This window comes from Ovis canadensis, chromosome 4 (assembly GCF_042477335.2).
Source record: "Ovis canadensis isolate MfBH-ARS-UI-01 breed Bighorn chromosome 4, ARS-UI_OviCan_v2, whole genome shotgun sequence".
NCBI lineage: Eukaryota > Metazoa > Chordata > Mammalia > Artiodactyla > Bovidae > Ovis > Ovis canadensis.
The window spans coordinates 109,845,267-110,421,982 of NC_091248.1; the positions used below are offsets into that span (position 1 = coordinate 109,845,267).

At 41.8% G+C, this 576,716-nt stretch overlaps 3 protein-coding genes, 1 long non-coding RNA gene and 2 pseudogenes across 10 annotated transcripts; 1 reads left to right on the top strand and 5 right to left on the bottom strand.

Moving 5' to 3' along the window:
• Window positions 1-35,457: 35,457 nt before the first annotated feature.
• On the top strand, window positions 35,458-413,183 carry MKLN1 (muskelin 1). 6 transcript variants are annotated; one of them, XM_069588398.1, is made up of 21 exons: window positions 35,572-35,697; window positions 57,779-57,903; window positions 153,645-153,778; window positions 166,735-166,826; window positions 265,976-266,045; window positions 283,727-283,869; window positions 285,525-285,613; window positions 296,380-296,489; window positions 299,498-299,690; window positions 317,996-318,073; window positions 320,680-320,745; window positions 334,401-334,513; window positions 344,963-345,175; window positions 352,454-352,675; window positions 355,513-355,642; window positions 387,246-387,393; window positions 388,369-388,483; window positions 390,326-390,465; window positions 396,469-396,571; window positions 407,423-407,477; window positions 412,826-413,183. In XM_069588398.1, exons 6-21 carry the CDS (start codon window positions 283,835-283,837, stop codon window positions 412,945-412,947), a joined length of 1,932 nt encoding a protein of 643 aa, XP_069444499.1. In that variant the 5' UTR covers window positions 35,572-35,697; window positions 57,779-57,903; window positions 153,645-153,778; window positions 166,735-166,826; window positions 265,976-266,045; window positions 283,727-283,834; the 3' UTR covers window positions 412,948-413,183. The 6 variants fall into 6 exon arrangements, with proteins under 6 accessions (XP_069444495.1, XP_069444496.1, XP_069444499.1 ...); XM_069588393.1 differs by lacking the exon at window positions 166,735-166,826 and adding an exon at window positions 208,729-209,120 and having other exon boundaries at window positions 35,590-35,697; XM_069588395.1 differs by lacking the exon at window positions 153,645-153,778 and having other exon boundaries at window positions 35,491-35,697.
• On the bottom strand, window positions 87,422-89,500 carry LOC138439502 (nuclear ubiquitous casein and cyclin-dependent kinase substrate 1). The gene has a single exon (XM_069588399.1). The coding sequence runs from the start codon at window positions 88,466-88,468 to the stop codon at window positions 87,737-87,739; it is 732 nt and encodes a 243-aa protein (XP_069444500.1). The 5' UTR covers window positions 88,469-89,500; the 3' UTR covers window positions 87,422-87,736.
• LOC138439505 (uncharacterized) lies at window positions 190,073-209,276 on the bottom strand. Of its 2 annotated transcripts, none has more exons than XR_011256749.1 (3): window positions 208,724-208,968; window positions 208,288-208,584; window positions 190,073-190,963 (listed from the first exon to the last, which is right to left on the bottom strand). It is a non-coding gene; the product is annotated as an uncharacterized lncRNA (long non-coding RNA). The 2 variants fall into 2 exon arrangements; XR_011256748.1 differs by lacking the exon at window positions 190,073-190,963 and adding an exon at window positions 192,083-192,544 and having other exon boundaries at window positions 208,724-209,276.
• On the bottom strand, window positions 253,171-259,306 carry LOC138439049 (ragulator complex protein LAMTOR5 pseudogene; annotated as a pseudogene).
• Window positions 343,051-343,542, bottom strand: LOC138439050 (transcription factor BTF3 pseudogene; annotated as a pseudogene).
• Window positions 413,184-425,352: 12,169 nt separating the features above from the next.
• On the bottom strand, window positions 425,353-477,636 carry PODXL (podocalyxin like). The gene is made up of 9 exons (XM_069588898.1): window positions 477,619-477,636; window positions 476,765-477,503; window positions 434,808-435,434; window positions 433,658-433,878; window positions 433,052-433,123; window positions 431,065-431,212; window positions 430,795-430,856; window positions 430,364-430,531; window positions 425,353-429,347 (listed from the first exon to the last, which is right to left on the bottom strand). Exons 1-9 carry the CDS (start codon window positions 477,634-477,636, stop codon window positions 429,153-429,155), a joined length of 2,250 nt encoding a protein of 749 aa, XP_069444999.1. The 3' UTR covers window positions 425,353-429,152.
• Window positions 477,637-576,716: the final 99,080 nt, after the last annotated feature.

Here is a 576,716-nt window from a genome sequence, read left to right on the forward strand (position 1 = left end):
ACTGGAGCAATTTGACTTAGGCGGAACTATACTTCCCAGAATCCCTGGTCACAAAGGGCTCCAGGCAGAGTTAACCAAAAGAGGATTTCACTTCAGATGCCAGAGTAGGAACTGAGACAGCCAAAGGATTTCTCTTCTTGGTTAGATGTGGTGACGGACACTGACGCTGCCAGCCCATCCTAACACCCCTCTGGTCCATGTCTAGCTCTTTTTTTCTCAAACACAGAACTGACTGACCAATAAAGACCCAGGTTCACATCAGACAACTGGCAGAAGACACAGAAGTGGTGTTCTGGAAGTATTTAATTATGGATGAATAATGTTTAGTAAGCTATAATAATGAAGTTAATGAGTTAAGCTCCTCCTCACACAGTAGCTTCAATGTGTTGATAATGTTCTATTAATTTATAGATTTATATGCCCTTTTCCATGTATCAAACATTACATAATTTTTTTTAAAAGGGCAATCAGTGATATTAAACATCTGGAGATATTCAAATAAGTTGAGACCACAATGTCTGAATAAAACAGTGAGCTAAGAAATCCATCTCCACCATTTCTTTAATATTTACCAAATTATCATTCAGCAGTTTCATTCACTGTGCATGAAAACTCTCTATCTATAGTCACCTATCTTTAATAGTCAGCCAAGCTCCTGAGTTTGATAGCCAACCACCAAGATGACTTCTTAGTCTGTTTTATTTTCAGAACTTAAAAAGTAGCTCTAATGCTAGAACCGATGACAAGGATACACAATAGCCTCGATATTCTGTGTTAAAAAGAGTTGATCAGTTAAATTATCTTCATACTGGTATCAGCCTGATTCAACTCCCTTAACATCTGAGTTACCATAAGGTAATGAAAGAAAACATCAAAGAAAATAAGAAATACAACTGCTAGTTCACTTCTGTGGATTAAAAAAAAAAATCAAGATTCTGTGTTCTGTCCTGTTTTTCTTGAGTTTGTTTCTGGCAATGTCATTCAGAATCCAACAGTCTAGGTGATTGCTTCCATATGGATAATTCCCCAAGTCCTATCTCTACCACTGAACTTCCAGCAAAGTCACAACACTCTAGACCCACAGGGCAGTATTCTCATCTGTGTGTGCTGTCCAGATTTACAGAGGACTTTCCAAGTTCCTAAGTTTACAAACCATTATCTCCAGCACTCCAATGAAACAGGTACTATTACACAGATCCTGGTCTTGACACGTCCTAGATTTATAAATTTGGAAGCTTTAGAGAGACTGAGCAGCTTTATCCAAGGTTATATATCTAGTACATGTCAAAATGAGGATCTGAACCTAGGTTGGGTCTGCCCAAGTTCCCCATCCTCAATCCATCCTCTTCTCCCATTAGATCACTTGAGAATAACATCTGCCTCTGATTTTGTCATAGTATTCACTCAAAACATGCAATCCACTTGTATTCAGTATGTGTTAAGACTTAGCTGTTGACTTAATACATCCTAAATACATTATGTTGACTAATACATAAATAATAATTTTTAAAAAGCTGGCTTAAAACTCAACATTCAAAAAATTAAGATCATAGTATCCAATCCCATCACTTCATGGCAAATAGATGGGGAAACAATGAAAACCGTGAGAGACTTTATTTTCTTGGACTCCAAAATCACTGTAGATGGTGACTGCAGCCGTGAAATTAAAAGACACTTGCTCCTTGGAAGAAAAGCTATGACCAACCTAGACGGCATATTAAAAAGCAGAAACACTACTTTGCTGACAAAGGTCCATCTTGTCAAAGCTATGGTTTTTCCAGCAGTCGTGTACGGATGTGAGTTCTGGACTGTAAGGAACAATGAAGTGAAGCACAAGGTGTTCAGTCATGTCTGACTCTTTGCAGGCCGAATCCTGGAGTGGGCAGCTGTTCCCTTCTCCAGGGGGTCTTCCCAACCTAGGGATTAAACCCAGGTTTCCCGCCTTGCAGGCGGATTCTTTACCAGCTGAGCCACAAGGGAAGCCCAAGAATACTGGAGTGGGTAGGCTAGCCCTTCTCCAGCAGATCTTCTTGACCAAGGAATCGAACCAGGGTCTCCTGCATCGCAGGCGGATTCTTTACCAACTGAGACATCAAAAGCCCAAAGGAAAATGAGCTCTGAAGAACTGAGGCTTTTGAAGTGTGGTGTTGGAGAAGACTTTTGAGAGTCCCTTGGACTGCAAAGAGTTCATACCAGTCAATCCTAAAGGAAATCAACCCTGAATATTCATTGGAAGGACTGCTGCTGAAGCTGAAGCTCCAACACTTTGGCCACCTGATGCGAAGAACTGACTCATTAGAAAAGACCCTGATGCTGGGAAAGATTGAAGGCGGGAGGAGAAGGGGATGACAGAGGATGAGATGGTTGGATGGCATCACCAACTCAATGGACATGAGTTTGAGCAACTCCAGTAGTTGTTGATGGACAGGGAAGCCTGGTGTGCTGCAGTCCATGGGGTCACAAAGAGTTGGACACGACTGAGCAACTGAACTAAACTGAACTGAAACACATCCTGAATGAGAAAGTGAGCTAAGGTGTTACCTGGTATCAAAGAGTAACTCCTGCTCCACTTTAAAGTAGAGAATACTCAGTTTCATAAAACATAGCAAGAGTTAGACAATGAGGACAAAAACTAGAGAATAATTAAACTAGAGTCATGTACATCTCTACACCTCAAACCTATTCCAGTCTTTGGATTCCACCTACACTAAGGACAATCATATATTATCATGCCTCCAGGTTCTACATTCTGTTGATGCTACTGGAGTTCCTTCCCACATGAATGAACAAATTGCAGGTTTCTACCCTTCTTGGACCTATAGCAGTTTAAGTGGGCCAAATTCAGCCATGTTCTGAGCTATGGCAATTAAAGAAGAAATTTTAAGGATCACTTGCTATGTAAAAAAAAAGACTACTTTTCTACTCCTTGACATTTAACACTTGGGTTTTGTCACCCTACCTGAATTAAATACAGCGGAGTTTTGCCCTGTGAAGATATCATCCTGCTCTCTCTTATCTGAGAACAAGAATCCCCCACGTGATACTGCTTCCAGAGGAACAGACTGAAAGCGAAAGTGAAGTCGCTCAGTCGTGGCCGACTCTTTGCAACCCCATGGACTGCAGCCTACCAGGCTCTTCTGTCCATGGGATTTTCCAGGCAAGAGTACTGGAGTGGGGTGCCGTTTCCTTCTCCAGGGGATCTTCCTGACCCAGAGATTGAACCTAGGTCTTCCGCTTTGCAGGCAGATGCTTTACCGTCTGAGCCACCAGACTGAGAGTTCATCTATTTACTATGAGTGCATCTTGGGACCACAAATGCTATCCATTTGGATTAAGTTTTAAGCACAGTATGGGCAATTTCATGGCAGGCCTAGAAAAAGGACCCTCCTAGGCGTTCCACGATTTCCTTCTCCCTCTGGTCAGCAGCTCCTTGAAGTCAGTACTCTCTATTAGGATGCTCTGCCTCCATTCCCAGACGCAGGGTGACCTCTCTGAGTCCTGAGGCAAAGAGAGAGTCCTTTTCCCCACAGGCGCCAGACCTAGTCCTCTAAGGACAAAAGCTTTCCCCTCAGCCACTAGACCCGCCACTGCGCCACTCGGTGGGCCCCTTTCAGAGACTCCTTCTCCTTGAGCAGACACTCAGCCGTACCCCCCTGTTCTCTGTAGCCTGGGTCCTTGCTAGAAGTCGTTTTTTCTATAACTCTCTCTGTCCAGCATCACCACTCACCTGACTCAGCAAGGGTCACACAAATTGCATACTTTAAAGGTATCTTTGCTATATCTTGAGCATTGTTCTTTCATTTACATCTGAATAAAACAGTAAGTTATAAACATTTTATTGTGGTTTCAGTCCCCAACTCCAGGTAGGCAAGTGCCTGCCTTATCCAAGATTTTTACGGTGAGATATTTTTCACTATGGATATTAATTAGTTGCTTTTAAATGTATGCAGTCAGAACAACAGAAGAGCCTTGAAATAGAGCAGAAGAGATTCCGTACTTCCTAATTACCTGGATGCTAAAACACTTAAAACATGTACCACTGACAAGGGTTATAAAATTTCTAATTCTGTCAATATTCAAAAAAATAAAATAAAATGGAGAGAAAACAATTATCTATCCTTGATGACTTGGTATCATTTGCCTGAAGGAAGAATTTTAGGGTGTTTTATAGTCCCTCTGACTTAAGTCTTTGTTTTCATCATTACTTTAGAAGGTAATCTGATCCACTCTAATGGTCCCAGAGAACCACTTATCCTTTTCCAAGCATCCACTGTTTAAGACTGAACCTGGCTTTGGTACTCTTCTTTCTTTAAACTCACTCCAAAAATGGGCTTCAGAGAATGACTTTCTAAAGTCAACACAAACTTCAGACTTTAGATCTCTCTTAACAACTGATCACAGAACGCAGACGAAACTCAAAAACTCAGCGGTGCTCTCCAAGCTTTCAAAGCAAAACACTGAACAAAAATGCAGAGATAAGCGCAGCCTTCAAACAACACTGAAGCCCACTGGCTTACTTCCATGAAGGTCCCGAGTTCTAGAAATAGCTGTTCTGTAAATGACCTTTTTCACTTTGTCAGGATCATCCACTTAAACAACCTTGGTATGTCACTGCCATTGCTTAGGTCTGTTTTTAAAAAAGGTCTTTCATTGACACAAGACAGAAAACTCAAGAATTCACAGAAACACCCATAGGTTAAAAAAAAAAAACACACCTATATTTACTATTTATACATATACAGAAGCATACTACCTTATGCCAAAATAAAGACCTTCCCACTACCCTCTTCCTGAATCTATCTCCGATTTCAAATTGTTTTTAAGGTAGTCTATACATACTCATTGCCTATACTCATTAACGCCCACAGCACTTGGCCACTGGAATGAAGTTCCTAACACCACCATTATAATTTTTCTCACTGAAAGCCTCTGACTCGATCCAATTCAGTGGCCTCATCCTACTTCTCATGCCAACTTGACCTCTTGATGGTAGCTGATACTCACCACTTCCCTTTCTTATAAACTTTTATTGGAGGATAGCTGATTAGCAATGTTGTGATAGTTTCCAGTGAACAGCAAAGGAACTCAGCCGTACTTATATAACATGTATCCATTCTCCACCAAACTCCCCTCCCATCCAGGCTGCCAGTAACACTGAGCAGAGTTCCAATAAAATAATACAGTAGGCCCTGGTTGTTTATCCATTTTAAATACAGCATGACCACTTCCCTTTTGGAAGCTGTTCTTCAATGGGCTTTTCCTGCCCTTTAAAGGCTGGAATGTCCAGGGGTCCTTTGCGGGGGCTGCCCTCATTAGGCCCAGATACTTCCCCTTTAGTAATCTCACCCATTCACACAATGTGACTCCACCACCCACATCTTTCCTAAACTTCAGAGTCAGGTTGCCAATGGTCTGATAGTTGCTGCCATTTCGATGCCCCCCTTTCAGATGTCCGAAACCAAGTCCAAGCTTCCTTTCACCCAATGGATAGAGGATTCAAAAATCAGCAGCCATTTGCTACTCTTCCTTCTCTCTCCCAACTGCTACAGGGAGCCTGGTCCATAAATCTCACGGATGCTACCTCCCGAAGCACACCCCACCTGGCCTCCTCTTCCACACCTCCACTGTCAGTGCTCTGACCCAGGCCCTTCATCTTGCTCATCTGGACCACTGCGTTCACTCGTCTCCTAACTAGTCCATTCTCTTTAGTTTATCCCCATCCAGTCCAATTTCACACTGCTGCCAGAGCATTTTTCTAAAATGGTGAAACTGTACCATTCCTACGATTTTAAAATCTCCAACGGTTCCCCACAATCAACAGGGCAAAGACTAGCTATCAGGATTACAAACTCGGCTCCTTCTAATCTCATTTCCTACCACGTGTCTACTTACCAACTCCCAGGAGCCTCAAGCTCCTTCTCAACTTCTCAAACAGTGATCCTCAGACCTCTACGGCTGGTACACCCTGCTCCTCCTCCTCCACGAGGTGAGCAGCTGCCTACCCATTTCCCAACCTCCCCAGGCTAAACTGGTCGCAGGCTCTCAAGGCTGTCTGTGTGTGAGGCTTTGCTGTGCCATGTACTACAGTCTCATCCATCTACACTTGGCTCTCGCTCCCGAGCCGTGGCTGAAACCTATTCGGAGGAGCATCTCAAGGTCAGGGAGTCCACGCTGTTCATTTTCCCATCTACTGAAGAGTCTCTGCGGCTCATGTGATCTGTCTGTCTCCCTAGCCACCAGATCTCCTGACCATCGAAGTGCAGCAACACCACTGCCATGCTGGTGGTGTGTCTACTACAAGGCATGGGAAGTCAGTCGTGTGTTCATTCCACTAACACTCGTTAGACATGGGGATCCACAGGTGAGTAAGACTCGACTCCTTCCACTAAGGAATTCATAGTCTCGCAGGGAAAACAAACACCTCAACAGACATTTATATAACATGCTGGAGGAGACTAGGGATAGAGTGATTCCCAGGACATTCTGGAGTCAAGGGATCCGGAGGAAGACAAGGAATGCAGCAAGGTGTGGAGTGCTGGGTATGGGAGAAAGCCACTGGAGGAAGGGGCAGGGACTGATGGTACTCAAAGTGGGTCTCAGAGAATATTAGGGAGAGAGGAGGGGACAGAGCAGACGGAGGGAGGAAAAGGGAAATACGTCAATTAACCACACCAATTGCTTTTTCGCTGCCTAAGTACAAGTAGTAGAAGTCATGAGACAGTCCTTGCCAATATATCCATACGTTTAACTGTGAAAATAAAACAACAGAATTGGCCCTCTCCTAGCACACACCTTCTCACTTTTTGTCTGTCCCTCTCTCTCATACCCACTGACATGAGAAACACTTAACACATACAATGAAAAATAGATGTAAGAGGCGTCACGGCAGTACTGGCGTGTTCAGAGCCCTCGTTTCTCGTTTCATGCTTCCTCTAAAGTCCCTTCTTTTCTGCGCTCTCCACCCCAGAGCGTCTCAGACTTCCCTCACTCCTGACGGCTTTCTCCCCCTCCCCTGCCCCTCTCAGCTCTTCCTATGCCCACCTTCCATGCACAGTGCAGAACCGGCATACATCTTTTAACGCTGTCCTATTTATTCAGAGACGATGTTACCATGATCTGTTACCAGATCTTTTTGTGCTAGCATTTATCAGCAATAGTTCTTTTTTTCTTTTTCCACAGTATAAAGTCTGCCCTTTAATTCAGACCCAGAGTTACTACTGATACACTTAGTTTCTCTAAGTCTTTAGAAGACTCAAAAGTTATTCTTAAAGAAAAAAAATAGCCCTCTTAGGAAAAAAAATCAAAATAATCATCATCACACTATGTAGTAGAGAAAACTCAGATTTCATTTCTGGCTATGTCAGTGTTCTACTACATAATTCCCTGGTCCATCTGATCTCAAGTCCTTGTAGAAATCTTAAACTATTTCACATAAAGTGATTTTTAAAATATTTTCATGTTTTTTGTTCCACATTACTGACAATTATTTTACTAACTTGAAAGCTGATTAAATATATATACAGATACATAACATAAAAGAATTCAAAATGGTCTGTCCATTTAGTGTTTCTATTTGTCAGCAGCTATATTAATCAGATTTACTAGTCATCTCTGCAAGTTCAATGAACAAAACCAATGAATAACAGAATTGTGCTTCAAGCTGAGAGATAAGGAAGAGGGAAAACAGGTGACCCCTTGCTTGGATCTGATCTTGAAGTCACACTAACGGGGGCGGGGGCAGGAGGAAAGGAGGGCATAAAAGCACAGATAAGAACAGTCAAAACAGTATGAGAAGTAAAAAAAATCAAAGTAAGTTGATTTCACTCACAGTTAAGAGTCCCTGAAAACAAGAGAAGGCAAGTCGTACTGCATCCCTCCATCCAAGAACTGAGCAGAAGTTCCACTCCAGGAAGGCTTGGTGGTGCTAAAAGGAGGCAAGAAGGATGTAAGATCTCAGAATCTAAGTGATGAAAGGCATGCCAGCCACTCATCCTCCCACTTTAGGCACATTTTTAAAAAAAGTTAATCATCGAATTAAATGTTATAATCCAATTTCCAAAACTGTTCTACTCCGCTTAAACTGCTGTCACCTCTAATAATCTTACAGGCAGATGCATTCATTTCAAACATCACTCTTTTCAGATTCCTTGATATCTGAAGTTCTTGATCACTTCACCTTTTTTGTTCTTATCAGGAACACAGCCAGATCTTTCTCTAATGCTACAGATCCAGCTCCTCTTAGTTCAGTTCAGTTGCTCAGTCGCGTCTGACTCTTTTCGACCTCACAGACTGCAGCATGCCAGGATTCCCTATCTATTACCAACTCTGGGAGCCTACACAAACTCATGTCCATTGCATTGGTGATGCCATCCAACCATCTCATCCTCTGTTGTCCCCTTTTCCTCCTGCCCTCAATCTTTCCCAGCATCAGGGTCTTTTCCAATGAGTTGGTTCTTCCCATCAGGTGGCCAAAGTATTGGAGTTTCAGCTTCAGCATCAGTCTTTCCGAAGAGTATTTAGGTCTGATCTCCTTTAGAATGGACTGGTTGAATCTCCTTGCAGTCCAAGGGACTCTCAAGAGTCTTCTCCAACACCACACTTCAAAAGCATCAATTCTTTGGTGCTCAGCTTTCTTTATAGTCCAACTCTCACATCCATACATGACTACTAAAAAAATCCTAGCTTTGACTAGATGGACCTTTGTTGGTAAAGTAATGTCTCTCTTTTTTCAATATGCTGTCTAGGTCGGTCACAGCTTTTCTTCCAAGGAGCAAGCATCTTTTAATTTCATGGCTGCTGCCACTATCTGCAGTGATTTTGGAGCCCCCCAGAAAAAGTCTCTCACTGTTTCCACTGTTTCCCCATCTATTTGCCATGAAGTGATGGGATCAGATTTCCAAATGTTGAGGTTTAAGCCAACTTTTTCACTCCCTTCTAACCAGACTCCAGACCATGGTTTCCCCCAGACTTGGTCTTCAGTTCTCTGGTCTGCCTCTCTGTACACTCATCCCTTGAAGAGTGTAACCCTCACTTCACATGAGGGTTAAACTTCACATTAAGTTTCCCTCTTTAGCTAGACATTTCAACATGAGACCTGGTTCATGTTTCAAGGTCTTAGGAATTTCCCCTTCAATGTTCAAAACCAGACAAGCACCCTTATCCCCTCAAAATTGTTTCCTCTTTCCAGTTACTACATGCTTGATCATTCTGCAAGTCAGAAAACTTTGAAACCACTTTTTACTCACATCTTCCTCTCTTTCTGCAGCACCCCTGTTCTCTCTCATCTCCCCAACCAACTCCACCATTAACCCTACTGCTGGATTATTGCACTAAGGTCAATCTATTTGTCCCTTTCTTCAATTATTCTTTGCCACTGCTACCAGATTAATCTGCTAGATACCATGGTATGCTTCATTTCAAAATCATACACCTCTCCTTTTCTTCAGAATACAGATAGTGGAGTGGTTTTAAAACATCCCCAGATTCTTTGACACACCTCTCCCTAAAAGGTGGAAACTAATGCCTACCTCCTCCCCTCCTTGAGTGTGGGCTGAATCTACTGGCTTGCTTCTAAGGAATAGAACTCTCCCAAGAGTTCCCAAATCCCTGACCCACAAACCACAGAAATTGTTAAGAGACCGTAAAATGCTTGTTTAGTTCTAAGCCACTAAATTCAAGGGTAATTTGTTACATGGCAATAGATTACTAATTCAGAAGGTCTTTCTACTGCCCAGTGGATCAAATCCAAACTCTGTGGGACACAAGGTCTTCCCCAAACTGTTCCTACTTTATCTTCAAGAACAAACACCTGCTGCAGTCTAAGGCCAGTTATTTCACTGACCTCATGTAACATGGTAAAATTCTGCTTCTTTGGCTTATGCTCTTCTCACATGAAATGTCCTTCTTTGAGTCTCCCTACTAACCTAAATTCAACACTTTTTTGGGGCTCAGTTCTAAGTCTACCTACCAAAGAAATTCTTCTATTTTGTAATGTATATAATTAAACACATATTTGATTTCCAAAACTATCTTTAAGTTATTTAAGCGAGAAATCATGACTTTGCTATCTTTACATTCCCCATGTTAATGGAAACATACTTTTTTGTTTAGAATTAACTTTTATGACCCTTCCTTCACAAAGAAAGTTTTGAATATCTTTTAAGAGAGGACATATACAATAAAGTTTACTTTGTTTAAAAAGTGTTGAATAGTTTGAGAGGATAATTTGGTATTATACACATCCCAAAAAATCTACATGATCTATGAATAAGCAATTCCATTTTCAAGAATGTATTTTATAGATATAAATACAAGTAAGCAAAAATATAGGTACAAAGCTATCCTCCACAGCATTGTTTATAGTAGGGAAAACTCAGAAGCAACATAAAATATACCAAACAGGAAAAGTTAAACTAGGGTACAACAGACTACCAAAGGTCCATTTCAGAGAATGAAACAGGTCTACATGCACCGATCTGTTCTGACTGCGATGATATAATATGTAAAAAAAAAAATTTCATAAAGAAAATACAATATTTAAGAATAAATTTAATGACATGTATAAAACCCATCTGAGGAAAACTTTATAACATTCCTAAAAAGCTACAAATGAAGTACTTAACAAACAGACATTTCTTATTTTGGAACAGAACAAGCCAACATTATAAAAATGTCAGTTTGTTATAAGTTAATTTATCAATTTAATACAATTTCCATAAATATACCAATAATTCTTTTCAATGAAGCTGAAAAATTGATACAGAGCTTCATATTAAAAACACATGTGCAAGAACAGCCAGGAGAACACCAAATGGTAGAGGCGAGGACTAGGCCTCTCAGACATTAAATTATACTATAAAAAGCCTCTTAAGTGAAAAGTGTGCTACTGGCCCACAGGCAGGCAGACAAATCAGTGGACTTTACGGAAAGTTTAAAACCAGATAGAATGCTAGTACTGCTTATGATAAAGAGGGTGTCTAAAAACCACTAGGGCAAAAACTGATTTTTTAATAACTGATTAAAGCAATTGGTAAGTCATCTGGAAAAAGATAAAATTCATACCATAAGGAACAGACTCTGAACAAATCAGAGATCTAAATGTAAAACAATGAAGCCAATATAAGTACAAGAGGGGGAAAACTGGCAAATTCATCTCTAAACTTGATACAAGGAAGACACACTGTGAGTCAAAATCAGGAAGAATAAAAGACTGATAATTTGATTACATAAAAATGTTTAACAATTTTTTCTGCATGGCAAAAAAATCATTAACCAAAGATAGCAAAAAATGGGAGAAAGTATTTGCATTCATATAACAGATAAAGGGCTAATATCCATAAGACACAAAGAAGACTTAAAATGGAGGAAATAAAGACTGGTAACTTGACAGAAAAAATGGGCAAAGGATGTGATATACAAGTTCATGCATGCGTGCCCAGTCACGTCTGACTCTTTGCAACCCCATGGACTGCAGCCTGCCAGGCTTCTCTGTCCATGGGATTGTCCTGGCATCAATACTGGAGTGAGATGCTCCAGGGGATCTTCCTGATCCAGGGATTGAATCTGTGCCTCTTGCATCTCCTGCATCGGTAGGTGAATTGTTCACCACTGAGCCACCTGGAAAGTCCCATGAATACACACACACACACACACACACACACACACACACACGCACGCAGACACATACAAAGTATACACACTGTATGAAAAGATGTTCAATTTCATTTATAAAAGAAATACAAACTGAAATTACACTGAGATGTAATTTCTGATCTATCAGATTGGCAAAAGTGAAACAGTATGAAAGTCACAGTCTGGCCAGGATAGAGAGAACTAGGCACCCTCACATGCCCCCCGGAGGAACGGCCACTTCCCGGGCTGAGGCAGAGGCAATGCACGAGGAGGACCACTGAGAGCCAGAAAGTGAGCACGTCTCAAAGAACAGAGCAGGCACGCCAAAAGGACACCGCAATCAGCTTCAGGAGGCTCCTACCGGCCAAATCTAAGACAATTTGAGCTTCAAAATAAGTAAAGAGAAGAGTAAAGTAACAATTCATGAGTCTAATCTGATTTTGTTTTTCAGTGAGAGATAAGGGAACACTTTGTGGAAGAAAGCCAGTGAATAATGGAAGACGGAATGATGAAATTCGAAATCACCATTGGGCAACCATCATAAGACTAACTGATTCAGTCAAGAATCATCCCTGGATTCTAAAGCCTATAAATCTGAGGAGCAACAGTTTATTAATGAAAAACATCACTCCACAAGATAGTTACTATTTGAAAAAAGGGAGAGAGTAACACTCGTCAAACCTGGCAGATAGGGCCTTAGCCAAAGGCTCAAGGTCAACATGGCCAGAAGTGAGACAAACGGACATTGTGTGCTTCTGAAAATGATGTCCTGAGAAGAACCCAATGTCCCCTGTGCAGCACTGCTGCTGAAAGTGCAAAACCTGAATCTAAACAGGAGGCAACTTCAAACAAACCCAAACTGAAGGGTACGCTAGTAGTAACTGACTGACTCCTCAGAACTGTCAATGCCCTGAAGCACGAAGACTGAGAGACCGCTTCAGACCAAAGGCTGCCAGACGCAGCGTATGGCCCAGGGTTTCCCTACTACAGAGACGCTGTGGGAGTAACCGAAGGAATCCAAGATCTGTACCTAGATATTATTATTGGATCACTGGTAATTTTCTGATTTTGAAAAAGAATAAACAAGGAGAATGAAGAAGATGTGACTGAGAATGTATCAGTTCAGTTCAGTTCAGTTCAGTCGCTCAGTCGTGTCCGACTCTTTGTGACCCCATGAATCGCAGCACGCCAGGCCTCCCTGTCCATCACCGACTCCCGGGGTTCACTCAGACTCACGTCCATCGAGTCAGTGATGCCATCCAGCCATCTCATCCTCTGTCGTCCCCTTCTCCCCCTGCCCCCAATTCCTTCCAGCATGAGAGTCTTTTCCAGTGAGTCAACTCTTCGCATGAGGTGGCCAAAGTACTGGAGTTTTAGCTTTAGCATCAGTCCTTCCAAAGAACACCCAGGGCTGATCTCCTTTAGGATGGACTGGTTGGATCTCCTTGCAGTCCCATGGACTCTCAAGAGTCTTCTCCAACACCACAGTTCAAAAGCATCAATTCTTCAGTGCTCAGCTTTCTTCACAGTCCAACTCTCACATCCATACATGACCACTGGAAAAACCATAGCTTTGACTAGATGGACCTTTGTTGGCAAAGTAATATCTCTGCTTTTGAATATGCTATCTAGGTTGGTCATAACTTTCCTTCCAAGGAGTAAGCATCTTTTAATTTCATGGCTGCAATCACCATCTGCAGTGATTTTGGAACCCAAAAAAATAAAGTCTGACGCTGTTTCCACTGTTTCCCCATCTATTTCCCTTGAAGTGATGGGACCGGATGCCATGATCTTAGTTTTCTGAATGTTGAGCTTTAAGCCAACTTTTTCACTCTCCTCTTTCACTTTCATCAAGATGCTCTTTAGTTCCTCTTCACTTTCTGCCATAAGAGTGGTGTCATCTACATATCTGAGGTTATTAACCTGCATCTAATGATAAGGAAACTTCAGACAAACACAGAAGAAGCAATTTAAAAACTGTCAATCTGATAACAGACAAATTGTAGAAACACGCCAGGAGAAAGGACAGTAAACAGATACAGCAAGGAAATGTGACATATAACCTTAGATTGGCTCTTATACCACAGGGGGAAAAAATGTTATAAAGGACAGTATCAGGTCAACTGACAAACTGTGATATAGATAGTAGATTAGATAAAAATATTTTAACAGTGTAAATTTATGAAATATTTACTGCTGTATAAGTGAACATCCCTGTTCTTAGGAAATGCATACTAAAATATCCAGGGGTAAAGGGCCATGATATACGCAACATTCTCAAATGATCTGGAAAAAATACATTGATACACACACATATACACATTTAAAAACAGAACAAGAAAATACACACAAATAATAAAGTAAATGGGGAAAATGTTAACAGTAAGAGAGTCTAAGGAAAAATAGTTTTTCTTTGCATATCCTTGGGTTTCCCCCCCCCCTTCATTTTTAATGGTCCAAACTATTACTCAGAATTACCATAAAACAGATTAAGATCAGCAGTCTTCAAAAAGAAACTACACTAAAAGTTACTGCTTAAATATGTTAACAATAACTGTTACTTCCTAAGTGTTCATTTGAGAGGTGAGGTATCTCAAAATGGCCATGCTAGCTCCTAAGGGAAACACGACTAGAAAGAAGGTGAAATGTGCGAACAAAATTCCATAACATGTGGCTACGGTCGTAGGTTTCTCTAGAGTCAAGTTACCTGCCTCTGAACTTGGGCTCCAAGTCATGAGCTTCCCTAAGCTTTGATGTTCTATAAAGTGGGAATGATAATACTATATTTCCTAGGGCTTTTGTGGGATTAATGGAACAATAGGTGGGGGAGGGAAACTCGACATTTTTGCAAAGTGCCCAACACATGGTAAGCACTCAATATTATTATTGCTGTTATATCATTACCTTTGTACTGTAACATATCTGCCACAGAGTAATGGGGCTTTTGGTAACTAACTACAAAGGACACCAGAGAAGAATTCATGTTTATCCAGCCCCAAAATATAAAGATGCTCTGATTTTAAGGGCCAGGTTTTAACGCAGAATAGCCCTGGGGTGGGAAAAAAAAAAAGGTCCTCTACCAAATTCTCAAGACTTGATGAAAGTATTAGTTGAAAATATCTCAAATTCTTCCCCATCTAATTTCTATGTTCACCAAGTAAAGTTAAGGTCCAAACTTTATCCTTTTGACCAGATTACAACTGACCACAGTAACCTTAACAAGTTACCTGGCTGAGATGTTCAATATCCTGTAAGCTTGTAATTCTGCTTAGCTTACTTAACATCATTCAGTCTCACAGTCCTCATCAACTCTGAAAGAAGTGATAAAATCAAAATTCTTTCCCTGCAAGGTCACACACTAAGAGAGGGAGGCCCAATGAAACCGCACAGTCTCCCTCCTCCTGAAGGCCTGCCTGAGGTCAGCGGCTTCCCTCCCTGATGGGAATATAACTACCACTGTGGACGTGTTAACTTTCCAGAAGCATCTATCAAGGGTGGACCATCTGTCTTCATTAACCGCAGGACACCTAATGGACACTGTGAGCAATTCAATACTCACTGATTAATAAACACCAGCCTTCAAGAGAAACAGCACTGAGTACCAATCGATAACTCTGTGTTAATCATTCAAAAATGAGGGGGATGTGGCTGAGTCAACTCTGAAATTAATGTTAACCTTTCAGGCAACGTATTTCAACACACTTCAAAAAAACTAACTTTTAAGCATAAATATCATACAAGTTCACCATATAAATACATAAAAACGCCCACACTGTATAACATCACACAGAATCACTATCGGAAATAATTTACTAATAACACTGATTTCTAGTATTACTCGGTAAGATTTTCTTTGAACCTTCAGATAATCTTCAGTAAAACCCAAGAATCTCTTTTAAAAATAAAGAGAATATCCAGCTATTGTTCCTAAATGTTCGTTTTCTCTTCGCAGCTTTTATTTTAACATATTTATCTTCTTTCACCATCAAAGGTAGCAGAAATGTACACACAATGTAAATAAATTCTGCGTCCTGTTTGCCATCTTCTGTACTTTTCTACTGAAACAAATGAGAAAATTCTGTTTCTCATTCTTATAGGAGAAAAAAAATATATCCAAGAGGAATAAACAAACTCCTGAGAGATCTTCTTTGTGCTTCCTCTATGGAATTACAGACTTTCTGGATACTGCCCCCCGCCACCAAGTCCCTCCTCTCCACACCAGCACTTTCTGAAAACAATACCTCCTTACACCGTGAACATCCTTTTCCTTAAGTGACACAAACATCAAATGTCCCTTCAAAATTTACGAGATAAAAAATTTTCTCCATCTTTGTTTCAGGTTTCATTCTCCAAATTTCTTTAGCACGTCGACAGAAGTATGGTCCTATACCCTACAAGGTTAATGACAGTATCAACCTAAGCCTATGCTTACTTACCGTTTCTAATAAATAATGTTCAAACCTGTCCTCCAGCTATCTACTTCCTTCTCCTAAAGACATGAAAATGTTATAGTTCATTTTTCATCCTTCCGAGATGTTCTTTTTTTCTTTTCTATCTACCCATCCGTCCACCGCTTTTTACAAGTTCTTTTTTTACACTCTTCTATGCTTTGTCCTTATCTAAGATTGTATCTTCAAGAATATAGCATATCAGAATATAATGGGCTTCCTTTTTCTATCTTACTGGCTATATAGGACTTTTTAAATATGTTGAAACCAGTTTCTGTGGTCCTACTATTCTTGTTCCACCAATTCACTAAACATGCATTGTGCTGGACAAGTCCACCTGAGTTTAAATGAATACATACACATTCCACTCCCAAATGTAAATATCTTCTATATACTAGACCATGTTATAGCAATGCAAAAATTGTTGGGTATCATCATTGCACTGGGGTTACACAGAATAAAGTTCTCTTTAGCAGGTATTTAAAGGTGAAATGTCATAGCATCTGCAACTTATATTCAAGTGGTTAAAGAAAATCATATAAACATATATACCACATTTGATTCCAAACATGTACATACAGAGTGTGACACAAGCGTGGCAGAAATGCTAATAACCAATTCGTCTAGAAGAAGGGTAAACAGGTGTTCATATTACTGTTTTCCTACTGATTTGACATTTTCAAAATAAAAAGATGGGGTAATAACGGAACTTCCACAAGGGTCCCCTCATTTACTACCCTAAAACATACAACTGTCCCTTCCCGATTCCCAGGCCTATGTCCTAACCGAACCCAATCCCACCCCTACTACTCTCCCCTAAAAGAGAATTAAAAGTTATTTAGTTGTTCTTAACTCTAACCGCTCAAATGCTGTGGCTCCTTAGGGTCTTCCCCTACTGCTCGAGTTCTCCCTTCTCTCTCCTTGTCCAGTCATTCTTTGGGGACACTCAGACATTTACAGCATCTTTTCATGGCCTAAGCATTGAGAACCCAGCAAGAGAGTAAATACCCAGACGAAGAAGCTCTGGATGAAGAATTCTTTTGTAATTCCTACAGCACCCAGTTCAAAAAGCATTTATTGAAATAATGGGTTTTTTCAAACAAAGAAGGGCATGGGAACCACTGGTAAGCAACGAGGGAAAGGTCTCAAAGCTCAGTCTTTTTAGAAAACCTTCTCCAATCTCCTCAACTTTTTCTCCAACAGGTTAAACTCATCTTTCCCAATCTTCCAGACTGCCACGACTGTCCACTCCCTGACACAATGACATATTATCCTAGTGAGAATGGAAAAACCTGTTTCACAATCCCAAATAAAGCAACCCTAGAAGTGAGAATAGCCAATTCTCTTACATTTTATTTATATGACGTTACTCAACACAGTAATACACTGTCAACAATTTGCCGGGGGGGAAAAGTACCTCTCAGTCATCTGTCTACGGAATATTCCTGCATGGCACTCTTTCACCAGTTTGAAACTAAGGGAGACCAGCCTCTGAATGCATGTCTACTTTGGTTAATCAAGAGGCAGCTGTCATGTCAACTAAGACAACAAGCTGTGTCTAACAACAATACACTTTGGAAAAGTTGATTCACTAGTAAGATACAATACAAAGGATACCTACTAAAAAATAGCAATGCTTCTTGAAATAAGACTCAAGTTGAAATTTTACAAATATAAACCAGGAAAATTCTAAATCTATTTCATTTTTCTCACCTGAGTATAAGTCACAAGCCTGGAAGAGATCCTGTAGTTCAAGCCTCCAAAAAGTAAGATCCAGAGAGGTTAAAACCCCTGATTCAAACACCCCACCACTGGCAAATTCAAGTCAAGCTAGGTTTAGAACTCATATACTCTTTCCAGGCTTCTCTGCCCATGTTACTTCTCAATTTCAAAAATTAACTTTCTGAAAGGAAAAAAAAAAAGTTCTGTCTGAAAAAAGTAGAGGGGATGAGGAAGGGGAAGACTTAACTATAGTCAGCTATGCCACTAACCAGGTGTGTAAAATTAAGTAAACTATCTCACCTACAGAATAAGGAGACTGAATTCAATTAGCTCTGAAGCCCTGGAGAGCTAGATAGAATACACTCTGATTCGTGAGAGTGGTATAAGTAATAGCTGTGTTTTTAACACGAATTTGACTCAGTCACATTTTTTATAGCAAACTTAGTTATAGCTTAGGCAATATAAAAACAGTATTGTTAACTGAAACCACACCTTTTACCAAAATTTTCATAAATACAAAGAATCTCAAAATTCATTATCTACTATTACCTACATTTTGGCAGGATGTCCTTTAGCACAAAATTTAAACGTCAATCTGAAACCTATTTGAATGCCTATTTAAATATCCCAAAGAGTTGGGAAAGTTATACATTTCACAGTTATTTTCCATTCAGCATGGCATCCGCTATAGAAACATACTCACATCTTTAGAAATAGAAATCTTCAGAAATAGTCTGCACCACATCTCGTCAGAGGAGAGCCTGCCTTTGGCTCTGGGCTGCCATTTAGTCAGGCTAACAAGAATGCCTGTGGGAACTGTCTGTTGTCACTGGGCTACCCATACCAGGAATGGGAAAGGCAAAAGGAAAAGGGAAAAAAGAGAAGAAACAGAAAAGAACGCACAAGTGGGCGGGGGGGTGGCGGTGGGGGGGGAAGGAAGGAAATCAGCAGAGTCAAAGAACACGGAAAAACAGAAAGACAGGAGAATAAACAGCAAGAGGGACGGCCTGCCAGTGCCCCAGCGTCCACACGCCTTCGGACAGGCTGCAGACACCTTGAGGCGCTCCTGTCTGTTTTTCTTTTGTTCTGTTCTGGACAGAAAGTTTGCGCAGAGAGGACATGTTTACTTGTGCCTGCTCCTAGACTCCGTGTCAAGGATTAAGATTCCAACATATGAACAGTAACACAGAAGGAGCTCCGATCCAAGAAGGAGCTCCGATCCAAAATACACTAGACTGTTTACCGGGAATGTCCAGGACCTGACATGTTCCTAGTGACTCATCTTTCCAGAGCGTGGATCTCTTAACTCCACAAGAGTACCATGATCCAAAAAGATGTTTTAGCAAGTACTATGTATATTTATACAAATGCAACTCGGTGCTTTCAAACAACTGGTGCTGTCCAAAGACAACAAGGAAATACAGTCCTCCAAAGGAAGGCATCTCCAGTCAGATCCTCAGGACGCCATGGCGGTCGACCCTCAACCACATGGGCCCCTTCTTCAGCAAAGCAGCTGAAACCTCAGACACAGAAGGAGCCCGGGATCTCATGCCATCATCACGTCCCCCACACACGAGCAAACGCTCTAGAGCTATTATAAGTCACGCTTTCTTTCACAGATGATCACTTTAAAAATCATTTTAAAGCCAATCTGTTGCTGGAAATATTTCTGTTTTTTAGAATTTTAAATGATCTTCTATTATTGAAAAATATGTGTCTTGAAAATATTCTGCTGCTGCTATGAAATGACTAAATAGGGTACTGATTCACTAAGCTTATGAAGTCCTTGTTCTAAACTGCTAGTTAGGTGTTAACAAAGGTATACATAAGGCACAGAGCAAACACCTCTGTTCAGAAAAATTAAATTCATAGCAGAAGGAATCTTCAGTTTGAACCCTTTAAAAGTGGGAGCAAACAAGGATTTTGGTACCTTTTTCATGAAAATAGAAGTCTGCAAGCGCAGTAACTTCATCAGTAACTAAAAGGCATAAAACAGAGCACAGATTTCAAAGATAAAATCTAAAGAAAGGCTACGAATGGCATTTTATTTAAAAACACTTTTCACTTGTTGTTATCAGGTACCTGCATTTTTAGGCAATGAGCACGAAGACTGAAAAGTCATCACAAATTCTACTGGGGCAGAGCCTATAAAAAAGATATTACACAATTTTTAAAAGATAAAAATTAGAAAAAGCTGAAGGAGTATTATTGACACAAGGACAAAGCCGATGAAGGAAGTGTTGCCAGTATAACTAGAAAAGATTCATCTCTGGAAACATAAAAAAGCAAAAAATGATAATTATAGACTTTTAGAAAATGGACACTAGGTGCAATGAATGTATGATACATCAGTATAAAAGCAGAAAGCACACAGCTGTCAATGATAATGATAAGAAGTCTGGTGTAATTGTGAATATCATGAAAAGATTCAGTACTAACAAAAAGTGAAAGTCACTCAGTTGTGTCCGACTCTTTGCGACTGCATAGTCCATGGGATTCTCCAGGCCAGAATACTGGAGTGGGTAGCCTTTCCCTTCTCCAGATCTTCCCAACCCAGGAATCAAACCGGGGTCTCCTGCATTGCCGGTGGCTTCTTTACCAGCTGAGCCACCAGGGAAGCCCAAGAATACTGGAGTGGGTGGCCTATCCCTTCTCCAGTGGATCTTCCCAACCCAGGAATTAAACTGGGGTCTCCTGCATTGCAGGAGGATTCTTCACCAACTTTTAATGAGTTGTACAATAACTAATAGAAATATTAAGCAAGTTCCCTAGTATATTAAACAAGTTCCCTGGTAGTCCAAATATCACCCCATGCTTCCATCACGGAGATGAAAGCAGCAGCAGATTTCAGTTGGGGTCAATTAATTTTCAGGTCTTCTGACGTAGATGCATGTAAGTCTGGAAAGTATGGAAAAGCAGGCCCTTGGGACCCCTCCCTAACTCCTGAAGGAAAGAGGGCCAAGCACACTGCACACAGACTAATTCAAGGAGTCCTGGACTGCCTGATGGTGGAACTCAGAAGCAACACCCTACACGGAGGCCAGTCTTGATTAACAGGGCTTCCTTTGTGGCTCAGCTAGTAAAGAATCCACCTACAATGCAGGAGATCTGGGTTCGATCCCTGGGTTGGGAAGATTCCCCTGGAGAAGGGAAAGGCTACCCACTCTAGTATTCTGGCCTGGAGAATTCCATGGACTGTACAGCCCATGGGGTCACAAAGAATCAGACATGACTGAGCGACTTTCACTTTCACTAAGCTAAAGCACTCCTGTGAGGCTTTATCCTAACACAATGCGAAAAACTCAATCACAGCACTTTAGGGCCAGAAACACCTTGCTCCACCAAGCCCTCATTTTACAGGTGAGCGGCCTGTGGCATCGACTTGGACACTCTGAAGGTTCTGTATGAGTGGGAACTAGAAGCCAGTGGAAAGAATACCGAGCCCCCAAGCACAGCATCCAAAGAGGCAAGGTACCCACTGATCATTATTAGGTATTAACACTATTCTAACCTCAATACTGGAGAAGGAAATGGCAACCCACTCCATTATTCTTGCCTAGAAAATCCCATGGACAGAGGAGCCTGGTGGGCTGCTGTCCATAGGGTCGCACAGAGTCGGACACGACTGAAGCGATTTAACAGCAACAGCAGCAACCTCAATACTCTTTCCACCAAGCTTAAATAAGATCGGTCACAGCACAGAAAAGAGAACTAGAAGGAAAAGGAAGAAAGATGTGGAGGTAGGATTATAAAGGACATCCACAGGGGTCTTTGGCCGACCAGAAGCCAGCCGCCTGGCTGTCAGAGAAACAGAAATGTCAGGAGCCGGAAGACAGGACCCTCAAGAGATGTGGGAGGACAATGGTGGATGCTACCAAGAGCTAGTGTGTTAACTGTGTCCACTCTCTAAAGCACAGGACGCTTTTCACAGGTATTGAGGGTGGAGGTGGGGAAGCGGGGACAAACTCTAAGAAAGATGGTGGGTGGGATCACACAGCAGCACCTTCCTCTCCTCTGGTCGCTCAAAGAAAACTAACCCACGGACACTCTTGTCATGAAGACTGCCAAGCCCAGCCTCAAACTGTCAAGTCTAAAGAATCCAAAACTATCTCACAGATTTTGTTACAAAGACTCTATCAGATATTTCAGTCTAGAAATGTCTGCAGATCTGAGTAGCAAATCACACGGAGTGCTTTTCAAAGTAATCAATAGTAGATCAAAAGTTAAGGTAGTATCCATGAAATACAGTCTGAAACCAATTATATGGATGCTAAATCAACTCTTAAGATTTAATGTTCACCGAGGAAACCAGAACTGAAAGAGACACATGTACCCCAATGTTCATTGCAGCACTGTTTATAATAGCCAGGACATGGAAACAACCATTCATCAGCAGATGAATGGATAAGAAAGCTGTGGTACATATACACAATGGAGTATTACTCAGCTGTTAAAAAGAAAACATTTGAATCAGTTCTGATGAGATGGATGAAACTGGAGCCGATTATACAGAGTGAAGTAAGCCAGAAAGAAAAACACCAATACAGTATACTAACACATATATATGGAATTTAGGAAGATGGCAATGACGACCCTGTATGCAAGACAGGGAAAGAGACACAGATGTGTATAGTGGACTTTTGGACTCAGAGGGAGAGGGAGAGGGTGGGATGATTTGGGAGAATGGCATTGAAACATGTACACTATCATGTAAGAATCGAATCACCAGTCTATGTCCAATGCAGGATACAGCATGCTTGGGGCTGGTGCACGGGGATGACCCAGAGGGATGTTGTGGGGAGGGAGGTGGGAGGGGGGTTCATGTTTGAGATCACATGTACACCCGTGGTGGATTCATGTCAATGTATGGCAAAACCAATACAGTATTGTAAAGTAAAATAAAGTAAAAATAAAAATTAAAAAAAAAAGATTTAATGTTCAACCGTTGTTGTATAAAAGAAGTTAGAAAATAAAAGAATTTCAAGATAAAATTTAAAACTGATAGATGTGAAAAGCAAGGGAGACTTCGTGGCCTCAGCCCAGCTCTGCGGCTTCTGCTACACAAATGATTTGTTTCCTAATCCATAAAACACACCCATAATAAGCACTGCACGTGCCTTCCAGGAATTTGATTTAAACTAGTTAACGATCAGAAAGCAATCTAAAAGTGTAAGCACTGCATGAATTCTGGGCATAACTTTGGAAAGGCATTTGATATAAGTCAAGTAAGAGCATCTGGTGATTAATTTGAAGGATTCACCGGAAACAAAAAGGAAAACTCATTAATTTATTTTTCTAACAAAAGAAGCTTGTGCTATTAACTAGTCTTGACATACCTACACTCAGGTTTAGAACACTTAATACTTAAAACCTTTCATTTTTATCCTCCCATTCCTTACTCTTCACCTGTTTCTTTTCTATTTCCTTGCTTTCAGATAAGACTGTGTGCGCACTAAGTCGCTTCAGTTGCGTCCAACTCTTTGCAACCCTATGGACTATAGCCTGCCACACTCCTCTGTCCATGGGGATTCTCCAGGCAAGAATACTGGAGTGGGTTGCCATTCCCTCCTCCAAATCTTCCCAACCCAGAGATCGAACCCAGGTGTCCTACATTACAGGCAGATTTCTCTGTCCAGGAGCCTGGGATTTCCCAGGCAAGAATACTGGAGTGGGTTGCTATTCCCTCCTCTAGGGGATCTTCCTGACCCAGGGACTGAACCCTTAGGTCTCTCAGGTCTCCTGCATTGGCAGGTGAGTTCTTTACCACTAGGGCCACCCGGGAATTCCCCAATATCTTACTATGCTCTCTTTTCCAATAAATTCACTCATATTAAAATGCATTGTCTCCGTTTCTAAAATACATCTACAATTATTTGCATTTTCCTTTTCTCACAATGCTCATTGTTATCTCACCTAAACTACTAAAACAGCCTCCGAGCTGGTCTCCCTGCCCACTGTCAATCCATTTCTCAGAGACAGCAGCTTGAATGATTTTTTTCAAATAAATCATGTCATTAAAAAAATAAAATGCACTGTCAAATCTCACTTCTGGTCACCCCCAACCTTGAGTCCATCTGACTCTTGGCACTCAGAAGTCTAATCTGGAATGCTTCCACAGCACCACCTGTTAGACTGCCCTGGCATCTCCATGACTCAACCCCTCCTCCAAAGTCCACCTCCTCTTTCACCTCCTCCCCCTCACCCCAGCCTGGCAAAATAAACATATACTCTGCATAAGAACAGTGTGGTTGCTCTGCAAGAGCTGCTTTAAGAAGTCTCCTGGTATCTCCACTGCCTTTCTAGAGATTCCAGCACCAAAGCCCCTTCACTGGGCAACTACAGAGCCTCCAATGTTCCCCAAAGTCCACAAAATAGGGAATGGCCATGCCCTGGCTTACTCTTCATCTCCCAACGGGAACCTCATTCCTGTAACCAGAAGTCTCCTATGAGGCAGTTACTTTCAGAGGATGATCCTCATTTAACATTATCAGAACCCATTATGGACCCATGCTGCTGCTTCTAAGTCGCTTAAGTAGTGTCCTACTCTGTGCAACCTCAGAGACAGCAGCCCACCAGGCTCCCCCATCCCTGGGATTCTCCAGGCAAGAACACTGGAGTGGGTTGCCATTACCTTCTCCAATGCATGAAAGTGAAAAATGAAAGTGAAGTCACTCAGTCATGTCCGACTCTTCGTGACCCCATGGACTGCAGCCCACCAGGCTCCTCCATCCATGGAATTTTCCAGGCAAGAGTACTGGAGTGGGGTGCCATTGCCTTCTCCCATAGACTGGCTTTAATTAAGAAAAGACCTACATCTCAATAAACAAATAAATAAAATAAAACGCATTTATTTAGTGAGTTCTGACAATTATCTAATGTGCTACATCTTGCCCTATAGATGTGTATTAAGAGGCACTTGGTTAGATTTGATACCCAAACATTCAGGTTAAGGGAGCAGCAAACAGTTTTGTCATTTAATAGCATCAGTAACATTTCAACATATTTTACATAGAGACTTCGACCACTGGATAAGAACTCCAATCTGAGTTTTAACAGACTCTGAATTTTTGAAAACTATATGGGATTCTGAAGAAACTCTCATTCAAAATTAATTGCTGTGGTACATATACACAATGGAGTATTACTCAGCCTTTAAAAAGAATACATTTGAATCAGTTCTGATGAGATGGATGAAACTGGAGCCGATTATACAGAGTGAAGTAAGCCAGAAAGAAAAACACCAATACAGTATACTAACACATATATATGGAATTTAGAAAGATGGCAATGATGACCCTGTATGCAAGACAGCAAAAAAGACACAGATGTGTATAGCAGACTTTTGGACTCAGAGGGAGAGGGTGGGATGATTTGGGAGAATGGCATTGAAACATGTATACTATCAAGTAAGAACTGAATCGCCAGTCTATGTCCGATGCAGGATACAGCATGCTTGGGGCTGGTGCACGGGGATGACCCAGAGGGATGTTGTGGGGAGGGAGGTGGGAGGGGGGTTCATGTTTGAGATCACATGTACACCCGTGGTGGATTCATGTCAATGTATGGCAAAACCAATACAGTATTGTAAAGTAAAATAAAGTAAAAATTTAAAAAAAAGAAAAAAATTAATTTAATCCGTTTAAAACGTTGAAACCTCAGTTTTCCATACAGCAATCTTTAAATGAAATAATGTTGCAGAAATCAAAGGGTAGGTGTTACAGCTTGAAGAGGAGGGGAACAGGTGTAGAATCATGGAACTTTAGAAGAGATGACCAAATCCAGTGGTTCTCAAAACACAGTCCTTTGACCAGCAACATCAGCATCACCTGGGAACTTGTAAGAAACGCAGACTATTAGGCCCACCCTAGACCTAATGAGTCAGAAACTCTGAAGTGGGGTCCATCAATCTGAGTTTTAACAATCCCTCAATGAAGTCTACATACACTAAAGTTCGAGAAACACTGACCCAATCCCACCACTCCACTGAAGAGAAAAGAAATGTGGCTAGCAACTTCCTTCAATTCTTATACCAAGTTAGCAACCAAGGTCACTGAAGAAAATTCTCAATATATCTTCAAGACGATGCTTAAGCTATTATATCCACATCCAAACAGTCACACAGGATCTTCTAAGCTGACCAGGTCTTGATCTACCACAAGTGTAATTCCTGTATCATTGCTTTAAGCTGGTGGTGGTGGTGGTGTAGTTGCTAAGCTGTGTCAGAATCTTTGTGACCCTGTGGACTGTAGCCCCCCAGGCTCCTCTGTCTATGTTTTCTCCAGGCAGGAACACTGGAGTAGGCTGCCATTTCCTTCTCCAGGGGAGCTTCCCCACCCAGGGATTGAACCTGGGTCTCCTGCACTACAGGCAGATTCTTTACCAACTGAGCCAATACTTAGGCAGACATGAATTTTTTTTGTCATGAGCAATTCACATTTAATACCTAAGGAAAAAAAAAAAACCAAACGACGTCACATTATTGACCTGTCCATAAAATCAACAACTCAAATCTCATAGCCTTTCTTATTTGTTGGGTCGAGTGGGTTAACTTTTAGTACTCACAGCAGCAGTGGGTTTTGTCTTGCAATCATTGTGTTTTGGTTCAGGTTTGAGGGCAACAGCAGAAATTTATGGGGACTCATGGCTGATGGTTTGTTTTTGATTGGGGGGCTCCCCACCATTACCACCAAAGATATTTACACACCAAGGGCATTTGAAAAGCAGTCATAAAGGACTAAGAGACCAGAAACTGCTAAAAGATCCCCCTCAAAAAACTTCACATTTTATCTTGGAACATAGCATATGATTTTCTTTAGAAAACAGATTTCTGTTTTCAATTATACTTTACTTACCCTGGTTTAAAATTAGTTTTCAGGCTTTCCTGGTGGCTCAGTGGTAAAGAATCCGCCTGCCAACGTGGGAGACCTGGGTTTGATCCCTGTTCTGGGAAGATCCCACGTGCCAGGGAGCAACTAAGCCCACCCCCCTCCCCCACACCACAACTGCTGAGCCTGTGCTCTAGAGCCCACGAGCCACAACTACAGAGGCCCTACAGCCTGTTCTCTGCAGCAAGAGAAGCCACGGGGAAGAGAAGCCACGGGGATGAGAAGCCCGAGCACCGCAACTAGAGATACCCCCCACCTGCCGCAACCAGAGAAAAGCCTGCGCAGCAACAGAGACCCAGCACACCCAAAAATAAATACCTTTTAAATAACAAAAACAGTTTTCATGTGTGCAACACACAGCAGCAGAATCACAGGAAGCTAGTCTGCATCTCCCAGGAATGAGGACAGGGCTATAATCCAGCCACACGGAAGACCACAAGCTAGGTAAGTCTGATGCACAGCATCCAGAGCAGACTACATCGTCTTCTACAAGTACCAGACCACATATGGAGCTGCATCACCAACCCACCAACACAGCATCAACCATGTGAAAGGGGAGCTACGATTTCAGCCTTAGGGCTCTCGCTCTAAACAGATGTTTGATGTATCTCATACCTTTTCATATAAATATTTTAAAATCTGGTAGTGGTTATCTGCACAACTAAACATCTGTTTCTATTTACATTTTAAAATATTTTCTTTTGAGAAGTTTATAACTTGGGTGTTAGGATTATCACAGACTGAGATTTAGGGGTTTAAGAGATAAACGTTTCCATTCCTGTTTCTCAGATAGAAGCTGTTTTCTCAATGTCATGCCATACGAGAGATATTTTCAGTCCTCTTTTCAGACTCTATTAACATCTGTAATTACCTTCGATTTCACAAACCATATTTCCTAACTAACATGGCTCAGTGCATGACTCATTCTTTGAGGAAGAATCACAGAACAAGTGTGCAAAGCAATAGAAACAACTACCTCACTTTGACTTTCAACACCCTCCCTGTGACCTGAACACCAAAGCTTTTTTGTGACTTTATTTTTCAAACTGTCATCAAATAGGGGTAACAATTCTTGCTATGTATCCTGCTACAGGAAAAGGAATCAAAGTCACTGAACTAAGGATAATGTCCCTGGGAAGACCGCATTCATCCCTTGGAAAAACTGTAAGTTACAATGCAGTCACTGAGTCTCGGCCTCCTCTGTAGCTCCACAACATACCCTCTGAGGCTAAATTCAGGAGGTGAAATTATCTGAGCGTTCTTCCATTCACCAAATGTTCCTGGGCACTTGCCACGTGTCAGGCATCATGTAAGGACACTGGGGAAATAACGGCCAGCGAGACCAACATAGCGCCTGCTCTTCACAGTACATCTAAGGAAGTACTGGTTAAGCTCATGGGACTTCCAATCAGTGTATACACCAAGGATTCAAATCCATTTGATGTTCTAAATAATTACTCGAAACCATAATGACCCATAATCACTCCACTCTGCTCCTGAAAATGGGAGACCACGTGAACTCCATGAAAAGCCCACAGACCACAGACAGATGCTCGACAATATGGAGGCCTCACGTAGGTTAAAAATATCCTGGAAACACCTTATGATCTATGAATGGCAAGCACAGTGTTATACGCTATAAAATGAATCAAGATTTTTCTTTTAAAGGCAGAAAACTGTAAGTTAACGTTTACCTATCAAACACTAGACTCAAACGTAAGCAAATCCTCTGTAACTGTCCAATGCAGCAGCCACCATCCACTTGTGGCTATTTTTAAATCGATGAGAACCTTAGTTTCTATGTCACATAGACACACTGAAAGTGGCTCACTAGCCTCAAGTGCTTAGTGGCTATCACTTCTAAGTCACAAATATATCATTATAAATCATTCCTATCATTCTGGAAAGCCCTATGGGACACTGCTACTCTATAAACACCTCTGTAATATTAAATCTGAAAGTTACAGTGTAATAAAATGTGATGATGCATCTGTACTCAGCTATGATACATAGAAGTTTGTTCATCAACAATATAGTGCCATTTCTTCCTTCCTAAGTAAGTCGAAAAATGGTAATATTGAACATCTCTCCCAGAGCTCACAAGTAAACACTTGGTAAATTGGGAATGAAATTGGGAAACAAGTGAAAAGCTGAGTACATTTAGTCCTGTCCTTCCTACTCCTTCTACTGGAATATGCTGGCGGTACCCTGTATTCTCTGTTCAAAGATGCACGGTTTCAGCCTAGCAGCAGAAGTGAGGACAGGAAAGAATGAGGATGAGTGATCAACCCAAACAATGCAACTCAAATTCAGTTTAGACCGACGTAATAACCGTGGATGCCTGCAGTGTGCCAGTAGTACACAACTAATCACCATTTCAACCTTTCATAAGGTCAATTTAGTAGAGGTGTCCAACGCACAAACAAAAACAATATATGTTGTGAAAAAATGCACTGAGACACATCTGTGCGAGGAATGGACGTGACACAGCAGGATGTTTCCAAACACCTTTCAGGAAGAAATTGGGGCTTCCCTGGTGACTCAGACAATAAAGAATCTGTCTGCAATGTGGGAGCCCTGTGTTCGATCCCTGGGTCAGAAAAGTCCCCTGGAGAAGGGAGTGGCTACCCACTCCCCTATTCTTGCCTGGAAAATTCCATGAACAGAAGAGCCTGGCAGGCCCCAATTCAGGGGGTCGCAAAGAGTTGGAGATGACTGAGTGACTAATATTTTCAGTTTCATGAGAAATTAAGAGTAATGTCCTAAAGGAGGTACCCTAGAAGCAAAAGGGAGAGCTGTCCACAGGAACCACAAGTGGTTTGACAATGCTGGATTAAAGTATCTTTGGTGGTCAACAGGGATGAGGATGACAAGGGAGGGAGGGAGATGGGGTTAGAGAGCTATTTCCATGCCAAAAATAACTTACACTCAGTTATATCAGGCTTGCCCTAGTGGTTATGTCTGTCTATACGCTTCCCTAACCAAAACTGCAAGCCACATGAAGACTAGTCTCCGAAACTTGGTAAGTAATTTGCCTACATCTGCCATACAGCCAACAGTATTAGAAAGCAAGCATTAGTAGGAATACAAAGACATTTCTTTGTGACGCAGTTACCACTTAATAAATGTGTATTGGTCACAAAAACATTGTAATTAGAACCCTGTTTTTAAGGATAAAACCTCTATTTCCTGGGAGTTTTATTTCCAATATTCTTAGAGAATATATCAAGGAACACATCTGCAAAACAAATAGATTACTTCCACATCTAAATATTCCCACCAAGACTTTATCTGACAGAAGAAAATGAAGCAAATGAGAGAGAGAAGATACAGAAACAATACTTCTGTACTCCAGACCAGAATAGTTGTGTGTTTTTTTTCCTTCTAAATTTTCAAGGCAAAACTTCTGCTACTCCGTATACTAACTACCTTGCACATTCTGCTACAAACCAGCCAATGACCAGCAAAATTATATCGTGTCCAGCAACCTAAAGGACTTCTGTGAATGCTTGTGTAAATCCTGGGAAATTATCTGCGTCTTCTAGACTCTTCACTTCACTTTACACATATGTTCAAGTCTCAAAACAACTTCCATGGAATCAGTTCTCTCCAAATTACTGGGATCCCCTCTTCAAAGAAACTTAGGGAAAATGTTAGTAGCCTATATAGGTCTCAACGAATTCACCAGGTGATTCTTCTCCCTTTCATACAAGCAAAAATTTGCAAATAAAAATTCATATATATTTATATAAATTGGCTGGTCCTTGGGCAAACACAAAACTATTCCTATTCGCACAAACACGTGCCATTTAGGTAAAGGTAGATTTCCAAAGTAACATACATAACGACTGAAAGACTGGGTTTTGAAATTAGCTTGCCTGGGTTCTAGTTATGGATCGTCACTGACCAACTCTTACTTAACCTCCTGAGCTTCCACTCCGTCACCTGTAAAATGGGGGTTAACAATGTTTCATCAAGAATGTCAGGGCATGCCAGCACATAGCTACCAGGATTTACTGACAGGTCAACACCTGTTGGCTATTTCAGCTATTTCGTCCCTAAATATGGATGGTTTCACAGCTATCTATTCCAGCCAGCTAGTTCTCTAAGCTCTCAACCTTCTTTCATCAAAAACACTTACGGAGGTTTAAACATACACACACGTTCAGCCCTATTTGGATTTGGGTTCAACTGGTCTAGGATTGAGCCGGGCATCAGAATTCTTTCTAAACCGGTCCAGTTACTTACAACGTGCAGTCTGGATTAAGAGCCACAGATAGGTCTCTATATGCCCACAGAGACTCACGCCTGCAGTCTGCAGATTTCCAACTGAAACAGCGCAGGCGGGCCCCCAGCCCGGGTGGAGCAGGCTCGCCTGGATGCTGCGACGACGAACTCCAAAGTGCGGTGGGATTTACACCCACGCCCGCACACCGCTCACGAGGACCGACTCCCACGAACTCCACCAGGTGGGGCCTGGACACCCGGCGCGGTCGGGATCTGTCTGGGGCACACGCCCCCTCGCCCCTTCGGCGACAGCACCCCTCGGGCGCCCGGCCCTCCGGACGCGTGCGTCACCGCGCCCCGGCCCCCTCCCGCCCCCGGCACGTGACTCGACACGCGCCAGCTGCACGCGGGCTCCATCAAAACAAAAACAGAGAGGGCCGGCCGGCCGGCCTGGCGGCGGGGAGCGCGCGGGGGCGGCGGGCGCGCCCCCGCTGCCGCTGCCGCGCCTCCGCTGCCCCGAGCGCCGCCGAGGCCGCGCGCCCCGACCGGCCGGGGGCGGGAGGGCAAGAGGGCACCACCCTGTTTACAGCCCTCGCTCCGGGCCGGGGGCCCCGCCCGGAAACGGTCTCCCGGGAAAGGGCCCTGGTGTGCGCACCCACCCGCGGCCCGGACGTCGGCGCTGGCGGGGGAGGCTCGGGCCGCCGCTCGGAATAAAGCCGCGTCGCCACGGAGCCGGGGGCCCCGGGCCCGCGCGAGTCTCCGCTCCTCGTCAGCGCGCCGCCCACGGCTGCTTCGTGTCAGCCCCCGTCACGACTCTGCTACGCACTTCACCCCCCAGCTCTCGGCTCTGGCGCTTCCGCAGACCCTCCTCACGTGGCCGCCTCCTCCCGGGCCCCCGTACTCCCAGGCGATCGGGCTGCGGACCCTCCCGCACTTCGGGACCCCGCGCTGCTCCTACCCCGGGGAGGGAATACATCGCCCGTCTCGGACCACCCCCCCCACACACACACACACACCATCTTCCGCCCCAGGAGGGAGGGTAGGGTGGCCATGAGCTGTCAGAAGCCCAGTTTTCCACATGACGAACCTCATCTTCACCCTTTCACATCCCTACTCCCCCTTCAGCCTAGCTTCAAGATGAATCAGATATTTAAAGCGGGGTGGGGAGGGGTTGTCTTCATTTTTCTCCCTGGTCGCAAAAAAAAAAAACAAAACAAAACACGCAGCTCTGCCGATCCGCTCGCTTTTAAGACTCCCCACGCCATCCCATCAAATGCAACTTACAAAACAGAAATGCCCACCACACACCTGCTACGCCACCCACCCTCTCGGAACCTGGAGACCCACCCAGCTCGCCTTCTGGAACCTGCGCCCGGGGCAGGGTGGGAGCGGTGCCGTCCGGTTCCCTAAAGTAAGAGGGAGTGAGAGGGAGATCAGGCACCCCCTCAGCCCCGCCCAAGAGCGCGATCCTCCGGTCCCCCAACTCGAGAGCGCAGCACGGCATCCTCCGTCCCTCCCGGCGGAACGAGGAAGGCAGCCAACGGCCTGGGTGCTGGGGGGTGCTGTTTTTCCCCTTTAGAACGCAGACGCCGCGTCCTCTGTGAGCACCCCCACCCCCGTCGCCTTATTTCTGGTGGTCAGCAAAGGTGGGGTTGGGGGAAGACAGGACCAAGTACTCTCGAGGTTCCGGGATGTGACTCTCCACGGAGTGAAGAGGTGGAATCTCGAAATGGAAACAGTCTTCCCCCCCTCCCTCCCCTCCTCCTCCTCCTCTTCTGTTTACCTCAAGTTTGAATTTTATCTGCGCAACATTAGCTGGAATGCGGACATTGAAACACACACACACACACACACACACACACACACACACACACACACACACACTCTCAACCCGGCAGCAGCTCCGGAGGAGCCATGTGGCATCAAGCCACCTCAAAGGGGAAAAAAGTGCTCTTAGCAACACAAACATGGCGAAATCGCCTCGGCATTCCCGGCTAACGCCACCACCCCTACCTTTCCTCGCCCGGCTCGCCAACATCCCGGCCGGGACCTGCGGGCCCTTCCAGCGGGAGGCGAGGGGCCCCCGGGGAGTCCCAGGGTGGGACCGCGGGGCGTGCGAAAGAGGAAATAACCGGAGTCCACAGTGAAAATGTTTCTGCTGGACCATCGAGCCCGCCGCCTCGCAGCAGTGAGGGGATGCCTCTTTTCATCTCGAGAGGTCCAAACGGAGAACAAAATTCCCATCCCGAAGTCCTGCTGGGCCGGCTTTCCCCACCCTCCAGAACTTACCTTGGGGCTGAACACACGCTGCCGCTTTAATCCCTTTCTCTTTCCTTCCTGCGGAGCGAGACGCAAGGGGGAAAACGATGCGCATGTATATTTGTAGAGCACAGTCTTCTAGAATTCCCCTTTGATCATCAGGAAGAGCGATGGAGGCTTCGGAGACAGGTGCAGTGCTGGCCGAAGCTGCCGGATAAAAGTTGTTCTCTTGGCTGTGGGCGGCGGGGGTCCCCCGGCCAGGGCTGGGGACCGGGTCTCCCTTCCCCCCCGCCGGCGTCGCCCACTTCCCGCGGGGAGCTGCTGCGTGCGGCTCGGCTGCAGGGGAGGTGGCGTAGTTTCTCTTCCTCCCACCTCTTCTCACTCACTTGTTTTTGTAGCCGTGGGCTCCCCTAATGCTTTCCTCTCCACAATGTTGTTTCATTATATCATGTCCATCATGTGACACCGGAGAGGCCTCTCTATGGAAACTTAAAGGGCCTCCCACGTGACTGCAGTAGCAACAACAGCAGCGGCAGAACTGGCGGCGGCGGCCGCAGCCGTTCGTACCACCACCACCACCACCCACCGAGAGCCCCTCGCAGCATCCCGGAGGGGCTCCTGGCGCAGCAGAAGCCCAGATAACGAGCCACAGCATCCGGGAGCTGTGGCGTCTGTGCGTGCGTGTAGCCTTTGCTCATTACATAGGAAACCGAACAGAAGGAGCGTCCTTAAATCCTTTCCTACAGTTCCAAAACCCACGCTCTGTTAAAATGACATGTCGTGGCTCCTACTTTATTTTCCCCCAGAGCAATGAGTTTTCTATCAGGTCTGATTAAATTTTACCGAGGCAAAAAGAAGAACCGGACTTGTCCCTCTGCGAGTTCAGCCAGTTCTTGGGTGGCTCAGAAATGACAAAACAATAATAACAGAAATAGAATCAGGCATTTGATACATAATTACCATCATACCAGCTTTAAAGCTTTTCTGGAATCAACATTCCTCCGGTAACTGTGTTGATGATGCTTGCAGGAGCCAAATGCAATGCAGTTTTTCTCTTCCGCAGCTATATTAGGACTTTGTTGCTGACAACAGTAAAAACTTGTTTGTGTCAGGAAGTGAGGTACGACGATATGACCTGGAAGGTACAGACAAAACCAAAGTGGCAGCTTTTGCATTACTTTTCTGACCGCATTCTTTCAAACAGAAGCAGCTGATCTGCTGTAAAATGTGTAGTGTGTTTGGTGGGAAATCAAATCAGAAAAAAACACATTTTTCCCCTTAATCATAGTGGACGTGCTAGACGCCAGAAATTACCTATAGATTTATATATATGTTTGTATACAGAGAAGTCTGTGTCTTTATATGATATTTTGAACCAATAACTTTGTCATCATTTCTAGCATTTAACTGAAGCATTTAACAGACACTTTGAAAGACTTAAATCCAGTTACGTGTGAATCCATAACATCAGTTTTTAGAGCCTTCCGTTTTATTGAATCACAATCCCCAATCCTAAATCTCTGCCTTAAAGATTGTTTGGATCATAGGATTTTATCCTGCAAATCCAAGCTAAACGGCTCTTTTGATGCTTTAGTTCATGCTTTTCAATTTATAAGGAAAACTCCCTGTTGGATTGGCAGCATTATGAAAAACTTCATAGGAAACTGAAGAGTGGGGCGGAAGATCATGTTTTCTTTGCCTTGCCTGTATCTCTTTCCACCTCATCAGTTTCCCTCTGATTATCAGCCATGATGCATGATCTCCACTACATCCCTTCTGATTGCTTAATATGTCCCTCAATATTTACCTTACTATCTAACGCCTAATTCTCCCATCCCTTTCCCCTTTCCTGCTTTTGCCTCCCAATTCACCCTCTGCTGCCTAGATACTTAGCTCAGGCCTCCCCAAATTCTCCCTCCCAGTCCTTCCAAAGCAGGTCCCCTCCCCTTCCCAGCTCGGTCTCCCTTCTCTGCAACTCTACCCCCTTACCTTTCTTTGACCTCCTTTATTCTCCTTCACAGTCTGGCCCTCGACTTCTCGGCCTCTTCTTCCCCTTCTTCCCCTGCAATGACCTGCCTCAACTGGGGTCTCCTTCACACCCTTCTCTTTGGTCCCATCCCTTCTGACGCCGAACCCCCAGCTTTCCTCACGGGCTTGGCCTGGTCGGCTTGAGCCTGATTTTGTTCCCATGCCCCTGGGCTGGGAAAAGAGTGTGTGGTGCAAAGCGGGGGCAAGCATCCCCCTCGGCGGTGGCCCCTGCCTGGTTCCCCCTCCGCCCCTCCCGAGTCCCGGTTGCGGCGCTTCCTGGGCGGATGGTTGGGACTTGCTGCGGCAGCTGCGGTTCTGCTGTGTCATGCAAGAAGGAGGCGGCGGCGGCGGCGGCGGCCGGAGCTGGAGGGGGAGGAGGGGAGGAACCTGATCTCTCCGGTAGCGAAGGGCTGAAGGCAAACACCGAGTTCCCCCAGAGCCGCCCGGGAGCAGGGAGGGCTCCGCCACCCCGGGGGGCCCTCCCCGCGGGGCAGATGGTAAGTGGGGCGGCGCAGGTGGTCGCCTTGGGAAGGGAGCGTGCAGGGGGTTAGGTGGGAAGGCGGGGAGAACTAGGAATCACCCTGGCCAAACTGAAGGAGCCCAGTGCCCAGCTGAAAGGGACCCAGGCCACAATAAGGATGACCAGTGGCAATAGTTACCGTTCGAATAACGCCCCGCAGGTGACCCAGGCTACACAGAGGAGTAGTGCATCCTGAACCAAGGACCCAGCTAGAGGCAATGTTTCAGAGTTAGAAAACCATCATCCCATCAGCCCTGGCGCTTTAGGGTACAGCTGATAGCAGAAGTCGACATACACCCTATTCCTATAGCCTGACTGAGCTTTATGGGTTGTCTTGTTTAAAACTAGGAAAGGGTATGGAAACCTGCCCAACCTCACTTTAGCCACAGACATAATGCTCTTGGCCAGTGGCCTTGGACAAACAGCCTCTGGTGCAATTAAACAATCAATAGGAAAAATAGCTTCTTTCCCTTCCCCACCCTCCTTTCCCAAGCAGCTCCAACCAGGGAAATTTATTCTGTTTAAAGGAGAAAGAAAACTATGCCTTATGGTTTCTCTCCCACCTTACCCTCTGTCAGCCTCAGTCCTGCTACACAAACTGCCCACCCCAGTTTTAGACTATGATTTACATTCAATGAGGGGACTGTCTAAAGCCTGAAGAATTTTCACCTCTGCTGCCCTTTACTGGGAGGGGATTCAGAAACGTAGAACTACAAGCAGTGAACATGGGGACATGGGGACAGGCTGGGCATGTAGGAAAACTGCTTCTTTTACCTGAGTGCAGTTCTCAGGACAACTTAACATAAACACACATATATATTATATATATATATATATATATATATATATATATATATATATGTATATATATTATTCTTGTCCATTTTGCTCCTGGAAATCAAAGCACTTTCTGCAACATCATTTTTTTTTTTTTAATGTCAGTCATACATTAGCAGTAAGGGGTTGGCGGGATTAACTGAAAGGCTAATGACTGTCTCAGAAGCACATGCTGTTGCTAGGGAACTCAAGCTCGTCCTGCTTTCTAATCACTCATATGTTATGTGGAAATCAAACTTCTCAGGGTGTTATTAAAATGAATGGCATTTGGTTAAAGGAGTTCTCGCTTGTGTTGTAGCATCCTGAATTATTATCGACTCCCTCACACCCACATATCTTGTTTTCCTAATTTGATTTCTGTATGTGCGTCACTACCAGGGACACGCAGACTAGACCAGTCAGGTTCACTTCCTGTTTCTCAGAACTGGTTTATATTTGGTCTCGTAGCTTTAGCTGGTAAAATATTATCAAACTGATACTCTTGAAGAGAAATCTGTGCTTGCCGTGAAAACCGATTATCCCAATTAAATTCTAATTCCCATAGAAAATGTCATAATTTGAGGAATAAGGTATACTGCCAGTTGCCATTTGAGAAAACCATTCTTGAAATGTAAAGCCTAGAAAAACCCATCATCTTTATTTCTTTTACCCAGAATCTTCATTCCTCAGCATTAGAACTAAAACAAACTCAATTTGAGGGCAGATTTAAGTGTGATATTTCTAAAATAAAACTCAAAAAAAAAATACACACTGAAGCTGGGGAAATCATTTAGACTAAATAAGGCATAGAACTGAATAGAATCCAGGCCCCAGAAGTACAAATAAGCTTGGGTTAGCATTGGGGCCCTCAGAGAACAGAGTGTGATTACAAGGCTACAGTACAAAGAGAAGCCCATCTCTCTCTACTAATTGTCTCTTTTGCCAGTTCTCCTATGTCCCTGGATAAGACAGCCTTGCTTCGTTTTCAGTTCCTTCCTCTTTATAACAAGGATATCAAAAAAGGCAATATCATAAAGATAAACACTATGCAGTTAGAGAGGTTCTGATGTAGATCATTTGTTTGGATGAAAGATAATAGGGTATCTATGGCATTGAGGAGAGACCAGCCAACGGCAATTTAGGAAATTTTAATAGGCTGGATGACCTTGGGTGAGCTAGTACAAGTCTTCTCCTGTCTGTTTCCTCATGGAAGCTAAACAAATACTGGGCTACAGAATCTTTGAGATTCTTTCCATTGACAAATCTGTGTTGTACTGAACTCACTGCATAAAAATTTCAATTTTAGCTGAATTTTGCAATGTTAAATTTTGGCACTGAAATTTTAAAACCTAGCCATAGAAACCTTGGAGGAAATTATAATAGGAAAGAGTATGTTGTTGACACATCACTTTATAGTGTCAGTTGCCAGACAAATAAAATTTACCTGACTCCCAAAGTACTTAACTCTGCTTACTTTCAGGTGTTGTAGAAGGAACAGGATGAAAGGTAGAAAGGATGTAAAAATGTATCAAAAGCGCCTTCATTCAATTTAGATTTATTTAACCCAAAGTACTTTGATGAACAAAATGGTGGAATGATGAATAAAAGCTATTAAAGAATTACATGATTAACTGAACTCTCATGGAGTTACAGGCAAAAATATACCTAGATTTTTAAAATTTTCAGGCTCAAGGTGTTAAGAAGTAGCATGAAGAAATGTGAGATTTGTGCCAGACAGAGAAGATCTGACTTCGAAACCCAACTCTTCCACTCTCTCTATTCATTATTGAGTGCCTGCTATGTGTCAGGTACCGTGCTAGGCACTGGGAATACACAGATGAATAATACAGTCTCCTCTGAAGGATCTTGTAGTTTAATGAGGAGACAGATAAGTACAAAATTGATCACACAATACTAGGATGTTAGCAACATGGGAGCTCACTGGAAAGGTATACACTTAACCTTCACCTTGCATAGTCACGGTCCCTAACCATAGAAAATGAATTTAGAGAGGAGATCTGAGGCATAAGTAGAATAATCCAGACAAGTGGGCAAGTCAAAGAGAAATGTAGACCAAGCAAAGAAAGTATTATGTGTAAAGTCCTGAGGCTAAGAAGGTGTGCCCATAGAGTTGAAGGTGAAGGGCAGAGCCTAGCAAGTAATAGATTCTGTCTTGTATGAATGCATAGCAGAACCCAGAAAGATCAGCAAGGTCTTGTATTATGAAAAGTCTTATATATCCTCCTAATAAGTTTCAACTAACCCTAAAGCCAGTGGAGAACTACTGATGAGTTTTAAGGAGCATAGTGAGGCAATCAAATGTCCATTTTATAAAGTTCACTCCAGTTTGGAGAATTTATTAGTGTGAGCAACACAATAAGCAGGGAGATGAGCTCAGAGGCTATTTCAGCATTATGGGGATAAAAATGATGGACACCTAAACTAAAGCAACAAGAATAGAGATGGAGAGAGGAGAAGGATTCAAGAGAAATTGAGGATATAGAACAAACTGAATTTTATTATTGATTATGTCTGCAGGATTCAGGAACAGGAGAAGATATACAGCTCAGATAAATGGAAAGATGGTGGTACCATTTGCCAAGATGAAGAGATATAGGTTGAGGAGGGAATTTAGTTTAATTTGAAACATGGTCTTTGAAGTATCCATAGGATATCAAAACGAAGCTTTCTATTACATAAATACACAGGGGAGTCGAGAGCTCAAGAGAGAGAGAGATGTGCTGGAATCATCAGAATGAGTAACAGTCCATGGAAGTAGATGACACCTTCAAGATAAAAGGTATAGAGTAAGAAGAGAGAAAGACCTCTTCTGAAACCTTATGGGAATGCAAACATTGAAAAAATGAGGAAAAAAAGACACAAAAAAGAACATCCAGAGAGGTAGAAGGACCAGGAACAAGTAGTTTCGGAGAAGTCAAGAGAAATTGGCAATTGTTTGAAATGCTGGAGACAGGTGAAGAAAAATAGACAGAAATTCCTTGGTTTTAACAACAAGGTCAGTGTTATGTTCAGAAAGAAGGAGTTTATTAGGAAAAGGAGATAGTAACCAGACTGCAGTGGACTGAGGAGTGGATATGAGTAGAGGATGTAGATAAAGTTCTTTGTAATAAGAAGGACTAAAAACTAAGTAGGGAAGGAAAATGAAAATATCAGGAAGAGAAAATCATGATCTGTGAGGTTAAGGATGCATAGGAAAAGAAGGAAATAATATAGTAATATGAAATTCTGGATACTTTTGGGCTTCTTCAAATTGAATGACATCAGTTTATTCAGTTCAGTCACTCACTCGTGTCTGACTCCTTGCGACCCCATGCAGCACGCCGGGCCTCCCTGTCCATCACCAACTCTCGGAGTGCACCCAAACCCATGTCCATCGAGTCGGTGATGCCATCCAACCATCTCATCCTCTGTTGTCCCCTTCTCCTCCTGCCCTCAATCTTTCCCAGCATCAAGGTCTTTTCAAATGAGTAAGCTCTTCGCATCAGGTGGCCAAAGTATTGGAGTTTCAGCTTCAACATCAGTGCTTCCAATGAACACCCAGGACTGATCTCCTTTAGAATGGACTGGTTGGATCTCCTTGCAGTCCAGGGGACTCTCAAGAGTCTTCTCCAACACCATGGTTCAAAAGCATCAGTTCTTCAGTGCTCAGCTTTTTTTATAGTCCAACTCTCACATCCATACATGACCACTGGAAAAACCATAGCCTGACTAGACGGGCCTTTGTTGACAAAGTAATGTCTCTGCTTTTTAATATGCTGTCTAGGTTGCCATCCACCATTTGCTCAAGCCAAAAAGCATGTAGATATTCACGGTTCTTCTTTTCCTCCATTCTCATGGCTCCTCCATAAAGAATTTAGGTCCACTTTAACCCTCAAAAACATTTCCCAAATCTGTCTCTTTCTGTCTCCACTGCCACCACCCTAATACAGACATCATCTTCTGGGCTCCTGTAATAGCTTCTAATTGGTTTTCCTATTTCCACTTTTGCCTCCTCTCTCCACAACGCAGCTAGAGTGACATAAATCATAAAACATAGATCGTATCACTTCTGTCTTAGAATCCTTCCTTGTCTTCTGATTACACTTGAAATAAAGCCCAGACTCCGTTGCCGGGCAGAAAGCCTTCTCTGGCATCCCAGACCGCCTCTCTTTGATCTCTTCTCCCACCACTCTCCCCTGACTCCAACTGCAGTGGTCTTTTTTTCTATTCCTCGAATGCATTAGATTTGCTCTTGTATTTAAAGGACTTCACCTAGATATTTCCTTTTCCTGGATTTGATTATTCTAATCTTTGTTTAAATGTCACCTCCTCAAGCAGGTCCACCCTGACCACCTGGCTGAAAGTACCCTTCCTTGCCCCTTCCCACCCATCTTAGTAAAGCTTTATTATTGTGTGTTTCTATTCTTATAAATGAGAACCCTTCTAAAATGTAAACCCCATGAGGATTCCTGGCAGATGGTAGGTACTTAAAAATGTTCACCGCATGTTTATAGAAGGCAAAAGAGAAGAGCAATTAATTATCAGAAGCTAGAGGCATCAAGGACCAAAGCCTGATGTGGTTCAGGAATGGCCAGTGATGGTGATTACTAGACTTTTAAGGTTCCAGGTGTGGAAGGGTTATTAGCTGTGTCACCCTGGACATTCATATTCTCTGAGCTTTATTTTGGAGTTAATAATAACACATGCCTCATAGGGCTGTTAGGAAAATTAAATGACATAGCATAGATATAGGTATAAGCAGTCTTGAGCTATTTTCAGGTAGTCAGGACTTCTGCAAATCAATTCATAATTTCTACACTGAGCTTTTCATATGGGCTCCCCTACAATGGAGTTAACATTTGAAGTAGCATTGACATGTATACACAACCATGTGTAAAATAGAGAGTGGAAAGCTTCTGTACGGCACAGGGAGCTCAGCTTGGTGCTCTGCGATGACCTGGGTGGGTGTGATGTGGGGAGGGAAGCTCAGGAGGGAGGGGGTGCGTATAGCTGGTTCACATTGTTGTACAGCAGAAACTAACACAACACTGTAAAGCAATTATACTCCGATTGAAAATTTTTTTTTAAATTGAGGATTACTTCTTATTGGGGAAAATTTGATAAAATTCCGAGTTTTAAAAATTACTAGGATTCTGAAAGAATATGGAAATTGGACAATTTAAGAAGAAATCAGAGCACTGCTACAAATCAATAAGAAAAGCATCAAAAACGCCCATGAGACTGGGTAAAAGCTATGACAGCAGTTAAGGAAACACAAATAGGTCTTTAAAATATGCAAAAGTGCTCAGCCTTTCTAATAACAAGTAATATGCAAATTACAACTGCAATAGGAGATATTTTTTACGTACTGCTGTTGTTCAGTTGCTAAGCTGTGTCTGACTCTGCAACTGCATGGACTTCAGCATGCCAGGCTTCCCTATCCATCACCATCTCCCGGAGTTTGCTCAGATCCATGTCCGTGGAGTCGGTGATGCCATCTAACCATCTCATTGTCTGCCACCCTATTCTCCTTTATTTTACTTATTGAGTTGACACAAATCAAAAAGTTTTATTAGCATACTTGGTTTGCCAGGCTGGGGAGTGGGCATTATTTTACATTGTCAATAGGATGAAAATTGATATAACCCCTGTGAAGGGTAACTTGGCAGTATTTATCAAATTTCTAAATGTACAAAGCCTTTAGCCTAGCAGCTCCATTTTTCTATATTTATCCAATAGATATACTGCCAAATATTGAAGAATGACTCTTCTAGTATCTTTACTAAAGCATTATTTATGGTAGATAAAGAATGAAAACAACCTGCATGTCCATTGATAGAGAAATGGCTAAATAAATTATGGCACAGTTACACAGCTGAATGGTGGGCAACTGTTAAAAATTATGAGGTATGGTTTCCTCATCTGCAGTGACAGTGTGCTCAGGAAGAGAAATGATCAGAGTCAAGAGTTATTTTAAAGAACTTGACAATTAGATGGAATTAGTGAGTTATGGAGAGGGAGGTAGTATCATGACTAACTTGAAATTTCTTCAAAGATGGGATGAATGAGCAGAGACATCAATGACTGAGATGGAAAATCTTGGGACAGTTGCAGAACTGCAGTATCTGTCTAAGTGGAGATGTTTACTGCAGTTTCATTATATGGGTTGGAAGTTCAAGAGAGTTGCTAGAACTGGGTTTATAAATTTGAGAGAAGATTGCCTAGGAAGGGTAGATATGATCAAAAGAAAAGCAGACCCACAATTAAACTCTGATCATTTACAGATTGAATAGAGAGAGAAAAAAAGAAAAAAGACCTGATAATGGAGACCAAGAATCAGAAATCAGAGAACTAAAACCAGGAGACTATGGGACTAAAGCCACCAAGAGAGGAATATATTAAGGAGGATATATTAAGAATATATTAAGCATTTAACATCAATTCATGTTAAATGCTGCCCCAAAGTCCAGGAAGATCACTATAATTTGTTTTCCTCATAAACCCTAAGCTCCTTGAAAGTTGCAATTATCTGATTTATTTTTGTATCCTTAGGGCTTTCCCTGTACCTCTCAGGTATAATCAAGATCAGTATATTTTTGTTAAATTGGAGAGAAAAACAAAGATACAGAAAGAGAAATAGAGATACAAAAAACAACAACAATAGTATGTGTCTTTGTGTCTCAATAAATAAATAAAGCATATTCTCTTGAACTGTACTGTAAACCAAACTTGATCTTAGAAAGATCCCTTGGTTTTACTCCCAAGCTAACATGTTAATTAAGCTCTCACAATGCCACGTTGCTGGGATGTTAAATGCCTCCTGAAAATATTTTGATAAATAATATTCTCCTGTGTCTCATCATTCTGAGTCATTTTTGTCTTTATTTAGGTCCTGGCTGATGACAAAAACAGCAATTTGCTTTTCCTCACCCATATGACTCCATCATATCACCTTGAATTGGTTGATGGAGTCTGGAGAATCCATTTCTGTAATACACTGTAACCACTCATAAGGATGCCCAGCCCCAGTTTCCCATCAAAGAGAAAAATGACTTTGGGTAGGAAGAAACATACTACCTCTTAGAGAAACCACCAGCTTCTCAGTTTGTTATTGTTTCTGCCAAAAGGTGCTACTGCTTTCAGGAGAGAATGTAGAGGATGCCGAAGGAGAAAAGGGTTTGGCTTTGTCCTGAGAATGTGGAAAGCTTCTACACCACAAAAGAGATGTCATCACTTTTGGGTCCAGGGTCCTCTAGTTAGAAACCGAAGTAATAGGTGCAGCCCACCAGGCTCCTCCGCCCCTGGGATTTTCCAGGCAAGAGTACTGGACTGGGTTGCCATCACCTTCTCCAGTAATAGACATCACTTAAACAATATTTAAAATGTCATAACATCCTGTATTACTTGGTGAGACCAGAGACTAGTCCATTTTTCTGTAAAGGATAATAGTTTAGGCTTTGTGGGCCACACAGTCTCTGTCCCACCTACTCAGCTCTGCCTTTGTAGTGCTGAAGAGGCCACAGACAATAAGTAAATGAATGACCTTGGCTGTGTTTCCCATTAAGCTTTATTTATGGAAAATGAGATTTGAATCTCATATAATTTTTGCATGTCATGAAGTATCATTCTTCTGTTGATGTTTTGCAGCTACTTAACAATGTGAAAACCATTTTTAGCTCACAGGCCATGCGAAAAACAGGGGTGGGCTGGATTTGGCCCATGGATGTTAGCTTGGCAACCTCTGATTTCAGACAAACAAGAAGACCATGTCGTGAGAAAGATTTTCAGATTCAGAGCTCTGAAGAAAATAATCTGTTTCATATATATCCTTTATTTTAACTTCTCAAATTTATTTGAACGTATAAACACATTTGCCTACATCTGACTTAGTATGTCTCCTCAGTTCAGTGTTGATTTAACAGTTGGCCCCTTCTCAGCCATGTAATGAATGAATGCATGTCAATGTAATGTTTCTATAGAGCAAACTGAAGAATTCTTATCACTTGTCTATATCAACAACCAAACCAAGAGAGGACATAGTAATTCTAATCACATTTTTAAGCTGCATTAATTCATTCAGTAAATACTTATTAATGATCACTTTCATATACTGCAGTACTGTTAGGGAGTTAGAGATAGAAGAGATAGAAGATAGATTTAAAACTCTAGTGGCTGACAGGTGTCAGAATTGTTTGAATGTATTACAGTATAAATATAGTCATTTAAGCCTCAGATAGGTAGGCAAAAACTAAGTTTAAATCTGAGCACTTTTGTGTCTCAGATGTGTGACCTCAGGATGATTACATAAACCATATAAGCTTCATTTTCCTCTGTTTAAAATGAACATCATAATACCCACCTCCCAAGGAGGTGCTGTGGGAATTAAATAAGACATAATGTATATAATTCAGCTAGCATGGTACCTGTACACGGTAAGTAATAAGTAAGTGAAGGTTGCTCAGTCGTGTCCGACTTTTTGTGACCCCATGAACTATACACTCCATGGAATTCTCCAAGCCAGAATACTGGAGTGGGTAGCTGTTCCCTTCTCCAAGGAATCTTCCCAATCCAGGGATCGAACCCAGGTCTCCCACGTTGCAGGTGGATTCTTTACCAGCTGAGCCACCAGGGAATTAGTTGTTGTATTGCACCAATATGAAGGTAGATAATTTCCTCAAAAGAAACACACAATTAAAGGCAAAATAGAATAGCCATGTGAGTTAAGAACTTAGGGATACAAATGAAAACTCACAGACCTGAACGTGGATAGCTGGTAGAGCCATCAAAATAAAAGCAGAAATGACGTTGTCACAGGAGCTTACAATAAGGCAGCTGGCTAGTTGTCTTGCCTTTGCCTTCCAGATGGAACAAGATGCTGGATTATCTGAGGAGCCCTGCCTATAGTTCTAGTTCTCTGTTCTTATTAGAGAGAAAGTACATCAGAAAAACATCTATTTCTGCTTTATTGACTATGCCAAAGCCTTTGACTCTGTGGATCACAATAAACTGGAAAATTGTGAAAAAGATGGGAATACCAGACCACCTGACCTGCCTCTTAAGAAACCTGTAATGCAGGTCAGGAAGCAACAGTTAGAACTGGACATGGAACAACAGACTGGTTCCAAATAGGAAAAGGAGTACCTCAAGGCTGTATATTGTCACCCTGCTTATTTAACTTCTATGCAGAGTACATCATGAGAAACACTGGGCTGGAAGAAGCACGGGCTGGATGAAGCACAAGCTGGAATTAAGATTGCCGGGAGAAATATCAATAAGCTCAGATATGCAGATGACACCACCTTTATGGCAGAAAGTGAAGAGGAACTAAAGAGCATCTTGATGAAAGTGAAAGAGGAGAGTGAAAAAGTTGGCTTAAAACTCAACATTCAGAAAACGAAGATCATGGCATCTGGTCCCATCACTTCATGGGAAATAGATGGAGAAACAGTGGAAACAGCGTCAGACTTTATTTTTTTGGGTTCCAAAATCACTGCAGATGGTGATTGCAGCCATGAAATTAAAAGACGCTTACTCCTTGGAAGGAAAGTTATGACCAACCTAGATGGCATATTCAAAAGCAGAGACATTACTTTGCCAACAAAGGTCCATCTAGTCAAGGCTATGGTTTTTCCAGTGGTCATGTATGGATGTGAGAGTTGGACTGTGAAGAAAGCTGAGCACTGAAGAATTGATGCTTTTGAAGTGTGGTGTTGGAGAAGATTCTTGAGAGTCCCTTGGACTGCAAGGAGATCCAACCAGTCCATTCTGAATGAGATCAGCCCTGGGTGTTCTTTGGAAGGACTGATGCTGAAGCTAAAACTCCAGTACTTTGTTCACGTTATGCAAAGAGTTGACTCATTGGAAGACTCTGATGCTGGGAGGGATTGGGGGCAGGAGGATAAGGGGACGACAGAGGATGAGATGGCTAGATGGCATCACCAACTCGATGGACATGAGTTTGAGTGAACTCTGGGAGTTGGTGATGGACAGGGAGGTTTGGCGTGCTGCAGTTCATGGGGTCGTAAAGAGTCGGACACGACTGAGCGACTGAACGGAACTGAACTGAACTGATGTCATCAGTATCAGCCCCAGCATCTGGCTTCCTTCTAGTCAGGTCAGCTGTGAGCCTTTGACATCTGTAGGTCCCTCCTGTTACACCTCCCACTCCATCTTTATTCAATTCTGTGCTTCCACCTTGACCTCCACACCTTCTGTCTCTGGTCATTTTGCCTCGCATCCAGATTCACTTTAGATCTGGGACATCCTCCTGCACCCTGGTCTTCTTGACCTTGGTTCTGATGTCTTGTTTAGCTTATCACTGACCAGTCCTCATTCCAGAGGGTTGTATTCTGTTCTCCACACTCCTGCCATGGTCTCCTTAAACTGTGGTACACGTGTGCCTTCATGCTGGACTTCATAGAATTAGTAGCTTCTTGAACTTCACCTTGGTGAGAGACATCAGGTCTTGCAAAGCTCAGCTGCCCTAATCCAAGCCAGCTTCTGTGTTCACAGCCCACACCCTAGAAAGAGCTCTTCACTCCCTACTGGGCGCACTCTCTCTCTCCACTGGCCATGTTTTGTCAGCTAGTTCTAACATGCCTTGTGATCCTGTTATGGCAACATCAATAATGCTTTCCCAATACAAATGACAGAATTAATAGGACAGGGCCACAATATAGGAGTAATGGAGAACTTCAACACCTACTGACAAGCTCATTCTGCTGAAAAGTAGACATCAAATAAAGTTGGCATGACTTAAATTTAAACTAATCGCTTATTGAAGAGGTACTATTCTATGCTTAATTCTAACCAGCTAAGAAGAATGTGTTGGTGAAGTGGAAGTGACAGACAGCTTAAAGTAAGTGACCACGGTATCCTTGAATTTGTAGTAGCCGGAGAAGGCAATTCTTTGCTTGCTAACCGGATATAAAGAAGACTTGAGCAAGTTAAGAGAAAATACGGACATAAGGCTCTATCTGGCCAGAAACTAGGAAAGAAAGCTCAAGAATAGTAAAATGACTTGAAATTTGAACTCTTATAAAGCCAATGATTTCAATACAGAAAAGAGAGCATCTAAATAAAAAAGATCAATGTTGCTGCTCAAGAAGCATCTGATTAGCTCTTGTTTTTAAAGGACACTCACAGAAAATAGATAGGAGTAAGGGGAAACCTCACTCTAAAGGACTCAGACCTGTGAAAACAATGCTAGAGGGCTTAACATCCAGAGACAAGTAAGCTCTGAGCAAAGTACTGGTGACGATGGTTTGCTGTTTGTTTTTTTGTTTATAGATATAGTAAGATAATAGCAACCCACTCCAGTATTCTTGCTTGGAAAACCCCATGGACGGAGGAGCCTGGTAGGCTACAGTCCATGGGGTCACAAAGAGTCAGACACGACTGAGTGACTTCACTTTCTTTCTTTTCTATAGTAAGATAATAATAAAGAAGGAGTAGTGCTACTGAATGAGGCAGACTGTTTGATGTTAAGGAAAGTTATGACCAACCTAGATAGCATATTAAAAAGCAGAGACATTACTTTGCCGACTAACGTCCGTCTAGTCAAGGCTATGGTTTTTCCAGTGGTCATGTATGGATGTGAGAGTTGGACTGTGAAGAAAGCTGAGCACCGAAGAATTGATGCTTTTGAACTGTGGTGTTGGAGAAGACTCTTGAGAGTACCTTGACTGCAAGGAGATCCAACCAGTCCATTCTAAAGGAGACCAGTCCTGGAAGGACTGATGCTGAAGCTGAAACTCCAATACTTTGGCCACCTCATGCGAAGAGTTGACTCATTGGAAAACACCCTGATGCTGGGAGGGATTGGGGGCAGGAGGAGAAGGGGACGACAGAGGATGAGATGGCTGGATGGCATCACTGACTCGATGCACGTGAGTCTGAGTGAACTCCGAGAGTTGGTGATGGACAGGGAGGCCTGGCATGCTGCGATTCATGGGGTTGCAAAGAGTCGGACACGACTGAGCGACTGAACTGAACTGAAAAGCCAGAATCATCCAGCTATAGTCTAGTTCACTAGACGCTAGTATATAAGGGTTTCCCTACACATTTTTAATACCTTTAAAATCAGAAAGTGTCTTCAATAGATGTATTTATTGTGGTCAGGTTTGGGCGGAAGGAAGTGAAAGTGAAAGTCGCTCAGTCATGTACAACCCATGGACTATAGCCTGCCAGCCTCCTCTGTCCATGGAATTTTCCAGGCCAGAATACTGGAGTGGGTAGCCGTTGCCTTCTCCAGGGGATCTTCATCTGTCCCTGAAGTCTGAACTTTTCTACTTATGAGAGCCAATAGATTCAATATTTTGTTTAAGCCTATTTGAGTTAGATTTCTCTTTCCTGAAACCGAAGCATCCTCAAAAGATAGAACAAACATGATTAGTAAGGAATGGAATGAATTTTCAATAAATAGTTAAATATTAAAAATGACCCATACAAGAGAAATGATATATGTTGAAAAATGAAAGTGGTGTAAGCATTTATTGACCTTAGAGTGGTAAAAACCTGAGTGAAAGAATAAAGGTTTATGATTTGTAAAAGGAAAACATTTATAGATTTGATTACTTGAAACTTTTTAGCTTATGTAGATGAAACAGTACTACAAACAAAATTAAAAGATAAATGAGAGATTCTAGAATTTTTGCAACCAAATATATATATGACAAAGGGTAGTGTCCTTTATCGGAGAAGGCAATGGCAACCCACTCTGGTACTCTTTCCTGGAAGGTCCCATGGGCAGAGGAGCCTGGTAAGCTGCAGTCCATGGGGTCGCTAAGAGTCCGACACGACTGAGCGACTTCACTTTCACTTTTCACTTTCATGCATTGGAGAAGGAAATGGCAACCCCCTCCAGTGTTCTTGCCTGGAGAATCCCAGGGACCGGGGAGGCTGGTGGGCTGCTGTCTCTGGGGTCGCACAGAGTAGGACACGACTGAAGCGACTTAGCAGCAGCAGCACCAGTGTCCTTTATATATAAAGTACTCTTACAAATTTTAAGAAAAATACATTTTTAAAAGTGTAAAGAACACGAGAAAGGTAAAAAACATGAACAAGCCATGTGGGTAACGAATATGAAACAGCAAAAGAGAAGAAAGGGAATTCAACTGGTCAACTAAATGAAAAAGGTCCAGAGTTAATAGTAAAGAAAAAGTGAAAGAAAAGTGAAAGTGTTAGTCACTTAGTCATGGCCGACTCTTTGTGACCCCCATGGACTGCACCCTACCCGGCTACTCTGTTCATGGATTTCTCCAGGCACAAATGCCGGAGTGAGTAGCCATTCCCTTCTCCAGGGGCTCTTCCTGACCCAAGAATCAAACCTGGGTCTCCCACATTGCAGGCAGGTTCTTTTTACTGTCTGAGCCACCAAATAAAACCAGATATCTTTGTACCTAACAAATTGTCAAGAACTTTAAAATAATAACTTCCATAGATAAAGATTCAGGGAAATAAACACCCTCATAAAATATGGGGCATGTAAATTGGTTCATGAGCTTCCCTGGTGGCTCAGACAGTAAAGAATCTGCCTGCAATGCAGGAGACCTGGGTTTGATCTCTGGGTCAGGAAGATACCCTAGAGAAGGGAGCGGCTACTCACTTCAGTATTCTGACCTGGAAAATTCCATGTATAGAGTAGCCTGCAGGCTACAGTCCATGGGATTGCAAAGAGTTGGACATGACTGAGCCACTTTCACTTTCAAATTGATTCAAGCATTCTAAAGAGCAGTTTGGCATTATGTACTTAAAATCTTAATATGTGCAAACCATTTAAAAGAGTAATTTCAGTTTTAAGACTTTATCCTAAGAAAATAACCAGAAATACTCACAACATTTAATATAAGAGTACTTAGTAAAGCGTACCTTCTTTATAATATTGAACACTTAGAGATAACCTAAAAGTTCAAAAAGAACTATTCTATAAATCATAATACATTCCTTTGATGAAAACTATGAATCCAGTAGGAAGCAGATTGTGGAAGATGCCATGATATCAGAAAATGTAGGTAATTTATTTTTCAATATATATGCTCAAAAAAAAAAAAACTGGACGGACATAGGAAACTATTGATAGTAATAATATCTCAATAATGGACGGATTTTCTTCTTTGTGAGTTTTGAATATTCTAAATCCACCTCGTGTTTTGCACGTATTTTTAGGCACTGGAATGCCAAGCCCAGTGCTTTGGACATAGAAGGTACTTAACAAATACATGCTGAACTGAACTGAGTGATCAGTTGCTGGTTAAAAAAATGCAGTGAGGTTGTCTTGTGGGGTAGTGCACTCACAAGAGTTGTTTAAGCAGAAACTAGCTAGCCATCTGTTGTACTAAAGACTTCCATTTCATTAAAATAAAAAAATGTCTACACCTTGCCCAACTCCATTTTCTTCCTAGCCATTTCCTGCTTCCTTCACAGCCAAACTTCCAAGAAGAGTCTTCCCTTTATCCATTTCAGGGTGACTTCCAATGCTCTAGAAACTGTACTCATCAGATCTAGTCCCCAGACTTTGTCATTCACCCTATCCCAGAGAGAATTGCTTATCCTTTCTTCTTTGAGGGTCTCTTCTCTCTTTACTTGCAGACTTCACTCTGTCCCAGTCTCATGCTCTCTCTCTGGACCTTTCCAGTCTCCTCCTCCGGCTCTTCTTCCTCTGACTGCTCCCTGCATGCTTTTTTCCCCACAGAGTCTTGGCACTCTTCTCACTCTATGGCCTCCTCAGGATATCCCATCCATTCTCAGAATTTAGCTACCCACGGGCCCTGAACCTATATAGTCAGTCCAAACTTTGCTCCAGACCCACAGACGTGTCTTTCATTTGCCATTGGATATCCTGTAGTCACTGCAAACTCAATATCCTCATCCTCCCTTCCCCCCACTTTTGCTCTCCTCCTATTTAGCTTCGTTAATGTCATTACACTTCAACTTTGGCCTCTCTCCCCTACTCCCAAGTGGCTCTCTAATCAATGACTATGTCCTCAATGCTACTTCTAAATCTCCCTTGGATTTGCCACTACTCTCCATGCCCCTGCTGCTATGGTGACTCAGACCATAATCCCTTCCTTAGACTATTACAGTGACCTTCTAATTGGCTTTCCTGGCTCCAGTATCCCTTTACTCTAGTTCACCTGTCATCCTGCTACCACAGTTTAATTTATTTTTTTTTTAAATATGAACGATCACATCTCTTCCCTATTTAGGAACCTGTGATACCTTTCATGCTTATTGTCTTCAGTGTGAAGTCCAGCATAAAGTCCCTTAATTGTAAATCAAGGTTCTTCTCGATATTACTACAACCTCCCTAACCAGTTATTTTCAACCCACATCAGACTCCCCTGTCTTTGCTGAATGCAGTTTGCCTTTACACACTTTTGTGCTTTTCCCCACTTTTTTCCCTTGGATCTACTTTCCTCAGCCAACTTATTGCCTCCTTCAGTGCCCAACCCAAACTTCAGTGTCTCTAGGGGAAAAAACCCTCTGCAGCTTCCAAGACAGACAATTTGACAAGAGATATGGTATTTAAAGCAATGAGCTAGATGGGCAATTGTAGAGGACCAAGCCCCGGGGAGCTACCAGCATTCAGAAATCAGGGAACACCCAGCAGGAGACTGAAAAGGAACAAACAACGAGGTAGAAGGAAAGCACATGTGGTGTGATGGAAGCAAAGCAAAGCAAACGTTGCAGTGAAAAGAGATGGATCACCAGGGCCAAGTATTATGGCTGCTGAGAGGGCAGTAAGATTAGGATGGAAAACTGACCAGTGGATCTGACAACACAGAGGTCATTGCAACCTTCACAGGTGTGTTTGTAGTAGAAGTTCAGTTCAGTCGCTCAGTCGTGTCCAGCTCTTTGCGACCCTATGAACCGCAGCACACCTGGCCTCCCTATCCATCACCAACTGCCAGAGTCTACCCAAACCCATGTCCATTGAGTCAGTGATGCCATTCAACCATCTCACCCTCTGTCGTCCCCTTCTCCTCCTCTGTCGTCCCCTTCTCCTCCTGCCCTCAATCTTTCCCAGCATCAGGGTCTTTTCCAATGAGTCAGCTCTTCGCATCAGGTGGCCAAAGTATTGCAGTTTCAGCTTCAACATCAGTCCTTCCAATGAACACCCAGGACTGATCTCCTTTAGAATGGACTGGTTGGATCTCCTTACAGTCCAAGGGACTCTCAAGAGTCTTCTCCAACACCACAGTTCAAAAGCATCAATTCTTCGGCACTCAACTTTCTTTATAGTCCAATTCTCACATCCATACATGACCACTGGAAAAACCATAGCCTTGACTAGACAGACCTTTGTTGACAAAATAACGTCTCTGCTTTGAAATATGCTATCTAGGTTGGTCATAACTTTCCTTCCAAGGAGTAAGCGTCTTTTAATTTCATGGCTGCAGTCACTATCTGCAGTGATTTTGGAGCCCAAAAAATAAAGTCAGCCACTGTTTCCACATCTATTTGCCTTGAAGTGATGGGAGTATGGGAGACAAAAACTGACTGTATTGGCTTGAAGAGAATGAGAAATGAGGAAGTTGATGCTCTTTGAGTGGGTCAAGGAGTAGATGAATGAAGAAATGATGTCTTAGAGGGACTTTGCTGGTGATCCAGTGGTTAAGACTCCTTGCTTTCCATGCAGTGGGTGGAAGTTCAATCCCTGGTCAGGAAACTATTATAAGATCCCAGATGCTGCATGGTGTAGCCAAATTGAAAATTTTGTCTGAGAGAGGATTCTATAATTGGTCAGGAACCAACATAGATTAGTTATTTTGAACTGTTAGAGTCTCTGAAAAGTTTCCAAATAGAAACAAGGATGCAATTTGGTGGTTGGAAGCTTTTAGTAATTAACAGGGAATTCAGAGCAGGACTACACAGGCAGCAGATTCGTCTATGGAAGTTTCAGTGTGAGCTCTCTATAGTGGTTGCATTTTATCGATTACTGACCTAGTTCATAAAGGTGCATAAAGACCTTCATGCAGGACTTCTCAGAAGCTTCAGGAAAGAGCTGTCCCTGCAGGGACTTGGGTGCAGAATTTTCAGACTGTTTCCAAATTCCTCTTGCTAGTGTGTAGGGGGTTGATAAGAATCTATAAGGCTGGTTTTTGATGGCTGAATGGTTAAGAGGTAAACAGGAAAAATCTGACCCACCCAATGTTGTGCATTTGAAAATGCTGTATTTGGAAGTATTTCTATATAAATTTTTTATATGGACATCATAATGGAGGTGGACTAAGTATTCACCTACCTATATTTGATGAATAGGTAGGCTGTTCTTACCTGCCTCCCCCTGGAGATGAAATATGGAGAATACAAACTTTGGGTAGACCAGACCCAAGCTTTGATTTTGACCTGATACCTGTGTGACATTTTTCAAATAGTGTTTCAAAAAGTACTTTGGGGCAGATCCCATGTAAAATGTATTTTTACTTACATGACTGAACAGGGACCATATATTTCCCTGCATAAAATTATTTATGTTGACATCCTGGGGCTTCCCTGGTGGCTCAGATAGTAAAGAATCCACCTGCAATTCAGGAGATCTGGGTTCGATCCCTGGATCAGGAAGATCCCCCTGGAGAAGGGAAGGCTACCTACTCCAGTATTCTTGCCTGGAGAATTCCACAGAGAGGAGTCTGGCAGGCTACAGTCCATGCGGTCACAAAATGTAGGACACTACTGAGTGACTAACGGTTTCACTTTTCTCTTCACACATGTTGATATCCAGGGCCTGGATAATGAAAGAGAACCAGTCATAGAGTATTGCAGATCCTGGTGTTATACCATGCTTCCTGTGATTCCCCAAATGCACAGGGTGCTCTTATAAATGCCTTTGCTCATGCTGAATCCTCTACCTGGAATACCCAAATCCCCCTTTTCCTGGCATACTCAGATCTAAGAGGCCTTCCTCGCCGGAGATCAAGCCCTTCTCTGTGGTCCCCAGACTATCTTCGTGTGCCACTCCATCTCCACACCTACCACACTGAACTGCAGCTGTTTGTCTTCTGACTCCCTCACTGGGCTGTGAGTTTCCTGAAGTGATTTTTGTCTTCTTCCTCTTTCTTTTACATCTAGGGTAATGTTTTCACATTTGGGGCACACAATCAATGCTTGTTGAATGGATGTGTGAGTGCTTGAGAGTTTGAATAAATAAGTGAGTGAATGAATACCTGAAAAGATCAGAAAAATGTTACCCCCACCCAAATGGAAGCTCATACTAACATGAAAGGATCAGTGACTTTACATACATGCAGAATTAGTGCATAGAATGGCCATTTCCAAGTCCAGCTGAGATGACAAGATTACTGCAGCATAATGTATGTAAAGAGGAGAGTGATGCTTACGAACAACTCATAATATGTGTGGCACAAGATGGTGAGAACTGTGCTGATTAAAATCAGAGTTGGGTGGTAGGAACTGATTGGTTTTCATCTACATTTGGGAGAGAGTTTTGATCTGTGGAGCAAAATGAACATTTTGGCCCTTGTGGTTTCTTTTAAGCAAGGTATTTTTCATCTTAAAATTTAAGGGTAAGGTAACAGCTTACTAAACATGTGTTTCTAAAGCATGGCTTCCTTGTAAAACCAAAAAGAAGAACAAGCTCGCTATTACATCTCTAAAATGGAAGTTACATTGTTGAACTCGTCATTTCATTACTGCATGCCTCGGTTTCTTCCGTGCATCCTTTGTAGAATGATAATAGCCCTTACTAGTATTTACATTATAAAAGGATTGTTAATGTAAATTAGATCGTATAAAATGGGTTATGATGTCTTCTTTGAAAGAGAAGCACTATACACAAATGAGGTATTATTATTTAGTTTTTCCTTTTCAGTCTCCTTAAATGAGAATTAGATGAAAACTCTGCCCCTTAAGCAATATCCAGTGGGTAAATGATTATTGAGTTGAGTAAAATGAAAAAAAAAAAAATTCAGCCAGAAACTCGGTTTGTGCAGCTTAGCTAGTCTCCACACAAGACAAAAATACTGTCTTTATTTGTGATGCTTACCACCATTCTTTATCTCCTCTCTGTGCTGTAATCACAATCTGAAGACAGCTAAGCCTTCCAGTTCAGTCACAGTGTACATTTTAGAGAACCTAGATATCCTGGAATGATTGCAATTGGGAAATAATGTTTCATTTAGTCAAGCCATGCAGCCAGTTTTGCTACTGATTTAGGGCCTAATTCAACTGCTGGTTTTTAGGCTCAGGTCACTATCACTGCGTACTTTTCAGGTTGGTTACTGTCCTTGCCTCTGTGCTCCTCCCTTTTAGCACCCCCCAGGGCCAGAACTTTCCTATCTTCTCCTTGGAATACAAGTTACTAAGAGGGGTTGAGGAGATTAGATCTGAGGAATTGTTGTGAATGTCAGAAAGTTTACTTCATGTCATGAAAGGGTGAGAATGGAAACACTGACGGTGAAGGATTCAGGATAACATAGCTGGTGGTGGTGGGCTGCCTGTCCAGCATGACTATTCCTGGCCTCTGTGTGCATAGTAACTCCAGCTTACTTCTAGCTCCTGGTTCCTGTTCCCTGCGCCCTGCACCCTGCTCCTCCTCTCTCATCCAGACCCCTTACAGTGCTCATCCATTGTGTCTTGGTTCACCTTCAGCACACAGACCATGCCTACCAAGAGCATGGCCCTGAGGTAATTGAGCTAATGCAAAGGTGGTAGGTGAGTCTTCATGGTGGCCTCATGTCCCTACTTTTGGGAAGAAAATCTAGGGATTATATCTCCTACTTTGAAGGCAAATTTTTTGAAACAGTTGTCTACATTCACTGGTTCTACCAATTCCTCAATTCACTGTGAGCTGCCTTTTGCCTCCATTGACCCGACTCTCACCCAACTGGACAGATACCTTCTTGGAGGTCCCTCCATAGATGCTTCTCGGGCTTTTCTCACTTGATCTCTTGACAGCATTTACTGTTGTTGACCACAGCCTGCTTGTTGAAATGTGCTTTTGCCTTGTCCTCTGGGATACCTCGCTCCACTAGTTTCCCTCCTGAAACCTCTCTCTAGTTTCCCTCGCTCTGCCTTACCTTCTTTCGATCTCCTTTTTGGGGGAGGGGGGGGGAGGAAATCCTTTCTCTGCCCATGTTTTAAGTTTTGATATTACTCTGGTTTCTCTCCTGGGCCCTTTTCTCTTCCATGACACTCTCCCCACATAACTCTTTCATCCCCTTGGATTCTATTGTTGCCTATCGTGTGCTGATGCTTCCTAAACCTGTACTCTCAGACTTCCAGATCAAACTGCCTCCTCATAACCTGTGAGTGTTCCCCAGGCATCCCAAACCAAACATGACCACAGCTGGACTCGTCTCTTTAGGAAATGTCTTAGTGAGTGATATTACTGTCCACCCAATGTGCTCAGTCGCTAAGTTGTGTCCAACTCTTTGTGACCCCCTGAATTATAGCCTGCCAGGCTCCTCTGTCCATAGGATTACCCAGGGTAGAATACTGGAGCCGGGGCTGCCATTTCCTTCTCCAGGGACCCAGCTGTTCAAGTCAAAAAACTGAGCACCAGTTTAAACTTCTCCCCTTCAAAATGCCAGCATTCAAGCCATCACAAACTTCAGTAGATTATACTTCCTATATGACATGGCTTGTAAGGCTCTGTATAAATTGTTTCTGTTAACTTCTCCAGTTTCATCTCTGACCACTGTGTCTCAGCTATCCTGAACTATTTTCAGTATTCAGAGTCTTGGTCATTTCTGTCACCTTCCAAATATGCATCCATGTGCCCTCCATTGGAACAGATCTTCCTCACCTCTTTATTGGGCTAACTTCTTCATACCTTGTAAGTCTCCATATGGAAGCACTAACTTCCAATTCTCCCAAAGTCTGGGTTAGGTGTACCTCCTAGAGTTCTTGGTACTCTTCTCTTTTTAACACACTGTTTTTTGGGAGCTGCCATTCCTGTTTCTGTCTTGCTCTCTACTGAAAGGTTTCGGTAAGTAGGAAGCATATTTGCTTCATTTACCTTTGGACTCATAGAACCAACTAAGTGCTCAGTGAATGAAAACAAAGGTTAAAATATCATTGTGAGTATAGACAATAAACTTCCAATCAGAGGATACAATTAGGACTTTACAAAACAAAGATTTATCAAGTCTCTTTGACGTCAAAGAGATTTGAAGATTATTTAAAACTATTTAGAAGAATTTAGCAACAATAGAATCATGAGCAGAGAGTAGTTAATAGATTTAGATTTCAAATCTGTCCCTTATGGGCTTCTCTTCCAGAGTTCAGAATCCAGACTCTCTGAGCTGTATTTTGGGGTCCCCCAAGCATTCCATCCTCTCGACTCTCCATAAACTTTCGGATTCAAAACCCACTCCATACTTCAGAAAATGGGAATTGGAATAAGGTAAGTGCTAGCTTTTCTGTTTTTTCCTCTATTACTTCATTTTCAACCATATACTATACTTTTAGAACAATAATTTTTAAACTCTCTGACAGTAATTTTTAAACTCTCTCTCCGGAGTCTTGATCAGGAGGTATGACTGACTTCCCTGCTTGTCTAGCTGGTCTCACAGTGTTTGAATATCCTATGCATATGACGAAATGTTGCAAAGTGCCTTGAGATATTATATCCTTTCAGATTTTCTTGTTTCAGTTCAGTTCAGTTCAGCTCAGTCACTCAGTCATGTCCAACTGTCTGTGACCCCATGAACCGCAGCACGCCAGGCCTCCCTGTCCACCACCAACTCCCAGAGTTCACTCAGACTCACGTCCTTCGAGTCAGTGATGCCATCCAGCCATCTCATCCTCTGTCGTCCCCTTCTCCTCCTGCCCCCAATCCCTCCCAGCGTCAGAGTCTTTTCCAATGAGTCAACTCTTCGCTTGAGGTAGCCAAAGTACTGGAGCTTCAGCTTTAGCATCATTCCTTCCAAAGAAATCCCAGGGTTGACCTCCTTCAGAATGGACTGAAGGTTGGATCTCCTTGCAGTCCAAGGGACTCTCAAGAGTCTTCTCCAACACTACAGTTCAAAAGCATCAACTCTTTGGCACTCAGCCTTCTTCACAGTCCAACTCTCACATCCATACGTGACCACTGGAAAGACCATAGCCTTCTTTATTCTATTGAGTTTTTCCTAATATGACTCCATGTAGAAAAAAAAGTGAATTTTGAGAAACCAGAAGGACTTGCTGTCCACTTTGGGACAACTTTTGGATCAGATGCACACTCAGAATGCAGGGCATGAGCAGTGTAAGCAAACGAGAAACAGCTCTGCTTCAGCCACACTGCATGTGCACAACTGTGCACTGCACACCCACTGTCAACCTTCTCGAGCCCCTTGTTAATGTTCTTCAGTCTATAAGTCATATCTGACTTTTTGCAACCCCATGGACTGCAGCACACCCGGCTTCCCTGTCCTTCACTATCTCCCAGAGTTTGCTCAAACTCATGTTCATTGAGTTGGTGATGCCATCAAACCATCTCATCCTCTGTTTTCCCCTTCTCCTCCTACCCTCAATCTTTTCCAGCATCAGGGTCTTTTCCAATGAGTCGGCTCTTAGCATCAGGTAGCCAAAGTATTGGAGCTTCAGCATCAGTCAATCAGTCAGTTCAGTTGCTTAGTCGTATCCAACTCTTTGCAACCCCATGGACTGCAGCACGCCAGGCTTTGCTGTCTAGCACCAGCTCCCGGAGCTTACTCGAACTCATGTCCATCGAGTCAGTGATGCCATCCAATCATTTCATCTTCTGTCATCCCCTTCTGCCTTCAATCTTTCCCAGCATCAGGGTCTTTTCCGATTAATCAGTTGTTTGCATCAGGTGGTCAAAGTATTGAAGTTTCAGCTTCAGCATCAGTCCTTCCAATGAATATTCAGGGTTGATTTCCTTTAGGATTGGCTGGTTTGATCTCTTTGCTCGAGCCCCTTACTTGCTTTCATTTTTCATTTTTTTAAAATTTATTATTTACTTTATATTTGTTTATTGCTTATCCCCAAATTAGAATATAAGCTTTATAAGGGCAGGAATTTTGTTTTGTTCACCAGTATATGCTCAGCACTTGGAACAGTAACTGGTTACATAATAGAAACTCAATATATATTGATTGAATGAACAGTGTCTTTTAAAAAATTTTTAAGAGACGGATGCATACCCAGGCCTCTAGGGATCTAATGTAAATCTAGCCCGAAGCTTTGTTGCCCTTAACTTTTTGATGGATGGCTCAGATGATAACAGTGACCACACACGGAATGAATTTACAGATGTACATTGCTGTGCATCTATAAATTATGCACAACTGCAAAGGATAACCAATAAATTGGATAATACAATCAGGATTCCCCTCCCCCTTATCAAATCCTGACAAAGTGTAATGGTGAATCATACCTAACAACATAAAGGGACAAATATAAAGCACTCAGAGATCCCAAAATTCAATTGTGCCAGTACAGGTTGGGGGCGAGATGACTTACAATTGCTCACGTAGGAAGATTTAGAGTCTCCTGTTGATTGTGAGCAGATGATGAGTCAATGCAGTGTGATGTAACTTCTAAAAAAGATCAATCTTTTGTTGTATTAATAGAAATATAGTGTTCAGGTCAGGAAGTAGTTCTCTAGTACTCACCGGTGATCAGGTCACATTTGTTTTGCTTATAAATTCTGATCTTCAGCCTTTAAGAAAACCATTAATAAATAAAAGGTTCTTCAAGAAGAGTTTAAATGGGTAAAATGGGATCTTGTAATCAGTGCCATATCAGAAATGATTAAAGGGTCTAAGAGTCTGTGTTGGTGTGTGAGGAGGAGGGAGAAAGCTAGCACGTGTAGCTACCTTCCGAAGTGAGAAGTGCTGTCCTTCAAGGAAAGTTATGTTTCTTTTGTGGGTAATTCCAGAAGATTGAACACCCTTGAGTAAAAGATACAAGTATGTATGTTACAGCCCATTAGAATTTGTCAACAATTACTATGTTTGCCCAGTAATCAGGTGGACAACTGGAGGTTGTAAGTTCCTTGACCCTGGTGGTGTTCAAGCAGAAACTGGGCACACGTGCCTCATGTCCTGAATACATTTGTGATGGAAGTTCAAACACTGGGGTAAGGGACTGGATTAATCACAATGGCAAACACACATTGGGTGCTTACTATATGACAGGTACCATAATAAGTATTAACGTGGGTTATTATTTTTAATACATCAATCTTACTCCATCGTGAAAGTGAAAGTCACTCAGTCGTGTCCAGCTCTTTGCAACCCCATCAACTATACAGTCCATGCAATTCTCCAGGCCAGAATACCGGAGTGGGTAGCTGTTCCCTTCTCCAGGGGATCGTCCCAACCCAGAGATTGAACCCAGGTCTCCCACACTGCAGGTGGATTCTTTACCAGTGGAGCCACTGTGGAAGCCCAAGAAGGGTGGAGTGGGTAGCCTGTCCCTTATCTAGCGGATCTTCCCAACCCACGAATCGAACCAGGATCTCCTGCATTGCAGGCACATTCTTTACCAGCTGAGCTACCAGCGAAGTGGAAACTAAGGTTTCAAGGGGTTAAGTAACTTGCCCAAGGTCTTAACACCTTGTACAAAGCAGAGCAAGGATTTTAACTTATGCAGTCAGATCCTTGATTTTAACTTATTATTCTAAGGACTCCTACTAAAAAAAAAAATAATTTTTGTCTTTTTATTTTTTATTGGAGTATAGTCAATTAACAGTGTTGTGATAGTATCAGGTAAACAGCAAATGGACTCAGCCATGCATACACATGTATCCATTCTCCCCCGAATGCCCCTCTCTCTCTGCTATATTTTAAATGGCTAAGCAGCAAAGAGCTACTGTATAGCACAGGGAACTCTGCTCAGTGTTATCTGGCTGCCTGGATGGGAGGGAAAACTATTCTTTCCTACCCTGAGATTCCACCACTGTGATGAAGTAATCAAACCAAAGAGCTTATTATCTTCAGTTATAAATGACTCTGTAGTAAATAGGTTATTTCAACAAAGTATGCAGGCACTGAGTTAGCCTGGGCAGTTGCCACTTGTGGTACATTATATGGAGCACAGCCTGGGGCCTGGCACACAATAGGTGCTCAATAATTATTTGTTCAGGGACAAGAATGAGTAGACTGCAACCGCACAAGCTGCATTTGAAATGGCAGAATCTCGATGCATTGTGTCTGAGGGAAAACAAGCACATTTCTGGGTGGTCGACTGAGGACACTTGGCAAAAAGTAATAATCCATCATTCCTGGCAGACGCCTTGTGAATTCCTGCTCAGTTGTTTGGACAATATTCATTTAAACAAATATTTCTTGAGTACCTATCCTGTGCCAGGTATGTCCAATATGCTGAGGGTGCAGAGGTGAATCAGAGGATGCACTGTTAGTGGGGGAGATGGACAGGTAAGCAAATTCTTATGATACAGTGTGATGAGAGCTTAGCAGGTGTGTGTGTGTGTGTGTGTGTGTTAAGTATTACAGGGACACAGAGCAGAAAGGAACTGATTCTACTTGGCTGAAGGATTTGTCCAGTACTTGATTATGTTTTCAAAATGACTGCCTTGTGTGTTGCATGAGCTTACTTGATCGTCATACAGACTGCATGAAACTGTGATCCCTTTTTGAACAAAAATCAAATAGAGTATCCTGGAGGTCGGGTGAGCTCCCCAAGACCATGCAGCCAGTAATAATAATTGTTGGAGTGCTTGGGCTACCTGAGGTACTGTTCTGAGCCATATTAAAATGGTTCGTCTTCACAACTCTACAAGGTCATTATTAATATTATTGCTGTTTTACAAATGAGAAAACTGAGGCACAAGATCTAAATAATTTGCCTGGAGTCGCATAGCTAGAAAGTGGAAAAGCCAGGACTTTCACCAGCCTTTTCTGGCGTTAGCAGGCACACACTTACCCTGTGCACTAAGAGCTGGGGATTCTTAGATTCTGATTGTAAGTTCAGCTTCCTTTCAAGTGACTTTGTTCTTTAGCAATATTATTGATACGTCCAAATGAAAGAAACAGTGTGTGCCTGGCTACAAGGAGACTTTGCGTAGGTTAGGCATCCCTGAAAGCATTTTGGGAGCAGTATGGTAAAATCTAGGCTCTCCAAGATCACTGCAGACGGTGACTGCAGCCATGAAATTAAAAGATGCTTGCTCCTTGGAAGGAAAGCTATGACCAACCTAGACGGCATATTAAAAAGCAGAGACTACTTTGCAGACCAAGCTCCATCTAGTCAAAGCTATGGTTTTTCCAGTGGTCATGTATGGATGTGAGAGTCGGACTGTAAAGAAAGCTGAGCGCCGAAGAATTGCTGCTTTTGAACTGTGGTGTTGGAGGAGACTCTTGATGGTGTTGGAGAAGACTCTTGAGAGTCCCTTGAACTTCAAGGAGTTCAAACCAGTCCGTCCTAAAGGAAATCAGTTTTGCATATTCATTGGAAGAATTGATGCTGAAGCTGAAACTCCAACACTCTGGCCACCTGACGCGAAGAACTGACTCACTGGAAAAGACCCTGATGCTGGGAAAGACTGAAGGCAAGAGGAGAAGAGGACAACAGAGGATGAGATGGTTGGATGGAATCACCGACTTGATCGACATGAGTTTAAGTAAGCTCTGGGAGTTGGTGATGGACTGGGAAGCCTGGCGTGCTGCGATTCATGGGGTCGCAAAGAGTCAGATACAACTGAGCAACTGAACTGAACTGAACTGATGATAAAATCTAAAACCAGCATTAGTTGTGATTTCAGGGTTTTTCAGGGCAGCCAGAATTTGGGCTTTTGTTTTCCAGGCCAGCAGGTCTGGGCTCTAGGCACTATGATTTGTTACACGTAGGAACTAGCCACCAATCCTTACTTACAACCTTATAAAGTTTGGCTTAAATTTTTCTAAAAGAAGACAACAAGATGTGAAACATTAAGAATGAAACAAGTTAAATTCAATACTTTATAGGTAAGCAAGAGTGGAGATACAGAAAAGGAGAAATGAAGCACATAATTGCTTAAATCGTCCAAGCTTTCTCTCCATAATACAAATTCTTGGGTTGAAAAATAGTTCAATCCAATAGTATTGTACCTTAATAATTAGGTTGGGTTTCCTCTGTGGTAAATCTCAGAAAGAATTGGTTATTAAAATGAATGAAGTAGATTACCGTTCCCTCAATAATTACTACTTCAGCTAATGTGAATATTACCTGTGTGACTGAATCTACTGCATTTTTAAGACACCTATCTCCAATAATTTTTGGAGACTCAGTAATTTAAAAGTCAGTAGGTGGGAATTTCTGTGGTAGGCAGAGGGACAGAAAAGGTCAATGTTCTTTGACATTCTTTCCTTCAAATCAAGTTTTTTGGTTTTGGTTGGTTTTCAGTGTTTTGTTACGTATGGAGACCTGGTAGATGTAACTGATTTATCTTAGCCTTTGTGTTTATAGATTTCTATTTTCTTGGCTTCAGGTCCTTGGAAACATTTGTTTTGATGGTGGCAGGAGAGTTAGTCATGTTTTATTTTTGTTGTTCCCATTTATTTTTAAGATCTTTTAGTTCAAGTCCACTTACAAGGTGTTTTATAACCTGTGTTTATGTTTCCACACACACAAAAAAACATTCCTAGTAGTAATTCTAGTACACTCATAAAAAGAGTTAATAATTTAATGCACATCAGAATGATTCTGTGATATTAGTAAGCTGGAACTAGGATATGCTTTGGAAAAATGTGTTTGAAATTTGTAATTGGATTTAGCATTTACATATCAAATTTCAAGTTTCTTAGATCAATTATTTTTGAGTTACCAAGCAGCCAAATTCTTCTTTTCTTTTCATTACTGAGTCAACAAAAGTTGGAAAATTCTTTTCTCACATATTCCATTCTTTAACTGAGCCTGAAGGTAAATAACTTTTTAAAAAACCACATCTCAAACAAACAATTTTACATGAGGTTATGAGTAAATGAATAGAATGGGCTCTACTGGCACTGGGGATATACGTCTAATTAGAACTCTCAATCTTCCAAACATATCATTTACTAACGTTGAGGTTTTTAATTCTTAACTCTGAGTCCATTGGGATGGAAACAAGTGACCCTTGTTGGAAATATGTCACGAATCAACTTTCTCAGGTTGACCTTTAGTTTGTTGGTCACCAAATCAAAACACTATTTATTCCCAGGCTTAAAGATGTCTGTACCTTCTTAAATTTGTTGTAAGATCAAGGAAGTAAAGCACTGCTTTGCTGCTGTGAACAGGTTGCCTTCTCTCTTTGCCTTGATGCCTCTTAGTTTCTTTGTGAGAGATATTACATCTTGGCCAGCTCCATGCATGAAGCAATATGAAGCACACTGCACCTCTTGCACATCCTCCGTTGTAGGTGGGAGGTAGATAACTCTGTTTTTACAATGAGACAGACGAATATCAGCCTTCAAACTGACTTGGCATACTTTCTAGTTCAGAGCTCCTTACTAGGCACCAAAGACTGTACAAATGCTCTCAAGAGCCAACGTTTATAACTTAAAAGTAGTAACATAAAATTTGCATCCATTTGATTACTTTCTGACCTTGAGCAAGCAATTTTACCTCCCTCCAAAATAACTATTTCATAGTGTTATTATAGCAAATCATTGATATTACATATATGAAAATACACAAAGCCTAGCACATAGTTGCAAGTGAAAGTTGAATTTATGTGAAGCATATAATTAACCACCCATGGAACCTCAAATGGACAAATGAATCCAAATTGATATCTGTCTCTAATCAGTTTAAAATCAGAAAATTTCACTTCTAAATGAATCACTCCATCTATCAATGACTTTGCTTCATAGTCTACATGCAGAACAAAATGTTACTGAAGTTATAGTCTGTTAATGTATTTCATAACAGGAGCTGACTATGGTTTCTTTAGGAGAAAATCACAGGTAAACAAAAAGAAGGAAAATTATATAAATGAAAAGTCTTTATTTAGAAATAAATGAAGAAGGAACAGCTATCTGATAAAAGAACATCTAGATCATGATATAATTATATGTCTACATGTAATTACAAAATATAATTGTATTTATATTGGTTTAAAAAATTTTTTTCTGATCTTAAAGGACTAATTTTCTCGTAATTGAATGACAAACTCTGCAGTACTTCGTATTAACTATTAATAAGCTAAAAATACCCATTAACTATCTTTTTCTTAATTCCATCTACTGTCATGGACTTACATTTATCTCAGCGATACAAAAAGAATGATTTAAATTGCTTGCTCTTTCTGCTTATTAGAAAGGAGGAGAAAGAACCATTCCCCCGACCCACTTAACTATGAAAAAAGGACTCTCCCAAGTTGCCAGGAACTAACACAGTAGCAAAATTACAAGAGAATTTTATTAAGAAATCTTTTCTCATCTGCAAGTTATTTGAAACCTGAGGTGCTGAATTTCAGCACAAAGGTGACTTTGGAAGAGAAAGTTTATGCCAAACTGGATCAGTTGTTTTTGTGTTATGTAAGGAGGAGAAAAAGAATTAACTATTTACTCCTAAGCTATAAATTTAAGGTTACCCTAGTTCACCAAATGAGAGAATGTCCAAGCCGCAAACTTTACCATAGCCTTATATTTTCATGAACTATTTTCTGTACCCACTCAAAACTAAATATAATTAAATATTAAGTAATTTGCATTGCCAAAATATATTTTAAAAGTACAAAGTTATTTTACTAATTATTTCAGAAGTGAACTCTAGTTGAATTGTAAAAAATGGTATTATTAAACAATTTAAAACATTTTTTTACAAATAATTTATCCTGATTGTATACAAGTGCAATATAAAAATATAGAATATGCAGTACAGTAAAAACAAAAAAGTAAAAATCACCAAAATCACCCACAGTTCCTATCATCCAGAGATAATCACCATCCACATTTTGCTGTATCACTTGCTGTGGGTATTCACACATACACAAGCCCATTATATGTAAATGTGTATTACTGTTTTATTATAGAAAATTTAAAACATGAACAAAAGTAGACAGAAAGCATCATGAACCTTTTGTACCTATCAACCTATGATGACCAAACCAAACCATCAATTCCCTCTTCTTCCCCACTTGTTTTACTTTAAAGCAAATTCCAGGAATTGTATCATCTCATTCACAAATATTTCAATATGGATCTTTAAAAGATAAGGCTTTAAAAACATAACCATTATCACATCCAAACTAATTAACAATGATATCTTACTAATATTAAATAATTAAGTCATTGTTTAGAATTTCAATTGTCTCATGAATGTCATCACAATTTATTTTCATAGATTGTTTCAAGCAGAATCCAAATGAGGTTCACACGATGAGATCGGCTGATCTATCTGTTAAATCTCTTTAAATATAAGTGGGTTTCCGTTCAAATAGTTTTTTTCTTCCAAATTATTTGTTGAAGAAACCAAGTTGTTTGTCCTGTAGAACATCCCACAACCTAGACTTTTTCTCACTATATCCCCATAGTATAGTCTAACATGTTCCTCAGTACCTGCAATAGATTCAGTTGGGTTTTTTGTTGTTGTCATTGTTTATTTGTTTGTTTGGGTTTTTTTTTTTTTTGGCAAGACTGCTTCATAGATAGTAAAGTGTTTTGCCATTAAGAGGTGCATAGTGTGTAATAATCTCTTCTTTTATGTTACCTGGAGTCATTAGTTTGTTTATTGTTGTTGTTGTTCAGTCACTAAGTTGTGTCTGACTCCTTGTGACCCCATAGGCTGCAGCATACCAGGTTCCTCTGTCCTCCAGTATCTTCCGGCGTTTGTTCAAATTCATGTCTGTTGACAGTCAATAATGCTATTTAGTCATCGTATCCATTAACTTATTCAAGATTGCAAAATGGCTAGATTTTATATCCTATTGTGCCTTGAATTGATTTTCTAGCATGTACCAATGGTGACTAAATAGATGTTTTGTAATTTTGCTTTTTAAGTTTGTTTGTCTTTAAATTATCATTCAAACTCATACCTAGAAACTTAATTGATTTGTTTCACTCATCATGTTTGTTACTCTTATTAAAGCTGAAATTAACACTTCTTTGCTCTGTGGCAGCATCTTCAAATTATCTCCTGACTTTTGACATGACCCTAGCAGTCTTTGATAGTGCCTCTGCTAGTTGGTATAATAAGATGATCTAGGCTTATCTTGTATAATTTACACAGTACAAATCTATTTAAGACTTGAGTATATATAAATATAATACAAAACCATAGGACGGAAACTATTTATAATAGCAAAAGACTGGAAACAACCCAAATGCTCATAAATAGAAGACTGATTGAACAGAGTATGGTACAATCTTACAGTAGAGTTATTTGCAGTTATAAAATGACATCAGGAATCTTTAGTTCTTTAGATATACTTATGTGGGTTGAGCTGTAAGATATATTTTATATAAAGCAGAAAGAGGGAAAAAGTGAGCCTAGGATGCTGCCATGTGTATAAGAATGGATATAAATGTATATACACACACACATTTATATATATACATGAGTGAGTGAAAGTTGCTCAGTCGTGTCCGACTCTTTGCAACCCCATGGACTATACAGTCCATGAAATTCTCCAGGCCAGAATACTGGAGTGGGTAGCTGTTCCCTTCTCCAGGGGATCTTCCCAATCCAGGGGTCGAACCCAGGTCTCCAGGCAGATTCTTTACCAGCTGACCTACCAGGGAAGGAAGACCAGTATATATACATACATATATGCATGCATATATATGTGTACATATATATGTAGATCTGATTTGGATTTGAACCATATAAATATTTTTCATAATTATAAAATGCTAATTTTTAAAAATGCATTTCCTAATTTTTAAAAGCACAATTATATCCAGCTGGTAGCATACAGAGAACTATTTCAAATAACTTTAAGACACAGTAATTTGACTACATATCCCTAATGGGCAGAGAAGGCAATGGCACCCCACTCCAGTACTCTTGCCTGGAAAGTTCCATGGACGGAGGAGCCTGGTAGGCTGCAGTCCATGGGGTCGCTAAGAGTTGGCACGACCGAGCAACTTCACTTTCACTTTTCACTTTCATGCATTGGAGAAGGCAGTGGCACCCCACTCCAGTATTCTTGCCTGGAGAATCCCAGCGACAGAGGAGCCTAGTGGGCTGCCGTCTATGGGGTCGCACAGAGTCAGACACGACTGAAGCGACTTAGCAGCAGTGGCAGTAGCAGTATCCCTAATGGGATATAAGGACAAAAATGAAGTGCAAAGACATTTGTTAACAGTTTTTGGTAATCATTTTGTTGCTAGTAGTATCATTACTTGATTCACGTACTGTTGAAACCTGGCTTGGAGAATTTTGAACATTACTTTGCTAGCATGTCAGATGAGTGCAATTGTGTGGTAGTTTAAGGGAAAGGCTACCCACTCCAGTATTCTGGCCAGGAGAATTCCATGGACTATATAGCCCATGGGGTCACAAAGAGTCAGACACGACTGAGCAACTTTCACTTTCACTTTGAACATTCTTTGGCATTGCCTAGAACTTCCAGATGTTCAAGCTGGATTTCGAAAAGGCGGAGGAACCAGAGATCAAATTGCCAACATCCGTTGGATCATCAAAAAAGCAAGAGAGTGCCAGAAAAACATTTGCTTCATTGACTACGCCAAAGCCTTTATGTGGATAACAACCAACTGTGGAAAATTCTGAAAGAGATGGGAATACCAGACCACCTTATCTGCCTCCTGAGGAATCTGTATGCAGGTCAAGAAGCAACAGTTAAAATTGGATGTGGAACAACAGACTGGTTCCAAATTGGGAAAGCCTGTATACTGTCACCCTGCTTATTTAACTTATATGCAGAGTACATCATGCAAAATGCCGGGCTGGTTGAAGCACAAGCTGGAATCAAGACTGCCGGGAGAAATATCAATAACCTCAGATATGCAGATGACACCACCCTTATGGCAGAAAACAAAGAGCAATTAAAGAGTCTCTTGATGAAGCTGAAAGAGGAGAGTGAAAAAGCTGGCTTAAGACTCCAACATTCAAAAAACTAAGATCACAACATCTGGTCCCATTACTTCATGGCAAATAGATATGGAAACAGTAACCAGACTTTATTTCTGGGGGCTTCAAAATCACTGCGGACGGTGACTGCAGCCATGAAATTAAAAGATGCTTGCTCCTTGGAAGAAAAGCTATGACCAACCTAGACAGCATAATAAAAAGCAGAGACATTACTTTGCTAACAAAGGTCCATATAGTCAAAGCTGTGGTTTCTCCAATAGTCATTTATGGATGTGAGAGTTGGATCATAAAGAAAGCTGAGTGCCGAAGAACTGATGCTTTTGAACTGTGGTGTTGGAGAAGACTCTTGAGATTCCCTTGGACAGCCAGGTGATCAAAGCAGTCAATCCTAAAGGAAATCAGTTTTGAATATTCATTGGAAGAACTGATGCTGGAACTCCAAAATTTTGGCCACTGGATGCGAAGAGCCAACTCATTAGAAAGGACCCTGATACTGGGACAGATTGAAGGCAGGAGAAGGGGATGACAGCAGATGAGATGGTTGGATGGTATTACTGACTCAGTGGACATAGCTCTGGCAGATGATGAAGGATGGAAGCCTGGCGTGCTGCAGTCCATGAGGTTGCAAAGAGTCGGACACAACTGAGCAACTGAACAATAACTATATATATATATATACACACTTGTAATGAATATATGTATAACATCAGTTTAGCCATTTTCCTATTTTTGGACATTTAGATTGATTCCAATTTGTTATAGTTATGTATAATACTGCCACAAAGCATCTGTGCGTATCTTATTATCTCTTTAGTACAAATTTCTATAAGTCAAATTACCTGGCCAGAGAATAAGAACACATTTAAGTTCTTGATTAATATTAATATTGTCCAATTGCCTCTAGAAAGTTTAGAGCAGGATACACACCAAGCAACAGTGTTTCATCCCATGAATAGTTATAAATACTCATGTTGACATGTTTCTGTCAATATGATTTAAGTCAAGTAATCACTCCAGTTTTTTCTTTCCTAGTCCCTCTTTGATTTTCTTGTAGAGAACATTAAAAATTAACAATGCCACATGGAAAAACTACACTGATGCAATATTTGCCTATTTACATTATGGATTAATAACTTTATTAAACGAAGATTAGACTGGCTTTATCAAACTAAATGTATTACTTATAAATTAATGTGTGGAATTGCTAATGCTTTAGTTGGAAACAGACATATAATGAATGTATTAAGTTATTAATTTTTATAGCTCTTTGGTAAGTTGGTAGCTACTTTTGAACTCTTGAGATTTTTAGTTATAATCTTACCTTTGCAGAATTTGTGACATGTAAAGCTTTAATTTTCTGATAGAGTTGAGAAAGTTGAGTAACTTTGCAAACATTACTTACATGTACCTTATATATACAATTCCACATGCATAATGAAAACAAAAAAAAAAGATAACAGATTAAAAAAAACCATAGACTCTAGGAGCTAGAAGGATCTTAAAGATCATCTGATCTAACCGCTTCACTTAATACACTGGGACTCTAAGGCAAAAGGCAGTTATGTAACTTCCCTGAGGTCATACAACTGATTTGTAACAGAGTAGGATAAAAATCCAAATCTCATTCAACATAGTGCCCTATCCATGTAGGTTCTCAGAATTAGCAAAACCTGAATGCAAAATGCAAAAAATAATGTTGCATTGGAGAAATGGAATTTAAGGTGTCTTCCTTTGAAATTCTACTGTTATGCTATCTTCTCATTGAAAAAAAGAAACCTGAAAATAGACCAACAACTACATTATAAAATCAGGTAAAAGACCACTTCTGTTATATGAAAGCTAGAAATAGATTATTCTAATAGTCGGGATTTATAGCAATCAGAATATACAGCCTTTGAAAGAAATACACACACACATATATAGTTGTTGTTTAGTTGCTAAGTTGTGCAATTCCATGGATTGTAGCTCATCAGGCTTCTCTGTCCATACACAAGTTATTGCAGTGATTCACTGTTACTATCTCATTGAAATCTAACAATCATCTCAAACACAGAGTTTATGAGACTTGCCCCAGGTATTCCCATGAGTGTCAGGGTCAGGATTTGAACCTAGGTATTCATAGACACAGTATATTGTTTGCAGTTTCAAGCCTCAGTGGTCAATTTCATTGCTGCTTAGGAGTCCTGTGATTATTTGACACTCCTCAGCTCTCTCCCCAGTGTCAAAGTTTTCACCTTAGAATTCCATTTGCTTGAATAACATGATGGAATTCCTTAGGGCAAAAATTTTTAGAAACACGTCTTTGAAACCCTTTACTTGCCACTTGCTAAGTATGTGACTTTCCTTTCACTATCTGTAATGTAGGTATGACAGTACTTACCTCATTGGATTATTGGAGGAGTAAAGAAAATAAATTGTATCTACTTTTTAGTAGGATACTTAATTCACAGTAAATATTCAATAAGCAATATCTGTCATCAGCTATCTTGCCATCACCATCAATATTATTAATATCATTATTAAAATTATCATACTTCTTTCCTATTGACCACTTTTTAAATGCAAAATCCTGTGGAAGCAATAATGCATTATTCAAGGGGCTGGTGACTCATCGGTTGTTTTTCTCCTGACAGGAGAGAACAGACGTAATAAAGCTCAGGAAAAGAGAGGGAGAGATGGAAAAGAGGAGTGGAGACCAGGAAGACAGAGCTTTTACCTCCAGCTAGTCGGGCTAAGTTTACAGAACAGTTCACTATAGGTCCCATGCTGTGCTATGGGATCACCTTTATCAGGTTTTTGAATACTACTTGAGAATGGGGAAGACCACTGTTCCCAGGCCATGGACACAGACTATCTGTCGCTGCTCAAGGAATCCTACGCACTGTGGCTGCTGCCTGTCCAGGCTGCAGGGGTGGAAGAGGGCAAATAACCCTCAGCAAATGCTTCTGTTTACTGTGCCTGGAAACAGGCCTTTTGCCATGGAAAATTTTCTCATTGTACCCATAGGTACAGGACCTGTATTGCACAATACGGAAGATCTTATTAAGACTTCTTGCTAACCTGTGTACATGCTGTGCTTGAAGCCCAAAGGCCATTTGCCATTTCTGGGGTGTTATTTCACTTTTTGCTCAGGGGTAAGGTTTTAAGGTGGCTTACAGGAGCATCTTTATACTCTTCTCCCAAATCTTCCTCTGGTCAGGGATCCCTGAAGTCTTCCTGTTTTATGCTACCAGCTTCTCCTAAGATCTGCTTACTCTCATTTCCTCCAGTGTTTTATTTCACATTTTTCATTGTTATGACAAGAACATAAGCACGTGGTAAAATATAAAATAGTGCTAAAGGATGTTCAGTGAAAAGTACATCTCATTCCTATCCCCATCCCCAGTGCCACTGCCCAAAAGTAACCGTTGTCCGTTCATTCATTCATTCAGAAAACATGGCCTCGTGCCTTCTTTGTCCATGATACTTAGGGGTGAGTAGCAAACAGACCGATAATAGTATTATTAATAATAGGAGTTGATGGGCCACGAAGAAGATCCAAAAATAATTATCCATGGAATATCAAAAAGTGATAAATGTTACAAACAGAGACAAACAAGGGAGGAGGATAGAGTGATATTTGAACAAGCAAAGAGGAAAGGAGGTATTGTGAGGAGCATTCCAAGCAAAGGGGCAGCATGCTCTAGCAAGGTTGGCAGGCTGTTTGTTGGGACAGCATTTTAAATATTTATTTTTATTTGTAAATTATTCGTATCTACCACAGATCAGACATTCTTCTGAGTACTTTATATATGTTAATTCTGTTAATCCTTACATAGCAGCCCAGGCACTCTTATCCTCCCCATTGTAAAGGGGAATTGAGCCACAGAAGAATTAGGAACATTGTTTAAAGTCACAAAGCTAGTGAGCAGTGAGAGCTAGACTTCCACACAAGCTGTCTGGTTTTGTCTGGCTCATTTCTTAGCTTCTACACTCTGTTGCCACAGAGTAGGCAGGTGGTACTGGAGACCTGTGGGGCCATGCTGAGGGCAAGATGACGGTAATGTGAGAGCCTTGAACAGAAGAGTGACAGGTACATTCTTTCAGAAAATTCTGCCATATCTATATGCATTTACATTACGTGTATATGGGCTTCCCCGGTCACACAGCAGTAAAGAATCCACCTGCGATGCAGGAGCCGCAAAAGACCTGGGTTCGATCCCTGGGTAGGGAAGAGCCCCTGGAGCAGGGCACAGCAACCCACTCCAGTATTCTTGCCTGGAGAATGTCATGTGCAGAGGATCCTGGTGAGCTATGTAGTCCATAGGGTCACAAAGAGTGGGACATGACTAAGGTGGCAGAGCATGTACACATGTATATGTGTATATGTGTGTGTGTCCTTGAGGTTTGTATCCTCTTAGTGGTTAATATGCTTAATGTTAAAATGTAACACAATTTTAATTTGTGAGAAGGAGAGAAAGACTTGATATTATGTATGCTGAAGTTAAAGATGATATCTTAGCAAATAATATTTAGGACACAGGTGATTTCTTCTATTTTTAAAGTCTTACAAATACTTTTCTATTCTGGGGCTTTGGCAGTACTTATGTATCTGACTGTGCATCCGTAGGAAAACAAATCAACTTTCTTTTTTTTAACAATTCAGTAGTTTTTAGTATATTCACAGTGTTGTACAACCATTGCCATTATCCAATTCCAAAATATTTCCATCAACCCAAAAGAAACTCTTCAAGAGATGGGAATACCAGACCACCTTTCCTGTCTCCTGAGAAACCTGTGTACAAGCCAAGATGCAACAGTTAGAACCAGACATAGAACAATGGACTGGTTCCAAATTGGGAAAGGAGTACTTCAAGGTTGTATATTGTCACCCTGCTTAGTTAACTTATATGCAGGGTACATCCTGTGAAATGTCGGGTTGGATGACTCACAAGCTGGAATCAAGATTACTAGGAGAAATATCAACAACCTCAGATATCCAGATGATACCACTCTAATGGCAGAAAGTGAAGGAGAACAAAAGAGCCTCTTGATGAGGGTGAAAGAGGAGAGTGAAAAGCTGGCTTAAAACTCAATATTCAGAAAACTAAGATCATGGTATGTGGTCCCATCACTTAATGGCAAATAAATGGTGGAAAAGGTGGAAACAAGACAGATTTTATTTTCTTGGACTCCAAAATCACTGTGAATGGTGACTACAGCCACAGAATTAAAAGACATTTGCTCATTGAAAGAAAAGCTATGACAAACCTAGACAGCATATTAAAAAGCAGAGACATCACTTGCTGACAAAGGTCCATATAGTCAAAGCTAAATGAAGACTAAATGCCAGATAATTGATACCTTTGAATTGTGATGCCAGAGAAAACTCTTGAAAGTCCTTTGGACAACAAGGAGATTAAACTGGTCAATCCTAAAGGAAATCAACCCTGAACAGTTATTGGAAGGACTGATGCTAAAGCTGAAGCTCCAATACTTTGGCCACCTGGTGCGAAAAGCAGACTCATTGGAAAAGCCCCTGATGCTGGGAAAGATTGAGAGCAGGAGGAGATGGAGAGGATGAGATGGTTGGATGGCATCTCCACCTCAAAGGACATGAGTTTGGGCAAACCCCAGGTGATAGTGAAGGACAGGGAAGCCTGGAGTTCATGGGGTTGCAAAGAGTTGGACATGACTTAGTGACTGAACAAAAGAAACTTCATAATTGTTAGCAGTCACTCTCAATTCTGTTCTTCCCCCCACCTCTGGAAGCCACTAACCTATTCTCTGTCTCTATGAATTTACCCATTATGGATATTTCATGTAAATGGAATAGTTCAATGTGTGGCCTTTTGTGTCTGGCTTTCACTAAGGGTGAAAGGGTCATCCATACTATAAGGGTCATCCATACTGTAGCTTGAATTGGTACCTCATTCCTTTTTATTACTGAATAATATTCCAGTGTATGATTTATCACATTTTGTTTATCTGTTCTTCAATTGATGGATATCAGGGTTGTTTCTACTTTGTAGCTATTATGAATAATGCTGCTGTTTACATTTGTTTACAAGTTTTGAGTGAGCATGTTTGTAATTTTGGGGTATCAGTTCAATTCAGTCTCAGCTGTGTCTGACTCTTTGTGACCCCATGGACTGCAGCACACCAGGCTTCCCTGTCCATCAACAACTCCCAGAGGTTGCTCAAACTCATGTCCATTGAGTTAATGATGCCATTTCATCCTCTGTTTTCCTCTTCTCCTTCTGCCTTCGGTCTTGCCCAGCATCAGGGTATTTTCCAATGAGTCAGTTCTTCACATCAGGTACCCAAAGTATTGGAGTTAAGCTTCAGCATCAATCCTTCCAATGAATATTCAAAACTGATTTCCTTTAGGATTGACTGGTTTGATCTCCTTGCTGTCCAAGGGACTCTCAAGAGTCTTCTCCAACACCACAGTTCAAAAACATCAATTCTTTAGCACTCAGCTTTCTTTATGGTCCAACTATCTTGGGTATACCAGTGGAATTGCTGGATCATATTCTAACTGTATATTTACTATCAAATCAATTTCTGAGCACAACGTATTACATAGCACTTCAACCCTTGTAAGGGGAAAATTATAGAAGCAAGTGGTTGCTTTAGCAAATGTCCTATCCTGTTCTTTTTCTATGAGAAGGTAGCAGGTTGGTGGTGGTGCCCCTTTCTTAGGGTTTAACATGTCAGTATCTGAAGGTCATTGGCACCTACTGGATATATTCTCCATGCAGTTCCCGCCTTTTGTGGCCCTCTCCATACAATAGATGGGGAGTGGTCATGAGGAAGTGGCCTTTGAAGTAACCAAAGAGCTCAACTGAGTAACCTAATCCACCCAGGTACTCCTAGGAGCATCACGGCCAGGGTCAGTGTAGAAAAGTGAAGGCTTTGAGATTACAAAGTTCCCTAAGAATATTAGGATAATAATGAAAGCCCCAACATTTTATCATTCACTCTGCGCCTAACATAATGCTTACATGCTTTACAACTTTTTTTCTAGACCTGAACTTTCGAATATGGTAGCCACTGGCCACAGGTGGCTATTAAGTTCTTACAACGTGGTTAGTTTGAGTCTAACCATATGTGTAAAATACATATTGGGTTTTGATGACTTAGTACAAAAAAAGGAAATGTAAAATGTCTCGCTGATATTTTTTACATATTGAAATGATATTTTGGATATGTTGAGTGAAATACATCATTAAAGTTAATCTCACCTGTTTATTTTTACTTGTATTAATGGAACGACTAGAAAATTTTAAATTATATATGTGACTCACATTTATGGATTGTGTTATATTTCTATTGGACGGCATTTGTTCTAGTCTATTCTTCATAAGTAATTTGATCAGCCGGACTGTATTATCACCCCCAAATTATGGGTGAGGAAACTGAGGCTTAGAGAACTTATGGAAATTGCCTATGATCACACAGCTGTGACTTAAGCACAAATCTGCTCTCTCCAAGCCTGAATTCTTACCCATTATTCTGTGCTGTCTCCCCAGAGTCCAGAAGTGCAACCCATTTGGTGTAGAAATGGCCATGATCATCAGCTATGGCAAAATGGTGTTTTCATGATTCCATTGCGGGGCACAAGAAAAATCACCCATGCCATTCTGTAAGGTAGAATTTAGGTTGTAGTTGGGAAAAATTGCCTATGGGCAAGTTTCTGAAATGCTAATTCTTTGTTTGTAACAGCTTGGGGCTTACTCACCAAGGATAGAAAGTAGATGAAACTACTTCAGAGGTTACTTTCATTTCTATGATCCTATATTGCAATTCATGTCAGATTCACAGGTCAGTTGCTGCTGTAATGCTCAGAGTGAGATGGAGTAAAGAGAGATGAAATAGTGCTTCAGTTTCAACCTTTTCTCCTGTAAAATGTAAGGCTTTAATATCATCCCATTTCATTTGAATTTGTGAAAACCTCAATGGGACATTCTTCATAGCAATGGCACCCTCTTCTAAGCTGCAATGAAGAGAAGGTGGCAAAACAGTTTAGGAGAGAAAGAGTCACTCCATTTTCTTCCTTGCACCCCCTACCTTAAATCATTTTCTAAAATATGTATTTTAACTCAGTCAGTCTTCCTTTTCCTAAGGCATCAGTGTTCACCACTCAAAAATAATTTTCATATGTGCATATTAATACTAGCTATTGCTATACCATAAGTACTGTAACTTAATTATGCTGTCATTTATTATAACTTGTATGTAACATGTATCATGAGTATGATTCACTTATTTAATTCCAAATACCAAAGGGAAAGCCCAGTTCAGAACACTAGTTTCTTAAGCTACTTTTCCAAGATGGGAAGTCAAGGGAAGGATTGGGACTTATTCTTTGTCTCAAGGTCTCTTCCCAAATGTTTAAACCATCTCATATTTTTAGGGGCTAGAAATGTTGCTGTCAGTCAAGTCATTAAGCAAATGGCTTCCCACCCTCAGCCAACTACAAATTTATAGCATACCAAGAAACACAGCAACTTGACACCTATAAGATTAAGTACAGCTCAAAAACCAACCTAGATAGCATATTCAAAAGCAGAGACATTACTTTGCCGACTAAGGTCCGTCTAGTTAAGGCTATGGTTTTTCCAGTGGTCATGTATGGATGTGAGAGTTGGACTGTGAAGAAGGCTGAGTGCCAAAGAATTGATGCTTTTGAACTGTGGTTTTGGAGAAGACTCTTGAGAGTCCCCTGGACTGCAAGGAGATCCAACCAGTCCATTTTGAAGGAGATCAGCCCTGGGATTTCTTTGGAAGGAATGATGCTAAAGCTGAAACTCCAGTACTTTGGCCACCTGATGCGAAGAGTTGACTCATTGGAAAAGACTCTGATGCTGGGAGGGATTGGGGGCAGGAGAAGAAGGGGACGACCGAGGATGAGATGGCTGGATGGCATCACTGACTGGATGGACGTGAGTCTGAGTGAACTCTGGGAGATGGTGATGGACAGGGAGGCCTGGTGTGCTGCGATTCATGGGGTTGCAAAGAGTCGGACACGACTGAGCGACTGAACTGAACAGCTCAAAAATCAAACCCTGGTAAGCTAAAACGTTTCTAAACCTGCATGCACCATTTTCTTTTATTAATTCAAAGTCAAACTTTTAGTGCCCCTAAATTAGATTCACTTTGGCTTAAGTAGCTACATGGAAAATAATTTCAGCATTTTTTTTTTGTTGTTTAGTCATCCTTCCTTAAAATTCCTTAGCAGTTTCAGATGTACTTCAGATGGGGTGGCAATGAACCATAGGAAGAAGTCAAAAAGATAAAATGGTATTGGGATAGGAATATGGAAATGAAAACCTGCTGCTGCTGCTGCTGCTAAGTCGCTTCAGTCGTGTCCGACTATGCGACCCCATAGACGGCAGCCCACCAGGCTCCCCCGTCCCTGGGATTCTCCAGGCAAGAACACTGGAGTGGGTTGCCGTTTCCTTCTCCAATGCATGAAAGTGAAAAGTGAAAGTGAAGTCACTCAGTCATGCCCTACTCTTAGCGACCCCATGGACTGCAGCCTACCAGGCTCCTTCGTCCATGGGATTTTCCAGGCAAGAGTACTGGAGTGGGGTGCCATTGCCTTCTCCGGGAAATGAAAATCGGATGACTTGAATTCTAGTTCTGTTTCAGCAACAAAGCTTTTAAATATTTAAGTTCCACAAACATTTAGTGGACACCTACTAAAGTCATGGCATTGTAATAAGTGCTGTAGGAGTCACAAGATAAACAAGACAATCATGCTCAAGGAACTTGTCCTCTAGTAGAAAAGAGCGTATTTACAAAACCATGGTATATGATGCAGAATATGTGGGTAATGGAGTAGAACTTACGGGAGCACAGAGGAAATAAGCACAATTCCAGCCAAGGAGATTGGGGATGAAGAAAGTGTTGATTGGAGTGGTTCGGGAAGTATGGTTAGGATTTCTGGGCGGGGCTGGAAGGGAAGGGTGCTTTAAACAGAAGATACAGGGGAGAGGAGACATTGAAAGCAAAGGTATAGGTAAGAAAGTACAGAGTGGGTTCTGGAAACTTATTAGACAGGAAGGCAGAGTTAATTCTGAATAATAATGGGAGATAATCTGCCTGCTAGATTAGAATCAGATTGTGGTAGAGCTTGAATTTCACCCGGAAGAATCTGGACCTTATTTGGGAGGGGGAAGGAAGGGGCAACAAAGATAAAGAGCACACCTGTGAATGATCAGCTCTGCTAGGATAATTGCTCTGACAGTATAAGTATATAGCTTGAGTGGTGAACAGAAAGACGGAAGCCTCAGGGAAGAGTTAGAAACTGTCGCAGTGGGGTTCAGGTAATGGGAATGCGTAGAGAAGGCAGATGCAAGAGATATTTTGGAGACAGAACTGACAGGAGTTGGTCATGATTGTTTTGAGATGCGAAAGATGACTGTGGTTTTGAGTACTGATGGGTGAGACCGCCGATGGAGATGCTGAGAATGTAAGAGTTTCACTGGGAAAGATGCTATTTTGAGCATGTTTAATCCATTCTGAACAAATCAGCTAATCATATGAAACACAGATCAATTCCTGACTCACCTATTTCCAGAACACTGCAATGCCTTCCTATCCTACTCAAAACAAAAGAAGCATCCTCACAATGCTCAAGAAAGTCATATATGTCCTGGCTGCCCACTTTCCCTTTGATCTCATCTCCTTCCCTGCCCCTCTCTTCTCAATACCCTGGGGCCACACTAGTTCTCTTGCTGTTCTTCCAAGACTGCCCAGTGTGAGTTCTCCTAAGTGCCATTCTTGGTGTTTTCTCTGCCTGAAAACATCTTTCCTCCGACTATTCTCCTACCTTACTCCCTCACTTTCTTCAACTTTTACTCAAATCCCTGTGTAGAAGAGCAACGTAGGAACCCTAAAGGCCTTCCCTGATCATCCTATATAAAAACAGCAACCCCAACCCTTCACCTCCACTTGGCACTTTCCCTCTCCCCATTTTACTATTCTCCATATAGCTGATCACCATCTGATATACTATGTATTTATTATCATAACCTGGAAACGAAAGCAGTAAAAGCAAATTAATAATGAAACAAGCCAATGGTTTCAAGGGTACAGTGAAGTTTGGTACTCACATTCACCATTTTGGGGACTGTACATTGATATAATCCCTTTGAAAAGCAACTTGGCAATAGATATGAAGAGCCATAAAATGGTGAGGTCCTGGAACATTTTATCAATATGTTTTGGAAGTTCTGGAAATGAAATCTAAGAAGATAATATATGGAAAGAAAATGTATATGCATACAATATTTATAATATCAAGAAACTGGAAAGGTTCTAAACATCTAACAATATAAGGAGATAGTTAAATTAAGTAAATTACTGTTCATTTACTTAATGATATATTATTCACTGTTAAAAGGATAGTTATAAAAAGCTGGCTAGCAACAAGGAAAATGCTTATGAAACAAAATTATATTTAAAAGAACAGGATCCACAATTGTATACAGTATGATGTTATCTTCAAATATGCATACAGAAAAAGACTAGGAGGAAATGAACCCGAGTGCTGATATTAAGTATATTAGGCTAAAGGGATTATAGGTTTATTTTTTTTCTAAATCTCAGTTTTTCTGTTTTTAGGTTATATCCTTTCTATAATATGGTTATATTATTTTTTAAATATGTGTGTGTGTGTTAGTCGCTCAGTCCTGTCTGACTCTTTGCGATCCCGCAACTTTCCTCTGTCCATGCGATTCTCCAGGCAAGAATACTGGAGTGGGTACCCATTCCGTTCTCCAGGGGATCTTACCAACCCAGGGATTGAACTTGGGTCTCCAGCATTGCAGGCAGATTCTTCACCATCTGAACCACCAGGGAAGCTATTTTTAAATAATTTCTTTTTACTGATCAAAAGAAACTGAGCTGGTACACCTCAGTTCATCCTCTGGACTGTATTGCTGAGTATCAATGGGAAGTCTGAGTTTCTCAGTATCCCAACTGCTCATCCTTGACTTCCTCTTCTTTACTTGCCTACGTCATTTTAGCCTGCAACCTCCACATTTTGATAGTCATAATCATGAAAAATAAAGTGGAAAGAACATAACTTGTCCTGTGCTTCTTGATGTTTATTTACGTGGACTGAGGCTAAGTTACCTGGTTCCATGTCTCCCTCTATTTTTTCTTTATTTAGCTACCACTTCCCCCATTGGTAGACCTTGGGGTTCTAACTCGTTCCTCCATACAATGCTTATCACCCTCTGATATATTATGTATTTGCCTGTGTATGTTCACTCACTCAGTCATGTTTGACTTGATTTGCAACCCCATGGACTGTAGCCTGCCAGGCTCTTCTGTTCATGGATCTTTCCAGACAAGAATACTGGAATGGGTTGCCATTTTCTACTTCAGGGGATATTCCCAACCCAGGAATATCCCACATCTCTTGAGTCTCCTTGAGTCTCATGGCAGATTTTTTACCATGCACCACCTGGGAAGCCAATATTATGTATTTACTTGTTTATTATTACAGCTTAGAAACTGAAGTGGCTAAAAAAGAAAAAAGGAATAATACCATGTCAACCTATTAAGTATCACTCTTTATATATATTTCCCCATTTTTTTATAAATCAGCAAAATAAATGCTACTCACATTTTAGAGATGAAAAAACTGAGGCTTTGGTTTAACAATTTGCCCAAGTTCACTGATCTACGAGATTACCAAGTTGAAATTTAAACCCTAATTTTTGACCTCAAATCTTATTCCCTTAACCTGTACATTGATGAACACACATTAATTATTAACATGGTGGTGGTTTAGTCACTAAGTCGTGTCCAATTCTTGCAACTCCATAGACCATAGCCCTCCATGCTCTTCTGTCTATGGGATTTCCCAGGCAAGAATACTGGAGTCGGTTGCCAATTCCTTTTCCAGGAGATCTTCCTGACCCAGGGATCAAACCTGCATCTCAAACCCATATCTCTTGCATTTCAGGTGTATTCTTTACTGCTGAGCCATTAGGGCAGCTCTCAATTATTAAGATAGCCTAAGTTAATTTATTACATAGACATTGGCCAGGTGAAGTAAGCAATTGAATAATTGAGTTATTGAAACTCTCAATAAATTGATGATGAGAATCTTTGTGTCTACATAAGCTTTAGATTTTTTCTGTGTACGTCCACAGTGTCTCAATAACTATTAGAGACCTTAAAATTATCAACTGGAAGTGTTTCAACTATTTTGGATATCTGAAGTATTCAAGTATTTACTTATCAGCCAAAATAATTTTACCTGATTTGATTAATGGTTCCCATTGAAGGATTTAGACACACTCTTTGGGGGCCAATAGCAACTTTTTTGATAAAACAAAATCCTTAGTTAATAAATAGACATTTTCAGTTGGTTATTTGGACTAAAGAATTGAGACTTAATAGAAGACATGTAAGATGTCAAAAGGACTATAAAATCCAGTTATGACTAATACTATTTCAGAGGAAATTTTAACAAAAAGAGATTTCCCATTTAATAACCCATTTATTTCCAGCAGCAGTTAGCTTAAAGATTCTGAGCAAATTTGTTGTAATGAGATTGGAGGAATTAAACAAAATTTTCCTAGAAATGTCACCCATAATGTTCACCATTATAATATGTCAGCAGTGTTCTCTCTTATCTATCTTCTTTGGCCAAAATCCCTTGGAGAAAACTCTTTCAGCTCCTGACACAGAACATGAAAAACCATACCATGATATTCCTCATCACTGTTAATACTTTTGGGGACTTACTGTAGGCCAGACTTCGCTACATATTACATTTGGTCATCTCATTTTAATGCTCAGTATCCGATAAAGTAGGCACTGTCATTACATTCATCTTATAGATAGATAAAGAAACTGAGGCATTTGAAGTATTAAGTAACTTGTTGAAGAGACAGTATTTGAAAATGAAACAGATTTATTTTACTGGTTATTTCACCTTCTCTCTCATCTAAGAGACTAACATTTTTCAAAAGGAATGTCAAGTGTGACTTTACAGCTTTTATGGTAGAAGGAAGAGTGAAAGGCTTCCTGAATTGCTGCGGCTGTTACGCCAGTGATTAATTCCATCGGAGAAGAGGTTTGGTGAGAGTGGAGATTTTAGATCTAAAAGTCTGAGAGTGTGTTATCCTTGGATAATCTGTGCTTCCTTTACAACTCTTTCCCACATCAGTCTGCACTGAAAATGCCCCTTCACTATAAGAGTGTTTTCAACTCAATGAGTTTATAACTGGTGGAGCTGTCCTTGGTCTGAAAGATCGGAGAAGAAATGTTTTACCTGGGGTCTCTGACTTCTCACAAAGTTGCTGGGCTTCTCAGTTGATTTGTAGAAATCTGCCAACCCATTATGTAGAGCACATTGGGAGAAATCTTAGGAGAGAACCATGAACACTCTGAGATATTTCATTATAGTACATTTTAAAATTTTTCCCCCAACTTAGATCAGGAAATGAGGGCCCTAAAGTTCACTTACTGCAGTAAAACAGATTTGAAGACCTTCTTGTTGTTGCTGTTATTCGGTCACCAATTCATTTCTGACTCTTTGTGACTCCATGGACTGCAGTACACCAGGCTTCCCTGTCCTCTGTTATCTCCCTGAATTTGCTTAAATTCATGTCCATTGAGTCGGTGATGCTATCTAACCATCTCATCCTCTGCTGCCCTCTTCTCCTTTTGCCTTCAGTCTTTCCCAGTATCAGGGTCTTTTCCAATGATTGAGTTCTTTACATCAGATATTGGAGCTTCAGCTTCAACATCAGTCCTTTGCATGATTTTCAGGATTGATTTCCTTTAGGATTGACTGGTTTGATCTCCTTGTAGTCCAAGGGACTTTCAGGAGTATTCTCTAGCACCACAATTGGAAAGCATCAGTTCTTGGGTGCTCAGCTTTCTTTATGGTCCAACTCTCACATCTGTATGTGACTACTGGAAAAACCATAGTTTTGACTATAGATCTTTGTCAGCAAGAGGATATCACAACTTTTTAATATGCTGTCTAGATTTGTCCCAGCTTTCCTCCCCAGGAGCAAGCATCTTCTGATTTCATGACTGCAGTCATGGTCCACAGTGTTTTTGGAGCCCAAGAAAATAAAATCTGTTACTGTTTCCATTTCCCCCCTTCTGTTTACCATGAAGTGATGAGATCAGATGCCATGATCTTAGTTTTTGAATGCTGAGTTTTAAGCCAGCTTTTTCACTCTCCTCTTTTATCCTCATCAAGAAGCTCTTTAGTTCCTCTTCACCTTCTGCCATTAAAGTAATATCATCTGCATATGTGAAGTTATTTATATTTCTCCTGGCAATCTTGATTCCAACTTGTGATTCATTTAGCCCTTCATTCTGCATCACATACTGCTCTGCACAGAAGTTAAAAAAACAGACAATATATAGGCTTGTCATACTCCTTTCCCAATTTGGAACCAATCCATTGTTCCATCTCCAGTTCTAACTGTTGCGTCTTGGCTTGCATACAAGTTTCTCAGAAGACAGATAAGGTGGTGTGGTATTCCCATCTCTTTAAGAATTTTCCACAGTTTGTTGTGATCCACATAGGGAAAGCCTTTAGCATAGTCAATGAAGCAGAAGTAGATGTTTTTCTGGAGTTCCCTTGCTTTCTCCATGATCCAAGGAATGCTGACAATTTGATCCATGCCTCCTCTGCCTTTTCTAAATCCAGCTTGTTTATCTGGGAGTTCTCAGTTCATATACTGTTGAAGCCTAGCTTGAAGGATTTTGAGCGTTACCCTGCTAGCATGTGAAATGAGCACAACTATATATGCAGAGGACATCATGAGAAATGCTGGGCTGGAAGAAGCACAAGCTAGAATCAGGATTGCCGGGAGAAATATCAATAACCTCAGATAGGCAGATCACACCACCCTCATGGCAGAAAGTGAAGAAGAACTAAAGAGCCTCTTGATGAAAGTGAAAGTGGAGAGTGAAAAAGTTGGCTTAAAGCTCAACATTCAGAAAACTAAGATCGTGGCATCTGGTCCCATCACTTCATGGGAAACAGTGTCAGACTTTTTTGGGGGCCGGGGTGGGGGGGCTCCAAAATCACTGCAGATGGTGATTGCAGCCATGAAATTAAAAGACACTTACTCCTTGGAAGGAAAGTTATAACCAACTTAGATAGCATATTCAAAAGCAGAGACATTACTTTGCCAACAAAGGTCCGTCTAGTCAAGGCTATGGTTTTTCCAGTGGTCATGTAAGGATGTGAGAGTTGGACTGTAAAGAAAGCTGAGCGCCGAAGAATTGATGCTTTTGAACTGTGGTGTTGGAGAAGACTCTTGAGAGTCCCTTGGACTGGAAGGAGATCCAACCAATCCATTCTAAAGGAGATCAGTCCTGGGTGTTCCTTGGAAGGACTGATGCTGAGGCTGAAACTGCAATACTTTGGCCACCTCATGCGAAGAGTTGACTCATTGGAAAAGACTCTGATGCTGGGAGGCATTGAGGGCAGGAGGAGAAGGGGACGACAGAGGATGAGATGGCTGGAGGGCATCACCAACTCGATGGACATGAGTTTGAGTGAACTCCGGGAGTTGGTGATGGACAGGGAGGCCTGATGTGCTGCGATTCATGGGGTCACAAAGAGTCGGACATGACTGAGCGACTGAACTGAACTAAACTGAAGATCTTTAGTATAGTTCTATGTATTCTTGCTACCTCTTCTTAATCTCTTCCACTTCTGTTAGGTCCCTACAGAACCTGTCCTTTATCATGCCCATCCTTGCTTGATATGTTCCCTTGATATTTCCAATTTTCTTGAAGAGATATCTAATCTTTCCCATTCTATTGTTTCTCTCTATTTCTTTGCGTTGTTCATTGAAGAAGGCCTTCTTATCTCTCCTTCCTGTTCTTTGAAACTCTGCATTCTCTTGGGTATATCTTTCCCTTTCTGCTTTGCCTTTTGCTTCTCTTCTTTCCTCAACTATTTGTAAAGCTTCCTCAGACAACCACTTTGCCTTCTTGCATTTCTTTTTCTTTGGGATAGTTTTGGTCACTGCCTCCTGTAAAGTGTTACATACCTCCATCCATAGTTCTTCAGGCACTCTTGTCTGCCAGATCTAATCCCTTGAATCTATTCATCACCTCCACTGTATAATCATAAGGGATTTGATTTAGGTCATACCTGAATGGCCTAGTGGTTTTCCCCGCCTTCTTCAATTTTTTTTTTTTTTTTGAGTTTCACATTAACTGGCACTTTATTTTGCTTAAAACCTAAACATTGTCAGTTTGAGAAGAAATCCACTGTGATATATAGATCTCCCCATTTTAATTCTAGGGTTTCTTCTTTTGATCCTTGGTAAAATTTTTTATTCAAGAAACAGAATAGATACATATATATATTTAAAAACAGGAACCATTAGAGAATGAAATAGGAAATCAAGCAAGATTTGAGTTTTGGATAGGAAATTAAGAAAGATTTAAGTTTTGGCGGCCCTTGCTTTTTTTTAAAGTTCTTTAAAGACTGTAGCTGAATAAAAGGATCACTGGCTCCGAGTCTCCTAGAGATAACAAGTGATGAAACTAAAAACAAGCAAACCTATATCCCCAAACAGGGTCAGGTAACTTCAGTTCCCTGCCCCCACAGTATAAAACATGAATACCTTTAGTAGCAGTTCAGAATTCATCTTTATCTCCTACCTGCCCCATCAGTGGAAGTTTAACATCATGATTTTTTAGACATCCGTATTTTTGTATATAGAATATAAACTTGTATTAGATGACAATTGATTTTTTTTTAAATTCAGGTAGAAAAAGAAGCAATAACTTTTAACTAAAACCTTCTACATTTTTTGATTCCTGTTCAACTTGCTACCATTTAGCAAAAAGCAAAATTTTCATAGTGTTTACCTCAAATCTTATTGCTTTACAACTGTGGCATACCCTCCATTAAAAATAAAAAGATGAAGCAGTCAATCCAGTGATTAATTTAACATGGCTTTCATTGGGAAAGGGGGGGAGGGGGAAGAGGGGGTCATGACGAAGAGACCAATAGACAAAAAAGGTAAATTAAACATACAATGCTTTTCTTTAAAAAAAGAAGAAAAAGAAGAAAAGAAGAAAATGTTATTTTCAACAAAAGGGAAAAAAAGCATTGAAAGCCCATGAGTCAAGCCATAGCCAAAACCATATTCTATCTTAAGTAGCTTTTCTTTTTTTTCCCTCTTTTTTTTTCTTTTTTTCTCTTTTTTTTTTTTTTTGTTTTTTAAATAAAATCTCTCCCCAGACCATCATCACTTTTAATCTTCCCCAGACTGGGCTTCATCTTCAGACCCTTCATCCCCAGATTTCTCAGGTGGAGGGCTTGAAGACGTTTTCTTTTCCAGAGGGCTTTCTGGTTCCTCATCTTCTTCTTTGGGAGAAGGAGTCTTTTCCTTTGATGCCTTTGAAGCTGTGGGGCGACCCACTTTCCCCTTGCCTTTCACAGGACTTGGCGTCACTGTGGCCTTTAGCCTGGGCTTCGGCATTTTCTTTTCTTTTCTCTCAGGCTTCGACTTCTTAACCATCTTTTTGTTTTTCTTTTTTGAACTGCCATAGTCACTATCATCATCGTCTTCTACTAGGAAATCCTCATCACTGCCGGAATCTTTCTCCTGGAACGGCGCCTCGTCCTCCTCCTCTTGCTCCTCCTCGCTGCCCGCATCGCCCATGAGCATCTCCCTCTGCTTGGAGGCTGCTTTAGAGGCTGCCTGCCGTTGCTGGCGCACGCTCTTATGGTCTTCCTTCTCGTCTTCACTGTCCTCTGCTGAATGAGAATCATCCTTCTTAGTCTTCACATCTTTTTCTTCTGAGTCCTCACTATCTTCCTGTGAATTCTTTCCAGATCGCCTCTTATTTTTAGCTTCTCGGGGAGATGATCGAATTTTCTTAGCTGGAGGGCCTGAATCTCTTCCATAATCTTCATCAGCATCATCAGATTCCTGAAATTGTGAATAATCAACGACCTTCCTATTTCTGACAGGCCGAGACATGTTCGCTGTCGAAACAGGACCGAGTCGAGGAGCCAAAGACCAGGACCCCCCCCCACCCCGCGCGCTCGGCGCCCCACCCCCCCAACTTCGGCCGAGGAGGCCGCTGCCGCCGAGCCCCGAGCTGCTGGCTTCTCAGACTCCGCCGCTCCCTGGTTCAGGGCCCCTTAATCAGACGAGCCCCCCGCTCCCCAGTCTCTTCAAAATGGATGAATCAAACCAGCCGAAAATGCCCGCCTTCTTCAATTTAAGCCTGAATTTTGCAATAAGGAGCTCATGATCTGAGCCAAGTCAGCTCCAGGTCTTGTTTTTGCCGACTGTATACATCTTCTCCATCTTTGACTTCAAGGAACATAATCAGTCTGATTTTGGTATTGACCATCTGGTGATGTCCATGTGTAGAATTGTCTCTTTGAGTTGTTGGAACAGGGTGTTTGCTATGACCGGCATGTTCTTTTGAGAAAGCTCTGTTAGCCTTTGCCTTGCTTCATTTTGTACTTCAAGGTCAACTTGCATGTAATTCCAGATGTCTCTTGACTTCCTACTTTTGCTTTCCAATCCCCTATGATGAAAGGACATCTTTTTTTGGTGTTAGTTCTAGAAGGTGTAGCTTTTTATAGAACTCGTTAACTTCAGCTTCTTGAGCATCAATTGTTGGGGCAGAGACTTGAATTACTGTGGTATTGAATGGCCTTGGAAATGAATTGAGATCATTCTGTCATTTTTGAAGTTACACCCGAGTACTGCTATTTGGACTTTTTTGTTGAGTATGAGAGCTACTCCGTTTCTTCTAAGGGATTCTTGCCTCCAGTAGTAGATATCATGGTCATCTGAATTAAATTCACCCATTCCCGTCCATTTTAGTTCACTGATTCCTCTGATGTAGATGTTCATGCTTGCCATCTCCTTCTTGACCACATCCAGTTTACCCTGATTCATGGACCTAATATTCCAGGTTCCTATGTAATATTGCTCTTTACAGCATCAGTCTTTACTTTCACCACCAGACGCATCCACAACTGAGTGTCGTTTCCACTTTGGCCCAGCCGCTTCATTCTTTTTGGAGCTATTAGTAATTGCCCTCTGCTTCTCCAGTAGCGTGTTGGACATCTTTCCACCTGGGGGGGCTCATCTTCTGGTGTCATATATTTTTGCCTTTTCGTAACGTCTATGGGGTTCTTCAGGCAAGAATACTGAAGTACTTTGCCATTGCCTCCTCCAGTGGGCCATATTTTGTCAGAACTTTTCACTGTGACCTGTCCATTTCGTGTGGCCCTGTACAGCATGACTCATAGCTCACTGAGTTATGCAAGTGCCCCCCTTCACCACAAGGCTATGATCCATGAAGGCATTTGAATATGTACTTTGTGTATTATACAGTTCTAAACTGAAAGTTCTAAATCCTCATCATGAAAGATAAGGATAAGGTCCTGCCCTCAGAGACTTTATGTTCCAGTGATAAAACTTATACATAATATAGTTTAAAAACCCAGTGTCATATAAACAGATGAATCAGAAGAGTGGTATGGATACCAAGGGTTAAAAGTTCAAGGCAGGGTAATGAGGGATGGGGGAGGATGCTAAAGCAGTGAGGGGGGCTTCCAGGGAGATAGGAAATTTAATATAGGTCTAGAAGAGGAGGAAGCTAGCTACCAGAGTATGTATTTAGTTTAACCCCACTTGCCTAAAAATGAAATTAACAAAACTACAAGTGTATTAAATGCAGATAGAAATTGTTGGAAGTATACGAGCAAACTGGGAGGACAGAGTGCCGTCAGCAGGTGGTAGGGGAGGGGAAGGAAGGCTAGAGTTCATAGGCGCTTGCAGTTTCTGCTGTACATACACTTCTATATTGTTCAAATATTTTCCCAAAAAGGAGGTAGTCGTGCATTATTTTGTTTAAATAAAATACACAAAGTTTACACTAAGAATTGTAGGGCAAAAGGAAGAAGATATTCCAGGTGAGAAGAACAGCTTGAGTCAATTCCTGGGGGTGGAGAAATACAGGGTCCATGTGGGGAGCAGTGCATAGACAAGTGGGACCAGCACAGCAGGGAGGGAGTAGGATCCTAGATTGGAGCCAGTGGAGAAAGGCTATGAATGCAAGACCTAGGAGTGGGAACCTTTCACCTTTGACCAGAAGCAAAAGAACCTTTGAAGCATTTGGTTTGGGGTTCACTAATATAGCTGTGAGGCTCCCCAGGTGGCTCAGTAATAAAGAATTCACCTACCAATGCAGAAGACAGGAAATGCGGGCTTGATCCCTGGGTTGGGAAGAGTCCCTGGAGGAGGAAATGTTAACCCACAAAGAGCGGCAACCCACAAAGAGTCAGAATGAGTACACACAGTACAGCTGTACAAGGATTAATTTAATAGCGACTATACTTAATGACCCACCAAGTTGTACATGCTTGCTGAGTCGCTTAAGTCATGTCCAACTCTTTGAAATCCTATGGACCATAGCCCACCAGGCTCCTCTGTCCATGGGATTCTCCAGGCAAGAATACTGGAATGGATTGCCATTTCTTCCTCCAGGGGATCTTCCCAACGCAGGGATCGAACCTGAGTCTCTTCCATCCCCTGCTTTGGCAAGTAGATTCTCTACCACTTGGACCACAGACCCACAAAGTTAGATAGTATGAATTCAGGTCTGCCCATCTTACTCCCTGTGAATGTCCATAACATTTCTCTTACAGTAACTGCAGCCAGAAAGGCTCTGACTTTCACAGACCTAATGTCAGACTTTTCAAGAACCACTGAAAGATAGAAATGCTGTCAAATGCAATTGGGGAGCAGCCACTTATACTTGATCCACAGTATTAATTTCACCATAAATCTTTGTGTAATGTTTGACGTCTATGATGAATAATTAAAATGTATGAGGGAGATTTCAATCCTTAGCATATAAGAAATGACTGAGTCAAATTTGTAAAATTCCAGTGAAAATTACTTGATTTTAAAAATGAAAGTCAGATGTATTCCATCATATGGTATTTGTTTTATTTAGTTTGTCCTTCCTTTGGGTGAATTGGCAAAATCAACATTTTCTTTAAACATGTGATTATAATTATAATACTATTCAAACACTATATATGTATACATTATATTTTATTCATACATACACGTACAAACGTATTCATACAACAGACACAGTGTTACCAAAATCTGTAGCTGCCTAGGAGTGGGGAAGAAACTAGCCTACAAGACAATCTTGAAGGAAACATTAAATCTAATATGAGGAAAAATACTGTTGCTGGTTGAATCTTGAGTCATGCATTGTGACTCATTTTAGAGGATTGGTTTCTGGGTGAGATGAATTTCTTTATTGACCAATAAATGGAAGAGAGATACATCAGAGACTAGAATGATGATGTGAGTTAGGTGTGTAAAAACGTGGTCTTCATCTACTGTAAATTATCTTGTAACCAGAAGTGATGTTTGAGGAAGAAATTGACAATTAAATTTAGTTTTTTTCAGTCTTCACTCTCCTTCCTTTTCAAACTTTAAAGACTTTTAATCCCCCATCTTTCCCCTCACCATCACCACCCCACTCTGTCCTTTTTTAGAGAGGCAGATGGCATTCTTAATAGACAAAATTGAGTTTCCCTGCCTGATGAAGGGAAAAACAAGCATGAGGGGACAAGAAAGATCCAAAAAGCTTTATTAATTACGTGGAAAGAAAGATTCCTGATTTCATATGTGGTTGCATTTTCCTCAGAACACCATTCTCCGGTTTTCTTAATCCTTCTTTATCTTTTAAAATTACTCTGTGGCCTTTCTTCCCATCACGAGGATAAGGGCAGCTCAAGGTATCTGACCTCCATGTGTTGGGTACAGGCAGGAATGCAAGGTGAGCATGTGCCTTATAAGATTAGGTAGACTCATATACATTTTAGGAAGACAATTTTTAGAACTAAAAAAAATCCTTACAAAAAATCTTCTAGGACAAAAAGAATCTTCTCATCATGTTAATGTAGTTCTTAACACTGATTTTATCAATTTAATCCAGTAAATATGTACTCCTATCTGCCAAGTTGAATTTTTTAAATTGCGTGTAGCCGTGATAGAATTGTGCTAATCAACAGGGTTACAGAAAGAGTACAGAATCTCAGCTTCTAGTACAATTCAAACAGAGGAAGTCTGTTCTCTGCCTTCCTCTCCCCTGTTTCCATGTCTCTCTGATTGCCTCCCCAGCCTGTCTTCTTCCCTGAAAGTCAGGCACCGTATATGCATCTTCATCTGGGAATGAACGCGTTGTTTGAATTGTATCTAAGTCTGGAACTCCAGAGTTGAAAAAAATTTCTTCCTGAGTTTGACGTTCTCTTACACATGGAAAGAAGATGGAGCTTCTGTGAATACCAACAGCGTAAGCAAAGGCTGAGAAAGGATGTTTATGAGTGCAGAGTTGGCGAGAAGGTCATTCTAAGTAGAAAAAATGAGAGCTGATTTCGTAATCACACAAAACCTTTTTTAAAGAGAGGAAGGAGTGGGGATTGGTGAAGAATTGATATGCTAAGATAATGCTGAGAGAAATTAGAGTTAGAAAATATTCTGGACTGAAAAATTAAGTACCCTCAGTTTATGTATTTGTACATCAACATATTTGAGATGAAACATAGAAAAATATGCAAAAACATAAATACCACTCTGCTGATGCTATTACAGGTCCTGCAAAATAAACGAACAAATCCCCCATTCATTTCCAGTTGACATCAGGTAGTTTATCAATGGTTTGTGACCTAAAATAAACTTATTATCTTCAGTTCAGTTTTGCTTTCCGTCTCAGTTCAGGAATAAAACTCTGATGTTTCTTATTTATATAATATTTTTCATTAAATTTAATTTTATTTAAAAATATATAAACATTCAACACAGTTTATAACAAAAACTGTATTTACTTCCATGAAATAATTATTACAATATACAAATATATTTTTCTGTTGTATTTATAATAGTTTTCCTATTTTCATATTTACAGTACTTGCTCATAAAAATTATCTTATCTTGACCTATTTTAAATTATTATACATACTTCAATATTTTACTTTTATGATTAAAAAATATAATACTTTGTGGGCTTAAAAAGAAGTGGGGGGGGGGGCTTCCCTGGTGGCTTAGTCAGGTAAGACTCTGTCTGCAGAAGACTCAGGTTCAATCCCTGGGTTGGGAAGATCCCTGGAGAAGGACATGGCAACCCACTCCAGTATTCTTGCCTGGAGAATCCATGGACTGAGGAGCCTAGCAGGCTACAGCCCCTGGGGTCGCAAAGAGTCAGACGTGACTGAGCGACTAACACTTTCACTTTCCCTTTTTCACTTAAAAAAAAAAAGATTGATATGTGTTTCTTCTTTTTTGTTTCTAGCAGCTAAATTTATAAGTTCTGCCTTATATCACAAACAATCCTTATTGGTACAAAAGTTTATATGTTGGGGGCCATAGATACTTCTTGTCCTTTAAGCCTTATTTATGAAGTTTTTGTCAATTGTTTCCTAATGTCCCTCATATTAGCTTGCCAGCAATAAGCAAAAATAAAGCTGGGACTGTGTCAAAAAAATTCTCTGGCCCACATTCATCCTTCTACAGCAGAGTTTACTCAATTGTGTTCCCCATTCAGCTACTGTGCCCGCCAACGGAAACAGCTAGTTGTTGTCTGAAATGAAGAATAATTGGAAACATGGTGCCTGTTTCTCTTCCTGCAAATAACAATTCATCCATTTAATATTCTTTTGGTGCTCTTGAATTCCGTGCTAGACAGTGTTGTGTTCGCTGTTCAGCTGAAGCCAAATGGAGAAATGTTAACCTTCTATCCTGCCCTGACCCTTCACTGGAAACTGACCAGTGACAGCCATCTGATGGCCTGGCACCTCCACCTTGAGTTAGTTATAAGCAGCGCTAGCAGCTTTATGTAGGTAAATTGACATCAAGCTGGAGAATGCTAGGCCAGAAGGGATAATAACAATTCTAGGAGATAACATTTCTAACTATTCTGAGCCTTCTGTGTGTTAGTCGCTCAGTTGTGTCTGACTCTTTGTGACCCCATGGACTGTAGCCCGCCACCGGGCTCCTTGCTCTATAGATAAAGGTAGAAAGCCCAGAAAGGTTAAGTAACTTGCCCAAGGTCACTCTGCCAGCAAGCCATAGAACAGACTGTCTGGTTTCATCACCTTTCTTCTGCACCCTGACCACAATATGTTCTCATCTTTTATGGCCAAATACATGATTGATTTTGTACGTGTTCCATCCACATATAAAGAGATTGTATATCCTCTTTTTGTAAGGTAAAAATTTATACTATATACCAACCACACATATATAGTCATATATATGTGCTTGTATAACAAACACAGATTATATCATTATAGTACTCCATATTCTCATTTGTTTTGACTTCATATTATATCAAATTTTGAAAGAGGTAACTACTACTATGACAACCATAGTAGTAGTTACCATCAAATTCTGCTTGTCTTTCTAGTAATTTTTATTTTTAAAAAACTTTTGTGCTATTTTTTATTTCTCCATAGCTGACAGCATATATATATATATGAGTGTGTGTGTGTATTTATGTTTATATCTGTACCACAGGAAATTGAGCTGGCTGCATGTAAAGTCATACCCAGATAATAGTGGCTTAAATAAATAGAAACGTATTTTTCTCAAACATGAAAAATACCTCATAGTGAAAGAAATCCAGGACTGGTAATGGGGCTCCATGGTCATTTAGAATGCAAGCGCTCTGTGTCTTTCTGCTCTACCATCTTTAGTAAGTGGTGTTTATCTCCAACTCCTCAGTGCAAGATAGTTCCTGCAGCTTCAGCCATAACATACATATTCCAGTCGGGAAGAGGAAAAAAAAAAAGACAGAAAAGAATAACTTCCAGGCCCAACCCACTAACATCTGCTTACAATGTTTTGTCCATTCTTAATTGCAAAAGAGGATGGAAAATAATGTTTGTCTTGGAACACATTGCTGTGACAAATTAAAATGAGATTTGCTAGCAAGGGTGACAAGGAATGGGCCTAGGCATCTTGCATTCTCTTCCATGGGGCCTTTAATCATTCCATCCTCTCTTCCTTTCTAATGCTTCTGGCCTTGAATTTGATATTAATATTGCCATTCATGCTTTTGGGCTTTCCTGGTGGCTGAGATGGTAAAGAATCTGCCTGCAATGCAGGAGACCCACATTTGATCCTTGGGTCAGGAAGATCTCCTGGAGAAGGGAATGGCTAACCCACTCCAATGTTCTTGCCTGGAAAACGCCATAGATAGAGGAGCCTGGTAGGCTACCGTCCATGGGGTCACAAAGAGCATGTCTGAACAATGAACACTTTCACTTTTATGCTTTTGTAATTGCCTGTTTATTTTCAAACTTCGTCACTTTATTTGAAGTTAATTTCTTATACATAGTTTAATTCTGTTTTCTGAGCCCAGTCTGAAAATTTTTTGAAAGGGAAATGCAACTCAAATTTTTAGTGGTCACTAGTATATTTATTTTTATTCATTCTTTTTTATTTTTATTGCTTGTTATACTTCACTGTTGTTTCCTCCCCAACCCACCTTGTTTTCCTTAGGTTTACTGGCTTGATCCTTTTTTAAAAGCTTTTTCAGGGACTTCTCTAGTGGCCCAATGGTTAAGACTCTGTGATTCCACTGCAGGGAGCACAGCTTCGATTCCAGTTCAGGGAACTAAGATCCTGTGTGCTGCATGGTGAAAAAGCTTCTCCTCCTTTGTTAAGTTCAAAGTTTTCCTATGACGTGCTTACTTCTCTTAAATAAATAAATGCATATTTCTGACTGAGTAACCAGTATCCCTGTATCTCAGAGATTCACCATGAATATGATGAGGAAGAAATGTAATTTATTTCTTCCATAGTGAAGTAAGGTCATTGGCACCAAACACTAATTAAGGAAGTTTGTTTTCCTCATTCCCTTCAATATTACCTGTAGACAGCAATGAACTCTTAAGCAGAGCTGGAGATGAGCCCAGTTTTGACTAAGCACCATTCCTGTGCTCAGCACTTTCCAGATTCCTATCAGAGTATAACTATTGAAGCAAAAAGGAAAGTTGTTATCCTGGATTCTAAAAGTCCACATGGAATGAATTATGATAAGTATCCATCCTTACATTTCTCTGAGTCTCTCCTGGATGCAAAATAAGATACCATGGGTAATAAAGCAAACAATGAGTAACATTGCAGTCCACTTTGTGGCTTGCTATCCTCATTGTATTTGTTTTAAAAAGTTTTAAAACTTTTTTCAATGGAAGACTTGAGTTCTACAAAGTTTGTGGTAGTTCTATTAGGTAGTTCTATAAGTTCTATAAGTGCCTATGAAATTTAGGTTACTTGGTGAAATTATTAAACCATTTTTGGGTAACTTTTATGTTTACATGAATATATTACTTCTGAAAGGAACCTTTTTTCCCCCTCATTTGGCTCCAAATTATACCTTCCACTTCATACCACAGCAGTATACTTGTTCCCAAGAGCAATCAAGGATCCTGAAATTGAACAAATGGTACATGTTACCATCTAGGCAGAAATTTTGCTGTTTTTACCATGGGGAGAATATAAAAGAAGAAATCAAAGTTTTGTTAAAGCCATATAACTTCTACACAACTTCATCAATCTAATTTTTATCTTTAAAAAAATATATTGTTATTTTAGGATTCCTATTGGTATGATGTGGCTACAAATGTGTATATGGTTTGATAAATCTTAGAATAACAATTTTTATGGCAAAATATTTGTACTCTACAAAATTTTATTTATATATATAATCAAATAAATATACCTGTTACATATAAGAAGGCTCGGTCCCCAGTAGCTCAGCTGGTAAAGAATCTGCCTGAATGCAGGAGACCCCAGTTCTATCCCTGAGTTGGGAAGATCTGCTGGAAAAGGGAATGGGTACCCATTCCAGTATTCTTGGGCTTCCCTGGTGGCTTCCCTCGTAAAGAATCTGCCTGCAATGCTGGAGACCTGGGTTCAATTCCTGGGTTGGGATGATCCCTTGGAGAAGAGAACAGCTACCCACTCCAGTATTCTTGTCTGGAGAATTCCATGGGGACTACAGCACATGGGGTCACAGGGGTCACAAAGAGTCAGACATAGACTGAGCAACTTTCACTTTGCTGAAACAAAGAAAACTCTCCACCTTGAAACATTTGGGTTCCAAATTTTCCCTGAGTCTCTCTGTCCCTTTATTATGAAGAATGGAGTGACCCCTTATTTTGCCACTCATTATATAATAAAGTAATGCTCAAAATTCTCCAAGCCAGGCTTCAGCAATACGTGAACCGTGAACTTCCAGATGTTCAAGCTGGTTTTAGAAAAGGCAGAGGAACCAGAGATCAAATTGCCAACATCCACTGAATCATGGAAAAAGCAAGAGAGTTCCAGAAAAACATCCATTTCTGCTTTATTGACTATGCCAAAGCCTTTGACTGTGTGGATCACAATAAACTGTGGAAAATTCTGAAAGAGATGGGAATACCAGACCACCTGACCTGCCTCTTGAGAAACATATGCAGGTCAGGAAGCAACAGATAGAACTGGACATGGAAAAAAAAAATTAAAAAATTAAAAAAAAAAAGAACTGGACATGGAACAACAGACTGGTTCCAAACAGGAAAAGGAGTGTGTCAAGGCTGTATATTGTCACCCTGCTTATTTAACTTCTATGCAGAGTACATCATGAGAAACGCTGGACTGGAAGAAACACAAGCTGGAATCAAGATTGCCGGGAGAAATATCAATCACCTCAGATATGCAGATGACACCACCCTTATGGCAGAAAGTGAAGAGGAACTAAAAAGCCTCTTGATGAAAGTGAAAGAGGAGAGTGAAAAAGTTGGCTTAAAGCTCAACATTCAGAAAACGAAGATCGTGGCATCTGGTCCCATCACTTCATGGGAAATAGATGGGGAAACAGTGGAAACCGTGTCAGACTTTATTTTGGGGGGCTCCAAAATCACTGCAGATGGTGATTGCAGCCATGAAGTTGAAAGACACTTACTCCTTGGAAGGAAAGTTATAACCAACCTAGATAGCATATTCAAAAGCAGAGATATTACTTTGCCAACAAAGGTCCACCTAGTCAAGGCTATGGTTTTTCCAGTGGTCACGTATGGATGTGAGAGTTGGACTGTGAAGAAAGTTGAGCACTGAAGAATTGATGCTTTTGAACTGTGATGTTGAAGAAGACACTTGAGAGTCCCTTGGACTGCAAGGAGATCCAACAAGTCCATTCTAAAGGAGACCAGTCCTGGAAGGACTGATGCTGAAGCTGAAACTCCAATACTTTGGCCACCTCATGCGAAGAGTTGACTCATTGGAAAACACCCTAATGCTGGGAGGGATTGGGGGCAGGAGGAGAAGGGGACGACAGAGGATGAGATGGCTGGATGGCATCACTGACTAGATGGACATAAGTTTGAGTGAACTCCAGGAGATGGTGATGGACAGGGAGGCCTGGCGTGCTGCGATTCATGGGGTCACAAAAAGTTGGACACGACTGAGCGACTGAACTGAACTGAACTAATATAATAATGGAGCAAAGAGACAAAGTTTCAGTTCTGTTGTTGGAAGTGCTTCCTTCCTATCATCACTGTTTCCTACATTTTAGGCAAAGGGAGCAAGGCATGGTGTCATAGGAAGTGAATAATTAATAGGTTAATACACTAAAAATCTACCACTTCTTCCTCCTCTTAAGTATTTTTCCTCTGGTATTGACTATGGATGAGGCTGGCCTCACTTCATCCCTGGGAAGTGAGAGAGACTTGAAAGAGAAAAATGCCTGAGGAAAATTAAAATTGTTTTAGGAAAATATACATAAATAAGTGTAATAAACATATATATATATAATAAATACACATGAATAAGCATTTATTATTTTTGAACATTAAAATTTATTGGCACATAATGTGAGTTTAATGGTTACTAATGTTGAGTGAACACCAGGTTTACAGGATTGACCACATGTTGAAGCTGAATATTGGGTTCATAAGAATGGAGGTTGGGTTCATTCTTGCTCTTCTTTCTACCTTTGGGTATGTTTGAAACTTTCCATAATAAAAAGTTTTGAAAAGACAGTACATGAGGTCTTAGGAACCTGTTCTAGATTGGTTTATTCTGCAAAAGAGTCCTCTTTTTGTGTCCCATTATAAGTGCGTCTTAAATATTTTCATCAATGAAGTTCAAAGCTAGTTTGGATTCAGTATGTCAATGAAATGCTTCCACCCTGCATATAAGTCCTGCAGTTGACACTCTATAATTGAACCTGGAAGAAAATAGGCTCACATGAATTTCATGAATTAATTGAAGATAATAAAAATTTTAAATTTCAGTAAGAGATGACACTTATTACCAAGAACAAGTCATCAGTTCTCTAGTTATTTTTACTTTCATTTTATTTGTATCCACGTATTAGATGGGGAGTCAGAAATCTATATAAGCTAATCTCTAGAACATACAACTTACTTTATGTCTTAGTATCCCCATTTCATTCTCCAGTTAAATGAAAAGAAACCCTGTAACTAAACTTTTTATCTTCCAGAATCATTTAAGAAATAACCATGTTTAAAAGATTTTTCTAATGTATCATATAGAATTCTGTAGAAATCTATTACTACAGAGAGATTGTCTCCTCTGCTAAGAACAAATAGAAAATAAAGACTGAATGAATGAATAATTCTAAAAATCTGTTTCATAGTGTCATCTCTTTGTGAAATTTCTCATACAAGGTGTCACATTTTTCATTTTCTTCTCATCTGGTTTGGACTTCGAGCAATGATCTGCTGCTCCTATGTATCAAGTATACTCTGGAATATAGAAATATACATAATCCTTGCCTTGGGTACAATGTGAGTGAGCTGATAAAGCATAAGAAAGGCTTTGAAACCCTAGTGAGTTACAAATGTACTGATATCTAGGAACCCTGTGTGATAGGTGGGACCGTGACATGCTTTGTGAATTTTTGTGGTTGGTTTGCTTAAATTTCAATCAAATTTAAAGGTAACTATGTGGTGAAATGCTCTAAGGGACATTTCACACAGTTTCAGGAAGATGTGGAGTGGCTTTGCCACTCTGATGAAATTAAATCCTGAGAAACTCCAATACTTTGGCCACCTCATGGGAAGAGTTGACTCATTGGAAAAGACCCTGATGCTGGGAGGGATTGGGGGCAGGAGGAGAAGGGATGACAGAGGATGAGATGGCTGGATGGCATCACCAATTTGATGGACATGAGTCTGGGTGACTCCGGGAGTTGGTGATGGACAGGGAGGCCTGGTGTGCTGCGATTCATGGGGTCGCAAAGAGTCGGACACGACTGAGCGACTGAACTGAACTGAACTGAAACAAACAGAATAAAGAGGGGAAGGGAAGACAATACCTTATCATTAAAAATCAATCAGATACTTACTGAGTGCCTCTTCTGAAGGTTTCTTACATTTCAGTAGCTAGCAAATCTTGGTTTACAAAATTCACATATGTTATCTTATTTGATCCTCCCAACAAACTGGTAAGGTAAGTAGGGCAATCTTAGGACAAGGAAACTGCATCTCAGAGGGTTCTGTGCTTCCTGCAGCCCTTATTCCCAGTGGAAGGGTGCAGGCAGAGAGTCACTACCCAGGTCTCCAGACACAGTCCTAGGGTCATTTTCCTTTGACCACTAGTCTTGCACTCCTCCATTTTATGCTGGTCCTGCAGAGGATTCAAAAGAAGTAAAGACATTATCCCTGCCTTCAGTGAGTTTATGATCTAGATTGGGAAATTGCGAGTTTTACATAATGAAATATGTTTAAAAAAAGCAGAAAACTAAGTGTTAAAAATTATATGAAATGAGGTATAAATACAGTAATGTCCAAATTCTTTTAATTAGAAAAATAAGGTGCTATAAATTCTACCCAAACCCAGAAAAACATGTTTGTGGGTACCCAAGAACACTGGTGGCACAGTGGCAAAGACTCCTCCTCCCATTGCAGGAGATACAAGAGACAAGGGTTCGATCCCTGGCTTGGGAAGATCCCTTGGAGGAGGAAATGGCAACCCATTCCAGTATTCTTTACTGGAAAATTCCATTGACAGAGGAGCCTGGCAGGCTCCAGTCCATGGGGTCACAAAGAGTCAGACACAACTGAGCGCGTGTGTGCATGCGCGCACACACACACACACACAGACGCACACACAGGTCAACTGGATGTTTCTCAAGTCCTCCAGTTTTTCCTGGAAAAGTCCTGTAATTAATTCCTGACTGGGAAGAAAGCCTGTAGAGGAGAAATGGGTAGAGAATATATTCTCACACCTTATCAAGTACTTGTGGGGACAATCTTGCAGAGGTCCACAGCGTCACATGGTTGCTTGTAAGAGCCGGTTCTTGAACTGTTGGATTCTTTCAGGCCTTTGCTGTGCCTCAGACTGAGAACTGGAGGCTTGTGAGAGCTAGTCCTGGGGGCCCTCTACTCCATCAGTGGAGGCCACCCAAACATTGCTTCTTTGCCTCTTTGTATTACCTAACTGCAAAGGGAGTAAGGGGGAGAGTCCAGTATTTCGAAGAAACCTCTTGGAGACAAGAGAAGGGGCACATTTGTTCTACATTCAGATGGACCAGGGACTTGAAGACTCTTCAGGGACTCTGTGATCACTTTTCTTTTCTTTTTTTTTTTAATTATTTGTTCCTTTGTTTTTGGCGGCGCTGGGCTTTTGTTGCTTTCCTTTGGTTTGCGATGAGCAGGGGCTACTCCTTGTTGCAGCACACATGCTTAGTTGTCCCGAGGCATGTGGGATCTTCCTGGACCAGGGATTGAACCCATATCTCCTGCATTAGCAGGCAGATTCTTAAACACTGGTCCATCAGGTAAGTCTCTCACTTTTATTTTCTAGTGGTCTAATGTTCAAATCTAAAACTTTCCAAACCTATGTCTGCTTCAAAAGCAAAATTCTATTGGAAATAGCTGTTCTTTCTTTTTCAGCAGAGCAAGCCTGTTCTCAGAAGTGGCTGCAGGCCAGTTTGTGTCTGTGTCTTCCCCACTGAGCGGTGTACTGCCTAGGAGGCCCCATGGGGACTTCCAGAGTCATCAGTGAGTGACTGGCAACAATCCTGTTAAAAAATACACATGGCCAGCCAGGTTCACCAGCGTGTTGGACATGCCTCTGTAGGCTTCTTCAAAATGTTAATTGGCTTAAGTGTTGATTTGAGTGGACCAGTGTAGATGGATCTGCTTTATAATTCTACTTGCCACCAGGAAAGTCAAAACAGCAGTCACATGCTGGCAGAGCTGTACTGGGGTCATCCCTCAGGCATCAAGGCATGTCCACTCAAGAGCAGGGGAAGGCAGTGGGAGAAATGTTTGGAGTTCAGTATCAACTGAAATGTTATATGAGTAAATGTGAGGGTGCGCTGAAGAGACACACCCGTCCACAATTTCAGTAACACTGGTCATTTACACTGAGCACCTGAGGGCAAATGTGAATACAATTCTATCTGACTCCTAGGTTAAAGTTTATAACTGCTACCACAGCGCCTCCTGTATCATCAAAGATGTGTCCTTTGAATTACTTTTCCAGGAGTGGGAATGGATTTATGTTGAGTCACACAAACTTTCATTTCACCCAGTGACTGTGAACATGGACCCTGAAACCAGCTCTGTCATGTACTAGCTGTGTGACCTTGGGCAAGTTACTTAAAAATTCTCCATGACTCCAAATTCCCATATATGAAATGGTGGTAATTACACTAGCCACCTCATAAGTCATTATAAAAATTAAAGGAGTTTAGACATGTAATGAGCTTAGAACATTACTTGGCCCATATTAGGTACTGCATAACTATTAGCTATTTTCATTCATTCATTCACCTAATATTAATTTACAATCTCTGCTCTGGACACTGCTAGGTGTTGAGAAAAAAGAAATAAGACACAGTGTGCCTTCAGAGGGCTTCTACTCTATAGTATTTGGGTTTTTTTTTTTTTTTTTTTTAGTCACTAAATTGTGTCTGCTTCTTCTGTGACCCCCATGGGCTATAGCCCACCAGGCTCTTCTGTCCATGGGATTTCCCAGGCAAGAATACTGGAGTAGGTTGCCATTTCCTTCTCCAACATTATACTATAAGCTTGTGTTTTATTTATCTTTTTTTGCCTAGCACAAGCATCGTGAGGTACTCAATATATGTTTTTGAATGCATGATTGGATTCGAGAAATAGGCAGGTTTACCACTAACTTCAATTAAATGACTATATTTAACAGCGTCTAGCACATAGTGAGTCCTTGGTACTGTATAAGTATTGCTAACTATTTTAATGATTAATTTAGTAGACTAAATGCTGAGACTGAATGTGCAGACTAGAGGCTGAGGGTGAGGTGGTGGAGGTGCACTCAGGGAAGTCTTCCAAGAGGCAGTATCATTGAGCTGAGTTTTGATCAGAGAGTGGGCGTTAGCCAGTAAGAGAAGAGGGCTAAGTGTGTTCCAGGCAGAAGGAACATTGTGTGCAGAGCTAGAGAGGCGTGAAATAGCACAATACATTCAGGGAGCTCCAAGTAGGCAAGTACAACTGGAGCCTCATCCTCACTGTGACATACAGCCGTGCATTTATTAAATGAGTATCTGAGATTAAAGGCTAGGAAACGAAACAAAACAAATGAGACATTGCTTGTGTCACCCTGGCCTTTAGCATTAAGCAAATAACCAGTTATGGAGTGAGTGGCTACGGAATTTTAAGTTGTTCAGCATTGTCCTTGCCCTGCTACAAATGCTTTTAGTGTGTACAGCTTTGCTTTATAGTTAGCCCCTTCTTGTCTTCTGAGAGAGGAAATAAAGTCACTTAGTTTATTGTTTTTCAAAGTAATTGAGGTAAATTACAATAAAGTTGATGGGGTATAGGTGAAGATGTTTTTGCATAGTAACATAGGTTGCCCTAGATCAGGAGTTAGCAAACTGTGGCCTGAGGGCCAAATCCTATCCACTGCCTGCTTTTATAATTAAGCCTTTTTGGAAAAGGGCCATACCCATTTGTTTACATGTAGTCTAGAGCTGCCTTAGTGCTACAATGGCAGAGCTGAGTCGTTGTGCCCCTCCACTTCCGTTATCAGGTAGTTTTAAAATTCAGTTCAGTTCAGTTCAGTCGCTCAGTGGTGTCCGACTCTTTGCGACCCCATGAATCACAGCATGCCAGGCCTCCCTGTCCATCACCAACTCCCATGTCCATTGAGTCGGTGATGCCATCCAGCCATCTCATCCTCTGTCGTCCCCTTCTCCTCCTGCCCCTAATCCCTCCCAGCATCAGGGTCTTTTCCAATGAGTCAACTCTTTGCATGAGTTGGCCAAAGTATTGGAGTTTCAGCCTCAGCATCAGTCCTTCCAATGAACACCCAGGACTGATCTCCTTGAGGATGGACTGGTTGGATCTCCTTGCAGTCCAAGGGACTCTCAAGAGTCTTCTCCAACACCACAGTTCAAAAGCATCAATTCTTAGGCACTCAGCTTTCTTCACAGTCCAACTCTCACATCCATACATGACTACTGGAAAAACCATAGCTTTGACCAGACGGACCTTTGTTGGCAAAGTAATGTCTCTGCTTTTGAATATGCTATCTAGGTTGGTTGTAACTTTCCTTTCAAGGAGTAAGCGTCTTTTAATTTCATGGCTGCAATCACCATCTGCAGTGATTTTGGAGCCCCCCAAAATAAAGTCTGACACTGTTTCCACTGTTTCCCCATCTATTTCCCATGAAGTGATGGGACTAGATGCCATGATCTTAGTTTTCTGAATGTTGAGCTTTAAGCCAACTTTTTAATTTGTTTTAAATTTTTTCAAGTTTTAAAATTGGTCACTGTCAAAGGCAACATTGCTATCTAGGGACATGGATGTGACTGAAAAAGTGGAATAAATACTCTTTTAAAAACTCGCTATTAAAAAAAAAAACTCGCTATCCATGTGTTGATTTTTTTTAAAGTATTGCTAGTATATCTTCATTGTTACCAAACTTGCCTTAATTACTTAACTTGCCTTTTCTGGCTCTTTACGGAAAATGTTTGTCAATCCTGCTCTAGAGTCCTCTCTTCTAATCTGATAAATAAGAACCACCTAAATATTTAAAACACAGGATTGATTTGGTTTTAGAACCAAAACCATGGCAGATAATAGATTGTTGATTTTTAAAATTTGCCACCAAGGAGAAAGAAGAGTGCAAATACATTAGCCATACAGAGTACAATAAACATGAGCCCTTTATGGCTAATAAATGAATGAACATAGATTCTGTGACTGGCCTTCCAATTGGACTCTAAGCTTCCTGGCAGTGAGGAAGAAAAAAAAAGTAGAATTGGTTATCTGTATTGGTTACTTATTGCTTCATAACTTATTGCTTAAAAATTAGTGGCTTAAAATGGCCACCATTCATTATTTCTCATGAGACTGTGAGTTGGCTGCATGGGTTCTGTTAATCTAGTGTGGGCCTGGCTGATCTTGGCGGGCTTGTTCATGCATTGTGATCAGCTGGTGTTAGCTCTGGACTGGCTGGTCTGGGATGGCCTCAGCTAGGAACGGTCCTGTCTACCCCTCAGGAGCTCTCGCCTTCCAGCAGACTAACTGAGGCTTGTTCATGTAGCAGTGGCAGTTTCCAAGAAAGAAAGAAATTAGTACTACACATTTGAGCTTAGGCTAGGAACGGGCACATTATAACTGGCCTTGTATGCCAGTAGTCAAAACAAGTCAGCCAGCCCAGATTCAGGGAGCAGGGAAATAGTCTTAACTCTTGAAGGGAGGGATTGCAAAATCACATTGCAAGGGCACGTAAACAGTGGGGAGAGAATTGGGGCCGTGATTGAAATCAAACAGCATCTAAACCTGCATGTATTCCAACCATAAATTAAAAAACAAAGTCATCTCTGAGGTCTAAAGTGAAAAGGAGTATTCATCATATGTCTATTCAGCCCCTCCCACAGATATGAATCATCATATCATTGTCTTTCACTAAGAGGACCAATATCTTCTTGCTAATGACAAATGCAGAGGAGTGGAAAGAAGCCTGTCAGAAATGTGGCATGTACTATATGAGCCCTAGGCCTATATTAAAATACCATCTGAATTTCACCAAGGAATCAGACTTGGGTTTAAAAAGGGGATGCTTCCCTGGTGGCTCAGATGGTAAAAAATCCGCCGGCAATGAGGGAGATCTGGGTTCGATCCTTGGGTTGGGAAGATCCCTTGGACGAGGGCATGGCAACCCACTCCAATATCTTTACCTGGAAAATCCCCATGGACAGGAGATCTGGTTGGCTACAGTCCATGTGGTCACAAAAATTCGGATATGACTGAGCGACTTTTACTCACTTAATAAGGTGACAGGGAAAATTGTTATCACAGAAGTAACCAATGGCTAAATCAAATGTTAGTCTTTGAGACTACAGACCTACAATACTCTTGCCAACCATTCTTACTTCCCTCCGCTTCCACGATCAGGTAGTTTTAAAATTGGTCAAAGGCAACATTGCTATCTAGGGACATGGATGTGACTGAAAAAGTGGAATAAATAGTCTTTTAAAAACTCACTATCCATGTGTTGATTTTTAAAAAAGTATTGCTAGTATCTTCGTTATTACCAAACTTGCCTTAATAAATAATGTTAAATATAAATAGCAACAATAATGTCAGGAATCCTCTTCAACTGTTCTTTTCCTGGTACCATGTGTGGTTCCTTAGTCTATTCAGAATCTACTTGTAATACCCCAAAACTCTGGGGAGGGTGGAGGAAAGACATTAAAAACAGAAACAAAACTCCCAAACCCTTTCAGGCAAAGCCACACAACCTGGGTTTGGGAATCTTCTCTCTGGCCTAGAGCCAAGTCAGGGTGTTTGGCCTTGTTCACAAGAAGCTGACATCTTCACATGCGGCCTTCCGGGGAGCTGCCACCATCAGACTTCTGTTGTAGCGGCGGTAGTACATGGGGAGGAACATGACAGAATTTAGGGAACTATCAGATGCCTGTTGGCTCAGCTATCAGGAGCAGCTGTGAAGGGAAATCTATTTCAACTTAGATCCAGTGAGAAAGAACTGAGCCTTTGACATTATCGAAGTGGTGAGGATGAAACTTTGAGCATACTTGAAGATAACCAGTCTCTGGGAGGGTCTGAGGGAGGTAAGTCTGTCTCAAGAAGGATAAATGAGGCTTTCAAAATTTGGTGTGAAGAAAATCAGAAGCTAACCTTGGGCAGGTCACAGAAAGGTTAAGTGATATATAAAATACCTGGCGGGGTACTTAAAAGAGTAGACCTCAACAAATGTTGGTTCTTTTCTTTTGTGTCTCCCATCCACCTTGGAGATATCTTAAAAAACAAAAGACCTGCCAGCCAGCTGCCATTGGAAAGATGTCAAATAGGATATGCTGCTGATCAGTGATTAACAATCAACAAAATTCACACTCAGGTGGATGGAGCAGAGCATGTCACCTTTCCTACCCCTCTCCTCATCGCAGCTGGGAGGCAGCACAAAGACATCCCTTCCTTCCTGCAGAGGAAGTGTGTGTGTTCTCTCAAACCTACCTTGGCATTCCTTGATGTCTTAGAGAAGCAGATGACCCCGGCTGAGCAAGACAGTCAGCAGAACAGCAGCCCTTGATGCTGCTTGGAAATTTCCATTCTTTGCTTGCAGCTCTGAAAAAAAAAAAAAAAAATCTAAAGAGCCCAGTAGCTGGGAAATTTCCACAATGGAAAATTTTAACATATTCTTTAGCTCTAAACTATGCAGGTTTATAGAGACAATTTTTTTTCTTTTGGTAATTTCCTTCTTTAACAATAATTTATGAACATGGTAACACTACAGCTGTGAGAACAGGGAGGGCAAGATGACTTGGAGAGGAATGGGTATGGTTTTGCTAGTGGGAGGCTGTGCTTTGTCACGTTTGACTACCTGGCCATGGAAATGCAGATTACTATCAGTGCAGTTACCAGTGGGTCCCAGACCCACTGGTTGGGAATCCATCCAAATAGAGACAGTTTGCTCAGGAGCACTGCAGAGAAATCTGTTTAGAGACTGAAAGTGCAAAGTGAATGGATATAACTGGAACAGGAGATGGTGGGTCCTGTTGCTGAAAAGAGCAATCTCAGGCAGATCTCTTTGACCACTGCTTCTTGAACCTAAATGTGCATATGAACCACCTAGAAATCTCGTTGAGTTGTAGATTCTGATGCAGTAGATCTGGGATGGGGCCTGGGACTCTGGTTCTAAATGGTCCCAAGGTGATGCTGTGGTTACCCTTCAGTGGTGCCCTTCTAAGGACTATTCTGTGAACGGCCAGACCAGAGAAAACATATCCTCACCATTGTGAATCCAGCTGTCCTCCCATAGCAAAACACAGTCAAAGGACAGCTGGAAGTGAGCTCCCTTGGGGTTATTTTCTCAGATTACAGAGCTATGGTCTAAGAGAAGAACTGAATGTCTTCTGGAAAAGATGCTTCGTGCAACTCTGGATACAATGGATCTTTTGAAATGTGGGGATGCAAGCAGTTATTGGAAACTCATCTAATCTAGCAGGTTCAAGTTGATGGCTTCTAGAACTCAATGCCTGTTCAGAAAAATCCCTGTAAGAAACTGGCAAAGACTCCTACACTGGTTTGGTCTTCTGATTCTATAGCATTATGTCATATGGAGTGAAGCATAGATGAACTAACTCCTATTATTGAGGAAATACTGTTGGCCAGAAGGATATAACAGGCAGAAGGAATCTAGAAAATAAATTACATCCATCCCAGCCAGAGTAATTGTCTCATTTTTGATTGAAATAAATTGTGGATCAGAGGATTTTCCATTTTCTTAATAGCTGTCTTACCTTTATTCTACCTATTTTCCAGAAAGAACAGGTGAGAGACTGAGAGAGAGAGATCAATCTGGCATCTTTATTCTAGGGTGTTACCTCCAGTTGAGCTGTAATACGTCTGTGTGTGTATCTTTAAAGTGACATTTGTCCTATTTTTCATTTTCCATTCAATTGAGTTTTGGATGGCTTATTACTACTTACTCTTCAAATTAAAGTACACAGGAGCATATGGGGAAAAAGGAGGAGGGAGACTACTATCATGAAAATGTAGTGTTGAAATCAGAGTGTAACAAGCATGAAATGAATTTGATAGTTAAAAGTATTAAAATATGTATTAAAAGTCAACACCTATGCTAGTATCCCGTCATTACATAATATTTATATATTCTAAATGGCTTGTCAGATTATTTAGGGGTTTGGACTTCAAGAATTTCTAGAAGATTTTTAAAAATCTTCACTGTGGGGTTAAGGTATGATGATTCAGCATTGATGTAGACTTCCTAACTACTTAGGTAAAAGAGATCAGTTTGGATTTTTTCTTACTATAGGTCTCAGTGAGCAATTATTCACCTAAGAGCCATCTGACAACTTACAGCCAATCAAATTAAATTTGTTTGATCCACTTAAAGTCATAGCTGCTTAACAATAAACAATAATTATAAAAAAAATTTAACATTATGGAGTCCTTTCAACAAATGAGGCATCTGATTCTTACAAAGTTATAAGTTGGGTACCATTATTATATAGATGAGAAACTGGGGTTTAGAGAGCTTAAATGAATTGTTTGGAATCCATGTATTATGGCCAAACAGGAATAACCATCGCTGGCCAACTCCACTTACTCTAGCGCTTTTTTCCAAATGCCACAGCTACATCTCAGATTCATTTCCCTTATCACAGACAGATGGATAGATACTCCTTCTCAAGTTTAACAGCTTCACAGAGCTTGATTCAAATACTGAATGTGTTGTTAGTTGCTTACAGCTGCTATTTCTCTAGCAGTGCAGTAAGTCCAGGCAAACTCTTTTGAAGAGCTCATTAAAACTGCTAAAATAAAGTCTTAGAAGCAGGTGCATTCATTAGCTGAAATGCAGATGATTATGTTAATATCGCATTCAGGTGACAAATTTAAAGCCATCAAAATCATGGAGGATAAAAGGACTTTTAAAGCTATACTTTCTTTGTAGGGCTCTTTGCTCTATTAAACATGTGACTGCCTTTGCAGCTGTCAACATGGGGACCTCCAATGTTACCTCACAAATATAAAGCCAATTTTTGCAGTATCATATTTCCTTTACAATTTCTTGGGTCTCTACTCAGGAAAAGAAAGGTAAGGGGTTGCCTACAACCCTGCTGCTAGTTTCTAAATAGGAAATCTGGCACTTGATTTACAATCTATTGTCAGATTGAGCCCAAGGGTAGAGGAGACGTGATCAAGTAGATGTTTAAAATATGTGGACAATAAGTTCAGGTTAGGATCAGATGGACCAAGAGCTCTTTCACTTTACCTTTTCTGTTTTCTCTTAAAGAAATATTGAAAAAAAAAAGAAAAAAATGAAAAAAAAAGAAATATTGAGCATGAAATATGTATATAACCATACATCTGTATTTAGTAGGCTGTACATCAGAATGTGAATAGTTACACCAGGATGATCTTGATTTTTTGGTTTGTTTTATATTTCTCATATCGTCTACAGTGAATACATATTACTCTGTAAATTTAAAAATTTTTACAAATTATTACAGAGCAATTAGCCTCTCCACATTCAGCTGCTTTACCTATAAAACTGGGTTGCTGCTGCTGCTGCTAAGTTGCTTCAGTCGTGTCCAACTCTGTGCGACCCCATAGACGGCAGCCCACCAGGCTTCCCTGTCCCTGGGATTCTCCAGGCAAGAATACTAAAGTGGGTTGCCATTTCCTTCTCCAATGTGTGAAAGTGAAAAGTGAAAGGGAAGTCACTCAGTCGTGTCCGACTCTTCACAACCCCATGGACTGCAGCCCACCAGGCTCCTCTGTCCATGGGATTTTCCAGGCAAGAGTACTAGAGTGGAGTGCCATCGCCTTTTCCTTAAAACTGGGTTACTTACCTATAAAACTGCCTAATACATGGGAACCAGATGAGATGTTATCCCAATCCCCTTTCTTTTCAAATCTAGGATGTCGGTGGAAACATTGATTCCTCTTTTCAGAAGAAAATATAAGAAAAAGAGAAATAGTATCCAGTCACTTATAAGACAATTATAAACATGCTTAGAGATTTTGATATCACTCTTCAAAACCTCCATCAAGTGGGGATTCATCAAAGTGAATGCATCCACCACTTGCAAAGGGAAAATGATGGCAACATTTTCAGGCCAAATTTATCCAAATTTTTTTTAGTTATAGGTTCTGAGAAGTCTTTGTAAGCAAAAACTTGACACAGTCTTTTTTTCCCCCAAATGGTATGCTATAGTGACTGTATTACTGATTGCAAAATATAAATAATGAAGCTACTACAGGACTGAAGCCATACAGTCACAGGGCATGTTTACATATTGTGTTTGTGTGTGCATGTATGTGTCTAAAGAGTTAAATTAACAAGCTGAAAGGCTACTTGTACACTGTAACAGTCCTGTTTTTGCCTTCCTTTATCTTTGACTTTTCTTCTTCCACCTCACCCTGTACATTATTGCTTTCTTTTTTCCTACACAATTTAAAAGACCATTGACCTCATTTAAAATGAAAAGCAATATAGAAAGCAGAAAATATCTCCTTGGGATGGGGTTGGATAAGCAAATACTTCTACATACATGTAAGCATTCTGAACACCTGTACAGATAGCTGAATTTCTGCTCCAAACTGTCCTAAGTCTCATTAGTTGGGACTTTGACTGCTGGACAGCTCCAAGTTTCCTATGAATATTTTCCCACCCATTCCATCTCCTGTTTAATTTTCAGAGATGTCACCTTCACAGAAGCTGCTGGTTCAAGACAGACTGAGGAAGGGGACCAGGAGAGACTCCTATCCTTTCAATATGGCACATCACCACCCTGTGTTTAGAGGGTGAACTTCAGAGCACAGAATTTAAAGATGAAAGGAACGTAAGAGGATACATGAGTCAAGTTTTCTGTATGTGTCTCTCTCATAGATCATACCTGATAGTCATCCAGACTGACCTGAAAAATTTCCAGTGACAAAAATATCCTACCTTTTTCATTTTTATGCTGATAGATGAGTATTTAGAGCACAAAAAGTGTTCAATCACAAGGCCAAAAAGGAAAAAAAAAATATTCCTAATCCTGCCACCCTTTAAAATATCAACTATTTTAAACTTTTATTACTATGTTACTGATCCAGGACCCCCCAGTCTCAAGTAAATACAACCATTTAGGGTCCATGAGGAATGTAAGGGAGCTGAAGCATTGGGCTTAAAGACATTTGGGAGATTTTATTTGTCCATGGTACCAATCACACCATGAGAGTGAGATCTTGCAAAGAAAAGCTGTGTATAGAGTTTAGAACCCTCGGTGTTTTCTGAATCTCTTCCTAATTCATCCCCTTTGGTCACTCTGACATCCATACAATAAAAGAAAATTTCTGAGATTATCTTATTGAGGGATCTTTCCAACATTTACACATACTGTCTAACAGTGTGTTTCCAAGTTGCCTAAACTGTACCACGTGATGGGATTCTTTTCGAAGGAAACTGGAGAGTTCAGCAGTATTCTGAAACAACTAGGTGTGACAACACAAAGAACAAAAATAGTGAAAGAAAATCCTTCAAAGATAGTGTGCCCCCTGGAAACAGGCAGTCTGCCTTTTCACATTGGGCATATGGGAGATTCTTTCAAGCTGAATTGTAAGGGTGATAGTGCTGTTGAGTTTTGGTGAAGCAAATTTAGAAAATCAGTTAGCTAATAGAGAGGGTAGAAGACTATGAACTACAATTTTGGCTGAGTAGGATGGAGAGATTTCTTTAATGATTATTATTTTTTAATTACTTATAAAGAGAAACTATTGAAAAAATTCAAACAACACACACACAACACACACAAAAATACAAGAAAGAAGGCAAAAACCATCCCACATCCCACCACCTAAAAATAACTGTCATAGATATTACAGGAATGTTATTCCAGAGATGGGATAAGAGATATCTTAGAATTTTAAAAAGCAGTTTGCACTCAGGCAGCTAAACAGGGTCTTTGGAGGATGGTCTAAAGAGACTCTAGACCTGACTTTTGAAAATGTCTAGTTCTTCTGAAAAGTGAAGAGAGGAAGTGAAGAGCAGAAGAATGATCAGTCCGTAAGAGTATGAGTTCAGTAGAAATAAGCAGATATGTTTATTTAGTCTAAATATCTGTGATTGACTCTCAATCTGGCTGCGTCTGAAACATATTACAACAAGATATGTTTCCAACATGCTTTCAGTTTATGAGTCAACGTTACACTGACTCTCATAACCATGTAAAATAATCAGTTGATACTAAGCTGGTACATATTAGTTTGGTCATTCCAGTTGTTTATGGCAAAGTATCCTTTTTGCTTAATTAGACAGCTGTTTTGATTGTCCAGTGCTGATAGTTTACCAGCAATTAAATGAACATCACCTTTGGAGTAGGAAATGATGGTGTTGTTATTCAGTCGCTTGGTCAAGTCCGCTTCTCTGTGACCCCATGGACTGCAGCACACCAGGCTCCCCTGTCCTTCACTACCTCCTGGAGTTTGCTCAAACTCACGTTCATTGAATCAGAGATACTATCTAACCATGTCATCCTCTGCCACAACCTTCTCCTTTTGCCTTCAATCTTTCTCAGCATTAGAGTCTTTTCCAGTGAGTTAGCTCTTCACATCAGGAGGCAAAGTATTAGAACTTCAGCCTCAGCATCAGTCCTTCCAATGAGTATTCAGGTTGATTTCCTTTAGGATTGACTAGTTTAATCTTCCTGCAGTCAAAGGGACTCTCAAGAGTCTTCTCCAGCACCACAGTTTGAAAGCATCAATTTTTTGGCATTCAGTCTTCTTTATGGTCCAACTCTCATGTCTGTATATGACTACTGGAAAAACCAGAGCTTTGACTATATGGACCTTTGTCAGCAAAGTGATATATCTGCTTTTTACTGTGCTGTCTAGGTTTGTCATAGCTTTTCTTTCAAGGAGCAAGGGTGTTTTAATTTCATGGCTGCAGTCACCATCTGCAGTGATTTGGGAGCCCAAGAAAATAAAATCTGTCACTTCTCCACTTTTTACTCTTCTAATCACCATGAAGTGATGGGATTGGATGCCATGATCATAGTTTTTTGAATGCTGGGTTTTAAGCCAGCTTTTTCACTTTCCTCTTTCACCCTCAGCAAGAGGTTCTTTAGTTCCTCTTCAGTTTCTGCCATTAGGGTGATATCATCTGCATATCTGAGGTTGTTGATATTTCTCCAGGTAATCTTAATAGGAAATGATAGGCAAACCTAAACTCTTGCCTAGCACTTCTATTTATTTATCATCTGATGCCTGCATTCTCACTTTACTTTCCCTTGTAGCAAATACTCTAGCAAAACCATCTTCCTGTGGCTCTTTGAATACACAATTTGGTGCCATTTCATATTTCCATTATCTTGGCAATATATTTAATTCCCATGAGAACAGCTTTCCAGGGGGTAGGGAGAAGTAGGGAAGGTCTTCCCAGGTGAATAACCAGTCATTTTGCCCTTGCTTTAGGCCAGAAAGGCTGTAGCAGGAGCTCAATACAGCAGATGCCAGGATATATAGAAATTGCATTATTCCCGGTACAAGAGATTCTGCCCACTCTTCTGGTTAAGTTCATGCTTATCAGTAAAGGCAAATTATACATTGTTGTTGTTCAGTTGCTAAGTCATGTCTGACTCTTTGCAACCCAATGGACTGCAGCACGCCAGGCTTCCCTGTCCTTCACCATCTCCTGGAGTTTGCTCAAACTCAGGCCCACTGAGTTAGTGATGCCGTCCAACTCATTATCCATCTCATTATCATAATATCTCATCCTCTGTCACCCCCTTAGCCTCCTGCCTTTAATCTTTCCCAACATCAGGGTCTTTTCCAGTGAGTTGGCTCTTCGCATCAGGTATCCAAAAGATTGGAGCTTAAGCTTCAGCATCAGTCCTTCCAATGAATATTCAGGGTTGGTTTCCTTCAGGATTGACTGGTTTGATCTCCTTGCTGTCCAACGGACTCTCAAGAGTCTTCTCCAGCACCATGATTTGAAAGCACCAGTTCTTCAGTGCTCAGCTGTCTTCAGAGTCCAACTCTCATACCCATACACGACTACTGGAAAAACCATAGCTTTGACTATACAGACCTTTGTCAGCAAAGTGATGTCTGCTTCTTCATACACTGTCATATGCACTATTCAATCCAAATCTGCCACTTCAGTATTCACCTGAGAATAGTACTCTTTGTTTTAAATTGAAATGTAGTTGATCAACAGTAACATTATTTTCAGATCTACAAGATAGGGTTCAACATTTATAAACATTATGAACTGATCACCACAATGTCTAGTTAACCACCTGTCACCATACCAAGTTATTACAATATTATTGACTATATTCCCTATTCTGTATCCCCATGATTCATTTGTTTTTTTAACTGCAAGTTTTGCCTCTTAATTCCCTTCACCTTCTTCACCAACTCCCAACCTGCCTGCCTTCTGACAACTGCCGGTTTGTTCTCTGTATCTACGAGTCTGTTTCTGTTTTGTTTTGTTTGTTCATTTATTTTGTTTTTTAGATTCCACATATAAGTGAAATCAAATAGTATTTATCTTTTTCATTTCACGTAGTGAAATACTCTCTAGATCTATTCAAGTTGTTGCAAGTGGCAAGATTTCATTCTTGTTTTTATAGTTGGATAATAATTGTCATATATTATCGAGCTGATGCTCTTATCAACTGATATTCTTGACAGTATATTTTCAACTGATACTCTTGAGAGCCCCTTGGACTGCAAGGAGTTCAAACCCATCAATCCTAAAGCAAATAAATCCTGAGTATTCACTGGAAAGACTGATGCTGACACTGAAGCTCCAATACTTTGGCCAACTGATTCGAATAGCCGACTCATTAGAAAAGACCCGGATGCTGGGAAAGATTGAAGGCTGGAGGAGAAGGGGACGACAGAAGACGAGATGTTTGTAGGCATCACTGACTCAATGGACATGAGTTTGAGCAAGCTCCGGGACATGGTGAAGGACAGGGAAGCCTGGTGTGCTGCAGTCCATGGGGTCGCAAAGAAGCAGACATGACTGACTGAATAACAAGAAAAATCGAGTCACAGCCCTCTGGCTCTCCCAGATGTAAGCCGGCTGGTTTTTAAAGCCGGATGTTAAGGGGGATCATCTTTCTGGTGCAGGATCCCCTGGCTGGGGAGTCTACCTGAGGTCTGGCTCTCTCCCTTCACAGGGAGAAAGCTCTGTGACTATGATATCCCTCCTGATAGTGGGTATCTCATGGGGGGAGTGGGTTCTGATTAGACTGTGTCTCTGTCCCTCCTACCCATCTCAATGGGCCTTTCCCTTATGTCTTGAGTTGTAGAAAATCTGTTCTGCTGGTTTTTGAGTCATTTTCAGAGACAGTTGGTCTTTGTGTAGTTGCAGTTTTGGTGTGTCTGGGGGAGGAGGTGAGCTGAATATCCTCCTACTCTGCCATCTTGATCTAGAACCCTTCTAAGAATACTATTCTTGCTTAGCCAAACCTGCTTCCCCTACGGGAAGAATAAAGAAGAAATCTTTTTCTTTGTAAGTAAAACTATTCAATAATGGGGGAGGGGGGCTTTGCCACATCAAGGTCCATTTTTACTGATTATGTTTCTTTTTCTGAGCATAGTAAATGTTTCCCTGAGTCAAGGTTTATTCTTTTGATTTTCTAATCTTTGACTTTTTAAAATGTATCACTCTTAACTTCATTCATTTATTTATTGGTGAATGTAACCCATGATTCTTGCTGTGATGAAATAATTGTTATTTAATTATTTCTTTTTTTGGATACATTTTTTTTAATTTAAATTTATTTCTTTATGAAAAGGAAAGAGTGAAATTCCCCTTCTCCTACTGTTAAACATACCTCATTAAACTCATGTTTGGGCAAAGACTTGGCTGGAAATTGCTAAATTTGAAAGAAATTTTCTTTTCTTTATGTTTCAAAAACAAGGGACATTGTGATCTTCATTATGTGTGTTAAATTCAGGGAACATTGATACTGATTATCCACAAGGCAGATTATCCCAGTTATTTTTATTTAAAATTTTTATGCTAGCATTCCCCTCCTACTTATATTTGACTAATGCTAATACAAAATTAGATGCCATTTCCTGACTTACTCACCAACTTACACTGAGAAAATGCAGGTCAAATAGATGAAAGAGGAAAGCCAATGTATTCCCTTGGTACCCTGCCAATCACAATGAAAGGTAATTGCTTAATCAGAAGTACAGATATTTTCACCTAATAATAGCTCTGTTTATCTGATTAAACTAGAATATAAGATCACCTGATTCATTTTCCAGAAAAAAAAGTGTCAATGGTTTTAGTAAATTAAATATTTTTTCACTGACGTGTTCTAATCGAGAGTGGAACTTCACCTTTTTTTTTCACTATTGATATTTGTGAAAATCAAGCAGCAGGCTCAAAGTCCATGCCTATGTCACTTGTTTTTACTTTTATTATATATAAAGAGTAGGAGCCACATTCTATGTAAAAGCTTCTGTTGCTAAGTTGCTTTAGTTGTGTCCGACTCTGTGCGACCCCATAGACAGCAGCCCACCAGGTTCCTCTGTCCCTGGGATTCTCCAGGCAAGAATACTGGCCCGGGTTGCCATTTCCTTCTCTGAACTATGTAAGGAATTAAGGCCATATTTCAAAACACTTCTTCCTCCTTCCCTAGATTAAGTAGCCACCTCAGTGTTTGAAACGTCATTAATATTAGCTGATTAGGCATGTTAGAAACAGAACCAATTTGAATTAGTGAAAACTTTGAATGCATATAAAAATACATACTTTATCCCTTTATGGTATGATATGCCACTCATATGAAGTATTTCCAAGAAGAAAAGCTACTGCTAGGACTGTTTTAAAGATAAGATTTTTTCAATATTGTGCACTTTAAGCTTTTTCAGCAAATGAATGTTGGTTATCTGAATGTAGGTTATCTGAATATGTTGAGTTCACATTCACTGAGCAGTCACTGTATGCTCAGCATCATGCTAGAAAAATTTTGTCCTCTTTAGTCAACAATTCACTCTAAATGATCATTCATTTTGCGAGCCTGGTAGGCTGCAGTCCGGGGTTGTGAAGAGTCGGACACGACTGAGCGACTTCATTTTCACTCTTCACTTTCATGCATTGGAGAAGGAAATGGCAACCCACTCCAGTGTTCTTGCCTGGAGAATCCCAGGGATGGCGGAGCCTGGAGGGCTGCCGTCTATGGGGTCGCACGACTGAAGTGACTTAGCAGCAGCAACAGTGACACTTTATCTCATGCTTTAATCACCACCTGTCTGAATTTACTCATTCATTCAAAAGACATTGACCAGTTATAATGGGTTAGGCACAGGCACAAGTTCAAAATGACTGAAGTCATAGGGTGAAAGTTATTTACCATGTGGACCAACACTAACACTCATCAATCAATCAATCAATCCTTTGTTCTAAGTAATTCAGCTGGTTGAGAGTTTTTCAAGCTTGGCACTGTTAGCATTTCGGATCAGATAATTCTTGTTAGGCGGGGTTGTCCTGTGCACTGTAGGATGTTTAGCAATATGCTTTGCCTCTTCCATTAGATGCCGGTAGCACCCCCACTTCTAGTTCTGGTCATCAAAAACCTCTCCAGACATTGCTAGGTGTCCCAGGGGTGAGGTGAGGGTGGCGGGGCGGCAACATCGTGCCTGGCTGAGAACCATGGAGCTAATATGTACTTTATACCTTCTTTACTGGATTATTAAGACCTTGAGGGCAGAGTCTCAGTCTGATTCATCACTCTACTGCCCTCTCCCCACCAACTAAATTTAGCTTCTGGCACAGAAGTGTGCTTCTTGATGAATGTTCTGAAAAGAACAAAATATCTCTGGAGTACCTATGCTGTCGTCAGCCCTGCACAAAGCACTTCAGTAAACCCAGAAGATGAATAGGTAACCAGGGTAAATCGTCTAACGAATTTCTATTATTTGAATAATCACTCCCTATTCACATCGTGTATACCCACTTTGGTGCCAAAAGCCTACATTTGTGTAGGGCTTTAATGTGTATGAAGCACATTTTACATAATGGCATTTGATCCAGATACAAAGATAATCACCTCTGTTTATAATTTAAGCTCCCAAGTCGCAGAGCTATAGTCTCAGGCAGGAGTGGGAGGTATTTTGATTTCAGTGGCATTGCTTTGGTTATTAAAACAAAACAAAACAAAACCCCCAAAATACTCAATTTAAGATTGGTTTAATAATGTTAAATCTAAAGTTCAGGATTTTTTTTTTTTTTTTTTTTGCTATGTTAGAAGTAGAACATCTCAAAGGCTCTCCTGTGATCTAAGTGATTCTGGTTTATTTAGATTCCTGGAAATTGCCAGAGGACTTTAAGGGAGGAGAGAAAAAAAAGTGAGGAAATTTTCCCTGTAGGCAATTGGGGAAAACAAAAATATTTTTGTGGTGTGGAGACTTCTCAGGAAAGAAGGATTGGCCAGCAGCGGCATCTGCACAAGGGGAATTTCCACATTTGGGAAAACATGGTCATAATTAATAACTTAGGAAAGCCAAGAAAATGGACCATGTTGGAAAAATATGATCTTCAATAGCCAAGTCCTTGTCAACTGATTGGGGCAGAAAACTAGATTGTTTTAGAAAAAGATTTTTATTTGTGGATATTTGCCTGCAGGTCTGTGGCTCTAATTAGCAGTACCCTGCCTTTCCCTGGGGAATCCACTTCCCCTAGCCAGACCCACTCTCTCTGTCCCTCCCTGACTTAAGGGAGTGTTTGCATTAGACTTCAGGCCTGGACACTGGCCTGTAGTCTTTTGCTTTGAACATGATGCTTCGGACTAGCCAGCAGGGCTTTTAGCATGCATTAGAATAGAGATGATTATCCAGGATTCTTGGACAAGAGTGGAAAGATAAGATTGTATGATCCTAATCCAGCCATCATTTATTGAGAACTCCATGTTCTAGGCCAGGTGCTAAGAACACTGAAAAACTATCCTGACCTAGACAGGAGGAAACTGAGGCTCAGGTAATTTAAGTAATTGGCCTACAGTCATCACAACTGAAGCGATTTAGCAGTAGTAGCAGCAGCAGGCAGCAGCAGCATGCAGCTTTGAACCACGAAGCTCTACTTCTCATTTTGTATATAAAGTCTACTCCCCAAACTGGAATGTTCTTACCCTGAATACAACCTCTGATTTACTTAACTATGACCCCTTTCCTCTTCCTCTTCTCTGGTCCACTTTGTTTGTCTGGTTGTGAGGTTGTGCTCTTCAGAGAACTCCATGGTTACGTCTGACTCAAGAGGAGAAATCTGGGTTAGCAGGCTTAGCACCATTCGTATCTATTTACTGAGTGCATGATTATATGGTCAGAATGTTCCTGCCCCACTTTTTGGTTTTCATCTGTCTCAGTGATCACTTTTATTAAAACAGGTATGATCATCTTTTGCCTCTCCGCTTATAGTTTTCTCAAGATCAGAATACAGCTTGCTAAATTTCAATGCATTTACCAAGGTGAAGGTCAAGATTTTTATAGAGAACTATTGCTTAAAAAACAACAACAACAAAACCCTATATTTGCCATGTAGATGTGGTATTCAGTAGAGTATCTCTAAAACGCAGCATCTTGTTTTGTGAAACGAAAACATGCAGGTTAAGCTATGTCCCCCTGAAGCAACAACTCCACACTCTAAACCCTCATGATGTGGCTTCTAAAGTTAGCCCTGTCCCGCAACTGCAGTAAATATGAGAAAACAAACCTATGATTAAAGAGTTCAGCTGCCTTGAAGCGAACCTCAGTGGCTATTATAAATAGTTAAAAAATCATAGCCTCTTGGAAATAATTCAGTATATTTCTTTTCAACTTAAAACACATTAAATAAATAATCTCATTAATATTTGTTGTCTAAGTGCTTCTTGGACTAGCCCAACATTATTACTTTCAGAGATGTGAAAACCGAAGGGATGTGTTAATTTTCTACTGCCGTGTAGCAAATTACCACAAACTTGGGGGCTGGAACAACAGCTCATTTACTAGCTCACCATTCTCTAGGTCAGAAGACAGGGTAGGTTTGGCTGAATTCTCTGCCTGGGGTCCCACAGGGTGGAAATCATGGTATTTATCAGGCTGGACTCTTACCTGAAGGCTCTAGGGAGTGTCTGATTGCAGACTCATTCAGATGTCTGGCAGAACTCGGTTCCCTGTCTGGGTCACTGAGGTCCCTGTTTCCTTCTGCCTTCTAGAGGCCCCACCCATTCCTTCTCACTGGTTTTCTCTGTTTTCAAAGCCAGCAATAACTCTGGAATCTTTCTCATGTTTCAGATTTCTTTGACTTCCTCTTCTGCTACCAAGTGAGGAAAACAGATCTCTTAAAGGGCTCACTTCAATGGGCCACGCCCACCTACATATTCGTATCTTAAAAGTGTTATCTATTTATTTTGGCTGGCACTGTGGGTATATGGGATCTTTGTTCTCTGACCAGTGATTAAACCTATGTCCCCTGCATTGGAAGGGGCTTTCCAGGTGGTGCTAGTGGTAATAAAGAACCCACCTGCCAATGCAGGACACATAAGAGACGCAGGTTCGATCCCTGGGTTGGGAAGATCCACTGGAGGAGGGCATGGTAACCCACTCCAGTATTGTTGCCTGGAGAATCCCATGGACAGAGGAGCCTGGTGGGCTATGTTCCGTAGGGTCACAAAGAGTTGGACACAACTGAAGAGACTTAGCATGCATGCCCTGCAGTGGAAAGGCTGAGTCTTAACCACTGGACCACCAGGGAAAGTCCCTAGTCATGCTGCTGCTAAGTCACTTCAGTCGTGTCCAACTCTGTGCGACCCCATAGATGGCAGCCCGTCAGGCTCCCCCGTCCCTGGGATTCTCCAGGCAAGAACTCTGGAGTGGGTTGCCATTTCCTTCTCCAATGCATGAAAGTGAAAAGTGAAAGTGAAGTCCCTCAGTTGTGTTCAACTCTTAGCGACCCCATGGACTGCAGCCAACCAGGCTCCTCCATCCATGGGATTTTCCAGGCAAGAGTACTGGAGTGGAGTGCCATTGCCTTCTCCCCCTAGATAATCATATCTTAAGGTAAATTGACAGCAGAAGGGGATGACAGAGGATTAGATGGTTGGATGGCATCACCAATTCAATGGACATGAGTTTGAGCAAACTCCAGGAGATCATAAAGGACAGAGAAGCCTGGTATGCTGCAGAGCATAGGGTCACAAAAGAGTGGGACACAACTGAGTGACTGAGCAACAACAACAAAACTGACCTGGGACTTTATTACATTTGCAAAATCTCTTCACAGCAGTACCTAGATTAACCAGGGTATTCAGGTATTGACTGGATAACCACGGCTGGTAATCTTGAGAAATTATCTTTATAATTCAGATAACCATGAGGAAACAGTTTCCCAGTTAACCTGAGATATAATCTGGAAATAAGTTCCCAACAGTATAGAATCAGATAATTTATTTTTTGTTTATTATTTATTATTTTATTATTTGACTTGCATTTTTAATATATATTTATATGTCAGTTCAGTTCAGTTCAGTCGCTTAGTCATGTCAGACTCTTTGCAACCCCATGGACTATAGCACACCAGGCTTCCCTGTCCATCACCAACTCCTGGAGCTTACTCACACTCATGTCCATCGAGTCGGTGATGCCATTCAGCCATCTCATCCTCTGTCGTCCCCTTCTCCTCCTGCCCTCAATCCCTCCCAGCATCAGGGTCTTTTCCAATGAGTCAACTCTTTGCATGAGGTGGCCAGAGTATTGGAGTTTCAGCCTCAGCATCAGTCCTTCCAATCAACACCCAGGACTGGTCTCCTTTAGGATGGACTGGTTGGATCTCCTTGCAATCCAAGGGACTCTCAAGAGTCTTCTCCAACACCACAGTTCAAAAGGATCAGTTCTTTGGCGCTCAGTTTTCTTTATAGTCCAACTCTCACATCCATATGTGACTACTGGAAAAACCATAGCTTTGACTAGACAGAACTTTGTTGGCAAAGTAATGTCTCTGCTTTTTTTTTTTTTTGTCTCTGCTTTTTAATATGCTATTTAGGTTGGTCATAGCTTTTCTTCCAAGGAGCAAGTGTCTTTTAATTTCATGGCTGCAGTCACTATCCACAGTGATTTTGGAGCACCCCCCCCCCCCCAAAAAAAAATCTCTCACTGTTTCCATTGTTTCACCATCTATTTGCCATGAAGTGATAGGACTGGATGCCATGATCTTCGTTTTCTGAATGTTGAGTTTTAAGCCAACTTTTTCACTCTCCACTTTCACTTTCATCAAGAGGCTCTTTAGTTCTTCTTCGCTTTCTGCCGTAAGGATGGTATATATGTATATATAATGTGCATATTTTGCGGCTACATATCCCCACATTTTTTACTGATGCATGATCAAAAATGTTGTAAGGCTGTTTGGGGACATGAGTTTCAGGGCCCTGTCCATGAATGTGTAGACATGGAGCTGGATGTGGGTGTGAGATGGGAGATGGTGATGGCAGATGAGGAAGGGCTGAGGTTGCCTTGAATACAGAGCAACAGTTCTTTTTTCTGTGTTTAATATATTCACTAAAGACCTTTGAAGATGAGAATCCTTTTGTTATTTTCTGTTGGCAAGTCTGGAAGTTCAGAAGCCCAGGATTCTTTGTGTGTAATTTATGAGCAGCATTTGAAGATGTTTCTAAACACAAGGGCATTTTGGAATATACTGGATTAGCATCACTAGGATGCTCTACCCCTAATGTAAATGTGAATCTTCCCAAGTTTTTGTTGCACAATTTCAATGTGCCATGGCCTGCCAGGTGCATGGGAGGCCTAGAACACAGGCTGAGCCTTGGGCCCAGTCAGCTGCTGATCCAAAAGCTTGTGCCTGCAGAGGGTCACCTCGGGATGAGATGGTATGGAAAGAGTGGAGTGGATCACAGAAAGGGAGATGAAGGAGAACTGCATATTCATTTCTCTGGTTTTAGCATTTTACCTGGAACACAGCCTGTTAAAAAATCTGGCTTTCAGGTAAAGGGAGTAAAAATGGTTTTAGCCTTTAGAAAGAACACATATAGGTATGTAAAAACATCAGAAGAAGGCAGAACTTTTCAGATGCTAAGTATTTCTCTTTTTCCAAGAACATTTGGGTTTTTTCCTTCTTAAAGTTCTGACCAAAATTAAAGGAGAGAAGGATGTTCCCCAAGTGTTTCTTTTAAATTGTCCCAGACCTTCAGAAAATGGTGAGAAAATGTAATCATATGAATAGGCAAAGGAGAGATGTCAGGGGAGAAGGTACTCAATAATTGCATTGATAGAGTGCTATGATTAAGAGTATATGTGATGTGTTTAACTTTGAAAAGGAAAACACAGGAGGAAAGAGACTGGGTGGAAGAAATTAGTGTTTCTTATAATTATGATGTCTTTACATCATAACACATTTTATATTCCTTAACAAAGTGATTTTGCTCTATAAGGGATGACTCTAAGCATGCTAATAATATATTACAGATGTTATTTTTATTGCTGAAGTTTCCACTTATAAATCTTCCCCCTCATTTATTCATTCATTCAGAAACAGTCAATGAGAGTCTACCAGGTACCTTGATCTACGTGCTAGGGCTGTAGCAGTGAACACAACAGACAAGGTTTCTGCTCTCATGAAGCTGATATTCTAGTTGTGGAGGAGTTAGAAAATTAATAAATAGTTGTATTTCATGACATGATACATAAAGCTGCAGCTGCTGCTAAGTCGCCTCAGTCGTGTCCGACTCTTAGTGACCCCATGGACTGCAGCCCACCAGGCTCCTCCGCCCGTGGGATTTTCCAGGCAAGAGTACTGGAGTGGGGTGCCATCGCCTTCTTGGATACATAAAGAGACAAACAAAATAATGTTAGATAGTGACAGGTGCGTTACAGAGAAACAAGATAGGCTGAAGTGGGAGATGACTAGAGGGCTGTTTTAGTTTGCATGTCCAGGGAAGACCTCTCTGAAAAGATGACGTTTGAGCAGTGATCTAAAATGACAAAGAGGAGGACTTCCCTGGTGGCCTAGTGATTAAGACTCTGATGCAGGGGACATGGGTTTGATCCCTGGTTGGGGAAGTTCCACATATCATGTGGCCAAAAAAATTATTAATAAATTTTTAAAAAATTATAAGAAGGAGCTGATGGTGAAAAGATCAGAATGAAGAGCATCCTAGATGGAGAGAACAGATTGTTCAGAAGTCCCCAAGATGGTAAAGAATTTGAGTTTGAGGAAGAGATGTATATACCTATGGCTGATTCATGTTGGAGGTTTGACAGAAAACAACAAAATTCTGTAAAGCAATTACCCTTCAGTTAGAAAATAAATTAATTAAAAAAAAGAAAGCCTAGATGACTGGAACTCAGTGGCAAAGAGAAAAGTGGTTACAAGATGCAGGTGGATAGCTGGATAGAGCCTAGATCTTATAGGCATGGGAGATCAAAGGAAGGAATTTGGATTTTAGGTGAAATGCAAAGCCAATAGGAAGTTTCATGCAAGGCAGTGATTTCTGTGTGGGCAATGAATTGTAGAGGGCAAGAATGAAAGCTCAGCGATCTTTAGGAGGCAGCTGAAGTAATTCAGGTGAATAGTGGTGCTAGGAACAGGATGGAAGCAGTGAAGAAGGGAAGAATACAGAGGATTAAAGGTATATATGGGAAGCAGAGTCAACAGAACTTTCCGATTGTTTGCATATTGGACATAAAAGAAAGAAAGGAATCAACGTTCTCTCTTCTATTACTGGCTTGGGCACTAGATGGATGGTGATGCTATTTAGTGAGATAGGTCAGCTAGGAATGAGAAGTGTGGCAGGCTGTGTTGATTTCCTCCCCAATAACCATTCCTCTCTTCCTCTTCGCTAACAGAGCCCTGACTTTGTTGAGAATGACAAGATGTCCAGCTTCAAGTGATGAATCATGAGTGGTGTAATTCAATCGTAATAATCCCATTTTCTTTTGCTAGATATTCAATTCCCACATCTTCTTTGCAGCTAGGGGTGATTCACTTCTGGCTAATGAGACCAAAGTGAAAGCCTTCTGGGAATAGATATGGCTATCTTGAACACCATCACAATGCCTGGAGTCACAGCAGACTTCCAGTGAGTACAAGACAAAAGACTTGATGTTAAGGATGGTGAATTAGGAAAAAATACTGGGTCCTTGATGGTAGAATTGAGCAGTTGAGTTTGAGATGTCTGTTGGATATCTATATGAATGTAACTGTGCAATTCCTTGCCTTACACAAGGAATAAGGTTTTCTAGGCATTTTTATCTTTTCATATTACTATAAGACTAGAATACAGGAGAGGATAAATATGAAAGTGAATGAAGTTGCAGTGACCATGAGGGAGGTCAAATCAAAAGCTGACCATCAGTAAATTTGGAGATTGGGCTTGATTTATATACATTACTATGTATAAAATAGATAACTAGTGAGAACCGACTGTACAGCACGGGGGCGGGGTACAAAGAAGGTACAGTCTGTTTGTAGGACATATATTAAGTTAACCTCAAAAATACATTCCAGATACTTCTCTGGTGGTCCGGTGGTTAAGACTCCATGCTTGCAGTGCAGGGGGGATGGATTTGATCTCTGGCCAGAGAAATAAGATCCCACATGCCCTGCAGTGTGGCCAAATAAATTTTTTTTAAGTGCATTCCAATATACAGTTGGTGAAGACAAATACTGATTCCACTTATCCGAGGTATCTAGACTAGTTAAATTCATAAAGTTAGTAAGTACATTGGTAGATGCCAGGGGCTGGGGTGGGGTGTGGTGGGGAGGGGGAATAATGGGGATTTAGTGTTTAAGGGGGACAGAGTTTCAGCTTAGGAAAGTGAAAAATTTGGGAGATGGATGATGGTGAGTTTCAGAACAATGTGAATGGACTTAGTGCCACTGAACTGTACAGTTAAATGTGATTAAAATAGTATGTTTTATTTGTGACTTTTATCACAATAAAACAAATTTTTAAAAACACTGACCATCAATATAGAAAATTGCCTCTTTTAGCACTGATGGTTAGCAAGGTAGAAGCTGCTAAAACAGGAAAGCTGGGATGATGGAGAAAGCTCAGTTTGAGGAGCAGTGAGGTTCCTGCATTTCCCAGTACTTTCTGTCACATTGGTGGAGAAACATTGCCCTAGATTAGATCACATATTACTATTAAGATACTTTCTTACTTCTACATCACAATTTTCATGTATATCTTTATTCTCTCTTCTGAATATAACAAATAGCCTCACAAAAATGTCCCCAGTTACTTAGCCAAGTAAAGGAAAGTAGGCCAAATGGAGCTTTTAGCACAATTTCTGGTTGCTGATACAAATCAGCATCTACAAACCCAATTGCACGTATTTCCATTACAGCTATCATCCAGACTAGATGTCTAGTCTTTTAGATTAAAAGTTTACCAACACACATATTTTTTCCCTAAACATTTTACTGCATGCTGGATGATTTGGACTACATCTAGAGAAAAGAAAAGTAAATTTTTTATTTTTTTGCCAGTGGCCCATCAAAAAATAGCTATCGATTTTGTGTGTGTGTGTGGACAAGCAACCAAGTCTGCAAAATTGACTTCACAGGGTATCATATATTCTGCCCATATTGTGAGTCTATGTTCTCTTGAGGCTAATTGGCTCATCATATTCTGCTTTCGTGTTCTCTCGTTTATCACCGTGCTTGGGATTTTTACCTCTACACCTTTCATTTTGTTTTTCCATAATTTATTACAACCAACCCTTGTATTTTTTTCAACGGTTTTGAATCTGCATTAGTTTTTGAGTCCCTGGAGGAACATTATGTTCCCAAACATTATGTTCTGCACTCTCACACTCATATCACTTTGTGTAGTGCCAGACACCTCCTGGGATCTCAAGAAATGTTGTTTCTTTTTAAAAGATAGGTGATTACTCTGCGATGCCCATAAAATATCTTTCTCAGTTGAGTTGCTCTCACTGTTTATTTATCTCTGGTGGCTTAGGTAAAAATACTGGTTAATAGAAAGAACCCAAGTCTTTGGAGAAGATTTGCTAATCTCTCCTCATCTCTGTAAAAGCAAGAGGTGGATATCGACCGGTTTTTACAGGATTGTTGGAAAGAGATTATGAAAAGCATTAGGAATAAGAAATTTTCATTAAAAACATGAAATGTTAGGGAGATGACAGTATCATTCATACTGAGCAGACCTCAGCGCAAGTGGAGCTTACTCCTTTGATAGATGCTTTTCATCGTTGTTACAAAGAATGGCTGTCCAGCAAGATTCCCTCTGCTGGTAGCCACTACTGCAGACTGTCAGAACCTCCTTCCAAATACTCAACACCTGCTTGTACCCACAGTATTTCCTCTTCTCTCAGCTTCTCAGTTTTATCTCAAACATTTCAATGTCTTCCTAACAAGGCATGTTTGAAACTACCTCTGAGTGCTTCTACAGTTTGAGGGAGAGAAATAGGACCATGGACAGAGGTTAGCCTTCCAATTACTGGCGCAGCAGGACAGCCAGCTCTCTTCCTGCCAAGTGTCCCTGGGAAAGGGTCTTTAAATGAATAGATTCTTCTTTATTTAGGGTTCACTTTCCCCTTCTATCATTTTCCTTTGGAGTAATATAGTTTGTTCTGGAAACACTGGCTCCCTCCACCATCTCCATGCTTCTGAGACATAAAGAATACTCACTCATTCTTGCAAACACATCTCGTATTTCAAAATGTTGTCATTATAAAATATTTCAAACCAACAGAAAAACAGTGAACATAGTTGAACAAACAGCTATGTATAAAACACTCAACAAATCAAAATTTGACTTATTTGCTTTAGGGTTTTTTGTTTTTTATAAAAAGTTTTATAAGTATAACTTTAAGCCAGATCCCATTCATTTTTCTTTCTCCTTTCCTCTTTTCTCCAAAGTATCACTATCGTGAAGTTTACTATGAATCATTCCTATGCATGTTTTATAATTTTCTGTTATGTGTATATATTCATAAATAAATACAGTATTGCTTTGTATTTGTAAAATATCAAGGAATACTAATATCGCTCTGTACATAACCTTCTGCAATGCTTTTTTAGTTATCATTATTTTTTAGATTTATCCATGTTGCCACCTGAGGAACTAACTCATTAATTATAACTGTTGTACATTATTCCTTTGTTTGAATATACACAAGTTACTTATCCATCTTTCTGCATTACTGACGTGTAGGTTATTTTGTTTGTTATTATTGTTGTTTGCTATAACAAACAATGCTGCAATTGATGTTCAAATACCAGCCTCCTGGTGTACAGACATCAAGTGAAAGTGTTTCTAGGCCAGGATTTTTCAACCTTGACATTATTGACATTTTGGACTGGATAATTCTATGTTGTGGAGTAGGACATTAAGCAGCTTCCCTTTTCTTCATGCATACTCAGCCACTTTAGTCATGTCTGACTCTTTGTGACCCTATGAACTGTAGCCCATCAGGCTCCTCTGTCCATGGGACTCTCCAGGCAACAGTACTAGAGAGGGTTGCCATGCCCTCCTGCAGGGGATCTTCCTGACCCAGGGATCGAACCTGCGTCTCCTGCATTGGCAGATGGGTTTTTTTTTTACCACTCGCGCCACCTGGGAAGCCCCAACCTCCCTCTAACCACTAGTTATTAGTAGCACGCTCAGGTGTGACAACCAGAAATATCCTCAAACATTGGAAAGTTGATCCTAGTTGAGAACACTAATCTGGGCAACGTACCTAAGAGGAATTGCTGGGTCTTAGGATTTCTATTAACCATCATTTTGGTTTCTAACAGTCTTGTTTCCCCATCATGCTAACTTTTGGTATTTTCAGAATTAAAATTTTTGCCTACTTACAGGTACTAAATAGTAACTTTTTACTATTTTATTTCATTTTCCCTTAGTTTCTAGTGAGATTCACATCTTCTTATATGTCTATTGACCGTTAGTTTTTCTTCTGTTAACTAGCCTATTTAACTCCTTTGCCAAATTTTCTCTCTAGGTGTTTCTTTTTCTTTTTGCTTTGTAGGACTTCTTTATAATTTTTGAATACTAATACCTTGATTGTTTTATGTCTGGGAAAATATCTTTTCCCAGTCTAAGACTCTTTTCACTTTGCTAATAAATTCTTCTTATTTTAATTCAGTAAAATGTAACAACCTTTTCCTTTATATTTTATGCTTTTTTTTTCATTTTTATTTTTACTTTATTTTACTCTACAATACTGTATTGGTTTTGCCATACATTGACATGAATCCACCACGGGTGTACAATTTTATGCTTTAATAAATTTTCTAACCCAGGGGTGTAAAGATAATCTCTTTTATTTTTCTGTAGAAGTTTAAAAATTGACAATTCACATTTAGGTCTTTAAACCAATAGAAAATATGCATATAATTATTCCAACACGTATTTCTTAAATAGTTCATCTTTTCACTGTTGGTTTATTATACCACCTCTGATTTTAAATTCAGGTATTCGGTAAGACAATTCCCCTGACTTATTCTTTTTCAAAATTGCCTTGAGTATTTTGGTTGGTTATCTGACCAAAGAATGTTTCTTTCTCCTTTCTAACTTGAACCTAAATTGTTTTCAGGTGTCCCTGAACCTTATCTTTATCTTATAATACTCAGTTTAAGTCCACTAAAGTAATTTCATTCCATTGGCATTGGTCTGGCCATAGCATATGCGATCTCTAGCCAATGAGACCTATGTGAAATTGTCCTACAGTGGAGATGGGATGGGGTAGGTAAGTTTTCTTCTTGCTTAAAAAGGTACATAAGAAAAAGATTTACCCTTCCTATCTGTATATAGGTTTGGAGGAAAATGTAATATCCATTACTATGGCAGCTGTCTTGCCACTCTGAAGGGATGAGTATAATCCTACACACTGAGAATGGCTAAGTAGACAGATGAAAAGTTTCCAGCTTCCCATGATGTCGCTGTGCTGCTGAATTATCCAATACTGAAAACACTTACCAGTAGACATCCTGTGATGTGAAATAATAAACCTCTTAGTTTGTAAGCCACTTTGTTTTATGTTCTTTTCCTTGTAGCCAAAGGAATCCCCAACTGCTATAATAACTTTGACCCCTAACTCTAACACATAAATTTTGTGATCATTTTTCTGTGTTATGTAAGCAGGTTGGGATTTTTTAAATTGGGTTTGCACTGGAATTAAAAGATAACTTTAGGAGAACTGACATCTTCATTATAATGAATATTTGAATTCATGAATATTGTATGTCTCAACTTATTTAAATCTTAACTTTTCCCACAAGTCTTCCATACATAAATCCATATTTTGTTATAGTTATTCCAAAGCACTTTATTAGTATTAAGAATGGAGTCTTTCATTTAATATTGAATATTGTATTGGATAAATGGCAACTCTGGTGGCTCAGATGGTAAAGTATCTGCCTGCAATGCGGGAGACCCGGGTGCGATTCCTGGGTCAGAAGATCCCCTGGAGAAGGAAATGGCAATCCGCTCCAGCACTCTTGCCTGGAAAATCCCATGGATGAAGGAGCCTGATAGGCTACAGTCCATGGGGTTGCAAAGAGTCAGACACCACTGAGCGACTTCAATTGGATAAATATTGAGATGCTGCTGCTGGTGCTGCCAAGTCTATTCTTTTCCCTTACTGTGTTGATAGAGATGTCATAGGTTAGTCTTGGAGATCTATGGTTGCTTGATCCAACTTCCTATCATGTGTCCTATATTCCTGCCCCATTATTCTTTCATGAAAGGCCTGCCACTAGGCAGTGGTCAGCTTTTTTTTTAGCCTCTTTCATAAACTAATTTGTGAGTATGGGGGTGGGGTTCTCAGTGTAGTGCATAGCTTCAGGCAGTGAATCTGGTCTGGTTCTCACCCGCTTCCATCACCCCATGCATGTCACCTTCAGTCTCCCTTTCCCTGTACAAGATGCCCCTTTAGAGCATCTTCTGCATCCTTTAATACCTGGAGCCCAACAGGCACATCTTTAGTCTCACTCATTACTTTGCATGTCTGGTCTGTAGAAAAAGTTTACACTTGGGGCCAACTGTGTCTTTAATTTTTCTCTTCCACATTTTAAAAACCACCGCTTTATTTTTGGAGCCGAGCAAGTACTTCAAAGATTTGTGTACAGCAATGCTACTTTGACCAGAAATCATAATTCTAAATGTCTATTTTGAAAAGGATTACAGAACTAGCTTCTAAATCTGCTGATACTACATATAGTAATTATCAGCAAATACAATGCTACTCAGAATGTTCGCAGTATCTTTTGGCTCCTCATGTTTTGTAAATGTTAAGAGTTGTGTCCGTGTTTGTCATGTGGGTTATGGGGAATAGAGGTAAATACTATTTTCTACACCTGACAAAACTGGGCCTTTTACTTAGTCGTGGCCAAGAATAACCACACATAACCACAAGGCAGAGTTCCTCCAGAGGCAGGGCTGTGCTTTGTTCATGCTGTATCTTGTAAAAAATGACCCTCAGTGCAAGGTTTTGAACTGAGAAAACCAAACTTTAGGCCCATGCCCAGCTCTGTTCCACAGGATGTCCCCAAATTGGGCTTCCCTGTAGCTCAGTTGGTAAAGAATCCACCTCCAATGCAGGAGACCCCGGTTTGATTCCTGGTTCAGGAAGATCCCTGGAGAAGGGACAGGTTACCCATTCCAGTATTCTTGGGCGTCCCTTGTGGCTCAGCTGGTAAAGAATCTGCCTGCAATACGGGAGACCTGGGTTCGATCCCTGGGTTGGAAAGATCCCCTGGAGACGGGAAAGGCTACCCACTCCAGTATTCTGGCCTGGAGAATTCCATGGACTATATAGTCCATGGGGTTGCAAAGAATCGGACACAACTGAGTGACTGTCACTTTCACTTTCCCCTGAATTAAGGAGATCCATAGTGAGGTCCTCAAGATCCATGCAGTGCTATGACTTGAGGAAAAGAAAGAAAAGGAAGGTGAAAAATAAGAGCAGCAAGAGCTGATTTCAAACAAAGTGACTGAGAAGGAATTGTCAGTAGCATTTCATCTAGAAAGTGAATTTTGATTGAGCTTTATATTTTTTAATACTAATCCCCTCATATAAGCTAGCTTAGTATGTAAATATAATCAAAATAGCGGTCATTAAAATTGCAAAACTTATTTATTAAGATATGTAAAACAGCCAGCTGCAGCAGTAGTGACTAAGAAGTGTAAAAATAAATTATTTTGTTCAACAAATATTCATTGAGTTCCTACTATGTGCCAGCACTATTTAGGAAGTTGGAGTACAAAGATAAGCAACACAGGTCCTTGTGCAGCTACCCATCTATTTGGGCGAACTAATGGGCAAATAAATGATCCAAATATGATGGAATAAGCTCCTTAAAAGAGTGTTAATTCAAAGAGATATTTTAGACCCACGTTTATAGCAGCATTATTCCACCAAAAGGTGGAAGCAACACAAATATTCATCAACAGATGAATGAATAAACAAAATGTGGTCTACACATACAGTGGAATATTATTCAGTCTTATAAAAGAAGGACATTTCAACACATGCTAAACATGGATGAACCTTGAGGATATTATGCTAAGTGAAATAAGCCAGTCACAAAAAGGAAAATACGACATGATTCCACTTATATGAGGAATCTAGAGTAATCAAATTCATAAAAACAGAAAGTATAATAGGTTGTTGGTCGCCTCTGCCTAGGGGGAAAAAGAAATGGGAATAGTTTCATGGGCATAGAGTTCTAGTTTTTACAAGATAGAAAAATTCTAGAGGGTATTTGCACCACAGTGTCACTATTGAACTATACACTTTAAAAGAGCTAAGATGGTAGATTTCATGTTATGTGTAATTTACTATGACTTTTTAAAAAGTAAAAAAAAGAAAAAAGTGTTAGCTTTAAGAGGACAGGGGCATGTTTTGTTCACTATTGAATTTCTAGCATCTCGTCACTTTTCACTTTCATGCATTGGAGAAGGAAATGGCAACCCACTCCAGTGTTCTTGCCTGGAGAATCCCAGGGATGGCGGAGCCTGGGGGGCTGCCGTCTATGGGGTTGCACAGAGTCAGACACGACTGAAGCGACTTAGCAGCAGCAGCAGCAGAATGCCTGATACATAGTAGGCACTTGACAAATATTTGACCTTCCTCTAGTTTCTCCTCCCCATTCAACATCCTACACAACCCACAAAAGCCAAGTCATCTGTGAGCCAACTCAGCAAACAAAGGCACCTCTCTACTTTGGGCCCGGAAGGGAAAGAATTTCAAATATTTGTGATTTGTTGTGGTCACACCAACTAGTCTTTACTTCTCAATTATGCTTATCTGAACTTTTCTGACTGTTAAATTTCCTAACGATAGATACTGTTTCAACTTCACAAAACGGAGTTGTGGTAGACTTTGTTAAGAAAAAAAAAGTGGAAGGAAGTCTGTGAGCTGAAATCACTATTAGGCCGTGGTACAAATGGCTGTGGGGCCATGCCTGCCAGTCACAGAGGAAGGGCGCGGTAATTAGCATGTATTTGCAGTTCTGCTGCCTCTTCCCTCCCTTCACTGGCTCCCTCTGATTCTAGCTTGCTCAGTGTATTCTCTGGGGTTTGTTGTTTTTCACTTGGTCAAAAATAGACCAAAAAAAGGTTCCTTGCACTTAACTACTGCTTTTCTACTTTTTCCCGTGTGTGGTGGGTTTCCCCTCTCCGTGATCCTTCTTTCTGCCTCCTGCTCATCGTTTCTCTGCTTTTCTTACTTTTCTGAGCTAGGGCTTTTCCTTGAGTTCTGTCATCCTGGCTTGGGGCAGCATTTAGTGGCAGCACAAGTGTGAAGCCTGCCAAGGGCTTGCGGGGTTTGCGCTGAGAAATCCCTACTTCTGGCCCAGGCCGCAGAACGAGCTCCCCACGGTGGCTCTGGCTTGGTCTCGGCCCTGGGCGGGCACAAGGTGAGAAGTGCCTCCGCCTAGTGCTGGAGGGGAAGCTGGAGGGGAAAAGCTCCGGGGTATCCTTCTCCTGTCTCCTCCAACTGATGCGGTGGGAAGGAAAGTGCAGGCCAGAGCCAGCCAAAGGCATTCTTGAAGACAGGGTCAGTCATAGAACCAGCTGAGGTTTTCAGTCCTAGAGATTTGATGGCATTACTTTTCACATGTAACACTTAAACAGTGCTCGCTGCAACACTGTTCTAAGTGCTTTAAGTATCTGCTCATTTAACCCTTTAAATATCAACTCATTTAATCCTTACAACAACCCTGTAAACTGAGAACTACTATTAGCTGAAGTTTTATGGATGAGGAAACTAAGGCTCAGAGAGGTTAAGTGACTTGCCCGAGGTCACACAGCTAATAAGTAATAGCGCTAGAGTCCGAACCCAGAAAGCTCGGCTTCTGAATCTGTGCTTTTAACCACTATACTATGTTTCCTGTCTGGTTTATTTATAGTCCCCCAGGATTTCCTTTAGAAATCTCATGTGCGATTTTACAAAATACCTCCTCCAAGGTATAACACCCTCTGGTAGGTGCTGCGCAATGTGTGTGTCCCTTTGAAATTTCTGTGGAGCTCTTGGGATATCTGCTAGCAGCCGTGGATTCAGAGATTACCTCCTGCAGAAGACATCAGAATCAGACCTTCTCTCTCTCTAGGGATAAGGGTGCAAGAAAGCAATTTCTGCTCATACAGATTTTAAGAAATAAAAATTGAGCATATGTTTAACAAAAATAAAATATCACACTATGTTATAGGCTTCTTGTGAAGTGCCCCCACCACCTCACCCACACAAACATAAGCGAGACTCTCACCCCAGGAGCTGTCTGTCCCCATTCGGGTGGAGTTTGCAGGAAGCTATCCACACCTTCTCCACCAAGGCCCTTACAAACAGTATCATGAATTTTTTAGATGATTGGCTGGACTTGGGAGTGCAGCTCAGAGCTGTAGGACATAGCTTCCGGAGAAAGTAGCAAACTGGTCTGGAGAGAAGCCTGTGACCTTGGCCTCTTTCCCCCGGGAGACTATGGCCATGGCCTGAATATCTGCAAATCCTCCGACCTTCCCTATTGTCCTCTGGGTGTGCCCCAGATGTCTTTCCCTGCTAAGACCTGGGTTAGCAGAGAAGAAAACTTCACAAAAGATTAGGATGAGCTTGGCTTTCAGATGCTGACTTACATTGAGATGCAGCTCTCAATCGTCTTCTGGCCTCTTCCATGACTCCTGCCAGCTTCCCTGATCATAATTTCCGAGGCCCATTCTCCGTCTCCACAATCTTTGTCCTGGGTCTTCATCCCACAGGGCCGTAGTTCTAATCTGAATGGAATTGATAGAGAATTCCTGCTAAAAGTATTAGCTGATTACATCTCAGGCAAGGGCTCTCTTCTATGTACCGCATTTGCATCTTAAAAAAGATATTCAAAACCAGAGAGTTACAAAACTCAAAGAAGTGAATATCTGGGGATAGATTGTCAAGCTCGTTTATGCAGATTGGTGGGGTTGGGGTGCTTGTGTCTTGTAGGTCTCCCCACATTTTTTGTATCTATATCTAAAACTGGCCCTAATGTTGATGCCAGGTCCACTGACATCTTCAAATCCAGAATAAAAACATTCACTTTGGAGCAGCAATATTTTTCTCTGATTTTGTTCTGAGGGCTCACCAAATTCTAAGGCCCAGATCAGGGCATGCTCATGAGTTCAGTTTATTGGCAGCTGGAGCAGGGTCCTTTGTCAAGTAGGGTATTTCCTCTGACGTCACTGGACTGCTCATCAGCTCCAAGGTGGGTCTTTGCCAGGAAAACCTGAATTGAAGGGGAGGCTTGGCCTTCGGGGAAGGGAGCCTGTGTCCTGGCAGTGGGGTGTGTCTGCTCCAGGCAGGCCTCTCAGAGCCGCTAACTCCCTGGGTTAAAGCACTTTTGACTCAAAAGGGAAAAAAAGGTGTAAAGAGTAGGAGCTACTGCAGTCAGCTCTTACAGGGTGGCACTTGTGAGCTAGTGGGATGATGATAGCCCTAACCCTACCTGCCTACCCCAGCAGAGGCTGCTGTCTTCTCTGCTCACCCTCCTGTCAACTTCACTCCCCTCCCCCACCACTTCTCTTCCTATTCTTCTGAAGAACAGCTGCCTAGGTGACACCTTTTGTTTCCAAAACCTTCTTTGCAGTTCTTCCTCGACTCTTTTCTCAAAATATTCTTTCAATGCCAGACTGTTGGCATCCATCTCCCCGTCTTGTGCAGACTGCCATCTCTGGCTCACCAAGGTTTTATAATTGCCTCTGGTTAAAGTTTAAATAGATGGGTTTCAGCCCAAGAGAAAAATGTAAACAAGAGCTTTCTGCAGTCTTTCAGAACTGCTGACTTCCAGTGCTTTTGAATTCTCTGCTAGGAAATTCATTCAGCTCCTCCCTCACTGAGGAACTGAGAACCGCCACTGGGCTTTCAGAGACATGAGAGGCACTCTGAAACCATTGAGAGGCTTTTAGATGATCTGACCTTTTCCTTTTAACTCAATTAAGCCATCAGGATCCAGTTCCCATTCTAGGATGTTTGTCTGGTATATTGAGGTGACAGGACAGTTAAGCAATCTTCACGGGCTGGCTTCTGACGAAAGAAAGAAAGGAAGTAAAGGGAATTTTTCCTTTGAGGGCGAGGAAGGGATTATATTTGTTGCCCTGGGCCTTCTTGTTGACAAGTCTTAGGAATTAAGGGCATGGGACCACCTTTGGCCAATGCAGAAGAAAGAGGGCAGATGGGGTTTGAGCTGGTAATTCAAGTACATATCCTTTTATTTGCTGTTTTCTCAGAAATAAGCAAGCCATTTTGTTGAATCTTCACTAAGAATATTGATTTTCTATATCTTTCTGCTTTGTGTACTTGTGATCTGGTGTCAGAATGGATTCAGCAATACTTTGGATGTTTTAGTCAAGGATTTGGTTGGATCCTTGGCTTCTCGTAATCAAAAACCTTCAATAATTCCTCATTTCAAGTTCAGATTCCTATTCAAAGCTTTCTGTGGTCTGGCTGCAGACCACTTTGACCCTCCATCTCCAAACCATACCCCCTCCTGTACAGCAACCTCAGTGAACTTGCCACCCAGCTCCTTTATATGTTCCTTCCTTATTCTGTAGTGTCCCAACACACTGGCTGCGTCCTCACTGGCCGCTTCAAAATGCTGTCTTCCTGTGTTCTGTGGAACGTTCCTCACCATTCATGCATGAACAGGACCAACCACTCCTCCCTGCTGTTCTCAAGCAGCTTATGACACTTCCCTTTGTTGGTGTTGTTCGGTCACTCAGTTGCGTCCGACTCTTTGCAACCCCAAGGACAGCAGCACGCCAGGCTTGCCTGTCCTTCGGTATCTCCAGGAGTTTACTTAAACTCATGTCCATTGAGTTGACGATGCCATCCAACCATTTCATCCTCTTTTGCCCCCTTCTCCTCCTGCCCTCAATCTTTCCCAGCATCAGGGTCTTTTCCAATGAGTTGGCTCTTCACATCAGGTGGCCAAAGTATTGGAACTTCAACTTCAGCATCCGTCCTTTCAATGAATATCCAGAGTTGATTTTCTTTAGGATAAACTGGTTGGATCTCCTTGCTGTCCAAGGGACTCTCAAGAGTCTTCTCCAGCACCACAGTTCAAAAGCATCAATTCTTCAGCATTCAGCCTTCTTTAGGGTCCAGCTCTCACATCCATACATGACTACTGGAAGAATCATTTGATTAGATGGACTTTTGTCAGCAAAGTAATACCTCTGCTTTTTTAGTACGCTGTCTAGGTTTGTCATAGCTTTTCTCCAAGAAGCAGGTATCTTTTAATTTCATGGCTACAGTCACCGTCTGCAGTGATTTTGGAGCCCAAAGAAATAAAGTCTGTTACTGTTTTCATTTTCCCCCCATCCCTTTGCCATGAAGTGACTTCATGGTCTACTGTTCAGCCCACATGTGTGTGTCAGCTTCCTGCACTAGGTCCTCAGCTCCTTGAGTGGAGGATGGTTTATTGCAGCCCCCACACTGCCCTGTGTGCTCCACCATCAGTGCTCAATCTTTAAGTTTCAATCTCTCTGAACAGGTAAAGTCAGTATTTTAAAAATAGCTCTTGAGAGAAACCAACAGCAGGAAGGATTTTGGAGTCAGACAAATTTGGGTTCAAATCTAAGCTGTACTGAGTATTAATACCAAGATGGCTTCCCAATTTTTATCTGTTCCAAGCCTGACTTTCTTCACCTCTAAAATGAAGACAATAAGATCTCTCTGTGAGGATTAAAATGAGATCAGGCAAATAGAGAACCCAACACAGTTCTGTCTCATCCTTACCCTCCTTTGATGTTAAAATATTTAAGATGTTGAAACATTTTACTCTGGAATATGAATCATATTCATCAGCTTAATACATGTGAGCCATTTTCTCATTGCTGGCATAACCTTCCTTGATATAACACCTTCTTCTTACTTGCACTTGCAAGTTTTTCAGAGGCTTACCTTGTAAGTAGGATTGGACTTCTCTGTTGTCACCTGAAAAATACCGGTGATGGGGGCAATGATGAGGCAACTCATTGCTGAGTTATTTCCACATGTGCAGGGTCAACCTCACAGCATGACACTGGCCTCTTTCCTTCCAAAGTTAACTTTAAAGAGGAGAATAGACACCATTAGGACACCCTTCTCTTTCCCCCTCCACCAAAAATCAGTTGCTACTTTCACCCATGGAAGAGGAGCTGTGAATTCCATTCATCCATCCAACATTTATTCAATGCCTGCTACATGCTAGGTACTGTGATAACAGACAGATGAATCAGTCAGGGTTGGTGCCTTTAAGAGTTTCAATCTAATGGGGTTTTTTGGAGGAAGATGAGCACCTAACTAAACAAGGATTGTTTGGTAACAATCAGCTAGGCAGGAAAAGCTTCAAAAAGAGGTGATAGCTCAGCCAAGTCTTGAAAAATCAGTACATGGCTATCAACAGACAGTTAGGGCAGAGCACTTCAGGTGGAGGACCCCCAACTCTTGTTCCTCTTCCTCTGATCACTCTGTGCAGCCAGATGTACAGCTGTCTTCTCCTCAGTCTAAGGGGCTTAAATTCTTCCTTGGCAGCAGCCACATTATCAGTGCTGGCTCCAATCAGAGGACTGACAGTAGACACTCTGCTGCTGCTTTTGTTGCCAAGACCACAAACAGCTGGAGTGGGTTGAGCTCCCTGGGGGATGGTGGAGGAGTGGAGCATGCGTGTGTGTACCTGTGTCTATGTACATATGGGTCCAAGAGTGTGGGGTCTGTGTCCATCTGGATGGCCAGCTAGATGTTCATCTGCAGGTGTTGCCACATAAAGCAGAAGTGGATATTCAGGAAACAAAGTGATAGCTTGGGATCTCACAGACAGCTAGCTGAAGGACTACTCAGAGAAGGGAGAGGTTGAAATAACCTCTACCAAAACAGAATGGAACAGAGAAGTTATATTAGAAGAGGAAGAATGCCAGTGTCACGCTGAAGAGCCACAAATGTCACAAATTAAAAATAAAATGGGGGATTCTTATCTTAGTCAAATGCTATTACAATATTTTCTTCTTATAGCATTATTAAAATTAGTGAAATAAAACAGTGCAGTGAACACAGAGAACACAGAAAAACCAAGAAATTGCTATAATTTTTTAAAGTTCTATTTATTTGGATCAGTGATTGATTATAACTTTGCTTTCTACCCGCATATATGAGTTGGGGTTTTTCCTTCAGCACTTAAAAAATATAGAAAACAAGTTCTGAGGTTGATTTACCGAAGAACATTTTAAAAGTCTCATTATTAGTACAAATTATGAAGTTTTGATAAAGATAATCTAATAATAGTGAAGTGATTAAAGGGGTCAGAGCAAGAAATATAGATCCCAGAGATGTTATGAATTTTTTCTTTTCTGTTCATGTACAAATGTTCATCTCTACCAAAAAGAAGTGTAACAGTAGGTTTCATTTTGATTAGATTCTTGTAACCATACAAGTGAAAAATTTATAGAATTGACTTTAGGTGAGGAGGGATTATAAAAAGTTAATATAATAGTGAAATAAGCTTGACATCAGATCTCATATGAGTCTTTTGAATTTATTACTTTAGAATATAGGAACTGACTTTCCATTACCTTCTTAGAATTATAATGACTTCAAATGATTAACTGATTTGCCAATCTCACAAATAGTTAAAAGCATATGAGAGGAACAAACTACTATATATGAAATAAATAAGCTATGTGGATATATCATACAACACAGGAAATATAGCTAATATTTTATAATAACTATAAATGGAATATAATCTTTAAAAATTGGGAATCACTATGTTGTACACCTGAAACATAGATAATATCAAATATCAACTATACCTCAAAAAAAAAGCATATGGAATTTTGCACAGTGAACTAGGGAAATTTTGTGTGCTTTGGTCACAGTGCAAAACAGTACTCCCCAACTGGATGAACAGTTGGTCCATATGCTAATTTACCAGGTACTAGTGAATAGATTTGGGGTGGACAGAATTGTGATGAATTGACTAGGGAGAAAAAAGTACCTGGTAAAGGACAAGCAAAGCACCTGCTGCTGCTGCTGCTGCTGCTAAGTCACTTCAGTCGTGTCCGACTCTGTGCGACCCCATAGACCGAAGCCCACCAGGCCCCACCGTCCCTGGGCCTTTCCAGGCAAGAACACTAGAGTGGGCTGCCATTTCCTTCTCCAATGCATGAAAGTGAAAAGTGAAAGTGAAGTCGCTCAGTCGTGTCCGACTCTTAGCGACCCCATGGACTGCATGCAGCCTACCAGGCTCCTCTGTCCATGGGATTCTCCAGGCAAGAGTACTGGAGTGGGGTCTAATGCTCACTCTGTTTGCACATGGTAGGTACTCAGTAAATAATTGTTGAAGGAAGAAAGGAATGAAATGAGTGAATGAGTGATGAGTATGAAGAAAGTGGCAATAAACACCTAATTCAAAATGAAATTTAAATTTTGTTTTGTGATAGGGTTATAACATATTTACTCTATGACACTTGGCTTGGTGATATTTAAAGATGTATAATTTTAGAAGTTATGAGACCTCTGAAAGACAAAGCATCTAAAAATTAGATTTGGGGGAAATAGAAATCAATGAAAAATTTTTAGATTTTCTGAAATTTTTTACAAATTTAAATTCAATGTTACTTTAGAAACATGATAATGTATTATGTATGGTTTATTCATGAAACCATTACATGTTTTTTGATAAATATAATTCATTCACATAACATTTACTAATTAAAATTTTTTAATGAATTTAAAGATGGTTGCAAGTTGATATCAAATATCATTTGGCTTTTTCTATGAGAAGAAACAGGAAAAAATTTAAATCGCGGAAAAACAATAAATATCACAGAAATATGTATTTGTTTCTAGACCCAATGTATTCCTTAAGGAGTTTATTTTCAGGAAATAATCTAAGGATTGTGAGGAAAGGGAAAATAAAATTTATTGACTGCAACTTTTGAAACTGAAGTACAGTTGATTTACACTATATTGGATTCTGATGTACAGATTATGCTCCTTTAAAAGTTATTGTAAGATCACGGCTATTGAGTGCAACTTTTTCCCAAGCATCTATATTTTTGTTTAGTGAGTGATTGCCCCCAAATTTGCCAGTTTCCCTTCTTTCTGAGCTTCCGCATCTCCAGACCCTCCATCTAGATGCATTTTCTGACTCAGAACTTGGTGAGACTCTCAAATCCCAGTCCGAAGGAGTCTTACAAACTCCCTGCCCCAGCTTATGTTCTAGGAAGCAAGTCCTTCCCGATAGGGTGCCCAAGAATTGGAGAGAGAGAGAGAGGGTGCCAAGTTCTGTTTTACATTTTAAATCCGTAGATCTTTCCTTTCAATGAGTGGCAGGCCATTCTCAATTCCTGCTCCTCTGTATGGAAGAATTTAGCATCAGTTCCCGTGCTGATCCAAGAAACTTTGCTCTTTGTCCAAAATACAGCTCTCCCCCAAAGCAATTTCCCCTCCTCTGAGAAATGCTTTCGTGTCAGGCTGCACTGCCCTTGAACCAGACAACTTTCTCTGCTTGTCTTTATCTGTCTAAATAAAGCTAACCTACATTTGCTGTCTAATTCATTCGGATGCTTGCTGATGCTATTTAAAGGATCCCTCAAGGCTCCGTGGAAAACAAGATGCATTATCTTCCAGTTGGGAACCTTCAGGTTTGTTGGTCATTTAAGGAATTCAAGAATTGAAAGAATCCATTCAGTCTTTAGTAGTTCAGATGTGGAGGACAAAGGAGTTCTCCGTGCTTTTTAATCCCAGGCAGTCTTCTTTGCCTTGACCCTTGCTGGGACCAGTTGATGATGAAAGAGGGAACTAGAAAGTTAATCTCTGTGTGTGTGGATGCACACACATGCATGTCTTTCCTTGTCTCTAGGCTTCAAGAAATTTGCCCAACAGAATGTATTTTTTATTCTGGACTCTGATAATTTGCTAGTCCATTGTGAGTTTTCTTTCCCCTCTCAGGGAACAAAAGTGAAAGATTAAAAGGAAATGTCACCTTAGTAAATAGGCTTCTGATGAGTTTTTGGCTTGTCTGTATCTCCCCCTCTTCAGCCTCCATCAGACATTAGAAAATTCTGTTACTTACATGTTCCAGGAAAAAAAAAGAGGAAATTCTAAACAGGGAAAGGAAAATAATGGGATTGTAAATAGGACTCCACTGTGCATTTCTATAGGACTGAGAGTTCAGAGAGGTTTCAGATCTGTTGCTTATTTTTTCACATCTGGGATTTATGTCAGTCTGTCTGCTTGCTTAGTGGGAGGGAGAGCTGGTACAAATGGGATGGTTTTAACCACCAGTGCACTGCTTAAGCACATGCTTTTATCAGCATCCACTTGTTCAGCCACGATTCTCTGACGTCCATTGCAGTGAGTGAGTCAGAAGCCACAAGCTAACAGGTCTATTCCTTCCCGCCGTCACCTAGGAAACCAATGCATCATCCACAGGAAATGCAGGCCCCAATGGGGAGAGTGCCCAGATCGGGTTATAAAGCTGGCAATGAGTTTTTCAAAAGAGGTCAAATAATAACGTGTAGAATTTTAGTCTAGGGTAGAAAGTGGATCCAGCCTCTCAGCCATGGATCAAGGACTGTCAGACAGAAATACTAGGAGGAATTAGTCAGCTAAAATCATGAAGGATGTCTGCTTTATAAGAAACTGGCCAAGGGCAAGGGGTATGGAGATATGGGTTGATTCCTCCAGACAGCAAACGCATTTAGTTGCTCATTGGCTGAGAGCAATTTTTTTTTAATGTTACAACAGTGTGTGAAGTAAGATGAGAAAATTGACATGATGTTAAACCAGGCTTTCCATTGAGTGAAATATATATCCCATTGTCATTGTCTCTATCTTAAAATAGTGATGGAGAGTTCCGTCAGAGAAAACCACACCCTGATTCCCCTCATGCTGTCACTGTTTTTTTCTGCTTGTGCCTCGATTTCTCCCTCCTTGACTCCTATAGTTCAGCACTGCCTATTGCCTTAGTGCTCATATACAATCTACCACGCACTGTCCACATATCTGCAAAGATAAGCTTAATACCGCTGAGAAAAATTACCTGTGGAGTTTCAAGTTGTTTGACAAGCTTAATGTCTCCAGGTACATTTTACATGCTCATGCTGCTGTGGGTGAAAGAGCCCATGGAAAAGTACAACGTGAGCTCTACCAGAACTTCCTGTTTTAGGCTCAAAGAATATTAAAACAGGAAAGAAAAACAACTCAGAAATCATTGGGCCCAACACCCTCATTTTTCACATGAGAAGTGAGTCCCAGACAGATAATTTGTTTAAGGTCATTTAGGGAATTAATGTGTCCATTGGGGGTCAGGAAGAGGAGAGAAGATGAGCTAGAAGCTCAACTACAAGCTCAGAATGAGTCAATAGGTGATATGGCTACCTAAGAGACTGTTATAATATTGAACTGCATTAATTGAAATATGAAATCCTTACTAAGAGGGGCAGTTGGTACCCTTACAGGCTGGTCAGCATTGCCAAGAAAACAACATTCTGTCCTGAGTACCCATCAAATAGGAAACAGTAACAAAACCAAATGTTCCCAGAGGAGTGTAAAGATGGTGATAGGTTTTAGCTCCATACAGGTAATTTTCCAATCATTTGAGCTGATTGAGATGTGTTAAACTGGCTGAGGGGACAGTGAATTAGTTCTCCATTTCCAGAGGTGTTCAAATATTCATTCATCCATCCAAATACATTTATTGAGTGCCTGCCATATGCCACAAATTTATATATCTTATAAACAGGTGAATTCTGTAAAACTATTAGTAAGACAAAACTAGCTACTGGTGATTTAGGAAGACACATCTCTACAAAAAAGGGGTTTGATGGTCTTTCCAAGCTTTAAAACTAGATGGCATTCTAATCTCCTTGCTGATATCCATTCTACTGGGCTCCTTTATCCAAGATAGACCAGTCCATGTAAATTGAAAGGCGGTCAAGACAGTGAAAGATTGAAGGCAAAAGGAAAAGGGGGCAGCAGATAATGAGAGATTTAGTTAGCATCGCCGATTCAATGGACATGAATTTGAGCAAAACTGTGCGAGTTAGTGGAGGATGAGGAGCCTGCGTGCTGCAGTCCATGGGGTCACAAAGAGTTGGAAACTACTTAGCGACTAAAGAAGAGCAAGACTGCCTCTGCCAAGTGTCATAATCAACTCTTTTTCATCTTCCATGTAGAACTTATTGCTGAACAGATCGAACAGATCTTGAATCTATGGGACCATCACTGGCTTTCAGTAAAGGTTCCAGAATGAGAATTTTTACCACACTTGGCTTTTAAATGTTTGAACATATTTTTTTAGCCCTTGTGCATGCATGTTCAGTGGTGTCTGACTCTTTGTGACCCCATGGAGTGTAGGCTGTCCATGGGATTTCCAGGCAAGAGTCCTGGAGTGGGTTGCCATTTTCTGCTCCAGAGAATCTTCTTGCCCCAAGGATAGAATCTGCATCTCTTGCATTTCCTGCATCGGCAGGCAGATTCTTTACCACTGCGCCACCTGGGAAGTCCTTTTTTAGCCCTTATCTGAATTAATATTTGGATTATAGGCATTCACATATTCCCAATTGTTTCCATTTCTTGGATTACTTTCCCTCATTTCTTGATGATTGATGTGCCTTGCATAGATCCAGCCAACATTTTTCACACATTTTGCATCTCTCTTTGTCTTTCAGAATCACCTCTATTGACTAATGATCCTGCTCTTAGCCACATGCAACACTGGTGATTTTTCTTACCATTCCTAACATTCATTTTTGTTAATCTCTTTCATTTTCATTTTTATTTTCATCATAATCATAAGCCTTTTCTTAATAGCACATTCAACATTCCCATTGCTTTTGCAATTGTCAGACATACTGGGCTTAATAATGTTGCAAAACACCCCAAATTAAATACAGTAAACCTGCTGGTAATTAAAAAACTAGTTGGCCAAGACTAAAACAACTGCATCCAACTGCCATTGCCGTCTGTTGGGGGCAGACAAAGCAGAAAAAATTTTGCTTTTGGAGCAAATTATTTTTCATCTTAGTGAAAATTCACAGGGGGCCAAGCTGGCAAAGAATCCCTTGTCTCTTCCACCGTCGTGCCATTCCGGTGAAGTGCATTTGTGACAATAGTGACAATCATATATAAATATGTAATCAACCAAAATTATTTTTAGATATCTCAGTTCACTTTCATTGCCTTGATGAGACTGAGGTCATGGGTTTGATCTCTGTATGGGATATTTAGTACACAGGAAACTGTGTCACCCAAGTTGTCTCTACCTACATCTAGCCATCTCACAAATGCATGATCTTTAGGGGACCTAGACATAACATGTGGTGGGACATATCATTTCAGTACAGTCCATAAAGGAAAATGCAATTATAAACCTTCATAACAATATTTGACTTTGGAATCTGCAAACTTGAAACCTCAAGTAGCCATTAAGAGAGAAGACGGTTCAATGGTATGTTGGTTTTACAGAAAACAATAAAGTTCTGTAAAACGATTATCCTTCAGTTAAAAAATAAATTAATTTTAAAAATCTATCTATAAGCATAGGTCAGGTCACAGAGTCATCCAAATGTAAAATACTAAAGAAAAAGGCTTATTTTTCTCATTGAGATCATTAGAAATATAGAGGGTAGTGCCTGGTTTACTTCTAGTCCCCAAGAAACTGATGACAATTAATTCCTATTGACTTAGTATTCTGAGATTTGCCAAGGAGCAGCTCGATGTCACCAGAGAATGTTACACATTTGTCAAAACTACAGATTCACAACTCAGTTTCAGCCTCAAATGTAATTTTCTCCCTCTGTTTTCAGATCTGCTCCTCCCTCATCGCCAGAGCTGCAGGCTGCTCTCTAAATAACACCATGTCCCTGGCCTCCTAGCTCCCATTTGAATGTTTCAGCAGGGCTCCTTTGAGATCTGCCCCCCACTGCCTCCCCTCTCCCAGGCTTGCCTTCATTTGTCTGAGTCAGCCATGAGTCACCTCACTCATTAGTGGAACTCAGAATGCCTCTCCATCCTCCAGATCCCTTTCGTCTCCCTTCTTGTAACTGGTTTTCTGGCAGCATCAGATCAGTGGACAACCTTGAAGCTAGGGGCTGGGTCACTCTTAAGATGTTCTGCTCCATAAAGAGGTTGGCAGACTGCAAGGAGAACTAAGAATGACGATGATGATGATGATGGTAACAATAATGATAACAGTGCACGCAGCTGCTTCGGATGCATTTTAACAGCCAGATTTGGTACCTTTGCCTGTGTCAGCTCATAGGACAGCACAGGGGTCCTTAATTCTTGGTCTCTTCCTTGTCTCTTCTTTCCCTCTTCACCATCCCTTCCTCCACACACATGCCCATATGGCACAAAGTGAAAGCTTAGAGGCTCCACTCTCTGGAAAGGCAGGTAAAAGAGCAATGTTCTTACGTTGGTGGGCACTCTTTTCTCCAGGATTTTTATATTTACTCTCCTTTCTACTCATTCAATTTTACATTCCCAATTCTTTCCTTTTTGTGAAAGGTGGAACAGAGAGGACAAATCAGAAGGATTTATGCCTGTTGATGCCTCCTGGGCATATAAAGAAACCTAGTGAAATGACACTGATAATAAACTCTGAATTCACTGTAGAAAACTTCAACACCAAAACACCATTATTGAATTAATAATGAATTATCAGTTCATTATTAATGAATTATTAATCCTACTTAAAGCCCTTTGTAAAATAGCTGATACTTTACCCAACTGGATAGTGACTAGTTTTTAGTAAGTCAGATGATTTACTCTTGAAAGGGAATGCAGATATCCCCCTGTCCTGTCATTCATTTAATCAGCATGCACTTACTGAGCACCTGTGATGAACAGACCCTGAGCCACGCCCCCTAGGGCAGTGCTTTTCAAGCTTCACTGTGTGTGATATTACCTGGGAAAATTGCTAACATGCAGATTCTGATTCAAAAGACCTGGAGTCAGGTTCTGCATTTCCATAAGCTCCCTGGAGATGTTATTGCTGCTGCCCAGGAACCACATTTTGAAGAGCAAGACCACAGGGGTTCCACACAGAACCAGACAAGGCTTGGCTCTGTCCCTGAGAAACATTGGGGACCCACAGCCTCTGGGATGCTACCCTGTGCATTCCTTCTCCTCAGCTGCTGACAATTATCTGTGAGGCCCGGACAATGCTGATCTGTTCTTCTCAGTGCTCTTGGCTTTCTCATGTCTTTATTCCCAGTGGAGGGTATTAAAATTGCAAGGCTCTAATTGGGATTAGGGCAAGGAAAAGGCCCATTTATCTTTAACCTTTGTTCTGAGAGCTAGTCTAGGCCACTTAACCAGCGATCTCTGAACTCACATTTTAAGCAGAGCCTGATTAACAAAAAAGTATTTATCTGATTGCTAGAGATGTCCTTTTATGATTTGTTAGTTTGTATCCCTTGCCAACTTTTCTATTAGGGTCTTTGTCTTTTAATTAATGAGTTGTAATAGTTTTCTATTAAAATATTAAGGAGGATCTCTTTGCCCCTAATAAAGGATGTTTCAACCTTTCATCTATTCATTTTGGAGCTAGGAATCTTAGATTCTAGGCTAACTAATTTTCTTGCTAATCTGAGCAAGCTGACTTACCTATTATGACATGATTCCTTTACTTGTAAATGGAGGTGGTAAAGACTACATATTGAGTATGTGTTGTGAATAAAACTGTTGGGTATAAAAAGAAAGTACATGTGGGATGATGCTGTATAATCATGGAACATGGGTACTTGGTTTCAGAGCTTATATTAATCTGATGGCATGATTGAACCTGTCTTCCCTAATAGCTCAGTTGGTAAAGAATCCGCCTGCAATGCAGGAGATCCTGGGTCAGGAAGATCCATTCGATTCCTGGGTCAGGAAGATCCCCTGGAGAAGGGATAGGCTACCCCCTCCAGTATTCTTGGGCTTCCCTTGTGGCTCAGCTGGTAAAGAATTCGCCTGTAATGCAGGAGACCTGGGTTCAATCCCTGGGTTGGGAAGATCTCCTGGAGAATGGGAAGGCTACCCACTCTAGTATTCTGGCCTGGAGAATTCCATGGACTGTATAGTCCATGGCCTCGAAAAGAGTTGGACCCGACTGAGTGACTTTCACTTTCACTTTTCATTATTGACCCTAAAGTGGGACATAGCTGACTGATGCTGACAAGTACCAGTTTTGTTTGTTTCATTTTGTTTTGCTTTTAGTTAGTTTTTTTTTTTTTTTTAACAGTTATTGAGCACTGTCAAGTACTCTGAGTGTGCTTATCTGGTTTTGGTAGTACATACATAGAGTTAGAAGCTGCCTGTTAAGAGTTTAATATGCGTGAAAGTGCTTATGCTTTCTGTTTTCCCTTTGCTTCCACAACTGCAACTTTCTAAGTTGTCAACAGACAAGATCTTGTCTCCTGACATGTCTAATTAAGAAACTATCTCAGTACTGAGGCTAATGACCCAGTTGTTCTTTAGTCTCTTCCTTAGCTGTCTCATCTCTACTAGAACCTTATACTTGTTAAAATTGTTTATTTATATAGTAGATGTTGAGTGGTAGTATTCCAGTTTAGACGGATAGGTTTTTGTCTAGCTTAGAGTAATAGAAAATGGGTACTTCCTCCCTCATCCGTGAGTTTAATGCCTATAAATTCATACCATTACTGCCTGAAAGAAAAAGAATGTAACGAACCATTGTTACTAACATAGAAATGTCTGAAAACAATGTGCTTTGCCTCTAGTTGGTGTTTGTTTTTTGATACAAAGGAAAGAAACTCCAACAGCAAGATTTTAACTATCATCCAGGTAGAGAATGCTCCCTCATTCCCACTGTTCCCCCCTATATTCTTCCTACACAAAATCTGCCTTATGAGTCCCTACACAGAGCATAGAGAAAAACAAAAAGAGTCAATATTATTGAATCTCATCCATTTGCCAAGCACTGTGCTAAGTGCTTTCAGGTACATTTTCTCATCTAATGGATCTTTTACTTTCTTACTGCAGGGAAGATGGTGAGCTTGTGCCTTTACTTTGCTATTTCCTCTTCTTAGAGTCCTTACACCTCCCTGTCTGTGTCAGCCTTATACTGCAAGCAAGGGAACCTAGTTTTTGCAAAATCCCCCTTTTTTTTTCATGTCATTCAAGTCCACAGCAAAAAATTGGTTGGTTTCTCATTCTGGAAAATGAGAGATGTGTTCATTCAGGGACAAGTGAACAGAACAGGGCTGAGGGCTAAATGCTGTTTTACACACATGGGTGGCCAACTACCTCTGGTGAGAAGTCTCTCTTTTTCTGGCTTCTTTCCCAAATAATACATTGAACTTTGCAGCAAAAAGCATCCATATACATGCAAATTCTCCTTGGATTTATTTCTTTATATATGAACACAGGTTCCTTACCACTTCTTTCACCCACCCACAACCCACCAAAAAACAAAAAGAGAAAAAAAGGAAACCTCTCCTGGAGAAACATGATGGATCTTATCTATTCCTGAGACTAACTGCCATTTTCTTCTCTTACCATGATTCCAAATTTTGGACTCCACTAAGGAAAACATAGTCTGTGTGACCTTGCATAATCAGAGAGGAAGGAATCTTGCCTGGGCAATGAGAGAGAAGGGCTGAGTCACTATCTCAGCCCTCAGGAATGGCTCTCCAGCTGCTGACTGAGGCCACACGGGTTCAGCCACGAGGCCAGCAGGGACCTCCCCAGTGACTAGCGAAAAAGAGGCAACCAGGACTAGCCAGAGTGAACTGGGACAACTGACCCATTTGTAGATGGCCCCTCAAGGACAGTGGTCAGCAGTCTGAGTCGCAGTGTTCTGGTGGTATAGCAATGCCTGGTCCAGTCTGGTGGATGAATGATGCCTGACAACAGAAGACTCTGGAAAAGGATGTACTTGTAATTAGCATGTGGTGGCATTTTTATTCTAGAATTTTATTCTTTATTCTTTCACATATACAACAGACATTGAACAAACATATTAGGCACTGAACTAGAGGCTGGCATATTCCTTGCCCTTAGGGAATGGACAGTCAAGCAGAAAGGGAGTAAACATAGGACCTCTAAGAGAACATAGAAGAGGGACTTAAGATTTGACCGTTGGAGAAGCTTCCCCAAGAATGTGAAAGGCTTATGGAGCAGCGGGTAGGCGGGGTGGGGTGGTGCAGAGGGACGTGGAGTTGGGCCCCTCCAGGTGGAGGGTGCAGCAGTTCAAAGTCACAGAGGCGAGAAAGAACAGGAGGTTCACTGGAGAAGTAACGTGGTTTAGTGTGGCCTAGATTCGAGTATGCAGGGGAATGGGCAAGAACTGACCCTGGAGAGGTGAGCAGGGATCAGATTGTAAAGGTGTAATCCTGAATGTGTATGTAAGAGGGTCTGAATTCTATCTCGAGGCCAATGGGAATGACTAACTGACCTTCTCTGGGGGAAGGATATATCAAATATGTTTTTTAAGGAAGTTTTCTCACTGGTTGTAATCTAAAGATTGGATTCAAAGATGCAAGGAGTGTTACCAAAATGCAAGTCTGTGTGCCTGACTCACAGTGATACCAAACAATACCAAAACTTTGGAGTTTGAAACAGAGAAAGATTTATTATTATTGCAGGACCCTGCAAGGAGATGGGTAGCTCATGCCTGCAAAACCCCCAAACTCCTCAAAAGCTCTCAGCAAAGCCCTTGTCTAGGAAAGGGGAGGGAGGGATGTGGTGAGTTGTTGCAAACTTCTTGGTGTCAGAGCCTCTGTTCTTGAGGTCACATCATAGTCAGGTAATGATGTTTCTGTAAACCTCCACCAAATGAATGTTATTCTCTGTTCTGACAAGAAAGCACCAGATCATGGCACCGGGTCCCATCAATTCATGGCAAATTGCTGGGGGAAAAAGTGGAAACAGTGGCAGATTTTATTTTCTTGGGCTCCAAAATCACTGCGGATGGTAACTGCAGCCATGATATTAAAAAACGCTTACTCCTTGGAAGAAAAGCTATGACAAACCTAGACAGCGTATTAAAAAACAGAGACATCACTTTACTGACAAAGGTGACAGAGTCAAAGCTATGTTTTTTCCAGTAGTCGTGTATGGATGTGAGAGTTGGACCATAAAGAAGGCTGAGTGCCAAATAATTGATGCTTTCAAATTGTGGTGTTGGAGAAGACTCTTGAGAGTCCCTTGGACTGCATGGAGATCAAACCATCAAACTAGTCAGTTCTTAAGGAAATCAACCCTGAATATTCATTGGAACGAATGATGCTGAAGCAGAAACTCCAATACTTTGGCCACCCGATGTGAAGAGCCAACTAATTAGAAAAGACCCTGATGCTGGGAAAGATTGAGGGCAGGAGGAGAAGAGGACAACAGAGGATGAGATGGTTGGATGGCATCACCAACTCAATAGACATGAGTCTGAGCAAGTTCCAGGAGATGGTGAAGGACAGGGAAGCCTGGTGCTGCAGTCCATGAGGTCACAAAGTTGGACACGACTTAGCGACTGAACAACATCAGGTTGCTGCTTGAGACTTGGTTGATTGTGGGCAGGGCCTACTGTGGTGCCAACCAGTGGCTAAGCAGGACCCATTGCTTGGTAACAGAGTACTGGAATAATGGCCCACAGCAGCAGCCACCTGCTAAAGACTGTGTTTGGCTGTGCTTTGTTACAGGCGGACCAGGTTTGGAGGAACTGAAGATGGAAATAATGTGGACCTGAGCCATAGCAGAGGCAATAGGAATGCAAGAAAGATGAGACTGAGAGATACAAAAGCAGTTACCAAGTGACCTTGGTGATTAGCCACAGGTGGGGCCTGCAGAGTTCAGAAAGACTCTCACATTTGGTGGGTGGGGAGAGATGATGGGAGCTGAAGGCTTGCTGGAAGATGATAAGTTCAGGTTGAAGCAGGAACTCAAGATAGAAATGCTGCCATTGACCTGAATACCAGTGGTGGCAGGTCACGGCAACTTAGCCAGCACTGGGGATTCTTCAGGTGTACCCCAAAGGAGTCTTAAAGACAATTCCAGACCCCACTAGCAAGAGAGGATGGGCCTCCTAATACAAGTTTCTACTTAGAAGCCTGGCTTATTAAGACTGAATCTGTGCAAGATTGAGGCTGCAGATGAGAGGTCTTCGGAACCTGCAGCCAAACAAGGCCTGACAAGCTGTTTCCATGGAGATGCGGTGTGCGCAGGAGGGAGTGAGTAGGAGGGCTGATCCACTCCAGAGCCTTGGGTCACAAGGCTGCAGTGGGCTAACAGATAAACAGGAAAAAGGCATAGTCAATCAGAAAAGAATGTTCAAAACTATTGGCGGTTAATTAGAGATATAGTGTCATAATTCTTGATTAACAATTTGAAGGATTAGGGTAAGCCACTTTATGATCCTGCTAGTTATTTCAGGTACCACTTAATGAGGGCACGAGGAAGTGGATGCCAGCTGAGGCCAACTCCAAATGTGCATACACCCATCTTAAGGCTTTCTGCACCCCTGGACTCTAAGTAGCTACATATTATTTCCAAATTTCTGGGGAAACAGGCAGGGATATGGGAAGTTAATTTTTTTTTTCTATTTGCCATGTTGTTGGCACTAATAACTCAGGAAATCTTTGGAGCTCTTTGGGAAACTCAGGTGCTGGCAAAGCCTCAGATTAAATGTTATTATTAAACAATTTGAGGAACATTCTGGACAGAGAGCCAGCAACAGTGGGGACCCACGTGTTTTGTTTTGTTGGGGGGAGGATAGAATATACATAACATGAAGTCAACTATTTTGACCATTTTAGAATATGCTATTCAGTGGCAATAAGTATAGTCATAATCTTGTGTAACCATTACCACTGTCTCTTTGCAAAACTTTACCATCATCCAAAATAATAACTCTGTAACTGTTAAGCAATGATGCCCTTCTGGGCTCCAAATGTTTTTAACAACTTTATTATGCCGTGAAAACTCTGCCTCCCAGTCAGGAGAATAGTGTGACTGCTGCTAATAAGGAAACTAGCTCTGTCTTGGTTTGGTCAGTAGCTTTCAATTTATATCTGGGGTTTTTTGGCTAAAAACTCCTTTAATCCTGTGGGTGAGTCTGTTAAACCTAATCTCTGGAGGGAAGGAGCCTGATTTTTAACCACCTTAATGACTGATGGGACTTGTTAATCTTTATCTCCAAGGTATTCAAATGGCTTGTGGCAGTGCTTATTAAGAAGTCAGCAAAAACTGTCAGGACCACAGGATCTTACAAAGATTCTACTAGAGGCAAACTTTGTTCCAAAAATAGCTGGCAGATGAATTGTCTAGGAACAAGTTCATTTTAAGTGACCAAAAATGATAGTGCCCAAGGAGGATAAGACACGATTCTGACTTGGAACAGTAGATCATGACCGAAAGACCAGAGCTGGAAATTCCAAGTTTCCCACTGTCTTTCTTTCACAAATTAAAACATTTAGTGCGGGTAGGGATAAGCCTTTGTGATTTCCTTTCTTCGTCCACATGATGCTTATCAGACAGGACTCAATCCGGAGTTCACAAACCCAAAGTAGCAATAGCTCTCAAAGCCCAGGCAGATATTTTCCAGATGCATGATGTCAGTCACAAGAAACAGCAGGAGGGGAAAAGAATAGGGAAGATTTAGTGAAAATCACTCCATCATAAATACAATCTAAACCACAAGTCCTATTTGAGGGCCAGTGGTAAGACAAATAGTTTAAAACACTTTGCTATTCCTGGGAGCTACAACTCAGAGGAGGTTAACTGGCTTACTCAGGGTCACCTGGAAAACCAGGAAGAGAGCTAAGATTTAGTACCTTTGTTTCCTGATACCTGTTTTAGTGGTTTATTTTGATCAGGATCTGCTGGTATTCTATGCTTGGCATGCACGAGGGAGATGGTTCTCAGATCTTCTCTGTGAAGTTTTCATTTGGTCAGGGGTGATCTATTGGTAGCTTTACCTCCAAATTCACCTCCAGTTTAGTCTTCATATCATAATTGGTTCAAAACCCAAATTCTGCATAGTTCAGAAAAATGTTATTAGCAGTCTAGAAGAGATTTAATACTCTTAAGATTGCATTAGGGGATGATTTCCAAAATGGTAGTACAGAGAGCTTCACAGACTCACTCCTCAACAAAACAACCATACCTGGTGAAAATTATTTACCATTTAACATTGTTGTTCCATAAAGGGAGATGAAAGCCAAGAAGATCAAAGGCTACCACCCCAATCTGGTGCCTCACTTGTAAAAACAAGGGTATCACTCCATGAGAAGTGGGTCACTGTTCCCTCAGAAGCTCTCAACAAGGGAACAGACTTTATTTGGAAAAGAATGTGGGGAAATTCAAGCTGAAGAGAGTCTTGGAAAACAATGGAGATTTCGGTGATAAGCAGTTAAGGGGGAGTTGGTATCTCTTTGAGAACAACAAGCCTCACTATAGGCCAGTTAATTTTACTAGACAGGACCAGAGAAAAAGACAGCTAAGAAGAGCCCTCCTAGGGTTAGAACAAATCTCAAAGACTGGCCTCAAAAACTACCTCTGCAGAGGGCCTTAAAATTAACTGGATCAGACTGTGTAGCAATGTATGCAACAAGCATTGTTGAAAATCATAGAGTGATTTGCTAGCAACTAATAGAGTCTAATATCTAGGGATCATAACAACAGAGAAAGACAATTTAGGGAGACTGGGGATAGAGACAGTCAAAGAGAACTATGCTAAAACCAACATTATCCCAGGATGACTGTGCATAAGACCAAATATGCATCTTCTGAGGAGCAACATCAGAGGTTTCAAACTGCAGGGAAATAGAATTTACTAAGATAGTTTAGCTCAGTCACGGAAGAAATAAAAAAGCAAATTACAACAATAAGCTCATAAGTTCAAAAATAAACAATAAGGTTGAGAGGATCAGTATCTAGCCTTGCTACAATATATTATCTAAAATGTTCAGTTTTCAACAAAAAACTTATGAGACATGCAAAGAAACAAGAAAGTGTAATGTGACCCAAACAGGAGGAAAAAAGCAGTCAATAGAAACACCCTGTGAGAGGGCTCAGATCCAGGTTAGCAGACAAAGACTTCAAAGCAGCTATTATAAATATATTCAAAGAACAGTAGAAAACCATACTTAAAGAAGCAAAAGAAGGTAGGATAAAAATCTCCCATAAGATAATCAGTAAAGAGATAGAAATTATTATTATTTTTGAAAGAACCTAATGGATGTCCTGAGCTTGAAAATTGTGATAATTAGAAAAAAAAATTCGCTAGAGGAGCTCAATGATATAATTGAACTGGCAGAAGAAAGAATCAGCAAACGAGATAGATAGCTATTATTCGATCTCAAGAACAGAGAGAAAGGAGGATGAAGAAGTAATGAACAGAACTTCAGAGAAATGTGAGAAGCATTAAGTACATCAACATATGTATAATGGGAGTACAGGAGAAAGAAAGGAGCAGAAAAAATAATTTAAAAAGAATGGCTGAAGACTTCTCAACTAATCCCAAGTAGAATAAACCTAGATCCACCTTCAGACACATCATAGTAAAAATGATGAAGGAGAATATTTGGAAAACAGCAAGGATAAACTCATCACAAACAAGGGAATCCAAATAAGACTAATAGCTGACTTCTCACCAGAGACAATGGGGGCTAGAAAGCAGTGAAGTGGCATATTTAAAGTGCTGAGGGGAGGACTTCCCTACCTGCAGATGCGGGGGACACAGGTTTGATCCCTAGTCTGAGAAGATTCCACATGCCCCAGAGCAACTAAGCCCATGCTCCTTGAAGCCAGGGCTCTACAAAACGAGAAACCACTGCAATGAGAAGCCCAGACACTGCAACTAAAGAAAGCCTGCAACAAAGACCTGGCACAGCCAAAAATAAATAAATATTAATATATCTTTATATATATATATATATTTTTTTTAAAGAAGCTAAAGTGCTGAGGGAAAAAATCTTCTCAAATCAGAATCTTTTATCCAAGAAACTATTTCTCAAAAATGAAAGTGAAATAGAGACATTCCCAATAAGCAAAATCTGAGAGAATTAATTGCTAGCTAGAGTCATATGAAACGAGGAAGTTCTTCAAACTGAACACAAGTAATTCCAGTCAGTAATTCAAATCCACACAAAAAACCAAAGAGCACTAGTAAATACAATTATGTAAGAATAAAAGACAGCATATCAATGCATAATTTTTCTCTTTTTTTCTCTTTAATGATCTAGAAAGCAATTGTATAAAAGAACACATTTCACAATGGAGATGGGTGGGAACAAAAAGCTATAGTACAGTAAGAAATGAAACAAGATGGTAACTCGAATCCACAGGAACAAATGAAGAGAACCAGAACTGGTAAATAAGAAGGTGATAAAACAAACCCTATATATAACCTGCTTTCCTTTCTGTTCTTAACTTTTTAAAAAATGACATAAAATTGTATTAATTAATAATTAGAATATGTATTGTTGGGTTTGTAACAAAACTATAAACCAATTAGATCTAACAGATATCTATAAAATGTTCCAACAACCAACAGTAAAGTACACATTCTTTCCACATGAATATGGACTATTCTCCAGGATAGACTATACTATAGGTTATAAAACAACCCTAATATATTTAAGAGGTTTGAAGTTATATAAGGCGTGACTTCTGACCACAATGGAAATAAAGTAGAATCAATAAGACAAGGAAATTTGATAAGTACACAAATATCTGGATGGTAAACAATTTACTCCTAAATAACAAATAGGTCCAAAAAAAACCTGCTAAAGAAATTAGAAAATACTTTGAGATGAGTGAAAATAAAAGCAAAGCATAACAAAACTTATGGAATGTACCGAAGCAGTTCCTAGGAGGAAAGGTACAGCTGTGGATGCTTATGTTGAAGAGAAAAAAAGAAAAGGATCTCAGATCAATAACCTATTCTTCCATTTTTAGAAACTAGAAAAAGAAGAGCAAACTAAATCCAAATCAAGCAGATGGAAGGAAGTAGTAGATTAGAGCAGAAATTAATAAAACAAAAGATAGGAAAAACAATAGAGAAAATGAACAAAACCCAAAGCTGGTTCTTTGAAAAGATCAAAATGACAAACCTTTAGCTAGACTGACCAAGATACAAAGAGAGAAGATTCAGATTACTAAAATCAGAAATAAAAGAGGACATTACTATCAACTCCACAAAAATAAAAAGGATTATACTAACTAGTTTTATATATATCTATATATAAATGATTCATTTTGATGTACACCTGAAAATAACACAACACTGTAATCAACTATACTCCAAAAAATCTTTTTTAAAAACCGTGTGAACCAATCTTAGGACCACATCAGGCATGCCCTACAAAAGCAACCTGGTTTCCTCCCAAAATGGGCGTACCCAGAAGACCCTAAATTGCCTACAAAAACAATAAAAATCAATCACATTTGATACCCTAAAAAAATAAAATCAACAAAGAATTTGAATAAACACTCCTTTAAGGAAGATATACAAAAAAGGCCAATTAACAAGCACATGAAAAGATGCTCAACACCATTAGCCATCAGGGAAACACCAATCAAAACTAAAAGGAGGGCTTCCCTGGTGGTCCAGTGGTTAAGAATCTGCTTTGCACCTCAGAGAGCACTGGTTTGATCCCTGGTCCAAGAAGATCCCACGTGCCGCGGAGCAACTGAGCCTGTGCACCACAACTACTGAGCCTGTGCTCTTGAGCCCTTGTGCCACAACTACTGAAGCCCATGGGCTTCAGAGCCCGTGCTCCACAACAAGAGCCGCTGCAGTGAGAAACCCACATACCGCGATGGAAAGTAGCTCACGCTCTCTGCAACTAGAGAAAGCCTGCACGCAGCAACGAAGACCTAGAGCACCCAAAAATAAAATCAAAACTAAATGAATAAAATAAACGAAAAAAAAACCCCATTTTTTAATCTAAACTGAGATACCTCTTCGTACCCTCTAGGACGGCTATAATCAAAAAGACAGACAATGTTAAGGGTTGGTGAAGATGTGGAGAAATTGGAATATTTATACATTCTGGTGGAAATGTAAAATGGTATGCCGCTTTGGAAATCTGTCTGGCAGCTCCTTAAAAGACTACAACAGAGAGATATTATATAACCTGGCAACTTGTCTCCTACATATACAAGCAAAAGAAATGAAAATATATGTCAGCACAGAAACTGTACATGCATGATCATAGCTGCTGCTGCTGCTATGTTGCTTCAGTTGTGTCCGACTCTGTGCGACCCCCTAGATGGCAGCCCACCAGGCTCCCCTGTCCCTGGGATTCTCCAGGCAAGAACATTGGAATGGGTTACCATTTCCTTCTCCAGTGCATGAAAGTGAAAAGTGAAAGTGAAGTTGCTCAGTCGTGTCCAACTCTTAGCGACCCCATGACTGCAGCCCACCAGGCTCCTCCATCCATGGGATTCTCCAGGCAAGAGTACTGGAGTGGGCTGCCAGCAGCAGTACTCGTAATGGTCTAAAATTAGAAACAATCCAGAGAAGCTGATTCCTGAACTAGAGTCCTGCTTCTCCATTCTTTGGCTATTGAAAATGGTTATGCTTTTCCAGTCTACAAAAAAGAAAGAAAAGGAGGGAGGGAGGAAGGAAGAAAGGAAAAACGGAAGGAAGAAAACAATCCAAATGTCTATCAGCTGATGAATGGTTAAATAAAATATGATATATCCATACAGTGGATGTTATTTGGCCATGAAAAGGAATGAATTACTGCAACATGGATAAACTTTGAACACACCATGCTATGGGAAAAAAGCTTGATTCCATTTATATGAAATATCCAGAAAAGCTACTTTATAGAGACAGAAAATAGAGTAGCGATTGCCTAATTGCTGAGGTTTGATGGAGGAGGTTAGGAGGAAATGCAGAGTGACTGCTAATGGGTACAACATTTCTTTCGGGGGTGATAAAATATTCTAAAATTGACTGTGGTTATGTTTACACAACTCTGTAAATATAATAAAAATATTGAGCGGTATACTTTAAATGGGTGAATTGTATATTATGTGATGTATATCTCAAAAAAGCTGTTAGATATATATATAGAAAGATGGATGAAAGATAGATAGACGAACAAATGGATGGTTGGATGAATAAATGGAGAGATAAAGTATTATTAGGACAAAGGATGAAAGAAAACCTAAATCCAGATTTTGCCCAGATTGTAGAGTCAATACTAATATAATATTTTGTTAATCAGGCTGCACCTAAAATGTTAATACAGAGCTCTCTGTTAAACTGGTCTAGATCTTACAACCAAGTTAAAAGATTTAGAGGACATTTTTTCCTTGCCCTAAGTCCAAACTTGAATCTTGCAGTGTTATCACTCTCCACTGGGTGTGTTGATAAGAGAGCAATCAAGAACGTTGGAGAGAATGGAGAAGAACAAAATAGCTGAACTTTGTAGTGTGAGGGAGAGTTGCCCTCATAAATGGATGATGCTGCCTGGAAGGAGGAAAGAGAGGGAAGGAAGAGGGTAGAGAGAGAAGGAGGAGGATGAGGAAGGACCAGTGACCCTACTCACTGTAAATGTAGATCTCTGCCTACAATCAAGGTACTGTCCCCTCTCGCAGAATAGGAAGGAGAGGATAGAGAGAAGATTGATGTTCCTCTCCTTGATGCTTATAGTCAGAGGAAGGTTCCTGGCCGAGATAAAGAAATGCAGGTAGCAGAGAAGACAGGTCAAACCAAACCTGAGCAGAATACCTTGGTGAGTAAGAATGCATCACAGTGCCATTAAAATCAAAGATCCAGGAGAAGAAGCTGTTCAAGATTTCCAAGGAAGATTTTAACCCATAGGGAAATTGAAGAATTATTAAAGCAATTTATGTTTTATAACAAGGTTACAATCGTTGGTATAAATGAAGCACTTTGCAGATGTTATCAGGTATTTTGGGCAGGGGAAGCCATGAATTTACTATATTAGTGCCTCTGGGTGGTTCTTTTTCAAAGTCTTCTTTTCTCTTCGGGGTGCACTTCTAGTCAGGGTTTACGAAAGTTCTCTTCGTGAAGTATGAGGATGGAGATAAACTTCAAAACTGTACAGGAGAGACACAATCTAGTGACTTGCATTATGGTGCATTGTTTTGTAAAAAGGAAGTGACCTACAGTGACTTTGGTGAAAATAGTCCTTTTCCTTTCTGTTTAGCTCCCAGAGCTGTAACAATTCTTGACCTTTCAGTGCTAGTAAGCAGCCCAAACCCCAAGGGAGGACGTAGTGGGTAGCAGAGGAGCCAGTTATAGCTGAGAGCAATGATTCTCTGCTCAGATTTCCGGCACTCTGGTTTTGGGTTGAAACTTTTGCTTCTCCCTTTTGAACTTTCTTTTCAGCTGCTTTTTTATATGTAACACCTCTGTTAGGGTTACATGACTCTAACCACCGACACTCATCCTGTGCCACCATCCTCCTTACTCTGGAAACTCTGGCCTTCCAGAGAGCATCACCTCAAAGTAACTTATATCTCCAGTTCAGAATTCCAATCATTGTTTGTGCTGTTTTACAGAGGGGTGATTTGTCCATGATTCCTTTGCAAAATTCTGATAGAGAGAAGGAATCAGAATAGTATAATGAACATCCAATATTCATCACCTAGATCAAACAATTGCTAAAAGTTTGCCAGATGTTCTCAAGTTTTCCTTTTTCTTCTTTTTTGCTGAAGTTATTTAAAGCAAGTTATAGAAGCATATGGGGCTTTCCTGGTGGCTCAGATGGTAAAGAACCTGCCTGCAATGCAAGAGATCCAAATTTGATCCCTGGGTTGGGAAGATTCCCTGGAGAAGGGAATGGCAACCCACTCCAGTATTCTTACCTAGAGAATTCCATGGACAGAGGAACCTGGAAGGCTATAATTACGAGGTTACAAAGAGTCAGATACGACTGAGCAACTGATGCTTTCACTTTTCACTCATAGAAATATATATATATATATATAAATATATTTCCCCCTAAATATTTCAACATTCGTCTCTAAATAATATACACATCTTTGTTAGGTACACAGTTCCATTATCACATTTCACACAATTCATATAACTTCTCAATAATATTTAAATACCCACCCACATTCAAATATTCACTATTTGTTCCCAAAATATCTTTTTAAAAATATGTGGTAAAGTATGATAATGTAAGATTTACCATTTTAAAGTATTCATTTCAGTGGGATTAAGTAAATTCACAGTGTGTAATCACCACCACTATTTCCAAAACTTTTTCGCTATGCCAAACAAACTGTATACCCTTTAAGAATGTCTGCCCTTTTTTCCCTCCCCCCACAAATGTCTTTTAAAGATGGCTAACTCAAATGAGGTCCACATATCTCATTTGGTTCTGACGCTTCTTCAGGCTCCTAATCTAGACCTGTCTCATAGCACCACACCCACACGCACTTTCTTTTCATGACTATGACTTCTCAGCCACTCTGGGCAAATTGTTCTACAGAATGTCCCACTTGCTAGGTTTGTCTGATTGTTTCCTCTTGGTGTTGTTAAACTTGTTCTTCTGTCCTCTGTATTTCTTGTAAACTCAAAGTTGGATCTAAAAACTTGAGAAGAATCAGATTAAACAGTTTGGTAAAATTCTCCTTTGGGGAATGCTGTATACTTCCTACTGCCTCGTATTAGACCTACATTATATCTGAATGTCCCACTACTAATGAAACTAATACTGATCACTGGGTGAAGGTGATGATAGCCAGTTTAAAAAATGGGTTTTTAAAAAGAGAGCTTGTCTACTTGTACTGTTTTAAAATGATCATCCCTACTTTGAATGTTCAGATAAAAGGGCTCTGAGTTGTTGCCTGACACCTAGGAGACAGCCTTTATCCTGTGTAAAGGATAAGAAGATTAAGACTGAGGTTTTATCCTCTTTATGGAGTTGATGCAGGAGCTCAAGTTTATCTCTGAGGTTGGTCAATCAGGGCAGAACTTTCTGGAATATGAAGTCTAGCAGAGACGACTTTTTCTCTGAGCCCAGAAAAAGGTACTCTGAAATCAGTCATTAGCCAGAATTTAGCTATGAATAAACAAATCTTTTTGCTAACACGTATTTAAGATAGAACACTTGGGGGAGTTCAGATACAGAAGACTCTTTTATGGCATTTTAAAATAACTCTCCCTTCGCCTTCCATTCCTCCCCCCAACCAAAACCACTTTAGACTCTAGAATAAACAATTAAGGAAGAGCATTTTCTTTGGATGCAGAATAGCCAGATCTTTAGATGTTTCTTGAGTACTGTTCAAATTCAAGAGTGAGGAAAAAGCATGCATCTGTTCTCTTTGGTTGATGTTTACTTCTTATCTTTGAGTTGCTATAAATAACTAATCCATTGAAAATATAAGCAACTAGGTTAAAGGAGTTCATTACTAAAAGTAAGAATTTGGGTCTCTAAGGAAGATGAGTTATTTTAAAATCTCCAGATAAACACTTCGATTTTACAATAGTGAAATACCCAGCCAGTTAAACTGCTCAAGGTTGTCCGGTATTTCTGGATACCCAGAAGGGCTTTTAGGTTACTATTGCTTGTTCGCTTTTTATGTTTGTTTTTGTTATTTGTTTTTCAGCTAGCACAAAAACAAGGGAGTTTTTGGAAATTTTCTGCATAGCAGGAGAGAACTTAATCTTAGGATACTGGCCTAACAATTTTCATTTTACTACTGGAATTAGTAATATCCTTTTTCTTTGTTTATTCTGTAATTTTTAAAGATTTTGGCTTGCAAGTTACCAGTTAGATAGGGGAGGTGGTAAAGGTACTTTTTCTGGGATCTCAGAGTCAGATAGTAATGGACTTACTTGAACCATGTCCAATACTTTAAAAAAGCCTAGAAGACATTGTATATGTATTCACAATAAAGCCTGAACAGATTGACTAAGTAATGCAAAGCTTTTCTCTTTTGTAGGGAGGCAGAGGTCTGGAATATGAGGGATTATGCCACATTGACTCATTATAAAGATTGTGCCTTCACAGTATGAATTTCTGGTTGGTTGTGTGTGTTATCTGTAGGGTAGAGTCTATTGGAAAGAATGTGGGTATGGAGGTAAGGCCAATCAGAATTTAGTTTCTAACAGTAAGACTTGGGCTATTTATTTAACACCTCTGAACTTCAGTTTACTCGTCTGTAAGAAGGGATAATCGTTTCTATTTTTCAGACTATTTGAGGATTTTTAGATAATGTGTGTAAAGCAGTCACCTGGTACCTAATAAATTCTTAGTATATTTTCTTTAGTAGATGAAACTCTTTCAAAGCATATAGCTTTGGGGGGGAAATGAATCTGATCATTGAGATAAGAGGTTGGGAAGCACTCATGTAACAGCTTACATGGTCACACAGATCCCCCCTGAAGAACTCCTGCCAAGTCTGCACAAGGAGTCCACACATCCTTTGTGTTAATCTTGAGGGAGATAGCCTCAGGTCAGTTCCCTAACCATACCTTATCAACATTTCCTTAAGTCCACCTGTTTGCCTGTGGGTGTGTGCTCAGTCGTGTCTGACTTTTTGTGGCCCCATGGACTGTAGCCCAGTTCCTCTGTCAATGGAATTTTCCATGCAAGAATAATGGAGCAGGTTACCATTTCTTTCTCCAGAGGATCTTCCCAACCCAGGGATAGAATCTGCATCTTTTGAATCCCATCATTGACAAGTGGGTTTTACCACTAGCACCACCTGGGAAGCCTTATTTGTCTGCTGGATTCCTCTGTGATTTTAGACATAGCTGTGGTGATAAGCTTCAAGAAGTACCAGGTCTGTACTGGCTATCTAACTGTGTGTGAAAGTTGCTCAGTTGTGTCTCTTTGCAACCCCATGGTCTATACAGTCCATGGAATTCTCCAGGCCAGAATACTGGAGTGGGTAGCCATTTCCTTCTCCAGGATCTAACTGTAGCCAGAGATTTTAGGCGGGAAGACAAAGGAATGGAGTGCCTTGGAGAAAGGGATAGAAGATGAAGTTTTAGAAAATTTTGAGGATCCTTATAGCTTAGTTTGTACCTCTTGAAAATAGGGCAAGAGAATTCTTGAAAAGTACTATGTCAAGACTGATTCTTTCATCTATGCCCTCAGGGACTCTTCCAAAAAAATGGGACTTTCTTCTCTTACCTTTCTACTCTTACCTTTCCTCCCCCTGAATCATGACCAACTTCCAGTTCACCCCTTTATCTATGCACTTTCAAGAGAGGGAGATCAATTGCCCCTTTCGTTAATGGGATCAGGTTTACAGGTAGAAGCTACCTAGCATTTCCTAGGGCTGTTGTCTCAGGCCCCTGCAAAATTTCATTTGGTAGAGCATCAATACAATGATGACCTGTAGAATCCAGCTTTAAAGCTTGGTGTTTTATCGAGCAGGCCACATGAATTTGGTATATCCCGTTTCAAGCTGAATTTATCCCTTGTTATTTTAAAAACTATAACAAGTTGTTTTTTAAAATGTTTTCAATCAGCACATCTTATTTATTGTCCTTAACACCCGAGGCTACTTGAAGAAGGATTTAATTTTCAAAGTCTGGCAAGTAAACAAAAGTTTCCCAATAACATCTTCAGGCAAGCACTAAAAAGCCTCTTTTTTTTTTTTTTTTTAACCACAGTACTTGGTTGGCTCCCCCGTAATTTCATTAGTATTTTATTCAACCAAACCTTGCATAATCACTTTAAAAATATACCTTCAAACACAAAGTTACTTACTGGTTGATTTTTTCTTCATAATTGCCATGTTTAGTAAGAAGGAAAACAGGTTTTAACTGTTGTGCTTTCTGACTAGGGGCTTCACAGGTGGCGCAGTGGGAAAGAATCCGCCTGCCAATGCAAGAGACTCAGATTCGATTTCTGGGTTGGGACGATCCCCTGGAGGAGGTAATGGCAACCCACTCCAATATCTTTTGGCTGGGAAATTCCATGAACAGAGGAGCCTAGTGAGCTACAGTCCATGAGATCACAAAGAGTTGAACATGACTAAGTAAGCACACACATATTATCTGACTAGACCCTAAGCACATAAATTTGAATGGACTATACTGAGGGTTCATATGATAACTATGTTTGGGAGATAGTTATTCACTGTACTCCCAAGAGTATGAAAACCCCCAGAGGGGACTAGTTAGATAAGCAGAGACTCACATGCGTGGCTTTAGCTCTATGGGAATGTCTCAGCTTTAAAAGTAACTCTAGAATTCCACTAAATATGATATTCCCTTATGTTGAGCTTTGTCTCTGCTATCTTCTTTTGTCTTGATCCTCTGAAGCTGTAGACTGAGACTCTTGAAATTCACCCTAGCCTCTCTTCCTACTTGTGACCAGGAGGAGCTACCTGTCTCCCCCTGTGGCAGGAACTGCTATGAGCTCAGCACAAAGTTCAGAAAAAGGATGTATTAGTCAAGATAAGCTAACTGTTATAACAAAGGACTTCAAAATAATGGTTTGGCCCAACGAAAAGCTATTGTTGTTGACTATATGCTAAGTCACTTCAGTCGTGTCTGAGTCTGTGGGACCCCATAGACAGCAGCCCACTAGGCTTCTCTGTCCCTGGGATTCTCCAGGTAGGAATACTGGAGTGGGTTGCCATTTCCTTCTCCAATGCATGAAAATAAAAAGTGAAAGTGAAATCGCTCAGTCATGCCCGACTCTTATCGACTATATAGTATAATATAAACTAGTAGGGGTGGGGATGCAGTGGTAAATCCACGCAGTAATTCACAGACTTCTTCCAACACATGGCTCTAGCTTCCTCTAGGTTCCTCTAGGTTCTCAGAATCCTCTTCATTCAGCCAATGGGTAGGGAGAGAGCCTGCTGTGTATTGCACAGGAGGCTTTCCATGGGCCAGACCTGGAACTGGCATCCAGTTCTTCCACCCATTTTCTATTTGCCAGAACTCTGGCATATGGCTCTGCCCAATTTCAAAAGAGGCTAGGAAGCTTAGTCCAGCTGTGTGCTGAGCTCATAGCAGTTCCTGCCACAGGGGGAGACAGGTAGCTCCTCAGGGCAGGCCAGTGGTTTCAAGCTCATGTATCATCAAAGGTTTGCAAAAGTGTACTGTCCTATTTTTCAGGTTACTTGATGCCTAGACCTACCATTAATACCTTGGTCAGTTCATAGAAAAAATCCGTCCGTATCAGCACCAACTTTGTTACCATCACAAATCAGTTCACACTGCAAACTTACTTGTTTATGTTTAGGACTTCCCAGAGTTTCAGGATACTTGGCCAAGCCGTGCAGAGGTTCTGATTGGAAGTTGCTGACACTTTTGCACTTTGTCCCTCTCGTCAAATGCTTCTCATGACAAAGTCTGGCAAGTAATCCACTTGAAGCCATCTGCAATGTCTAATCCAAACTTTGTCACATGGGACCTATGAGAATAAATGTATTATAAACATTGTAGAATTGTCTCTCATTTCAGTTCAGTTCAGTTGCTCAGTCATGTCTAACTCTTTGCAACCTTATGGACTGCAGCACACCAAGCTTCCCTGTCCATCACCGACTCCCGGAGCTTGCTCAAACTCATGTCCATCGAGTCGGTGATGCCATCCAACAATTTCATCCTCTGTTGTCCCCTTCACCTCTTCAGAAACTATGAAAAACATGTTTTCGTCTTTTCTCAATATATTTTCCACAGTTGTCACGACTCCGTAATTGTCTGCACTCTTGCTTCCTGCTTCTCTCATTAACCAATTTATAAAGGCTATTTCATAGTACAGCCATTTTAGAGACATCCATTTGTCCTAATTTTACTCACAGGCAACTATTGCCACTGAGATTCTAGTTTCCTCCAATTATGTTTGTTCATCTCCTTATATAAAGAGGATGATGACATAGATTGTACGAAGTAATGATAGTAAGAGTCCCGATGTGCACTCTGTTCTGCTTTTCCAGTTGTGGTGTAAGTTTTCACCTCCCCATCAACACTTTTCTCTTGTAATGTAAGCCATGTGTTTGTTGTGTGGCTCATGGGATTAAGGGTGCAGTCTTCATTCATTTCTATATCCATTCATTCTTCCTGAAATATTTACTGAGTTCCTACTATGTGCCAGACAGTGTGCTAGATGGTGGAGTCAGATCAAAGAACAAAATGTATACGGTCCCTACCCTCAGGGAGACACTAAAGGAATATTGATAATAATATAAAATATTGATTATAATTGTAACATTTGTATGGAAAGCTTATTTTCCTTTTAGCATTATGGATAAGATTGAATCATCAATATATTTTTTAAACTGAGGTTTTGTTCCTCTGTAAAAACCAACTTCTTTTCCTTAGGGCATTCATTCATACACTCACTGATAATATTCATTAACATTAATTCATTACATCTCATTATAAAACTACTATTACCAAGCACTCCGCAGTGGCGCAGTGGTAAAGAACCTGCCTGCCAATGCATAAGACACAAGAGATGCGAGTTCAGTCCCTGAGTTGGGAAGATCTCCTGGAGAAGGAAATGGCAACCCACTCCAGTATTCTTCCCTGGAAAATTCCATGGACAGAGAAGCCTAGTGGGCTACAGTCCAGGAGTTCACAAAGAGCTGGACACAACTTAGTAGGCACACATGCATGCTAAGATTTCCAAATACAAAAATAAAAAGACAGTATTTTTGCCCTTAAGGCTCATAGTCCTACAAGCAAACCACACAGTACATTATGATAATTGTCATAATGGGGAAATGTGAAAAGTGCATGAGGCATAGAAAAAGAAAGACCTAGAACTGCAATGGAAATGAACTTGGGCAAACTCTGGGAGACGATGAGGGACAGGGATGCCCGGCATGCTGCAGTCCATGGAGTTACGAAGAGTCAGGCCCAACTTGGTGACTGAATAGCAGAACTGCCTATGTAGGTCAGAGAAGACTTCACAACGAAGGTAGCACTTGGACTGAGGTTTGAAGGGTGAATAAGACATTACTAAGCAGACAGATCAAGGAAGGGCATGAAATGCCTAGCTGACCATCCAAGACTCATGCTCTTCTTCCATAGCATCAAGTGTTCTAGGAGTTGGCCTGACCAGTTTCTAATGCCTTATACTTCTGGGGGAATCAGATGGTTGGTTCTCATTAACTGGATGTGAGCAGAAGTGATGTACATCATTTCTCAGCCAGGATAAGAGTAGGTGTGCCTTTTCTTCCTTCTCTTTCCTAGCTATTATCTTTGGAAGTAAAGGACTCTGAAACTTAGAGGATGGAGCAGCTGCAAAATAGAAGGACCCTGGGTGGAAGGTGGCTTGCCACACTGAACTGTTACATGACTAAGAAATAACTTTCTATTGCATTAATCTATTGACCCTACATAGCTTGTTTGTATAGCAGTGAGCTCTATTTTAATTAATATAAAGTAATACAATATGTGAAAAGACTTACTGATGTGTCTAGCACAGAGTACATGCTCAGTAAGTATTTGAAATTGCAGGGTGCAGACAAATAGACCAGTATAGCCAGAACAGAATACATGATTGGTGAGAGCAAGAGGAGGGCAGCTGAATAGCTAGGCATGGACTGATTTCAAAGAACCTTGAACGTCACGCTAAAGAATTTAGGTTTAATCTTGTGGAAGGAAAGCCAACAAAGAATATTGAAAAGGTGAGAGGCAAGAGCTCCAAGAAACACAACACCCAAGAACCTGCTGTGATTTTCTTTAAATGTAAGGTGGGAATCCTAAGATGAAAGATAAGATTTCAGAACCAGAAGGCACCGTGGTTTAATCCAACCTCATTTAACAAATGAGGAAAGTGAGACCCAGAGAATTTAAGTACCTTTGTCAAGGTCACCCAGCTAAAACTTGGCAGAGCCAGGGACTAGAAGGCTAGTCTCTTATTTCCGGCCCTACAGCATTGCTCTTTCCACTGTGCCACAGTGCTTCAAAGCAGTGGAGACCAGCTGGTGTGCCTGTGCTTTCAGTCCCCTAATGAAGACATTGGGGATTTGGAGGCTGGGTATTTACCATGGAAGGCTGTCTTCTCTGTAATTCCTCATCTGGTTTGAACCACTATTTTGGAAAAGGTCCATTTTTCAGCATCAGATTTCCCTAGAGGACAATTGGGAATGTGCTCAGTGGCCTGTGGGGTGCCCTTGCACTTTCTGAGCTTTTGTTGGGAGGTTGAGAAGAAAGTAACAGTGGTTTGAGCTCCTGGAAATGCTCCTGGTCCTTAGGCATCTGGGGAGTAGTTGGCCCTCTCAGTTGGCTGTGGTTTAGCCTGCCAGCTGACTGTCCTCCAGGGGTCACATCAAAACATCTTCTTCAGCTTGTCTCTTTAAAGGGTCAGCCCCTATGACTGGCATTTTAATATCATTTTCTGTTCATCAGTTCAGTACTTCTGGTTTTCATATACTGCTAAGCCGATTCATTATTCATCATAATTGTTCTTACTCCATGTGCTACCCAGAGCAATATGACATACATTTGTTTGTTTTTTTAATAGCAAGTGAATGCCAAAGGACAACTATGATGAGGCCTGTCTCAGGGAAGCATGACATGTGATCTGACCTAAGGAGGATTGGGTATTATTGAATTATTTTACAACTGGGGGAATCCAGAGCACAAGCTGGGGGGCAGGGAAGGCCATTTGTCCAAAAGTCCCCAAGAAAACTGGGGAAAAATACATTTCTTGATTTTTTTTGGCCGAGCATCTTTTTGTAATTTCCTTGCTCCTTGTCCTTTGGTTGTGTCCCGGTTTCCTCCCTTGTACTGATAGATTAAGGTTAGGATGATAGATCAAATGGTTAGGATGAAGTATTAAGATGGATAAGATTGCTGCCTCAGTCCCTGAGGAGCACCTTGGTGGCACCTGAAGACAATATCTTATGCAGTGGAAAATGCTTGAGCTTTGAAGTCAGAGAGACATCAGCCACTCTTTAGCTGTGAGACTTTGGCAAATTCTTAACCTCTCTGAGCCTCAGTTTCTTTTTCTGTGAGATGGGAAAATAATGTAAAATATGGAGGTGGTTTTAGGGATTAAATAAGTGAACATACGTAAAACATGTCTTAGTGCTGGGCACGTAGCTGGCTCTTAACAAGTATTATTTCCTTTTTCAAGTTTCTGAGAAGTTCCCATTCTTTCCCCCAATCCTTATCCTGGGTTCTGGTCAACTGGTAAAATGAAACAAAAGAGTGAGCAGATGGAGACCAAAATGCCACTTCGACTGTTGATAAAGGCTGTTTATTGTAAGAGATAATGATTACTAAATACTAAATGAGTTAGGTCAACTTCTTTACCCAGTCACAAGTAAAATTTGACCACGATAGGACCTCTCACGCTGGGAGTAGCAGTGGGAGCAGGAAGGGGACCCTGCCCCTGGAGGAGTAAATTAAGGTGATATCCTCACTGTGGGCTGAACCTGCCATGTGTACTTTGCAATTCACAAAGCAGATTAAGCCCCTCCCCTAAGGAGGAGGAATAAGAGAGGGGCAGACAGAGGCCATGGAGAAGGCAATGGCACCTCACTCCAGTACTCTTGCCTGGAAAATCCCATGGATGGAGGAGCTTGGTGGGCTGCAGTCCATGGGGTCCCTGAGTCAGACATGACTGAGCGACTTCACTTTCACGCATTGGAGAAGGAAATGGCAACCCACTCTAGTGTTCTTGACTGGAGAATCCCAGGGACGGGGGAGCCTGGTGGGCTGCCATCTATGGGGTCGCACAGAGTCGGACACGACTGAAGCGACTTAGCAGCAGCAGCAGCAGCAGACAGAGGCCAGGAGAGTCAAATGTCCACAAGGACGGAATCCTCAGAAGCATCTCCCTCAGTGTCTCCCTTCTCTTGACCCCCTCCTCTCATTTTGTACTACTTCTTAGCCACACTGCTCATGAAGAACACAGCTATCAGTGCATCACTGTGGGTAGCCTCACAGTACAAATATTGGGAGAAAGGTAGGGGAGAAAAAGGGGGATATTGAGTTGAATCATTGGGAGAGAAAGAGAGGTGGCCACATAAATCCAGAAAGAGTAGCCTAAATTTAGAATTGGGAGTTAGAGGTCTGAAGGGAGGATCTCTGACAGATTTGACCTCTGAGTCCCGGAACCATATCTCCTGGAGATGATTCTCAGTCCCAGCATTGGGTTATATACCCTCTGCCTCAGTTTTTAGTTTTTAAAATGTAAGCATATTTTGTGATTATAAACTAATATGTGCTCACTTTGGAAAATTCAGAAATATAGAGAGGTATAAAGAATAAATCAAAAATAATCCATAGTCTCACCCCAAAGAAGAACTAATATTAACTCGGACTATATTTCTATTAAGTCTTCTATGTATATCATTATACAGATAAGGTGATTCTATCTATACGTGTTAAATTTGCATGCTGAATTTTTACTTACTATTATAATCATTTCCCCATGTTATTAAAAGTTCTCAGTAATTAACATGATTTTAAATGACATTTTCCCTAGTTATAAGCAGATCTGGATCACTCTCTACCAATTTATGAAAATCCCATGGGTCTGGAGAGATCTTCTGTGTTTACCTTCTTGAACAGGTGAATAGGGCATTTTCAAAGGCCAGGGCTTTATGGGCCTGCTCATGGTAACTATTGCACTAAACTTGAGCTTCTAGAGAGTTCTCATATTTCTAGCAATTGATTATATAAGTAATCGAAAGATGCCACTCTGCAAAATACAATAATTCAAAGCATAGGCCTTTCTTATACACCACAGCATTGTTACACACTCAAAAAAACCACTGTGTTAGTTTGCTATAGCTGCCATGACAAAATACCTTAGACTGGGTGGTTTAAACAGCAGCAGTTTATTTTCTCACAGTGCTAAAGGCTAAAAGTCCAGGATGTCAGCAGGTCTCATTGCTCCTGAAACCTCCCTCCTTGGCTCGCACGTGTCTGCCTCCTTGGTGTGTCCTCAGATGTTCTTTTCTCTGGGCATGGGCAGTCCTGGTGTCTTGCTGTGCATATTGAATTAGGGCCCACCTTAAAGACTTCATTTTAACTTAACCTCATTAAGGACCTTATCTATCAATACAATCTATAGTCTTTTGTGAATAGCTTCTTTTGCTTAGCATAATGTTTTCAAAGTTTATCTATGTTGTCACATACATCAGTACTTCATGCAGAAAATGTTCCGTTGTATGCATGTGAAACATTTTGTTTACCCATTCATCAGTTTATGGACATGGGTTGTCTCCACTTTTTAACCACTGTAAATAACCCTGCTATGAACGTTCATGTATAAGCTTTTGTGTGGAGCTACATTTTCATTTCTCTTGAGTATGTGCCTGGGAGTGGAATTGATGAGTATTATAGTAAGTCCATGCTTACAATTTTGAGAAACTACCAAACTGTTTTCCAAAGTGGCTGCATCATTTTACATGCCCACCCACAGTATATGAGGGTTCCAATTTCTCTATATCCTTACAAACACTTGTTATTGTCTGTTCTTATTATAGCCATCCTTGTGGGCGTGAAGAGCTATCCCTTGTGAGGTTTTGACTGGCATTTCCCTAATGACTAGTGATGCTTAGTGTCTCTTCTTGTGCGTATTGGCAATTTGTGTAGATTCTTTGGAGGAATTTCATTCAAATTCCTTGCCCATGATTTAACTGGGTTGTCTTATTATTATTGAGTCATAATACATTTGTATATATTCTAGATATAAGTTCCTTGTCGATATACAATTTGCAAAGGTTTTCTACCATTCTGTTGTTGTCCTTTTACTTTCTTGGTGGTGTTCTGTGAAGCCCAAAAGTTTTTAATTTTGAAGTCTGATTTATTTATTTTTTTGTCCCATCTGCTTTTGGCAGCATATCTAAGAAATCTTGCCATATCCAAGGTCATAAACATTTTCTCTGTTTTCTTCTAGGAGTTTTGTAGTTTTAGCTCTTACATTTAGGTCTATGATCCATTTTGAGTTAATTTATTTGTATGGTGTAAGGTATAGCCCAACTTCATTCTTTTACACACGGATACCCAGTGGACACAACTGAGAAACTGAACTGAACTGAACTGAACCCAGTTGTTCCAGCAGTATTTATTGAGAAAACTACCTTTTGCCTATTGAATTGTCTTGGGTCCCTTGTCAAAAAAAATAAACTGACCATGTGCATGATGGTTTATTTCTGGACATTCAGTTCTATTCCTTTGATCTAAACATGAGTTCTTATGCCTTATACCTTGATTTCTGTAGGTTTTTTGTAAGTTCAGAAGTCAGGAAATGTGTATCTTCCAAATTTATTCTTCCTTTTCCAAAATGTTTTGGTTATTCTGAGTTACATTTCCATATGAAATGTAGCATCAGCTTGATGATTTCTGAAAAAAAAAAATTTAAAAGAAGAGAAAAAAGGAAAAAAGAAAAAGCAGTAAGATATGGAGAGGATTGCATTGAATTTCATTTTCTGACTGTTCATTGGTATTGTATAGAAATACAATTGATTTTTGTATATTGTTCTTATATCCTGCCACATTTCTGAACTTGTTTTTATCTTATATTCTTACTCATATGCTTTACTGCTTAATCTGTGTTAAATATTATAAAAAATACAAAAATGAACAAGATATGATCCCTATTCTGAAGAAGCTGATAGCGTAATTCAAGAAATAAGACATAAACTTATTGAGTGAATAACTGCCTGTTTCAGCAATGTGCAGGAAAGTACAGAATTACCAAATGAACACTACAGATAATTAGAGCTCTAGAAAAGTTCAGGGGATGGAGAGACAGTTAAAAGTTGGCGAGTCTGAAAAAAACAGAGTAGAAAGAATCTGAAGGCTCACTGATATGAGCCATCCCTATAAACAAACTTTGAATTTCAATATTTGAGAATCCTAAAAATTTCAAGAGATCTCTCTGCTATGGATGACCCTCAGAGTTACCTGTACAACATATATGTATTATCCAGATTTAATAAATGATATCAACTTGCCATATTTGCTTAAGATTTTTAAGCTATAAGTAAAACATGTTAGTTACAAAAAAAGGCCCTTTCATTCCATCTCTCCTCAGAGATAGCCAGTCTCTTAAAGACAGTGAGAATCCTTCCCACATGTTTTTACATTTTTGCTACAAATATATATATTTTGGGTGTTTAAACATGTACATAAATGGTGTACATATTTTTCTAGAACTTTTTTCAACATCATGCTTTTAAGATTTATCCATGTGATACTTGTAGAGCTAGTTCATTTTTTATAACAGAGTAATAACATATAGTACTACAATATAGTCTCATTGTATAAATATTCTAGAACGGATGATCTATAGGTAGATATTTGTTATGTCTAGTTTTTTGCTATTTCAAATTGTTATATAATAAATGTTCTGGCGTATGCCTCCATAGGCTCCTGTATAAGAGTTCTTCTAGGGAGTATACCTAGAATGAAAGTTATTAAGGAATAGACTATGCATTCTCAACTTCACTAGATTGCTCTCTAGATTATTCTCCACAGATGCTGAACTACTTCTTACTCTCATCAATGATATATGAGAATTTCTCTCATTTTACAGTCTGACCAACAGTGTCAAGTTTTTTTTAAAAAGCTACACATATCTGGGTCCTATTTTCACAGATTCTGTTAGGGTAACTCTGGAGTGTGGTTTGAAACAGGCCACAGGTGATACTGAAGCCCAGTGATTATGAATAAATTCGTATCATTGAGAGCACCAGCTCTATGTAAGTATGCACAGTCTGTACATCAGTATGTGAACTGGTATGGTGAAAGGGCTCTAGCACTTTGTTGGTAACATCTATATTGGGTAGATTGATTTATCTGCACTTAGATCCTTGAAGATGGGTAGAGAAGTACCACTGCCCAGCATATGTTGTAGATGTTGGGTGTATGATTGACCAGCCCACTGACTGGGGACTTAAAGTCCCACCTGTGACAGCTGGGTTGATGGGAGACTATGTTAGCTTTCTGGGAGCCATCTTGCCTCTCAGTAGGTGTGTGGCTGGGTGCCAGCTGTCAGGACTTGCATACGTGCCATTGCTTAGGGCAGGGTGCGTGTCAGCGATGTCTGCCAGCCCGCTGGGTGGTGTCACTGTGTGGAGCATTTGTGGCTTTTTCAAAGCCCTGAGGAATCTGAGAAGCAAGTGAGGGAATGCTGCATGAAAACAAAAGGCAGTGGAAAGAGTGACCAGCCAGCAGGCTCCAGCAGGCTAGAACGCTCTGTCCTTGTTATTACTGCTTCATGAAAATGCCGCCGGCTTCCTGGCAAGGTCTGGAAGGTAGAGGCTTCTTGAGAAAACAAAGACAAGCGATAGGTACTTTCAGGCTGGATTCTGATTGCCTGGCTTCCTTGTTTTCCAGTGGAAACTGGAGGGTGAGGATGGGGAACCCTCTGCCCCTTGGTGGGTTTAGGTTGCTCTTTCCCTGTCTGCTGGCTGCTTTCCCGACTTTTCTCCTCCCACTCATACGCAGCACAGTTCTGGTCTCAGAGGCCCAGCAGGGCTGGGCTGGGAGAAACACTGGGCGGTGCCCTGGACAGAACTGTTCCTCAAGGAGCCATATGAAGGTCAGTCTAGGGGAGGACAGAGGGCTTCAGCCATAATCCTCCTTCAAGGGGGCTTTGCCACAAAGAAGGGCCTCCTGATTTGGAGCAGTGAGACCAGGGAGAGGTTTCATTCCTTGCCTGCTTTCCTCAGAGCTATTTATGCCCTGGTATCACACACTCTCACAGCATAGCCTGCCTCAGTTTTCAGAAATGAGGGAGAAGCTCAGGAAAGGCAAGAGTTTTCATTAACTCATTATAGGATGGCTACTTGGACTCATCATTATTTGACTTGTCAGAAGTCAACCTCTGCTTTCTCTCCTGATAATCTGTCAGTGACATATAAAATAACCTAGGTGCAAAACAGGGAAGTACCCAGCATTCTCTTCCTCTCTTGAAAAGAAACTATGAGGATAATGAATAAAAATAGGTCTTTGTGGATACAACAGGGCTGAACTGAGGGTGTGGTTTGCTTGGCAACAACTCAAGCAAAGTTATTTCTCTTGGTCCCCAAGTGTTCTTGACTTTGCTCTGCCTGATAAAGTCCTAAAAGACCAGCTTGAATGTGACCTTTTTTTTTTTTTGGTGAAACCTTCCATCGATAGAGTTCCTTCTGGTCCCGTAGCATCTTGTTTTTATAAAAAGCATTCATCATGTTGTGTGGCAGCTACTAACTTGGAATTACAGCATATTCTATGTGTGTGTACATGTGTGTGTATTCCCCCAGCATTTATGGACTGTACTTTAACATAATAGTCTTTTGATAAATATTTATTTGATGAATTAGAATTCCTGAGAAAAAAACAATATTCAGCTCTAATATTTTCTCAATTATCTTGCCTTTTCCTCCTTGGGGTAAAACTGCAAGCAGGTTTAGCTCCACATGGGATAGATAACACGCTAAAACCAAATGGTTTTTCTTTTTTTTTTAAAGGAACTGCTCCAGCAGGAATGGGTGTTTCAGTTCTATCATTCTATTACAGGTACAGAAATTGTTTCCAGGAAACACTGCCATTATTATCTCTGAAAGGCAAGTCAGTGGAAATTGTTATTTTCCATTTATGGATGGACAAATGGAAGCTTTCTTTCTCATTTACCAATTACAGACTGTGCACTCTGTTCAAAGTACTGTGCTAGGATTTTCATGGGATACAAAGATGGGCAAGACAAGGTTCTTGTTCTAAAGGAGAATTTATAATCTAGTTAGGAGGAAAAAATATTTGTATGCAAAAGTAACTATAACTAGGGAGCTTTTTATCTGAATCATATGAGTGGTCCAAAAAGAAGTACCAAAGGGAATACCGAAGGTAGGCAAAAGAATTTCCAGTCTAAGTGACCGGGGATATCATGCTAGTCAACACAGCATTTGAGATGAATAGATTTTGCGCTCCTTATTCTCTGTTTGGCCCCTGTATTAGTTTCTTGTGACTGCTGTAACAAATTACCAAACTGGGTGGCTAACAACAACATAATTTTATTTTCTCAAAGGTCTGGAGGCCAGAAGCCTGAAATCAAGGCTTTGGCATTGCCAGGCTCCCTCCAAAGGCTCTAAGGATGAATCTGTTCCTGGTCTCTTGCAGCTTCTGATGGCTTCAGGATTCCCTGGCTTATGGCCACTTGACTCTAGTTCTGATTCTGTGGACATGCTGCTTCCTCCTCTTCTCTCTCAGAACTCCGGCTGCTTCTCTTTTAGGATACATGTGATTGCACTCAGGGCCCACCCATGTAAACTAGGATACGTGCACTCTTCCATCAGGATCCTGAACTCAGTCACGTCCTTTGCATACACTATAATTTCCTCAGGTCCCAGGCAGTAGCATGTGGATATATTTTGTCGAGGTGCACTAGGTAGCCCACGACAGCCTCCTATCCTCCTATTCCCTGCTCTGTGCCCCCTGAGGCTGTTATCTACAGATGACTCGCCTGGGCTCCATTGCCCTCTTGCTTACTGTTGGGTTTAGCCAATAGGAGGCATCAGCAAGTATCAAAGGGTAGGAGGAAAGAAGAGGTTAAGCTATTTCTTCTTCCTTCTTCTGCTTTAGCACCAGGTTCTGGCAGCAGCTATGCCCTTTTGCAGCTCGAGCTCCTTCAGGACTCTCATAACACCTTTTCCACCCCTTGTCGCTTCAGCCCTGGGTTTCAACTCTCGCTAGTCCTTGGGTGCCTCAATACTTCCTTCGCTCCAGAAACCCTGCCTACACCTTCGTAAATAGTGTCTTCATTAAATTATTGTCAAAATCCCAGCGGAGTGTGAGTTTCCTGCCATGATCTTGACTGATACAGACACCAGGAGGCAAAAATTTAATTTTCAGGACAGAGATAGACTCAAGTTGCCTCCATCTAAGTTTAAGTAATGACCAGTGGGGACTGAAAGGTGATTCAGCACACAAGACAGCCATAGCAGCTGGGTTATCTTGCAAGCTCTTTGGCAGTAAATATCTGTTGCTTTGTACTCTAATTATCTGCTATTATTGTGACTCTATTCTGTTGCCCTTGCTACTAAGTACTTTCTATTCTTTTCTCTGTCTCACAGTTTATATTGCTCATGGTTTCTGCTGCCATGTGATGTCAGCTTTCTTCCCTCTGTGAATCTTTTTGTTTCTCCCCACTGCTGACTCCCTCTTTGTATTTCATATTCAACCCTCCAAAGGGCCTGACTGGTTTGGCTGCTCACCATCAAGTATAGGCAGTTAGGAAGAACTTCCTCTGACAAGTTGTTATATGAACATAAGTGTACTGCTCTAGGGTAGGTGCCTGCTCCTGGACTAAATGGTTTTGCTTGAAATGGCAGAATAAATTGATACATAATTCAGTGTTCTGTCAATTAGATATCCCTGAGAAGTGGTTATGGGTGTGGCAAGCATTCTGACACTTCCCAGGGTGGTTATCAAAACTCACAAGTCCTTCTGTTGCCTAGCTCAATAGCAGAGGCATGGTGGTCTCTGAAAAGCACAACACATGTTTGGAAAAAGCAAGCAGCCCAGAATAGCTAATGGTGTAATTAAAATGGAGAAACATTATCATTGGCATTAAAGCTGGAAATGTAGGTCACAACAGTTTGTGGAGGGCCTTGAGTGAAGATTTGTTTTAGAAGGAACTTTAAACATTATTTTATGTGCAGTGAAAAGTTTCTGAAAGTTTTTTGAAAGTGGGAGAGCAAGATAAAATCAGTTTTTAGGGCTATTTATCTGATGGCAGTGGTATTCAGATTGGATCAGAAGTAGGAAAATGTGGAAACAGAAAGACAAATTAGGAAGGTGTTATAATAGCATAAGTTAGAATAATGGGGAACCAAGCCAGAACAAGACTGGGAAGAAAGGGAGAGTTCTTGTAAGAACTTCAGAGCAAGAGTAGATTTAGGATCGAGACTGGTTTTGAGCCACTGGTTCAGAATATTTTTACTATCAAAGGTGGCGGTATGTATTTGGAGGAATACATGAATTCTATCAGACAAAGTAATAAGACTGACAATATTTTTACCAGCTATTCTTTTAGAATACATTTTTTTTGGAAGCTTGGCGCTGAGCTAAGGGAGGGTAGGATCTGATGGTTCCACTGCGAGAAAATGAGTCTGAATGTCTTAGCCTATATTTTCTAGAAAAACAGAGCTCAAAGCAAGAATTAATGCTAATGTTTTACTTAGAAGATGTAATCCTAGGGCAGTAAGAGTGAGAGAAAAAGGGAAGAGAGGCTGAGAAAGAGAGGAAGCGATGCAAGGTGACGTTTGAAGAATCTACAGAGGCAGTAGGTACACCTGCCTGTGCATGCAGAATCTCTCTAGACATTCTGCATGGCAAAAACACGCTCAGGTAAGTTCTTGGGACAGAGAAAGTAAAAGTAACCCATCTTCATGGTTATCTTCCATCTCCTATTTCCCAGTGATCAAAATGTACCGCATCAAGAGTTTCTTTCCTCATACTTCTAAGTTATGTCATTTGTTCCTATTAATAGTCTCTTAGCAAGCCACAGCCAATGCTCTATGGCATGGCCTCTAGTCCTAGTTGGGGAGCAGAGAGAGAAGCCAGAAATCCATGGTGTGTAGCTGATGAGCCTAGTTGCTCAGTGGGGAGGGCCAGTCTGGGAGAGTGGCAGATAAGTTCCAGCCCCAGGTAGCAGGATTCCATGTATCCAAACAAAGCAAGCTAGCTGCAGTCGTGGCTGAGACAGAACTAGAACCACCTCCAGGAAGATAGTGTTCTGAGGGTTACAGAAGGAATAATCAGAGACAAGTACATTCCTAGACAGCATAGAATAAATGAGTCTCAATATGGGCTCTGGAGACTGGCAGAGCTGTGCTTAAGTCACAGCTGTATATGATCTTATGCAATTTACTTAATCTCTTTAAGCCAGTTTCTTTACTCACAATATGGGGATGATGATACTATATAGCTCATGCTTGTAAAGTATTTGGCATGATGCTAGGCATACAGTAAATGCTAAGTAAATTATGGCAATTACAGTCATTAATATCATTCTTGGATGACTGCGTAATCTTCCCAATGCTTTCTTTTCTCCTGGCTGACTCTGCCATGTGCTGCTCCTAAATCTGTCTTGAACAGGTTGGGTGGCTTGAGCTTGAGTCCTTTGTTACTCTCAGGGGCAGCTGGCTCTGGATCACTCCACACTTCGGGTCATGGAGCCCCACTGAAGTGGCTCCCTAAGGTCCTGACACATTAAGCCCTAAGAAAGTAGCACCAATAACCCATCACCTTTGGTATGTAGATAGGACATCTTTTACATAACCATTTGCTTTTAAACATTTTTTTCCCTTCAAAATAGAGAAATAATGTTGCCTTGGTACCCCAAGACAGCACAGTCAAATACATAATAATTGTTAGATCCACACAATAAAAAGGTTCCTATTAGACACTGAAAACAGAAAAGATCACTCTTACACAAGTGGCATTTGATGGGACATCATCTCTAAATTATATATATCAAAATTTCTTTGTTCCCATAAATTGAAATCCGTTTGACTTTTCATAAGCATATTAAATTCCAAGAGGAACACATATCTAGAGTTTGCAGGACAACAACAAAAACAGATGTATCACTCTTTTATTCAAAACCCCATATCACTCAGAATAAATATTTGAATATTTACCAATGGCCTTTAATGACCTATGGGCTCTAGTCTTCAGTTATTGGACCTCATCTTTTAATAACTAGGAGGCAGGAGAGCATACCCGGGTACTTAAGAGCTTGAGTATCTCTAGAGACTAACTACCTGAGTGCCAGTTCCATCTCTATCATTTGAGAGTTATGTGATTTGGAGACAGTTATTTAACCTTCCTGTGTCTCAGTTTCCTCATCTGGAAAAGAGAAAAAAAAAAAACAGCACCCTTGTCATAAGTTGTTGGGAAGATTCGTTAATATTTTTAAGTGCTTAAAATAGTGCTACTAGTAAGGGTAAGTGTTAGTCACTCAGTCGTGTCCGACTCTTGGTGACCTCTCTGGCTGTAGCCTGCCAGGCTCCTCCCTCCATGGGATTTTCCAGGCAAGAATACTGGAGTGGGTTGCCTATCTAAGTGTTAGATAAATAACATACTTCCTCTTATTCATTATACTCTAGCCACAATGGCCTCCTTTCCATGCCTCCAGAAGGCCAAGCACACTCCTGCCCAAGGACCTTTGTATTTGTTGTCCCGGATGGCCACATGCCCAACTTCCTCTCCTCCACTAGTCTTTGCTCAACTATTACCTTTTAAAGGATGACAACCCTATTTAAAATAGCAATCTCCTCCTGTACACCCCTGCTTTATTTTTCTCATTAGCACTTATCTACTCTAATACTCTATACAGTTTTCATATTTACTTGTTTTTCATCTGTCTCCTCCAATTAGAAGATGAACAAGGGAAGAAACATTTAGTTTATCCTCTGATGTATCTCAAGAGCCTAGACCATTGCATGTGCTAGATGCTCGATACTATTTTTGGAATGAATGAATGTACTGTTTTCAGGTAAAGAGTCCATATATTCTGAAGACTGATTTGTAAATGAGATTCCTATGCAAATGCAAAAGATCTCCTTATTCTCTTAGGTTGAGTAGATAAGATCTCCTTCCCACAATATTTTTTAAGAAGTTCATTAACAAACCTTTTTTTTCCCCCTTAAATACAGTAAAGGTAAATTTTAGCTGAAACTTAGGTAAAGCTACCTAAATTAGTAGTGAGCATATTCTGAATTAATAAAATTGATCAACTCCTGATTAATTGCTAGTGGACTCTGTGGCACAATCATTTATCCAACCTGACCTAGAAGTCATGGCTTGTCATCAGGATATGGAAAGAAGAAAATTAGTAAACACTTGCTCTAGGTTAGATAAGCTGCTGGGTCAAACCTATGAGGAAAATATTATCATTCCCATAGTATAGATAAAAAAAAAACCAAGGCCACAGAGGCCCCAAATGACATACCTAATAGGTGACAGAGCCCATATACAAAGCATTGGCTTGCAAAATCCATGCTGCTCCTAGTGTCTCACTTTGAGCCTCAGATTTCACATTTCACATGTAGTAAGAATTGATGCTTTTGAACTGTGTTGTTGGAGAAGACTCTTGAGAGTCCCTTGGACTACAAGGAGATCCAACCAGTCCATTCTAAAGGAGATCAGCCCTGGGAGTTCTTTGGAAGGAATGATGCTAAAGCTGAAACTCCAGTACTTTGGCTACCTCATGCGAAGAGTTGACTCATTGGAAAAGACTCTGATGCTGGGAGGGATTGGGGGCAGGAGGAAAAGGGGATGACAGAGGAGGAGATGGCTAGATGGCATCACCAACTTGATGGATGTGAGTTTGAGTGAACTCCAGGAGATGGTGATGGACAGGGAGGCCTGGCGTGCTGCGATTCATGGGGTCGCAAAGAGTCAGACATGACTCAGCGACTGAACTGAACTGAAGATTACTGGGCTTCTCTGGTAGCTCAGCTGGTAAAGAATCCACCTGCGATGCAGGAGACCTGGTTGATTCCTGGGTCAGGAAGATCCCCTGGAGAAGGGATAGGCTACCCACTCCAGTATTCTTGGAATTCCCACTCCAGATTCTTTATGCAGATGGTAAAGAATCTGCCTGCAATGTGGGAAACATAAGAGACCTGGGATCGATCCCTGGATTGGGAGGATCCCCTGGAGGAGGGCATGGTAACCCACTCCAGTATTTTTGCCTGGAGAATCCCCATTGACAGAGGAGCCTGGTGGGCTGCAGTCGATGGTGTCGCAAAGAGTCGGACATGACTGAGCAACTAAGCACAGGACAGCACAGCACAGTAACATTACTAAGGCACAGTTATTATGACAACAAAAAGAATATATGTAAAGTAAAACACTCAATAAATGATGGGGTTTTTAAATGGTTATACTTTGGGAATGATGAGGAGACTTATCAGAGCCTCTCCAGGGAGAAATATGTGAGCCCCAACTTAACTGGACAAGCGAAGTAGGTCTTATGGGATAGATTAGTGAAGAAGTAAGATTTTAAGAATTTTCAATTTAATGCAAATTTAAATACTTGTACTTTTACTTGCTAAGTTGACTTTGCTCAGTCATGTCCAACTCTTTGTGACCCCATGGACTGTAGCCCACCAGGCTCCTCTGTCCATGGGATTCTCCAGGCAAGAATACTGGAGTGGGCTGCCATTTCCTCTTCCAGGGGATCTTCCCAACCCAGGGATCAAACCTGTTTTTCCTGCACTCCTGCATTGGCAGGTAGCTTCTTTACCACTGAGCCACCAGTTTCCCTATGGTTGACTTTATGGACTCTAATTAACTAAATTTGAGACAATTCGATCACCACAATTCAATCGGTTGTATCAAAAGAAAGTCACATATTCAAAGTGATTTGAAAAGTTGGGAGGGAGAGGAAAGAAGAGATAGGGGAGAAATGGGAAAAACAAAATCTTCTTTACAGAAGAATGCCAGCTCATAAATGTTGACTAATTGATGAGGGTTAAGAAGAACACTGTTGTACAATTCTCAATATAATAACTTATTCAATCAAGGACTATCAGTGGATGATAAAACCTTTGGGTAAAGGGTAGATGGGTGTCATGGGCTGAATTACGTTTCCAAAAAAAGGTATGTTGAAATCTTACCCCCAGCCCTCAGAATGTGATCTTATTTGGAAATAATTTTGTTGAGATGTAATTAGTTAAGATGAGGTCATGCTGTAGAAGGGTGGGATCCTAATCCAATGACTGGTGTCCTTGTAAGAAGATAGTCATGGGACGATATGGGGACACATGGAGAATGCCACAGGATGATGGAGGCTGAATTGAAGTGCTGCAGTTACAGACCAAGGAATGTCTGGAGCTAAAAGAAGCTGGAAGCAAGAGTCAAGAAAGGATTCTCCTCTAGGGTTTCCGAGGGAGCCTACCAACACGTTGTTTTCTTACTTCTTGTCTCCAGACGATGAGACAATAAATTCCCATTGTTTTAAGCCAGCCAATCTGTGGTACTTTGATACAGCAGCCCTAGGAAATTAACACCAAGCAGGACAGACAAAGTACACCAAAGTATCACTTTGTTTATTTGAGAGAGAAAGCTTTCCAAAGGAGAACTGTCAGTTACCACTTAATCAGGTAACAAACTTAACATCACTAACAGTGGGACAATCTGACATGTATACCTCCTGATATTATTCAAGAAGAGGTAAACAATATCAGTGTGATAGACTGAGTGCAATAGGCACATGTCTTGTACTGTGACTTTGCAGCAACTCCAATCAAGAGGTAGTTGATTGATTGACCACTTGAGTCTAGGCTGGCTTCGTTACCTTGTTACCTAATTGATATTTTGGGCCAAATACTTTTTTGTTGTGGGGGGTTGTCCTGTGTATTTTAGGATGCTCAGCAGCATCCCGGGCCTCCATCCACTTGATGCCAGTAGCACTCCCAGTCATGACAATCAAAAGTATCTCCAGGCATTGCTAAATGTCTACCTCAGAGCACTGGACTTGAGAGACAGAATCAAATGCAATGTATGGACTTTATTAAGATCTTGGACAAAAAAGAAAAGATGGTTATAAAAGATATTTTGATGATTAGAAGAATTTGAATGTGGAATTAAAGATATTGAATCATTAATTTTCCTAGGTCTAAAAGTAGTATTGCAGTTATGTAGAATGCCTTTACTCTTAGAGGTATGCTGAATTATTTTGAGTGAAACCTCATAAAGTATTCCAACTTACTTTCAAACACTTCAGTGGATAAAAGTGTATGTTTATAGAAAGAGATAAAGGAAAGGTGACAAAGTGTTAACAGTCGGTGAATCTGGGTGAAGAGTATAGGGTCGTTCATCGTATCATTCTTTTGAGTTACATGGGTTTGAAAATATTCAAAATGAAATGTTGGGGGTAAAAAGTGTTAGTCTCACCTGCACTGAGTGACTCTTTACTGACTTAATATGATACAAACAGCAGGCTTGTTCTAAATAAATCTTGTGTTGTGTTCTAAATAAATCTTGCGTTCTAAATCATTCTGTGTTGCCTGGATAAAGAGTTAGCTCATACCAGGTATGAGGGGTTGGAGCTGTGGAAGGGGGCTTCTCCTAGCCTAAGGAACTATACACAAGCCCAGCTTCTCATGTGACTACTGGCTTCCTTTCTCTTGCATAACACCCCACAGGATCAAAAGCCAATGGCTGGGCAGCTTGTGTGTGTTTCCCAGACAACTCTGGTAAACAGCTCACACCAAAATCCAGGTTGCCTGGTGCCAAAACAGTCTGGATATTCCTTTCACTGATAGGGCTACTCTCAAACTTGCTGTATACCAGAAGGAGACCAAAAGAGGGGCAGAACTCCCTTCTCTGGAAAACCATTCTGTGAGGCCAGCAGGTCAGCCAGGGACACTAAGAGAATGGAGTCTCTCAGCCCTCCCTTTTGTTAAAGATATTGTGAATTTTCTCTTTCCAAAGTAAAATCTAATTATTTTTCATTTTATTTATTATTATTAAAAAAAATTTTGGCTCAGACAGTAAAGAATCTGCCTGCAATGTGGGAAATCTGGGTTTGATCCCTGGGTTGGGAAGATCTCCCTGGAGAAGTATTCTTGCCTGGAGAATTCCATGGACAGAGGAGCCTGGTGCTCCTGGTGCTACAGTCCTTGGGGTCCCAAAGAGCCAGACACAACTGAGTGACTAACATGTTCACTTTCACAGTATGTAAGACCTTATTTCCCCCACAGAAATTGAACCCATGTTCCCTGCATTGGAAGGTGAAGTTTTAACCACTGGACCACTAGGAAAGTCCTCCAAATCCAGTTTTTTTAGCCTATACTTTTGATGTAGTAAAATGCAAATCATGCCTTGGTACACTAAAGCTTAGGCAACTGTAAAGAGACCCATCTTGTAAGACAGCTAATATTGAAAACATAGACAAAACTCAGAAACCAAAAAAGGAAAGTGCTAAGAAATGCTTTAGTGTAAAATACCTGAAACTTTTTAATGGTAAAAACAAATATGACAAAAGCAACAAGAAAATACTATAAATTGAGCCAAAAGACAAATGGCACAGAAGAAAATAATTAGTTGTAACACAACACAAAGTGTTTATTTTGTTACTGTATAAAGAGATCTTACAGTTTAACAAGGAAAAAATGAACAGGAAAAAGGGCAAAGAATATGAACAGGTATTTCATAAAGAAAATAAGAATGGCGAAACTACCTGGAAAAAATACAATTTCATTAATACTTAGAAAAAATGGAAATAATAACAATGTGATACCATTTTTATCTACCAGATTGACAAAAACTTGGAAGTGTGATAAAACTTCATTTTGACAAGGGTATAAGTGAACTTTTACTGTTGGTGGAAATGGAACAACTGTTTGGAGGTTACAATTTGGCAACATCTAACCCAATTTTTAAATGTATATATACTTTAACCTAGCAACTTCAGTTACAGGAATTTGTCCTAAGATAGAGCAATACAAATTTCCAATGATACATGTATAAAAATGTTCATAGAGACACTGTTTATAGTAACAACCAGAAATTATTTAAATGTTCATCAATGGGGCAGTGGTTAAATAAATTATGGCACATCCAATGATTAAAAGATCTTAAGATCTGTATGTGGTGACATGGAAATATTTCTGATATATTATTAAAAGAATAAAACAAGGTATAGGTAATTAGGAAAAACTCACTCTTTCTCCTCCATCTCCTTCACTATCAATCACATTTACAACACTTCTGACACCAGATACATGGGAAATTTCCCCACCTCAAGCAATTCTCTATGACATGAGCTGGGCGTCCTACAATTTAATACAATCTTGACACAAGGGCTTCCCTTGCGGCTCAGCTGGTAAAGAATCTGCCTGCAATGTGGGAGGCCTGGGTTTGATCCCTGGGTTGGGAAGATCCCCTGGAGAAAGGAAAGGCTACCCACTCCAGTATTCTGGCCTGGAGAATTCCATGGGCTGTATAGTCCATGCGGTCACAAAGAGTCAGACACGACTGGGTGACTTTCACTTTCACTGACACGATTTACCTGGACACTATCACACAGGTTAAAGGCTCAGTTCTATGAGATTGCCCCCCGCCCCGCCTTCAGATTAACCAGGTTCCCAAATTATCCATGATTTCTGTCTGATTTGGCCACAAACTGGAGGTTCCCATGATCTCCTACCCCTTGGATTGCCTTATTGGCTATAACAGATCAAGAATTAAGAGAAACAGTTACGTTTATCAGTTTATTACATAACAAAGTGTAATGTAAAGGATCCAGATGAACAGCTAGATGACAAGACACATGGGGCAAGGTCTGGGAGGGTCTGAAGGCAGGAGTGGTTCATCCTCCCACTAGGTGGATGTGTTCACCTGTCTGGAAGCTCTCCAAACCACATACTATTGAGATTTTTATAGAGGCTTCATCACATAGGAATGATCAATTAATTCCATTTCTATTCCTTTTTCCCCCTCTCTGGAGAATGGGTGGTGGGGCTGAAAATACCAAGCTTCTAATCCTGGCTTGGTCTTTCTGGAGACCAGGCCTCATCCAGGAGCCATCCAATAGCTCACCTCACTAAAATAAAAGAGGCTACAAACCCCAAGGAAATTCAAAGCTATTTAGGAACTCTGTCAGGAAGCAGTGCAGAAGACCGAATATCAGAACAAAAGATGCTCCCAGTGTTCTTATCACTTAGGGTTTAGTAGCTCTGTGCTGGAACTGGACCACAGTTCAATGTATATATTTTCTATTATCTCGCAATAGGATACTATATATTTGTATATTTTATGATCTGCTTTGTGGGAAAAACACATAGATAATATGTTTATGTGGAAAAAATACACAAGAAATAGTTAACAGCGCTTACCTTGGGATGAGCGACTCTTGAGAGTCCCTTAGACAGCAAGGAAATAAAATCAATCAATACTAAAGGAAGTCAACTCTGAATATTCATTGAAAGGACTGATGCTGAAGCTTCAATACTTTGGCCACTTGATGTGAAGACCCAACTCATTGGAAAAGACCCTGATGCTGGGAAAGATTAAAGGCAAAAGGAGAAGAGGGCAGCAGAGGATGAGATGGTTAGGTAGCATTGGACATGAATGTTAGCAAACTCTGGGTGACAGTGGAGGACAGGGAAACCTGGGATGCTGCAGTCCATGAGGTCACAAAGAGTTGGACACGACTTAGTGACTGAACAACAGCAACAACAACTCTAGATAAAAGTGGAAAGATTTTTCTATTTTAAAGCTTTTTGAAGTTGACTTTATTTTCATTAGTGGTGTTTTCGGTTCAGTTCAGTTCAGTCACTCAGTCGTGTCCGACTCTTTGTGACCCCATGAACTGTAGCATGCCAGGCCTCCCTGTCCATCACCAATGCCCGGAGTTCACTCAAACTCATGTCCATCGAGTTGATGATGCCATCCAGCCATCTCATCCTCTGTCCTCCCAGCATCACAGTCTTTTCCAATGAGTCAGCTCTTCGCATGAGATGGCCAAAGTATTGGAGTTTCAGCTTTAGCATCAGTCCTTCCAAAGAACACCCAGGACTGATCTCCTTTAGAATGGACTGGCTGGATCTCCTTGCAGTCCAAGGGACTCTCAAGAGTCTTCTCCAACACCACAGTTCAAAAGCATCAATTCTTCGGCGCTCAGCTTTCTTCACAGTCCAACTCTCACATCCATACATGACTACTGGAAAAACCACAGCCTTGACTAGACGGACCTGTGTCAGCAAAGTAATGTCTCTGCTTTTTAATATGCTCTCTAGGTTGGTCATAACTTTCCTTCCAAGGAGTAAGCATCTTTTAATTTCATGGCTGCAATCACCATCTGCAGTGATTTGGGACCCCAAAAAATAAGGTCTGGCACTATTTCCACTGTTTCCCCATCTATTTCCCATGAAGTGATGGGACCAGATGCCATGATCTTCTTTTTCTGAATGTTGAGCTTTAAACCAACTTTTTCAGTTTCCTCTTTCACTTTCATCAAGAGGCTCTTTAGTTCCTCTTCACTTTCTGCCATAAGGGTGGTATCATCTGCATATCTGAGGTTATTAATATTTCTCCCAGCAATCTTGATTCCAGCTTGATCTTCTTCCAGCCCAGCGTTTCTCATGATGTACTCTGCATAGAAGTTAAATAAGCAGGGTGACAATATACGGTCTTGACGTACTCCTTTTCCTATTTGGAACCAGTCTGTTGTTCCATGTCCAGTTCTAACTGTTGCTTCCTGACCTGCATATAGGTTTCTCAAGAGGCAGGTCAGGTGGTCTGGTACTCCCATCTCTTTCAGAATTTTCCACAGTTTATTGTGATCCACACAGTCAAAGGCTTTTTATTTTTACAATTAAAAAATATACACAGATCATGCCTTGAAACAGCTTTTAAAATGTCAATCAGTGCCCCTTCTGATACTTCTGAATAAAATATTTAAATTACTGAAGCAAAATGAGGCTGTGGATAGATAAATATGTATGAGGATGCAAACATGCCAGTAGTATCGAGCCACTGCAACTGGGTGTATGATTTTTAGAATCCAGCTAGCCTGGATCAGTACAGTTAGCAACTTTCTTAAGCAGCCTCGGGTCATTCGCCTTTCTAAAACTGCACAAGCCATGCCTTTTAGCAAGATTCCTGTTGGAAAGCTACAGTAGCCAGCAAGGTGGGACGGGGGGGGGGGGGGGGGGGGGGGGCGGGGAGGGGGATGTGACAGGACATTTTCTTTCTCCTTCTCTCCTGAGTTTTTTCAGGAACCTGGAAACTAAGATATAAACATGACTCAAAAGTACTGAGATATGGGGAAAATTTGCAAAGGTGTTCAGATGATTCTTGCTTTTTTATAAAAGCACCACTTTCGCGTCTGGCTGAGTCTCTTTAAGACACCCCAGGTAATAATCTGAGAGGATAGCCTCTATCAGGGGAACATTTTCTGTTCCCAGTGAAGTGGCACATTCAGTTCCTGGTACAGGCTCACTTAATTCCTATTAGTCATTTCACAGCAGTATCTTGGGAAGAAAAAAATCTCAAATACTTTTGGGTGATTTCACAAGTAAATTAAAGACAGTCCCTCTTTTCTCACAGTTCCCATTTGTTTACAAATTTCAAGTCAGTAAAACATGTCTGCCTTTGTGGATATTTTTCTGCTGATGTACCTACCTGGTTTCCACTCTCCTTGGGTACCTAGATTTATGGCCATGACATAGCAGGTAGATTCTGGACCACACACCCTGGTTTCCCATTGAATTGATGATGAAATTTTTATTTCATGGTTTGTGATTTGAAGGTTGTTCTGGGACACTGCTTAGAAACACAGGTCACTGTAAGTAAGACACTGGATCTGATCAAGGTATGTTTGTTATTTTCTATGTTGTTTAAGGACATTAGATAAATGCTTTAATTTGTTATTGAAGAGTTGCCATGAATCTTGAAGATGCCCATATGGGATTATTACTGTAGGTTGGTTTGTGACAGCTGGCCTTGATTTAGTTATTTCCTCAAGAAGACACTTTGAACAATTATTTAAATGCCTCCCCTCTGCAATTACAATAATAATGATGATGATGATTTTGCAACTGAATATGTAATTCAGGATGCATACACTCAAACTACTGTTTTTAGCTTGCTTCTCTTTCTACACTGATGTCAGCTGCTGTTGTCAGGATGACTGAAGAACAGAGAACCATTTTTCTATTGAGGGTCACCAAACTACAAAAAAAAAAGTAAGAAGGTCAACACAGGAAGTTCTAAGAAAAATAATGATTATAGTTAGTATTTAAGGAGTACTAAACTATGAGCACGGAGAAGGCAATGGCACCACACTCCAGTACTCTTGCCTGGAAAATCCCATGGATGGAGGAGCCTGGGAGGCTGCAGTCCATGGGGTCGGTAAGAGTCGGACACGACTGAGCGACTTCACTTTCACTTTTCACTTTCCTGCATTGGAGAAGGAAATGGCAACCCACTCCAGTGTTCTTGCCTGGAGAATCCCAGGGATGGGGGAGCCTGGTGGGCTGCCGTCTATGGGGTCGCACAGAGTCGGACACGACTGAAGTGACTTAGCAGTGGCAAACTATGAGCAAGTATTTTTTTCTCCTTGGAGAGAAAAATATAGTATTTTCAGAACTTATCTGGTTTTAAAATGAACAAGTTCCTTATTTAATAATTATAAATATCTGACAATGGTTTTGTTCTATAGCACAGTCAACAAAGGAGCCACAAGTGGGAATGATGGTGAAACAGAGGAGGGAGGTGTGTGTTGCCGATAACCAGGAGACAATATAGAGTAAAAGAAATGGAGTCAGATGCAGAAGGACAGGAAGATGCAGAGGGTCATATAGATAAACCAGGGGTAAGAGGAATAAAAAAGACAGTAATAGGGTGGGAGAACAGGTGAAGGAGATTGGTAGGTAGGAAGAGAGAGGAAGTGGAAGAGAAACAGGAATAAAGAAAGAGCAGACAACAGACCGAGTAATGTGGGGGATATTTTAAAAAGCATCTAAGTTTGTTTTTAAGATGAATGTGGGATCTGTAGAACGTGGCATTTATACCACCATCACCTGGTACTTCTCTGAAATACTGATCAACGACTGCTCACAATTCTAAGCACTAAAATCACTTTAATTGTAGACTTGGTGGATAAGGTGGGAAAGTTGACATGGAAACCTTATAAAATGGATGTCCAAGCTAGGTGCCATTGCAGTGTCTGGTTGCTGGAGGCTGCCTTCTCAGGAGAAACCCCAAAGGGAGGAGGAGAGCTCAGCTGTTAGTTATAACCAGCTTCTGGCCTGCCACTCTCCTGAGGCTTAATGGGAAAAAGTTTTCGACCTTGACTGCACAAAGAAATGTACTCATCAGAGAATCCTACTGTAAGGCCGGTTATTGTGGGGGGGCTATGAGAGCAGAGATTCCAACATTAAACTGGATAAAATTAGGTCAAAGGCCAGAGGTTCTCAAACTTTGTACTGTATGTTTAGTAAGTGGCATTGCTAAAAACTGATCCTGGAAGTGGGGGGGAGAAGATTATTTTGAACTTATTTGGAAATATACAGGAAGAAAACAAATCAAAATTATCAACATGGTAAGAAAGTCTGTATAAAAATCTACATTTGAGAAATAATTTGACCTGATTCCAACATCTGGTGTCTCTTTGAAGACAAGCTTCTGTTGATGTGCTTAGATGGATCTAAGATGGGGAACCAGGAGAAATAGTTGGCTTCTTTTCTGCTTGTTTGTTGTACTCTATAGCTCAGTTCAGTCCCCTGTCCCACTGGGCATCCCTGTGTTCCCTTACTTTCTGACCTATTCGAGTTCTATTCTCTTTGTGGAGCCTCCTAAAATTGCTATCACCATGCTCTCCTATTTCTGTCATTCCCCAGTTCCCTCTATCCAGTTCCCATTGTTTCAGTAACACTGGAACTTATATAACCTTCTGATCACCTATGCTTCCCTAGTGGCTCAGAGAGTTAAGAATTTGCCTGTAATGCAGGAGACCTGGGTTCAATCCTTGGGATGGGAAGATCCTCTGGAGAAGGGATAGGCTACCTACTCCAGTATTCTTGGGTTTCCCTGGTAACTCAGATGGTAAAGAATCCGCCTGCAATGCAAGAGACCTGGGTTTGATCCCTGGGTTGGGAAGATGTCCTAGAGAAGAGAATGGCTACCGTACAGAAGAGCGCCGGCTGTGATGGACCATGCAAAAGTGTGGCTCAGAGGAGCTACCCCATGCCCAAGGTCAGGGGTGGCAACCGAGAGCACCAGGCTGTGAAGGCGCAGGAGTGACCGCAAGGGGCTATCCCACGTCCGAGGTCAGGTGCGGTGGCCAAGAGGAGCTACTCCATGTCCAAGGAGCGGCGGCTACACTGGCGCGGGAGGGCAGAGAGGAGCTACTCCATGTTCAAGGACAGGAGGGCTGACCTCGTCTAAGGTAAGGAGCAGTGGCTGCACTTTGCTGGAGCAGTCGTGAAGAGATACCCAACATCCAAGGTAAGAGAAACCCAAGTAAGATGGTAGGTGTTGTGAGACGGCATCAGAGGGCAGATACACTGAAACCATAATCACAGAAAACTAGCCAATCTGATCACATGGACCACAGCCTTGTCTAACTCAATGAAACTAAGCCATGCCGTGTGGGGCCACCCAAGACAGACAGGTCATGGTGGAGAGATCTGACAGAATGTGGTCCACTGGAGAAGGGAATGGCAAACCACCTCAGTATTCTTGCCTTGAGAACCCCATGAACAGTATGAAAAGGCAAAATGATAGGATACTGAAAGAGGAACGCCCCAGGTCAGTAGATGCCCAATATGCTACTGGAGATCAGTGGAGAAGTAACTCCAGAAAGAATGAAGGGATGGAGCCAAAGCAAGAACAATACCCAGTTGTGGATGTGACTGGTGATAGAAGCAAGGTCCGATGCTGTAAAGAGCAATATTGCATAGGAACCTGGAATTTAGGTCCATGAATCAAGGCAAATTGGAAGTGGTCAAACAGGAGATGGCAAGAGTGAATGTCGACATTCTAGGAATCAGCAAACTAAAATGGACTGGAATGGGTGAATTTAACTCAGATTACCATTATATATACTACTGTGGGCAGGAATCCCTTATAAGCAATGGAGTAGCCATCACTGTCAACAAAAGAGTCTGAAATGCAGTACTTGGATGCAATCTCAAAAACAACAGAATGATCTCTGTTCATTTCCAAGGCAAACCATTCAATATCACAGTAATCCAAGCCTATGCCCCAACCAGTTACAATGAAGAAGCTGAAGCTGAATGGTTCTATGAAGACCTACAAGACCTTTTAGAACTAACACCCCCAAAAGATGTCCTTTTCATTATAGGGGATTGGAATGCAAAAGTAGGAAGTCAAGAAACACCTGGAGTAACAGGCAAATTTGGCCTTGGAATGTGGAATGGGACAGGGCCAAGGCTATTAGAGTTTTGCCAAGAACACACTGGTCATAGCAAACACCCTCTTCCAGCAACACAAGAGAAGACTCTACACATGGACATCATCAAATGGTCAACACCGAAATCAGAGTGATTATATTCTTTGCAGCCAAAGATGGAGAAGCTCTATACAGTCAGCAAAAACAAGACCAGGAGCTGACTGTGGCTCAGATCATGAACTCTTTATTGCCAAATTCAGACTTAAATTGAAGAAAATACAGAAAACCACTAGACCATTAAAGTATGACCTAAATCAAATCCCTTATGATTATGCAGTTGAAGTGAGAAATAGATTTAAGGGACTAGATCTGATAGAGTACCTGATGAACTATGGACGGAGGTTCATGACATTGTACAGGAGACAGGGATCAAGACCATCCCCATGGAAAAGAAATGCAAAAAAGCAAAATGGCTGTCTGAGGAGGCCTTACAAATAGCTGTGAAAAGAAGAGAAGCGAAAAGCCAAGGAGAAAAGGAAAGATATAAGCATCTGAATGCAGAGTTCCAAAGAATAGCAAGGAGAGATAAGAAAGCCTTCCTCAGCGATCAATGCAAAGAAATAGAGGAAAACAACAGAGTGGGAAAGACTAGAGATCTGTTCAAGAAAATTAGAGATACCAAGGGAACATTTCATGCAGAGATGGGCTCAATAAAGGACAGAAATGGTATGGACCTAACAGAAGCAGAAGATATTAAGAACAGGTGGCAAGAATACACAGAAGAACTGTACAAAAAAGATCTTCATGACCCAGATAATCATGATGGTATGATCACTCACCTAGAGCCAGACATCCTGGAATGTTAAGTCAAGTGGGCCTTAGAAAGCATCACTACGAACAAAGCTAGTGAAGGTGACAGAATTCCAGTTGAGCTATTTCAAATCCTAAAAGATGATGCTGTGAAGGTGCTGCACTCAATATGCCAGCAAATTTGGAAAACTCAGCAGTGGCCACAGGACTGGAAAAGGTCAGTTTTCATTCCAATCCCAAAGAAAGGCAATGCCAAAGAATGCTCAAACTACCGCACAATTGCACTCATCTCACATGCTAGTAAAGTAATGCTGAAACTTCTCCAAGCCAGGCTTCAGCAATACGTGAACCATGAACTTCCAGATGTTCAAGCTGGTTTTAGAAAAGGCAGAGGAACCAGAGATCAAATTGCCAACATCCGCTGGATCATTGAAAAAGCAAGAGAGTTCCAGAAACACATCTATTTCTGCTTTATTGACTATGCCAAAGCCTTTGACTATGTGGATCACAATAAACTGTGGAAAATTCTGAAAGAGATGGGAATACCAGACCACCTAACCTGCCTCTTGAGAAATCTGTATGCAGGTCAGGAAGCGACAGTTAGAACTGGACATGGAATAACAGACTGGTTCCAAATAGGAAAAGGAGTACATCAAGGCTGTATATTGTCACCCGGCTTATTTAACTTCTATGCAGAGTACATCATGAGAAATGCTGGGCTGGAAGAACCACAAGCTGGAATCAAGACTGCCGGGAGAAATATTAATAACCTCAGATATGCAAATGATACCACCCTTATGGCAGAAAGTGAAGAGGAACTAAAGAGCCTCTTGATGAAAGTGAAAGAGGAGAGTGAAAAAGTTGGCCTAAAACTCCACATTCAGAAAACGAAGATCATGGCATCTGGTCTCATCACTTCATGGGAAATAGATGGGGAAACAGTGGAAACAGTGTCAGACTTTACTTTGGGGGGCTCCAAAATCACTGCAGATGGTGACTGCAGCCATGAAATTAAAAGACACTTACTCCTTGGAAGGAAAGTTATGACCAACCTAGATAGCATATTCAAAAGCAGAGATATTACTTTGCCAACAAAGGTCCGTCTAGTCAAGGCTATGGTTTTTCCAGTAGTCATGTATGGATGTGAGAGTTGGACTGTGAAGAAAGCTGAGTGCTGAAGAATTGATGCTTTTGAATTGTGGTGTTGGAGAAGACTTGAAAGTCCCTTGGATGGCAAGGAGAGCCAACCAGTCCATTCTAAAGGAGACCAGTCCTGGGTGTTCATTGGAAGCACTGATGCTGAGGCTGAAACTCCAATACTTTGGCCACCTCATGCGAAGAGTTGACTCATTGGAAAAGACCCTGATGCTGGGAGGGATTGGGGGCAGGAGGAGAAGGGGACAACAGAGGATGAGATGGCTGGATGGCATCACCGACTTGATGCACATGAGTTTGGGTGAACTCCGGGAGTTGGTGATGGACAGGGAGGCCTGGCGTGCTGCAAATCATGGGGTTGCAAAGAGTTGGACACGACTGAGCGAATGAACTGAACTGACTGACCCACTGCAGTATTCTTGCCTAGAGAATTCCAAGGAGAGAGAAGTCTGGTGGGCTACAGTCCATGGAGTCACAAAGAGTCAGACATGACTGAGTGACTAACACTTTCACAATTTTCAACTATGGTAATATTCTTAATGAGAAAAGATAGAGGAGGAAGCTGGAATTCCCAATCAGTCCCATCCTTTCATGCTAGGTAACACAGACATATGTCCATGTATAGTGGCCTTGAGTTAAACTTTCCTAGTGTAGGAAGGGATTCTAATAGGCTGACTTTCATGTGAAATAGGAAGAATATAGATTGCTTTCAAGACCCAAAGGAGGGAATGCCAGTAGACCTACGGGATTGTTTCTAGATGATTCTACTATGTTCTGGAGGTAGCTTTAATAAAGAAATATGATATCTGGCCTGTGGCCTTGCAGAGATAATACTACTGCTAACCACTATGACTACCATTATGCTCTTATATTATATATGGTAATCCTTTCTGTCTGTGTATTAACCTGTTTAATATCTGTCTACTTGATTGTGAGTTCTTTCACAGCTAGGTGCCAGCACCTGGCACAGAGTAGCTGTTTACTGAATGGATGGATCAAAGTTTAAGCAGTCCAGGCAATAAAAGTGAGAGCAAGCAGGATGAAACAAGGGAGAAAAGAGAGGAGATAGTTCCATCTCCTCTTTCACAAAGGCTAGGTTTAACCCTGACAGTGATCATGGACAACTGCACTGAAAGATCCTGACTTGATGAATCCCCTTAACCTCAAACATTTCTACCCAGAGGGCTGGGATACTTTATTTCACTTTTCGCAAAAGACCATTTGCTTCCAAATACAGTAGAAATCAGTGTTAATTGCTTTTTGGAATATTATTTTGTCGGCTTCATTTAGATGTGGTAATTTGCAAAGCAACCCCCAGCAGTTGACAGTTCATCCATAGCTGTATGGTGTTCAGACATTTCCTGGGATTCCTGCCCACTGCCTAGGCAGTGTTTGCCAGGATTTGTGCTCACCTGGGATTAACTTGGAATCAGTAGTGCTTTGTTGTGTCTAGAATTTTTAAAATTCTGAAAGGGTAAAGGCCCAATCCTACTTAATCCAGAAAATAAAAGTGTACTAACTCATAATTTAAGATTTAGCAGGTGCGTAAAGATCATCTCGTTCATACTTGCTGGAGGAGGAAATTGCAGCTCTGACAGAGTCAATAACAAGGTCAGTTGGCTGGTAGCTGGGAGGTTGGGATTAGAATCTATGTTCTTTGTGGCACCAAACTGTGAGCTGGGGTCCTCTGGATTTATGCCTGTGTGGATATGAGTGTTCAAGTTACTATTTGTTTCTTTTTGAAGCTCTTTTCCCTGGCTAGAGACTTTCTGGTCCTCCTTCACACATGCTTCAAGGTCACAGCTCAGACCAAAGTGTTTACAGAAAAACTAGGCACTTATGAGAGGATTCATTGCCAGTCCCTGCACTCGCTGTGCCCTGGCTTCAACCAAGCTCAGCAAACCAAAGGAGGGATAAAGTGGTCCCTGGAAGGAGGAATTTCTCGGTTTAGATGCCAACAGGCGAAAGGATGAATTCTGTCTGACTTCTCCAGCAAGTGGAGGCTGCTGCCACTGCTGCCACCTCCTGGGGAAAGAAAGACCTGAGCTTCCTACCTGAAGCTAGTCTCAGGGTTCACCTGTGACTTGGGCAAAGGCCGCACTGGGGCTAGGCTGAAATTCCTTGGTTCTAGAAAATAAAAGGGATATCCCTTTACTTATAAAATATTAGTATTTGCTTTTAATCTACTCCTTTTGGCAGCGTTGTGCTCAAAGAAATGATTTTAAACAGAGATGACAAAGTTGCAATGAATTAATATGTAAACCATGAGAAAACAGAAGTAAGGCTGAGGCAGAGCCTTAGGAAAAGGCTCTGATTTGTTCTCTTGGCTTTCTGAATCCTAAATCCTGGGGGCATGTTAGGAATGCATCCACCTGAGAATTGTATAATAGTGAGGACACATTGGAATTTTAACTCCAAAAATCTGAGTTCACTTGCAGGGCTGGTCTGAGGATTAATTGAGATAATATATAGGTCCCATCACTTCATGACAAACAGAAGGGGGAAAAGTGGAGGCAGTGACAGACTTTATTTTCTTGGGCTCCAAAATCACCACAGACAGTGACTGCAGCCATGAAATTAAAAGATGCTTGCTCCTTGGAAGGAAAGCTATGACAAATCTAGACAGCATATTAAAAAGCAGAGACATCACTTTGCTGACAAAGGTCCAAATAGTCAAAGCTATGGTTTTTCCAGTAGTCATGTACAAAATGTGAGAGTTGGACTATAACAAAGGCTGAGTGCTAAAGAATTGATGCTTTTGAATTGTGGTGCTGGAGAAGATTCTCTTGAGAGTCCCTTGGGCTGAAATGAGATCAAACCAGTCAATCCTAAAGGAAATCGACCGTGAATATTCACTGGAAAGACTGATGCTGAATCTGAAGCTCCAATACTTCGGCCATCTGATGGGAAGGGTCGACTCACTGCAATAGACCCTGATGCCAGGAAAGATTGAAGGTAAAAGGAGAAGTGGATGGCAAAAGATGAGATAGTTAGATAGCATCACTGACTCAATGGACATGAATTTGAGCAACCTCTGGGAGATGGTGAAGGACAGGGAAGCCTGGCATGGTGCAGTCATGAGGTCGAAGAGAGTTGGACATGACTTAGCAACTGAATAACACGTAAGTTCCTGGTATGCGAGAAATGTTCAATGGGAATTATACTGAGGCAAATTTACTCTTCTAATGCCCATGGTGATTTTCTTCATTTACCAACCAGAAATTGATTGATAGCTGCCATGTCTTTAATTCTTTTCAGCCTTCTGACTATAGATGGTCCCTAGGCTAACTCATTTTTTTTTAAATATAGTCATAAATTATTGCTATGGACTGAATGTTTGTGGGTACCCCCATCCACAATTCATATGTTGAAGCCCTAATCCCAATGTGCTGTTAGGTGGAGACAAGACCTTTGAAGTAACTAACTGTAGACACCGTCATGACAGTGGAGCCCCTGATGGGATTAGTGCCCTTACAAGAGGAAGAAGAGATGAGAGCTCTTCTTTGGGCATGTGAGGATACAGCAAGGAGGCAACCATCTGCAAGCTAGGAACAGGGCTCTCAGCAGACACTGAATCTACTAGAACATTGATCCTGGACTTTCCAGCCTCCAAGTGTGAGAAATAAACATCTGTAGTTTAAGATGCCCCGTAAATGTTATTTTGTTATAGCAGCCTTTGTTATGTTGACTAAGAGAAAAAGTGGTAAAAAGAAGTGGGGGTGCTGCTGTAACAAATACCTAACAATGTGGAAGCAGCTCTGGAATTGGATAATGGGCAGATGCTGGAAGGTTTTTGAGCTGTCTGCCTAGAGGCAATTCTGGTGACAGCTCAGAAAGAGAAGAGAAGAGCTGGAGAGAATGCTTCCATCTTCTTAGGGAATATAAATAACCATGAATAGAATGTTGGTAGAAGTATGAACAGTAAAGACCATTTTGGTCTCAAGATAGTAAAGGGGGAACATGCTATTGGAAACCAGAGGCAAGAGGATTCCTGTTATAAAGTGCCCAATACTTGGCTGAATTATGTTCAGGTTCTGGTGTTTTGTGGAAGGTAAGAATTGGCAGGTTATGAAATTTGGTATCTAGCTGAGGAAATTCCTAAGCAAAGTGTTGAAGGAGCTGTGTGGTTCCTCCTGATTACTTGCACAGCAAAATATAAGAAGAGAGAAATGAATTGATGATGGAACTTTTAAGCAAAATGGAACCAGAACTTAAAGACTTGGAAAATTCTCAGCCTGTCCATATTACAAAAAATGTGAAGCATGTTCTTTCTCATTTTCATATCATAAAAAAATAAAAAACAAAACGAGAAAGCAGGACTGATGGACTTCTTGGATTTTACAGGAGTGGGACCATATAACTATTTAGTGGGAACATAAGCTATTCTTTAAGACAAGGGAAGACTCAAGATTTCCCTGGAGATCCAGTGGTTAGGACGTGGCACTTTCACTGCTAAAGGCCAGGGTTCAGTCCCTGATAGAGGAACTAAGATCCTGTAACAAGCTACACAGTGTCTCCTCCCCTACTCCCTTCTATCCCGCCCAACAAAAGACAAGAATGACTCTGAAGGCTATTCAGAAATCAGTTTTTAAAAGCTATGTGGGTTGGGAAGGGGGGAGGATCACCTTGGTTTCAACAGGCCATACAGCCTCCTACAAAAGTCTTGAGAACAAGGCCGCCACTTGATAGAGCCCTGGGTGGGTGTGTCTGGCTTGGCAGAGCTCCTGGGGCAGGGCTACTCCAGGTGGGTCCAGAAGGTACCATGTCAAGCCCAAGGGATTAATCTCTAGATTTAAGAGATTGTGGAGTTTGCTTTGCTAGGTTTTGGACTTCCTTGGGACTCATTACCCCTCTCTTCTTTCTCCCTTTTGGAATGGAAATGTCTCTTCTAGTCCTTTTGGTTTTACAGGTTCACAGCTGGAGAGGAATTTTGCCTCAGAATGTCTCACTCACATTTGATTTAGATGAGTTCCTGGACTTTAGAGTTGATGCTGGAATAAGTTAAGATTTGGGGGACTGTTGGGATGGAATGCATGTATTTTGTCTGTAAGGACATACATCTTGGGGGGCAGGAGTAAAAGCAAGAAGTTGGCTGTCTACAAACCAGGAAGAAGGACCTCTCCAGATACCAATCTATTGGTGTCTTGATCTTAGACTTCCCAGTCTCTAGTATTGTGAGAAATAAATCTTTGTTGTTGAAGCCACCCAATCTATGGTATTTTTGTTATAGCAGCCTAAACTAAAACAATGAGTGAGAAAAAATTCAGGAGGAACTAAGAGATTTAATTCAGGAATATTTTGGGAGTATCTCCTGTGTGCTGTGTGCTAATTACAGAGGATTTAAAAAATAATGTAGGTGTAGACCTAAAAAGTTTCCATTAATTAGTAAGTGAAAGTCACTCAGTCGTGTCTGATTCTTTGTGACCCCATGGACTATACAGTCCATGGAATTCTCCAGGTCAGAATACTGGAATGTGTAGCCATTCCCTTCTCCAGGGAGTCTTCCCAACCCAGGGATCGAACCCAGGTCTCTAGGTAGATTCTTTACCAGTTCAGCCACCAGGGAAGCCCAAGAATATTGGAGTGGGTAGCCTATCCCTTCTTGAGTGGATCTTCCCGAACCAGGAATCAAACTGGGGTCTCCTATATTGCAGGCAGATTCTTTACTGACTGAGCTACCAGGGAAGCCCCTCCATTAATCATATTAGGGAAAAAGAGATGGAGAATTAGGTGCTTGGAGTCTAATAGATTCAGATCTGCAAACAGCCCACTTGTAAAATGACCTTAGATGTCACACTGAACATACTTGGGTATTAGTTTCTTCATCTGTTGCATAATAATATCGTGAAGAGAAATTCTTTTTACAGCAGGGCTTGCCTACCACATAGCAAGCACACTGAGTATTGTGCTGTGCTTCAACTCTCCTAACCAGCTGGAAATTGTTAAAGAAACCATGAACTTTGAATGATCCTGGTAAGCTGAAGCAAGACCCTTAAAGGGCCTATCTGAAGACTTTTTTTCCTGATCAATGAACTATGGGGCTTGTTTTAACCAATTATATGTACAAAGCTGTGGATTTAGTCCAGCCTATTTAGAATATTTGTTTGAATCTTTAATTAGTACAACACATTATGACAGCCCTTCCTAAAAATTAAAAAACACCTTTTCCCCCCTCAGTCAATTGGTTATGTTCCTTTGCCTAGAAATAAAGTCAGCTGGATTTGTTTTGCTTTTAAACTCTTTATTATTTGACCATATCTTATCTTTGAATGGGCTTCTATTGTGGCTCAGATGGTAAAGTATTTGCCTGCAATGCTGGAGACCTGGGTTTGATCCCTGGGTTGGGAAGATTCTCTGGAGAAGGGAATGGCTACCCACTCCAGTATTCCTGCCTGGGGAATTCCATGGACAGAGGAGTCTGGCAGGCTACAGGCCATGGGGTTACGAAGAGTCAGATACGACTGAGCAACTGACACTTTCAACATGAGCAACACTGTCTTTGAATAGCACTTTACAGTTTGCTAAGTCTCTTCCCACCTGAAAGGAATGGGGATGCTATCAAACAAGATGGGCTTTTTGAAACAGAGATTCTGGCTCTGTTACTGACTAGCTATATTTCCTTGGATAAGTTACTGTAACATTTAGGGTCCCAGCTGGAAACAGATGGCATTCTCAAATTGGGCAATTGGAGAGGTTTAATAAAGGGACTATTTATAAAGATCTGAGAACATACTGGGAAACCACAGGGAGCACGGGGAGGGGTTGGTTACTGGAACCCAGTACCAGAGAGCTGTGTAGAGAGGCCACTTGGGAGGACTTGTGACCTTTGGTTGAAAGGACCAGTCAGCCCACTGTGCTTACAGTTAGAGAGGTCAGGGGAAGGCACACTCCAAGCTTACTCTCCTCCCTCCTACACATCTAGGAGGGCAAACTAAAGATAACAAACAATTATTTAACCTTTCTGAGTCTTATTTTTCTTATCTGTGAAAAAGAGAATAACAATATTTCTCTCTCGGAGTTTTTGTGAGAATTAAGATGAGAACTTATAGCAAACAAGCTAGGCCCTCCTCCTTTGCTTGATTTTCAAACCTCACTGTGAAGTAGACAGATTTTATTACAGCCACTTTGCAGTAGTGGAAAATGAGATGCTGAGAAGTTGTGACTTTCCCAAGATCTCATAGCTAGAAAAGTAGCTGAACTGGGACTGCAAACAAGATTTTTGATGTATACTTTGGGTTTCTTTCCCTTATTACTCTGTATCCCTTGATCCCCTTCTGCAGAAGGCTGCCACAGATGGTTTCTCCTTTCTAGAGATGCTATACCCAGAGCTATACTGACTCTGCTATTTAGAGAAAAATTGATTAACCCAGGAATCAGTGCCTAAGCTTGCACTGATTGGTGAGATATGAGGAAGGTCAAGTGCCTATTTGAAGTGGTCTGATATAAGACTGACCAATATAGATCCCCACATTGGATGCTTGGCAATTCTACTTGGATATCCATTAGGCTTCCATTATAGTACATTGAAGTCAGAATTCTTGATTGCGTCTACCTCAAAACTGTTCTAACCCTAAATCTTCCTCTTTCAGTTAAAAGCATCACTAGTTACTCAGTTTTATATTCAGTGCAAATATAAAACCCAGGAATTATCCTCTTTCCATTTCTTCCTGCCTTCCCTCCCTCATCAGCAAGTCTAGCTGGCTTTACTCCCAAAATACATGCCAATTCAACCACTTCTCCCTACCTCCTCTGTTAGTGCAAGCCACCATCACTTCTTGCCTTGGCTTAACCTCTTGTCAAGTCTCCTCCCTCCAACTCTTGCCTCTTTCCATTCCATTTTCTGTTTTGCAGAGTGATTTATACAAAATGTGAAGTGGATCACATGGCTTGAATCCTCATACAGGTTTCCCCTTCACATTTCCATGTCATGACTCTTTACCACGACTATTAGGGCCCTGTGTGTTCTGATTCTAGTCTCTCTCTCCATCACTATGCTACCATCACACTTTCTTCTTCAATAATTCTTTTCTCCCCTCAGGCCCATAGAGCTTACTTATTCTCTCTTCCCACAATGTTTTTTTATCAGCCTTTGCATGGGTGGCATTTTTGCACTGCACAGGTATTAGCTCAAACATTACCTTCTTAGAGACAGTTTCCCATCCGATCTAAATATTACTCCACTGAGGGGTTGCGCTTCATGACTGAAGCGACTTAGCCACAGCAGCAGCAGTCTTTTATTAGCACCGAAAATATGCAGAATAAAATTATCTAGTTGACTTGTTTACTACATTTATTATATGTTGGCCTGTCAGGATGTAAGCTTCATGAAAGCAGGGTCCTTGTCTGGCTTATCTGTTTATCCCTGCCTCCCTAGACTCTAGCCTGGCATATCACAGCCTCTCAATAAATCTTTTTCTTTTTTGCAGGAAAAGACAGTGAATGGTGATAAGCCAAATATAATCAGTTACTCTGAGCAGTGCTTGTTATGAGAAACATGTTGAGACATTATCAGGGAGTAATAAAATCTTCTATTAGGAGATGACAAGATAACTGGATTACTAGAGCTGTCGATCCCTGAAAAATGATTATCCACTGTCCAGTTTTCTATGAGGTCATCAGTATATACTAATCTTTGAGTGTGGGGAACTAGAATGGCTGCCTACAGTTTCCAGGCCTTTCCCAGTATCCTTACAATAAACCCCATCAACTAAGGCAATTCCCCAAAGGCAGAGGAGGTAAATACGTACCCTTAAGAGATCTGAACTATGGCTGACTTCTGTAGATTTTGCAATTTCTTTAGTCTTCTATTTCATCTTAACACTTATATGTATTTTGGGTTCAGAATCATAACATCCCTATCTATACTTCCGTTAACATGTGAATGCTTTAAATTATTCTACCATTTGTGAAATCTGTGGTGCAGGAAAGCCATGCTATCCTGGATCTTTACTTTCTCTGAGGCTATTATACCTCAGGGATACATTTTTGTAGTTTGAGAAGTCCCTGGGATTCTTATTCCTTTGCAATCTAAGTACTCTTTTAGCACAATTAATTCATTCTTCAATAAATATTTACTGAACACCCACTATACATAAGACTAACAGGATTAAGATACATCTATGAACAAAATATGCATGAATCCTATCTTCAAGGGAGTTATAGTTTAGGAGGAGAGAATGAGAAATAAAGAGGAAATCAAAATGTATTGTGATGTTTGCTACAATAAGGAAGGAAGCTCAAGGTAACAAGAGAAATGTAAAAAAAATGGCACCTAACCCCAAAACAGGTGATGATGACCAATTTTCCAGAATGAAATAATCTGGAAAACAAGCAAAGTTAGCAAGATGAAGAAAGTGGGGAGAGTATTCCAAGCTTGGCTTAGACTAAGCCCTAGAGACCAGAGAGAGCACAGAATTATAGAAGCCAATTCAGTCAGTGTGTTAGTTTAGTGTGGCTGGAGTAAGGAGTGCAAAGGAGAAAGAAGAGAGGGAAGACTAGACAGGTAATCAAAGCAGGATATGAAAGGCCTATGCTAAGGACTTTTAGCGTTACCCAAAGGGAATAGAAAGTCACTGAAAAGAGTCCAAAACTAACTCAGAGTCCCAAACTAATTGAACTGAGTTATTATCTTAACCTTTTCCTCTTAAAAGTATCTCCCTCCTCTTCCCCTGCCCAAATAACCACTAATCATCTTTGGAACTAATTTACCTTCTCTGGCCTCTTCCACTGTCTCTGTAGTCCCACTTCCATTTCTGGGATTATAGCATTATGTCAAGAACCAAATACTTTTCTAACATGCTGCAACACTCAGAACATGTAAGATTTTTTTAAAGGTTAACATACTGTTGCCTTTCTATTTGGCATTCTCCATCTGAGATGCTAGTGGAGGCCACTACCAAGTTCTCCCCTGTGGAAGCTGGAAGTCAGGAAAGGAAGTTTGGGCAGATTGGAAAAGGAAATGGCAACCCACTAGGGTACTTAATCACTTTGGGCAGATTAAGGATTATAATGGGCAAAGAATACAGCTTTGCTTGAGTTTTTCCATCAGTCAGGTCAGGTGGAGACAAAGATGCTATGCAGCAGGAGTAGAACCTCTTAGACAAGGAGAGAAGAGTTCTTGGTATTGAAGTGGCTAAGACAAGGAATAGATATGCCCAACGCTAACCAACAGGTATTTGATGGGAACATGACCTAAAGCTGCTAGATATTTCAAGTCAAGTGTTCCTTTTTTGATAAGAAGCTGGTGTGATGCCCATGGGCTTGCCTGGTGGCTCAGATGCTAAAGAATCTGCCCGCAATGTGGGAGACCTGGGTTTGATTCCTGGGTTGGGAAGATTTCCCTGGAGGAGGGGATGGCAACCCACCCCAGTATTCTTGCCTGGAGAATCCCATGGACAGAGGAGCTGGCGGGCTACAGGCCATGGGGTCGCAGAGTCCGATACGACTGAGCGACTAAGCCCACACACGATGACCATATGGAATTCCGAGCATATGGGCTGTTAGTCCCTCTGTGGTCATCTTCCTGAAACTCTCTTGCTCTTTCAGAATTTGGGGGCTAAATAAGTATCTGTCAGCTTAATGTAGGCAGACTTACCAGCTGGAAGAATGACGACACCCAGCTTCCCAATTCCTTCAGGGTTTTTCTGGTCTCTGGGTGAATGTCATTACTGGGCAAACGGATTGCGCAAGACGGGTCTGAGCGGGCTCCCAACAGATGCTTACCACGAAGGGCCTCACACACTGAAAACTGAGCAGCGTGAGGGGACACCCGAGACTTTCCTCTTCCTGTCTCCATGTGACTGTGTGGAACCGGCGACAAGACATTTAAAACCAGGACAACTCCAGAAGGAAGGGCCGTTAGCTGTGCCACTCGTTTCCTTCAATGCGTTTCCTTAAAGAATTTAGAAACTGCAGTGAGCCGTGGTTTCCAGTCTCACTGGCGGTCCCTTCTCCAAGTTCTTCTCATTTTCCCATCCTGGCCCATAACTACAATTTATTTCTTTTCACAATATTTTTGGCCTTTCCCTTACCTCAGCTTTCAAGAAGTCATTTAAGCCATTCCTTTGCAAGCCCCACCGGAGAGCCCCTCAGGTGCTCACCCTCCAGTGCCAGTTTCCGCCAGTCAGTCATTCAGGAGGGTTCAGCGGCGGAGACCCCCGGAGTGAATAGCCAACCCTCGAGCGTCTCACTGCTTCACTCAGCGCTCACGACGCGAGACCCGGAGAGCTGACCGCCCAGGCGGGCCGCGGCGCCTTTAAGTGCAGGCCACGCCCCTTCCCTCCTCTCGGCTAGGCGGGCTGTCGGTGGCGGCCGCTTCGGTGCTGACAAGATGGCGGCTGGCGGGGCTGTTGCTGCGGCGCCCGAGTGCCGGCTTCTGCCCTACGCGCTACACAAGTGGAGCTCCTTCTCCTCCACCTACCTTCCCGAGTAAGTGCCGAGTCCTGGGCTCGTGCTGCCCTACTGTTCGGCGTAAGCACGGCTCGGGCAGGAGGGCCGTGGAGGGCAGCCGCGCCGAGAGGCCCAGGCGGGGCCTGGTGAGGGGGACGCGCGGCCTCCGGAGTCTCAGTGCAGCTGCCAAGAGCCCTTGCCCGCCCCCGCCTCGGGGAGGGGTTAGGATTCGGAGAGCAAGGTCGGGGTGAAAGGGGCGAGGTGTGTGGCGGCGCCGGGGCGCGTAGATCAGCGGGGAGCCAGGTGATGCTGCGGCCGTGTTTGGGAGTTGAGAAGGGCTTGGGGGCGGGCAGCTCCGGGACGTGAGGCAGGAGTCGGGGCTCTCAGGGTCGGGACCGCGGACAAACTGGTGAAGATGTCTAAGGGCGCCGAGGGCTCCGGAGACGGGGGAGAAGGTTCAGTCGGTTGCTGCCGGGACGAAGTGTAAGGCTGAGAAGAGTGATTCTTCCTGGGGGAGGGGGGTGGTGGTCATTAAAAGCGATTAGCTCCAGAGGGGTGGTAGAAGTCACAGGCGGCCGAAAAGTTGTGAAGTCTTTGCAAGTGGGCATACATTGTAGGATTTGCAGAGGGTACCTTTTCCGGCTGGTTGTTCTGAACAGAAGAGTTCCATTATATGATGGCTCAGAGCTTAGATTTATGTAGACACAGACCAATTTCCCAGCCCAGAAGCTCAAATACAGACAAAAAAGTCTGACTTTAATGAATCTGACTTCCAACACTCCCTCGGTCTGAATCCCCCAACTTAGGTGTTAAAAGGAATTGCAGGAAAACCGTATGTTTTTCTGTAGCAGATTGCTTCTGAAATGCTGACAGTACTTTGGTTCAGTATTTACTTAGCTTTAGCTCATGTTGGAGAGGAGGAGCAAATCGAACTCCAGTTTTACCAATACATACTGATAGAGAAACGAGCTTAGTGAAGTTTTAAGATCTGTGCAGACCCTGAAGAAAAGTGCTGGTTGTCCCCGTGGACCATCATTTTACAAGTCCAGAAATGATTTTATGAGCAAAACAAGTTACAAGTCATACATTTTTATGTTACTGAACAAATAAAGTGACTAGATATGTGAGGCATGGCTCAGAAGTTTGCCACCTATATTTCAAAAGTTCTTCACTCTTTCTCAAATGTGATTTCTCTAGTCAAATCAGTAAAAAATCTAAAAATAGATCTATAACTGCAAGAATCAAACTCTCTTGACTGCCAGCCCCTTGTCCTGTTCTCCAGGTCAAGGGTTGGCAGTCAGGCCTTTAGTAGGATGTGGCTCAGTGAAGGATGCCAAGTGGCCTGTGGCCTGATGTGGCCCGTGTGTCCTGTTGGTGGCTGCTGTGTGACTGTGTCCCTGATTGATAACGACATCCAGCTTTTATTGTGAGAGTGAACCAGGTAAACATTCCAGCCCTCAGCTGGAGTTGAAATGCGTCCCTCGGTACTTGACTTCTGATTTTCAGGGCTTACCAAATTGTTGAGTCTGAAGGTAATCATCATTTTTCTGTACCCAAGTTAGGATCACATAGAATTGGGAAATGGTTTGGCATTGTTTGATCTAATAACTCTGGGAACATTTTCCTGGTTTCAAGTTAGACTGCTTCTAGGATTTCACTCCTTAAATTTCTGTTCATGGGGTGAGACTTGGGTATCATAAGTCTTATCTGAGTTAGGAATAGAAAGGGAAGTGTACGTTTCAAGCAGGCAATGATTTAGTGGGATGGCAACTTTACTTTAACTTTGTCTCATTGTCCTGGCACCAGTTTTGAAGTGGACAGCATACTAAATTTGAAGTTAACACAGCCATTTGTAATAGGAGAAATCGATTGCTGTTTTCTCAGATAAATTGGTAAACTAGTATTTAGTGCATATTTGACTTTCAGACAATTTCATTTATTGTGTTTTTAGTCTTTATGATATTCTGTTGACTTATGCAGTATAGTTTTTATTTTAAAGCACTAAACTATTATATTAGGGGAGTAATCTGAACTTTTTCTTCGAAGGAGTTGAGTATTATGGATCTTGGGTTTGAGAGTTTCATGTCTGCTGGATTGGTGTATGCCATACCTGAACTTCTAATTGCAAATAAGGATGACTCTGAACTTCTATTGGCAAGTAAGGCTAAGTTGTAGCTCTGTATGCTAGGAAGCTTAAGGAAGGGATTGACTTTACTTACTTTGGTCCTAAAGTCTAAACAGCAATTGCTGTACCTTTACTGGCAGTGAGTCATGTTAAAGTTTAATTTTAAGTAAAGCCTTTTGTTGAAAATGTCTGAAAGTGAAAATGTTTACTCAGTTCTGTCTGACTCTTTTCAACCACATGGACTATAGCCTGCTGGGCTCCTCTGTCCATGGAAGAATGGACAAGAATACTGTCCAATACTGGAGTTGGTTGCCGTTCCCTTCTGCAGGGGATCTTCCTGACCCAGGGGTCCAACCCAGTTCTCTTGCATTGCAAGTGGATTCTTTACCATCTGAGCCAGCAGAGAATAATCGTCTGGAAAAGGGCATGGCTACCCGCTCTAGTATTCTTGCCAGGAGAATTCCACTGACAGAGGAGCCTGGTGGACTATAGTCCATGGGGTTGCAAAGAGTCAGACATGATTGAGCGTTGAGCAATGAAATTGTCTACAGAGTAGCAAATATTTATTGATTATAAGTCACTGATCAAGGCATCTTGAGGGGTAATAATAAGGCAGTAACAACAATGGGGAACATAATGTGCCTTCCATTTGCTAGGCTCTCTTATGAATACATAAGTATATTAACTCATTTCATCCTCACAACAGTTATGTGAGAAATCTTCATTTTCAGCTGAAGCAACAGACATGGAGACATTATAGTTTGCCTCTGGTCAAGTTTTAACTCCTATACAGAATCAGGATTTGAACTCAGGCAGTCAGGCTTGGTCTTAACTTTGGAGCTGTTCTGCTTTTACACGAAGGTGGAGAAGATTTGAAAGGGTTATTGTATTAAAGGCACTTACATTTTAGTTCTGAAAGATATTGTGAAGTCATAAAAAAGAAAAATTCAGATCTTAGATTTTTTTTCTAAAGATTTAAACTTTTTATTTCAAAGGCAGTAAGGGACATTTTTCTTCTAACCCTTTTAGTTTTATTTGGACTTCAAGAATGTTAAAGCAGATTGCATTATAGATAACAATTTTATTTTGAAACTAATGAAGTATCCTTTGACTTTTCAGTTTGCTTAAAAAGATTGCTTGTGTTTTATCTTTTTCTGAAGTTTACAACTACTCTGGGGATTAAGAGAAATGTATCTGTTTAAATGATGGTTAATTCTTAGATGCACTCTTATATGTAAAAATATTTTATAAACTGCTGATCTCTATACTCAGATGTGTATTGTTCTTGCTAATAGTGATACTACAATTTATGGAGCACCTACTGTGTGCAAGATGATTTTTGTATATAATTTTACCAAATCCTTAACTGCAAACCTGGTGGATAGGTATTGTATCTATTTTGCATACGAGGAAACCGAGGTCCATATAGGTCAAGTAACTTGCCCAAGGTCAGAGTTTTCAGGAGGCTTGGCAAGTTCTCAGATTTAAAAACTCTTGTGTGTACCTCTAGTAATCACCCCCCTGAGTACCTCCTAACAATCAGGCACCATGTTTAGGACTTGGCATGTTTCCTTGGTTTCATCTTCAGAAAACCTCTATGATAAATATTATCATTCTCTTTTATAGCTAGGGAAACTGGGGTTCAGAGAGATAAGAAAAATTGTCCACTTCTAAGAGTTGAAAGGGTAGGAGATATGACTGATCTTGGACTTCCTGACTTTGTTATCAAAGCTGCTTCAGTGTTTTACATGGCTGTAATATGTTCCTAATTGGGAATACAGATTAAAAAGTGCTATAAGGTTAGAATGGAGAGAGGGAAAGATATTTAGATATACTATATTACCTTGACATTTAAGTTTTAATGTATTAATATAAAAATTGGGAGGACCTTTGAAAGTATATGTACATGTTAAGTAATTTTATTAATATGGGATGATCCTTCTCTTGTTTACATATAGTGAAAGACTTCATTAGGTAGTAAAATTGGATACATTTTGAAATGTTAACATTTTTTTATCTGTTAGTCTTTTGTATTAAAATCAAACATTATTTAAAACTGTATGTAGGATAAAAGATGAACCTATCTCAGGGCCTCCCGAGTGGCTCTGTGGTAACGAATCAGACACGAGTTTGAGGATCAGGAAGGAATCAAACTCGTGTCTGATTCGTTACCACATGTGCTGGGGAGCAACTAAGCCTGTGTGCCGCAAGTATTGAGCCTGTGCTCTAGATCCTGGGAGTCACAACTGTCGAGCCCGCATGCTGCAACTGCTGAGCCCATGTGCCACAACTACTGAAGCCCGCACACGCTAGAGCCTGTGCTCTACAACAGGGGAAGCCACTGCAGTGAGAAGCCACACCTAGAGCATTGTCCCTGCTCACCTCACCTAGGGAAAAGCTCACGCAGCAACAAAGACTCAGCGCAGCCAAGAAAAATAAATTAAATTAATAAATAATAAAAAACACTGATTTGCATTTTAGAAGAGAGATGAACCTATTTCAGCTATTTTAAAATTTTACATTTAAAAATGAATATGTTTTTCTAATTGCCGAAAACACCCACCCTGAGTTATTGGAGGAATATTTGCAAAATAGACTGATAGAAACAAAATTTAAATTATTCTCAATCCCACCACCCAGAGATAGCTAATCACCCTGCGATATTCCAGATATTCCATTATGTCTGTATCTATTTTCCAGTTTGATATTGTTACCCTCTGTTGCTGTTCTATATTCTTTTTCCTTCTTAATATGTGATAAATATTTCCTCATGTTCTTAAATATTCTTTTGCATTATCATTTGTTGTAATGATTTTATGGCATTTTGTTTCATTGACCCCCTATTTTGGAATGTTTAGGCTCCTTGAGTTTGTTTTGCTTTTATTGTTCTTTGGCCATCAGGAGTAATAAGGCATTTTGCCTTATAGAAACAAATCTTGAATTCATTTATGAAGAGTTCTGAGATATTGAATTGTTGGATTAAAGATATCAGATTATTTTTCTGCTGTTTGTGTAGGAAACTCTGTTCCTATATACCCTGGCTTTATTTTGGTATTACCCTTAGTAATCTGGGGTTAAGAACGTGGTTTTGGTCAGATAGGTCCTTAGAGATGTCTAGAGAGTGGTTACATAATTCAAAGGTGACATTGCTCCTTGTCATTTCTTTTTTCTTCTCTCTCATCTTCCTTTATTTTAGCTTTTAAATGGATTTTTAGTTTATTAATCATATACATTTGAAAAATAGAATAGATTTGTGAGATTTATTATTTGTTTGGAATATAGACAGTGATTACTGTGCATATAAATTTGAGAATTTGTTACAATCCTGTAGGCTTCTGAAATCCAGGAATTGTGAATCCCTAGTTTGGAGTTATTTGGACTCACCTGGAGACTGGGACTGTCATGCTCTTTCTTTCCTACTCCTTTTTCCCTTTCCCTAAACTAAAATTAAAATTAGTACTGGCTTGACTTGGGAACCTTACTCTTCACTGATTGTTCTAAGACTGATTTTCAGTCTGGTGATCTTAGAACTTTAGGAAAATAAAGATACCAGGATATAGGAAAAGTTTGAGATGCATCATGAACTGGAGATTGAATCTGTGGAGCTGACTCCTAGGATTGGATCTTTGTGATTTTTATTAAGATGTTCTCTGAGCATTGTCAGTTTCCTTCTATGTAGCAATACTTCTTATCTTGATCAAATACTAGGAGGTTTAGTATTATGTTTACTTTTTCTTTCTTTTTTTGGCAGATAGGCAAATAGCTCTGTTATTTGCATTAACTTTTTTTTTAAGGCTGATCCGGGGATGTTCTACATGTTGATAAGATACATTTCAGCTGTTGCTGGTGATCTGACTGCTGTATTTCAGTTATTCAGTTACTCATCTTTGGAATTGCGAGAGATGTTATTTGTTTAGTTTTGGCTGCGCTGGGTTTTTGCTGCTGTTTGGGCTTTGCTCTAGTTGCGGTGCGCAGGCTTCTCACTTCCGTGGCTTCTCTTCTTGCGGAGCACCGGCTGTAAGGCGAGCAGGCTGCAGTGGTTGTGGCTCCTGCGCTCTACAGCGCAGGCTCAGTAGTTGTGGCACACGGGCTTAGCGGCTCCATGGCGTGTGGGATCTTCCCGGACCAGGGATTGAATCCGTGTCCCCTGCATTGGCAGGAGGATTCTTTCCCACTGAGACACCAGAGAATTCCCTCCAATAGATTTTAATTTTAGAAATGTAGCTATTAGCACCTAAGAATGGTTTTATTTGTATTTATTCTGTTTGGGGTTTCTGATACCTCTTGAATGTATAGTATGACTCCCATTAGTTCAGAAAAAAATTGCCAAACTAATTTTTTCAAATATTCTTTCTACCCCCTTTTTTTCCTTCTTCTTTCTCTGACTTTGGTTAAATCCATTCTATACCTTTTGTCTTGTCCCATATATCCTTTATGCTTTTTTCCGTTTTTTAAATCTTTTTTCCTTCTCCTTGTTTCTCATTCTGGATAGGCTTTACTTACCTGTGTTCCAGGTTCGCTAGTCCTCTGTTCTGGCATGTCTTGTCAGCTTTTGATCCCATTTATTTTATTCTCGATTTCAGCTATTTTTTTTTAGTGCTAGACTTTTTCGTTTTAGTGCTAGATTTTCCCTCTTTAAAAAAAATAGATTCTAATTCTCTGGTGAAAATCTCCATATTGTGGTCTATTTTCTTGACATCAGCCAAATTGGTTAAGAGTCTGTCTGAAAATTCCACTGTCTCATCACTTTTAGGTCTCTGTCTATTTTCTTTATTCACACATTTTTATCTTGGTGGTGGTTATTACCATTATTTTGGGGAGTAACTTTTGATTGACTACCAGACATTATATTTAGAATTTTAGATACAATTAGAAATTATAGTTAGTTGCGTATACTGTTCTAGCATTTCTCTAGAGAAGGTTCACTCATCTTCTGGCAGGCAGACAAAATAGTGGCAGATCACCTCAACAGTTTGGAATTGAGCTGACTTGAGGCTGGGTTCAGATTTTGTAAACATCTAGCTTGTACAACTTTGGTAGCCCTCCAGGAACAGCTGAGAGACTGTGTGTTTCTCGGGCTTCTTCTGCTTTTGCCTTCCCAACAGCATGAGGCTCTTAAAAGTAGGAGCTCCTTGCTTTCAGTTGTTTTCTGCTGGCTTTTTAGCTTTTTGCTTTTTTTCGTTTTAGGAATCGACAAATGCTTTAAGATGAAAATCAGTACACATTGTCAGGTTTGTTCTTTTATACCTTCCTTTTCTATAGGATCTTAATCCCTCAAGTCTGGCACGTCTTGGCAAGATCCAGTTACCAAGTTTTGTCCCCTTACCTCCTTGAAGATGCCAAAACCTCTGCTGACTTTTCTGCCCTTTAGTAGCTGTCCTTTCTTGGCTTCTCAGTTCCTTATCTTAAAAAAAATTTTAATTTATTGTTTATTTGGCTGCACTGGGTCTTAGTTGTGGCCTGGGCGATTTAGTTCCTTGATGAGGGACTGAACCCAGGTCCCCTGCATTCGGAGCATGGAGTCTTAACCACTGAACCACCCAGGAAGTCCCTCAGTCCCTGTTCTGTGCCATTTAAAGAAATAGCTGGAATGCCCTGAGAGGGAAAGCTGCACAGAATCTGGGGCTCCTTTTAACAAGTTCTTTGTTATTTCAAATCCTAACTACCTCAGAAAGTCTCTGATACCTTAAGAACTTTGCTTTTATTTTATACAGCTTTTCTGGTTATAAAAGGTAATGTTGGTCTGCAGTGGGCTATTCTGTCATAACCAAAACCAGAAATCTTTTTGTGTTTGGTCCTTATGGAATAGACTTACATTTTGTAGGCTTCTGAATTCTTCATGGTTATGTTAATGTAGTATCCTAACACTTGGGCCTCAGATATTTTTGCTCAATGTTTTCCATCATTTTGCCCTTAGATACCGTAACTACTTATTCCTAATATCTGGTGGGAAAATTTAGGGACTATAAATAACATTATTTGTTAGCAGCTGTTTTAAATACTTATTGACTCTTTTGAGACTTATTTGTTTCTGAGGTCCAGAAATTGAGATTTTAATCTTTGTCGTCGTTGTTCAGTAGCTAAGTTGTGTCCTACTCATTGCAAGCCCATGCCCCATAAGGAGCACACTTTCTCCCAGAGTTTGCTCAAACTGATGTCCATTGTGTTGTTGATGCCATCCAACCATCTCATCCTCTGCCACACTCTTCTCCTCCCACCTTCCATCTTTGCCAGCATCAGGGTCTTTCCCAGTGAGTTGGCACTTTGCATCAGGTGGCCAGAGTATTGGAGCTTCAGCTTCAGCAACAGTCCTTCCAATGAAGAAAATTCAGGGTTGGTTTCCTTTAAGACTGACTGGTTTGTCTCCTTGCTGTCCAAGGGACGCTCAGAGTCGTCTTCAGCACCACGATTTGAAAGCATCAATTCTTCAGTGCTCAGTCTTCTTTATGGTCCAACTCTCACATCCATACATGACTGCTGGAAAAACCGTAGCTTTGACTATGGATCTTTGTTGTCAAAGTAATGTCTCTGCTTTTTAATATGCTGTCTAGGTTTGTCATAGCTTTTCTTCCAAGGAGCAAGCATCTTTTAATTTCATGGCTGTAGTCACTGTCTGCGGTGATTTTGGAGCCCAAGAAAATAAAATCTGTCACTGCTTCCACTTTTCCCCCTTCTATGGGACTGGATGCTGTCATCTTCCTTTTTTGAATGTTGAGTTTTGAGCCAACCTTTTCATTCTACTCTTTCCCCCTCATCAAGAGGTTCTTTACTTCCTCTTCACTGTCTGCCATTAGGGTCATATCATCTGCATATCTGAGGTTATTGATATTTCTCCTGGCAGTCTTGATTCCAGCTTATGATTCATCTAGCCTGGCATTTCACATGATGTACTCGGCATGTAAGCAGAATGACAATATACAGTCTTGATATACTTCTTTCCCAATTTGAAACCAGTCCATTGTTCCATGTCCAGTTCTAACTGTTGCTTCTTGACCTGCATACAGGTTTTTCAGGAGACAAGTAAGGTGGTCTGGTACTCCCTTCTCTTCAAGAATTTTCCACAGCTTGTTGTGATCCACACAATCAAAGACTTTAACATAGTCAGTGAAGCAGAAGTAGATGTTTTTCTAGAATTACTTAGCACTCTCCATGATCCAGCCAACGTTGACAACTTGATCTCTGGTTCCTCGGCCTTTCCTAAATCCAGCTTGTACATCTGGAGTTCTCAGTTTAGGTACTATTGAAGCCTAGCTTGAAGGGTTTTGAGCATTACCTTGCTAGCATGTGAAATGAATGCAGTTGTATGGTAGTTTGAACATTCCATGGCATTGCTTTTCTTTGGGATTGGAATGAAAACTGACCTTTTCCAGTCCCGTGGCCGCTGCTGACTTTATGAAATTTGCTGATGTATTGAATGCAGCACTTTAACAGCATCATCTTTTAGGATTTGAAATAGCTCAGCTGGAATTCCATCACCTCCACTAGTTTTTTCATAGTAATGTCTCCTAAGACCCACTTGACTTCACACTCCTGCATGTCTGCCTCTAGATGAGTGACCATAGCATTGTGGTTATCTGGTTCACGAAGACCTTTTTTTGTATAGTTCTGTGTATTCTTGCCACCTCCTCTTAATATGTTCTGCTTCTGTTGTGTCCATACCATTTCTGTCCTTTGTTGTGCCCATCTTTGCATGAACTGTTCCCTTGGTATCTCCAGTTTTCTTGAAGAGATCTCTAGTCTTCCCCATTCTATTGTTTTCCTCTGTTTCTTTGCATTGTTCACTTAAGGAGGCTGTCTTATCTGTTCTTGCTGTTCTCTGAAACTCTGCATTCTGTTGAGTATATCTTTCTTTTTCTCCTTTGCATTTTGCTTCTCTTCTTTTTTCAGTTATTTGTAAGGCTGCCTCAGACAACCATTTTATCTTCTTGCATTTCTTTTTGGGGGGTTTTGGTCACCACCTCTGGTGTTATGAACCTCTGTCCATAGATCTTCAGGCACTCTGTCTACTAGCTTCAATCCCACGAATCTATTCATCACTTCCACTGTGTAATCATAAGGGGTTTGATTTAGGTCATACCCAAATGGTCTTTCTTCAGTGTAAGTCTGAATTTTGCAGTAATGAGCATGATCTGAGTCACCGTCAGCTTCAGGTCTTGTCTTTGCTGAATGTATAAAGCTTTTCCATCTTTGGTTGTGAAGAATATGATCAGTGATTTTGGTATTGACCATCTGGTGATGTCCCTGTGTAGAGACATCTCTTGTGTTGTTGGCAGAGGATGTTTGTTATGACCTTGTGTTCTCTTGGCAAAACTCTGATAGCCTTTGCCTTGCTTCATAGTATATAGTTATAGTTATTTTCCTTTCCTAAAATATGATTTTTGTATTATTTATCTCTTTATTTTTTTAGAACTTTCATGGGAATATTTATGTGAAAGCATTGTTTAAAAGAAAGATCTTGGGTCCAATGTAAATTTTTTGAGTTGTAAATATTGTTAGTATTTAAGACTTTAAAAATATCCTCACACTTCTTCCAGCTGACTGGTATTTATTATGGTTATCACCTCAGTGGTAAAGGATCCACCTGCTAGGCACCCACAGCCCGTGCTCTGTGACAACCTGGAGGGGCAGGGTGGTGAGGGAGATGGGAGGGGGTTCAGGATGGAGGGGACATGTGTATACCTGTGGCTGATTCATGCTGATGTATGGCAGAAACCATGACAATATTATAATGGTCTATCAATAAAAGTAAATAAATAAGAAAAATAAGAACTCACCTGCCAATGCAGGAGATACAGGTTTCATCTCTGGGTCAGGAAGATCTGGAGAAGGAAATGGCAACCCATTTCAGTATTCTTGCCTGGGAAGTCCCCATGAACTGAGAAGCCTGGTGGGCTACAAGTCCATGGGGTGGCAAAAGAATTGGACTCCACTGAGCGACTAAACAACAACAATGGCAACAATGTATTTGTTGTTAGGGCATATTGTTTTGGATAAATAGAAACGTTAAATTATTTTAAGCATCCTTGAATATGTCTCCTTTCCCCTTCCTTTCATTGTCCCCTTTCTTCCCTTTTAAATAGTGTGATCAAAAGAGTCCCAAAACCTAACTGATACTTATTATTCAGCTATCAGCTGGAATGTCACTCTCATAGGAATATATGACTGATCCCGTCCCACCAAAGAACTCTGCACCCTTCTCTGCCCCTGTAGTTAAATGTGTTCTTACAGATATATACCCTTCTCATATATCACTTCATACAGTTTATAGTTATGGATTTATTTGTATAATTATTTGATTTATAGCTGTCCCCCAGTTAGACCACAAGCTCCATAAGGACTGTGAAATTTCGCCCCCTGCCATCATTGTAGTCCAGCAAGAGTGAGTGAGTGAAAGTCACTCAGTCGTGTCCAACTCTTTGGGACCCCATGGACTATACAGTCCATGGAATTCTCCAGACCAGAATACTGAAGGTAGCCTTTCCCTTCTCCAGGGGATCTTCCCAAGCCAGGGATCAAACCCAGGTCTCCTACGCTGCAGGCGGATTCTTAACCAGCTGAGCCGGTAGTCCAGCATAGTGTTTATTAAGTGCATGGATGAATTAATTAACTAAGCACCTTGACTACTTTTCTTCTTTTAATAGAGTTTTATTCTGGGACTACATGGAGTCATATACTGGCTATGTTAAAAATATTAAATAATTAGTTTTAATGATAAGCTTTAAATCTATGCTATAAATTTTCATGTTTTTCATAATTTTTAGCAATTTCAGAGAATGTTTTAAGTGAAATTGATTATCTTGGGCTGAAGATGTTGAGTTTTGAAGGACTTGGAAAAGAAAGCTTCTTATCTATCTTGGTATTTTAAGAATTTTTTATCGTTAAGGTTATTTAAAATTCTTATAGGCAGTTTTTCCAGTGAGACCTTGAGAACTTTAAAGCATAGTTTATTACAGAGCCTGATTTGGCTAATAGCTTTTAATAGTTTTAGAATATATTATGAATATTTTGATTAATTTTAGGATAAGGATCATTTCCTCCAATTCCTTGGATATAAGTATTCAATATGAAATATAAAAAGTAACATAAAAAGTTAGTTGACTTAACAGTGTTTTGGGATTGGTAATTTGCATCCCATGCATTCAGCTACTTAAAAAGTACAATTCAGTGGCTTTTAGTAGTTCAGAGATATGTATAACATCACTGCAGTCAATTTTAGAACATTTTCATAATCTCAAAAAGAAAACTATACCCTTTGTTATGACCTGCTTACTTTCTTATCCTTAAGCAACCACTAATTTACTTTCTGTATAGATTTGCCTGTCTCTGTAGATTGTGGACCTTTTATATAAAGTTATATAATATGTATTCTTTGTAATTGGCTTCTTTCACTTAGCATATTGTTTTCAAGGTTCATTAATGTTGTAGCATGTAGGATGTATCAGTACTACATTCTTTTTATGACAGGTAATATTCTATTGTATGGATATACAGCATCTTTATCCATTCATTAGTAGATAGACATTTAGGTTGTATCCACTGTTTTGGCTTTTATGAATAATGATGCTGTAAAAATTTGTGTGCAAGTGTTTTGTGTGGTTTTATGTTTTTATTTGGGTAAATGCCTATGAGTAGAATTTTTTGGTCCCATGGTAATTCTGTGTTTAACTGTTTAGGGAACTGCCAGGCTATCGTTGGTTGATTTTTTGTTGTTGTTATTGAAATTTTGTCAGACTGATTAGTGCATATGAGTTGAAGCCCAGTAAGGAGAATGACCATCTGGAATTAGACAGCAAATTGCTTGACTTCAAGTCTGTTAATCTAAGAACTTTCTGTCACAGTTGATCTAGTCCTTTATCTTTTTTTATTTTTGTTCAGAATGCATGTGTGTGGATTGGCTCCATGTCTTCGTCTTTTAAGTTACTTACCTACTTATCAGTGTACATTCTTACACATACTTTGGTAAGTAGTTCATGGTGGGGATGTTACTTGAAAATCGGTATTTTTTCCCCTAAAGTTTGTATAGTTTGTTAACGTGTAAAATGCTGAATGGGAGATATTTATGAAACTTTTTTATGAATTCTTAAACAAACTGAGGCATAAATTTTAAAAGAGCTGAAAATGATGTCAAGTTTGACAGAATAATTTCTTTTCAAATTTCAGGTGATTGTAAAGTTCACATATCAAAATATAAAAGTTGAGTCTTTGAAATCTATCACCATCTCCATTTTCTCCAACCTCAAATGCTACTTTGGGTGACAGGTTAAAGAAGACTTTGTGTTTTTTATTGTTGTTGCTACATTGTGGTATTTGAATCACAATTATGGCTCTTCACATTTTTGGCTGTCTGTGTCATAAACAAATTATTCAGTTCAGTTCAGTCGCTCAGTTGTGTCTGACTCTTTGTGACCCCCGTGGACTGCAGCACGCCAGGCTTCCCTGTCTATCACCAACCCCCGGAGTTTACTCAGACTCCTGTCCATCGAGTTGGTGATGCCATCCAACCATCTCATCCTGTGTCATTCCCTTCTCCTGCCCTCAATCTTTCTCAGCATCAGGGTCTTTTCAGATGAGTCAGTTCTTTGCATCAGGTGGCCAAAATATTGGAGTTTCAGCTTCAGCATCATTCCTTCCAGTAAATATTATTGGAACAAACAAATTATTAGGTGCCTCTAACTCCTGAGTAACAACTAGGCCTCTTTGAAGTTATAAGAGAGAATTTATTTATCATTTAATTTAATATTATTTGCTTCTGGTGATGAACTATATATACATTCAATAGTGCAGTAGAAGGTAGCAAAAAAGTTCATCTGAGTTCAGATGAATGACAAAAGCAGTAAATGTTACAGAAATCAGAAGTGAGATTCAGAGAATGAAGCTCTGTTGTTTACATGGGCTTGAGGGGAGACTTCCTGAAAGAGGTAAACGAGCTGTGACTTCCTTTGTGTACAGATACAATTTATTTAAGCTTGCTTTAAATTCTTTGAATGCAGGATTTATATTTACCCTTGTGTGTATTTAGGAATTGCTCTTTGGGAAATTAGGTAAACATTTGGAGCTTGTGGAGTTAGTGTAGCGTATTAGAGCCAGAAAGATGCTTGGAGGTAGGCTTAGCCCAGATAGTGTACAGGGCACTTGATACAGGCTGGGTCATTGGTCAGGTGCTTCTTCCATATATTACACACATGGACTGGTGTCCTTGCCCACATTTCCCTCCAGATTCACCATTTTAAAAGGTGTGAATTCAATCTTTGTTCTTATTCAGGTTTGTTTCATATATCAGTTACAAAAGATACTGTATACTGAAGGAAGCTTTTCTGATAGTATTCCAAAGTCACTGGCTTATATTCCCTACCAAATAGCTAACATTTATCCTATCCATTACTTTTCAGTGAACTCCTCTATTTATTTATACTTCCTTTATGATTTTGCATATTGGAAGACATAAGCATTCACTTATCACATATGCATTTAAGAAGCTTTCCTCTCTCTATGCAGAAATTTAGGTATAATAAAAACAAAACTCTAAACTGTATTTCATTCTGTCGGGGGAGTGTGTAATTTCCTGGGTTCTGTCTCGTCACAACAAAAATTGGAAGCGATGGACCAGCATTACAACCCTCGGACTGGCCAGCGTTACAGCTCAGTTTTATTTAGAAAATAAAGGAAACTACATCCTCGAGGCCTGAGGGCATGACGACCCAAAAGACACAAAGAGGAGAGAGAGAGAGAGACCCCCGGCCCTTTGGCGCCTCTTTTTATGTGTTTTTCTCCTCCCCCTGGGCCTGCCCTGTGTAAATCAGGCCAGGCAGGAGTGCTGTTTGTTCTGCCTGAGGTCCTCACTCCGGTCCTCGGACCTTCCTTTGTTCTGTTTTTGTGGGCATAGCCACCGCCATTTTGGACTCCCTTTTCCCTATTCTAACTACCTAACAGTTTTTTCAAGGAAACTTAACAAGATATTTTGAATTTTTTATGGGTATTCTAACCTGCTTTTCCATGGCATTTTGGGCAGTGATTATATTTATCTAAAATATAATTATGGATTGCAAATTAATCCTCTAGCAAATATCTAATATTATTGATAGAGGGATGTTGTCCTGAGATTTACTAGATTTAACAGAATAATTTTTTTGAGGTTATGATGGACTGTTTGGCTGCCATTAAAAAGTAAGTTTTAGAATATTTTTTAATTATATAGAGAAAATCTTTCAGGTATAATGGCATATAAAAAAACAGATTTAAAAAGCCTTTTCAAATGGTTTGCTCCAATTTATCTTTAAACATACATACATATTTGTGTGCTTAGTCATATAGAAAAGGCTGCAAACAAATTAACTGAAGTCTTAACAGTGATTATCTTGGGATGTAGTAATTGTGTTGATTTTTATTTTTTAATGTCTGTTCTTTGGACATTGCCCAGAGTTTTAAATTGTATTTAAATAAATAATACATTTTTTAAAAAATAGAGGTTTGTGGGACTGTATCGTATCTTCTGCATTGGTGGGTGGATTCTTTACTATTAGCACCACCTGGGAGGCCCATTTCCTTGTTGGTGAGTTTGCATTTTATTTTTTTGAAAATGTGGTGTCATCAAATAATTAGGTAGAAAAGTGATGTGACTAAAGTCCGTGGTTTAAATTTTAAAAATTTAAACACCTGATTAACAACAAGATCCTACTGTGTAGCACAGGGAACTATATATTTAATATCCTGTGAAAAATGATAATGGAAAAGAATATGAAAAGAAATACATGTATAGCTGAGTCACCATGCTGTATAGCAGAATTTAAACACAACATTGAAAATTAGTTATATTTCAGTGAAACTAAAAAAAATTTTAAAGCACTCTTAAAAGCCAGTAATTTTCATTGATTTTGAATAGCTGATTTCGTTGATTTTGAGTAACTGATTGTGAGTAGCAGTCTTCAGACTGGGGCATGCTTATTCCTGGGAGTACATGTAGACTTTCCAGGGGGTACGTTGGCAAAAATAGTTTGAAGGATTCCATTTTCTGAGTTTTATTATTATTGTCTGTTCTCTCCTAAAAATTGACAAGCCTGAGAACCTGCCTGTGGTTTAGGCTCTTGCTACTAAAAAGTATGGCCCACTTCCCAGCCACATTGCCTTTACTAGGTGCTTGTTTTTTGGAAGGACTGATGTTAAAGCTGAAACTCCAGTACTTTGGCCGCCTCATGCAAAGAGTTGACTCATTAGAAAAGACTGATGCTGGGAGGGATTGGGGGCAGGAGGAGAAGGGGACGACAGAGGATGAGATGGCTGGATGGCATCACGGACTCGATGGACGTGAGTCTGAGTGAACTCTGGGAGTTGGTGATGGACAGGGAGGCCTGGCGTGCTGCGATTCATGGAGTCGCAAAGAGTCAGACATGACTGAGCAACTGAACTGTTAGAAACGCAGAATCTCAGACCCACCCCAGACCTACTGAGTCATAATCTGCGTTTTTAGCAAGAAACCCAGGTGATTTGCCTGCACTTTGACGACTTCTAGCTGTCCTATATCCTATTTCTCAATTGCAAAAGAGGCATGCTTCTCATCTATTCCATAGAATGTAAGAATCTTCAGAGTGCCAAACAAAGGACTGTTGTAAAAGTTAGTATTGAAGTTGAGAAGGTGAATAACAAAAAAAAAAAGTCTAGTTGTAAAATAGGTGGCTCTCAATTCTTTCTTTTTAAACAAAATAAAAAGAAGATCTAAATCAACCTGTTTGTTGGTGGATCATAAATAGTAATTTTTAATGATAGCTCATCATGTGATTTTTGACATATAATTCTGAAGGTAATCAAAAAATTAACAGTACTAGCAGAAATTCCTTCTATTTCCATGTATTTGTGTAAGTGAAATTTTCAGTACATACATCTACAAAATAGACTTGATGCTGAATTTCACTTTATTCTGATAGTGATACTCACCTGTATGTACATGAATTAATTGTAAAAAAATGGAAAAAATACTGCTCATAGTATCTTTGAAAATCATTTTTAATACCATTTTACCCCACATTTAATCTTATCTGTCAGTGTGCATTTTATATTTATATTAATTTGGTGTATACTGTATTTATAAGAAGAAATTTTAAAAATTTGACCCAAACTAAAAAAGTTTAATTTATACTCCCCCCCCCCCAGAAAAGTCATAGAGAGTGATTATAAACGACCCTGCAGTACAGTAGAATATTATAATACATTAGTTAAAATTCTGTAGGGAAGGCTTACAGGAAAGCATGAATAACATAAAATTTTGACTGTTCAATTCAGTCGCTCAGTTGTGTTCAACTCTTTGTGACCCCATGAACCGCAGCATGCCAGGCCTCCCTGTCCATCATCAACTCCTGGAATCCACCTAAATCCATGTCCATTGAGTCACTGATGCCATCCAACCATCTCATTCTCTGTCATCCCCTTGTCCTCCTGCCCTGAATCTTTCCCAGCATCAGGGTCTTTTCAGATGAGTCAGCCCTTCTCATCGGGTGGCCAAAGTATTGGAGTTTCAGCTTCAACATCAGTCCTTCCAATGAACACCCTGGACTGATCTCTTTTAAGACAGACTGGTTGGATCTCCTTGCAGTCCAAGGGACTCTCAAGAGTCTTCTCCAACACCACAGTTCAAAAGCATCAATTCTTCGGCATTCATTTTTCTTCACAGTCCAACTCTTACATCCATACATGACCACTGGTAAAACCATAGCCTTGACTAGATGGACCTTTATTGAACAAAGTAATGTCTCTGCTTTTTAATATGCTGTCTAGCTAGGTTGGTCATAACTTTCCTTCCAAGGAGTAAGTGTCTTTTAATTTCATGGCTGCAATCACCATCTGCAGTGATTTTGGAGCCCAAAAAAGTAAAGTCAGCCACTGTTGCCGCTGTTTTGCCATCTGTTTGCCATGAAGTGATGGGACCAGATGCCACGATCTTAGTTTTCTGATTGTTGAGCTTTAAGCCAACTTGTTCACTCTCCTCTTTCACTTTCATCAAGAGGCTCTTTAGTTCTTCTTCACTTTCTGCCATAAAGGTGGTGTCATCTGCATATCTGAGGTGATTGATATTTCTCCCGGCAGTCTTGATTCCAGCTTGTGGTTCCACCAGCCCAGCGTTTCTCATGATGTACTCTGCATAGAAGTTACATAAGCAGGGTGACAATATACAGCCTTGACGTACTCCTTTTCCTATTTGGAACCAGTCTGTTGTTCCATGTCCAGTTCTAACTGTTGCTTCCTGACCTGCATACAGATTTCTCAAGAGGCAGGTCAGGTGGTCTGGTCTTCCCATCTCTTTCAGAATTTTCCACAGTTGATTGTGATCCACACAGTCAAAGGCTTTGGCATAGCCAATAAAGCAGAAATAGATGTTTTTCTGAAACTCCTTGCTTTTTCAATGATCCAGTGGATGTTAGCAATTTGATCTCTGGAAGTCAAGAAACACCTGGAGTAGCAGGCAGATTTGGCCTTGGAGTATGGAATGAAGGGGGGCAAAGGCTAATAGAGTTTTGCCAAGAAAACACACTGGTCATAGCAAACACCCTCTTCCAACAACACAAGAGAAGACTCTACACATGGACATCACCAGATAGTCAACACAGAAATCAGATTACTTAGGGAGCTTTAAAAATTTTTGAGCCCCCAAATCACTAAACAATCTTTTCTTTTGGACCTTGGCCGAAGATACTAAGATTTGTAATGAAGCTCCTACATAAATGACAATTTTTCTATAGTTCTGTACATACACATCTTTTTTGTTGTTGTTTGTTTTGTAGTTACAGGCATACACACAGCAAGTGATTTTAAGCCTAGAACTTAAAAAAAAGATAAGGAAAACAGTTAAAATTTGAGACATGCAGGTTAGCCTTGATCCAGAAAGTCCATTTTCTCATTTTCACAATACATGGCTTAGTGAGAAAGTGATGCTTTTTGATCAGAATGCAGGACTATTAAGTGGGACTCAGAGTGGATTTCAGCTTTTATTCCTTGTGGGATCTTTTTATGCAAAGTCAAAGTGTTATTTTATCAATTGTATCTGACTCTTTGCGATCCCAAGGACTATAGCCTACCAGGCTCCTCTGTCCATGGAGTTCTCCAGGCAGGAATACTGGAGTGGGTAGACATTCCTTTTCCAAGGAATCTTCCTGAGCCAGGGATTGAACCCAGGTCTCCTGCATTGTAGGCTGATTTATTACTGTCTGAGCCACCAGGAAAGCCTACAGCCTAATGTAACAGCCCAGCACCTTCTGCCTGGTAAGTCCAGAATGATACCAGAAAAAATAGAGAAGTTTTTTAAGAAAGAGGAAAAATTTTCTGAGCTCAGGAAAGGTTCAGGCTATTCATTAGTTTGAAAAGGGCTGCTGAATGTGACGAGGCTAAACAAAAAAAATACCCACAAATATTATATTATTCTGGAGTATAAACTTGGTGCTAGGGAAGCTGGTCTCATGCACGTGTCAGCTGGGCTTTGGGGGGACTGCATGTGCTCTAGGAGCGGATGCTAGAGAAGCATCTCAACTATAGGAACTGAGCTGGAGAAGTGCACCTGAGCTAGGAAGCAAAACAACCCTCGGTTCATTAGGGAAGAAGCAAAGACAGCCACTGTATGCAGAGATGACTCTCCTGCCTCTCTCTACTGACAAAACGACATTGTGCCAGCTGACAAAGAAAACAATGCTGAAAGCGCCCAAGTCAATTTCCAAGAAAAGACAAGAAGGGTGAGTTTAGAAGTGAGAGTGAATACATCCATAATCGGCCCACCTATTCTTTAGCTTTTGATGTTATCTATTAACCATTTTTCTCAGTGTTTTGTTTATACTTAAGCTAGTTAAGTCTGCTTAGTGTCTGAAGTTTTCTTCATTTGCAACACCTTATGATGCCCATTATTGTTTCAGTTGAAGTAATGTTACTAGTAGGCTTCTGTGTTTTCATTTTCCGTTCTTATAATAGTAGAAATGCAATAAAATATTTCAAAAGTTGTAAAAATGGACTCTGAACTACGAAGAAGGCAGTGCTTTGGAAACAAACACTGGCTGGCATGTGGGGCATGTTGGCATGTTGGTCCAGTCGCTTGGACTATTGGTTGGATCAACTGATAAACATTGTGAATTTGGTAAAGGAAAATCTGAGAGCTCTAAGCATGTAAGATACAAAAGTGTGGGTTGTCTGAAAGTTAAATGAGGAATGTTGCTTATCACTTGTAATAAACTTGTTTTCAAGGTTAGTGTCATCAAACTACGCAAATTCCATATAATAATTTAAAAAAGCACTCATTCAAATTCTGTGCTATAGTGATCTGTAATGTGACATCTCCTTAGTCTTTGAGGAGAGTATTAGAACCAAACAGTTCTGAACCTTGTTCAGTTATTAACTACATTATGATTGTGAATTTATTTATGAATTTTACATGAACAGATATATGTAGAACTGAATTTAAGACTGGCATACGATTGCAGCTATATTTCAAAGTGACGTACTTTGAAAAGTTCGAAGAGATACAGAGGTGTCCAAAGAAATTTACTCAGAACTTTGCACAAAAATAAGATAAACAAGTTGCTGTGGAGCATGGTATCCATTGTAGTAATGTTTGGTCTAGAATATTTTTGCATTTTTAATAGTATTAAGATTAGTTTAAAATATCTAAAAATATTTTTAAAAACTTAGGTCCTGTGGAATCTCTCTGAGCAAGAGAAAAAAATGCTGTGCTATAGGATTTAGGCCTTGCTCAAAGATAACCTGTTAGGAGGATAAGAGGAGAATTCCCCCAAAACAGATTTGGGTTAGTTAGTATCCTTTGACCTCTCGCCATTAGTACAGTTTAAATTATTACATTAAGCTGGGAAGAAAGTTATATCCAATACAAAGGAAAACATGAAGAAAAGGGGAATAGTGTAGTGCAGAGAGAACAGTGAACAAGAATAGATTTGGGTTCTAATCCCAGTTCTGTCATTAATTAATTGGTAATTTGGGGTCTTTAGTTTCTCCAGTCTTTTGTTTTCATAAAAACCAAGAGGATCAGATGTTTAAGGTCTTTTTTGCACAGGATAGCGTGGAGTATTACGGAATAGTTTTTTAAAAATAAATGTAGCCCCTCCCAACCCATGACACATATAATAACTCAAGCTAAATTGTTGCCCAAAAAAGATTTTGAGGAATCCAAAGATGATAGTGATTATTTCCATAAAATTATTTACATATAAGTGAAACCTTTGAGGGTGCTTGAAAACACTTTATTTTAAATATTTATAATTCCTTTGGATATATAGTTATTTTGTCTGAGATTTGAAGAGTGTATGTATTAAGCAGCATTAAACCTTTCCCACGTCTTCCCTGGTAGCTCAGTTGGTAAAGAGACCTGGGTTTGGTCCCTGGGCTGGGAAGATTCCCCTGGAGAAGGGAAAGGTTACTCACTCCAGTATTCTGGCCTAGAGAATTCCATGGAAAGAGTAGGACAAGATCAAGTGACTTTCACTTTCAGAGCTTTCCCAGATCATGTCCAACTTTAACAGTCTTTGCTTTTGGTAGAAAGAGACCCTTCTTAGCTTTGAAATACATTCTGAAGGGGCTAAATGTTTAATTTCAGAAAAGATTGATGACTCAGCCTTCTGAGATACTCAGCAAATGAGAACTGTTTTTTATATGAATGTCTCAGCAGTTTTTTTGTTTGTTTGTTTGTTTGTTTTAGGGGGGACATCACATAAACTAGCTTTCCAAGTTGATTTTTTGGCTAGCCAGAGTTTCCTATCTTACTGTTCTTCTATATAGGAATGTTTCTTTATTTCATTACCATTCTCTTTTCCCCATGGTTGCTGCATTTCTTTGTGTAGACTGTGTAGGTAGGTATATGTTCCCAGTGTGCTTTGAGATAACTACTTTATATCAGACATTTTCAAGTGCTTGGTAATAATAAACAGAGTTGAGTTTTGCTCTGGGTAATGGTAAGTAGATGACCTACCAGTTACTAGACCATTGACTTCCTATAATTCTCAACAGTGACTCTTTGAAGTGTACTGTAGGTGTTGATTTACATATATACACTGAGGCCAATAAGAGTATAACAGTCATTTATGAAGTAAGCATTGGAGCTGAGTTTAGAATTCACATCTTTGTAAATTCAGTCATATTGTCTACATGATTTGATTAGAGCATATTAACAATGTGAGACAATTTAAGTTTTATTTAGATTTAACATAAATTTTTTGTCAATGAAAGTGAAATTGTTATATGTTCAAGTTACACTTAAGTGCTATGAAACTGATCTGTTATTTTCTCCATCTTTTTATCTATCAAAATGGGAGAGATCATTTTAGTTTTTTTTCTTATACTTTAGATCCGATTTTTATTTTATTCATCAGTTGACTCTTCTTTCCTATGTTATCAACCACTCGGTTCCTACTGTTACCCCTCATTCAGTGCCCATCAGACTAATTTTCACTAATCGTTAAAAAAACTTTGCATTAACCCCATTTCTCTCATTTATCTGCTTCACAGCCAGAGGACGTTGTGTTAGTTATTGCTTCCTAACAAATTGGCATGAATTTAGCAGCTTCAAACAGTATTTATTATTTCATAGTTTATAGGATCAAGATTTTAGGAATAGCTTATATGAACCCTCTGTTGCATGTTTTTTATGTGGCTACTAAGTCAAAGTGTTGAGCAGAGCTGGGGTTTCATCGGTTGTCTTGAGTGGGGAAGAATCTGCTCCCAAGCTCCTGTGTGATTTTTTTTTTCAGCAGATTTCATTTTCTTGAGAACTGTTGGCCAGAGGCCATCCTCTTTATTGCCATGTGGGCCTCCACAACATGGTGTGGAGAAAGTGGGAAGAGTGTGCTAACAGATGAAAGTCACAGTTTTCTGTAGCCTAGTCCCAGAAATGATACCTCATTACTTTTGCTGTGTATTCTGTTGGTTAGATGCAAGTTACTAGGGACTGAACAAGGGCTCCTTTGGAGTCATCTTTGGATTTCCCTACTAGAGGCAATTTTTTTTTTTAAATTATTAAAACCACCATGCCGTTATTTTGTGCTCCATCCTGTCCAACTTTTTGCGACCCCATGGACTATAGCTTCCAGACTTCTCTGTCCATGGGATTTTCCAGGCAAGAATACTGGAGTGGGTTGCCATTTCCTCCTCCCAGGAGGGTTCCCAACTCAGAGATCGAACCCTTTTCTCCTGCATTGGTAGGCAGATTGTTTACCCCATGAGCCACCTGGGAACCCACTGTTATTTTACTTAATGGATTTAGCAGTAGTTCTTTAGTAATGTCTGATACCTGGCCTATATTTAGTTTTCTGTTTGTTAAAAAATGCCTTCTTATAGTTTATCTGAATCAGGATCCAAACACTTTGTATTTGTTGTTATAGCTTTTTAAAATTATTTTCAAGAGTAATTTTAACTATTCTGACTAGTCTCCTACCTTTTTTTTTCATCCATTGATTTGTTGAAGAAATCTGTCATTTATCCTGAAAAGGCTCCTACTTTCTGAATTTGTCCAGTTGCTTCTTTGTAGTAACATTTGACTAATTCCTCTGTCATACTTTGGTGTAAACTAGAAGTTATGTGGAAAGACCTGTGTACCTTGTATCACTTTCAGAGACACAAATTCTGGGGGTGATAGCTTGGTCCCTTTATTGTAGTTTCCCATCCACCTTTCATTAATGGTTTTAATCTCCAGTGATAACTTCAGTGAAGTAGCTTATTCTAACAATGGTTATCAGTATCGGATTTTTCTGATTCTTACATTCCTTTCACATTTACTACCTGAATTTTTGCATACAGTTCTCCCTAATGCTCTGAAATAGTTTTATTGGAAAAGCAAGATAAATGCTTAATTCCTTTTAATGACCAGTTTTCAGAGTAATGAGTTGATATAATACCTCCAGGTGTCTGATTTTTTTTAAGCATTTTTGAACCTTAGATTTTTATGTATTCATTGTGTTTTTAAAAATTTCTGCAGTTATTCTTTTTGGTGCCACGTTGGTCCATCCTTGGCAAATGGGAGCCCCTTCAGGTTGGCCACTCCTGTGTTCCTGTGACACAATCTCATTAATCTTTGTTTTCTTGCTTTTCAGTACGGCTAAGTGTCCTTTGTTTATCATACCCTGATGAGGGAATGGTGCTTAGAGTTCACAGTTGGAAACTAGAAACATTTGTTACTGGATTGTCATTTCTTTTAGACTGTTTTAGGGACATAGCTAGGAATTTTTTTTTTTTTAAGGAAAAAAAAAAGTATCTTGAGTTCATACTGCTGTTTCCAATTTAGATTTGATTTATGGGATTGTAATTTATATAATTTTATAATTCTGTTGTTTTTTTTCTTATGTTATCTTTACTATGTTGAGTCTTTCAATCCATAAATACCATATATCTTTCCATTTATTTAGGTTGCTTTTAATTCTTTCATTAGCATTTTATAATTTTTAGGGCAGAGAGGTTCCTTACATGTTTTGTTATATTTATTTTTATTTCCTTTGAAACCATTGTAAATAGTTTTGTGCTTTTAATTTCGGGTTCCACTTGTTTATTGTTAGACTGTAGAAATGTAGTGGACTGCTGTGTGTTTATCTTGTATCCTGTGACATTGCTGAACTCAGTTAAGTTCTAGGAAATTTTTTTTGTTGGTCGTTTGTTTTCGGTAAATTCCTTGGGATTTTCCATGTGACAGATCATGCCATCTACAAATAAGGAAAGTTTCATTTTTTCCTTTCTGAAAGTTGTGTTTCTTCTTAGTTGAATTGTCAGGTTTTATTTTATTTCTTCTGGCTTTTGAATTATAGATAGGGATGTTCTCAGTGTCAGGTTGTAATGGATTTGCATGTATTTTTTTCCTAGTACTTACATGTTTTTGTATTTTGTTTTCTTATCCATTTGAAATTTAACCTGTATGCAGAATGAGATACAAATCTAATCATATTGTTTCTGAATGACTGTCCAGTTATTTGTCACTTAGGAATTTCATATTTTCTCTACTGACTTGTGCTACCTTGATCATTTATTGACTTTTCTGAATTTTTATTTTGATAATTTCTCTTTTGTTCCAAAATGTCTATTTGCGTATAAACTCCTCCACTGTTTTAATCACAGAGACTTCATGACCTGCCTCACCCCCACCCTTCACCCCTGACCCTGTCATATCTGCTTTAACATCAGTAAGGTCTTCCCTTGTTGATCTTTTTTTTTCAGGGTTTTGAGCCTGGCTTAATTTTTATGTAAACCTTATTAACTGTGAATTATATCACCTGAGTTATATTAAAAAAATTTTATTGGAGTGTAGTTATTTACAATGCTGTGTTCATTTCAGGTGTACAGCAAAGTGAATCAGTCATACATATACATATATCCACTCTTTTTTGTTTTTTAATTCTTTTCCCATTGTAGGCCACTACAGAGTACCGAGTAGAGTTGCCTGTGCTATAGCAGCTTCTTATTAGTTATCTATTTTATATGTTTATTATTCAATCACTAAGTCATGTCAGACTCTTAGCGACCCCAAGCACACCAGGCTTCCCTATCCTTCATTATCTCCTGAGGTTTGTTCAAATTAGTGAATTGGTGTTGAATTGGTTCTCTATCTAATCATTTCATCCTCTGCTGCCCCCTTCTCCTTTTGCCTTCAATCTTTTCCAGCATCAGGGTCTCTTCCAGTGAGTTGGCTCTTAGCATCAGGTGGCCAAAGTATTGGAGCTTCAGCATCAGTAGTCCTTCCAGCAAATTTGAGTAAATTTCCTTTAGGATTGACTGGTTTAATCTCTTTGCAGTCCAAGGAACTCTCAAGAGTCTTCTTCAGCACTACAGTTCAAAAGCATCAATTCTTCCATACTCAGCCTTCTTTATGGGCCAACTCTTAAGTCTGTACACGACTACTGGAAGTACTATTGCTTTGATTATACAGTCCTTTGTCAACAAGGTTATGCCTTTGCTTTTTAATACTTTGTGACTTTGTTTAGGTTGCTTTCATGTCTTGGTGTCCCCGGTGGCTCAGCTGGTAAAGAACATGCCTGTCAACACAGGAGACACAAGATGTCTTGTGTTCGAGACATCAGGTTCCATCCCTGCATTGGGAAGATCCCCTGGAGGAGGAAATGGCAACCCACTTCAGTATTCTTGCCTGGAAATCCCATGGATGAAAGAGCTTGGCAGGCTACAGTCCTTGGGGTCACAGAGTTGACACTACTGAGTCTGTGTGCACAAACATGTCTTGGCTGTTGTAAATTGTGCTGCAGTGAACATAGGGGTGCATGTATCTTTTCAAATTATGGTTTTCTGTGGGTATATGCCCAGAAGTGGGATTTCTGGATCATATGGTAGTTCTCTATTTTCAGTTTTTTAAGGCACCTCTGTACTTTTTTCTCTAATGGTTGTACCAGTTTACATTCCCACCATCAGTGTTGGAGGGTTCCCTTTTCTCCACACCATCTCCAGCATTTGTTGTTTGTAGATTTTATGATGGTGGCTATTCTGATCTGTGTGGGGTCCCACCTCATAGTTTTGGTTTGCATTTCTCTAATAATTAGTGATGTTGAGCATCTTTTCATGTGCTTTTTGGCCATCTGTATGTTGTCTTTGGAGAAATGTCTGTTTAGATCTTCTGCCCATTAAAAAAAATTTTTTAATATTGAACTGTATGTATCACCTTTATTTATTATCTAGTTTCAGGAAAAAACTTGTTCTTATTTTTGAGTGTAATTAAACTATAAATTAATGTAGAGAGAATTGACATCTTTATGATGATGAGTCCTTCTCCATGAGGACACAGTATGCCCTTAAGTTTGTTTTAGGCTTACTTTATATGCCTTTTGCATGTTCAGTTGCTTGGTTGAATCTGACTCTTTGCAACCCTATGAACTGTAGGTCACCAGGCTTCTCTGTCCATGGGATTTTCCAGGCAAGAATACTGAAGTGGGTTGCCATTTTCTCCTCCAAGGGATCATCTGGAGCCAGGGATTGAGCCCACGTCTCTTGCCCTGGCAGGTGGATTTTTTACCATGAAGCACCCATATGTGCCTTTTAGGATTTTAAAAAATTTTCATACATTTTTAAGTTTATGCCTAGTATTTTATTTTATTGCTGTTTTATGTGGATTTTTCCCATTATATGTTCTAGCTGCTTTTTGCTTTTAAGTTTCAAGGCTTTTGAAACTTTTTGTATTTTAATTTGATATATATATTTAAAAACTAAATTAATAGTGTTTTTTTCTATTGAGTCTTTGGTGTTGTCTAGTATGTAATCTTGTCTGCAAACAAGTAGTTTTTTAATTTTTCTTTCTAATATGTATGTTGTCATTGCTTTGCCTTTTTTTTTTAAAAGTAAATTATAGACTTTATTTTTGGGAGCAGTTTTAGATTTACAGGAATATGAAGCAGATAGATAGTACAGGGTACAAATACCCAGCATTTTTTACCATTATTAATCATATAACTAACATTAAATTACATATTGTACTTAGTCACTCAGTCGTGTCCGACTCTTTGTGACCCAGTGGACTGCAAGCCCGCCAGGCTTCTCTGTCCATAGAATTCTGCAGGCAAGAATACTGGAGTGGGTTGCCATACCCTCCTCCAGTGGATCTTCCCAACCCAGGGATCGAACCCAGGTCTCCCACATTATAGGCGGATTCTTTACTGTCTGAGCCACCAGGGAAGCCCAAATTACATATTATATTGATTTATTATAGTTAATGATCCAGCATTGATACATAATTATTACTGTAATCTTCAAATTTCCTTAGTTTTTACCTAACATTCTTTTTCTATTCCAAGATCTCATACAGGATTGTATTTGTCATGTCTCCTAAGCTTGACTGGACAATTTCTCAGACTTTCTTTGTTTTTGATGACTTTTATAGTTCGAGGAGGACTGGTCAGGTATATTGCAGGGCCCCTCTCTTGGAGTTTGTGTGATTTTTTTTTTTCTCATGATTAAGATGAGTTATGGTGTTTTGGAAGAAAAAGCAAAGAGGTAAAGTTCCATTTTCATCACTTTATGCACATACTATTATCATGATTTTTCACTGTTGATTTTGACTTTGAATAACCTGGTTGAGATAGTGTTTGTCAGGTTTCTCTACTGTAAAGTTATTTCTTTTTCTTTTTTCCACACAGTAGTCTTTGGGAGGAAATTACTACATGCATCCCACTGTACCGCCCACACATACAGTGGGGAATTATGCTTTCCTCCTTTAGGGTAGCTTTTCTACATAATTTATTCAGAATTCTGCATGGGAGATTACTCTCTGGCCATTTATTAATTTATTCAAGAATTTATATCACTTTGTACTTAATGTGTACTTACTTTGTTCTTTGGGTTATAATCTAACATTAGTTTGTTGTTCAAATTGTTCCAGATTTGGCTATTTGAAGCTTTTTTACTTGGCTCCTGTGCCCTTTGGACATAACCCTCATCAACAGATTTTTTTTTTTTTTTTTAAACACTACTTTACTTTCTGGCACCACAAGATGCTCCAGACTCATGTAGTTCCTGACCCATTTCTTCATGGAGCCCTAGTTCCTTTTATTGGAAAATGGTATCAGAAACTAAGATTTGGATGTTAGGTATGCTCCTTGCTTCTGGGGTGTTGTTTATTTTAGTAACTCTCAGCTGACAAAGTGAAGAAATAAGTTGATGTATAGTAACCTGTGTATAGGCACATACCTGTAAATATTTCTATATGTAACCATTAGTAATTATATTAAACATTGGTTCCTACCCATACTGTCTACTCTAATCCATTACCACATGGATAATTCCAGATTCCTCCCCTTGCTGATCTGTGCATTCCACTCCAGTAGTTAGAAACCTGGCTCTAACCATTTGCCAAGCATCTTAATTGTTCAGTTCCAGTATACATGTATAGCAGTATCAGAACTGTTTATCCGTACCTTGCAGAAATCAACTTTATTAACTAGAGTACAGTACTCAAGTACAGTCCCTTCTGCCTTTAGTCTTATATAGTTCTTTCATTTATTTACATAGTTACTTAAGTCAGTGCCTTTTCCCCATTACCTTCAGTTGGGTTGTTTCATACATTTGTGATACAGTTAGATTCTCTTGTCACAGTTTGCATTTTTTTGTGAAAGCCTCTAACTTCCTAATTTTTTAAACTTGCATGCGTGAGGGACTTCCCAGGTGGTGATAGTGGTAAAGAACCCGCCTGCCAATGCAGGAGACATAAGAGATGTTGGTCCCATCCCTGGGTTGGGAAGATCCCCTGGAGGACAAAATGGCAACTGACTCCCAGTTCTCTTGCTGGGAAAATCCCATGGACAGAGGATCTTGGCGGGCTACAGCCCATAGGGTCGCAGAGTCGGACATGACTGAAGTGACTGAGCGTGCATGCATGAGTTAAGGTTTACTCTTGATGTTATAGAGTGCCATAGGTTTTGCCAAATGTATAATGTTGTATATCCACCTGTATAGAACCACAAAGAATAGTTTCACCCCCTCTTAAAAAGCCTTTGTGCTGCACCTGTTCATCCCTTCCCTTCTCCCACCAAACCTATGGCAAACTGATCTTATTACTGTATAAAGTTTTTCGTCTTTTCCAAGTTTTCATATAATTTTTAAAGGTTAGCAGCATTCATTTAAGATTCCTTCATTTCTCTTCATGGCTTGATAGCTCATTTCTTTTTACTTATGAATAATATACTCGATTGTATGGATATACCGTGGGTTGTTTATCCTTTCAACTATTGAAGGACATATATTGATTGCTTTCAAGTTTTGGCAGTTATGAGCAAAAGCTGCTATAATCATTCATGTGAAGATTTGGCTTAGACATTAGTTTTTAAACTTATTTGGGTAAATACCTAGCAGTGTGATTGCTGGATTGTATGGGAAAATATGATCACACTGCCAATGGTATTTCCACCAGCTGTGGGAATTCAATCCTCAGTTCTCTTTGGCACTATCAGCTTTTTTTCATTTGAGCCATCCTAATACGTGTGTAATGATAACTCATTATTGTTTTAATTTGTAATTCTCCTGAGAGTCCCATGGACTGCAAGGAGATCCAACCAGTCCATTCTAAAGGAGATCAGTCCTGGGTGTTCTTTGGAAGGAATGATGCTAAAGCTGAAACTCCAGTACTTTGGCCACCTCATACGAAGAGTTGACTCATTGGAAAAGACTCTGATGCTGGGAGGGATTGGGGGCAGGAGGAGAAGGGGACGACGGAGGATGAGATGGCTGGATGGCATCACTGACTCGATGGACGTGGGTTTGGGTGAACTCCGGGAGATGGTGATGGACAGGGAGGCCTGGCATGCTGCGATTCACGGGGTCGCAAAGAGTCGGACACGACTGAGCAACTGAACTGAACTGAATATGTGAAATATCAATAACCCCAGATACGCAAATGACACCACCCTTTGGCAGAAAGCGAAGAACTAAAGAGCCTCTTGATGAAAGTGAAAGAGGAGAGTGAAAAAGCTGGCTTAAAACTCAACATTCAGAAAACTAGTTTCATGACATCTGGTCCCATCACTTCATAGCAAATAGATGGGACAACAATGGAAACAGTGAGGGACTTTATTTTCTTGGGCTCCAAGATCACTGCAGATGGTGACTGCAGCCATGAAATTAAAAGATGCTTGCTCCTTGGAAGAAAAACTATGACCAACTTAGACAGCATATTAAACAGCAGAGACATTACTTTGCTGACAACGGTCCATCTAGTCAAAGCTATGGTTTTTTTAGTAGTCATGTATGGATGTGAGAGTTGGACCATAAAGAAGACTGAGTGCCAAAAAATTGATGCCTTCGAATTGTGGTGCCAGAGAAGATTCTTGAGAGTCCCTTGGACAGCAGGGAGATCAAACCAGTCAATCCTAAAAGAAGTCAATCCTGAACATTCATTGGAAGGTACTGATGCTGAATCTCCAATACTTTTGCCACCTGATGTGAAGAGCTGACTCACTGGAAAAAGACCCTGATGCTGGGAAAGATTGAAGGCAGGAGGAGAAGGGGACGACAGAGGATGAGATGGTTACATGGCATCACCAACTCAATGGACATGAGTTTAGCGCTGTTCGGGTGTTGGTGAAGGACAGGGAAGCCTGGTGTGCTGCAGTCCATGGGGTCGCGAAGAGTTGGACACGGCTGAGCTAAACTGAATGATATGTGATGTTGACATCTTTTCATTTGTTTAGTTTTCATCCTTATACAAATGTGTATTCACATCTTTTGTCTGTTTTTAAATTGGGTGGGTTGTTTTCTTATTTTTGAATTTTAAGATTTCTTTTGTAGATTTTGGATACAGACCTTTATCATATAAGTGTTTTGCAAATATTTTATTCCCATCAGTGGCCTGTTTATTTCTCTTAACAGTGTCTTGCAGAGCAGAAGTTTTTAATTTTAATAAAGTCCAACTTAAATCAGTTTTTTTCTTTAATGGATCTGCTTTTGATGTTTAAAGTCATTGTCAAACCCAGGCCACATGTTTTTCGCCTATAATATCTCATAGGGGTTTTATAGTTTCGTGTTTCACATTTAGGTCTGAGATTAATTTTGAGTTAAGTTTTGTGAAAAGTGTGTGGTCGTCTTCTTTTACTATGTGAATGCCCAGTTGTTACAGCACCTTTTGTTGAAAGGATTATCTTTCTCCATTGAATTGTCTTTACACTTTTGTCAAAATTGATTATTTGATTGGTTTTATTTCTGAATTCTGTTCTTTTCCATTGACCTGTATCTCTTTCACCATTACCATACTGTCCTTACTATAAGTGAGTGAGTCTTGAAGGCAGGTAATATTATTCCTCAACTTTGTATTTCTTTAGTGTTGTGTTGGCTACCCTGGGTCTTTTGTCTTTCCATATGAATTTTAGAATCAGTTTGTTAATATCCACAAAATAGTTTGCTGGGATTTGTTTGAAATTGGGTTGCGTGTACAGATCAAGTTGGGAAAAACTAGTATCTTAACAATATTGAGGCCTATATCCATGAACATAGAATATCTCTTAATTATTTAGGTTTTCTTTGAATTCTTTCATTAGAGGTTATAGATTTCCTTATATAAATCTTATATATATATATATGACTTAGTCTATAAGTATTTTGTTTTTTAAGTGCTGATGTAAATGGTATTGTGGTTTTACTTTTATTTCATTTTAAAATTTACGTGTTTATTTCTGGCTGTGCTGGGTCTTCATTGCTCTCTGCAGGCCTTCTTTAGTTGTGGCGAGCAGGACTCTGGTGCAGTGCGCAGACTCCTCACTGGAGGCCTCCCCTGCTGCAGAGCACAGGCTCCAGGCACACAGGCTTCAGGAGTTGCAGCACACAGGCTTAGTAGTTGTGGCTTGCAGGTGTGGTTTTACTTTTAAATTCCAGTTCATTGCTAGGATGTAGGAAAGCAGTTGACTTTTGTGTATTAACTTTCTGTCCTGCAACCTTGCTGTAATTGTGTGTTAGTTCTAGGAGGTTTTTTTTTTTAATTGTTGTTGATTCTTTGGGATTTTCTTTTTTGTCAATCTGTGTACCTTGTATTTCCTTCTTTAGTTTTATTGAGTTAGCTAGAACTTCCAGTAGGACTTCCCTGGTGGCTCAGACAGTAAAGCGTCTGCCTGCAGTGCAGGAGACCTGGGTTCGATCCCTGGGTTAGGAAGACCCCCTGGAGAAGGAAATGGCAACCCACTCCAGTACTCTTGCCTGGAGAATCCCATGCATGGAGGAGCCAGTATGATGTTGAATAGGAATGCTTTGTTCCTGATGTTAAGGAGAAACATACAACTTCTTACCTTTATGTTAGCTACAGGTGTTTTTTTTTTTTTTTAATAGCTATAGGTGTTTTGAGGTGTTCTTTATCAATTTGATGAATGTCCTTTCTACTTGTTTGCTGAGATTTTTCATTGTGAATGCATGTTGGATTTCGTGAAGTGCTTTCTGCTGCAGCTATTGATAGATGACTCTTCTTTTGCTTGTTGGTATGATGAATTTCATTAATTGATTTTTGAATGTTGAACTACTCTTGCATATGTGGAATAAATGCCATTTGATTGTAGTATGTAATTAGTTTTACACATTGTTAGATTTGATTTGCTGATATTTTGTTGAGAATTTTTGTATCTGTATTCATAAGATGGGCTGGAATTTTTCTTTCTTGTAATGTCATTATCTGGTTTTGGTATTTGAATAATGCTGGCCTCATACAAAGAGTTAGGAAGTTTTCACTTTGTTTTTAGTTTCTGGAAGAAATTTCAGAGAAGTAATATCATTACTTTCTTTAAATATCTGTTAGAATTCACCAGTGAAACCATCTGGGCCTGTTGCTTTCATTTTTGGAGGATTATTAGTTATTGATTTAATTTCATTAATAGCTATCAGCTTATTCAGAAGATGTTTCTCCTTGGGGAGCTTCTCTGGTGGCTCAGACGGTAAAGAATCTGCCTGCAATACAGGAGACCTGAGTTTGATCCCTGGGTCGTGAAAATCCGCTGCAGAAGGAAATGGCTACCCACATCAGTATTCTTGCCTGGAGAATTCCATGGACAGAGAAGCTTGGCAGGCTACAGTCCCTGGTCACAAAGAGTCAGATAGGACTGAGCGACTAACACATTTCTCCTTGAATATTGGTAGTTTGTGCCTTTTAAGGAATTGGTCCATTTCATCTCTTACAATATTGTAGAAATAGAGTAGTGTATAATATTTATTTTATTAACTTTTTAATATCCAAGTGATCAGTAATGATAGCTTTCTTTTATATCTGTTATTGGAAATTTGTATTTCTCTGTTTTTTTTTTTTTTTTCTTGATTGCTTTAGCTAGAAAGTTGTCAATGTTATGGTTTTTTCAAATAGCCAGCTTTTAGTTTTGTTGATTTTTTTTCTCTTTTTCATTTCCTGTTTTCAGTTTCGTGGATTTTTGCTTTTTACTGTTTATCTTCTCTGTTTGCTTTATACTTAAATTGCTCTTCTTTCTCTAGTTTCCAGAAGTGGAAGCTTTGGCCATTGGTTTCAGATCCATCTTCTGATGTGTGCATTCAGTACTATAGTCACTGTTTCGCTTTGGCTGTCGCCCAGAGTTTGATGTTTTATTTTCATTTAATTCAATACAATTTTAAATTTATGTTGTGACTTGACCTTTGTATTTAGAAGAGTATTGTTTACCCTAAATATTTTGGGATTGTCCACCTCTCTTTCTGTTACTGATTAAATTAATTCTACTGATTAAGTATAATTAAGTTTTAATTCCATTGTGGCCTGAGAGCATACTTTGAATAATTTTCTGTTCTTCTATACTTATTAATATGTATTTTATGGTGTATCTTGGTCAATATCCCATTGTGAGCTTGAGGAGAATGTGTATTCTGCTGTGTTGGATAAAATACTCTATAAATGTTAATTAGATCCAGTTGATTGATGGTGCTGTTCAGTTCAACTGTATTCTTGCTGAGTTTCTGCCTTCTGGATCTGTCAGTTACTGATAGATGTTGATGTCTTCAATTATAATACTGGATTTGTCTTTTTTTCCCCTGTAATTATGTCAGTTTTTCCCTCAAGTATTTTGACATTTTTTTGGGGGGGAAGGGAGTACAGATATCTTAAAGATTGCTACATCTTTTTGGAGAATTTGACACTTTTCATTATGTAATGCCCTTCTTTATCTATCCCTGATGCTTTTCATTGTTCTTAAATCTTTTGCCTGATAGAAATATAGCGTCAGCTTCCTTTTGAAAGCATGGTTTATCTTTCTCTATTTCTTTAGTTTTCATCAACCTTTGTCTTTACGGTGTGTTTCTTGTGCATGCGTGTTCTACTCTTTCTGACCCCATGGACTGTAGTCTGCCAGGCTCCTTTGTCCGTGGAATTTTCCAGGCAAGAATACTGGAGTGGGTTGCCATTTCCTACTGCAGGGAATCTTCCTGACCCAGGGATCAACCTGCATCTCTTGCACCTCCTGCATTGGTAGGCAGATTCTTTACCACTGTGCCACCAGGTAAGCCCATAGGGTTTCTTACAGGCAGTGTATTCAGATCTTGTTCTTTAGTCCACTCTGACAGTCTCTATCTTCTAATTATTTGATTAAGATCATTCACATTTAAATTGATTATTGATTATTATTTTCTATTCTTTGCACTTGTTCTTTAGTCTTCTTACTTTTTCTTTTTTCTCTGCCTTCTCTGATTTGAAATGAACATTGAATATGCTTTTATTTTCTCTCCACTTAGCATGTCAATTATACTTCTTTTAAATATGTTTTTAGTGCTTGTCCCAGAGTTTGCATTGCTATATTTACAACTAATTTAGTCCAGCTTTAAATGACATGGGCTTTCCTGGCGGCTCAGTGGTAAATAATGTGCCTGCTAATGCAGAAGATATGGGTTTGATCTCTAGTCTGGGAAGAGCTGCTGGAGAAGGAAATGGCAACCCTCTTCAGTATTCTTGCCTGGAAAACCCCTGGCAGAGGAGCCTGTGCAGAGTCAGACACAACTGAGTTACTGAACAACAATAATGATGCTTCATGGGTAGTTCAAGTACCTTATATTAATACCAAAATGTTTCTAATTCCGCCCTCCCTTGTAACAGTGCTCTCATTCATTTTGCTTTTCTGTATGCTCTAATCACCCCATACATTACTGCTTCTGTTTCTTTGAACCAGATATCTATCACTCAGTTAGGAATAAGAAAATACAGGTTTTTTATGTTAGCGTCTTATAGTCCTTCTTTGTGTTGATCCAGGTATCTGACCTATATTATTTTCCTTCAAAGAAATTACTTAGCATTAATGCAAGGCAGATCCTCGTGGTGGTAGGTTTTCTCAGTGTTTGTTTTGTGTGCATATGTGCTAAGTCACTTCAGTCAGTCCGACCCTTTGCTATCCTGTGGACCGTTGCCCGCCAGGCTCCTCTGTCCGTGGGCTTCTCCAGGCTATCCTGGAGTGAGTTGCCATCCTTCCTCCAGGGGATCTTCCCCACCTGGGGATCCAGCTCACGTTGTTTATGTCTCCTTCATTGGCAGGCAGGTTCTTTACCGCCAGCGCCATCTGGGAAGTTTTATTTTTCCGTCACGTTTAAGAGATTTCATTTGTTTCTGTTTCACTGCATACAGAATTTTAGGTTGGTAGTTTTTTTCTTCTTTCAGTGCTTCTAAGTATTTCATTCTACACTTTCTGGATTGTATGGTTTCTAGTAAGAAACCTGACACCATTCTTATGCTTGTTCTTATGTAGGTAAGGCGTTTTCCCATTGATTATGCTCAGATTTTCTTTTTATTTGATTTTCTACAGTTTGAATATGATAATGCCTCTGTGTAGATTTTTTTGCATATATCCTGGTTGTGTCTGAACCTTCTGGATCTGTAGTTTCTTGTTGTCATTAATTTTGGAAATTTTCCAGTTATTATCACTTCATATATTTCTTCCACTCTTTTTTCTCCTTCTCTTATTGCAATGATGCATATATTATAGCTTTTGTAGTTTTCTCACAGTTCCTTGAAATTCTTTTCCTTATTTTTTTTTTCTCTTTCAGTGTGGGAACTGTCTGCTGACTTAACGTCAAGCTTCCTGATTCTTTCCTTGATACATTACCCATCTATCTTGCATTAGTGCTCTTAAGATGTTAATCGTAATTATTTCAAATTCCCTATCTAATAATTTCAAAATCCACATCATATTTGATTCTGGTTTTGACGCTTGCTTTGCCTCTTGAGACTGCTTTTTCTTGTCTCTTAGCGTGCTGAAGTTTTTTGTTGGAAGGATCTAGGATGTATTCGGAGAAGGCAGTGTCACCCCACCCCAGTACTCTTTCTTGCCTGGAAAATCCCATGGATGGAGGAGCCTGGTAGGCTGCAGTCCACAGGGTCGCTAAGAGTCGGACGCGACTGAGCAACTTCACTTTCACTTTTCACTTTCCTGCATTGGAGAAGGAAATGGCAACCCACTCCAGTGTTCTTGCCTGGAGAATCCCAGGGACGGGGAGCCTGGTGGGCTGTCGTCTATGGGGTCGCACAGAGTCGGACACGACTGAAGCGACTTAGCAGCAGCAGCAGCAGGATGTATTGCATAGTAGGAACTGAAGTAATTAGGCTTTTTGTTTGAAGTTTTATGTTCATCATCTTAGAAGTTGGGCTGTTAGTGTTAGATGTAGCCCTAGGTGCCAGAGGCTTCATTTTCCTCTAGTGTTCATATTTTCTCTCTCTCTTTTTTCTTTTGGGGGAAGTGGGTAAGTGGCGGAGTTGTTCCCTAAGGTCTTACATAGTTTGTGTCTTGAAGCTCTCAGTTGTAGTCTCCTGTAATGATACATTACCCCTGTTGTGGTGGCTAGATGCGAAGGAAGGGAAGCATTCTTATATCTTATGATTAAATCCCAGTTTTTACTGGGTCTGAGTCCCTGTACTCTTACTTTGCAGAGTGTTTCTAGCCTTTGTTTTTCTCCCCTAATGTGAGAAAGGAAAGCTAGAGGGGGCTGGACTTGGCTAGTTGCCTTTTGTGATGAGGAACACTCGGTCGATATTTTTAAATGGTCGCTTTTCCTCTGCTCTGTTTCAGGCAGGGTTTTTTTCCTCTCAACTTCTTTTACTGGAAGTAAAACCCACAAAAGTAGGCGAGATCCCTAAAACTGTGCCCCCAGAGTTTCTGTCAAACTGCCCACTTTCAGTCTCCAGAAATTTATCAAAATGACCCTGTAATTTTTCCTACCAATTATTGGCTCCAGTGGCTTCTGCTTCAGATAAGGTGATCTCAGCTGTGATTATCTGTCTTTTGCTCTTCTCTCCAGATTACAGGGTGTTTCTTCCCCAGTGACCTCAGCTCTTTGAGGAATCTAAAGAAAGATGTTGATTTTCACCTTGTTCTGCTTTTATCTTCTCTCAATAAGACTGAGAGAAAGCAGCTAAGCTCTTAACATTTTGGAGCTGAATCTGGAAGTCCTTTTGCTTTCCTTTGTAAAATCATATTAGCTAATCCCTTCATTAGTAAATGTTTCGAAAGATTTCCTTTCTGGAAACAATTTACCTACCTAGTGTTTTTTGATAGTTGGGTTCTGATAACTTTTTTTTTCTTCTAGGAAAATTTCTCTGTTTCAACTTTCTGTATCTACTAGGGTCAGTTGGCACATTTTTTCCCACATTTCATCCAAGTTTTCAAATTTGTCTTTGTAGACTTGCAAAATAGCTGTGTGATTCTTAAAATACTCTCTGCCTAGCAGGTTTTTTTTTTTTTTTTAAATTCTGCTGGCTGTTTTTCTCTCTTTAATTTTTCCCGATATTAAATTTTTAGTTTATATTGACACAGTTATTAAATTTTGAGTTTCTGGTGTACTGTAGAGAGCTGTGCTATTCAGTGTGACAATTACTAGATTGTTTTGTTGTTGTTTAGTTGCGTAGTCATGTCTGACCTTTTGTTTCCTCATGGACTGTAGCCCACCAGGCTCCTCTGTCCATGGATTTCCCAGGCAGTAATACTGGAGTGGGTCACCATTTCCTTCTCCAGGGGATCTTCCCCACCCAGGGATGGAACCCGTGTGTCCTGCGTTAGCAGGGAAATTGTTGTATCACTGAGCCACCAGATTTTGTTGCTGTTCAGTTGCTAAGTCACGTCCAAGTCTTCGCAACCCCATATGGCTCCTCTTTGACTTTTATCAAGAGACTCTTTAGTTCCTCTTCACTTTCTGTCATTAGGGTGGTATCATCGGCATATCTGAGGTTAATGACTCCACCAGAGTCAATGAGGTTATGAGGTTAATGACTCCACGTGTAGCAATACAAATTGAATTTTAGAACTCAGTTCCTTAGTCTCACATTAGGCATATTTTAAGTATTCAGTAGCCACGTGTGTCTAACAGCGATTGTATTGGTCAGTGCAAATACAGAAGATTTTTATCCGCACAGAAGGTTCTGTTGGCTGCTACTGCTGTGTTATTTGTCACACTGCTATTAGCATTATTTTGTAGGAATTTTGCAGTTTGCTTTGTATTTCTCCTTTGACCTAATAATTTTTAATAGAATTTTTTTATTCACTTGGAGAGATGTTTTAGATTTTGGTGTTTTTTGAAAAAATTTGTTACTAATGTCTAGCGTTACTTGGTATTATAAACTATAGTGTTTTATTATAAAGTACTCTTATTTTTGCTTAAGGCTTAGTATTTCCTCTTGTCTGAAATTAAATTTGAACCTTGCTTTATTTTTATTTCATTTGCTTGGTCTGTCTTTGCTATTCCTTTAAAATGTAATGTTTTATTTATGTCATTTATATATGTGATAGGATTGGATTTTTGCCTTGCTACCGCATCTTAAAAATTAAGAAAAAAATGTGTTAAGGCCATTTACGTTTACTGATATGTTTGATGTCAATTCTGCTCTACTATTTTGTGGGATATTTTATATAAACTTGTAGAATCTTTCACTATGTTGTCATTTTTCTTTGATCTTTCTCTTATTAAAACAAGTTTTTTTTTGGCATTTAGGATGGCTTGTGATTTTGTTTTTTAGTTTCCTTCAATCTAGTGTCTCCCTGAGGAAATTAGCTGGGAACCTCTTCTTCCTCCTGTCTCTCCCAGTATCTAATTGTAAACGATGATCTTTCCTTCTAAGAGATAGTACTTGTGAGGCAGTTAATAAGTCTTTTCTGACTTCTACTTGTTCCCTCCATTCTTCTCCCGTTTTTGATGGATCTGTTCTACCTTGTTGTAGAACATGTCTGTATACTGTTATGTTGTTGTCTTCATGGTTAGTTTTAGTTCTTTAGTTCAGTGCCTTTAATTTATGTGATCAGATTTTACTGTGAAGCTTTTCAGGTCATTTCTTGAATATGTATAGTTTGTTTTTTAGTTGCAGGAAAGTCTTAGGAAACTTTATATGTTGTTGACCATGTATGCCTGTAAACATGAAGGACAGTTTAACTATATATGAAATCCCAGGCTCACATTTTTTGTGTGTGTGCTTGGGTATTTTACAACTTTTGGTTTCATTTTATTTGTGTACAAAACATAGCTGTTGTGAAGTTCCTTGAAACCATAATCTTCTTTTTCTTCTTTTTCTCTTCTAGAAAGAGACTTGGTCTTTCTACCTGGATGTTTAAAGTCTTTAAAGTCTAATAGTTTATACTAGGAATATTCTCAGTTGAATTTCTCTAATATGTGTCCTTTATAATGTGGATTCAAATTTATTGTAGGAAAATTTGCTTCTAGCACAGTTTGAAATACCTGTCTGGTTCCAATTGCATATTTTTTGGACCATCTACTTACTGTTGCTTTCTATTTTTTGTATGTCATTATTTTTCAGTTCAGTCGCTCAGTCGTGTCCGACTCTTTGTGACTCCATGGACTGCAGCATGCCAGGCTTCCCTGTCCATCTCCAACTCCCGGAGCTTACTCAGACTCATGTCCATCGAGTCAGTGATGCCATCCAACCACCTCATCCTCTGTTGTCCCCTTCTCCTCCCGCCTTCAGTCTTTCCCAGCTTCAGGGTCTTTTACAGTGAGTCAGCTCTTCGCATGAGGTGGCCAAAGAATTGAAGTTTCAGCTTCAGCATCAGTCCTTCCAATGAATATTCAGGACTGATCTCCTTTAGGATGGACTGGTTGGATCTCCTTGCAGTCCAAGGGACTCTCAAGAGTCTTCTCCAACACCACAGTTCAAAAGCATCAATTCTTCGGCACTCAGCTTTCTTTATAGTCCAGCTCTCACATTCCATACATAACTACTGGAAAAATGATAGCTTTGACTAGATGGACCTTTGTTGGCAAAGTAATGTCTCTGCTTTTTAATATGCTGTCTAGATTGGTCATAGCTTTTCTTCCAAGGAGCAAGTGTCTTTTAATTTCATGGCTGCAGTCACCATCTGCAGTGATTTTTGGAGCCCCCCAAATAAAGTCTCTCACTGCTTTCATTGTTTCCCCATCTGTTTGCCATGAAATGATGGGACCAGATGCCATGATCTTAGTTTTCTGTATGTTGAGTTTTAAGCCAACTTTTTCACTCTCCTCTTTCACTTTCATCAAGAGGCTCTTTAGTTCCTCTTCACTTTCTGCCATAAAGGTGGTGTCATCTGCATATCTGAAGTTATTGATACGTCTCCCAGCAATCTTGACTCCAGCTCTAGTCCAGCATTTCTTATGATGTACACTGCATATAAGTTAAATTAGCAAGGTGACAATATACAGCCTTAACGTACTCCTTTCCCAACTTGGAACCAGTCTGTTTTTTCATGTCCAGTTCTAACTGTTGCTTCCTGACCTGCATATAGATTTCCCAGGAGGCAGGTCAGATGGTCTGGTATTCCCATCTCTTTCAGAATTTTCCACAGTTTGTTGTAATCCACATAGTCAAAGGCTTTGGCGCAGTCAATAAAACAGAAGTAGATGTTTTTCTGGAACTCTCTTGCTTTTTCAATGATTCAACAGACATTGGCAATTTGATATCTGGTTCCTCTGCCTTTTCTAAATCCAGCTTGAATATTTAGACGTTCCCGGTTCACATACTGTTGAAGCCTGGCTTGGAGAAGTTTGAGCTTTACTTTGCTAGCATGTGAATTGAGTGCAGTTGTGTGGTAGTGTGAACATTCTTTGGCGTGGCCTTTCTTTGGGATTGGAATGAAAACTGATCTTTTCCAGTCCTGTGGCCACTGCTGAGTATTCCAACTTTGCTGTCATATTGAGTACAGCACTTTCACAGCATCATCTTTTAGGATTTGAAATAGCTCAACTGGAATTCCATGATCTCTACTAGCTTTGTTCATAGTGATGCTTCCTACAGCCCACTTGAGTTCGAATCCCAGGATGTCTGGCTCTAGGTGAGTGATCACACCATTGTGATTATCTGGATCATGAAGATCTTTTTTGTATAGTTCTGTGTATTCTTGCCACCTCTTCTTAGTATCTTCTGCTTCTGTTAGGTCCATACCATTTCTGTCCTTTATTGTGCCCATCTTTGCATGAAATGTTCCCTTGGTATCTCTAATTTTCTTGAAGAGATCTCTAGTCTTTCCCATTCTGTTGTTTTCTTCTATTTCTTTTCATTGATCGCTGAGGAAGGCTTTCTTCTCTCTCCTTGCTGTTCCTTGGAATTCTGCATTCAGATGGATGTATCTTTCCTTTTCTCTTTGCCTTTTGCTTCTCTTCTTTTCTCAGCTATTTGTAAGGCCTCCTCAGACAGCCATTTTGCCTTTTTGCATTTCTTTTTCTTGGAGATGGTCTTGATCCCTGCCTCCTGTCAGTGTCACCCACCTCCGCCCATAGTTCTTCAGGCACTGTGTCTTTCAGATCTAATGCCTTGAATCTTATTTGTCACTTCCACTGTATAATTGTAAGGGATTTGATTTAGGTCATACGTGAATTGTCTAGTGGTTTTCCCTACTTTCTTCAATTTAAGGCTGAATTTGGCAAGAAGGAGCTCAGGATCTGAGCCACAGTCAGATCCTGGTCTTGTTTTTGCTGACTGTATAGAGCTTCTCCATCTTTGGCTGCAAAGAATATAATCAATCTAATTTTATTATTGACCATCTTGTGTAGAGTCTTCTCTTGTGTTGTTGGAAGAGAGTGTTTGCTATGACCAGTGCATTCTCTTGGCAAAACTACTAGCTTTTGCCCTGCTTCATTCTGTACTCCAAGGCCAAATTTGCCTGTTACTCCAGGTGTTTCTTGACTTCCCACTTTTGCATTCCAGTCCTCTATAATGCAAAGGACATCTTTTTTGGGTGTTAGTTCTAGAAGATCTTGTAGGTCTGCATAAAACCATTCAACTTCAGGTTCTTCAGCATTACTGGTTGGGGCATAGCCTTGGATTACTGTGATATTGAATGGTTTGCCTTGGAAACGAACAGAGATCACTGTCATTTTTGAGATTGCTTCGGACTGCATTTCAGACTCTTGTTGACTATGATGTGTATGCCATTTCTTCTAAGGGATTCCTGCCCACAGTAGTAGATATAATGGTCATCTGAGTTAAATTCACCCATTCTAGTCCATTTTAGTTCGCTGATTCCTAGAATGTCGACATTCACTCTTGCTCTCTCCTGTTTGACCACTTCCAATTTGTCTTGATTCATGGACCTAAATTCCAGGTTCCTATGCAGTATTGCTCTTTACGGCATTGGACTTTACTTTCATCACCAGTCACAGTCATAACTGGGTGTTGTTTTTGCTTTGACTCCCTCTCTTCATTCTTTCTGGAGTTATTTCTCCACTGATCTCCTGTAGCATATTGGGCACCTACTGACCTGGGGAGTTCATCTTTCAGTGTCCTATCTTTTTGCCTTTTCATACTGTTCATGGGGTTCTCCAGGCACGAATACTGAAGTTGTTTGCTGTTCCCTTTTCCAGTGGACCACGTTTTGTCAGACCTCTCCACTGTGACTCGTCTGTCTCGGGTGGCCCTACATGTTGTGGCTCAGTAGTTCCATTGAGTTAAACAAGGCTGTGGTCCATGTGATCAGATTGGTTAGTGTGACTGTGGTTTTCAGTCTGTCTTCCCTCTGATGGACAAGGATAAGAGGCTTATGGAAGCTTCCTGATGGGAGAGATTGACTGAGAGGGAAACTGGGTCTTGTTCTGATGGGTGGGGCTGTGCTCAGTAAATCTTTAATCTAGTTTTGCAATCTGTTTTTTCTTTATTGGGTGTTTTTGGGCAGGGTTGGGGGAGGAGGGGTTATATTCTTTGTGTGTGTGTGGTTTAGTTGAGGTACAGTTGGCATACATTATATTAGTTTCAGGTGTAACGTAATGTTTGATATACTGCATAATGGTTACCACGTTAACAATTTAGTCTAATTATTTCTAATTTAGTTTGTTTTCTGAAAGAAATCTATTTCCCCTCATTTGTGAGTCTCTTTCCCCTCCAGCCAGGTTTATTAAACATAACATAATTATGTATACAAGGTGACCTAAACCTGCTGCTTCAAAACATGATGCTTTTTAACTAGTATCTTGATAAGTTAGTCCAGAGTGTCAAAAAGCAGCTCACTCTAAAATTAATAGAAAAGGGCCCAATGCATATTACATGAATGGACTAATTACTGGAATTCTAATAGTTCTGTAAGATAATCAGCATCACGTAGGACTGCATTTCTGTGACAGGCTGCTGGAGAACTGACACAGGATGTCAAGAGGCCATTTGTGCACTGTTACCATGATGCCGTTGTGTTTCTGGATCATAATGTTCCCATTACCTGATTCTAGATACACCAAAGGAGTGTCAGTGGGGTCTGGGCTTACCTTAGCTGCTTGCTGGGCTAGAACTGATAGCACCCGAGCATGCTCATCTGATCGGATTCCGTGGCAGCCCATACTGAGCCCTTGTGAATCTGCACAGGACTCCAGCAGTGGGCGGCTTCTTCATTACGTCTTCCAGCTGCTGCGCTAGGGTAGCCACCACCCACCCACGGGCTGCCTGCTTCTTTGCTGCCTGTGTCCCATTTGTGAGTCTTAATAGCTCTTCCTGTTGTCTAATATTTCTGAAATGCCATAATTTTGATTACTGCTTAATAAAGCTTTAGCTATTTTCTTAATTTCTTTCAGCTCATGTTGAAACACTAGATAATAATGTTCATCATTTTTTGTGGCCACATTTTTCTCATGTGTTTTTATTATCTGTTAGAATGTGATTTACTTTACATGTATTATTTTTCCTACAATTTCTTCATGTGGACTTTCATTTTAACTTTCTAATGTTTAAACAAGTTCGGTTTTCCAGTGGTTTTATTTATTTATTTTTTTGGCCATCCCACGTGGCTTGTGAGATTTAGTTCCCTGGCTGAGGATTGAACCAGCACCCTCAACAGGGAAAGCATGGAGTCCTTACTACTGGACCACCGAAGAATTCACTTCTAATAGTTTTAGATGGAAGAGCTTCTGTAGGCTGAAGGAATGGACAAGTATAGTTTTTGAGCTTTGTGGCTCAAGACTTCTCTCCTTTGGGAAATATTTGTAAAATTTGGACTTTTGAGATATAATAAAGCTATTTGCTTTTATATCTGTATCTGTGCTTTGCAAGTATTTTGCTTTTTGGAGAGGCATCTTTGAATGTATTTTGCTCTGTGATATGTCTTGAGTTCTATATTGCTTGGACTTTTGCCAACTTAGCATATGAATCTTACCTTTCCTAGGAGTTGTCATTCTTTACGCTTTGCTTAATTTATTTTCTGTTCCTAGTAATTTCTCTTCAGAATGGGTTTCTGTCTTCCTAAAAATAAGGAAATATTTGCAGGATAGTTGTGAAATCCTCTTACGGTCTAGATTCAACGTTTTATGAATGTTCTCAGGACCCCTTGGAGATTTACCTTCTTTGCATTTATCTTATCTTAGAGCCTGTGAGGCCATTATCTGACTTAGTCTAGCTCTCAGATTTCCATGGTTTCCATAGATTATTTCCTGTTGTTCTGATTTTGAGCTTGTTGATTTATTTGTAAAGAGTTGACTTTTCTTTTGTTTTTCCATGAGTGGATCCTTTCAATTAGCATTTTGGGGACCACCTCAAATAAAAGAACTCCCCTGCCCTAGTGCATCTCCCTGTTTATTTGTCTTATATCATTTATTATGATCTGTCATTACCTTGTTTACAGCTGTTCCTGTTTACTTTCTGCTAGTTCTCATTTGAACCTTAGCATCACAAGTGGGGATTCTTTCTGTCTTATTTATCAGTGTATTCCTAGAGCCTAGCACAATGTCTAGCATTTAGAGATCAGTAAATATTTGTTAAATAACTTCAGCTTATGGTCAGGCCTCTTCACCATGCTCCTGTGTGAAAATTAGAAAGTATTTGAAAGTGAGTGTATAAGTGATTTTTTTGGAAAAGCTATAATTCTTATAGTATACTCTTTAACACTGTACAACTGTGGATATTCAAAATTGTTTGAGTTGATTTCTGTTTTGCATTTTGAATTGGCTTTTTATTATGTATGGTTTTTGTGTCTCAAACACTTTATGCTATATACATTTACTATTTATTAAATCGTAATATTCTTGGCCACAGGTACCCCTTCTATACTTTTGTGGTGTTACCCTATTTAGTGTTTACACACAATGGAAGGTGTTTTGCAGTCAGTGGATTGTGTGTTGTTATTGACTACTGTGTAAGAGGAGAATTATACATGATACCTTGAATGAAAATGTGAAATCTTTTCATAGACTTGTAGAATATTAACATGGCCTCATGAATGGTGTTTTCTAGAGTTGTGCAGTGCACTGCTCCTATTAGAGCTGGAAGAAACTTGAGATCAAGGAAATCAACCCTTTGCATTACAGTTAAAGAAATTAAAGTCCTGAGAGATTATGTGATGTGCTTAACCTTACCCAACAAATTAGTGGCCAAGCTCCAGGATCTTATCATTCCTAGTCAGAGATGATTTCTTCTAGATGCGTTTTGTCACATTATTCAACCAACGGGCACAGGTTTTAGTAGGGTATTTTAAAACTACCAGAAGAAAAATATTCTCAGACTTGGCTTGACTGACTTCTTCACATTGAAATTAGAGGTAGCTTTTGAGTATCCAAAGCTCTCAGTTTAAAATCGACTGGATTTACTGTTAAGTATCCTGAGCATCCATTAGCAGAAAAAAATGTTAAGTGCTCCATTTTTTTTGCCCAAGTGCTGCTTTTTTTTGCGTTTAAGTATTCTTAAGAGCAGCAATTTAAAAGATGTTGCCAGGCAGGCTTAAGATTTGAACATATTTAATCAAAAGAAGATTTTTAATTTGCTGACTTGAACTCAAAATGTCCAGTAAATTATCTTCTTATAATGCATTTCAATAGTTTGTTCCTGACGTGTAGTTGGTAGTATAATTAAATATACCACCTTAAAACATTTGCAAAATAGAGACATAAAACTTGGGAAAAAATTAATGTTGCATCCCCTGTTTCAGTTGTGCGTGTGTTTCACTATAGATTTTTATAGTCTTAATAGAAAAATTAATTATTCACAGCCTTGCCTTTTTTAGCCTATATCTAAGAGACTTAATATGGCTCATTTTTATTTCCTTCAGTTTTCATCTTGCATTGGTAGGAATAAAAATGTACCTTTTAAAATTAGCCCTGATGAAAAAGGGAAACCATTTTAGTCTTTAGCCCATCTGTTTTACCGGTTCTGCTTAACAAGTTCTCCGATAATTGTTATTTGTATTTTGCTTTTTAAAATATATTTTAGAATGGCATATATTGAGCTTAATCTTAGTAGATTACTTTTCATTATTTGGATCATATAGTTTCTATACTGAATTCTGTCTTCTGTAATTTTTTTTTTTTTTTTTTTGCTGATCATTTACTTGTTTTCTCAGACAGTAGTTAAAATGTTAAACATTAGTCATGGAGCACCTAGAAGTATGTTTTGATCACATATTTTGGTGGCCAGAAACAGCCTCCTGTAAACTAGAACCAAAAAGCCATTAATTTCAATTCTCTGTTATTCCTTGGAGTCTCTTCTACTTTATGTCTGCTGCAGTCTTACCTTACTTCTGACTGTCTTATTCCCTCTCTTTTATCTCTTATTCTGTATACTTTTCCCTCTGTTTCATTGGTTCTACTTTTTATACATTATTTTCATATGACCCATTCTATCTCTTAGCTAGGCTAAGAGATTGGCTGTCACTGACGTAGTTGAGTCACAAGTGAAAACATCACTGTCTGTCTGTGATTGCTTCTTCAGCAGAGGCTGTGGATGGGATGTTTCCCCTTTCAGAGATTAGGGCTAGTGAGTTAGTATCATGATTGACAGTTTGTAGTGAAAGAGGTTAATGTCTCTCGAGTGTTAGAAGAAGGAAAAACTATACCAGTCAGTAATGATGGTGGGTTCTATAGATCTTTGGGAGTTATGAGTAAGGATACTTAAGCACATGTTTTATAGAATGCTATCATAGTGGCTGTGTCCCTGTTGATGAAGAGTAACGTTAATAATAGTCACTGTCACAACTGGTTTCTCACTTGCTTTCTAGGAGAGTGCAAATGGATTTTAGGAAGGAGCATCTGGGAGGAAGAACTAAAACTAATCTGTAATTGACTTTAAGCTTTGAGGGATAATCTGTCACTTAAAAATTTTAAGAAACAGTTATATCTTTATTAATTGCTTCTTTATCATCTGTGTCTTCAAAAAGAAAGAAAAGTTGAGCCCGATTTGACCATCTGATGATGAGGTCAGTTTTCCATAAATATGAAAAGTTTGTCATAATATTTTTACAGTACTTTAATGCTTATATAAATAATGTTTATTTTTAAAATCTGAATATAAGTAGAAGATAAATAAAACTCAATAATGGTACTTATGCTTCATTTTGGGGATTCTTTGATAGCTCAGTTGGTAAAGAACCCGCCTGTAATGCAGGAGACCCCAGTTCAATTTCTGGGTTGGGAAGATCCCCTGGAGAAGGGAAAGGCTACCCACTCCAGTATTCTGGCCTGGAGAATTCCATGGAATCCCAAAGAGTTGGACATGACTGAGCGACTTTCACTTTGACTTTCATGTTTCATTATTGGCTTGTATCTGTGCTTTGTATATTTGATGTAAATTAGGTAATACCACACATGTTTATTAATTCAACTGGATACAAGTGAAAATCTCTGTCGTGTTGGACTCTTTGTGACCCCATGGACTATAGCCTGCCAGGCTCCTCTGTCCATGTAATTCTCTGGGCAAGAATACCGGAGTGGCTGTTTCCTTCTCCAGGGGATCTTCCCAATCCAGGGTCACTCTTTGTGACCCCATGGACTGTAGCCTGTCAGGCTCCTCCGTCCATGAGATTTTCCAGGCAAGAGTGCTGGAGTGGATTGCCATTTCCTTCTCCAGGGGATCTTCCCGACCCAGGAATTGAACCTGGGTCTCCCGCATTGCAGGCAGACGCTTTACCGGCTGAGCCACCAGGGAAGCCCAACAGGTAATACCACACATGCTTATTAATTCAACTGGATACAAGTGAAAATCTCTGTCGTGTTGGACTCTTTGTGACCCCATGGACTGTAGCCTGCCAGGCTCCTCTGTCCATGTAATTCTCTGGGCAAGAATACCGGAGTGGCCAGGGGATCCTTCTCCAGGGGATCTTCCCAATCCAGGGATCAAACCCAGGTCTCCCACAATGCAGGCAGATTCTTTATCGTCTGAGCCACCAGGGAAGCCCTGGAATACTGGAGTGGGTAGCCTATCTCTTCTGCAACATATCTTCCCAACCAAGGAATCGAACCCTGGTCCCCTGGTCTCCTGGTGCATTCTTTACCAGCTGAGCTATCAGGGAAGCCACAATTGGATACAAATATATATATAAATAATAATTTTTAACAATAAAATCATACTTCCTTCTTTTTTTTTTTTATATATTGCAGAAATCCCTACAAGTTAGCTGGCACAGATCTGGCAGTATAGTGTTTTATGATTTATTTCCCTGCTATTGCAGCTAGACTCATAAGTGAGTCTCTATACATAGATCTTTATATACTGATGATTTTTTTTTTATAGGATAGATTCTGAGAGTGCTAGATGAAAGAATATGTACAGTTAGAATTTTGATAGATATTGCAAATTGACTTTCCATCAAGGTTGGAATAATGGACATGTCCACAGTTTCTCCCTGAGATTTCCTGTAAAGATTTAACTTAATCAATTTGAGGGGTGAAAAAAGATATCTTAATGTGTTAATTTGTTTTTCCTGACACAGGGATTTAGAAAAAAAATTTGTTGTTGTTATTTACTAGTCATTAAATTTTAATGACTCTTCAGTGACACGCATTCCACTCATTTCATTTTATTCTCAAGTGAAACCCTGTTTTACTTATTTTAGATATGATTACTAGCTTGTTAGTCATATGAGTTGCGAGTACTTTTTCCTGAACTATTGCTTGTTTCCTGTCTTTTTAAAAAAGTTTTATATATTTTAGTTGGAGGATAATTACTTTATAACATTGTAATGGTTTTTGCCATACAGCAGTATGAATCAGCCATAGGCGTACATGTGTCTCCTCTCTCCTGAGCCCCGCTTCCACCTCCCTCCCCACCCCATCCCTCTAGGTGGTCACAGAGCAAGGCTTTGGGTGCCCTACGTCATACATCAGATTCACACTGGCTGTGTATTTTATGTACAGTTGTGTATATGTTCCAGTGCTCTTCTTTCAAGTCATCTCACCTTCTCCTTCTCTCACTAAGACCAAAAGTCTGTTCTTTGTGTTTCTGTCTCCTTTGCTGTCCTGCACATAGGATCATTGGTTCCATCTTTCTAGATTTCATATGTGTTTGTTAATATATGATATCTGTCTTTCTCTTTCTGACTAACTTCATTCAGTATATTAGGTTCTAGGTTCATCTACCTCATGAGAACTGACTCAAATGCATTCTTTTCTAAGCTGAGTAATACTCCATTGTGTATATGTACCACAGCTTCCTTATCCATTCATCTGCCAATGGACATCTAGGTTGCTTCCATGTCCTAGCTTTTGTAAATAGTGCTTCAGTGAACATTGGGGTACATGTGTCTTTTTCAGTTATGGTTTCCTTAGGATATATGTCCAGAATATATCCCCAGCAGTGGGATTGCTGGGTCATATGGCAGTTTTATTCCTGGTTTTTTAAGGAATCTCCATACTGTTCTCCATGGTGCTTGTATCAGTTTGCTTTTCCACCAACAATGTAAAAGGGTTCCCTTTTCTCCACACCCTCTCCAGCATTTATTCTTAGTAGACTTTTTGATGATGGCCATTTTGACCCATGTGATTCCTATCCGTTTTTATGGAGTTTTTTTTTACAATACAAAATTTTAAAGTTTTTTAAATAAAATTTTTGTTTCAAAGCTTCTGTTTCTTGACAGAAAGATCTCTAACACTTTTTTGGTTGTATAGATTGGCCCTCAGTTTTCTTCTGAGATATTTATGTATGTTTGTATGGTTATATCTTTAATTGGAATTATTTTTGTATATGATATTAGATAGGGGTTAACTTATTTTCTTCTTGTGGATATACAGTTGTATAAGCATCATTTAAATATGAAGTATCATTTCCCATTGAAATAAAATATCACCTTCATAAAATATTAAGTTCTCATCTACACCAGGCTCAATTTCTGGATTTTTGTTTCTTAGTTCTTGGTTTGTTCCTATCCCTACTGTTCTAATTATAAAGAATTTGAAGTGTTTTAAAAGCTGATAAAATGATCTCTTCTCACTTTTTAAATAAATTTTCTTGGCTCTTTTTGTACATTTTTCTATACGAACTTTTTTGTATTGTGTACTCTTTGGGTAGAGCTTCTGATACCTCAGATTATGGACAGCCTGGCAGTCTTTGTCTTGTAGCCTGGCAGTCTTTGTCTTGTGGCTTTTTGTGTAACATTTTGTGTATTGTTAGCTCTCTGTGGTTCTCCATGGGTCACTGGGAGCCACCTCTCAGCAACTAAATGCCTTCCGCTAAGAGAAGTACGTTCTTATATTCAGCAGTAAAGTTCTCCTGAAGCTCTTTGTGGGCCAAGGAGACTAGCCTGTTGTCCCAGGAGTGCTTGTTTAGTTACCGTATTTCTCTTGGGGAAAGGTGCATCCATGGATCTCTTGGTCCTCCTAGTACTAATAAGCTTTTGTGATAATTCTTAAAAGTTCTGCTTCTTGTCTCTGTTACCTTCTGGGCTTAAGAGAGGTACTTGGTAGTTGACTTAGTGTTGGAACTAGAGAGAAATCATCAGGAATATTTTCAAGCTTCCATCTTTCCAAGTCACCTTAGACCTGACCTCATTTCTGATCTGCATCATATTTCTCTTTTATCTATTTTTTAAATTAATACAATTGATTTACAATATTGTATAAGTTTCAAGTGTACATATTTCTCTTTTATCTTAGTATAAGCTTTAAATTACAGATAACAAATATATTAATATATTTGTTTAATATAATTAATGTACTCTATGCTTTAATAGAATCACTTGAATTTTTTTCCTTTTAGTGCTATTTATGGATTTGCTGTTTGTTAATATCTATCAAATATTTATTAAGCACTCTGTGTGGCAACTTTTAAGTTTGGAGTTAGGCAAATGAAGTGAATACCACCCAAATCCTGTCTTCTCAGCAGCACTGAACATAGTTTTTCACTTCTTTGTTCTCAAAGTACTTTCTTCATTTGACATCATGGTTTCTAAGTTTCCAGTTTCTTCGTCTTTGGTCCATCTCAGTCTCCTTTGCTTGATCTTTCTCTCTGGCCCCCCAAATAATGGACCCTCCAGAGCATAATCAGTCCTTCAGCTTCTCTGTGCATGCCAAGTTGCTTCAATTGTATCTAACCCCATAGACTGTAGCCTGCTAGGCTCCTCTGTCTGTGGGATTCTCCAGGCAAAGATACTGGAGTGGGTTGCCATTTCCTCCTCCAAAGGATTTTCCAGACCCAGGGATTGAACCCATGTCTCTTATGTCTCCTGCATTGGAAGCAGCTTCTTTACCATTAGTGCCATGTTGGGGGGGGGGAGGGGGTGCAACTTCTCTTCTACCTCCTTTTTATCCCCTGAGTTATTTCATTCAGTGTCATAGCTTTATATGTTTTAGCATTTGATATACTGATGGCTCTATTTTTTCAGCTCTGGCATTTTCCTTGAATTTCAGCCTCAGTTAATCCAGCTGCTGAAACTCCAGTGGGTTGTTTAGGCATTTCAAAATACACAAGACCGTAACATTCTGTAACTATTTGCCCCTTCAGCTTTGCATTTAGTGATCTATCTGCTCATGTTTCAGATTATGACATGGCTAACTCCCTCACATTATCCAGGTCTGTTTCTCTTCTACTTTGTTTTGTTTTTCTTCATAGTACTATTAATACTTACTGCTGCTTTGACATTGTATAGATGTTTGTTTATTAATTTTCTAGATGCTGAGAGACTTTAATCTCCTGCTATTGTTTTATTAGTTTCTTCTGTGTTTTTTACTTTATTTTTGTTTTCATTTAATTCATTGACTCACAATCTTAGCTTGAACTCTTATTATCTTATTGTTTCCCTCCAGTCCAACTTTTTTTAAATTTTATTTTTTTATCTCTACCTTTGAGCCCTTTAATCCCAGTTAATACTGTTTCTTTAAGTTCCTCCTAGTTTTGCAAAGATTGTATCTGTCATTACTAGTCACTCTATTAATGTGTGTGTGCCTTCATGTAATAGTAATGTTACTACTATAACACCCAGTTCAAAGGATATCTTACTATGCTATTTTAGGCCATTTATATGTCTGACTGTTTTAGATTCTTTGTATTAATATTGTATTTTAAATTTTCTGTTTTCAGCCTGTCCTGCTTTCATTTAATCTTCTGTTAGCTGCTCTTTGCTATTTTGTTGTTGTTGGTATTCTGTCTCAAATAACTTATAAGATAGGTAGTATGTTTTTATCCTAAATTTCCATACTCTTGAGTCTCTTTCTTTTTATCAGTTTCGGAAACATTATTCTTAAGAGCTATGAAAATGATGAAGTTAACTCACATGTCATTTGCTCTCCCCTCCCCCAATGTATTATACTTTGTGATTTTTGTGGTCCCAATTTATCATAGTTTTATATTAGATTTTCTTTCATACTTTTATGTCAGAGTGATTTTTCCCCCTAGTTTTATAGCTTTAGTTTTTAACAGTACTACAGTCTTTTCATAGAGTTCTTATCTTTGTTTTGTAATGCTTAATAAAACACATCTATTTTTTTCTGATTATATGTTGATGTGTTAGTTTTAGAATATTTGAAAAGTACAAAAAAGTGCAAAGAAGGAAGAAAGTTATTGTAATCTCACCACTGATAGCTACATTAGCAATTTAGCATATCTTTTTGGTCTTTTCTTTTCATGAACGAACATTATTATTACTTACAATGCTTGATTCAGTGTACATACTCTGTAAACTACCTTTTCCCTTCACTCTCTGTGTAATAAACATTTGCCAACAGCGTTAAAGTGAGGCCATAATATACATTATGCTTACATGTTATTCTGTAACAGACATTTCATAAGTTTTTTTAACACACCCTCTCGTTAGACAATTTGTTTAGTTTCCTGTTATAAATTGAATTGTGATGAATATGGACGTTTTTAAATCCCCTGGATTATTGTTTAGGTTAAGTTCCAGGAAGTGAAATATGCTAGAACTGTGTACTATGGTGATTAAAAGCATTGACTTTGGAGTCAGATCACCTTGGGTTGAGGTTCTTTTTTTGGTGTGTAGGGGGGCTTCCTTTGTAGCTCAGTTGGTAAAGAATCTGCCTGCATTGCAGGAGACCTGGGTTCGATTCCTGGGTTGGGAAGATCCCCTGGAGGAGGAAATGGCAACCCACTCTAGTATTCTTGCCTGGGAAATCCCATGGACAGAGGAGCCTGGCGGGGTACAGTCCATGGGGTTGCAAAGAGTCGGATGCGACTAAACCGCCACCACCACTTAGGTATATTAATTTATCTCTCTCAGTTTCTTAATCTGTATGTTAAAGGTAATAGTTTATATATGGAAAGCACTTAGACCAGGATGTCTTAGTCTGGGATGTCATAAAAGCTCAGAAATGTTAGATACAAACATTATTGTTGTCGTCATGGCTGTTATCATTTTTATTTAAAAGGATATACATATTTGAAATGTTTTTGATATATAGTATATTAAAATTCTCTCTTGAAAAGTTGTATCAGTTTGCATTTCTGCCAGCAAAATAGGAGAGTACCATTTTACCAGCTCTGGCCAACAACTGCAGTTATGATTCAAATATGTTATTGTGAGTATAGGCTCAATTTTATAGGGATAATGTGTATCTTTGTTTCAATCTCTAATTTTTGGTTATTATTGATTTTGAATGGTTGGGTTTGCCAGTTTTTGTATGGGCTATTTATACTTAGTCACTCAGTCGTGTCCAACTCTTTGTGACCCCATGGACTGTAGCCCACCAGGCTCCTCTGTCCATGGAATTCTCTAGGCAAGAATACTGGAGTGGGTTGCCATGCCCTCCTTCAGGGAATCTTCCCAACCCAGGGATCAAACCTGGGTCTCCCACATTGCAGGCAGAGTCTTTACCATCTGGGCCACGTGGGAAGGCTGTATTTATGATTAAATGCTGTTTAAATATTCAAATTTTAATTAGCCTTTTGTGTTTTACATTGCCTATATTTTTCTAGCTGGTTTTTACCTTTTAGAATGCTTGAGGTCATTTCATGTATTCATGTTTTATCTTTGTAAAATGTGTATGTAAAGAAAATTCTTTTTCTTATAGTTCTATCTTTAAAAAATTTCATTCATCTTTTTGACATTTATTAAGTACCTTTTCTGTGATAGGTATGCCCCTCATCTAGTTTCTCCTGTTGATGACATCTTATATTACCATGGTACATTTGTCATGACCAAGATACCAACACTGATACATTACTGTTAGCTAAATTTCACATTTTATTTGAATTTTGTTAGATTTCCTATTAGTGTCTTCTGATCCAGGATCCCATTCAAGATACCATTACTTGTACTTGTTTTGTTCCTTTACTCTCTTCTGGTCTGTGATGGCTTTTTGATCTTTCCTTATTTTTCATTATATTGATAGTTTGAGGAGTACTGGTCATGTATTTTGTTGAATATTTGTAAGTCTGAATCTGTTTGATGTTTTTCTGATTGTTAGACTAGAGTTATTTATATCACTAGAGACTCAGGGATATTTGGGTTGTAATCCAGTACCTCATTATTTATTTTGCTGTTTAGTTATTTTAGCTTTGGCCATTCATTCTCTCAGGTTGGCTCCTCTGTGTCCCTTTGACATGCCCCCCAACCCCGACGTTTGTGGTTGTTTTGAGCACTACAAGATGTTCTAGACTAATGTTCTGAATTCCCTGCTCTACGCCTAGAATCAGCTCCTTTCCCAAGAATCCCTGTTTCTTTTTATTGGACTGTGGTCTATAGAAACCAAGAATTGGTATTGAGTGTACTCACTGCTACTGGAGTGTCACTGATTGTAGTCCCTATTAGTGAACAGAGCTGGGAGTACTATTTGTGCCAGTGTGTGTGTGCACACTCACATATAATTATTGAATCTCTTTATCTGTATCTATATAAAGCTGAATATTAATATGAGTTCACACTGATGTCTCTGACTCTGTTTCAGTACCCTTGGGTTCATTCCAACCTTCATCCCCTTGCTTTTCTGTTACTTTCTACTCCAAAGTGAGAAGCTTGACTCCCATCATCTACTGTCCATTTACTGTTTCTTTGACACCAGTATAAAGTGTTTCAGAATTAATCCATATCCCTCTGAGAAATAACTGTATCAAATAAAGTAGTTTTTTTATGTGTGATTCTGTTTGTCTTTAGCCTTACAATTTTCAGTGAAAGTACCACCTTCCAAAATTACATATATCAGTTCCTTTTTTCATAGGTCTGTTTTAGGTACTGGGCTTAAAAGAACTTCTTGATTCAAAGATTGAAAAAAAAAGATTTATATATTTATATAAACATATACATATATGTGTGTGTGTGTATGATATCATTATATTAATTATTAGGTCTTTTATTTATTTACCTTAAATTCCTAAATATATATATATACATACCTATATATGTGTGCATAAATTTATAGTATTATTAGTATTTATTACTTTGTTTACCTTAAATTCCTAAGTACACCTGCAGTTCATTTTGTCACTTGATATGAAGTAGAGCTCTCTCTCTGTGTGTACACATATATATAAATAAAATGCTTTTTTTCAGTTGTTTAAAATACTACCTTTATCATATTTAAAAACCTTAAAACTGCTAGACATTTTCTGTGTTTCTTGTTCTGTTTCCTTTTTTTTTCCTTATTCAAGTTCCCAGTATTAACTTAGTGATAATTTTAGCATCTGGTAGATTATTCCTCTTTTTACATATTTTTGTTCACTTATTCTTTTTAATTAAATGTATAATTTTCTTTTTTTAAATTTCAGGAACATTTTAGTTGATAAACCAAATGACCAGTCTTCAAGGTGGTCTTCGGAGAGCAACTACCCTCCTCAGGTAAGATTATGTTTAATTCCTGATTCCATTTAGAAGTCATATTTTAAATAGGCAAGTACTGAATGGTTAACAGTTATCTGGGTTACATCAGTAGTTTATTCAGTCTTTGAAACTGTTAGGTAAATTTTTATTTCCCCTTTTTTTGTTGGTTTACATTTTGGAAGAATTTTTATTTCATAGGTAAATGTAATGTGGGGTTTGATGAAGCATAGACTTTATTTCTCTCTACTGGAACATTTAAAATCTAGTTTTAGAGGGGGGCTTACTAATGATACAAAACTAAGTCTCTTGTTACATTTTGAGGAAAATGTTAACTAAAAAGAACAGGTTATGGTGCTGGTTACTATTCTGAATAGTAACTGATCAGAGTACAGATCTGAACAGTTTGTGGCTTCTACTGCACTTAAACTCAAGTCATTCTGTAAATATTTAATGTGATGTTAGTAAATTGAACTTTTACTCAGTGATTCAGTAACTGCCTTTTAGAAAAAATAAACTTAATGTAGTTTGTTATTTTACTAAAGAAGTGTACTTAGATGGTATTAGGACTGTGAACTAAATTGTTTCCTTGACAAATAGTGTCTGAAGTCATCTGAAGTAAAAAATAATCATTTTTCATTTATACACTTTCAGCATTTACACTTATTATGTCCATATCCTGGAGGAAATTAATGCTCTGATAGGTAAAGAAGTTGGATAAATAAAACTTAATTTTTAATTTTACTATAATTCTTGGAAACCTAGTCTCTGTACTTATTTTTCCTTTTAATTGTTTTTTTACTGTGTACAAACCTTTTTGGGTCACCTCATGTTTTAAGTGTTTCATTGCAAAATATGCTATATTCAAAGGGAAAAAATATACATATTTATATATAAAATTTAAAGAATAATAAAACAAATACTTATGTACTCTTCAGCCATCTTTAGAAATGGAAAACCACTGCAACCTTTGAAGCTTCCTGTGAGCCCCATCTTGTATCTGTCCTCTAATCCCACTTCCATAATTATTATTTCATATTTGTCAACCATGGGCTTCCCTGGTGGCTCAGATGGTAAAGCGTCTGCCTGCAATGCAGGAGACCTGGCTTTGATCCCTGGGTCAGGAAGATCCCCTGGAGAAGGAAATGGCAATCCACTCCAGCACTTCTGCCTGGAAAATTTCCATGGACTGAGGAGCCTGGTGAGCTACAGTCCATGGGGTCACAAAGGGTTGGACACGATTGAGTGACTTCACTATTTGTTAACCATATTCTCACAATATTATATATGTATATGTTTATAAATTCCTGTGACTTAAATTTTGTCTGACTTTCAGTTCAGTTCAGCTGCTCAGTCGTGTCCAACTCTTTGTGACCCCATGAACCGCAGCATGCCAGGCCTCTCTATCTATCACCAACTCCTGGAGTCCACCCAAACCCATGTCCATCGAGTCAGTGATGCCATCCAACTATCTCATCCTCTGTCGTCCCCTTCTCCTCCTGCCTTCAATCTTTCCCAGCATCAGGTTCTTTTCAAATGAGTCAGCTCTTCGCATCAGGTGGCCAAAGTATTAGAGTTTCAGCTTCAACATCAGTCCTTCCAGTGAACATTCAGGACTGATCTCCCTTAGGATGGACTGGTTGGATCTCCTTGCAGTCCAAAGGACTCTCAAGAGTCTTCTCCAACACCACAGTTCAAAAGCATCAATTCTTCGGCACTCAGCTTTCTGTATAGTCCAACTCTCATATTCATACATGACCACAGGAAAAACCATAGCCTTGACTAGACAGACCTTTGTTGGCAAAGTAATATCTCTGCTTTTGAATATGCTATCTAGGCTGGTCATAACTTTTCTTCCAAGGAGTAAGCGTCTTTTAATTTCATGGCTGCAATCACCATCTGCAGTGATTTTGGAGCCCCCCAAAATAAAGTCAGCCACTGTTTCCACTGTTTCCCCATCTAATTCCCATGAAGTGATGGGACCAGATGCCATGATCTTAGTTTTCTGAATGTTGAGCTTTAAGCCAACCTTTTCACTCTCCTCTTTCACTTTCATCAAGAGGCTCTTTAGTTCTTCTTCACTTTTCTGCCATAAGGGTGGTGTCATCTGCATATCTGAGCTTATTGATATTTCTCCCAGCAATCTTGATTCCAGCTTGTGTTTCTTCCAGCCCAGCATTTCTCATGATGTACTCTGCATAGAAGTTAAAGAAGCAGGGTGACAATATACAGCCTTGACGTACTCCTTTTCCTATTTGGAACCAGTCTGTTGTTCCATGTCCAGTTCTAACTGTTGCTTCCTGACCTGCATACAGGTTTCTCAAGAGGCAGGTCAGGTGGTCTGGTTTTGACTTTATGTAAATATAATAGAAATTGAATCCATTTATACATTTTCTGTGGCTTTTTGTTTGTTAAACATTATGATATTAATGTTGCCGAGTATAATTGTAGTTTGTTAGTTTTGACTGACCTTCCCCTGTGGTGCTAACTTGTAAAGAACCAGCCTGCCAATGCAGGAGACATAAGAGACATGGGTTCAATCTCTGGGTTGGGAAGATCCTCTGGAGGAGGGCATGGCAACCCACTCCAATATTCTTGCCTGGAGAAGCCCATGGACAGGGGGACTGGGTGGGCTATAGTCCATAGGTTGCAAGGAGTCAGACACAATTGAAGTGACTTAACACATACAGTTTTAACTTTTTGGTAGTTTAGTATATCAGTATGCAAAAATATATTTATCCATTTTTCAATTTGATAGGCTTTTGAGTTTTTATAGTTTTTGCTGTTAGGAACAGAGTGCTATGAACATTCTTGTTATGTTTTTTCCTGGTACACACATACAAGAGTTTCTTTAGGGTATATACCTTGGCATACAGTTGCTGGATCAGAGAGGATATGTCTACTTGAGTTCTATCTGGTAATGCAAAAATTTTTAGAAAATGTCTCTATGGTTTTGTACTCTGATTGGCAGTGTATGAAAGCTGCTGTGTCTTGTACTCTCCCCATCACTTCTATGACTGATTTTTAGATTTTTCCAGACTGGTGGATTGTTCATTGTAACTCAGAGTTAGGTTTCTGTGAGCCTCTTGTTACTCTTGGTTACTGGATTTTTATCAACCAGTCCATACAATAATGTTGCTTTATATGCATTTCTGTTTAAAGTCATCTTACTTTGTGTATATGGTTTATTCATTTCATTGAACTCACAGCCAATAGCACTGTAACTCTTGCCCGAATAAAGCTTATCTGACAAAGATATTTTCTCTATAAGGCCCATTGCTGCCTTCTTGTATTTAAAAACACCAGCACTTCAGCACTACACTTTGGGGGCCCTTCTAGCAGTGAAACACCAACAGCAAACACAAAAATATTTTAAAATGTGGCACTAAATAGACCATGAGAAAGACATTTGTATGAGAGCAAGTATGTAGGGTCCCTTGTTTGACCTTAAGCTCAGAGAGTGTGCGTGAATGCCAGGTCAGTCAGTAAGTTGTAGCCAGCTCTTTGCAACCCCATGGACTAGCCCACCCGGCTCGTCTGTCCATGGGATTGCATATGGCCACTTCAATTTTTTGCTGTTCTGTGCATGTCCAGGAATGACTTGAGAATATTGATTTGATGTTACAAATAAATTTCAATGAGTAGATGAATTTGCAAGTACCAGATCTGTGAAAAGATAGGAACAGCTGTACTGTAACCAACAATTCATTTATCATATTTTAAACAGGTCTGAGATTAGAAAGAAAGGAAAAGAAAGGAAAAATCAAGAACAATGTGATGAGATTTTTAGGTTCTAATAGCCTTTTCTTAAGAATCCACTTTGCATTTAATGTTTTTCTGTTTGGTTCATTGTTTCTTCAGGTTTCAGCAGCTGGAAGCAGCTTTGTGCATGGGGACCATAGCTATGAAAGATAAGCACATCAACAGCAAGTTGATAACTGGCAAAGTGTCATAAAAGGGAAGATAGAATAAGTAACAAATAGAAAACCAACAGTATGACATTTAGTGGGTCTTTAGTGCAAGAATACTCTGTATTTCGTTAACCTCTAGGATATTGTTTATAGTAAACTTTCTACGGTGATGAATATATTCTTATAATCTGCACTGTATTGTATGGCAGTTGCTAACAGCAGATAGCTGTTGAGTATTTGAAATGAGTCTAGTACAACTAAGGAATGCAGTTTTAAATTTTACTTAATTTTAATTAGTTTAGAATACTTAGCCCCAGGTGGCTAGTGGCTATGTATTAGACTTCATAGATCTAAGGCATTGCTGTTATTAGGATATACGGTTTGATATATAGTGCTTGACTTTGTCAGTAAGATATTGTAATTATGTTTAGTATGTGCAGCTTAAGTGGATACAGAAGTTAATGTGTAGTTATTTAGAAAAGGATGGGAAACAAACTCAAAGCCTCTCAACTACTCCTTTTTTAACCATAAAGAGGAAGGACTATGTGTAAACATGGATGCTAGGAGGTATGGCATGTTTTGAGAATGGCATCCCAGAGTGAATGAACTCTAAACAATTTTCTAAAGCTTGTGTTGGACTATGAATGGGGTAGATAAAAATAGAAATATTTTTCTTGTATGTTAAGAATTTTTTTCAGGTGGCTACTCAATTGTCAGGACATGAATACTTATTGTTTAGATATAACTACTTAGTAAGTAGAACTGTTAATATTTCTTTTGACCTTGGAGTCTATATTAGTCATTCAGTTGCTGTGTAACAAATTACCACAGAAGTTAGCAGTCAAAAACAAACATTATTTCACCCTGTTAGGGTCAGATTTTGGCTCAGGAGAAAAAGAGTACTTACCTACAAGGTAATGGCTGAATACATTTTTCATGGAGTATTGTCAGTCATTTAAATACAGTGAACTGAAAAATAAATAAAAAATAAAAATAAATAAATAAATACAGTGAACTGGCTTCATACCAGTTAACTTGGAGGAATTTCCTCCATAAAATGAGAAAAACATGATGCAGAGAAACATCTGTAATAGGATCCTACTATTGTTACCTGAATAACAACTCTCCATCCTTCAACAGTGTGTATGTATGTATATGTGTGTATTTTTATTTGATACAGTGAGACCAGGTAAAGATATGAAAGGATATATATCTGGTTGTTGACATTGGTTATTTAAGAGAGGAGGAGATGAGAGAGGAAAGAGAGATAAAAGAACCTTTTGAAAGAGTTATTCCCATGAAAAACAACATATATGATATTCAAATTATGTAAAGTGTATGTCTGTGTAAGTGTGTACAACAGGGTTCAACTGAATCATCAAAATGGTGGTGGTTGTATCAGAATAATGGAATTTAGGAATTTTAATTTCTTTTAAATTTTGTTCTTACGCTTTTGTTCTGATTCTCATTTCAACTTATAATTTATATAATTAGAAAAAAGAGTGAAAGCCATTTCCATTGTGGAAGGGAGCAAATACTTGGTGACCTAGTGAGGAAAGCATTGCTGTCAATTTTGGATCATCTGTCCATACTGGTAGAGAGTAAATGTAGCATGAACGAAAACCCCATCCCTACTTTAAGATAGTAGTTTCCTCCTTCTCCCACATCAGATATGTTTTATAGAAGTTACTAATACTGCCATGGAAAACACGTCTTTCAGGGTGACTGGAGAGTGCCCTAGGGTTGATTAAAATGTCCAGGTGGTTATATATGTCTTGATAATTGTTTTAAGAAAGATTAAATCATATTTTTTCTGCTACAACTATAATTTCTTTATGAGGTAGTTTAAATAAAAGTACTATATTAGGTAATAGTCTTTGCTTTCTGGGCCTGGAGAGAGAAGAGTTGAAAGTTTAACAAATTGTGGGCATTCTGCTATTGAAGGTCAAGAAACTTCAGTGATTATGTAATACAGTTGGGGTATGTGTATATTATAGCTTTTGCAATACACTCCTGTTATTCTTTCTGTTAGGTGAACCATAACAATATTATGGGAATAAGATTTTGTAAAGTGAGGAATAAACAGAAAATATATGTATTTCGATGTAATTTCTATCTGTGGAACCAGGGTGCCAGCAAATTTATGAAGTTCCTCTATGGTATTTTGCCCTGGTTTGTGAAAAGAACATTGTATGTGTTCAATAATACAGTTTTGTTTAATATAATTTACATATAGTGAAATGCATGAACCTAAAGTGCATGGCATTCATTTTGAAAAATGCACACATTAATTTATATGCTTATCAAGAAGTCAAGCATTTTCATTATGTCAGAAAGATTCTTTCTGTCCCTTAGCAGTGAATCCTTCAGTCTCCCACCCTTTACCTGGAGGCAAGAGGATTTCTTTTGCCACAGATTAGTTTTGCTTGTCCTGAAATTTAATAGAAATGGAGTCAGAGCATATATACGCACTCTTTCGTATATGGCTTTTATACTTCGGATTTTGAGGGGGGGTTGCTATCCACTTCACGTGCATCAGTATTTCATTTCTTTTCATTAACAGAATACCGTTTTTTCCTATGGATATACCACAATTTGTTCATCTGTTTTCCTATTTATGTATATTTGTTACATTTAAGTTTTTGGTGATTGTGAAGAAAGCTTATATAAATATTCTTTTATAAGATTTTTTAGATGATACGTATTTTCAATTATTTAAGATAAATGTTTGGAGGTAAAGTTGCTACATCATAAGGTAGAGATACAGTTGATCCTTGAACAATGCAAGGAGGTGGCAACTCTTCTTCAGCTGAAAATTTGCATGTTAACTTCTGACTCCCCCAAAACATTATTCATAGCCTACTGTTGGTCCAAAACCTTATTGACAACATAGTCAATTAACAGGTATTTTGTGTGTTATATGTATTATTTATTAATACTGTATCTTATAATAAAGTAAGCTAGAGAAAAGAAAATGTTAAGAAAATCATAAGGAATAGAAAGTACTTTTACTCTACTATGTTTATTGATATCGTAAGTTTATGCTGTGTACAAGATGAATGGTCTGTCCATATCTACATCAGTATTTTATTACATGATACAAAACTCTGTAGATGTATTACCAACACTAGAGACCAAAAATGAAAAGATAAAATGTGGAAAAGAAATTTGTATATATTTACAAGTACAACCATTCATTGATAAATGAAGAAGCAGGAATATGATTGCTTTATGGTTCGGTTCAGTCCAGTCGCTCATCATGTCCGACTGTTTGTGACCCCATGAATCGCAGCATGCCAGGCCTCCCTGTCCATCGATCGGGACACCTATGGTGTGCACCCATAGGTGTCAGTTTTAGTGCCTCTGTCATGAAGGAGTCCATGCCGTAAAAGAAGTCACAAGCAGTCTTGAATAACTGGAACCCTCATTTCTGTCAGGTCGTCTGTTGTCAGTTTGTTTTCTGGCACAGCTTCTTCTGGTGTTTCTTCCTCGTCGTCTGGCACTAGTTCGGAAGCACTTATCTCCATCAAGTTATCTACTTTTAATTCCTCTGGTTTGATGTCTGTTAGCTCTTGAATTTTTCTAAGGTCTGTATTTTGAAATCCTTCATCCCTCACCTTTTTTTTGATATCAGCTCTCTCTTTCAAGATTTCCTTGATTGGCTCTGCTATAAATCCTGTGACATCATATGTGAAATCTGGACACAGTTTTCACCAGCAGGAATTTATTGTTTGGGGCTGAAAGGCTTTCACAGCTTTTTCTACAATAACCATGGCATCTTCAGTGGTGAAATTTTTCCAAATGTTCAAGATGTTCTATCAGAGTTTTCTTCCATAGCATTGACAATCTTTCCCATGGAGTATGAGCCTTAAAGATCTTTATGACTCCTGATCTAGAGGCTGAATTAGAGACACTGTATTTGGGGGCAAGTAGACCACTTTGACGGAGAAGTCAATGGCAAACCCACTCCAGTATTCTTGCCTGGAAAATCCCATGGGCGGAGGAGCCTGGTAGGCTGCAGTCCATGGGGTTGCACAGAGTCGGACACGACTGAAGTGACTTAGCAGCAGCAGCAGCAGACCACTTTGACACCTTTGATGTTGCACTCACAGAGTTCTAGGTAGCCAGGGGTATTGTCCAGTATGAAAGGAGCTTTAAAAGGCAGTTTCTTACTGGCAGAACAATTCCTGTATCAAGGACAAAGCATCAGTGGAGCCAATCCAGAAAAAGGGTTTTCACCCAAGCCTTTTTATTGTACAGCCAAAAGACTGGCAGGTAGTGTTTATCTTTTCCCTTCAAGACTTGGGGTTAGCAGCATTATAGATAACGACAGTCCTGATCATAATCCTGACTGCATTTACGCAAAACAGTAGAGTTAGCCTACCCTTCCTGCTTGCAGGGCCACCAAAGACGGACAGGTCATAGTGAAGAGTTGTGACAAAATGCGGTCCACTGGAGGAGGAAATCACAACCCACTCCAGTATTCTACTGTGAGAACCCCATGAACAATATGAAAAGGCAAAAAATATGACACTAGAAGATAAGGCCTGCAGGTTGGAGGTGTTCCGTATGTTACTGGGGAAGAGTAGATGGCAATTACTAATAGCTCCAGAAAAAATGAAGGGGCTGGACCAAAGCGGCAATGACACTCAGTTTTGGATTAGCCCTCATATTCAACAAAAGAGTCCGAAATGCTGTACCTGGGTGCAATCTCAAAAGCGACAGAATGGTTTGTTTCCAAGACAAATCATTTAGCATCACAGTAATCCAAGTCTGTGCCCCAACCACTAATGCCAAAGAAGCTGAAGTTGACTGGATCTTTGAAGACCTATAAGACCTTCTAGAACACACACATGAAAAGATGTCCTTTTCATCATAGAGGATTGGAATGCAAAAGTAGGAAGTTAGGAGATACCCAGAATAACAGGGAAGTTTGATCTTAGAGTACAAAGTGAAGCAGGGCAAAGGCTAACCAGCTTTTATCAAGAGAACATTCTGGTCATAGTAAACATGCTTTTCCAACAATCCTAGAAACCTTTCTACATGTGGACATCACCAGATGGTCAATACCGAAGTCAGATTGATTATTTTCTTTGTAGCCACAGGTGGAGAAGCTCTATACAGTCCATAAAAACAACATGATCTGACTGTGGCTCAGATCATGAGCTCCTTATTGCAAAATTCAGGCTTTAAATTCAAGAAAATAGGGACAACCACTAGACCATTCAGTTACAACCTAAAGCAAATTCCTTATGACTGTACGGTAGAGGTGACAGGGATTAGGTCTGGTAGACAGAGTGCCTGAAGAACTATAAATGAAGGTTCATAATATTGTATAAGAAGCAGTGACCAAAACTATCCCAAAGAAAAAGAAGTGGTTGTGTGACGAGACTTTACAAATAACTAAGGAAAGAAGTGTCTGAAACGACAGTCCCCTCCTGTGGACAGAGGGTAAGAGGGGATGACAGAAGGGGACTGTTGTGTTCAGTTCAGTTCAGTTCAATCACTAGGTCATGTCCAACTCTTTGCAACCCCATGGACTGCAGCACTCCAGGCCCTGTCCATCACCAACTCCTGGAGCTTACTAATACTCATGTCCATTGAGTCGGTGATGCCATCCAACCATCTCATCCTCTGTCGTCCCCTTCTCCCTCCTTCAATCTTTCCCAGCATCAAGGTCTTTTCCAGTGAATCAGTTCTTTGCATTAGGTGGCCAAAGTATTGGAGTTTCAGCTTTATCATCAGTCCTTCCAATTCAGGGTTGATTTCCTTTAGGATTAACTGGTTGGATCTCCGTGCTGTCCAAGGGACTCTCAAGAGTCTTCTCCAACACCACAATTTTTCGGTGCTCAGCTTTCTTTATAGTCCAACTCTTACATCCATACATGTCTACTGGAAAAACCATAGCTTTGTCTAGACGGACCTTTGTTGGCAAAGTAATGTCTTTGCTTTTTAATATGTTGTCTGTGTTGGTCATAACTTTTCTCCCAAGGAGTAAGCATCTTAATTTCATGGCTGCAGTCACCATCTGCAGTGATTTTTTGCCACTCCCCCCCCAAAAATAAAGTCTGTCATTTTTTCCACTGTTTCTCCGTTTGCCATGAAGTGATAGGACTTCATGAAGTGACTGTTGTTTTAGACACTGATTTATTACACTGAGATTTACACAGATATATAATCTTGGACTTTTCTAGTGTCATTTCCATGCTGCCTATTTCTTTGTCAATCCTTCCCATCAGAGTAAATGATATTTCAATTACCCTGTTATTCAGGTCAGAAACTAAATCACCACTATTGCTACTTTCTCCCCTCCTTATACTTTGGCCACCTGATTCGAAGAACTAACTCATTTTAAAAGACCCTGGTGCTGGGAAAGATTGAGGGCAGGAGGAGAAGGAGGTGTCAGAGAATGAGATGGTTGGCTGGATCACCGACTCAATGGACATGAATTTGAGCAAACTCCGGGAGATGGTGAAGGACAGGGAAGCCTGGCATGCGGCAGTCTATATGGTGGCGTAGAGTAGGACAGGACTGAGCAACTGAGCAATCCATCCCTATATCCAGCTATTACTTAGTCCCTTTCATTCTTGCTCCAAAATATATGTCAAAACTGTCTAATCCTCTCTGTCTCCACACTTCCTGAGTTTAAATCTCCTTCATCTCTCCTTTTGTTGGAATTATTATAACTGTATCCAATTCATCGGCCATTTCCTCTGATCCATTTTCTACCAGATAGACTGTGTGTGATGTTAATCATATCTTGGCTTTCCATTGTGCTTAATAGATTCTATGGCATTTATGATGTATGGTATGGTAACTTCTCTTCAATCTCAACATATACCATTCTCGACCTTTCTTACTAGATTCCAATCATGCTGGCCTTTTAACAGAACTCATTTTTCATAAGCCTTTTTGCCTGACTGGCTCTGTGTAGTAGGTGATTAGTGCTCCCCACTACCCTCTGGGGGGAAAAAAAAGATATGTGCAACCTCAGAATGTAACCTTATTTCAAATAAAGGTTTTAGCAGATGTAATTAAGATAAGGGTCTCAAAGTGAGATCATCCTGGATTAGATTGAGCCCTAAATCAAATGACAAGTGTTTTTATTAGACACAGAAAAGGAGAAAACACAAAGGGACACAAAGAAGAAGGTCATGTGACGGATGGAGACAGAGGTTGGAATTACGCTGCCACAAGCAAAGAGCACCAGGAGCCACTAGATACTGGTAGAGGCAAAGGAGGATCTGCTCTTAGAGCCTTCGGAGGGAACACTGTCCTGCTAACATCTAGAGTTCAGACTGCTGGCCTTCAGAACTGTGAGAGAATAAATTTCTGTTGTTTTAAACCACCAGGCTTGTGGTAGTATGTTACGGCAGCCTGAGGACACTGTGCTGCCTCGTCCTTTAAGGCTCAGCTCCTATACTTTTGATGATAGACCTATCTAAAGCGAAAGTATTCTCCTTTTATATCATCTTATTTCTTATAAATTGTTAATATTCATGATTTAAAATGATTTTTTATATATACTTTATTTTTAATATTGAAAAATCACTATGGGCTGAAATTGTGAGCAGTTTTGAACAGTAAATTTTTTTATTGTTTGCTTAATTCTATGCCTAATTTAAGAATCATGTAATAGACAGTTCTTTGATCCTTTATGAACCTAAGTTGCTTTGATAAAGAGATTGTGAGTCATTATGTTTTGTTTTAAAATTAATTTATTAATACATAATTTAAAGGTTGGTAATAGAGATTGTAAAATAGTTTTTTTCAAATGTTCATTCTCTATGTATTTTTTTTTACAGTTTCTGTTACTAAATCTACAGCAGTTATTTCTTTAAATTAAAAGTAACAGAAATCTATTTAACTATGGGATAACACTGTTTAATAGTAACATATTCATCATTGAGGCCAAAGAGTTTGAAAAATGAAGTTACAAAATTTATACATAATGTGGTTAAACACTAAGATTTTTACCTGTAATGTATTTGTCAGATCATTGTGCTTTACTTCAGTTAGAGAATTTACATTTTGCTTACATAATTTTTAATAACAAAATCCTGTTTGGCATAAATAAAATTATGTATAGACAAATGCTTTCTATTGTATTTAGAGCTGTTGTATATGGGGTGATGGATAGTATACAATAGATTGTATTAATGTAAAGGTCTGTTTTTACTACCTGACTAACCAATTGTCAGGGAAAACTGACTTTTAAACTTGAGAATTTAAAGAATGACCAAAGAGAGAAAGAAGGGGAAAGAGATGGGAGGAAGTGGAATTTCATGAGAAACCTAGAGATATGAATACTTTCTTACCTGGCTGTGTAGTCTTTTCTCCAATATACAGCTGTATTCTTACGAAACTCAATGAACCAAAAATCATGTTACCACATCTATTAATTTGATGTGGATGAGAAGGATAATGATTTAAGACTAGCAAGCTCAATTTTCCTATGGCAATTTCTATAATAAAGAAATCCTAATAGCTCCTTAGAATATAAACATTTTATAAACCTAAGCAGTTGTGATTGTATAGTGGTCAAATAAAGGTTCGACTGTGAGGTTAGTCAATCAGTAGGAATGCTTTTAGCATCAAATAACAGAAGGTCCTATAACAGTGGGTTAATAAACAAACGAGTTTTTTCCCTATCACTGTCCCTATCTCTGTCCCTGCCAGCACAAGAAAACTAGAGTTAGGCAGCTGCTGGTGAAAGTTGAGTGTCTCACAGATGCCTGTTAGTAGATCTTTTCTTACTTGTTGCAGGGGGGTGGGGGGTTCAGTTCAGATGGTAAAGAAGTAACATTTGTTTTGAAAAGCAAAACTTATCCCACTACTTCTACTTATATCTCATTGACCAGAATTTTGCCATGTATCTATTTTTGCCTGGAAGGTGGCTAGGAAGAATTGGATTGAGAATGGAAATTGGGTCAGCCAACCAGCAGTATCAGACAGTCAGATTGACTGATTAAAAAAAAATTTTTTTAATGGCATCCCTGGTGGCTCAGATGGTAAAGCGTCTGCCTGCAATGTGGGAGACCCAGGTTCGATCCCAGGGTTGGGAAGATCTCCTGGAGAAGGAAATAGCAACCAACTCCAGTACTCTTGCCTGGAAAATTCCATGGACGGAGGAGCTGGTAGGCTACAGTCCATGGGGTCACAAAGAGTCGGACACGACTGAGCGACTTCACTTTTTTTCACTACAGTTGCTTTACGGTGTTGTGTTAGTTTCCTGTGTATAGCACAGTGATTTGGTTTACATATTTATATGTAATTCTTTCTCAGGTTCTTTTCCCTTATAGGTTATTATAAAGTGTAGAATTTAGTTCCCTGTGTTATGCAGTAGATCCTTGTTGTTTGTATATTTTGTATGTAGTAGTATGTGTCTGCAAATCCCAAACTCCTAATTTATCTCTCCCCATTATTTCTTCTTTGGTAACCATAAGTTTGTTTTCTGTGTGTGTGGATCTATTTCTGTTTTGTAAATAAATTCATTTGAATCATTATTTAAAGATTCCCCATGTAAGGGATATCATATGATATTTGTCTTTCTCTGGCTTACTTATTATGATAATTTCCATGTTGATGGAAATGGCATTATTTCATTATTTATTATAGATGTGTAATATTTCATTATCCATTCTTTATCCATTCAACTGCCAGTGGACATTTAGGTTGCTTTCATGTCTTGGCTATTGTAAACTGTGCTGCTATGTACATTGAGGTACATGTGTTTTTTCAAATTATAGTTTTCTACAGATGTATGCCCAGGAAAGAAATTTCTAAATCATATGGTAATTCTATTTTTAGTTTTTGTAAGGAACCTTCATAGTGTTCTCCATAGTGGTTGTACCAGTTTACATTCCCACCAGCATTATAGGAGGGTTCCTTTTTCTCCACACCCTCCCCAATAGACAATAGACTTTTTGATGTTATCATTCTGACTAGGGTGAGTGATACCTCCTTACAGTTTTGATGTGCATTTCTCTAATAATTAGAAATGTTGAGCATCTTTTCATATGTTTGTTGGCCAGGTATGTCTTCTTTGGACAGATGTCTATTTAAATCTTCTGCCCATTTTTTGTTTGGGTTGTTTGGTTTTTTGATATTGAGCTATGTGAACTGTTTATATATTTTGAAAATTAATCCCTTTTTGGGTTGCATTGCTGTAAATATTTTCTCCTATTCTGTGGGTTGTCTTTTTGTTTTTGTTGGTAGTTTCCTTTGCTGTGCAGAGCTTTTAAATTTAATTAGGCCCCATTTGTTTATTTTTGTTTTTATTTCTAGTACTTCAGGAGACAGATCCAAAAAGATAATGCTGTGATTTATGTCAAAGAGTATTCTATGTTTTACTCTAGGACTTTTATAGTATCTGGACTAACATTTTGGTCCTTAATCCATTTTGAGTTTATTTTTTAATATGATGTTAGAGAATGTTCTGATTTTGTCCTTTTGCATGTAGCTAACTGTCCTGTTTTCCCAACACCACTTACTGAAAAGCTGTCTTCTTTCCATTGTATATTCTTGCCTTCTTTGCAGATAGACTGATTTTTAAACTCTGCTATTTTTTAACTGTGTAACAATGGCAAGTTACTTAGCCTTTCTAAGCCAAAACTTTTTTATCCATAAAATGAGGATGAAGAAGATGATTATTGTTCTTAAAATACTACTCCTGTTCCTCCTACTCCTATTAAAATGAGATAAGTGAAAGTGTTAGTTGCTCAGTTTTTCCAACCCTTTGTGACCCCATGGACTGTAGCCCGCCAGCTCCTCTGTCCGTGAAATTCTCCAGGCAACGATACCGGAATGAGTAACCATTCCCTTCTCCAGGGCATCTTTCTGACCCAGGGATCAAACCCAGGTTGGTTCCCTTGTGGCTTAGCTGGTAAAGAATCCACCTACAATGTGGGAGACCTGGGTTCAATCCCTGGGTTGGGAAGATCCCCTGGAGAAGGGAAAGGCTACCCACTCCAGTATTCTGGCCTGGAGAATTCCATGAACTGTATATGTATAGTCCATGAGGTCGCAACAAGGCAGACACGACTGAGCAACTTTCACTTTCACTTCTGAATTGCAGGCAGATACCTTATGTCTGAGCCACCAAGCTTTACTGTCTTGTCTCACCAAAATGAGATAAAATACATAAAAATCTGAGTAATCTGTAAGTCAAGGGAATTAATACTCATGAGATATTATTTCTGATTATATCATCATCTTTCGTGTTACCACCAACTTCATTCTTTTATTTTACTGAGGTAAAATTCACATAACATAAAATTAACCATTTTTAAGTGTTCAAATACACAGTGTTATACAACTGTCATTTCTACTTAGTTTTTTTCATTACTGTATAAAAAAACCTGGTACCAATTAAGCATTCTCTCCTTTTCCCATAACCCAGCTCCTGGTGACTAATGATGTTGAACATCTTTTCATGTACCTGTTGGCCATTTGTTTCTCTTCTTTGGACAAAGGGCTGTTGAGGTCCTTTGCCCATTTTAAAATTAGGTTGTCTTTCTTTTTGTCATTGAGTTGTACAAATTCCTTATATATTCTCGATACTAAGCCCTCATGAGATAAGTATCTGCAAGTATTTTCTCCCATTCTATAGATTGTCGTTTTTCTGTTTTGATAGTGCGTTTTGACACACAAAACTTTAATTTTGATAAAGACCAGTTTATTTTGTATTCTGTTGCTAATACTTTTGGAGTAATATCTCAGAATTCCATTGCCAAACCAGAGTCATAAAGATATACCCCTGTTTTTGTCTAAGAGTTTTATAGTTTTATCTCTTACCTTTAGGCCTTATCAGTTCAGTTCAGTCGCTCAATCGTGTCCGACTCTTTGGGACCCCATGAATCGCAGCACGCCAGGCCTCCCTATCCATCACCAACTCCCGGAGTTCACTCAGACTCACGTCCATCGAGTCAGTGATGCCATCCAGCCATCTCATCTTGGGTCGTCCCCTTCTCCTCCTGCCCCCAATCCCTCCCAGCATCAGAGACTTTTCCAATGAGTCATGAGGTGGCCAAAGTACTGGAGTTTCAGCTTTAGCATAATTCCTTCCAAAGAAATCCCAGGGTTGATCTCCTTTAGAATGGACTGGTTGGATCCCCTTGCAGTCCAAGGGACTCTCAAGAGTCTTCTCCAAAACCACAGTTCAAAAGCATCAATTCTTTGGTGCTCAGCCTTCTTCACAGTCCAACTCTCCCATCCATACATGACTACTGGAAAAACCATAGCCTTGACTAGATGGACCTTAGTTGGCAAAGTAATGTCTCTGCTTTTGAATATGCTATCTAGGTTGGTCATAACTTTTCTTGCAAGGAATAAGTGTCTTTTAATTTCATGGCTGCAATCACCATCTGCAGTGATTTTGGAGCCCAAAAAAATAAAGTCTGACACTGTTTCTACTGTTTCCCCCTCTATTTCCCATGAAGTGATGAGACCAGATGCCATGATCTTCGTTTTCTGAATGTTGAGCTTTAAGCCAACTTTTTCACTCTCCTCTTTCACTTTCATCAAGAGGCTTTTTAGTTCCTTTTCACTTTCTGCCATAAGGGTGGTGTCATCTGCATATCTGAGGTTATTGATATTTCTCCTGGCAATCTTGATTCCAGCTTGTGTTTCTTCCAGTCCAGCGTTTCTCATGATGTACTCTGCATATAAGTTAAAGAAGCAGGGTGACAATATACAGCCTTGACGTACTCCTTTTCCTATTTGGAACCAGTCTGTTGTTTCATGTCCAGTTCTAACTGTTGCTTCCTGACCTGCATACAGATTTCTCAAGAGGCAGGTTAGGTGGTCTGGTATTCCCATCTCTTTCAGAATTTTCCACAGTTGATTGTGATCCACACAGTCAAAGGCTTTGGCATAGTCAATAAAGCAGAAATAGATGTGTTTCTGGAACTCTGTTGCTTTTTCCATGATCCAGCAGATGTTGGCAATTTGATCTCTGGTTCCTCTGCCTTTTCTAAAACCAGCTTGAACATTAGGCCTTATATTTTATTGTAAAGGATTGATTTTGAATCATTTTGGTTACATTTGAGTTAATTTTTGTGTTTGATACAAAGTAAGACCATCCACTTCATTCTATTCTCCTTTATCGTGAGTATTACCCATTGTTACAAAGCATGAAGCCACTGCAACGTAACAACTGAGTTGTTGTCTAAATAGCTTTCCTCCCATGTATTTGACTATAGGTAATTTCCTTTTTAATGTTTATAATTGAAAACAGTCTGCATAATGTAAAATACGTTCCCTAAGTAACTGATCTCATTTATTCTCAAGAAAACTTGAGCTGCATTAGACATGTCTATGGTAGGTCTGAGTTTTTTAATTTATAAAATTGTCAGGGGTGACTGGTAAATCTTTTTTCTAGGTTAAAATTTTATCACTGATTTTGAATATTGAATTTATTAGTGAAATGTAGTCATTGAGAATATGTAGTTGTTACTTCTGTATTCTAATTTTGTGTTCTAATTTATTTGATTATTCATAGCCTATTCTATTAAATGCTATTCCTTGATTAGAAGTTATGTCACTAGTCCATTTTTCCTCTCTTTCATCTACATTATTCAAAATAATGTAGTTTCCTGGGTGAAAGTGGTGATGTTATGGTAGCCTGGGTGTTGCATGCTATCCTTTCACATTAAAAAAAAAAAAATCTGTTGGTGTAGGATGGACAGGATGAACCTTATTCAGTCCATTGTCCAATATTTTAATTATTCAGATTGTCTAACCATTTGTTTTAAGTGGAGGAGGATATAATTTGGTTGTTCCTTTTTGTAGTACTTGATTCTGAAGCTTGAAAGGCCTGCTATAGTCCAGAATATCACATTTGGAAAATATGAGAAAACTCATGTCTGCAATTTGAAGAAGTTTAAAGTCTTTGGTGGAATGAATGAAGAAAACATGACAGAGCTGTTGTCCAGGTGGGTTATGATTATGGGGAGGAAGGAGCTGTCTTCTCAGTGTAGTCTTAGTTTAGTCTCTTTGTAGCTTAATCTTCATGCTTGATATTTCTTACAAGGGAGAAAGGAATACTTCTACTATTTTATTTCTAGTGCTTTATTTTAATATTGTGGCTTGAGTCAACTTTTTTCCACCGAGATACTAATTAATATTGTTACCAAAGCAGAAAGGATAAAATTGGAGTTATTTTTTTACTTCTTATTCTTCTCTTATTTTTAAAATGTTAATGACTTCAGATATACTTTTGAGCTATAATTGAAATCTTTGCTGTAATCCTTGCTATAAAAATATATAATCTGTTGAAAACATTAAGATTGGTTGCCCTGAGAGTTTAGTATAAATTGGAGACTAAACAGAGTAAAATTATATGATTGCACCAAGTGCAGAGCATACGTCTTGAAAAAAAGAAAGAAAAAATGAAAGTGTCAGTCACTCAGTCATGTCTGACTCTTTGCAACCCCATGGACTATAGCCCACCAGGCTCCTCTCTGTCCATGGAATTCTTCAGGTAAGAATACCTGAAGTGAGTAGCTATTCCTTTCTCCAGGGATCTTTCCTACCCAGGGATCGAACCCAGGTCTCCCGCATATGCTTTACGAGCTGAGCCACCAGAAAGCCCCACCTCTTGGAAGGAACTCAGTAAATTTGAGTTTTGACAGCATAGACCACCAGAAATGAATGTTAATTTGCCCTCTAGATGATGAAAAATGGATTATAAAATGGAGCGGACAAATGAAATCATGCAGTTTTAGAATATATTTGTGACATAGTGTGTCCCATTAGCACAATATTTTATATAAGTATTATTACATCTAGAGTGCATTTCATTTAAGCCATGAAAGTATGTCAGTTGAATATAAGGCAGCCTGAAGGTAAGTGACTTTTCCATAAATAGTTGAATCAGTCCTAAGTTGTTTAAGTACAGAAATTATATTAATTTCTTTTTATATAGGATAAACTGGATGCTACTAAACCAACAGGGTAAGATTGTCTTTGAAAATGTATTGAGCTATAAAAAGGAACATTGGCATCTCAGTCAGAATTTAATGACTTAATTCTTCGGCAGATTCAAATATCTCGCTCTGTTTAGGTTGTAAGATATGAGTATGAATTGTTTTTCAATTTTCTTACTGCTTGAATATTTTATATTGTATTCAGTACTTCCCTGGTGGCTCAGACGGTAAAGCGTCTGCCTACAATGCAGGAGACCTGGGTTCAATCCCTGGGTCAGGAAGATCTCCTGGAGAAGGAAATGGCAACCCATTCCAGCATTCTTGCCTATAAAATCCTATCAACGAAGGAGCCTGATAGGCTAGAGTCCATGGGGTCCAAAGAGTCGGACACGACTGAGCAACTTCACTTTCTTTCTTTCTACACAAAGGACACTGGATCTTGTCACACATTTTCATGCACTGTAGTCACATTCTTTAATTAACACTGAACATTTTCATTATCCCTCCATAGCTTTGTCCTATAGTCTCATGTTCAACTACTTCATTATATTATCCCTTTTGTATTTGTCAAACCTTAAAATCTGGGTATGTTATTAATCTTTGTTTTAGTATGTTTACTAAATTATGAAATCAGATTTAATTACCTTATTTTTTTTCCACAGTGGCTTAAAGAATGATTATAACAAAGAAACATTTACCTTAAAGCATAAAATTGACGAACAGATGTTTCCGTGTCGATTCATTAAAATAGGTAAGGCTTTTAGCATCTGGAATAGAAATAAATTCTTTATTCCATTAATCAGCAAACGACAGCCTGTGTGGGCCCAATCCTGTAGGTTCACTGTTTTGTTTTTGTTTTTGTTTTTAATAAAATTTTATGGCAACACCGCCATGCCCGTTTTTCACATAGTATCTCTCTGGTTTTGCACTACAATGGCAAAGTTGAGTAGTTGCAAAAGACAGTATAGACCACAAAGCCCAAAATGTTTACTGTTTGGCTGGCCCCCGGTGTATAAATCTGTACCTGAGTGACAGTTATTTCAAATCGAATCTTTTCTAAATACTTTATCATTTAATGAGATACAGTGATTTGAGAGCCTTGATTGTTTTATGGAAGGTTTATCAGTTCTAAAGTTGCATCATTCTAAAACCAAATACTGATGGATTCCTTAAGGCAGTATATTATGGTTATTTTCTAGTTTTGTCTTTTGTATTTCATTTTTGTGTGTGTAGTAATGTTGGTCAAACAGATAAAACTAATTTCATAACCCACTAATTAGTTTCAAAGTAATTCTTGAAAAATGCTATCTAAGGCATTTATCTTTTTAGCATGTGTTTTAACTTTAAAAATATTTGTTATACCTCCTCAAAACTAGTGTTTTTAGGATTATTTTGTTTATAAGTTGTGTTAGAGGGTGTGAAAGTTGAGGACTTCACTGTTAATTTCCATCTTTATTTCATACCTTTGAAAATAGTATGTTAAAATTGTAATTATGGTGAATCATATCCCGTAAAGAATAGTAATAAAAGCCAGAATCCTGTGTTTTGATTTGGGAGAAAAATCCTCTTTTGAAACTAACAGCTCCATTATTATTTGCCAGTCTGTTGCAAGTTGGCCTGTTCATTTCATTGAGTCAAATAGTTTCATTGTGTGTGTGTCTGACTGTGTGATGCCATGGAGTATAGCACACCAGGCTCCTCTGTACATGGAATTAGACAAAAAAAAAATCTGAAAAGACTATTTATAGAGGGAAAACTATCTTTAGAATCATTGGACTTTTTGGTTTTTTACTTTCTTTTATAAACAGGCATGTGTGCTAGTCGCTTTAGTCATGTTCAACACTGTGCAACCCCGTGGACTGCAGCCTGCCAGGCTCCTCTGTCCATGGGATTCTCTAGGCAAGAATACTGGGGTAGGGTGCCATGCCCTCCTCCAGGGGACCTTCCCAACCCAGGGATCAAACCCAAGTCTCTTATGTCTCCTGCATTAGCAGGCAGGTTCTTTACCACTAGCACCACCTGGGAAGCCTGAAAGAAACAGGAAGCAGGGAAATGAGCAAACCCCAATCCTGCTTCTTGAACCCCTACCAGCTGAGGGAGAGAAGGAATTCTGGAGCAGAGCCCTGCCCCTGTAAGCTGCCTGAGCAAGGTGGCCTCTTGCCCTTTGGACGCTGCCCCCACCCTCACTGCGGGCACGGCTGTCCAGTCTCTCTCCTACCCTTCCTGCTGCCTAATGCAGGCTATCTACCTGAGCGAGGGTGGGGGAGAGTGGATGGTTAGAGGGGCCTCAGGCTGTCTTGGTGCTGGGGTCCGCCTCCGTGTGGGCCCAGAGCTCCTTGTGCTACTTCCAGCCAAAGCCTTAGTCGTAGTTGCCTTTGCTCTTAAATAGCTGCTGATAGTGGGGTTTGCAGTAGAACTCCCCTTTGCAGCACCATGTAGCTGCCCAGGTTGAGCTTGGTGTAACAGTGCTTGCGGCAGAAGCTATAGTTTGTTATAATAAGTAATTGGAAGTAAAAACCTGTATCCTATTTATCTATGAAAATTGATGAATAAGCTAATTTTTAAAATAAATTCTTTAGTTGTTCTTCTTTCATGCTAATATGTAATTCTTTCCTCAGTGTGCATGCCAGCCATTTCTTATAGATTCTTACATTCTTGAACAATGCTTGAACAATTCTTACATTCCAAATGTAGCAGCAGTGAAAATATTTTATATTTTCATGTAATAAATTTAGATTTAAACATTTTAAAGTACTTATTCTACATCTGATTGCTTAGTCATGCAAAATAAAATGTTCTCTTTTTTTAAGTTATTTTATTTGAATTTTCAGAGTACGTTTTCTATACCCATCAGTTTTCTTTGAAGGAAAGTACTACTGCTGCTTCTAAAATTCTTAATCCTCTAATATTATTCATTAGAAGAACTATGAATAGAAGCTTGTTTAGGGTTGTTGAATAGTTTGTTCCCTTAAAAAATTTGTAAGAGAACAGAGGTCCTCTTATGCATCAGTTAGACATAGAAAAAGTATATGCACATGATTTGAGCCTTCATGTCATTTCAGCAGTCATTACTTAGAACTTCATATGTTTTTAATGGGCTTCCCAGGTGGCTCTGGTAAAGAATCCTCCTGCCAGTACAGGAGAAAAAGGAGTTGCAAGTTCAATCCCTGGGTCAGAAAGATTCCCTGGAGAAGGAAATGGCAACCCACTCCAGTATTCTTGCCTGGAAAATTCCATGAACCAGAGGAGCTTGGCAGGCTACAGTTCATGGGGTTGCAAAGAGTTGAATGTGTTATTTTTACTGCTTTTGCATTTGTAAGTGTTTTCACAAGTGGAATCTCATTTGAGCATTTCACTGGAAGATAAAAAATCTTGCCTTTTTTGGTTAAGGAAAATGAGACTTGAAGTCAAATGATGTGTCCCAGGGTATATAGCTAGTAAGTGATGGATCAAAGACATAGCATTTGGTATATGCTTTTGGATATGTGCTTATATTACTTTAAAGCAATAAACAGATGTTGTTTATGAAACATCTAACACTCTGTGAAATAGGTATATTATGCTCACTTTTCAGATGAGAAAACTGAAGTTTAGAGGTAGATTAAATGATTAGACCAAGACTGTACAGTAGAACATAGAGATATGATACAAACCTCAGTCTGTCTTTTTATGAATGTTGAATTCTTTTACTCTGTGGTGGGTGAAAGTTTTGTTTCCTCAAGTAGATTCTGAAATCCTTGGTGATAGCAACTGTCTTCTGTTTGCTCATATTTCAGAAGCATCAAGCAAACTGCTTGCCTCATTAGAGACATCCTATTTATACTTCTTGAGTTTATTATACAGAGATTTATAGGGATTAATCAGTGGCTGTGTGTTACATCTTTGTGTTCTCTAAACTCTTAGCATTTTCTTCAGTTATGAATATAGGCAGTAGCTTACAGTATTGGCGTTACCTGTGACTTGTTTTGGATAGAAGTTATAAATATTTCTCATCACATTACACTGTGGCAAATATTATATCTTTGAAATTATGGTAATTATTAGACCTGCCACTAGAATCTTGTTAGCTAATATGCTAATAAAAGCATATATATTTCTATATCATAATTTTGTATCTTAGTTATTTTTATAGCTATATTTCAATATAGTTTGCTTACTCTGAATCCTGTGTACTTTTCATTTTACATTTAAATCTGGGAGGAATTGGGTCACAGCGTTCATTGAATATCCAAGGGAAATCACCAAACAAAAAACCAAAGAGCCCATACTGGAGTGAAGTCTTCAGTAGGACTTAGTGTGAAAGTTGAGAGTTGGCCTTAGGAAGAAGCTTAGTTTCAGGTAAGCTTTGTAAGTAAAAAGAAAGTTTAGTAAGGAAGGAGAGTAGTTATTTGGGTGGTTAGATTCAAGAGAGCAAGTTTAAAGTTTAGAAGGGAAAACCTCAGTGGGCGATTAGATTAGATGGCTGAAAACATAAAGTTGAATGGGATAAGGTTATTATTTATATGGTGACTAGAAAGATTTGTATTAGGAAATAAGGTGATGTGAAGGCAGAAGGAAGTACTGATTTTTTGAAAGGATTCTGGAGGAGTTCTAGTTTTTGGTAGATGAGATGACTTAGATTTCTATGAATTTTTTTGATTTCTGTAGCCTGAGTGGGTGTCGGAGGTTCAGAGAGAAGCTTTAGCTTTGACCGGACTCAACCTGCATTCTGGATCCTCAGGAGTCTGGAAGTCTAGGATGAGTACTGTGTCTTGTCAGAGGGAGGTGGGGAGGTGGGGGAAGAACGTACCCCAGTGGTGGTTTTCATGATAGCATGTAGAGAGAGGTAACTTTTTTTTTTTTTTTGAGAGGTAACATTTTAAAAGCATACTATTAAGAAAATTATTATAGGAGTAGGAGTTAATAATACTAATATATAGCATTTATTGAGCACCTACCATGTGCCAGTTACTGTGCTGAGTGTTTTGTGTATTTACTGCATTCATTCATTTTAAGTAGAGTAGACGCATTCTTTCAGAGAGGTTAATCTTGAATTTTTACAGTCTTGCAAAGCTTTTGACTGTGTGGATCACAACAAACTGTGAAAAATTCTTCAAGAGATGGGAATACCAGACCACCTGTCCTCTTGAGAAATCTGTATGCAGGTCAGGAAGCAACAGTTAGAACTGGACGTGGAACAACAGACTGATTCTATATAGGGAAAGAAGTACGTCAAGGCTGTGTATTGTCACCCTGCTTATTTAACTTATATACAGAGTACATCATGAGAAATGCTGGGCTGGATGAAGCACAAGCTGGAGTCAAGATTGCTGGGAGAAATATCAATAACCTCAGATAGGCAGATGATACTGCCCTTATGACAGAAAGTGAAGAAGAACTGAAGAGCCTCTTGATGAAAGTGAAAGTGGAGAGTGAAAAAGTTGGCTTAAAACTCAACATTCAGAAAACTAAAATTATGGCATCTGGTCCCATTTTTTCATGGCAAATAGATGGGTAAACAGTGGAAACAGTGTCAGACTTTATTTTGGGGGGCTCCAAAGACACTGCAGATGGTGATTGCAGCCATGAAATTAAAAGACGCTAACTCCTTGGAAGGAAAGTTATGACCAACCTAGATAGCATATTGAAAAGCAGAGACATTACTTTGCCAACAAAGGTCCATCTAGTCAAAGCTATGGTTTTTCCAGTAATTGTGTATGATGTGAGAGTTGGACTATAAGGAAAGCTGAGCACTGAAGAATTGATGCTTTTGAACTGTGGTTTTGGAGAAGACTCTTGAGAGTCCCTTGAACAGCAGGGAGATCCAACCAGTCTATCCTAAAGGAAATCAGTCCTGAATATTCATTGGAAAGAATGATGCTGAAGCTGAAACTCCAGTACTTTGGCCACCTGATGCAAAGAGCTGACTCATTTAAAAAGACCCTGATGCTGGGAAAGATTGAAGATGGGAGAAGAAGGGGACAAGAGAGGATGAGATGGTTGGATGGCATCACTGACTCAATGGACATGAGTTTGAGGAAGCTCCAGCATGAGTTTCAGGAAGCTCCAGGAGTTGGTGATGGACAGGGAAGCTTGGCGTGCTGCAGTCCATGAGGTTGACTGAGCAACTAAACTGAACTGAACTGAGTAAGAGTAGATGCACTCTTTCAGTGAAGTTAATCTTGAATTTTTATAGTCTTCCAGAACCTGAGCTTAAAATTACTAGCATCTTCTAACAGCTGTTTAGTCATCTAGACCAGAGCTTTCCAAATGAATACTGCCAAAGCATATTGAATGTATATGTACATATGTACATTGACTCCCCGCCAATCCTAGAATCACTGAATCCTAAAACCTAGTGTGCTTGTGTACTAAGTATCTTGTCATTTTCTGTGCATGCCATTTTATGAAAATCTGTGAGAGGTATTGATCCTGATCTTGTCTTTGTCTGATTATCCCATTGGAAGAACTGATAGTGAATCTTAGGATACAGTCTTAGCCTTGGGATGTGAGGCGTTTCTAAAAAAATTTTTTTATTTGAGGTGAGAACAAAGGCATCTTTTATTAGGGAGCAAGGAAGGTGTGCTTGGCGCTCCAGTTCACGTTTAGATTGCTGATATACAACACAGATTGGGTCTGATATTCAGTATTAGTGTTGTTAATGCCACCAAAAATCATTTGTGTATATTTGAAATGGGTATGTATCATTCTCCTCATCCTGTATATATGTTTTCAGTTTGTTAAAAATTCACTGTACTCTTTATTCGTCTAATATAAGATCTTGTGAGATGATTTCCTAATTAACCTTCCTCCCACAGTTGCTTATAAGGATTTAATAAATGAACATTTTGCTGACTTGAATAGATGTAATAGGAAGCTTTTTTTCCTCCTGATTTTATTGAAATTGGAACTTAAGAATGGATTTCAGATCACTAATAAGTTACACTTACAGACTGTTTTCTTGGGGTCTCGGGTTTAGAATGTTGTTTTATTCTGATGTTTATACTGCTTAATGGTTATTGCTGTGATGTAGTAGATAACGCTTTTAAAATGGTACTTCTGAAAAAATGCACACCAAAACAGTGATGATAATTCAGTATTTGTTGGTATAAAACTTTTTGAAGTTTGTGCTATTTGCACATATAAGCTGAAGGTCATGTTAAACGTTCCGGGAACCCTGTGTATATCCTGCTGCTTTTCTCTGTCTTTACTCATCCAGCATCCTTTAGATGGCAAAACAGGAAAGCATCTGACCTAGTACATCTTAGCTCTGCACTGAGCCTCATATGCTAGGAAAGAGCAGTGGACTTGGAAATTAGTAGACCTGATATTAAATATTGTAGATATTTTGTTTTGATACTTAATCAAAAATTGACAAGTATTAGTTTCTTAGTTACATTATTCAGTCTGAACCATGTTGGTGTGATACTAAAATCCATTGTTCTGTTTTGTACCTTGAACCAGTCTTTTATCCATGTATGGTTTTGTAAAATCATTTATTGGTAATTTAGAAAATGTGATTCACTGAGTTATACAAATCTTTCAAATGTTGGAACATTTCTTTTTTTTTTAATTTTAATTTTTACTTTATTTTACTTTACAATACTGTATTGGTTTTGCCATACATTGACATGAATCCGCCACGGGTGTACATGAGTTCCCAATCCTGAACCCCCCTCCCACCTCCCACCCCATATCATCTCTCTGGATCATCCCCGTGCACCAGCCCCAAGCATCCTGTATCCTGTATCAAACATAGACTGGCGATTTGTTTCTTACATGATAGTATACATGTTTCAATGCCATTCTCCCACATCATCCCACCCTCTCCCTCTCCCTCAGAGTCCAAAAGTCTGTTCTATACATCTGTGTCTCTTTTGCTGTCTCGAATACAGGGTTATCATTACCATCTTTCTAACTTCCATATATATATGTGTTAGTATACTGTATTGGTATTGGTGTTTTGGGAACATTTCACTATATAATATTTTTTAAAAAAAATCACACTTGTTATTATTACCACCAATCTTATCAGAAAAGTATTGGAAAGTAGCTCAGCTCACAATGCTGAATACTGAATTTCCGAAATTCTAATTTTTCCTCAAAAGCTTGAATTTTGTCCGTGGCAACAAATACTGTTATTTGTTGTCTTTGAAATGACAGGTAAATGTCTGGCAGATACTGAAATCTAAATACTAGATGTCAGCTTTTCTTTTAAGAAAAAATAGTATCCTACAGAGCTATTTCAATGGCTGTTTCGGCTCACAACTTACATAGGTTCTTTTCCTTGAGAATGCCATCGTACTTTCATGTGCAGCAAAAGTACTTTTTGTACCACACGGAACATTAAAATGATGTGTACTTAATGATAGGAATTTACTAAAATTAATTTTTACACATCATCAGAGACATTTTTTCATGTTTTAATCATATTATTTTAATTAGAAGGATGAATGTACAATTAAGCATTGCAGTTAAAATTAACATTAAATTGATAATGCAGTCACGATTTGAGGAGTTTATGTTGCGTTTTTAAGTGTATATTACATACAGGCAAAATGACATTTTATTAAAAAAATTTATGTGTTTCTAGGAGCTATGAAAGTGAGCATCATTTAAGAAAATTTAGAAAACTTTTCACAAACCAAGAAATAAATTTATTTATATATTTACTTTTTATACTGTTTATTGAAGTATACTTGATTTATAAAATTATATGGATTTCAAGTGTACAGTGTTATGATATAATATATCTTATGGTCCATTTATATCTTATGGTCCATTTAGACACGACTGAGCGGCTTTCACTTTTCACTTTCATACATTGGAGAAAGAAATGGCAACCCACTCCTGTGTTCTTGCCTGGAGAATCCCAGGGGTGGGGGAGCCTGGTGGGCTGCCATCTATGGGGTTGCACAGAGTTGGACATGACTGAAGCGACTTAGCAGCAGCAGCAGCAGCATGGTCCATTTAAAGTTATAAAATGTTGGCTATATTAGCTGTGTAGTAAACTATATTGTTGTAGCTTACTTTATTTATGTTATTTTCTTTTTTATGGAAAAGCATTTTATTTTTTTAATAAATTTATTTTTAATTGGAGGATAGCTGCCATACAGTATTATGCTGATTTCTGCTATGCATCAGCATGAATCAGCCATGGGTATGCATATGTCCCCTGCCTCTTGAACTTCCCTCATACCTCCACCCCATCTCACTATCTAGGTTGTCAGAGAACACTGGATTTGCGCTCCCTGCATCATACATCAAATTCCCACTGGCTATCTATTTGCAGAAGACATTCTTAAATGAATTGTCTTTTTGTATTTTAACTGCAGGTGTGTGATGGCGAGGAATACAGTTCAGTTCACACTGTATTAAGGAATGAACACTGGAACAGTCTCATACTACTACTTTTATGGCACTACCAAGATGCCAACAGTTTTATTCAGCATTGCCTTTGTACCATGAGTGCAAATGTCAGTACAGTTTAGGAAAAAAAGAAAAGGCTATAAAGCCTTAGTCTTATTACGAAAAGTAGTTCTGACCACATGGGACCTCCTGAAAGGGTTGTGGGAGCCTATCAGTCACAGGTTAAAAACTTCTGTCTGCTGTGTCCTGTCATTACTGATGTGAAATGTTATCTTGATTCTATGAAATTCCTCTGGATTCTTCAGAGATTTTTGGATACTTTTGTGCTCCCGTAATGTTACTTTGTTTTCTTTCACTAATACCAAACTTAAAATTCCTGTATCTTTTAGTATGTTTATTTTCTTATTATTTGTATTATTTTAGATATTTTGTCTTGTTGATATTTTTCATATCAGCTTGTCTGATGTCCAAAAAATAGGATCTGTACCATAAGGATTATGAGATTACATTAAATTTATAATTAATTTGAGGGGAATCAACATGTTTACAACCTTTGAGTTTTCCCATCTAGAAACATATTAAATGAAGTATTTATGTTTTAAAATTTTACTACCTTGCATATTTTAAAGTTTATTCTGAGATATTTTAAGCTTTTTCTTTTTTTCTTGCATCAGTTCAGTTCAGTTCAGTTGCTCAGTCATGTCCGACTCTTTGCAACCCCATGAATCGCAGCACGCCAGGCCTCCCTGTCCATCACCAACTCCTGGAGTTCACTCAAACTCACATCCATCGAGTCAGTGATGCCATCCAGCCATCTCATCCTCTCTCGTCCCCTTCTCCTCCTACCTCCAATCCTTCCCAGCATCAGAGTCTTTTCCAGTGAGTCAACTTCACATGAGGTGGCTAAAGTTCTAGAGTTTCAGCTTTAGCATCATTCCTTCCAAAGAACACGCAAGGCTGATCTCCTTTAGAATGGACTGGTTGGATCTCCTTGCAGTCCAAGGGACTCTCAAGAGTCTTCTCCAACACCACAGTTCAAAAGCATCAATTCTTCGGCACTCAGCTTTCTTCACAGTTCAACTCTCACATCCATACATGACCACTGGAAAAACCATAGCCTTGACTAAACGGACCTTTGTTGGCAAAGTCATGTCTCTGCTTTTCAATATGCTATTGCATATAAACTTTAAATAAAAGTTTTTCAGTTAAATGTCTTGAATTTTTTAGGTAGATAAACTAAATCATCTTCAAGTGATATTTTTTTCTCAATTTGCAGGGGTTTTTCCTGATTGCACTGGCTAGGATCTCCCATATAGTGCTGAATAGTAGAGATATTAGGCCTCTGTCATGTTCCTGATTTGAGTGGGAATACTTAATGTTTCTCTGTTAGTTTTTTGTTTTGGTTTGGTTTGTTTGAGGGGGGTGGTGGGTTGAGGTTTTGATACTTAAGAAAAAAATCTAGGTAGCAAAGTTTTCTTCTGCCTCTGTTCCTTAAGAGTTTTGGGTTTTTTAAATAAATTTTATTAGTTTGCTCTTAGCATCTGTTGAAGTAATCAAATGTGCTTCTCTTTTACTTACTTAACATAATGAATTACATTAATATCACTCCTGTTGAACCAACCTTCCATTCCTTGAGCTAATTCTATTTAGTGCAGTGAAAACCTGGTAGAATTAATTTGCTTTTTAAAAAAAATCAGTATTATTTAAAATTTTGAATATATACTCAGAGCTGATATTATCCTTAAATCTTTTCTCTTCTGGTTTTGTTTTCTGGGATATGCCACTTTGCTAAGCAATTGAAGTTTGTCTCTTTCTGTGCTCTGATACAGTTTAAATTATAAATAACTTTTATAGTAATTATTTGTTTCTTGTGGCATTGATAAAAACTAACCTGCTAAAATAAATCATCTAGCCCTGGCCCTGTTTTTGGGGGGATAGATACATGACACTTTGAATATATCCTCATGTTTTTATAATTAAAGTAGCCTCATAATGGCATAGATCATACATTTCATTTTGCTACTGTGGCCCTAGCACCAATAGTACAGTGCTGGGCATATAGAAAGTATTCAGAAAATTTGCTATTAACTTTGAATTGTTGTTTTACTTTGCTAAAGTTTTATTTGAACTATGTTGTTTTTTTTTTCTTTCTTTTTTCCCTTCTCCAAGTTCCACTCTTATCATGGGGACCCAGCTTCAACTTCAGCATCTGGTATGTTGAACTTAGCGGCATTGATGATCCTGATGTAGTACAGCCCTGTCTCAACTGGTATAGTAAGGTAGGACCGTATTTTAAAATCCTGATTTTATGTTTCAGATGCCTGTAATAGAGAATTGTGTCATGCTCTTGTCTTGAGATTAATTTAAAATATTGAGAACAGCAATGATAATTAAAAAGATGAATCAGTGTTTATTGAACATTTGCATTTTGCCAGGTTATTACGTTCTTTGTCACTTATTCACTCATTGCCACTGTATGAGATAGGTACAATTATTATCCATATTTTACAGATGATGAAGTAGAACACAGAGAGGATGAGTATTTTGCCTCAGGACACACAGCTATCAAGTGCTCCAGGCAGTGCATCAATGCAGACAGGGTGGCACCAGAATCTGCTATTACATTAATATACCAAATCTGTATTGATAGAAACATTTATACATAGTTTTCAGTGGGATAGTTGTGGTTCTGGATTGCTCTTATGTATTCCTCCTTTGTGTTTATGTTGAGTAAAATAGCAGTGTTTACTTTTCCTTTTAAAGAACTAAAATTTGAGATAGTTTCTATAAATAGTGTGATCTTATTCTTATAGGAAGTATAAAGATAATATTTAATAATTTTATTCATAGGTCATTTTATATAATAAATGCAACCTGAGAAGTATGAATTTAAATTATTAGGAAATGAGTCCTTGTTTTTTTTTTGAATACCTTTAATGTTTCGTCTTTGTTTCTGATGTATATCCATTTAACTCTTTGGCTGTGTTTTTGTTGAGGGGAGGTCTGTTTCTCCTTAGGGGAATGATAAGCTTTAATCTAATCACTGCTTCTGGACTTCTTGGACTGAGCTGTCAACTCATCTGTTAGGAGGTTGGAAAACAATATAGGTTCTTTCTAAGTTGTTTTTTTTTTTTAAATAGAATTTCGGTTCTTTTCTGGTCAGTGTAATTGAGGAACTTTTTGTTTGACTAATTTATTGTGGGGATTTGATTATATTCAATTTAAAGTAGATGCTGGGTTTTTGTTTTTCTATATTTTTAATATATTTTCTGGGATTACCTGTAATATTCTAAATTATTTCAAGGTTGAGATGATATTCTTAAACATTAAAAATGATAATTACAGTGTTGTACATAGAACAGTGCTTAGCAGATACTTACAGTCTTCTAAATTCTGTTGGTTCTTTTTTTAAAAAAATTAATGAGTAAGGATACTGGAAAAATTTTTCTCTTTAGCCTCTGATATGTACATGTGCTTTCTTTAATATATTCACAAATCACTTGATACTTTGAGAAATTGGCGATTGCACCTTTCCCCCCACAACATTGTGGACAGATTGTATTTGAGAACTTAAAATTGTTTGGTCATTCTTTCGTCAAGTTCTCTGTGTTATTGTAAACCTTTAGAAATTAAAGTCAGCATGATAACAAGGTATTACTGTTTAATATGGTTCCAAATAGTTAGGTAAATCTTTATTTAGAAGCCACTCCACTCCAGTACTCTTGCCTGGAAAATCCCATGGACAGAGGAGCCTGGTAGGCTGCAGTCCATGGGGTCACTAAGAGTGGAACATGACTGAGTGACTTCACTTTCACTTTGCACTTTCATCCATTGGAGAAGGAAGTGGCAACACACTCCAGTGCTGTTGCCTGGAGAATCCCAGGGACAGGGGAGCCTGGTGGGCTGCCGTCTCTGGGGTCGCACAGAGTCAAACATGACTGAAGCGACTTAGCAGCAAGCATATGAAGCTATTAATGTCAAGTTAGTTTGTATATAAATTATTCTTGTTGATTGATGAGGGAAAACCTTGCTATAGTGTTTAAGAAAAAGTGTTTTGGTAACCTGTCATTAATAAAATATCAGAGACTATAAACTGATTAGTATTTTGAGTCTTGTAAATTTTCCTACCTTATTAAACAGTAATGCTGACAAGTAAATTATATTTTTATTTGGTTATTATGCATTGGTTCCATGTCAGTTTGTTGTATTCTTATTTAGGAAATTTGTGGAAGTCTTATAACTTATTCTTTGTTTAAATAATTATTTATTTTTGATTGATGATTGGTTTACAGTATTGGTTTGATTTCTGTCATACATCAACATGAATTACCATAGGTATACATATGTCCCCCCTTCTCCTGAATCTCCCTCTTCCCTTTCGCCCATTCCCACCCCTCTAGGTGCTTACACAGCCCCAGTTCGAGTTCCATTGGCTGTCTATTTACACATGTTAGTGTACATGCATCCGTGCTGCTCTCTCCATTTATTTTACCCTCTCCCACTTCTCCCCTGCCCTTGTCTGTAAGTCTGTTTCCTGTGTCATAACTTATACTTGAAGTTAAATTTTCTTTTAAATTCTATATGTGATCTTGTTTTTTGGCATTCATCTTTTTAGGGAAGAGACTTAGTACTTTAAATATTTCTTTTTGGATTGTAATTAATTGAGATTTTTTTACTTTATAGCTATTTAATCAATGAATTAGCTCAGGGTTGGTAAAAAATTATGAAACTTAAATAGTTTCTCCCTGATGATTTTGAGTCATAAAACCTGTTTGTGAATTTGAAATACATGAACATTTGATAATATTTGTCATTCAACTAATAACTTATTACTTCTGTGCTTTCAGTACCAACGTTGTAGCCCAATTAGTAAAAAGCTTGGAAGCTATTATTTTTACCATCTTAAGTAAGACTTGATAAATATTTTTTCTGGTTCTTTTCTTGAAAGTTCAGAATTAGGCCTGGTTTCATCTTTTGTTATCTTTTATCTTCATGAAATAATATGCCAGTAATATATCTGTATATCTTCATCTCTTTAATATCTTTCTGCTGTATACTTTGTGACCTTTGGCAAGTTATTACAATTGACTAAGCTTCAGCTTTGCCATTTAATAGTAGAATTAGTAATGATACTAATGAATAGGGTTAGTACAACGCTAAGTTATGCTTAGTATGTTTAGTTAATGTTTAAAATGCTCACTTTAGGTTAGTAATTGTCACTTCTTATTTCCTAAAGTAATAACTAACCAGATCTCTTTTTTTCATACCTTCTCTTGTGTTCCAGTAGTACCGTGAACAGGAAGCTATTCGTCTTTGCCTAAAACACTTTAGACAACATAACTATACAGAAGCCTTTGAATCACTGCAAAAGAAAACTAAGATTGCCCTGGAACATCCAATGTTAACAGATCTGCATGATAAATTGGTATTGAAGGGTGATTTTGATGCCTGTGAAGAATTGATTGAAAAAGCTGTAAATGGTATGTCATAAATACGTAACTTAGATTGGTTATTAGGGCGATTTTTAAGTATATACAAGAAACAGGATTTTTTTTTTTTAAAGAATATATAAGTTTATGTCAGTTCTTAGTTTTCTTTTCTTTTTTCCTTCTCCTCCCCCATCTTTTTACTCTAAAGATTTAGTTCCTTGAGTTAGGGACTTACTTTCTTTAAGACAGGTCCATAACGTGATAATGAAACTTGAAAAATAAGCAAATAACATACTTGAACTCACGTATCTAAATTTAAGTTTTCATCTTGGAAAACCATGTACTTACAGATGCTAACATTGACTAGCACTGAGCGACTTAGAAAAATTCTTTTAATGTTACCATCAGTACCAGTAACCTATTCCTTTACATATTTTTGTTGATAATAAGTTGTCATTTTTTAAATAGTGTAATTTGGGGCTTCCCTGGTGGCTCAGATGGTTAAGAATCTGTCTGCCAGCACAGGAGACCCAGGTTCAATCTCTGGGTCAGGAAGATATCCTGGAGGAGGAAATGACAACCCACTCCAGTATTCTTGCCTGGAGAATTCCATGTTCAGAAGAGCCTGGCAGACTACAGTCCATGGGGTCGCAAAGAGTTGGGCACCACTGAGCGCCTGATATATACACACATACAATTTGGGGGTGGGGAGTGCTTGGATAAGCCAAAAAATTTTATTAGTATACAGTTAATAATGATATAGTTGATAATGAAGAGATTTGTATTAGAAACATTGTCTGTGTAATGTGAATGCTACATAATTGCTAACTTTCTTGGCTAGCCTGTGATCTGATTCTGAAAGAAATGTGAATGTTAGAGCATAATATTGTTGTAGAAAGGAGAACCCCTTCCAGGGCCTGAGAGTGGGCTCTTGTTTAACACTGGAAAATGAACTATCCCAGGAGACACATGTGCCAACAGAGCAAGAGACTTTATTGGGAAGGGGCGCCCAGGCAGAGAGCAGTAGGATAAGGGAACCCAGGAGAACCGCTCTGCCATGTGGCTCGCAGGCTCAGGTTTTATTGTGATGGGATTAGTTTCTGGGTTGTCTCTGGCCAATCATTTCAACTCAGAGTCCTTCCTGGGGCCACATGCATTGCTCAGCCAAGATAGATGCCAGTGAGAAATCTGGGAGATGGTGGGACACACGGTCTCCTTTTGACCTTTCCCAAACTCTTCCAGGAAAGAGTGGTAGGTAGCTTATTAATTCCATGTTCTTTACTACGACCTCCTGTTGTAAAATAACTCATGCAGATGGTTACTATGCTGCCTGACCAGGGTGTGTGTTTCCCCTAACAATATAATCTCCCAAGGTAATTGTTTTGGAGGATGATACCAATTAAATATTTAAGGTCTTGTGTTTTGTTATTTAAGGAACTCTGTCTTAATGCTTTTAAAAAATTTAACTGTCATAGTAACAGAGTACAGAGTAGATGCTTGTGTTATAATGAAAAATAAGTATTTGGTCTTTTCTGTTTCCTGGCACACAACTCCTAAAACCCTTGGGATCTGCAGAGTGATGTGTCTTCTGTATGCTGAGATGACTGGTGCTGAAGTCCCTAGGTAACTTCAGATCTCCATCAAGATCAAACCATGTGATTCAGCCCCATCCCTGATCTCTGGGGAGTGAAGCAGAGTCAACTATGGTGTTCAGTCACCTAAAACCATGTTTTAATCAGTCATGCCCACCTGATGGTATCTCCCCCAAAGCCCAGAACAGTGGGGTTCAGACTACTTTAGTTTGATGAACACATTGAGGTGCTAGGGAGCGTGGCATGAAGGGTATGGAAGGTACACAAACACACACACTTCCAGTCACACACACACATGAAGCTGCACACACTTCCAGTCAAACACACACGAAGCTACACACACTTCCAGTCACACACACACACCCTCTACCCTCGTACCTTGCCCTACAGTTTTCTTCCATTTGGCTGTTTCAGATTTGAATCCTTTATTATAAACCAGTGATAGTAACTAAAGTACTTTCCTAAATTATGTAATTACTCTAGACTCATTGACTCTGAAGGGTGCTGTGGGAAACCCCAATTTACAGCTGGTAGGTCACAAGTACCAGTGGAATGGAATTTACGATTAGAATTTGAAGCGAGGATAGTCTTGTCAGACTAAGTCCTTTAACTTATGAGATCTGACACTAACTCCAGGGAGATACTGTCAGAATTGAGTTGAATCTCTGTTGGATATCAAGTTGGAATCAGAGAATTGGAGAAATGGTTGGTGTAAGGAGAAAACCCACACATTTGGAGTCAGAAGCACTGTGAGTGAAAAAGCTTAATGCTCAGTATGAAACTTGTGAAATGATGCAAAAAGTTATATAGAAATCCTATTGCTTTAATAGAAACAAAGAATAATAAACTTTCCTGGTCCTCTTTTCATATATTTTAATCTTATCACTATCTTTCATTATTATTAGGCACTCACTTATCAGAGTTGTTGTTCTTGTTCAGTCACACAGTTGTGTCCGACTCTTTGTAACCCCATGGACTGCAGCACGCCAAGCTTCCCTGTGTATCACCAGCTCCCGGAGCTTGCTCAAACTCATGTCCATTGAGTTGGTGATGCCATCCAACCATCTCTGTCATCCCCTTCTTCTCCCACCTTGAGTCTTTCCCAGCCATCAGGGTCTTTTCCAGTGAGTCAGCTCTTCACATCAGGTGGCCAAAGTATTGGAGCTTCAGCTTCAGCATCAGTCCTTCCAGTGAATATTCAGGACTGATTTCCTTTAGGATTTGGTTGAATATTTTACAGTTAGAGAAACAGAACCAGTGCCGCCTTTGAGTTTATAAATTTAAAGTTAAGTTAAAATGAATTGCTCCCAGCTTCACTGTGTAATAACAACAAACCTGCCTCTCAACCTTAGGCATTGTTACTGTTTATCTAATTGATGATGATACTTTCAAATAAATGATTACTGTGTTTAAATAGAATATACTTTGGACTATATACAAATAGAACATATATAATAATCTCTTATAATCAAAATGCTACTAATGAAAGTATATATGTGTGTGTATATATATATGTATGTATACCATTTCTGAGAATGAGTTTATATTTTTTTAACTTTGTAGATGAAGGCACAAGTAACTTTATGTTCTAAGTCTTTTTATGGCATTTAATATTTTGTTAAGGTAAACAACAGACCCACCAGCAATTTTATGTAATTAGCTAAAAACAGGTTTTAGAACTGCCTGTTTAGCAATAGACTCATTTAAGAGAAGTTAAAATCATGTGTAACTCTGCTATTGCAGATAGTTAACTTATCCTTCTGACTCTAGGAAGGAACCAAGTTTAGGGAAATTGGTAGTAACTATGCTTGAGACTTAAAGCCAAGTCATACTTTTTTTACACTTCACTGGCCTGGAACAGTGTTTAGTTAATAAACATTCCTTCCAGGGTTATTCAGTTTGCTGCTGACTTCACTGATGATGATTTGTTGGACAAATAAGGAAGTAAACACTGCAAAGTTTTTTGGCTTGTGCTCCATTAAAAACATAGTAGAGAAGGGTAAGACGTTTCTGCCTGATCATAAGAAAGTCTAGGGAATCCAAAGCATTTTTCAGACTTCTTATGGTAGAGGAAATAAAAACTACTTTTAGTGTATTTGATGTATTAGTATGCTCTTCTTCAAGTATAGTCTGTATTTTAAGAAAATGTTGGGCTATATTCATTTCTTTAATAGACTTCCTGTTTGCCTAGAAACTTCCTTTTTTGTTGTTCAGTCACTCAGTCGTGACCGACTCTTTGCAACACCATGGACTGCAGCATGCCAGGCTTCCCCTTCCTTCACAACTCCCGGAGCTTGCTCAAACTCATGTCCATTGAGTCGGTGATGCCATCCAATCATCTCATCCTGTGTTGTCCCCCGCCTTCTCTTCCTGCCTTCAGCCTTTCCCAGCATCAGGATCGTTTCCTGTGAGTTTGCTTTTTGCACCAGGTGGCCAAAGTATTGGAGCTTCAGCTTCAGCATCAGTTCTTCTAATGAACATTCAGGACTGATTTCCTTTAGGATTGACTTGTTTGATCTCCTATATTTTATAGGCTTATGCCCTATATAAATAGGGATAGGGTAGAATCTACATATTTATGCTTTCATGACATACCTAATTAGACTAATACCTATTAGACTAATTCACATAAAATGTTTAGGATTTAACCTTTTCTTCCTGTTTTCTGAATAAATGTAAGATGTGAATTATTTCTTTCTCAGATGCTTGGTTGAATTTACCATTGAACTATCTGTGCTTGAGATTTACTTGCAGGAATAGTTTTAGGTTACCAGTTCAATTTCTTTAAACTTTATAGGACTATGCAGAGTCATTTGATTGGTTGATTGAGGTTTAATAAGATCACCTAAAATTTCAAACTTACTAGCATGAAACTGTACCTGATACCCCCCATTATCTGTTTAATGTTTGTCGGATTTCTTAAACTATGTTAATATTTATTATTTATGAATTATTTCTCCCTCCCCAATTCATTACTTTTACCATAAGTTTATCTTTTGAGAGAACCAACTTCTGGTTTGTTGATTCTTTATGTTAACTTTTATGTCCTTGACTTATACTCTGTGTTTAATATTGTCTTCTTTTTCTCTTTGAGATTAATATGCTTTTTATAATTTACTGAGATGGATACTTAGCTTTTTAATTTTCAGACTTTGTTATTTTCCTGTTATATGCATTTAAGGACATAAATTTCCCTCTTCTTATTTTTTAATTGTGCTATGAACTGTTTTAATTTTTATCCAGTTCATTAATTTCATTAGGAAATGATACTGCTCTTTTGTGAGTCATAGTTATGTAAGAAATATAGTTTTTAATTTCCAAATACATAAAGGTTTTCTGGCTCTTTTCTTTATTACTTCTGTCTAACTAAATGCATAGTGGTCAAAGTATATTTTGCACATTCCAGTTCTTCAGAATTTGAAAAGACTTACCATGTTGCCTCCTTTTTCAATTTTTATAAACATACTATGTGCACTTGGACGGAATCCAGTCTTTAGTTGCTGGTGCGGTGCTTCATCGCAGTCCAGCTAGTCTAGTCTGCTGATCATGCTGTGTAAGTCTGCCTTCCTAGTAAAGTTTCCATCTGATTCTCTTAATTACTAAGAAAACGTGTTAACGCTTCCAACTATGATTATGAAATTCTCTCTTCATATAATTCTGTCAGCTTTTGCTTGGTATATTTTGAAGCTATATTACTAGATGTATACAAATTTTTAATTTTTTAATTTTGGATGAAAGCTTTTGTATTAAAGTATATTTTTATCTCTAGTAATGTTTTTACCTTGAGGTATAGATTGTCTTACATTAATATAACTGCCTTTATTTGGTTAGTGTTTACATAACATATCTATCTCCATGTTTTAATTTCAAGCTTTCTGTATCCTTTTTTCAGAGATGTATTGCCTGTAAATTTAGTTGGTTGTTTAAAAAAAAAAAATCTGTCTTATTTTGATTTGAACATTAATTTACTTACTTGATCGAATTACTGGTAAATATATGAGTTTAATCCTACCATTTTACTGAAAAATTTTGTCATGTCCTTTATTTCTTCTCTTTGGTTCTTATCTCTTATTTTTTTTTTTTTAATTTTAACCTTTCTATTTTTTCTTTATTTATTTGGAAGTAGTGCAGCCTGTTTATATTCTTTTATGGTGAGTCTGTAAATGACTACAAATATAAATACTTAACAAAATTTATCAGTACAAGAATGTAATAGACTTTCAACTCCCATCTACTTACATTCCAGCTCATATGCTATTGTTCCTTATTTTCGTCCTATATTCAGAGATCCTAGAAGACATTACTAATCTTGATTTTATAGTATCCATTAATTTTATCAAATTTTACAGATTTTTTTGCTGTGCATTGCAATTTGAATCTTTGATTTTATATCTAAGATCATATTCCTTCTGCCTTAAGCACATCCTTTAGAATTTCTTCTAATGAAGATTAACTCAGTTTTTGTTTGCTTGAAAATTTGCCTCTTTTCTCGAAAGATATTTTACAGGGTATAGAATTCTAGAGAAAATGGCAACCCACTCCAGTATGCTTGCCTGGGAAATTCCGTGGACAGAGAAGCCTGGCGGGTTGTGGTCCGTGGGGTCCCAAAGAGTCAGACATGACTGAGTGACTAACATTTAACTTACATGGAATTCTAGATTGACAGTTATTTTCTTCAAGTACATTTTGGGTATCATTTCACTGTTATCAGTTTTCATTATTGGCAGTTTCAGCTATTGGCTTTGCAGTCTGTCTTTTTTCCTATGGCTGTTTAAATATACAAGTATATTAGCTATACCTTTGTTTTAGGTTATTTTATAATTATGTAAATAGGGCAACTCCAGTGTGGTGACCCTGTTAACTATTATGTATTTTGGTTTTCTTTCAAGTTAAAGGTACATTGCCTGTGTATTTTTCATTTCTTTCATTTTCTCATTTTAATTGCACATTTATGTTTAATTTTTTAAGCTTCTCTAATATCTTTATCTCATTTCCATTACTATATTGTTAATGTTTTCTTTCTTACTTTGATCTTCATTTCTGTTATGTATTCTTCTTTTCCTTTATTCCTTCGACTCTGACGTTCATGTTTTATTTACCTTTGTTCTCAAACCTTATCTTTTATCTCTGTTTTCTGTTTGTATTTCTAACTGTGCTAATATTGTATAAGAGAGTTTCTTACTTTTTTATCTTCATGGAAAAGTATTTGGCCATTTTCATCTATTACATGACTACGTTTTAATGTTGAATCAGATTTCTTTTTGCCACTTCAAAACTTTTTCTTCCTTTTCTTTTTTATATCTTCATAAAAATCTTTAATTGCTTGTTTTTGGCATTTAGTAATCTTTGAAAGAAATAAACTTTTCCTGTTTTAAATAGGCTCGTAGGACTGTGTTCTAGAACAGAAAGATTTTTTCTTATGGTGTTGCTTTTCTCTTGGGACATTGTTTCTTCTCAACAGTACTCCTAATGCAAAATCTCTCTCTCTCTTTTTTTTCCACCAGACTGCTTCCGGAAACATGACTTGTTTCCCTAACTCCTGTTCATTCATGTCTTTTTCTTAAAATTAGTTTTCATTAGTGTATAGTTGCTTTACGGTGTTGTGTTAGTTTCTGCTGTACAGCAGATTGAATCAGCTATTTGTGTGTGTTATTTGCTCAGTCATGTTCAACTCTTTGCCATTCCATGGACTGTACAGCCCACCAGGCTTCTCTGTCCATGAAATTCTCCAGGTTAAGAATACTGGCGTGGCTATCTGTTCCCTTCTCCAGAGGATCTTCCTGACCCAGGGATTGAACCTGAGTCTCCTGCATTGCTGGCACATTATTTACCATCTGAACCATCGGGGCCTTTGTACTTTTGTTTGTGCTGTATTTGCCATCCCTGATTACTTCACCTTTTTATCACCATTTGCTTCCAGCTCATTCCTCAAGGCCAGCTCTTTCAAGCTACTTTTCCAGAATTATTCCTGCACTTCAGTTGCTCCTCCATCTCTTAATTTCTGTTTGCCTTTATGCCATTTTTCTTATTTTGTATATAAAAAATTACTAGTTTTCTTCCATATACAGTTCCAAATATTATATCATTTTTATATTATTATATATCATTATTATATCAAAGGCAAACATGCTATCTACTGTAATAAATACTATGTTGTTGAGTCAGTCGCTCAGTCGTGTCCAATTCTTGGCATCCCCATGGACTACAGCACCCCAGGCTTCCCTGTCCCTCACCATCTCCTGGAGCTTGCTCAAACCCGTGTCCATTGAGTTGGTGATGACATCCAACCATCTCGTCCTCTGTCATCCCCTTCTCCTCCCGCCTTTTGTCTTTACCAGCATCAGGATGTTTTCTAATGAGTGGGCTCTTCACATCAGGTGGCCAAAGTATTGGAGCTTCAGCTTCAACCTCAGTCTTTCCAATGAATATTCAGCGTTGATTTCCTTTATGATTGACTGGTTTGATCTCCTTGCAGTCTGAGGGACTTCTAGAGTCTTCTCCAAACCATAGTTCAAAAGCATCAGTTCTTTGGCACTCAGCCTTCTTTATGGTCCAGCTCACACATCCATACATGACTACTGGAAAAATCATAGCTTTGAATATACAGACCTTTGTTGACAAATTGTTGTCTCTTCTTTTTAATACATAATAAATACTATATATGAATTAATTTATTTAATTATCATACCTACTTTCTAGGCAAGTATTGTTATTTCAATTTAATAGCTGACATTGATTAAGTAATTTGCCTAAGACAGTGTACTTAGTAAGTGGCAGGGCTTAATTTTAAGTCTGTTCACTTTACCACTATGCTTTGCCATCCAGGTAAATATTTACTGGTTTAGTTTCCCCCGTATTTATTGTTGTAATGTAAATTTTTATAAGTTATGTATTTCTCTTGTCAGAATTTGATCAAACTGCTGAAATGGATAATTTTAAAAAAAATCTGTTTTACCCATCCATTATTCTTCTTGAACTATCAAAAACTTTTTTATGCTGTACTTATAAGTGAGTTTTTAATCTTATAAAAAAATTTCTGTGTTGGTAAAAAATCAGTTTGATAAAAGTTTGAATGTAGGCCCTAATACTGTATTCAGTACTTCTTTTTTTAATCTTGGATGAAGTTTGACCATAGTATTTTCCTTTTGATTAAAATTTCCTTCCTAAGTTGCTTTTTTTTTTCAACCATGTCCTTTTTAAAAGAGTATTCATTCTTAGAGACAGAATCAGCTTGTGCCTGGTTAAGACTTTATGAAATGTGTTTATTATAGTCGTAATCATACAGAAAAAATGAGATGGTATTGGGCTGGGAGACTGTCAATAGTTTGAGAATTGTTAGCAACTAGATCTTAGTGTGATTTCTCCGAAGTCATAATTTCAGTTCTTTTTGATAGTTTATTCTTGGCAGACCCTTCTGATTTCCTGGTTTAGGTTTTTGTCAAAAATAGACATATAGGAATATTAGCAACTGCCTGACTTCTTAAAATATGAAAATAATCTTTTAAGCTTGAATAGTTCTTAGCCGTTTAAATGCTGTACTTTTTTTGTTTGGGAACTTTTAAAATAATATAACAGTTGTTTTCATAGTTTTGTAGATGAGAATGTCATTGTTTCAGTAGAAAGCTCAGTTGTTTGTGTTCAGTCATTTAGAATATATACAAGTAAATATACCAGACGAAAGGCTTATTAACTAAGCAAGACCTTTATAGAATTAGAAATTTTGTAAACATAGGGAAATTATTTGGGCAGCAGAGGTGTAAACTTTTCATTTGTTATTAGATCTTGAAAGGAGTTCTTTAACATTAAAACAAGGAACTGAAAGCAATATATTTTGAAAACATCTTTACCCTGCCTTTTTGTTTTTTTCTATTTTTTAATGCGGGATCTTAGTTCCTTGCTGCTGCTGCTGCTACTAAGTTACTTCAGTTGTGTCTGACTCTGTGCGACCCCATAGATGGCAGCCTACCAGACTCCCCCGTCCCTGGGATTCTCCAGGCAAGAACACTGAAGTGGATTGCCATTTAGTTCCCTGAACAGGGATCAAATGTATACCTCCCATAGTGGAAGAGTGATGTCTTAATTACTGGATGGCCGGGGAAGTCCCATCTTTACCCTGCTTTAATAATGTTTATAGCATTTTTATTGATCACCTCAAGTATTTCAAGCTTATGACTGTTTAATTTTGAAAATTTTAACTTATCCTATTAAAAAATAAAGGTTCTTTAGCGTGTCTCCTGGAGAAGGCAATAGCACCCCACTCCAGTACTCTTGCCTGGAAAATCCCATGGATGGAGGAGCCTGGTGGGCTGCCGTCCATGGGGTCGCAAAGAGTCGAACACGACTGAGTGACTTCACTTTCACGTTTCACTTTCATGCATTGGGGAAGGAAATGGCAACCCGTTCCAGTGTTCTTGCCTGGAGAATCCCAGGTGCAGCGGAGCCTGGTGGGCTGCCGTCTACGGTGTCGCACAGAGTCAGACACAACTGAAGCGACTCAGCAGCAGCAGCATGTCTCCTATGGGTTTGAAATGGCTGTTCACCAAGAAAACAGTATATTAATAAACTTTATATTACTATTCTTTTTGAGGACATGAAAGAAGATTCTTAAGCATTTTATTTCATTGAAATTAGCTACTAAATATAATTTGCTTCAGATCTAATCTGGACTATTTAACGATAACCCAGTTTCTCTCTCAGTAGGCAATAATATGTATTCTAATAGATTAAATGAGGGTAATCTTTAATTTATCATGTTTCTCTGCAAAATGCAACATTTAAGTAATTTTAAAATTTTCAGTCATGATATAGTTTAATATTACAAAATGAAAGTACAAGAATTTAGAGCTGAGTGTGGAGAGGTATGAGAGAGCTGGAATTATGTTTATAGCTTTTATGTCTTATGGTATCTCCAAAAGAGGTGTTGTGTTTTGGCTTGGTTTGGTTTGGTTTTAGTTTTAGTTTTTGGTAGAATAGTTAGCTTATCAAACTAGCCATTTGTTTTCTGGAACAACTTCCAACTGACATGAATACTTCAGATAAGAAAGTGATCTGGAGTAGTGGCAAACCAGTGTTGCAGAGAGAAAATGAAACATAAGAAGTTAAACTTGAGCTTCAGTGTCCAATAGGTCATTTATTTAACAGTGAGATTACATTTTTTCCTTTAAATTGTAATTAATGTGACATATTTCAACTGTTCTATCCCACTTTTATTAGAATATTTAATATTGTGTGTGAGTTTTGTTTCCCAGACTCTCGCCTTTTTTAAAGTGTTATTGAATAGGTACATTGTTGTGTCTTTTACTACAATGTTTAATCTGAGAGTATAATTTAAAAACTATTATTTGTGTTAGTTATATGTGTGTGTTTATTTTTATTTACATGCTCTCTATAAAGAGTTGAAAATACTTTAGACTTTGGAATTGGGCTTTATACCTTTTTCGTTAGAGTCTTTCAGTTCAGTTCAGTTCAGTCACTTAGTCGTGTCCGACTCTTTGCGACCCCATAAATCGTAGCACGCCAGGCCTCCCTGTCCATCACCAACTCCCGGAGTTCACTCAGACTCAACGTCCATCGAGTCAGTGATGCCATCCAGCCATCTCATCCTCTCTCGTCCCCTTCTCCTCCTGCCCCCAATCCCTCCCAGCATCAAAGTCTTCTCCAATGAGTCAGTTCTTCGCGTGAGGTGGCCAAAGTACTGGAGTTTCAGCTTTAGCATCATTCCTTCCAAAGAAATCCCAGGGTTGATCTTCTTTAGAATGGACTGGTTGGATCTCCTTGCAGTCCAAGGGACTCTCAAGAGTCTTCTCCAACACCACAGTTCAAAAGCATCAATTCTTTGGTGCTCAGCCTTCTTCACAGTCCAACTCTCACATCCATACATGACTACTGGAAAAACCATAGCCTTGACTAGACGGACCTTAGTCAGCAAAGTAATGTCTCTGCTTTTGAATATGCTATGTAGGTTGGTCATAACTTTTCTTCTAAGGAGTAAGCGTCTTTTAATTTCATGGCTGCAATCACCATCTGCAGTGATTTTGGAGCCCCAAAAAATAAAGTCTGACACTGTTTCCCCATCTATTTCCCATGGAGTGAAGGGACCGGATGCCATGATCTTCATTTTCTGAATGTTGAGCTTTAAGCCAACTTTTTCACTCTCCTCTTTCACTTTCATCAAGAGGCTTTTTGGTTCCTCTTCACTTTCTGCCATAAGGGTGGTGTCCTCTGCATATCTGAGGTGATTGATATTTCTCCTGGCAATCTTGATTCCAGCTTGTGGTTCTTCCAGTCCTGCATTTATCATGATGTACTCTGCATAGAAATTACATAAGCAGGGTGACAATGTACAGCCTTGACACACTCCTTTTCCTATTTGGAACCAGTCTGTTGTTCCATGTCCAGTTCTAACTGTTACTTCCTGACCTGCATACAGATTTCTCAAGAGGCAGGTCAGGTGGTCTGGTATTCCCATCTCTTTCAGTATTTTCCACAGTTTATTGTGATCCACACAGTCAAAGGCTTTGGCATAGTCAATAAAGCAGAAATAGCTTACTAATTTCTCTGAACTTTGATTTTCTAAACTTTGCAATAATTAGTAATAGCCATTGCATAGATTTATTTTAAGGAGTAAATGGGTTAACCTTTCTGGTGTCTTGCACACAGTAAGTATGCAATAAAAGTCAACTCTTCCTTGGTAAGATCTTTTTAAAGATTTGCTTCCAGGTTTGATAATTCTATATTGAAGTAACTTTCTTCAAATTTTCTGATAGTCAAGGCTCTGGTTTTTCCAGTAGTCATGTATGGATGTGAGAGTTGAACTGTGAAGAAGGCTGAGTGCCGAAGAATTGATGCTTTTGAACTGTGGTGTTGGAGAAGACTCTTGAGAGTCCCTTGGACTGCAAGGAGATCCAACTAGTCCATTCTGAAGGAGATCAGCCCTGGGATTTCTTTGGAAGGAATGATGCTAAAGCTGAAACTCCAGTACTTTGGCCACCTCATGCGAAGAACTGACTCATTGGAAAAGACTCTGATGCTGGGAGGGATTGGGGGCAGGAGGAGAAGGGGACGAGAGAGGATGAGATGGCTGGATGGCATCACTGACTCGATGGACGTGAGTATGGGTGAACCCCAGGAGTTGGTGGTGGACAGAGAGGCGTGGTGTGCTGCGATTCATGGGGTCGCAAATAGTTGGACACAACTGAGCGACTGAACTGAACTGAAGAACGAATAAGAGATACCAAAGAGAACTGTGTGACCTTTAGACTAGTGAAGAGAAAAGGGATTTATTTGAGATAGAGGGAGGCAAATTAATAAGTTCCCCAAACAATGTTTTTTAAATATTTGCTTGACTACTTTGCAAGATGGTGTGACTTATCAGGGAGCCATTATGTACTAGAAATTGACTTCATTGGAAGTAGGAGTTTTATGAACAGTTTGTTGAAATGTAAGGAACTTAGTAACAATAAGATGACTCAAAGGAAATGTCAACCATGTGGCTAGGAAAGTCCCTCCACGTCTTGCTCTTTTTTCCATTCTAAGCATTTATTATATACTGAACATCTCTGATGTTATACTCTTAAGTGTCATTATTCAAAAGAAGGTTAACTGTATCTATAGTAAAATCATCATAATTTCTAATTTTAAGTTTGGAGTACTTAATATTTAAATTTTGGAAGTAAGTTCCTCTGCATGCCTGAGTATAAATCCTTTGTGCATGCTTAGGTCTCTTTGTCCTTGTTAAAACAAGCTAATGTCAATGTACAAAGCACTGCTTATGGAAACTGAATATGTCTAGTGAGCCTTGAAGAAGAGATATTTCAGGGGTAACAAAGTATATGTGATAATGGTTTATATTGGTAACAATAGTATGTTGCAAAATTCTCCCTACGTTATGGGAAAAAATCCTGTATCTAGTTGTTTTGTGGCTTTTCTTCTGATAGTAATAGCGCTCAATGTGAAAAAAAAAAAGAGGGGGGAGACAAATAAATGCAAAGGCAAAAATCAAAATTATTCTACTCCTGCCAACCAAAGAAAGTCACTTTTAAGTTTTTGATGTATGTCACTGTGTGTTTTTCTGTGTGTGGTATTTACAAATTGATTTTACAAAAATTACATAATGTTTTGAGAATTGCTTTTTTTACTTTGAAAAATTCCTGACTATTTTCATAAGACGGTTGTGTTTGATAGAAGAGAAATTGTGACGCGCTTGATGGATAAATTATTTGTAAGCTTTGCAGGTTAGTTAAGAGTGAGGATAGAAGGATTGGTTGAAGAAACAGAATTTTACCTCCAGTGTTCAGAATGACTTTAAAGATCAGGAAGTGCGTCATCTGATTATGTTCCTATGATCACTACCTTAGGAGATCTTAGAAGAATTTCCCCCAGTGGATTGTGATTTCTTTTTCAGAATAGTCACAGAAGACTTTAAGGAAAAAGAGGAGATGGAAACTTTTCTAAGGTGAACATAAGGTGGAATCAGCCAGACACACACAGTTGAAGTAAATAAATATATTGGTTCTAACAGTGATGGAATCCTAGAATGGCAGAATTTGGAAGGAACCTCAGGCTCTATCCAACTCTTAAACACCAGTTTTATAGATGAGGAACTTAATTGACTTATCAAAAGTCCTGTAATAAATTACTGTCGGAGACTTAGGCAGTAGGACAATTGCATGCTATGTTGCTTCAGTCTTATGTGACAGTGTGCGGCCCTGTGGACTGTAGCCTGCCAGTCTCCTCTGTCCATGGGATTCTCCAGGCAAGAATACTAGAGTGGGTTGCTATGCTCTCCTTCAGGGGTCTTCTTGACCCAGGGATCGAACTTGCATCTCTTATGTCTCCTCTGTTGGCTTGGGCTTCACTGGTGGCTCAGATGGTAAAGAATCTGCCTGCAATGCAGGAGACCCAGGTTCATTCCCTGGTTCTTGAGGATCCCCTGGAGGAGGGCATGGCAAGCCACTCCAGTATTCATGCTGGGAGAATTCCATGGACAGAGGAGCCTGGTGGACTACAGCCCATGGGGTCACAAAGAGTTGGCCACCACTGAGTGACTAACATGCAAAAAAATACAAAGTGTATTACTTTTCTAATTGTCTCTATTGTTGCTTTGTATTTTTCTGCCGTTTTCTTATCTCCCTCAGTTTTCTGTTATCTCTGTATAGTTTCATCTTTTACTTTTTCCTCTCTCTGCTCTGCAGTTAGCCATTATGTAGAATATTTTAAAATCATTATTTATCTTAAATAATTTTATCTTGTCCTGTTTACAGTTTGTAAGAAGGATCATTTAACTTTTATGTGCCTTTCACAAAATGAACTAAAATGTACTGTTTTATTTCTAAATTTGTAATTATTATGTTTATTGTCATCTTATCATTATTGTTAGTAGGAGCGCAACAACATTTTGTCTGGATTAAAAAAGATTTCCCACTCTTGTAATGGGAAAATACTATTGGCCAGAATAGACTGAATGGGGCAAGAATTGTCATGAAAACCTATGGGAGTAGATAATATTGATAGAAACACTCAATAAAACATGCTGTAAGTCTATTTGTTCCCCTTACTTTAACATTTAAAATATAAATGCTAATTTATGAGTGCTAATTTAAGAAGGAGAGAGCTTACTTTTTGCAATAATTTTTTAAAGTCCACAAGCAAAGAAAAAGAAAGTAGTTGAGTTTATGAGATAAGCTTTTCTTCTCAAAGCCATGTGAAAGGACTTGAAAGCTGAAGGGTGTGGTAGCAATTGAGCTTCATAATTGCCCAGAAAAAAAAAGACATTAGGGAGGTTCTGTAAATTACACAGTCTTTGGCAAGTATACAAGTCAGGGAGAACAGTTTTACTTATAAGTTCTTTGCAAAAGTATTTGCTTTCAGTGGCTAAATGAAGCAAAAGGAAATCCTTTATTCAGATTGAAATCAGAGACAAATGACAAAATTTACAGTAAAAGTAACTGTAAATTATAATCTGTTTGAGCTCATGTAAAAGAAAACCCTAGTTTGAAAAGTAAGGGAATGTTGTTTTATCATATAACAAGAAGTCCAGAGGTAAGGTAGATTTCATGGTTAGTGGATTCAGTGATCCAGTTTCTTTCTCTCTCTCTGTCCTGTCATCATTACAGAAGTTGATTTCATTCTTGAATGTAGCAGTTATGTACATTTGCATGTTGATATAAACATTTCCAGGGAAACAAAAGTAGATTTTTCTTCCTTCTCTGTATATTCATTTAAAAGTAAGAAAATATTTCCCTAAAGCAAACCTAACAGAATCAGAAGATATTAAGAAGAGGTGGCAAGAATACACAGAAGAACTGTACAAAAAAGATCTTCATGACCCAGATAATCACGATGGTGTGATCACTCACCTAGAGCCAGACATCCTGGAATGTGAAGTCAAGTGGGCCTTAGAAAGCATCACTACGAACAAAGCTAGTGGAGGTGATGGAATTCCAGTTGAGCTGTTTCAAATCCTGATAGATGATGCTGTGAAAGTGTTGCACTCAATATGCCAGCAAATTTGGAAAACTCAGCAGTGGCCACAGGACTGGAAAAGGTCAGTTTTCATTCCAATCCCAAAGAAAGGCAATGCCAAAGAATGCTCAAACTACTGCACAATTGCACGCATCTCACACTCTAGCAAAGTAATGCTTAAAATTCTCCAAGCCAGGCTTCAGCAATACGTGAACCGTGAACTTACAGATGTTTAAGCTGGTTTTAGAAAAGGCAGAGGAACCAGAGATCAAATTGCCAACATCCATTGGATCGTGGAAAAAGCAAGAGAGTTCCAGAAAAACATCTATTTCTGCTTTCTTGACTATGCCAAAGCCTTTGACTGTGTGGATCACAATAAACTGTGGAAAATTCTGAAAGAGATGGGAAGACAGACCACCTAACCTGCCTCTTGAGAAACCTATATGCAGGTCAGGAAGCAACAGTTAGAACTGGACATGGAACAACAGACTGGTTCCAAATAGGAAAAGGAGTGCGTCAAGGCTGTACATTGTCACCCTGCTTATATAACTTATATGCAGAGTACATCATGAAAAACGCTGGACTGGAAGAACCACAAGCTGGAATCAAGATTGCCGGGAGAAATATCAATCACCTCAGATATGCAGATGACACTACCCTTATGGCAGAAAGTGAAGAGGAACTAAAAAGCCTCTTGTTGAAAGTGAAAGTGGAGAGTGAAAAAGTTGGTTTGAAGCTCAACATTCAGAAAATGAAGATCATGGCATCTGGTCCCATCACTCCATGGGAAATAGATGGGGAAACAGTAGAAACAGTGTCAGACTTTATTTTTAGGGGCTCCAAAATCACTGCAGATGGTGATTGCAGCCATGAAATTAAAAGACGCTTACTCCTTGGGAGAAAAGTTATGACCAGCCTAGATAGTATATTGAAAAGCAGAGACATTACTTTGCTGACTAAGGTCCGTCTAGTCAAGGCTGTGGTTTTACCAGTAGTCATGTATGGATGTGAGAGTTGGACTGTGAAGAAGGTTGAGCGCTGAAGAATTGATGCTTTTGAACTGTGGTGTTGGAGAAGACACTTGAGAGTCCCTTAGACTGCAAGGAGATCCAGCCAGTCCATTCTGAAGGAGATCAGCCCTGGGATTTCTTTGGAAGGAATGATGCTAAAGCTGAAACTCCAGTACTTTGGCACCTCATGCGAAGAGTTGACTCATTTGAAACGACTCTGATGCTGGGAGGGATTGGGGGCAGGAGGAGAAGGGGACGAGAGAAGATGAGATGGCTGGATGGCATCACGGACTCGATGGACATGCGTCTGAGTGAACTCTGGGAGTTGGTGAAGGACAGGGAGGCCTGGCGTGCTGCGATTCATGGGGTCGCAAAGAGTCGGACATGACTGAGCGACTGAACTGAAGTGAACTGAAAGCAACCCTCCCCACCCGCCAGGAGATCCTCATGATTCAGTAGCCAGAGATTGGTTCATACCATTCTTAAACTAATCTTTGTTGAAGGGCACAGGATTAGGACTTGATAATAATTTCTAGTAGAATGGATGTATGTGGGGAGTTCAGTCTCCATCATAGTACCTAGTATAGACCATCATAGTAGCTAGTATAACTAGTCACTATTCTGTAAAATCTCCTGTTAAGAACGAGATTTAGAATTTATTAAATGAAGAAAGTAAAGCATAGTGAAACATGAGTCCCTGCCCGACTACTTAAGAGCTCTGTTATTTGGGTTAAATTCATTGATGACTCTTGAGTATGCATTTCCACATCTATAAAATGAAGATGATAATGTGTAATTCATAAAGTTGATTTTAGAATTAGATCAGATCAGATTGCACAGATTCTAATGTTTAGTATTCAATAAATATACTATTACAGTTACTGGTACTTTTATGTCTATACAATTTTATACTTAAACTGTAAAAATGGTATTTTCACTTTAAAGGACTAGTTTTGTTTTTTCCCGACGATACAAGGGCCTAGTCCAAAGTTGTTGGAGCTCCCATTTCCTTTTCTAGTTTTTTGGTATAATAGTACAAAAATGGGGAGAACTTAGTAAGTTTAATAGCTGCCACTGAAAAAATGCGTGTACATGGTCGTGTCAACTTATATTTTGCTATTTATATTTGAGGTAGCATAAAAACTAAAGTGACATTTTATGAAAATGTGCTGTTGTTTTAGTGTCATATTAGTGATTTTCTTTAATGTAGGCTTCCACATTTTGGTCTTTTTTGCTGTAATAAAAAGTGTAAGCTATTAAGATGTAATTCTCTCTCCTTTAATATTTGCAGATGGCTTGTTTAACCAGTATATCAGTCAGCAGGAATATAAGCCACGATGGAGTCAGATTATTCCCAAAAGCACCAAAGGTAAGTCTGACCTTCTAGGTTGTGGGTGCTTTTGCTTTAATGTTCCAGTTCATTTGTATTCACGTTTCGCTGTACCCTACTACTGAAAATCAGGTGCTTAAAAAAAGACAAAGGTTCCTCAGCAAGATGGCAGAGGTATTTTATTACATTCACTTTTTCTTTTAAATTTTTTTGTTTTATGGCTATAACAGAAGGTTGGGCATTATTTATAGAGAATAACAGCACAAACTGCTTTTATATAGAGTCTCTGTAAAATTATAGGTTATGGTATTATGATGCCAAACGTGTCCCTCGAAAACCTTAAATTCTGCAAAATTGCTCACTAAAGCTAGTAGGACTTAGGAGAGAGGTAGAAATGGGACATACCATTCTAAATCTATGGAACTTAATAGCCAGATACTAATAAAAATTACTAGTGTAGTAATTCTAAAAAGAATGAATGCTAGTATGTAAAGAGTCTGACGTGACTGAACAACAACAGTTAAATATAGGCGTTTATATTAAGCATCACAGTGATTTTGGAGCTTTAAACCTCAGGTCTCATACTTCTCTCTTCGAGCTGTAGACACTAGAGGACATTTGATGCTAATGAAGACTATTTTTATCAAAACTTAAAATCTGACCTTGGGTGTGATGTTCTTCATTAATCTGTCTTTTCATATGGGAGGAGTTTTTGTCACTCCTCCATCGGCACTCACTGCTTTGTCAGATGGTTAACATAATGGAAAGTGTAGCAGTTCTTAAATGAGCTACTTGTGGTAAAGGAAGGCAGGTCTGTGGATGTTCAGCTTTCTTCCTCTGGTCTTCATACATTGTCAAAGCCTTCATTTTGTTTGTGAGAAAGCTCTCCCAGATAGTGTTAAATATCAGTATACTGGAGAAAATTGCTTATGAACCTCCATAAGTTCTGAGTTACATTGGCATCATTTTCCTATTTTATCAGTCACATACAAGGTAATTTTCTTCAAAGATGAAGAAAGCATGTTTCTTCAAACATGCTACCACATGTTTGCATGTGGTAGCAAACAGATTATAGCTTTATATCTGAAAGCTAACGGATTAAATATATAAAATGCAAGCATACTGACAATAAATTTATTTCAGTGTTTTCTTAATCTGTTCCTGAAAGTGGTAATACTGACTTTACTGATTGGAGAGAAGAAGGAAGAAAAGGGTAAAACTTCTACAGTAATGAGCTGCAGAATCTAAACCTATCTATTAAGAAGGAGAAAGCATTTGCAGGAAACTTCTGATTGATTAGTGCTTGAATATAGCTTCAGTTTTGCATCTTATGTATAATATATAAGAACTGACATTTCGGTCTTTTTCATTGTACCCCCGTGAAATCAGTAAAAACTTAGGTGGTCCCTATTTTACATAGAAGAAGGCTGATTCAGGGAAAGTTATTAGCTAACGTAATACATTTCAATTAATGGGAGAGTTGCAAAGAAAAATTCAGGTTTTCAAGTTTACATCAAGTAAGGCATTAGAATCTTGTAGCTGTTGAACCATGGAAATGAAATCTTATCTTCATTTATGTAGGCTCTGATATAAAGTAAGATTAAAGTGGAATAATAGTTTTCTCCTACTGAAGTTTAAAATTTTCACTCATTGTTTTTATTTATTTGGCTGCATCAGGTCCTAGTTGTGTCACGCAGATCTTTGCTGTGGAATGAGGGATCTTTCGTTGCAGTGCTTGGTTTCTCTGTAGTTAGTGCCCCGTCTTACTTGCCCTGCAGCATGTGGGACCTTTTCCCAACCAGTTTTGAACCCATGTCCCCTGCATTGAAAGGCGAATTCTTAACCACTGGACCAGCAGGGAAATCCCTTCACTGATTATATTTAAACCTGCCTATTAAGCTCTGTGATGTGTAAATAAGAGTCAAAAGAAAGCAAGTCTCACATTTTGTCACACAGTACTACTCAAAGTGGTGGATTATGTGGAAACTGATTTCTGAAATATTGGAAAATGAAATTAATACAGTGAGGAGATTATCATTAATGTAAAACTTGATAACATCGTAGTTATCAGTAGCTAGTTTAATGAACTTTAAAACTGCTCATTAGGGACTTCCCTGGTGGTCCAGTGGCTAGGACTATGTGTTCCTAATGTAGGGGTCCTGAGTTTGATCCCTGGTCAGGGAACTAGAACCCCACATGCTGCAACTAAGACCCAGTACAGCCAAATAAATAAGAATAAATTTTTTTATAATAAAAATAGAACTGCTCATTTTGCTAATAAACCATGCCTAGAGTTATAAGACCTGCAGTCTAATTCTGTAATTGTTTTGCACCTTTACTTTGTCACTCCACTAGTTTAGAGATTTTATGTTTTTGTGGAATATCCTATGTCTTTGCTGCTTAATGGCATTGGTTGAAAGTAGCTTCCAGTGCATTAAGACCCTAAAAGCAATTAGAAAAAAAGAGCAAGATAATTATTATAAATTTAATTATAAGTAATATTATTTCTTCTATGAGTCCTCTTATTCTTAATATTGAAGGAATAAGTGTGTGTTATTTTCACTATTCATTACAGACTTATGAATGAAGTTACTTTGGATATACAGTTGTTACTTATTTTAAAAAATATATTGTTTCTACTTCAGGTGATGGAGAAGATAACCGGCCAGGAATGAGGGGAGGTCATCAGATGGTTATTGATGTCCAGACAGGTAAGGACTACTTGGAATCGAAAGGAGATTTTTTAAAAATGATACATTATTAAATATCAGATACTCAGGCATATATATACTTCTTTCCATTCCTTGCAGAGGTTACATGTTATTGGCCATAACCAAGGAGCAAAGAAAATAGGCATTAGCTTCAGATATAACCAAAACCAGGCAATGGCACATCAGCCTGGGGAGGCTGCTGCACAGATGAAATTAGAAAACCTAGAAGAAATGTATTGTGCAGACCTTTGTGTGTGTGTGTGTGTATAGTTTTATATGTGCTTGATTTCACAGTTAGTTGGAATATTTCTTGATTTTTAGTACATTTATATTTTAATGCCATATTATGGGAATTGTTGTAGTAAAAGAGAAATTAAGGTATATTTTCAGAGGCAAAGGATACAAAATTAGGTAGCCTAATGTTGGTAGATCCATTGATTGCTAAGCACTGTCCATAGGTGTATAAATAATTTGTTTTAGTTAATCTTTCTTGCCTTTTTAATTTTCTGTAACTTGATAATACAAATTTTCCCTAGGTTTCTACAGCCTAGAACAGCTTAAACACTGTTATATTTAGAGGTTAATGCTAAAATTATAATTGGCTTCAAATTACCATCTTGAGAAGCAAATAATACCAAGAATTCTGTATAGTTTTATTTTATTTGGTTTTTAAAAAATCTTTACCACATAAAATGCCAATATTCACCCAAATAACATTTTGCTTGTAATAGAAACTCTGTTTTATTGGTATTGTGTTATGCTGACAGTAGTTCTCCAGGAATAGTCTTTGATTCATAATTTAAAAAAATTATTACAGTGCAGATAATAATGATCTAGGCATTACCATTATCACACATGTTTTATAAGTAAAAGGAGAAATTATAATATTTTATTTAAAATCCACTGCTAAATTTGTAGAGTAACCTGTGAGTTTGTTTAGTATTATTAGGGTCTCTTTGGAAAAGGTTCATTTTGAGGCATAGGAAATTGCTTTCCTAGTCTTAGCTTCTCTTCCCAAACCCCTTCCTTCCCACAGAAATAGGTTTGACTCAGCTGTAGTCTTAAGCATCTTTTTTTCCTACCTGAGAGTTCAATAAATAATGCATATGCTTATTTCTCAGAGAACCAGATCTACATATAAGTTGATTTTTTTTAATCCAAAAAAGTTGTTTATATGAAAAAAGAGGTAAAATTTTGTGTTTAGATTGTCTATAGTAGCTTTTCTCCTCTTTTGAACATACAGTGGAATTTTAATGCCATTCCTTTTTTTTCTCAGTCACAATGAAAATATTATTAGGTCCTCCTTTAACAATTGCTAAGAAAATACTAAAAAAGAGTGTTTGTTTGGAAAGCTACTTTTATCTCCTAGACAAAATGCTATTTTTCTTAAATATGAAAATAATGTGGTTTACTTTTACATGTAAAGTTTTCCTTATCAAGGAGCAGAAGGAATTTTCATAATGCTTTCTGTGTTGCTTATTATGGAATGTGGCCTATATAAAATAGGTTAAAGTACATGTGTAACAAAAGAGAAAGATTTTCTTTTTTTGTAACCTATGATATTTGAGAATGGAAAATGAGAAGATTCAAATGATAGGCAGATGTCCTAACAGAACTTGGTATAAGCAGAGACATTTACAATTAAAATCTGACTTTTCGGGTCAGAGATCCTTGAAGTAAAATACTTACAGCATATAGTGATAAAGATCGACATTTTTTTTTTTTGGTAATATCTTGGTTTTATGAATTAAGGGGAGGATTTCAGCAGACTCTTGTTAGTCAAGATCCTTATCCCTACAGTCCCTTTAAAAAAGTACTTCAGGGAAAGGAAAAGAGTTGTTTCAGTATTTACTTCTTTTGCTTTAGAAACTATAAGAAAACAATGGCTTAAAGTAAGTCATTGTAAATAAGTAAGAATGACTTATAGGCATGGGATATATGCCAGATGAAATCTTTAAAGGATTAATCTCTCATAGCTTCTGAGGATTTATTATAGATTAACCAAGATCTACAATGAAAATTGCCCAGTATCCATACTTCTGTTTGAGGACTGGTTTATAGAAGTGTAATAAAAGTACTTTGTGAATATATTTTTGAGCAAATATTTCTACCATAGGAAATTTAGAGATTTATCTATCAATATGTCTGTATGTGGGTGTGTGTGTTTGCTCAGTCATGTCCAGCTCTTGCTTCCTCATGGATTTGTAGTCCACCAGGCTTCTCTATCCACTGTGCCAAATGGAGGGATTTTAACTTAGAGCCATTTTGTATCTGTTTCAGTGATTTTTTTCTCCCCCCTAGACTTTCTAAATGCTGGGTCAGGCTTTCCTTAGGCCCATGCTGCTTCCCAGATGGCTCAGTGGTGAAGAATCTGCCTGCCAATGCAGGAGCCACAAGAGAGATGCAGGTTTGATCCCTGGGTCAGGAAGATCCCTTGGAGGAGGACATGGCAGCCTACTTCACAATATTCTCACCTGGAGAGTTCCATGGACAGAGGAACCTGGTGGGCTACAGTCCACGGGATTGTGAATAGTTGGACACAACTGAGCATGCCCAGATGCATGTGACAATGAAATGAAATTTTGAGCCTTTAAAACAGGAGCCAAAAACTTAAAGTCTGGTAAACTAAATAATCATGATAATCTCAATTAACATAAAGTTGTCCATAACTCAAGTGAGCTTGATGGTCAGTGTTACCATTGCTGCTTGTAGTGTGGAAATAGTACTAACTCCGTGAACGGTGAAATTCAAGGAGTTTAACATTCCAGTGATCCTTTGTATGAGTAATAGGGTTGGTGTGTAAAACTTATTGGTGAGGAATTCTTCCTTTTGAGATACACACATACACACATATATATACACACACATACACACACATACATACATATATACATACATATATATACACACACATACTTACAAATGCTAACATTGACTAGCACACACACACACACACACACACACACCACTGAGTGACTGATAGGCATGCACGCGCACACACATATAAACTAGTGATGCAGTTAAGATTGGAATCCAGATTGAGGTAGAGGAGGAATGCAGCTTCTGAGGATTCAGATGTCTGGAAGCAGAGAGAAAAGTAAGGCAAGATGCCCTAGGACTCAACCAAGTCAGAAAAAGCTTTGTATTTTCATAAGATTCTAGAATTGTGGTTTAGGTTAAGTTTAAACAGGTGTTTACTTATGAGGTAGGTAATCCAGGAATCTGCTCTATCAAGAGAAAACAAAAGGAACTTTAAAAATACCATTCAAAAGTCTAGTAACTTCTATACCTTGGCATTCTCAATCTTTTGTTTCAGCTAACCCTTGCTGTCTATAGTCCTTTCTATTGCTATGCTCTATTCTTTTGGTATTTCTTTGTTTTCTTAGATGAGGCTTCATAAGTGGGCTCTAAGGAGGCCCATGATACTCTTGAAATGGTATGTAATATTTTTGTCTGCTTTTATGGAGCTCTCTGGGAAGATTCATTACCTATTTATTTTTTAAAGGATTAAAATACCTCATAAGTTTTGACATTCCACAGTAAGTAAATACTGCTGGTATTCATATAAAATTTCAAATGAAATTTCTCGCTCTGTGTAAGTGGTATTCCTGTTGAAATAATAGTGTTTACAAAGTAAACGCTTGCCACCCTTTCCTCTACTCTTGTTTTTCTTTCCAGATTATTTGCTGCTTGGTATAAGGTGGTGGATGAGGAAGAGAGTATAGGCAATAAAGTCAAAGGTAGTGATGGGCGAGTGTTGTTTTTTTTGTAAGAACTTTAACCTTTATTCATAGTGAGAGATTAATGGGAAATATTGTTGGGCTTTGAGAAATGTTACTGTTAATAATTGACTTTGCATTTTAACAAAACTAATTAGGTGATGGGCAGAAGTAGAGAGACCTTTTAGGAAGCAGCTCTTACCAGAGAAGTAATGATAGCATTGGATTTACTAGATTGGTGATCATAGTGATGAGAATTAATTAAATTTTGGGTGTATTTTGAAAATGTCACATACAGCTGACAGGATTTACTGACAGTCTGGATATGAGTGAGTGAAAGGAGTAAAGGATAGCTCAAGGTTTTGATCTGATTAATTGGGAAAATAGTATAGCCATTCCCTAAGATGGGTAGAAAAAGAGGATCAAGTATGGTCCGTTGTTCAGCAGGTTGATTTCAGACAGGTTAAGTTTGAGATCCTAGTAGATATTTCTAATAAGTGGTTAGATATATTACTTTGGGTTTCAGAAGACAGGGCCAGGCTGAATAATCATTTCCTTTTTGTGTGTTTGCACAGAACTGTGTTCATCCTGTTACTTTCACTATCGTGATTTCCATATTGGTTAGAATTGCTTGTGTAGGTGTTGTGTGTCCCATTGCTCTCTCCTTTCTATCTCCATCCCCAGTAGTCTTACTGTGGCCGAGGAGCGGGGAGAGAGGAATCTTGCATTATTTATTTCTGTGGCCCCAGAGCCTGGTATGGAGTATGAACTAAATATTTGTTGAATTGAATCAGAATTTTAAAATCCATTTTCCTTTGAGTGGGAAGAAAGATATTTATTTAGAAACTACATTCTTACATTGCTTTAAACCTTAGTGAGTAGATCATGTCATGATGCCATTTGTTTAATATGCTAATATTTTTTGAGGTAAATTTATATTATTGATTTTACTCTAATATATTTAAATTTTCTGATGATTGTTCTGTATATAGACTATATTATCTTACAGCTGTAGTTACTACCTTGGGATGTAGGTAGAAAAATAAAATGTTTTATAGACTTTGTGTTTTTTTTAGGATAACATTTGGTGCTTTCTGGATTTAATTTGAGTGTAAGAGAATCTGGGATATCTTTGAGATTTTTTTTCTCTACAAATTCTTCTATTTCTATTATAAAATTAAAAGCATAATTTACCAAAGTGGTTTCATATACTTTATTTCATTATGTATTCTTATACCTGCTACCATTAGGTTGATTTTAATCATCTTCTAAGATGCATTTATTGTTAAGTCTTAGAAAGAACCTTTTCTAGTCCAGTCTTATTGATATAACAATCAGATATAGTGGTTGGAGATTGAGTTTGTGGGAGGGAAGTGTGTATGTGTATTTGTTAAACATATCTGGATTTCAGTCCTGATTTTTTTTCCCCACTGACTTTTTATTTGATCTTGAAGGAGTTATAATGATGATAAAAATAGGAATAATTGGTTTGTGGGAGTTAAATGAAATAATTTATAACATATATAAATATATACTATTTATATGCAACATTAACATACAAATACATACTTATTAGTTCTTCTGAGAGAATTTGATGTAAATTTAGAGGTCTTTTGCTTTTTGATATAATCTCACCGTGGAAATATTTTTAAACAGTTTAAAAATTTTTGAAAAGCAATTTAAAGCAAGCAGTATTGAAGGGAAAAAAAATATTTCACCCGTAATTCCACATTCTAACCAGTATTATTTCAGTATATTTGTTTCATCTTTTGTATATATTGCCCTTACTGATGTTTTAGAAAGTAAGGGAAACCATAAGTATACTTTTATATTTTTAGAAAAAAATACTGAAAATCATTTTAAGAACTTTCTCGTAAGAATTAGGTAGGTTGTGACTTTCCTCAAGTAGAACTTGAAGAAACCAGAAGTTCCCTCTTTATAAAGTTGGTGCCTACGTAGTGAATATAAAGAAGTCCAGTGCTTATTTTAAATATGCATTTCATAGGTTTCCTGAGCAGGGTTCTTAATCTGTTGAAATTATATGTAATATTTGGTTTGCATATTCATTTTTCTGAAAGAGAATCCCATGAATTCAGATCATCAAAGAGTTAAGAATATTTTCACTAGACTAAAATGTTTTTTTCAAACCTCAGGAGTAATATTTATTGAATACCTATAATATGTAGAGGTTGGGATTAAAACTTTAATATGTTCATTTATTTTATTTACTACTGGAAAGGTAGATAATCCTCATTATACAGAATAGATGATGTTGTGTCCAAGGCTGTGGAGCTGGGATTTGAACCTAGGTCTATAGGACTGTGTGGCTCCAAAGCCTGTGTTCATGCTGCTGTTACCTTGGTGATTCTTATGCTGAAGATACAATGAAAGTCTCTGGTGTAATAGCAGAAAAGAGAAAACACAGTAGATTGTGAGAGCTAACTCCTGAGACCTTAGCAAATTTTAAATATGTAAATAGTAATAAAGCATATAACTTCACTTATAAAATACCATAAAGTGAAATTGAAAAACATAGTTAATTCCTTTACATTCTTATTAAAAGCTATTGCAGATATAAAGAGTGAGGAACAACAGCTTTCCTAATAATTGCTAATATTTATTGAGTGCTTGCAGTGTGCCAGGTATTTAACTAGACTAAAACTTCACAGAGCTCATTTCAGCTTCTTTGAAGTGACTTGTATTTCAGAGCAATTATTGATTCCCAGGGTTTCATGTATCTTGTTTTCTTAAATATTAAAAATGTAATAGTCCTTAAATTTTCTTTTCCTTTTTCAGTCTGTAGATCTTTTTTTTTTTTTTTTTTCAGTTTTGCTACAGCTCTAAGAATACAGGGCCATTTTTAAAAGTACATGGAGGCACAGATTTTACTCTAATTTTCAAAGTTTTCTTCCAAGTGAATTCTGTTGTTATTACTAGAGAAGGAATGTTGTATTTTGTCCTACTTGGAAGAGCATGTCAATTTTATTGATCATAATTCCTACACCTGGCAGTTTTCCACTTACATTCTTCAACTGTGAGTTGTGTTTCAAGTCTGAGTAAAATAAGGCGAATAGAGAGAAAAGACATGTCTGATTTGCTTCAGAGTGGAAGTCTGTCCAGATGAAAACTTCATTGCACCAGGCAATTCTTTGTTCAACTCTCATTGAATTTCAAGAACCTATATTACCAGCCTTTTTCTGACTTAAGCAGAATAGGTGATAAGATTTAGGCAAAACCCCAGTATTTGATATCTTTTAAAGAGTTAAAGAAGTTGCTGGAAAGAGCCCTTCTATGGAAATCTGAACCTGACTGTTCTATATACTTTATATGTAAAGTTCTTCCTTTTTTATTTTTTAATTCTACATAATGGTTTTCCTCAATATTCTTTAAAGAAACCATTGAAGAAAGTAGGTAAACATGGGCTTTAGTTTTTAAATACAAATACATTCATATGGTTGTATTTCTGTAACTACATGTGATGGTATATTTCTGTAACTTCATGTGACACAAATCTGTTTCTCTCATAGGGTTATCAGAAAGGAATTCTAAAATATAGCCCTAGTATAAAGTGTATTGTCATAGGCAGAAAATACAACCTTTTAGCATGGAAATAGCAATATACTGAAATATCCCAAAAGATCAGTCTGTAGTTTTGTAATCATAGCTTTACGTAAGAAATATAGCTCTTTTTAAAGAGAGACAGATGAATCCAGTTGATAATCTGCTGGGTCTTGAGAGTTCAAGAGAATGGCTAAAGAAAGTAAAGTTAAAGAGCACATAAAATATCTTTTTCCCTTCTAATTTATTCCTCCCTTCAAAAATTCTCATGTCAATCTAAGGTCTTAGCTACATTTTCAGAGGGATTAGACTCATAAACTAAATGTCCTGACAGAGTTCATTTAACCTTGGATATAAATTTGTGTTTCTTAAAAGCTTTTTTAAAAATTTCATTTGTTTTTCTATTGTATTACACTAGAAATTGTGTATTACACTAGAAATTAAGCTAACCTCTTTTACAAGGCTACTAACCCTCCTCTTCTCTCTTTTTGAGACTTGAATTAAAAATTTTTTTTTTTAATTTTGTTTTAGGGTATAGCCAATTAACAAACAGTATTATGATAGTTTCAGGTGAACAGTGAAGGAATTCAGCCATACATATACATGTATCCATTCTCCCCCAAACTCCCCTCCCATCCAGCCTGTAGTCACATAACATTGAGCAAAGTTCCTGTGTACAGTAGGTCCTTGTTGGTTATCCATTTTAAATGCACGACATTAGAATTTTATCTGAGATTGAACCCATGGTATGTCAGTCCATAGTATATGCATTCTGTACTATTCCAAAGTGGAAAAATGGATTTAATTATGAATAGTAGTGTGCCATCTTGTGGAGGATTATGCAATCAGCATAGTCTGATTTACCCCTAAGAATCAGAGGAGGATAGATACAGCAGTAAAAGAAAAAGCTTGCTTCTTTGTGCAAAATGGTGTGAAGACAATGATGTGATAACATTTCTACCTTATTTTTAGTGTATCTGAGATGTATAGATTAGTACTTTTGGTAGTAAGTAGTTGTAGGGTTTATCTAGTACTGATACCGAAAAAGACCTGTGCCAAAGAATATGGCAGCATTTTAACTTTTGTGGCTGAAGTAATGACTGATTGGTGATTGATCCATTTAGTCTCTGAGAATGAAATTGACTTGATATCTTTAACATTGGCTATTGTTGATCACTTTATTCCCAATCTTTCTGCTTCTTGGCTCATCCTTTTTAGTGAGTCCATATGCTGCAGGTTCAGATCTGACCATGTCACATCTTTGCATAAAATCTTCTGTGGATCTGTACTGTGTGTAGTTGTCGTTAGTCGCTCAGTTGTGTCCTACTCTTTTGTGACCCCATGGACTGTAGTCCACCAGGCTCCTCTGTCCATGGGCTTTCTCAGGCAGCAGTACTGGAGTGGGTTGCCATTTCTTTCTCCAGGGAGTTTTCTTGACCCAGGAATTGAACCTGCAAACCCACATCTCCTGCATTGACCAGAGGATTATTTACCTCTGACCTACACGGGAAGTTCATACTGTCTGTGGAGTCAAGTTCAAAACATTTATGTTGCTGTTTATCCCATTTCATGATCTGTCTGCTGCCTGTCTTTATATCTTAACTATATTCCTCTACCTTTTTTGTTCTTTTAAAATGAACAGTGTGTTTATTCATCACACAGCTTTCACCATGGTACGTGCATTATTGAATTCTCATGGTGGTTTTATGAGATAGGTATTCTGTCTCAGAATTTTAGAGCTGAGGAAACCAGTGGTTAAGGAATGTGGTGTTGGTTCCACAGCCACGGTGGTAGAGCTGCGATATCATTCAAGGTCTGCCTGGCTTTAAATTCTGTCTTTTAAAACACTTTTTGTGTGTTTTTCTGTCTCTGTACCTTTATTTTACTTTGTACCCTACTTGAAAAAGTCCTCTTCTCTTTCTTTCATTCTGTCAACAAAGCCACCTTCTGATGCATAGGTCAGATACCGCTTGTCACCATGAAATCTTCCTGGGTCCCTTCAGTTTGTTGTATTCTCTTTCCTTTTGTGAACTCCCATGGTGATCTTTTTACCTTTCTTATGGCACTTGCACTGTGGTGATTTATGTACTTGTTTTACATTGGTGTTGTTCAGTTGCTAAGTTGCATATGACTTTTTGTGACCCCATGGACTACAGCACGCCAGCCTCCTCTGTCCTTCACTATCTCCTGGAGTTTGCTCAAATTCATGTTCTTTGAGTTGGTGATGCAAGCTAACCATCTCATCCTCTACCACCCCCTTTTCCTTTTGCTTTTAATCTTTCCCAACATCAGGGTCTTTTCCACTGAGTTGGCTCTTCCTAATGGGTTGCCAAAGTATGGAAGCTTCAACATTTTATATTCTTCACTAGATTGTAAGCTCCTTGAGGGTAGGGACGATGTTGTCTTTGTTTGTTTTTTTTCTCTAAAGCGCCTTGCCAGTCCAGATTAGTACTGAGAAAATACTGACTGAACATTCCCATGCATCTGGGAAAAATAGTCTCTGTGGCCTATGCTCCTTTTAAGAAAAGACAATAGAGAAAGGGCTGCTGCTTGGGGAGGATTTACTACCCTATGCATGTATATGAATTATTTAAAAAATTTTTTTTAATTGGAGGGTAATTACTTTACAATGTATTAGCTTCTGTTGTACAGCATTGTGAATCAGCTGTATGTATACATATATCCCCTCCCTGAGATGAGTTTGAGCAAACTCCCAGAGATGGTTAAGGACAGGGAAGCCTGGTGTACTGCAGTCCATGGGGTCGCAAAGAGTTGGACACAACTTAGCAACTGAATAACAACAACATTCCCTCTCTCTTGAGCCTCCTTATCATCCCTCCATCTTATCCCGTTAAGTCATCACAGAGCCCTGAGCTGAGCTCCCTGAGCTGTATGTAACAGCTTCCTACTAGCTGTTCTATGCTTGGTAGTGTATAGATTTTAGTGCTACTGTTCGAGTTGGTCCCACCTTTTCCTTCTCTTACTGTGTCCCCAAGTCCATTCTCTACATCTGCGTCTCTATCCTGCCCTGCAGATAGGTTCATCAGTTCCATTTTTCTAGATTCCATATATGTGCATTAACATACGATACTTGTTTTTCTCTTTCTGACTTACGACAGTCTCTAGATTCATCCACATCACTGCAAATGACCCAGTTTCTTTCCTTTCTATGGCTGAGTAATATTCCATTGTATATAGAAAGTGAAAGTGAAGTCGCTCAGTCGTGTCTGACTATTTGCGACCCCGTGGACTGTAGCCCACCAGGCTCCTCCATCCATGGGATTCTGCAGGCACGAATGCTGGAGTGGGTTGCCATTTCCTTCTCCAGGGGATCTTCCCGACCCAGGGATCGAACCTAGGTCTCCCATGTTGCAGGCAGATGCTTTAACCTCTGGGCCACCGTCCTTATCCATTCATCTGTCGATGGACATCTAGGTTGCTTCCATTTCCTGACAGTTGTAAATAGTGCTGCAGTGAACATTGGGGTACATGTGTCTTTTGAGTTATGGTTTTCTCAGGGTGTATATCCAGTAGTGGGATTGCTGGGTCATATAGTAGTTTTATTCATAGTTTCTTAAGGAATGGAGAACACTGTTCTCCATAGTAGCTGTATCAATTTATGTTCCCACCATCAGTTCAAGAGGATTCCCTTTTCTCCACATACTCTCCATCACCTATTGTATGTAGATAGTTTTGGTCATGGCCATTCTGACTGGTATAAAGTGAAACCTCGGTGTAGTTTTGATTTGCATTTCTCTAATAATGAGCAACGCTGAGCATCTTTTCATGCGTTTGTTGACGATCTGTATGTCTTCATTTGAGACGAAGTTCTGCTTAGGTCTTCCACCCATTTTTTTAATTGGGCTGTTTGTTTCCCTGGCTTTGAGCTGCACATGAATTGTTATATAACCTATAACCATGAGAGTTTAAACCAAGCTACTGCCATGTTGCAAGTAATAGCATTTCCTCTTTTCTGCTTTCTTAGTTCTCACTACAATTCTGATTATTTGTATAATCTTTAGAAGTTTTTTATATTCTTTATGCATTAAATAATATTTTTGCTGGTGTTCATTTCTAGATATTTTTATCTCCGAATGATTGAACTTAAATGATTAGATGATTTAATTAAAATTGTGTTACTCATTTCATTCAGGTATGTCAAAAGGTCCTGTTTCTATCTTGATTCATTCAATTTTACTATTAAACTTTTAACTGGGACCACAAAGCATTCACAGACAAGAATGACATCTTGGATTAATTCCATTGGGATGCTTGCTCTGTGCCAGATTTTATTTTGCTCAGCTATCAATGAGGCTGTTGTGGAAATGTGGGTTTTCTCTGCTGTGAGAATTTATGCGTACAAAGAAACTTGCTTTTCAGAAAGAACATTGAGAACCCAGAGCCCAGGAGGAAAGGTTATTAAAGTTAATGAACTAGGGTAACCTCATCCAGAGGTTGCCCAGAAACACTATTAAAACAAAAGGTCAATTGCTATTGCTATTTTAGTTATATACCCTCTCCCTCTCCAGGCTTTAGAATCTAATGGGGTTTGGCAAATAATTTTTATGTCAGATGAAAATTCTTAAATTTTTTCCTGTAAAATTCTCAGTACCTGGGCATTACTGTGTTTCATTTGGGAAATAGAATGTTACTTAACTAATGATAATGGATTGTTTTGTATTTCTGAGAGATGGCAGTTTAATAGTTTCCACTATTTCACATTTGTACAGAACCAAAAATGTTCTAGGTACTTAAGTTAAACATGGAAACAGATACAGTAATACTATTTTTTATTGCATTTGTGGTGCTTAGTAACTAGAAAGCATTTTGTGTGTGTATGCATGTTTTAAAGGTAGAAATGCTGTTCATGCTTGACAACAGTCTTCAGAATGTTTTCATGTAACTTATATCTAAAAATCTTTATCACCACACTAAGAGCTCTATAAATGAAACAACCAGGACCCAGGCAAGTGAAGTGACCTATACATGATTACTAAGTTAGCGTTAGAATGGTTCCAATGGTTTGTTCTTATCCAACAGCTTTGTTTTGATTTCCTGTAGGTTCTTTCATTTAGAAGATTCACTTAGAGTTTGAAATTACTTGAAAACATGACAAAAATCTCTTATAAGATATCTCTATGAATGGCGGGAATTTTCTTAAGTAGTGTTATAGTATTTCCGTATGCACTCTGCATTTTAACCCTTCATGGTAGGATGTAATGTAGATGACAGTCTCCATATATATAGGCTTGGGTCATGTCAGTTAGAGAGTAGATGGCTTTATAGTTTTCCTGTAATATATTATTTAACTTAAAAAAGTGGTTCGGTTCAGTTCAGTCGCTTAGTCGTGTCCAACTCTTTGTGGCCCCATGAATCACAGCACGCCAGGCCTCCCTGTCCATCACCAACTCCCGGAGTTTACTCACTCATGTCCATCGAGTTGGTGATGCCATCCAGCCATCTCATCCTCTGTCGTCCCCTTCTCCTCCTGCCCCCAATCCCTCCCAGCATCAGGGTCTTTTCCAATGGTATGTATAACCGGTAGACATAAGATATTTACAATGGAGATAAATATTTGAAGAAAAGAAAGGCACTATTATTTTTTAAAGAAAGTGGATGATTCACAGTGTTGTATGTAAAAATTTTCACTAGTCTCTGAGCAAGAAATGTTTTGTCACATGATAAAGTCCATAGATATAATAGACATTTCAGAGTTAGAAGAAATCAAATTTTCAGGATACCTGGAGTGACTTAAAAGTTGATTTCTGAGGAGTTAAATCTGCCACAATATATTTGCAGTCATTTCCCCCAGTTTCCATGGGAATATCAAGGCTATGCATCACTTTATTCTTAAGACATCTAATTTCAGCTCAGCTAGTTTTAACTATTAGTTTTGATATTGTAGTAGAAAACAGTTTTACTGTGAAGTTTTTTTCTGCACTGTATATCCCTCTGGAATTTTTTTTTAAGACCCTGAAGCTGGATTGTTGAGAAGCTGGTAAATGTAAACTTTTCATGGCCTAACACAGAAGATCCTAAATTGGCTGCTCATCAGGATTCCCCTTGGGTACTGTCAAAGTACTGCCTCTTTTGACTCACAAAGGACCTTTGGAATCAGAATTTTTGGGGATGCCTCTTAGTTACCTTCATATTTATAAATCTATCAAAATACTGGTTCTGCAGCAGCCTTTCCATATGCTTATGTTTAGGAAATACTAGTATTTATTTTGGAATGTTACTAGTTTAAAAATCTCATTTTTAAGGTTACTTAGAGGTACCTTCTTAAATGACCTTAGAAGCAATGGCTAAATATGGGTGCCTTTGCTTAAATTCTGTCTTAAGTTTATTTTTTTAAACATATTTTTCTAATTTTCACAGAGACGGTTTATTTGTTTGGTGGCTGGGATGGAACGCAAGATCTTGCTGACTTCTGGGCGTACAGTGTGAAAGAGAACCAGTGGACTTGTATCTCTAGAGACACTGAGAAAGAGGCAAGTTTTCAGACTTGAGTTCTCACCCATCTTTATTACGAGAGGGGTGTGGGCATACACTTCTCTTTCTGAGTGGTTTGTGTTCTTTTCTAATGTGTGTCAGCAGTGGTAGCAGAAGAATTTGTGGTGACAGGTTTGGCTTCAGCATTCTTGCATTCCAGCTTCTATACCAGGTTCTTGAACTACAGTTACAGGAACAAATCTACGTTATAGAGATAAATAGGAATGAGTGTCTAATGTAACTTAGATTTTAACCATTTTAGTTAAAATGTAACTGTGTAAACTATCTTTTTTCTCGTGTTCTGTCACCTCTACTCTTATTTTGTACATTTACTTTTGTTTCCTTTGGAAATACATGCTTTTGATTCCTCACTATCTTACTACTTTGGCTCCTCAATTTGACTGTATTATCAGTTTCCGCAAATGATATATATTTTATTTTTAACTAAAATTGTTTATTCATGTGTGAGTCTGTCTATTGATGCATATACACGTAAAACTTCCATAGTGAATAGAATGTCTTGAATTTATGATTTTGAATTAAATAAGTGTATAATTAATTATACACTGCTATAAGGCACATATTCATGTATTTTTAAAAAATATCTTTGTAGAATTTTTTATTGTACTTTTCCATCCAAGCAGTTTTAGATTACAAGGTGAAAAATAAACTGAAAACAATTGTAACAGCAAATGAAAAGAAGACAAGACTCAATTCAAAGCAACCAATTTTAATCTAGGAAGGCCATTTTTTTAAAAATCTGGTGCTATGTCTTTCATCTTAGGAAACTGGATCCTTGCTTACTTGGTGTGTTCCTTTGTTAAATATTTGAGTATTTTTTCTTTCTAAAGAGATCTTAAAATTATTATTATCCCTGTAAAAACAGGTTTTTCCTTTTCAGTATTAAGTACCATTTTCTGAAATGATTATTTCTCTCCTGAAAAATACAAAGGCAGATCTTAAAAGAATACCTTTCTTATTTCTCTTAAACTATTTTAAATCTAGGTTGATTGTGTCTGAATTGCTTTTGCAAGAAGTTTACAATTCATCCTGAAATCCTTTCTCTTTACTGAGTTGTGTCGAATTAGGGCCTAAGTTCCACCAGTTCTAGCACCCAATATTGAGTTTCAGACATTTTTTCCTCTCTATTCCTTTCAGCCTTGTGGTTTCTTTCTTAAATTTTTTTTTGCCTCCATTGTTGATTCCAAACCTAGTCTTCATTCATTAACATAGTCTTCAAAAAATTTTTTTTCTTTGGGCCACATAGCATCTCTGCTTAAACCCCATAATTAATCTCAGTCAAACTGTTTCAATTATCTACTGCATCCCACATATCACAATATATTCCATATATTACAAGTACCCACAAAACTTTCAGTTCAGTTCAGTTGCTGAGTCGTGTCCAACTCTTTGTGACCCCATGAATCGCAGCACGCCAGGCCTCCCTGTCCATCACCAACTCCCGGAGTTCACTCAGACTCGCGTCCATCAAGTCAGTGATGCCATCCAGCCATCTCATCCTCAGTCGTCCCCTTCTCCTCCTGCCCCCAATCCCTCCCAGCATCAGTCTTTTCCAATGAGTCAACTTTTCTCAGGAAGTAGCCAAAGTACTGGAGTTTCAGCTTCAGCATCATTCCCTCCGAAGAAATCCCAGGGCTGATCTTCAGAATGGACTGGTTGGATCTCCTTGCACCACAGTTCAAAAGCATCAATTCTTCAGCGCTCAGCTTTCTTCATAGTCCAACTCTCACATCCATACACAAAACTTTAGTGGCATATAATAATAAGTATTTATTTTGTTCACAAGTCTGTAGGTTAACTGGGCTCACTCATGTGTTGGGAGTCAGCTGACTGTCTCTAGTCTAGAATAGCTTCTGGGACTATTTGACTCTGTTCTGCATAGCCACTCACCTTCTTGTTGACTAGCATGAGTCTTATTCTCATGTAGGGGCAAGGCTGCAGGGGGGATGATGTAGACATATGCGCGTCATTAAATTTGTTATTGTCCCATTTTCCCAAAAGAAGTCATGTGATCAAATCCACAGTTATGGGTGATGGGTGGCACTACCCAGGGACATAGATCAGGGAAGCATGAGTAATAACAGCTACAGCAATAATAAACAAGTTTATCTACCTTAGTTCTATTTGCTTAGTGTGAAAACTTCAAATTTCTCATCATGATTTGGTCCCCACCTACTTTTCTAGCCTCATTATTTGGCTGTGCTAGCCATACTTGTGAGTGCTAGAATTTATTCAACATTCTCACCTGTGTTCTTTGGTATGCAATTTGTTATTTCCCTGTTTGGAATTAACAGAGGCTGCTCCTCCCATGTACTCAGCTTTTACCTAGTGTATGCCTCAGTTCAGCTCAGTTCAGTCACTCAGTCATGTCCAACTCTTTGCGACCCCATGAATCGCAGCACGCCAGGCCTCCCTGTCCATCACCAACTCCTGGAGTTCACTCAGACTCACGTCCATTGAGTCAGTGATGCCATCCAGCCATCTCATCCTCGGTCGTCCCCTTTTCCTCCTGCCCCCCAATCCCTCCCAGCATCAGAGTCTTTTCCAATGAGTCAACTCTTCACATGAGGTGCCAAAGTAACTGGAGTTTCAGCTTTAGCATCATTCCCTCCAAAGAAATCTGAGGGTGGATCTCCTTCAGAATGGACTGGCTGGATCTCCTTGCAGTCCAAGGGACTCTCAAGAGTCTTCACCAACACCACAGTTCAAAAGCATCAATTCTTCAGCGCTCAACTTTCTTCACAGTCCAACTTTCACATCTATACATGACTACTGGTAAAACCATAGCCTTGACTAGACGGACCTTAGTCGGCAAAGTAATGTCTCTGCTTTTGACTGTGCTATCTAGGTTGGTCATAACTTTTCTTCCAAGGAATAAGTGTCTTTTAATTTCATGGCTGCAATCACCATCTGCAGTGATTTTGGAGCCCCTAAAAATAAAGTCTGACAGTTTCCACCGTTTCCCCGTCTATTTCCCATGAAGTGATGGGACCAGATGCCATGATCTTCATTTTCTGAATGTTGAGCTTTAAGCCACCTTTTTCACTCTCCTCTTTCACTTTCATCAAGAGGCTTTTTGGTTCCTCTTCACTTTCTGCCATAAGGGTGGTGTCCTCTGCATATCTGAGGTTATTGATACTTCTCCCGGCAATCTTGATTCCAGCTTGTGCTTCTTCCAGCCCAGCGTTTCTCATGATGTACTCTGCATAGAAGTTAAATAAGCAGGGTGACAATATACAGCCTTGACATACTCCTTTTCCTATTTGGAACCAGTCCATTACTCCATGTCCAGTTATAACTGTTGCTTCCTGACCTGCATATAGGTTTCTCAAGAGGCAGGTCAGGTGGTCTGGGATTCCCATCTCTTTCAGAATTTTCCACAGTTGATTGTGATCCACACAGTCAAAGGCTTTGGCATAGTCAATAAAGCAGAAATAGATGTTTTCCTGGAACTGTGTATGCCTACTTACCCTTTAAAACACAGTTCACACTTCAGTTCCTCTGTGAAGCTTTTCTTGACTTCCCCAACCAGAATTGGAAGCTTCCTTTGGTGTGACCACTTAACCCTTTACATTCCTTGAGTGGGTTACTACAGTGATTGGTTTATATTTCTGTTTCCCAGTGGAAACTCTGAATTCCTTAAGGCATGGATGCTTACTCTGTAGTGAGTAAATAGTTCAGATAAGTTAGTTAAAAAGTTAATGCTGGAGAAAAGCAAAGAAATGATAAATAGAAAATTCAGAAAAGTGGCTGCTTTGTCAGGAGAGAGGAATTATAGGGGTCCTCAAAAGTAATATTAATGTAATATTCTAAGTAATATTTAGGATACAATTAATAGTAGATTATTCTGATGAGAACACTTTTCTGTTATTTTCAAATCAATAGAGATAAGTTGATTATCCAGTATTGGAATTAAGATTTATTATAGTTTTTTATTACTTACTTCATTTAAACACCTAAAAACCTTTGTTTCATTAGTGAAGTGAATGAGGATATATGGCTCTAGCAGAATGCTCATTCCTTCCAAAATTGAAGAGGTTCACATATCCAATTTTGTTTTCTACAAATTAGTACAGTAAGTACAAGTTTTATTATTTAATGATACCTCGGTGCATATTTTTTAAAAAGTATTATATACAATTAACAAGCAGAATGTGCTTTTTTTACACACGTTACTCAATGTGTGTAAAATAATTAAGCAACAAGGATATATTGTGCAGCATAGAGAAATTGAACCATTAATTTATAATGACTTTAAATGGAGTAGAATCTATAAAAATATTGAATCACACACACACACACAAAAGTAATTTAATTCATTTAGATTAAGTAATGTATCTAATAACACGTAGTAGCTCGAAAGATAGTAGAATGGCTCAGCTTTTAGAATAATTATTTTAAATGTTCATGTATATATACATGTAAGTTTTTATTGGTTCAAAAAATTATATTTTTAATTTTGCATTTTTATAAATATCTTTAATGTCTATCTTAGTGGAAGACAGCTAGATTCTCATATGTTCTTGTGCATGTCATCTTTTACAACATATTGTTTTACATAAAATATGTGAAAACATTGGACCTCACATTTATATATTCTTGGGAAGAATATTAATATTATTAGTAGTAGTATTTTAGTAGTATTTTAATTGTAGCCTTTTTATGTAATAGCGCATATTCTTTTTTGATCTTATACCCCAAATTGACAAATTGTTGTTTGCTTCTTAAAGGTAATTGCACTATAGACTCTGAGACCTCATCAGCTAATGTTTTGTATTCTGTTACAGTAGGATCCACTGATCTGTGTTGCTCTTTAAATATTATATGTTTTTCCTGTGCTTGTTTTTTTACTTGTGTGATGGTCACTTGAAAAATACTGGTTCTGTGAGTTAGGCAGGTCTTCAGATGTTGACATATTTTATTATACCAAACCACATTTGTTAATATCACTATCAGTCTCATTAGCAAAGTCTTTTATGTGTTGGGAAGGTGTCACAATCACAGTGGCAGGGAGAAGTTTTCTAAAATTCTAAATTGGCTTTAAAATGTACATTTTATTACTGGCAACAGATTTTATCAGTTGTTTTCCTTCAAAGTAAAATACTTCATTTATTTTTCAGAAAATCTCTGAATAACTGTACTTGGATTGTTAGTTTTCTTTTGAGTAAATACCATGTTTTGTGGAAAAAGCAGCTAGATCAGCATGCAACTAAAACAACTGCATAGATATTTTTCCTTAAGACAGCCATCATATGTCAAGTAGTACTGTTTCATAGTTTTCTAAGTCTCGTTAATTGTGACTGAATAGAAGGCAGGTAGGTTTATATTTGCTTCTAAATTCAGTCGGCTGCTATATCACAAGTCATGTAGCAAGCGAGTAAGAGTGAGAGTGAAAATAGTATTGTTATGAACAGTGACAGAGTTTATCTTACTGGGGTCCAAAATCACTGTGGATGGTGACTGCAACCACGAAATTAAAAGATACTTGCTTGCCCCTTAGAAGAAAAGCTATGACAGACCTAGACAGTGTATTAAAAAGCAGAGACATCACTTTGCCGATAAACGTCTGTGTAGTCGAAGCTATGATTTTTCCGGTAGTCACATATGGATGTGAGAGTTGAACCATAAAGAAGATGGAGTGCCGAAAAATTGATGCTTTCAAATTGTGGTGTTGGAGAAGACTCTTGAGAGTCTCTTGGACTGCATGGAGATCAAACCAGTCATTCCTAAAAGAAGTCAACCCTGAATATTCATTGGAAGGTACTGATGCTGAAGCTGAAGCTCCAATATTTTGGCCACCTGATATGAAGAGCTGACTCATTGGAAAAGACCCTGATGCTGGGAAAGATTGAGGGCAAGAGGAGAAGAGGGCAACAGAGGATGAGATGGTTAGATAGCATCACTGACTCAATGGACACGAGCTTGAGCAAACTCCAGGAGATAGTGAAGGACAGGGAAGCCTGGCATGCTGCAGTTCATGGGGTCACAAATAGTCAGACATGACTTTAGTGACTGAACAACAGTAACAATTGTTATAAAAATGGCTTTGACTTTATAGAGTCCCTGAAGATCCCTGAAGTGCTGTTTTAACCCCCATTCCTTTTTCACATATAGGTAGTTATCCCAATAGTGCAATTTCCTTTATGGGCTTCCCTGATAGCTCAGTTGGTGAAGAATCCTCCTGCAATGCAGGAGACCCCGATTCGATTCCTGGGACGGGACAGTCCGCTGAAGAAGGGATAGGCTACCCACTCCTGTATTCTTGTCTTCCCTTATGGCTCAGCTGGTAAAAAATCCACCTGCAATGCAAGAAACCTGGGTTTGATCCCTGGGTTGGGAAGATCCCCCAGAGAAGGGAAAGGCTGCCCACTCCAGTTACTTAATGTCCTTTATAGGTGTCTTACTGTTACCACAACTCTGTCCCTGACCCAGGACCCAGTTCATGATAATGCAGTGCATTTCAGTGTCATGTTTCTTTAGTGTCCTTTAGTTCCTTGACTTGTCTGTCTTTCTTGACCATGGCATTTTTGAAGACTATATGGCAGTTTTGTAGACTCTCCTTCTGTTGGGTCTGCTTAGTGTTTCCCTAGGATTGGATATAGGTTAAGCATTTCTAGCTGGGATGCCATGTGTGAACATCAGGTCCTCCTAAATATGTCCTGTCAGGAGACAGGCACGTTACATCAGTTTGTCTGATGTGCTCACCAGATTTCCTACTGCATGATTAAGTGATTTGAGGGGAGACATTTTGAGACTATGAAAATATTGTTACTCATCAAACTTTCCAGAGAAGGAAATCACATCCTACTCCAATATTCTTGCCTAGAGAATCCCGTGGCCAGAGGAGCCTGGTGGCCTGCCGTCTATGGGGTCACACAGTTGGACACGACTGAAGCGACTTAGCAGCAGCAGCATCAAACTTTTGCCCTTTTAGCATCCATTGATGGAACTGTTAAAGCTTTCTCCAAAGTGATTGTACTGTTTTACATTCCTTCCAGAAATGTATGTGAGTTCTGGTCGCTTCTTATCTTCTTTCCCTGTTTGGCACCTTTTTCAAGAATCAATGGAGTATATATTTGTCTTTTAGGATATTTGAATCCGCCCCATTATCTTTTAATCTATTTATGTTCCAATGTGACTTTAGATCAAGTAGTATAAGACCTTTTTGTTCTTCGTTTTAAAAATTGGTTTGATTCTTCTAAGTCCTTTATATTTTCACATAAATTTTAGAATCATGTCAGTTTCTAACACTGTTGAAATTTTGATTGGATGTGTGTTCAGTCTATAAATCAACCTGGAGATAATTGATGTCTTAATATTGAACCTTCTAATCCATGAACAGGGCTAAATTTCCATTTATTTGAGTCTTACTCATTTTCCTTCAGCACTTGGAGTTTGCAGATTAGAGGTCTTTTTTATTAAATGGACCCCAGTATATTTTGCTTTTCCTTGCTGTTGTAAATGAAACTTAAACATTTTTAATTTTCAACTTGTTTCCTCATAATATACTGAAGTAAATTGATGTTTTAATATTTTTTGTATCATCACTTTTGTGAATCCACTTAATTATTTCTAATAGTTTGTCTTTTGTTCTATGTTGATTTCTTAGGATGTTTTAAACAGTCCTGTCCTCTGTGAGTAGAGATGATTTTAACTTCTTTGTTTCCACTCTTAAAAAAAAATTTTTTTTAATGTCTTACTGCACCAGATGGACATCCTTATTTCAGATCTTAGCAGGAAAGCATTCTGTATTTCACCATTAAGTGAAAAATTAGCGTTACGAATATGTCTGTTTTATCTTCTTAGTCAAATTTTACTGTATTTTTCATGATAGTTCTTTGTTTTTTTTTAGTTTCTAGTTAGCCTCTTTTGATGGTACTGCTTTCATTTCTGATACTGGTAATTTGTATTTTCTCTCTCTTTAAAAAAAAATTAGCCTTACTACTGGTTTATAATTCTGTTAATCATTCTGTTATTTTTTTGAAAGAACAAAAAACTGTATGAGTTTTCTCTGTTTTTCCTTCTGTTCCCCAGTTTCTTGGTTTCTCTTCTTTATTCCCGTTTTTCTTCTTAGTTGGTAAGTAATTTGCTCATCATTTTAATAGCACTTTTGCTAATTAAACTGAAGCAAGAAGTTCTATTATTCTCCTATTAAAACTTCAGATTTCACACTATAGGAAATATGGTATAGATTCATTATATGTTGCCTCATATTTGTTTTTGAAATTGCTTAATTACAGAGGAAATTGTTTCTTTTTTCTTTTCAACCAGGTAAAGAACTTTATTAACTTTCGTTTCAGACTTTACCCCCAGGCTTCTTCAGCTTAATTAGCTGCAAAGAATGAATTGTATAAAAGCAAAAAATGTGAAGAGCTGCATTGTCTTGGGGCTTGGGATTAAAAATACTAGATCTAGATTTTATTAGATCCATAAAATTTTAAAGAGCAGTCATAATATAAGATAGCAACTCCCAATAACTTCTTCAAGATTTATCTTCTTCAAAAGTTGACTCGGCTTACTTTGCTTCATTCTTGGAAGCTTCATCAAAATTATCCGCAACATCTAGAACTTGCTCATCATCATCTTCTCCCGTGGCAAGTGGTGCTTTTCCATCCACAGATTGTTCGGACAGAGCCTCAGCCCCTCTCCTTAAACTGGTTGGACTCTCTGTGCCAAGCAGGTTTAAGATGCTGGGTAGCATTTCTTTCAGCTGCTTTGTCTCAGCATGGCCTGTAACGGTGAACATCTTTGCTACCAGAGAGGCCTAACCTCTAGGGTTATTCAGGTGAATCACTGACCCTTGGTTTGTGAACATCTTCACCTCTTCAATACCAGAGATACTGTTTACCTCTAACTTCTTTAAGGAGAACTGAAATTTCTTTATTGTCTGTTGTAACTGTTCTAAGAACCACCTTCTTCTTTCTGCTGACAGTTTTTTTTTCCCACTAATGTGCACTTGTGCTTGCCATTTGGTGAGTTTATTCTGGTTCACGATCATTTCTTTCATACTGCTGGAGCAGAAGTGGGGCTTCCCTGGAGGATTAGGTTTGGTGCTCATGGGGCCTCCCACAGACCAGCTGAAATTAGATGCACACGTGTGGGGACACAACATGGCAGCCGGAGCGGAAATTCTTTCTTAAATAAAATTTCTGCCTTTCTGCTGCAGATTTTCCTTGACAAAAATATTTAACAATAATCTTAAAATAGTAATTAGCGTGAATACTCACACGAATGTCAAACTGTTTTTCCTGTCTGATATTTTTATTCCTTCATCTGATCTAAATAATACTGGATTACTCATCCTATAATACTGCTTTTTTATGTTGTATCCTTCTCTAGAAATCTATAATAGTTCTTTAATGCTTGCAAGATTATACTCAGTTCTCTGTCAGTCATTCACAGGCTTTGTATTTCTACCTTATACTTCAACTCTGCTGTTTCTGTGGCAGGAATTCTTCATCTCAGTCATAACTGCATATACTGTAGTGTATTTTTGCTTTTGTTTCTCTTATCTTGCACACATAGTAATAATATAGGTAGAATTTAGGAGATATTTAACAAATACAAGATATTTTTCCTTTTCCCTCTTTCAACTAATCCAGTCCTACCCAGCTGAAGTTCCATTTTTCTTTTCATGAATTCTTTTTTTTTTTAAGCCTATACTACAATTTTTTTTAACCTTTTGTTCTGTCCTGTGATACAGGTGATCTCAAGTAACTAATTTCTGTTGATAATATACTGTTCTTCATTTTGTTCCCTAATTAATGTCGCTGAATTATTTATCTTGTCAGGAGAGTCAATTTTATATAATACGAAGTGTGGAAGAAGTAGTGAAAGACTTGGGTTCTTATTCTGCTTCTTTCACTAGCTTACTGCTTTCAGGAGGCTATCTTTCTTCTTTGAGCTTCTGCATCTTTATTTTTTAAAGGAGAACATCAAACTATAAGTTTTATTAAGGTTCCTACCAATTATTAAATTCTAAATATTCTTGGAGTATCTGTTTTATGCTAGATTCTGATGAAGGGTACAAAAATATTTTGAAAAACCAAATGTGTCTTTGAGTAGATTGACATATACAAAAGAATTAAGCTCTGTACACAAATGACTAAAATGTAATGCAGTATACATTAGAAGCCATAAAATTGTTATAAACAGAGTGCAATAGAATAGAAAATAGTTGTTCTCATGTTTCCTGGTAGAGTTTAAACATTTCTAAGCTAAGATTTGTGTCTCCTATTGCTTCTTTTATTTTTCTATAGAGACTTAAGTCTAATATTGGATATATATTAGTTGGACTTGATCAAATTTCTGAGCAGACCTGTTCGTGAAAGTCAGCAAAAAGAGGCATTTAATTTTGTTTTGTATTATTTATTCTTTGAATTTTCTTTCTTTCTTTCTTTTTTTTTTTGTTTGTTTGCTCTCCACAGAATGGTCCTAGTGCTAGATCATGTCATAAAATGTGCATTGACATTCAACGAAGGCAAATCTACACTTTGGGGCGTTATTTGGATTCCTCTGTGAGGAACAGCAAATCTCTGAAAAGTGATTTCTATCGTTACGACATTGACACAAACACATGGATGTTACTCAGTGAGGATACTGCTGCTGACGGAGGACCGAAACTAGTGTTTGATCATCAGGTTTGGTGCATAGATAACTATATGATGGAATTAATTAGTGCTTAGTCACTCTTGCTGTTCGAATTTCAGATGTTATGCTGAGTTTTCTGTTAGTGATTTCTACCACAAATACCTATGACAAATAATGAAAGAAACTATTGTTTCAGTAGTTTTAAGTTATTCCTTAAATTCTTTTTCTCTTATTTGGTACAAAATAAAGTGATAAGATCTCGGAACACAGTTGTTAATTTATGAAAACTTTACAGAGAGTAGAGGGAGCAATACATGTGAGGAACTACCATGTAGTTCTATGGTATTCATAAATCATAACAATAAATTTTAAATTGTTTGTTCTACATTCCTGAAAAATTTTAAATTACTTTATAATGAGTTCAAGGATTTGAAATGTAGAGTGTTTCTTCCAATGCAAGTACAGTATATTCACTTTTGTATATAATCACAAACTCAGTATAAGATAGATAAGAATTTGGCATGTACTAGATGAAGTTTAAATTCAGGACCAGTAGAAGTCATATAATGATGTTGTAAACAAGAAGGCTACATATAGCAATCTCATAAACCATTTAAATATCAGAATGTGTATAGCTCTCATCATCCCTGTTATCATTGTTATCTTTGAATCCTTTTTTTTATTTTAAATTCTTATTTTGTATCAGTTCAGTTTAGGTCAGTACTACTTCAAACTAAATAGTAACCACTTTGAATTCAGTAGGCAGTTTTGCTTGGCTCAGCCCATGTCCAAAGTTTTTGGAGTATGGGGAAGAAAAAGACTTTTTAAAAAATCTATACTATTAATGAACAAAGCATTATATCAGCACTTGAGAAATTGGGGCGTGATGCTAGAATTTATGACATAATCTATGCCTAATATCTAGGCATTAAAACCAAAGTCTTTATTTACTGCTTCTTTGCCAATTTTTGTTAATTCTTTAAAGCTTTCCTCCTGCCTTATTTATATTAACAAGTAGATTTTATAGGAGAATGGTGAAGGGAGTGCCTTATATGCCTACCGAGTATGTGGTGTGTGGAAAATAAAAAACATTAGTCTTGAGAGTGCTCCCCAGATTGAATTTGTAACTTGTGCTGGCTGTACATAACCCAGCTCTGTAAAGCTTTGCACTTTCCTGCTGACATACTCGGTGTTGTTCATGTAGAAAATAAGAACTCCAAAAAACTTAGACTTGCTCTGATCTTTTAAAAATAGAACATCAACAGATAACGTTATTAGGGAAACAATTTATTTTCTTCTAATTTGTTCCAAATATCTTTTCCAAAAGATGCTTATGTTTTTACAGGTTGAAAAAAAGAATAACTTAGGAGTAGTCTGAGGATATCGCATATGTTGTGCTCATGTGGGCCTATGTTTCTCTTGACTTTGGTTAAATAGAATGTCCCCTGAAGCCTAGGTTCTGTTAAATAATGCTTCATTTTTAACTCATTAGATGTTATTAACAGGACACTAGGGGTGAAGAGGCCAGGATTGCAGTGCTGATTCAGCCAGTGGCTACTTCTGTGACCTTGAACAATTAACATAATGTATTAGCATACATTTTCTATTCTGTTTCATGCAAATTCAAAGTTATGAGTTGGAACCAACTCCCAAGTTTGTAACACCATAAGATTTGACACTTAACATTCAATTTGAGAGGATCGTGAGAAAGCTAGAGGCCTGAAGATATGTTTAAAAATTACTTTGCCATTTTCAATTTTAGCATATTAAAAAAATTAAAATTCAAAGACTTTTAGATTTCCTAAGGACATAGTGGCAGCTTAGTGCTGAAGCTTTCCATGTTGTTGCTTTGTGTGATTCTTCAGGAACCATGAGAACCAAACAAAAAGATTTTTAAAAAAGGAAAAAAAATAAGACAAGTCACATATTCAGCAAAACCAGAAGCCAAAGAAAACCCACAACTCCCAATTCCTTGTAAATTTAGCAGAAACAACTGGAATACCTAGAAGCTGTATTGAAGCTCACAGCTGTTTAATGGGGAGAACTGTGAATGCAGAGGAAGCCTAGCAGAGGTACATCTTAATGGAAGTGTCATGAGCAGAGCAGAAATTGAACTCATTGCAGCTAATGAGGAAATCAGTTAAGTAGCATGGGGGCTTCCCCAATAGCTCAGTTTGGTGGAGATTCCATCTGCAATGCAAGAGACCCGGGTTCAATTCCTGGGTCGGGAAGATCCGCTGGAGAAGGAGTAGGCCACCCATTCCAGTATTGTTGGGCTTCCCTTGTGGCTCATCTGGTAAAGAATCCACCTGCAATGTCAGAGACCTGGGTTCGATCCCTGGGTTGGGTAGATCCCCTGGAGAAGGGAAAGGCTACCCACTCCAGTATTCTGGCCTGGAGAATGCCATGGACTGTATAGTCCATGGGGTCACAAAGAGTTGGATACGACTGAGTGACTTTCACTTTGACTTTTCACCATGTGGAAAATGCCCAGCAAGGCCCATAAGAGGTTTGGAAACACCATGACAAGTAGGGACAGTGGCTTGTTCTGCATGTCCATTGAAGGAACTGGGGGAGCTCAAGGCTCAAGATAGAGCCCCCTAAGCCAGATGAGATTCAGTTAGAGAAAACATGGCTTCACAGACGCTCCATATTTTGAAGAAGCCATGCAATTCATTAGAAATAGAGGAGGAAGTCCTTGAGAAAGAATATCAGATCTCCATAGGAACCTTATATTATCTGGTGCAGGGAAATTCAGCCCAGTTAAATATGGGAAACCATATTTAAATGTTATTTAAATATGAAAAACTAATAAGTAGTAAACAGTGTAATCAGTAGTAAACAGATCAGTAGTAAATAGATCTTTAGTGAAGTACTCTAAAGGAAAACAGTGAAAGTAGAAACAGTAGCAGAAGCTTTCTTTCATGCTAACGGCAGATGAAAATTATATTCCAATAATCTAACATAAATTAAATGACTTAATGAAACTTGAAACTCTGAAGAAAACTACAAGGCATACATTCAAGAATGCAGATGAGATGGCCAAATAATCAAAGCAGATGGAACTGGGCCTGGTAAATCTCAGGGAAGAAATTGAAGAAAAATATAGTAAACTTCACTAGTTTACAAGGAACATAAAGAAGACTGGGTAAGGGTCATAAGAAATACAAAAAGCAGATAAAGAAAGCAAATATGGATATAACGGCTAGCCCGGAAAGCATAGACAGAAAAGACATGCAGAAGAGAGCCAACCTATACATTATTGGACACATTAAAGAAGAAAACCAAAACAGTGGAACAGAAGAAATATTTATACATAAAGTTCAAGAAGAATTTCCTCAAGAAGGAAACCTATTGCACATAGTGTAAAAGGATGTGTTATAGCCAGAGAAAATTGCCCTAGGCATTCAACTCTAAAAAATTCAACTGTGATAATATGTTAGAGACATTGACTTTCAAAGATAAAGAAGCCATTTTGGGGGAACTAGACAAAATAATCCAGAGGTGAAACAAAACTGGTATCAGATTTCTCTACAGTTACATTCAGTGCTAAGAGACAGTATCTAGAAGGTTTTCAAAGAAAAGACAGTATGAGCCAAGGACTTGACATAAAGTACTGGAAAATGTAAAATGAGCTAATCAAGAAATGACAGGAGGAACTTCAGTCACAAGATTGCAGATCTGGGCTTATTGACATTCTCCCTGGGCCAGTGTGGATCATTGAACATGCATTTTTACCATCTTCCTGCCCAGCATCCTGGTAAATGACAAGAGAATACATCAGTAATTGTGTAGAAAAACAAGAAAGATTGCCCTTAGGGAACTTAAAATATTTGAGGGAATTCCTGTGAGTTAGAAAGCAGGTAGGATTAGATCCAACCAAAATAAACCACAACCTATAAGACAGCAGCAACTGGAGTCTCACAGTATATATTTTGGGGCAAACAGTACATGGTCAACTGGGGATGAAACAGCTGGACAGTTTCCAGTTTGAGTCGCACTGGACTGTGGTCATTATTAACAGGTCAAGTGTTCAGTGTGGACATTGGAGCTGGACAGATAAAGCACTGGAGAGCTGCTGCAGCACCCTTCACAGCGTTATGTCTCGTCTTGCCCTACACAGTCCCTTAGGTAGACTGTATATGCAACAGTCAGATGAATAGGGGTTCTCAGATACGAAGAAGGCTAAAACAGTAATGCCCAAATCCAAATATTTGAAGATAATTTAATACTACGAGACAAGAGATACTGAACTCAACAAATTAAGACTTAAAAACAGCTTGTAGTGTGAACTGAAGACATCTTTAAGTGATTAGAGCAATTCAGGAGGCCATTGCGTCCATGAAAAGGATATATATGGAAAAATTATCAATTAAAGATTTGATAGATTTTAAAATCTCAGTAAATAGATTAAAAAGCAATGTGGACATCCTCACCTCTAAATGGTTACTAAATTATTACGTTTCTCTCTGAAATTATGAGAGAAAAATTAAACAAAAGGACCTGAAATTCAAACATGCACCTGATAGTTCTAGAAAGAGAATGGAAGCGAAAAAACAAACAAAAACCCCACTCAAGGTAAAAATGAAGAAAATTATCAGAACTGAAGAAAGACACTTTTCAGAGTGAAAGAAATTCCTAGTAGAGATCAGGATAAGTGAAAAATACCCCTGCCTAGATACTTCCTTAATGATATTTCAGAATCAAGAAAGAGGAAATCCTATAAGTTACAGAGAGAAAACTGGTTACCTTCGAGAGTAATAAGTGTCAGACTCCTAGGTGGCACTAGTGGTAAAGGAGCCGCCTGCCCATGCAGGAGACACAAGAGACTTGGATTTGTTCCATGGGTCAGGAAGACCCCCTGAAGGAGCAAGTGGCAGTGTGCTCCAGTATTCTTGCCTGGAAGACTCCATGGACAGAGGAGAGTGGCAGGCTACAGTCCATGGGGTCACAAATGCATAACGTACACAAGAATCAATTTAACATGAGGATTTTTGGATGTTGCTGGGAGGTAGGGTAATGGGTTGGACAACACTACTTAGAAAGCTTTATAATAATTTCTTCAGATTTTGTGAGGAGGAAATTAATTTTGAACCTACCCTAACCCTAGCCAACCTTGTGTTCATGTGATAAAGTAAAATAAGATACTTTAAAATTAAAAGACAGTTGGGGATAGATGTGAGGAATAAGTGGCTATCCATTATTTATTTGATTTTAGAAATTAAATACCTATCCTGACAGAGTAGACTCAAGATTTCTTGAGGGAAGAGATACTGTGGATTGCATAGTAGAATAAGCCATTGGATTTTCAAAACATTTTTCAGAGATAAAAAATTGAAACCATAAACTGATGAACAGCAAAGTTTTCTGGAGTGATTAAAACTTGTTATCTGATAATCGGCCCTCACTGAAACTAGGTATCTTACAGGGAACACCCAAGCCAAAGGAATGAAATTATTTCTATTTTGTGTCCTGTTTGTTCTAAGATACGAGAAAGACTCATTAAGCTACTGCAGTGTCTTCCTCTGTCTTTGAGTTTGGCCTGCTGTGCAAGAAAGAGCTACCGAATAAAGATGTTTATGCTTCTCTGATAACAGATGAGAATAGCCATGTCAAAAAGAAGGTTAAATATCCCCCAAAGGAAAGAGAAATGCCCTTTGTAGTCATATTGAAGTAGAACCATAATGGCTAGATAACAGAGACTGAACAAAATGAGTATGACTCTGTGAATTTAAGAAAATGAAAATACGCTCACATTATATGTGTCCCTCAGCAATGTATGGATTGCTTTTCATGATATAGTTGGATTGCTTGGATATAATGGATTGCTTTTCCTGATATAATCATTTAAGATTAAAGCATAGGATCACTTTTCTTCTGAGTGCCAGGGACATGAAAACTTTGACATCATAGTTTTTGAACTGTGTTCCCCAAGATTTCACCCCTGGGAATTACAGATTTTCATCTTAATTTATAGAAGTCTGCCAGAAACCTGGGAAATGGCAAGTGAGTGAATCTTTAGTGGTAAAGATTTGGAGGTGCTAGACTAGAATCCTTTCTTCTTAAGATGAAATACTAATTTTAAAATAAGCTTTATTATTATTTAGTTTTTTGATTAAAAACAATACCAGAAATAGATAAACAGCAGAAGTAGTTTGATAGGAGGAGAGAACTGAACATATAATGCCTAGTATTTGTGCTTTAGCAACAACAAAAAATAGATGTTTTATGTATACAATTTGTTACTTAAGCATAAATGCCACTTGTATTCAGTCTCTGATTACCAACTTGTACTTATGTATTCTTTGAAATAGAATTTGTTTCTTATTTATTGTCTTGTGACCAGTGGCTGTTTTCCCAGAGATATTTTTGTAAAAACAATCTTGAGTTGAAAGAATGGAAGAGTCAGGGTTGGCTTTTGAAGATGAATTGCTTGACGTACCTCAAAGAAAATTAAATTTACATATTGTGTTAAAAAGAGGCAAGATTCATCATACCACAGAAGTCAGCCCAAAGATGGATTGCTGCAAATGTCTTTTCGTATGTTTGTTTTGGTAAAAACATAACTGGGAGAATTTTGTAAAATAAATGCAAAATGATATAAGCTACATCACTCTTATTCACATATCCTTTCTTTTATTAAATGGTAGCAAGAGGAATAGAATGCTTGCCTAGAATGGAAAGGGCTTCTCAGGTGGCACTAGTGGTAAAAAACCCGCCCTGCCAATGCAGGAGACATAAGAGATGTGAGTTCAATCCCTGGGTCGGGAAGATCCCCTGGAGGAGGGCATGGCAATCCAATCCAGTATTCTTGCCTGGAGAATCCCATGGACAAAGGAGCCTGGTGAGCTACAGTCCATAAGGTCTCAAAGAGTCGGACACGACTGAAGCAACTTAGCATGCACGTACTAGAATGGAAAAAAGGGAGTTTTTATAAGGAGGATATGATCACGGTTTACCTGCAGAATATGTTCAGTATTAAATCAATAACTAAATTATTTTTGGTTGATTTGGTAAAAATTATGTAACTTGAGAAAGCATAAAACTCCTTAATCCAACATATTTTCTTCTCACTGGGGAAAAAAAAAAAAGGAAACCTGGATCGATTTCAACCTATTTTGAAATCGATCCTGAATCTCTTCCATGTAGTGAGCAGAGCAGGATTTTAATATAAATTAATAAGTGCATATAATAATCAGGGATGGTATTTGGTATTATTAAGAACATATTCAGTTGTTTTAGATTCTAAAACTGCACACATTGGTTTAATTTTAACTCATACGACAGGAACAGTCTAAAGCTATTCAACCTGTTGTCTTGTTCTGTAGATGTGTATGGACTCGGAAAAACACATGATCTACACCTTTGGTGGTAGGATTTTGACATGTAATGGCAGTGTAGACGACAGCAGAGCCAGTGAACCACAATTCAGTGGATTGTTTGCTTTCAACTGTCAATGTCAAACCTGGAAACTTCTTCGAGAAGACTCCTGTAATGCTGGTCCTGAGGACATCCAGTCTCGGATAGGACACTGCATGCTCTTCCACTCAGTAAGAATATTCTGTACATTGTCTTATGTTACTTTGTCATGTATCTCTCAATAGGAGAAGTGATGCAATCTAATTCTTCAGTAAGAGAGCAAAACTTTTCATTAGAAATGAATAAGTGTTGACAATGATAAGGAAAAACAAAACTACCTTTATTGGTGAACTGTTTGCTAATTATATTTCCTATCAGCCTAATAATTCCTAAGTAGTTATCTCAGCATTTTTATGACTGACTTCACTGTTTATATGTTGTAGCTATTTCTCTTTCTTACATAGCTTTTTACTTACTGTTTTCTCTTAGTATCTGGAAGGTGGATTTTATTATCTGTTCTTATTTTCTCTTTTGTTACTCTCCATTAAGTGCAAAGAATTAAGAATTGACTTTATAGAATTGGAATTAGAATTTATCAGCAAAAACCAGCATACAGACGTTTAATTTTTTCAAGTGTTATAATGAGAACATGGGCTCCTGCTATGAACAAAACTTTAAAAATATACTATGAAAGATGTTTAACATATACCAAAGTGGACAGAACAGTATAATAAATTCCTACGTACTTATTTACCAGTTTCAACAATTACTATTATTCTATGTCTATTCTTAAATTTTATTGTGTTCGGTATTTTAAAGCAAATTCCAGACATTATATCATTACAACTATAAATACCACAGTGTGTCACTAACATAAAGATTTTTTAAAAACATAATTGTAGTATGGTTATGCTGCTGCTGCTAAGTCACTTCAGTCATGTCCGACTCTCTGTGACCCCATAGATGGTAGCCCACCAGGCTCCCCCGTCCCTGGGATTCTCTAGGCAAGAACACTGGAGTGGGTTGCCATTTCCTTCTCCAATGCATGAAAGTGAAAAGTGAAGGTGAAGTCGCTTAGTCATGTCCGACTCTTAGCGACCCCATGGACTGCAGCTCACCAGGCTTCTCCGTCCATGGGATTTTCCAGGCAAGAGTATGGGAGTGGGGTGCCATTGCCTTCTCCGAGTATGGTTATGAAACCCAACCAAAGTAAAAGCAATTTCTTTATATCATTTAATACTGCACTCATTTTCCCCCTGCCATGCTGAAAAATACTTTTCATAGTTGGTTTATAAAGTCAGGATCCAGAAAAGGTCTGTGTATTGCATTTGGTTGTTAATAGCTCTTAAATTTCTTTTAATCCATGAGAATACTCCCCCTTCCTTTTTTTGCCCTCCTCTGTATACTGCTTATTTGTTTAAGAAAGTCTCATGTGTGCTTTGGAATTTCCCATGTTCTCAGTTTGACTGATTTTTATTATAGTGTCATTTAACATGATCCTCTGTTTTCCATATTTCCTGTGAGCTGGTATTTAGATTCGGAGGCTTAATTTTAGATTCCTCTCCTTTTTTGGGTGGGCCAAAAGGGGACTTGCAAGTATACTTCACAGCTGATCCGATTATAAAATATAAAGAGCATTTAATGTCTAGCTGTCACAACTTTGGTGGTGTTAAAATTGTTCAGGTGGGTTTAGGTGTTATCAACCTGATTGATCAGTTATTAAGTTTCCTATCAACTTTTTATCTAACGGTTTTAGCAGTCGCTATAGTCTATAGTCATAGACTAGATTTTAGTAGGGTTTGATGAGTGGTCATTTTTCTAATTACCTTTTTCTTTATTTATTAACTGATTCTGCTATAAAAACTTATCCTCATTAACTAATTGGCTACTCTAATATGTAAACCACACAGGATAGGTAATATAAATATTTTGATTCTTTTCCTCTATTGTCTTTTCATTTTAATGAGCTGAGGCTCCAAAATTTACCAATGAGTTTTTCATAAGCATTATTATAAACTCATGGATTTTTATGTATTTGATATATTTAACTTGCTGTCATTATTCTTTCTGATTTCCTAATTTTTCTCCATCTTTGACCAGTGGGAGTACCCATGTCCTAGTATACCTTTGCATATATACACACATATATACATATGTCTTTTTTAGTAAGAGAAAAAAAAATTATGAGTTTATACTGATATATCCAAGTTAAATTTAAGATTATAGAATTTAAAAATTTTATCTTTGTTTTTGTGAAACTTTATGGTTAAAATCCTACTTCCTGATGATATGTTACTTGCTTTTTCTATAATAGCTTACTGGATAGCAAAACTAAAAGAATCACTGAATACCATTTAAGATTTCTTTCTGATTATTTTTCTGTTTAGGATATAGCCCACTAGGGATGGGTAGTCAAAAAGAGAGAATTAAAATCACTAGAAATACTACTACTTGTCTGCATGATCATGTGTCTCTGTCCAATTGTATCTTTGTATATAGGTTTTGTATATAGGCTTACTTGTTTCTTTTTTTGTTTCCAAATTTCAGACATTATTTTTTCTTTTACTTTTGTTTTCTAATTAAGGAAAAATATTTACATAGTTCTCAAGGCAAAACTGTCATTATGCTGTTGGAGAGATAAGGTTATTTTCCCTGTCTTTCTGTTCTGTTCCTTTCCCTGTAGCTAATTATGTTGTTACTAGTTTCCTTTGTTTCTTTTTGAAGAAAGAAACAAATACAACACACATTCCTTTTTCTCCTTCCATACACAGAGGTAGCACCCTATATGCATTACTCTGCACCTTGGGGTTTTTTTTTTTTTTTTTTACTTCAGTAGGCTATCCTAGTGATTATCCCTTAGCAGTATATGCAGAGCTTCCTTTTCCACTTTATACCAGTACAGTAAGTACTTCATTGCATGGAATCACTCATAAATTACTTCTCTAGACGTTTGAATTTTAAAAGAATTATTCTGAATTCTTTGTGAAAATGACTTTTTTTTCTTCTTTCCCTTTTTTTTATTTTACAGAAAAATCGTTGCTTATATGTATTTGGTGGCCAGCGATCGAAGACCTATTTGAATGATTTCTTTAGTTATGATGTGGATTCTGATCATGTAGACATAATATCAGATGGTACCAAGAAAGACTCTGGAATGGGTAAAGGCAATTAGTGATTCTTCTCTCATGTCTTAATTACTTCAGGTAGAAGACTATAACCCATTAGCTTTTCTTTCTAACCATTCTTAATGCTTTTCCCATTTGCTTAATCAAAGTAATTCTGAATAAGAGGAAAAAAGTCTCTACCAGCTAAATTATTTAGTTCAACCTGTTTAAAAATGCTATATGAATTATTATTATAATGATTCCCTTTAACAGAAAGACAGTATGCAAATTTGTAAAGAGATTATTTATATGTGTGCTTGTTAAGGGTGATTATAAGAATTAGTACCTTTTGAAAACTGTATGATCCTATATTTGCTAGTTCTTTCCACCTTCCATTTTCGCTAAGGTGACTTATATGTTAGACACATATAGTAGAGTATGTCTTTGTTCTTGAGGGAAGACTTCACGTCGTTCATTGGTAATGCCTTATAACTTTGTATTTTCAGCATCCAGAAAGTTATTCTCCTGATAATAAGGTGATTAGTTTGCCTGAAATAATCCCAGTTTATACATAATTATTAATAGTGTCCCATTCATTCTCAAAAGTTTCTTGTTTTGGAAAACTTACATAGTTACCCTGCTTAGTAGTCACTTTGCCTGCATTTAGTATACACAGAATAATGATATTTGTTTAAGACTCAGTGCTTTAAAGTGCCTAATGAGAGCATTAGGGTAAGAAATTAGATTAGCTTGCTTTTCCTTTTATCTATTTGTTTTTGCTTTTGCTTTTACTATTTATTATATATATATTTATAATAGTTGCTTATATTTAGGAAGAGTTTTTTTAAAAAAGATAACACTGTAATAAAAAAGTACATGCAAGGCAGTTTGACCCTCAGGATCCTTCCCCCATACTTCCTATTGGGCAGAGGCTAGAATTTCATATCCTGGAGAAATACAGGCTCTGTGAAGGCAGAGAGAACGGGGTGTAAAACAGGAGAGTTAAGTCCATGTGCTGAATAGTGGAACTTCTGACCCTTTCCCTGCTGTTAGGATTCTAGGCATGTGTCTCCTACAAAAGTTTAGTGTCACCTTCTCTAGAGGAAATGTGTGTTGTCATAGAAAAGATTTCCAGATACAGTTGTTTGGGGTACCAGCCTCCACTAAGATGTCTGATCTTTCTGGCTAGCCCCCAGTACAGTGGTTACTTTCATGACCCAGTTCCCCTGCGGTGTTCCCCATTGTATAAATGCTATTTTCAGTTAAATTTTATTTCTTCACTGTAAATGAACTGTCAGTTAATGATCAAGATCGGTTTTCTAAGAGAAAAGGATATTGCATCCATAAAACAATAATAGGATACAATGAAAGATCAGATACTAAGAAAGACCTTTTGGAAATAAATTTTGTTAAAAAGTAGAAGAGTAGTAAGATATCTCCTGAGAAATAGACAAAGAGACAGAGATGGTAGAAATTGGAGAAAATAAGGACCTTAGAAAATCAGTGTAAGAGGTCTGGTGTTAAACTAATAAGAGTTTCTCTAACTATGGAGAGCAAGGAGAATGTGCGAGACAAGATTATAAAATGAAGGACTAACAGAAAATTTCCCTAAACTGAAAAGTGTTGGTCTGCAGATTATAAATGGCCCCTTTTGGATGTCAGTACTTTGAATTAAAAAAACAAACCCTTCTCAATCAGATGACACATCATTGCTTATTGTGGAATTTTACATATCAGTCATAAAAAGAATATCTGAAAAGCTACCAGTGTAAAACGAGGTCACATTCAATGAAACAGGTCTTAGAATGCTAGAAATTTCAGCAACATTGGAAGCTAAAGGGGGAAACAAGGTCTTAAAAATTCTGAGGGAAAACTATCATCAACCTGGAATTCTATTTCTAGCCAAACACCAAAGAAATGAGGGAAGAAATGATATTTTCAGATATACCAGGTTTATCAGTGGGGTATGTGTGTGTTTGCACATAATAGAAAACCAAGAGAATGGCTTAAACAAATCGGGAATCTTTTGTCTCACAGGATGAGAAATCCAGATGTAGATAATCTGGGACTGATGTATAAGAAAAGTCATAAATGCTCTCAGGTTCTTTTTCATATGTTTTTCTATTTTTAACTGGTTTATTGACTATGCCAAAGCCTTTGACTGTGTAGATCACAATAAACTGTGGAAAATTCTGAAAGAGATGGAAATACCAGACCACCTGATCTGCCTCTTGAGAAACCTATATGTAGGTCAGGAAGCAACAGTTAGAACTGGACATGGAACAGCAGGCTTGTTCCAAATAGGAAAAGGAGTATGTCAAGGCTGTATATTGTCACCCTGCCTATTTAACTTCTATGCAGAGTACATCATGAGAAACGCTGGGCTAGAAGAAGCACAAGCTGGAATCAAGATTGCTGGGAGAAATATCAATAACCTCAGCTATGCAGATGACACCACCCTTATGGCAGAAAGTGAAGAGGAACTAAAAAGCCTCTTGATGAAAGAGGAGAGTGAAAAAGGTGGCTTAAAAGCTCAACATTCAGAAAACGAAGATCATGGCATCTGGTCCCATCACTTCATGGGAAATAGATGTGGAAACAGTGTCAGACTTTTATTTGTTTGGGCTGCAAAATCACTGCAGATGGTGACTGCAGCCATGCAATTAAAAGACGCTTCCTCCTTGGAAGGAAAGTTACAACCAACCTAGATAGCATATTAAAAAGCAGAGACATGACTTTGCCAACAAAGGTCTGTCTAGTCAAGGCTATGGTTTTTCCTGTGGTCATGTATGGATGTGAGAGTTGGACTAGAAAGAAAGCTGAGTGCCAGAGAATTGATGCTTTTGAACTGTGGTGTTGGAGAAGACTCTTGAGAGTCCCTTGGACAGCAAGGAGCTCCAACCAGTCCATCCTAAAGGAGATCAGTCCTGGGTGTTCATTGGAAGGACTGATGCTAAAGCTGAAACTCCAGTACTTTGGCCACCTCATGCGAAGAGCTGACTCATTGGAAAAGACTCTGATGGTGGGAGGGATTGGGGGCAGGAGGAGAAAGGGATGACAGAGGATGAGATGGCTGGATGGCATCACCGACTCAATGGACATGAGTTTGAGTGAACTCCTCGAGTTGGTGATGGACAGGGAGGCCTGGCGTGCTGCGATTCATGGGGTCGCAAAGAGTCGGACACGACTGAGCGACTGAACTGAACTGAACCTCATGGTGGCAAGTTGACTGACACACCTCTAACATCATGCCTTCCTTCCAAATAGGAAAAAAGGAAGGAGAGCCAAATGTGCCCAGAAAGCTCCCTACTGACATTTCATTGACTAGAACTATGAAACATGGCTTCAGGAGAGTCTGGGAAAGCAAGCATTTAGCTTTTCCAGCCTTTGTATGGTATACAGAGTAAGGGATTTGGAAATGGCTATTGGATCATGCAGTTAACAGTGTCTGCCACACAAGATTTAAAAAATGATCATCTTTTATGCACTCTTTTTCAGAAGTTAGTACGGCATATATACTAACAAAAGGGAGTAAAAGTAGTTAAAAAGAAAACATTCTGAGAACTGAGGAAAAGAGAGTCTAACACAGGAAAGCAATGAAGGGCCATCCCAACATGATACCTGCACCACAAATGTATGAACACCCAGTTCATATTGGAGCAGGAGGACATAGGAAAATAGACCTCTCCTCCTCACCAAAAAGTGAGGTTGACTCAAAGTAGATAAAAGATAAAAGTAGACTAAATAGATGCTTGAACAATTGGAATATAAAAGGTATTAATCGGTAAATAATATCTGATGTAAGAGGATAGGAACACAGTAGGAAAAGAAAATATTTTTAAAAAGCAGACCTCATCATAGTACAGTTTTTGGCTCTACAATGAGCAGTATTCCCCTCTTCATAATAATGCAAAAGCTAAAATCAATTTAACCAAAAATTGGGATAAAATTTAGTGGGAAGATAGCATCAAGGTAGTAAAATTCTTCATCTACTATAACAAGAAGTCAGTAGGTGCTGATATAATGTAAAACTATGGAAAGAAGTGGGCTTCCCTTGTAGCTCAGCTGGTAAAGAATCTGTTTGCAGTTTGGGAGACCTGGGTTAGGAAGATCCCTTGGAGAAGGGAACAGCTACCCACTCCAGTATTCTGGCCTGGAGAATTCCATGGACTGAAATTCCATAGAAAGAAATATTCTAAGAAATGACTAATAACATTATTTATCATGTCTAAAATTTTCTATCTTGTTTACTCATTTATTTTCTACTACCATAGGATAATGTGGAGGTATATGATTTAATCTTTGATTTCCTCTAGCTTTTAAAACTTAATCTAGTTTTCCATTTAAATTACTAGGAAGATGGAATAATAATCCCCTACAATTCTGATGCAGCTCTGCCTGAAAAACAGGTAGTGAAAATAGTAATTGATTCGATAGGTATGTGTTAGAAACTTCTACATGCTGGCTCATGCTAGACTGGGGATACATTGGAACTAGATGATCATGGTCTCTCAGAGTGCTTATAATGTATCTAGTAAGTAATGTTCTGATGGATTATAGTTGCTCAGTTGGTAAGTCGTGTCCAACTCGTTGTGACCCCATGAATTGCAGCTTGCCATCCCTGTCCTTCACTCTCTCTCAGAGTTTGCTGAAACTCATGTCCATTAAATCGATGATGCTTTCCAGCCATCTCATTCTCTGCCACCTGCTTCTGCTGCCCTCGATCTTTTGACCATCAGGGTCTTTTCCAGTGAGTCAGCTCTTCACAGTAGGTGGCTAAATATTGGAGCTTCAGCTTCAGCATCAGTCCTTCTGATGAATATTCAGAGTTGATTTCCTAATGGCTATTCTTTATTTAGACCCTAAATGCCAGTTACTAAGCATGGAACTTCATAAATAGTTCTAATTGGTAGTATTAGTCTCATTTACTAGATGAGAAAAATTAAACTTAGTGAAGTACTGTCTTATTAATATACAACTAGATAATGATACAGCCAGGGTTTAGAAGTTGAGGTGCAAAGAAGGTTTTTTGTTTGTTTTTTTGAGGTGCAAAGGTTTTTTCGGTTTTTTATTCTTGCCCATCTTAAAGTACTCCACAAGATTAAAAGGAAAAAGTGGTGAAGTGATAGTGGTAAAGACTGAGCAAAAAAAATGCACTATGACAATAAATAGGCTTTAATGACTATCATTTGAATATTTTAAAAATGAATTATTTAGTAATTTGCAGAATTGGTCAATATATTTCATTCATTGCTATGGCTAACTTTAAGGCCAGCAATGAATGGCCATAATTGTTCTTTTTGTTCAATTTTGTTTTGATTATAAGAGTAATAATATGCTTATTGTAGAGAATTTGAAAAATACAGAAAGATGTAAAAAAGAAACTATATCAAACCATTCAGACATAATCTGTTAAAATTTTATTAATGTATTTCCTTCTAGTCTTTTTAAGCTTATTTATTTTATAAAATTTAGCACAATTTTATATTCTGTCCCTGGAGAAGGGAATGGCAACCCACTCCATTATCTTGCCTGGGAAGTCCCATGAACACAGGAGCCTGGTGTGCTATAGTCCATGGGGTTGCAAAGAGTCAGACACCACTGAGTGACTGACAGTTCTGTTTTTCAACTTACATTAAATTGTGGTATATTTTTGTCATTATGGTTTTATTACCAAAAGATAAGTGGATTTATTGCTTAATTACTGCTTCAATCAACTTTTATAAAATGAAAGTCACCAATATTGCTATGGGTTCTTTAATTTTTTTATTGCTTTGTGGTGAATTATCCCACAGTGCAAGCAAGTTTTTTTGTTAATATAATAGTAATTGTTGATCATCTACTAACATCGAAGTTTGGCCTTCTCCCTCCCTTTCTCCTAATATATTTCAGTGCCTTATGTATGCTAAGTATGTTTAGGTTCATAGCTGTGGACTAGAGGATAAGATACCTTCTCTCAAGGGACTCATTTTAGTGAAGAGAGACCTATGCTTGCTTTCTAAGTACTGTGAAGAAAAAAAATTGAGTGCTATAATAGTGAATAACATGAGAGGACCCACTTAGATAGAATAGGTTGGGAAACTGTTTCCAAGGAGGCAATCTTTAAGATTTCAGACAAGAAACAGAGGGTTAGGAAGAACTGTGTTACGAACTGAGGGAAGTGCATATACAAAAATTTCAAAGCAGAAAAGAATTTAATGTGTTCCCAAAGCAGAGGGAGCTAGTGCATATCAAAGGTGAGACAAGTTACGTGAAGTGAGGTTGGAGAAATAGTTAAGTCTGATTATTCAGTGCCTTGTACAATACAAATACAAGAAATTTTTTTTTTTTCCCCTAAAAAATACAGAAGGTTATCGAAAGGTTTAATGCTAAGGGCTTTTTTGTTGTTGTTTTAATTGAAGTGTAGTTGATTTACAGTGTCCTGTTAGTTTCTGGCATACAGTTGATTTAATTTTCTATAGTATGTGCGTATTCTTGCCACCTCTTGCCAAGAATACACACATATTATAGAAACTAGCGTGCTGCAGTCCCTGGGGTCGCAGAGTCACACACGACTGAGCGAGTGAACTGAACTGAGTATGTGTGTATACATATTTATGTGTGTGTATATATGCTCTTTTTTAGATTCTTTTCCATTGTAGTTTATTATACTAAATGTAAAGTCTGCTATAGTATACAGTAGGACCTTGTTATTTATCTATTTTACATATAGTAATTTGTATCTACTAATCCCAAATACTTACTTTATCCCTCCATCCCCATCCTTTCCACTTTGGTAACCATTAGTTTGTTTTGTCTGTGAGCCTGTTTCCATTTTGTACATAAGTTTGTTTGTGTCGTATTTCAGGTTCCACATGTAAGTGATATCTTATGATTTTTGTCTTTCTCTGTCTGATTTACTTCAGTTCAAATGATAATCTCTAGGTCCATCCATGTTGCTGAAAATGAATGCTAGGGTTTTGATGTGATTAAAGTTTTGAAAATATCATTCTTTTATCTAAATGTACGTTTTCCAGGTGTTTAATATAGACAATATGCCTGTAAATTGCATTGTCCAAAGGTTATGTATACAACAGGCTATGTGTACATCCTTTAACTGAAAGATTTTTATGGCAGAGTTGAGCATCTGGTTAGAACCTGCCTAAAACTGTTGCCATTACTACTTGGAGTTGTGAAACCTCAGTGGCTCTGCTGGCATATTAGAGTGAAACTGAAATTACTTGCTTTTCATTTTTCTTTCTTGTTTTTTCCATCTCTCCCTTTCTCCTTTCCTTAGGTCACTTCCTTCCATCCCTCCTTCCTTTACTCCTCTCTCTTCCTTCCCATTTTCCCCTTCTTCTCTGCTCCCTTCTTTAAGTCCCCTTTTTTCTCTCTGTCTGTCTTCTTGGTGCATCCTCCACTCCTCCCTTAAGAGGGACTTCTAAATAGTGGCCAGGATTAAGAATCACTCTTCTAGCTCTCCAGAGCCTATCTCAGTCCTTAATCAAGTAAGCATGGACAGGTTACTTAATGTTAAGCCTTACTTTGCGTGTCTATAAGTGACCCAAATTATATTTTAAGTAAAATGGTATCTCATTTATAGCCACTCTAGGAGTAGAAGTGGATTGACACTAGTTCGAGCTGGTGTTATTGTTGGGTACCTCAGTTTTCACAAGTGTATATCAATACTGCCTACAGGTTCATTGATCTATCCAGTAATCAAGTCATATTAGTTTTAGCTCCATCTTCTCTCTGTTCTCATTGCTATTTCACTAGTTTGGACTGCCAACACCTGCTTGACCTGTGTCTCTAGTATTCTTCTTTCTGTGTATCCCATCCCTCCCCTAAACCATTCTTCACACTTTGAGCAGAATGCAACTGTTTCTGTGTTACCAATTAAGTACAGAACCGTATACTTTAACATTTATTCAACAAATACCTTTTGGTCATGTTCTAGGTGCCAGATAATCTAAGCACTAGGGATAAAACTATAAATAAGAGCTCTAACTTCATGGATCTTATAGTTGTGCATAGGGAAGAAAAAATAGTAGATTAACACCTTACCTTTTGATTAGTACTAATAAGAGAAGAAAATACCCTTATTTTTGGCCATGTGACACAGCTTGTGGGATCTTAGTTCCTGAACCAGAGATCGAACCCAGGCCCCCAGCAGTGAAAGCTCCAAGTCCTTATCACTAGACCACCCCAGGATTCCCAGAAAATCTTTTAAAAATAGAAACCTGATCATTTTTCTCTCCCTTGCTTAATATATTTTTTTAATTGTTTTTCTTTGCCCTCAGATTAAGTCTAAACTCAGCCCAACTCACAGATTCCTTTGCAATATACCTCAGCTTAGTTAGTTCCCCATTCTTGATATCCACTCTCACCTTGCCACCAATTCTTTTTTTCGTGACCACTGAATATTAATTATCAATGGCATATTTTTCATGCCTTTGAGGTTTTTCCCATAGTGTTCTCCCTACCCAAGTCACTCTTTCCTCCTACCTCCAAAGTGTACCTGATTTTTGCTCATCTTTCAGATCTTAGCTTATAGAGCATTGTCTCCTGAAATTCTTTAACTCCTCAAACCCAGGTTAGGGATTAGAGCATATTGTTTTAACCTTAGTTGTTAACATGATTCTGAATATTCATCTGGCAGTATAATCTTGACTCTGCTTTTCAAAACCTCAAAAAAAAAAAAAAACTACTGAAATATACAGACTTTATTCAGGATTTCTTAAAGAGTATTCAATCTTTTCAGTACTCCTAGTCTAAAATTTTTTCACTGGCTTAAGTTAGACCAATTAGAAGACCTCAGGTCAGAACTATGGTGTATGTATTGTCTTCCCATAGAGTTACTTTTAGCTGATTTTTAAAAGTCTGTTTAAATTTTAATTTTATTTTGTTAGATAATTACTTACTTTGTAAGTAAGCCATTCAAAGTCCTTTTAAGGACAAGACACAGTACTATTTAAACTTCTATATTATTAAATATCCTTAGAAAATACCAATTTTATTATATGGATGCTCTGTAGTTTATTTAAACATTCTATTTATTAACTGTTCTTCTAAACCTGTTTCATTATAGTTAATTAGTATAATTTGAGATGGACTTAACACATAATTGCTATGTTTCTGTGATTCAGTAATGTGAGTTATCTGATGAAAACTGCTTTTATGTGAGCTTCAAATTGGATTGTTTACAGTCATAATAGAAATTTGTATGAACTGTTGAGACCACCAATTAGAGATAGTATATCTAGTTGTAAAATTACTGCTTCTTGTTATAATTTCTTATTGTATCAAATACTGTAAAATCTTAAATGATTGCTATTTATAATGACTTAAATGAATTAACTCAGATTTAGCATTTTAAGACCTAAAGAAACATCAACTCTTTTTTTTTTTAACTCTAATTTTTTTAACTAGAGTATAACAGTTTTGTGTTTTCCTTAGAAGGAAATTAAAATTTAAATCAGTGGATTGACAGCTGCTTAGGAAAAAAGGATTTACTGGTATTGTGTCTAACACATACATAATTACATCAAAATTCAGCACATCAAAAATTTGAGTTTATTTCTGCATAACTTTTGGCAATAGGCCTGTGAACACAGGGGGTTTAGCAGACTTCCCATATGTAAGCTCTGTTTAACACTAATTGAAAATTATGTTTAGAAGATCTGTCACACAACCAGAACTTTATGGTTTGCTCTAGAAACTCAGCTGACAATAATGGAACTGCTTTCTCATATCTGTCTTTTTAATTCAAGGTGACAAACATATATTGTGTCTTCAACATTTGCCAGATACTAAATAGGGCATTGATGATACAGAACTCTTACAAACATCTAGTTCCTATTCTATAGTAATTAGTGTGTTTACTTGTTGTGTTCCTTAAATTTTGTCGACTCTATTTTCCCACATCTGCCAGTGTTTATACCATTCTGTCCTAACCATAGTGGCAGCTTGTTATAATTGAAAGAATAGTGAATTCAGAATCAGAGGATCTGATCTTTCTTCATCTGGGTCTGCCACTCATCCTTCTGTAGCTTTGGCAAAATTGTGTAATTTCTCTGGACCTGATTGTTCATCTGAAAACAGGGGATTGGACCAGTTGATCTTAAAGGCTCGTCATCTAGCTCCAAAATTTTGACAGTTAAATTTTGTTCCTTTTTGCCGTTATCAGGCTGTGAAAATAAAAAATGAGGGCTGTGTTAGTCATGTCTGCAAGATTTGATTTATCTATAAACATTTTCATGAAAACTTTAAATGCAAAATCTACTGATTTTCAGCCTTGGAATGTGCTTATTGACATTGGTGTTTTGTTTTTCTTTAATCTTTGTGTGTGTGTAAGTTCCTATATTTTTGACCCTTTTACTCTTAACAGTTAACTAAATAAGGCCAGTTCGACAGTGTAGAGAAGACTCTGAAACTAATGTTTTGCTGTCATTTACACAGATTAGTTACTGAGCTAGGAGATGAGAGTGCCTATTTTTAATGTAACTAGACTTCATTGCTTTCTGTTTAGCATCTTTTATATTAGGTGTGCCATTATTCTGATAAACTGGATTATGTACTTTTTTTCTTCTCAACATTACTGGTGGTAATAACTTTCCATAACTTCCCCCTTTCACTCTTGCAGGGGTGTTTTTGCTAGTTATAAGCTTATAAAGGTATTTCATATTTTCAATATAAAATTTAGGTCATATGGGACTTCCCTGATGGAGCAATGGATAAGAATCAGCCTGCCAGTGTAGGGGACACGGGCTCAGTCCTTGGTCTGGGAAGATTCCACATGCTGAGAGCAGCTAAGCCCATGTGCCACAGCTATTGAGCCCACGCTCTAGGGCCTGCAAGCCACAACTGCTGAGCCTGTGTGCTACAGCTGCTGAAGCCCGTGCTCCTAGAGCCTGTGCTCCACAGCAGGAGAAGTGACTGCCATGAGAAACCTGTGCACCACAACGAAGAGTAGCCACCTTTGCCATAGCTAAGAAAGGCTGCATAAAACAACAAAGAACCAGTGCAGCCAAAAGTGAAAAAATAAAACTTAGGTCATTTGATAGTAAATGCTAATTAAAGTTCACCTGTAAAAAGAAGCATTCAAGAACACTAAAGATAGTTTTGAAAATGAAAGATAATATAATATTACCAAGTATTTAGAAAGCTACAATTTTGTGCAGATTAATGGAATGGAATGCAGCGGACACTATAAAATATACCTAATTACATATGAGAATTTAGTATATGGTAAAGTGACATTGACAGTGAGAGAAGGAAAATTGATTATGCAGTAAATGATACTGAGATGTCACTTAAGACCTGATAAGCAAAAAGCAAAATCCTGACTCTAATTGATATCTGTATATGACAAAAAAAATTCTGGGTACACTCAAGTTTTATACTTAACAAATAAAAACATAAGTCTAGTTGCTTTTAATAATTTAGGATAGAGAAGCCTTTCCAACCATGACAGAAAACCCAGAAGCTGTAAAAAAAAAAAAGAGAGATTGATTTTTTGCAAATTAAAAATTATATATATAAAAATATTTAAATATCAAATGATAAATGAAAAACTGGAAACTGAGACAAAGCTTAATGTCCTACTTTTTAAACAAAAGACTCTTACAAATCAATTTAAAAAAGGAATAATTTTCTAGTAGAACAGTGACAAATGATAGAACTAGATAGTTCAAAGAAAAATACAATTCAAGTAGCTGACAGATTTACTTTTGTATAATGCACAGCTCCATTCATAATTTTTAAAATGTAAATTAAAGGATCACTCATTGAATGTTTTTATCTAATAAAATATACATATACTCTTTGACCAAGCATTTTTTTCCAGAATTTACCCTGCTCACACATGTACTGATGCATAAAAGTAAGTTATACAGAGATACTTAATGTGACATTGTTTGCAAGAGTTAAGAAATACAGAAACAACTTTATCCACCAGTAGCTAACCAGTTATGTTTGCTCTATTCAATGAGATGAATTCTTTGTAACTTCATGCAGTGGAGATAGATTAATAAATACTACATTGTTGGGTGTCAGAAGCTAGTTGGAATTTTACAGAAAGCAAATAATGAGTAGTAGAAACCTAGGTTCAGGTAAAATAATAGTTTTAATAAAATCCAAAAATTTATGTGGAACTATAGAAGACCCAGAATTGCCAAAGTGATCCTGAGAAAGAAGGACAAAGCTGGAAGTATAACCCTTCCAGACTTCAGACTATACTACAAAGTGCAGTAATCAAAACAGCATGGTATTCACACAGAACAGATCAACAGAACAGAAAAGGAAGCCCAGAAATAAACCCACATACTTATGGTCAGTTAATCTACAACAAATGAGGCAAGAATATACAGTGGAGAAAAGACAGTCTTTTCAACAAGTGGTATTCGGAAAACTGGACAACTATGTGTAAAACAATGAAATTAGAACATTCCCTTGTCCAAAAATAAACTCAAGTTCATCCATATACAGAAATAAACTCAAAATGGCTTAAAGACCTAAATGTATGATGACACCATAAAACTCCTAGAAGACATAGGTGCAACACTGACATACATCTTAGCAGTATTTTCTTAGATTACTCTCAAGGCAAAAGAAATAAAAGCAAAAGTAAATGGGGCCTAATGGGTGTTCATTGGAAGGACTGATGCTAAAGCTAAAACTCTAATACTTTGGCCACCTCATGCGAAGAGTTGACTCATTGGGAAAGACCCTGATGCTGGGAGGGATTGAGGGCGGGAGGAGAAGGGGACGACAGAGGATGAGATGGCTGCATGGCATCACTGACTCGATGGACGTGAGTTTGGGTGAACTCCGGGAGTTGGTGATGGACAGGGAGGCCTAGCATGTTGCGATTCATGGGGTTGCAAAGAGTCGGACACGACTGAGTGACTGAACTGAATGAAATTTTAAAAGGTTTTGCACAACAAAGGAAATGGTCAACAAAATGAAAAGATGATCTATGGAATGAGAGAACACATTTGCAAGTGATGCAGCTAACAAGGAATTAATATCCAAAATATGCAAACAGCTCATACAACTCAGTGTCGAAAAACAACCCAATCAAAAAGTGGGCAGAAGACCTGAATATAGGTTTTTCCAAAGAAGACATTCTGATGGCTAACTGGCTGTTAGTCAGTTGTGTCTGACTTTGCGGCCCCATGACTGTAACCTGCCAGGCTCCTCTGTCCGTGGAGTTCTCCAAGCAAGAATACTGACATGAGTAGCCATTTCCGTCTTCTGGGGATCTTCCCAACCCAGGGATCAAACCCAAGTCTCCTGATTCTTTACCGTCTGAGCCACCAGGGAAGCCCAAAACGATTCACAGCATTGCTAATTATTAGAGAAATGCAAATCAAAAACCACAGTGTGGTATTGCTTCACACCTATCAGAATAGCTATCATCAATATGTATACAAGTAGCAAATGTTGGAGGGGATGTAGAGGAAAGGGAACCCTTGTATTCTGTTGGTATAAATGTAAATCAGTGCAGCCACTATGTAAAACAATATGGAGGTTACTTTAAAAGCTAAAGATAGAACTATCATATGATACAGCTATTCCACTCTTGGGTGTATATTTGGAAAAAGTAAAAGCTTTAATTTGCAAGGATACATGAACCCCGATGTTAATAGCAACACTATTTATAATAGCCAAGACATGAAAGTAACCCAAGTGCCTGTCAACAGACAGTTGACCTAAGAAGATGGCTCACTGTGTCTGTGTGTGTATAAATATTTTTGTGAGTTAGTTGCTCAGTCATGTCTGACTCTTTGCTTCCCCATGGACTATATGTAGCTTACCAGGCTCCTCTCAGCCATAAAATAAGAATGAAATACTCCCATTTGCAGCAACATGGATGGACTTAGAGAATATAATGATTAGTGACTTGTCAGAAGAAGACAAATACTATATAATATATAATCCCTTGTATGTGGAATCTAAAAAAATAATACAAATGAATATATATAGAAAATGAACTTCTGGTTACCTAAAGAGAGGAGGAAGGAGGGACAAATTAAGAATAAGGGATTAACAGATGCAAACTACTGTTTATCAACACATGAGCAACAGGAATTTACTGTATAACACAAGGAATTGTACCCAGTATGTTATAATAACCCATAATGGACTACCTGGAGAAGGAAATGGTGAGCCACTCCAGTATTCGTGCCTGAAAAATCCCATGAACAGCGTAGCCTGGTAGGCTGTTATCCATGGACTCACAAAGAGTTGAACATGACTGAGCACACAGCACATAATGGAATATAATCTACAGAAAAAAGAATCATTGTGCTGTACACCTAAAACTAACACAATAAATCAATTTCAATGAAAGCAAATAGTAGAAGTTTTAAACTGGAGCTGCTACTGAAACTGAGTAGGATCTCATTCAAAACTTCAAATGTCCCAGATTTAGAAGAAAAGAATGTGGCAGACACTGTCAGTTGCTACCCTATAATCATTAGCTCTTGTTAACCAAACCATGATTTTGTTTACTGACAAGTTGACCAACCCCAGGAGTTGAATAGTGATTATTCTAAAATAGTCATTTTTATCCTTTGCCAGATTATTTCAGTTTCCCTGCCTTCCACATGATACAGTTCTGGCCAATGAGCACAAGGAAAGGCTCCAGGAGGACACTTGCAAAAACTATTTTCCAGAAGAAAACAAATGCCGAAAGAGTCCTTTCCCTCTCTGGTTTGACTACTCTATAAAACAATGTGATGCTTAGAGCTGGTACTGGCAACTTGAAAAGAATGGAAAGCCAAGAGAATTCTAAGAATGATAACCTAGCATTATTATTTGGTTGAATTGCTGAAACCATTCTGGAACTATCTACTTGCAAAAATATATTTTATGAACTAATTTATAATTATTCAGATTTCCTGTTACTTGAAGCTGAAAATATTCTAACAGAGAATTTGTGGAAATCTGTTTTTGTTAAACTTCGTGTTTCTGTGAAAGTCACTCAGTTGTGTCCGCCTCTTTCAACCCTGCCAGGCTCCTCTGTCTATGGAATTCTCCAAGCAAGAATACTGGAGTGGGTAGCCATTCCCTTCTCCAGGGGGTCTTCCCAACACCCAGGTCTCCTGCATTGCAGCTAGATTCTTTACCGTCTGAGCCACAAAAGAAGCTTATTTTTCTGTGTCAATTCTAAAAATTATTTTTTCCTGTCTTAAAGCAATAATAATGAAAATATAGGTGCATTGGATCATGAAGCAAAAATAGAGTTCAGATTAGTTCATGAAGGCAAAAAAGTATCTCCTCAGAAATTGAAATAACTTTTTATGTTTTTATCCTCCCTATAAGGTTTCCTTGTATTACAAATTCTGGTACTCTCCTATTAGGTAAATCAAACGGGAAAAAAAATGTGAATCAGTCTGTCAGATAAAATATTTTACTGAATTTCCCTTTTATCAGTTCTATTTCAAGTTTTAAAGATGCTAACAAAAAAATAGAAGAGTTGAATGATTATCATTGTAATTTCTTGGAAAAACTATAAAAATAACAGATTGGCAATAATAGTTGTATGTTGTACAATTCTTATTCTCTCTTTTCACAGACAAGTGTCCTTCCAAAATGTGTTCCTGACTAACATACGATCTTGTTGGCTGATCTGTTTGATTAATTTTACTCTGTGAGTCCATTTTTCAAGAATGGTTAAAGTTCCTGGCATTCAGTAACTTTTTAGCAGTTGAATCTGAAATGCTTTAAAATATTATATGTTGCAGATCTTCTGTCCTTTGCCCCTCCTGTGGGTACTACCCATTCAGTTCAGTTCAGTTCAGTTGCTCAGTTATGTCCGACTCTTTGCGACCCCATGAACAACAGCACACCAGGCCTCCCTGTCCATCACCAACTCCAGTTCACTCAAACTCATGTCCATCGAGTCGGTGATGCCCATCCAGCCATTTCATCCTCGGTCATCCCCTTCTCCTCACGCCCCCAATCCCTCCCAGCGTGAGTCTTTTCCAGTGAGTCAACTCTTTGCATGAGGTGGCCGAAGTATTGGAGTTTCAGCTTTAGCATCATTCCTTCCAAAAAATTCCCAGGACTGATCTCCTTTAGGATGGACTGGTTGGATCTCCTTGCAGTCCAAGGGACTCTCAAGAGTCTTCTCCAGCACCGCAGTTCAAAATCATCAATTCTTCGGCGCTCAGCTTTCTTCACAGTCCAGCTCTCAAATCCATACATGACCACTGGAAAAACCATAGCCTTGACTAGACGGACCTTTGTTGGCAAAGTAATGTCTCTGCTTTTTAATATGCTAACATGAGAAGGCAATGGCAACCCACTCCAGTACTCTTGCTTGGAAAATCCCATGGACGGAGGAGCCTGTTGGGCTGCAGTCCATGGGGTCGCAAAGAGTTGGACACAACTGAGTGACTTTACTTTCACTTTTCACTTTCATGCATTGGAGACAGAAATGGCAACCCACTCCGGTGTTCTTGCCTGGAGAACCCCAGGGACGGTGGAGCCTGGTGGGCTGCCTTCTGTGGGGTCGCACAGAGTCAGACATGACTGAAGTGACTTAGCAACAGGTTGATCATAACTTTCCTTCCAAGGAGTAAGCGTCTTTTAATTTCATGGCTGCAGTCACCATCTGCAGTGATTTTGCAGCCCAAACAAAGTCTGACACTGTTTCCACTGTTTCCCCATCTATTTCCCATGAAATGATGGGACCAAATGCCATGATCTTCATTTTCTGAATGTTGAGCTTTAAGCCAACTTTTTCACTCTCCTCTTTCATCAAGAGATTTTTTAGTTCTTCTTCACTTTCTGCCATAAGGGTGCTGTCATCTGCATAGCTGAGGTTATTGATATTTCTCCCAGCAATCTTGATTCCAGCTTGTGTTTCTTCCAGTCCAGCGTTTCTCATGATGTACTCTGCATAGAAGTTAAATAAGCAGGGTGACAATATACAGCCTTGACATACTCCTTTTCCTATTTGGAACCAGTCTGTTGTTCCATGTCCAGTTCTAACTGTTGCTTCCTAACCTGCATATAGGTTTCTCAAGAGGCAGGTCAGGTGGTCTGGTATTCCCATCTCTTTCAGAATTTTCCACAGTTTATTGTGATCCACACAGTCAAAGGCTTTGGCATAGTCAATAAAGCAGAAATAGATGTGTTTCTGGAACTCTTTTTTCCATGATCCAGTGGATGTTGGCAATCTGACCTCTAGTTCCTCTGCCTTTTCTAAAACCAGCTTGAACATCAGGGAGTTCACGGTTCACGTATTGCTGAAGCCTGGCTTGGAGAATTTTGAGCATTACTTTACTAGCGTGTGAGATGCGTGCAGTTGTGCAGTAGTTTGAGCATTCTTTGGCATTGCGTTTCTTTGGGATTGGAATGAAAACTGACCTTTTCGAGTCCTGTGGCCACTGCTGAGTTTTCCAAATTTGCTGGCATATTGAGTGCAGCACTTTCACAGCATCATCTTTCAGGATTTGAAAGAGCTCAACTGAAATTCCATCACCTCCACTAGCTTTGTTTGTAGTGATGCTTTCTAAGGCCCACTTGACTTCCAGGATGGAAGTCAAGGATGTCTGGATTCCAGGATGTCTGGCTCTAGGTGAGTGACCACACCATCATGATTATCTTGGTCGTGAAGATCTTTTTTGTACAATTCTTTTGTGTATTCTTGCCACCTCTTCTTAATATCTTCTGCTTCTGTTAGGTCCAGACCATTTCTGTCCTTTATCGAGCCCATCTTTGCGTGAAATGTTACCTTGGTGTCTCTAATTTTCTTGAAGAGATCTCTAATCTTTCTCATTCTGTTTTCCTCTATTTCTTTGCATTGATTGCTGAGGAAGGCTTTATCTCTCCTTGCTTTTCTTTAGAACTCTGCATTCAGGTGCTTATATCTTTCCTTTTCTCCTTTGCTTTTCACTTCTCTTCTTTTCACAGCTATTTGTAAGGCCTCCCCAGATAGCTAGTTTGCTTTTTTGCATTTCTTTTCCATGAGGATGGTCTTGATCCCTGTCTCCTGTACAGTGTCACGAACCTCCATTCATAGTTCTTCAGGCACTCTATCTATCAGATCTAGTCCCTATTTCTCACTTCCACTGTATAATCATAAGGGATTTTATTTAGGTCATACCTGAATGGTCTAGTGGTTTTCCCTACTTTCTGCAATTTAAGTCTGAATTTGGCAATAAAGAGTTCATGAGCTAAGCCACGGTCAGCTCCTGGTCTTGTTTTTGTTGACTGTATAGAGCTTCTCCATCTTTGGCTGCCAGGAATATAATCAGTCTGATTTCGGTGTTGACCATCTGGTGATGTCCATGTGTAGAGTCTTCTCTTGTGTTGTTGGAAGAGGGTGTTTGCTATGACCAGTGCATTTTCTTGGCAAAACTCTATTAGCCTTTGCCCTGCTTCATTCCATATTCCAAGGCGAAATTTGCCTGTTACCCCAGGTGTTTCTTGACTTCCAACTTTTGCATTCCAGTCCCCTATAATAAAAGGACATCTTTTTTGGGTGTTATTTCTAAAAGGTCTTGTAGGTCTTCATAGAACCGTTCAACTTCAGCTTCTTCAGCATCACTGGTTGGGGCATACGCTTGGATTCCTGTGATATTGAATGGTTTCCCTTGGAAATGAACAGGGATCATTCTGTCGTTTTTGAGATTGCATCATTTGAGACTGCATCCAAGTGTTGCATTTTGGACTCTTGTTAACCATGATGGCTACCCATTTCTTCTAAGGGATTACTACCCACAGTAGCAGATATAATGGTCATCTGAGTTAAATTCACCCATTATAGTCCATTTTAGTTCACTGATTCCTAGACTGTTGACGTTCACTCTTGGCCATCTTCTCTTTGACCACTTCCAATTTGCCTTGATTCATGGACCTGACATTCCAGGTTCCTATGCAATATTGCTCTTTACAGCATCAGACCTTGCTTCTATCACCAGTCACATCCACAACTGGGTATTGTTTTTGCTTTGGCTCCATCCATTCATTCTTTCTGGAGTTATTTCTCCACTGAACTCCTGTAGCATATTGGGCACCTACCGACCTGGGGAGTTCCTCTTTCAGTATCCTATCATTTTGCCTGTTCATACTGTTCATGGGGTTCTCAAGGCAAGAATACTGAAGTGGTTTGCCATTCCCTTCTCCAGTGGACCACATTCTGTCAGACCTCTCCACCATGACCCTCCCGTCTTGGGTAGCCCCACACGGCATGGCTTAGTTTCATTGAGTTAGACAAGGCTGTGATCCATGTGATCAGATTGACTAGTTTTCTGTGATTATGATTTTAGTGTGTCTGCCCTCTGATGCCCTCTCGGAACACCTACCTTACTTGGGTTTCTCTTACCGTTAAAAACTATTAAATCTTTTCAAGACAGGCTTGTTTTCTTCTTGGGAAGAGAATTAATACAGAATTAATCATAATGACATGTTGGACAGAAAACTTCTTTCTTAGTTTTGACCTTTAGGTCTTTTTAGTTTTTCATAATGCCAATTTTGTTAGGCTAGTTTTTATTTTTATAAAATTATTACAGAAATGATGTGCTATGCATAATTAATAAAATAATTCAAATAGTATAGAATGCTATGAAATGAAAAGTATTTCTGCCAACATAGCTAACTAACCTAAGCTGCTGTTTCCTTTCCCCAAAATCATTCTTGAAAAAATAAAATGAGAGGCAGCTGGCCTCCATGAACTCTGAGACACAGGCAGCCTCTCCACTAAAATACCTTGAGTTAATTCTTGTTCCTTCACTATGGAAGCTGGCAGTAGTAGCCCATACCACTAGTTCCAGAATCCAGAGAACAACATTATGGCAATGCAGAAACCCTAGTGCAGTGAAGTACTGATAAAAACAGATGTGGACTGACCATCTGCTCTCAGTAATTCATTTCTTCCTCTGTGTACCTTCAAGTCCAGGGAGACTACCTTCTACTTCCTCCAAAGGGTTTCAACCTAGGAAATACTTCCATAGAGGTGTGGATGTATGTGATGTATCGATTCTCAGTTTCTATGCTTCAGTATCTATCCGATGCCTCTTTCCCTCCAGTTTTTTTAAACTCATTGGTGCTGATGGTAGTTAAGGCCTGGCCTCTGGTGACCCCTAGTACATATCTTGATAGAATTGCTGATACCCGAGAAACATTATCTCACAGACCAATAAAGCTAAACATTTGAGGATTTCAGCTGTCCCTAAAGAAATTAGTAAGGTAACAGCATACATGATCTAAAGCAGGATTATTATAATAGATGAACCATGAATTTAAAACAACTATGATCAGTATAAAGATATGAGGAAACACATATTTGTAAAATGAAATAAGATCATAAAAATAGAACCAAATGGAAATATTAGGTATGAAAAAATATTTGAGATGAAGAATGCAACAAATATTATAAATAGAATGGATATGAATGAATTAATTAGTTGAAAGATTAGAACGACTACTCTTCCAGGAAGAAATAGGAAAGAAATAAAGATGAAGAGATGGAAAATAGAAAGAGCAGCACCCAGTGTTCATTGCAGCACTGTTTACAATAGCCAAGACATGGAAGCAACCTAAAGGTCCATCAGCACATGAATGGATAAAGAAGATTGGTACATATATATACAATGAAATATTACTCCGCCATTAAAAAGAATGAAGTAATGCCATTTACAGCAACATGGATGGACCCAGAGATTATCATACTGAATAAAGTAAATCAGAGAAAGATATATGATGTCATACATATGCAGAATCTTAAAAAAATGATACAAATTGCACTTATTTATGAAACAGAAACAGACTCACAGACTTAGAGAACCAATTTTTGGTTATCAGAGGGCCAGTGTCATGGGGGAGGGATAGATTAGAAGTTTGGGATTGACAGGTGTGCACTACTTTATATTCAAAATAGATAACCAACAGACCCACTAATTAGCACAGAGAATTCTCAGTAAATAGTAATAACCTAAATGGGAAAATAATTTGAAATGAGACACTCATATATATGGGAAAGGAAAAGATATAGAGAAGAACTGTGCAAGTACCAACATCTTAACAGCAATTCCAGGAGAAGACAAAAATGAAATTTTAAGAAGATGAAATAATTGAAGAAATAAAGATAATTGAAGAGATAGTTTCCTAGAATTCAAAGATAAAAGGCTTCAGATTGGTGAAAGGGTTTATAGTATGCTAAATGGGAAAAATAAGGGAGAACACATACTTAAGACATATTTATTAAAGTAAAATTAGGAATGTTAAAGATGTAAAGCAAATTCTTAAAGATTTCAGAGAAAGAGTTGGTGGTCTGTAGGGAACAAGATAGCTAGGTATCATTTCAACAGCAAAGTGAATGGAAGAAAATAGTAAACTTTGAAAATACTCAAGGAAAATGTCTATGAACCAAGCAATTTATATCCTCCTAACTTTCATATGATGATAAAATAAAATATTATCAGATGTTTTTGCCTTAAAGTTTACCAAATGAAGACCCATATTGAAACCCATTTGAAAGCGAGACATGAGAAATCTAGAGGTGAGAGGTGGTAATCAAATTATCTTGAGGAAATTTATTATTGACTGAAGGAAAACATTAGGATCAAAATTCTAAGCATCCAAATATGACAGAGGGGGAAGGGGCACTATATAAATTCAAGTGTTGTGATTGGACTTACAGAGGAAAAAATGTTCTACATTATTAAAACTTTTTCATTCCAAAATGTCTTATACACAGTGCATAAGACCTAATGGGCCTTCATTTCCTTTCAAGCTTCCTTTTCTTTTCCTGTGTCATATATCACATATATAGACTTCCCTGGTGGCTCAGATGGTAAAACATCTGCCTACAGTGTGGGAGACCTGGGTTTGATCCTGGGTTGGGAAGATCCCCTGGAGAAGGAAATGGCAACTCACTCCAGTATTCTTGCCTGGAGAATCCCATGGACACAGTCCACAGTGTCGCAAAGAATCGGCCACGACTGAGTGACTTCACTATCACTGAATCACTGCCACTGTTTCTTCTAACCCATGTCGTTCTTTTTGTTGGATTCATTTTTGTTTAGTTGGACTAGCTCCTCAAAGAATTTTTTCAGATGCAGTCATCAGTATAAACTTAACTATATTTGCTGGTCCAAAAATTCCTTTGTTTTGCCCTCACTATTGGGATTGCTAGTTTAATAGGAAATAGAATTTTTAGTTCCATATCTTTATTTCCAAGAAAAATTTTGTTAATTGCTTAGTTATATTCTAGCATTCTTTATTACTGATAAAAGGTCTAATGTTAGTTTGATACTTATTCCTCTGTATATAATAACCTGCTTTTACTCTCTGGAAGCTTTTAGAATTTTCTTTTAATCCCTGAATTTTTGAAATTTCACTGGGAGATGTGTGTATATGTGTGTGCTTAGTACCCCAGGCTCTTTCAAACAGAACACCCACTTCTTTTGTTCAGGAAAATTTTATTTCTTTTTTCTACATTATTTCATTTCTCCTTCTGGTGTACTTTTCAGAGAAATTTTTTACTTCCATGGGTTTATCCTCTGTGTCCCTTAACATTTTTCTATATCTTAATCATAATTTCTATATCTTTATGCTATACTAATAATTTGTCAGTTATATCTTGAAATGACTGACTTTGTTTTTACTATACACATTTTGTTTTCATTCTATTTGGTTTTCTGTTATAGTTTTACTTTTTAAAGTCTTTTCATAATCTCTGCCTCTTTTTTGTGGAAGTTTATTTTTGTGTTATACATGTAATATTTTCTTTACTTTCTACAAGGATAATGAGTTTGTGTTTTTTCTTCAGAGTTCTGTTCCTTTCTGTGATTTATTTTTTCTTGTTGTTCTGTTTGTTCATCTAGGTCCCTCTCTTTACATTGCTGATTTTTTTTTCTTATATTATCATGTGATTCTTATCTAAACATCAAAATTCTTTAATAAAGGGCTATATTAGTTAAAGAAGGTAGTTGACAGTGGTTTCCTGTGCATTGTATGTCTCTTTTTTTTTCAGTAGACATCTCACTTTAACCAGACTCTGACTGACAGTTTTGCAGCCTTTCTTACAGGATGCAAGCTTATATGCATGCAGGCTTTCTTACAGGATGCATAAACTGAGGATAGGAAGGCAGGCTGGGACATGCACATGGTTATCAAAGCACAGCTGCCTTGTTTCCTATCTTCACCTAGCGTCTGTGGTGAAGATTTGGAGGCACTAAAGCTCTGCTCTCATTCTTGCTCAGGCCCCTTTGTCCTTATTATAAGCTCCCCACAGGAGTCTTTCTCAGGGTCCACTCCTGCTTTTTGTATTTGATAATTTACTCAGAAATTTACCATCTTATATTGCTAGTGGGTTGGGTTCTCTTCCTTGGCTGTGATTTCTTTGTCAGTATAATCCCAACTGCTGTTTCTCAAGATACCTCAGAATTTCTTATCTGTTGGTACTTTCTTGACATTTCCAGTCCTGTTTTTTTGTTTTTCTTTTGGCTAGAATTCTGCCATTTCAAGTGGGATGCTGGGAAGGAAGAAAAATGTGGTTAAGGTTTAGCTTGCTATCTAAAACCAAAAGCCCCAACCTTTTGATTTAATAAGCAGCAGCTGTTGGTAGTAAAAATTCAACTCTAAAATGCCTACTAGGGCTAGACCATAATTTTTGGTTTCTGTATATATGTAACATTTAACATGTAATTTTCTTTAGTAAGAATTCATAAAATCTTTGCTTAAAATGAAAAGTAAGTTTTTTTTCTTCTGTTTACAAAGGAGATAACAAATTCAGACTTCTTTTGAAGGTAGATATGAAAAACTTTATTTTTTTTAATTGAATTACAATGCTGTATTAGTTTCTGGTACAGCAAAATGATTCCATCATATCCTTTTCCATTATAGATTATTCAGGATACTGAATATAGTTCCCTGTGCCATAAGTAGGACCTTGTTGTTTATTTTGGATGTAGTGATTTGTATCTGCAAATCCCAAACTCCTAGTTTATCCCTTCCTACCCTTTCTCCTTTGGTAACCATAAGTTTGTTTTCTGTCTGTGAGTCTGGTCCTGTTCTCTGAATATGTTCATTTGTGTCATATTTTAGATTCCACATATAAGTGATGGTATTTGTCTTTTTCTAAAGACTTCACTTAGTATAACAATTGCTAGGTGCATCCGTGTTGCTGTTGTCATTGTTCAGTCACTAAGTCTTGTCCAGCTCTTTGCGACCCCGTGAACTGTAGCATGCCAGGCTTCCTTGTCCTTCACTATCTCCCAGAGTTTGCTCAAACTCATGTCTACTGAGTCGGTGATGCCATCCAACCATCTCAACCTCTGTCTCCCTCTTCTCCTGCCCTCAGTCTTTCTGGCATCAGGGTCTTATCCAATGAGTCAGCTCTTCGCATCAGGGAGCCCAGAGTATTGGCACCTCAACTGCAACATCAATCCTTCAAATGAATATTCAGGGTTAATTTCCTTTAGGATTGACTAGTTTGATCTCCTTGTAGTCCAAGAGACTCTTCAGAGTCTTCTCCAGCATTAAAGTTCAAAAGCATCAATTCTTTGGTGCTCAGCCTTCTTTATGGTCCAACTCTCATATCTGTACATGACTACTAGAAAAACCATAACTTTGACTATATGGATTTTTGTTGATAAAGTGATGTCTCTGCTTTCTAATATACTGTCTAGGTTTGTCATAGCTTTTCTTCCAAGGACCAAGCATCTTTGAATTTTGTTGCTGCAGTCACTGTCCGCAGTGACTTTGGAGCCCAAGAAAATGAAATCTGTCACTGTTAATTAACACTTTTCCCCCATCTGTTTGCCACAAAGTGTTGAGACTGGATGGCCATGATCTTAGTTTTTTGAATGTTTGAGTTTTAAGTCAGCTTTTTCACTCTCCTTTTTCACCTTCATTTAGAAGTTCTTTAGTTCCTCTTTGCTTTCTGCCAGTAGGGTAGTATCATCTGCATATCTGAGGTTGTTGATACTTCTTCTGGCAGTCTTAATTCCAGCTCGTGATTCATCCAGCCCAGTCTTTTGCATGATGTACTCTGCGTATGAGTTAAATAAGCAGGGTGACAGTATACAGCTTTGACGTACTTCCTTTCTCAATTTTGAATCAGTCTGTTGTTCTGTGTCCAGTTCTAACTGTTGTTCCTTGTCCTGCATACAGTATTCTCAGGAGACAAATAAGGTGGTCTAGTATTTCTAACAGTGGAAACAGTGACAGACTTTATTTTTGACAGGCTCCAAAATCACTGCAGATGGTGACTGCAGTCATAAAATTAAAAGACACTTACTCCTTGGAAGAAAAGTTATGACCAACCTAGACAGTGTATTTAAAAGCAGAGACATTACTTTGCTGACAAAGGTCCGTCTAGTCAAAGCTATGGTTTTTCCAGTAGTCATGTATGGATTTGAGAGTTGGACTATAAAGAAAGCTGAGTGCCAAAGAATTGATGCTTTTGAACTGTGGTGTTGGAGAAGACTCTTGAGAGTCCCTTGGACTGCAAGGAGGACCAAGGAAAGGAAAGGAAATCAGTCCTGAATATACATTGGAAGGACTGATGTTGAAGCTGAAACTCCAATACTTTGGCTACCTGAGGCAAAGAGCTGACTCATTTGAAAAGACCCTGATGCTGGGAAAGATTGAAGGCAGGAGAAGGGGAGGACAGAGGATGAGATGGTTGAATGTCATCACTGACTTAATGGACATGAGTTTAAGTAAACCCTGGGTGTTGGTGATGGAAGGGAGGCCTGGTGTCCTGCAGTCCATGGGGTCGCAAAGAGTTGGACAGAACTAAGCGGCTGAACTGAACTGAGTATTCCTATCTCTTTAAGGATTTTCCACTCTTTTCCACTCTTTGATGTGATCCACATAGTCAAGGGGTTTAGTGTAGTCACTGAGGCAGAAGTAGATGTTTTTCTGGAGCTCTCTTGCATTCTTTATGATCCACCCGATGTTGACAACTAGATCTCTGGTTCCTCTGCTTTTTCTAAATCCAGCCTGTACATCTGGAAGTTCTTGGTTCATGTTCTGCTGAAGCCTAGCTTGAAGGATTTTGAGCATAACCTTACTAGCATGTGAAATGATTGGAGTTGTCTGATAGTTTGAGCATTCTTTGGCATTGCCTTTCTTTGGGATTGGAATGAAGACTGACCTTTTCCAGTCCTGTGGCCACTGCTGTGTGTTCTAAATTTGCTGGCATATTGAGTGTGGCAGTTTAGCAGCATCATCTTTTAGAGTTAGAAATAGCTCAGCTGGAATTCCATCACCTCCACTAGCTTTGTTCATAGTGATGCTTCTTAAGGCCTGCTTGACTTCCCATTCCAGGATGTCTGGCTCTAGGTGAGTGATGACACCATCGTGATTATCTGGGTCATTAAGATCTTTTTTAATATAGTTATTCTGTGTATTCTTGCCACCTCTTCTTAAACTCTTCTGCTTCTGTTAGGTCCTTGCCGTTTCTGTCCTTTATTGTGCCCATCTGTCTATGAACAGTATGAAAAGGCAAAATCCATGTTGCTACAAATGGCATTATTTCATTCTTTTTGTGGCGGAGTCGTGTTTATATATATTTCTACACACATACACATACATCTTCTTTATCCTTTTACCTGTTAGTGGACATTTAGATCTCTTCCATGTCTTGGTTATTGAAAATATTGTTTCTATGAATACTGGGGTGGGTGTATCTCTTCAAATTAGAGGAAAAGCTTTATTTTTATTGGTTTCTTACTGAAATGTTCTTTGAATTGTTAGTGTCTGTAGAGTGGAATGGAAATAGGAATTAAACTTAAGTACAATTTGTAAAATTTAAGTGAAAGGCCATTAACATAGATGCATTCAGTGTAAGTTTGAATTAACCCTTAATTTTAGGAACTCTTTAGATATAAGTTTTCATTTTTAGTTTTTAGAGAAAAAATACTTTAATCTCTAGTTTTAGTTTGTAACTAAATGATTTTAAAACATAGGGTTTTTTAAGTGCCACTAAAATTGTCTTTTGAAACCTGAATTATCTTTCCATGTAAATAGCAGCATTTCAAATATTAATGTAAAATTTTGTCCTTGAGAAATTTGAGAGGATGTGTGAATTTTTCACTTATTACTAAAAGTTCCCAGTATGTATACCCAGATTTTTTTTTATATATTTTGATTTAGATTGTTCTTCTTTTCTTATAACTATAAAAGCAATATATATTGGATGTTTTCATATTATACAGTTAGAAAGTTAAAATGTCCTAACTTCCCCCTCTCCAGTAACTATTATTTTTATGTACTTTCATATTTTTTTCTATTCACATGTATGTAAATATTTTATATGTGAACATTTTTCTTGTCACTAGTATGCAATAAAAATTATATTTGTAAAGATCTGTAAACTTAAGAATTAGTAGAAATTCTGTCCTTGAGAGATTTTGCATTTGAATGTTTTAGAGTAAAATATTTGAAAACCTCCAAAAATTTCAGTGAAACATTTTTACTGTTATTTTTCACAAGTTTCCATTCCAAGTCTCTCTTAAGCCAGTTCAGAGAGTTTTATATTTCTGTGCTGATGGAAATAAATGCTTGTTTATTGATACTTCCTTCCTGCTTTTGTTCATTCCACTCTATTGCATTCTTAACAGCCTCCTGATTGATCTCTGTGTCTCAGGATCCTCTCACTGTGCCTGTCTCTGCTGCACACTCATTGTTGGTAGACATGTCAAATGATGCTGTGACCCAGTGGGCAAAAGGGGGTGGGAAATGACTCCTGATGGGTACAGGGTTTGTTTTTGGAGTGATGAAAATATTCTAAAATTAGATTATGATGATATTTTTACAGTGGATATTAAAAAAAAAAAAACCAGCTATGTAAATAGCTGAATCACATGGTATTTGGTTAATATTCAGTAAAGTTGTTTAAAAAGCCAATAAAAGATTTAAATATATAAGTCTGATGCAAAAATCAGTGTTACATAGAGTAAAAGGCATATTGTATGTGAAAGAGCAAAGAAATGGGAAGTATATGTTTTCTAATATGCTTTATAATCAAAGTAATTTTTATAATTCTTATAATACACATTTGGTAAACATGGAAGTCTTGCCTCCCTAAGTATTGTAAACTGGCCCACTGCTTTTGTTTTTAAGAAGGAACACTTGTCATTTTTTTCATGTGTTACAAAGCTGCTTCTAGGTAAAAATGTGACAGTATGGACGAGGAAGCATGTAAAACTTGGTCTTACATCCCTCTGCATTCTTCCTTGCCTTGTGTAGCCCAGGACTCCTTTATTGTCCTCTTAGTGACTCCAGCCCTGTTTTAGTATAATTCAAAATCTCTTTCCCACTCTACTGATTTTCATTCCACCCAGAAATTTCCATTTCCTCAGTCGGTCCTTATTTAAGGTAAGCAGTTTGCTGCATTCATTTATAAGTCATATATCTCTGATATTTGCATTTTAAAAGATTATAGAATAGAGATTAGCAGATGTTTGCTGTGAAGAACCAGCTGTAATTATTGCCATTGTAGCTACTCAACCTTGCTATTGTGGGGTGAAATCGGCCACAGACACAGTGTGAATGATTGACTGAGGCCTGATTTGAATCTAAGCAAATCAGATGGAGCCATAGTTTGTCAACCTATGCTATAGAATTCTAAATGGAATGAAGAAATTTAAGGGCAAAAAATTTAGGCAGTTATGTCCTCTGCTTCTACCATTAATGAAAATGATTTCATTTCTTTACTGTTTTATCTTCCAAGATTATCTGAGGAACAGATCAGAACCAAGGTACTTTTGAAAGTTTACCAGGGTTTAATTAGAAAATACCAGGCTTTACATGACCACTAAAAACGGTGTAGAATGAGAGTTGAGGTTATTATTAAGGTTAGGATGGTGTATGTGTGTATTAAGATAAATGTATTTTTCTATGGATGCATATGTTACATATGTGTGTGTGCATACAGTTTTTACTATATTTACTGTGGGGTACATTTGGATAGTCTCTAAAATATTCCTAACAAATTTATTGAATATGAATATAAAAGATAGATGAATTAAACTAGGAAAAAGTCAATATTGCATTATTTGACCCTACTAAAGTAGATAAAGACAAATGAGTATCGGTGTGGTTAGCATCTGCTTCTGTATTATTATGGATTGATTGAGATGTTTTACTTCAAGCTGATGTTTGTGTAGTTTTTCCAGCGTATGATACTTGTTCATGTATAAAAGAAATTTAATACTGTAACAATGACATTGTTTTTAGATCTGTGGCAAGTATGTTGTCAATCACAAAATTATATTTCTACTACTGTGCAGATCACAATAAAGTGGAAAATTCTGAAAGAGATGGGAATACCAGATCACCTGACGAGCCTCTTGAGAAACTTGTATGCAGGTCAGGAAGCAACAGTTAGAACTGGACATGGAAAAACAGACTGGTTCCAAATAGGAAAAGGAGTACGTCAAGGCTGAATATTGTCACCCTGCTTATGTAACTTATATGCAGAGTACATCATGAGAAATGCTGGGCTGCAAGAAGCACAAGCTGGAATCAAGATTGCCAGGAGAAATATCAGTAACCTCAGATATGCAGATGACACCACTCTTATGGCAGAAAGTGAAGAAAACTAAAAAGCCTTTTGATGAAAGTGAAAGAGGAGAGTGAAAAAGTTGGCCTAAAGCTCAACATTCAGAAAACGAAGATCATGGCATCCAGTCCCATCACTTCATGGGAAATAGGTGTTTTTGGGGGGCTCCCAAATCACTGCAGATGGTGACTGCAGCCATGAAATTAAAAGATGCTTACTCCTTGGAAGGAAAGTTATGACCAACCTAGTTAGCATATTGAAAAGCAGAGACATTACTTTGCCAACAAAGGTCCATCTAGTCAAGGCTATGGTTTTTCCAATGGTCATGTATGGATGTGAGAGTTGGACTGTGAAGAAAGCTGAGTGCTGAGGAATTGATGCTTTTGAACTGTGGTGTTGGAGAAGACTCTTTGAGAGTCCCTTGGACTGCAAGGAGATCCAACCAGTCCATTCTAAAGGAGATCAGCCCTGGGATTTCTTTTGAAGGAATGATGCTAAAGCTGAAACTCCAGTACTTTGGCCACCTTATGCGAAGAGTTGACTCATTGGAAAAGACTCTGATGCTGGGAGGGATTGGGGGCAGGAGGGATTGGGGGCAGGAGGAGAAGGGGACGACCGAGGATGAGATGGCTGGATGGCATCACTGACTCGATGGACGTGAGTCTGAGTGAAGTCCGGGAGTTGGTGATGGACAGGGAGGCCTGGCGTGCTGCAGTTCATGGGGTCGCAAAGAGTCAGACACGACTGAGCTACTGAACTGAACTGAACTGAATGTTTCCAAGTAACCATAGTGAGAAGATTTGCATTTGCCATATCAGTGTTTTGCAAATTACTGGGTATTGCAGAATGACCATCACTCATTTAATGGGTTTCTCAGGAAAATATTTTCTCATAAAATTGACTCTAAACAAAGATCATGGCATCCAATCCCATCACTCCATGGGAAATAGATGGAGAAACAGTAGAAACAGTGTCAGACTTTATTTTTTTCAGCTCCAAAATCACTGCAGATGGTGATTGCAGCCATGAAATTAAAAGACACTTACTCCTTGGAAGAAAAGTTATGACCAACCTAGATAGCACAGTCAAAAGCAGAGACATTACTTTGCCGACTAAGGTCCGTCTAGTCAAGGCTATGGTTTTTCCAGTAGTCATGTATGGATGTGAGAGTTGGACTGTGAAGAAGGCTGAGCGCCAAAGAATTGATGCTTTTGAACTGTGGTGTTGGAGAAGACTCTTGAGAGTCCCTTGGACTGCAAGGAGATCCAACCAGTCCATTCTGAAGGAGATCAGGCCTGGGATTTCTTTGGAAGGAATGATGCTAAAGCTGAAACTCCAGTACTTTGGCACCTCATGCGAAGAGTTGACTCATTTGAAAAGACTCTGATGCTGGAAGGGTTTAGGGGCAGGAGAAGAAGGGGACGACAGAGGATGAGATGGCTGGATGGCATCACTGACCTGATGAACACGAGTCTGAGTGAAGTCCAGGAGTTGGTGATGGACAGGGAGGCCTGGCGTGCTGCGATTCATGGGGTCGCAAAGAGTTGGACACGACTGAGCGACTGAACTGACTGACTGAGGGAGTCCAAACCACTCTGGAAAACAAAATGGCATATTTTACCCCCAAATATGTATTTTTCTTGGAAACTTTGTCATTTCATTATATGTCTTGAACAGGTATTTTAGATGACTTTGACTTTATTAAACAAACCTGTGTGTCAAATTTTTGTTTTTCTTAGTCAAGATTGAAATATTTTGTCTCTGCTATTAAATTAGAACCAGTCAAGAGAATAAATCAGTTAAATAAAGCATTTCCCCTTCCCTCAATAAAAATAATTATATTGGACACTTGTTCTACCTCTTTTCTCCTTCTGACTCCATCCTGATAGTTATCATTCATTTATTTCAGCAAATAGTTGAGTAACTGTTACATGCCTGGCAGTTGTTTTAGGTACTGGGAACAAAACAGTGATCCAAACCACCTTTGCCCTTATAGAGCTTATGTTTTAGAGTGAGGAGAGGGCAATAAACACTTGATTGTTGTTTAATATAAAAGTTATATCATATGTTAGAAGGTAAGTGCTGAAGTAGTACTAACCTGTTACCTAATATTAACACTGTCCTCTTATTTTCTCTTTCAATTTATAGTTCCAATGACAGGATTCACACAGAGAGCAACTATTGATCCAGAGCTGAATGAAATACATGTCTTATCTGGACTCAGCAAAGACAAGGAAAAGAGGGAAGAGAATGTCAGAAATTCATTCTGGATTTATGATATTGTAAGAAATAGTTGGTAAGTAGCTCTTGTCTGTGTTGAAATCCCTGTGTAACATTTCTTTGAGGTTGAGGTTGAGGTTGTTGGTTTATTCAGAAGAAGAGGGAGGTAGAAGGCTTACCTAGTTTGCGATGTCATGTATTTTAATATCAGTATTAGGGATTGGAAGAGTCAGTATTGGTGCCCATGTTTACAATGATGTCCAGCAATGGATTTTACCTCTGAATTTTTCAGTTAGTAGATATCTCCTGGTTGAGCATCAGGAGAATTATATTTTAGTCTAGCTTTTGCTACCATGTAGATGAGTAAACTTGAGAACAATGTATTTTTAATGTTCCCAGGCCTTTTTTAGTTTTTATGAAGTGAAGCAGTTTGACTAGAGCAAGATTGAGAGAAGGGGTGTATTATTATTTAGCATATTCAAACCTAGGACCCTTTTGTCACAGAGCACCTCACAGAACTGCTATACGTTTTTCTTTGAAAAACACTGACCTAGAGGACCCAGCTCTAATGTTCTGTAGTACTACCTAAGTGAATATTCTCCAGAACAGAGGAACTTCTGAGAACTTCCATTCAGTAATGGAAGGTGATGCTCGGCAACTAAGGGATTTGTTATCTTCTAAATAGGACATTTATTTATAGTAAGAATGAAAGCAATCTGTTGTGAGTTTTTATTTTATAATAGATAAATATGATATCATCTCTTTCAACCTTTGGTTTAAGCCTTCATATATGCTGATCCTATTTCATAACACAAAGTAGGTTGTTCTTAAATGAGATTTTGATGGACATTAAAGAACTTCAGAACTCAGTTCTAACAAATTCGGATTATTTTATATGAGAGTGACCAGAACTTTAAGATTTGATGTGAACAAATTTATAATCTTTTGTTGGTAATTAGACATTGCATTAATTTGCTTGCTACAATTATATTAACCTTATGTGTACTGCTAATTTTCTAGGATAGAATGCCTTAAAAGCAATGTCTTGCAGGTCTTGTGTCTATAAGAATGATCAAGCTGCAAAGGATAATCCAAGTAAAAGTCTTCAGGAGGAAGAACCATGTCCAAGATTTGCCCATCAGCTTGTATATGATGAATTACACAAGGTATCCTAACTACATTGACCGGTAAACTTTCTATGATGTACAATCAGAAAGAATCTCAAAATAACTGTTTCTGATTATTTTCAGTAGATCTGAATAAAAATAACCAACATTTACTAGAATATGTAGCACAGATATCACTTCTCCCTGAAATTCCTTAAAAGAATAAACATTTTTGCATAATCCATAGTTCCTGACACATTTCTTATGAAAATGGCCAGTGGCTATTGCTTCTTAGCTGCATAGATCTGATATATAGCATGGCCTATTGTTTCTATAATATGAATATTCAAGTAGAAGATACACAGTTTTCAGCACTTGTATACCTTTTTCCATGATATGAAAAGATATATATAACTTCCTGATTTTAGATTTTCCCATTGTGTAAGAAATCTTTATTTTCCCTATGATTGACATATCTATTCCATCAGCCTTGTGAAAATAGTTCTGAATTCTGAAGTTTTCGTGTCACTAAGTGTTTAGTGTGGTTTCTTTAGGTATTTCTCCCTTAAACTTTACATATAGTTTAATGATTGGGCTCAGATTATATAGTAAATTCCTGACAGAACCGTATTCTCTCTGTTAAATTCTCAATCATTTGAGATCTTTAGGTAAATGATACCATTCAAATAACTAAAACCCCTTTCTCTGAGAGTCTCCCAAAGTGAAGGTTAAATGAATTCCCATCTATAGGATAGAAATAATATCTCTGTTGTATAACACTGCTGATTATAAATGTTTCAAAATATCAAAAAATGCTTTACCACTTTGAATACAGAATATTACTAAACCTTTAATAGTGTTATTATGCCATTATTGCATTCCTTTCACATTTCTTGTGTGGTATTGTCAGGGGAGCGTGTAATTTCCTCATTCTGTCTTGCCACAGCAAAAATTGAAGTGGCAGACCAGTGTTACAGCTTGGTTACAGCTCAGTTTAAGCAGTGGACTAGTGCTACAGCTCAGTTACAGCTCAGTTTTATTTGGCAAGCAAGGGAAAATGCATCCTCTAGGAGTGATGGTGGGCCAACCCAAAAGAAGCGTTGGGCTCAATTTTGACTCCTCTTTTTATATGACTTTTCTCCTCCCCCTGAGCCTGCCCTGTGTAAATTGGGCTAGCCAGGAGGGCTGTTTGCTTCACCTGAGGTTCTCACTCCAGTCCTTGGAACTTCCTTTGTTCTGTTTTTGTGGGCTTTTTCGTTTCTTTGTCTTTTAGCCACTGCTATATTGGACTCCTGTTTCCTATTCTAACTATCTAACAGTATTAATTATATGATAGAATAATATTTTAAAAGTTATTTCACAAATAGTACATCTCATTTAATATTCAACATTAGGGCTAATATTCAGTTATATTCATATTGAAACATATTCAACAAAAGTTAAGATGCTAAAAATTTTTAAACTTCTAGCTATTTTTGACCTTCAGTAATTCAACTTGTGTGTCAGTTTTTTTAAAAGATGATTTTTTATTATGATCGACACTTGATTAACTTGATAATCCCCATTATTTGTTGCCTAAGCAAACTGTATCTTAGAATAGCTTCTTACTACCATTGCTCTATTTTTCTGTCTTTCATTTTCAGTGTAACTGTGGTAATACAGCTTACTTTAACATGAAATGTCATTTAAGGAAGTAATTACAGTACTTTAAAGTAAAATGAAAACTTGAGAAAAATCAGAGGAAGCCTTTGGTAGACATGCAGGAATGTTTTAGTTTTTTTGTATGAGTAAAGCTAAACAAGTTACATGTTATACACTACTACCAAAATGAAGAAATTTTACTACGACTTTACTGAGTATGCATGCATTTTTAAAATATCTGATTTGCTTTATTTATTATAGGTTCATTATTTATTTGGTGGGAATCCAGGAAAATCATGCTCCCCAAAGATGAGATTAGATGACTTCTGGTCACTGAAATTGTGTAGGCCTTCAAAAGATTACTTACTGCGGCATTGCAAGTACCTCATAAGAAAACACAGGTATAAAAATAATTCACTAAAAACTTTCATTTAGCATAATCAGCTATTGTTGATATTACCTAAGCTTTGGAGATGTGACTTTATCTTTGGAAATTTAGTGACACGACAGTGTAAATATTGTGAAGATCGTGACTTTTGTAAATGCCCTGTTACTCTCCTTATTTTTTTCTTTCTTTTTTAAAGAAAGGTACAAAGTGAAGATAGATCTTAATGCTAAAAGTTATTAAAGATAAGCAAGGATATATTGCAGCTGTCAAAATAATGGAAAAAGTTTCTATGAACATGATGAACTTACCTTCAAGTAACTCAAGGCCTAACCCACGACAAATAATATCATTTCTAGAATTATTGGCATTTGACTGACCTATTGTTGATTCTCTTAACAGTAAATATGATGATATAGTTGACTAAATACTCTCTTTATACTTTGATGTTTCAGAATACAATTTAAAATATTATAGTTTTGCATCATTACTTTTGCAATATAATTTCAAAATCATGTAATCAAACATTTTCATATATATCTCCTCAGTCTTGTTTGTTTTTTAGCCTTAGCAAATGATAAGCTACTGAAAAATGTAGAAAAATACATCTGTTCCCTTGGTTGCTAATAGTGTTAGATTGTAATTAAAATTTACAGTTTGGGGGGAGAGACAGCTTTTAATGATGATAATAGGTACCATAGATTGCCGGGAGAAATATCAATAACCTCAGATATGCAGATGACACCACCTTTATGGCAGAAAGTGAAGAGGAACTAAAAAGCCTCTTGATGAAAGTGAAAGAGGAGAGTGAAAAAGTTGGCTTAAAGCTCAACATTCAGAAAATGAAGATCATGGCATCTGGTCCCATCACTTCATGGGAAATAGATGGGGAAACAGTGTCAGACTTCATTTTTTGGGGGCTCCAAAATCACTGCAGATGGTGATTGCAGCCATGAAATTAAAAGATGCTTACTCCTTGGAAGAAAAGTTATGACCAACCTAGATAGCATATTGAAAAGCAGAGACATTACTTTGCCAACAAAGGTCTGTCTAGTCAAGGCTGTGGTTTTTCCTGTGGTCATGTATGGATGTGAGAGTTGGACTGTGAAGAAAGCTGAGCGCCAAAGAATTGATACTTTTGAACTGTGGTGTTAGCGAAGACTCTTTGAGAGTCCCTTGGACTGCAAGGAGATCCAACCAGTCCATTCTAAAGGAGATCAGCCCTGGGATTTCTTTGGAGGAAATGATGCTGAAGCTGAAACTCTAATACTTTGGCCACCTCATGCAAAGAGTTGACTCATTGGAAAAGACTCTGATGCTGGGAGGGATTGGGGGCAGGAGGAGAAGGGGACGACAGAGGATGAGATGGCTGGATGGCATCACTGACTCGATAGACTGAGTGATGGATGGAGTCTGAGTGAACTCTGGGAGTTGGTGATGGACAGGGAGGCCTTCGTGCTGTGATGCATGGGGTCGTAAAGAGTCGGACACGACTGAGTGACTGAACTGAACTGAACTGATGAACAATTTTTGTATGCTAAAGCCTGCATGTTATTTGCACAATAAGTCAGTGGAGAAGTTACTGTTAGAGTTACTCTTTTTGTAAAAGAGGAAATGGAGCCATTTTTAAGTGGATTGTGTAACTCATCTAAGGTCATTCAGCTGTGACAGCAGGATTTGATCCTGAGTATTCTGACTCCAGAGTTTTTACCACTTCACCACCACCGCCGCTTCCACTTCATACACATATGTATATACACAGACATGCATACTTATGTGTATTTATATGTTTATTATATAATTATGTATTATATTTTATTAATATATAGAATAAAATTAAAACCTCTGTGTAGGTATAAAATAGATTTTTATTTCTTTATCATATCATGTTTACCTGTTATTTCTTACTCTGCTTTCACAAGTTGTGCTTAAGAAACAAATTGATGAGAGATATGAGGTGCTTCTGTTGCTTTGTCATTACTATGAATTAAGTATTTCCTGTAGAATCTGTAGGAGAAAGGGGCTGAACTATCACATTGGATGGATAGCAACATTCTGTCTTATTAGCAACATTTAAGCTTAAAGTACCTTCCAGTCTAGTTCCAGTTCAGTCACTCAGTTGTGTCCGACTCTTTACTACTGCATGAATTGCAGCACGCCAGGCCTCCCTGTCCATCACCAACTGCCAGAGTTTACTCAGACTCACGTCCATCGAGTTGGTGATGCCATCCAGCCATCTCATCCTCTTGTTGTCCCCTTCTCCTCCTGCCCTCAATCCCTCCCAGCATCAGGGTCTTTTCCAATGAGTCAACTCTTTGCATGAGGTGGCCGAAGTATTAGAGTTTCAGCTTTAGCATCAGTCCTTCCAAAGAACACCCAGGACTGATCTCCTTTAGAATGGACTGGTTGGATCTCTTTGCAGTCCAAGGGACTCTCAAAGAGTCTTCTCCAACACCACAGTTCAAAAGTATCAATTCTTTGGCGCTCAGCTTTCTTCACAGTCCAACTCTCACATCTATACATGACCACTGGAAAAACCATAGCCTTGACTAGACGGACCTTTGTTGGCAAAGTAATGTCTCTGCTTTTCAATATGGATAGGTTGGTCATAACTTTCCTTTGGCTAATGTTATTTTGCATTGCTAAAATTTTGTTCCTTTGTATTTTACTTAATGTTAAACTTTGTTTTTAAAGGGATAAGACAGGTTTGGGAAAATCATAGTCAGTTTTTTGTTTTTTTCCTTCCCTACATCAGATACAACAACTATAGTTAGAATTTTGAGTTTGGTTTTTGAAAAAAATTTCCTGACCAAAAGCCCACTAGAGATTTAAAAGAGCTGTTTAGTACTATATGAAAAGAATTGGAATTTACTTGTAAATACTTCCCCTCTGGCCTTTAATTAGAAAAGTAATACATGGTTAATAAAGGATAAAAAAGTCCTCTCTCTCCACTGCAGTTGAATCATCCCTCATCCCACCATTCAGAAGTAATATTTTGGTTATGTATCCCATGAACTGTAGGTGCACAAAGAAATTTTTGTTGCTTTAACTAAAAAAGAGGAATCATCTTGCTTTGAATCTGATTTCTTTTAATAAGTGATGTATTATAAACATCTTATTCCTTACATTAGTAAATATAATCGCTACCTAGTGTTCTACTCTGTGTAATTTACATAACTAGTCTCCTTTTGTAGAATATTTAGATTATTTCTAACTTACTTGCAGTTATAAATAACAGAAATAACAGTGTGGTTAATGTTATCATGTAAGTCTGTGTGCTCCTCTGTGGCTTCTCTGGTGGCTCAGATGGTCAAGAATCAACCTGCAATCCAGGAGGCTTGGGTTCGATCCCTGGATCGGGAAGATCCTCTGGAGAAGGAAGTGGCAACACACTCCAGTATTCTTGTCTGGAGAATCTCATGGGCAGAGGTGTCTGGCAGGCTACATTATTTTTGATCTTTGGCAGTTTTTCTCCTTTAAAAATCTATCAGTGGGCAGGCAAAATGACAATTTATGGGAATCTGAAATACTATGAAATATTATGGCATCTTTTAAGTTTTAGATACAAAGCATCATTGTTAGTGACTTGTGCTAGTAAATGCACAAAGTGAGGCATGAAAGTGAATAAGGAAAATAATAATCAGTAACAAATTATTTAAATTTGTAATTATATGATGAAAGACTAGCAAATCTTGTGAGTGTGATTCATGAAATAAAGTGACTGAAGTTGAAAGACAGTTTTGTGTGATTGAGCAAATAATAAGCCTTTGAAATTTGTTACTATTTAGTTAAAATATAAATTTTAGTTAAAATACAAATTTGGAGGGAGACAAATTTGTGTTGACTGCCAAGAATGTGTCTTTGTTCTTAATGGTGCCACATGATACAGAAAATAAAGTGCCACTCTTCTGTAACATTCAAGTTTCCAAATATATGATTGGGGGATAGAAAGGGGCAAAAGAAAACCGTTATTGATAGGATTAGTCCCTTGTTCCTTTAGGTAGAGGGCACAGTTATTGGCTGAAATATAATTCTAGATGGCAGACATAAGTCCAGTAATAAGTTTTAGCAGGCTAACCAAAAAAGCTTAGGAAAAACACAACTTCCAGGAAAATGGATGCTTTTGCTGGATTTATTTAATAGAACCATAGATATGTGGTGATTAAGTTATCAGATTACAAAGGATAAAGACATACTTAGAGTATCTCACTGGAAAAGAAAGAGTATATCCAGAGAATTAAAGTACTTTCTTAGCACTTGAACATTGAGGCCTAATGAAGAATTGTTTAAGATACTGAGACAATTCTGATTAGCTAGAAGCTACTGAAGTAACTTTCCTTGTAATTGAGCCTTTCTCTTTCTGCTTCTCTCTGTCTGGTTTTCTTGTTCTACTTCCTGACTCTGTCTTCCCTTACGGCTTTGGTAGGTAGCTAGGTAGGAAGGGAGAGGATAGAAGGGAAAGGATCTATCATTTCTACCTGTTGCCTTCTGTGATTTGTGTTTTTGTGTTCTTGTGTATCTCTCATTCAGTTTCTCTAAGATCTTATCTTAGAGAAAGTTCCCTGGAGAGTGTATCCTGGAAAGAATTTTGCCAGACCACTTTATAAATGGCTCAGCAAGCTCAAGATGACTGCTTTTGGTTCAGGTGCCAAAACTAATTCATTGTGGACAGGATGGTAGTGTAACATGACTAAAACTCGCATCTGAGGGTTGTAAGGCTGGTGACAATCAGGGTATTATCTGATACAGGAAAACTGTAATATTTTGCCTGTCTTTGCCCCTCCTTGCAGGTACCCTTTCACTGAGGTTAGTTCTAAACACAGGAAATTGTTGATGCTGTCAGCTGAACATGGTCATAAAAGGCTCATTACTATTTTCCTTTTCCAAATGAAATGTAATGTCTTTTTTTTCCTTTTGTATAATACTTTGAAAAGCATACCAATTTTTTGGAAATAAATCCATATATAATTCTGTTACAAAAGGAATTATCATTATTTAAATATATAGTTGAAGCAGACTTTTAATTTAGGAGAGCTCGTTGTTTCCTTTCTGCTTTGGAATCAGAGAAACTTGAGTTTAATTCTGTTTCTGCTGCTTACTAGGTTTTAGCATGGCCAAATTCATTTACTGGGCAACAGTTCTTCATCTCTTTTGCTTTTTAAATGATCATCAACTTGTCATAGAGGTTATGTGAGGATAAATGAAATGATATATATAAGATGCTTGATATAGTATCTAGCACAAACAATTGATAAATGGTTAGTACAGTTGTTTTTGTTATTGTTATTACTGACTGAGATGTGAAAGTAGTCTCATTAAAAAATAATTAATCATTAAAAGAAACTATAGTCATTTTGGTTTCTGAAGTATCTGTTAAACACCTCCAGTGGAAAGTATGTGACGCAAATCTAGGAAAGTATTTTTATTTTATCCCTACTTAAGTTTTTATGAAACACACTTGACTGTTCTGTAGTTCTGTTATAAAAAATATTTGATACATCCACTGTGTTAGAAGTTGACTTAATCTTAGCTTATAGTTTTAAGAAGAGGGTAGTGAATGAGTGAAGTTGCTCAGTTGTGTCTAACTCTTTGCAACCCCATGGAACGTAACCTACCAGGCTCCTCTGTCCATGGGATTTTCCAGGCAAGAATACTGGAGTGGGTTGCCGTTTCCTTCTCCAGAAGATCTTCCCAACCCAGGGATTGAACCCGGGTCTCCCGCATTGTAGGCAGGCACTTTACTGTCTGAGCCACCAGGGAAGTCCCTAAGAGTAGGGTAGGATATGTTCTTATCTAGTCTCTAGCACCACAGCCTGGCATTACCATTGTTTCCAGAGGCTCCACATGTACACTGTTTATATAAGTGGCAGTATTCTTACTTCTGGATTCTTAAACACAGATTTTTTGTATATCCACAATATCTCCTCAGATACAGAGTATTTCACTCCAGATTTGAAAGACATTTCTGATGCTTTTTCATAACTCTAAAGCAATTACTATTCTTGTTTGCATTTTCTAGGTTTGAAGAAAAGGCCCAAATGGATCCCCTTAGTGCTCTGAAATATTTACAAAATGATCTTTATATAACGGTGGATCATTCAGACCCAGAAGAGACTAAAGAGGTAAAGGTGATAATAAACTTCAGAAATTGAACGTTTTAAAAGTTTCTAACTTACATTTGTTGACTTTGTTCTTGAGTGTTTAAAGGGAAGTAAGGAATATATGATAACACTAAATATTTTTAAAATGGTATGGAGCAGATGAAATAGAAATTGAATAGACATATTTCTATTTAATAATGTAAGATTCAAGTCAGAAACCTGTGATCCATTCAGAAAAGAATTCCAGGTATGAAGTTGTAACTTATACATTAGTGTTTGTATTGGGAAGGAAATAGAAAATTTTCCTTCTACCATAGTTCCATGCTTCTTTTACTTAAGGGTTATGTAACGTTCAGTATAAACTTTTTCTATCGGTACTCCAAAATCCCTTAAAAGAAGAAGGAAAACTCTCCTTTAATATAAGAAGAGAGTGAAGAGAGGTTGGTAGGAATAACATCTTTGCTGGCTTGATACTTAGTTATATGAATGTTGTAGCACTACAGTTTTACTATAGGCCTCAAGCTTTGTTCATCAGTAGCCCCTAAGCTTGAGAAATTAGTAACAGATCATTACTTTTCGGTTTTCTCTTTTGATACATAACGTGGGACGGAAGCAGCTGTTTGTAAGAATATTCTTAGGGTGTATCTGCTTATCCCTATTATGTGAATACACCTGCTGTGAGTTTCATGGTCTTACTAACGTTTCTTCCTGCTAACTTCTAAGACTCCTTTTGTCACTTCTTCCTTTCACCAGCTATTCTTGTTCATGCTTCATTCAACAGCATCTGAACTGCAGTCCATTTACCTTCATTCTCAGAATTGGTGACCATATGTGGTTCCCTTCCTTCATCTGTTTCCCTGTTAGCTGTTGCAGTGCTTTGGCTTCATAATAGCAACATCACACAGTGTTTTTCTCTGTTCAGCATTGACACAGATTTCAGATTTAATGTCGAATGACTTTCAGGCACCAGGTTCATTGTACTTTCAAGCAGAAGAGCCTGCATGTTCTTGGCACCAAAACAAATAAATATTCTTTCATAGTTGCCTACGATGAAAATAAGCCCCAGTTCTCTTACTCAGTATTGGTTACAGCCCTTCAGCAGGTGGAGGATCAGCAAAACACAATTTAAAACCCCCTGAAGAAAGATCATGGCATCTACTCCCAACAGTTCATGGCAAGTAGAAGGGGAAAAAGTGGAAGCAGTGACAGATTTTATTTTCTTGGGCTCCAAAGTCAGTGCAGACAGTGACTGCAGCCATGAAATTAAAAGCCGCTTGCTCCTTGGAAGGAAAGCTATGGCCAGCCTCGACAGGGTATTAAAAAGCAGAGACATCACTTTGCCAGCAAAGGTCCATATAGTCAAAGCTGTGGTTTTTCCCTAGTCACGTCCGGACATGAGAGTTGAACCATAAAGAAGGCTGAGTGCTGAAGAAGTGATACTTTTGAATTGTGGTGTTGGAGAAGACTTTTGAGAGTCCCTTAGATTGTACGGAGATCAAACCAGTCTATCCTAAGGGAAGTCAACCCGGAATATGCATTGGAAGGACTGATACTGAATCTGAAGCTCCAATAAGTTGACCACCTGATGTGAAGAGGCAACTTATTGGAAAATCCCCTTATGCTTGGAGAGATTGAAGGCAAAAGGAGAAGAGGGCAGCAGAGGATGAGATGGTTATGGACTCAACGGACTTGAATTTGAGCAAACTCTGGGAGACAGTGGAGGACAGGGAAGCCTGGCGTGCTGCGTGAGGTCGCAAAGAGTCGGGCACAGATTAGCTATAACAATAATCATGATTTTGCCAAGTAGCAGAATATATTTAGATTAATCTGTTATGAATTATATTAATAAGCTGAAGATAGTTGTGAAAAGTGCATTATTGTTCATTTTGTTAGACTTGTATGTTTGGGAGATAAATGGATTTTCTTGTGTTTTCACTATACTCTGTCTAAAATGGCTATAATCCGGGAACACTCATTTTTCTCTTATTTTTAAAAACCAAACCAAAACAAAATACTTCAAAGTAAATAATTTCAGCTGTGTGAGCTGCAAGTAGGCCAAAGAAAACAGACAGTTTGTTCTTAAAGCTAAGCTAATGGGAAAAACCAGGACAGGGAGGTATCTCAAGTTCAAATAGTCATATTAAAAATTTTGATGATGAGTTTCTATTTTCCTGAAGACTATCAAATTATGATTTTGTATGCCACAGACTTCCATTCTATTTCTTAAATAGAGTAGAAGTTAGGAAAAAGTGATGTTATTCTTTTTATTCATGTATGTGTCAGCATCAGAATCACTTTAGAAACTTTTTGAAAACAATACCCACACTCGAAGATTCTTCTCTGTCTACTCTTTTATAATGGAAAACTGAAAACACATCTAAAACATTGAGGATTGCTGATCTGTAAGTTTATTATTTTGTTTAAAAATGTGTGGCCAGATTTTGTTTGGGGAAAGAAATCCCTTGGTGACAGCTCCAGTATGTATATGTGCTTACAGTATTTGTTAGTGGGGCATGTAGATCTTCACTTTTCCTTGTAAGAAATCATTCCCCTTATTGAAAAAGGCCTATACTGCTGTTCATTTTCTGTAGTAGCTTGGTTTTGCTTTCTGTGTATGTTTTACAAAATGTTAAATGATTTTATCAGCAATTGGCTTCCCTGATAGTTCAGTTGGTAAAGAATACTCCTGCAGTGCAGGAGACCCCAGTTCGATTCCTGGGTTGGGAAGAGCCACTGGAGAAGGGATAGACTACCCACTCCAGTATTCTTGGGCTTCCCTTGTGGCTCAGCTGATGAAGAATCCACCCGCAATGCAGGAGACCTGGGTTCAATCCCTGGGTTGGGAAGACCCCCTGAAGAAAGGAAAGACTACCCACTCTGGTATTCTGGGCTAGAGAATTCCATAGACTGTATATTCCATGGGGTCGCTAAGAGTTGGACATGACTGAGTGACTTTCACTTTCAAAAATGGTTTTTAGATTTTTCTCCCCCTTTTTTGAATCATCATTGTGCCTGTTAGTGAGAAAATGCTGGTAGACTGTCAACTATGTACCCAGTAATGGTTCTTTGCTTTCTTCAGTCTCCAGAACGTGGATTCTAAATTGGTGATGAGATTATAATAAAGTTTATGAAAATTATATTTTTTTTTTCTAGGAAAGGGCCAAGAAAAGGTTGCCTAAAACTGATTCTACCATTTTTTAGAGAGAGTTCTATAATAAAGAAGGAACGAGAAAAACAAGTTTTCAGGCAGTTTTGCACATTTTGTATTAATTATCTTCTACTGAGCTTCTGAAGTACTGATGTCATTTATTTAACAGATGTGTAGAGTCTCTACAATATGCCAGGCATACAAGAGACACCAGTGAACCAAACAAGATACTTGCCCAGGAGATACTTACAAGCTAGTGGGGAGGAGCAATAAACATATTAAATAAACAAATATAGTGCATTAGAATTTGATAAGGATTATAGGAAAGTTAAACAGAATTAAAAATATAAGGGGTAAGAATTGGACAGTTGTGGCTATTAAGTAGAGTAATCATAGTAGACCTCATTTAGAAATCAGATGTGCACAGAAAGTTGAAGAATTATGAGGGAGTGATCTAAGTAGATAGTTTGGGGAAGGTAATTCCTAGCAAAAGGAGGGCTAGAACAAAGACCTTAGGATGAGAGTATGTGGCTTTGTTTAGAACATCAAGGAGACACCCCTTGTGGCTGGAATAGAGAGGTAAGGAGACAGTAATTAGAGGTGAGGTCAGAGAGGTAGGTGGAAAATCCCTTGGACGGAGGAGCCTGGTAGGCTGCAGTCCATGGGGTCGCGAACAGTTGAACACGACTGAGCGACTTCACTTTCACTTTTCACTTTCCTGCATTGGAGAAGGAAATGGCAACCCACTCCAGAGTTCTTGCCTGGAGAATCCCAGGGACGGGGGAGCCTGGTGGGCTGCTGTCTCTGGGATTGCACAGAGTTGGACTTGACTGAAACGACTTAGCAGCAGCAGCAGAGAGGTAAGAACAGCTATTGGCAGAACAGATTATAAATAACTTCGTAAGTCATTGTTAGAACTTTGGTTTTTACTCTGAATAGGGAGCCAGATCAGGGTATTATGCATGCAGAGGAGTGATACAATCTGCTTTATGTGTTAATTAGGTCACACTGATTACTGTATTCAAAATAGGCTAAAAAGGAACACAGATGGAGGCAAAGAGAGCTCTGAGGGAGGTGTATAAATCTAATCAAGGGGGACTATATTGCTCAGATCAGAATAGTAATGATAGAAATGATGAGTAAAATAGCTTTGATTCTCAATATATTTTAAAGGTGGAACCAACAACATTTTATGATTGGATATAGGGTTGAAAGAAATGACTCTAGAGTATTGAGCCTGAAAAACTAAAGGATGGAGTTACTGTCGGATGAAATGAGAAGGTGGAGACTTCTGACTCGAATTGGGAGTTTAATTTTTCATGTGTTCAGTTCGAGATGCCTATGCAATAGCCTACTCGAGATGTTGAAGTGAGAGTTGGGTATTCAAGTCTGGAGTTGCAAGGAGAGGTCTGACTTTATTCAGACTGTGTACTGCTACTTGTTGCTGTTGCTGAGTCTCGTCAGTCGTGTCTGACTCTGTGCGACCCCTGGGATTCTCCAGGCAAGAACACTGGAGTGGGTTGCCATTTCCTTCTCCAATGCATGAAAGTGAAAAATGAAAGTGAAGTCGCTCAGTCGTGTCTGACTCTTAGCGACCCCATGGACTATAGCCCACCAGACTCCTCCATCCATGGGATTCTAAAGGCAAGAGTACTAGAGTAGGCTTGGTACCTGTTAAAATTCTAGGCCAGTACATATCAGCACTACTTACTTAATTGAATAGTGAAAATAACAGTTCCCCACCCCCCCGCATCTACATAGAGCCTATGAAGTTTATCTTTCATCTTTGAAGTTAGAAAAGAACAAATTAATCCCAAATAAGTGTTTAGAATATAGGAAATTAGTAAAATGGATTATAATAAAAAAATGTAAAAAGTGAAATGTTGGTTCTATGAAAAAGTAACTAAAGTTAGTCAATCTCTAGCAAGAGTTATCAAGAAAAGAAATAAAAACACAGATTATCAACATTACAGATGAAAAGGGGAAATCATTACAAGCCTCTGTACATTAAAAGTATATTACAGAAATATTATAAACAACTTGTCAAATTCAACAGCTTGATAAAATGAACAAATTTCTTTAAAGATACAACTTACAAAAACAAGAAGAATTAGAAAATCTTAAGGAATTAGAGGTTGAATTTGTAATTGAAAACTTTCCAATAGAGGAAATGCTAGGGCTAGATGGTTATATCAGTAAATTCTATCAACACTTTAAGGAAGAAAAAAATGCCAGTTTGGTATAGATTCTTAGATATCAGAAGACAAAACAGTTTCTAAATCCTTTTAGGAAGCAGCTTAACTCTGGTAAGAAAACTCAAAAGAGACATTAGAAGCAAAGAAGTATTGCAAACCAATACCCCTGTAAATGTAGATACAAAATTCTTAAGAATGTTTTAGCCACTTGAATCCAGCAGTATGAAAAGGCTAATGCACAGTGGCCAAGGGGGGTTTATGCTAGAGTACAATGTTGTTTTAACTTTTAAAAATCTGTCACTATATTTCACCACGTTGGCAGAATGAAAGAGAAAAACCATAGATCATCTCAATAAGTGAAGAAAGCATCTGACAGAATCCAAAACCCATTCATTATAAAAATTCTTAACAAACTGGGATTAAAAAAAAAATCATAAGCCTCATAAAGGGCATTTATGAAAAATATACAGCTAGTGCCACATTTCATTATAAAACATTAAACCCTCTCCGTTAAGATTATGACAAGGAAAAGATGTCTGCTGTCAACACCTCTATTCAGTATTGTGCCAGAAGTACTAGCTAGTGCAATAAGAAAAGAAAGAAACAGCATATAGATTTAAAAGGAGCAAGTGAGACCGTTTGCATCTTTAGATGACGTTATTGTGTACATAGAAAACATCATGCAGTCTACGAAAGATATACTAAGATAACTGAATTAAACAAGCTTACAGAATATAAGGCCAATAGAATTAAAAAGCAGTTCCAATGTTATACTAGCAATGAGCACTTAGAAATGAACTATTTACTCTCTCTGTATTCTGCCTTTTCACTTTAGTTCCTCACTGCTTTTTTCTCTCTGATCTATAAAAAAGAACCTGGCATCCAGACCCTGATAAGATGAGTATTTTGAGGTGCTAACCTGCCATCTTCTTGGTCAGATGACTTTCCACATAAAGTCATTTTCCTTGCTTCAAAAAAAAAAGAGAATGAAAATTTTTAAATTTTTATATTAATATCATAATCAAATATACAGAAGTAAGTAATTAAAAGAAATTAAACAACACCTGAATAAATGGAGAAATAAACCACATTTATGGTTTGAAAGACTGTAAAAGTGTTGAGATGCCGATTCTCCCCAAATTGGTTTATATTAAACCAATTTAAACTGCAGTTTCTGTCAGTATCCCAACTTATTCTAAAATTCAGTGGAAATGTGAAGACTCTGGACTAGCTAAAATAATCTTGAAAAAAAAGTTGACGGTCTCATACTTGCTACCTGAATTCAGGGCTCTGTACAGAGCCATAGTAATCACAGGGGTATGGTATTGCCTTAAGGATAGACAAATAGATCAAAAGAACAGAATAAAATTCAGAAATAGACTCCTACATATGCAGTCAGTTGATTTTTTTTTTTTTTAACCAAAGCACCAAGTTCAATAGAGAAAGTCCTTTTAACAAATGATGCTAAATAGATGGATATCTCAACCCCTGTTTCACTCTTAACACAAAAATTAAGATGGATTATGGATCTAAATATAAAACCCAAATTAGTCCATCCTTAAGAAGAAAATCTTTCAAATCCTGAAAGATGATGCTGTGAAAGTGCTGCACTCAATATGCCAGCAAATTTGGAAAACTCAGCAGTGGCCACAGGACTGGAAAAGGTCAGTTTTCATTCCAATCCCAAAGAAAGGCAATGTCAAAGAATGCTCAAACTACCGCACAATTGCACTCATCTCACACGCTAGTAAAGTAATGCTCAAAATTCGCCAAGCCAGGCTTCAGCAATACGTGAACCGTGAACTTCCTGATGTTGAAGCTGGTTTTAGAAAAGGCAGAGGAACCAGAGATCAAATTGCCAGCATCCACTGGATCATGGAAAAAGCAAGAGAGTTCCAGAAAAACATCTATTTCTGCTTTCTTGACTACACCAAAGCCTTTGATTGTGTGGATCACAGTAAGCTGTGGAAAATTCAGAAAGAGATGGGAATACCAGACCACTTGACCTGCCTCTTGGGAAACCTATATGCAGGTCAGGAAGCAACAGTTAGAACTGGACATGGAACAACAGACTGGTTCCAAATAGGAAAAGGAGTACATCAAGGCTGTATATTGTCACCCTGCTTATTTAACTTCTGTGCAGAGTACATCATGAGAAACGCTGGACTGGAAGAAGCACAAGCTGGAATCAAGATTGCCGGGAGAAATCTCAATCACCTCAGATATGCAGATGATACCACCCTTATGGCAGAAAGTAAAGAGGAGCTAAAAAGCCTCTTGATGAAAGTGAAAGAGAAGAGCAAAAAAGTTGGCTTAAAGCTCAACATTCAGAAAATGAAGATCATAGCATCTGGTCCCAGCACTTCATGGGAAATAGATGGGGAAACAGTGGAAACAGTGTCAGACTTTATTTTTCTGGGTTCCAAAATCACTGCAGATGGTGACTGCAGCCATGAAATTAAAAGACGCTTACTCCTTGGAAGGAAAGTTATGACCAACCTAGATAGCATATTAAAAAGCAGAGACATTACTTTGCCAACAAAGGTCTGTCTAGTTAAGGCTATGGTTTTTCCTGTGGTCATGTATGGATGTGAGAGTTGGACTGTGAAGAAAGCTGAGCGCTGAAGAATTGATGCTTTTTAACTGTAGTGTTGGCAAAGACTCTTGAGAGTCCCCTGGACTGCAAGGAGATCCAACCAGTCCATTCTGAAGATCAGCTCTGGGATTTCTTTGGAAGGAATGATGCTAAAGCTGAAACTCCAGTACTTTGGCCACCTCATGCGAAGAGTTGACTCATTGGAAAAGACCCTGATGCTGGGAGGGATTGGGGGCAGGAGGAGAAGGGGATGACAGAGGATGAGATGGCTGGATGGCATCACTGACTCGATGGACGTGAGTATGGGTGAACTCCAGGAGTTGATGATGGACAGGGAGGCCTGGCGTGCTGCGATTCATGGGGTCGCAAAGAGTCGGACACGACTGGGCGACTGAACTAACTAACTAAAAGAAGAAAACAGATTATCTTCACCACCTTGAGATAAGTAAAGCTTTCTTGGATATGACATAAAGGCACTAATCATAAAGAGAAAACTTGACAAATTGAACTTCAACACAATTAAAATTTCTACTCATTAAATGACATTGTCAAAAAGAATTTTTTTAAAGATAAAAGGGAATTCCCTGGTGGTCCAGTGGTTGGGACTTCCCACTTTCACGGCAGAGGGCCTGGGTTCGATCCCTGGCTGAAGGAACTAATATCCCAGAAGGTAAACGGTGCAGTAAAAAAAAAAAAAAAATAGACAAGGCACAGACCAGATAATATTTGTAGTAGATATGTCTGACACAGTACTGATACCCAAAATACATGAAGAAGTTTCATATATTTGTAACTCTTCCTTTTATACCCCTTTTCCCCCTCTAACTCTTGCTTAGTTGCTTCTGGATTATTTGTCCAGTTTCTTACATTCAAAGGATGATTAATCAGGTGACTGATAGCTGAAATTTTAAAGGCTACAAGAGTAAGTGTGAAATTCATCCTGAAGAATCAGTGGCTCAAGCTTTGCAAATTGTCAAGTAACTCTGTTGAGATTCTGTTTATTTGACCTTTACCTGACCTGTTTTCCAGGATCCTCAGTCAAGATAAATATCAATAGTTCTCCTAAATTTTTATCTCATGTGCTTAGTCGCTCAGTCATGTCCATCTTTTCCACCCCATGGACTGTAGCCCACAGGGCTCCTCTGCCCATGGGGATTCTCTAGGCAGGAATACTGGAGTGGGTTGCCATGCCCTCCAAGGGATCTTCCCAACCCAGGGATCAAACCCAAGTCTCCTGCACTGCAGGCGGATTCTTTACCGTCTGAGACACCAGGGAAGCCTAAATTTTTGTTTACCAATTTGTTAAAGTACCCCAGTGCAATAGTTTTGTCTTATTTTGTTTTGTCGTCATTCAGCTACATTGTCTGATTTAAACTGACTAATCTGAGAATCTAATCAACACATTTTTTCACTTTGAGCCTTTAAAATTATATAATTATATAATACTACAATTATACATACCATGGAAAACCAGTCTAAGTTGTAATTTATATTATGTTTAAGCCATCCCTAAAGTTCAGTAACTATATTTTGGGCATCAATCTCTCTATGATAGATTCCCACATAAGTAATTTTCTTTTTCTTTTAATCAAAGTATAGTTGATTTATAATATTGTATTGGTTTCATATGTATAACATAGTGATTCAGTATTTTACAGATTATACTCCATTTAGATTTATTGTAAGATACTGGCTATATTCCCTGTACTGTATAATATATCTTTGTGTCTAGTTTTTATATATATAGTATTTTGTACCTCTTAATCTTACCCTTGTTTCACCCCTACCCTTTCTGTGTTCCCATTGGTAACCACTATTTTGTTCTGTTTGTGAGTCTGTTTCTCTTTTGTTTTATTCATTATTTTTTAGTTGCTATATGTAAATGTTGACATCCAGTATTTATTGTTCTCTGTCTGACTTATTTCGCTTAGCATAACACCCTCCAGATCCATCCATGTTGTTGCAAATGGCAGAATTTTTTTCTTTTTTATTGCTGAGTAGTATTCCAGTGTGTAGGGGGTTGTGGGTGTGGATGTGTGTATACATACCACATTTTTATCCATGCATCTGTTGATGGACAGTTAGGTTGCTTCCATATCAAGCTATTGTAAATAATGGTACTATGAAACATCAGAGTGTATGTATCTTTTCCAATTAATGTTTTCATTTTCTTTGTACTCAGGAGTGAAATTATTGGATCACATGGTAGCAGTAATTTTTTTATTTCAGTTGACCTCTTATTCCTTAGGAGCCTGGTGGGCTATAGTCCAGGGGATTCCAACAGAATCAGACATGACTGAAGACAGTACTAGGGACTAAATTGTTCCTTAACAAGTACATACTTTAATATATTTTTAAAATAAAATAATTCCAGGACTTAGTCTAGTATTTTGAAAAATGATAGGAGAGTCCAGTAAAAAAATTTAGCATGTTCTTTAATCTAAATACAATGTTCTTCTTTCCACTATTTGGTGGTGAATCAGTTCGGTACAGTTCAGTTGCTGAGTCGTGTCCGACTCTTTGTGACCTCATGGACTGCAGCATGCCAGGCTTCCCTGTCCATCACCAACTCTCAGAGCTTACCCAAGCTCACGTCCATTGAGTCGATGATGCCATCCAACAATCTTATCCTCTGTTGTCCCCTTCTTCCGCCTTCAGTCTTTCTGTTTGGTAAATAGACCTAGGCGATACATATGGAGAGACCTCCAGTAACTAATAAATGGTTGAAATTATAGGAATTTTTTTTCTCCAGTGTGCTTACCTAGCTTGGAGAAGGAAATGGCAACCTACTCCAGTATCCTTGCCTAGGAAAACCCATGGATGGAGGAGCCTGGCAGGCTACAGTCCATGGGATCGCAAAGAGTCGGACACGACTGAGTGACTGACACTGCAGTTCCTAGCTAAGCTAATTTGCTTTCTTTTTTTCCCCACAGTTTCAGCTCCTAGCGTCAGCTCTATTTAAATCTGGTTCAGATTTCACAGCTTTAGGTAAGTATTGCTGTGTACTTTATCTGGCCATATGCCCTAGCATTGGGGAGGTTTGATTTTGATTTCTTCAAAATGAAACATTAGATGAGATGTCATGCAAACAAATGAAACAGGTCTCAAGGTAACATGCAAAAAATTCTTGATAACTGGCATCAGTTCCCAGTTCATGGGTCAGTTTGCAGTTCCTGTTATACCAGTCGCTGGGTTATTATGCAAATAGACAGCACAGAAGCCTGGTCAAAATAATTTGTGTACCATTGTTTTGGAATGCAGACTGTATTACTGATATACTTACCATGAGTTAACATTCCACCACAAGGCGAGAGGACTGCTATAAAACATAACTTCAGAAGGTTCTTCTAAAAATTGGCATAATGGTTTACCACCATTCCACACACTGAAAGACTTTTTAAAAAGGACTTCCCTGGCAGTCCAGTGGTTAAGAATCTGCCTTGCAATGCAAGGGACATGGATTCAATCCCTGGTCCAGGAAGATTCCACATGCTGCGGGGCAACTAAGCCCACACACCACAACTACTGGGCCTGCACTCTCAAACCCTCGCTCTACAACAAGAGAAGCTACCACAAGGAGAAGCCTGTGCAATGCAGTGAAGAGTAGCCCTGGCTCGCCCCAACTAGAGAAGGCCCCCCACACACAGCAACAAAGACCCAGCACAGCCATAAATAAATAAACTAGTTTAAAAAAAATTTTTTTAAGTGTATTCAGGTTGTTAGGAATCTCAACCCTGAGATAGAGTCTAGTTATATGCATTATTTTAGAAAGTTCATGCCCTTTTGAATTTTATCTTTTGAAATGGATTTAGTGATAGACAAACTGGGAGCCTGGCACATAGACATTGAGTTTGAGGGAATGCGTGCCTTGTTATGTATGAATACCGCAGCCCAGAGCCATTTATTTTAATGGTAGATAGCACTAAAATGTCTCTGGCTGACTTATATTTAGTCTTTAGAACAAGAATTTCTTGGCAGTCATTTAAATATATTAAACTATTGTCAGCAAATATTTTACCTTTAGCTTAACTCTTTCCTTTGGTCTATTCACTGTCAGCTAATAGACTTTGTCAGGAACAGTTTGTTTTACTTGGATTCTAAACAGACCTTAGATACACTGAGATCAGTACAGACACAACAGAAATAAATACAAAAAGGGAAATTTTCTGTGGAGTTTTGTTTCCTACCTTGTCTGAAGGGAAGCAGTGTAGTAGTTAAGAGCTCTGGAAGAGTGTAGTATAGTGGTTAAAGGTCAGAATCTAGGTTTAGATATCAGCTTTGCCACTTGCTAATTTTAAAAGTGACTTTGAACAAGTCACCTTTCTAATCATGAATCATTAATTTCTTCATCTGTAAAATGAAGGTAAGCAGAGTAGTGACCTCAGGTTGTTGAGAGAATTAAGTATTCTTGAAAATAGCAAAATGAAATGCTTAGTAAGTGTTCTATTTAGAGTACCACTTCTGTTACCTGCCTTATAAATGTAAGCTTTGTAACACTGGTGAATTTGAATATGGAGTAAATTCAGGCTATATGCCAATTTTCATAAAGAGAAATTTGACATTTGTTTTAAAAAGTCTTTTTCATAAGGTTTCATGCCTATTTAGAGTTCCTAGTTCTTCTCGTTCATTTTCTATCTGATTGTTTTACCTTCACTCCACTTAGAATTTAAATCTAGTGGGTTATTTTTTTTAATGTATGGATGTGTATACTTTTCATGTATAAATAACTTTCATTTTCTAAATTATGTTACCCACAAAATTGGCTCAACTAAAATTTCTGACTTCCTTCAGAATTCATCCAGTTTATCTTAACCTCTCAGAATTAAAAAGTATTTGCTAATGTTATTTGTAATTTAAAAATTTAGAAAGATGGAAAATGGTTTATAAACTGCTGGCATTGTCTTAGTTTTGAAAAATGACTGACTTCGGAGAAAAATAACCTTTGAGGATCTTTAGCTTAGGCTGCTGTGGCTATGGCTGTGGACACTTTGAAGCTTGACTTCTGACTTTTAGCTAATTTTAAAAGCATATTTTCAGCAAGGTATGTTTTAAGAACATGAAAGTTAAAATCAATACAGCCTTTTTGTCCTGTCACTACCATTTATGTAGTAATGTTGCTGAGTTTCCCAGTGCCCCACACATTTTAAAGGGTTTTTGTTTTTTTTTAAATATTCGGGTTGTCTTTGAACAACTTCCCTCAATCTCTGTCTCCTTCCTTCAAGTGTGACTGCTTGCATTTGGCAGATCTTTACACACAGGCATACAGATAGAGTTGATTCCCACAATTCACAATAATATTCTATACAGTTACCTGTAACCCTGCATTTGTTTAATACTGACCCGTTGCTCCTATGGAAAATACAGAGTTAGGGTCCTTCAAGCCTCTTGTCACAGAATTTTTTCAACTAATTAATACATAATGTTGTTTTGCTACAGCAGGAACATACCTTACTTACATATTTATATTATTGATTCATTAACATTGAACTCATGCCAATAGCACTGTATCTCACCCTGAGCAAAGCTTATCTAACACGTGTTTTCTTCATAAAGTACATCACAGCCTTCTTGCACTTAGAAACACTAGCCATCACTTCAGCACCTCACTTGGGGGGCATTTTAAGCAGTGAAGTCACCAACAGAAAACACAAAATGTGAAGAACATTACACCAAGTAGATTGTGAAAAGAGCACTTGTTTATAGTCTGAGAGCTGAAACAAGTGGGCAGAGCACTACCTAGTTTGACCTCAGTTGAGAACGTATAGTTACATGTGGCAGCTGAGATTTTTTTGCCACTTGGTGCGTGTCTGTGATTGACCACAAAAGTGGCACAATACTGATTTAGGGATTACAAATTTAACAGGTAGACAAACGCACAAATACGAAATCTGTGAATAATGAGGATCAACTGTATACGTGTACACACACAGATGTTTGGTTTTATGTGTTCTGGTTCTATTTATTATGTAATATAAAAATGTGTATTCTCCACATAACTCTAAAATTTAACAATGTGGCTTGGAGATGCTTATGTGAAACTATACTAGATTTATCGTATTTGTAAGTGATACACAATGTCCCATAATAGGGATCTACCATAATTTAACCATTCATCTAATGATAGTGTAAATTCCACGTTCCTTATTGGTAAATGGTGAATAAAAATAAAAAATAGGTTTTCTATTTAATAAGTACTCAGATACTTGATAAAAATAAATAAATGAGCTTTAGAGTCAGACAGACATGGGTTCACACTCCATTCTCTTTCCTCTCCAACTGTGATACGTTATTGAATGAATGAATCTCTCTTAAGTGTCTCATCTGAAATTGGAGTTTATGGTAACTGCTTCATATGATTTTTGTGACAGTGAAATGTGGTCATACATGAAGAACCTAGCAGGTAGTAGGAGACTCTGTTTATTTCCTTCCCTCCCATATCATTTGATCTCATGACAATGATATAAGTACTACCACAGAATCAATGTCCTCTCTTAAAAATACAATACACCACATTTTTTTACACCACAACATTCTTACAAATGAAGCAAAGGTGGAGAATGCCCTGAAGTTGAATGTGAGCAGAAACAGACATGTTTATTGAATTTGTGACATAATCAGACAATAGGGGAAAAAAGAGAATTAAGTCTTTTAAGTACAGCTTAAACTGTATACTCTAAGTGAAGTATATTCTAAAGATAGCAAAAGCAAGGAAATCTTGAATTTTGCTGGTACTGATTGGGGTATAGTAATTCTGGAACTTCTTTTGTGTGTGTTTTAGGTTGAGCAAATGAATAGATATGATGGTATTGCTGAGAGAGATGGTTTCCCTAGTAGGAGAAAGGAGATATAAATATGGAATGAAATAAGGAGAGGAAGAATCCTGTGAGGTTCCTTAAAAAACAAATTAGCAGTAAAAGCATGGACTAATGATTTTATTCCTTTTAAAAGAGATATGCGTATTATATGTGTGCATATATATAGTCCTAGAAACAGCACCACTGATCTTGGTTTGTAAATATCATTTGCCACTAAAAGGAATTAGAACTGTTAGGGAAAATGATAGATTCCAAAGCTGTGTAAAGATAAGCTTGGAGGTCCTACTGTGCCAGAAAGTGAGGAGGTACTCAAAAAGTAATGGAGTAAATCAGAAAGAGAAAAACAGTTATCGTATATTAATACACGTATATGGAATCTTGAAAAATAGTACTGATAAACCTATTTGCAGTGCAAGAATAGAGACATAGATTTAGAGAGCAGACCTGTGGACATGATACGAGAGGGTAGCACTGACATCTGTGCAGTGCAGTGTGTGAAACAGCTAGCTATTGGGAGGCTGCTGTATGGCACAGGGAGCTCAACTTGGTGCTCTGTGATGACCTAGAGGGCTGGGATGGGGGTGGGGGGCAGGAAGCACAAGAGAGAGGAGATATATGTATAGTTCCAGCTGATGCTTGTTGTTGTATGGCAGAAACCAACGCAACATTGTAAAGCAATAACCCTCCAATTAAAAATAAATTTAAAAAAATTAAAAATGTTGCTTCCATCCTCTGGAAGGACATTCTTCTGGATTATCTGAATTTTCACTCAGTTCTTTGAGACTTCTTCCAGCTGTCAGTGGCATAATGATTTTATACTGCTTTCTAGGTAAGTGTAGGTGTTAGTCGCAGAGTCATGCCCAACTCTTTGTGACCCCATGGACTGCAGCCCAACAGGCTCCTCTGTCCGTGGGATCTTCCAGGCAAGAATGCTGGAGTGGGTTGCCATTTCCTTCTCCAAGGGATCTTCCCAACCCAGGGATCGAACCCTGGTCTCCTACACTGCAGGCAGATTCTTTACTGACTGAGCTAGCTACAAGGGAAGCCCACTACTTTCTAAAGACCCCTTTAATATTATTAGATTTTTATTATCAAAACAATTTTAGTGGCCAAAAGCATTAAAAAGAAAAGAGAAATGAAAATTCCTCAGTGGACCAGAAAAGGAAAATGCTTACAAGGAAAGGAAGAGAAATCAATATTAGTTACTAAAATACTAATCATTCTGCTGGATGGTATTCAGATAATTGCATTTAATCTGCACTGGGAAGGTTATGACATAAACAGGATTATCACAGATTTGTAGCTGAGGAAACAGTTGTAGAAAGGCTGCTTACTTTACGTAAGATCATACCATTGCTGTGTCGCAGAACTGGAATCAGAGCCCATCACTCTCTAGTTTCAAAGCCTGATTTGGTTTTGATTTTTCCATTATACATTGCTGCTTTTGTCAGCTAGCTTTACTGTTATGTGTAGAGCATTAAACACAGTGGATGAGTTTCTTTGTTATCTTTCTTTCACCAGGCTTTTCGGACGTGGATCACACCTATGCTCAAAGAACTCAGCTCTTTGACACCTTAGTAAATTTCTTTCCTGACAGCATGACTCCTCCTAAAGGCAACCTGGTGGACCTCATCACACTGTGACTGAAGAGCCCCTGGACAGAACTGGAGCACAGGAGTCTGCTTTTGGTATTCTGGATTTCAGCTCTGTTGACTGACAGTTAGGCTACAGTGACTGAGGACTGCACCAGAGATTTGAAGGGATCTTTGCTGTCACAAGTTTTAACCCTCTTCCTTCACACCTGACCTTGACCCCGTCGTCCTCATCCCATTCCTAAATTAGGCTAATAAAGTAAAATTGGTATATACTTTCCATTAAATATATATTTTTTCTTACTTTAACTTTTAAGAATTCATGAGTATAAAAGAAAAAAATAATCAGGCAGTGATTTTTATTTCATTTTTCTAAAATTGGGACAAGTAAGCCCTGTTCACGGACTCAGTGCTACAAGGATTGGGATTTTGTTGTTGGCTTTTTTTGCCCTTTCTTTCTTTTTCTTTTCTTCCCATTTCACTTTACCTTACATCACCCAACTGCTTGTAAGTGATTTATATCATCTGTTACCTCTTTACTTCATTCTTAACAGTATATAGTTCTGTAGGGCAGTTGCTGTATGTTTAAGTGATATATGTGTCTTTGTTGACTAGAGTCTTGTATTACATTAAACAGTGGGAGGGACAGAGGGCTCCTTGTCATAGAACTAAAAGGCAAAACCTGAGATTGACCCACGCACTTATCTGAGATCGGTATATAGTGTTCCTATAATGATATATTTTGTAGTGATTATTACAAAACTTTGAGTCACAGAAACCTTAAATCGAGGAGAGAATATACTTCAGAACCTTTAAGAGCCATTCTCAAAATTACCAGCAGGAGGATTCTGGTTGCAACTGATAACATTTATTGATACTGTTGAAGTAATTCTGGAAGAAAACAACTCCTTCCCGTGGCAGAGCTGTTCAGGGCCAGGGCTTCAGTTTCTTCCTGTATGCTGTCAATTTCTTCCTATAAATGCTGTCTCTGTAGCGTTTCCATTTGGGATAATGGGTTTCAGAGCTGCGTTATTTCCATACACATTAGCTCCCTACGTCTGCTTCTATATACTGATATTTTAAAGAATAATGGTTTGTAGTCCAGTGGACTACAACTGACAGGCATTTCAAATAACACATAGACCAGGCTTTTTTTAACAGAGAAAAAGAAAAATAGTGGTGCGAATATTTTTTTTATTTAACTAGAAGAAAGGCAGTTCCACAGTTCCTTTTGTTGGGGAGATTGGAGACATGTATTCCTTGAGGTGCTCTGGAATGCGGCATAGGAAACTTATACCTGGCCAAGAAGTATGCTGTATGCAGCTGACACCCACCACGCTTAAAGCAGACCAAGAATAATAAATGTCTACCCGTCCAGTGACTCTTCCAAGTGAATGCCTTCAGAGAATTTAGTATGTCCCGAGTAGCAAGGTTAGGCCTCACCAAAGAAAGAAGAAATTGATTTGCACTTTCGCAAAGTCTCATGTATAGGAATGAGACTTCGCAATCCCTCTTCAGTCAGTCATTACTGCATGGTTTCTCATCTTTTGGAGATGGATAGAAATATATCTCTCCTACTCCTAGCTTTGAATCTTGGGGTCCTTGGCTTTTCAAGCATTCCAAAGCAATCAGTAGTGATTTATAAAAATTAGATTTATGAAGGGTACATAATTCAGGAAGTACCTAACTATGTAGCTGCAGAATAACCCATTGACTTTACAGGTGAGCAAGTAGAATCTACTTACTACTTAAAAGATTTCCCTATAATCTATTGAAGTCTTTTTGTGGAATCAAGTACAAATCAGTGAGTTGATAGGAAAGAACTTGGGAAGAGTCTCTAAATTTAAAAGCTCTAGTTTTACTCACTGTGAATTCTGGCACTTTTAAAGACAATAACCAAATGAAATTCTGCTGCCCTCCACCATTTATTTTTTTAATTAATTAATTTATTTTAATTGGAGGATAATTATTTTATTATGGTGGTCCGCGCCCCCCCCTTTTTTTTTTTGCCATTTTTTTCCTGTAGTTCTTTAGATTCCGTATTTGGAGGAAACTTAGTTCTTGGACTCAGTGATTTTGTTTACTTTTATTTTTCCCTAACTGATTTTCTACCGATTGTTTTCTAAATATTCTTGTTCTAATTTCATCTTTCCTTTCTTTAAGTGAAACCTTTTCTCTTTTTTTCACTTATATATATATTTTTCACTAACATGTTGAAATAGGATTGAGTCATAGCAAACCATTTAGTGTTGCTTAAGTGACATAGACTGTATTTAGGAAGTTATTGACAAGGTAAATCAGAATTTGTACCCTGGGGCAGTGCTGGGAATGATTGCAGGAGAATGTAGGGCTTCATTATACCCACCAAGATTGACACTGCTCACTTTTGACATCCGAACCCTGATGTATAACTTGTTTATATATTTAGTGAAAAGCTACATATATTTCCAAGTATTCTAGTAGTATATTATGCAATTTAATCTAATTTGGTATTTATATACATTGTTCAGGTAGCCAAATATCTATGCTTTACTACTTAAAAATTCTTTTATCCTAGCTTAGTGAGCCCCCAGTTGAGACACCCTGGTTTTAGATGCATTCGTTAGTGGAGTACGGTTTGCTCAGATTCATTACCCCTAACTTCAACCTCATCCCCACTTCTCCTTTTTCCACTGGAATATATTATTCCAGAATAATAAACTAGAAATAATTTAAACTAGAAATAGACTAGGCTCTAACACAATTTTCAGTGATTGTACCTCGTGATAATTATCTGATTTGTAAGATACTTCCAAAATGCACTTGGATCTTGTATAATGACAGAGACCTCATGTGGCCAACCTGATTAATTCACATGTATTGGCCTCCTGTGAAGCAAAGGAATTGAGACTTGTGTGCCTAGCTCTGTGCTAAAGCTGACAGTATTAACCTTTAGCAAGATTGTCTTTTAGACCTGGTTTTCTTTAAAACTGATAGAAAACATTAGAAAGTTAATACACTGATTGATCACAGAAAAGCATGTTGGGTTTAGAGCTTAGTGTTTTAAGATTGTAAAACTACATTCATCCGTGAAATATGTCTTGAACATAAATGATTTGCCAACTTATCTTTCTAGTGGATCTCTTCACATCTGCCTTAAAAGTGCTATTTAGAGATACATTAATAGAGTTTCAGGTAATAAAACAGTTTTAAAATTTAATTTATAAACAGAAACTAGTTTGAGACACAATGAGAGATTGTGAATAATACTTAATGGCTCAAACGCACTTATAAAGCAGTATGGTTCTGATTTTGTTTTCTGAATTAAACTCAGTGTCATGTAAGGAGTTACCCTATAATTATTCTTAACACAAGATGAAATTCATTAGGTAACTGTGGGTCATTTGATTATTTCCTAGCTGAATGTCGTGCTACCTCTTTAGCTGGTAGGGTGTTACAAAGCAGTTGAGAATTATGGTTTGAAATTATTTCTATGGGAGAGGATCATGCAATGTGTACTTTAAACAACATCATCTAGCTTTTAAAAAATGTACCCTTTGTAATCTTTTTTTTTTTTTCTCTCAAACAATACCCGTTCATACCCCAGTCGCTCAGTGGTAAAGAATCTGCCTGCAATGCAGGAGACACATGAGATGCAGGTTCAGTCCCTGGGTTGGGAAGACCCCCTGGAGAAGGAAATGGCAGCCCACTCCAGTATTCTTGCCTGGAGAATCCCATGGACAGAAGAGCCTGGAGAGCTATAATACATAGGATTGCAAAGAGTCAGACATGATTGAAGCGACTTAACACATGCAGTTTCAAACTTTTGCAGAAATTCTAGCCTGAACTTTAACTACGTTTTAAATTCTTAAGATAGTCCTTAATCTAAGATACACAGGCTTCTTAGAAAAAGTTTATAGTTATTAGAGGAGTAATCAGAGAGAGTCTGTATATAACAGTAGTTGTAGATTAGGTCTTCAGGTTCTTTCACTCAAATTTTTTGTGTTCCTCATTAGTCAAATAGCATTATTCTTTTGTGATTTTTGACTATGGCCTACATTTCCCTGTGGTTTGTATTAATGCTGAAATGATATGGGTGCCCCAAACTTCTAATCTGGAGGTAATTCAGTTGAAGGTGGAAATTTTGATGTTGGTTGAAATAATTAGGAGCCAGTTAGATCAGCTGAATGATGTCAGTCAGCACTGTTTTGACAGGGAGAACTCATAACTACACTTAATTGATTTCTTCACCAAATGTTCTTTTTATTAAAAAAAAAATGCTGTCTTAAGAGATTTTATTTATACATAATTTTTAAACCTTGATTTCTTCCTACCCCCCCAAATACTATGAATTGTGCTTCCATTATTTTTCTTAGTGATTATAACTTTATTCGGGGCTTTTTTAGCCCTAGATTTCCTGGGTTTTCAAAATCATTCTGAAGCAAACATGCTCCTTTATCCTTGATAATGACAATAGATGAGTGAAATTTAAAATTGTATGTTATTAAAGAATTTATAACGTCCAGACACTGCTATAAAAGTGCTTGAATTATTTTCATTTGGGGGATAGTAATATGGCTTATAGCTTATAGCATTCTTTTAATGGAAGAGCCAGTGTTGCTTTGCCTGGCACTAAGAAGTATAGTTACACTAGAGATGAGGTGCAAGTTTCATAGCAGAGCTCATGGAATTTAGCACATCACCAGAATTTTCATTTGCCTATTGTCTTTGTATTTCTTTGCCTCTTTCCCCCTATTCTTAGAGCCTCCTTGGTAGCTCAACTGGTAAAGAATCTGCCTGCAATGCAGGAGGCCCCAGTTTGATTCCTGGATCGGGAAGATCCCCTGGAGAAGGGATAGGCTACCCACTCCAGAATTCTTGGGCTTCCCTTGTGGCTCAGCTGGTAAAGAATCCATCTGCAATGCTGGGGACCTGGATTCGATCCCTGGGTTGGGAAGATCCTTTGGAGAAGGGAAAGGCTACCCACTCCAGTATTCTGGCCTGAAGAATTCCATGGTATAGTCCATGGGGTTGCAGAGTCGGACACTGAGCAACTTTCAGTCCCCTATTCTTACCTCCCCTGAGTAGCATTGATTTTCTGCTGAAGTTGAATTTTGTGTTAAGAGTTGACTTTCAATTTCTGAGATAATTGAATATCAGGAATAGCTTTAATTGCCATGAAATGATTGGTATTCATTCTTTTTTTTTTTTTTTACTTAAAATAGAACAGGGACTTCCTGGTGGTCTAGTGTTTAGGATTCCACACTTCCAGTGCAGAGGGTGCAGATCAATCCTTGGTCAGGGAACTAAGATCCCACATGCCTCTTGATGTGACCAAAAAAATAAATAAAAATTTAAAAGTGTAGTACAGTCTTATAAATGTCTCTTCCCCTTAAGTATGTAAATTTAGTGAATTCCCTGGTGGTCAGTGGTTAGGACGCCACATTTTCATTGCCAAGGCCCTGGGTTTGATCCCTAGTCAAGGAACTGAGATTCCATAAGCCATACCACATGGGCAAAAAGAATAACAACAACAACAAAGAATGTGAATTTAGCTCAAATTTTAAATAACTAAATCCTATTCCCAGTCTTTGCCAGTGATAAATCCTATAAATTCTCTGACAGTGGATTTACAGCCCTTAACCTAAGGAGTCATTAGAAATGATAGTAAACCAGATTTTCTCATAGAACATGGAGATGCCCTTGTGGGAATCTGTATTTTTTTTTCTCTTAGAACTCTGAAGTTACAGATCTTGAGCTCCAGTTCAATTCATAACGTAAAAACCTGAAAATCAGTTTATCTTCCACAGTAGCCATTCTTTGGAAGTAAAACTTACAAATACGTACTATCGTGTCCTCAAACACTGCCTGGCTTTATTGTAAACAGAGTGTTATGTGGATGTTACCGGAGAGCCAGGCACAGCGCTGGCAACAATAAAGAGGGAAATGTTGAGCAGGGAAATAGACCAGGTGTATCGCTTGGAATTATGAACTAATTTGGCTTCTTTTTCTTTTTATCCACTGTTGAAACAGTTTCGATGAACTATTAAACAATTATATGTAATGTCCTATTTTGGCTGTTTGGCATTTTCACTTAGAAGTATTGAACTTTAGGAACAGATCCATATAGGAGATTCGAGGGTTTGTTAGAGAAGGAAAAATAGGAGCTTTTTGCCCATGGATTTGAAGGTCCACAGATCTAAATGAGAAAGAAAGTTCTTTGTTTCTAACCATAAATTAATCTATTGCAGTGCTGAGAAGAAGCCTGTCAAAAGGGATCAAAGCGCAGTTATTCTGAACAGTCTTTAGAAACAGCATTTCTTGGTTAGTTGCCTTTCTCACTCTCCCAAATAGCTGATACAGATCTTGAAACAGAACCCAGTTATAATGGGCTCTAGATCTTAAAGTAGGTGAGCAGTTTCTTATGTACAGCCAGTTCCTTGATACGGATCCAGAGGAAAAACCAGCAATAAAACATTTTAACATACAAGTTTTTTGGGCTCCCAGGGAACTTGTTTTTTTATCAAGTTTAAGCTCTTGCTGCACAGAGCTCTGTACCATCTGGGATGCTATTCACAGCAGTTAGTTTGGATATCTGAGCTGTCTGCCATGCGAATACCAACCCGAAAAGATCGTCATTCTTCAGTTTCATTCAGTGCTTAATGAATGCAAAATTAATTGGCAGAAAGGAAAAACACTGTGTGATGTACTGAACAGGCCTTTGTGCATGATTAAGGAGTTACTCAAGTAGCCAATTTTGAGCTTAATTTCTCTCCTTTTGTTAACAAATCTCAAGAAAACCTTTGTTACGGTTTAGCTAGTGTCATATGGTTGGCATTCATTTTCTAGCTCTTTAGGAAGAAAAGTATCATTTCATGCTTAACTTCTAACCCATACAGAATTGAACTGATATCACTTTAGTTTCTGTGTTTTAAAATAAATAAATTATACATACTCTAGAAAGTCTCTGTTTATTTGACTTTGCCAGGAAGTAAATGAGTTCTGGGCTTGGCATTAGGAGTACTTAATAATTTTGGTTTGTTCTTTAGGTTTCCTCCCCATCTGTGAAGTGACTACATTAGAGAAAGTATCTAGAATGAGTTTGATTCCACGGTAACTGGCAGAGCTCTATAACTCATTTTGCAGCAAAGGAGAGGCTCCTTTGCCATCAGATTTTGGCAAGTGACTGTTTTAGCATGTTGCCTTGTAGTTGCTATGTTTACCTTCTTAAGGTAAAAGGGGGGAAACAGGACAGAAATGTGTAGCTTTACATTTTTAAAATTATGTACTTTAAAAGTCTTAGGATATTTGCACCTTTATAAAGGCTTAGCTTAAATTCACTTGGCTTTTCTGGAGACCATGGTTTGATTCCTGGATCTGGAAGATCCTCTGAAGAAGGGATAGGCTAAGTGTTCTGGCCTGGAGAATTCCATGGGGTGTATAGTCCATGGGCTTGCAGAGTCGGATACGATTTACACATACACATTAGCTATAACCCCCAAGTTTGATTGTAGGATATCAAAGTCCAAAAGTTTAAATGTGAGCAATCTTCTGTGGAGAAGCTATGTTTTTAACAGTCATGTACTTAGTTTCCTTTTTGAGATTTTTTCCTTTCCCAGGAAAATGATTTTGGTAACCAGTTTTAAAACAATTTTTCCCTCAATTGTAAACCACGCATTTACAGAAATAAAAGTGGGCTCACTTTCTTAAGCATTACATTTAGCCTAACCAAGATACACTGTGATTGTGTTATTCTTTAAGCCAGCTTGCTTTTCTGACTTGTCATAAAATATCTTTTGAAGTGAACAAATTAAATAATATAGTATTAATTTTCCTCTATGTATAGCTCAGTTTAGAAACTGTAAAGAGACATTTTTCTGTGAGCAGATTCTTTTATGGAAATAGGTTTTTGTTTTTAATGAGATTTCTTCCCACAGCTGAGTCTGCAGCCTCAGAAGAGTATAGGAAAACTTAGGGCCTCCTTTTCTTGTGTTGGTCTTGGCAACAAACAATATTCCACCTTTTCAATGGAAAAGATGGGGGGTCGGGGTGGGGGGGTTGGGGGGTTGTGAATGCAGCTTGGGAAAGATGTTAGAATTTTTATTTGGTCAACTCGTACAAATTAGAAGTATCTCTTGGCCAGAAATTAAGATCCATTTAGATAGAGATAGATCCTCAGAACCAAAGTTGGACTGCAGATTAGGTTGAGCAGAACGGTGCAGCTCATCCACAGCCAGTAAAATTTGTCTTTCTGGATCTGCTTATTGACGCTGTGGATAGTTCCTTCTCTCTGTTAGAACATCTCCCAGACTGGAAACATGGTGTTAGAGCAGCCAGCTCATCTGAAAGTTGAAGAGTGTTAAACATTTCTAATGGGACTTTTAAATAATAGCATTTATTGGTTTTGTAATTATAAAAGTATGTTTATCATAGCAATTTAGGAAATTACAGACCGTGAAGAAGGAAAGCCACTCTTATTTAACTGGTGAGACTTACTCATTTTACTTTCCTGACTTCCTTCTGTTACCGACATGGTAAAGACCAGGAGAAAAATAAAAAATCTTGACACAGCCATTCCATTGTCCACAAGCATTTTTCTCTATTCTTACCATATTCCTTTAAAACATGATCCTTTTTAGATAAACCGCCTGAAAATAATTCTGTTGAAATGTAATTTTTAAGCCTAAACTATAAATACAAGATACTACCCAAAAGCTATATAGGGAGCTGCCTTGTTCAGGTCATTTGAAATTTTATCTCTAAGATTAATTGGAATTTTTAAACCCTTTATGTACCAGTATAGACATTTGGAGCATATTCATAACAAAGAGTTTTCTGTTTAGATGGACTTTATTTTAATGTAATCATAATTAAACTCACACCTAAGAAGGATAAGGTACTTTTCAAAGGCCAAAGGAAAAGCAGAGAAGAGCAAAGCAAAAGAAAAAAGATGAGCATAAGTATATAAATAAGGAGTCCTTGATACAAGATTTCCCTTACCATGCTTAGCAACTGTCTCTCCAGAAATGTATTTCTCTGGTTACCAGCTAAGATTTAGGAGCTTTGTGTTTCATGAGAGTCCTTTTCTTAATGTATGAAGGAAGAAACCGCCACCTTTCAGGGTTCTACCCCTTCCTTTACTCTCCTCTTCTATAGCAACACAGATCCTGTATCCTTGGGTACCTAAATCAGAAGTGGAGATCATGAGATAGGTCTGGAACCACTGGCATGGGCTAGCTAGAATGTTTAAACAGAAACGTTTTGGGGGCATCAGGTATCCTCCGACATCATTAATGGTCTAAATTGTTGGGCTCTGTCGAGTGTGCTCTGTAATCTTCCTCACCCTGCTCATGATCCTCTGTTTTATCTCACTTTTGCCCTATCAGTATGGACTTTTTAGGGTTTTGCTTTCTTTCTTAGTATGAGTAATGTTCTGATCCCAGGTTTGGTGAACGTGTTAACACTGCTTTGTGAATAAATAGATGATCTGCTGAACAGTCGCAGTTGTAGAATTACATTGTATGTAATGTACATATGGAGAAAGAATGTATTTTGTTCATTTTCTTAATAAAAAGTTATATATGGACACTACAAGATGTCTCTTGTGTTTGGTAAAACTTCTTTTGAAGTCAACTTTTGAAATTTTTACAAAGTTAATATTTTCCCTCAAACAGGTGAGTTTTATTCAGGCAAATTACATACACTGTAGAAAGACCTTGTTATCTTTGAGGCAGTGTTGAAATGACGCTCTGGTGGATCTTACTGAGTTTCTGGGGGAAGTTTCCATTTTTAAGGAGCACTGGTAAGTGACTTCATAAAATGGTGTTTTCTTCATCTGCTGTTAACGACCAGTTCTACTTTATCCATTTTGTAAATCTGGACTTGGGTTTCCCAGGTTTTCTTTAAGTGGGGACATGCTTGTACAGGTTAGGAACCAGAAGGAAAAAAACTGAACTGAAAATTAATTGTAGAAAAGATAATAAAGAGAATCTGAAGGCTAGTAAAATTCCAGATCCCAAAGAAGGGGAAGAAATTTTAAGGGCTGATCCTTGAAAAAAAAATAAACTCAGAAATATGCTCAACAAAGATAACAGATTGTTTGGGCTGAGTTGTATGAGCTTTCCAGACACTCTTACCAAGGAGCTTTCCTCTTGGCCCTTTCTATCTCCTGGTCTGGTTTACATTTTTCTTGGCTTTGTGTGTGATCCTGTATTCTGGTGTTAGTTGTCCACTGATATTATTCAAAATAGGGATTATGTTCTCTTCACTTTACAAATCAAAAATAATCCATTTTACTAGAGTGTGCTTTGAGCATGGCCCATGAGTAACATTTCTCTGTTTTCAAAACAGGAAAATGATGTGTGGTGATAAGGTAAGGAATTGGCCTTTCCTGGGTTAATCCTCTAGAGAATTAAAAGGATGGAAATGTGGGTCACCACCTCCTCTCCCTTGATGTATTTGTCATCTGGTGGGAAGGGAGCAATAAGCAGAGAAGGCTTTGTGTTTAACACAGTTGAGACGGTAGCTGCTCCCATATCAAGTGTGGATGAAGGCCGTCAAGTTATATTCTGTCCAGAAACATTTGTATTACAGGGAAGAAAGAAAAGCTGTAGTGGAAGTAGCTTTCCTACTGTTGGTCTGTCCACTGCCAGGCTAGTAAGTCTGATGTTTGGTAAAACTTCAAAGGGGAGGTTAGAAACATTTGGTATAATGTCTGTAGCACTTCTTGTCTACCTGCCCTCTGAACTCAGGCTGTAAGGATGGGTGGTCCAGGGCAGGAGTCAGGAATCCTAGGCTTATATCTAGATCCACCAGTGACTTCTGTGTAGCACTGGGCACAGTCTCAACTCCTTTGCCTCACCTTCCCTTTTAAGTAAATGCTGGTAGAAGACCCTGTTTGCTAGGCTCCCAGTGACTTTTAATCTATAAGATGCCAAGGCCATTGAAAAATCCTAGCTATCTCAGTATCACCTATGTTAATTATAGTGGCTAGTCCTATTCTTTAATTTTTTGACCCTTAGGATTCAAAATAAATACGTGGTTTGGGAGGGAGCTTGTAAAATGGGGACTTATCAGTGACTAAGAGGCATAACAAAAATGACAACTGAGAGTGCCTCTTGGTTGGCAGGGCAGGGAGCAGGGTGAATGACCTCTTCAGGAAGAGGATGGAGTCATAGGTCTTTGTGATCATGATAAATGATGAGTCATTCTCTTAGAACAGTGTACCTCGAGCATGACCAGAGGCCTTCCTGAGTTCTTGGTACTCTACTCCTTTTTGTATTCTTGGCACACTCTTGAAGTTAACCTCAAAATACCCTTGGCCCAACTCTGGCACCCTTAAGGATGTTAACTGCCTTTCAGAACTCCCATGTAAAAGGAAAATCCTATTATAATTGCATTCTGGAAACATACTTTGTTGTTGTTGGAACACAAGCATCAATATGGTGTTGAGAAAATGTAGGACTTGGGAGGGAAAAGATATAGATTCGAGGCCGAGTACAATTAACTAGCTGTGTGATCTTGAGAGAATCCTCAATTTCTGTCCCCAGTTTCGCTAATGGTAGAATGGTGACAACTCCTAAATAAGATGTGTAAACTGTAAGATGCCAGGCAAACAGAAGACACTGCTGTATAGCCAAGTATGAGCAAGGACCAGAACACCTGTTTCCCTGCAGCAGATGAAGAATGGTAAAGTTTTCTTCTTGCAGTGAAGAAGCATGTCAGTAGATAATTACCACCCCAAGAGATGAAGAGAATCAGAATCACCTTTGAGCAGTTCCTTTCCTGAGCCTCCTTCATCGTCACTACATCTCTGGACAAAGAATCCACCTGCTAACACAGGAAATGGAGGAGGAGGTAGGTTCAATCCCTGGGTCAGGAAGATCCCCTGGAGGCACAAATGACAACCCACTCCAGTGTCCTTGCCTGGAGAATCCCAGGGACAGAGGAGCATGGAGGGCTCCGTGGGGTCTGAGTCTGACATTACTGGACATGTTCGCATATCTCTGGGTAAGGGACAGGCACAGGCTTCTGACAAGTAAACTGATCCTTTTATTGGCAGAACAGAATCCTTTAAATTTTTTTTGTATTTTTATTAATGTTTGCTGTGTCCTTAAAACTGTTTCGTACCTGATCAGGGTTCAGCAGCCCCCTTGGGATCTTTGGTGGTGGGTGAGTCACAATTTTTTCTGAGGCAAACAGAAGGAAGAGGGTAAAACATTGATAAGTATGTTGTGAGGGAAAATGGGGCACTTTCGGTTCTCCTCACTAAAGCAGCCTGAGAATATCTGGAGAACTTGGCGTCACCTCCAGAATCCCCTTTGTCCTTTCTCTCGCTCCTGTCCTTTTGCTCTGGGCCTGTGTAGTTAAGCAGGCACAACTAAGCAGAGGTTGCCCCGCTGTGTCCTCAGTGATGAGTCGTGTGTGCAGGTGAAGAATGGAAGCCAGTCTGAGTGAAATACCAGGGCTTGAGCCAGCTTAGACAAAAGCAGTTTAATTGACAGTATACAACTTTCCAAAATATACTTTTGTAAGAAAATGGCAATAAGTAATAATCTTTACAAACAAGTTTCTCAGTAAATTCCAGTGTACTTTAGACCCCTGTCCACTAAGACACAGCTCCCCTCGTCTCCTGAGCAAACTCTTTTTAACATTCACTAATTTTTTCAAAAAGACATGGAGCAAATAGTAATCCCCTCCTTTGACTCAGGGTAGGGTTTTCACCAAACCTGAGTTAATCAGCTAGACAGTGATGAAAGCCATTGCTTTACTCTCGCCCCCTCTGCCTTCCCATCTTGTTCCCTTTGATCCTTAGTCCTATATGCAGAAACTATTCAAAACTATTCTTGGGAGAACAAAATTGCTCATGTAAGTCTTAGATCTAAATAAGCCACAGACCAGTAAGGTTCCTGTTTTTGTCTTCATGCTCTCCCTGCCCTTGCTGCAGATCTGTCCTTGGTATCACTCCCCTTAATTTGTTGGTTTCTTCCTGAGGCACAGAGCACTGGACAGTCTTCCAGTCCAGGTTTTGAGCCTGTTTTCTGTCACTAAATATGTGAGTTTCACCAGGCCACTTTATGTTTCTGGGCTTGAGACTCTTCTTCTCTTGAAAAAGATTGGATTGGGTTCTAAGACCCCTCTATGACTAGAGTCTCTTCCCAGCCAGTGCATATTGACTACAACCCTTAATGTAACATGCTGGGACTTTACGGGGAGGGGGTGAGGACCATATTTAAAAATAAAAATGCCCAGTCTAGAAGACAAATACTTCATCATCAGCCTGTCTCGTATTTCATTTTTCATTAAAGAAAAACAAAAGCTTGTTATTTCTAGTAAAATAGACATTTACATTCCTGTTGAGAGGGAAAAAAGCCTCTCTTAACAAAGGTTTTTTTCAAAGTATATTCACTCAAAGCAGTGCAGGGTGGATTAACGTGGCTGCTGTATTTACATTTTCAAAAAATACATATATATGTATCAGCTGGAACTGTTTTTCAAAGTTTCTCCAGTATATTGTCAAAAAGATAAAAAGCTCAAGAAGTGATTTAAATAAACTTTCTGCTAGTTTTCCTTATCAAGAAGGGAAAGAACAGTCTTGCATCTAGACGATTAAACCTGTATCTTGTCCTATGATGCAAAAGAATATTCTGTGACCCCCTTCATAAGCATTGCTGGGTCTCTCCCCACTGACACGACTGTGCTTCCCCCTGGCTTTCGTCCAGTCATCAGATTCATGGTTTCTGGCCTTTTATGAAGTTTAGGGAAGCCAGTGTGCCACCGAAATAAGAGTTTATAATCTCTCTGGCACAGATTGTTTCAAGTCAATGCTGAGTTCTCAGCTTTTTTTTTCTTTTCTCAGCCCCAGAATCTGAATTAACCAGATAGCATCAGAGACCAGCAAAGATGTGGGAAGATGACCACACAGATGCACGGCAATATGGTCTTTGACATAGGTGTCTAGTGGCAAGAGCAAGCCAGGACAAGTTGCCCAGAAGGCTAGAAGAATACAGTTCAGATGCACCGAAAGGAGCCTCTGACCAGCCCAAGCTTGTCAAGGCCCTCTCTGGACAGAGCCACAGTCATTCCTCTTGACCAAGCCTCATTTTTACTCTCTGGTCCTTGCTAGTCACCTTCTCGCTCCCCAAGAGGCCTGTGGGTTATGGCCTTTGATTGGCTTCCAGAATGTATTTGCTGTCTCTGTCTAAACCTGGCTGGTGGAATGAGACCCAGAATCAGCAAAGGAGTAACCCAGGCTGGCCTCTGCCACAGTGGCCATGATAGAAACCCACTGGGTAGAAAGAGCCAAATGCTGGGTAGGAAAGAAGCAAACAGGTCTTTTCCCAGTGAGACAGCATTTTCCTCTATTTCCCCCCAAACTGGGTATTCTCCATCCTGCCAGCCTCCAAACAGGGAATAATCAGGGCAAATATTTCAGGATCTTTGTTACCTTAGCATCTTTCTAGCTTGTGGGAAACTCACTGGGGGCCCTACTTGAACCACTGGCCTTCCTCTTCCCCTTGGTATCAAATGGCTAAAGACTATGAAGAGGGAATTAGGCCAAGGAAAGACACAGATTGTCCCCCGAAGATCCTCTCCTTTAAAAAAAATAACATCCCAAAGCAGAGAGCCTATTCTATCAGACCTATTGCAGCCTAGGCCAAGTGACCGTTTTCATTCTCCGAAGCATCTTCCTAGTAGATCTAGGAACATTATGCCTAGCAACAGAGAGACCGTGGGCAGTGTTCAAAATTCCACGCAGAATTCCCTCTCCTCAGAAAATCAGGTGAAAGCTCGCTGTGCTCAGTCCTCAGGTGCCGTCTGTGTAGCTGACACCTGCTAAGCTCCCTCCAAACCACTCCACTGGGCAACAGTCGGCACTGCGCTTCCCTGAGATGCCACCAGAACCTGCAGGAGCGCCGGGCAGCCAGCCCACTAGAATACCGAGGAGGGCATACGGCATCCTGACAGTGAAAGGTCGCTGGGATTCTACTTGGGCTGGCTGCTCCTTACGCAGCGTGAAGGGCACCTCCCCTCCAGGCTCTTCTTGCCCTGTGCACAGAAGACTGGAATCTTCAAACATCTCAGTGATTTGAGCTTTGGCCTTTGGCAGTAGAGGGCTGGATTAAAAGAGAACAACTTGCAAAGCCCCTGAGTGTCCAGTGAGATGGAAAAGTAAAGCCTGTCCTTCCTGCTGCTCCAGTCGATTGTCTGATCAGACACCTCTCTGCTGACTGGGCCTGAGGAAGCTCTGTCCCAAAGCTGCTCATTCACGCTGAACCTCAGAGGGGAAGACTGAGCTGGGATCTCCTCTCTATTGCATCGGCTGAGCAACGACAATGAAACAGGAAGCATCTTGCCGTCAGTAGCTGCTGCGGACTTTAGTCCCCGTGGGACGGGGAGGCCAGGCAGCACTGGGGAGCCCTGGGGGTAGGTGGGGACCCATCCTGGAAAGAGGGGCTTCCCTTTCTCTCTTCGTCTGTAGCTGGCTGGTGGGCAGACATGTTCACAGGGGGAGACTAGTGTGCTCTCTCAGTGCCGATCTCATAAGCAGACTCCAGGAAACTAGACTCCAGAATCGAGACTGAAGGTCATGAATGACCTCTGTTAGTCCCAGAGGCCCTGGAACAGAGCGGGGATGAAAAAACTGAATGAAGGGAGGGAGAGCAAAGGACAGGAACACAGGCAGGCAGACGAAGCCAGCAGATGAGACAGGAACGGGACCTGTCCTTTCAAGGAGCCAGACCCTGCGGAGGCAGGATCCAGCCCCGCTCTGCCCCCAGCCCACCCACTGATGGGCAGCTTCCGCCCCTGCTCGGGCTAGCTCTGGAAGGAGGGCACGGGTGATGCCAGCAGAGTGGTGTGGTGGGAATGGGCACTGGCCTGAATGAAGGATCTCTGTTTTCATTCCGACGTGTCACCCAGTGGCTGTGTGACCTTGACTTTACCCTCTTTAGGCCTCGGTCATCTCGTCTGTGAATGGAGGCTAGTAGATGGTCTCAAAAAGTTCCTTCTATGGCTCTTTCCTGTTCTCCCAGCAGCACTGCGCTCAGGCACTAGTGGGTTATTCTACAAGAGGATTCTACACAGAATGTGATCTGTTCAGATTGAAAAGGGAAAAATTAAGGCCTGTGGGGACTGGGAGGAGGGGACCCTCCGAGTCTGCTCTCCTTCCCCAGTCTTTCCCTCTAAGGGGAAGGATCTTCCTCCTCCCCTTACAAATGGCACTTGAGGTGGCTGGGCTGGAGCTCTGCACCGCCGGAGACGGCCAGCAGCCCCGATTAGAGGTGTGTGTCTTCCTCTTCGAGGTCGTCTTTGGTCAGATTGTCCAGAGGCACGATCCAGCTGTCCCCCAGCTCCCCGTTGAGGTTCGCCACCTTCTTCTCCTGCATCTCTGAGGAGGTCTCCATCACCTCCAGTGTCGGGTTGTCATGGTAACCATTCTCCACCGTCTGTAGCTCCTCTGTTAGTCGTTGCTAGAGTGCGAGAGGTGACCCGAGAAAAAAGGGTAGTTTTTGAGAGTTGTCAGCCTTGCTCTAGCCTTAATATTGGCACTTCTACCCCTATAATTCAGGAGCCCCAATTTAGCTAATGTGAACAACAGGTGGTCCTGGAGGCCAATTCTGACTGCCGGCCTGCCTCAGGGAAAGTCTGAGATGAGAACCTGCCCAGCATCCCTAGAATTCCCAGCTCGGCCCCTGGCAGCAAATATGTGACGTCAGCAGAGATGGACTTTGTTCTCCCATCTCCTCTCCTCCACTCCTTCCCCATCAAACCTTCCTCTCAAGGTCCCTCCTCACCACTTCTCTGAACAGGGAAGAACTCTAAGAAAATGACTTTCATCAGGCTGAATGACTGGGACTTCTCTAGGGCCAAACATGACGCGTACAAAAACTTTTGCCCTCCCGCTGCAGGTGGAAACCATCTGAAGGGAGCTTTCTCTCCTTCTTTACCCAGGATACAACCTCAGTGGCAGAGGACCGTCCCTGGCAAGCTTTAAACGAATACAGTGACCCAGAAATGCCATTTCAGTTGGGGTTTGAGGAGACTAAGCAGCGGGATTTCTTTTAAAGCTCTCCACAGTGTGCAGCCAGGGTTGAGAACCCTGAATCTGGGCGGAACTGTTACAAGGGAATCCTAGTAAGATAGATGAAAAACCTTCTGGTTAGATGGGTATGCCTCAGCCCATTTACAGGAATGGATCCACAGAGCAACTCTGCAAGGTGGATATTCCCACTACACAGGTGAGAAACCTGAAGCTCAGAGATTATGACTTGTTCAAGGTTACCCAGTTAATCAGAAGCAGAGCTAGGGTTTAACCCAAGAATTCTTTGACTCCAAAACCCTTGCCGCCTCTTTAATTCTTCAGGCAAATTTCCATTTCCTATAGGGGATGGTGACCTCTGCCTATCCAAAAGGGCCCACGGCTTTTCTCTAACATGGGAATAACAGGGTGAAAGTCATCCAGTGAACTGGACTGCTTGGTCCTCACCTGGTCCTTCCTATGGGAGAGGCGCTGGTGGCAGCAGGCATAGAGGGCCGCCACCAGGAGCAAGAAGGATGCCATGCAGACAATAGTGATGATCAGAGGCATGCTGAACCGGTCCTCCATCTCTTCTGGTGGTCCTTGCCCATCAAACTGCATGTCTCTGACTCCCACCTGGCCAGGAAAGAGAGAGTGACATAGCAGAAAACGGGTTCTGGGTCTCTCTCTCTCAGAACTCCCATTCACTTACAAGCTCTTCCACATGGGGTTTGGGGGGCCTATTCCACCGCCCTGCTGTCCCCTTTTATCCTCCCATCTAGATGCTTGCAAACCAGAGGTTCCTCAACAATGAGAAACAGTGGAACCAGGGAACCGCGGGCTTCTGAGGGACAGGCTCCTGACCCAGTCTGTCCCAGCATGTGGGGCTGCCCACTTACGTCTTCTAGTTTGTCCCAGTTGTCTTTCAGCAATTTATAAACGTCCGTGGGATGGAGCTTTGCTGAGGGGGAGAGGGAGAGATGCCGGTTCAGTGGTCTAGCTCAGAGAGACACGGCAGGGACAGGGGGCTTCCTGTTCGTCCGTCTCCTGAGCAGTGTCTCTCGTGCAGGTGACGGAGAGTTGACAACTGACCCATCCTTGTGGCTCCTGTCACCCCCCTGCCCCATTCCCACCCCAGAGAGGCCTCCCCGCCCTGGCCCTCAACTCACTGATGATGGTAATGTGTTTGATGTCCACTTCCTGGGCATGTGAACCAGGAGCCATCTCTATATAGCACTGATCTTGAGTTTTGTTGAAGGAGGGTTTTACTGCTTGGCACAACACCTCGACCAGTTTGTGATTCGAAGCGACTGTGTTCTGTTGTGGGAAGACAACAGGTAATTGCTCGGGGATCATGACAGCAGCCTAGGCTTGCGGGGCCACCCTTGCAAGCTAAGGTCAGGACAAGGCTGTTGCCAGCTGTGAACCGATCGCCTGGACTGGCGGGTGACATGCTCTCCTCCTGGGCCAGCCCCTGCCTTCTCTGGCTCAGGTGGACGTCTCCTCCCTCGACCCCCCGTCCCATTTATCTCATCTTGGTTGAATAATGCCATTCCCCTGAGTGTGCCCCTCTCTCTCAGAGCTCTTTAATCATGACCTGCTGCCCATCATCATTTCTCTCCCCTGGAAGGACCTGCAGAGGCACTGCCAGTGCAAAGATGCCAATGAACCTGCATTCACCAGCCCTTGATGCTGAGTTCAGAGACCTCGGGAGGGGAAGTGCCCGGCTCTCAGCTCAAGGTCATCCATCCCTCGGCTAAGACCGAACACCTAAATAGGCTGACAAGAGAAGGGCAAGGCCATCACTGCACAGGGGGGGACTCAGGAGTGTCTGAAAGACGCACAGGACATCTTTGAGGGGCTTCCTCTATATTTCTAAGCAGAAAGAGCATGGCTGATGTGGCTTTGGGGCTGAGGGTGAGTAAGCAAAGTGTGGGGAGCTTTTACCCAGTCATCCAGAGGCACCCCAAACTGGTGTTTCTCTGACCAGACTTTGGAATAAGGACACCAAGATGAAGAAAAGGACTCTTGCTTTGGCTTGTCCCACAACCCATCCCTTGGGTTTTCTACCTGGAATTTCCTTAGGCCTACTAACTCTCCAGCCCTCCTACCAGGTAAAGATGCAGGGCTTTCCTCTTCGCATTTATGGCAAAGGAAAAGAAGGCTTACCACCAAACACACCCCTGCCAAGTTTCAGCCAAAAAGAGAGCTGGAGGAAAGGCTGGGCAAGCATCAGCATGGTTCTCGCCTTGTCCAACAAGCCCAATCCCAGGAAAACCCTGCTCTGTTTGAAAACTCCAGCTTTTCTATAGTTCACTTGGAAAATTCCAGCAAAATGGACACCCAAAAGAAAACAACTGCAGAAAATAGGTAGCATTAAATTATTGTAAACCCAAGTTTTCCCTGCCGCTTGCTTTCACTTTCTGGTTCCTAGGGGTGTTTGCAAAATAGCCACTGACCAGGAGAGGGCGGCAGTGAGCCATCCATCACTAGCACTCACTCGGACCTCAGCTACTGAGTAAGCACTGCGGCAGATATCCCCAGACTAAAGCCCTTAATCCTAGGGAGACTGGCAGTCTGAAGGCAGTGGACAACACGGCTACACTCTCTCTTTCATGCAAATGGACTCACACACGTGCTGACACCAGCTCCCTCAAACAATACACACACACACCACCCTGAGTGGAAGAACAGCTGTTGGCAACGGCTCCCCTGGGTTAGAGGCAAGCTGTCAGATAATACATGGAGCAGGAAATATAAAACCACAGACTCTTAGAACAACGAAAGTTAGGCAGACTAAGTCTCTTCTCTTCAACTGAGGCCTCTGAAGCCCAAAGAGATGGGCTTAGCAAAGTCACATCCTGAACTAGAAGCAAGCAAGAACCAGGGCTTGGGTCAGACTCTCAGAAGTGAAAGCTCAGGAGACCTGGTATTTCTGGCCCTGTAGCAGCCCTGTGGGCGGGGCTTCCTTTAGAGAAGCTGGTTCTGACCCTCTGTAAGATTGGAAGGACCAAAAACAAGGGCAGGAAATGAACACATCTCTCAGCTCCTTTCTACAAGGAACACTCCATTCCCTTCCACTTTCAGTGATCCTGGAGCTAAACCGCCTTTGGAAGATGCAGGTCAGGATGGGGCCCAGGGGAGCAAGGTACTCACACAACTGTTGGCTCCCGAGATGTTCAGGGAGAGTTTGCTCTCATTCAGCTTTTCAGGAGGACGGCACTGGATCTGAAAGAAGCCACTGGGATTAAGGGCCAGGCTGAACTTGATAAGATCTCATCTTTGAATCCTCCCTCCCTCCCTTAGGTGCTTTCCTGGTGGCTCAGAATCTGCCTGCAATGTAGGAGACCAGGGTTCGATCCCTGGGTTGGGAAGACTCCCCTGGAGGAGGGAATGAAAACCCTCTCCAGTATTCTTGCCTGGAGAATCCCATGGACAGAGAAGCCTGGCAGGCTACAGTCCATGGGGTTGCAAAGAGCTGGACACGACTGAAGCGACTCACACACACACACACACACACACACACACACAGTTAGGTGGGTGACACCAGGCAAGTAACTTGCGGCAAACTGGGAGCTGGCCAGCTGGGGTCTGACAGCCAGGTATGTTCCTGGTTATCCCGTTCTCTAAGCCGAGTCCAGCAAAGCCAGAGACAGTGGGTGAAGGATACTGGCTCCTCACACCCCCGCCAGGGGCTCTGGTAGAGAAGGGTAGAGATGCTCTTCCTGGAGTCCCTTTCTCTCTGAGTCTGGGCTCTCTTACCTGCCCTATATTTGTTGGAATTACTGAGGTGGGAGAACGGGTGCTGGAGCTTTGGGGGACATTTGATGTCAACTGAGTGCTGGAGATGGTGGATCTCCTGACCAGAGATGTGGTCCCAGGTCCCAGTGAAGAGCCTGTGGGTTGCTGAACTCCAGCGGTGATGGTGACAGCTGGCATCTCCCTGGAGGTGTGCTGAGTTCCTTCAACAGTGACCTGTGTTTCTGTAAATGGGAAAACAAAGCTTATGAGGAAAGGTGAGTGGTTTAAACAGAAAAAGGATAGTCTTTCCTGTTCTCAGTTTTCTGAGGTTCTTCAGTCTTCCCCCACCCCATTTTGGCTTTACAGACCACAAGCAGAAGGAGGCAAGCTATGAGAAAGAGGCGGCAGATGGAGGAAGCCAGGTCCCGGCACCTAGTAGAGGATGAGCAGACTGGATGAGCCGGTGTGGGAACCCGAGAGAAGTATCAACGGCAGTGACGGTGCCAGAGCAGATGTCAGCTGAGTAACTGCTTCTGCCGGGGTCCTACTCTCTTCTTCAGGCCTCACAGTGACTCTGAGGAAAGTACCATAATCACCCCTTTCATAGACAAGGCAATGGAGCCTCAGAGGGGCTTATGAATTCCGCTCTAATGCATGGCAGAGCAGGGACTGGAATCCAGGTTTATCCGACTCAGGGCCCTTGCTCTTACACAGGACATAACCGTGCTGTCGGGGTGTGGTTCTCTAGTAACTTCACCAGGTACCCACATGACATGGCAGCAGGAGGGGGAGAGGGGTGGGATGGGGTGGGGGGTCCCCCGAAATGCGAATGCTCCGATTCACACCAAGAGACTCTGATGCAATACATCTCAAATGGGCCATGAGGCTCATGATCCATCAGTGAGGCTTGAAATGAATTTACTGGACTAAGACTAGCACTTAACAAAAGGAAAACGCTCCACTGGGCAGTTCAAAACCCTGAGCTCTCATCACAGCACACAGCTCTGCTGGCCGCAGCTCACCGCTGGATGGGAAACAGGCTGAGCGAAGGCGGTGCACATTTATGCTCTTCAACCCTCGGCATGAATCTCCACCTTCTAGATGAACAACGGTACAGAGCATAGACATCTGCAAGCTCCTTCCTGCTTCAAAAAGGCAAGGCAGCACTTACTCGGTGTGGTCAGCTGGGCTGTGAAGGTGGGACTTGTCTTCCTGCCTAAACTCGTAGTTACAGTCATTTCGTCTGATCCCGCAGGGGGGCTCCCTGTGGGCTGTCGAGGCCCAGGGGCCGGAGTCACAGGGCCGCCGCTAGGCTGCTGAGCGCTTGCGAGGCTGGTCGAGGAAGACAGAGTAGGAGAGGTGCTCAGGGTGATGTTCGGGTCTGGAGCGGTGGAGACCGTCTGACTGCCTTTCATAGTGGTCGCGCCGGCTGTGGTCACATTGTGGGCACCTGGGATTCCGGATGTGGGCGAATCATTCATTGCATTCTGGCTGCTCATGCTTTCAGGATTTGTTGAGACGGTGGTTGATGCGGCTATAGGATCTTTAGGAGCCACAAGAAAGGTGCTCCTGGCTGCGGCAGTTGTGTTTTGCTCGGCTGAGATTGACATCTCACTTGTGACAGGTGTTTTAGGCACGGATACGGTGGTCAGCACTGTGGGTGTCACATTGGATGTCGGAGCTGTACTTTGTTTGTCTGTGGTTAAATCAGAATTCTGATGATTGGCTTCTGTGGATGCTGCCTGGGTGCTTGGGCTGACACTTGACATTTTGTTCATTAGCGTTCCTGTGGCATTTCCTATGGACAAAGACAACACAGAATCAATTAGGGTATCAGGTGGAAGTCTCTCTCTCCATTGCTCCAGCTCTTCCCCAGGATCCAGAGGCCTTGCTCACATCCCTGTCACCTCTAAACGGTCTGGGCCCTTGATGTGCCCAGATTTCTCTGGGGTTCAAGAAGCCTCTAAGAAGAAGGCTGAGGAGAAAGCAGAGGAAGTCAAGAGAAATTCTTCTCCAGAGAAGGACTCAGCACCTAGTCCCACTGCCTGTGGGAGCCTGCAGTGCATTCTCTGCCCTCCACATCCAGCCCCAGGCATGCACCGTTCAAGGTTTCCACATCCCAGCACAGAACCCTCATCATTCCTGCCTCCTTCTCCCAGACCCAGGAGCTTATAGAAAACACAACAGACTCACACATATCCCAGTGCCCTGTTCTAAACATGGCATGAGGGACCTCTGTTCCTCTGGAAATCTATCTAGAAGGAGAAACTGGAAAAGTGAAATTACACAAATTGCTACTTAAGGACAACTATGAGACACACTGAGGGGTTCTCTGTATCTAGCATGGGAGCTCAGCCTTGTCAAGGGGCCAGAGACTGAGCATATTAAAAAGCAGAGACATCACTTTGCCAACAAAGGTCTGTCTAGTCAAAGCTATGGTTTTCCCAGCAGTCATGTATGGATGTGAGAGTTGGACCTTAAAGAACGCTGAGCGCCAAAGAATTGATGCTTTTGAACTGTGGTGTTGGAGAAGACTCTTGAGAGTCCCTTGGACTGCAAGGAGATCAAACCAGTCAATCCTAAAGGAATCAGTCCTGAATATTCATTGGAAAGACTGATGCTGAAGCTAAAACTCCAATACTTTGGCCACCTGTTGCAAAGAGCCAACTCATTAGAAAAGACCCTGATGCTGGGAAAGATTGAAGGCAGGAGGAGAAGGGGACAACAGAGGATGAGATGGTTGGATGGCATCACTGACTCAATGGACATGAGTTTGAACAAGGTCCGGGAGATGGTGAAGGATAAGGAAGTCTGGCGTGCTGCAGTCCATGGGGTCACAAAGAGTCAGACACGACTGAGCGACTGAACAGCAACAACAGGGATTGAGTGAGGGAACAGTTAAGTGACAGGTTCAGGCCCTGGGATTACAATGGAAAGTAAGACACAGATGCTTACTTGTGCGGCCCTAAAGTTCTAGGACCCACAACAGATTTCCCAACCTGGGGATCCAACATGGGGACTGAGAACTCCCAGGGAATTTGACTCTGAAGGCCAGCAGTATTTGATTACAGAACTTCCACAGGACTGGGTAAACAGACTCTTGGAGGGCACAAACAAAATCTTGTACGCACTAGGACCCAGGAGAAAGGAGCAGTGATCCCACAGGAGACTGAGCTAGGCTTGGCTGTGAGTGTCCAGGAGTCTCTGGCAGAGGCGTGGGTTGACAGTTGCCTGCCATGAGGTCGGGGGCACTGAATACAACAATCCTGGCTTAAGTCCTTCTGAAGGAGGCCGCCATTACCACCATTATCCCTACCATAGTTTGGCGTCAGGCCAAAAAGGGAGGGAACACAGTTCTGCCCATCCACAGAAAATTGGATTAAAGATTTACTGAGCATGGCCCTACCCATCAGAGCAAGACCCAGATTCTCCCACAGTCAGTGCCTCCCATCAGGAAGCTTCCACAAGCCTCTTATCCTTATCCATCAGAGGGCAGACAGAATGGAAACCACAATTACAGAAAACTAACCAAACTGATCACATGGACCACAGCCTTGTCTTAACTCAATGAAACTATGAGCCATGCCGTGTAGGGCCACCCAAGACAGATGGGTCATGGTGGAGAGTTCTGACAAAACATGGTCAACTGGAGAAGGGAATGGCAAACCACCTCAATATTCTTGCCTTGAGAACCCCATGCATAGTATGAAAAGGCAAAAAGATATGACACTGAAAGATGAACTCTCCAGGTTGGTAGGTGCCCAGTATGCTACTGAAGAAGAGTGGAGAAATAACTCCAGAAAGAATGAAGAGACGGAGCTAAAGCAAAAACAATGCCCAGTTGTGGATGTGACTGGTGATGGAAGTAAAGTCCGATGCTATAAAGAACAATACTGCACAGGAACCTGGAATTTCAGGTCCATGAATCAAGGTAAACTGGAAGTGGTCAAACGGGAGATAGCAAGAGTGAACATTGACATTTTAAGAATCAGTAAACTAAAATGGACCAGAATGGGCAAATTTAATTCAGATGACCATTATATCTACTACTGTGGGCAAGAATCCCTTACAAGAAATGGAGTAACCCTCATAATCAACAAGAGAGTTCGAAATGCAGTACTTGGGTGCAATCTCAAAAATGACAGAACAATCGATCTGTTTGTTTCCAAGGGAAACCATTTAATATTACAGTAATCCAAATCTATGCCCCAACCACTAATGCCAAAGAAGCTGAAGTTGGACAGTTCTATGAAGACCTACAAGACCTTCTAGACCTAACACCAAAAAAAAAAAAAAAAGATGTCCTTTTCATCATAAGGGACTGGAATGCAAAAGAAGGAAATCAAGAAATCCCTGGAGTAACAAGCAAGCTTGGCCTTCAAGTACAAAATGAAGCAGGGCAAAGGCTAACAGAGTTTTGCCAAGAGAATGCACTGGTCATAGCAAACACCCTCTTCCAACAACACAAGAGAAGACTCTACACATGGACATCACCAGATGGTCAATACAAAAATCAGATTGATTATATTCTTGGCAGCCAAAGATGGAGAAGCTCTATACAGTTAGCAAAAACAAGACCAGGAGCTGACTGTGGCTCAGATCATGAACTCCTTATTGCCAAATTCAGACTTAAACTGAAGAAAGTAGGGAAAACCACTAGACCATTCAGATATAACCTAAATCAAATCCCTTATGATTATACAGTAGAAGTGACAAATAGATTCAACAGATTAGATTTGACAGACAGAGTGCCTGAAGAACTATGGACGGAGGTTCGTAACATTGTATAGGAGGCAGTGATCAAAACCATCTCCAAGAAAAAGAAATGCAGAAAGGCAAAATGGTTGTCTGAGAAAGTGAAGTTAGTCAGTTGTGTCCGACTCTTTGTGACCCCATGAACTGTAGCCTACCATGCTCCTTCATGGGATTTTCTAGGCAAAAGTACTGGAGTGGGTTGCCATTTCCTTCTCCAAAAAACCACCTGGTGAGGAGGCCTTACAAATAGCTGAGAAAAGAAGAGAAGCTAGAGGCAAAGGAGAAAAGGAAAGGTATATCCATCTGAATGCAGAGTTCCAAAGAAGAGCAAGGAGAGATAAGAAAGCCTTCCTAAGTGATCAACGCAAAGAAATAGAAGAAAACAATAGAATGGGAAAGACTAGAGATCTCTTTAAGAAAATCAAAGATACCAAGGGAACATTTCATGCAAAGATGGGCACAATAAAGGACAGAAATGGTATGGACCTAACAGAAGCAGAAGATATTCAGAAAAAGTGGCAAGAATACATAGAAGAGCTATACAAAAAAGATCTTAATGACCCAGATAACTACGATGGTGTGATCACTCACCTAGAGCCAGACATCCTAGAGTGCAAAGTCAAGTGGGCCTTAGGAAGTATCACTATAAAAAACAGCTAGTGAAGGTGATAGAATTCCAGTTGAGCTATTTCAAATCCTAGAAGATGATGCAATGGCACCCCACTCCAGTACTCTTGCCTGGAAAATCCCATGGACAGCGGAGCCTGGTAGGCTGCAGTCCATGGGGTTGCTAAGAGTCGGACACAACTAAGCAACTTCACTTTCACTTTTCACTTACATGCACTGGAGAGGGATATGGCACCCACTCCAGTATTCTTGCCTGGAGAATCCCAGGGATGGGGGAGCCTGGTGGGCTGACGTCTATGGGGTTGCACAGAGTCAGACACGACTGAAGTGACTTAGCAGCAGCAGAAGATGATGCTGTCAAAGTGCTGCACTCAATATGCAAGCAAATTTGGAAAACTCAGCAGTGGCCACAGGACTGGAAAAAGTAAGTTTTCATGCCAATCCCAAAGAAAGGCAATGCCAAAGAATGTTCAAACTACCACACAATTGCAAGCATCTCACACACTAGTAAAGTAATGCTCAAAATTCTCCAAGCCAGGCTTCAACAGTATGTGAACCGTGAACTTCCAGATGTTCAAGCTGGATTGAGAAAAAGCAGAGAGGAACCAGAGATCAAATTACCAACATCCACTGGATCATAGAAAAAGCAAGAGAATTCCAGAAAAACATCTATTTCTGCTTCATTGACTATGCTAAAGCCTTTGACTGTGTGAATCACAACAAACTGTGGAAAATTCTGAAAGAGATGGGAATACCAGACCACCTGACCTGCCTCCTGAGAAATCTGTATTCAGGTCAAGAAGCAATCGTTAGAATAAGACGTGGAACAACAGATGGTTCCAGGTTGTGAAAGGAGTACATCAAAGGTGTATATTGCCATCTTGCTTATTTAACTTACATGCAGAGTACGTCATGCAAAATACCAGACTGGATGAAGCACAAGCTGGAATCAAGATTGCCAGGAGAAATATCAATAACCTCAGATATGCAGATGACACCACCCTTATGGCAGAAAGCAAAGCACTGAAGAGCCTCTTGACTGATGAAAGTGAAAAAGGACAGTGAAAAAGCTGGCTTAAAACTCAACATTCAAAAAACGAAGATCATAGTATCCAGTCCCATCACTTCATGGCAAATAGATGGGGAACCAGTGGTAGAATTTATTTTGAGGGGCTCCAAAATCACTGCAGATGGCGACTGCAGCCATGAAATTAAAAGATGCTTACTCCTTGGAAGGAAAGTTATGACCAACCTAGACACCATATTCAAAAGCAGAGACATTACTTTGCCAACAAAGGTCCATCTAGTCAAGGCTATGGTTTTTCCAGTAGTCATGTATGGATGTGAGAGTTGGACGATAAAGAAAGCTGAACACCAAAGAATTGATGCTTTTGAACTGTGGTGTTGGAGAAGACACTTGAGAGTCTCTTGGACTGCAAGGAGATCCAACCAGTTAGTCCATCCTAAAGGAAATCAGTCCTGAATATTCACTGGAAGGACTGATGTTGAAGCTGAAACTCCAATACTTTGGCTGCCTGATGCGAACAGCTGACTCATTTGAAAAGACCCTGATGCTGGGAAAGACTGAAGGCAGGAGGAGAAGGGGACAACAGACGATGAAATGGTTGGCTGGCATCACTGACTCAATGGACATGAGTTTGAGCAAGCTCCAAGAGTTGGTGATGGATAGGGAAGCCTGGCATGCTGCTGTTCATGGGGTTGCAAAGAGTCAGACACGACTGAGTGACTGAACATCAACAGACAAACATCATATTCTGGTGACTCCATGGAGGAAATGAACAAGGAAATGATGCAAAGAACAAGGAAGTGATGCTGTTAGACAGAGAGTTAAGGAAAAGCTCCTCATGAAGCTAAGGTCTGAAGGACAATAAGCCGAGAGCCATGAAGGTGAGGAAAAGTGTACCAGGGAGAAGGAAAGAACCTGCAAGTCCCTAAAGGAGGGATAAGAGCTCAGAGAACACAAATCTGAGTGCAGTTTTCTGAGTGAGGGGGGATGGGCAGGGCCCAGAAAACTTAGGGCCTCACAGTGAATGGGCACTAACATGCTGTCCAAACAGCAGGGTTTTGAGAATAAAACAGAAGCTCTCTTAAAAACTGTATCTTATGTAAAAGGAGACATAAGATCACCCTCCTTAGACCAAAATAGGATTTGGGATTTTAAGTGCTCAAAAAAGTCACTGAAGGCTTATAAAAAGCAAACAAGTTTGAGAGGGTGATTTACAAAGACACATCCCCTTGCTGCTCTGGAGAACACGGACGTGGAGATGGGAAGAGAAGAGGCTGTTACAGAAATTCAGATGAAGTGGGTAATAGCTGCAGCAAGTCCTTGACACAAGAGCCAAAACAAGGATGGATTCAAGACTGTATTTTGGAGAAAGAATCAACTACTTGCTGATGTACTAAGGGAGGGGAAGAGGAGAAGTCAGGATGACTCCTGGTTTTCTGTTTTGAGCAGAAGGGAGAGAGAGCTGGGACTCAGAGAAGTGGACTCTGACCATTCTTCACAGCCAATCAGAATCTTTAATCTAGTGCTATGCTTGGGGAATTCCCCACACAGGAAGACCGATGGAAGCAGGATTTGCCTCTTGTTACACTATAGATGCTGAAAAATGCCAGCCTCTCTTATGACTAGAGCCTAAGCATGCACTAAGCTGCTATGAATGAGTCAGCTCCAGCTGGGCCAGTGAGTGAAGGGGCCGTCCATAAGTTCTATAAGCCTGTCTCGGATGATGTTAAGGGTGACCCTAAACGTGGTCTTCAGGGCTTCCCTGATGGTTCAGTGGTAGTGGGTGGGGAAGATCCCCTGGAGGAGGGCATGACTACCCACTCCAGTATTCTTGCCTGGGAAATCCCATGGACAGAGGAGCCTTGTGGGCTACAGTCCACAGGGTTGCAAAAGAGTTGGACACGACTTAGCGACTAAACAACAACGAAATGTGGTCATCAGCAATTCCAGCTCCTTCATGAGCTGGAGAATGACCCAACAGCTTTCATGTGTGTGCATGAACACACATACATTGTGCTAATGAGAATCAGAAATTTGCATGAGGGGCAATAGAAATGTGAGAACTAGTTTCTCAACCTTACTGGGGTTAAAGGTAGGCGGAATTCTGCAGATATGAAGTGACGTGACTTTACTATCCTACAGCATCTCACAGAGACGCAGTCACAACATCACCCCCAATCCAGAATGAAGTGCCCATAAAGTGGCTTTGGCAGGACTGAGTGGCTACTGTCACAGAACAATATAAAGGGCATACATAAAAGGACATGTGTTAAAAATCAATGTAGTGTTATGATTTGACAGTGGTACTTCTTATAACTGATCACATCAGAGTACCTTTCTGGTAAAAAATGAGATTGCTGGACAGGAGCATCAGCATATTTAATAAATTAAGGATGTGGGGTGGGATGGTTACTTCTTACAAAGATGACTAGCTGAAAGTAGAGGTTTTCAAACCCCAAACTGTTGACATTTGGGGCTGAATGTATGCATGCTAAGTCACTTCAGTTGTGTCTGACTCTTTACAACTCTATGGACTGTAGCCCACCAGGCTCCTCTGTCTATGGGATTCTCCAGGCAAGAATACTGGAATGGGTTGCCATGCCCTCCTCCAGGGGATCTTCCCAACCCCGGCATCGAACCTGTGTCTCTTACATTTCCTGCACTGGCAGGTGGGTTCTTTACCACTAGTGCCACCTGGGAAGCCCCTTGGGCTGGGTACTTTTGTTATGGAGAGTGTCCTATGCAGTGTGGGATGTTGTTAGGTCTCTAGCTACTAGATGCTAGTATAACACATACTACCCTTCCCAGCTGGGATAACTGGCAGAAGACGCGGGTTCAGTCACTGGTCGGGAAACTAAGATACCACAAGCCGCACAGCAACTAAGCCCACTCCCCACAAGCAGAGAGTCAGTGGGCTGTGGCGGAGGATCCTTCATGACCCAACAAAGATCCTGCAAGGAAGAAAGATCCTGTGTGCCACAACTGAGACCCAACACAGCCAAGTAAATAACTAAAAAATTTTTTTTAAAAAGGCTCAATCTGCGATGGAACGTGCTTGGAAGACTCAACCACTTTTCTCCTGTCTGATGACGCAGTTTCTATCCTGCTTGAAAACTCAATAACCTTACTTGAGCTCAGTGACAAAGAAAGCCATATCCTTCCATCATCTCTACCACTCTTCATGTTTTTCAAACCTGTGATAACAGTCAGATGCCTGAGAAAGACAGAGTCTAACCCAGAAGAAGGCTTCGACTTTTTAAAAAAATCTGCAAAAAGTCTAGCAAATAAGCCTGGATGATAGACTGTAAGGATGCTAGATCAGAGAAGGACGATCACAGTTTTTATCAGGCTGAATTTCTCAATCTGGGTGTGCATACCAGGGATCTGGGGCCATCATGCTGACTCAACCAGCTGGAAGCAGTACTGTCTTCTTAGCTGGTTGACTGAACGAGAGCTCAATGGTAGTCTACATATTAAAGTTGCCAGAAATTCTCTGTTATAATGAATAGGAAGTGTTCCACTGGTTTATCATGTATGGTCTGCTCGCTCACACTCTTTGTTCCATCAGTTCAGTTCAGTTGCTCAGTCGTGTCCGACTCTTTGCGACCCCATGAATCGCAGCACGCCAAGCCTCCCTGTCCATCACCATCTCCCGGAGTTCACTCAGACTCATGTCCATCGAGCCCGTGATGCCATCCAGCCATCTCATCCTCGGTCGTCCCATTCTCCTCCTGCCCCCAATCCCTCCCAGCATCAAAGTCTTTTCCAATGAGTCAACTCTTCGCATGAGGTGGCCAAAGTACTGGAGTTTCAACTTTAGCATCCTTTCTTCCAAAGAAATCCCAGGGCTGATCTCCTTCAGAATGGACTGGTTGGATCTCCTTGCAGTCCAAGGGACTCTCAAGAGTCTTCTCCAACATCACAGTTCAAAAGCATTAATTCTTCGGCGCTCAGCCTTCTTCAAAGTCCAACTCTCACATCCATACATGACCACAGGAAAAACCATAGCCTTGACTAGACGGACCTTAGTCGGCAAAGTAATGTCTCTGCTTTTGAATATACTATCTAGGTTGGTCATAACTTTTCTTCCAAGGAGTAGGCATCTTTTAATTTCATGGCTGCAGTCACCATCTGCAGTGATTTTGGAGCCCCCCAAAATTAAGTCTGACACTGTTTCCACTGTTTCCCCGTCGATTTCCCATGAGGTGATGGGACCGGATGCCATGATCTTCATTTTCTGAATGTTGAGCTTTAAGCCAACTTTTTTGCTCTCCTCTTTCACTTTCATCAAGAGGCTTTTTAGCTTCTCTTCACTTTCTGCCATAAGGGTGGTGTCATCTGCATATCTGAGGTGATTGAGATTTCTCCCGGCAATCTTGATTCCAGCTTGTGTTTCTTCCAGTCCAGCGTTTCTCATGATGTACTCTGCATATAAGTTAAACAAGCAGGGTGACAATATACAGCCTTGACGTACTCCTTTTCCTATTTGGAACCAATCTGTTGTTCCGTGTCCAGTTCTAACTGTTGCTTCCTGACCTGCATACAGATTTCTCAAGAGGCAGGTTAGGTGGTCTGGTATTCCCATCTCTTTCAGAATTTTCCACAGTTTATTGTGATCCACACAATCAAAGGCTTTGGCATAGTCAATAAAGCAGAAATAGATGTTTTTCTGGAACTCTCTTGCTTTTTCCACGATCCAACAGATGTTGGCAATTTGATCTCTGGTTCCTCTGCCTTTTCTAAAACCAGCTTGAACATCAGGGAGTTCACAGTTCAGAGAGCTCAAATGACACTCCCTTCCTCAAGGTTTTGAGAAGTATTGTATTTCGTGTGCTCTAAAAAGGACATCGTTTCATGTCTCTGAGCTGAGGATGAATTATATTTTAAGGCACACTCTGGCAGTGTTTTTTCTCCCCTACATGGTTCGCAAAATATAGTGCATTTTATCTTTGATGGTGTTCTGGATTTTGATTAAATTTGGTGTGTTGTTGGGGGAATAGGAGCATGTTATTTTGACTGTTCATCAGCCTGGTATGCTGGTAGGCTGTTGATATTTCTGCCGGCAATCTTGATTTCAGCCTGTGACTCATCCAGCCTGGGATTTTGCATGATGTACTCTGCATGTAAGTAAAATAAGCAGGGTGACGATATACAGCCTTGACGTACTCTTTCCCCAATTTGGAATCAGTCTATTGTTCCATGTCCAGTTCTGTTGCTTCTTGACCTGCATATAGGTTTCTCAGGAGGCAGGTGAGGTGGTCTGGTATTCCCATCTCTAAGAATTTTTCACAGTTTGTTGTGATCCACACAGTCAAAGGCTTTAGACTGTAAGGAGATCAAACCAGTCAATCCTAAAGGAAGTCAGCCCTGAATATTCACTGAAAGGACTGATGCTGAAGCTGAAGCTCCAATACTTTGGCCACCTGATGCAAAGAGTCAACTCACTGGAAAAGACCCTGATGCTGGGAAAGATGGAGGGCAGGAGGAGAAGGGGATGACAGAGGATGAGATGGTTGGATGGCATCACCAACTCAATTGACATGAGTTTGAGCACACTCCAGGAGATGGTGAAGGACAGGGCGGCCTGGTGTGCTGCTGTTCATGGGGTCGCAAAGAGTCAGACATGACTGAGCGTCTGAAGAACAATGACAACGACATGCTGCTAGGAGCTGCTGCTGATTTCAGTGGGAATGGACAGCACGTTCCTTGGGTAGCGGGGCATGAGCAGAATTTCATTTCCAGGAAAAAAGTGGGTACCATACCCTTGTGGCTTGTACCCTCGGGCTTCCCTTGTGGCTCAGCTGGTAAAGAATCCGCCTGCAATGCGGGAGACCTGGGTTCTATCCCTGAGTTGGGAAGATCCCCTGGAGAAGGGAAAGACTGCCCACTCCAGTATTCTGGCCTGGGAAATTCCATGGACTGTATAGTCCATGGGGTTGTAAAGAGTCGGACACAACTGAGAAAGTCCTTCTCTTCTACCACACCCTAGCATGACTTAGAAACTGAACAACCATATCCGAGGCAGCAGGACCAGCATGGTAATCAGGGTAGTCTGAGGAGGGGAACTGGACAGTGGCTAATAATCATGTGTTTTTTAGGATCAAAATGGATTAAAGTGCTACCTCTGAGCCCAGCAAACTGAGACCTAGGCTGAATCACCACAGTAGAGACACAAGCAGCTGCTCGTCCAGTTATCAGGACTGAATCTTTTCACATTCTCAAATGATGTGATGATAACAAATGAATGAAGGACAACAGCAAATACCAGAACAGCTAAAAATTGATTTTTTTAAAAAAGGCTAATAAAGCAGTAAGGGAAATAACCCTTGGTGATGACCAAAGGGGAATAACAACCCAGAAAGGCATAAATACAAAATATGAGGTATAAAACCAGTAATATATTTATAATACAGGCCATTATGAGCAAATGCTAACAAGTTTGAGGCATGTTTCTCCACCCTTACAACAGCAAAAAGCTGGAGAAACGGAAAATTAATGACTTTTCTTGAACCCACTGGCGAACTTGGGTCATGGGCAAACAACAACTAGCCTGAAAACTGGAGTCAACCACAGGGAGAAACCAGACTCAAGGGTTTGCTTACATGACAGAATTTGGCAAGAAGATTAAAGTTAAAATGTTTAATGAATTGCTAAAGGCTGACCATGGGCTCCTGTAAAAGTGGAAACCTGAGAACTGCCGAAATCAAAAGCTTTACACACTTGTAGAGGCTCCCCCAGCACCAGGAAGGCCACCAAGGGCTGGTAAAGATGCCCAGAAACAGCCTTGAGAAAGCTTCCCCCGTGGGGCTGGCTGCAGAGAAGAAACAGCAGTGAGGGCTGACACTCTACACAGCAACCTATCACCTGGGGGGAAAAAGCCTGACTTGTCCGTGGACAGCAACCAAATCTATGGCCTGAGGCCACTGGTGGAAACCCCACCACAGCTGGGGGAGGAAATGACAGGTACCGGTGAAACACCACGGAGATGCTGCCCAGATCCATCACCCCTCTCTCTGCTGGAAGACAAAGGCATTCAGCTGCAGGAGAAAGGTAAAAAAGCATAACCTGAAGGAAGTGGTGGAAACCCACTGCAGCTGGGGAAGGGAACAAGAAAAATAAAAAAGCTCTTTGCCCCTGGGTGAGGGCAGGAATCCGTGCTAAGTCCAGCAGGATTTCTAGAAAAGAGACAGGAACACTAGCAGAGCCCACACCCTCCAGCCCCAGGTTCCAGTGCCTTTGCAAATATCTGGGAATATGCTTCTACCCTGCCATGAACTCAAAATGCTAGCAAGTATGAAGTAAAGATAAGTGGAGTATAGCTGGAGGGGGCTGCCAAAGTCAGGCTCCCTGGGAGCAGCAGAAAGGAAGACTGACAGGCAAGCAGGGACCAAGGTCTCACCTGTGTATCATCAAGTTAGGGGTTTGCTTCTTTGTTTTGTTTTTTGTTTCCGTTTTGGTTTCCCTTTCCCTTTTGTTTTTGATGGGCACCATTTTTTAAGTCTTTATTGAATTTATTACAATATGGCTTTATGTTTTGGTTTAAAACACCTGGTATCTTAGCCACTCGACCAGGGATCGAACCTGCACCCCCTGCATCGGAAGGCAAAGTCTTAACAGCTGGACTGCCAGGCAAGTCCCCAACATTAACTTAAAAGTTAACAAGTCAGCCCCACTGATTAGATGAACATAAACCCTCACGCTGACGACACAGCAGAAGAAAAGCCATGCTTCAGGCAACCGCTGATCCACAAAGGGACGTGCACAGTGTGCGGCTCCTCTCACTTATTCACCCGTTTTTGAGGTTCATCCATGTTGCGGCACATGTCAGTTTTTTATTTTTATTGCCGAATGATATTCCGTGGTAGGGATAGTCTACATTTTGTTTTCCCGCTCATCAGCTGACGAACATTCAAGCTGTTTCCACTTTTTAGGTATTATAAACAGTGCTGCTCGGAACATTTGTGTACAAGTTTTTGTGTGGCTGTTTCATTTCTCTTGGGGATATACCTAGGAGTGGAATTTCTGGGTCACATGGTAACTCTATATTTAGTGTTCTGAGGAATAGCCAAACAATCTTCCAAAGTGGCTGCACCATAGTACATGCCCACCAGCAGTGTATAAAATACAAGATGAGCCTGGAACATCTTGTAACAACAGAAAGTAAAGAAGCGCTTAAAAAAAAAAAGGCAAAAACAAAATAGTAGGCAAGTCCAGCTCTCAGGGAACCAACCTGAGAGCTCCCAATAGACAAACCTGGAAAACTCTGATCAACAAAATTAAAAAATATGGGACCGAGGGGAATCCCCCTGTCAATGCAGGAGACACCAGCTTGATCCCTGACTTGGGAAGATCCCACGTGCCTCAGAGCAACCAAGTCCGTGAGCCACAGCTACAGAAGCCCACGTACCCTTGAGCCCACGCTCCCCAACAAGAGAGGCCACCGCAGTGAGAGGCCCACGCCCTTGCTCGCCGCAACCAGAGAACAGCCACAATTTGGAAGAGATGAGACATGGTGAAATGCAGTGCTCTATTCTGGAACAAAAAAGATTATTAGTGGACATGCTGGTTAAACAGGAATGAAGTCTGTAGGTTAGGTGATAGCACTGTACAGTTAATTTCGTAGTTTTGATAAGAGGACCACGGTTTATAAGAAGCTAATATTAGGGGAAGATGATGGAAAGGTATTTGCCACTCTGCATCATCTCTGCAGCTCTTCTGTAAATCTAAATTACTTTAAAGATTTGTAAAAATGTCTTTCAGTATTTATTTTGGTTGCTTGGGTCTTAGTTGTGGCTCGTGGCATCTTCCATGGCAGCTCAGACTCTCTAGTTGTGGCGCGGGCTCAGGAGTTGTGGCCCGTGCACTTAGTGTCCCACGGAACGTGGCTCCATACAGGTAACAAGCAAATGTTATTAACACTGGTGGCAAATAAGTTACTTTAGAATCATAGACTAGAGTATCACACAGCACTGAAAATCAGAGACAGGTATTATATTGTTACATATATGTTTATCTGTGTAATATACATATTATGTATTATGATACATGTATTAGGGCTTCCCTGATAGCTCAGTTGGTTAAGAATTCACCTATAATGCAGGAGACCCTGGTTCGATTCCTGGGTCAGGAAGATCCACTGGAGAAGGGATAGGCTACCTGCTCCAGTATTCTTGGGCTCCCTTGTGGCTCAGCTGGTAAGGAATCCACCTGCAGTGCGAGAGACCTGGGTTTGATCCCTGGGTTGGGAAGATCCCCTGGAGAAGGGAAAGGCTACCCACTCCAGTATTCTGGACTGGAGAATTCCATGGACTGTATAGTCCATGGGGTTGCAAAGAGTTGGACACAACTGAGCAACTTTCACATATGTGTATTAACGTGAATCAATCTAAAAACTATACTGAACAACAAAAACCAAAACAAAAATGTATCTGGTTTTACTTATAGGGTTTACAATCTACAAAATTAAACAATATAGTTTTAGAAACAGAGACACAGAAAATATTTACATTATACACAGAATTTAATACTAAATTTAGGATAACAGCCACTTCTGGGGGAAATAGGAAGATGCAACAGGGACATCTGATTTTTTTTTCCTCTCCAAGGAGGGAGTGGCTGATGGTGTTGGATGATGAAACTGCCAACATGGAAGTTCCCGGCAACCTCAACTTGCAGTTTCCATGGGAACAGTGCAGGTGGAAGCCTAACTGGGGCTGATAGAAGATGAGTAAATGGCAGGGAAGTGAGCTTGTGTGTGTAAATAACTTTATCATGCTGACAAAGGTGCTAAGTTGCTTCAGTCATGTCCGACTCTGTGACCCCATAGACTGTTGCCTGCCAGGCTCCTCTGTCTATGGAATTGTCCAGGCAAGAATACTGGAGTGGTTTGCCATGCCCTCCTCCAGGGAATCTTGGGATGGAGCCCAAGTCTCTTACGTCTTCTGCACTGGCAGGCACCTGGGAAGCACAAGAACTTTATCAAATGTTGGCTATTAAAAGGAGTGGCGAGCTATTAAAAGGCAGTTGCTGGAAAGGAACTGCAGTAGTCAGGAAACTTTGCTTTTCTCCTTGAAGGTGAGAGATGCTAGAGCTGAAAAGGACGCTCCTTTTGTTTCATTCCCTCCTTAAGATGCAGAGGGAGACACCCGTGTATTAGATGGTAGGATACTTCTGCCTATGAAACCAGAGGGAAGAAGATGGATACAGCCATCAGGACATTGGAAACAGTGGTAACAGGAAGACAAGTTTCCATTTGACATCCTCAGTTCTCTCAGCCAAGTCTAGAGGAAATCAGTATACCGACAAGGATGAAATAAGAGAGGAGGAGGAGCAATGTGGAAGCGAAAGTATGAAATACTCATTAGGGCAGGAAAGGGAGCAGAGTGCCAAAGAATTGATGCTTTTGAACTGTGGTGTTGGGAAGACTCTTGAGAGTCCCTTGGACTGCAAGGAGATCCAACCAGTCCATTCTGAAGGAGATCAGCCCTGAATATTCACTGGAAGGACTGACGCTGAAGCTGAAACTCCAATACTTTGGCCACCTGATGTGAAGAACTGACTTATTTGAAAAGACCCTGATGCTGGCAAAGACTGAAGGCGAGAGGAGAAGGGGACGACAGAGGATGAGATGGTTGGATGGCACCACTTACTCAATGGACATGAGTTTAAGTCAATTCTGGGAGTTAGTAATGGACAGGGAGGCCTGGCATGCTGTGATCCATGAGGTCGCAAAGAGTTGGACACAACTAAGTGACTGAACTGAATAACTGAACTGAAGGGAGCCTACTAGAAAAATGGTGCTCAAACTCTAGGGAGCATCAGAATCACCTGGGGAGCTTGTGAACATACCTGTTTAGGAACTCAGCCCAAATTTCTGATTCAACAGATCTGGGGTGGGGCATCACAGTTTGCATTTTAACAAGTTGCCAAGTGATTCTGTTGCTGTTGGTCTGAGGACCACACTTTCAGAACCACTCAACCGGAAAAACACAGGATGACTGTCAAGTGGTATCTGGTGCCAAATTGGGCCAGAAATCCTGAATTTAAAAATAGTAACCCAATCAGCCACTGTGTGATTTTTTTTTTCCTTCCACTGTCTGCAGGTAGGCATAGGAACAGGAGACGGGGTTCACCTGGGAATGGAGTTTTTGCCAGGTGAGTTATGATGGCAGAAGATGCAAGAGACCTCAGCATATTTGTAAGGTTGGGATTATAATGGTAGATGGTGACGTATAGGGTGGATAAAACAGACAGGGGCTGAGAGGCAGTGACAAAGTCATGGGTCATCAGAGTGGCTGCCTTCTGTTCAAGCAGTGTGGTCCAGGTATACCTGAGCAAAGGAACTGGAAGGGAAAGAAACAGTGATCAAAGAATGAAATGCAGAGGTGCTGCGCAGCGTGGGGATGATCAAGTTCAGGGGGTGAAATGGGAATACCCGCGGGGGAAATGGCAACCCACTCCAGTGTTCTCACCTGGAGGGTCCCAGGGACGGGGGAGCCTGGTGGGCTGCCGTCTATGGGATCGCACAGAGTCGGACACGACTGAAGCAACTTAGCAGGAGTAGAGATGGAAAAAGGTCAAGAAAATGGGAGGCCAGGCTATTTAAGTGTTTATCCGAGTGTGTACTGAGCTCCCCAAGAAGGAGGATGGGAATCGACATAGAGGAAGGAATGAGTGGCGGGGAGTGAAGAGGTGGGCAGAGAGCAGCAGTGAGGAGCTGAGAATGAAGCTGGTGTGAAGGGTCGAGCTAGCAAGGAGCCAGTTCCTCCCCACGCTGACCTCCAGCGGGGAGACCAAACAGGAGCGGGCGAAGAAGGCTGACTCCACTCCTCTCCCCTGGGATGAGAGGAGCACTGTTCTCAGTCTGAGGCCCTGCTTTCTCCGGCTCCTGGCCATTTTCTTATCTGGGATGGACTCTGGACTATTAATAGCAGGGGGAAAGGAAGCTCAAAAGAATGCCCCAGGAAGAGGGTGTGCACAGGGAAGGCCACGAGATGGGAGGACCTAGGCCTGGACACCAGCATCCACCCCCTCGTCTTTTGTTTCCTCCAGTTCACCTCCCCTGAGTGTGGTTAAAACCAAGAAGCTTCTTGGGCAGCTAGGGGGAGGCAGCGAAAGGGGCAGAAACCAGGCAGGATGAACCAACATCTTCATGGAAGGATGTGATCAAGGAAGGCGCAAAGCCAAATGGAAGCCTCTAGTCCTGGTTCTCTGAGCCCCAAGGGTGGGAGGCAAGCCCTTGGCCCTCTTGAAACCTGTGAAATGGGCTGTGTGGCTTCTAAGGTCTCCCAAGAAGGTATATGCAACTTTCCCAAGCACAACGCTGCTTTTGACATGGTAACGGAGCCAGCGGAACCAGCCACTTCAGAGGCCAGCTCCTTTCCAAGAGCTGTCTGACCTTGAAATGCTTTCTCCCAGCCTGTGACATACATCTGCTTCGGAAGTCACCTCCTTCCCTCCCAGGAGCAGGCTCTGTGCATGTCGGGGGAGGGCGCGCTGTGATGCTGCCGCAGGCTCAGCCTGGTGGGAATCTGAGCCCTGCCCAGCTCTCTAGGGCCCCCCATCCTCAGCACCCCAATCCTGCTGCCCCTCTTGAACTGGCCCATTTATTATTGCCAGGCTTCTGTATGGCAGCTGGGAATTCACTTCAGTAGGAGTTGGGCAGGATGGGGGGAGCTTTGGAAGGACACAGACCCCCAGACTCTTGGGTGGGGCAGGGACCTGGGGCTGTCCTAGGAGCTGAGAGGAGCTGCAGGCCCACTGTTTGCCTGGCCAGGATGTTTCCCCACGGCCAGTAGATCAGACGTCCTCTCTTCACCCTGCATTCGGCCCCCTCACACTCCCTCTTACCCTCATTTTGAAAGATCGGATGCCCCCTCCCTTGCCACCATGTACTGTCCCTGCCTCCGTGCTTCTAGAGTTTTGTTGAATCAGCCGCCTGACCTTGGAACTCACTTTCCCAGCCCGTGACATCTGCTTCTTGCACCTCTTCCCTCCAGGAGCTGAGCTACACTCCTTGCTCCAGGTGGGTCTCAAGTCCCACACCTGGGGGTCTGGCCATCCTCCCCAGCCACTCCCTCCTGCACAGCTGAGAGCTCCAGGCCTTCCACCAGGGGGCCTTTCTGGATCTGCTTCTGCCTCAGCCGAGTCCTGTCCTTGGAGGCTGCCTGCTCTGGTGTTCTGCCCTGGGTATCTCATTAGTCCTCTGCGTGGTGAGAAGTAAAGTGTTAGTCACTCAATTGTGTCCAGCTCTGCAACCCCATGGATTGTAGCCCACCAGGAACCTCTGGTCCATGGAATTCTCTAGGCTAGAGTACTGGAGTGGGTAGCCATTCCCTTCTCCAGGGGATCTTCCCCGCACCAGGGATCGAACCCAGGTCTCTCCTGCATCGCAGGCAGATTCTTTACCATCTGAGCCACAATGCTTGTCCTCTGTGGCTGTAACAAAGTCAGCTACCCCCCCCCCAAAAGTTCTTAAGCTTGCGGGGGGCAGGGAGGGAGGGGGAGCCTGACCTGGGTGAACAGCATCGGCTCGGGGTGGCGACAGCTGGGAAAGGGGGTCAGGGCTCTGGGCTGCAGGCCCAGGGAGAGGAACAGGGAGGCAGACTCACCTCACCTCGACCACCTGGCTGCGGGCACTCTCCCGGGGCTGCGCTGGGCCTGGGAGAGCCTGGACCCTCTCTGGGCCTCGGGTCCTGTGTCCTTGGGCTGCCACAACACAAACGGAGGTGCTTACGAGAAACCGATTCCCTAACAGCTCTGGTGGCCAGAAGTGTGAGATCCAGGTGTCGGCAGGACTCCGCTCCGCCTGGGGGCTCCACGGGGAACCCTTCCTTGCCTCTTCCGGCGTCTGGGGGCTGTTGGCATTCCTTCGCTGGCGGCAGCATCCCTGCCATCTCCACCACCAGGGCGGGGCCACACTGCTGCCTCCTCCCCCCCGCTATGTCTCTGAGTCACTGAATCTAGGGCCCATGCAGATACTCCAGGATGACCTCATCCTTAGCTTAGTATCAGCAACATTAGCAAAGACCCTCTGTCCAAAGACAGTGATCACCAGTTTCAGGGATTCGATGTCCTTATCTTTGGGGAAGGGTGGATTTTTTTTAGACTGCCATGGCCCCCACCTGAAAAATGAGGACAATAATCTTTGAGCCTTCTCCGTACCCCTCCAAACGGCCCCCTGCTTGGACGGAGGGCCCCAACGATGCGCCTGGCCAACTTTCCTGGCATAAGGGGTGCTCTGGGATTGAAGCTCTCTCTCCCCCTCAACTTGGATGTTGAAGCCCTACCCCCAGTGCGATGGTATTAGGGGTTGGGGTCCCACGACAGAAGAAGAGAAGTCACCGGAGCTTCCAGTCTCTGCCACATGAGGACACACCAGATGGTGGCCATCTACCAGCCAGGAAGAGGGTCCTCACCAGGAGACGACTCTGGCGCCACCCTCATCTCAGACCTTCCAGATCCCCGAACTGTGAGACAGGCGGGTCTGCTGTTTAGGCCACCCTCATTGTCCCGGTCAGGCCAAGTGGTCAGGCAGACAAGTGCACCCATAGGTTCTGGCCATGCTCCATCCGCCCTGTCCCTCCCCCAGGGCCCGGCAGCTCTGACTCCCTGGTGCCTCGGCACAACAGAACAGCGCCCCAGGGGGTTATCAGGCCCAGCTCCTCTGCATCGCCTCTCCCGGAGGGACTCAGAGCTGCCCCCTCGGGGAGATACTTCCAGGCATTCTTCAAATCTGGAATTGTTCTGCCCTTATCAGCTTGTTTCAGCTGGCCTGCCTGACACTTGCTCCCAGGGTGGGGCCTTGTCTGGCAGTTTCCCAGCACCGGAGAGGGCTGCCACTGTCCAGCACGGGTATCTCCCGGCCACAGAGAAGGGCAGGCTCCCCTCGGGCACCTTGCTCCCCACAGGGGTGGGCGCTGTGGCCAGAGGACCTGCTCCTCCTCTTTTCCAGGCCAGCAGTTCTGCCTTCTTTCCTGGCCCTACACCTGGCGTGTGGCCCGAGCCTGAAGCAGGGGGGTCCAATGGGGACACACTCCTGCCCAGTCCTACACTGTGACCCCTTCCCCCACCCTCACTCTGAAAGTGGGGCCGGTGGGGGGGGCAGGCGGGCGGGGTTAAGAGCCCGCAGCTGGGAGCCCAACCCGCTGGGTTCAAGCCCTGTTCCATCGCGCCCTGATCATGTGCCAGCCACGTGTCTTCACTCTGGTCCTCAGTTTCCCCTTCCGTCAAAAGTGGAGGAAGGTGATTAATGGTAACTATAAGTCACACCTCTAGGCATTTAGAGCAGTGAGCACACAGGGGAAATGCTCAGGTATTCTAAGGGAGCGGGGAAGAGTCTCAGATTCCTGCCAAGTCAGGTCCCCACCATCTCCCCTGAGATGTTCGTGTCGCAGACCGGGGGATGCGAGGCTCTCCCCAGCTTTCCCAGTGAGGCCTGGCGTGTAGGGTGGGGGAGATGACAGCACCAGGGTGACTGTGGTCCAGTGAATTCTCAGACCAGGGGGTAAGCCAGAATTTTCTTGGAGAAGGAAGAGGAACCGGAAGCCAGGGTGTGGCCTGGCTCCAGGGAAGTGTTTCCTCACAGAGAAGCCTAAGGGAGAGGCGGAGCAGAGACAGGCAGTGAGGCAGGGGCTTTCCTGCAGGCTGCCCAGCTACCCCAGAGGCAACTGGCAGCCTGAGCCTCCCTTCTGAGAGAGCCGTTTAAGGCTGACTGGGCTCCAGGACCGGGGTTTGGAGTTAGGGACCACATGGTGGGCTAGGGAAGGGATGCTGGGCACACCCCTCTCCCTCTCAGCCTGGGCTTCCTCCTCCGTGAAACAAAGCTTCAAGTTTCAAAACAAAGTTTCCATGAAACTTCTGCTTCCTTCCCCAGCCCAATCCTGAGGGATGTGGGGGATGATGAAAGAGTCTGAGTAAGCGTCTGACTCTGGGTGAAGAAGGTGAGCAACTCATGTATTAGGATGTATTGACCGGAAGACCTACACAGACATTTCTCCAAAGAAGACACACAGATGGCCAAGAGGCACATGAAAAGATGCTCAACACTGAATCAGCAGGGCATGCACATCAAAATGACAAGGGGGTATCACTTCACACCGGTCAGAGTGGCCATCATTGGAAAGTCTACAAATAACAAACCCTGGAGAGGGCGTGGAGAAAAAGGAACCCTCAGCTATTATTGGTGGGAATGTTAAGTTGGTACAGCCACTATGGGAAACGTTATGGAGGTGCCTCACAAAACTAAAAATAGAGTTGCCATATGATCCAGCAATCTCACTCCCGGGCATGTAACCAGACAAAACTATAATTTGAAAAGATTCATGTTCCCCTATGTTCACAGCATCACTATTCACAATAGGCGAGAAACAGAAGCAGCCTATTTGTCCATCAGCAGAGGAATGGATAAAGAAGACGTGGTGCATATACAATGGAATGTTGTTGTTGTTGTTGTTGTTTAGCCGCTAAGCTGTGTCCAACCCTTTGGGACCCCTAGTGACCCTGAAGCTCACTAGGCTCCTCTGTCCATGGGATTTCCCAGCCAAAAATAATAGAGTGAGCTGCCATTTCCTACTCTAGGGGATCTTCCCGACCCAGGGATTGAACCCATGTCTCCTGCACAGGCAAGTGGATTCTTTACTGCAGAGCCGCCAGGGAAGCCCCATGGAATATCAGTTGGCAGACTGACTCAGTTGTCCATAATACATTCCTTTTTCAATAGAGTCCATATATAAGTGATATTTATGGTATGTGTCTTTCTCTTTGACTTATTTCACTTAGGATGATAATCTCTAGTTACATCCAAGTTGCTGCAAATGGAATTATTTCACTCTTTTTAATGAATGGACTATTACTCAGTCATAAAAAAGGATGAAATAATGCCATTTGCAACAACATGCATGGACCTAGAGATCATCACACTAAGTGAAATAAGTCAGAAAGAGAATGACAAATACCTTACACTATCACTCATATATGGAATCTAGAAAAAAGAATGTACCTATATATGTATGTATAACTGAATCACTTTGCTATACAACAGAAATAAACACAATATTGTATTTTATTTTTCAATAAAAATAAAATAATACTATCAACCGAGGGCCAGGGCTTTTATGGAAAAAACTCAAAAAAAGTTTCTGTTATTAAGAAAATAAGGTGGGAAACGGTATCTACCTTGTTCAGCACCATAGAAAGTGGTGCGCAGGTGGCTTAGGCCTCCAACGCAGGGTGTGGGGCTGAAGAACAGGCTGACGAGGAGTAAGGGGCTGGCTCTAGATGGGGGTGGGGGCATGCTACTATCTGGGCAAGACATTTGCATTTCTTGAGCCCTGCCTCCCATTTGTAGGATAATGATATTGTGCCAGGAAACTGTAAAACATGGGTTGGCAGACTTTTTCTGTGAAGAGTTTTTTTTTTTTAACGTTTCTTTCTTTATTTGGCTGTGCTGTGTCTCGGTTGCGGCAGTTGGGATCTGGTTCCCTGATCAGGAATGGAACCCAGGCCCCCTGCATTGGGAGTGTGGAATCTTAGCCATGGGACCACCAGGGAAGTACAGTCAGTTAAGTATTTTAGACTTTGCTAGCCACACAGTCTTGGCCACAATTACCCAACCCCACTGTAGCCCAAGAGCAAGCAAGCAGTGTGTGAATAAAAAGACGTGGCTGCTTTCCAGTAAAACTATATTTATACAGATACAGGCAGCAAGGCTGCAGTTTGCCGGCCCCTGATACACATGACCCCTCCTGGGTCTGGGGCCAGCAGGCTAGGTTTTTATCCAGCTGTGGACCCCATTATGTGATGTCCCGGGAAACCCCAACAAGGGCCGCTGGCACAGGCCTGCTGTTAGAAATCCAGCCATGAGATAGCTAACCAGGACAAGTACTGGCTACTCAGGTCACAAACGAGGGGAAACACCTAAATCTTTACCTATTCAAAAAACAAATTAAAAAGTAAGTAGTGGTTTGGTTGCTAAGTCGTGTCTGACTCTTGCGACTCCGTGGACGAGAGCCTGCCGGGCTTCTCTGTCCATGGAATTCTCCAGGCAAGTATACTGGAGTGGGCTGCTGTTTCCTTCTCTAGGGGATCTTCTCGACCCAGGAATTGAACCCAGGTCTCCTGCTTTACAGGCAGATTCTTTACCAACTGAGCTACGAGGGAAGCCCTAAAAAGAAAGAATAAATACTAAAAACCTAAGAGCACCGCAGTCCAGTAACAGACATTAGAGGGGTGAGCCGGGCAGCGGTCCTCACAGAGCTGCCCCGCCATCCTATGACTGTCACCATGTATGAGCGATGCTCATGGAAGCGGCCACACGGTCATACCCTTCATGCCCTGTAATCTGCACAGCACCAGTGTTCCCAGGGATGGAGCCCCTGGTTGGAACTCCCTCTGACCCTTAGGGCAATGGCCCAGTGACAGCTGGGGGCAGGGGCAGGGCAGGCCAGCCCGATGCCCAGGTCAGTAGCACCCAACTTGGCTCCCTTTCTCTTCTCAGGGGCTGGTTGCTCCCATCCACAGATCTTCTCTCCCAGGCTGGTGCACCGGAATTGTCTGCCTGGGGCCCCGGGGTTTCGGCTACTGAACATCTGCTTCTGTGGGTTCAGGTAGCTCCTGCGGCGTGCCATCAGGGGAGCCTCAGGACAGCCCCCTCCCCCTTTATTTTAACAAGGTCTCACTGAAGAGCTATGTACCACCCACCACAGGGGAGGACACACAACCAATGCTCAGATGGCAGAAGAGACACCTCATCTCAAAGCCTTCCCTTTGTTCCCTTCCAGTCACTCTCCATCCCCAAAGCAACCTCTCTTCTGACTTTAAATATCACTTTTGCCTGGCCTGGAATTTTGGATCAATGACATCACACAGTGACTCTGGGGTCTGGCTTCATTCCCTCGGCATTTCACTTGTGTGATTCATCGTGGCATGTAGGTGTGGACCATCCACTCACTGCCGTGTGGTACTTTGCTCTGTGTGTCTGTGTCCGTCTGTCCTACTGGCAGTGGGCACTGGGGTGGCCTCGGGGCAGGCCCTGGGGCATGGGCCGCGCTCTGGGTGGGTCCATGTGGAAGCTGAGCTGTATGGATGGGTACGCACTGGAGTGCAGGGAGGGGGAGGATGGGAGGGCGGGCCCCAGGCCCACCTCCTGAGCTCCTCCCTTGCCACCTGAGTCCCAGAGTCAGGCAGAATCTCAGGCCCCCCAAGTGGGCCACTCTACTTGGCTGTTGCCCCAGAACCACTCTCGATTGGCTGGCTGTCACTCAACAATGGGCTTTCAGTGCTGTGGGCATTGAAGATTTGGAGGGGCAGGAGCAGGGTGGGGAGCCGGGAGGCCTGCTATGGGGCAGCCCTGCTCTCATCTCCCCCATCCCCCAGGCTAGTACAGGGGGCCTTCAGCAAGCTCTGTGATCCCTCCTAGTGACAACCCCAGGCCAGAGCTGGCTGCACAACCCCACCCCACCCCCAGCAGATGCTCTCCAGGTGGGGTCAGAGGGCAGAACCCCATCCCCACCCTGTAACAAGACCCTTCAAAACGCATTCTCTGGATTACTCATAATGCTGTTGCTGATGGCAGAGAGGAAAGAGGAGAGCTTGGAATTCGTCAACTCTGGCCACCCAGGATGTCAGCCCATCTCTACCTGAGCGCCTGCGGCCCCTCCTGGTTCCTCCTCAGCCCCCGCATCGAGGTGCCGGCCTGCACCAGCCTCCTGCCTCTGAGCCACCTTCACTGCTGTGCCTAAGGGAGGCTGGGCACAGGGTATCAGGCTTCGTGGTAGGCCTGCGGCTCTTCCTGTACTGAAAAGACAGACTAACCCCCTTAAAACAACACCCTACCCAGGCCTCCTAATCCCTCGGTCTGCTGCCGACCATGTGAAGCCTGATCTGTGTGAGCGGGCAGCCGGCCCAGCAGCCGCCAACCCACTGACCTGCGGTGGGCGGGGTGATGCCCGGCTGACTGGGCATCGCCGGGGAGTTGGGCTCCCGTACAAAGGTCAGGATGTTGGGACAGCACCCTGGGGAAGGGGCAGAGCGCCTTCAGATTCTCCTTAAAGTCTGTTTCAAGGACCCTGAGCGTGATGTACAAGCCTCCACCAGGAGAAGGAGCTTAGAGGGTGGGAGAGAGACCCGGGTCCTGAATGAGCCTGGGGCTTCCTGGGGGGGCCTGGTCTTCTGGTTAGGGGAAAGAGAAAGGCCTCCCTTAGAACAAAGTGAATGTTTTTAAAATGTCTAAGCAGTGGAGGGGGAATGTCAAAATACTCCGGTTCTCCAGGTCTGCTGGGATGGGAAGGTGGGCTGACCGCCGTGCCAACAGCCTGCTGCGCGCTGGAGCCACAAACGCTGTGCCCAGAGCTCAAGGAAGGGGGTGGGGGGATTCACGCCCTGCTGCCCCTGTGCCACACCTGCGGCCAAGGGCACAGGCAGGTATGCGTTTCCTCTCTCTTCTCACCATGCAGTTTTCTACCAACCACTATCAGAAACAGTGTATCCTCATTCCTCTGAGCTTATAAGCAGCACTGCTGCGCCTGTCTTATTGACAAGACACTGAGCCGCCAGATTGAGCAGGGTCCCATCTGGGTCTCCCCGATCCGGTGTCGGGGAGGTGCCCTCATGATGCTCCTTGTAATGGAGCCCCGGGCTGGGGAGATACAGGCACAGCCTGGGGAGCAGGACTTTGGCTGGGGAGGGGGCTCTGTCCATGGAGGTGGCTCTCCCCCTATCCCCCTGCAGGCCCACATTCTCCTTGCCCTTGCCCCCTCCCCCCGCACCGCACCTGCTGCTCCCAGGCCCTGGGATGCAGCCAAAGCAGGAGCGCATTTGGCATCCCACTCCTTCCTCAGCAGCCAGTTCAAAAACACACTGGTAAATATTTTTCCTCAGGAGCACGCTGTCGTTCCCACGGCCACCTTCCCCTCCTCCCGAGGCCGTGAAAATCGCCAGATGTGTACGGGTTTCTCAGCTGCCCCTGGAAACCTTCGCCAGAGACCAGTCACCACTCTCGGGCCAAAAACAAAACAAGGACCAGGAGCCAGAGGGAAGTCCCGCACTGACAGCCGGTGGCCGCTGGGAGCCGAGGGAGCAAGCTCTGTGAAAGGCAGCCTGCGATTTTCCCAGGGAACAACAGGTTTCCACCTGCTGGAAGCTGAAGGTGAAGGCCGCAGGCTCAGCTTTCCAAATTTCCAAACCTTTTTTTTTCCTGTCCTGGAGAGAAGCCTCCGCTTCCAGGAATAACACCTGCATCTTTCTTGCTGCAGGAAAATCCACATTAGGACGCAGTCCCCACACTAAATGTGCAGCGCTTTGGGAGAAAGGGGGTGGGTAGGAGCTGAGGTCAGTGTGCTCCCAGCGTGAAACCCCACTTAACTCTACAAAGTGGGTTAAATAAAGCCCCAACCCCATCACCCATGACTCTGCTCTGCACTTGGCCCAGAGAAGCAGGGGGAAGGCAGACTACCCCTCCCCTTGCAGAGCAGGAAACCTGGGTTTCTTTGGTGTTGGAGGACTGGCTGGTGGGGAGTGGGGGTCTGGTCGGGTGCTGCCTAAAAGAACAAACAATCCTCCCAAATGAATATGGCCGAACAATTGAGGGCGAGCCCCGCCCCCTGTCCCCCACCAAGGCCTGCAGGAAAAGTTAAAAGCCACGTTCCTTTTAAACAAAGCCAAGTTGTCCTCATGTTTGGGCCTTAGAGCCCAGTTAAGGAAGCTCAGTTTCCTATTCACCCCGCCTAGGAAGTGAATCAGGAATCCCAGGGTCAGGCCCGGCCACAGCCAGGTATCCAAATGACTGTAAAGTCACCCCCAAAAAGTAGTAGTCAAGGGGTCAATTCCAGTTGAGCTACATCAAATCCTAAAAGATGATGCTGTGAAAGGGCTGCACTCAATACGCCAGCAAAGTTAGAAAACTCAGCAGTGGCCACAGGATTGGAAAAGGTCAGTTTTCATTCCAACCCAGAGAAAAGCAATGCCAAAGAATGTTCAAACTACCACACAACTGCACGCATCTCACATGCTAGCAAAATAATGCTCAAAATTATCCAAGCCAGGCTTCGTCAGTACGTGAACCAAGAACTTCCAGATGTTCAAGAGGATTTAGAAAAGGCAGAGGAACCAGAGATCAAATATTCATTGGATCATTGAAAAAGCAAGAGCGTTCCAGAAAAACACCTGCTTTATTGACTACACCAAAGCCTTTGACTGTGTGGATCACAACAAACTGTGGAAAATTCTGAAAGAGATGGGAATACCAGACCACCTGATCTGCCTCCTGAGAAATCTATATTCAGGTCAAGAAGCAACAGTTAGAACCAGACATGGAACAATGAACTGGTTCCAAACTGGGAAAGGAGTACGTCAAGGCTGTATACTGTCACCCTACTTATTTAACTTATATGCAGAGTACATCATGCAAAATGCTGGGCTGGAAGAAGCACAAGCTGGAATCAAGACTGCTAGGAGAAATATCAATAACCTCAGTACGCAGATGCCACCACCCTTATGGCAGGAAGTGAAGAGGAACTAAAAAGCCTCTTGATGAAAGTGAAAGAGGACAGTGAAAAAGCTGGCTTAAAGCTCAACATTCAAAAAATGAAGATCAGGGCATCTGGTCCCATCACTTCATGGCAAATAGAGGGAACAACAATGGAAACAGTGTCAGACTTTATCTTCTTGGGCTCCAAAATCACTGCAGATGGGGACTGCAGCCATGAAATTAAAAGATGCTTGCTCTTTGGAAGAAAAGCTATGACCAACCTAAACAGCATATTAAAAAGCAGAGACATTACTTTGCCAGCAAAGGCTTGTCTGGTCAAAGCTATGGTTTTCCCAGTAGTCATGTATGGATGTGAGAGTTGGACTATAAAGAAAGCTGAGTGCCGAAGAATTGATGCTTTTGAACTGTGGTGTTGGTGAAGACTCCTGAGAGTCCCTTGGACTGCAAGGAGATCCAACCAGTCCATCCTAAAGGAGATCAGTCTTGAATATTCATTGGAAGGGTTGATCCTGAAGCTGAAACTCCAATACTTTGGCCATCTGATGCAAAAAGCTGATCATTGGAAAAGACCCTGATGTTGGGAAGGATTGAAGACAGGAGGAAATGGGGACGACAGAGGATGAGATGGTTGGATGGCATCACCAGTATGATGGACATGAGTTTGGGCAAGCTCTGGGAGTTGGTGATGGACAGGGAGGCCTGTCGTGCTGCAGTCCATGGAGTCACAAAAAGTCAGACATGACTGAGCGACTGAACTGAACTGAAAAGTAGCCGAGGAGGCTCCATGTCACCAGGACAGAAGGTGTGAACACCCATACCCCATGCAGTGATTTCACAGTTGTTCTTTTCAGAAGAAACTAGAAGCAAAATGAAATGTTTCCTTCCAAGGTTCCAAAGGTCAGGACGGGGTTCAGGGTTGCTTGGGTCGCACAAGGGTGATTCTGAAGTCAGACCCAGGGCTCCTTCTCCTAGGTGGAGAACGCAAGGCACCACCTCTTGTCCTCGGCCTTACAGGCTCCTGACCCTACTGTTCCCCACTCTCTTCACTGCATCTCACCACCCTCCGAGTAGGTGCAGAAACCTGGACGTCTGTGCCAAGTGTCCCCGGTATCCCGACATCTCAAGCACTAAGACAGAAGTGCTCAAGTGGAAGACGGACTCTGGTAAACCACCATGATCCTCCTGCCTCAAATTTCCCATCTGGAAAGTGGGTGCAGTGCTCTGGAGGTGGCACATCCAGGGCCATAGGATTTCAGAGAGGCTGGTCCTTTATAGACGGTCTTTGCTTTTAGAGTGGCAGCATCATGACTGAAGATGCAGCCGGAGGAGTAGCCGATGCCCACCCCTCGGGCTGGGGAAGCAGGGGCCAGAGAGAGGCAGAGAGTTACAGAGCAGACAGGGCCAGATGTAGCTCAGTATACAGTCCTCTGCGACTATTCTGGGTATGTCCTCTGCTCTAGAAGCCGTGCAGGCATCACTTTCCTCTGCATCCCTGGGTCATACTGTCAGAACCAGAAAGTGAAAGCGAAAGTCACTCCATTGCGCCTGACTCTTTGCAACCCCATGGACTATACAGTCCATGGAATTCTGGAGTGGGTAGCCTTTCCCTTCTCCAGGGGATCTTCTCAACCCAGGGATCAAACTCAGGTCTCCTATATTGCAGACGGATTCTTAACCGTCTGAGCCACCTGGGAAGCCCAGGAATACTGGAGTGGGTAGCCTATCCCTTCTCAAACTTCCCCACCCAGGGATCGAACCAAGGTCCCCTGCAATGCAGGCAGATTCTTTACCAGCTGAACTAACCAGGAAGCCGTCAGAACCAGAGGGACCCTAGAAATCATGGATTCCCCCTTCATCAAGGGAGAGATGGGCAAACAGATAGCGTCCTGGGCAACAGGTCACGCCTCCTGTGGTAAGCAGAACTCTGTGGTCCAATTCCCAGTGTGGCTGTCTATCCTGGGGGCATATGCCCTATGCTCCCAGTTCCAGGTCCTGCTTCTCCTTGCCTTCAGACAGAGAGGAGGAACCATCTGACTTGGGGTGAGATGAAGAAGAGAGAGCAGCTGACATCTTCCAGGAATTCGAGGTGTCATTGGCAGTCCACCAACGGTGATGAGAACAGCCCCCACCCCGTCACCTCCATCACCATCCCCAAGAGCATCATGCTGCCAGGTCTAGTCTCCCCCGGTCTCCCTACTCCCCAGGTCCCCAGATGGATCCACAAGCTTGAATCCATTCCCATATGCCAGTAGTTCTGGGGCTGAGACCATCAGGCAATCAGTCCTTTTCAGACCACCGAGTAACAGCCCCTCACTCACAGATGAGAAAACACATGTACACACTCACACACACACACCCCTACCTTAACTGTCAGGAGACCTCAGGGGCACTTATAGGAGGTATCTTGAAACAGCTGCCCATGGAATTCAGAGATGGGAATTTGTGTGGTCAGGATCAGATTCCAGATTGCCCCAGGATTCACAGCAAAGCCAAAGTGTTTCTCTAGCTACTTGCAACCTCCCAGGATGTGGGGGGCGAGGAGGGGAGCGGGAGGGGAGGACAAGAGCCTGACTCTCAAAAAGCTAGCTGTCCATAGCATAAGCTCTCTAGTGCCCTGATCCACTGTATCTGCAGAGAAGTTGACCAGGATAACCTAGAGGTGGGTGCAGGGTGGTAAGCAATCTTGCATGATGTTCTAAGGGTCTTCTGGTGAAGGGGTGCATTGGGGAGTGGGCTGACAGCACAGCGCAGTGGGAAGGCAGGACCCAGCCCGCACTACTCAGCAGTGCCCCCTAAAGCTGGGGTGCAGGACTAAGCCTGCCTGAGCAAGGGGCTCCCAGCTCATGGACCTACCTGGGAGAAGGCAGGGGCCTCACCTGCCAGGGGCAGCTTGGGAAGCACAGGCAAGCTGGTGACTCAGCAGACAAAAACACACTCCTTTCAGCCATGTGGCTCCCTGAGTCCCAGGAAAATGACAGACGGAGGGTGGATGAGATCTTAGCACTGGGTGGAAAGCCCCAGCATCACTGCCTCTGGTGAGCCGTTTTAGGGGACTGGCTCTGGAAGCCCCCTTCTCCGAGGCTTGAGACAAGATGACACACTCGGATCGAACTGGAAACGGAGACATCACGATGTCAGGGTCAGGGACTCAAAAGAGCAGGGGCAGAGGCACAACAGGAAAGAAGCTGGAGGTAACTGGCAAACTGCGTTTGCTACCATTGGAGCGAAAAGGTCAACCATCAGAACACACACAACCGCAGTCCTCACGATGCCTCCAACTTCCATGTGAGAAACGCTTTGACCTTTAAGCACCCAGGAGAGGCCAGTAGCCTTGAATGCCGCTCATCCTGCCCAGACTCAGGTACAAGCAGCTTTCCTAGTAGCCACAGCCTTCCAGGAAATTTCCTATGAAGCCCCTAAGGAAGGAGGGCCTGCTCCTGCTCCATCACCACGTCAAGAAGATCTTGCTTAGGGGACTTCCCTGAGGGGGGCCCACTGGTTAAGAATCTGACTTGCAGTGCAAGGGATACAGGTTTGATGCCCGGCTGGGGAACTAAGATCCCACATTCCATGGGGGCTACTACTGAGCCCTTGTGCTCTGGAAGCCAAGTGCCACAATGAGGATAATGTGTGCTGCAGCTAAGACTCGGGGCAGCCAAATGAACACACAAGTAACAAATAAATAGAAGATCCTGCTTTGCAACACCGCAGACACAGCCAGTTGTGTTTTTACATTTGACCTGGCCCAGGCCTTTACATGGGCTGCTCAGGTGGCACAATGGTAAAGAATCCACCTGCCATTCAGGAGACTCAAGAGACACAGGTTCGATCCCTGGGTTGGGAAGATCTCCCAGAGAAGGCAATGGCAACCCACTCCAGTATTCTTGCCCGGAGAATCCCATGGACAGAGGAGCCTGGGGGGCTACAGTCCACAAGGTCACAAAAAGTTAGCTGGACATGACTGAGCACACACACAGAGCTCTTTACATAGGATTGTCTGGGTTTTGGCTCTGAAAGTCACCCACCCATCCCAGACCATCTCTCAATCCTGGGTAAACTGGGACAGTTGGTCACTAACTTCACATTGGCATTCCCCCAATAGATGTTCTATTAAAAAGAGGAAGGAAAAGAGGAAAAGGTTCCATGGTTAACGTGTGCCTGAAGATCTCAGGGTTAAACAAAAGTAATGAGGGCCCCCCTTCAGACCACTTCAGATCCTAGCATATGTTGACTTTCCACCGAGGGGAGCAGAGTAGGCAGCATTTCCCAAATGTTTAGGATCATGGTTCCCTTTTATTCACAAAACAATATTTTATTCATTTATCAAACATTTACTGAGAGCATAATTATTAAAATTTTGAGTAGTACTGGGTGTTCTTTGGAAGGAATGATGCTAAAGCTGAAACTCCAGTACTTTGGCCACCTCATGTGAAGAACTGACTCACTGGAAAAGACTCTGATGCTGGGAGGGATTGGGGACAGGAGGAGAAGGGGACAACTGAGGATGAGATGGCTGGATCGCATCACGGACTCAATGGATGTGAGTCTGAGTGAACTCTGGGAGTTGGTGATGGACAGGGAGGCCTGGCGTGCTGCAATTCATGGGGTCGCAAAGAGTCGGACACGACTGAGCAACTGAACTGAACTGAGTGTTCTTTTTGGACAGTTTGGGACACAACTCATCTCACTGAACTGAGAAAGGGGAAAAAAAAAAACCCATATGGTGCTAGCCCAGATTTACCATCTCAGTAAACAGGGGCACAGGGACATGCCCCACTGGTGTTTATTGTGGAGAAAACCAAAGGCAGCTCCAAGAGGAGTTCCTATCTTCTTCCTACTTTGTGAAGAACTATTTGTTTGCCTGGTTTTCATCAGAGGCTGGATTGTAAACCCCTCCCCTCCTTTCCTCCCCGGACAAAGAAAATATAGAGGTGGCTGTGCAAAGACCAATGGCACACTTCACTGGTTGGCTTGGCTGGAGTCACTGGGAGTTTGGCGCAGAGTCACGGTGAGGATGGATGGAGAAAGGAAGCCACGGAGAGGGAGAGCCTCAGACCCACATGCTGGACAGGGCAGTGGAGCACGGGTGGCGGGAGGAGCACTTATCCAAGGTAAAAAAAGAGAGATGGACTATTTGCAATAGCCAAGACAGGAAGCAACCTAAATATCCGCTGACAGGCAAGTGCATAAAGAAGATGGAGAGTGTGTGTGAGTATAACATATATACATGCAGCGGATAACTACTCAACCATAACAGAGTGAAATAATGCCATTTGCGCCAACATGGATGGGCTTAAGAGATTCTCATACTAAGTCTGACAAAGAAAGACAAATATTATTTATCATTTCTATGTGTAATCTAGAAAATGGAACAAATCAACTTATTTACAAAGCAGAAACAGACTCACAGACATAGAAACAAATTTACGGTTACCAAAGGGGAAGAGGGGGAGGGAGGCATAAATTAGGAGTATGGGATTAATAGATATGCATCACTATAGATCCCCTGGAGAAGGGAATGGCTATCCACTGCAGTATTCTAGCCTGGAGAATTTCAGGGACAGAGGAGCCTGGCGGGCTACAGTCTATAGGGCTGCAAAGAGTTGGACACCACAATGACTAGGGGCTTCCGGGGTGGCTGAGTGGATAAAGACTGCCTGCAGTGCAGGAGATGTGGATTCAATCCCTGGGGCAGGAAGATCCCCTGGAGGAAGGCATGGCAACCCACTCCAGCATTCTTGCCCGGAGAACCCCATGCACAGAGAAGCCTGGAGGGCTACAGTCCACGGGGACACGAAGAGTCGGACACGACTGGAGCGACTGAGCGTAAGTACCACTATATTGAAAAATAAAGAACAAGGACCTCCTGCAAAAACACAGGGGACTACGTTTAACTGATAACCTATAATAGAATCTGAAGTGTCCACTTGAAAATAACACAGTATCGTGAATCAACTATAGCTAAATAAAATTTGTAGAAAAAAAAGGAGAAAGAGCCATGTGATGGGAGACTCCATTTCACAGGGTGATGGGCAGAAGAACCTCAGAGGCTGCCAGGGTCAGGATCTGAGGGGCTTCAGGAACGCCTGTTCTGACTTGAAGCCCAAAAGTGAAGGGCAGTGCCCCCTAAGGGTGAAGTGAGAAGCACCTGGGTGGGAACCTGGAAGGAAGAACCTGACTATCGGAGCCCCTTTGTAGCTAAGCACACCCTCACCCAGGACTACAGTGTGCAACCAATCCCCCAGAACCGGGGCCCTCGTCCTGAGAGGCCTGGCTGCAGTGACTCAGTGGGAAAAGGTCACGGAGGAGAAAGCTCAGCCCAGCGAGGCCATGGCAGATGCACCAGTGTGGGAGGGGGCAGTAGCAGGATCTGTTTCATCACACCTCACCTTGGGTTAGAGCTGAAGTCAGTTAAAGCAATAAAACTAAAGCAAGTCAGGCCCATCGCTGACATGACACATGAAATATTCAACCCTCACTGAGGAAGGCCGGAAGAAGCAGAAGCCAGGAAACAAGCCTGAAATCACAAGGCTAGTAAGCCACAAAAGCTCAGTTGCTCAGTCAGCCAACTCTGTGACCCCATGAACTGCAGCCTGCCAGGCTCCTCCGTCCACGGAATCCTCCAGACAAGAAGACTGGAGTGGGTTGCCATTTTCTCCTCCAGGGAATCTTCCTGATCCAGAGAACCCCTGCATTGACAGGTGGATTCTTTCCTACTAAGCCACTTGGGATTCAAGCTTCTGACTTTGAAGCCTAGGGCATTATGCCAGGAGATTTCTATTTTTCTTTGACTACAGACAGACCTTCTCTCAAAGGACTTCTTTTGTGGAGACCAACCCTATAGAACAGATAAATGCAGAGCCTCACCAAGTGAATGGGATGTGAACTGGATCCCTCCAAACTGACCTACTCTGAGTTTTCCCCTCCAGGAGTGTACCCCAAGCTCTTGGAGGCCCCTAAAACAGTTCACAGAACCTCTCACCTCTCCACCAGGTTTAAGTGTCACTGGCCTCCAGCTGCTGCTCTTGCAAGAGTCCATGGACCAAACTCCTAAGAACGGTACCTCCCGCTGCCCTGCACTTGCCCTGCTGAGGTGGGAAGAGGAGCATGGGGCTCAGAAACTCTTCTTTCCCATCCAGAGAAATGTGGGGAACAGGAGTCCCCCATGCTTGCCCTGGCTGAGGCCCTGCTCATGGGATGACCCCAGAGCACCTGGCTCACTGGTGCAGCTTGTGGCTGAGGGACTGGAGAGGGAGGGAGCTGGGTTTCCCTGAGCATCACAAGGAACTGCTCCATCAAAATGAAAAGGCTGGAGCCACAGAAAGCAAGGGCCAAGCTGGACGTGGCTGAACCGGAAGGTGGCAAAGCCTCAGGTCTCAGGGGCCAACTGCTTGTTTCATTTGTGCAGACAGATGCAAAGTGGATCTTACTACAAGGTAAGAGGACTGAGGGAAGAGAAAACCAGTGAGCAGGACTATGATAGCATGTGCCAGGGACCTATTCCAATATCCACCATCCTTCACTTCTTCACAACAGAAGCACTGATTGTTGGTTAGGCACATGTCTGCCTGAAATAAAGCTCACTCTTCCCGCTTCCCTTGCAGCTACATGTGAGCATAGTACCAAGTTTCCTTCAACAAACTGTAACTGGATGGGCTGTGTGTGGTTTCTAGCAGAACAGCTGCAGCCTTCCTGTTCTTTTCTCCTGACAACTGGAGCCTGAGTAGCCACCTTGGTCCACAAGACAGCTCACCCTCCTGCTTCTGTGTCCACTCCTCCATGGATGAAGCCAGCCTCCCTACCACCTGCCTTTCTGCTGGAGTCAGGTCAGGAGCCTCATAGTCAAAGAGCCAGAACTGGCAGACAAGATTTCAGGTTCTAATACAGCTCGCTCTGCCTCTTGCTCACTCAGCAAATATTTACTGTATACCTATTTGTGCCAGGTACTATTGTGGGTACTATGGCTACAGCACTGACCAAGAAAAGTCCCTGCCCTTGTGGAACTCAGCGGAGAGACAAAGAAATGAATGCCCATCAGGAGAGATGGAGAAAAGCCTCAGGGGAGAAGGGGTCGGGGTGTGGAGGCCCGAAAGCTTCTCTGAGAAGCTGGCACTGCAGCAGAGAGCTGAAGGAAACGTCAGATGAGGCAGGTGCACATGGGGAATAAGAGCTGCTTATGTGGTCTACCGTGGCCCTTGGTGCCTGGGGCCTCCATTTCCCCTCTCTGGAATAATCTGTGAGATAGAGGCTGTCTATAGGCAACCTCTGTGGCCTTGGCTGGAAAGTCTCACTCCAGTCAGCAGGATCTGAGCAAATGAGCAGAGGAATCAGACCAGATGGAGATGGAGGGATCCCTCGGACAGAGCTCCATGAATTTCTGCTGCAAAGGGGGCATGGCTTCAACCTTGCCTACGTTCAGTTGAAGAATTACAAAGTGTCCTGGCCTTCCCACTGTCCCTTCCACGCTGACCTGTGCTGGAAAGTTAGAGGTCAGACAGCTGTGGGCTCCCAGGTCAGCCCATGCATCTCCAGGGGTCCAGCTCTGGGATGGTCCTCTGCACCCCAAGCCAGAGCTGCACGGCCAGCCCCACACGGACGTTCCTCCACACTCTCTCCCCACTGGGCTGAGGCCCACAGCCTTCCGCCCATGACAACTGGCGGACAGGGTGCCACCCTGCGCCCTGGCCCTAGGGAAGTTGGAGGTGGCTGACCCGAGGGAGGTAAGGCTACAAAGGAAGAGAGGGTGGTGGTGGTGCGTGCCAGGGCAAGGGGTGGGGACAGTGGGAGGATGGGTGGCTGGGAGTCCAAGAGGCTGGGGATCTGCGCCGGTTGTGGGAGTGGTCCACGGCAGCGTAAGTATGAGAGCACAGGGCGGGGGCACGTGGGGAGGGGCCCGTGGAGTGGGGGACATGTGGGGAGGGGCAGGTGGGGAGGGGGCATGTCGGGCTGGGGCACATGGGGTGGGGGCACATGGGGAGGGGGGCACGTGGTGTGGGGGCATGTGGGGAGGGGCTGCTCCTGAATCTGCAAATGATGTTGCATTTGTGCACTAGTCCTCGAACAATCACTTCTCGCCTGCTCTTTGTTCTGGATTCTGCCTCCATGCTGCGGATACCAGAGGCACCCAGGCAATGGGAGAAAAGACACACAATCACGACACGTGGGGCCAGCACTCTGACAGGGGAGCCTAACTCTTGAGTGACAAAGCAGCTCCAAGCCTCAGTGTACCTGGCCAGCAGACGGGTGGGGACAGAGTCTGGGCATCCAGCAGAGACGTCACCACCAACCACGCAGCCCTGTCTTCACAGGGTCGGAGGGAGTTCTCCAATACCCAGGGAAGAATGAGCCCTGAGGTTGAGTACGTTTACTAGTGGCTGCGGCTGCAGCCACACACGTGCACACGCGTCCCCAAGAAGCCCCAGAGAACTTAAGCAAGTTCATCGCCTCATCTGAAAAAACGAGGGGGCGTAGACGATGACTTCCAGAAGGCTCCCTGCTCTAGAATTCTGTGTTCTCTGATTTTCTGGGTTATTCAGAAGTACTGTGGAAACCACCCTTTGTTGACTGAATTCTATTTTGGACAGCCAGCAGGCTGCCTACTTGAAGGTATCTTATGGACTACACTGTTGCAAGTAGGAGGAGGCTCCTTACGTGTATCTTTTGTGTAGATTTTCTTGAAGGCTTTCCCTAAAGAGAATACCTCCAGTTGTGAATACCTACCGGGTGGCCTGAAGAGTGGTGATCGCAGATCCACTGCCTGATGTTCTAACAGCCCCACAGAGGGGACAGGACACGGGACAAGGAGAGAAGCACACCAGCACATGGGGGAGGCTGGGGATGGAATGAGACACGGACGCCCCACTGAGCCCCCGCCCTGCATCCTACACGGTGCCCACAATGAGAAGTAAGCCTAGAGCTGAGGACAGCTCTAGCCTCCTCTCGGTCTGATGAAGTCTCTAGGCAGGCTTGGGCTCGGACGGCTGGGCAGGGAGTGGGCAGAGGGTGGTCACTCTCCTTCTCCAGGGACGTGGGAGGATGTCCACTCCGGCTCGAGCTTGTACTTGGCAGACGTGCAGAGGGCCCCAGGTGCTCTGAAGAAGCCGGCCCTTCCTGGGGTCATCTACATTCCGACGCCCCTCCCAAGAAGTGCCCAGCGCTGTCCAGAGGGCTCCTTTCACTTCCCTTAGGAGCTGAGCGGTCCTCACAGCGGCCGCCTGGCTGGTCTGTATTCCCAAGCCCAGAAGTCCTGAACCTCTGCGGTTGCTTCCACCAGCTCTGGCTGCTTGTAGAAAGAGCCCGGCGGCCAGCATCACCACCAGGGTTTGAGCTGGCCTCATGCCTCCCCCGTCCAGAGAGCCTGAAAAGCAAGGGGCTGGGGCCAGTTCCCCTCAAGTTTCCCAGTCCAGATAACATTTCCTGAGCTTAGTGCCCAGTGCTGCGCTGGGCCCTGGAGGAGAGATGAATGTGCTACCAGCTCTGCCCTGAGAGGCTCCCCGAGTGGTGGAGGAGACCCTTACAGACCCTGGAACAGGACTGGGTTCCCTCTAGAAAAGCTCGGCAGAGGTCATACCGGAGGATGGACGGGGTTAATGCTCCAGCCCTCCTCACCCAGGGGGATTCACCCCAGGTGGAATTCCCTTCCTTTCCGGGCTTATCAAAACCCTGCTCAGCAGGACCCCTTCCTCTCGTCCAAATTGTGAGAAAAAAAAGCAAAGGCAGGGAGCTGCCTCTTCCCCCACCTCTGTGCCCTGGCTTCTCTAGGTCCTGGGGTGACCCCCCGGAGGGCCCTCCTGGGCTGGCCAAGCTCCCCACTCTGACCCTCCCTGATGGCCACGCCCTGTAGCTCTGGCCAAGCAGCTACCTGGTGTCCCTAGGAGTCCTCCCTCAACCTCCCCAGCCCGTTCGCTCCTCCCTCTCAGCCTGCTGGAACCAGTCTCCTCCCAGTACCGCCCCCACTTTGTCTAGCTCACTCCTGACTCAAAGCCCAAACAGCACCTCACTGGAACACCCGCTGTCCCCAACCCCACCCCATGGAATGTTCTTTCTGGGCTCTGAAAGTTCACCTCCTCCCCAAAGCCTCCCTGCAGCTCACTGACCCCCTCAGCTCAAGAAGCCCCCATCATATCCCCAGCTTCTGATCCGTGTCTTCGCTACACCCTGCAATTCATTCTGCCTCAGGCCACCCTAGGAAGGATCTCCCACCCCCGCTGATCCTTCTATTTTAAAATCCCCGTATAGGACTTCCCTGGTGGTCCAGTGGTTAAGACTCTGTGCTCTCAATGCAGGGAGCACTGGTTTAATCCCATGTCAGGGAACTAAAGTCCCGCATGTTGCATGGGGTGGCCAAAAAATTAATTAATTAATTAAAAAATAAAATAAAATCCCTGTATAACCCCTCCCTCACTTTGCCCAAATCACCCCTTCCCAAATCCTGCCACTTCTCCACATATGCCACCCTTTCCCCCACCACGTGGCACTTTAAGCTTCAGTTTTTTATTTCTGCTTAGCAATTGACACAAACATTAGCAGAACCTTCATGCTGGGGGAAGAGCACGTATGGTTTATTAGCCATAAAAGCCAGGATTTTTTGAGTTCTGACAGTGAGTTGGGCACAATGGCAAACTCATTAATATGTTATCTCTCATTTTCAGAACAACCTGCAAGATGGAGATTTGTTGTCATTTTTTACAGACTCAAAGAGGTTCCACTATCTGGTCTTCAGTCATGTACGTCTGTCTGATCCAAAGTTCGAGTGTTTTCAACCACCTCTAGCTGCCTTTCCCTTGCCTAAGGTTCATCCATCGAATGACACAATCAGACCCTTAAGACAGTGCTCAGTCAGCCTGTCCTTTCGGCAAAAGCCCAGAAATGTCACAGTGACACTAGCTGTTCCTCTGCTCTTTCATTCTGTCTTACAGATTCAGAAACAGGTTCAGAGGTACAATTTGCCATATGGTTCAACCAAGTGGATATCAAACCAGAAAGGGGTCTAATGGGTTGTCGGCACCGGGTTGGATGCTGCTGATGCTGTGTGACCCACCTACAATAGAAGGTAAGATCCCAGGGCCCTGTCGGATATAATTCGTTTGTCCTACTTGAAACCTTGCTTAGAACTCAATCACAGGATTCCAGCAGTTTGGGGGTTCACCCTCCCAGATGACTGCAACTCAGCCAGCCATACCTTCAGAAGAGCAGAGATGAAGCAGTCCTTACTGGGTCCCTATGGCGTGCTCAGTCACGTCCAACTCTTTGTGACCCCATGGACTATAGCCCCTCAGGCTACTCTCTCTGTCCAGGGGATTCTCCAGGCAAGAATACTGGAGTGGGTTGCCATTCTCTTCTCCAGGGGATCTTCCCAACTCTGCCACAGCCACTAAACACCAAGCCTGCACCCTTCAGCCTTCTCTGGTCTCAACATAGCAATAATAATATTAATAGTGATATTCCCTTGCACTCTTCAAAGCACTTCCCATTATCATTGCATACCACAGTAGCATTTTAGGAACCGGACAACTGGGCTCAGAAAGTCCAGGTAATTTGCTGGTGAGAGAGGAAGCAGGGTTATGGTTCCTCTTTTCTTTACCACAGATAGAGCTCCTACCATACTCCATGCCCCATGCTAGGCTTGAGGAGGGCTTCTTGGAAGAGACAGGGTTTCTGGGCAGTGCACAAGTGCCAAGGAAGACAGTCCCAGCCTCGAAGCCAGCAAGGAGTGGGGCTTGGAGCTGTTTGCATTTTATGGGTGGCTCCAGACCCAGTGACTCCTGAGGACAGAGGACCAGGGGTCTCATCCCACAGCCTCCACCTTCTCCTTCAAGCTCAGCTCCTGAAGCTCAGAGGCACTGGGAACTACCCCAGCCTTCCTGACACAGCCCATCTCCCTTCTGGATGGTGCTAAGAGGCTCCTGGCAGAAAGGGTGTGCGTCACGTCCACACTGAGGTCCATCTGCCTGAGAGCAGGACTGAGGAGAGACACCCCACTCCTGCATCTTATCAGCCCTGCAGGGTGTGCAAATCTGCGGTGTTCCTCACACTGGAATCCCTCCTGCAGGCGTCACCTCCTCACCTACTCACCCCTTTCAGGCCAGGCTGTGGAGTCTCAGGGCTGCTCCCCAGAGGATGCCCAAACCTACTTGCTCCTTGAGCACCTGCCCCTTCCCACAAGCAAAGTTCCCTGTGACGAAGAAAACAGACTGCACTGCCATGCCACCCTGCCCTTCCCCGAAGACTTTAGTCCCAAAGGCAGCACCTACCAAGAAGAGCAAGGTCCCCTCTCTGTCTCGGTTATCACGACAGCCCCCCTGACTCTAGAATGGAAACAGGGCTCTTTCTCCCTGCAGACACCTGCTCAGGTGGGCAAGAAAGAAATGCTGCTCTCTCCTGGGGCCGAGACTCCTAGCTGTTCCTAGGGACTCTGGGACAGTGCCTGTCCCACCAGATTTTCACCTTTAGAAGAAATATGGGAGATGTTTCTATGGCACAGTCCAAGCCCATTTCATGAGAGAAATTCTTTTCTCTAGGAAGGGCTGTGAGGGACTCTCACCTTCCTGGCCCTGCACAGAGAAGGGAGCTGTTTCCTTGGTGCCCTGGAGGCAGGCGCCCCACTCAGGTGAGTCTGGGATTGTGGAAAATCCTCTTACTCCCTCCCCGTTTCCACCTGCCCCAGCACAGGTTCAAGTGAGCTGAATGAGCACACGATGCTCGGAAAAACCTCCCGGCAGAACGCGAAACACATGGCCTCGAGGGCCGTTACTGGAGGTTTGTCACCTGCTTCGGGGACTTCCTCATAAGCTCCCAGCCTGCCGCTCTGCCTGGAATTAACGACGACACAATACCGTCCCTTACCGCTCCAACGCGGAGAAAAAAGTGATTAGACGCTGGGGGTCCAGCGGAAGCGTGGAGGCTCGCGGTGCCCCAAGTCCCGACTCTAGGACCGCGAGCCCACTCAGCGCCGGAGCGCCCGTTTGCCCGAACAGAACCCATCGCAATTCCACCCACGTGGAGATCCGGACGACCCACGCTCGGATCCCGGCACCTGCGGCGTTCTCCTGGGGTGGGAAAGGGCCTGGCTGGTGCAAGGTCAGCGCTCCGCGTGCGGCCCCGGGTAGTAGTGAGCGCAGGGGCTGCTCCCGGGTCCCGCCACGAGGCAGGGCGGGTTTCCCAGCAGCGGGCCCGGCCGGGGGCGCACCGGCACAAGGGGAGTCCCGGCGGAGCCCGAGCCACCATCACTCACCATTACCGGAGAGCAGCAGCGGCAGCGGCAGCAAAAACGCCAAGAGCACCAGCGCGGAGCGCATCGTGTCCTGGGCGCGGGCGCGGAGCAGGTGGCTGCGGGCTTGGCCAAGGGTCCGGGCGGCGGGAGCGTGCGGGCGCCTCTCCGGGAGGCCTGGCGGTGGCTCCGACGGCCGGGCGGTGGCCCGAGCGTCCCGAGTCGCGCCCCGGTGGCCCCTCCTCGCGGCCGCTGCGGCAGAGCCGGCCGAGGCGCCGAGCCAGGCGGCAGAGGAGCGGCAGGCGGCTGCGTCGCAGGCGGTGTCTGCGCGGCTGCGGCCCGGCCGGCGGCTGCGGCGACTCCGGTCCCGTCCGCGCCGGCCCCCGCCCCCTCCCCTTCCCTTCCCCAGGAGCGCGCGGGCGGGGCGGCGCTGGGCGGAGAACAATGAGCCGAGAAGGAAACTCCGCCCTGGCGCGCGGCGGGCGGGGGAGCGCGGCCGGCTCCCGGCTCCCGGCTCCGGGCTCCGGGCTCCGGGCTCCTGGCGGGCGGCCCCGGCTCGGGGCGGAGGGGAGGAGAGGATGTGAGCGTGAGCGCCGGAAGGCTCGGCAGCTGGGGTGATTCCCGGCACCAGACCGCCCCCTGCCCGGAGGCCCGCCCGCCCCGGAGCGCAGGTGTCTCCCGCGATACTTATGAGGCGAGTCTGGCGGGACCCCCCCCCCCCCGCCCCCGCCACTGCCGAGTTCCTATCCGCCCAGATCCAGAGCTAGAAGGCCCCCAAGGCTGTGTGTTCTCCACCGAGCGCTCCAGGCCTCCCGGCTGCAGCGCATTTTGTTGCAAAGCCTGAGGAGCGCGTCTCTCACCTGCCAGGTGCAACTCACTTGCGGGCGGGCCCGCATCGCGCACAATTTATGAGCAGGTCTGCGCTATAGGGTTTGCACCATAGGGTCTGCACCCAGCAATCGGACTAGTTGCTCAGCTTTTCTAAACCGACCTCACTTGTGAATGGAGGTGATGAGAAAAGAAATCCAAAACCAAACAAAAAAGAAGACGAAATATTGAAGGATTAATCATATATGCCACTTGGTGTTCTAAGGGCTTTGCACATATTAAGTCATTTATTCTTCGCAACAGCGATGTTTTCAGCTTCATTTTGTAGGCATGGAATTGACTGAAAAAGAGGCTTTTTCAGCGATCTGGAGATCACAGAACTGGTAACTATCAGACCCGCTTCTGAAAGTAGTTTGGAGAAAATACTTTGCGCAGTGCCTGGCAAATAGTAATTGCTCAGTATTACTATTATTCTTACTCTTGCTCTATCAAGAACAACAATGAAAATTTAGGGCTTCGATTTAAAACCGACTTGAGCTCAAAACCTAGCTATGCCCATCTATTAGCTGTAAAACCCTGGCCACGTTATTCGGTGTACCTCAGCTCTTTCCATCTGTAAAACAGGAATAACACTACCTAGCCCAAATGGTTGCTATGAAGTTTATCTAAGATAAAATGCTTAGCACAGGGCCAGGAACACAGTCTGCAGGAATGAAGAGGCCCCGCTCCCAGCACTGGAAGGAGAAATTTGCAGACCTGGGGTAGGGGTGGGAATTGAATTCCATAAACCGAGTAAACCCGGTGAAAGAACAAAGGCCTCCCTCTCGGTTAGGTGGTTTTTATTTTCAAAAGCTGCTTGAATGATGCAGATCCTGGAATCCCCTGCGGAGGAGGCTCACGGGTGGCTCCGGGGCTGGGGTGGGGGGAGGGGAAGCAGACCCAGAAGGGGAAAGATGATTCACTGGGGGGCAGGGGGTGGGGGTGCGCTAGGATTTGGTTCAAGCGACTTCTGGGTTGATAAATGGAGTCTTTCTGCCAGATGGGTCCGGGGTGGGAAAGAAGGGGTGTACCCAGAGCCCAGCCCCGTGCCAGGACCCAGCCCAATGGACTCCTCCCCCAGAGCCCAGCCCCGTGCCAGGACCCAGCCCAGTGGACTCCTCGAGCCCCTCGAGGGGGCTACACGCATATGCTGCCCTAAAGGCGCGGGATCTTTGGAGCAGAGAAGGAAGCGGGGACACTCTGGCTAGGGTTTTTTGCAGCAGCAGGCTGGGCTTGGGAATGGCTGACCTGCCTGTTTTCTTCAGGAAGTTTCTGGAGGATCATTCTGGCCCCATTTTCCATGCCGCATGTGGGAAAGACAGAGTGTGTGCGTTTCTCTTTCTGAAACCAAGCAGTGTGCTTAAAGAGTTGGGATTTTAAAATGTGTGTATTGTGTGCTCTCTGATTTAAACAGTAATTTTGCACTCAATCCGTGGCTCCAAAAATCTAGAAAAGAGCATGTTAACTCTAATACAAAGGGAGAGTGTATACTTCAAATCCACATGAGGTGGGATTGGTCCTATTACCATGCAAAATTAAAATGAGAGCAGACATCTCCCGCATATGAAAGCGACAGCTCTTTGTATCCAGAGACTTGGCAAAATCAGAAACGCCCTGGACCGTTCCCAGTAGCCAGCAGCAGCGGGTCCTCCCCTCACCTTATGCAGATGGGGTTTCCAGGAAGGAGGCTGGCCAGGCAGGGACATCACCCGTGGTCAGTGAGCAGAACTGCTCCAGGCACCTGGCCCCTTTAACATAGCCCTTCCACCAACTAGTTTACTGGCTCTGAAAGTCAAAACTCAAAGGACTTTTTAAAAAATAATAATTTTATTCATTTATATATATTTTGGACCGTGCTAGGTCTTCGTTGCTGTGAAGGCTTTTCTCTAGTTGTGATGAGTGGGGCAGGAGGCACTCCTCTTGAGCTGTTGAAGGACAGTGTGTTCCCTATAAATACAATGGGATGTGTGTGCAGGCTTCTCACTGCTGCAGCTTCTCTAATTGCGGAGCATGGGCTCTAGTGCGGCAGGCGGGCTCAGGAGTTTCAGCTTCCAGAGCACAGGCTCAGCGGTTGTGGTGCACGGGCTCAGTTGCTCCACGGCATGTGGGATCTTCCTGAACCAGGGATCAAACCTGTGTCTCTTGCATTGGCAGGCAGATTCTTTACCACTGAGCCTCCAGGAAAGCCCTCAAAGCACTTTCAAATGCTAGTCCATCATCCCTCTGAGATTTATTACATTTTCGTTATATGTAGCTTGCATTAGCTCCCCTAGGAGACTTTCAAATGTTTTTCTTTTTTTGCTTTAGACAATTATATTTATTAACATATTATTTTGAAATAATTTTAGACTAAGAGAGTTACAAGGAAAGTACAAGAGTTTCTGAATATCCTTTACATTGCTTCCTTTAAGATTAGCGTCTGAAGAAAACATGGCACAATGACCAAAAAAATAATAATTAACATCAGTTCAATACTATTCACTAATTAAGACCTCAATCAAATTTTGTGACCTTTTATTTTTTATGTACTTTCTCTGGCACAGGAAGTTATCCAGGATGCCACATTTCATCTAGTTTTCCTGTCCAATTTCTTCTCCAGTGTATGAGAGTTCCTCAGTCTTTTTCATTTATGACGTTGACAGATGCTTTCAGCTTCTTAATGTGGGTTATCTCTTATTCACCTACTTCCTCAAATCACCCGGAATAGCACATCACATCATAAATATAGATACAGACACAGATATAGATCCTGAGAGAAAACATGAATGCCAACTGGTAGGTATTACATAGGAATCTATGGCACAGGTTGAAAATGGTTTTTCCCATGGTCCCTGTCAGTCAAAGTTAGCTGTTGTAATACTTGGCCCCACATTTAATTTAATGATGCTGCTGACCTCATCCTTAAATGCAGGTTTGATGAAATTCTCCTGACGGTCATCCTAAATAACTTTCATCTCTAACCACAACATCTGCATCTAGGGTTAGGACAAAGCCTCCAGCCATCACATCCATCAATAAAAAACAAAAGCTCACACATCCATCCTGGGGCCACATCACTGTTCATAAGGTGCCAAGGATGCTCTTACTTTCGCTTTCCAATCCCTGAGCTCTGAATTCCCTGGGGGCCCAGATTGGATTCACTCAGCTTGGAATCTCAGTGCCCAGTCCAGTGGTCCCGACCCCCAAGATGGTGCTTGATGCCCAAACGCTAAATAGATAAGTGCATGGATTTCATCTCTGAAGCTGGGCTTTATCTCTGACTGCTAAGTTTTGTGATTCTATGAATATCAGCTGAGGTTCAAACTAGGCACCTCTTCCCAAAATCATACACTTACCTATTAGTATTCAACAGCATCTACACTGACAGCGTAGAATGCCAGGCTCTGTGCTCAGTGCTAAGAATGACAATGTGGATAGAATAGCCTCAGCCCTCCTGGGGGAGAAGCAACACCTATACACAAACCTAGCTGAGGCATTGTAGAGGCTATAACAAGTGTCATGAGCAGGCATGTGGGAAGCATAGGGCAGGACAAACTCAGCCTCACCTGGGGAGGTCAGGAATGGCTTGTGAGGAGGGAACAGGGTCTTGGAAAAGGCGGAGGACTTCACCAGGAGAAGAACAAAAAGCAAAGCGCTTTGGACAGGTGGAGCAATGGGTGAAAGTGAAGAGGGGCCTGTAGGCCGATGTTTTGCCTTAAGTAGAGTTTAGGGTGTGCAGGCAGGGATGGAAGATGAGACTGGAGAGGTGGGTGGGATGAGATTCTTAGACAATGGAGAATCCCTGAAGGGTCAGGAGCTGGAGGAGACAGGACCAACTTGCCAGTGAGCGAGATCACTCTAGCTGCAGTGGACAGAAGGCTCAGGGGGCAGATTTGAGACTGGAGATGAGCACAGGGCTTTGGGAGGCTAAGGCACTTATTCCTGCAGGGCCTGAGCTCAGACAGTGGTGGTGGGAAAGACAAGAAGGGGCTGTAGGCAGCTCCTTGGCCTCTTTACTGTTTGTTCATCCCTATTTTCCTTACACCTTAATCATAAAGATGAGCTCGTTAGGCAACATTTAGCTCCTGATTTCTGCTTTTCTAAATATCCACAATGCCTTACCTAAACTGTTGATTCCTTTTCTGGACTAGAAGGGATAAGAATGAAGAATTAAATAGTTAAAGAATGACTGACTCTCTACCCTCAGCATCTGCTTAGTAAATCTGCAGGTGGACCATGAAGATAAGAGAATATTCAGTTGCAGGCAGGTCACCAGAGCCATAGTCCCAAGGAGGATGAGGAGAGGTCAACAGGGCTGCACACAATGGAAAGATGATGGCGAATCTGACCTCTTGCCTTAATAATTAACTGAGATCATTTCCCCCTTTTTCCCTTTAAAAATTGTCATGGCTGAACACAATCTTCAGAGCCAGGCCCTTCATACAAGTCCACTTTCTCTCCAGATTGCTGGCTTTTCTGAATAAAGCATCTTTCTTCTCTTTGAAACTTGTTCCTCCATTTATCGGCTGTTGAAGGGCAAGCAGTCAAACCTATGTTCAGTTACAGGGCCCGATGCACGAGGTATTTGGAGAGCAGAATCGATAGGTCTTGGTGACTCGTTGGATGTGGGCGTGGTACGTGTGGTATGTCAAGGGCATGGAGCCATGCAAGGGGTCTAGGCTCACTTGGGTCACTGGGTGAATTATCCAAGGGCCAAGGTTTAATGTCACTAACTGGGGTCGAGGACATAGCAGCAAGATAAAGAACACATTTTGAATGTGTTGACTCTGAAGACCCCTGAGGCACTCAGGGGCCATGTCTAGAAGTTATATTTGTGACGCTGAAGCTCTATCTGTGACGCTGAGGTCAGGACAGGAAAGAGATTGGAGAGCCATCGGTGTGCAGGCAGCGGTGGAGACATGGCAGAGGATATTACCCTGGGATGCTCTGCTGTGAGGAGAAGCTGGAGGCAGAGCCTTTCAGCTTTCATGGAATAGGCTGAGGAAGTGGAGATGGGGGATTTGGAGCTGCCTAGGAGGTAACCAAGAGAGAAGGGTGCCATGGAAACAGAGAAGCGGGTGTTGTAGTAATAAGATGGTCTGGTGTCACCTGCTGCAAAAACTGAAATTTACGGATTGGATCTGGCAACGAGAGAGTCACTGGGAATCTCATCTAGAGTGATCTGAACAATGTGCAGTAACTTGGGAGAGTGTATGGAGATGAGGAAACAGAGGCGTTGAGTGTGGGAGGAGGGAAATTGTGGGGTCAAGGGAAAGGTTCGGTTGTATTTGTGTGTTCAATGTATTAAAATTGAAGAGGCACCCGTGACTGTGAGCCAAGAGGAAGAAGCCAGTTCAAGGAAAGAAGTTCCAGGAGATGGGAGGTGAAGCAGAGATGGAAGGAGTGATCTCAGGCAAAGAAGCTTCAATGCTGAAGGTGTGGGATTGGCAGACGAGAAATGGCCTTGGAGTGAGTCAGTGGCAGTTCGAATCTTTGTTCTGTGATTTAATAGCTCTGTGACCTTGGGCTTTTACTTAACCTCTCTAAGCCGGAGACTCTTTTTTTATAAAATAAATAATAGCGTGAATCTTGCAGAATCACCGTGAGAATGTGAGGGAGTATGTGATGCCTAGTTGACATTCAATAAATGGAGGGTCATATTCTTGGGTCAACAAAAGAACTGCTCCACTTGGCACCTCTCTTGGGAGGAGCAGGGGCAACAGGGCAATTGCTCAAAAGTCAACAGCAGCTCATGCTGTTCCTTGGCAGACATTTCCCTTCTTGGAGGCCCTCATGCTGGGTCAGAAAAGCGGGTCCTGCCCCAGGACGACAGGTTTTCCCACCGTGGTTGCCTCTAGGCAGGCCAAGTTGCGGGCTGCAAAATCAGGCTTTGTTGTTGTTCAGTTGCTAAGTCGTGTCCCACTCTTTGCAACCCCATGAACTGCAGCACACCAGGCTCCTCACTTCTCGGCCTTTTGGCTAAGATCAAGTGTTGTACCCCATTTGATGGATAAGGAAACTGAGGTGTTTATGGAAATGAAGTAGCTGACCTAAGATCACACAGGTATTGAGTAGTGGACTCGGGATTCAGATCCAGCAGCCTGACTCCTAAAATCATTACACTATTCAGAGAATGAAAAGTGATATTCATTGTATTATGGTCTTGACTGACATGTCTCATAAATATGATGAAGATGAAATATCTGCTCCTAGGAGCAATCTAAAACATATAATGTGGGTGTAGCAGGCAACTGGTCTTTTTCTCAATTCAGGAAATGATTGGTTTACCGTAAGACCCCTCCTACACTTGTTAAAACCCACACTTCCCCGTATCCCCAAAGAAGCCCACCCAACTCAAATAGAAACTGACAGTTTTCTGTTTCTGATACCTCAGGATACAATACACAAGAGCTGTAGACCATGCCTGTGTTTAAGTTAAACACATGCAAGAACTTCCATTTAATCACTGGACTCTTCACATCCCAGGGTTTCTTGCTCCACCTGCAAAAGTCAGTAAGAATTGCTGTAGCACCCCCAATGTATTTTTTTACCCCCAGTGTTTTTGTATCACTGTTCCCCTTTCTCGCGCCCAAGGATCTTCCAAACTGCCTTAACTGATTGGTATTTGTTAAAGTTTTTTATTCACTGTTCCTTGATTCATAAAACCTAGGATTATGCAACCCCATTATTACTTCTCCTCTTGGAGGACATACTCCATGTGGGGGGACTTAGTTCTTGGGGAAAGGTATCTCACCCAGGTATCCTTCTTCCTTGCTACAGAAGTGAGTGAAACTACGGGGACAGAGCTGCAGACCCACAAAGATAAACAAGCTGGATGAACAACAGCTACGGGACAGGGCTGGGATGTAGCTCTGAAGGTTCCCATGACCTCATCAACCTCTGAAGCATTGTTTTTCCCCTGTCACCAGGGCATTCTGGTAACACTTACACACTCAGAGTGCACAGCTGGGGTGGTAGGCTCTGCTTCTGTGCAGCAGGGAGGCAATGCAGAGCTCTGCTCAAACCGGAAAGAATCCTGACATTTTATCCCAGGTCCAAAGAATCCTGGCGCTTAAGGAGTTCTCTCCCAGGTCCTCTTCCTTCATAGCAGGGATGGCTCATGCATTTCTTATTTATTTCTCTGTGTGCAGTTTTGGGCTTCCTGACTACACACAAGGCCGTGACCCTCTCTCTCTATGACCCCTCTTACATCCCAGGGCCTAGCATGGTGCCTGACCATGGTAGGTGCTCAATGAAGACTGGTGGGATAAACAAATAAAATTCCAGAGATAATTTGAAAAAAAAAAAAAAACATCAGAAAGTTGTATTTCTGTTCTTTGTTTTATCATCAGCTAGCTCATGGTATCAGGGAATTCTCTGATCAGAACATGTTAGTTTCTTTATCTACAAAATGGGGAGACTATATCAGCCCTAACTCTTTTTCAGAGTGGCTTCAAAGCAGCTGGGGAGGCAAAAATTGTGGAGGTTTGAAAAATATAGCACTTTTTGTAGCTATTACTCATTATTATGTATTTAATCAGTCTCTTTCAGACTTTGCACAGGTTGGTGTGGCAGACCATTTGAACTCTAGGAATGACGCTCCATGTCGTATGATGGAGTGCCTCAAGATTGGTTTAAACCCAGAGAACCCTTGGAGGGACAGTTTATAGATGTGCTTTCTGTGCTGTTTTTAGTGGAGCCCTGGGTCCACCCCCTAGAGCCAGAAATAGTGACAAATGAAGAAGAGTGTGAGGGTCAAAACCCAGAGGTTTGTCCCTCTGTCCCAAGGGAGGACTGCGCCTAGTTAAATGTTAAGTCGCTCACTCATGTCTGTCTCTTTATGACCCTATGGACTGTAGCCTGCCAGGCTCCTCAGTCCATGGAATTCGCCAGACAAGAATACTGGAATGGGTAGCCATTCCCTTCTCCAGGGGATCTTTGCAACCCAGGAACTGAACCTGCGTCTCCTATATTGCAGGCAGATTCTTAACCCTTTGAGCCACCAGCTCCTAGTTCCTTCTGAAGTTTGTGTTCTGAGTTTCTCTCCCCTGTGGCGCTTTATTCGTGTTGACATTGGGCTTTTGCTAAACTATGATAAACGGTGGCACCTGAGTCGGTCCCACCAGCTCCATCACCTCTGCCCTGGCTTTCAAGGGAGGATGTCACTTTATACCCACTGCCGGCTCCCCAGCCCTAGAAGAGCCTCCACCAATGTTTGCTGATTGGAAAAATGATGAACACTAAGATGGTGGGTTCTGTCTCAAGTAATTCTGGGGACCAATGTAAGCATCACACTTCGTTGGGATCCTGGAAGATAAAGAATGAAGGAAAGTGATAATCCTAGACTTTTAAAAGTTTATAATGGAAATTGTCTGTGCCTCCCTGAAAAACATAGTTTATGGCTTTACGAAGAGACACATCAGCAAGGACAAACATGACTATCTACCTATCGATGCTGGGCATCAGTTTAGCTCAGTTCAGTTGCTCAGTCGTGTCTGACTCTTTGCGACCCCATGAATCGCAGCACACCAGGCCTCCCTGTCCATCACCAACTTCCAGAGTTCACTCAGACTCACGTCCATCAAGTCAATGATGCCATCCAGCCATCTCATCCTCGGTCGTCCCCTTCTCCTCCTGTCCCCAATCCCTCCCAGCATCAGGGTCTTTTCAAATGAGTCAACGCTTCGCATGAGGTGGCCAAAGTACTGGAGTTTCAGCTTTAGCATCATTCCTTCCAAAGAACACCCACAGCTGATCTCCTTCAGAATGGACTGGTTGGATCTCCTTGCAGTCCAAGGGACTCTCAAGAATCTTCTCCAACACCACAGTTCAAAAGCATCAGTTCTTCAGCACTCAGCTTTCTTCACAGTCCAACTCTCATATCCATGCATGACCACTGGAAAAACCATAGCCTTGACTAGACGGACCTTAGTTGGCCAAGTAATGTCTCTGCTTTTCAATATGCTATCTAGGTTGGTCATAACTTTTCTTTTAAGAAGTAAACGTCTTTTAATTTCATGGCTGCAGTCACCATCTGCAGTGATTTTGGAGCCCCCAAAAATAGTCTGACACTGTTTCCACTGTTTCCCCATCGATTTGCCATGAAGTGATGGGACCAGATGCCACGATCTTCGTTTTCTGAATGTTGAGCTTTAAGCCAACCTTTTCACTCTCCACTTTCCCTTTCATCAAGAGGCTTTTTAGTTCCTCTTCACTTTCTGCCATAAAGGTGGTGTCATCTGCATATCTGAGGTTATTGATATTTCTCCCAGCAATCTTGATTCCAGCTTGTGCTTCTTCCAGCCCAGCATTTCTCATGATGTACTCTGCGTAGAAGTTAAATAAGCAGGGTGACAATATACAGCCTTGACGTACTCCTTTTCCTATTTGGAACCAGTCTGTTGTTCCATGTCCAGTTCTAACTGTTGCTTCCTGACCTGCATACAGATTTCTCAAGAGGCAGGTTAGGTGGTCTGGTATTCCCATCTCTTTCAGAATTTTCCACAGTTGATTGTGATCCACACAGTCAAAGGCTTTGGCATAGTCAAGAAAGCAGAAATAGATGTTTTTCTGGAACTCTCATGCTTTTTCCATGATCCAGCGGATGTTGGCAATTTGATCTCTGGTTCCTCTGCCTTTTCTAAAACCAGCTTGAACATCTGGAATTTCACGGTTCACGTATTGCTGAAGCCTGGCTTGGAGAATTTTGAGCATTACTTTACTAGCGTGTGAGATGAGTGGAGTTGTGCAGTAGTTTGAGCATTCTTTGGCATTGCTTTTCTCTGGGTTGGAATGAAAACTGACCTTTTCGAGTCCTGTGGCCACTGGTGAGTTTTCCAAATTTGCTGGCATATTGAGTGTAGCACTTTCACAACATCTTTCAGGATTTGAACTAGCTCAACTGGAATTCCATCACCTCCACTAGCTTTGTTCATAGTGATGCTTTCTAAGGCCCACTTGACTTCACATTCCAGGATGTCTGGCTCTAGGTGAGTGATCACACCATCGTGATTATTTTGGTCTTGAAGATCTTTTTTGTACAGTTCTTCTGTGTATTCTTGCCACCTCTTCTTAATATCTTCTGCTTCTGTTAGGTCCATACCATTTCTGTCCTTTATTGAGCCCATCTTTGCATGAAATGTTCCCTTGGTATCTCTAGTTTTCTTGAAGAGATCTCTAGTCTTTCCCATTCTGTTATTTTCCTCTATTTCTTTGCATTGATTGCTGAAGAAGGCTTTCTTATCTCTTCTTGCTATTCTTTGGAACTTTGCATTCAGATGCTTATATCTTTCCTTTTCTCCTTTGCTTTTCGCTTCTCTTCTTTTCACAGCTATTTGTAAGGCCTCCCCAGACAGCCATTTTGCTTTTTTGCATTTCTTTTCCATGGGGATAGTCTTGATCCCTGTCTCCTGTACAATGTCACGAGCCTCCATCCATAGTTCATCAGGCACTCTATCTATCAGATCTAGTCCCTTAAGTCTATTTCTCACTTCCGCTGTATAATCATAAGGGATTTGATTTAGGTCATACCTGAATAGTCTAGTGGTTTTCCCTACTTTCTGCAATTTAAGTCTGAATTTGGCAATGAGTAACTCATGATCTGAGCCACAGTCAGCTCCTGGTCTTGTTTTTGTTGACTGTATAGAGCTTCTCCATCTTTGGCTGCAAAGAATACAATCAATCTGATTTCAGTGTTGACCATCTGGTGATGTCCATGTGTAGAGTCTTCTCTTGTGTTGTTGGAAGAGGGTGTTTGCTATGACCAGTGCATTTTCTTGGCAAAACTCTATTAGTCTTTGCCCTGCTTCATTCCATATTCCAAGGCCAAATTTGCCTGTTACTCCAGGTGTTTCTTGACTTCCTAATTTTGTATTCCAGTCCCCTATAATGAAAAGGACATCTTTTTTGGGTGTTAGTTCTAAAAGGTTTTGTAGGTCTTCATAGAACCATTCAACTTCAGCTTCTTCAGCGTTACTGGTTGGGGCATAGACTTGGATTGTTGTGATATTGAATGGTTTGCCTTGGAAACGAACAGAGATCATCTTGTCGTAGATCTGTTGATCATTTGATCATTCTGGGCATAGATGCACTTAAAACATTTTTTGGAATAGGTAACAATCTACATGATTCAGAAAGTCCGAATGGAATATAGTGATTCCTCCCTATACCCTCTCCCCCAGCCACTCATACTCCTCCCCACAGAACAACCAATGCTATTCATTTCTTTTGTATTCTTTCAGAGATTATTTTATGCATGTGCAAGAAAAAATAATCTGTTTGGGCTATAATATATGTTGCATATATATGTGTCTATGTAGTAAGTATATATTAGCTATAAAAACATGTCAGCTATATGTATATCACAACTAAAATGTGTAACATATACAAAATATATATTATATATGCTTTTTTAATATGTTTACTTTGCCTGTGGGTCCATGCTAAGTCACTTTAGTCATGTCCGACTCTTTGTGACTCTACGGACTATAGCCCACCAGGCTCCTCTGTCCATGGGGTTCTCCAGGCAAGAATACCGAAGTGGTTGCCATTTCCTCCTCCAGGGGATCTTCCCGACCCAGGGACCAAATCCGTGTCTCTTACGTCTCCTTCATTGACGTCTCCTTCATTGACAGGTGGGTTCTTTACCACTAGCGCCACTGAGACTTTACTTAGGATATTCAATAATATAGCAGGCCATCAATTAAAATCCAACATTTACAAAGCCCACCATGAGCACAGGCTGTGAAAGAAACTGGACCTCAAGATGAATATACAGAAACCATGATTCCTACTCAAAAAGAGCTACCGCTTGGGATGGGGTTGAGATGCATCTTGCTTCAGTTAATTCAGCCTGTACCCAGAGGCAGCCTGGGGCAGAGAGTGGGGGATAGGGAGGTAAGTGGAGGGGTGGTAAACTTAAATTTTAAAAGAGAATTATCACTTTTATCACTTTTCTCTATTCTCTGTCCCTGGAAACTAACCGTTGAATGAGTCATTGTAAAGCAGATCCCATTTTCTCCATAAAAATAATGCTACAGTTGGAGGTTACACTCTGAAATAAAGACTTGGCCTCAAAAAACATGAATATGGCTGGAGAGGTCATAAGAGCAACAAAGAACCATAAACCTTTATAATCACTTAAAATAATAAAATTATGCTCCAAAGCATTTTACAAATGTACGTAATTATACCAATCATATTAATAACACAAAGGGCCACAGCAAACCATAAAATGTACAGACAGCACATAAAAAAGGCTGCATTGCAGCCTCCTAAATTTTTCCTAGGACTGATATATTGCTTAGGATAAGTATTAATTAAAAGATTAATTAACAATATTTCTCCCTGCCCATCAAAGAATTTTTTAGAAAGCCTTTTTGAGACTAATTTGAAGCTACTTTGAGATAATAATTTGGAGGCATTTTTTGATTTAATAATTTAATAAATTTTGAGAGACCTTTTAGGCATCCAGAGCTCATTAAAAACTTATCCAAGAAAGTTTGAACCACTGCCTAATTCTCCCAATACATTTTCTTTGATGGGGACAGAGACGTTCAGAATCACTCCTTTGATCTTAACATTGCCTTTAAAACGGCAGCAGCTCATTCAGACAGCAAAACTTTCTGAGCACAAACTTTGCACTAGACCCTGAGGATTAAAAAGAAAAAGGAATAAGGTGTGATGTCCACCTGGAAGAACTCATAATGGACAGACCAGCTATTATTAACATCAGCCGCTACAGTTTTGAAGGTTTAGTATGCACCATGGCAAGTTTAGCCACCCATTAGCTCATTTAATCTCTGTGTTAGAAGGAAGATACTTTTTAAATGTATTTGAGAGAGGAGGAAGCAGTTTAAGCTTACCCAAGTGTTATGGGTTGAATTGTGTTTCGCCCCAAGAAAAAAAAATGTTGAAGTCCTGACCCCCGGTATCTGAAAAGCAACCTTCTTTGGAAATAGGGTGGTTGCAGATGTAATTAAGCTAAAATAAGTTCACCCTGGAATGGGATGGTCCCTTGATCCCACACGGTTGGTGAACTTTTAAGATGAGGAGAGAGACAAAGAGGAGAGGACCAGGTGAAGATACATGGGAGAAGATGGCACATGAAGATGGAGGCAGAGATTGGAGGCCTGTGACTATCAGCCAAGGAAGGCCAAGGTTACCAGCCGTGTCTAGAAGCTAGCTGAGAGGCATGGACAGGTTTTCCCAGAATCTGCAGAAAGAATCCACATTACCAACACCCTGATTTCAGACTTCTGGCCTCCAGAACTGTGAGACAGTACCTACATTTCTGTGGATTTAAGCCACCCAGTTTGTGGTCCTTTACTAGAGCAGCCCTGAGAAATCCCTGGTGGCTCAGTGGTAAAGAATTCGCCTGCCAATGCGGGAGATGTGGGTTCGATCCCTGGGTCGGGAAGATCCCCAGGAGAGGGAAATGGCTACCTACTCCAGTATTCTTGCCTGGAGGATCCCGTGGACAGAGAAGCCTGGTGAGCTGCAGTCCGTGGGGTTGCACAGGCCATGACTGAGCAGCTAAACAACAGCAGAGGAAATGAATATCCCAGGCCACACAGCTGCTGGGGTGCAACCAGGCTGGGGCTGCCTCCAAGCTCACTCTCTTCGTGTCACCTTGAGGAGTGGGAAAAGTGTCCAGCAGAGGGGACAAAGCCCCTCGGAGGACAAGGAGGAGCAGTCACCTCTGCCTGCAGGTGGGAGCTTCTCAGAGGAGGGAAATTTTGAATGGGACCTCACAGTTAAGGAGGCGTTCCCAAGGGCCAGAAGGCTGGGGTGGAAGGGTGTACTGGGGAGAAGGATCAGCTGGTGAGAGGCGAGAAGTGTGTTCTGGTGGAGATGGTGACAGTTTTTGCCCCAAAAAGGAAGGATTCCTGTAGAGTGAGGACTCTGAAGCTGAAGCTCCAGTACTTCCATGTGAAGAGCTGACGCACTGGAAAAGACCCTGAAGCTGGGAAAGATTGAAGGCAGGAAGAGAAGGGGATAACAGAGGATGAGATGGTTGGATGGCATCACCAACTCGACGGACAAGAGTCTGAGCAAACTCTGGGAGATGGTGAAGGACAGGGAAGCCTGGTATGCTGCAGTCCATTGGGTTGCAAAGAGTCGGACACGATTGAGTGACGGAACAGCAACAGTCCCCCTTCTTTCCTCCCCACTGCCCCACGTCCTTCGCAAAGTGGAGGCCAAGGTCCCTTCCCAGCGCCTGTTCCAGCCCCATGGGCCTTCCTTCCCAGCCTCACTCTTCTGCTCTGGGAGCCTCTGTCCTTACCATCCCCATGGTTGATCCCTCTGGTGGATCCCCCAGTGGACCAGGTCTCCACCCTGAACACCACCTCCTCAGAGGAGCCTCAGAGACATCACCCTCTGCCTCCTGGAGCTTCCTCGTCGTCAAGCTCAGTTTTTTTTCAAACTCAGTTTTTTTTCTCATTATCATTTGTATTCTCTGTGTTTTCTACCTCCTCGCCCCCAATTTAGATTTAAGCTCTGTGTGAGCAGAGACCCCTACCTGGCCTGTCCCCAGAACAGAGGGCTGGGTCTGGGACTAAGGAATGGCTTCTACAAAGAATTTTCAAGTGAACGAAGGAAGAACTTTCTAGCAGTGAAAGCAATTTAAAAGGTCAAATGGATGGTCCCAGGAGGGCCTGTCTGTCTGAGGGCATTCAACAGAGGTACTACAGGTGGGTTTGCAGGCATGGAAGGCAACTATGAAATAGAGACTCTGACCGGGCTCTGCCAATTTCCAGACTGTGTCTCCACCAGGACCTAGGTCTAGAGGAGAGAGGCCTTGACACCCATGAAAGTCCAGGAGCTACCTGGCAGGAAACATCCTAGGGAAGAATAGAATCATGCACGCCACTCAGGTTCTAGAAAAACAGACCAGGCCAGAGAGGTTTCAATTCTTTTTTTTAAATTTGTGTGTGTGTGTGTGTAATGTGGACCATTTTTTAAGTCTTTCTTGAATTTGTTACATTACTGTTTCTGTTTTATGTTTTGTTTTGTTTTTTTTGGCCATGAAGCAGGTGGGAGCTTAGCTCCCTGACCAGGGATCAAACCCACATCCCCCACATTGGGAGGCAAGGTCTTAACCACCCATCCCAAGAAGTTTCAGCTCCAAGGCCAGCAAATACCTGTTTCCAAGCTCCCATACAGAGGGGGCTGAATCACAAAATAAAGCCAGAAAGAGACACTAGGCACCGAGAGAGCAGGAAGCACGAGTGGCCCAGGCTGCAATGGCCAGAGGTTCCATCAGGGCAGAGTCGGTCTGTAGGCAGCAGCAGCAGCAGCATGGGGAAGCAGCCCTCATGGCGGGAACCTGGAGGGCTGCTACACAGCTGGGGAGCTTGAGCTGGACTGGGCGGGGCCTGCCCAGAACACGAGGGCCCCTCTCCTAATTATTAGCACAAGGTGTCATCCGGGCCTGCACCAGGGAAGGGGGGCACGACGTCGGTGGCCAGACTGGAGAGCTGTGTTCTTACCGGCACGCTCCCTAGTGATAGGCTGGGACTGAGGAGGGCGGGGCCCGGGGAGCAGGGAGCCAGGGAAATACTGGCCAGTTTATAGTCTCTGTGGCCCCTTTTTGCCCCTGAACTGGTTGTGTCTGGGAAAACAGTAGCCAGTGTTCCTTAGATTATTAAATTATCCCGCCTTTGCCTTCAGCATCGCAAGCACTTCCTGACGCTTCCTTGCTGTGCTGTCAGAATAATTCACACTTCAGTGATGAGCCAGAAGGAAAATCAATAGAACTAGAGCTGTGAGGGATTGCTCCCTGACTTGATGAGATGGACAGCTTGCCTGTCCCTTCCTGTCCCGGGGGGGCTGGTTGAGCGAGTCCCTACCTGCCAGGAACTGTGTTCTCTTTGGAGAGGTTAAGGCAATAAAGAAGACACACACATATACATACACATCCCTCAAGACTGCATGAACACGTCAGAGTTCAGAGGTCTATCTTCATCTGCATTGATGGGGTTGCGGGGGGCGGTGTGTGGTGTGGGTGAAGGGAAGTCCTTTAGCCAGGGACTGAGGTTAGGGCACAGAAACCCTAATCTTCTTGTTCAGAGAGAGCCGTGACATTAAAGGGCCCTTTCAGAGAAAACAGTTACGGGGTGTTCGTTCCCTCTGTGACAGATGCAGTCTTAGATGTACATATTTTATAGAAATGAAGTTGCTTAGTTCCTATGACAATGGTTCAATGGATAAGGGGACCCTGATGCCTGAAGAGGTGGCCCCATAGCCTAACGGGACCAAAGCAGGGGCAGTGAGGCCCAGGAGGACACATGTCACAGGTCCCATGTTTTTTTCCGTCCCCGAGTCCTCAGGCTCTACTTCAGCGCCCAGAGCATGGTAAATGTTCCATAACTATCTGCGGAGTGAGTGAAAACAAGACAACCCACCAGAATATTAAGGTTTACTTCGTCAGAGCACCTCCACACGCTCTGCTCACGTCTATCTTCGCGTTTACCTTGCGAGGGTGGATGGGAGCAGGAATTCTCCTCCACGCTGTTATTCTCGTTACTGTCGTCATTCTCCTTTTGCAGAGAACAGAACTGACCAGGAGATCAGAGAGTTCTATTTTCCCTGGGCTGAGAAGAGTTCAAAGTCCTGCCCGTGTCTTCTAATCTTCGGCTCCCAAATCCTGGGTTCTTCCTCGGGCACCCTGAGGGTGAAGAAAGGTGCTGAACCCACCAGAAACAACCTTATTCCAGTGGGGAAGCTTTCGTCTTCTTGGCATCTTGTACTCTCTCCCTCCCGTCTCCTCCTCACCTCCCTCTCTATGCAAAGAAAACTGTCTTCTTGCCCTTAGAAGAAGGTGATCCCCAGCTCTAGCTCTCAATATCCCTACCACCCCTCCAGCTGAGAAGGCTGGATGCACTGGGAAAAGCCCCAGGCTTCCAGATTAACCTTGCAAAACCACGCGGCTGTAGCTGGCCTCAGTTGAGCCGCCACACGCGGGTGATAGCACCTCAGGATTGGAGGAGTGACTAAGTGAACCGCAGCATGGAAAAGCGCTCTGTGCATTTTGAAATCTAAATCACTTTTAGAGCTCTGCCTCCCTAGAGGGTCTAACCTCTAGAAATATCCAGAGTTTCCAAATCTCACTCTGGGGAGGGGAAACCTAATCAGTGCCTTGTCCTATTCCTTCTGGGGAAGTAATGGACGGGGCTCCACGTAAGAGGAAGAAGGAGGCCATGAAGAAGCGAGGGGATGCTCTGTTTTGTGGGAAACAGTAGGAGGAGCAGGATTTTGTCCAACAAACAGGTCTGCCGGGTCAGTTCACACCCCACACCTTAGCTCAAAAATAAACTTGGATGAGGCAAACTCTACATGAATTCTGAGTAGAAGGGGAGGTTATCTGGTTCAATAAGAATTTAATAAACTTCTGATATGTTCCCTGAAGCCACCATAGGAATATATGGAAAGGCACTGTTCCAGGTTTCACCTTTCTGATAACTTCATCCGTCTGCATCAGAGTCAAGAAAGGAAAAAAAAAAAGTCACTTATTAGTCAGAATATGTCATAAAGTACACATGTAAATCCTCAACTTTGTGTATTTACTCTGAGTCTATTAACTCTTCATGTGCACATAATTCTAACAGATTAAGAAATCAGAAACCTAAAAAAGAAAGTCACAAACTTGAAAGAGAGGTGAGTCTGTAAACAGCAGTCTAAAATTAACGTTTAGGCTATCTTAAAAAAAAACAAAAAAACAAAACAACTAGGTATACCAGAAAGCAATCTACCAAAAACGGTAATGACGAGTCAAAGTCAGCTCTGATGTCTTGTGTGGGTCAATGAGCCTTAGGTACCTCAATAGCTTTTGTATTGACATCAGTGTATGACCACGTGGTACAAAACAAATGGAACCACAGACCATGAGAATTAAGATCAACACTTGGTGTCATCAGGCTAACTCTGAGAGCCAGAGAGGTGAAGAAACTTGCTCAAGTTTGCACAGTTAGCCAGGCAAGGTGAGAAATGGCATGAAGGTGAGTCCTTTCTCTTTGTCCCAGGGTCCTTTCTACTGCTTACCCAGGGTGCCAAACCAAGACCCTGAGTTCCCAAGAAAAACGCAAATTCTTTTTTTTTTTTTTCAGATTTTTTGCTCATAATTTTATTGAGATATCATTTACACATTTAATGTGGATAAATACCCAGAAGAGTTCCAGTTTCTCTACAACCTTGCCAACTCTCGTCTTTTTAAAAATCATAGCCATTCTGACAGATATGAGATGAGGTCTCTTGTGGCTTTATTTTTCTTTTAACTTTTTATTTTGTATTGGAGTATAACTGATAATGTTTTGATAGTTTCAGGGGAATAGCTAAGGGACTCACCCATACATATACATGTATCTATTCTCCCCTAACCCCCCTCCCATCCAGGATGCCACCTAAGACTGAGCAGAGTTCTCTGTGCTATAACAGTAGGTCCTTGTTGGTTATCCATTTTAAATACAGCAGTGTGTACCCGTCCGTCTCAAACTATCTATCTATTCCCTAACTATCCCTTCGCCCCTGGCAACCATAAGTTTGTTCTCTAAGTCTGTGAGTCTCTGTTTTGTAAGTAGATTATTTCGTGTCATTTCTGAAAAACTTAAATTCTGTTCTATGTCTTCTGGGGCATCAGGAGGGTATGATTCCTTCTAGAAAGGATTCCACTGCAAATGAGGACAATAAAGAAAAGTCTGTGGGATTTCCCTGGCAGTCCAGTGGTTAGGATGCCAATCTTCCAATGCAAGGGGCATGGGTTCGAAGTTCCACTGGTCAGGGAACTAAGTCCCATTTACCAAGTGGCCTAATTAAAAAAATATATATATTTTTTATTTTAAAAAGAAGACTAAGAGCTTAAAAAGGTCTACTGGGGAACTGATGCCCACAGACACACTGCCAGCTATCTAGAAGCAGAGTCTAACCCTGAGGAAGCTGACAACAAAGGTTTTCCTATGGCGAGAAGGAAGGATCCCTCAGGAGCCCACAGTGGCTTGGAGAGTTTGGGCTGGCAGACCTGATCCACGACCAGGCAAAGGCAGCCCAGGCAGGAGAAGCAGAGGGTGGCGCTGACAGGAGAGCTGACGGACCTACAGACTCCTGGCCCCTGAAACGTGCCAGCGGAGCCTGTGCAAGGTCTTGTCGGGCGTATAAATACCCGACAGGCTATTATCAGGAGTCCACGGCCCCGTTATTTGAACTCAACAATCCTGCCCCTGACGGTGGGCATCCTGCCAGTCTGCATTCCCACATCCTGCTGCTGACTCGGGGCCCACCCGTTTCTATATTGAGACGCTCCTCTCTATACAGAACGGGAGCTGGGCACAAAAGAAAGGCCCTTTCAAGAGGGCTGTCACATGGGCCAACAAAGGGCAGGAAGTGGCGGGCGGTGGCCCCGTGTCCGTCCCCAAGCCCAGCTCACCTGGCTGGGCTGTAGGGCCTTTGTGCAAAAAATGTCAGGCCCAAGTCCCGAACTTCCTGCCATTTGTCAGGCTGTGCCGTGACCTGGAGTTCACCGAAATGCTTGCGGCTCCCAACAATACACACATGCATCCTTTGGAAAAATCCTCTCTCCCCGCTCCTCCAGGCAGCAGTGCTTTTTTTATGGAAGTGGCTGGGGTGGGGGTGGGATGGTCCAGGGCTGAGAAATCGAAGTTTCGGTCGTATTTCTTTCCTGAAGAAGCCCAGCTCAGACAGGGCCCGGAGAGGGCAGAATCCCAGGTGTGGGACAGGGGCTCTGGGGTCTGACCCTGGCTCTGCTCCTGATCAGCTTGGAGCCATGAACCCTTTGAGGCGAGGTATCTGTTTCTGTGACCTATTGGATTTTCTTGTGTCCCATCAGCCAGGTGCTCCCATCCCACCTGCCTCCCCTGAGGCTCTAGGATTTTACTGCCCAAGAATGGGATCCAATCAGTGTCACGAATACATGGCTGCCTACAGAGAAGCAAAAATTCAGGCCGTGTGTCTGAGACCTGAGACAGAGCTGAAGGCATGGGGTCACCACTGCCCCACCAGCCATGCCTCTGGCTCCCAGGCTGGATCTGGTGAGAGGAGACTCATGAGGCTTCTCCAGACAACAACTGAACAAAGATATCCACCCCTCATTCCACTCAAAGTGTTTCCACCTGGTGAGGAACTGCAGCCAGAGGCTTCAGAACACTGGGATAGGCGTTGATGAAATAGTCACCTGTCCCCTGCGAACTGAAGAAAAAGAAACGATGAATTTTCCGGTTTACTATATTTATCCATTTGAAAGCACTGTCCTTTTATTCTGAGATTATTTCTGAAATGAAGAAGAAAAACGCAGTGAATTTTTCCATCCTGCTAAGCTTCTTCAGTTTCAAGGAGTGTCCTTTACTCTGCGTTGACGTTCTTCCTATTTTCCTGGCGCTACTTTGTGAGTGTTACAATGTGCTTTTGTTTGTGAAATCACGGTAATTAAAAACAAAAATGTTTTTATTTGATGAAACAAAAAACTGACAACCCTGTGCTGGCCCTCTGATCAGAAACGAAACAACCACTACCTGCAGCATGTAATATCCCCAAGTTTAGGAGCCACGGTCTAGGGCACAGAAGGAGTGGGATACTGGGCTGTCTAGACTACAGACCTGGAATGGTGATGCCCTGCAAGACCTCAGGGTTTCTGTGCGGAAGTGTAGGGTGGGCATTACTTGTGCTGTTGGAGCTCAGGGGGGAGGCCAGTCTATGAAAGCCTTGTTCATGGTAAAAGGGCTCAATTAACACTGGCTGAATACATGAATTAATGGAAAGCATCTAAGAGGACTTAGCAAAATTGGGACTGGGAGGCATTGGGGTTCTTGGTGAGGAGAGGAGATACAGAAGGGTATTGCTGGTCAGTGGGTCAGCCTGAGCTGAGGCACGGAGGCCCCAAAGAGCCTGCATGCATCCCTGGTGAAAGGGGTCTGGCCTGGCCTGGAGCAGAGATACTCCTAACTGGAAAAGTGGGATGTGAATGTTAGGTAAGTGGGGATGCACCTTGGGAGCCAGACAAATATGTTTAGCCTTGCATCCTTAGTCACTTCAGTCATATCTTTGCAACCCCATGGACTGCAGCCCGCCAGGTTCCTTCGTCCATGGGATTCTCCAGGCAAGAATACTGGAGTAGGTTGCCATTTCCTTCTCCAGGGGATCTTCCCAACCCAGGGATCGAACCTGCATCTTTTGTGTCTCCTGTATTGCAGGCAGATTCTTTAACTACTGAGCGACCTGGGAAGTCCTGTCATTAATAGGGAGCCATGGAAATTTCATGAGCAGCATGGTGCCAGGGTGAAATACTAATTGAAGACTGTTAGCCTGGCAGCCATGTGGAAAGGGCTTGGAATCCAGAACCCAGGGATTCTGTCAGAGGGCTCCAGCCTGCAAGGACAGGGACGGGGTCTTGGGTGGTGGTGCTGGTGCGGGACAACACCAGGATGGGATGGGAAGGGTGCTGGACTGTGCCTGAGATTTTAATCCAGGAGCCTAGAAGAGTTTTGGCGTGACTGAATGGGGGGAAATGCGGGTGAGGTGGGAGGTTTGGAAGAAGCCAGAGGATGAGCTTTATCTTGAACGTGCCAGTTCTGAGGGGATGGCTGGGTCCGCAAGGACGAGTCCAGCCTCCCAGTGCTGGAGTGAGAGCGCAGAGAGCAGCATGACCACCTTGCCCGGGCAGCAGAGAGAGGCCGCCTGGCTTCTGAGCAGGGCCTGCAGTTTGGGGATCTGGTGGGCTTGGAGGTGCTGGCCCTTCCCGGACGTCTCCAGTTTGCCTAATAATGTGTGGAATTCGGGCCTGGATGAAAGGCATTTAAAACTGCCGGTGATGAACGGCCCCTCTCCCCGAGAGGGGGGCTGTCAGGAGGCCTGCATGCTCGGGCAGCTGAGATAACCCCAGGTTATTTCAGGAAGAGAGCCCTAAGAAGATAAACAGGTCAGTGGCCAGCAGATGGACAGATAACCTGCCTTATCCGAGCCAAGACAAGAGAGGGCCCTCCCAGGAGAGAGTTGTCTGAGACAGGAAGGTGCCAAAGTGCCTCAGAGGGAGAACAAGATGGGAGCAGGACTGGGGCTGTGGGTCAGCTGGGGAGGGGTCACTTCACTGCCCAGCCCAGTCTCTCCCTGGGCAGCAGACAGAAGTCCCTCTGATTCTGATGGGAAGTGGAGGCTGGAGTTCCCTGTTGTTATTCAGTCACTTAGTCATGTCCAACTCTCTGCGACCACATAGATTGTAGCACGCCAGGCTCCCCTGTCCTCCACTATCTCCTGGAGTTTGCTCAAACTCATGTCCTCTGAGTTAATGATGCCATCCAACTATCTAATCTCTGTCGCCCCCTTCTCCTCCTGCCCTCGATCTTTCCCAGCATCAGGGTGTTTTCCAATGAGTCAGCTCTTTGCATCGGGTGGCCAAAGTACTGGAGTTTCAGCTTTAGCATCAGTCCCCCCAGTGAATATTCAGGGTTCCCTAAGGTCACCCCAAAATCAGGAGCTCCAGACCTTATTCAAGTCTGAATGCCCAACAACAGCCCCGGAGACTGCAGGTTTCTTATGTTCTACTCTTTCAGCTTGTTCAGGAGGCAGCTTTCCACCTGTGTTTATTGGAGGCACAACTCGCTGCGGTGCTAGGCATGTGTGTGGGGGGCTGTGGTGTGGTGGGTATGTGTATGTGTGAGTGCCGGGTGTGGGGTTGGTGGTTGTAGATGTGGAGGGTGTGAGACAGGTGAGTGTAGTGGATGTGTGTGGGTTAGTGTGTATGGATGCAGTATGTGTTCTGGGGTATGGGTGAGAGTGTGTAGTGTGTGTGTGCGGTGTGTGTGGGCAGGATGTGTCCATGTGTGGTGTGTGTATGTGTGAGTGTCCAGTGTGGGTCTGGGGATGGTGGTGTGTGTGTGTGTGCAGTGCTCGTGTGAGAGGGGTGTGTATGCTCAAGGTGAGTGTGGAGCAGGCTCCTGGCCCAGCCCATCCACCCCTCCCCAACTTCTTAGAAAATGCAGCTAAGCCTGCATCACCCAGTAGGAGTGGAGGCTCTCAGCGCCACAGGACGTGGCCCAGACGCCTCAAGAAGCCTCCAGGATTCAGCTGAAGCCTTTGGAGCCATGCTGGTGAGACTGCCCTCCTTCCAGGGGCCTCCCGTCTCTTCTGACAGGCGTGGGTTTTCCTGTCTCTGGGTCCCCGTTCAGGCAGCTTCCTCTCTGTGGAAGGGCCAGCCAGTCCTCTCCATCTCAGAAAGCACCTTCGTCCTTGAAGCCTCAGCCCCCAGACACTGAGCAGGATGCACGGCTCACACTGTCCTCGTCCACGCCCTCTGCCCTGGATGGGTATCCTTAACATCTTATGGAAAAACCCCAGTGAAGTGGCCCCTCCCCAGTGAACTTTTTGGCCAACCCAATGTTTAAGTCAATAGACTCCGTAAAGAAGGTGTCCTCATCCATGTGGGTGGGGCTGCCACAATCCCTCTGAGGGCCTGGACAGAACAAAGAGGCAGTGGGTTGGCCGTTTCTGCTTGAGCTGAGATGTCCACCCTCTCCTGTCCTCGGGCATAGGACATGGTGCTCCTGATTCTCAGGCTTTAAGACCAAGACTGGGACCTAGGCCCCCTGCACCCCTTGCCCCCATCCTCAGACCTTCGGCCTCGGGCTGAGTTACCAACCAGCTTCCCTGGTTCTACAGTCTGCAGACAGGATCACAGGGCTTCTCAGCCTCCATCACGGCATGAGCCAGTTCCTATAATGAATCCCCTCTTCCATCTACATTACACATCCTATGGTTCTGTTTCTCTGGACATCCTGGCTAATGCACTGAGAGGAGGTGAGCAGGGCCCACTCCTGCCCCAGCTGGCAGCCCTGGCCTGTGCCCTGACCACTGCCTGTTGTCTTAATCTCAGTCCCCCTGGGAAAGCCTGAGGCCTGGATTCGGGACCTGGATCCAGGTGATGCATCTAGGGAAGTGATCCCAGAGCACAGGGGTGGAGGAGTGAAGAGCGTGAACAGGGAAGGAGGGCAGGCCAATCCAAGGACACCTTTCAGGCGGGTTGCTGCTGTGGCGGCCAGGGCTCTGTCCTGCCGGGAAGCTCTGAGGAGCACAGAGAATGGGTCTCGGGGAACTGTGCCCCCGGGAAGAACGGGACAGCGGTTACCGGGCAGCTCCCACCCCCATCACAGCCGAGCTTATCTCACCACCTGTGCGAGTGTCCAGAGGGGCTCTTCTGGTCACGAAGGAGCCCTGGGGCAGAATGGTCTCAGGTGCCTCCGACAGGTGCTGTCAGGTGCCACCTGCGCAAGGCTGGGTGCTGCAGTCACGGGTTGAGAGCACATGAGGCCGAGGTGCCGCCTGGAATTGTTACTGTTGGCACTCCCCTCCTGGTTTCTCTCCCTGCAGGTCTGTCTCACTTCTCCAAGCAGAAGGCTGGCCTCTGGTAGGTGGGTTGCAACCTTGGCTTGTCAAGCCAAGGTTTATTTCCTCCTCGATGTCCAGTGTGCTGATGTAACAATCCCCCCTTCTACTGAGCATCTTCTATACTCATGTCACCAGGGGTGGTCTGAATGTGCACCGATGCCTGTAATCCTAGTGAGAGGTCCTGTGGTAGCGCTTTATGCACAAGAACACGGAGGCTAAGAGGTTTAGGCACCCAGTGAGACAGAGCTAAGGTCAGAGTCCAGGCCAGCCCTACCCAGGGGCCAGAGCCTCCTCGGGGCTGACTGAAGGGAGAGCCCCCAGCTGCTTCTGTCTGGACCAGGGAGACTAGCGGAAAGCAGGAGGGAGGTGCCCTTTTACTCAAAGGAAATGGCTAGAAGCTGAACAAAGGTCCAAAGCAGGAGAGCCTGGGCTTGTGTAAGGAAGAGCAGTTTGGCTAAGTAGAAAATTTGTGGGAAGCGCTCCTAAAACAATTGCCATTTGTGTGTGTGGCGGTGGGGTGGGGGGAGGCTGTGAGGGGAGGGGGTAGCAGGCAGGGGTGTTTTTTTTCTTCCTAAAACTTAGTTGGCAGCGGGTGGGGGGAAGCTTGTGTTGGACTTTTTCTTATTTATTTTTTTTTATTGCCATATACTTGGCTTCCAATGTTGTTAATTCCTATTGCACAGCAAAGTGATGCGGTTATGTGTATGCATGAATTCTTTAATATTCTTTCCCCTAATGGTTTATCATAGGAAATATCTTTTTAAAACAATCGTATTGATTTATTTGTTTGTGGCTGTGCTGGTCTTCGTTACTGCATGGGCTTGTCTCTAGCTGTGGCAAGTGGGGGCTCTTCCCTAGTTGTGGTATCTGGGCTTCCCGTTGCAGTGCTTCTCTCGCTGCAGAGCATGGGCTCCAGGGCGCGTGGGTCTCAGTATCTGTGGCTCAATAATTTTGGCACACGGGCTCAGCTGCTCTGCTGCCTGTGGGATCTTCCTGGATCGGAATCGAACCGGTGTCTCCGCCACTGGCAGGCAGACTCCACCACTAAGCCACCAGGGAAGCCCAGGAAATATCTTTTGACTTGGGGAATAATTGATTTGTCATGTTTTGTTGGTTTCTGCTCTACAGCACGTATCAGCTATAAGTATACATATACTCCCTCCCTCTTGAGCTTCCCTGCCAACACTTGGGCTGGTCTTCTGAAAGCCTCTGTCACACTGCAGTCTCCCTGAGGACAGGAACCCCTGCTTCTCCTTCTTCGTGTGACAGAGAAGCAGAGAGACACCTCCCACCCCACCCCCGTCCCTCTCCACCCCACCCTGTCCCCCGGTCACGTGCATGGGTGTGTGTGCACCCTTTGTCGTGAATATGGTGGGTGGAAAGATAAGCCGCTCCTGGCTGGCCTTCTGGGCATACTCCCCTGGTTACACTCTACTACGCTAACCCACCCACCGGACCTACCCTCACCCCCCCCTGAGGGAGCAGCTCTACCTACTTGTCATCACTTCCGTTGTTGGTTTTCAGCCTAGAATAGTCCTAGCGGTCCTTGGGGACTCCTGTATTGTGCCACATAGGAACAAAAGCCGATTCCTACTAGCTGCCACCCTCCCAGGATTGCACAATTCAATGTTACCAGGAGTAGAAGAGAGGAGAGAGCCCTTGACCTGTGGCCTTGTTGGCCCTCGGCCCTTGTTGATGGAGGTACGATTTGTCCTTGGTCTCCCTCCTGCTTGTCCCTCCTGTGATGTGACTTTGGCAAGTTCTCTGTCCTCACAAGCCTCTGCCTTACGTCCCATCTCCTTTAGCTGGCCCTGGTCCCTGGCTCCCGACTCTCACCCCTCCCCTGCCACCCCAGCTCCAACAGGGATCCGCGGGCTAACAGAGGTAGGTATTTGGGATATATATTCAAACCCAGAAGCATATGATGTATGTTGCTGTGCAGATTGCTCCCTCACCTCAGTAATATCACAGCCAGGACTTCCCTGTGGTCTGGCGGATAAGACTCTGCCTGCCAATGCAGGGGCCCCGAGGCTCAATTCCTCAGTTGGGGAAGTAGATCCCATGTGCCACAACTAAAGATCCTACAGGCCACAGCTAGAACCTGGCACAGCTGAATAAATAAAAGGAGAGACATTTTAAAAAATAATCACGGCCATCTTTCCGTGGACTGAGTATGGACCTGACTCCTTCTTTCCAGTGTCAGTACCTGCACGTGAGGGCTTCTGTGGTAAAGAATCCGCCTGCCAATTCAGGAGACGCAGGTTCAATCCCTGGGTCGAGAAGATCCCCTGGAGAAGGAAATGACCACCCACTCCAGTATTCCTGGCTGGAGAATCCCGTGGGCAGAGGAGCGTGGTGGGCTACAGTCCATGGGGTTGCAAAAGAGCTGGACAAGACTTAGTGACTAAATAATAAGAAAGGGCTTCCCTGGTGGTTCAGATGGTAAGGAATCTGCCTGTAATGCAGGAGACCTGAGTTTGAGCCCTGGATTGGGAAGATCCCCTGGAGGAGGGCATGGCAACCCACTCCAGTATTCTTGCCTGGAGAATCCCATGGACAGAGGAGCCTGGCGGGCTGCAGTCCATGGGGTCACAAAGAGTCAGACACGACTGGCCGACTAAGCACAGCATGACAACAACGAGACCTGCACGTGATGTAATATCCTGAACAGGTTCTCTTCCAATTATTTATTGAGAAACGGCCAAGGGCAAGGCTGTATTCTGGGGACCAGAATGTACATTCTAGCACAAGGAGTTAGGAGGTATAAAACTGCTTAAATAAATAAGCAGCAGCATTATGGATGATGTGAAGTGTTGTGAGGAAAATAAAATTGGGGGTTTGGGAAAGTGTCACTATGGAGGTGACATCTGACAACTCAGATGCAAGCTTTAGGATAATAAGATAGATGTCTACTTGAGCTGTATACAGTGTGGGGCTAGGACACACCCTGCTGATGTCACCTTTGAGCCCATGGGATGTAGATGGTGAAGATGGAGATGGGTGAGCCCTGTGGCCCTAGACTTCCCTCTTATTCAGTGTCCTGAGGGGCAACGGCAGCTGCCCAGGTCTGGGCATGCATGCAGAGGTCCACAGGCCCTGTGAGTCCTTTTTCACAGGCCCTCCGGGCATGAGACAAGCCCTGGGTTGGGTCTAGCTGTAGTACTGCCTGTGACCTCTTGAAGTAAAAGAAGGGACTTTCTTATTTGAAAAACTGAATTAAATTATAAAATGCCTCTGCTTTCACAAGATACTGTATGTGAAAGTGCTTTAAGAAAAGAAAGTGTCAGGGAAAAAAAAGAGAGAGAAAAGTTTTTCTATGAGTTTCCTAGGGCTGCTTTAACAAAGTATCACAAGCTAGGTGGCTTAAAACAATAGACATTGACCATCTCCCACTCTGATATCAAGGTGTTGGGAGGTTGGTTCCTCCTCAGGGGCTCAGAGGAAGAATCTGTTTCAGGTTTCTCTGCTAGTTTCTGGCAGCTGTCTGCAATCCTTGGCATTCCTTGGCTCTTGGCAAGGGAACTCCAATCTCTGCCTCTGTCATCACATGGCATTCTCCCCTGGCGTCTGCTGCCCAAATTTCCCTTTTTTTTTTTTTCAAACATATTTATTTACTTGGCTGTACCAGGTCTTAGTTGCGACATACAGGATCTTTATCCGCAGCATGTGAACTCTTAGTTGCAGCATGTGGGATCTAGCTCCCTAACCAGGGGTCGAACTTGGACCCCCTGCATTGGGAGCACCGAGTCTCAGCCACCGGACCACCAGCGAAATCCCTGCCCATTGGATTAGGGCAATCCTAATCACTTCATCTCATCCGCAAAGACCCTGTTTCCAAATGAGGTCATATTCACAGGTCCTCGGGGTTAGGATTTGAACACAACCTTTGCTGGACAGACACAATTCAATCCCTAACAGTATCTAATGTCATCTTCATCATCAGCATCATCATTGCCATTATCATCACAAAAAATCAGTGTTGGAACTTCCCTGGGGGTCCAGCGGTTAAGACTCCACTCTTCTACTGCAGGGGTCACAGATCCATACCTAGTCAGGGAACTAAGATCCCGTAAGCTACACAGCTTGGCCAAAAAAAAAAAAAAAAAAATCAGTGTTAAAAAATAAACACCAAAATGCACTATCAGCAAACTGGATAAGACTGTTTTTGTGTGAGTGGTAGTCCACTTTGACATGACAAAGGCAGATTTTATAGGAACCTGGGAGAGACAAAGACTGAGGGCCCACTTGGCGCTTCTCAAACATCAGCGCACACAGGAATTACCTGGGGTCTTATCAAAATGCAGACCCTCGTCAGGAGGCCTGGGGCAGTCCTACATTCTGTGTTTCTATCAAGCTCCCAGGTGATGCCTCTGCCCTGCTCCATGGACCACACTGTGAGTGGCAAGGGTCTGACGGATTGCCAGTATACAAGCCTCTGTCCTGCCTAAGGCCCAGGGACTGGATACCTTTGAAGAACCTCACCCTCTTTCTCCTTGACCTTCATGAATTCGAGAGCCAGTCTGGCAGGCTTCACACATGTCACTTCTTGCTTAGGTAGTCCCAGCTGTGATATCTTTCCCTACCTAACCCGGCCCTAACATGGCTCACTGCTTTTCCTTGGCCTCGCATTAGTATTCCAGTGGACAGCTTCACTGATGGTGGAACGCACTGGGGGAGCCGAGAGGAAACTTAGCTGAAAGGAGCCCTGAAAACTCCGCAGAGCACAAAACACACACATTCAGCCAGAAGACCCCCATTCCTGGACCCCATCCAGACTCTTCCCTTTATTATTTTTGTTCCCGTTCATCTTTTACTAGCCCTTGCCTGAAAACAGCCTGGGCGTTGCTAAGGTAACGCTATAGAGCCTCCCCCTAGTTTGTCATTGTTCAATTCCAGCAGCAGCAGCCCAAGGAATTTGCTATTTGTTTAAGAGATGAAAGCCCTAAACTTCCACACATTCTTCTCCAGTTTCACTGCCCTCGAACTGTACGGCCCAGTCAGAGTGAAACGCATGGGGTGGAGTGGACCCATGGGACCCGACACAATAGGAAGTGCTTGAGAATGGTCCTCATCACTCAGAGAGAGAGCTGAGATGTGTCTGGAAGGGGCACCAGGGCTGGGGAGGGTGGGGAACTGTCCTCACTGAGGGTCTGAGATGGGCATGGTGGGAAAGGAAACCCCCTCCAGTGGTATGTGCCCGCCCAGCCTCAGATCTGGAAACCACACTTCCCTCGGGGTCTCCGTTTCACAGACTGTGACTCTGGGAAGGGTACCAGAGATCCCACAGCAGCACACCTAACCTGTAGGGAAACTCAGGGCACTGAGGTGGTTCCAGAGTGCATACAGCCTCATTTCAGAAGCTTTATCAGGACACCACTGTGGCCTCCAGGCCTGCGAGGTAGGTCCTCAGGACGCAGGGTCCATCAGTTCAGTTCAGTTCGTCGCTCAGTCGAGTCCGACTCTTTGCAACCCCATGAATTGCAACATGCCAGGCCTCTCTGTCCATTATCAACTCCCGGACTTCACCCAAACTCATGTCCATCGAGTTGGTGATGCCATCCAGCCATCTCATTCTCTGTCGTCCCCTTCTCATCCTGCCTCCAATCCCTCCCAGCATCAGAGACTTTTCCAATGAGTCAATTCTTTGCATGAGGTGGCCAAAATATTGGAGTTTCAGATTTAGTATCATTCCTTCCAAAGAACACCCAGGACTGGTCTCCTTTAGAATGGACTGGTTGGATCTCCTTGCAGACTAAGGGACTCTCAAGAGTCTTCTCCAACACCACAGTTCAAAAGCATCAATTCTTCAACACTCAGCTTTCTTCACAGTCCAACTTTCACGTCCATACATGAATACTGGAAAAACCATAGCCTTGACTAGATGGACCTTTGTTGGCAAAGTAATGTCTCTGCTTTTCAATATGCTATCTAGGTTGGTCATAACTTTCTTCCAAGGAGTAAGTGTCTTTTAATTTCATGGCTGCAGTCACCATCTGCAGTGATTTTGGAGCCCCCCAAAATAAAGTCTGACACTGTTTCCACTGTTTCCCCATCTATTTCCCATGAAGTGATGGGACCAGATGCCATGATCTTCGTTTTCTGAATGTTGAGTTTTAAGCCAACTTTTTCACTCTCCTCTTTCACTTTCATCTAGAGGCTTTTTAGCTCCTCTTCACTTTCTTCCATAAGGGTGGTGTCATCTGCATATCTGAGGTTATTGATATTTCTCCCAGCAATCTTGACTCCAGCTTGTGCTTCTTCCAGCCCAGCATTTCTCATGATGTACTCTGCGTAGAAGTTAAATAAGCAGGGTGACAATATACAGCCTTGACGTACTCCTTTTCCTATTTGGAACCAGTCTGTTGTTCCATGGATAGCCTGGACCTATAGCTTCTCACCAGCAGGAGTGCATTGATTCAACTTTGCTCTGCCACCAGGGACGGAAGGATTTCTCTCTGTCCCACCTCTTCTTTCTGTGTCATTCCGCCTCTCTCACAGACAATCTCCTGGCTGCCCACTCTGTGTTACATCCAAACTTCCTAGGCAGGAAAATTTGACTGGTTCAAGTATCCCTAGCTCTAAGCTGGAATCAAGATTGCCAGGAGAAATATCAAGAACCTCAGATAAAATAGGAAAGGTATATCCATCTGAATGCAGATTTCCAAAGAAGAGCAAGGAAAGTTAAGAAAGCCTTCCTAAAGTGATCAATGCAGTGAAATAGAGGAAAACAATAGAATGGGAAAGACAAGAGATCTCTTCAAGAAAATTAGAGATATCAAGGGAACACTTCATGCCAAGATGGGCACAATAAAGGACAGAAATGGTATGGACCTAACAGAAGCAGAAGATATTAAGAAGAGGTGGCAAGAATACACAGAAGAACTGTACAAAAAAGATCTTCACAACCCAGATAATCATGATGGTGTGATCACTTACCTAGAGCCAGACATCCTGGAATGTGAAGTCAAGTGGGCCTTAGAAAGCATCACTACGAACAAAGCAAGTGGAGGTGATAGAATTCCAGTTGAACTATTTCAAATCCTGAAAGATGATGCTGTGAAAGTGCTGCAAAATTTGGAAAACTCAGCAGTGGCCACAGGACCGGAAAAGGTCAGTTTTCATTCCTTCAATGAGGGAGTGAAAGCAATTGCCTTGAATGAAGGCAATGCCAAAGAATGTTCAATTGCACTACCAGACATTTGCACTCATCTCACATGCTAGCAAAGCAATGCTCAAAATTCTCCAAGCCAAGTTTCAACAGTGCATGAACTGTGAACTTCCAGGTGTTCAGCTGGTTTTAGAAAAGGCAGAGGAACCAGAGACCAAATTGCCAACATTTGTTGGATTAAAAAAGTGAGAGCGTTCCAAAAAAGCATCTACTTCTGCTTTATTGACTACTAAAACCTTTGACTGTGTGGATCACAACAAACTGTAAAAAATTCTAAGAGATGAGAACACCAGACCACCTGAGCTGCCCCCAGAGAAATCTGTATGCAGGTTAAGAAGCAACAATTAGAACTGGACATGAAACAACAGACTGGTTCCAAATAGGAAAAGGAGAACATCAAGGCTGTATATTGTCACCCTACTTATTTAACTTATATGCAGAGTACATCATGAGCAATGCCAGACTGGATGAAGCACAAGCTGGAATCAAGATTGCCAGGAGAAATATCAATAACCTCAGATATGCAGATGATACCACCCTTATGGCAGAAAGTGAAGAACTAAAGAGCCACTTGATGAAAGTGAAAGAGAATAGTGAAAAAGTTGGCTTAAAACTCAACATTCAAAAAACGAAGATCATGGCATCTGGTCCCACCACTTCATGGAAAATAGATGGGGAAACAATGGAAACAGTGACAGACTTTACTTTGGGGGCTCCAAAATCACTGCAGATAGTGACTGCAGCCATGAAATTAAAAAACCCTTGGTTCTTGGAAGAAAAGTTTTGACCAACCTAGCCAGCATGTTAAAAAATACAGATATCACTTCGCCAACAAAGATCTGTCTAGTCAAAGCTATGGTTTTTCCAGCAGTCATATATGGATGTGAGAGCTGGATTATAAATAAAGCTGATCGCCGGAAAATTGATGCTTTTGAACTGTGGTGTTGGAGAAGACTTGAGAGTCCCTTGGACTTCAAGGAGATCCAACCAGTCCATCCTAAAGGAAATCAGTCCTGCCATACTGCCATACTTTGGCCACCTGATGCAAAGAATAGACTCATTTGAAAAGACCCTGATGCTGGGAAAGATTGAAGGCAGGATGAGAAGGGGACAACAGAGGATACGGTTGGATGGCATCACCGACTCAATAGACATGAGTTTGAAGTTTGTGATGGACAGGGAAGCCTGGTGTGCTGCAATCCATGGGGTCACAAAGAGTCGGACACAACTGAGCAACTGATCTGAACCGATGCAGATGACACCACCCTCATGGCAGAAAGCAAAGAGGAACTAAAGAGCCTCTTGATGAAGGTGAGAGAGTGAAAAGGCTGGCTTAAAGCTCAACATTCAAGAAACTAAGATCATGGCATCTGGTCCCATCACTTCATGGCAAATATGGAAACAATGGAAATAGTGACAGACTTTATTTTATTGGGCTCCAAAACCACTGCAGATGGTGACTGCAGCCATGAAATTAAAAGACACTTGCTGCTTGGAAGAAAGCTATGACAAACCTAGACAGGGTATTAAAAAGTAGAGACATTACTTTGCCAACAAAGGTCCGTTTAGTCAAAATCATGGTTTTTCCAGTAGTCATGTATGAATTTGAGAGTTGGACCATAAAAAAGGCTGAGCATCGAAGAACTGATGCTTTGACGCTTTTGAACTGTGATGTTGAAGAAGACTCTTGAGAGTCCTTTGGATTGCAAGGAGATCAAACCAGTCCATCCTAAAGGAAATCAACCCTGAATACTCATTGGAAGGACTTTGAAGCTGAAACTTGAATACTTTGGCCATCTGATGCAAAGAGCTGACTCATTTGAAAAGACCTTGATGCTGGGAAAGATTGAGGGCAGGAGGAGAAGGGGAAAACAGAAGACGAGATGATTGGATGGCATCACTGACTCGACGGACATGGATTTGGGTAGACTCCGGGAGTTGGTGATGGACAGGGAGGCCTGGCGTACTGCAGTTCATGGAATCACAAGGAGTCGGACACGACTGAGCAACTGAAGTGAACTGAACTGAATCACCATCTGCAGTGATTTTGGAGCCCCCCAAAATAAAGTCAGCCACTGTTTCCCCATCTATTTCCCATGAAGTGATGGGACCAGATGCCATGATCTTCGTTTTCTGAATGTTGAGCTTTAAGCCAACTTTTTCACTCTCCACTTTCATTTTCATCAAGAGGCTGTTTAGTTCTTCTTCACTTTCTGCCACAAGGGTAGTGTCATCTGGATATCTGAGGTTATTGATATTTCTCCCAGCAATCTTGATTCCAGCTGTGCTTCTTCCAGCCCAGCATTTCTCATGATGTACTCTGCGTAGAAGTTAAATAAGCAGAGTGACAATATACAGCCTTGACGTACTCCTTTTCCTATTTGGAACCAGTCTGTTGTTCCATGTCCAGTTCTAACTGTTGCTTCCTGACGTGCATATAGGTTTCTCAAGAGGCAGGTCAGGTGGTCTTATATTCCCATCTCTTTCAGAATTTTCCACAGTTTATTGTGATCCACACACTTACTCACACCCACTGAAACACAGGGAGCTCTGAAGAGAGCTTGTGACTCAAGTGTAAGGAAGTGAACACTGTATCCAGGAGGGCAGGGGTGTCTAGAACAACTGATTTTCTGGATGTTCGGGATGTCATGGTAAAATATTAATGGTTGTGGAGTACATCTTCAGAGAGAAGAAGGGGAGTGTTACGGCTAGGCAGTTCAATACAATCCCTTTCCCTAGGAAAATATGTTCTTCAATGTTGAAAAACAAAAAACAAACCCCCCAAAGCACGTAGGTGTGGACATGCTTTTGGAGATATTGCCAGAACCCAGATGAGTTCTCAGTGTTTATGGCCCCAGCTTTGAGAGTTGGACCCCCTTGGGGAACACTGTGATACCTTCAGTGTCTGGAGAAGTGGACAGTTTGGTTAGGAAGCTAACGTTGCACAGAAGGGTGCCGTCCTCCGCCTGTGGTTCTCAGTGTGCAGCCACCCTCATAGGGCTTGAGGCCATGATGGAATTAGGGACTGAATTCAAGCCACAGCCAGGCCCAGAGGGAGGGCCAGCACCTGAATGACAGAGGGGTGATGAGGAGGAGTCCCCGTGGTAAGATGTGGAGCTCACACTTAGGCTGTGGTGTCTGGAAGGGATCTCGGAGGTCTTCTTGGCCAATCCTTTATTTTTCAGAGGAGAAAACTCAAGCTCAGGGGTTAAGTGATTTGCCTGGTATCACATGATGAGCTGGGTGGCATCATTGACTCAATGGGCATGAGTCTGAGCAAGCTCTGGGAGATGGTGAAGGACAGGGAAGCCTGGTGTGCTGCAGTCTATGGGGTTGCAGACAGTCGGACACGACTGAGGGACAAGATGCAATGAGTTGGTGGTGACCTGACAAACTCATTTACCAATAGCTGCTGCCCTTACCTTAGATCATTTTAAAAAACTTCTTAGAAGAAGATCAGGTCTGTGGGAGAGGTCTGGTGAGGTCCAAGGATCTCTGAGCGGGGTTGGTTGAGAAAGTACCGGGGAGCTGTCACAGACTTGTCTGCTTCATTTTATCTGCAGGACCCCTCCTCCTGTGGGGCCCTTGGTTCCCTGATGAAGACTTCATCTTGGCCACAAAAGGGATGTGGTAACTCAAGTGCTTCAGAGCATGGGTGGTTTGGAGTCCTGGAAAGAAGTGAGCTGAGAAAGGCAACTGATGGTATTCAGGGGCAGGCTGGGCCATTAGTCACAGCGGGAACCCCTGCTCCTCGCCCCACCTCACTTCCTCTCCTCCCCAGCTTTGTGAATTGGTTGATTAGGATGCAAAATGTCCTCTGGTGGGAGAGGGGCATGGGTTCAGATCTCAAACTGATATCAGAGGGATGTTGTTCACAACTGCCAAAGCCCTGCTGGCCCTGGGCATCTGAAATCACCCGCCAAAGGGGGCTTCCTGCTGTCTCTTATTGGAGCCTAGCCATGGTGTTCCTGCTCCTTATGAGCGCTGTTCTTACACTCGACATGGCTTGACTGTCCCCTTTGGTCTCCTCACCACTACGGGGATGGGAAGTGAGAGGACAAGGCCAAACCCTTCTCTGTGCTGGGAGAGGGGAGGAATGTAACATCAGGTCCACAGGGGTTGACTTGAGGTCTGGCAGAGCCATCAGAGCCCAGGCGGCCTGGCTCCCAGTTGCGTCTGCCAGCTCATGGGTGCCTCTGATGCTCCCTGAGGATTCAGAGAGTGCTGGAGGACAGCTCGTCTCAGAAAGCAGCCTCACAAGACATTACCGGTGACCTGGACTAGGGGCGGGGCCAGAGGTGAGAGGGGGAAATGGAGTGAAGAAGTAGCAAGAGAAAAACTGATCTCCCCACGGTTCCCCCACCCCCCAAATGCCTCAGTTAGGTCTTTGAGATGAGAAAACAGCCACCGAATTCTTTGGGCTCTCTGCTAGGATCTTCCTTTTGAATGCAAAGGAGAGACTGAGAGCTCGCTGCAGAGTCAAACGTGGGATCTCCATCTCAATGCCCAGAGACAAAGGGCCAAAAAATGTGAGGAATTTCCAGAGCGCCTCCTTCAAACAGCATCTCCCCCAGCCTCTGGCTCAGCTCCATGGGCGCTGAGGATGGGGTGGCATCTTTCTTCTGCTGGCCCGCTGCCCATTCGCTAAAAGCTTGTATCTGAAGAGAAATGAAAATAGGAACCTCCCTGCTCAACCTCCTGCTTGTGCTCATGTAAGAAGATACTTCTGTGAACCCAGATGGTAGGGTCGGCCTCGGGAGTGGCTTCCACTGGGCAGCCCAGTCTCTGCCTGGCTCGCCGTCCCCTCCCCCACCCCTCTGCTCCCCCACCACCCCATTTCCACAACCTCCCATCCCCACCCCACCCACTGTGATAGCGGATAGCGGGTCAGGGAGATGGATGCACCTCATCCACTCTGGGGCAATGGGAACATTTTCACTTTCTGCCGGAGGCCTGTAAGAGGACTTCTTACTTGGCTCAGGGTTCTTTTCTTTTTCCCCTCTGGAGGCTGAACAACGATGACCCTATATGCGAGATAGTAGGAGAGACACAGATGTAAAGAAGTCTTTGGGACTCTGTGGGAGAAGGCGAGGGTGGGATGATTTGAGAGAATAGCATTGAAACATGTATATTATCATATGTGAAATAGTTCGTCAGTCCAGGTTCGATGCATGAGGCAGGGTTCTCAGGGCTGGTGCACTGGGATGACCCTGAGGGATGGAATGGGCAGGGAGGTGGGACAGCGGTTCAGGATGGGGAACACATGTACACCCATGGCTGATTCATGTCAATGTATGGCAAAAACCACCACAATATTGTAAAGTAATTAACCTCCAATTAAAATAAATAAATAAAATTTTTTTTAAAAAAAGAAAGGGAATTAGCTTCCAGAACATCATAAGGAGTAAAAGAAGATTGGAAAAGAACCTGAGGAATTGTCATTTTGAAACGTCTTTGAGACTGAGAGTGAAACTCAATGCTCTGGGACCCTTGGCAGTGTGGGTGACCATCCGGCAACCCTCATTGCCTGTTTATCTGACACTAATCTCCTGTCCCTCCCGTGCAGGACAGTCGAATCTTTGGGAGTCCCTGTGATCCCTCAGAAGGTGAGAAAAACAGAAATTATACCAACCCACAGATAACTGCTGGAGGAGGGGTTGGTAGTGATATCACATTCAGAATTACACAACCCATGTAAGACCACACCAGTAAAGATGACAACAGAAGGGAAATCGCCTAGCTTGTGGCTTGCCTTGACCTAACCAACTTATAGACTTGCCTAGGCTCTCCTTGCTCCCTGCCGGCTGCCAGAGTAATTTCCTCTATCACTGACTTAGTCATGCCAGCACCAACTTTAAAACCCACAGCAGCACTCTCTGACCACAGCATCTGGCCCAGAGGTCTTGGTGTGGCACTCAAGGGTCTTCTCTTCCCAGCCTCAACAGCTCACCCTCCACAGTGTCCTTCAATATGGCTGCCCTGCCTTGCTTGGCTGTTATCCTGCCCGTCCCTCTGAACAGTGTCCTCACCTCCTTGACTCTTATCCATCTTTATCCCATCTAACATGAAGGACACCTCCCATCCTCTCCTCCCCCAAGCTCCCACTTCAGTACGGTGCTTCACAGACTCCCTGCTCCTTCATCGCTGCTGTCACGGTCTCCATCGAGCTCGAGCCACTTTCTCCTAAACGTTCTCTGAGCAGCCCTGTTGCAGGAAGGGCGACCCCCTTCCAGGGCCCTCAAGGGGGCTCTTGTCTAACACTTGGAAATGAATTGCCCAAGGAGACACACGTGCTGACAGGGCAAGAGACTTTAAGGGGCAGGGCGCCCAGGCAGAGAGCAGGAAGGTAAAAGGAACCCGGAACTGCTCCGCCCCTTGGCTGGAAGTCTCGGATTTTATGGTGATGGGATTGGTCTCCACGTTGTTTCTGGCCAGTCACTCTGACTTAGGGTCCTTCCTGGTGACGGACACATTCTTCAGCCAAGACGGATGCCAGGGAGTAGGATTCGGGAAAGTGGTAGGACCTGTGGGGTCTCCTTTCGCCCTTTTCTGAACTTTTCCACTTGGTGGTGGCTTATTAGTTGCATGTTCCTTAATAGGATAGGACCTCCTGTCATAAAATAACTCACGCAAATGGTTACCATGGTGCTGGCCAGGGCGGGCAGTTTCAGTCAGTGTTTCCCCTAACAGTCCCACCTGCTCCCTTGATGTCAGGCAGGCCTGACCTCAGAGCCCTGAGTTGCATTCTTGGTCGTTTCGGCTTTGGAAGTCTTTAGGAATTCACGTGTATATTGGCCTCAAATGATTGGTAATCTCCTTGAGGTCAGGGGAGACCCTCTCTCAATGGTTTCCAAAGTGAGGTCCCTGATCCCAGAATCAGCATCACCTGGGAACTTGCTGGAAATGCAGATGACCAGGCCCCACCCCCATCCTATTGCTCCATCGAGTGGGAGCCGGGGCCCAGCAATCCTGTGTTGTAACAAGCCCTCCAGGTAACTCCGATGCACTTTCCAGTTGAGAATCACTTCACGAATGCTCTGCAGAGTAGTGTGGTGGAACCCAAGTTCATGTGCCGGACACAAAATGAGTGAGGCCCACCAGAACATCAGAATTGGAGCAGAGGCAGGTTTATTGCAAGAATTAAGCTAGAACAGGCAGCTCATACTCAAAAGACTCAAACTCCCCATGGATTTCAGGGAAGAGTGTTTAAAGACAAATTTGGGGTGAGGGCTGTAGGTTGTATGACTTTCAGATTGCTTGGTGGGTAGGTAATGGGGTGATATTCCAGGAATCTCGGTTATCAGCCTTCTCGTTCCTTCTAGTCTGAGGTCCACGTGCTTGTGCTCAGCCTGAAGTAACCGTCCTCCACCTGGTCGGGGGGCCTTCATTCCTGCAGAACTCAGAGATACGTGTATCAGATAATCCTGTATATCTCTTGAGGAGGAACCAGGACTCTGCCCTAAACTGCAATGCTTCTTTCTTGACTACCTTTCCTTTGTTTCTGCATTCCTTCCCTCCCCTAATTAGTAACTGTTTGAATCTGTCTTTTGCAACTCAGGGAAGGCCTAGGAAGCTGAAGTCTTTTTCCTATGAAAAAGAAAAGGGGAGACATAGAAAGTCATTTGTATCCTGGAGAGCCCCAGAGGCTCTGCTTGGTTTCAGTAGTACACCATGCTGAGTGAGCTTCAAAAACCAAAACTGGCCGGCAGATTTCCCTAGTGGTCCAGTGGTTAAGACTTCACCTTCCAATGCAGAGGATGTGGGTTTGATCCCTGGTCAGGGAGCTAACATCCCTCATGCCTTGTGGCCAAAATCTGTAAAACAGAAGCAGTATTTTAAGAAATTCAATAATGGTTTAAAAAAGAAGAAGTCAATTAGCCGGCTCTCTAACTGCTTCAGCCCCAGTCAGCAGCCCCTCCCTTGGATCTGACTGATCCCATTAGTCGGTAGGGGTAGGTACCTTACCGACAGCAGTTTTTCTTCCCTTTGCTCATTGAAAGATGAACCAAGGAAGTTGCTTTCATTTGCTTTGTTGTATCTGTCCTCTCCTTTCATGTCATGGAGCTTGGATGGCTGTTGGCGGAGACAGTGGGCTCCCTAGAGGCCCACCTGTGACTCGGAGACCCTGGCAGGATTTCTCAGGCGGCAGCTGCCAGGCAGCACTGGGCAGACAGAGAGAACCCGGGCATCGTTTACTTGGCCCCTGTAGAACTGGGAGGAACATGTATCCTGTACCCCGACCCCGGGCAACTTTCCTCAGGGAGCAGGGGCTGCCTGTGTGGCCGAGGAGGATGAATGGAGACCTTGTATCAGGACCTTGCTGGAGCCGGGAGCTGCAACACAGGGCTTTTCACGAGCAACCTCGCAACAGAGGCGGCATTGAGCGTGACTGGTGACCCGCGGGTCTGGCGGACGCGTGGCATCGGTGGAACAACATTGCTGCCCCACCCGCCTCTGCCTTGGCCAGAGTGGGGTGGGGGCTGTTAGAGGCCTCCTTTCGAGGGGAGACCCAAAGAGTCGTATTGTTCAGAGCTTAAGCTGCCCCCAAACCCTCTTATCACCGACTTGATGGTCGTGAGTTTGAGCGAACTCCAGGAGATGGTCAAAGACAGGGAAGTGTGGCGTGCTGCAGTTCGTGGGGTCACAAAGGGTTGGACATGACTGAGTGACCGAACAACAACAATAACCGCCCCCTCGGAGTTCCAGGCTGCAGCAGGGGGTGGGGGGCTCAGGATGTGAGCGATGGGGTTGCTGTACGCAGGGAGTGCGCTGGCATGCAAGACAAGAACGGGTTAAACACAGTGTCTTGGAGACAGCCCTACTGGGGCCTGTGCTACAAGAACTGGGAGGAGATACCAGATGCACTGGGTCTTTCCAAGGGACGCTGAATCCCAGTGTGCCCTCCACGGGGTCAGTAAGAGGTGAGGAGGAAGTGTGGCCCTGCTGGCGGGGCTGTGTGGAGCCTACAAGTTGGAGACAGATGACAACTGCCCAGGAGGAACCAGGAAGGGAGTGACAGTGGGGCGGGGGGGCATAGTGGGTTAAATATTTCCAAAGGAAGAGTCTCCCTCCCTGTACACTGGAGAAGGAAATGGCAACCCATTCCAGTATCCTTGCCTGGAAAATTATGTGGGCAGAGGATCCTGGTGGGCTACTGTCCATGGGGTCGCAAACAGTTGGACACGACTGAGCATCCCATTTTTACACATATCCTCTGTCCACCTACAGCTGACCTTCACCTCAACAAGGAGGGTGCTTGATCAATTTGCCCTGGCTTCCTCGCCTCTCTTCTCCTGTCTCCATTTCTTTTCTTTCTTCTTTTTTAATTTTTTGGCCGTGCTGTGTGGCATGTGGGATCTTAGTTCCTCAACCAGGGACTGAACCTGTGCCCCCTGTACTGGGAGGGAAGGGTCTCAACCCCTGGACCGCCATGAAAGTTCCCTGTCTCCTTTCTGAGGGTGACCAGCTGTTACGGTTTACTCAGGGCCAAAGGATTTGCCAGGATGTGGGACCTTCGGTAATAAAACTGGGAGAGCCGGCCACTCTACGTTCATCTTTGATACCTTCTGCTACATTTGAAAGTTGTTATACTTGTCTCCCACCCCTCCCCCACCACAACCTGGCAATCAGACGGGGAATGAGAACAAGGGGCTAGGCCTCCGTTCCGCCACTTGCAGTCACGGTTAATGGTGTATTAAATGTGGATCCGGTAGATATGTTGAAGTCCTTGGTTGATATAAACTGTGGAAGCAAGTTATGGCCAGTGGTTTACCTAGGATTCATTAGGTTGAGGCGGTGACTGTGTCTTCCCTATTTTCACTCTTGTGGACCATCTCCTGTCTGCTGCCTGGCAGATGCCACCATCCCTCGAAACACCCCAGGCTGCGCGATGTTGCCTCCCATGTGCTCCCAGCATCATATGTGAGATGGATAGACCTGCATACGTACGTGCATATAACACTCTTTCAGCTCTTTTCCTTATCTGCTCCAGCAGAATGTGATCCTCTTAAAGAAAGGATTGTTTTAATTTTCTATATCCACTGCTATGGGCTTCCCTGGTGGCTCAGCGGTAAAGAATCTGCCTGCAATGCAGGAGATGCAGGAGACATGGTTTTGATCCTTGGGTTGGGAAAATCTCCTGGAATAGGAAATGGCAACCCACTCCAGTGTTCTTGCGGGAAAATCCCGTGGACAGGAGCCTGGCAGGCAATAGTCTGTGTGGTTTGCAAAAGAGTCAAGAGACTAAGCTCAGCACACATCCACTGCTACAAGGAAGGATCAGTAAATGTTTGCTAATAAATGAACAAATGAGTAAATTATCCCATCCAGGTGAGACCGGGATAGACTCCATGGACATGGATAGACTCCATGTCTGGGAAGACTCCATGGACAAAGGAGTCTAGAAGGTTGACTTGGGTACTGTGGGGTGGAGATGGAGCGGCAGGTGGCCTTCTGGGATGGAGCTGTGTGACACCAGCTAGAGCCATGGCCTGTTTCTGCTGGCCTTCCCCTGCACCCGCCGCCCGCAACAACCCCCCCACCCCGCGCCTGTCTCCACAGCACCCCGAGTCAGTCCCCCTCCACATCTGCCCTCCCAGAGCTGGGCCATCACCATCAAGCAGTGGTGACTCACCGATCCCTGGAGTTCAGCTTTTTCCCTGAGCCTGACAGGCAGGCCTCGGAGAGCTGGGGAGCAGCCCTGGAGACCTCTCAAAGTGACAGGGTCAAACATTTCCCTTGATGTCCAAGGGAAATGCTGTTGTGTTTTCACTCTTCCATCAGAAATAAGCGAATAGTCCCAGCCAGGTCCTCTGGGGACATTAGTGGACTCATGTTCAGCTGTCACTCTTGGGGACCCATCTCTGTGTTTCAAAAGTCTCCCCTGGGGCCCCATCCAGGCTTCTGGGGAGGCTGGCAGACTCTTAGGAGCTCCCAGGCTCAGGGCAGGAGGTCTCCTGGATAAAAGCCAGGGGGCAGAGAGGATGAACTTGAGCTGAGTCCCAGGAAAGCAGCAGCTCTTGGCCTCTGACAGGGCTCGGCTGAGGGGAGCAGGCCGAGTCTGCCCCCCAGCCCCGTGCAAGGACCCCAGGGGCCCCCTCCACCCGCTCTGTGAACCACTTTCTCTTCCTTTTCTCCTTCCTTCTCTTTCTCCCCTCACCCCTCATTGGCAGTCCCTCCCTGAATCTTAGCCCAGGAGAGGATGACAGGTGGACGAGTCTCCCCTAACCGCCCCAGCTGTTCTTTGCAGCACTTACTACCACCTGAAATAGGTCAGCTGTTTTGCACCTTTTCCCAGACCTGACTGAGGGCACAGACTAGCATATGGGCCACTATGTCCCAGCATTTCAAACAGCGCCCAGTGCATCATAGTTCATGAGTGACTAAGGAGGCCACATATTGAGTCCCAGGCCCCAGGCTCTGTGTTTGGAAGGTTTCTGGACAGACAACTGGGACCCAGAGACTGGGGAAAGCCCTCTGCAGTTCTGTAACTAGTTTATTTTATTTTTTTAATGTGGACTATTTTTTTTTTAAGTCTTTATTGAATTTGTTACAATTCTGCTTCTGTTTTGTTTTATGCCCAAGGTATGTGGGATCTTAGCTCTCTGACCAGGGATTGAACATGCACCCCCTGCTTTGGAAGATGCATTCTTAACCATTGGATCTCCAGGGTAAGCCTCAACTACTTTTTTTTTTCCAACTACATCTTTTAACCTCGGGGGAGTCACAGAAGCAGAAAGAGGTTCTAGGGTACAGGGCATGAGGGCAAGGCCCTATCGCTTGCCCTGCAAGACCTCCTTGCCACACTCTTGGCATGGTCTCTCAAGTTGCCCATGGATGCCCATGCTCCTTTGGTCTAGAGTGCTGAGTTCTTCCGGAGAAGGCGATGGCACCCCACTCCAGTACTCTTGCCTGGAAAATCCCATGGATGGAGGAGCCTGGTAGGCTGCAGTCCATGGGGTCGCTAGGAGTCAGACATGACTGAGCGACTTCACTTTCACTTTTCACTTTCATGCATTGGAGAAGGAAGTGGCAATCCACTCCAGTGTTCTTGCCTGGAGAATCCCAGGGACGGGGGAGCCTGGTGGGCTGCCGTCTATGGGGTCGCACAGAGTTGGACACGACTGAAGTGACTTAGCAGCAGCAGCAGCAGCAGCAGCAGCAGCTGGGTTCTTGTCTTCCGTGTCCCCCAGCACTTCCTGTCTGGTACCCAGGGCTCCTCTGCTGACATGGAGTCTGGCCCTGGGAGGGACCGGATGATCCCGAGCTCAGGCTCTCCTTTACTGCAGGACAGGCTATGGTCCAGACAGAGCAAATGAAGCCATTTGTTTAAAATCACATTGTCTGTTTTTATGGAGACCCTACTATGTGTCAGCACTTTGCAGGGCATTTGAGGTACTGTCCTGTGCGTGCATGCTCAGTCAGACCCACGTCTCCTGCATTGGCAGGCGGACTCTTTACCACTGAGCCACCTGGGAAGCATGTGACTTCTGCCCACATCCCACATCCTATGGTCAGGTCTCCTTCAGCTGAAACCCATACCACGCTCCATCCTCTTAGATCATATTTCGCAGACAGCAGTAGAAGTTGGAAGCAGCCTCGAGGTGCCAAGTAGACCCCTCGAGCACTCGTTAGACTGTGCATGGTATTTATGGCTTGCCACAGCCTACCTGTTTGGACTGGGCTTCTCAGATGGCGCAGTGGTAAAGAATTCTCCCTCCAGTTCTGGAGATGTGAGAAATGTGGGTTCAGTCCCTGGATTGGGAAGATCCCCTGGAGGAGGAAATGGAAACCCACTCCGGTATTCTTGTTTGGAAAATTCCATGGACAGAGGAGCCTGGTAGGCTGCAGCTCATGGGATCCCAAAGAGTTGGATGCAACTGAACACAAACATACAACTATCCGGACCACTGGACCACTAGCAAAACGTAGCAACCAGCCCCCATCCTTAGAGGCTTTTCAAAAGTCACCTTGTTACCATAACAAAAGACATATTTTGTGCTCTCTTCACTTGGGAAATTCCAAACCTTGTGCCAGGAATAGTAATGAAGAACAAATATATATTTATTATAAATTACAAGATCAGAAAAGATATTTAAGAATGGAAAGGAATCCTAAAGCTGAAAAGTTTGAGAAGCACTGCAAAAGAGGAACGTAACGCAGGTAGCCGGCCACAAGATCGCTGGAACTGTAGAAAGGCCAAATAGAGTGGCGAGGAAGGCTGAGGGTGGCTTCACCGGAAGTTGAGACTGGAGGAACAAGGATGGGGGTGGTGTTTTGGCAGCCATGAACCAAAGCCTCCTTTGGGGACCTCACATCATGAAGGAAGACCATCTCACAGTTAGAGTGCAGACTCAGGGACATCTAGTGGGGTCTGGGATCCCGTCAGGGGCTGTAACCAGTTATGGCAGGGGGATCCTGGAGAGAGAGAACCCAGGCACCGTTTTCTTGACATAAGCCATTGTAGGCTGAAGCCGTTTTTTGTGGTCTAAGCCTGGCCACAATGCTGGCTCTTGAATAGTCTCAGTAATTAGTGATCTTAAGGGGACAAAAGAACGCAGGGACAAACAACCGTTATCAGGCGAGAGAAGTAACAATAGCAAAGATAACGTATCAGTTGTAAAGACTCAGGGTTCTGTTTCAATGGTAAAGACTAGCCTGAAGAGCTCAAGCACCAGATCTACTGAAACCTAAGGGATGATGAGGTTAATCTTTTCTCACTCTGGCAATTTCTACTGACTCCTTTGACCTTTGTTCCGATTCTATGCTGAATTCTCCGCTCAAGCCCCTTCACGAATATGCCTGTTGCTTGTTGCTAAGTCGCTTCAGTCGTGTCCGACTCTGTGCGACCCCACAGACGGCAGCCCACCAGGCTCCCCTGTCCCTGGGATTCTCCAGGCTACTCTTAGCTTAAAGCTTTCCCAATTTTGCTGTGATGGGAGTCACTGCTTTGGGAAAGATCCCTAGTGTGCTCCTCCTTACTTGCCGCAGGTCGTAAATCCATCCTTTTTCTGATCTTCGGCTCGGTTGTGCCTTTAGTCATCCACCAAGAGGCAAATCTAGTTTATTGGGTCACAGGGCTGCCTGATGGGAGCTGAAAATAATAATGAGTCACAGCTCCTGCTGGAGACCTCACTCAGAACAGACAGAAGGGGGAGAATCGCCCTTGTTTCTTTCTTTCTCCTACGTTGTTCTCCAATTTCACAGAACAACCAGGTCTGGAAGTTCTCAATTGATCTTGGAAAACATAGTTTGCAGGACTCAATCCCAACTGCTACACAGAGCAGTGGAGAGCAGGGAACATTGGTCTGAGAGCAAAGGGCTTGTGCCGGATTCAGGAAGGGAAGGAGAGAACCTGGAAGTTGGCTCAAGGGAGCCACGGGGGACGAGAACGGTCAGCTCATGATGCGGGAGGCTGTTACACTGGTGTGAGGGTAGAGCAGAGGAAGAGAGGCAAACCCAGTCTGGATGGAGATACAGGCTTCAGAGGGAGATGGTAGACTCCAGGCAGAATGCTGGCCTTGGAGATGGGGCCACTGGATATGGACTTTCCTATGGAAAGAGTTTAGTGGGGCCAGCTGATGGCACTAGAAATGAGATAGGCTGGGGCTGGGGTCCTGGACCCTTGCTTCAGTGCTTGCGCCTGGACAAACTTCTCCTCAACCAATAGAATACAAAGAAACTGTAAGGGACTGAAAATAACTGCATGTGGGCCTGTGCAGCTGGGGCAAATTATAAACAAGATACAAAATGGCCCAAACCTGACTGCCTCTTCTGAGGTGCCCAGAGAAAAGCAGGGAACTGCCCTGTGATTTCTGCACACAGCACCACCAAGGGGGTGGGCCAAGCACCTAAGCCGCCCCTCCACCCTCGCCGCACTTAAGGGACCAGCTTGCCCCCACTCCGGGGGTAAGCAAGCGAACCTGTGACTTGTTTTCTTTCCTCACGCTGCGAGTCCCAGTAAAGCCTTGCCTGTACTTCTTGTCTGGCTTCTCACCAATTTCTATTGATTAAAGAGACCAAGAACCCGAGTCAGTAACAGAAACAGGGAACTTATTTAAAAAACTGTTTGTATGCTACTCTTACTTAAGGTCTTTGGGGAGATGATTGGATTTGAGGTATGGAAAGGCTGATTGTTATCTATAATATATAAAGGTTAATAATTTTCAAGACTTTGTGTGCAGTCTAGACCCCCCTCCCATCCGACCGTTTGCTAAAGATCTCCACCTGGGTGATGAGGTGTCTGTGCTCTTCCTCATGGCCTGGTAACTCATCTTCACCCTTCAGGGGTCTCTTGGAATGGACTTATTCCCAGAATCCTTCCTTTGGCTCCTAGACTAGACTCCCATTCCAGAGGCTTTATTGGCATTAGCAGTTTCACTTCTGTCTCACCCATCAATCTAAGTAAAGAGGTAAGCTGAGGCAAGTTCAAATTACTAGAAATTGAGTTTGTCTATTCAGGGAAAAGCAGATAAATTGCAATTTTCCGAGGGTGCCTGCCTGAAATTCTCCTTTTTTTTTTTTTTTTTTTTTGTGGTTAAATATCCTCTGGGTCTATTTTAGATGGAAATCTTTTCACACTTTCATCTCAAAAGGAGTGGCATCTCTGCCACCAGCTCCTGGCACAGTGCTTGGTACAGGGTATGTGCTTAATAAATATTTGGTGAGTGAATGAATGGTTGTAAGGGTATGTGAATGTCTGGGTGTATCCCCATCCTTGAGGTTCACACAGAGCAGCTATGCCCTCCCTCCTGTTCCCGGAGTCCCCGAGGAGCCATAGAGAGAACTGTGTCGGGCAGCCTCACTTCCCTGGCGCATGCAGGTCACAGACGAGAGCCAGGAGCTGGAGGGTCAATTTGGCTGTCATGTAGCGGCAGTGAGATCTCGGGGAAGCCACAAAACTTTTCTCCATCTCTCATCTTCTAGTGGACGAAATGGAGGCAGTTGTGCCTGCCCTCTCCACCTCTCCAGGTTGTCGGAAAGGAGGGAGCATTGAGGTTCCTGATACAGCAGCACAAACCAGAATTCACAGAAGCCCTGAACAATCTCCACTCTGAGCCCCAGGTAGCCACACTGATGTTACCAGCCCTGCTCATCTCCAGAGATGAAATGTTAACTGGGCGCCCTTAAAAGGGAGGCAGCCCTTTGGCTGTAAAGCTGGGCCGTCTCCTCGACTTCTGAAAGTGGTGATGGAGGGAGCCTCCACCAGGTATGGGGTGTGCTGGGCAGCCAAGGAGCCAGCCTATCTTCTGCCAACACCCCCACTGGGTGGGGTTGGCACATGGGGCAGCTAATAACAGGTGGTGGAACTGGGTGAGACCTGGGCCCAGGACACATTCTCTTCCTGCCAACCACAAACCAAAGAAATAGGTCCTGAACAGAGAGCAGCCTGGAAATGACACGTCCCTTCCCTACAGAGACCTTTCTTTGTCAGCCCCCAGGATCTAGGGACTAAAGGTGCTTCCCAGGTAGTGCTAATGGTAAGAGCCTGCCTGTCAATGCAGAGACGTAAGAGATGGGGTTCGATCCCTCAGTCGGGAGGGTCCCCTGGAGAAGGAAATGCCAACCCACTCCAGTATTCTTTCCTATGGAGTTCCATGGACAGAGGAGCCTGGTGGGCTACAGTCCATGGGGTCTCGAAGAGCTGGACACCATTGAAGTGACTTAGCACGCATGCATGCTCACAGAGACTAAAGGCACCGTGTTTAGTTGAACTCAGGGTTGAACAGGGTATAGGATGGATGTCCTTATCCTGGGCGATGATGGCCTCGCTAGGGAGCAGTGATAGCTGAGGTTTGTTGGGGACATGGGGAGGGGGTGGCAGGCCTGTCCCAGGGCTGTTCCCTGGATCTTTTTCTCCTGGAGCTGCAGAGGCGGGTCTGCTAGGAGCTAAGGAGGGCGCTTCCTGGCTCCAGTCACTGGGACTGAATCACTGGGATTGGTCAGAGGCGGAAGCCACGGGAAAGGGCTTGTCTCAGAGTAAGATCTGAGGTTCCGGTGGAGAAACAGTCTCACTTCCTCTCTTCTCCAGCTGAAATGCTATGTGACCTGCCTCTGGGTTGGGGCCCACAGAAACCCGAGTGGCCCCCACCCCCACCGGCAGGGGATTGGAGGGGAGGTGGTCCGCAGGAATGCAGGAGCCCCCCACGCCCTAATCCCCAGGGCCTGGGGGAGGGCGTGGCTGGTACCAGCTAGGACCGAAGTTTCACCACCGAAGCCCCTCCACAGCCAGGAGGCCAGAGTGTATGAATTATAGGTAAGGGGGCTGAGCTGGGCCCTGGGCCTCCCGTCCCTCTAGGGTTGATAAGGACGGATCAAAGGCACTGCTTGTGGGCTCATCCCTCACTCAGCACAGTTTCCAAGATTCACCGCCCAGTGAGTGAGCGGATGGAGTGACAAGATGGATAATACATGTACTTAGAGGGGAATTTTTGGTTTCCTTTTGAAGTCCTTCACATAAACATCTTTGTGTGTGAACAAGCCTGAGTACCTCCGCTGCATAGCCCCCATTGGATTTGACACCCCCAGGACATCCTGTGAGGCTGGGTCTGCCTCCTCTGCTGGTTTATCCCTGGGAACCCAGATGGGCTTGAAATGAACGTCAAGAGCAGCCTCTGTGAGCCTCCATAGGAGCCCTGGGAGAGCTGTGGCTGCCCGTGCCAGGCTTGGGGTCAGCTTGCACTTTGGCACAGCCTGAGCCCAGGGGGAAGTGTGAACTGTCTTGGAGGTTCTGTGCAGGTCACACGCCAATCAGCCAGCTACACAATGTCAGGCTTCCCTTCCCTGCCCAGTAGACATCCTGGCCCTCCCTGCCTCCTTGCTCCTGGGCACTGGGCTGCCAGCCCCTTCGTCCCTTGCTGCTCCTCATTCAGACTCTAAAATGCCCCTCTGCTTGCCAAGGCTAGGGGGCCTTTCCCAGATCCTCCCCGCTGCCCTTCTGGGGATTCCCCTTCAGTGTGCAGCCAGCAGCTTTTACCCAGCCGCGACTACGTGCACTTTTTAAAACCTGCCTGGGTGCATCTTGCCTGCTTCATCCTGCTGCTGAAGAAGAAAAGAGCTGGAGGAAGAGAGACCGGCTGTAGGTTGTCCAAGTTCTTGTGAGCCCTGGCTTGGCTTCTGGCATGTTGCCAAAGCTCAGGGCTGGGGGCTTCGTCCACTCCCAGGATCTGGGACTCCATCCCCACCCCCCACACCCTCAACAATCTTTCTTCCCTCCAAACAAAGAGCCCTTTTGATCTTTATCGCTGTCTTGGAACGTACGTGCCAATCGTCTTGGGTCATAAAAAATAAGACTATCAGCAAACATTTAGAGAACACTTGCTATGTTCTAGATACTATTCTAAGTCTCTCATAGTTATTAACTCATTTAATTTCCGTGGTTGGTGGAGGCAGGGAGCTGTCTGGTTGCTTTAATTATACAGTGACGTTCTCAAGGGCGGTGGAGGGGCTTGGGTGTCATGTCTTGTATCCCCCCAGATTCCTTGCCCTCCAGGAATATTTGCTGATTGAGTCAGTCTGCCCTTGGGTGGTCCCATCCCACCCAGCTTACTCACTTTTCCTTTCTTTTCCAAGGGTGCTCTGATTTCCTGCCCTTTCCTGCATTCTCTGGAGGAATGAGTGATGGGAGTGACCTGGAGAGGCTCGGGGCCACCGGATGCTCTTCCTCTGACTGTAGGTAGGACTCTTGGCCTGTCAGTGGGAGGCACCAGCCAGAGCTGAGCAGAGCAAGGCGCGTGTGGGCTTTCTGAGAGCGAGGAGAGAGAGGCACCCTGTGTATGCTCATGGTGATTGTCTCCAGATGGTAGACTGTGGACAATTTTTGGTTATGCTTTCCTGCGTCTCCTACCACGAGCAAGCATTACTTTTATACTCTCAAAAAAAAAAATGTTTATTGAATATTTTGTTGTGTAGTGACTGTTGAGGAAAGTTCGAAAGGATGAATACACACGGCTCAGAGCTGGGCTGGCTTTCAGCAGGCGTCCGTCCTGGTGGTCAGTGACCTGTTTTGACTGACCAGTTCTCATGCCACCTACATTAGTAGATACTTTAATCTCTCCTGTGCCCAGAAGTCATAATCTCTTCTTTGCAAGGGAGGAAGATTCTATTCTGGGGCTAATGCCCTTCCCCAAGCCTGCGGCCCTAGTCTGATGACATCCTATATCAATCTCTTTGCTTCTGCAAAGATGCTCCGTGTGGAGGTTAATATGTCCTGCCTGGATTACCTGGTTCAACCTCCCAGCTCTTAGAGTGAGCAGTCTCTGCCTCCAAGTTGTGTTCACTTTCTAGAGCAGAGATCCTTAGCCTTGGCTGCACATTTAAAAAATGCCAGCGTCTGAGTTGTATCCTGTCCCAGTCGCATCAGCGCCTCTGGGAGGAGCCCGTAGTAATTTCCAAGGCCCTCCTGATGCCTCTGATGTGTAGCCAGGGTCAAGGACCTGTGAGGCAGTTGGGCAGAGGCAGAGAGGCCCCAGTGTTGACAAAGGGGCCGAAGTGGATTTGCACTAGACGCTCTGGAAAAGGACGCAGATGGGGCCTGCCCTCTAGGGTAGTTGATGAGAAAGCCAGAACCTGGGCGAAGAGGGCCAGGGACACTGGGAATGATGCCTGCCGTGTCCAACCTGTGCCAGTTCAGATTCGGGTGTTGAAAGGCTGAGGAGGGATGTGATCCAGGCAGCATGAGGATAATCAGGCTGATCTTTCTGGTAGGAGTCCTGGAGGCAGTTTTGGAGGGGAGAGTCCCCTCTGCTAGTGAAGTGACTCCTGTGGTCAGTTTCTGAGGGTTTGCTCTGAGACCCTTATCTGATGACCCAGCCTCTTTGCAACTCTGGCCCCAGCGGGTGTGGCTGGCCACTGTTCAGTCAGTGCCCTGGCCCTCCAGGACACCCCGGCAGGACTAGGCTGGGACAGATAAGGACCGTGCTTGTTAACACAGCTGTTCCCTGCAACACCCAGTGTTGTTTTCAAACCTACGGAAACTTGGGTGCGGAAGTGTGGCTACATCCACCCAACTTCAGAGTTGGGCTTGGTTCCAAATGAAAGGAAATTTAGTCAGTTTTCCCAGACGCAGGGACAAAAATAGAGTTGACAGGAACCTCCAAGGGTCTGCTGGGGTACCGGGGTCCCAAATACAAAAATCAACTGGATCTTTGGTCTGGGCGCAGCAACAACTGAACTTTCAGCCTCAACAACGAGCCCTGGAATCGGTCCACATGGTTCTTGACAGAGTTCTCAAGATGATGTTGTCTTACAAGAAGGTGATTTTGTTCCTTCTGCTGGAAGCAGTCTTAAAGGTTTCTGTGTGTTTTCTGAGCCTCGTTGGCTGATCAGCTAGATTCTGGGGTTTGTGAGGTTCAAATAGTCTGCATGGTCATGGAGACTGTACAGGAGGAGGCAAGGGTTTGGAAGGTATGACTCATGTTTGGGTAGACTGGATCCCAGGATGATTTATTCTGCCCGGACTCAACCTGGGACCTTTGGGGGCGCTTGTTCTGCCTCAGCGTCCCCAGCAGGACGACGCTCAGCCAGTGTTGACGTCACACATGTCCTTCCTCATCCTCTGGATGGGGCTGTCTCTACTGTTCTTTCGCCAGCTCAGCACCTGGCACCTTACCCACTGTGGCCTTGGGGTCTCGAGCTCACTGTGGGTCTTCTGAGGACCTCTAAGTGAGCAGGTTTCCCTACATCCAGCACACAGAGATCATGCTCTGGGGAGCAGCAGAACTGAGCCTGAAATTCCAGCCTTTGGATCCCCAGCCCGTCCTCCCCGACAGAGCCAACTGTGGGTGGTGAGATGGCTGTGCCCAGAGACTCCAGAAGCCCCAGAACTGGGAGACTGTGTGAAGCACAAATTGTACAACCAGGGCTGGACAGGACAGCATCTCCAAACGTTTGTGAGGGTGCTGAGCTGCAGGTGGCCTGGCCGGGGCAGGGGTGGGCTGTGTAGACAATACGAATATTCTCATTCCCCCGGGGAAGGTGCCAGAGAGCCTGGAACCCCTCATTGCGTGGATGGGGAAGGGAAAGGATGTCAGATGGCAGAGATGAACTCATTCTACTCGACGTTAGAAACACAGCCCAGAAGTGACTTGGGGGGTGTTGTCTGACCGCCTGATCTTTAGTTTCCTCTTCTATAAGCTGGGAACAAGAAAAGTACCTCCTGGGGACTTCCCTGGCGGTCTAATGGTTAAGACTCTGTGCTTCCAGTGCTGGAGGTGTGAGTTCGATCCCCGGTTGGAGAACTAAGATCCCACAGGCTGCTTGGTGTGGCCAAATAAATAAATAAATAAAAATTTAAAGTAATACATCATTAAAAGTTGAGATCAGCTACACTTAAAAAAACAAAAGTACCTAGTTCACAGATGGTGAAGGTTTCCTTGAAAGGGTGTTTGCAAAGTGCACCGAGAGAGAGAGAGAGAGAGAGAGAGAGAGAGAGAGAGAGAGAGAGAGAGAGAGAGACAGAGAGAGAGAGAGAGAGAGACAGAGACAGAGACAGAGAGACAGAGGGAGAGAGAGAGAGGGAGAGGGAGAGGGAGAGGGAGAGGGAGAGGGAGCGAGAGAGCGAGCGAGCTAGCCCTGGGCAGAGGAAACTCTCTCCCCAAGGGCTCCCAGCTGTGTCCCTTTGAGATAAAGGTACCCCACCCCCACCCCCCTGGGGAAGTGACTTGTCCCTGAGACTTGCAGGGAGTCTAATAGATGGCCAGTGCCCTGAATTCTGCCTTTCCCTGGCTGGCTTGGGGCCCTGCCTATCCCCATCTTGCTGCCGTCCTGGCCGGAAACCCACCCCATTGTCCTAGGCGGCGGGGCCTGGGGAGTCTAGCTGCGATGGGCTGACAAAGTTGGGCTGACAGTTTCCTCCTCTGACTGAGATAAGTTTGAGAGATGGCTATCGGCTTCAGGGAAAGGGTGGAGGGTCTGAGAAGAGGGCCCCTGCCCCATGCTATCTGGCAGACAATTCTGAGACAAGAAATTGATTAACCTCCACTTGGGAGCTTGGGTGTGAAGGGAGACAAGCCCCGTTAACCCCTTTAGCACTCTGGGTGCTGCGGGTAGGGAAGGTGGAAAAGTGCCCTTCCCTGGACCTGGGCTGCGGGCTTGTACTCACTGATGCAGGGCTGGGTGGGGGGCGGGGAGGGGGTTTTAGTGGGGATGGTTCAGTTGCTCTAATGTCCCAGGAAAAAGCTTCTCTGTAGCTGAGCTTTGGAGTCCAACAGATCTGATTTTAAGCCCAGGCTCTTTCCTGGATACTCCAATGAGCTTGGGCAACTTAAAGTTCCTTCTCTGAGCCCTGGTTTTCTCATCTGTTCAGTGGAGCCAGAATTGCTGAAAGCATGAGGTCCTGACATGGAATGAAAGGTCTAATATGCATAGAGAAGCTAGCCGAGGGCCTGACACAAGGAGGCTAGCATAACGGCCATTCGTGCGCTGCCATCCTGCAGGGGCCTTGTGACAGCAGTGTGCAGGAGCTCTCTTGACTGGAAACAGCCCCTCAGATGCTGGTGGTAAGTCAGAGGAGGCAGCTTGGCATGGAAGGAATTGCGCTTCATTTAGTAGACAAGTCTGTGTTGAAAGCTTGCTGTGTGCCTGACGCAGTTCAAGCAGCTTGGGGGGCAACAGCAAGCATGGCAGTCCCTGTCTGTGGGGTGTTCCAACGTGCGGGGCTGAGGGGGTGAAGGTGGTGGGGGCGGGGAGGAGTCGGGGCTGGGTGAGAGGGAACAGATAACAAGCCAGCAAAACGTGAGACTCTTAGCTTCACGGAGAGATGGGTGTTTTGAAGAAAACGAAACTAGCATAAAGGGTTAGAGGGCAGCCGGCCACACAGGTGTTATTTCAGATAAGGCCTGTAGGGAAGGCCTAGAGAAAGGGGTGATCTTTGAGCAGCATTTGAATGGAGCGAAGGTGAGAGCTTATGACAGGAGGGTTTTCCAGCCATTGAGGACAGCAGGTGTGGAGACGCAGAGGTAGAGACCCAGGCTGGGCAGGTTCTGGAAAAAGCGGGAATACCAGTGTTGATGGGGTGAAGGGGGAGAGGGCATCTAGGAACAGCAGCCACACTCGTGGGTGAGAAATCTCCCCTGGCCCCAGGCTATGACCTTTGTGCAGGTCCCCTGATGCCTGTGAGCCTGTGTGTGTGTGTGAGCGTGTGTGTGAGCCTGTGTGTGTGTGTGAGCATGTGTGTGAGCCTATGTGTGTGTGTGTGAGTGTGTGTGTGAGCCTGTGTGTGTGTGTGGTGTGTGTGTGAGCCTGTGTGTGTCTGTGTGTGGTGTGTGTGAGCATGTGTGAGCCTATGTGTGTGAGCATGTGTGTGTGTGAGTGTGTCTGTGAGCCTGTGTGTGAGTGTGTGTGTGTGTGAGTGAGCCTGTGTGTGTGAGTGTGTGTGTGAGCCTGTGGGTGTGTGTGTGGTGTGTGTGAGCCTGTGTGTGTGTGTGTGGTGTGTGGTGTGTGTGAGCATGTGTGTGTATGTGTGTGTGGTGTGTGACTGTGTGTGTGTGAGCCTATGTGTGTGTGTGTGTGAGCCTATGTGTGTGTGTGTGAGCGTGTGTGTGAGCCTGTGTGTGTGTGTGGTGTGTGTGTGAGCCTGTGTGTGTCTGTGTGTGGTGTGTGTGAGCATGTGTGTGAGCCTATGTGTGTGTGGTGTGTGTGAGCATGTGTGTGTATGAGCCTGTGTGTGAGTGTGTGTGTGTGAGTGAGCCTGTGTGTGTGTGTGTGGTGTGTGTGAGCCTGTGTGTGTGTGGTGTGTGGTGTGTGTGAGCATGTGTGTGTATGTGTGTGTGGTGTGTGAGTGTGTGTGTATGTGTGTGAGCCTATGTGTGTGTGTGGTGTGTGTGTGTGAGCCTGTGTGTGAGTGTGTGTGTGAGCGTGTGTGTGAGTGTGTGTGTGTGTGAGCGTGTGTGTGAGCCTATGTGTGTGTGTATGTGTGTGAGCCTATGTGTGTGTGTGTATGTGTGTATGTGTGTGTGAGCGTGTGTGTGAGCATGTGTGTGTATGTGTGTGGTATGTGAGTGTGTGTGAGTGTGTATGTGTGTGTGGTGTGTGAGTGTGTGTGTGTGAGTGTGTGCGTGAGCGTGTGTGTGTGTGTGGTGTGTGTGTGAGCCTGTGTGTGAGTGTGTGTGTGTGTATGTGTGTGTGAGCCTATGTGTGTGTGTATGTGTGTGTATGTGTGTGTGAGCGTGTGTGTGAGCATGTGTGTATATGTGTGTGGTATGTGAGTGTGTGTGTGTGAGCCTGTGTGTGAGCCTGTGTGTGAGTGTGTGTGTGTGAGTCTGTGTGTGGTGTGTGTGTGTGTGAGTGTGTATGTGTGTGGTGTGTGAGTGTGTGTGTGTGAGTGTGAGTGTGTGCGTGAGCGTGTGTGTGTGTGGTGTGTGTGTGAGCCTGTGTGTGTGTGTGAGTGTGTATGTGTGTGTGGTGTGTGAGTGTGTGTGTGTGAGTGTAGGGGGCATCAAGGAGCAGCAGAAAGCTGACCAGGGTGGACTGTGTATTTTGTGTGTGTGTATTTTTTTTTAATTAGAGTGATGAGAGGGAGCTGTTGTTGGTTCCTTTATGTTTATTTATTTAGTTCCTGGTTTCTGATTTTCTGATGAAACTTTCTGGTGCTATTTGCTGATGCCAGAGGCAATGTTGAGTTCCGAAAACACAGCAGGGCCCAGCTGCTCCCCTTCGGACAACAGCCTGCAGTCAGGGCAGTGCCCTCCGCCTGGGAGCCAGCCCAGAGCTCTCATTAGGACCAGAATTCAGGGCAAGGAAGTCACCTGAGTCTCCAGGTCACACCCTTGACTTGGCTGAACCGGGCTTTTCTTTCATTAACTTGATGCTGACACGCATCATCTCCTGGGCCCAGGACCGGGAGCTGATTAGGTTACAAATCCAGCTGGAGGTCCTGGGCATGGTCTGATGGGTTTCTTACAAATGTCAAGTTATCACACTGTTAGAAACAAGGCTTCCCAGGTGGCACTACTGGTAAAAAATCCACCTGCCAACGCAGCAGACACAAGAGACCTGGGTTTGATCCCTGAGTCAGCAAGATCCCCTGGAGAAGGAAATGGCAATGCACTCCAGTATTCTTACTTGGAAAAAATCCCATAGACAGAGGATCCTGGTGGGCTGCAGTCCATGGGGTCGCTAAGAGTCGGACACGACTGAGCGACTTCACTTTCACTTTTCACTTTCATGCATTGGAGAAGGACATGGCACCCCACTCCAGTGTTCTTGCCTGGAGAATCCCAGGGACGGGGGAGCCTGGTGGGCTGCCGTCTCTGGGGTCGCACAGAGTCGGACACGACTGAAGCAACTTAGCATCAGCACTTGTCAGCAGAAACAAGGGTGAACAGAAGATGGTCTCTGCACATCAGGAAGCATGCCTGGGGGAGGTGGAGTTTTGACAACTGGATAAACCAAGTGCCAAGACATAAAGTGCATCAAAAAATCAACTTCTGCTAATAGGTATCTCCCTGAGCTAAGCCCACAGACAGCCTCAGTCCTCTGCCCCATTTCCAAAGTCTGGACTGTATTTCTTTCACTTCTTCTGGGTCTTCCCCAGGTTTTCACCTCCTAGTAACTGGCACTTGGGCTGACTTGCCCATCTTTGCTCTCCAAGGAGTCCTTCTTGCAAATCTCAGGGCCTTGCAGGGTTCTCATTCCTCAGACCTGCCATTCAGGTTGCCGCCCTCCACCTCCCTAGGAAGCTTTGTATTTCAGTTTCGGCTTCCAGAATGTCTCCGTGGAATCTCCTCCCTCCTATGAGTGTCCCTCCAACTCGAGTTCTGCTCCAGGATCTCTTTACAAAGCCCCTTAATCTCTGAGGACCGTCATGGCTACCATTTTCCAGGCCTAACCCCAAACCCAGGCCCTGGGCTTCTGTGGTCTTTCAGGGACCTCAGGTGTCCCCTGCTTTTCAGTGTCTCGGCTCTCCTTCCCCAGCTCTGATGAAGTCAGGTGACTTTGTTCTCTCTCAGCTGGCGGGGATAAGGAAAGGACGAGGGACGGGGATAGGGTGGAGGCAGTGGAACATTCCCTGGCATTCTGGAAGGTCTCGCTGCTCCGTGGTGGGGGTGGGGTGGGGGGGTGGAATGCCCTGAGGACCAGACTAGGCAGGTCAGGGCGCTGACGAGGGAGCAAACCCAGCCTTTCTGGGATGGGCCTGGGACGGGAAGCGGGTGGGCAGTGACCAAAAATAGACCTGGATCCATCCCCGGGGCACCCACGGAAAGTGCTGATGTGGAGCAGGGTGGGGTGCTGTTTCCCTGATCTCACCCAGCGTCTGTTTTCCTTTGCCTCCCCTGGTGCAGGGCTGCCCTGGCCCTTTCTGCCGGCTGACATTTATCAGGGCTCAGTTCCTGCTGTGGGCCATCCCCTTCCTTGCCTGCTTTGTCAACCTGAGACCCAGGGTGCAGGCTGGGCAGGCTGGACTGTCCCTTCAGAGTAGGGCTGTCTCAGAAAGGCAGAGGGTATGTCCCAGGGGGTGGCCCCAAACTCGCCTTTCAGACTTTTCCCTTGAACTGGACAAGTGACTCAACCAGAACAATGACGTGATCACAGGGGCATGCTTAGGACTGGTGGCCAGGCCTCTGGATCATGGGTGGGGGGGGGGGGTCCCTGGGCATGCAGGAAAGGCACTCTGAGGACTGACCCCAATGACTGACTGAGACCCACCCTGTGAGGCAGAGCTGAGGTGTGGACTGCTGAACCCAGAGGAGGGTGGTTGGTACAAAAGAAATAGAGACCGAGTGGCTGGGAGAGGATGGCAGGTCCCAAATCAAAGGCCACCTTTGGAAAGTGCTGGCAAAGCACCGGGAAGGCGACTTGGTGAGGAGCAGCTAGCTCTTCCTGTGTGATAGAGGGAGGCACAGGAGAGGGCAGGGAGACTCAGGGGCTCTGGGTCATGGAGGAGGCAGCATCCACTCTGTCTGCCTCTCATGGGCCAGACCAGGAGACCGAGTCCACCCGGTGAGGTGAGGGGCTTGGCTCCGCATGTCCCGGCCACAGAGGGGCCGATGGCCCTGCAGCTTAGCTCCTGGTTACGGCTCTTTCCACCCACCCAGAGACACAGCCTGGGGAGCGCTTGAACTGGGAGCCTGGAGGTGGTGATTCCTGGTGCTGGGACGCTGAGGCCACAGCAGGGCACCGCCGTCAGGGACTCCTGGCAGATGCGGTGGCTGGCGCTTGCAACGTTCTCACTTCTCTCTCCTCGTCTTGTGTTCAGCCATTGTGTCTTGCGTTGTCTTTTCCTTTCTGGTTGGGTCTCTCTCTTCCCTCCTCATCTGGTTGAATGTGGATGCTGGCAAGAGGCCTGCATCTTTCCTCCTGATCCATTCTGATTCCTAACCAGTGTTGTCTCATGGTTGCCAAGCATGGTTTGAGGGAGCAGAGTGGAGGGCCAGTGGACCAGAGGACGAGGCTTCAAGGCTTTTCCCCTGGGTGGATGTGGTACCACAGATGCTCATGGAAGAGCCGGCATGTGCTGGGGGCTGGGCTAAGCCCTGAGTTACAAATGGGGGGAGACGTGGTCCCTGAGTCAGCTTGCTGTTTAGTCGGGGGAGACTACTATACAATACAAATAGCTACTGCTACAATACAAATAACTCAAGTGTTAAAGAGAGTGGGGTGAGGGTTCCAGTGTTAACAGTGACTTACGCCACGTATGGTGGGCGAGACTTGGGTCAGCTCCCCTTTGTCCCTTCATTTCTTGGTTGTCATTCGTATGTCCCTCCCTCTGTCCCTCCTTCCTGCCCTCTCTCCGTGGCCCCCTCTCTTCCTTTGCTCTTTCCACAGTCTTGGATGTGTGGGTTGGGCGCCGAGCCTTAATTCCCGGCTTCTTGCCAGACGCTTCTATCTGGCTGTCCCACAGATGTCCCCACTCAACGTGTCCCCTGCACATCAGTCTTCCCTTCCTTCCCCACACCTTCTCTAATTTCTCATCTCAGGTGAGGTCATCACTCTATGATCCCAGCCAGGAACCTCTGGGGATGTTTTAACCTCCTCCCTCTTTTGTCATAGACACAGATCCTGAAAAGGATGTGTGAGGACCAGCTCCAGAATTCTTCCCAGTCCTCCCATCACTTCTCTCCACCCCCATGGTCATGATTAACGTGGGCTCCCACTAGCTCTCTCCTAGACCACTGCAGGCACCTGCCCTGTGCCCCTGGTGTCCTCCTTTATAAAGTACAGCCCTGCCAGGAACATTTCTAAAACACAGATCAGATTATTTACTTGACAGCATATATATGGAAATTATTATGGAGTAGGCACCATTCTAAGTGCTTTATAAATACCGACTCATTTAGTCCTTCTAACAATCTTATGAGGCTATATGGTTATAACCCTATTTCATAGACTTGAAGATTCCATTAAGTGTAAGATATATCTTATTTTTGTAGCCCACTAAGAAAGAAAATTTATGACACAGTGCATCACTTAGAGGTTTTTCTTTTATATTTAATGAAAGAGCTCTTTTAGACTTGTTTACACATAGAATTTCAAAGTCATATATCTATCTTGTGCATATTTAAGAAAATTCATAAGTGCACAGGGTTGCAAAGAGTCAGACACAACTGAGCGACTGACCTGAACTGAACTTACATAGATTTTCAAGATCATATGTCTGTCTTGTGCATATTTAAGAAAATTTATAGGTGCAATAAATGTCTAGATTTTCTTTTTTTTTCAGCCATGTCACATGGCTTGTAGGATTCCAGTTCCCCAAGCAGGGGAACATCTTCAGAGTTCCACCTTTCTGAATTGCTTTCAGGCTCAGAATCATCAGTATATGTTTTTCTCTCACATAATTTCTCTGTGCCATCAAGAGTGATGCAGGATTTCTTAAAAGTATGGATTTTCTACCAAATGATTCTGCAATATTTGATATGCACACATAGCTGCAGACAATTGTGTCATTACGGCCACCTAGCCAGTGATTCTAAGATGATTTTAGATGTTTGCAAATGTGGGGAAGTGTGTGTCTTATAATTGATGAAGCACATTGTCCCATTTGACAGATGAGAAAACTGAGGCAGAGAGACATTAAATATCTTTCCCAAGGCCACATACCTACTAGTGGCAGAGCTCAGATTTGAACCCAGGCAATCAGCCTCTGGAGGCTTCCCTGGTGGCTCAGATGGGAAAGAATCTGCCTGCAATGCAGGAGACCAGGGTTTGATCCCTGGGGTGGGAAGATCCCCTGGAGAAGGGCATGGCAACCCACTCTAGTATTCTTGCCTGGAGAATCCCATGGACAGAGGAGCCTGGCAGGCTACAGTCCATGGGGTCGCAGAGAGTCAGACACGACTGAACGACTAACACACACACGCACGCACAGTCAGCCTCTGGGGTCTGTGCTTTATTAGAAAGTCTTTGCTGGAAACCCATTTCCTAGAGCAAATGAAATCCAGACTCTCATCCCAGTATTCTGTGATCTGGCCCTGCTTTTGTGCCTAGCCTCACCAGCCCTCAGCTAGCTTGTGGTCCAGCCGCTCCCAGCCAGGTCTGTCCCCCTCGGGGCCCCACTCCTGTGTCTGCTGCCCTAGGAGAGAACGTAGATGCTCCTCAGAGGTTAAGGCTCCGCTCCAGTGCCTCGTCCCTCTGGTTACCTCCCCGGCTCCCTGGTTGATGCTCCTGTAGGATTTGGTTTGTTAGGCCCCTGCCTGCAGCCTTCCACGTACACTGCGCCCCCTCTGAAAGCCTAGGGTCCCTTGGGGTGGGGCCCCAGCTTCCTCCTCGGTGCCTCCCTGCCAGCGCAGCATCCCATCTGTGGGCTTGACTGTACCAACCTCCCTTCCCCTACCTGGACTGACAGGAAACCTGATAGTTTTGTAACTGAGAAGTGTTAATTTAGAATTTGTGCTGGATCTGCTGTGACTTTAACCCTCAGCTTGCCGCTTTTGTTATTGTAGGCATACGTAAGGCCCTGCCTCCGGGAGGACGACCTGGACCGCCCACCTGCAAAGGACAGTTAGGAAGTGAAACTAACATGTTCTGCTGCCTGAGGCTTGCCAGTCTAGGGGACATTTTCAAGGACTGAACAGCCTTTTCACTTTGTTTCCTCACCCCCTGTCCCCATCTCTGATCCAACCAGGCCCCTACAAGATGGTTGTTTCGAGGAGCTAGCCTGCCAGCTTCTTGGTCAGCCGGCTTCGGAATCAAGTCCCTTCCTAGTCCCAGCAAGCACTTCGTCTCTGGTTCATTGGCCTGCCTTGTGGTGAGCAGAGCGAGCCTGGACTCGAAGCATTCGGGAGAACGCTTCTATAGTTGCCGCCATGTGCTATAGTTGCCACTCGAATATTGACCAGCTGGGGACTCTCTGTTGGTGTAGATAATATTTTGTTCATGGGGGTGTGTTCCTAGAGTCATCCTGAGCTGTAGGGAAAGGCCTGATTTGGCCTGTTTCACCCTGCAACGCCTTCCACAGAACCCTTCAACAACGTAACAGGACACAATGACTCAGGCCTTGTAAGCTGGAGAACTCATGGGTGTGTGTGTGTGTGTGGTGTGTCTCTGTAAGCTGACGTGCACAGGGCAGGGCAGAAGTGTTGATGGACAGATCTTTTCTGCTAACATCTCATTTCCTGTGGTTGATGGATTCAGTGGCGCCTCCAGGATCCTCTCTTCCCAGTCTCCCCCAAACCAGGGCCAGCTGCCCCTGGCAGGAGGCCCTTAGGGCAGCATGGGACTTCACCATTCCTCCTCCACAGACAAAACCCATGTGGGAGAAGGGGAGGAGGAATGTTCCAGGCCAGCTCAGTTATTAAAGACCTCTCAAGATAATGAGGCTCAAGGAAGAACAAAGAGACAGAAAGGCAACAAGATTAAAAAATACCACCCTCCGCACTTTGACCTGCAGGCCCAGGCAGAGGCACTTGGCGGATATTCAGCTGTTTGGAAGAGGGGATTTCTGGCTGCATCAGGCTGGAGGGTCTCTGGGTGTCCTTGAGGACATAGGAAGGGCCGTCCTGGCTTGAGTCTGCTGTCCACTGAGTGAAGGGGCTGTGTCTCTGGAAAGGAGTGCCCTGGGTTTGTGGGTGGTCATTCTCCCTAATGACACTCTTAAGACCAGGGACCTCCTCCCCATGACGGTTTGCTCTTAATATCCCACTCTGGGTAGACTCTAAAACGTGAAAACTTTTGGTACCTATTTATGTAACTCCTTGGAACTCTCTTCAGAATATTGATGACTCAAGCAGTATTTTCTTTCCTGTTCTTTCCTCTTTCTAAGCTTCCTGCTGGTGCTCTGGAACTGGAGAACCAGCTAGCGGCATTGTTGATCATAGCCTCCTTTGGACAGATTAAGTTAGAAGGCAGGAGAGAAGGGAAGAAGGAGCGAAGGAAGGAAAGAAAGAGAGATATAAGCAAATTTGATTACGAGGCATCACATCTGTGTTTTAAACATGGATATTTTACACTTGAGTCAAGCCGCTTTGCTTCATCCTGGAGTGTGGGTTCTAGCTGAGGTGGCATTGGAAAAATAATCTTTTAAACTGTTAAGTTCTTTCAGTTCAGTTCAGTTGCTCAGTCGTGTCCAGCTCTTTGTGACCCCATGGACTGCAGCACGCCAGGCTTCCCTGTCCATCACCAACTCCCGGAGCTTACTCAAACTCAGGTCCATCATGTCTGTGATGCCATCCAACCATCTCACCCTCTGTCATCCCCTTCTCCTCCTGCCTTCAATCTTTCCCAGCATCAGGGTCTTTTCCAATGAGTCAGTTCTTTGCATCAAGTGGCCAAAGTATTGGAGCTTCAGCTTCAGCATCAGTCCTTCCAATGAATATTCAGGACTGATTTCCTTTAGGGTGGACTGTTGGATCTCCTTGCTGTACAAGGGACTCTCAAGGGTCTTCTCCAACACCACAGTTCAAAAGTATCAATTCTTCGGTGCTCAACTTTCTTTAAGTCCTTTAGAGGAGCTAAGTTATGGTGAATTATGAGTCACTGGCAAACACAAAGTCACAGCTCTTTTCTGTCACTGATACACTTATACATGGTGTGTATAGGTGGTTTCTGAGGGTAGGGCACATTGCAAACACAGCTCCCAGACATCAGCCTTGCTCAGGCCTCCCTCTCATGAATGACCATCACTTCTTCCCACCACCCCTTCCCACCACCCTGACATGTGGCAAAGGGACAGGATGCTAACCCAGGACACAGCAAGACCAAAGAAGTCATTAAGAAAAAAGAACCCGCTAACCTCCCCTTTGCCCAAGTGATTCTAGATGAAAGAGAGCCCTAGGGACTGGGCGAATTGTGCTCAAGAAAGGCTGGCTTTTAGGGTTTTCTTGGGATGTCCTGAGGTTGATGGCTACTGCCTCTGGAAAGGGGGTGATTCGGGGACCTTGATGTCCTGCCCAAGGATTGTCGTGGAGCCTTTTCACATGGAAAGCTTAGGGTGGCTTTTGGTCAGCATCTTTCTCTCCTGTAAGTCAGGAGCTTTTATGGGAATGAGATAGGGATCTAGCATGGTAGAGCCGTAGACCAGAATGAGGAAAAATGTTCATACTTTGAGGTCTTGACTAATGTGATCTTGAACTACCAGAAAAGGAGTGGGGGATGGTGATGGTCTAGGAACACGTGGGAAGTGGGGCTCCCCCGCCCAGAGGAGGTTGTGGTCTTACAATCTCAGGGTGTGGGATTCAGAGGTGCTGAAGGTAAAGCCCATGGGGCTGCAGGGAGGAGGGGTGGGGAGGCTTCCAGCTCTGGAGCGGCTGCCAGAGAGATGATGAGAGCACCGGGCCGAGGGACGGAGCTGAAGGGGTGAGCCGAGGGCAGGGCCCCTGAGGTCCTGGAAGCCCAGCTGTTCCCCTAATCCTCAGGGATCTGGCTCTCCAGGGGCAGCGGAGGGGACCTTCTTGGGAAGGTCATGTCCGACCTCAAGGCAAAGGACAGACCGTGGTGGGCAAAGGCCTTGCTCCTGTCTGAACTCAGAAGCCTAGAAGACCGTTTGGGATGAGGGCCACATCGGCATGGTCCAGAAGGAAGAATGGAACCCAAGGCTGGGGGCTGGTGGGAGGGGCCTCAGGACCCGAGGGAAAACTTGGGAAGAAGCCTGAAAGCAGCTGATGAGCACTTTGAGCTGCACAAGGATGCTGCCTCCAGTGTGCACAGGACCTGCCAGGGCCCCGCCTCTTGCTAGTCCTGGGGCATGAGACCCACACACTGCCGTGCGTCTGTGAGCTGGGAGCAGGGACTGCTTATGTTCCTCTTCATTTTAGAGTCGGGAACACTGAGGCTCAGGAGAAGGCCCTTCTCAAGCTCACACAGCTGCAGATCCACGGCTGCGGATCCCTGGGTATTTCTTTCCCACAGGATCTTTTAGTCTTGATGTGCTGTGTGTTTAGTCTTGATAAGACCAGCCTATAGCAGTGTTTCCTCACTAGCAGGCCACAGTCCCCTCTGCGCCTGGACTCAGGTGCTCCAGGCAAGGCCAAGACCGTTGTCTCTGGAAGGCTGCCATTGGAATGAACGTGTGGCCACCTGGCGGGAAGGGGTAGCAGGAACACTCCCCTCTCCCAGAGCAGAGAACTCCTGAAAATTCACTGTTTAAGTTAAAGGAATGACTGTCTAATGGTGGAATTGCAGGCATCAGTCGGCATGTGAGACTGTTCTTTCTCCAGTGCCTTCAAGCGGCTTCCCAGTTGCTTGTGCTTCTGCACTGATGTTGGCACAGGTGCTGATGCTGATGTAGTATAGTCCATCCATTCAAACCTTATGCCTGGCAGGGCCACATCTGCACAGGACGGGGAACCAGATTGGGCTTGGTTGTATCTTAGAAGACAGAAAACAGGACCCAGAGTAGAGAGGCGGTGACATGCCACGGAGGTCTGGGAATCCTGCTGGAGGTGGGGCTTGGCCTGTAAGGGGCAGCCTGGGGCTTTTGGGGAATGGCAGAGGGCTCCGATGAACCTGCTGACTGTGATTTCCTTGCCACTGCTCAGTAAAACCACTCGCAGGAGACCAGACAGATCCTCCCTCCCCCAGAGCCGCCCTTATCACCCAGAGCAACACCAGAGCTGCTGAGAGCAGGTACCTGGAACTGCAGTCCCAGGTCACATTCTTTTCATAAGCGGAATAACACGATGCCCCTTTAAACTTCCTTATTAATTGACTCTGCTGCCAAAAAAGCAGCCCATCACCCCCTCCGCCTCAACCCCCGCTCCTTGTTTATGGCTCTGATGAGGCTGGGCTCTCAGTGGGCTGACATGATGATAAAGGGCAAAGCCCCAGACCCTGTGCGAGATCACACGTGGGGGCTGCGGCCAGAGCTGCTTGTCTGCAGAACTCTGCTGTTTAGAGAAGCTTCAAGCAGACTTATGGGCTTCCCTGTTCCTGGTACCACTTGGGGAGTGATGTCAAATGGTGTTGTAAGGAGCCTGGAATTCCCCTGGCTGCTTTCCCCCAGCCTCCCTCTCTTGATAGGTGATTTGTTCTCATGGATAGAAAACCAAGGGTACCCCTAGAAACGGGGAACATGATCCCCATATTCCTCACCCAGGCATTGAGGCAGTCTTAGGGGGAAAACCCAGAGTGCCTACATGAGTTAGGGGATGAAGACAATAAATTCAAATACATCTGTGTGACCAAGACTGTGTCTTGGCATTGGGTGGGCAGGCCCCTCTTGATGAACATCAGGGTCTGGGTCAGCATCGGCATTTTCAGGAAGCAGCTCCAGCTCTAGGTCACCTCTCTGGCTCTGAAGCTGCAGGACACTGGATGGATAGATGCTGTGGGCATGGGAGACGAGGGGAGGACGGTGGTGATAGAGCCTGGGTGCTGGCTAGGAAAGCTAGCTCTGCCCGCTTGGGATCCTAGTTGACCCTCTCCTTCCGGGATCCAGTGATGGTCCTTCCCCTCGTCCCTTCAGTTAAAGGTGTGACAGACGTCTTGTTGGTGGTCTTGGGGTATAGCCATATCTCTTCTGGTTCCTCTCTAACCTGCCCACACCTTTGAGAATAGACTCTTTATTTAAAAACTCTCCCACAGTTATCTCACTTAGAGTGTGCCCTTTGTCTCTGGGATGCTGACTGATACAAATAGCAGGATGAATAGATAGAAAATAACCAGTGGAGCCGAACTGTACCTGAGGCGGAAGAGTGAGTGCTCTAGGAGTGTATGTTGGGGGAGGGTGAGAGGGGCTGGCAGGGAGGACTTCTCAAAAGTCATGGAATCTGGGACCTTGAAGGGTGGTGGGAACTGAAGACTCTGTGAGGCTCCTGGCACAGTGAGCAGCCGATTGGACAGAATGAAACTGGAAAATGATGCTGGTGTTCAGCACGGGCTGCCAGCCATCTGTGCCGGCGGGCCACTTTGGTCTTGAGGATGAAGGCTGCACGTGTGCTGGGATGTTGCCCTCCAAGGAGCTCCCGTTATCTTTGCAACCTTCCCATGACCCTTCTTACTTGTCTGGAAGCAGAGGTAGGAGTGTCCCTTAGCTGCCAAGTAGATTCTGGGTAGTACTCCCTTGTACACCTAGTGCTTAAAACTATGCTTTGCGTAGAGCTCAGTTTAAATAAATATTTATTGACTGGCTAAACAAGTGTATGAATGAAAGAATTGGGTTCTGTCAGTGTTTGAATATCTGATGTGCTCAACACTGAGAGGATCTGGGGGAGCGTGTAGAGGCGGGACCTGCCTCGTTAAGGAGCCTCAGGCCAGTGGAACAAGCCACCAGAAAGGGACCAAGACTGAGTCTGCTGAAAGAGTCCAGAGGAAAGAGGGAACCCTCAGAATGGGGCTGGGAGAGGCAGAGAGAGCACCTCAGAGGAGAAGGCATTTGAATGGAGTGTAGATTACGCCTAGTGGAAGAAGGATGGAGGAGGATTCTAGGCAGAGGAACAGCATGGAAAACATGCCTGAAAAGTGCATGACATGTTTAGGGAAAGATGAGTAGGTCCTTAGGGGGGCTTCCCAGGTGATGCTAGTGGTCAAGAACCTGCCTGCCTGTGCAGGAGACTCAGAGATGCGGGTTTGATCCCTGGGTCAGGAAGATCCCCTGGAGGAAGCCATGGCTACTCACTCCAGTAGTCTTGCTTGGAGAATCCTATGGACAGAGGAGACTGGTGGCCTACAGTCCACTGGGTCACAAAGAGTCAGATATGACCGAATGACTTAGCGTACACACAGGGTGCTTAGGAGAATGGTGAGAATGGACCCTGAAGGGTGGCTGAGGTCAGATTGGAAAGGGCTTGAAGACCATGGGGAACCAGGAATGATTTTGAAGCAAAGAAATAACACGATCAGACCTGTGTTTTGGAAAAACACCTCTGGTGGTAGGTGTTGGGGGGATTTGGGGGTTTAGGGGCCATGTGAGATAACACTTTAGTAATCCAGGTGAGAGATGATGGGAACCCGAGAGAGGGTCTCAGTGGTGGGGATGGTGAGGAAAGGACAGAGGTGAGAGACACACTGGAAGTAAAACTGATAGCATCTTGCCGGAGGTGACGAGGGGTAAAATCCACGACGATGGATGTCTGGCTGCCAAGTGATGTGGCTTTTCAGGGCTTTGGGAACCCAGGAGGAGGAGCCAGTTTTGGGAAGGAAATAACTAGTTCCTTTTCATTTTGGCTTCTGAGACCCTTGCTCCCTGACCCGGGTAGAATCCATGCACCCTGCCGTGGAAGCACTGAGTCCTAACCACTGGACCATCAGGGAATCCATGGGAAATAATTATTTCCGTGTCAGCCAAGCTTGAGGCATCTGTAGGACATGCCCTGACCCGGAGGAGCTAGATGAAGACTCAGTTCAGTGCAGTCGTGTCTGACTCTTCGCGACCCAATGGACTGCAGCACGTCAGGCTTCCCTGTCCACCACCATCACTCGGAGCTTCTCAAACCCGTGTCCATTGAGTCGGTGATGCCATCCAACTATCTCATCCTCTGTCGTCTCCTTCTCCTCCTGCCCTCAATCTTTCCCAGCATCAGGGTCTTTTCCAAAGAGCCAGATCTTCACATAGGTGAGGGCTAGAGGTGTGTCTGGGTTCCTCAGAAGAGGTATGAGGTTTATACCCCAGGGAATGTAGGGTGAGAGGACTGAAGAGGGAGACTTCCATACCGAAACTCTTTCAAACAATTTTTTTAAAAATTTATTTACTTGGCTACAACAGGTCTTACTTGAGGCAGGAGGGTCTATTTTCAGTTATGCCATGTGAACTCTTTGTTGTGGTATGGGTGTTTTAGATCCCTGATCAGAGATTGAACCTGGGACCCCTGCATTGGTAGCACAGAGTCTTAGTCAGTAGACCACCAGGGAGTTCCCCATACCCAAGCTCTTAAGGGTGGCCATTGTAGGAAGCAGAGAATGGGGTTGGCAGGAGGGCTGGGTGTCAGAGAGAGGAGAGCCCAGACGGAGTCCCTCAGGCTCAGAGAAGAGCAAAGGATTGGCCCAGTCTGAGCACACAAGGAGCTTGTCGACATTGCCTGAACGGAAGCATTGCTTCTCCCCATGGAATTCTGACCTTTTGAGCAGGTGGAGAAGAGTTGTTATGTCAGGCCTAGGGGCTGATAAGATAGCACCAGTGGTAAAGAACCTGCCTGCCAGTGCAGGAGACCTAAGAGACGCGGGTTCGATTCCTGAGTTGGGAAGATCCCCTGGAGATGGGCATGGCAACGCACTCCAGTATTCTTGCCTGGAGAGTTCCATGGACAGAGGAGCCTGGTGGGCTACAGTTCATGGGGTCACAAAAGTCAGACCTGATGGAGCAACTTAGCACGCACATGCACACAGGAGCTGATAAAGTGGTTTCAGAAGGCCCATGGACTTTCCTGCTAGTCCAGTGGTTAAGACTCTGCACTTCCAGTGCTTCACTTCTGGGGACGCAGGTTCGATTCCTGGTTGGGGATCTAAGATCCCACATGCCTTGAGACATGGCCAAAAAAATTCAGAAAGTCCTAGATGGGTCATAGAAGGCAGCTGGTGTGATAATCATGAGTCTTCAAATCCTGTGAGTCCAGGCACCTGCCAATGGCAGGGCGAGCACTGGGGACCCTGGGTTGATACCCTGGAGGGCGGGAGCGGAGCACCTGGGCACTATGTGTGGTTCTGTCGGTGATCAGGGACTTCATTTCAGGTCAGGTCAGTCACTCCACTGTGTCCGACTCTTTGTGACCCTGTGAACAGCAGCATGCCAGGCCTCCTTGTCCATCACCAACTTCTGGAGTCTACCCAAACTCATGTCCATTAAGCTGGTGATCAGGGACTTCAGAACCTTCATCTGTGCACATCAGCTGGATGTTGTGAAGACAGCTCCCAACTCTCCTGAGCATCTTAGTAAACTCAATCTGATGATGCTAAAACTCTTCATTTCGGTGAAAGAATACCTTGTAACTTGGGAAAATCAGTGTCTGTGTCCCTCCTTAAATCATAATTGCTTAGAGATGAGCAATCTGGAAAATTCATTCAGTACTCCGTATTATAGATGGAGGAAGCCGAGGCTGGGACCTGGAATGAGTGACCCCAGTGCTGGCTCAGAGCAGTTCTCAGCTGCTCTGGGTGAGTGGGGCTGTGTCCAAGCCCCTCTTTTCCCCAAAGGTGGCCCAATGAAAATGAGTTTGTTAACACTGGGGAGATGTGCAGAAGAGCCAGGCAGTGTGAGCATATTACTCTGAGCCCTGAGCTCTGCTGGTCAATGGAGCAGAGGCTAGATGCACCCCAAGGAAAAGTTAACTTCACAAAGAAAACACACCTGAGTTATCTCTCAATCAAAAATCAGACCACCTCACCCCCTGCTTGCAACCCTCCAACTGCTTCCTCTGGCCCTTGGGAAACCCAGGCTATGCAGGACAGGACACCCAACAAGGGCTCTGGTGACCCAGCCCTGCCCTTTCCACCCCATCTGTGAATCCCGTGTCCTCTTTGCCTCTGGCCATTCGTTTCTCAGTTTTGCAGCTTGTTCTGGCTCAAGGTCTTTGTATGGACTATACCCTGTGTTTGGAATAGGCTCCCCCAGTCAATCGTTAGGACCCATTAAGATGTCTGCTCCCCTGGGAGTCCTTCCCCTCCAAGTCTTGCTCAAGCCATCTGTTCTTTTCTCTTAGTCCCAGTTATTTGCTTTCACGGTTCGTGGTTATTTTCTTAACAGTTATTACCGCTGTCTGTAATTTTCTTGGACATTTCTTTGTTTACATGCCTACCATCTGGCTCCCCTCCCTAGACTGTGAATGCCAGGAGGACGGGGGCTCTCGTATTCACCATCATGCCCTTGTGCCCAGTGCAGAGCCTGGAGCGTGGGCGCTCGGCTGATGCATATGCCCGACACTGTGCGGTGAGCAGGGGTGTCACCTGGGTCAGGAATTCTCGTGGTCACCAAGGGCACAAGCAAGAGAGTGTGGCCTACTCTACAGAGGCCCTTGGCTTTGGGAGGTTGGGTGGTTAAAAGCATGAACTCTAGCCCTAGGTGGACCTGAGCTCAGATCTCAGTTCGGCCCCGGGGGAGAGATTCTAGATACTTCATTTTTAAACTTTTAATTGTGGTAGAATACACATGACATCAAATTTGCTGTTTTAACTGCTATATGGCTTCTCTAGTGGCTCAGACGGTAAAGAATCTGCCTGTAATGCAGAAGACGCGGCTTGGATTCCTGGGTTGGGAAGATCCCCTGGAGAAAGGTGTGGTACCCCACTCCAGGGTTCTTGCCTGGAGAATCCCATGGACAGAGGAACCTGGCGGGCTACAGCTGATGGCATTGCAAAGAGTTGGACATGACTGAGCAACTAACACTAACTACTTAAAAGTGTACAGTTCAGAAGTGTAAAGCACATTCAGGTTGTTGAGCGGCCTGTCTCCAGAACTTTTTCATCCTGTAAAACTAAAACTCTGGACCCATTGAACCTTCTTTCCTCTCCCAGGGCCTGGCAGCCATCCGCTGTCTTCTGTTTCTGTGAATGTGACTACTTCAGATGCATCATATAAATGGAGTCATAACATATTTATCTTTTTTAAAATTGAAGTAGAGTTGATTTACAATATTACTTAGTTTCAGATGCATAGCAGAGTGATTCAGTATTTTTATAGATTATACTCTATTAAAGGTTATTACAAGATAGTGGCTGTTATTTTCTGCTACACAATATATCCTTATTGCTATCTATTTTGTACATGGTAGTTTGTCTCTCTTAATTCCATGCCCTTAATTTGTCCCTCCCTTTTCCTTCTCCTCTTTGGTAACCACAATTTTGTTTGTGTGAGGTTGTTTCTATGAGTCTGTTTCTGTGAGTTTGTTTTGCATATATATTAATTTGTATTATTTTCAAGATTCCACATATAAGTGATATCTCAGAGTATATTTGGGAGAAGGCAATGGCAACCCACTCCAGTACTCTTGCCTGGAAAATCCCATGGACGGAGGAGCCTGGTAGGCTGCAGTCTGTGGGGTCGCTAAGAGTTGGACACAACTGAGCGACTTCACTTTCACTTTTCACTTTCATGCATTGGAGAAGGAAATGGCAACCCACTCCAGTGTTCTTGCCTGGAGAATCCCAGGGACAGGGGAGCTTGGTGGGCTGCCGTCTATGGGGTCGCACAGAGTCGGACATGACTGAAGTGACTTAGCAGCAACAGCAGCAGAGTGTATTTGTCTTTGTGTGACTTATTTCACTAAGCATAATATCATCTAAGGGCTTTCAGGTGGCGCTAGCGGCAAAGGATCTGCCTGCCAATGCAGGAGATGCAAGAGACGTGGGTTTGATTCCTGGGCTGAGAAGATCTCCTGGAAGAGGAGATGACAACCCACTCCAGTATTCTTGCTGGGATAATCCCATGGGCAGAGGATGGACCACAGGCCATGGGGTGGCACAGAGTCAGACACGACTGAGCATGAACATAGAGTATTCTCTAGGTCCATCCATGTTGCTGCAAATGGCAATAGTTTGTTCTTTTTTATGACTGAGTAATATTCCAATGCGTGCGTGCGTGCGTGTGTGTGTGTGTGTGTGTGTGTGTGTGTGTTGTTTTTTGACTGCGCCGTGTGGCTTCTGAGATCTTAGTTCCCTGACCAGGGACTGAATCCAGGCCTTTGACAGTGGAAGTGTGGCATCCTAACCATTAGACCGTCAAGGAATTCCTGTATATATAAATATATATCTCACACCTTCTTTATCCATTCATCTGTTGATGGACATTTAGGTTGCTTCCATGTCTTGGCTATTGTAAACGGTGTTATGAACATTGGGTTGCATGTTTCTTTTCAACTTAGTGTTTTTTCCTGGATTTATACGTGGGAGTGGAATTGCTGAATCACATGGTAGCTCAGTTTTTAGTTGTTTAAGGAACTTCCCTACTGTTTTCATTATTGGCTGTGTCAAACTTACATTCTCATCAACAGTACACAAGGGTTCCTTTTCTCCAGCATTTGTTGCTTGTAGGTTTTTTGATGACAGCCATTCTGACAGATGGGAGGTAAAACATTGTTGTTTTGATTCGCCTTTCCCTAATTAGTAGGCACATTGGTCATCTTTCCGTGTGCCTGTTGACCATCCGTATGTCTTTGGAAACATTTCTGTTCAAGTCTTTTGCCCATGTTTTGATTGGGTTATCTGTTTGTTTTTTTTTTTTTTTTGGATATTGAGTTGTATGAGCTGTTTATAGAGTTTTGGATGTTAACCCCATGGTGCTCATATCACCTGCAAATATTTTCTCCCATTCTGTAGGTTGGTTTTTGTTGTTGTTGTTTTGTCAGTGGTTTCCTTTGCCATGCATAAAGTTTTAAGTTTAATTAGGTCCTATTTTTCTATTTTTGCTTTTATTTCTTTTGCCTTAAGGGACAGAACAAAAAAATATTGCTGTAATTTATGTCAAAGAATGTTTTGCTTATGTTCTCTCCTAGGAGTTTTATGGCTTCAGGTCTTACATTTAGGTCTTTAATCCATTTTGAGTTTATTTTTGTACATAGTGTGAGGAAATGTTCTATTCTCAGTGTTTTACACGTAGCTGTCCAGTTTCCTCAGCACCACTTGTTAAAGAGATTGTCTTTTCCACTTGTATATTCTTTCCTCCTTTGTCATAGATTAATTGCCCAACAGTGTTTATCTTTTTGTGACTATTGTAGCAGTTGTCAGAATCTTCTTTTTGATGGCTGAATAATATTCAATTGTATGTGTATACCATTATTTATCCATTCATCTGTTGATGGACATTTGCGTTGCTTCAGCCTCTTGGCTCTTGTTAATGCCACTGTGAACATGGCTATCCAAATATCTCTTCAAGACTCTGCTTTCCATTCTGGGTATATGCCCAGTAGTGGGGTTGCTGGATCAATGGTAATTCCATTTTCAGCTGTTTGAGGAACCACAGTGCTGTTTTCTTTAGTGGCTGTACCATTTCACATTCCCACTAATGGTGGCTAAGTGTTCCAATTTCTCTGTATTCTTGCCAACACTTATTTTCTGTTGTGTTTTGATAGTAGCCATCCTAAGGGTGTGAAGTGGTATGTTGTGGTTTTGATGAGTATTTCCCTAATGATTAGTGATGTTGAGACATTTTCCTCATTTTTAGATGTGTAACACCTGCCTTGCTGGGTGGCTAGGAGGATTAAAGGTGAAAATGTATGCAAAATCCTTGGTATAAGTGCTCAGTGTAAAGGCCATCAATTATTATTCTAATTTTTTAAAAATAATTTTTTGATGGGGACCATTTTAAAAGTCTTTCTTGAATTTGTTACAATGTTGCTTCAGTTTTATGTTTTGTTTTCTTGGCCACAAGGCATGCGGGATCTCCGCCCCCTGGCCGGGGTGAAACTCACACCCCCTGGAAGGTGAAGTCTTCAGCGCTGGACAGCCAGGGAAGTCCCTGTTCTTTCTAATTTATCCTAGAGAATGGACCCAAAGCGCAGGTCCTGGGAACGCATGTGTGAAGTACGACATATGCTGGATTCTGGGTCCCCCTGGTCCCCTTTTTGTTGAGCACTGTTGCTGCAGGTGGTGAGGCAAGAGCCTGCAAAGGAGGCAAGCACCTTGGATGTGGGGAGAGCAGAGAGACAGGTCCAGGGGTCCCAGGGGGTCTCCTCATTGCTCCTGCACTACCTGCTTAGCATAGGTACCAGCACTAGGTCCCACCTGTCCTCTGCCTCAGTTTCTCCCTTTGTCACAAAAGAGGCCATCCTGAGGAGAGGCCAGATTCCCAGCTATGACTGGAAATAGCTCTGAATTCTGTCCCCAAAGCCTGAGTCCTATGCCTGGGACCTGCAGGGGCTGGTGTGGCAGGGCCTCTGGCTCTGTTCCTTCTCACAGGTTTTCTGCGGGCTTAGGGGACAGGCTCTGATTGCCAGAACCCACAACTAGCACTAAAAGCCCCTTTGAAGTGAGGCAGCCAGTTTTAAGTGCAATCAGCTCAGAGATAACCCTTGACTCCCGGCCGCAACCCAGGAATGTCTCCTCCCCCGAGCTGAGCCCACCCCTGGGAGGATTCCAGCCCAAGAATCCTCCGCTTCTGTTTGTAGCGCTGTTTTGTTGTCTGTTTCCCTTCTGTGAAAATGAGAGATGGAGGAAGATAGATATGTTCCTGGTAGGAAAATGGAGCAGGATCCCAGGGTGGCAAGGAGAGGCTGGAGAGGGGAAGAAAAGAGGCAGGATTGAGAAAACTCGGAGCTAGAGCAGAAAAGACTGGCCTCGACAGGTCAGGACGCAATGTATGGGGTCATTTTTCTCCTAAGACCAGGGATTGGGGGGTGGGGGATTCTGAAGCTAGAAAGGAGGAAGAAAAGGTTTGGAAACCGGCAGGCCTTTGGGAAAGGTAGAGAGTTAGGAAGCAGGTTTTTGAGAGCCCAGCAGCCACCCTCTCACCTTGACACTTTCTATTGCTCAGTGGCTGGAAGATGCTCTTCCTGAGCTGATCCTTACCTGCTCAGAGAAGCCAAGTTGGTGAAGTCACTGTGCTGAAGCCCTGGATGGTCATGGCGGCTGGTTGCCCAGGTTCAAGGTGGGGAATGGGAGACCGTGGTGCTGGGACCCCAGAGGCAGACGTGATTTCCAATCCCTCCTCTGTGCCCCCTTGACTGTATGACTGTCAACCTCTCAGAGCCTTTGTCTCCATTTCTGTGAGATGGAGCATCGGCACCCACCTGTTAGGGTGTTAGGAGGTCTAACTAAGACCAGTTGAGTCAAGTGTCTGTCATCTATCATGAGCTCATGAAGCATTTCCTTCTGAAGTGGTAGAGCCAAGGCTCTTGGTGATGGGGCTTGGCTTCCATCTCCAGCCCCTGGCTACCCTGATGAGCTCACTTCTGCAAGCTTATGCCCAGGCTCTTTGCCCAAGGGCTCAGAACTATCTTCACCACTTGTCTTCTGGATGGGTCCACCCTGCTCCCTCCTGGCCAGGGCACTGGCTCTGCCAAAGCCACGTCATGATGCCCATTTTTGAGGGCAGCAGCTTCTGGTAGACAGAAACAGCACAGTCACTAGGGGGTTCCATCTAGCTGCCAGCTGTCTAGGGTCTCCAGGTAGCTGCTGCAGGGGGAACTCTGGCCCTGGAAGTGTGTTGAGGAGCCCTGGTTGTATACCCCAGGCTTGCACAGAATAAGGAACCAGGAATCCAGACAGTCATTAGATGAGGGTCTACCAGCACTGAGCTGATGTCTGCAGTTTGGTGCCTGGGAAGGAGACACTTCAGCTGGCCTTCAACCCGCATAACAGACTGTTAATTCATACATTCTCTCAAGCATCCCGTGAGCAAACTCCCGTCCACCTCCTCCACAGTGTGCCTTGTGACTTCCCTTCCCCTTTGAGGCTGGCATAGTGGTTGCTAGAAATTTGTTTTCTTTCTGCTGGGTGAGACTGTGGGGAGGGGGAGGGGTGCTCAAATTTCCAACCTAGTGTTTGATCGGCCCCTGTTTGACTAGGGTTCTTTTATTGTTATTTACTTATTTTTAATTGCGGTTTAAACACCATATAAAACTGACCTTGTTAACCATTTAAATGTACACGTCAGTAGTACTCTACATAGCTGTGCCACAGGTCTCCAGAACTTCTTCCTCTTATAGAACTGAAACTCCATACACCTTAAACCTCCCCGTCGCCCCCTTCTCCCAGCCCCTGACAACCGCCATTCTGCTTTCCAGTCTCTGTGAAGTTGACTAAGTACCTCTTATGAGTGGACTTACAAAGTATCTGTCTTTGTGACTGGCTTGTATCACTTAGCATGATGTCCTCAAACTTCACCCACGTTGCTACGTATCCATGTCCACATCCATTTTAAGAGGCTGGATAATATTCCGTCATACGTATGTATTACATTTGATTTATCCATCCATCAGTCAGTGGAGTATTCAGCACACATTCTGATTCTGACCTAACCAGCCATTGTTGAGTGCCCACCCTCTGCCGAGGGCTATCTTAACATCTGGGATACCCACCACTGAGAGAGACACTTTCACCCACGGCCGGGAATGTCCGCTGCAAGTGGACACAAATAGGGTCTTTGTTCTTTGTCACTTTCCTGATCCCTAAGAACCCTGTTGTGTCACAGAGCAGCCTCTCAAAGGATTCAGCCATGAACCTATACTACTTTGATAAATGTTCCAAAAGATAAAAATAATTTTAAAAACAAAGCAAACAATGGATTCTGGAGCTAAAAAAGGCTTGGAAACTACAGCTTTATCTCATTTGGTCATCGTACCAGCTGTGTGAGATCTACGCCTCCCATTTTTCAGACACAGAGGTAGAAATAGTGCAGATCCTGGGAGCAGGATGGCTGGGAAGGAGATAGAGTGGTCGTGGGGCTGGAAGGCAAGAGCTCGGCTGGTACTAGGGAGACATAAGAGAGGTGCCCAGGGGAGTGCCCCTACATTTATGCCCTGGTTACCTTGCTCGCCCCACTCTAGTCGTGGCCCTAGGATGGAGGCCGAGCCTTTGGGGCCTCTCCCAAGGCCAGAAGCAGCTCCCACATGCTGAAAGATCTGAAAGCCACCCTGAAGGGGCTCAGCCTGCAAGGGACTCAGGTTGGAGGTGGGGAGGCGGGGCTTCCCTAGAGAGGCAGAGCCTGGGAGCTGCACTGTCACCTGTCGCCCAATGCCATCCTCTGCCTGTCCCTGTCTCAGGTGTTCAGTGTTATTCCTGCTTCCCAGCATCGCTGTGAGGACCCACCTGGAGGTCCGCACACGCAGACGAAGAAACCCGTGTCCAGGCAGTGCTCATGAAGGTGCCTCGCGCCTCCCTAAGGAGGCATGAGCTCTTCTGTTGAACTTAATCAGCTTGAGGGGAGGAATCGTGGGTGGAGGTCTTGGCCTCTGTGCTGTGTGGCCAGGGCATGCCAGGACCCCTGGTCCCTGGGACCTCTGTGTTGAGGCGTAAACACCTGGGGCTCATTTCAACAGAAGCACCCATTTTTAAAGCTTCAGGTGACTTTCTCAGTCTTCTCTCCTTCCGTCCATGTCTACTTCCATCCATGTCAGGCCCTGGAGAAATTGAGCTCTGGCCTTGGGAGGGTGGAGCCTCGGGAGAAGCAGGCCCAGTGGAGGACCCCTCTCCGAATGAGCGGGGGCCATGGGGGCAGAGACCCTCCATCTCCTCACAGCCCGCTTCTGCCATGTTGGTACACAGAGGGCAGGCCTCTGGGTGTCCGGAGCGGGGAGTGTTGAGTAAGAATGTGGGGCATCACCTGTGGGGGTTGCAGAGGCCAAGGGACACTCCCGGAGCCTGAAGGGCTGGCCTCTGGTCCCGTCCACTCTGGATGGGCCAGGAGTGCACCCCTTGAGATTGTTTCCTGTTTCTAATAATGGCGAAGATAATACTTGCCTCTGAGGATTGTTGAGACAGTCAAAGGAGAAAGAGGGCGAGAAAGCACTTGACAAAGCAGAAAACGTTCTGCTGGCGGGAGGTTTTCTTTTACTTCTGACATAGAGGGGAGGGAAACGCTGATATTTGGGGAGTGGATGGGGGAGAGAGGCACGAGACAGGAGCATTTGGGAAAAGATAATGACGAGAGGTTTGGAATTTGTAGATACTGAGGAGAAGAAGGGAGGGGGAGAGGACAGAAGAGCTGGAGAAAGGAGACGTTAGCATCTACCAGAACGGCGGTGGTCTGTATGTGTTGTATAGGTGTTGTGTGGTGTGTGTGTGTGTGGTAAGTGGTGTGTTCAGTTCAGTCGCTCAGTCATGTCCGACTCTTTGCTACCCCAATGGACTGCAGCACGCCAGGCTTCCCTGTCCATCACAGACTCCTGGAGTTTACTCAAACTCATGTCCATTGAGTCGGTGATGCCATCCAACCATCTCATTCTCTGTTGCCCCCTTCTGCTGCCTTCAATCTTCCCCAGCATCAGGGTCTTTTCCAATGAGTCAGTTCTTCACTTCAGGTGGCTGAAGTATTGGAGTTTCAGCTTCAGCATCAGCCCTTCCAATGAATATTCAGGACTTGTCTCCTTCAGGATGGACTGGCTGGATCTCCTTGCAGTCCAAGGGACTCTCAAGAGTCTCCTCCAACACCACAGTTCAAAAGCATCGATTCTTGAGCACTCAGCTTTCTTTATAGTCCAACTCTCACATCCATACATGACCACCGGAAAAACCATAGCTTTGACTAGGTGGACCTTTGTTGGCAAAATAATGTCTCTGCTTTTTAATATGCTGTCTAGGTTGGTCATAGCTTTTCATCCAAGGAGTAAGCGTCTTTTAATTTCATGGCTGCAGTCACCATCTGCAGTGATTTTGAGCTCGCCAAAATAAAGTCTCTCACTGTTTCCACTGTTTGCCATCTGTTTGCCATGAAGTGATGGGACCAGATGCCATGATCTTAGTTTTCTGAATGTTGAGTTTGAAGCCAACTAAGTGGTGTATGCAGTATGTATGTATGGTGTATCGGTGTTGTGTGTGGTACATGGTGTGTGGAGTGTGTATGTATGGTGTATAGGTGTTGTGTGTGGTAAGTGGTGTGTGGAGTGTGTATGTGTGGTGTATAGGTGTTGTGTGTGGTAAGTGGTGTGTGGAGTGTGTATGTATGGTGTATAGGTGTTGTGTGTGGTACGTGGTGTGTGGAGTGTGTATGTGTGGTGTATAGGTGTTGTGTTGTGTGTGGTACGTGGTGTGTGGAGTGTGTATGTGTGGTGTATAGGTGTTGTGTGTGGTAAGTGGTGTGTGGAGTGTGTATGTGTGGTGTATAGGTGTTGTGTGTGGTAAGTGGTGTGTGGAGTGTGTATGTGTGGTGTATAGGTGTTGTGTGTGGTAAGTGGTGTGTGGAGTGTGTATGTGTGGTGTATAGGTGTTGTGTGTGGTACGTGGTGTGTGGAGTGTGTATGTGTGGTGTATAGGTGTTGTGTGTGGTAAGTGGTGTGTGGAGTGTGTATGTGTGGTGTATAGGTGTTGTGTGTGGTACGTGGTGTGTGGAGTGTGTATGTGTGGTGTATAGGTGTTGTGTGTGGTAAGTGGTGTGTGGAGTGTGTATGTGTGGTGTATAGGTGTTGTGTGTGGTAAGTGGTGTGTGGAGTGTGTATGTGTGGTGTATAGGTGTTGTGTGTGGTAAGTGGTGTGTGGAGTGTGTATGTGTGGTGTATAGGTGTTGTGTGTGGTAAGTGGTGTGTGGAGTGTGTATGTGTGGTGTATAGGTGTTGTGTGTGGTAAGTGGTGTGTGGAGTGTGTATGTGTGGTGTATAGGTGTTGTGTGTGGTAAGTGGTGTGTGGAGTGTGTATGTATGGTGTATAGGTGTTGTGTGTGGTAAGTGGTGTGTGGAGTGTGTATGTGTGGTGTATAGGTGTTGTGTGTGGTAAGTGGTGTGTGGAGTGTGTATGTATGGTGTATAGGTGTTGTGTGTGGTACGTGGTGTGTGGAGTGTGTATGTGTGGTGTATAGGTGTTGTGTTGTGTGTGGTACGTGGTGTGTGGAGTGTGTATGTGTGGTGTATAGGTGTTGTGTGTGGTAAGTGGTGTGTGGAGTGTGTATGTGTGGTGTATAGGTGTTGTGTGTGGTAAGTGGTGTGTGGAGTGTGTATGTGTGGTGTATAGGTGTTGTGTGTGGTACGTGGTGTGTGGAGTGTGTATGTGTGGTGTATAGGTGTTGTGTGTGGTAAGTGGTGTGTGGAGTGTGTATGTGTGGTGTATAGGTGTTGTGTGTGGTAAGTGGTGTGTGGAGTGTGTATGTGTGGTGTATAGGTGTTGTGTGTGGTAAGTGGTGTGTGGAGTGTGTATGTGTGGTGTATAGGTGTTGTGTGTGGTACGTGGTGTGTGGAGTGTGTATGTGTGGTGTATAGGTGTTGTGTGTGGTAAGTGGTGTGTGGAGTGTGTATGTGTGGTGTATAGGTGTTGTGTGTGGTACGTGGTGTGTGGAGTGTGTATGTGTGGTGTATAGGTGTTGTGTGTGGTACGTGGTGTGTGGAGTGTGTATGTGTGGTGTATCGGTGTTGTGTGTGGTACGTGGTGTGTGGAGTGTGTATGTGTGGTGTATCGGTGTTGTGTGTGGTACGTGGTGTGTGGAGTGTGTATGTGTGGTGTATAGGTGTTGTGTGTGGTACGTGGTGTGTGGAGTGTGTATGTGTGGTGTATAGGTGTTGTGTGTGGTACGTGGTGTGTGGAGTGTGTATGTGTGGTGTATAGGTGTTGTGTGTGGTACGTGGTGTGTGGAGTGTGTATGTGTGGTGTATCGGTGTTGTGTGTGGTAAGTGGTGTGTGGAGTGTGTATGTGTGGTGTATCGGTGTTGTGTGTGGTACGTGGTGTGTGGAGTGTGTATGTGTGGTGTATAGGTGTTGTGTGTGGTAAGTGGTGTGTGGAGTGTGTATGTGTGGTGTATAGGTGTTGTGGTGTGTGTTTGTGTTGTGTGTGTGTTGTGTCCTTTGGCCTCTTCCACACACTCTCTCCGGCCTCTGCCTCAGGCTGCGCTCTGGGTGGCCGCGGGGACACCATGGTCAGCTCAGCTGGCCTGGGGCTGCCACCTGCTGGCTGAACGCGGTAGCGCGACTGGACGTGCCTTCAGGGCTGAGGTTTGGGAGCGTCCTCTGTTTCCGCCTCCGACCCCCTCCTCTACCCTTCTTCTTCCTCCATCTCTGCACCTGAGGCGGCCGAGTTTCTTCCCAGCTTCCCCAAACTTCTCAACCATAAATGGGGGTCCATCCTAAAGGAAATCAACCCTGAATATTCATTGTAAAGACTGATGCTGAAGCTGAAGCTCTAATAGTTTGGCCACCTGATGTGAAGAGCTGACTCATTGGAAAAGATTGAAGGCAGGAGGAGAAGGGGACGACAGAGGATGAGATGGCTGGATGGCATCACCGACATGAGTTTGAGCAAGCTCCGGGAGCTGGTGATGGACAGGGAGGCCAGGCGTGCTGCAGTCCATGGGGTCGCAGAGTTGGACACCACTGAGCGGCTGAACAACAACCACTCCAAAGCTGCCTGCTCCCTGGGGCCGTGTGAGAATGAGACAGATACTGGGGTGGGTGCCGTGACAGGACTGTGTGTATCAGTGTTACCCCAGCTTGACCCCGGCCCTTCTGGTGGCCGTCTGTCTGTGAAGCAGTCCCGCAGGGGCCCCAGCGGATTCCCATCACTTTGGGCAGTGCCTGGGTGACGGGGGTGTAGACATTTCCATACCATACTCAGCTGCTTCATTTTCCCTAACAAGGATTTTAAAAACAAGGAACTTATTGGTGACTACCAAAATTACACGATGCAGGTTCCCTACACAATTAAACACCAGGACTAGCGGTTGGTGTGCTGTCCAGGTGTTCTGGTTACTACTCCTGTTCCCTATAGAGCTGTCTGGCTCCTTGGGACACCACTGGGCTTGCTATCCTCTCTGCTCAGGGAGTGATTCTTTCACTCGCGTGTGCATTTGGTTACGGGTGCAACGAGCATTTATTCGGTGCTTGGAACACGCATGGCACCGTGCTAGACACAGGGGACAGCAAGATGCATAAACACACCTGCCCCCGAGGGTCTCGACGGGCAAGCCGCGAGGCCACGTCAGGATAAGTGCTCTGACTCGGCTGTGTCCTCCCTGCGGTCCCCAGAGGGTTCTGGTACGGAGCGGGGGCAGGTTTAGCAGATCAGTGACGTAGAGCAGGACCTGCCTCGGGGAGGCTCAGCGTGCCAGTTGCTGTGACACCAGGACGCAGACACCACCACACGGACGGTGGGGCCCCACCCCCAGCAGCTCCACCCTGTGGCACAAAGAAGATGGGCAACACGCTTGTGTCAAATAAACAAGGATTTGATGCTAGTCGAGCAGTCATGTCCGACTCTTTTGCGACCCTTTGGACTGTAGCCCGCCAGCTTCCTCTGTCCATGGGATTTCCCAGACAAGAATACTGGGGTGGGGTGCCAATTCCTTCTCCAGGGGATCTTCCCGACCCAAGGAATCTAAGCCGGGTCTTCTGAATTGCAGGCAGATTCTGTCTGTCTGAGCCACCAGGGAGTCAAATAAACCAGGATTTCATGACCGTATCGTAAAACATCTTTCTCTGCCTGCTCCTGCCTGGAATCCGGCGTGGAGGTCTGGGTCTATGTTGCGTGTTCTCTGGACTGATGGTCAGAGCTCTGTGGACCGGTTGGCCTGCCTTGACCGACTCACAGAAAAAGCTGTTTGTTCACCTTCTGGGCCAAACATCACCAGAAAGACCCACTTTAGAAAAGAAGACAACTCTATCTACAGCAGCATTTTCAAAAGTATGTTCTACAAATATGAATTCAAAATAATTTATGAGGGAATTCCTTCGCAGTCCAGTGGCTAGGACTCTGTGCTTTCCCTGCTGAGTGTGTGGGTTCAATCCCTGGTCGGGGAATTAAGATCCCACAAGCTGTGTGACAGGGCCAAAGAAAAAAAGAAAAACACAAATTAAAGGAAAGAGACTTCCCTAGTGGTCCAGTGCCTAAGGCTCTGCGCTTGCAATGCAGGGGGCCCAGGTTCGATCTCTGGTCAAGGAACTAGACCCCAAATGCCAGAAAGAGGAGACATTTGTGGCCCTAAGTTAATATGTACTGGTGTAAAAATAAAACAGGTGTGTTTCTAAGTAGCTACTCAGGGATTTTGGTAGGATGACTCTCCAGGAGGTGGAATGGTCCTGCCTTCAGCCTTCTGCAGACATGTTTGACATCGAGCTCTTTTAATGAACCAGCTCTTCTTTTCACACTGGAGTTTTGGGGAGGATTGATTTGGGAGAACCTTCTTTATGGATTTACCCTTCCCCTCCACCTGGGCTTCCCTGGTGGCTAAAGAATCTTCCTTGCAATACAGGAGACCTGGGTTTGATCCCCAGGTCAGGAAGATCCCCTGGAGAAGGAAATGGTAACCCACTCCAGTATTCTTGCCCGGGAAATCCCATGGACAGAGGAGCCTGGTGGGTTACAGTCTGTGGGATCGAGAAGAGTTGGACATGACTGAGTGACTAACACTTCACTTCACTTCTCTACCTATATCCAATACTAAAGGAAGGAATCAGTCAGACTTCAGGCCCTGCTGGCCTTCTTAACAGGAGTGAGACCACCCCCGAAGGGGTGCAGTGGTTCTTGAAGAGGAAAACAGTCTCTCTCTGTTTGTGTATTATGTAGCCATATAGTACCTACACAGATACGCAGGATCTCCATACTATTAAAATTTCATGGGGGAGGGAGGGAGTGATCAGAGGAAAACAAAATGACTACAAAGTCTCCTGAGAAGGGCAATGGTGAAAAAGAGTTGGGGCAATGCTGCCATGCAGACTATCAGCCAGTCCATCTGGGGTCAGGTGACAGCCCTGCTGCTGTGTGACCTGGGGTAAGTTGTTTGCCTCTCTGAGCCTCAGGTGCCTGACCCAGAAATAGAGGCTCTTGTCATCTCATGATACTGCAGTGAACTCGAACAAAATAAATACAGTGCCTAACACACAGGAAGTGTTTGACAGACTAAAGGCAGCCCTTCAGGCCTGGAACTTTGCTATCCAGCGTGGGTAATTGTAGTGGGGCTACTTGATAGGCCCTCCTATTGGGTTTCTCAGCCTTTAGGGGACACAGAGGATGAGATGGTTGGATGGCATCACCGACTCAATGGACATGAGTTTGAGTAAACTCCGGGAGTTGGTGATGGACAGGGAGGCCTGGTGTGCTGCAGTCCGTGGGGTTGCAGAGTCAGACACCACTGAGGGACTGAACCGAACTGAACTGAGGCTGTAGACTGATACATAAAGATACAGGAAGCTTAGAACAGCCAGGCCTAAGGAAAAGGAAATGGGGAAATACTATTTATTTTAAAGCTTGTAAGATAAACAAAAAAGCAGTGTAGCCTAGGGGCACCCCACCAAGTCAGAGTGGGCCATGGGGGTGGCGACAGCGCCACCTGGGCACTCCACCGCCCCCCTGGATGGCAGGGCCCTAGCCCCTGGGATCAGGCCCTTCATCCTGTAGGCCCACCCTGCTGGGTTCCAGGGTCTGGGATAGACACCGGGGTGGGTAGGGCAGGCCCAGGCAGAAACTGTCTGCTGCACCTAAAAATAGTGTGGGAGAGAACAGGAAACAGAAATTTCAGGCCAACCGGGAAATGCCTTTGAATTATCAGGAAATCAGGGCTGGAGCCCTGGGGCAGCCACACCCTTGCAGCAGTTCCCAAAGGAGACGGTGGAGGAAGCTGGCGCTGGGGAGGGGAGGGGGCGCCTAACTGGGAAAGTGTTAGGCTCCGTGCTTTGCTTCCTGCTCTGTGCCCTGTTGGTCTTTAGTTGCATGCGGATGCAAATCTTTTTTAGATGGCCAACAGTCCCAGTGCTCCCAGGACTGAAGGGGACATGGAACTTTGAGTTTTCAGACTGGGGAGTCCTGTGCAAACTCATGAGTTGGTCACCTTCTTAGCAGAGGATGTTTCAGTCTCTCAAAGCTATAGTGCCAGGGTTACCATCATGCCTGCACAGAGCATCCCTGGAGGAGTTCTTAAAAACCCCCAGATCAAGGCCTCACTCAGAGCAGTTTACTTAGACTCTGGGGTGGGGAGCAGGCAGCTTGGATTTTAAAGCTCTTCGGGCAGGTGATTCCTCTGTGCAGCCCAAGCTGAGAACAGAGGAATTCCTGTGAGTTAAACATCACCTGGGGTCTGTTTTCCTGTCTCACCCCCAGAAATTCTCAATGTACCGTCTGCAGCGGAGGCTTAGAATGCTTCATTTAAAACTAAGCCAGCAGTCTTGATCAGGAGCATAAATTTATTCTCCAAGGTCAACTTTCTATAGGTCTGCAGCTGAAACATGGTACTCACTGTTTGCACAGAGAGGCCAGCTGCATGAAAACTCACTCCAGGACTTTCCTGGTGGCACAGTAGACGGAAATCTGCCTGCCAATGCAGGGGACACAGATTTGATCCCTGGTCTGGGAAGATTCTATATGCTGAGGAGCAACTAAGCTCGTGTGGCACAACTACTGAGCCTGAGCTCTAGAGCCCAGGAGCCACAACTGCTGAGCCTGCATGCTGCAGCTTCTGAAGCCCGTGCGCCTGGAGCCTGTGCTCCACAAGAAAAGCCACCGCAGTGAGAAGCCCACGCACCGCAATGAAGAGCAGCCCCTACTTGCTGCAACTAGAGAAAACCCCCCCGTGTGCAGCAACAAAGACCCAGCACAGCCCCTTGCCTCCGCCCGCCCCCCAAAAACTCATTCTAATACATCTGCGGAAAAACTGGAAGATTTATTTGTGAGAGGTTCCTTTGCTGTGCAATACCATACAACTTCATGGAACAAAAAATCTGATAGGTTTGGTAGATTTTACTGCACTGAAAGTGAGATTCCAAGGTGAACTGAGGAAAGAGGGTATGAAAAACTGTACCAGTTAGGTTGTTACTAAATTTTATTTGGCTTGTTGTAAAACTGAAATATATTTGAAAAAAAAAAAGAAGTCATGTTTTACTCATGCAAGGTTCCTCTGGGCACACTTTGAGAAAAAACTGGCCTGGCGTCTTATTCCTTTGTGAATCTGCTAGCTTTGAACAGGAAAGCATGCTCTGATCAATCCAATCAAAATGTTTATTCAACACCTCCGCCCAGGATGACAGAAGAGGTTACAAAGATGACTTCATCAAGGTCCCTCTAGTAAACGCAATTAACTTCTAATGAGCAAGAAAGCCACACTTCAGGGCAGCTGGTGACAAAAGTCTTTGCTGGGGAATAAACCTAGGATTGAAATGATGAAAAGTACAGTGGAGGGCGCCTCAGAATTCCTCAGCTGTTTTCACATCCCTTCTATGAATTAGCAGTGGTGAGACCCAAAACAATTCTTCTTTCTGAATCCTCATCTATAAATTGTAAGGCTGATGACCTGACTCCTCAGGCCCTCACCTCATCTGAATCGGTGATTCTGAACCTGATCAGTGTGTCATGTTGGATAGCAGAGTATAGCATTCCCCCATGCTATGGACAAGCTCCTTCTCTCCTGTGGCTAAAAAGAGGACACATTTGCTTTGGGACTGAAGCAGGAAGAAGATGAGCCCCCGCTGGCTGAGCAATTGGGGGGTCATTCCCTGTAGACAGAAACTCTAAAATATCATGTGCAAATTCCAAATTTCATGTCCTAATAGCAGGACAGTCAAGAGAGGAAGCTGGGCCCTGCCCAGATAAGAGATAATAGATCACAAACTGGGCTTCCCTGGTGGCTCAGTGGTAAAGAATCTGCCTGCTAATGCAGGAGACACAGGTTCCATCCCTGAGTTGGGAAGATTCCCTGGAGGAGGAAATGGCAGCCCACTCCAGGATTCTTGCCTGGGAAATCCCATGGACAGAGGAACCTGGTGGGCTACAGCCCATGGGGTTGCAAAGAGTCAGGCATGACTTAGCGACTAAATAACAACAATAGGACCACATACTTCTCATTCGCAAAGTCAAGGAGACCTTCCTGACTAGAAAACTTCTTGGAGGTCCAGAGGGGAGTGATGCTAAGCTACCCATAGGCCTCTTTCTTGGAATACATCTTGGCTGAGAGATGTGTGAGTGCGTAGGGGAGGATCCTGAGATATATCAAATACGGACTCAGAACTAGGCAAGTCAAAATGATTGGTCAAAGCAAACTCAGAAGAAATGCCCCATATAAGTAATTCAAACTACCACAAGGGCGCAACGCTCTGAGTCCACCCGGGTGTCTATCCGCACGTGCTGGACTCTTTTTTCCTTCTGGTAAACACTTTACTTGTCTCGTTGCTTTCCTTCTTCGTGGGAGTTCTTTTCTGCAAAGCTGAAGGGCCAGGGCCTTGTCAGTGACCACTGGTCTAGTGCCTAGGATTTAGCTGCCACTGCTGTGATCTGACCTCAGTCTCGGACCAGGAATTTAAATCCTGCTTCAAGCTACTGCAGGCCAAGGCCACCCAAGATCAGGATAAGAGAGTGAAAGTCATAAGGTCCCATACAGAAGGGGAAGATCTTGAGGCGCCTGAGTTGACTACAGCGTTTGTGGCAGGCAGGACAGGGAGGTAATAAAGCCTTTCAGAGGTGTACTGGGTTGTTGAAGCTGTTTGTCACAAAGCACCACGAATTGGGTGGATTAAACAACAGAAGTTTATCTGGAGGCTCGATGCCTGAGGTCAAGGTGTGTTGGGGCCATGTTCCCGCTGAAGTCACTAGAGAAGGATCTGTTCCAGGCCTTTCTCCAAGCTTCTGATGATTGCTTCATTGTGGCAGCCTAGCTCGGTCTTCACATGGAGTTCTCCCTACATTCAGATGTCCTTTTTTATAAAGATGACAGTCATGCTGGACCAGAGACCCTGCCTACTCTAGTAGGGGTTTCCTACATGGCTCAGTGGTAAAAGAACCTACCTGCCAGTGCAGGAGCTGCAGGAAACCTGGGTTTGATCCCTGGGTTGGGAAGATCCCCTGGAGGAGGGCATGGCAACCTACTCCAGCATTCTTGTCTGAAAAATCCCACGGAGAGAGGAGCCTGGCGGGCTACAGTCCGTGAGGTCACAAAGAGTTGGACACCATGGGGGGACTGAGTGTGAGGGGGAGCACTGCGCTAGTGATAACTCAGCTAATTCCATCTGCAAGGACCTCATTTCCAAATAAGGTCACAAGTTGACGTGCTGGGAGTTAGGACTTCACCGTGTGGATTTTGAGGGGTGCCCGGTTCAGTCCATTGCAGAGGGGATGCACTAACAGTTAGCAGCTAAAGAGCTCCAATGACTCAAAAAGACTCAAAGACCGCAAATGATGGTGCTTGCAAACCATCAATTTATTAACAGCAACAACATCAAAGTGGAGATAGCATCACAGCCAGAGGCTGCTCATGGCAGGGGGTCTGGAGAAATCAGATTCCGGTTCCCATTGCCTCCCTCTGTCAGGGGCCACAGCAAGATGTGCTCTCCCTCAAATCAGGAAACACTGACGTGTGCATCTGGGTCCTGGATGGAGCCTCTTTTTGGGTTTCTCATACCCACCGTGGGGTGCATGCATGCTCAGTCGTGTCTGACTCTTTGCGACCCCACGGACTATAGCCTGCCAGTCTCCTCTGTCCATGGAATTTTCCAGGCAGGAATACTGGACTGGGTTGTCATTTCCCTCTCTAATATCTGCTGACACTCAGGCAGAGCCTCACTCCACAGCCTCACCTAGTGGCAGTGCCACCAGGGTCTCCCCAAGACCAGCTGCAAACCATCAGTCTCATTGCTGCTGCTGCTAAGTCGCTTCAGTCGTGTCCGACTCTGTGCGACCCCATAGACGGCAGCCCACCAGGCTCCCCTGTCCCTGGGATTCTCCAGGCAAGAACACTGGAGGGGGTTGCCATTTCCTTCTCCAATGCATGAAAGTGAAAAGTGAAAGTGAAATCGCTCAGTTGTGTCCAACTCTTAGCGACCCCATGGACTGCAGCCTACCAGGCTCCTCCGTCCATGGGATTTTCCAGGCAAGAGTACTGGAGTGGGGTGCCATTGCCTCCTCCAATCTCATTGCTACCAAAGTACCAAGCCAACAAGCTGGTAGAAACCACTCTAGTCCTTGGGGGCGTTGTTACAGAGCAACACTCAGTGTGTTTTCTGCCTCCACCAAGATCAGTCCGAGGACATTGCTGATTTCACAGGCAGAGATCAGGCGAATCCCAGACCTGTTGGAATTAGTCCTCACAGTCCAGGAGGTGGAGAAGATTACACAGGTGACCCTCTTCATTAGGTGCTGAGTTCTCCCTTCCATAAGTCAGTATGTATGAAACTCATGTGGTCACAGGGACGAGGCCGTCTGAGAGACCAGGGGCAGTTCTATCCCCTTTGCTGTTGGCTTGGCTTACGGGCTGGTGGTTTAAATCTTACTATGTTTTTAAAGATTTTTTTTTCTTGATGTGGACCATTTTAAAAGTCTTTAATTTGTTATATTTGCTTATTTTCTTATTTAACTTATATGCAGAATACAATATGAGAAACGCTGGGCTGGAAGAAGCACAAGCTGGACTCAAGATTGCCAGGAGAAATATCAGTAACTTCAGATATGCAGATGACACCACCCTTATGGCAGAAAGTGAAGAGGAACTAAAGAGCCTTTTGATGAAAGTGAAAGAGGAGAGTGAAAAAGTTGGCTTAAAACTCAACATTCAGAAAATGAATACCATGGCATCCGGTCACATCACTTCATGGCAAATAGATGGGGAAACAATGGAAAAAAATGACAGAATTTATTTTCTTGGGCTCCAAAATCACTGCGGATGGTGACTGCAGCCATCTAATTAAAAGATGCTTGCTCCTTGGAAGAAAAGCTATGACCAACCTAGACAGCATATTAAAAAGCAGAGACATTACTTTGCCAACAAAGGTCCGTCTAGTCAAGGCTATGGTTTTTCCAGTGGTCATGTATGGATGTGAGAGTTGGACTATAAAGAAAGCTGAATGCTGAAGAATCGATGCTTTTGAACTGTGGTGTTGGAGAAGACTCTTGAGAGTCCCTTGGACTGCAAGGAGATCCAACCAGTCCATCCTAAAGGAAATCAGTCCTGAATATTCACTGGAAGGACTGATGCTGAAGCTGAAACTGCAAAACTTTGTCTACCTGATGCGAAGAGCTGACTCATTGGAAAAGACCCTGATGCTGGGAATGATTGAAGGCGGGAGAAGAGGGGACAACAGAGGATGAGATGGTTGGATGGCTTCACCGACTCAATGGACATGAGTTTGAGTCAATTCTGGGAGTTGGTGATGGACAGGGAGGCCTGGCGTGCTGTGGTCCATGAGATTGCAAAGAGTCAGACAGGACTGAGGGACTGAACTGAACTGAATTTGTTATAATATTGTTTCTGTTTTATGTTTGTTTCTTTTTTGGCCATGAGGCATGTGGGATCAAACCTGAACCTCCTGCATTGGAAGGTGAAGTCTTAACCCCTGGACCACTGCTGCTGGTGCTGCTGCTAAGCCGCTTCAGTCATGTCCGACTCTGTGCGAGCCCAGAGATGGCAGCCCGCCAGGCTGCCTCATCCCTGGGATTCTCCAGGCAAGAACACTGGAGTGGGTTGCCATTTCCTTCTCCAATGCATGAAAGTGAAAAGTGAAAGTTATGTTGTTCAGTTGTGTCTGACTCCTAGTGACTCCATGGACTGCAGCCTACCAGGCTTCTCCATCCATGGGATTCTCCAGGCAAGAATACTGGAGTGGGTTACCATTTCCTTCTCCAGGGGATCTTCCTGACCCAGGGATCGAACCCAGGTCTCCCGCATTGGAGGCAGACGCTTTAACCTCTGAGCCGAAGCCTCTAAATCTTATTTTTATGTACATCCTTTTCAGGTCTATTGTAGCTCCAGCCACTGGAGTTTCTCTTTCATCCCTTCCTGTTGCTTTGCTGAGTTACTGCCTAGGCATTTTGGGTCCAAGATGCCCCTGGAGCCTGAGGTGTGGGGCAGAAGGCTTCATGCCTGACCCCGTGGCCTGTGCTGGCAGCCCCAGTGTCCCGGGGGCAGGGGTGCAGATGGTGAAGCCCATAGACGGGTGAGCCCAGTGGCCTGAGGGAGCGCCCATGGCTTATTGCCCACGGGCAGTTGGCTTCAGGGTGGCTGTTCAGAGCTAGTGGTGCAGAGAGCCTGGGCAGCCCCCAGACTAGGCACAAAGGATGAACTGGAGTCCTGGACCCGTGGGCTAATGGTCTGTGCGGGAGGCGTCAGGCTAAGGGGCCCTGCAGGCTCCACTGGGCAGTGAGAGCCCCTGATCCCAGGTCTGGGGGAACCAGAGGGGTCCGGCTGGTTTCCACAGCCATTTCTTCCCCACGAGATAGAGCAGAAACCAGAACTGGGAGTGGAGCATGCAGAGGGAAGGGGCAGGGGGCAAGGCAGAGCAAGACTGACTGATGCTGAGCACCCAAAGGGTCCTGCTTATTTCCGGTCCACCAGGGACAGGGCGCCCCAGAGCTGGGGGCCTGGCTGCATGTGCAGACATGGGGGGCCAAGAGAGAGGGGACAGAGGAGGAAACCAGGCAGGTCCTAGAGTCAGCAAAGCAGGCCCTGCTGAGACAGGGGAGGGCAGACTGAGGCCTCAGGGAGGTTTCCTGATGGGGCTGAGAGCGGCGCTAGAGGCGATAGGGAGGAGACCCCGGCCCCAGTAGAGAGGGGCTGCTGGCCTTCCTGGCTTCCCAGCTCTGACACTCACATCCTTTCAGCCTCTACTTCATGGTGCTCTTAGCCCTGCCCTTGTCTATGAAGGCTTCCCTGGTGGCTCGGACAGTAAAGAGTCTGTCTGCAGTGCAGGAGACCCAGGTTCGATTACTGGGTTGGGAAGATCCCTTGGAGAAGAAAAAGGCAACCCACTCCAGTACTCTTGCCTGGGAAATCCCACGGACAGAGGAGCCTGGCGGGCTACAGTCCATGGGGTCCCAAAGAGTTGGACACGACTGGGTGACTAACACTTTCACACTTTAACCAAGTTGTCTCCCCCTGGTTCCACCCCAACCTGGACAGACACACAGCACACTGTTTATGAATTTTAATTCTATAGGAAGATCAAAGTAACACAAAGGGCACTAAGAAGGGACTGGAAAAAAACAGATTCAGGTGGCCCCTGTGCAATTCTGCATTTTGTTCCATTTGCTAAGTGGTGTGAATGATCGCTCAGAGAGTGTTTCTGTGGATGGTGACACACGGGAGTCTCAGGTTAGCAGCTTGCTGGTGGGTAGTAACAATTATTGATGTGTTATATGTCTGCTTTATAGTTTGAGGTGTCTCTTGAGTAACCAATATGCTCATTTGCCTGTTTTATGTGACCGCAGAGCAACATTTTATAATTTTAAATGATTGTGGAGGCTAGGGTTTTGAAATCTTTACATTTGGAGGCCTTTTTTTTGTGTGTGTGATGCTGTTGAGGCTGAGACCTTACTTGGTTAAAGAGATGCTGAAAAGGCTCTGAATCAGGGTTGAGTCCCAGCTCCATCCCCAATGGTCATGTGACCCTGAGCAAAGCGTTTCTCTGAGCCTCATTTCTTCATCCATGCAATGAAGAGAGCACAGACCCTGCCTTCCAAGACTAAATGCAGTAGAGTATGTGATATGGGAAAGTCTTTTGCAAAGTCCTACACAAGTGCTGAGTATTACCCTACAGTTACTATTCCACATAACATTGTTTTCATGGGAAAGTACAGTTTGCCTTTTAACAATTGGATTTACAGCGTAGTTTCCAGGAATCCATTTGTCTCTAAAGCAGTCTTGGGCCAAAAGCAACACAACTTGACCCTGAGATAAAATGCACTGCGGCAAAAGGCAGGAACTGGCCCAGCAGGTTTTCAAAGAAGAGAAAGAAAACTGCCCCCAGCTATGATGCTCATCTCACCCATCTGCCAAGAAGTCCCGGTATTGGATTTCTCCAGTGAAGCAGAAAAAAACAGGATGTACATGTGTCTGTTTATTTCTTTATTTATATGAAAGAATTGGCTTACGCAATCGTGGAGGTTTGGCAAGTCCAAAATGTGCAGGGTGGGTCAGCAGGCTGGAGACCTGCAGCAGAGCTGACAATGTAGTTTGAGTCCATAGGTAGTTGGCTGGCAGAATTCCCTCTTCAAAGGCGAGGGTGGTCTTTTTCTATGAATATCTTCAACTGATGGGATGAAACCCACCCACACTATGGAGAGCAATCTGCTTTCCTCAGAGTCTGTTGATTTACATGTGAATGTCATCTAACTATCCCTTACCCACAAGGGGAGGGGTGGGGGGTACTTGCTTCTCACCTCAAGTTTGATTAGTGTCCTCTGCACTTTGGGGTGCTTGATGGACAGGCTACAGCCTCTCACTTGAGAAATCTAAAGTGTATGAGGGAGGCAGTAAAGACCAGATGCTCTGAAGTTGGAGCAGAGGAGAGGTGGCTTCACTGGGGTCTACCCACTCTCCTGTAGTTTGTTGATGAGAAGGACATGAGATCCGTTGGAGCCTCAAGGGCAGGAGAGCTGCATGGGTTCCTCCAAACCTGCCAAGAGGAGAGCCTATAGGAGAAGGGGGTGAAGAATCTTCTGCAGATAGAGGCCGGGACATCTCCAGAAGCCCAGGGGCCGAGGAAGGAGCAAGTGATGGCCAGGTGAGGCATGCGCTGGCTGTCAGCAGGAGCCCTGGAACTCTAGATCCTGGAACTCTGGAGGACCCTTGAGAGTGTTCTCGAAGGTCTCCCGGGAATGTTTCTTTCAGCCTTTAACCAAGTTGGCTCCCCCTGGTTCCATCCCAACCTGGACAGACACACACCACACCATTTATGAATTTTAATTCTGTAGGAAGATCAGAGCAACACAAAGCACACTAAGAAGGGACTGGAAAAGAATAGCTTCAGGTGCTCCCGTGCAATTCTGCGTTTTGTCCCGTTTACGTGGTGTGAACGGTCGCTCAGAGATGGCTCAGAGATGGTGCCCCCCATATCAAGTGAGATTTCTCCTGCCTCTTTCTCCTCCTGCTTCCCTCTTCTTGGACCTGGAGAGGTCAGGAACCAGGGTTGGCAACGTGGGGGAGGAGGGGCAAAAGTACCAAGGAGGGAAGGAGAGAAGAAGCCAGGCTTGCTCCACTGGATAGCTCGATGGTGGCTCTGGGGAGCGTGGCTTTGATGCCCCTGCCACCTGCCACCTGATCACAGTGGTGAAGTGAATTTCCTCACTGGGCTTGTATTGGGTTTGGTCATGTGACTTACCAGTGGAATGTTAGTAGATATCATGTGAGTAAAGTCTTGCCATGCACTTGCAATGAGGACTTTCCTCTTGCATTTCTGCCCTCATCAGGACAACATGGCCCAGGTAGAATGTGCTCTCCTAAAGAGTGAAAGACGTGGGAGAGTCCCAAACAGCGCTCGCAGCCTGGAGCAAGCCCTACCAAGGTCAGCAAACTGCCCTCTACTTATGAGCTAGAAACAGATGCCTATTTCTGAGTGTCCCTGAGCTTTGGGGTGGTTTATAATGTGGCATTATTATGACAATACTTGATAAATGGGGTCACCAAATAAAGTTGAGAACCATGATGATTACACTAAGATAGACATGACTTATTGACTGCAGGACATTTTTTATTGACTAAAACTGTCTGGATTTCATTCTAGGGCAGGGGAAGGACATGCCTGACTAAATAAACTTAAAGAAACATTAATAGATAATGATGAAGTCACTTTCTGATTATACCCACGAGCCCTGCTTGTTTAACTTAGCAATTACATACACTTCCATAAACAGCATATAATAATGCTATATAGGTTTAAAAACGTGTACAAATAGCATTGTGTATTCTGCAAGTTGCCCTTTCCACTTGCAGTTACGCTTTTGAGACTTATCCAGCCTTTAATGAAGAGGGCTGAGATTGGTTCCGTCTGGCTGCTCTCCCATCTTTGACCTGTCTGGTCCAATCCTCGTTTGTGTCTGTAGCCTTTCTCCTCTAAACATAACTTTTCCCTGCGGTCACCATTTGTGTATTCTTTAAATCTTCACTGGTACCTGGCCCCTGGAGGAGAAGGAAAAAGAAGGGAAGTAACATTTATTAGGTGTCTCCTGCATACAGGGCACTGAGTGTACATACTCTTCATGTATACGATCTCATTTAATGTTCACAGTACCCCTTTGGGGTAGCTGTTGTCATTTCTCTCTTATGGATGAGAAGCCTGCAGCTTGGAGAGATGAATCATTTACCTGAAACCACATGAGCAGAAGGTTTGTCTGTCTGCAGAGCTGGTGCTGCTGACAAGGGCCTGGCATCTGTGCTCGTTAGTGGAACACCTGTCCTTCGGTCCCACGTCATCGTCCTTCGAGTCCCCTCTGCAGTCCCTGGATCATGTGCAGAGGGTGGGACCTACCTGCTTCCTCAGGTGGGAAAGCCCACCCGGATTGAGACTACAGTCCCCGGGGAACAAGCCTTACCCTCTTTTTTCCCAGTACAGCATGGCATGTTTGTACCTAGGATTAGCGACCCACACAGAAGTGTCACCAAGGGAAGAGAAGCTGCTCTCTCACGCAGGAGCTGGCAGGTCCCGTGGTACGGGCAGAAGCTTTTGAGGGCCCTGGGGGAGTGAATGATGGGCAAGGCAGGGGAGGAGGTGGGGGACAGAGCAGGAACACAGCTGCTCCTGGTGGCTCCGAGCCACGTTCGGAGCCTAAATTAGCCTTGTTCTTTTCCAGATCCTCTGTGGGCTCGCTGCAGCCTGCCTCATCTCCTAGGTGTGGTTTTGTCCCTTTCCTCCTTTTCCAGTCCTCCCGCTTAGGCTTTTTCATCACAGTTAGCTTGCTGAGAAGCTAGATGGGGTGGCCTAAATGTGGTCTGAAAGATGGTGGTGTGTGGTGCTCAGGTTTCTCTCTCGTCTCTTCCTGTCCCTAGGAAGTCTCACCATTAGAGATTCTTTTACTAGAATGCAACTTGTGGCTTCCCAGGTGGCAGAGTTGGTAAAGAATCTGCCTGCCAGTGCAGGAGGTGTAAGAGATGTGAGTTCGATCCCTGGATTGGGAAGGTCCCCTGGAGGATGAAATGGCAACCCACTCCAGTATTCTTGCCTGGGAAATCCCCTGGACAGAGGAGCCTGGCGGGCTACAGTCCATGGGATCACAAAGAGCGAACACAGAATACAACTTGAAGTAAAGTCTTATCAGTACAATTGATCAGATTTCCCCTTCAAGACAGCATCTCTGAAAAACACACAGACAATTCTCATATGATTTACTACTATGTAGAGTAATGCTACCCACTCCAGTGTTCTTGCCTGGAGAATCCCAGGGACCGGGGAGCCTGGTGGGCTGCTGTCTATGGGGTTGCACAGAGTTGGACACGACTGAAGTGACTTAGCAGCAGCAGCAGAGTGATACTTGCCTCCTGTCCATCTTATCCTCTCTCCCTGCTTAAATAGCTGCACTGATGGAAGAGGGGTGCATCAGGGCTCTGAGTTGAGAAAGGTCAAGGAGGGGCCTCGGCAGACGGAGGCAGCAGAAAGGGCAAGTTGGCCATGGGCACAGGTATGCTCTCAGCCAGCTGTACTGTGGCCTCAGAGCTGGAAAGCCCGTCTGAGCTTCAGCCCTTTCACAGGCTGGGTGCGGAAACGGGAGAGAGTTGCTTCTTCCTGGGCCTCAGTTTCCTCTCAAGGAAAACAAAGGTTGAAGAGGATGAGCCCTGAGATGCCCTCCCAGGCGGTGAGTCTGCGTTTTCCCTGCAGATTCTGTCTACGTTTTCTCTGCAGATTCTGTACTGCGGGGGAGTCTTCTCAGTCTCCGGTTTTGCTGACTCAGCACTGCGGCTCTCTCTGCTGCCAACTAACCTGCGCCCCACAACTGATCTTAAAAACAAGGGAAAACAACAAGCCACTGTTTTTCTTATTAACTCTGCAAACAGCAGAGGTAGTCTAGGAGGGGACTGCTGACGGGTTATTAGCTGGAGCTGGGCTTTGCTCCAAAGTGCAGGGTGATAGGTACACTCTGGGGGCAGCCCTGGTGCACCCTGGCATCTACATGGTACGAACGATGGGCTTGCAACCATCTGGTTTTCCCTTTGCCTGTTAGCCATGCTCTAGACCCTCTGCATGTCTTGTCTGACTGGGGGCCTTAACAGTTGCCAGGCAGTGTAGAGGCACTTCCCATCACTTTGCCCTGAGATTTCTTTGGCATCTTTTCCAGAACAGCTTGTTCTTTCAGTGGTGTGTGTTGCCTCTATACCTTTAATTATTTTGTGTGTGTGTCTCATTATTTTGAATATTCTGATTTGTCTCAATTTTTCCTTTACCTGAAATTTTGGGTTTCTCGTACCTTTGCTTGTTTTGTCTGCTGGTTCTTATTCAAGGCGACTGTTTCCTTATAATTTGGAATTGAAAATTTGGATTGTGACCTCTTATCTTGGGGCTGGAGGGCTTGATCTGTGGAGGTACACGTTCCTTCTGGGCTTCCTGGGTTATCTCTGGATCCATTTCATGTTAATTTCTCTTTTTGGAGAGTCCTAGATCCCTAGTGTAATTTTAAATCCCTTTGTGCGTCACAGCCCCAGTGCCTAGAATTCTCAGCTGAGCCTTCTCCGCTTGATTCTAATAAAGTAGGAAAGAACAGATAAGTTTCCTTGAGGCCTCCCTGTGCTGGTGAGTGAATTCTTATAATCCGTCTCTTTACTGAGGTTGCATCTCTTTGAGAGTTCTGGCTTTATGCAGGGATCTTAGTTCCCTTGTACCAGGTAAGTGTCATTTCTGATGCTTGGATAGAGTTTGGTCCTGGTTACTGAGATGAGCAGTGCAGACTTAACTGGGAGCAACAGCAATGTCATCACAAACCAAGGATTTCTGTTCCCACTTGATTTCTGGCACTGGAGAATCTGCCCTTACTTTTTTTATGAGATCAGCTATACTTAAAATCCCTGGAGAAGGAAATGGCAACCCACTCCAGTATTCTTGCCTGGAGCATCCCATAGACTGTAGCCTGTCAGGCTCCTCCGTCCACGGGGTCATAAGAGTTGGACACGACTTAGCGACTATACCACCACCATACTTAAAATACTGTTTTGGTTATATTTTCCCAGAATTTCTAGAAAAGTTTAGGATAGTTTAACCCCCATCTCACTGGAATCTGAATCTCCTAGGCCCTCCTGTTTACTTAATAGGAGTTATGCCTCTTGAGAAAGAGAGAAGGGAAGAGAAGGCCAGATTGGTTGTGTTAATGTGTCAGTAGACTTTTAGGGCTCAGACAGTAAAGCATCTGTCTACAATGCGGGAAACCCAGATTTGATCCCTGTGTCGGGAAGATTTGCTGGAGAAGAAAATGGCAATCCACTCCAGTACTTTTGCCTGGCAAATCCCATGGACAGAGGAGCCTGGTAGGCTACAGTCCATGGGGTCGCAAAGAGTCGGACACGACTGAGCGACTTCACTTACTTACTAAATGGTATTTGCTCCCGGTATCTTTTCTCTCATTTAGTTACAAGAAATTTGAAAACTGATGTGTTTCTTTAGCACATTTTGGAATTCCCTTATGAACAATTTCAAAATAAGTTGAAATAATTGCAAAAGATATAACTTCCAGTGTATCTGAAATATGTTCATTAAAAACTGTTACATCACTTTTAAAAATGGTAGAGATTTGATATCTACCATCATTTATTCAAAATACACATACAATTTTTTTTTTGGGGGGGGCTATACAACATGGTCTATGGGATCATGGGTTGAACCTGGGCCCTCGGCAGTGAGAACTCGGAGTCTTAACCACTGGGCCACCAGGGAATTCCTCTACAAATTCTTTTCCAAGCGTTTGAAACTTTATATCATTTTCTCTTTGAGCTCATGTTTCTGTACCACTTTAAAATAATTTTATGATCGAATGCT

What these genes read in the sequence shown, in the direction of transcription:
- LOC138439502 (XM_069588399.1), bottom strand. Translation starts at nt 88,468, where the DNA reads ATGTCTCGGCCTGTCAGAAATAGGAAGGTCGTTGATTATTCACAATTT.
- MKLN1 (XM_069588393.1), top strand. Translation starts at nt 209,023, where the DNA reads ATGGCGGCTGGCGGGGCTGTTGCTGCGGCGCCCGAGTGCCGGCTTCTG. An exon ending in GATTGAAAAAGCTGTAAATG is followed by an intron (nt 299,691 to 317,995) that starts GTATGTCATAAA and finishes TAATATTTGCAG; the next exon opens with ATGGCTTGTTTAACCAGTAT. An exon ending in CTAGAGACACTGAGAAAGAG is followed by an intron (nt 334,514 to 344,962) that starts GCAAGTTTTCAG and finishes TGCTCTCCACAG; the next exon opens with AATGGTCCTAGTGCTAGATC.
- PODXL (XM_069588898.1), bottom strand. An exon ending in ACTGGGACAAACTAGAAGAC is followed by an intron (nt 430,532 to 430,794) that starts GTAAGTGGGCAG and finishes TTTCCTGGCCAG; the next exon opens with GTGGGAGTCAGAGACATGCA. An exon ending in TCTCCCATAGGAAGGACCAG is followed by an intron (nt 429,348 to 430,363) that starts GTGAGGACCAAG and finishes CTCGCACTCTAG; the next exon opens with CAACGACTAACAGAGGAGCT.